This window comes from Bos javanicus, chromosome 18, assembly GCF_032452875.1.
Source record: "Bos javanicus breed banteng chromosome 18, ARS-OSU_banteng_1.0, whole genome shotgun sequence".
NCBI lineage: Eukaryota > Metazoa > Chordata > Mammalia > Artiodactyla > Bovidae > Bos > Bos javanicus.
This window is the reverse complement of record NC_083885.1, coordinates 12380872-12953129: the sequence shown is the minus strand read 5'-3', so window position 1 is coordinate 12953129 and position 572258 is coordinate 12380872. Positions and strand designations below refer to the sequence as shown.

General features: G+C 51.8%; 4 protein-coding genes and 2 long non-coding RNA genes across 11 annotated transcripts; 3 read left to right on the top strand and 3 right to left on the bottom strand.

Moving 5' to 3' along the window:
• Nucleotides 1-11089: 11089 nt before the first annotated feature.
• On the top strand, nt 11090-24902 carry LOC133230068 (uncharacterized). Its single transcript, XR_009730729.1, has 6 exons — nt 11090-11267; nt 12821-12957; nt 13532-13637; nt 15875-15984; nt 21011-21158; nt 22239-24902. It is a non-coding gene; the product is annotated as an uncharacterized LOC133230068 (long non-coding RNA).
• Nucleotides 24903-132346: 107444 nt separating this feature from the next.
• On the top strand, nt 132347-382336 carry MTHFSD (methenyltetrahydrofolate synthetase domain containing). Of its 6 annotated transcripts, XM_061386943.1 has the most exons (9): nt 364745-364761; nt 365182-365250; nt 368264-368367; nt 369087-369200; nt 371144-371257; nt 373945-374035; nt 376226-376338; nt 376593-376718; nt 381551-382336. In XM_061386943.1, the coding sequence occupies exons 3-9, from the start codon at nt 368305-368307 to the stop codon at nt 382013-382015; spliced, it is 1086 nt and encodes a 361-aa protein (XP_061242927.1). In that variant the 5' UTR covers nt 364745-364761; nt 365182-365250; nt 368264-368304; the 3' UTR covers nt 382016-382336. The 6 variants fall into 6 exon arrangements, with proteins under 6 accessions (XP_061242928.1, XP_061242923.1, XP_061242922.1 ...); XM_061386944.1 differs by lacking the exons at nt 364745-364761; nt 365182-365250 and adding an exon at nt 132347-132350; XM_061386939.1 differs by lacking the exons at nt 365182-365250; nt 369087-369200 and adding an exon at nt 368941-369054 and having other exon boundaries at nt 364657-364761.
• On the top strand, nt 321520-333412 carry LOC133230065 (uncharacterized). The gene is made up of 3 exons (XR_009730728.1): nt 321520-322596; nt 324071-324150; nt 330349-333412. It is a non-coding gene; the product is annotated as an uncharacterized LOC133230065 (long non-coding RNA).
• Nucleotides 343361-351282, bottom strand: FOXL1 (forkhead box L1). Its single transcript, XM_061386937.1, has one exon. It carries the CDS (start codon nt 346303-346305, stop codon nt 345265-345267), a length of 1041 nt encoding a protein of 346 aa, XP_061242921.1. The 5' UTR covers nt 346306-351282; the 3' UTR covers nt 343361-345264.
• Nucleotides 354905-357491, bottom strand: FOXC2 (forkhead box C2). The gene has a single exon (XM_061386936.1). It carries the CDS (start codon nt 357233-357235, stop codon nt 355727-355729), a length of 1509 nt encoding a protein of 502 aa, XP_061242920.1. The 5' UTR covers nt 357236-357491; the 3' UTR covers nt 354905-355726.
• Nucleotides 382337-396321: 13985 nt separating the features above from the next.
• Nucleotides 396322-400537, bottom strand: FOXF1 (forkhead box F1). The gene is made up of 2 exons (XM_061386935.1): nt 399265-400537; nt 396322-397835 (listed from the first exon to the last, which is right to left on the bottom strand). Exons 1-2 carry the CDS (start codon nt 400400-400402, stop codon nt 397675-397677), a joined length of 1299 nt encoding a protein of 432 aa, XP_061242919.1. The 5' UTR covers nt 400403-400537; the 3' UTR covers nt 396322-397674.
• Between the last annotated feature and the right edge of the window lie 171721 nt (nt 400538-572258).

Below are 572258 nucleotides of genomic sequence, written 5' to 3'. Positions count from 1 at the left end.
ACATGTATACTGACTTCCCATTCTCATAAAACCTGACTTGCTCCCAGAGCCTGAATGAGTTGCTCTACTAGGTTACCTTGTTGGAGGACTAGTTAGGCACATGATAGTGATAAATGGCTCCCTGCTTCAGAATGCGTTTGATGTGCAGACTGTCAGGTTAAGACCAAGAGGACTGCATGATTAAGAACTTGGTTGCCTAGGAATTGTGGGCGTGTGGCCTGTGATTGACTTATTCTGTAGCTAATTGATGTCATATTTAGGGATCTGTTGTAACTCCTGTTTTCTCACCTTTACGGGATAGTAGTCCTGGGAAACAGAATCTAGTCAGGATCAGCTGTGTCATTGTTATTCAGTCACTAAGTTGTGTCCAACTGTTTGCAAGCCCATAGACTGCAGCACATCAGGCTTGCCTGTCCTTCACCGTCTCCCAGAGTTTGCTCAAACTTATGTCCATTGAGTCAGCGATGCCATCCAACCATCTCATCCTCTGTCATCCCCTTCTCTTCCTGCCCTCAACCTTTCCCAGCATCAAGATCATTTCCATTGAGTCAGTTCTTCATATCAGGTGGCCAAAGTACTGGAGCTTCAGCTTCAGCATCTGTCCTTCCAATGAATACTTGTGGTTGATTTCCTTTAGGATTGACTGGTTTGATGTCCTTACTGTTTAAGGGACTCTTAAGAGTCTTCTCCAGCACCACAGTTTGAAAGCATGAATTCTTCAGTGCTCAGCCTTCTTTATGGTCCAAATCTCACATCTGTATATGACTACTGGAAACCATAGCTTAGTTAAAACTTAGTTAGAAACCATAGTCAAAACCATAGCTTTGACTAGATGGACCATTTTTGGCAGAGTGATATCTCTGCATTTATATATGCTGTCTAGATTTGTCATAGCTTTTCTTTCAAGGAGCAAGTGTCTTTTAATTTCATGGCTGCAGTCACCATCCGCAGTGATTTTTGAGCCCAAGAAAGTAATATATGTCACTGTTTCCATTGTTTCCCCATCTATTTGCCATGAAGTGATGGTACCAGATGTCATGATCTTAGTTTTTTTGAATGTTGAGTTTTAAGCCAGCTTTTTCACTCTCCTCTTTCACCCTCATCAAGAGGTTCTTTAGTTTGTCTTCACTTTCTGCCATTAGGGTGGTATCATGGGCATGTCTAAGGTTGTTGATGTTTCTCCTGGAAATCTTGATACCAGCTTATGATTCATCCAGCCTGGCATTTCGCATGATGTGCTCTGCATATAAGTTAAATAAGCAGAGTGACAATATACAGCCTTGCTGCTGCTGCTGCTAAGTCGCTTCAGTCGTTTCTGACTCTGTGCGACCCCATTGATGGCAGCCCACTAGGCTCCCCCATTCCTGGGATTCTCCAGGCAAGAACACTGGAGTGGGTTGCCATTTCCTTCTCCAATGCATGAAACTGAAAAGTGAAAGTGAAGTCGCTCAGTCGTGTCCGACTCTTAGCGACCCCATGGACTGCAGCCCACTATGCTCCCCTGTCCCTGGGATTTCCCAGGCAAGAGTACTGGAGTGGGTTGCCGTTGCCTTTTCCGTTACAGCCTTGACATGCTCCTTTCCCAATTTGCAACTAGTCCATTGTTCCCTGTCTGGTTCTAACTGTTGCTTCTTGACCTGCATACAGCTTTCTCAGGAGACAGATAAGTTAGTCTGGTATTCCCATCTCTTGAATAATTTTCCACAGTTTGTTGCGATCTGCATAGTCAAAGGCTTTGGTGTAGTCAATAAAGCAGTAGATGTTTTTCTGGAACTCTCTTGCTTTTTCTGTGATCCAACAAATGTTGACAGTTTATCTCTGGTTCCTCTGCCTTCTCTAAATCCAGCTTGAACATCTGGAAGTTCTCAGTTCACATACTGCTGAAGCCTAGCTTGAAGGATTTTGAGCATTACCTTGCTAGTAGGTGAAATATGCACATTTGTGCAGTAGGTTGAACATTCTTCGGCATTGCCTTTCTTTGGGATTGGAATGAATCTGAACTTTTCCAGTCCTGTGGCCACTGCTGACTTTTCTAAATTTGCTGGCATGTTGAGTGCAGAACTTTCACAGCATCATCTTTTAGGATTTTAAATAGCTCACCTGGAATTCTATCACCTCCACTAACTTTGTTCCTGGCGATGCTTCCTAAGGCCCACTTGACTTCACACTCCAGGATGTCTGGCTCTAGGTGAGTGACCACACCATTGTGGTTATCCGGTCATTAAGACCTTTTTTGTATAATTTTTCTGTGTATTCTTGGCACCTCTTTTTTTTTTTTAATTTAAATTTATCTATTTTAATTGGAGGCTAATTACTTTACAATATTGTATTGTTCTGCCACACATCATTATGAATCCGCCACGGGCGTACACGTGTTCCCCATCCTGAACACCCCTCCCACCTCCCTCCGTACCATACCTCCGGGTCATCCCAGTGCACCAGCCCCAAGGATCCTGTATTGAACCTGGACTGGCGATCTGTTTCTTATATGATATTATACATGTTTCCGTGCCATTCCCCCAAATCATCCCACCCCCTCCCTCTCCCTCTCCCACAGAGTCCAAAAGACTGTTCTATACATCTGTGTCTCTTTTGCTGTCTCACATACAGGGTTATCGTTACCATCTTTCTAAATTCCATATATATGCATTAGTATACTGTATTGGTGTTTTTCTTTCTGGCTTACTTCACTCTCTATAATAGGCTCCAGTTTCATCCACCTCATTAGAACTGATTCAAATGTATTCTTTTTAATGGCTGAGTAATACTCCATTGTGTATATGTACCACAGCTTTCTTATCCATTCATCTGCTGATGGACATCTAGGTTGCTTCCATGTCCTGGCTATTATAAACAGTGCTGTGATGAACACTGGGGTACATATGTCTCTTTCAATTCTGGTTTCCTCAGTGTGTATGCCCAGCAGTGGGATTGCTGGATCATAAGGCAGTTCTATTTCCAGGTTTTTAAGGAATTTTCACACTGTTCTCCATAGTGGCTGTACTAGTTTGCATTCCCACTAACAGTGTAAGAGGGTTCCCTTTTCGCCACACCCTCTCCAGCATTTATTGCTTGTAGACTTTTGCATCACAGCCATTCTGACTGGCATGAAATGGTACCTCATAGTGGTTTTGATTTGCATTTCTCTGATAATGAGTGATGTTAAGCATGTGTTTGTTAGCCATCTGTATGTCTTCTTTGGAGAAATGTCTGTTTAGTTCTTTGGCCCATTTTTTGATTGGGTCGTTTATTTTTCTGGAATTGAGCTGTAGAAGTTGCTTGTATATTTTTGAGATTAGTTGTTTGTCAGTTGCTTCATTTGCTATTATTTTCTCCCATTCTGAAGGCTGTGTTTTCACCTTGCTTATAATTTCATTTGTTGTGCAGAAGCTTTTAATTTTAATTAGGTCCCATTTGTTTATTTTTGCTTTTATTTCCAATATTCTGGGAGATGGGTCATGGAGGATCTTGCTGTGATTTATGTCAGAGAGTGTTTTGCCTATGTTCTCCTCTAGGAGTTTTATAGTTTCTGGTCTTATGTTTAGATATTTAATCCATTTTGAGTTTATTTTTGTGTATGGTGTTAGAAAGTGTTCTAGTTTCATTCTTTTACAAGTGGCTGACCAGTTTTCCTAGCACCACTTGTTAAAGAGATTGTCTTTAATCCACTGTATATTCTTGCCTCCTTTGTCAAAGATAAGCTGTCCATAGGTGCGTGGATTTATCTCTGGGCTTTCTATTTTGTTCCATTGATCTATATTTCTGTCTTTGTTGGCACTTCTTCTTAATCTCTTCTGCTTCTGTTAGGTCCTCCTTGCCATTTCTGTCCTTTATTGTGCCCATCTTTGCATGAAGTGTTCCCTTGATAGCTCCAGTTTTCTTGAAGAGATCTCTAGTCCTTCCCATTCTATTGTTTCCCTCTATTTCTTTGCATCGTTCACTTAAGAAGGCTTTGATCAGTAAGAGATGTGAATTTTGAGATGATCCCTTGACTGGCTTTCAGATATTAGAGGGCAGGGCATTTGCTAATGCCCGGGTAAGGTCTGGATGGTGGTTTTAGTGGGTGGGGAAGACTGGTGGACTCTCCTCCCCAATCCAGGGAAGGGGAGGAAGTCTGACTATTCGAGAGGAGTTGGGGGAGTTTGACTGCTCCATGTTGGCTGCAGTCCCTTGTGTTTTGGTCTGTGTTGGCCCCGGGAGCCTTCATTAGAGCTGAGCTGAATCAGGAGCTCTGAAGTCAAATGCAGGTCATGCCCACGGGAGCAAACACATGTTCTTTCAGAGGCTTGTATGTGCTGGCCTCCTAAGGAGCAGTTTCCTGGGACAGTTACACACAAGCTTATGGGCATGATAAGGTCTTCCTTTCTGATCACAGTATCTGACCACGAGTGATGGCTTAGCCACTTCTCACTTGCCTGGCTTGGTCCCAGAGTGGGCCTGTGAGGCCAGTCATTGCTGAGTTATACGGACTTCCACAGCTGTTGACATGACCATTTGCTGTCCCTGAAAAACAAGAGTTTTTCCTTTATCTAAATTAAAGACTGACTGAGCCCTTGGCCAGAAGCGTTTGCACTGGTAGGAAGAGGAAGAGTGGCTCAGTCCCCTGGAAAGGAGCTCAGGACCCTCTTCCAGCAGCTGAACCCACAGAACCTGGCCAGGCTTCAGGGCTCTCAGCAGAATCCCATCCTTTAGAACTGGGGATGGAATTCAACTTGAAGCTGGCATAGAATATGTCCTGGGTCAAAGGGGAGGACTTGAAGAGCCTAGAGATTTAAATGAAATGAATTGAACCCTGGCATGAATTTCTCTTGGGTACCACAGCACCCCAAAATGTAAAGGGCGTGGACTGAGTGAGCACAGAGTGCATTTGGCTATAAGGAAAATGTTCCAAAGCAGCCTTTGGAACCTTCTAGCAAGCCCCAAACTGGGGCAGGTCAGATGCAAGTGGGGACAGAATCCTCAGCTCTCTGAATATCCCAATGTCCATTTGCCCCATGGAGAAGGCAATGGCACCCCACTCCAGTACTGTTGCCTGGAAAACCCCAGGGACAGGGGAGTCCATGAGGTTGCTAAGAGTCGGACGTGACTGAAGCGACTTAACAGCAGCAGTAGCAGTGTTTGCCCCGAGCATAACCTGGCTAACTTGCCCTCTGTTATGAGACAGAAAAAGTTACCTTGGTGACTGCATAGGGGTAGGTATCTCCTACTTCAAAAACTACATGTGAAAACTTAATTCCACTGAGTCTTTATGTTTCTTAAACCAATCAGGGAAACTATAGGGAGAGCATATCTTTTCCTCCCGCTCCTCTCCACAGTCACTATGTGCTGTGTGTTTATAGCATAAATAAAACTAACGTGCATAATGAGAGGAAGCACAATATGCGGGAGGAATTGGGAGTGTGCCACATGTGAATCCATGTAGTATTATTTCAAGGTAAACTCAGATCCAATAAAGATATATTTTACAAACCCCAGAGTAACTACTAAAGTTTTACAAAATATGTCTATACACGACCAGGGCTCTCTCATTAAGAAACGACAAACACACATCAGCCCCACATGGTCCTCCATCTGCCACCTGCTTACAGTCCTCTCCTTTCTTCTCTTGTTTCTCAGGAGTGTGGTCTGTACTTAGTGTTTTCATTCTCATATCTTCTATCAATTATTATCTGGCTTCTACTTCCATTGTTCTCATCAAACAGCTTTTGCCAAATTCACCAATGACCTTGACATGACCGTATCCAGGTAGACAATTTTTGGACCTAATGTGCCCTTTCCTCAGTTCTCAATTGGAGATGCTGTGGTTCCTTACTTGCTCAGTGAGCTAATAAACCCGACTTGGTTGCCTGCAACCATGTGTCTAGTGAGCATGGGCCAGGGGATGTAATATGATAAAGCACAAAATGCGTAATCGTGGCTCTGACTGTAAAGAATCTGCCTGCAATGCAGGAGACCTGAGTTCCATCCCTGGGTCAGGAAGATTCCCTGGAAAAGGGAATGGCTACCCACTCCAGTATTCTTGCCTGGAGAATCCCATGGACAGAGGAGTCTGGTGGGCTGCAGACCATGGGTTGCAAAGAGTTGGATACTACTGAGCAACTAACACTTCACTTTTTTTTAAATGATGTAATTCCAGCCGCATCGCCAGCCACCCTTGTGATGACTGCCTTTACTTCTGTCACCCTGGTTTCTTTGGTCCTCAAACCTGCCGTGTTCCCTCCCTCCTGCCTCCTGAGCTCTCATGGGCTCCTTGCTCTAACGTGCTTTACAGGTTGAACAGTTGCCATCTCCTCCTTTGATTTGCCCGTTTGACATCACTTGCTCAGCCAGCATCATTTCCCAGTTGGGGAGCCGCCCTGGATTTCTACTGCAGGCTCACAACACTTCCTTGACTTCCTAAGGTTCATTATTCTGTGAGCTGGCTTGGCTGATGGCTGTCTGTCACGGGACAGAGCTCCAGGAGGTCGAGTGATGGGCCTGCTTTTGCACATGGGTGTGTGGAGCAGTAACGCAGACACATGGGCACCAACCAGGAGCCCCAAAGCCGGGGTCCTGCCTGGAGCACCGCTAGCAGATGCTTCCACAGGGAGATGTCTCAGTGCCCCTGCCATCGCGAATCCCTGAGAGTGCTGGAGGAAGCATTTCCCAAATGTAGCTAAGGAGCATTTTATTTAAGGCATAACATTCATATCTTCGGGAGTCCTGTTTGAGAAGTACTAACTTACGGCATAGTTTATTATTTTTCCTCTGTGTGTGCACACGTACCTTTATTCATAGGTCATGTCTCCCCTGTGTGTGTGGTGGGTGGGTTTTGCCCCTTACTGTCCTATTACCTGCAATGGTTTTGTTGAGGACAAATGGCCCAGGTGTGGCCAGAGCCAACTCATGGTTGGACTTGCGGGTTTGGAGAGATGAAAGGGCCTCAGAAGATGAGTCCAATTGCTTTAAGTCCCTGTGGAATGAGGGGTGTGGAAAACAGCTAAACACACGCGGGCCAACATAAGGTCCTATCCAAGGGCCCTGTGATGGCCACTGGGCTCCTCCACACGAGACCTGAATGGAGCTGGGACCACAGCTAGTCCAAGGAGGAGCAACATGTGCTTCCTCTGGGCTCAGCTGTGAGAAAGATGTGCATTGGGGGTGATTCCAATGTAAAGGCATAGAGATGGGTGACTCCCCTGCTGCTGTCCTGTTGCAGGGGTCACCGTCAGGTCACCATGGGCTGCTTCTGCAGAGGCAGCAGGCTGGGGAAGGTGGGACCCCTGGGATTGTTCTGGAAATCTGGACCACATATACGATTGGACCCTGGGGCCCGACTGGGAGGGTCTGAGGTACGCAGGTGTGCTGACTCTGGGGGGTTGTTACCCAAGTCCTAGTAGGGGCCTAGTGCTAGGACCACAGGGTCTTTATCACTGAAGGGGCATGGTCATGGAGAGACAAGCACATCCCAAGCCTGACCTGACACGGGCCGCATGAGCAGCCCCACCTGAACTGAGGCAGCATGCATGTGGGTGGTTCCATGACCCAGTGGCCTGCTGTTGAGTCCTCTGAAACAAGGAACACAAGATCTGGATGCACGGGAAGTGTCAGAGGAAGTGAGGCTGGAGGTGGAATCAGTGAAGAGACAGAAGTACTGCAGGTGGGGCAGAGGCAAGGAATGCTTATTCCTATAAAAGGAGAAGAATCCAGTTACAGTCCAGTGAAGTTGTTTTATTGCTGATCACGTTCATTTGGCTGATAATTTGAGGGGAAAAGAAAATTTGATTCTCTGTTGTCTGCCCCTTGTCCTGCAGGACTGGGGCCCTAGGAGTGTCGATTCTGTCCCCTCAAACCCTCTGGGGTCAGAGCAGTCAGGGACCTCCTCCCACAGTGTCAGCGGACGTGGGCAGTCCGCCTGCCCCATCGTTCAAGAGGCAAAGTCCGAGCTCAACCAGGGGCCAGTGTCTCCCAGCTTCCTCCCCAGCAATTTGGAGTTGATTCAATTGTGGTCTCATCCTCAGTGTCTGGCCTCGGGTTTTGCGTCTGTGAATTTGCTTTCAATGCTGGGGTGCTTTTCTGTTTTGTTTTGATTTTTGTTAATTTGTGGTGGTTATTTTTGGTCCCATGATTCTAGCAGGGGCCCTGCCATGTGAGGGATGGAACATGAAGCCAGGCCTGCCAGCGCATGCTTGTCTCCACCCTCAGGACCAGAGAAGCTTAAACAGAGCTATGCAACATGGAGGTCCCAGACCCGCTCTGGCTCTGGCTGTGGCTCACACAGGTCGCTGTGTGCAGCTTGAATGTTATCCCCTGCGCATTCACCCAAAACTCTAGGCCACTTTGTGGACAAATAGAGCGGCTGTATTGTTGTCTATAATGGCAAAAAAGGGAGAAAGAAAAACCTTGGTGAATCATGAATATTTCACAGCAAGGGAAGTGTGGACTGGGTCTGGATGAGGCAGATGGTGGCTACCAGCCTGAGGCTGTGGAGCATTCCTCCTCCTAACCCAGACCTCTGCCTCAGCTCTCCCCAGGGCAGGATGATGGTCCCTGGGAGATCTGAGCTCTGTACGTGGTACATGGGGCCTTGATTGTCACTGACCATGTGGAAAATGAGTGTCGTTCAGGAGAAAAAGGCATCTACTTTCCTCTAAGCTGTATTGCTTTATCTTTTCCTAATTTATCTTTTCCTTTTCATTTATTTATTACCCAAGTAGTTAAAACATTAAACATTATGGATTGAAAAAGAGTTATTAGTAACCTTATCGTCTAAACATCATCACCTAAGCAGAGTTAGACATTTTGGTGTCCTGGCCTTTGTCTGAACATTTGGATATTTTACAAAATTTCGCATATGTTTTGTGCAGCCAGCGTTTTATTATATGAATGGTCCATTGCAGGCTGCAGAGTAGTCAGGATAAAAGCCCTATAGGTCAGTAGGACCTTGTGGAGGGGAGGTGTTGCCAAGACCCCAGGGTGGGTGCTCATTGCTAAGGCCATGTGAAGGGCACCGTGAGCTGGTGACCTGGTCTTGCTGGGCGCTCCCCCCACCTGATGCTGGATGGCACACGAGGACCCACAGACCAGGTGTGATGATCCCCATTTTGCAGGTGAAAGAGTTGAGGCTTGCAAGGCCAAACACTTCACCTCAAAGCAAGGGGAAGAGCTCAGACACCCAAACCAGGCGCTTCTGACCCAAGTTCTGTGTGCTCACCCCTGCCTTGTTTTGCACAACTTCTCATTGGTTTGCTGGAAAGTCGTCCATTCTCTGGTGAATTATGCACATGGAAGGGTGACAGCCTCCCAGGACCGCCATTTCCAGGCTCCTCAGGATGGCCAATGCCAGGAACGGCTCCCAAGGCAAGTGCACCTAGGAGCCGGCTTATCTTGATCCTGCCTGGTGCCCACACAGGGCTGCTTCACCTGGTGCCCACACAGCTGAGTCCCTTTTCATCAGAGTCTCCTCTGGTTCCAGCACTTCTCCTTGGGCTTTCTGTTTCCTAAAACTGCTCCGATGGAGAAGCAAATGGAGTGAAATCTGTTTCCTTCCCTCCCAGTTTTCATAACCAGCCTCGGTGCGGGCAGCCCCTCACGCCACCTGGGTTGACACAGGCGGAAGAAACGGCCTGGCTGTGGGCTCTGGAGCCTGCTCAGCCACTTGGTGGCGACACGGCTCCTGTGACTCTGCTTTCTGGTCTGCGGAATGGGTGTGCCAGCAGCGCCTCTGCAGAAGGGCCTGGGGGAGCCTGTCAACAGGTGTCAGGTTCCGAGCTTGGCCTGTTGGAGGCACCCTATAAATGTTAGCTCTGACAATTACTGCTTGTTTATGAGTAGTGCTCGCTGAAGTTTATTTTCAGTGCCAACCACCAGTTAAGAAGTGCCATGAAAACATCTGTGGCTTGGTCTAAAGAGGAATGCTGAGGAAGGATGGCGATGAGGGAGAGGGGCTCAGGCGCGCCTGGGCATTCCCCTTCCCACCTTTGCCTGGTTATCTCCCCCTAGTGCTCACAGCCTCACCGAATGCTAAAGAGGCTCTTCTTTCCTGGAGTGTACTGCTTGTAGATATCGTCTGTTTTCCCCACCTCCCAACCCTGTGAAGCAGGTATAATTTTAAGCCAGATTTACAGGCTTGCAAACGGGCTCTGAGCGCACCAAGGGCAGGAGAGAGGCTGCGGTCCCACTGCTGGGGCTGCCGCCCCCCAGCTCTGGACTCCTTGTCGCCACCCTCCTTTGAGGACACCGGACATCAGGTTTGCTCCTGGTGCTTCTGCCAGCTGGATTTAGGCCGTGCGTCGGGGTCATCGTCGGGGTCATGCTGCACTGGAGTCGGCTCCAGGCCGAATGGAACCAGTGGTGGTTCCGGTGTTCCCCTCTGTGCGTGCACACACAATGTGTGAACTCCTGGGCCCACCCGCAAGTCCAGAGCAGACCAGCTCTGAGCAGAGCAGAGGGCAGGAATTCAAGTCTGTGCTTTCGCCACCTGGTGGCGCCACCGTGGCTGCAGAATGGAGCCACCTCTGCAGGGGGCCTGAGGATCTGGGCAGACAGCCTGGGGGTGCAGGCCCCTTGTAAGTGTGTAAATGCAGCACGGCCTGCGTCCACGCTCACAGTGGTCAGGGCTGCGGAAGCCAGCTCCCGGAGAGGAGGAGGGGTGGAGGCAGTCTCTGGCTAACAGAGCCCCCTGGTTCTCTCTGTCTCTGTTTCTTTCGTCCCAGTCTGTCTGTCTCTCTGCTCCCTCCCCTCACTGCTCCCTCTCTGTCTCACTGTCTCTGTCTCCTCTTCTCTGTCTCTCTCCAGGAGGGACAGGGCCCATCTTTCTCTGCAGTGAGGTGCCACTGGGGCAGGAAGCTCCCCAGGTCAACTTTCCTCCTGGGAGTCTACACCCCAAGGCAGCTTCTCCTACATAACCCGTGCCAGGCTTGTGGGCTCACAGGCAGGCTCAGAACCTTTCTCTTTGGCCTCAAAGGACAGGGGCACAATGACCTTGGTAATCCTAGTTGATGGGCTGACATTTGACTGTAAATTGGATGGAACCAGCTGCGAAATGAAAGCAAGATTCCAGTTTATTTAACAGTGATCGTGTCACTGCGCTCAGCGCCATGGGACGTTAGAATAAAAATAAAAAATAAATGAGAATATTGTTCAAGTAACCTGGCTTTTATCGCTGTCGCTACCGCAGAGGCAGCAGGCCACCTCTCTCTGTGGAAACCAGTCTTGGAAAACATCCTCTGAGACTAGACCAAGTACAGGATGGCCTCGAATGGGGTGGATGGAAGAGCTGTGCGCTGGTAGGGTTTCTGTTCTATTTTGAACTTTTCTACTTTCTGAACATCCTTTCCCAGGAAATACCACACGGGGAAGAGAACAGCAAAGGAAAATTCCTAATGTTACTTTAGCAATGAGGTTTCTTTAATTAGTAGACTTCATTTTTTAGAGTGGGTTTAGGTTTACAGAAAAACCAAGCAGGAAGACCAGTCTCCATCTCCCTCCTGCACCCCATCTCAGTTTCCCGCGCTGCTAACGTTTGGCCTGCGTGCTGTGCATTTGGTGCAGTTGATGGGGCAGTATCGATATATCGCTTAATCTGTAGTTGGTGCTGTACATTCTGTGCATTTTCATAAATGGTGATGTCGTGTATCCACCACTACACTATCGTCCAGAAGAGTTCAACTGCCCTAGAAATTCCCAGAAGTAACGAAATGTTAAAGCAACTTAAAAACAAACAAAACAGAGATCCCAACTTTCAGAGTTGCACAAATACCGTAGGAGTTGGATAGCGGGAGCATGTGTAAATGAGATCCTGCTATCTGTGCACAGGACCGGGATGATGTGTGTGTCTGTGTGTGTGTGTTAGAGGCTGGCCCAGAAGCTGGGACACGTAGAATGGTGGTAGTGTGTGCATGTGTGTTATTAAGACAAGAGGAAGAGCCGTGGGGAGGCGGGGGTTGGCCCGCTGAGTAGGACTAGGAGATGGGGTTTTGGGCAGGGGCTTGTTGATTCTGTCCAATGGACACATTGCCTGTTTGCAAGGCCGGCTTGGAGCCTAATGGGGAATCAGGAAGAGGTGGCTTTTCCCCTTCTGCCCTGTCCTGCTGAAGCATCTCCTGCTGAAACACATCCTCCCTCTGCAGGGGCGCCTGGAGAACACAGGCCAGCTGCAGCCGGGGCTCCAGGACACAGGGTAGTAAAGCCGCCTTGCTTCCTGGGAGTAAGCAGCGGCTTGGCCAGGTCCCTGAATAGAGCAGGCTCTCAGGTCCACTGAGATGGTCCGAGCGGCCCCAGAAGCACCAGAAGCCTGGGCTTACGCTGGCCTCTGTCCGAGAAGGAACCCTCACCCTCCCATGTCCAAGTTGAGGGTCCCTGGAGGCATTTGTGGATACATAGACCCTGTCACATCTGCCTGCATGAGACCTTCTGCAGTTTGTTGCGGGAACTCTCCCCTGAGAGGCCGTAGCCCTGCCCTTGGGTGCGTCGGCATTCCTGAGACCTCAGCCAATGTCCCTTTCTTTCTCTGAAACCCTTGTTTGCCCCCAAAGACATTTCATTGCCATTTTCTCCCTCTCTCCCTCCCAGGCTTTGTCATTAAATGTGATGAAAAACTCCTGGCTTCTCGGTTCTCAGGACCGTGGAGACAACGCATCCCTGGGTGTCCTAGGCGCCGTGGCTAGTGGATTGCCAGTTGGCTGGGATCTGATGTTAGGAATGTGGGGTCTTTGGGGGAACTGCCCTCAGCTGCCAAAATGGTTCTAAATACAAGAAAAGTAGGTTAACTTGCTATACTCCTTGCGTTTATTCTTCCAGCTGAAATTTTCTTGATTTTTTTTCCCTTTCATTTTATTAGGTTAATAAAACTTGGTTTTCGAGCGTTTCCCTGCCCCAGGAGGGCAGTGGGCCCCATGTCCAATTCATCAAGTGCCTAATGAGTGGCCTCGGAGGTCCCGGCCCATCCATTCCAGGAGCTCTCTCTGCCTCGTAAAGGTGAGGCCTACGGGCTGCTCTGTATATTTTGTCTGTTGGTTTCCCAAATTCTCCTACCAGCTCAACTGTCACTTTTCAGGATTTATACGAGGCCGACGGCACCGCGGGGCAGCACCCCTCCCCAGCAGAACAGCCCTCCTCTGCCCGCTCTTCACACACACCACACACCCCACGCCATAAAACAACGCTTCTGCAATAAAGTGAAATAGAAATGTGTCGATGCTAGCATTTTAGCACATTCCAGCCAGAGGGCTGTGGGAAATGCCTTCCTCTACATGAAGGAGGGAAGTTCTGTGAAAGCCGGGGATAAAACAGCGTGAGAAAAGGCCTTTGGTGAGAAGAAATAGTCTGGTGTTTAAAATAAATAAATTAAAAATAAAACATGGGCCTGTGTGTGAGTATGTGCATGCACTGACTAAATTCTTTATACACATACATTTATGTGGCCCTGGTTTGTGTTTTGGTGTTTTAGAGTAAGAACAGTGAGGGGGAAAAGTGGATGTTGCTTGCCCCCTGGGCCCAGTGTGTGGCTCTGTCTCCTTCTAGAACATTCTTGCCTTTCCTTCCCCTGCAGCTCATTTCCCTTTGCCAAGTTGTCGGGACCCTGCGAGCTCCAGGCTTGGGTGACGTCTGCCCCCAACACGGAGGGGAAGCTAGAATCTGGGCACCAGGAACTCGAGGTACACGTATCACTCAGGGCCCGGGAACCTGAGAGACCTGGCAAAGGTTGAGAGAGTGGGGCGGTGGCTGGGTTGCAGGGTCCCCGGGGCCAGAGGACCCCCAAATTTCCACATAGCAGTCTGGCTGGGTCTGGGTTTCTCCTCTCTGGACGGAGCCTCCAGATATCACCCGGCCTCTAACTAAACACTCCAGCGGGGCGTGCACGGTTGCTAAGAAGTGACTCCGCATGACCTGTGGCTTTTTCTTCCCTTCCTGCCTTCCCGTGGCTTCCTGAGCATGGAGGAAGGAGTGTGGAGGGGAGCTCAGCTTGTTCTGCTGGTGGTGGGAGGGAGCTAGAGAGCGGCCTCACCGGGCTCCGGCATTCTATCACCACCGCCCAAAGCCAGGGCGCAGGCCGTCCACAGAGCTGGCTGGGGTGGGGGACTCCTTTCAGTGCCTGGGATGTGCAGAGGTGATGCTCCCAGGCTGTGGGGCGGAGGCGAGGACGACGGTCCCTCGTCTGCAGGCTCTTTCCATGGAGGAGGAGGATTCGGGAAGGTCTCTGAGGCCGGGCCGGGGTGGGGGGTGGGCATCCATAGCTGGATCACCCACGGGTGAGTGGCACCGGCCAGCACCCCCCTCCCTCCACGTGGGGGAGACACAGTGCAGATCAGATGGCTCTCAGCAGGGACCTCAGTCACCCGGCCCTGCACACCCGCATATTCCCCATGGGCTGAAGAATCTCACGTGGCTTAGGGGACCCACAGGGGAGGGAGGCTGTGAGCAGCCCGTTCTAATGGGCCTTGGGGTCCAGTTCATGCCCCGTGAAGACCCTCAGCTCAGGACTGGCCTTTCTCAGTTGGCCCCCGACCCACCCCGAGGCTGCTTGAACACCGCTCTGAAGCAGGATTTCCCATGAGAGGCTGGCCTTCTCCCCCGCACGCCCTTCTTACCGGGCGCTCATTGTGCATTAGATTATCTTCTGAAAATATACTTTGAAGGGTTTTTGTTTTGTTTTGTTTTTCCTACTTGACACTCTTGAATCAAGTAGGCCATTTATCTTTTAGGCAGAAGAATTTCAACAGTTACACTGCATACTTGCTGGAGGGTCACAGTCTCAAAGCATAGAAGTAGTTTAAAAATTTTTTTCATCATGGGTTTATTCTTGTCTTGGCTCCCCCTGTACTTTGCAGCTTTCCTACCCTCTAACTAATCCTCCCAACTGCTGCCCACCCCCACCCCCCTCATGGATCCAACCCACCTCAAGCTAAACTGAAAGGAGCATTCATGCCCAGGCCATCTGTTTGTTTAAACTCACCCTGTGTTAGTCCGTGTTAAATGCAACAGAATGGAGAAAAATGTAATTCTCTGTCGGCTTTTGATCAAAGAGAGTTTTTTTTTTAATTCAAGATGGATTTCTGAAGGACAATGTTATACACAGTCTGTGTGTTTCTGAGTTTCAGTGTTTAGTTGATTTCGGGGAAAATTTTTTTTCCCTTTTGATCCCAGGGAGAAAACACACACAAACACATCTCAGAGCCACAAACATTGCAAGTCGGGCCCTTTTCTGTGTCTCAGCTGAAGAGTGGAAAGGGACTGCCTTTAACTTATCAACACAGCAAGAGAATTTGAAATGCGGCGCGGCTGCTCCATGCAAACCCTTTCCAGCTTCTGTGGGAACTCAGGCGAGGTCACTCTTGTATGGGCAAATTCAGGGCCCAGCACACTCCACACCCCTCACCCCCCACCAGCTCAGAAACACGCAGGTCCACGCTCACGCCACCCTCTGATTTCTGATTTTCACCACCAGTCATTAGAAGTACATTTCTCCCCTCACTCCCTCAGCTTCTGAGCAAATGCAAATAAAAAGTGCTTAAAATGGTTAACATTTCCTGTCACCGAAGGCTTTCGTTAGGGGTGGGGGTCGCTGAGTTTTAAAGTGTATTTTCATAGGAAAACTCATTTCAGGTCTGCGGCAGGAACTGGGGCCGTTTCGCACGGCGAATTTCAGGGTTTGCGATAAGCCTGTGTCCTTTACAGGCGGTCGAATAATGCTTTATATTACGCGGGTCAGGAGAGCAGTATCCAGGTTCACACTGAGATTAACCTGGGGCCCAGCTCAGGTCACAGGAGAAAAAATTTAAATATGTCCTTTTCCCCCACCTTCCCCTCAACTGCTCACTTTCTTTTCCTTTATTGGAGAAAAAACCCAAATTTGGTACTTTAATTTGTTGTGTTTCTTCTATTGATTGTTTAGCTAGTGATTTTGCCAACTTCCTGGATGTTCACTCGAGTTCTGCACAAAGAGCCACATTTCCTTCTGGAACCAGCACCGGGACCCAGACAGAGGAGCGGACACTGGAAACTGTGAGTATTCCAGTCTGTCCTGCGGCTCTGGCCCTGGTCGTCCCCTCCCGTCAGGCCTCCCCTTTCTTTCTCTAGCGGTTAACTTTCTACGGGGCTCCCCGTCTGAACCCGCTCTGTCGGCCCTCAGCACCATTCTCAACTTTTAGGAAAAGAGACTCTACAATTTCTACACAAACATCGGATAGGAAGGGGAGGGGGAGCGTGCTTACCGATGGCAGTGACTTCAATTTTCATTTTGAGGCTCCGAAAGATGGAGAAAGTAAACAGAAGCAGGCTGGTTTATTTCAGGGGCTAACAGGGAGTCCCTGCTGAATTTACCTAATAAAACGAATTTTTTAAATTTTCATTTTCTCATTTCATTCCAGCAGAAAATGAGTTCGCTTTTATAATATCCAGATCTTTCAAACTCTATTGAGTGAGAAATTAAGTTACAAATGTAAATACCTTGGTGTGTATATATATATGAAATGAATATATATATATATATACATATATATGAAATGAAGTAATTTGTGACTGTAATGCAATAGCAAGCCTGACTTTAAGGCTCCTAGGACACTTAAAAAAATTTTTATGATGCATAATAAAGGAAAATAAAATTCAGTAAAAATGTTTTTCTTTTAAAATGGATGAATTTTGATACTTAACAAATTTAATTGTAATTTTCATTTAACAAAAGTTCTTTTAAAAAATTTATTTTTCTGAACATCTTGTCAAATGTTGGGAGGATTGTAAAGAAAACATATGTTAATATTCTAGGTCACAACTGACTTCTTCCCTTTCCATAAAACTATTCCAAGGAGTATGGGAAATTGTAAAACAATGTCGTTTTCTCATGAAAAGAATACCCTGACTTTAATTACCAAGAGAAAGCAATTAATGCTCAAATTTCAAGGCCAATCCAGTGATCAGTTAGGAGCAGGAAGAAGGGGGGAAGCAAGACTGTTACTTGCATAAGGAAATCCAGAAATCGACATCATGCAGATGTATAATCAGAATGTGATTGTATTTATAAGGAAAAGTTATATAAACTTCAAAAATGGTAGTTGTTTTGCTTAAGTGCCTGAAAAAAGAGTTTAGAATAATATTTGGGTTATCCCAGTTTTTGTGCTCTTGTGTTCCCGAAGCCTTGTTAGATTGAAGAACTCCAAAGGAATAGTGTGTGTGTGTGTGTGTAAGCGCACGCGTGCACATGCATGCTCACCTCCCTCCACAGTTCAGCCCTGAGAAAGTGTGGAGAGAAAAAGGTGGAGGCTGACTGGTGACCAAACAAACAAACAAACAAAAAAAACCCTTTCATTCTAGAAATTCATAACTCTTAGAAATTAAAAATGGCAGTTGTCTTTCTTTTTTCACCTTCTCTGGGGGTTGTTGCCTGGGAAGGGGGGATTGAGGAGAACCAGTTTTCAAAACTGCTACAGACCAGTTTGTGCAAAATGGATATTGCCACTTTCCTGCACTTTTGATTATTTTGTTCTTGCTGTCCTGTCTCCGAAGTGGTGGCCTTGTACATGTTAAATACATTTTGTAAGTGGTCTAATGTGAATTGCCGAAACAGAAACCTTCCCCCTCTTAGGGAGGTTCCTTTAGTGTCCAGCAGATGGCGATGTTACTTCTAGAGTGACCCATGGGGTGGGGGTGGGGAAGATAGAGACTAAAATTCAGTCCCAGTTGTGTCAGGAACCCCTTCCCCTCTCCGGAGCCCATCCAGTGGTCTCTAAAAGCAAGAAGAACAGTTTTGCTGTGGCCTGGCCTGAAATGTGCCAAACCATCCGAGAGTATTAAAGTGTTAAGGCAACTGTTAATTACCAAGTGTCTTACCTTCCCGAAATGGTGTGAGGCAGCACCCAGCTAAAGCACAAACACCTTCTGGAAATGTTCAGAATGAAAATGGAAGATGGTTAGCAGCTATTTCAATATTTTATCTGTTGCCCATCTATGTTTTGTCAAGTAGAAGATCTCCTCATGGTTCTTCTGTAATGTTCATGAAGAATGCAGTTGTTACAGTATTGCATAGAATCTTATTTGTGTACAAATGACCAGTTAAAATCGGGCATGTACAGATACTGATACCAGAGTCTCACCTCGAGAAAGTCTTTTCCTTTTGAAAGTGATGAATGCACATGGGACTCCCACCCTGGACATTGTATTTTATTATATCAGCACCTGCTAAATGGTATCACCAGCTTCTTAAAGCTTTTAAACCTCCATCTCCCATGAATGAAACTCTTCTCCCACTGGAAAAGTTTCTACTTTATTCCAAAAACAAGCAAACATTTTTCTCTCCCCACTTCTTTGCTAGAGAGAATCTCAATAACGATGAGCATGTCCTTTAACATATTTAATGTTAAAATGACTTTTAAATATTTTTTGGAAATTTCAGTGTTTTGGTTCTTCATGGGACAACATGATTCCTTAATTTGATTTATATAATAATTTGCCATATCTTATTTTAATTTAAAAAGAAATAGGGTGCATGTTGATAATTATTTTAAACAAATTGGAATTCAACAATAGCAACAAAAAGATTTATTTATTTTCCGAAAAATGATGTTATCATTTGTCCTTGGCGGGGAGATAGGCAGGAATTCATTTTACTCCAAGTGTGAAATGCTATTTAAAGACATAGGAATATGTAGATGCAGCAGAGTACAATGACTTCATCCTACTGGTAGCAATTAATCATGTGTTGCTCTTTAAGAATTTAATTGAATGATATGCGAGCTTTTATTCCTGTATGTATTTACAAACTGAGCAAGATACCGACTATTCATGACTTCAATCTATGTATTAATAAAATGATTGTGCAAAAAACCAGCTGTTTAAATAAACTCTGTTCCGCTTTAAAGATGTTGCCCTTTGGGGAGAAAGTCATTTAAGTATTGAGTGGCAGTGGCCAGTGAACAATATAGTTAAAATGAAAATAAATCTTCATGAAACTTAGTTCTAATTTTCTTGAGCAAGATACTAAACCATAAAAAATAAACATTGTTTATGGAGCCAGGTTTGTATCAAGTGAACCTCTGTAAAATGATACGAGAAAATATGGGCTTGTCTGTCTCAAGAACTTTGGTTAGCTAGCAGAACAGAGAGAGCTATTTGATACGTAGAAACCGAAGAAAGTAAAATTAGTGATTCTGGAGAGAAGTCCATTCAGATTTGTGCAGGCCCAGGGAGGTGACTGTATTAGAATTCACACACACAAAGCTGTGTCACTTGGCACCTTGGCTTAAGGGATAATTTAATTACACCACCTATTAACGCTGACTTACGTTTCTGCTCCGGCCAACCTTCTTACGATCTTGTTTATTTCCAGAAATCACGTTTGTGACAGCTCTAATAGGTCATTCAACAGCGAACATTTTCTCATTTAGTTGAAAATATTTCAGGTTTCAGACACCCAACAAGAAAAAGCACTTTCAGACTTCATGAAAATGAATAAACTTGTTCAGGGCAAGACTTTCAGAAAATGAATTCAGCAAACCTATGTGATCAACTTCAGCCTAAAATATTATGTTTCAGTTTGCCAGCCAGGCTGATGGGGCCTCAGCTGATGCAAAGATTATTGCCTCTTCTGGGCTTTCTTTTTTGTTTTTTTTCTGGTAGACGGGCAGAAAGTGGCCCTGGTACCATCTTTGCATGTGGGTTTACAGAAAGAGCACGGGAAGCCTGGTTGCCGGCAAGCATGTTGGGCTACACATCCCTGACTTGGAGTGATGGTGCACTGTTGCAGATGCTGAGTCCTGTATTTGTAAACTTTCCACTTTTTGTTTTTTGAGAAATTCACGTTTGATCTCTGCCAGCAAACAGCCAGGGGCTGGGGGGCGGGGGTGAGATGTACTTCCCTCTTAACAGCTGAAGGCAATCAAAATGCTTATTTTGTGTTTTAGTTAAAAGGTAAAGGAGAAGAGAAAAAGACACCCAAATAAAGCAGGAGACACAGTTGGCATGGAGTCATCAACCCTAAACTGGCAGTGCCAGGAATAAGCCCACAGGACACAATGCATTTTATCCCCCCTCCCACCCCCTGCCCTGAAATTTTCTTGGAGGGAGCCGGGGCATCATGGGGATTCCATTTAAGGGTCAGCTAACGTGTTTAAGCTGCGTGTCAAGAGAAAGACGGCTGAAATCCTTTGTGCAAACAAGCGCCAGAAACTCAAATCCCTGCCTGTCTTCTCAGAAACAAACTTGCCCAGCGTCTTCTGTGTGGTTTGGAGAAATGATGTTGGAGGCCACTCTTCAGTGGCCTCGCATCGCCGCCTCTGCACGGAGGTGTCCAGGCAGGAGTGATGGGAGGCCCCAGACATTCCAGGCTGCTCTCCCTAGGTCTGTTCCCAGCCCGCGGTGGAGGCTGGCTTGGTGAGGAGACGGGACACGCTCTCGTCTGGGGTAGCTGAGACCAGTCCACAAGCGGGAGGCCTCCTGGGCACCCAGTCCCACGGGGCTGGGCAACTTCTCGGATAGTGCGGTCAGTGCTGCTGTTCATTTCATCACACACACGTTCTTGGAGTTCTAACCTTGCACACGCAGTCAGATGACAGATTCCCAGTTTTGATGATTTGCGAGTTGTGTTTCCCCACTGGAATCTAAACGGCATGATCGTTGCGTGTCTATCCAGAGTTTGAACATGCCGGGGTCACACAGGATAACTGGATGGTGCCTCACAACGTGATGATGCAATTGGGAATGTCCTTGTCCCTTCTTGACAGTCGAGGAAACTGAGTGGGGTTCCCAGGAGGCCCAGTGTGTGTGCAGGGCTGGCAGAAGTAAGGTCTGAATCCAGGCGGGGGGATCATAGTCCCTGCCTTCCAAAGCAGGACCCCAGGGGCCCTGCCAGTTCAGTACTATAGAGTGATGGCAGCTGAGTCTGAGAGGCAGGGCTGGGGCCTGAGCAGAGCGTTCAGGCAGGTTTGGGTTCCCGCAGGGCTCTGCTCTCCTTCCCTGGGGACTCTTGGTGAGGTGTTTAAGTTTCCAGAGTCTAGGTTTCCTCCTACGTAAAATGGAGCTGGTGATCTTTCTTTTTCAGGTCCTGAGGATCCGAGACTGTGAATAAGAAGGCTGGACCCCTAGCATGTGTGAGATGGAGGACTGGGTCACGGCCGTCTGTGGGCTGGTTCCCGGAGCCCAGGAGCACACCGGCAGAGAGAGGGGCCGCCTGGAAACGGGTGACTCCGGTGAGTCTCTCAAATTGCTGGCGTTGATTTTCCCTCCGGCTGCCATTCCTGCCTCAGAGGCTGGAAGAAGGGAAAGCCCAGCCGCAGTAGGCACTGACTGAGTGTCCTCTGGGCATCTCCCTGTAGGCGTTTGCTCCTCGCGGGTGCTGCCTTGGGAACAGCCTGGGCCTCCCCAGGAGCCTGCTTTGGGCGTGCAGAGTCTCCCCCACCCAGTCCTCCTGGGTCCGAACCAGGGCTCTGCTTGTGTGCGCTGGCTTGGGACCAGGGAGACTGAGGCAACTTGTTCCCAGGAGGCTCCCTCTGTGCCCTCAGCCCTTCCTGGCTGGCTCTGTGCACGGGCTGAGGGCTACATTATTCCCCTGGCTGCCTGCTGGGTGCCCAGGCTCCCTGCTGGGTCTGGCTGGTGAGAGGTGCTGGTGAGAGCTGGGAGGGAGGGTTGCAGAAGGGAGAAGCCGGGTGCCCCCCTTCCTCCTCGCCCCCTCCCCGCCCCCCATCGCCCCCTGCCCGGGCTCCCATCTCAGCAGTGTGCTGCTGCAGAGGCAGGCTCTTGCCAGCTGGGGCCCCTCTCTGTCCTTCCAGCCCCAGGGTGCCAGCAGCTTCCTGCCCATGTGATGCATATCTCCCAGCTCCCCTGGTTGGCTTCTCCGTTTTCCATCATCAGAGCAACCAGTTCCACATATTGAATTCTCTGTTTTAAATACTCAGCGAAGTTTCTGTTTTTCTTGGTTGGACCTAGTGATCCACCCAGGCTCACACCTCAAGGGGAAGGGGTCTTGGAGTCAGAGGGCTTGGACAAAGGCTCCAGCTCCCCCACTGCCTCCTGCTGGACCCTGGACAAGTCACTCCTTCTTTGCCTGGGGGAGGACCCAGGCTCAGAGAGACCCCTGTCTCCCCCTACCCCCAGTGCCTCCTCTGGCCCTGCTCTGGGCTTTTCTTACCTGTGCAGGTGGAATGCATGCATAAGTGGCCTCAGGGCTTCAGCCTTTGCTGAGGGCTTTGTAGCTCCTTCTATTAAGTGGTGGGTAGATTTCCCTGTCCCTGGAAGCTGTGTTTCACTCTGTGACTTGCTCTGGCCAATAGGGTGCTGGCAGACGTCACTCAGGCAGAAGCTTGGAGGCACACTTACCTGCCTCCACTAGTCCTTGGGCACCTCTGCCATCTGTGTGAGCAGGGCCTGAGCTCCTGGACTGAGGACGGAGAGGAGATGCTCATTCACCCCAGCAGAACTTCAGACGAGTAAGTAGCCCAGCCAGCGTCAGCAGGGACGCCTAGCTGACCACTTCAGCCGCGGGGTGGAAATGCCCCAGGTTGTGTGCCTTTGTTACACAGCAGGATGTGCTGACTGATCCATGTCACCGGACACTGAGCAGCTCTCTTCACTTTGCCCAAGGGCAGGGTTGTGGTGTAAATGGGCCTTGGGAATGATGTTTGTGGAGCCAGGAGCCTAGACTGAGATTCTAGCTCTGCTCCTTCTTGTCAGGTGTCCTGTGAAAGTCAGTTTGATTCTCTGGGCCTCAGGTTTGTCTTCTAAAGATGGGGATAATTGTAAGGCCTGCCTCCTGGGGGTTGGTGGGACTGAGATGGTGGATGCAAAGTGCCTGGAACATAGTTGGTGCTGGACAAACATTGTCATTATAAACAGAGTTAATGATAATCTCATGCTATAAAAACCAACCACCACTACCATCTAGCCTCAGTCCTCCTCGCTGTGCTCCCTGACACACCCACAACTCTCATTCCTCCAAGGCCTCAGTGCCTTTGCACCAGCTCTTCCCTCTCCTCCAGTGTGGTTCCCTGTCCTCCAACGAGGGGCTCACCTCCTTGCCTCAGGGCTTATGTGCAGGGGATTCTGGGTATTTCGCTTCTCCTTCCTGTCCTTTTGGGCTGTTCCAGGTGACCTGGGGTGAGCATCTCTCCCAGCACGACACCTGGGCCCACGTGATGAGATGCTCCTCAGCCTTTCCTCAAGCTCGGGAGGTGTAAGGGTGTGGCGTGTGGGAGAGAAAACACAGACCTGGTAAGACGAGGCTTTGCTGTACCCTCGGCCCTCCACCGCAGCCACTGTGAAATGACTGTGTCCCCCCTCTTGGTCAGCAGGCAGTCATTCCAGGGGAGGAAGTGTCTGTGGAGCCCGACTCTGCCCAGCACTTGGGTGGTTCTGGGTTTACAGCTGTGAACAACAGACAAGGTGGTTTCTGTCTTGGCCCTCAGTCCACGGGGAGGCCAGACATGTGCTGGACAGCTGCGGGCTTTGGGGGAGCATTGGATGGGGCACTGATGTGTAGGTAAGGGGTTTGGGGGAAGCCCTAAGATGAGCTTCTGAGTGGAGATGTGAGGGGCTTAGCCTGTGGTGGGGACGGGGCAGCGGCGTCCCCAGCACTGGCCTGGGCAAAGGGAGCATGAGGACAGAACGGGAAACAGGGAGGGTGGACGAGGGGGCACGTGATCAGAGACCATAGCCTTGGCCAGATCACCGAGGTCGGGGCAGGTAGCTGCTTTCAGCTCAGCTCCACATTCCCAGAGCCGAGCAGGCGCCATCTGGGCATCCCAGCTGCACGGACAGAGACACCGAGCCCCTATCCTGAGTGGCCAGCTCCCTCTGTCAGCACCCCAGGAGGAGGCAACAGCTCAGGGGCGCCACGATCTGTGTCACATTGTGCGTTGGGAAACCTGAAGGCTGGTTTCACTAAGAAAATTAATAGATAAGCCCAAATAAATAAAATACTTACGTCAGTGAATAGAGGCACCAACTTTTCAGTGCTCCAAAGAAGACAGAGAACGCTGTGATTGAGTGGTATTGATGTCAATCCTCTCTGCTAGACAGCAGGGAGGTGGGAGTTATTTCCATGGAGACGGCCTGTCTAACCTCTATTGTGTTTACTCTCAATGATGAGGCCCTAGTATTCAGGTGCATGTGGGTCAGCTGCAGATAACAGAGGGGTGTTGTCCCCGGCGGGGGAGGCAGGGGTGGCGGACCGGGCAGGGACCCTGGTTCTCTCCATCTTCGGGGCTCTGGACCTGTGGGCTCAGGTCTGAGGTGAGTGGCACGCCTCTGAGACTCTGGCATTCCAAGAAGGATAAAGGGCCAGGGAGACGCTGCTCTGTCTTGTCCTCTGGAAGGGGCCCCCTCGGGGCAGCTCACCTCCGTCGCCCGGCTGGGACCATGTCACCTGACCACTCACTGCAAAGGAGTCTGGGAAACTGCATATTTTTAGTCGGGTCGCTTGCCAAGCCAAACAAAACCAGAATCCTGTCAACAGGGAGGAATGGGGTGGGGAACAGATGCGGTTGGGCGACCAGCAGAGGGCCGAGGTGGCGCGGGTCACATCTGACGATTACGTGACGCTCTCCTGATGCGAAGCGGAAAGAGATACTTTTCTGTACAGAAACCCTTCTGATGAGATGTTTATCTCTTCACATTCTGGATATCTCACTCATGGCCTCTTTCAAAATAAAGTGAATTAATATGTCTCTACCAGTCGGGAAAATAAAGGATTGTTGTTTGGGGCCAACGCTTCCCTTAAAAGCAAGGGGCTTCTTTTATGACTTTCAATTCACAGGGAAGGAATTCGAGGCACAGAGAGGTTGGGGGTTTGCCCAGAGTCATACGGTGTCAGAACCAGACAGTGGTCCAACCTGCAAGATTCTCCCCAGGCTCCAGGACCCCAGCCCCGTGGCTCAGGGCTGCTGTTGGGGCTTCAGGAAGGTCTCCCCAGGGTGGGCAGAGGTGGTGTGTGGGCCAGCCTTGGGGGAGGGCAGCCTGGCCGCTGTGGTCACAGCCTGGGAGGCCCTTGGGGTGGGTCTTGGGCTGCCCACTGCTTCCTTTCTCTGTTCCACACCTCTCTTGGGCTCCCGGTCAATCTGGGATTGTCTGTGAGTCGGGCCCCTGAGCTCAGAGCCGGGCCCTGGGAGGGGCTTCTCTCTGTTCCTGGCTGACAGCCTCCTCGACCTCGCTGCGCTCTGGGGCCAGGGAAGGCTCTGCTGTGGCCGGCGGGCTGTGAGGTCACAGGTCAGAGCCCAGAAAGTGCCATCGGGCTGTCTGTGTTCACCCCTGTCTCCACGCATCTCAGAATGGTGGGCAGCACAAGGCCCTTCGCAGGGCTGTCATGAGGGGCAACGAGGAAGGTGGTACCACGGTGGGCGGGTGCATCTGGTGGGGGTGGAGAGCAGTCACTCTCCTGCTGTCCCAGAACCCTGCTCAGCCTCCGATTCCTGGCCTGGAGTGTGGGAATGCCCTCTAGACTTACCTCAAGGGCTGCCAGGAGTGCTGCAGAGAAAGGCATTTCAATAGTTAACGTTTGCTGAGCGCTGGTCACCTGCCGGGCCTCTGCTAGACCTTTCACTGGACGTCTCTTTCATCCATAACCGGGTCAGGCCACACCGGGCGGGAGCAGTGAGTATCAAATGTCTGCCCACTCTGGCGCCGAGCGACCCTCTCCTGAGTCCTGGCTCCCCTGCATCCAGCACAGAGAGGGCGGGTCCCCAACAAATGTCCCTTCCTGACTCGCAGGCTCTTTGCATGTCACAAATAAGCAACGGCATCTTCCCACAGCCCACTCCTCAAAACCCAGTTGTAAAGTGAGTGATAAAATAGGTTAGGAAAATGCAATTCAGAAATTACATTACAGTAAAGTTGTATTTCTGAAAAGGGCTGTCAGCGAGGTCACGTCAATGATGAACAGTCTGCCATAGAAGTAAGACACAAGGAGCCCTATCCCGAGCGGCCATTAAATTGGAGAAGTGGCATGCAGTCCTCTCGGGGGGCCACTATGAACACGGGGACCCTGCCATGGTGTGGCCACACTGCCCAGACAAGGTCACTCTTCTGTTTATTGCAGTCAGCTTTTTCATCTTAGGTCCACTTTATGGTTCAACAAACATTTAATTAACGTTCCATTTCTCATTTTAGAATGTTGAAAGCTTTAGGGCGTTATATGGAGGGAAAGTTTTCTGAAGAGAGTTGCTCAGGGAACTCTGACCTCACTATGCCTTCCTTTCTCTGGACAGGTCCCCGGGCCGCCCAGTGTCCATTGTCAGACCTTGGGGTGCTGTCCTGGGGCTCAAGTCATATTGTTAGCTGGCAATGGTGTTTCCCTCTCACAAAAGGAATTTTGAGATGAAAGCTTCCCTAGCTGACACAAATGCCAGTTAGAAATGTGTTAAGCTCCACATCACAAAGAGTCCACCTTGAAGTGCCTTAAACCAGCCTGGAGTCATTCTCCTCACACAACAAGACGTCTGGAGGAAGGCAGCTGCTGGCCTTGGTTCATTTGCTCGACAAAGGCAAGCCAGCATCTCATATGGCTTGTGTCAGGGTCCTGGGGCTGCTGTGACAAATGACCGTAGACCTGGCCACTTAAACCAACACAGATGTTTTCTCTCAGAGTTCTAGGGGGCAGAAGTCTGGCGTGGACCTCACGGGGCTCTGTTCCTCCTGGCCTACTCCTGTGCCCCTTGGCTCCTGGCTCCTGCCTGCACCTCCAGACCAGCTCTGCATCTCCCCCTTTCTTCATCACAGCTCTTCTCTGACTTCTTCTTCTTCCATTTCACACTCTTAAGGACCCTGTTATTACACTGGGCTCATGTGGGGAAGTCCAGGATGTCCTCTGCATTTCAAGGTCAGCTGATTAGAAACCTTAATTCCCCTCTGCCATATTGCCTGACATTTTGGCAGGTTCTGGGAATTAGGATGTGAGCATTTCTTGTCGGGGGGTGGGGGGATGGGGCAGTATCATTCTGTCTGCCACATTTCCATTGCCTGTCCTGTTACAGTCTGAAGATGACTGCTGTATCTCCAGACATCACATCTATATTCGAGGGGAAGGGGTGGAACAGGTTTCCAGGACTGCACCAGCAGGGTCTCAGTCTTTTTATGAGAAAAGCAAAAGGTTTCCCATAAGTGTCCCAACAGATTCTTTTGACATCTCATGGGTCAGAAGTGGGTCACTGACTGAGTCTAGCTGCAAGGGAGGCTGGTAAGGTACACAGTCGGGAGAAGGTGGGCATCAGAGACTGTGGGAAGCACACCCACAAGGTCTGCCACAGCCCCCTTCCCACACTCCTGTTTATTTCAGCAGCTCCTCCCAGGGAGGGCACCAGGAGGGAGGAAGTGGTGGCTTCCAGGGCAGGGCTTCTAAACTTTCCAGTGGGATGTGGTTCACAGGAACTCTCAGAGCTCTAAACAGAGACCTAAAATCTCCCCCTGAAATTGTGGAGAAGGCTCTGGGCTTTGGAGTTGGTTTTCATGGGTTCCAGAATCTTCTAGACTTGGGAACAAGAGAGGATATGCAACTCATGGGGCTCCTGGAGGTTCTCAGAGCTCAAGTGCCCTGGGGCATGTGCAGCATGTCAGAGAGGCAGGCACTCTTGGGCATCAGCCTGGCAGAGGGATGTGTGACTCCCCTGCACCCCCTGCCCACCCCAGGCTTCTGTTTCACGGGGTCAGCTCTGTCCTGACTAAAGGACTCAGTGCACTTTGAACCAGGTGGCCCCACTAGGGTTCTGAGGGTGTCAGCACCTCCACTCTGCCTGGAGAGCAGGGACAGGTGCTGGGTTCCTAGCTGGGCTCTGCCTCCCACCCCTTATTGTTGAGTTCCCCCAAGACACACTGGCTCTGCCCCCAGCTCATTCAGTGTACCTGGCGGGAAGGAAGCAGACCTTGTGGGCAGCATGGGTCCCTCGAGAGGCAGGAGCCTCGACCTCGACAAGCATGGAGCCGCATCCTGCCTGTTCTGGATACCACATGCTCAGAACCACCTGGGAAATGAAATCTGAGTCAATTAGACTTTTGCTTTCTAACCCCCCATCAACTAGTTGCCTTGCTGGCATCCTCTGGGGACACAGAGGGGAACGGGGGAAGGGATTTCCCGGAGAGGTCCTGAGGGCTGGGTCCCTGCACTGGGGAGGCACGTGCTTCCCTGGTGACTGCTGGGTGACGCTGCACAGATGGCTTGACTTCTCTGAATGTCAGTGGCCTCGACTGTTGGGGGTCAGACGACAGCACCACCCTCCCAGGGCATCGTATGGGAAGTGTGCTGTAAGTACTGGCTTTCAGGCTTGTGTTTTTTTTTTTTATTTTTTAATCATTTGTGACCTGCGCAAACAAACACTCAGCATTTGGATTAAACTGAGCTGTGATTGGCTGAGGGCTGGACCAGGTGACACGGGAAAGTGCTGAGGACGTAAACGCAACATTGATCACCCCAAAACCTGGAGGAGGGAATGGCAGTAGGTCCCACCTGTAGCCCCATTTTGCAGGTGGGGAAACTGAGGAGCAGAGAGGCAAGGCCACTTGCCCAGCGCCCCACGACCAGCCAGAGGTAGGGTGTGCTTGAAGATTAGTCAGTCAGAGGGCTGACTTCAGGGATGAGCAAAGGGTGAGAGATGCAAGGTGAGAGGTGCGAGGAACAGGGTGAGAGGTGAGGGGTGAGAGGTGCAGGGTGACAGGTTAGAGATGAGAAGAACAGAGTGAGAGGTGAGAGGTGCAGGGTGCAGAGTGCCGTGTGGAGCTTCCGGCAGTGTTAGCCTCGGGCATCTTTCTCACGTTCCTCCAAGCTCCCTGCCAGCTCTTTTGTCCCCAGGGAGAGGCTGGGCAGTGAGAACCTGGGAATTCTCTTATCTCTGCCGAGCAGGATGCGTCCTGTATTGTGTCCCCACCGAGGTTTCCAGGCACCGTGATGAGCTTGCAGATTTTGGCGGGCGATTGCTTTGGGGGGGCTGTGTTTTGTTTGCCAGGTCCCCGCGCGCGGCCGGCTCACGTCCCTGGCCTTTTCAGCTCCTCTGCGGGCCCTCCCCAGCAGAGCTCTGTGAAATGGCAGGGGTGAGTTCCTGCCTGCTGCAGTTTCCGCCCATTCTTTCTGTAGGGGCAGCGGGTGGGTTCCCTGCCGAGGGGGCTGGGGGTCGCAGTGCCCCGCACGGCCCTTGGGGGCGCTGTGCAGGGCTGGGCGAGGGCCTGCCTGCCTAGCCTGGGCTAGGTTTTTGTCCTCCCACCTCCCATCAGTGCTAACATCTGAAAGATGCTCTTATCAAGCCACAGAATGTGCATGGAAGCGGTAATTAATCTACTTTTGTGATGGAGTTGGGCAGTACTGTTTGTTTGAAGATGCAGAACCTCAGGCCGCACGTTTCAGAATCAGACTCATTCAAGTGGGCTGGGATCCATCATACGCAGTTTACACCAGGCCTCGGGCAATTCTTCTGACCTGGAACAGTTGGGGAAAGGCTGGCCTGGCAGCTTGGGCAGGCTCTGGAGTCAGACAGGCTGAGATTCGTCCCCACTGCTACCCGTCCTGGTCATCCTGAGTCTTGGAGCCTCTCAGAACCTCAGTCTCCTCCACTGACTGGGGATGATGTTATCAGTCTTACAGGGCAGTCGGGAGACATCCTAGGGTGCTTTGCACACAGCCAGCACAGACAGTGGGTTCAGGAAAGGATTAATTCCCACTGCCCATAGTGATGTTCCGCGACAGAACCTTCCTCACAAAGCTTCTGATAACCGTAAACACGGGGCAGACCACGCTGAGCTCAGAGGGCTGGAGTCAAAAGCTGAGACGGGCTGTTTTGAGCACCTTCTGAGGCCTCATTTTAGAAGCTAGAGCTCTTTGCATTGGGAGTTTCCAAATGTCGACAGTAATACAAGGGACTCAAGTCCTTGCTGTTCTCTGGGGCCCTGAATCAAGAAACGTGGAGTGAGCCTGGGATTCTCAGAGCTGATGTGTCAGGGCCCGAGAGAGACTGGCCCTTCTTAGGACATAGTGAGTTAACAAAGTGAGTGAAGTGTGAGAGAAGTGTCACGCTTGGTCGTGTCCAACTCAGAAGAGACTAGGCAAATGCTCGTGTTTCTCACGAGGAAACCTTACAGCAGTGAGGACGAAATCCTGCAAGACCCGTCAGAGGCAACCCGTTAGATGGGGGCAATGAGCCCCTCCTGGGAATGGGGGTGGCAGCAGAGGAAGTGCCGGGGCGAGCCCCACACGGTCCCACCACATTCCTCTGGTGCCCGGGTCTTCCTGCGTGAGGCCAGGCACTAGTCCCGACGTCACCGGTCCCCGAGGAGCAAGTGCAGTCCGATGCAGAGGCCCGCAGGCGGAACCAGGGCTGGTGACAGTGGTGGTGGTCCAGCTTTTCCGCAGATAGAGAAGCTGCAGGGGCCGGGAGGGATTCCTCACTTGCACCAGGACCTCGTGATGCCTCGTGGGGCTGGGATTTGAATTTGGGCCTTTGGGAGATCCACACCGCCGTCCAGTCTGTGAAAAGACAGGCATGGAGCTGGTGGAAGAGGCCGGAGCCGGCGGCCTGATTGTCTAGCAGTCAGCAGGTTCTTGGGTGATGGGGGAGGGGAGGGCACCTCGGACAGGCTCGCTCCCTGTCTGTCCAGCTCCTATGCCCTTTTCTGAAAGTCAGCAGGAAGGGGAGCCCAGTGGAGCCCTCAGAGTTCAGGTTCTTGTCTTTTATGAACTTCTGCTTTGTTGTCAGAATCTCGCAGTCCTCTCTCATCCCAGGGTTTCTGTTGCCCAAAGCAGGAAGCTGCAGGCTCTGAGCTGGTTTCACGTTTATTGGCTTATGTTTTCCCAAAGCAGGGGTGCAATAAAACGTGAAATATGGTGGCTGACCAAATGGTCTCATGCTGTCTTCCTGAGACTTTTTTTCTCTTGAAGAGGAACACACACACTCACATACACATATTCAATCACATCCACACACTTGGACACATAACACACACATACCCATGCACATGCACACCTGTGCATACCAGCACACATACACAGAGGGGCACACACACATGCAGACACACCCTGGGTGGTGAGGTGGGTCCACCACTGATGTCCCATTTGTGAACACCTAGTTGGGCCAGGAGGGTTCTGAGACAGATTGGCTTTTTGCATGTGTCTCATAGCGGTGGTTTCAGAGTCCTAATGCTGTGGCCAGGAGTCCCCCAGCTCACGCTGGAGTAAGTTTGTGACCTGCCAGGTGATGTCACCCCTGGAATGAACCACTTACATAAAGTAGGCTTCCTTAGAATTTTCTGTCCCAGAACCTGAACAGAAGAAACTCCTCCTCCCAGCAGTGTGGACCCAGCCTGGCCAGGCGTGGTCCTTGGGTGTCTGCTCACCCCAAGTCACATCATCTTTGCTGTACATTTCGTGCTGTTTGCAGAGGCATTTTAAGAAGCCACTGTGTCCCTCCCATTATTTTAGCAAAAATGATGACTTTTCCATGCATCATGTTTGTCTTGAGTCTTCTCAAGGTGTCTTTATTTGAAAAGCCAAATTGACCTTAAGGCGGTAACCTGAACTGCAATCTCGTTTTCCTAAATGTCAGTCATTCACGTCTTAGAATGACAGTACAGTCTTAAGAGTAGGTTTTCGATGCCACCTTGAGATGGGTCCATGAAAACCCAGGATGCCTGTGAGGGGAATGCTGATGCCCTAGAAAGAGTCAAATGCAATGAGGGAGTCGGAACAAAGACATTTTGCATTTTCCCTTTGTGCTTTGGCCTCCCCTAGTTCTCTGAGGTCTGCGGGAACCAGACCTGGCAAAGGTTGGGGACAAGATTGTCCCACAGAAACCTCTCTCCCTGGCCAAGAGCTCAAGTGTCTGGCTCCTCTCCGGTTGCCCTTTGCGCCAACCCATCACAGCACACACTTCTGATTTGCTCTTTTCTTTCAATCTGCTCATTTTCTTGGGTCTGGCAGAGCACTGAGATGATCAGTGTGGGGGCTCTTCTTGGGCTGCTTGTCATTTTCTAAACCTCTGCACAAATCCTGAAGCTTTAAAATACGTAGCTTGTTTTCCTACAGGCATAACAATGAAACGATAACTATTATTTGTTTACGCAAATGGGATCATAGTTGTGTGCACTCGTGATGTCTGCTTCCTCACCTGGGTTCAAATCCGGTTCCTGCTGCTCCCTAGCTGTGTGACCTTGGGCAGGTCACTTTCCCTCCCTGTAGTTTTCTAATCTATAAATGGAGGATAAAGGCAGCACCCAGGTCGTCTGAGGATTAGATGAGTCACTGTGTGTGAAGCCCCGGGATTGGCGCTGGCTGTAGGCCTGTTAGCTGTGTGCACACCAGAGCAGTGTGCCCCACACCGGGGAAGAATAACTGACTTTTCAAAATGACAGTGAGATGTGACTCTTCAGTGCACGGTCGCCGAAAGCTTCGCTCTGGAGTTACTCAGGCTCAAGGTATTCGAAGGGGCAACACTGTGGCAGCAGGTGGCTCCCATGCTGGGGTTCCCCCTTGATGGGGTGGCAGCGTTAGAAGCATTTCCTCCCTGATGGGCTGCCTGGGTCTTCAGAGGAGATGGCCAGGCTCAAGCCTCTGGTTTGCCAGAACTCAGCTCTTGAAACAGCTTGCTGGGGAGCTGCCTGGCCCCCAACATGTGCCGCTGGCCCCCTCAGGGTCTCTGTGATCTCCCTAGCAGGCCTCCGGGGGCCGTGCACAGGGGCCCTCCGTTTGTGGTGGGACACATGCCATTTGTCAGTGGCATGGGGTGACTCTCTGGGCGCCCCTTGAAGAGGGCTTGCAGAGTTCAAGGCTGGTGGCCTGGGCACTCATTATCTGATCTAATTGTGCGCTCGGATTTCACAAACCAGGGGGTGTGCAGGTGGAGCACAAGCTGCCAAGGTCACGCCTAAAAGCTTATTAAACCGCTGGTGTGAAAGGCGAGACCATCTGGATACCATTTGACAACTTCAGTGGTAATTACACCATTTGGCACAGGAATTAGTGAGAGCGGTGGCTTCCACTGTGGCCGGGACCACTGTGGTGGGAGTGGGGTGGTCTGGGGCCAGTCCGTTCTGCTGTCTTGCAGTCCTCACACCGACTCTGGCTTCTAGGCTTCCTGCGAGCTCTTGGGGTGGACGGTTGAATCGGCAGTCATGGTGGGCAGCCTCCCCCGTCCCCAGCCCTGCGGCCTCCATAACCAGGAACACCTGCCTCGTCAGTGCTCTCTGTCCGGGGAGGGGAGTGGGGGCAGCTTCCAGCGCATTCCACCCGAGCAATATGGAAGTGTTTAAGCGGGGTTTGCACCAGGCAGGGTAGCTGAGATCTGAACCTTTAAATTATAGCCATTCTCAGGCTGAGGAAAAGTAAATAAACAGTTCACAGCTGCAGCCAACTCAGCACAGAGCCAGCTATCTCTTCTGATTGCAGGACAAGTAATTAAGTGGGAAATGTGAGCCCTCAACGTCAGGGTGAGATGATAAAGGTCCGGGGGCAGTAAATCCCCCCAACTCCAGAGACCTTTGGATTAACCCTCGGAGGGCTGGCAGGGGCAAAGCCCAGATCGGGAACCCAGGCTCAGAGATTGTCAAATGCTCTCTTAAGTGAGAACCACCCACCTCGCAGTGTGAGATTCTGGATTCTCAGCTGTGTACCCAAGAAAGCACCTCAGGACGGGTTCTGTCCACGCTCTGAGCTGAATTGTAACACCCTCCCCACCTCCCAAAGTTCATGTATTGGAGCCCTAGCCCTGGGACCTCAGGATTGACTGTATCTGGAGACTGGGCCTCTGCACAGGTACCGAGTTAACATGAGCTCTGATCCACTGTGACTCGTGTCCTCAGAAGGAGAGGGGACGCAGACACACAGAGGGACAGCCGTGTGAGGACACAGGGTGAAGATGGCCGTCTACACGCCAGGGAGGCCTCGGGAGACACCAGCCTTGCAACTCCTTGATCTCAGTCTTCTAGCCTCTGAACTGTTAGAGGCTCAATCCAGTGTTAAGCCCCAGTCTGTGGTGCTTTGTTACGGCTGCCCGAGCAGACTGGTGCGCCCGTCTCTGCCTGGGTGCCAAGAGCTCCTGTGCTTGGTGATAGGAGCTGGCAGTGTGTGGCAGGCCCCTGCCGCTGTGCACACGTGAGGCTCCTTGCAGTCACCAAAGCCACAGCGTTCCCATTCCCCAGATGTGGAGGCTGAGGCCGAGAGGCTAAGCGCATGGCCCAGGGTTGCATAGCACATGTGCGGTGAGCCTCTTTCCAAGAGCAGAGGCTCTCCAAACTGGCGGCATGGTGGGGTCATCTGGGAAGTCTTAAAGAGTACTGATTCCTGGGCCCCACCCCAGGCCAAGTGGATTGGAACCTGTTGGAAATCTTTTAAAAAATTTGCTGGCTTAGCAGGAGCTAGTGACCTATTGTCACTTCCCACCTTCCCATGTTTCCAACGTGGTCCTCACATGCTAATCAATCAGCCTGTGTTTATGCAACTACCAGCCAAGGCTCTGGAGCCCGGATGCCTGAGTTGGAATCTAGGCTCTACCATTACGTCACTGGGTTTCTTCACGCAAGTCCCTGACATCTCTGGGCCTCAGATTTCTCATCTGTAAGAGGCAACGAGTAAGAGTACTTACCTCTAAGGTTGTTATGATGCAGTTAATGCTTGTAGAGTCCTTAGAACAGTGCCTAGCACATGGAGAGTGCTTGAAAAACTTTATGTTAGAGACAAATGAACTGCCTAGTGTATTTACTCCTAGGTAGTACGGCGCTGAGGGGTGGGGGCAGGAATCAGAGACAGAAACCAGCCTGAGCTGCTCTGTATCCCTTTAGGACAGAGGGCCCTCGGGAAGTGCTCTTGGGAGGGGCGGGGCGTTCCCCAATTCCATGCATGGTGTCAGCTGACTCCTGTTCGCCTGTAAACCATGACACCCAGGGTCCAGGAGTCTCCGAAGGATGCACACACAGCCCCCGGTGTCTGTCCCTGTGGGGAGGGGCCGTGTCCACCACCCTCTCTGTGTCATCCCCGTGGCTTGGACACTCAGTGCATGCACTAGCACAACTCACAAGGACGAACCCCACGCTTTATGGCAGAGAGGGGAGCCCGGTGGTTTCAGAGAGGCGGAACTCAGCCCTTTGTGGGAGAAAACCAAATTCTACAAATGGCTCATCTCAGATACTGATGTCCTGGTTTCTGTTCAGTACAACGAAGCCAGCTTGTAGTGCGGTGCAGGCTCTCATGGAGGGGCACAGCTGCCGGGGTCCTCCCCATCCCCACTGCCCGGCGTGATTTGGGGAATGACTCCTGGCCACTGTGCCCCTCATCCTGCTCCCCAGTGGTGGAGATAACGTGAGCCATGCATTATCTTAAGTTGCCTTTTTTCCCTACTCCAGCCCAGGGAGCTTCAGCTATGGGGGAATAATACCCCGTGTGATGCAGCCTTCTGGGTGGGAATGCACTCTGTGCTGTTTCTCCTAAGAGCCGTGGCCCGCGGACAGGGAAAAAAGGAGCACAAGAGCACCTTTCAGGCATGGGCCCCAGGGTGCACTTACTGGGCTCTCTGGAACACTTCCAACCTGATCCTGGAGGACCCAGGAAGTGGCAGGACCTACAGACACTCAGAGGGCAATGCTGACTTCATGGACTGTTTGCTCACTGCATCCTCAGTCCAGGGCTCCCACCGCAGCAGTGTGCAGACACCAGCTCTTGGTGGGAGAGGGGCACAGCTTTCAGATGGCCCCCCCTTGAATCCATCCAGTCCGAAGACTGGCCCAGAAGCAGCTGACTTCTGGTTCTGGGTTCCCGAGCGGGTGGCCCCACCCAGCACGGTGACGCCACGCCAGGGAGTCCCTTGACGTCACTGTGATGGCAGCCTTTGTGGGGCGGGGGCGGGGCCGTTGCAGGGCAGTTGTCCCCCTGTGGCCGGGCTCCTCCCGTGCCCACCATCTCATTGGAGCGGGCCAGGCTACCACGAGCAGGGGCCCTGCAGTCAGCGCTCTTGTGCCACGGGCATGCTGGGTGCCATGGGCATGGCAGCACCTCGCCACTCAGTGCCAGTGGTGCTTCCGGGTTAAGTCTTGTTAGGGTAATAAACGAGATGAAAAAACAGTATTTCACTGTATTTTTTCCTGGGATGTCATGACAGATTGAGGGCGTATGGCTCGAGGCAAGCTGGCCTGTTCCAGCTCCTGTGACCCCGAGGCAGGGGAACAAATGGGCATGTCGCATACTTCCCCTGCCTCGGCCAGGCCTGACTCCAGGCCCCCTGGCTCTGGCTCACCGGCTGTCCTGGCAGCGGCGCCTGTGGGAATGTCAAGCCTGCTGGAGCCCAGGCCTGTTCCTCTTGCCCTGAGGGCCTGCTGGGGCCTTGTGGGCCCCCAGGGAGCACACCATCCAGATGAGGGGGGAGCTGCCTAGCCCCTGCCTGGCCGAGCCACGTGGGGGCCCACCTCTCCCTGTAGCACCCAAGACAGGAGAGGGCCTCAGGGGCGGGTGTCCTGGCTCCTGGCCCCTCCCGGATCCAGCTGGAAGGATGGCTGCTGCCGCTTTGTCATCAGAGGGGCCATGAAACAGACTAGTCGCTACACTCGCATCCACTGTCGGCACTCTCACTGTCCAGACTCAGAAACTGATCAGTTCAGGTAATGGGGCCCTTGTGACGGTAATGAACGTGACACTGGTGCTCGCTCCTGGGCCTCAGTCTGTGTACAGTATGTAAGACGTGCGTTATCTGAGCAGGGTCCCTAGAAGCGCCATGCAGTGATAGTATTAGAAAGCATACCCTGCAAGCTATGTGCCTGTTCCAGTAACCTAGTAGAGTGAGTCTTTAAATCCTAACGACAGCCGTGAAGTAGGTACTGCAGTCATCCCTGTTTTGTACATGAGGAAATGAGGGTCAGAGGGGTTGAGTGACTTGCCTAAGGTGACACAGCTGGTTAGTGTCCAGGGCTCGAATTTTATTTTGTCAATCTCCCTCTGGAGTTCATGCTTTTAACCAGTAACCTTTACTATGTCCATGGCACTTAAGCAGTGTTTGGGGCAAGAACATACATGGATCTTATCGCTAGAGGCTGGAGCAGATTCTCCAGGGAGTTTCCTGGAGCCAACGGATGAAACGGTAAAAACCACAGAGACTGACTTCTAGGTTTAAGAAAAAGGGAGTAAAATGACTAATCCCCTAGTAAGACCATCAGATGACATTTATGGATTTATATTCTACTACACAATGTGTTGCTGTTCAGTTGCTAAGTTGTGTCCAACTCTTTGTGACCCCTTGGACTGCAGCACGCCAGGCCTCCTCCCTGTCCCTCACTATCTCCGGAGTTTGCCCAAATCCAGTCCATTGAGCTGGTGATGCCATCAACCATCTCATGATGTATCTGAGGCTTATCCAGCGCTGTTCTTGTGGGTGCTGGTCTCAGCACTTTATGGTGCCTGTTTCATGGGAGGTGAGCTCACTTGTGCAGAGCTGTTTTCGTAGGTACTTTTGATGTGTTCAGGAGTCAAACCCAAGAGGTCTCTGAGCACCTTGCCCCCCCATAGAGGGTTGGCCAGCCTGGAGACGGGCTCCCTGTGAGCAGGAAGAGGCTCTCTGTGACCCCTGTGGTGTGATTGGCAGGAAGACCCCTGCCCAAAAAGTTCTTCCCCAGAGCTGGCCCTTCTATGGCCAGAGCTTCCTCCGCAGCAGAGAGGTGAGCTGCAGGCCCTCCCCACCTCCCATCTCAGAGGCGGAGAGAGCCCCACTCTTCTGCCTGGAGACACCGCCACCACCACAGCCTAGCCTCCACAGCCCAGCCTCCCTTGGAGTTGATTGGCTGTGGCCGTGGACTGACCTGCAGCGCCAGTGATGCACTGAAGAGGTCCCAGACAGAGGGAAGTGCCCAGTGACTGGGGAGCAGAGCGCTCCTCCCGCCACGCTGGGCTCAGATATGAGCCAAGTGAGTGGGTCTGCTGAGCCAAGACTCCTAGCCCGTCCCAGGGAGGACTCTGCCCAGCCCCTGGGCCAAAGCGAGGAGGAGCTGGAGACCCTCCCCCAGCTGGAGAGGCTGTGTCGTTTGGCTTTGTGGATCCTATTGGAGAGTCAAGAAAGGGGAGCAGGGGTTACCCTCCAGCATCTCAGCCCACCTCTCCCAGCTCGTTCTCTGATGGCAGGGCCTTCCTCTTAGACCCCTGGCCAGATGACTGCTCTGTCCTACCTCAGGTTCTTTGCACTTTCCATCTGCTCGGCACACCCTCCTCCCTCGCCTATACTGCCTCTGGAGCTCATCCTTTGGATCCCCTCTCAACACCCCTTCCTCGGGGACAACTTCCCTGACCTGCAGAATGGGGTCTGGTCACTGTTTTGTATTTCACCATACTGGGCACACGTGTGGGTTGTAAGCCCCTGGAAGGCAAGGACCATGGCTGCCCAACTGACGACTCACTGCCTGTTAACATGTGGGTACTTCATAGTTGTTTAATGGTTAATAAATCAGTGCATAAGGACATGATTTTTGCCTGTCTTGGCCTAAGAAGAGCCCCCAGTTTGTGCCTGGAGTAGAGCCTGTGGCGTTTCTGTGTCTATAGCTCTTTTAATTATTATATATCATAATATGCAATAATTATATTAATATAAAATAATAAAATATAAATATAAAATAATTATATTAATATAAAATAATAAAATATAAATATAAAATGATTATATTAATATAATTTAAATTACATAATGCAATAATTTAATTGCCTCCCGTTGGATTCCATCCTGGAGCAGTGCAGTCGCACAGGAATTACTGCTGAATCAGTTACCTGCTTCCGGGTAATGTCTTAGACCAAGACTTGGGGTGCACCATCCAAGGCCATCCAGCAGAGCCTGGCACAGATGTGTTACTGTCACTTCCACAGTCAGTGATGTGGGCGCCTCTCACAGATACACAACTAAGAGGAATATCTTTTCTCAAAGCCCAGAAACACATGTCTGTTTTCCCTCCTGTCGGAGTGTTTCTCTAGTCAGTGTGCGTCTCATCACTGATGACTATATATATTCTAGGGTCTCTTTCCTCCCATGAAAGCCCTTCATAAGTTGGTGCTGGATCCCCATCAAGGTGGCCTCAGGATGGAAGGAGTACGGTGCTCATGAGAGCTGCTGCTCACCCAGCGCTTCCTCTGTGCTGATTCCCAGTGCACAGCCTCACTTCACCTTCTCAAGCACCTGGGGAAGGTGCACAGGTGAGGAAGACGCTGCTCCCATGTGACCGAGTAAGAGGCATAGAGTCAGAGTGGGTAAGCAGCTTGCCTAAACTCTCACAGCTAGTAAGTCCATTGGCTGGAACTCGGCTCTCACTGCAGGCTGACTGTGTGAAGATTAGCTCTGGGGCACTGCTCATAACAGGCGGCTGTGAGATGTCAGGTGCCTTGCATAAGCTCTCTGCTCAAAAGCCCTGTTGGCTGTATGGGTCTGATTGAGCAACCGCAACGAAGCGCCACAGTCCGGGTGGCTCAAAGGACATTTCAGATCAGATCATATCAGTCGCTCAGTCATGTCCGACTCTTTGCGACCCCATGAATTGCAGCACGCCAGGCCTCCCTGTCCATCACCAACTCCTGGAGTTCACTGAGACTCACATCCATCGAGTCAGTGATGCCATCCAGCCATCTCATCCTCTGTTGTCCCCTTCTCCTCCTGCCCCCAATCCCTCCCAGCATCAGAGTCTTTTCCAATGAGTCAACTCTTCGCATGAGGTGGCCAAAGTACTGGAGTTTCAGCTTTAGCATCAGTCCTTCCAAAGAAATCCAGGGCTGATCTCCTTCAGAATGGACTGGTTGGATCTCCTTGCAGTCCAAGGGACTCTCAAGAGTCTTCTCCAACACCACAGTTCAAAAGCATCAATTCTTTGGTGCTCAGCCTTCTTCACAGTCCAACTCTCACATCCATACATGACCACAGGAAAAACCATAGCCTTGACTAGACGAACCTTTGTTGGCAAAGTAATGTCTCTGCTTTTCAAGATGCTATCTAGGTTGGTCATAACTTTCCTTCCAAGAAGTAAGCATCTTTTAGTTTCATGGCTGCAGTCACCATCTGTAGTGATTTTGGAGCCCAGAAAAATAAAGTTTGACACTGTTTCCACTGTTTCCCCATCTATTTGCCATGAAGTGGTGGGACCGGATGCCATGATCTTCGTTTTCTGAATGTTGAGCTTTAAGCCAACTTTTTCTGAATTCTGGAGCAGGGAAGACCGAGATCACATGTCGGCAGGGTGGTACCTCCTGCAGCCTCGCTCCTTGGCAGTCAGGGTCATCTCCCTGTGTCCTCACCTGGTCTGTGCGTGCCTGTGCCCTGATCTCCACTTCTTACAAGGACACCAGTCCTGTTGAATCAGGCCCCACCCCAGTGACTGCATTTTGACTCCATCACCTCTCTAAAGACCTGTCTCCAAATACAGCCACATTTGGAGGTGCTGGCGTTAGGACTCTGCACAGGAATCTGGGGAGCACACAGTCCAGCGTCTGCTTCCTCTTTGTTCCTCCCCACAGGGACATGTCATGAAGCTGCTCCCCTGATGTTTTAATAACAGGGAGATGTCTGTCTTGGAAACAGTCAAATCGTTTGACATCAAATCTTTTCTCTCCCTCCAAACAAATTGAGCCATTCTATTTGGGTGTGTTGCAATTCATGGGGTCGTAAAGAATCGGACACAACTGAGCGACTGAACTGAACTGAACTGATTTGGGTGTGTGGCTTGGTGGGGTTAAATCCATCTCCAGAGCTGGTTGTAGAACCACTTTGACAATGTTCTTGTGTCCACTGCCTGTTTGACCACCAAGTGTCTGAAAACATGTGTAGCATTTCCCCTGTAAAGAGAAGATTGTGTTAACATGTCTCCTTCTGGCACACACACACACACACACACACACCTCAGTATTTTCCAAAATGCGTGTGAAGCACATTCTATGAGAGGAATTGATGCGTATCTCATGGGGGGAAAATGTTTTTATTTTAATCAAATATGCTTATGAAATATTATGCTAAGCAAAGTGGAATAGATTTCCTTGCTGCTGAATTTCTTGGAGTGTCTAGTGTGCTGATGTGATTTGTGAATCTCTGAGATGGCTTTAGAGCAGGGTCAGCAAATCATAGCTCTAAAGTACCAGCTGGTAAATATTTCAGGCTTTGCAGGTCACACGGTCTCTGTTGTACCTATTCAGCTCTGCTGTTGTCACCTAAGAGCACCATAGATGATATGGAAATGAATGGGCATGGCCCTGCGCCCGTAAAACTTTATTTATGAAAACAAGTGGCAGGCCAGACTTGGCCCTTGAGCTGTAGTTTGCTGGCTCTGGTCTTAGAGTGTGAAGTGTTTTCCAAACGCGTTAGATCACGGAGCTCTTTTTCAAGGAGTGTTCATGTTCCTCAGAGCACACTCTTCCTGCAGCCAGCCCTGGACCCTCAGCCAACCAGCACCTTCCCACTGCTCCCTGTCCACTCTGTGCACTCAGGTCCTGGTATTGTTTTATGAGGCTCATCTGTGAACTGGGCTAAATCATCTCAACCTCAGTGTAGACTTTATCCTAAGTAATCCAAACTGCTTTGGCTGGAAAATTAGCCAGGGGCCCACATGTGAGGCTGTTCAATACCTTCAGACTCTTGAGATACCTTACCAGGTATGTTACTGCGGTATTTAGTAACTCAGGGAAGTTGTACACTATGAAAAGGCTATCTTTTTCTTCATTCAGATTAGCCATTTCCCCCATCCACTGGGCTGTGTTCAGGTGCCTGTGCATTTGAGGAGAGGATGAGGGGAGATGCGGAGGAACGGTTGAATTGCAGCGGGTAGTGGGTATTTAATTCGGGTTTGCAGTCGTCAGCTACTTTCACTTACATTTAGAAAGTGTTTAGTCTTTGTCTTCAAGCCGATGGCTCTGGGTTCATTTTGGATGGAGAGTTTTGTGAAAGGGGGGGACTGTTTGTATTAAGATGGACGTGGATATAATCTTTCAAGGTATGAAATTTGTGCTGACTTGGTCCAAAACACAACCGCATCTGGTTATGTCTGGTCTCCACTACTCCAAAAACGTCCTAAATTCCAGACAACCTCTTGGGCTTAGAAATAAAAGTCATTAATCCTGCATTTGAATTTAATATTTGAAATTTTATCCTAATCTTTTTTTTTCTTCCACATGAATTAACTTTTGAAAAGTTGGAAAGAAACATGAGTTTTTTTTTTTAAGGGAACATTCTTAACAAAAGGGTATAAAATTAAACTAGGTTTGACCTTTTGAGTTTAGCAGATTTTCCACCTGGTCTGAGCAGGAAATGGGCTTTGCAGTAGGAAAGCTTCTTTTCCTACTTTTGGAAAGGAGTACTGTATGCATTCTGGGGGTGGTACATCTCTTGGCTGAGCAGGAATGTGGGTTCTTCATTGACAGTTAATTGATAAGTTGTGAGATGGAGCATCTGGGTGGAGGGCCCATTCAGAGAAGGGTTCCTGCCAGACCTGGTCCGGTTCCATCAGAAATATTTAAGCCCCCCTCTCCCCACCAAAAAATGCACATAATTCTGCAGGAATCTCACACGTGGGTGGACAGATCTATCTTGGGTTTCATCCGCTCAGGGCCAACTACTTTCTGGCATGAGGGGTGCAAGCTTGGGGCACAGACCCAGCCACACAGATATTTCAAGTGATCTGGTAAAAGAGAAAGTCTGGGAAGGAGGGAGGTCTGGGAGCCTGAAGGTGGGTAGTGGGCAGCAGGAGGCCTATGGAGGGAAGGGGCCCCTGCTTGGAGGAATGGGGGTTTGGGGTGTTGGGACTCTTGGAGTCAGGGGATTGGGGAACATGCATCTGACCTCTGGCCCAGATTGCTGGGGGCTTCCGACAGGCAGAGAGGGTTGGAGTTCTTGCCAGTCTGTTCACAGAGTGTCTGTATAGGCGGCCACCTGGGCCTGAATCCTGATTCCATTTTCTGTTGAGGGAGAGACTTTGGGCAAATTACATAACCTCTCTTAGCCTCAGTCTCCATGTGTATAAAATGGGAATGAAACAGCGCCTTCCTTGGAGGGCTTAAATGAGGTGATGCGTCTCACGGTCAGCTGGGGCCTGGCACCCAGGCCTGAGCTTAAAGCAACACCCTTATAACCTAGAGAATTCTTCCTTCTTGAGCTGACTGTGTTCACCAAGGCAAAGGAAGGCTGGCTCCTCCCCTCGCACTACCCCCTGCCCTCTTTGTGACTTGTTTTTCCTTTCAGGGGTGGTCTCTATGCTGTGATGTCACTGCCTAAAAATGCCGGGCGCAGGCGTGGGGAGGCGGAAGGGGCACTTGCTGTGACTTCTGCCCGCCAGGCTCGCGCTCCCCAGGGGCCGCCCTGGCCATGGCTCAGGAGCTCCAGGCTCCTTCCCAGTGGAATTTATGATTCCCTCCTTGGCCAGAGATGGTTGGCTCCTCCAGAAATGAAGCAAAGCTGGCAGAAAGTTGAGACCACAGCCCTGACTTCCTTTTTCATCCCCGATTCATCAGGCGATGGAGGGGCCGGGTGGAGGGTGGTGCCCGGCAGACCTGGGCCCTGGCTGGCATTGCTTTCAGATGGCTGTGGGCCCTTGGCTTGGACACAAGGGATTTGGACCAGCAGACTCACAAAAGCTCATCTGTGTCACTGGTTCTATTTTAGGCAGGTGAAGTGAGTGTTTCCAACCATGCAGGATGGAGGGGAGCTTAGGTGATACATGCCTGCAGATCTTAAAGCTTTGTTTAAATGATGATGGAGAGCAGGGGCTGGGGGAGGTGGGGGAGGCACGAGCCATGGGTGCAAAATTTAAGGAGGCCCCAAACAAGCCAGTCATCAAGATAAATATGACTTGAATGCAGCACTTGAAAAATAAAAATGCAAAAAATAATGCATGGTGAACAAAACGAAGGCAGGATCAGTATTACCGATTTTTCCTTTTTGCCTCAGGCTCTAATGTGGCTGACTCGTGCTTTTGCACTGTAAAAACATTTCTCACAGATCAAACTCACATTAAGGTTTAAAAAGTGAATGTTTTAACAAAGGAAACGAGACGTGTTCCTTTGCGTGTGGTTGTGGTGTGTAGATGGCAAAGACTGCCCAACAGGAAGAGGTCCCAGTTCAGGTGCTGGAGGGTAGGCCGGGGGCTAGCAGGTGGGTGGGTGGGCAGAGTGGACCCCTGTGGCCCTTGAACACCTGCCCCCATGCTGGGAAGTCATACTCATGCCATGAGTGTCCACCCCTTTGGCCAGAGGCTCCCAACTGGAGCCTCCTTGGGCCCCCCAGGCTGGGCTGCTGTCCTTCTTGGGGACACTAGTGTCTACTTTCTGCCTGAAAGGTGTGGAGTCAGTCCCTCCCCAGGGAAGATCTGGCTTAGCAGGTGGATCTGGCTCCTTGGTTCTACAGGGCTGTCTTCCCGTCCCTCTGGGGTGACTGTCACCTGGACGCACTGCTCTTTCTGGACCGTCTTCCTGCCGCTCACCCACTGGAAGCCCTCCAGCCTGGAGGGTAGGTGGGCCTTTGCAAGATGCCCGGCGGGGCCCACCATCCTTCATGGTGCCTGGGAGGTCGTCCTCTTTCTCATGCAAGCCCTCCAGATCCCACAGACAGTCTTTGCTGGAGCTCCTTGAGCACTCCATCCATCCTTGGGCTCCGATTTATCTCAGAACCTCTGCCATTCACACTGGATTCGGTGGCCTCAGATGGGGCCTTTGGTTGGAATGAGAGTGATCTTGTTTTTTGCATGTGGGAGGGGGCATGTCTGGCATCATTTCCTTCAGAGTTGACATTTTATTTCACAGTAATCTGTGCATCTCAGGTAAGCCTGGCCCTGCTTCCTGGCCCTTGGACAGGGTGTGCCCTGGGCCCAACCACTCTGGGCACCCTATGCCCCTCCTCTCCCACAGTAAGGGCTACAGAGACGGACATGGGGCCATCCCAAGCCAACCCTCGTCTTCCCCAGGCCTTTCCCAGCACTGTTGGGAGGCATGGCTCCCTTTTCAGGGACCCCTATTTCATGGACCAATAAGACCTGATGTTGCTGGGGTTCCTTTTTACTCAAGAACAAGATCAAGATAACTTGTATCAAAGAAGGAAAGGGACAGACTCCCAGCAGCTTCCAGTCCAGGTGTGACTGAGGCCAGACCCACCCTGTCAGTCCTCCTAAAGTTAGGCGGGTCAGTGAATGGCCTTTGGAGTTAGGCTGGTTGATGGGTTTCCGGCATTGACATCTAGGAGTTCAGCTAAATTTCCAAACAGGAGTGAAAAACAAGAGCAAGGTTTAGCAGAAGGATGCTGGAGACTCAGAAGAAGAACTGAACATTCAGACTCTAGGAAGGAGGAACCAGCCAGCAGTGGGCATCTTCATACCTGGACCCAGGGACTCCAGATGCCTGGGGAAGCTTCTGTGTGCTGGCTCCAGTGATGTCCACTTGCACACAGAATTCCAGGAAGATACCACCTGAGTGGTCCAATCTGCGGCCGGGGAGCTGGATGGACAGATCCCCAGGGACCTCCGGCCCCAGGGGAGAGGTGTCCTAGGGTGAAGAGGAGGCTGGGCACCACACGTCCAGGTGCCCGTGCAGCCCGGGACACAGCAGCAGACAACACAAGGGCCGTTTTCTCTCTGTCTGGACTTGAATACCCTTGAAAGCTTTAGCTCAAAGACCCAGCAGAGGGGCTACCCTGCAGCAGAAGGAAAGTGGGGTCAGACATTCCTGGTCCATCATGGACTTGTGTGTCCTTCCACAATGGGTATTTCTAACCAGTAGCTGAGACCATGATGGTGCTACCCTCTCAGGGCTCCTGGGGTGACTGTGTGAGATCAGGGCTCAGTAAAGCTGTTAACTTGGGGTAAGCCTTGTCCTCGAAAGTACGTGTTTCCACCCAAACTGCAGGCATTCCCCTTGGGAACATCCCTCCTCTCATCCCCACAGTGGCTGCAAGGCCATGTCGGGGAAGATGTGCTGCTATTCAGCACATCTGTTCGGATGTGCTGAAGCCCAGGCTCCCCTATGACAAACATGAAGACCTGTCTCTCCTGTGACATTAACTGAAATTCAGATACTCTGATGAAACCCACCAAAAATATGGCTGAAGGAGTCTTTGTAGTCAAGCTACAACTGACATCCAAGGGAATCCCAACATGCAGTCACCTTCTTGAATTGTTCTATAATAATTCGAAAAGCTAATTTTTGACTAAAAGAAAACATACTTCTCTCAATTAAAAACAATTATCTATTTTTGGCTGTGCTGAGCCTTTGTTGCTGCATGTGGGTTTCTCTGGTTGTGGCGAGCAGGGGCTACTTTTCACGTTGCAGTAGCTGCTCTCGTTGCAGAGCTCAGCCTCCAGGGCACTGGGCTTCAGTGGTCACAGCACGTGGGCTCAGTAGTTACGGCCCTCAGGCCCTAGAGCATGGACTCGGTAGTTGTGGTGCACGGGCTTAGTCGCTTTGTGGCCTGAGGGATCTTCCCAGACCAGAGACTGACCCCATGTCCCCTGCACTGGCAGACAGATTCTTAACCTCTGGACCACCAGAGAACCCTCCCTCGACTTTTAAGTGTTAGGAGGAATGGAAGTGTTTGCATCTGACTCTCTTGGCTTGGAGATTAGACTTCATCATTGGCAATTATTTTCTGAGCAACTTTGGATAACTCCCTTTACCTTTTGAGCCTCAGTTTTCCCATCTGTAAAAATCGAATAATAATAGCCTGGCTTCATGAAATTAAATGAGTTAACGCATTTAAAGCTACTAGAATAGGTTGGCACGTAGGAAGTAAGTGATAACTCTTAGCTCTTATTACTGCTCCCAATGAGTAAAGATTTGGACATGTCTAGCACTTTAAATGCCTAAATGGTATGTGCTTTCTCAGGAGTAAGCTACATCCTGAATATAAAAAGGTCCCCATGCCTAGGTCTGAGCCATTTATAGCAATTCCTGTTTCCACTGTGGATTTCAGTTTTGCTGATATGGGGGGAAAATTTCAGGCCCTCTGCTGTATAAATTTAGTTAACATTTTATTGCTCGTGACTCTTTTATCACATGACTTTTGTTTCTCATTAAGTCAGTGAATGAGATTTACAAATAAGCCAAGTGAAATCTAATTAGGGTAGGGGCTCTTTCCTGAAGAATTAGTTCTCCTGCCGACCCACAGATGTTGGGAATTCAGGGAGAGCCGTGCAGAGTACCCTTCGCTGCCTGGAAATGCAGAACCTGCATGCACTCACTTTGCATGCTGCACAAAAGCTGGTATAATTTTCATAGGTTTGTTTCCTGAAAATGAATATTAGTTGCCTCAAGGATCAAAACCAAAAATAGATATAAAGGACAATGGAATTGCCCTGGCAACAAAATGCCTGTATTAAATGCAACTGGGCAATCCATGCTCGATGGGTCTATTATGAAAAAAAAAGAAGAGATTTTTAGATTAATGTTAGGGTTTTCATTTCCTTTTTGCTTATTGAAATGTTCTGCTTCCAAAGCATGAGAAAAATTAATTTATCTCAATCAAGTATCCACATATCGTTTACACCTGTCCAGGTGCGTGTTCACATATACACACATATGTATACTTGTTGGGACTAAAATTACTGTTGTGTATTTCCACAACTGGCCTTTCCCTGGCCACTGGAGGGACTTTTGATTTTTTCTCCTTGGATTCTCTCTCTGTTGCCACTCTGTTTTGATCTTAGCAACCATTGGTGCCTAATGCCGTTCCAGTAATTCGTGAGGGGCTGCACAAGAATGATGTTCTGATTCTGTTATTTTGTTTTCATTTATTAGCTGGAGTAGGTTTATACAGAGATGCTTCCCCTTGTCTACCATTTGGTTACCCAGCGATGTGGTTCACACAGGAGAGAGGACACATGATTTAGTCTTTCATTTTGTTTACCTGGTTCTCAAGTTGATAAATAGATTGCTTGCAATTCTCAAAAGGTAATCAATTTGAATTTTTAAAAAATGATTATGAACTTGCAGAGTTAAATATAAGTAGTGAATTTCAACGCACTGCAATTCAATGACTCTGGACCCAGCTTTGGGTCTACATAAGCTTATGAATCCACGGGCCTATCATAACCTCCCCAAGCCTCAGTTTTCACTTCTGTGATGTGGGACTAATAAGACTCACCCTCTAACATAATTGTTTGAAATGTGGCAGTGTCTATGGGCATTTAACAGAAAGCCTGGCATACAGTAAATGCTGTATATATTTTTGTCATTGTCATCACTGAGATAGAAAGGTTAGGCACCCTTAGAGCAATTATTCATGCAATTGTTTTATTATCTTTCTCCCCTACCAAGCTGCCAGTTCCATTGGGCCATAAATTGTGTCTGTTTTGGACGAAGATGAAAGAGCAGCTTTCCTGCTGGTGGTGGACAGAATAATGGCCCCCATGATGTCCGTGTGCTAATCCCTGCACCTGTGGATCTGCGACCTGACCTGGCAGAAGGGCCTTTGCAGATGTGATTAAGTTAAGGACCTTGAGATGGCAGAGCACCCTGGATTATCCGGGAGGGGGGGGCGTGGATAAATAATTCCAGGGAGCACAGGATTGACAGCAGGGGACATGGGGAGAGGGTCTAACAAGGAGCTTATCCCAGTCTAGGGCTCAGACAGGCAGCCCTGAGAGTCAGGTTCAAGGTAAGATTCACAGGATGATGGAGTTGGCCTGTGAGAGAAGGGAAGAAGGAGCATGCCAGGTAGACAGACCAGAGCGCAAACCTCAGTCTGATTCTCAGAACAGACAGTGTGGTGGTGTCAGTTCCGCATTATGCAGAGGGGAAGACTGTCTCCGAGAGAGGCTGCCCACGGGCCCAGGCAGCACTGTACACCCTCAGAGGCGCAGGAAGGAAACTCTGGGGCTTTACACGAATCCCATGTATCTGTTTCCAGCCAGCCCAGATCCAGAAGTATTGGGGTCCAGTCTTTGAGTGCCATCACCCCAAAGCCACAGAGTCCAGCAGGGGACGATGTGGGGGGTGGCATGGATAACAAGGCTTGAGGAGCTGGTATGAGCAGGCAGACACTGCCCAGCCCAGGCCCAGCCTCGTCACCGGCAGCCACAGCGCTGAGCTCCTAAAGGGCCCCTGAAGAGGAAACATTCCCCCAGCTGCTTCAGCCACGCGAGACATTTGTCCGTCTGTGTTTTCCTTGCAGTTACTGAAATCCTCTGGCTCATGTTTAATGCCGGTTCCAGCTCGATTTTCCTTAAAATGTTGAAACCTCACTTTCACTGAGCGATTTTCAGTTTCAGGCCAGTGTCAAATTAGAGGCCTCCCCCCCCACCCCCGGCAGGGCCTGGCAATGGGGACTCGCACCTACTCAGGACATTCAATCCACTTTGTTCTGCTCAGTACAAGCAGCCCAGTCAAAAAATCCTGATTTACGGTGCCGCTCAGGCTTCCTGTTACTCTAAACCGCGAGCGTTTCAAGCCGCACCCTGTGTTCCTGGCCAGCGCAGCTGCCTCCCGCCGCCTCCCTTGCATCGCCAGCCTCGCACTTATATAATGTCAGGAGTAGGATAATGGACTTTCCAGGGCTTCGGGTTGTCCCAAATTGCATCCTCCCTTTCTTGAAAAAAAAATGGAGGTTAATTCCCATAACATGGAATGAACTCCTCTGAAGTGAACAGTTCAGTGGCAATTTAGTGTGTTTAGCGCAATCAGCACCTCTGTCTCATTCTAAAATATTTCCATCACCCCAAAAGGAGACCCTGTGCCCATCAGCTGTCACTCCCCGCCCCCCCTCCCAACTTCCTGTAAGTGGGATCCTGCAATTCGTGGCCTTTGGTGTCTGGCGTCTTTCATTTAGCCTGTTTTGGGGGTTCTCTGCCGTGTACTATGTATCTGGTCTCAATTATTTTTTATAGCTGAATAGTATTCCACGGTATTGTGACCACAGTTTGCTTATTCGTTCGTCTATTGGTGGACATTTGTGCCGTTTCTGTCTTTTTGATTATTATGGAAAGTGCTGCTAAGAACATTCATGTACAAATCTTTTGCTTGAGAACCTGTTTTTACCTCTCTTGGATCTGTACCTGGGAGTGGAATTGAAGGGTCATATGCTGAGTCTGTGTTGGATTTTTTGAGGAACGTCTAGGCTGTGGAGGCTGGGAGGGCTTCCTGGGGGAGGTGAGGTCTAAGGACTGAGGGAAGAGCAGGCATCGCTGGAGGTGGTATGGGTGGGCCACGAAGCTCAGGGGTGGTGGCAACAGTGTCCAGCCCTAGAGGTTTGTCCCTGACCTCTGGGCTGCCCAAGCCTCTGCCTCCAGTGCCAAGGGCACCGGAGTCTGACCACTTTTGGCCCCCTGCAGGACCCACTCCGGGGAGGTCTTGGCATCCCCATGGAGGGAGGTCTCCCCCTGGCAGGGCATCAGGTCTTCAGGCATTCCCTGCTGCTGGCAGATGAGGGTTCCCGCCCTGCTGCACCATGCCCACCCATCCAGTCCCACGCTGGACTGGGAGGGACTCGAGCACCACAGGTTTGGTTTTCAGCCATGGCTCTGCCATTTCCTGAGCTGTGTGGCCTCAAGCAAGTGTCTCTGCCACTCTGACCCTCAGTGTCTTCATCTGAAAAAAGAAGAGAGTCACACCAGGTAGGGAGAGCTTGCCTAGCAGGGACCCGCCTGAGCTCTTGCAGACAACGATGGCTCATTAATCCCATGGCATGGGGAGGCCGTGCTGGTGTTGTCCACACCTTACGGATGAGCACGCCGAGCAGCAGAAAGGTTAGGACACCCGCCCAGGGCCACACCCCTTGGAAAGTGGCAGAGCCAGGCTCTGAGCCCTCATCCTCCTGATTCTCAGGCTGTGCCTCTTCACTGGGGCTATTATCATTTGGCGTCATGATTCCTTATGAAACGTCTACTCAAAGGTAGACAGAACAGGATAATAAATGTGTTTATCAAGCCCTCCCCAAGCCCCAGAAACCCTCCTCCCATGCCCGTCCTGCCCCTCACACATGTCCAACCACTTCCTTCTCTCTTGGTTCCGTTTGAAGCAAAGCCCAGACACCCTATCGTATCATTGGTAAATATTCCAGTGTCTCTGAAAGGTGACTGCATCTCTGAGTGTTTGTCTGCCCCTCTGCACTGTGTTCTTTTCTCATCTGAGACCTGGAGCACAGGCTTGGTCCAGAGGGCACTTGCCAAGTGTTGCTGAAGGGTGAGCGGGTGAAGGCGTGAATGAACCAGGGCCAGGAGTTATCGCTGTGGATCCTCATGGTGGGAGTCACTCTTACCTCTCCGTGGGCTAATCAGGAAGCCTCACTTCCCTACTCCTGGGGAAGTCGAGACCTCCCTGGATCACCAGCCTGGAATCCCTCAGGGGAAGTAGGTGACAATTTATGACACGGATAAGCACTCATAAGCCTCAAAGAAAAACACTGTGTGTGTACCCAGAGCCTCACATCCAGCCTGGTCAGAGGCCCTGCCCACAAGGCTTGGGAACCTGCTGCCCAACTGACTGGGGCCAAATTGGACCGGGGTGTTGCAGGGGGTGGAGAATCAGCCCACCCACTCCCCAACCCCTGTGGCCTGCCTGTGTGGGGGAGTGTGCCGGTGCAGCCCACGTGTCCGTGTGGAGGAGCGGCCGCTTGTGAGGCCTGAGTGGTCCCGCCAGACCGTGTCCCTACTCAGCGGCTGGTCAGGAGCTTGTGGTGCTGCCTCCCACAGGGACGTATGAACTTGCAGTGGAGGGCAGATTGAGGGAGAGGGTGCATCTTCCAGCCCAAATATCTGCTCTGTCTCCATTCTCTTAAATGCCCCAATTCCCCGTGCAAACACCAGATGCCTCAGCCGCTGGCGCTGGCCACTGTCTCCAAGGTGCATCTCCACTTTGCTCTGTGTCTTCATCCTGTCCACTTCTATCACGCATATCGGCTCCTGCTCCTCAGGTTAGGCTAGGACTTCCAGATCCTCAGCAGATATTAATCTTTGGGACTCAGGAACAACATGTCAAAGTTCCTGGGAAAATACAAGAATTTCTGAAATTGTAAATTACTTTACATTTTATGGCGCTTATAGCGTCTTGAATAACAATGAAAGACCATAATAGTAAACAATAAATCATTTTCCGGAATTGGATTATATGAGAAGTTTCATTCAAAGCTTTTTTAAATTAAAAAATGCAATGGTAAATCATAGCTTATTACTGTTTTAAATCAATATATTTTGCCAATATTATGTATTCAATAATTGAATTTCAGATTAATTTGCACCTGACTCAGATGTCTGATAATAGAAAATATTAAAAGAAAGACATATTAACACACAATAAAATGTCAAATAAAATCATTTAACAATTGTGGTGCCACACATATTTAGTAATTAAAACTTATTGGTCTTGATGTTGAAATCTTAAAAACACAGTCTACTAATGGCCCTATTTGAAGATCTTGATGTTCGTTTTTAAACAGATAATCCAGACTTAGAAAGCTTTCCTTGATCTGGTGTCTGCGTTCGTTGAATGGCTGAGACTGCATCCAAAAGCACTTGCAGCCTGGGCCTTAAGGACATGCTGCTTTATACAAATTAAATTCCCTTTTTTAACATTGAGAAAATCTTATCCTCTGGCCCGAATGTGGTTTGCTGTTGCAATGGGCTTTAGCGCAGTCATGGAAGGTCAGTTTCTGATTTCACTTAGAGTGTCTGCAGTGACATCCCCCACTTCTGCTTGCATTTCTTCTGTTGAAGTGTTTACAAAGATAGGTGCCCTACTGGGAAAACCCATGCACCAGAAATACTGCCAAATCCAGCTCGTCTAGAAACATTAGCAGCTCTGCACAGAATCATGTCAGAGTTACCAAGTTAAGGCCTTATTTTGCTTCCATAAATTGTTATTTCTTGGAACACCACTCATGCGACTTGAACACATATAAACTTACTGATATTTATGTAATTTGCAAGAACGACTCGCCCCAGAGCTCACAGTTAGGACAGGACAGGATGGGGGTACCTCCTCTCCCCTCGCGTTCCTGCCGCAGTCCCCAGGAACGCTGGCTTTACCCCCAGGGCTGCCCCTGGTGTGTGCTCCCCTGGTGTGCGCTGACACCTCACACCCCGCTCCTGGTCACAGCCTCCTGGCCTCCTGCCTGCCCCTCCACCGCCCAGCCCTGCCCTTTCCCCAGCAGCTGGGTCCTGCCGGATCAGACCCTGTAGTCCTCACACCTGGGAGATGCCAACAGTGACCAGATGGGTCTGCTCCACCCTGCAAAGTTCCCAGCCTTCTCCAGTGGTGTAGCTGTCTCTGTCTCTCTCCCTTCCTCCTTCCCACCCAGGACCCATTTCTTCCTTTTAAATTAATAGAGTTTATTTTTAGTGTAGTTTTAAGTCTGCAAAAAGTTGAGTAGTACAGGGAGTTCTCATACACAGTTTTCCCTGCCATTAACATCTTGCATTTGCGTGACGATTTGTAACGGGTGATAAAGTAACGCTGATAGGTTATGACTAACAGAAGTCTGTAGGGTTCACTGTTGGTGCTGGGTGTTCTGCGGGTTATCCACTTCCAGTGTCATACAGACAGCTTCACCTCCCTAAACACCCCCTTTAGAAAGGTGGGAGGACCTTTTAAAACATGCTATCTTTCTGTAAACATCCTAGCACAGCGCCCGGCATTCAGCAGACACTCACGGACGTCCAGCAGCCCCTTCCTAATGAGGATGATCCCTCCCAGGTTCTTGACCCACCCAAGACCCACTCTGTCCGCTGGATTACTCTGTCCCCTACCTGGGCCTTGTCAGCAGGAAAGGACCATGCAAAACGGCGATCTTACTGTTCAGATGCCACTGGGGAGCGGACGCTGTGACTCCTCCCATGAAAGGGTGGCTGGTGTGGGTTGTTGACTTTGGGTTGGTCATTAACTGTCCCACTGGGTCCCGACATCGCCGCTCCCAGGCTGGGCAGCTCAGGCAGAGATCTGCCACCGATGACAGGGGTATAGAAAATAAGGACTATAACGGGGCTGTTGAGCTCTAGCAGCTCAAATAGCATCAACGGTGTCGGTTCTTGGTGGCTGCTCCTGTGGAAGGTGGCTGGAGTCTGGCTGTCCTCACTCCTGCATTCCTTTCTGAAGCAATCAGCCCGGAGCGGAGCCGATGGCATTTGCAGCCAGGCTGTCACGATTCCCGATGCAGAGGTGGATGAAGAGGCAGGTGCCCCAGGCTGCAGGGAGTAGTGGGCGTCCGTTGATTGCCCACTGCTGCCTAACAAGCCATCCCAGCTTAGTGGCTTTGAACAACTACCTTGTGTTTCTCACTATTTTGTGCGTGCCCAGTGGTTCTGCGGCCCACGTGGTATGTCAGGGTCACTGATGGGATGCATTCAGTGGATTAGACTTTGCAGGACCTCACCACGGTCGTGCCCAGGACTCCTCCGGGTGGGCTGCTGCAGGGTCCCACGTTGGGCAGGCCGGGACTCGCTGCCTCACCGTGCAGCCCGCAGCCTGTCCCCCCGCTGGGCGCCGGCTGGCCCGCGGGGCCTCGTTTCTTACACTCTGGTAGTCAAAGGCACGTCCGTCACCCATGGTGTCGGGATGGGGTCGCTTGTCACCTGACAGCCCAGGAATGTAAGTCATAGATCAAAGCTTCTTCCCACCTGAGCTGAGGACACTGGCAAGAGAATAGAGTCTTTGTTTAAAAGGAACATTGGAGCTGGTGTTGTGCAGCATCGTGTGTCGTTTGAGAAATGCAAGCTCACCGCCCCACGTGGTGGCCCAGGGAGGTGGCCCCCGTGCCATACTCTTCGCCTCCCCTCGAGGCATCCCCTGGAGGGAGCTCAGGGCAGGGGACTGTCCCTCCCTTGGGCCACACAGCTTGTGAGGGCACCTGTGTGTCAAACAGGAGTCAGGAACCACTGGGATTCATCACCTGTGCCCCTGTGGGTGCATCACGTCACCTCCCCAAACCTCAGGTCCCTCATCTGTCAGATGCAGATACGCACGGCCCCTGCCTTGTGTGGTGTGCGGGACTCTCCGTCAGACTTCCCGCTCTGTGGGGCAGGCACCAACTCTGTCTCGCCCGTCACTGTTCTCCCAGCTCAGTAAGTGTTCAGTAGTCAGGAGGCTGCTGTAACAGGGCACTGGCCCTCGGCATTTATCATCAGCCTCATCATACTGCAGTTATTACTCTCTCTTTCCTGTTCACTGAGGACCTCAGGTGGTGGTGGTTTAGTCGCTCAGTTGTGTCCAATCTTGTGACTCCATGGACTATAGCCCATCACGCTTCTCTGTCCTTGGGATTCTCCAGGCAAGAATACTGGAGTGGGTTGCCATTTCCTTCTCTAGGGAGAACCTCAGACACCTTTCAAATCCATGAAGCCACTTGGCGCTCTCCAGTGGAGGGCTGGCAAGCCAGTGCCTGTGGGCCGCAGGCAAGCCCCCACTTGCTTTTGTGAATAAAGCTTTATTGGAACCATAAAAACTGCATCCATTCATTCATCTGGTGTCCATGATTGGTTTTGCACTGCAATGGTGGAGACCACGGCCCTCAGAGTCTAAGCTGTTTACTCTCTGGTGCTTTCCAGAAAATGCCTGCTGGCCCTGGTCTAGGGCCTGTGGCCAGGAGAGGCAGCCTCCTTTCTCCAGCCTTTCTGGTCCTGTCTTGCTGAGACAGTGTTGGCCCCAAGGGCCAGCTGGAGGAGGAGTGACGGAGAGCAGGTTGGTGGGGAGGAGCAGGAGGAGAGGGCCGGAGGAGCGCACCTGGAGCGGGATTCATGCCCCCTCCGCCTGCTGAGGGCCCTGAAGAGCTGCGTGGAAGGTTCTCTCAGCTCCATTCAGTTGTTCTCATATGTGATGTGTGCAGCTTTGTCTGGAAGAAACATGGGGGAAACGCCAGGAAAGCTGTCCCTATTTTGTTCCACCCTGAGCACCTCTGCTCTCCACTGGCCTGCAGGGCCCAGGAGACTGGCCTGTGTGGGCAGGTCGGCCACCCACCAGTGGAGGAATGGACGGGCTCATCCCAGCCTCTCCCAGGCCCTGTGAGCTCTGGGCCTCCAGCTCCAGCTCAGCAGGCTGAGGACTCCTCCTCTCTCCCTGCTTTGGATGAAATATTAGGAAGGGAGGCTGTGATTGCTGTCACTGGGGGAGAAGACAGCCTGGCTCAGGGATGTGCTCACCCCAGCCCTCCCAGGGTCTCTGCCAGCTGCCCAGAGCTGGTGCCTTGGTTTACCTGCCACTGGGGGGCGGGGGGTGGGGGAGTGGCTGGGTTCCTGGCGCCCTCCTGGATTTTCCTCTCTCATGCTCTCTTTTCTGGAAGTCTTCTGCGCTGTGCCTCCCCTGCCAAGAGGAATGCTGCTTCTGGCCGGCTGCAGGGTCAGCTTCTCCTCTGGCTGGCCAGTTCACAGACTGCTGTCTCTGCCGAGCCACCCACCACGATCCCGACACACAGGAGCTCGGACGTGTCATGTAAAATAAGAAATATAAGCCACGGTGACCCTTTCTCCCGAGGAGATGGGGAGAGAAAGCCCACAGTCCAGGAAACAAGAGCCAACAGCATTTCCAGCTGGAGTCTCACAGTCTGACAGCTTTAGGTGCTCTGGGAGGGGAGGCCGCAGGGCCAGGCTGGGCAGTGAGGCCCTGGAGGTGGGTCACTGGGATGGGGGGAATGTGAGGGAGTGAGGAGATGGTAGGACGTGACGTCATGGAGATATGGGGTGGCTGAGGGGTTGGGGGCATGTTGACAGAGCTGGGGTGGTTGCATCCACCCAGGAGTGGAGGCTGGGATTCCCTGGGCATGAGGACAGCAGGAATCGGCAGCCTCAGCAGGCAGCCAAGTTCTTCTTTCTCTGGTGGAACCAGCATTTCATTTGCTGACTCAGGTTAGCATAGCTATAGACACTCACAGACTCTGTGATGACCAAAGGGGTGCAGAGTGCAGGTCACAATGGAAAAGACACTCGACTGGAAGTCAGAAGCTCCGAGGCCACACTCTGGCACTGAATTCCATGCGCCAGTTACTTCCAATTAGTTGCTGAAATAATTGAGGCTCAGAGAGGGCAAGTGTCTTGCTTAAGGTCACAGAACTTATAGGGTGGCAAGGGGGATCTGAACGTAAGATGGGCTCTTGGGATTAAATGACACTCAAAAGATCCCTTATCAGGATCTCTGACCTCTGACCACCCTGTAACCTCCTTTCCAGAGAGAACAGAGTTGCTCAGCTTCTCTGGGTCTGACCCTGCAGGAAAGGTCGTGAAGAGTGTTTCTTGTTGCCCATGGGGTTGAGGATGAGACCCTGAGTCTTTCTTATTAAACTCAGGCATCCTGAGAATCTTTAACACAACTTTACAGTTACCCATTTTACATACCGTTCAACCATTTCTGATGTATGATTCAGTGATTTTAGCAACTTCACTAAAAAATGTGGTGCAGCCATCACCAATGGTGAACATTTAGAACAGTAAATAGTGAATTTACAACATTTAGATATTTCTGTACCTTCATAAACATTTTAGAATCTGCTTGTCAATGTCTGTTAAAAAACAAAACAGAACAAAAAACCTAGCATTTTGATGGAATTGCATTGACTCGATAGGCAGTTTGAGAGAACACTCTTTTGAATAGTGGTGAGTCTCCTAACCTGTGAACCTGGACCGTCTCTCACCTCCTGCTGTAGTTTTATAGTTTTCACTCTCCGAGTCTTGTACTTAAAAAAAATGATTCCTCAGTATTTTATTCTTGTCATCTATTAGTAAGTGAATTTTACTTCTTCCTTCCAATCAGGATGCTTTCTATTTCCTTTCCTGTTGATGGTGCACCCCTGGGCCTTTGCCGTTGAACCCGAGAGAGGTGTGACCACTCAGTCTCCCCCTGGTCATTGGCTTCTCCTCCTGCAGCCTAATATTCATGCTGAGGTTGCCGGCTGTACCCCCTGCCACCCTCAGGAGGCGGGTGGAGTGACTGGGTGTGCATCCTGGCACGATCATTTGCTGGCTGTGTGACCTCGGGAAAGCTGCTAACCTCTCTGTGTTCCAGCCTCCCGCCGCCAGGCACAGTGGTGCCTAGCGCACAACTGCCCCTTGGCGCATGTGGGCTGTTCTCACTGCCTGTGGGCTCCAAGGTGGACTTAGCGCAGGTCGAGATCACTGCTGATTTAGAATCTTGTCACCTCGCTATGTCTCACTCTGTACGTGAAGAAACAGAGAGGACGTGTCCGAGGCCCCTGCCTTCCTGACCGTCATGAGCCCACCCCGGTGACTGCAGGGTGGCCCACTCTTCCCTGAGTACTTTTCATTTCGTATTTCACTCCTGATCTTCTGTCCAGCACCCCCGTCCACCCATATTTAAAATGGATTACGTGGCAACACATAAACACAATTAAATTATAGCCGTCTGGGTACCTTTCCGTCCAAACAGGGGCTCGTTGTCTGCTGTGAAAGCCATCACCGCCTGCCTGACTGCGTTCTGGCTCACGTCTCCTGAGATACTGCTCCGCGATAAATCACTAGCTTGGCCTTTTTCCCTAAAGGAAGGCTTGCAGCCTCCTCCTGCCCTGGCCACAGGCCTCCTTCAGCCCCGCGCAGGGTCCTGACTCTCACGCAGAACCCCAGTGGCCTCAGGAGAGTCGATTCATGCCCAGAGCCTCGCTCAGGGCCTACTCTTGCCAGCAGGTGAAGAGTCGCCCTCCGCTCATATCCCTGGGCCTCAGGCAGGGTTTGGCCTGTGGTGGATGTTAAACAAACATTTGTTAATGGAAGGGAAACAAATTATTTTTAGACCTTTACTTCCCTGAAATTGCAATTTCAAGTAGGGTAGTCAGGAAGGCCTCCAGAGACGACGCACCTTAAGGTAGGATGTGAAGAGGGTGACGGAGGGAGCAACATAGGTTTCTGGGGGAGGTGATGGGATAGACCTTTTAGGATGAGTCCCCACACCGGGACCCTCAGCTAACCAAAAGTGAGAGGCTTCACCCCCAGAGCCTCTCAAGGCAGTTGTTCTGGGCAAGGGTAGATGGAGAAGGACCCCAGAGGGCTCTGCCAGGGGTCTCGTGTGAAGAACAGCAGTGCCCACTCAGGTGCTTCTCAGGGGGCCTCAAGCATCAGGAATCGAGAGAGGACGTGGGCAAGCTCGGGCCTGGTCTGGCTTCTCTCCAGAGGCAGAGAAAGTGGAGCCGGCAGTTTCTAATAACGTGATAAGGGTGTGCACATCTGTGACACCCAAGGCCTGGCCTGCCCTTGCCTTATGGATGCCCAGCTGGGGCCAGGCGTGTAGGGGTCCCTCTCTAGGCAGCCGCTGAAGGGGCATGAGAGGCCTCCAGGGAGGGAGAGCCGTGTGCAGGCTGAGCTCCACCCTGAGCCGGCGGGAGAGTTCACAGCCAGGCCTACTGGAAGCCCCGAGTGGGGCCCATGATGCGTGCCGGGCACCTGCCGGTGCTCAGTCGCTGCCCAGAAGAGGGGGTGCAGTTCCTATCCCAGCGTGGGAGCCCTCACCTGTGCATCACCACCCTCTCATTTGGTGGTTGCGTTGCCCCGAGAGGAAGAGAAGCTGATTTCTGACCCACCAGAGGTCTCTTTTTTGTCTCTCCTGGGCCTGCAAGTCAGTGCCTGGCTTGGCTCAGCTCAGCTGAGCCCTGGACCCCATTGGCCGCTGGGAGGAGCTGCCAGGAAAGCATATGCACTCGCTAAGGTGGAGTATTCTTGGCCTGGGCACTTTCTGAGGCCCATTTGTGGGGAGAGGAAGCTGGTGGCTGGCTGAAACCAGAGCCAGTGCAGCTGGGCGGTGAGAAGCAGACTCGTCAGGCACACAGGCCCTCAGTGTGGGCGAGGCCGGTGCCAAACGCCCTCCTGCTGGGTCAGGGCCTGGCAGCCTGGGTGGGGGTGTTCAGGTGATTACAGGGCTGGGCCGGGAAGGAGACCGCTGGCGCTGACGACATGTCACTTTGTGGAGGGGATGGTGCCATGGAAAAGGACTCCTTTGGTGTCCAAGAAATAAAGTGGTTTTTGTGCGAGGGCTGACGACAGATGCCGATTCCCTGTCAGGAGGAAGGACACCCCTTGCCCCTCGAGTCCAGGCTCGGTCAGAAGGTGTGGATTTGGGTCCTCTAGATACTTCTGGACAGGTCCAGAGTTAAGGCCACAGCCCCTGGTGACCTAACTGGGACCCCACCTCACAGGACTGTGGCCTCCAGCAGCAGGGCCGTCACACTGTCGGGGTGGGTGCTTACGGCATGGAGGCCTTCTCTGGACATGCAGAGTGTCAGACCAGGACACCCGCCTCCTCTCACCCATGCCCCACGTCAGCCGTAATTGTAAGACCCAGACACCTGGGCTTCATCTTTTCTTTTTAAAAACTACATTTGTTTTGAGTGGACTTTATTTATTTTTTTGAGAAGTTTAGGTTTATAGAAAGTTGGTGGAGAGTACAGAGTGTGTTTGGACCCCTCCTTCGGTGCCCCTGTGCTGATGGCCTCATCAGCGGGTACGTCTGTTACACGTTCTCTGGCTTTGCACACTTGATAGGCGCGTAACATTGTGTGAGCTCCAGGTGTACGATGTGGTGATTTGGTGCGCGTGTGTACTGCACAGTGATCACCACAATAAAGGTTAGTTAGCATCTCCGTCTCCTTACATGGTTACCGCTTCCTTCCTGTGGCAGGAACGTTTAAGATGCACGGTCTCAGCCGCTTTCGAGTATATCATGCAGTGATGTCAACTGTAGGCACCGTGCTGTGCGTCGGACCCTGGAACTCACCTCCTTCCAACTGAAGTTTGTGCCCTTTGACCAGCATCTCCCCATGCCCCCACCCCCCAGCCCTGAACACCACATTCCATTGTTTATGTCTCTGAATTTGGCTTTTTCAGATTCCATGTACGTGTGATATCATACGGCATTTGTCGTTGTTATTTCACTTAGCAGAACACCCTCCAAGTCCATCCATGTCGCTGCAAAGGACATCATGTCATTCTTTTTGTGGCTTAGTAGTGTTTCATTGTGTATATACGTACCACATCTTCTTTATCCATCCCTCCACCCATGGACTCAGGCTGTTTCCATGTCTTGCCTGTTGTGAACTGGGCTGCTATGAACATGGGGTGCACTATCAGACTAGGATCCTGATTTCATTTCCTTTGCACGTATATGCTGGGTTCATTTTACGTGTTAATGCTTTTCCAACCCCCAGGGAACAACTGGATAAAATTCATCTAGGCCGGTTGTTATACACAAGCCATCTCAGAGTCACATTTATAAATTAAATGAAAAAAGAGACTTAAGTGCTGCTAAGTCTTAAGCATGTTCTTTGTCAAGCAACAGTCTGCCTGGGGAAATTGCCTACATGTTTCTTATATGCTTCTATTTTAAAAAAGGAAAGGGAAGGATTGAAAAACAGAATTCAGAAATGCCTAGTGAATTCCAGGTCAGTAATTCAGTGTCAGATATGAAGCCATTCTCCTATGGACTCTGGTCTGCCCTGCTGGTTCTCTCCAGAGAACAGACAGTGGGTGATTCTGGCCAGACCTGGAACCTCTCCCTTCTGACTTCCCCTGGAGGTTCATCACTCTGCGTGTAGTGGGTTCTGTTCGGGGTGTGTGCTCGTGGAGAATTGCTTTGATCAGTTGCATTTGCTGTCCAGGGGAGGTATCGATACTTTCTGTGCAATTCACTGCAGACTTGTGGCATCAGGACTGGACTCCTTACATGTATTTTAAGGGTTATATAATTTTTTTTTCAAAATGAACATGAGCAAGCAGATGAAAATAAGAATAAGGCGAATTAGAAGTGTGTGGCCTGAGCTGCCCCCTTAAATTCCAGGAGTGAGAGGGCCATGTCCAGAGAGGCCGATGAGTGAGCAGCTCACGAACAGAATCCGAGGGTTCACCTGGAGTATGAGGAGCGGTCAGCCTGGAACCGCTGATGGTACAGACTCGGGACAGGCCAGCCTGAGGCTGTGGAGGGGGGACAGGGTGGAAGCTGGCCATTGCTCTGATCCGTGCAGTTTGTCTCCGAGTTGGGCACCCGTGTCTTCTCCATGGAGCCGAAGGTGCACAACTGCTTTCTGTGAGTGTTTCCCCCAGGCCCTCCCCATCTCACGGGACCCTCTCAACAAGCGCGCAGCCCAAGGAGGAGGTGGTTTGATCCTCCTCCCACAGAGATGGGCAAACTGAGGTCAGAGCACTCAGTGACCTGATCAGGCCCATGCAGCTTAGAGAGCTGTCCATGAGTGCACTCAAGGCTCTGAAGAGTCCTGCAGGCAAGCCAACGGCACACCCCACTTAGAGGTCTGGAATCCAGCATCTCCCATGAGAGCTGCGTGCAGATGAAGTGCAGGTGGAGGCCAGTGTAGACGCAAGCCTCTGGACGGGGCCATTCACCTGAAGGACAGTCTGAGGCCCCGAGGCCGGGTGGGGGCACTGGAGATCTTGCCTCTGAGGCCCTCAGTGCCGTGCCGACTGTGCTTTCAGCCTTGCTGTGTCCCTTGCCTCCCTCCGCAAGCTGCTGTTTGTGCAGCGTTTGTCACGTGGCTTCCGTGTTTGAGCTCCTGTCGCCCAGCTGACAGCGCCTCGGGCAGTCACTATCTCGGCCACTTTGCCAAGAGGGACACTGAGGGCGAGCAATGCTGAGGAGGGTGCCCAGGGTCACACAGCTGGCCGCTGGGATTTGGACCTGGGCCTAGCAGGACATCTCGGCTGGATGACAGGCAAGTTCCGTGCTCACTGCATCCGCCACAGACGTCAGCGCGGGGCGGTCATTACCCCAGGACAAATCGCGGCCGGCGGTCCAGCTGTCAGCCTCGTGCACTCCAGAGAGGCCAGGCCGGGCCTGACTAAAATCCATTTAAGAAAATTAACCCTCGGCTCTCGCCCTGCTTTCAGCTCGGGGGCGGCAGGAGCTGCAAAGTTCTTAAAAGGTGCGAGGGCAGATTAATGGGGTCCATATGCCTGGAACTGAGAGTATCTTTGTGCTGGGTGGGCTTATCGTCAAGCCTCTTAGGATAACAAAGGTGGGACAGTTCAAAGGCCTGGCTCTCCAGACGTGGGGCTCTTTTGGGGCCTCCGTTCCAGCCCCACTGAACAAATATTGTCATCTTGCTTCCCCACTTGGAGCCCAGGCCTCTGTCTCCCCTCCTTGTTTCTTTCCCTTTTTACTCTGACAGTGAAGCAGACATTCTGTGGGAACCATCCCCATAAAAGGACTGATTTATAAGTCCTCTTGGGAGTAAAACGATCTCTGATGATCCATCCCTGGGGCTTGTGAGGGCTGCGGGATGAGCAGGGCAGGGGCATGTGGAGCCTGACAGCTCAAAGCTGACAGACCAGCCTGCCTTGTCTACATAGCCCTGCTGGGGGCAGACCAGCGGCTGGAACCTGGGCCAGGACGTGGTTCTCCCCCCAGTACCCCCTACTCCCCCAACAAGGCTTGAGTGACACTGCTGCTCACTGGCTTGCTCTGTGAGAGACTCAGGAGTTGCTGTGTGAAAACGCCCCAGGGGGAGCACGCTTGTCCACGCTAGATGTCTGTGGTGCGGGCTGCTCACCTTCTTCTAGCTGGTGCCTGAGCTGTGGTCTGCAAGGTGGCTACTTGACAACGCACCTGGCTTGCGGATCCTCCCGCCTCAGTAAACGAGCACTTAAAGACTCCAGATGAGCCAGAAATTGACTAGGGCTCACAGACACCTACCAGACACAAGGCTTTCCGCTGGGGCGGTGGGTAGTCATACTAGTAATAATAATAACGATGTTGCCTATTTACATTGGATTCTGATAAAGGGTCCGTGTTTGGAGATGGACCCACCTCCTCCAGGAAGCCTTCTTGGTGCATGCTGACCTCAAAGTCAGCTTTCCTCTCCTCTTTGCCCAATATCCAACGGTCGTCCAGTCCTGTAGCTTCTTCCACCAGAACATTGTGAGGGTGGGAAGTCGCCCAGTTTGGAGAAAGTGTGCCTCTTCGAGCCTCGGTTTCCAAAACCATGAAGTCAGGCAGTAGTAAAAGTCTCTGCAGGGCTTGGAAACAGCAGGGAAGAGGCTTAGGTAGGTTGTGGCCCTGAGGAAGCCTGGTGACACTTGGCTTTCATAGTGAGCTGCTATGGCTGCTGCTTCTCTGTGGAGCAACATTCGCTCAGAAGTTTTATTTCCTGGGTCCATTGCAAAACCCTTCAGAGATCTTTTCCCCAAATCTCTCTAACCTTTTGCCCCTCATACATTCCTGGCCTTATCTTGGGTGTCCCCCAAGCTGCACCCTTGGGATCTGGTGATTGATTTGGGAGGTGGAATAGGGTGCAGGAGTGATGGAGTGGGGGAGGGGAGGGTGTCAGGTTGAGGTCCCTGGGGGCAGCGAGGGCTCCTAAGACGTTAGGACATCCCAAGGTGTTCACAGAACACCTCCCAGAGCTGTCTGTCCCCCAAGTGGGGGCAGGGGTATATATTCATTGGTCCCCTTCCCTCGTTGGTCAACTCCTAACTCCCAGACAGAGCCCCAGGAGGTTGGACGGATCCCCTCTGCAGCCTCCATGTCAGAGTGAGGCCCTACAGCCTCTGAGGCACAAGGTGGTCAGCAGGAAGGGTCAGCAGGAAGGGGCTGTGTGGATGCTCCACCCGGCGTGGGCTGTCAGAGGAGGGGCTGAGCAGCACAGGCGCGGCATCCCTTCTGTGGGCCGATCGCCTCGGGGCTCTGGTCGGGTCCCCTCCTGCTCGTAAATCTGCTGGTCCCCCATTCATAGCAGCGCTTGACCCAACAAGGCTGAGAAATGCTGTGTTAAGCAAATGTAGACTGGATTCTCTACTGTAGGAATTCTCAGAGCCTTGGTCATATTCATGAGCCTGGGATTTGTTAAGATGGAGGCAGGTGATTAAGCTCTCCCGCAGTTTCCTGATTGCAGAACTCTCACCTTACAGCTGCAGCTCAGGGGATGGGCAGTTTCCTGGGAGAAGTGCTGTTAGAAGAACCAAATCCAAAACCCTTTATGTTCATGGGGCAGTGGTCTCTTCTAGTCTGAATGTCTTATCAGCTCCTTCCCATGTCCTTAACTCTGACAAAACTGGCTCTGCTTCATTCTCCTTAATTTCTTGCCTCGGATCCTTTGTTTATGCTGTTCCTTCTACCTGGAATAGCATTTAATCTCCCAGCTCAAGTTTTCCTTCCAGTCTCCACTCGGCTACCATGGCCTCTCTGAGGCCGACTGAGATCTGGCAAAGCACAGAGCTGCCACAGAATGATATTTGCAGCCCTTAAGGTGCTCAGCTTGCCCATTCTGCTTACTCGCACACACGTCTGGTCTCCCTGCTAAGCCGCGTGTGCTCCGGGAAGCGCTCATGTCTGCTTTGTCAGTCCTCGGTCAGTCCTCTACCTGCTCTGCCACGCCACAGTAACAAGTAGCTCCCGGCTCTTGGTGACATAGCTCAGCAGATCTCACTCCTGCCGAACCCAGTGCACCTTCCTGGGCAACTGCCCTCCATGCGGTGACTCAGTGATCCAGGCTGATTCCATCTTATTGCCCCATCCTTCCAACGGGGGCTTTCCATCTGCCGCGGAGGGGAAGTGGGGACACAGCAGCTGGGTAAGGACCCCCTCTCACCCTGCTCTTTACTGATGTGGTCTGAGAGTCACCCACGTCACTGCAGCTCATGGACCTGCCAGAACCCACAGGCTGCCCTCCCCAGGGGCGGGGGGGCCGAGGAGTGCAGTTTTCCTATGAAAACCTATGGTGTCTAGCACACCCACCTCCTGTCCCTTGCCTGCACCCCGCTCCAGCAGAAAGCTCGCGGCCCTGCACTAGAAGGCGCCCTCAACCCACTTATGCAGGGGTGCGTAACTGCAAGGTGACCTCTCCCTGTCTCTGGAATTCAGGGCCCACACAGCTGGAACCACTTACCGGGCATTTAAACACATGTTGTCTTGGCAGAGCCCTTGGAATGCCGTGTGTGGTTCAAATCTAGAACCGAAATGTGTCCCAGGAGATGCTTCACAAAAAGATGTTTCCATGCCCAAATAACTGGGGAAACCCAGCTCTCCTCTATTTTCTTGGAGATGCACAATGCACATAAGCATATTCAAGGCTCTGAAAAGTCCTGCAGTTAAACAGCATGGAAACCTGTATCAATTTCCTTAAGCCAGCACTTCCCAAACCTCTGCCAGCCTTGTGAGGTCGTAACGCTGGGGACCGTGATGAAGTGCACAGTTAGCACTGTGCCGGGCAACTCACAAGTCTTCAGTGGATGAGAGCAGCACCACGAGTTCTCCCCTGGCCTCAGCTTTCCCACCTGTGGCGTGGGAGAGTTAGACGTGTGCCCTGTGATTCTTCCCCTCTGATACCGCAGCACATGTGTGTGCTTTCACGTCTTGGGGCTTGAGTCGTTCTGGGGCAGGGATTTCTTGCTTGAGTGCTTGTATTTTCTCTTCTCTCGTAGACGATCACATTTGAATTACACTGGAGGTTTTGGTCATAGATTGGCTTGCTGTGTGTCTTGCATAAACCACTTTCCTTTCTGGGGCTCATTTTCTCCATATCTGAAGTTGTGGGCTTGACCTCTAACATTCTTCCTATTCCTAAAAGTTACGATGTCATGACTATGTTCAGCAATCCCTAACCAGTTTGATTTCTGAGTTATTAGCATACTTCCTTGTTTCCATTCCAGATTCTCTCTGCTTACTCACTGAAATCTCTCAAGAATCTCACTGTTCAATGAGGAATTCAGTCCCCAGGAGAGAAAATGCATTGTTGAAAATTCTTGCTGGAGTATAAATGCCCAAGAAAGAAAAATCTGGCCAGAAGGCCATGCGATGGGGAGCTGAGGGTTCGAGTGGGGCAATGGCAGGGGGCTGGGTGGGGGGGCGGGCCTGCCCCCGAGGGCTGCAGGTGGGGTCTGCTTGAGTCAGTTAGAGTAAGTGTAGTTTATTCATTTGGGGATGGAAAAGCAGGAGGCAGTTCAGCGTTGGTGAAGGGGAGCCCCAAGTCAGGAGTGGCCAGTTCGGAATTAATGGACACACCAAGCCTTTGGAAGTGGGCCTGGCGTGTTTTCTGCCAGCCTTACCACTACAGAAGAGCAATTAGAAAATGCAGAGGAAGCACACAAGAAAAGTCACTTTTCTTGATATGCCGCTGCTGACACTGAGTGTGTGTCTGCGTTATGTTTTACCTGGTACCTGTAGTGATAGGATGCTTCATGTGGTTGCACAGGGTGTGCACTGCACGGCTCCGTTCAGAGAGGTGAGGTTGAAGTGGCTCGCCCTGGAGGTGTACAACACATAAGCAGCAGTGCTAACAGCCTCATCCCACTTGCTCACCTGAGCTGTGAGCAGTTCTGTATTTCATCGCGTGTGCGAGAGGTTGTAGGGCTACTCGGCGCCACAGGGCTTCTCTGGGTCTCCCCATCTCGGTTACCTCCAGGCCAGGGCTCTGGAAGAGCAGAGCTGAAAGGGATTTGTGATTATTCTGCCCAATGAGTCCTCTAATTAAAGGTTTAGAAGGTTTAAAAAGACAGGCGTGAGGGGGGCAGCGGGAGGAAGAAGAGGGAGAGAGCAGGGCTGTGTTTATGGAGCAATAAAAGGAACGTTATGCTCCGAGGCGCTGCTGAACGTCTCCACAGAAGCCGACCCTCTTGCCAGCTAATTCAGGGCGTAATAAATACTAATCCCACAAAGGGGGCCCCTGGAAGCCATCGGAGCCCTATCTCCTTGTAATCAGAGCTCCATTAAACGCCCGTCTTCCTGCACTCAGTGGCCCGGCTGACAGCCCCGCTGCAGGCCCCGCGTGGAGGTGAAGCAGCCTTGGAGCTGACCTGGCTGGCCCTGCCTACGCCTGCCCGTCCCCCTCGCTGCCCGGCTGTGGCCTTGTGGGCTGCCCATCTCTGGGCGGCAGGCCAGCCCTCTGCCTCTGTCACTGGGCGCTCCAGCGCCAGGCTGGGGCGCAGGGTGTCAAGCGCACCCTGTGGAGCGTGGCGGCTCCAGGAGCTGTGCTAGGTCCGCCACCGTGGCCCGCATTCTCCCCACTGCTGGGGACGGAATCTCCATTTCACAGCCCGGACAGCTGGGTGTGAGTAAGCCACCTGTCTTGGGACCACAGTGGAAGTGATGGAGTGGGGTTTGGACCTGGGGCCCCTCTTTGCCCCTCAACCACCTGCCCTGGAAGCTCCTCTTTGGAGAAGCCAACTCTCCCTGCTGCTGTAGTGCATTCTATAACCGTGCATCAAAATGTGTATTTTTCCACTCCACAGGCATTGAGCCCCCAGATATTCTCAGACATAAGTCTCCAATGGCCCAGGGGTCTGGAAGCTCCTTGCATAGAGCCTCCTCTTCACATTCTACTTCGGTTTCCCCAGTTCTGAGGTGGGCCAGCAAGGCCCCACCCACAGGGCTTCAGTGAGGAGTAAGCGGGAGAGGACGAGTACAAGATCACAGCTGTTGCTTGGCCCTGCAGCCCTCAGGCAGGCCTGGGTGGGCATTCTCTGGACACCCACCCACGAGCTCCCTCCTTCTCTGCTGTCTGCTTTGCCCACAGCCATCCTGCACCACGCTGAAGCTGTGGTCCAGTCACGTGGCCCTCAGAGCTCAAAGTAGCAGGGGGCATCTTGGTCCCAAGGACCATCAGGGGTCTGGTCGGGGGTACGAGGCGTTCCTAAGCTATTTAGCCCGGCCTCTGACTGCTACACACCTGGATTTGGGTCCACGGGGGTGAGCGAGGTTCTGCTCCCGAATAGCCAGACAAATGCAGCGGTTGACCTGGCACCACAGTCTGCTCTGCTGGCCGGGGCACTCTGCCCAGAGCCCCTGCCTGGAAGCCCGGGGGTGAGGGGCAGGGAAGACGGCCCCATACCATGGGGCTCTCTCCCTGTCCTTCCGCCTGGCACTGTGGGTGTCTCACCAAGGTGGTACAAGCCCACCTCTGTTGCTGCCTCTCCTGATGGTGGGGGAATGCCGCCAGGGAGGTGACAGGCACAGTGTGCTGACGGGTCGAGATGGCATAAGTCAGAGCCCTCCCTGGTGGTCTGCTCAGGTGCGGTGCAGGGTCCTGGGGCCGAGGCAGCCAGTGTACATGCCAGACACTCGCAACAGCAGAGGTGTCCTCTCCCAGGTCCAGAGGCCAAGGGGAGGTCGGGGTTGCATGCCCTCCAGAGGCTCTGGGGAGGGTCCTTCCTGGCCTTCCAGCTTCCGGTGGTTCTAGGTATCCCTTGACCTGCGGCCACATCACTCCAAGCTCGGCCCCTGTCTTCCCATGGCCTGCTTCCCCGTGTCTTTCTGTGTCCTCTTGTCCTGTAAGGACACAGTCTCTGTGTTTAGAGCCACCCTCATCCAGTGTGACCTCATTCTAACTACTTACAGCTCACAGACCCTAGTTCCAAATAAGGTCATGCTATGAGGTTCCAGACCCACTCCAGTGTTCTTGCCTGGAGAATCCCAGGGACGGGGGAGCCTGGTGGGCTGCCGTCTATGGGGTTGCACAGAGTCAGACATGACTGAAGTGACTTAGCAGCAGCAGCATGAGGTTCCAGAAGCACGTGAATTTGGGGGTGCACCGTTCTACCCCCACATGCCTTTCTTCTATACTACTTTATTCCCACTGCCCAGAGGAGGAAACTGAGGTTTAGACTGGTAAAGCAATCATCAGGCCAAAGTGATGCTTTAAACCCGCCAGGTTCCCGGGCCTTGCTCTCAGCCTGCACATGTCCCACGGGCCCCACAGTGGAGCTTTCTGGTGGTTTGACCCCTGGAACCGGAGTTCCTGGAGGCCTCGGCAGCCAACAAAATGGTAAGGCCCTGGGTGAGCAGGAGGAAGGGCAAGAAAGAGAAGGGAAGGCCCAGCCAGCCTGGGGGTGGGGGTGTCTCAGGCCAAAACCTGGGAACATGAGCCTTTCTCAGCAAAGTTCAGGTTCAAAAGTTCAAGCCTGCCACTCTCCAGAAGGCAAAACAGAGGCCACAGACCCTGCAGCCGCTGTGGCCGACCCCCTCCCTGCCCCCGATTCTGACAATTGCAGACGCTGCCTCTTTTCAGAGAGGGCTGGAGCAGGGGTGGCTATCAGGAGGATTCTCCTCCTGCCATTCCACAAAATGTTAGCCACTGAAACGGCGCGAGGATCTTTTCTGTCTGTGAAATTCCGAAAGTAACCTTGGCTCGCCACGTCTGTCTGCCGTTCCCCCTGAGCACACTCACCAGGGCCGCACTTCAGGCCTTTAGAATGAAACACAAGGCAGCTCTGTCAGTGCTCATGCTTGGTCACCATCGGCTGGGCACCTACTGTGCACTGACACGGTTCTAGAACCTGGGGATATAGCAGTCAACAGCCAGTGGTCCCTGCCCTGTGGAGCTTGTGATTTAATGACCAGTCCTGTTGCTTCCACAGGGTGCAGAGACCTCGTTGTGGGGGTGCCCCATGCAGAGCACTGGGAGGTGTTCTTAGAGGGGGTCCAGTCCTTTATGTGCATCCCCAGGGCTCGTCTAATTAAGACGCAGGTCGTCCTTCTGTGGCCGGGGTGGGGAGTCTGCATTTCCCCTTGCTGTCAGTGCCGCTGGTGCGCAGACCACACCTACAGCACCCCCGCCCCTGACCTTGGTCCATGGGGAGGTCCTCCCCAGGGTGGCAAGGGCACGCTGGCCTCGAGGAGGCTTCCTGAAGTCTGGTCTGAGCATAGGACCTGAGAGCATGGAGACCCTGTTTCTCCACACCCTGAAGCAGCGTGTGTGCCCCTCTGAGGTGCCTGTGTGTCCTGTGGGCCGAGGTTTCAGAGATTTTCCAGAAAGCCTTCAGGGCTTGGAGTGACCAATCGCCTCCATGGGCCAGCCAGGCTGCCTCCCAGGCTCACCCCTCAGGAACCCGCTTACATTCCAAAGGAAGGAGGTCTTTCTGCCCAAGGCATTTATTGCTGAGCAATTTGTAACTAATTAGCCAGTGTGCAGTGATTAGACGCTTGCATAATAATTGCAGGTAATTGCCTCTTGACACCGCGAGCATCCACTGACCAGCTCAGAATGTCTTTTCCAATTAGCTCAACTACTCCGGAGGCCCTTGGAGGGAGGGAGCAAGCGGCTCCATCCCCGGTCTCTCTGACACTTTCGGGTGAAGTCCTGCCTGGGGGATCATCGAGTGGGTGCCAGGCTCTGACAGCGACTCCAGCCCTCCTCAATTGGTTCCAGATGCAGCCACCCAGCCGGCCTCCAGTTCTATAAATAGCTTGCCCAGTCTGGGCGCCGACGCAGAGATGGACAGCTCTGCCGTTCCCCGGGGCCCGCACCAGGGGCCACACGCCGGTGCCGTCTTCTCCTCCCCCTCCTCCCTGCACGGGGCACACCTGAATTCTGGCTCCCCAGCATCAGCAGTTTGCCTTTCCAGCTGCCTCCGGGGTGTTTTCTCTGGAGCTAGGAGAAGGGCAGAAACCACGGTGCCTGGCTCTGGACAGCGTCCCTGGGTCCACAGCCGACCCCACAAAGACGTCCTGTTGGAGAATTATCCCCCAGAGGAAAAAGCAGGGACAGCTAGTGTCCCCCACACCTCCCCTGTCTCTGGAGGTGACTCGGGGTGGCGGTCAGCCTTCTGGCACGTTCTCTGACTGCCTGTGTGCTGAGTGGGAGGAGGACCGTTGGAAGCAGCAGCAAGGAGGCCTGAGCCAGGTCTGGCTTCATGTGGGGATGAAGCCGCCTTACCCCCGGCCAGCCCTGCTCTGTTTTCTGGCCATGTTTTGAAGACAGCCAGGACCTGGGTGGTACATGTGGCAGACATCAACTCTGGAGCCTGCTTTTGTAGAAATCGTTCAGAATGGGTGGTTTCCCTCATTTTCCTGCAGTGGTTTGCACAGAGCAGGGGTGTGGGGAGCCCAGAATGCTACGAGCTGCCTCTCCCCTCCCCGCCGCCCCCGCCCATCGGATACGTGGATCCATAAACATGTCAGGAGGACAGTTGTAAAAGAGATGGATTTTGCTTCCCAACTGTATCCCCATCGGTCTGCCGCCAGATAATTCACGGCTGCTTTTATGGTCAAGGTCCCCGGCTGTTCGTCCAGCACCGTGCGACCTAGGGGTGAGGGCACAGCTCACCGGCAGCTCCGTGGCCTGGAGCAAACTTACTGCGTCTGGGTCTCAGTGCCCCGGCGAGCAGAAGGGAGATGAGAGACACAGTGTCTGTGAGAGGGGGTGATGCAGGCTCTCAGTCGTTCTTCCTTGTTATCTGTTAGATGGAGACGGTGTGTAGAACATGCAGGGTCCATGCACGCTGGAGGCATTTGGAACCTGGCAGACCTCGCAGGGAGCGAGGGAGGGATGTGGCTGCAAGTAAGGATGGGTTGAAGCTTCCCAACGTCCATCTTGTATATTCGGGGCTACGTAAATGAATTTCCTCTAGAAGTTATAACTGTCCTCTAAAGCCATCGTCCTCCAGCATGCATCGTAGGATAGAGCTGTCTTACTTCTTGTTGGGGTCAATGTGTATTCAGTAACGGGAACACATTTAAGTGTACCCCTCAGTGCATTTTTCTTTGGCACGCGCACACCACATAATCACCACCCAGACCAACGTCCGGAACTTTTCCAGCCCCCAGCAGGCGCCCCCCGCCCCCCACGCCCGCTCCAGCCGATATAGCCCCCTTCCACAGAGAGGAAACCGTCTGATTCCACACTCTGTGCGAGCCGTGTTGGTTCTTTCCTCTCCCTTCCCTTTCTCCCCCCGACTCCCTTCTCCCCCACTCTCTTCAATATATATTTTATTGAAGTGTAGTTGATTTATGATGTTGTGTTAGTTTCAAGTATACAGCACAATGATTCCGTTAAACACACACACATATTTCCAGGCTCTTTCCCCTTGTGGGTTATTACAAAACACTGAGTTTAATTCTCTGTGCTGTACAGTAGGTCCTCGTTGGTTATTTGGTAACCATAAATTTATTTTCTATGTCTGTAGGTCTATTTCTGTTTTAGAAATAAGTTCATTTTTGTCTTTGAAAGAAGACTCCACATACACGTGATAACATATAGTATTTATCTTTCTCCGACTTACTTCACTTAGTATAATAACCTCTAGGTCCTTCCATGTTGCTGCAAACAGCATTATTTCCATCTTCCTTAGACTGAGTGGTGTTCCATTGTCTATATGCATCACACCTTTATCCATTCCTCTGTTGATGGACATTTAGGTTGCTTCTAGGTCTTGGCTATTGTGACTAATGCTGTGAACATTCTTGCCGTAGAGTCTGTTATGTGAGCCCCACAGGACTGACTTGCCGCCTCCACCATGGAGGCGCATTGAGGGGCCCAGCCGGGGCACGTCTGGGACATGTGGGCCGTGTCTGGCAGGGGTGCACCCCGGAGTAGAACTGTGGCACAGGGCACACGGTCTGCATCACTAGAACTTGGTACTGCTCTGAATCCTCCTGCCAACCCCGAGAAGGGTTTCATGTGTCACTGGGTGTCGTTTACACGCAAGGACCCCGGGGCGCAGGCGGGTGAAAGCCATGGCCCAGGTTCACTCTCATAAGTCAAGGAGCAGGGTTCCATCTCAGGCCGTCAGATCCCAGACTCCAGGGCTGAACTTTTAACCACCTCGATTCTCTGGGACAGACTCACTGGCCCCACTCAAAGGGGAGACCCGGATCACTCTTACTCTGAAAGCCTTGATCGTATCTTAAACTCACAACTTCCTCTCATGAAGGGGGTCACTCTCTAAGGACACAGCCCTTTTGTAGGAGAAAAAAATATTTTTAGCACACACACCCGGGATCAGATTTTGGCTCAGTGAGCCAGTAGCTGTGTGACCCTGAGCAGCCTAGAGTGAGCAGATAAAGAGATAAACCACACGCTGGGAGGCTGTGTGCAGGGCTCCTTTTGATATTCTCCTCAGATCCCACATAAAGAGAACCTCCTCATGATTAAGGGAAAGCTCCTGAACCACTGGGAGCAAGTCAAGGCTTGCCATCTTTCTTTCTTTTTTGGGGGGGGGATTTATTTGGGAAAATTGTTCCTGTAAGACTGCAATTAATAGCCAAGCAGCATGAATGTAATAGAATGTGGTACTAACTGATCTGCCTAATGTTTTCGGTGTTCTTAACCTTTAATACCCTGAAACTATCTCCCTTTTCCCTCACAAGAGTTAGTATTGAAACTGATGAAAATGAACAAGGCAAAATGGAATTCACTGTAGAAAAATTAGTTTTGCAGGTAACTTTTTCACGAGTGAGCCTTGAGGCTCTCTTGCTTGATTTCACACTAGGAAAGAGGGGGTGCAGAGTCCATCCGAACTGGGGGCACAGACTCTTAAGGATCCTGTGCAGGAAAATATGGGTGCAGTCTAGCCACAGGAGGCTTCTGACTTTAACACTGAAGGACAGGTGGAATACAGATAGCCAGGCATGAGAAAGAGCAGCAGTAGTGATGGAGATAAATTAAATCATCTGCATATATCAGGACTATTCATGTGTTCACTCGTTCATTCACTCAGTCCATCCATCCATCCTTCCATCATCCAGCCTCCCTCTCCCTCCCTTCCCTCCCTCCCTCCCTTCCCTCCCCCCATCATCCATTCATCCATCCTTCCTGTTTCCCACCCAATCATCTATGTGACTCACCCCCTCACTGCTTTTAGGTTTATACACAAAGATCATCTTCTCAGAAAGCCCTTCTCAGTCCACTCTATAGAATTTTCAACTCTCCTGGCCCCCAAATTTCATGTGTTCCTCCTCAGCTTTCTATTTTCTTCCTTTTTAGGTTGAAGCATACTTGACTTAAAATATTACTTTAGCTTCATGTGTACACTGTTGTGTCTATGTTTTTGTACATTATACACCATAAAATGTTATTACAGTATTATTGATTATATATCCCCCGTGATACATTACATCCCTGTGACTTACTTGTCTTATAGCTTGTAGTTGGTACCTCTTAACTCCCTTCACCTATTTCGCTCATCCCCCTACTTCCCTCCTGTCTGGCAACCAGTAGTTTCTTCTCTTTATCTGTGAGTCTGTTTCTATTTTTTTAATATTTGCTCATTTATCTTATGTTTTTAGATTTCATATACAAGTGAAAACATACAGTATTTGCCTTTCACTATCTGACTTATTTCACTTCTCATAATAACCTCCAGGCCCATCCATGTTGTTGCAAAAGGCAAGGTTTCGTTCTTTTTTACGGCTGCATACGATTTCACTGTTTGTCTCTTTATACAACAGCAGCAGTCTATCTGTCTATATCACATGTTCTTATCCATTCATTTTCAGTGCACACGTAGCTTCTTTCCATATCTTGGCTATTGTAAAGGATGCTGAAATGAACACTGACGTGCTGGTATCTCTTTGAATTGTTGTTGTTCATTGTTGTTCGGTCACTGAGTTGTGCCTGATTCTTGGCCACCCCATGAACTGCAGCTCACCATGCTTCCCTGTCCTTCACCATCTCCTGGAGTTGGCTCAAACTCAGGTCCACTGAGTTGGTGATGCCATCCAGCTATCTCATCCCCTGTCACCCTCTTCTCCTTTTGCCTTCAATCTTTCCTACCATCAGGGTCTTTCCCAATAAGTCAGCTTTTCACATCATGTGGCCAAAGTACTAGAGCTTCAGCTTCAGCCTCAATCCTTCTAAAGAATATTCAGGGTTGATTTCCTTTAGGATCAACTGGGTTGATTTCCTTGCTTTCCAAGGGACTCTCAAGAGTCTTCTGCAGCATACAATTCAAAAGCGTCAATTCTTCAAAGCTCAGCCTTCTTTATGGTCCAACTCTCACATCCATACATGACTACTGGAAAAACCATAGCTTTGACTATATAGACCTTTGTCAGCAAACTGATATCTTCTCTTTTTAATACACTGCTAGGTTTGTCATAGCTTTCCTTCCATGGAGCAGGTATCTTTTAATTTCATGGCTACAGTCACCATCCACAGTGATTTTGGAACACAAGAAAATGAAATCTGTCACTGTTCCCACTTTTCCCCTTACTAGTTCCCATGAAGTGATGGGACCAGATGCCATGATCTTGGTTTTTTGAATGTTGAGTTTTAAGCCAGCATTTTCACTCTCTTCTTTCACTATCATCAAAAGCTCTTTAGCTCCTCTTCGCTTTCTGCCATTAGAGTGGTATTATCTGTTTTTATATTCTTCAGATAAATACCCAGAAGTAGAATTGTTGGATCGTACAGTAGTTCTGTTTTTAGCTTTTTGAGGAAATTCCACTCTTTTTCCATAGTGACTGCACCAAGTTACACTCCCACCAGCAGTGCACAGGGTTCTCTCTTCTCCACCAACACTTATTGCTTCTTGTCTTTCTGACGATAGCCGTTCTGACAGGCATGAGGTGGTCTCATTGTGGTTTTGATTTGTATTTCTCTGATGACTAGTGATGTTGAGTAAGTGGAGGCCAGACCTAGAGCACTGAATGGGGCCCAGACTGACCCTGGCTATTCTTACAAACAGGACAGAAACACACGGAGAAGGCAGCAGCGGGTGCTGTGAGCAAGGCCTGCTCCGGTGGAGCTCCCTGACCTCGGCTCCCTGCCTGCCCCCACCTCCGTCTCAGAAGCAGATGTTGCTCCAGGTGTTCCTGCCTCCTTGGCTGGGCTTGTCCACGCAGCGCACATGCCCAGGGCCCCCTTCCGAGGCCTCTGGTTTTTGCCTGCTTCCTGCTTCCGCTGGGCTTCCAAAGGCCTTCTGTCCTCAGTCCAAACTGCCCAGAGGCTGCCAAACAGCTGGGATGTGGCTGCTGACAGCCAGAGCCAGGATCAAGCTGGGAGCCATGGCCGTATTCACCAAGCGCGTCTCCTGTGCTAAGATTGTGGCTGTTATTCCCAGCACTGTCCGCTAGCGATAAATGAGATTACTTCCCCCTTCTTGAAGACAGACAGGTTTCGCTCCGAGGAGTTAGGTAAGTTTCCCAAGCTCACCCCTGGTCAGTGGCAGAGGTCACACTCCAGTGCGGCGGGGCCATCCTGACGTGCCCTTGGCCATTGTGCCATATTGGCTCCTCCCCTTGGTGGGGCCTTGGGCCCAGCCCACCACGGCTCGTGTCTCATGGGTGCCAGGTCCTGATGAATCCTTGCCTCCTGCTGAAGGCAGCAAGTCCTCCTGGAGCCAGGCTCCTCGGCACAACCGGCGCTGGGAGTGGATGTGTGGCAACGGGGGGCGGTGGGTGGGGGGTGGGGGTGCCTGCGGTGCTGCTGGACGGGACAGGCCTCCTCCTGCTGCCCCTCACTGTCGGCTCCTGGCTACAGAGAAAGTATGTTACTGTCCAGCCCACGGGGGCTATGGAGATGGGAAGGTTGGTGCAGAGAGGCCTGCGCTTGGCAGGAGTGTTCTGTGCCTGCCCGGCCCTCCCGGAAAAGGGCTCCCTCAGAGCCAGGCCTCCGGCACAAATTAGCCTCGTCCCTGGCAAGTCAGCGGCCTCCCCTGCCATCATCTCTGCTTACAGTTTTGTGTCTGGGGGAAGGACGTCTAACAGACGTTTCTGAAGAGGCAGCTGCATGCCAGGCTCCAGTCACCACGTTGACACGTCCCTCTCCTCTGGGCTGGGTGGGCCCGTCTGTGCAGATGACCCTGAGTCACTTGTTCTGCGGTGTCCTGGGCTGCACGCACTGGGGGCTTGAAGCCACACACACTTACTGTCTCACAGTCCTGGAGGCTGGAGCCTGGAATCAAGGCGTCAGGGCCGTGTCCTGCTGGAGGGTCTCACGGAGGAACTCCCTGCCTCCCCCAGCTCTGGGTGCCCTCAGGGGACACCTGTCATAACCAGTTTACAGGTCATCCTGATCCACTGTGACCATCGGCTCCCCCTTCGTGGATGCTCACACTCCCTGTCTCTAAGATGAGGACGTTGGGTCAGGTTCAGGGCTATGTCCCTGGATGTCCATCCCAGTCCTCTGAGAGCATTTGAAAAATACAAATGCCTGGCCCCTCACACTCCAGATCTACCAAGTCAGGAAGCTCTGGCGCTCCAGGAGGAGTGGGGCTGATCGTACACCCCGGGAGAGCGAGAGTCTCCCAGTCGGCTGCAGAGAATCCAGTGTGAGGACCACTGTTGGAGAACTTCCGATACAGGTCTCCCCCAGGAATCTTTTCAAGCTCAGACCCTGGAACTCCATGGCATGCATCTCTCTCACACAGACCAAGCAGTTGGTATAAGTCCCAAGCCTGGAAACTGGATCCAGACCGTCCAGTATCCTGAATCCAGAATCTTTAGAGAAACGCTGGAATTTCAGTAGGAAACACACACATCCAGCACAATGTCAAAGAAATTTTAATGTAACCAAAAAGTCAAAGTTTGCTTTAAATTTCAGTCAGTTTGAGATGGAAACCATTGGCAAGACATTAGACATGTTTCTTAAAACAATGTGACTACTGTGCTGATATTTATGCAGAGTCTTTGGCTGAGGTCTTCTCTGTGGCGAAAGATCCTTCATAGGGTGTGCAAGTGATGTCACTATGGCTACGCAAAGTATGAATAGCATTGGGCCCTACAGCAAGATGACAGAAATTGGCCCCAAATATACTAATAATGAAAAAGTATATTTTTAATTTTTTCTACAAATTCCGTCAGTCAGTTCAGTTGCTCAGTCCTGTCCAACTCTTTGCAACCCCATGGACTGCAGCATGCCAGGCTTCCCTGTCCATCACCAACTCCCGGAGCCTGCTCAAACTCATGTCCATTGAGACAGTGATGCTATCCAACCATCTCATTCTCTGTCATCTCCTTCTCCTCTTGCCTTCAATCTTTCCCAGCATCAAGGTCTTTTCCAATGAGTCCATTTTTCACATCAGGTGGCCAAAGTTTTGGAGTTTCAGCTTCAGCATCAGTCCTTCCAATGGATATTCAGGACTAATTTCCTTTAGGATTGACTGGTTTGATCTCCTTGCAGTCCAAGGGACTCTCAAGAGTATTATCTGTCACCACAGTTCAAAAGCATCATCAATTCTTTGTCTCTCAGCTTTCTTTATAGTCCAACTCTCACATCCATACATGACTACTGGAAAAACCACAACTTGACTAGACAGACCTTTGTCGGCAAAGTAATGTCTCTGCTTTTTAATATGCTCTCTAGGTTGGTCATAGTTTTTCTTCCAAGGAGCAGGTGTCTTTTAATTTCATGGCTGCAGTCACCATCTGCAGTGATTTTGGACCCCAAGAAAACAAAGTCTGTCACTGTTTCCATTGTTTCCCCATCTATTTGCCATGAAGTGATGGGACCAGATGCCGTGATCTTAGTTTTTGAATGTTGAGTTTTAACCCAACTTTTTCACTCTCCTCTTTCACTTTGATTCAAAGGCTCTTTAGTTCTTCTTTCCTTTCTGCCATAAGGGTGGTGTCATCTACATATCTGAGGTTATTGATATGTCTCCTGGCAATCTTGATTCCAGCTTGTGCTTCATGCAGCCTGGCATTTCACATGATATACTCTGAATATAAGTTAAATAAGCAGGGTGACAATATACAGCTTTGACATACTCCTTTCCCAATTTGGAACCAGTCCATTGTTCCATGTCTGGTTCTAACTGTTGCTTCTTGACCTGCATGCAGGTTTCTCAGGAGGCAGGTAAGGTGGTCTGGTATTCCCATCTCTTGAAGAATTTTCCACAGTTTGTTGTGATCCACACAGTCAAAGGCTTTGGTGTAGTTAATAAAGCAGAAGTAGATTTTTTCTGAAACTCTCTTGCTTTTTCTATGATCCAATGGATGTTGGCAATTTGATCTCTGGCTCCTCTGCCCTTTCTAAATCCAGCTTGAACATCTGGAAGTCCACGGTTCACATACTGTTGAAGCCTGGCTTGGAGAATTTTGAGCATTCCTTTGCTAGCGTGTGAGATGAATGCAATTGTGCGGTAGTTTGAACATTCTTTGGCATTGCCTTTCTTTGGGACTGGAATGAAAACAGACCTTTTCCAGGCCTGTGGCCACTGCCGAGTTTTCCAAATTTGCTGGTGATATGAGTGGCATATTAACAGCCTCATCTTTTAGAATTTGAAATAGCTCAACTATTCAATAGGATTTGAATTATGATTCAATAGGATTTTAATTCAAATAGAATTTGAAATAGCTCAACTGGAATTCCATCACCTCAACTAGCTTTGTTCATAGTGATGCTTCCTAAGGCCCACTTGACTTCTCATTCCAGGAAGTCTGACTCTAGGTGAGTGATTACACCATCGTGGTTATCTGGGTCATGATGATCTTTTTTGTATAGTTCTTCTGTGTATTCTTGGCACCACCTCTTAATATCTTCTACTTCTGTTAGATCCATGCCATTTTTGTCCTTTATTGTGCCCATCTCTGCAGTCAATGGGGTCACAAAGGGTTGAACACAACTGAGCGACTGAACTGAACTTGCGTGAAATATTCCCTTGGTAACTCTAATTTTCTTGAAGAGATCTCTAGTCTTTCCCATTCTATTGTTTTCCTCTATTTCTTTGCACTGATCACTGAGGAAGGCTTTCTTATCTCTCCTTGCTGTTCTTTGGAACTCTGCATTCAGATGGATATATCTTTCCTTTTTCTTTTGCCTTTAGCTCCTCTTCTTTTTTCAGCTATTTGTAAGGCCTCCTCAGACAACCATTTTGCCTTTTTGCATTTCTTTTTCTTGGGAATGATCTCGATCACTGCCTTTTGTACAATGTCATGAACCTCTCTGTCCATAGTTCTTCAGGCTCTCTGTCTGTCAGATCTAATCCCTTGAATCTATTTGTCACTTCCCCCATATAATTGTAAGGGATTTGATTTAGGTCGTACTTGAATGGTCTAGTGATTCTCCCTACTTTCTTCAGTTTAAGTCTGAATTTGGCAATAAGGAGTTCATGATTTGAGCAACAGTCAGCTCCTGGTCTTTTTTTTTTTTTTTTTTTGCTGTATAGAGCTTCTCCATCTTTGGCTGCAAAGAATATAATCCATTTGATTTCGGTATTGACCATCTGGTGATGTCCATGTGTAGAGTCGTCTCTTGCATTGCTGAAAGAGGGTGTTTGCTATGACCAGGGTGTTCTCTTGGCAAAACTCTGTTAGCGTTTGCCGTGCTTCATTTTGAATTCCAACGCCAAACTTGCCTGTTACTCCAGGTGTCTCTTGACTTCCTATTTTTGCATGCCAGTCCCCCATGATGAAAAGGACAGAGTTTATTTATTATAGCCCTCTGGATGTCAGAAAGTTATACTTAAATATTTAAGTTTTTAATTGCTTATTCTAAAGAGAGCAACGTCTAAGATTGTGGCCATGGAGAAGAATTGCTTCTGCTGAGCCACCAAGCACACGGTGACCAGCTCCTGGCGCAGCCAGAAAGCCAGGCCCCCGGGCTGACTGTCCAGGCTCCTTAGGTGCCCCTCCCTCCCTGACATCTGTTTTAGCTCCACCACTGATCTGTCTTTCCCGAGTCAGGCCCTCGTGATGGATTGCACCACGTGTCCAGCCGTCAATCACCAGGCTGCCTGTGGGCTCACACAGGGCAACTGCAACTGGGCCATCTTGAGGCTCCAAGTAATTTACCAGGTCTGGTTGTCTCCTCTGTTGAGTACCAAGTGGAAAAGCAATTTGCAGTGGGGTCAGCCATGTAACAGGCTCCTCAGAGGACATCTGAGCAAGTCCCTCTAACAGAGAAGGCATCCTGAGGCGCACTTCAGTGTGCTACCCGTGTACCATCATCATCATTATAGAGTTTATTCTGTTAAACAGCAGAATATTCACTTCTCACCCCTTGTTCTAGCAGTTTCTGATGTCTCCTCCCCAGATTCTTATACTGAAGCCATCACCTCCAACATGGTGGTGTTTGGGGACGGGGCCTTTGGGAAGGACTTAGAAAGGTCACGAGGGTAGGGCTCTCTTGCTGGGATTAGTGTGTCCTTATAGGAAGAGGAAGAGACCTGGTGAGAAGCTAGCCATTCACGAGCCAGGAGCAGGGCTCTCACTAGAAGAGCCACCCTGATCACGGCCTTCCCTCTGGAATCATAAAGTGACGTCTGTTGTTTAAAGTGCGGGTCTCTGGTGTTTTGCTGCATCAGCCCAAGCAGACTAAGACGCTGTGTTGTTTTTTTTTAATTGTTTTTAATGGAAGGATAATTGCTTTACAATAACATATTGTGTTGGTTTCTGCCATACATCAACATGAATTTGCCTGCAATGCAGGAGATGCAGGTTCAATCCCTGGGTCGGGAAGATCCCCTGGAAGAGGCCATGGCAACCCACTCCAGTATTCTTGCCTGGGAAGTCCCATGGAGAGAGGAGCCTGGCAGGCTACAGTCCATGGGGTCCCAAAGAGTCGGAGCCGGCTGAGTGAGTAAGCACCCTATGCAGATGTCCCCTCCCTCTTGAACCTCCCTCCACCTCCCACCCCTTCCCACACCTCCAGGTTGTCGCAGAGCAGTGGACTGAGTTCCCTGAATCATACAGCAGATTCTCACGGGCTCTCTGTTTTGCACATGTATGTGTTCCACGTTTGCACGTGTATATGTTTCCACACTACTCTCTCCAGTCATCCTACCCTTGCCTTCAGCCCCCCACCCCCTCCCATGTCCATAAATCTGTTCTCCATGTTTGCGTAAGATGTCATTCTTTCAAATAAACTCAGTTGGGTTTGTGAGCTGCTGCTCTCAGTCTCACTGCCCAGCCGTCAGCAGAGGAGCTGGTAGAGCAGAGCATCTAGGCCCCTTACGAAGGCTCTGATGTGCCTGAGAAAAGCCCACGCAGCAACAAAGGCCCAGAACCAAAATAAATAAATGAATAAAATTATTTTAAAAATTCATAGCATTTTAGCAAAAGAACACAGCTACCAGTCCTTGAAAGGGGACAAGATATGGGACTTGTCCATCTGACTTGATGGACATGAGTTGGAGCAAGCTCTGGGAGCTGGTGATGGACAGGGAAGCCTGGCATGCTGCAGTCCATGGGCTCACAAAGAGTTGGACACGACTGAGCGACTGAACTGACCTGAACTGAAGGTATGGGACTGGCAAACCCTGGCTCAGCTGTTCACGCCCAGGCGCCTCTTTGACCTTTACTGTCCTCATCACAAGCAGAGCAGACCTTATTCTCTGTGCCCTGTAGGATTTTCATGTGGATTATATGGGTTGCAGCAGTCGTATTTTATCATCAGATTTTGTTTCTTGAGGGCAGAGAAAAATGTCTTTCCTTTTCTGTATGACTACCGTGTCTGCCTACCTGGAAAGATGCCTTAATATTTGTTGAGTCCGTGAACGCAGGAAAGGACTAGCCCAGTGTGGCATGTTCTCAGATTATTAATGCACACTGAAATTACTTCATCTTCCAGTGATGGATTTTCAGACAAAGGAAACAGGAGAGTGTACTGAAAAGGAAACAGGTTCTGGAGTCAGATGGCATTCGGCTTAATCTCTACTCCACCTTTGGCAAAATTAAATAACTCGCTTAATTTTTCTCATCAAAAAAATGGTTTTGTAGATGCTCTTCCCCTTGGAGAGGAGGTGAGAGCCTTAAAGTAGATCACATATAGTAAGTACTTCATATATAGTACTTATTTGTTAAATAAAGTTTCCAGGCACAGGGCTTCATAAACCAGAGGGCCAAAGTCAAATATTAATTTTTGTCCTTAGCAATGGTAGCCACTTTATTTGGGCCACTGGCAAAGCACGTTTTGCACTCTGCATGAGTGCATGTAACATACAAAAAAAATGCCCCTCGCCCTGAAAAAAGACATTGCACCAAGTCCCTAGAACCTGCAGTGCAGTCTCAAAACAGAGAGGAGATTCATTTCTGGAGATGTTGTTTGAATCCTGGAGCAAGCCTTGCCTGAAACTCCTAAACTACTCTTGGGCTGCTCTGATATATAAGCCAGTAAGTTTCTTTTGTGGAAGAACAGATAAGAATGTTGTCATTGCTCAAAACACATGGCGACAGATCTCAGAGCATGGGTCAGGGCCCAGGTGTGGGGCTGGGGTTCACTGACCTCTGCCCCCGACTTTGCTAACTCCTGTGGTTAACGTAGCTTGCACCTGCCCACCCTCTGTGGAATCTTGCCCACCCTGGGGGTGGGGCACCTAGGTTAGAATCAGCAGCAAAGTCCCTCATTGTCAGACCATCTCCTGGAGCCCAGGGTTGGCAGGGATGGTGGCACGGGCATTGGCTTCCAATCAGATAAGGCACCCCCTTCATGGGGCACAGCAGGTCAGGTTTCACAGGCTGGACACATTTATAACAGCACAGTCTCCACGTGGAGGGTGGAGGGAGGGCGGGCAAGGGCCGGCGGGAGATTTATTTCCTTAATAGTGGCTCTGACAGGCCTTGGAGTGAGATGTCATGGTCCATGGGGGATGCAAGTGGGGACGGGGCGGGAGCTGATCTGAAACATAAATTTGGGGGAAGCCGCTGGGGGACAGCTGGCCCAGGTCTGCGGAGCCTCGAGCTGCCCTCGGAAATGACAAGACCCAACGCGGCTCTGGGCGCCGCGAGAAGCGTGGTGTTCGTGTTCATGTGTTTCATGCCCCTGCACCCTCAGCGGTAGGTGCTGCTCTCGTGCCTGTTTTACACGTGGAGGAACTGTGGCCCAGAGAGGCTAAGGTACTTCCTAGCTGTGAGTGGCAGAGCTGGGCCGAGAGCATGGGTCTGTCTCATCCTGAGCTATTCTCGAGTCTACTGCAGGAATGTTGCTCTCATTCAGTCAAGCATGTCCCATAACTGCCTGTAACAGACCAGCACTGGCAGCTCTGGCTTTCCCGGGCAGCGTCGTCTGGGGAACCAGAGCCTCTGTGGAGCTGACCAAGCCTAGGTTTGAATCTTCCCCCACCCCCCTCCCCTGCTTGGCTGGGCGGCACTGAGAAAGTGAAGCTGCTTCTCTGAATCTTAGACCATATGCCCACACACCATTTGGGGTCGTGAGGTGAAAGCCCAGAGAGCACAGAGTACTAGTGTGGAAAATGCGTCCTCAGAGCTCAGCTCTGGGCCCTGCCCTGGGTGCCCATCCTCCACGGTGCAGACTGAGCGCGGTGGTCCCGACCCAGCTTTGCAGAGACAGTCTGTTGCTGAGGGCAGGGCACGAACCAGGAGGAGCAGACCTCAGCCGCGGGCTGCCTGCGGCCGCAGGTGACCATGGGCCTCCCTCTCCTGCTTTGGAGCCTCAGCTTCCCCATGTGTGACGGCTCTGCCATCCCCCGCCTCCCCTTACACATCCTGTTTTCCTTGATCCAGGTGTGGCAGGGCTTTAACGTGTTAGTTTAAATTAGGGGTTGAATTGTGTCCCTGCAAACAGTGTTGAATATCCACCCCGTCAGTACCTGTGAACGTGACCTTAACGCAAACAGAATCTTCATCAGCAGATGAAGATCAAGTTAAGACTGAGTTAAGATCAGAGTGGGCTGAATCCTCTAAGGCTTGAAGTGAAGTGAAGTCGCTCAGTCGTGTCCGACTCTTTGTGATCCCATGGATTGTAGCCTACCAGGCTTCTCTATCTATGGGATTTTCCAGGCAAGGGTACTGGAGTGGGTTGCCATTTCCTTCTCCAGAGGATCTTCCTGACCCAGGAATCAAACCGGTGTCTCCTGCATTGCAGGCAGACGCTTTACCCTCTGAGCCACCAGGGAAGCTGTCCTTATGAAAGGGACACTCACAGGGAGACACTGCCGTGTAAGAAGGAGGCCAGATCGGGGTGATGCTGGGGACAGGCCTGGCAGGGCGTCCTCAAAGACCCAGAAGGAAGTGGCCCTGATCTCAGACTCTGGGCCTCCAGGCCGCGGGAGAGGACGTTTCTGTTGTTCAGGCCGCCCGGCGTGTGGTCCTTTGTCTGAGCCGCCCCGGGACACACTCACCAGGTGGTTCCAATGTGCTGCCTTTTGGAAACAGAAAACAGCAGGGTTCCTCCTCACTCGTGAACGTTCACATCCCTGGGGCTCTTTCTTGGAAGTGACAGGGTTCTGGAGCACTCTGGGGACAGCGCTAAATTCTAACAGAGGACACGTCTTTTTGGGGTGACCCTCTGGAAGGTCCGGGTGAAGGGATGGGCCTTGATCTTGGGTGCAGACAGGTGGGCGTGGGAAAGGTCACCGCGGGCCTCACCTCACAACAGATGCTGTGGCCGCCTGCTGATAACCACTGTAGGGCACAGGGGACAGGAGGCAATATTGGTGCAAAGCTCTCAGATAAGAGATGCAAACAGGGCCCGGCTGTCATCCCTGGCAGGCCATCAAAGCCTGTCACCCACCAGGGAGCGGGTGTTCCGGGAACCCATCCTGGTGTGCAGCTGGTCACATGGCCCAGACACAGTCCTCCTGCCTCCTAGCACCCACCGTCCTCGGCTGCTGGACACAGAAGGGGTATCGAGCATTCTGAGAGAGCAGCTACAGACTCTGAGGGGATGTTGGGGATGGACCTGGGGGTGTGTGGGGCTCCGGGGTGGAGAGTCCAGGGTGGGAGGTGCCTGTCCACACAGCAGCTCCCTGTGCTATGCTGGGCTGTGCTGGCCATCCTCCAGGACAGGGGTTCCCTCGGGTGACTGTACCCCATGGGGGACCCGGCAATCCCCGCAGACAGTATGATTGTTATAACTGGGGGAGGGGTGCTCCTGGCGCTTAGTGTGGGGGCCAGCGGCACTGCTCAGCATCCCTCAGTGCACAGGACAGCCCCCCACAAAGAATCATCCGGCCCCAAATGCCAGCGGTGCCGAGGTGGGGAAGCCCTGTTCTTGGCCCGACTTCCCCATAAGATGCTCTGAGATGGGGCTGTTCACTGGTTGCTTCAGGGGCTGTGCTGCTCCTCGTGGATGAAGGGACGGGGGTGTACGATTCTGTGTGATTCCCAAATAGCTGAGTGTGGTCTGTGGGCTCTCCCCATCCGCACTGCCCAGATGGGGTGCCAGGGCCAGAAGCAGGATGCGAGCTTCGGCCAGAGCGGAATCACAAGCCACTCCTCCTACCTGCTCAGAGCCTCCCGCCTGAGCGCCTGCTTATTCCTCCTTGGACTACCATCTGATCACCATCCAGAGTGACCCCGTTGAAGGCAAATCTGCCTCTATCACTTGTTGCTGGAAACCTTCCAGCAGCCTCTGTGCGCAGTTAGGGAAAATTTAACAACCCCTCCCAGGGCTCCTCAGCCCCTGCCTGGTCGACCCCTGACCCCTGGGCCTCTCTGCTGCTCTACCAACTCCAGGTCTCCTGCAGGGCCCTTGCACGGCGCTGCCCTCTGCCTACAAAGCCCCCGGACATCCTCAGGACTCCCTTCTCACCTCTGTAGCTCGGCTGTCAGTCATCAAGGCCTCCAGTGAGCCTCTGTCTAAAGAAGCCCTCTTGTTTCTTCGTTCTCCGTCTTCACCCTGGTGTATTTTTTTTTTTTTTTTGGTAGTTTTAAATCACCATATGATGTGTTTATTTATCCATTTATTCTCATGCTTGTTCACAGTCTATCTCCTCCACCGGCCTGAAGCTCGAAGGAGGCCGGGTGTTGGTTGGTTGTGGTCTGTACTGCGTGCTCAGATCTGAGCACAGGGAGGGTGGCGGACCAGGATCTCCTGAGGGCTCAGACCCGAGGCCACAGCATGGGCCCCCTGCCCCCCGCCAGCTCGGTTCTTCTCAGGAACAGCCCTGGGAGGTGATGGGCCTTTGTGCACTTGCTCCGAAGAAAGAAGAAAACTCACTGTAGTGGGGTGAACAGTGGCCCTTGCTCCCCCAGAAGATACAGCCATGTCCTAATCCTCAGAGCCTGTGGCTGTGACCTTATTTAGAAATGGCATCTCTGCAGACATGATTAGACTGAGCCTCATGAGGTCAGCCCAGATTGCCTGGTCAGGTGTGGAATCCAATGACAGATTTCTTATGCGAGATAACAGAAGAGAGAAGCACACAGAGAAAGGCCGTGTAAAGATGGGGGCAGAGGTTGGAGGGACGCGGCCACAAGCCAAGGGCACCTGGAGCCACAGGAGCTGGAAGAGGCAGGAAGGATCCTCCCAGAGGCCCTCCAGAGAGACTGTGACCCTGCCCACACCCTGACTTCAGACTTCTGGTCTCCAGGACTGTGAAGCAATCAATTTCTGTTGAGACAACTTCTTGCAGCAGCCCCGGGAAACGCATACCTCCCCCAGCAGATGCTCAGAAGTCCGCATGTGCGTCAGGCGTGCTGTAATCCATGAGGTGCACTGGCTAGGGGGGATGTTGGCTCCCAGCCTGTGTCTGCGAGAGGTGAGGGAGTTGCTGAGAAATCAGCCAGCGTCACCTTCCTGCAGTGGAGGGCAGTGGAGGGGTCGAGACGGGGAGCAGATTGCCTTGTAATCAAATCCAGAAGCTGCCTCGTAAACCTCATTCCCAGAGACCCTCCGGGTCCTGCGCGTGGGCAGCACAGCGGTGGGTTTGATTCGTTCAAGCAGGCAGATTCCTGGGGACCGGCCATCCGGTGATTCCGGCCGAGGACAGCAGGGAGGATTCCAGGCGTGTCACTGAAGCAGCGTCTTCTCCCTGGGGCCAGAGCGATTGGTGGGCTGTGGTCATTCTCCGCGCTGGGGCCCCTGTGTAAAGAGTGGGCCGTGGGCTCTGACAGAAGGGCTGGGAGCCGCTCCTCGTTAACCCTCTGGGGGATATCAGAAAAGGGAGGGTGACCCCCAGTCTCTTCCCAGCTGTGACTATGACAGACCGGGGGGAGTGTCCCATGAAGCCCTGGGGCAGAACCCCACGTTCTGTGCTGGGCAGAGCAGATGGGCGTGGGAACAGGGCCTGGTTGAGTCCTGACAGCTCCCCACTGGTGTCTCAGGGGCTTGGACGTGTCCTGTGTCCTCTGAGTCCCAGTTTCTCCATCTGTGCTGGGGGAAGGGGACAGAGCAGGCCACAGCTGAGAGAACAAGAGCCTGGGGTGAGGACTGGGTTTGAACCGGGCTCTGCCCCACACTGACTCCGAGTGGCGCTGAGTATGTCACCAACTCCTCCAAGCCTCAGTTACCTTGCTGTAAGAAGGAGCCCATCGTAGGGCCTGCCGATGGGGCTGCTGTGAGGTTCCCAGAGAAAATGTGTGTCCAGCTTTTAGCATCTCAGTGTAGCCCTCTCCCAGGCAAAAAGGAAAGATTTTGTCCCTCATATCACAGGAGTCTGGGTGTGGAATGATTTGAGTTCGGAATAGTCGTTACAGCTAGCAGCTGTGTGACCTTGGCTAGTTCACTTACCCTGTCTGGTTTTCCACTTTCCTTTTCTGAAAAATGACCATTAGAGGACCCATCTCGTGAAGGATAAAGTGAGATTTCGGCCTAGCACAGTGCTCAGCACCAGGCGATGGCCCGTACCTGTTGTCCGTCGTTACGGTGGTGCCCTGCCCCCAGTCACAGTGACCTCTGCGTGTGACCATCTGGCCAGGTGCTCTGTCGGCGACAGTCTCAGACCCGCTCCTCTTGGGTTCTCCCTCTCCTCCCTATTCATCCCCGCTTCCCTCCAGGCCCTGTGGCCTCCCGTCCAGGCACTCCATGCTGGGCAGGCAGGAGCTTCTCTCTGCCCAGTCCCTGGGCCTCTGCAGGCCTCCCTAATTGTCCATCAGGACCCGATGCCCAGCTTCTAGACACCACCGAGGGACCGACATGTTCTATGTCCCTGCTCCTTTTCCAAACACTCGGTACGAGACGTGCTTTTTAAATTCTTAGACAGAATGCTTTTTACGTTCTGTAAATTTACATTTACCTTTATCAGCCAAGAGGCTGAGAAATCTTCTCCGTGTCCTGGCTGCTGGGCCTCAGGGAAGTCTTGGTGGGAGCGAGTGGGCTGGGGGAAGTTCCTGTTTTCTCCCAGAGCCCATGGGGGAACTGACAGGCGCTGTGCTGGGGCCCCCATGGTCTCAGGAGAGCCATGTTACCTGTCTAGAATCTCTCGGGAGGAGCCTCAATGTTCCAGGGTGGGACCCCAGGGCTGGGGCTGGGGCTGCAGAGCAGAGCTGGATGTGGGGAGAATCTGTTCTGGGGGTGCTGCTCTGGGGGGGCGTGCAGCGCGGCTGGGAGACACACACTGGTCTTGCACACTGTGGAGAACCTTGACTGTCTGCGGGAGCCCCTGCGATGCCCCTGGGCTCTTCTGGTTGGGGGGTGGCCCTGTGAAGGAGGTGGGCTGATGTGACCAGGAGCAGGCTTGTTGTGGGGGGACAGAAGGAAAGTATGTTCATGAGAACGTGGGACAAAGAGAACAGGATTAGCTCACTCCACCTTGTGTGTTCATACTCCCCTGGACGTGGCAAAGGTCACTGAACTCTACACTTTTGGTGGTGGTGTTGTTCAGTCTCTCAGTCGTGTCTGACTGTGACCGCATGGACTGTGGCACGCCAGGCTTCCCTGTCCTTCACCACCTCCTGGAGTTTTCTCAGACTCATGTCCCTTGAGTCAGTGTACACTTATGAGGGTGAGTTTTCCCCTGTGTTCATATTCAGTAAAAAGTTCAAAAAGCGTTTGTTGCTCAAAACATCTGAAATCACACTGGCATGTTGAAAACGTGTGTCATTTCTGGGTGTTGGGATTCCATGGAATTCACGTGTTCCCCCACCACCATGGTCTCCCGACCTTGTCCATTCAGTCTGTGTTTGCTGTTTTACAATGAATATAAGGTACATTAAGTGTTTAAAGATGGACACCCACTCCCCCGGGAAAAGTCCGTCTGCTTGTCACACCTCACGTCCAGGTGCAGCTTCTTATCCGGGACCTGGGATTAGCATTCCTGGATGCAGGGCCTTGCATCGCATGCAGACAGCACCCTGATCTCAACGGCGTTCTGCAGCAGACCTTCCTAAGACAGTGCTGAGGAGGCAGAGGCTGCGGGGGAAGGCAGGGTGATGTCACTGGTCAGGAAGCCCCTCAGTGCGGAGGCGGGGACGGGCATTGTCTGGCCCAGCCCCTTCCTTTAGAACTCAAGATCAACTGCTGGGCCTGTGGCCTGTGCATTCCTTCATTTGGGCAGATACCGGTTGCACATCCGCTCGGGGCCAGGTCTTGTTCCAGATGTCGGGGACACAGCTGTGAACGAGGTCCTCTCTTCAGTGGAAGAACGGATATTGAGGCCCATGAGAACAAACCCCAGAATTCTAATCTCTGTTGTGTTTGCCTTGCGTAGTTCTGTGGTTGTGGGTCCCAGCGCGGAGGACAATCTCCCCTCTCCTTCCTCTCACGTGCTTTGCTTACTGATGGAGAAAGTTGGAATCAGACAAATCGGGTCCGAATCCGAGCTCTGTGGCTGTGCCCATGGACGCCTTGCTCTGTGTCTCTGATCTCCTCTCTAGAGGGCCGTTGATGTCACCTAAATCACGAGGCGGTGGGGAGGATGGAAGGGAAACCCATGTGAAAATTCCCGACACCCGCAGAACTCAGGCATGACTTCCTGGCCTCCTTGCTTGGTTTCCTTCTTAGAAGCTTTTGTGGATTTGGGTGGAGACATGGGCTGCCATTTCCCTCCCTTGTTGTCTCTGTCTGCAAAGTCACATGACCCCCAGTCAGTGTGGTCACCCTCCCCACAGCCCTGGCCTTGGCACTTTCCTGAGATGCAGCCCAGGTGAGTCGGTCCCCGGGCTTTTGCTAAGAGACTCAGCTGGGGTGGGAGCTCCTCACGGTAGCTTGTTGGCATCAGATGCCCTCTGCCCAGAAGGCACAGTGGGGTCGGCCTTGCAGGTCTGCTGCAGTGAGCTGATGCTGAGTAACAAACTGTTCCAAAGCCGTGGCTCATGAGTCTGGGGGTACCTGGGCTCTCTCTGAAGTTCTCACTCAGGCTTTCTCTCGCGACTGCAGGGAGCTGGGCCTGGGCTCATCTCGAAGGCTTTTCTCCTTCTAGTAGCTGGAGCTACCTGGCCACCCCTCTCCCTACACAGTCCCTCCAGGGTGGTCCCTGAGGGCAGCCAGACTCCTAAGTGCTTCACATGCCTGACTCACTGGTCCACTGTGTGATGATCACGTGGAAAAGGATTCTGGGCAGAAGGAACAGCAGCTGCAAAACCTCTAAGCTGGGAAGTGTCACTTCCGTTTCCTTCTCTGAAATGGAAATGGTAATTCCTCATGGGTGATGCTGTTGGGTGAGCATGGGAGATGAAGCAGGTGAAGTGTAGGCAGGGCCCCACACAAGGACTGGGGGGCTCCCCCACCATAAATGTCACACCCTCCCAGGGCTCTGAGAGGCTGCGAGGGATCCCGCTCTGCACGCAGCTCATCACCAGGCATGCCATGTGCTGACTCAGAGGCCTGCTCGGACTGCAGTCTGGATGTGAGGCATGTGTCACCAGACTGAGCATTTCTTCTGCCCCTCACACCAGCATTATGAATGGCTCTAGTGTGCTTTGCTGACACCGAAAACAGCCCTCCACATGGTGCCGGTCAATAATGTTGTATTTTTAGTGGCAGCCTGCGCTGGGGAAACCGAAAGCCTGAGCTTGAAAGCACAGCAAGGCCTTGCAGCTGCCTGGACAGGGACGTGGGAGCCTGGGTTTGGGGCAGATCAGAGTGAGCTGGAGGTCAGAGGACTGACCATGTTTGTTTCAGGGCGGTACACCAGGCCCAGTCTCTGGGTGGCCCGTCTTTTGGAGGTGGGAGGCTGAACCGTTGTCCTGGTGTCTGTCCTCGTTCAACCACTGCCCACCCAGGGCCTCCTCGGTGACTGCGAAACCCAGGAGGTCAACCTGTGGATGCGGCTGCTGGTGGACGAGGCTCGGGCTCTCCCTGAGGCCTGGCCCTGGCGTCCTGAGAGCACCTGGCCCCTTACTGGGCACCGGGGGCCTCTCTGGTCTCATGTTTGCCACCCCTGGTCTGGGGGCTCCATGAGGGCTGTAACTGCCCCATGGCAGGGGGCCCGTAAGAGCTATTCCTCCTCCCAGTAGGTGAGGAAGCATCTAGAACCCATGGACAGGGAGTGACTCAGAAGCCGTCCCACCCACACACCAGGGAGACAGGTCGGCTGGGTCTGCACACCCACTCCTCCCTAAGGCCCCTCTGCTCCTGGCTTCACTGGCAGGAGACTTTTCAGAGAGTGTTACACCTCTTAGATCAAAGCAGTTTTGCCGTAAAAAAGTGGTAGATGCTCATTAAACATTTTTTAAATCGTACAGAACAGTCTGAACAGGGAAAAAAAAACCAAACTGTTGCCATCAATCTGAAAACACTGCTCTTTCACCATTTAGTATTTATGGTTGCAGACCTTTATGTATTTTGATTATTATTTCTTTCACTAGTCATGTGTGTTTCTTAAACAGGTACAAACTGTAACCCTGATTGGTGTTCTCCCTTTCTCGTCCTTCTGCCTATTCCCAGGCCTGTCTCCCGTCTCCCGCCCTGACCCCTCCTCAGAATTTCACCGAATTTCCCTGAGAGAGCCTTTGGCCCAGAGGATGCTGGGAGAGGGAGGCAGCAGTGGGGGAGGGGTGGCCGCAGGACAATGGTGCCTTGTTTCCCGTGCTGGGCCCAAAACCCCGCCGGACCCCACTGGCGAGCGCATTGGCTCCTTGCGGAGTCAGCATTCTGCCCCCAGGAGTGAGTGAGAGGCTAATTAAGAGGGCTCGCTCCTGCATGAGCGCTGGCCGCACATCAGAGGGCCCAGGGTGATGACTGTTTTGGTCAGGAAGCTGGGGACATTGTCGTAGGGGAGGACAAGCCAGGGCACAGAGGTGCCGGCTGCGCCCCCCCCAACCCCTGCCCTTTAGCAGTCTCCTCCTCCCCCTGGCTGCAAACAAAAGGCCGCCGGTACCTGGGGGCCAGGGAGACACCGTGACACAGGATGTTCCCAGCATTTTGGATGTTTCCTCTGCCGTCTGACTGATACGTCCTAGAGAAAGCACTGGGGTTCTCCAGGGAGCACGGGGCTGTAAAAACTCCAAAACACGGTAATAACAAAGCCATAAATCTGGGCCTGCCACAGCGGCTCCAGGCCCAGGGCAACCAGCCCAGGCCACACAGTGTGGCCACAGGAGGCCCAGGGACTCAGAAGTGGTCAGAGTCCAAGGGACAGAAGGTGGCATGAGCGACGTTCCCCACGGCGGGTGGGGGGTGGTTGGGGCTGGCCTTCATCAGGTGCCCGAGCTCTTCCTGCAGGGCACGAATGGGAGGTGGGTGGGGCCGGGACTGGGGGCAGCTCTGGAGTCTAGTGTGGATCACATCTCTGTTCCGTCCGACCAGCAAGCTGCTTAGCCTTACGTGCTCGACTTCCCTCCTCGTAAAATGGGGCTAATAAAGGCACCAACTTTTGGAGTTTTCCTGTGAGGGTGAAGTGAGCCGGCACCCACTAGGCACGTAGGGAGATGCCACGGAGATGGTCTGTACACACCGCTCGTCCACCCTCCCTCCCGCCTGTTCTTCTTGTGAGTACCACGTCCCCTCCACAAACAGCAGCCTCTCCAGGTGTTTTACAGAGAGGATTTAATCCAGTGGCGTGGGTTAGTAGGTGGTGGTTGAGTGGAGACTTCAAGGAGGGACAGTGAGGTGCTTACCTGGATTAGCAAGAGCAGAAAGCCACCAGCACTTCCTGGGCTGGAGGAGGGGATGGTGTCACAGAACCCAGGAGCCAGGGCCACCTGGTGAAGGTTGGTGGGAACAGGGACCTCGGAAGGAGGGACATTCCCACAGGGGAGGAGCAGAGGGAGAAAGAAGGAGAAATACTCTGCTTTTTACCTGCACGGCTGCACCGTTGCCTCCCACTGACTGAGCTTACCCAGGAGTCTGAGAGCAAGGGAGCCTGGGAAATGTAGTTCTCTGAGTTGCAGAGCAGGGAGGAGTGGGAGGGGGCCATCCCAACCAGTCCAGACCGAAGGTCAGGTGACTGGTGATGGGGTTCTGGGAAGAGATTTCCTGGCCTTGAACCCCAGCTTCCCACTTCTTAGCTGAGTGGCCTAGCTATGCTAAGTGGCTTCAGTCTTGTCTGACTCTTCACCATCCCATGGACTGTAGCCCTCCAGGGTCCTCTGTCCATGGGATTCTCCAGGCAAGAATACTGGAATGGGTTGCCATGCCCTACGCCAGGGGATCTTCCCAACCCAGGGATCGAACCCGAGTGACCTTGAGTGAGTTATATAACATCTTTTGGCCTTGATCTCCTCATCCACAAACGGGAGGTGCTGACGGTTTTTAATGTGTTGAGGTGTTATGGAGAGCAAACATGGTAACATATATGAAGCCATCAGCACATATTTCAGAACAGAGACCGGATCGAGGCCTGGAAACATTGTCCAACTCTCAGCATGGCCCTGGCGCATCTGGGCTTGGATTCCTTTTCAAAGAAGCAGGTATGACAACCACTTTCTTGGGAAGGAATCGCTCGTAAAATCTCGCCACGTCCTCTGCCAGGAATGACATAAGCTCTGTGCTGAAGGTGGCTTTTGGAGGGAGGGAAACAGGTTGAGAACATCTCCCCCATCACCCACATTCCTCAGGGATTAGAAAACCATTAGCTAATGGAGACATTCCCCAATGGCCGCTGGTCACCGGAAACGCGGGCATAGCCCTGCTTCTCATTTCCCCACCCAGGGATCCGAGCGTTCCTGACACCTTGGCACAGCCTGTTGGTGTGACTTCTCATGCTCCTTGAGTACACGCTGAGCTCACAAGTGGGAAGAAAATGTTCCATTTCTGGATGGGGGCCTCCAAAGTGACTTCTTCACTTCCTGGGCAGATCCCGAGGGAGGCCACAGAGTGAGTAATTCTCACCACACCCTGGCCGACCAGCCAGTAGGGATCTCTGTTGCAGAGATGGGGCAATGGTGTCACGGAAATCTGCCCACCTGCTCCAGATTGCATGGCAGGACCCCCAGGAATCAGAGCCTGTGAGGTGCTGGCCCTTCTCTGGGCCTCCTGCCTTGGTCATGCTACTGACAAAGTGGACTAGCTAAGTCGAACATGCTGGGAAACTGGGGAAAGCCAAATTTCAGATGTGTTTCATGTTGGTTCCCAGCTGGCTCTAAGCTGAGCTGCAGAATCTGACGTGAGATAAACATCTGTCTCAGCAAAGTGTCCACAGAGAAAGTGATGATGGTGTTGATGGTGATTATGGAGATGATGGTGGTGGTGGTGATGGTGGTGGTGGTGATGGTGATGTTGGTATTGGTGGTGGTGATAACTGTCATTTTGGGAGTGTTTGCTGTCAGCCCAGCACCATGCTAAGTGCCATATACATTCCATTTAATCCTCCTCAGAGCCCAGTGACCCAGATGAAGAAACTGAGGCTCAGAGGAGTGAAGTAAGCTGCCTGTGGTCACACCACTGACAGGTGACCAGGTCCAGAAGTAGCAGGTCTGTCTGATGCCAAAGTCCACATGCATCTGTCCTACGTGCTGGCCCCACGGCAAGCGCGCTGCTAAAGCCTGCGGATGCTGTGGTCAGCAAGGTGCAGGCAAGTGAGACCTGGAACATGTGGTCCCGGTGAAGTGAAATGAGACTGGCTAAGGGGCAGACTACTGCTCTATCGAAGCCACCAAGGCCGTCAGATCCCGGGCACCAACCCCCAGGACGGAGAGCACACACTGGCATCTTGGGCGGAGAGGAGAGGGCAGAGGCAGCCCTTCCCCCAGCGTCTCCTCACACCATATCAGAGGGTGGCTGGGAGATGACGGGAGCCGGGGGCCCACAGGGAAGAGGGGAGGAAGAGACACCAGCATGGGTGTGTTGGGAGATGCGTTTGCTGGATTGGAAGTTGTAGACAGAGAAACAGAGTCCTGACTGCCAGCCTGGGAGGCGTGTGCATAGACCTGTGTGATGTGGGCTCTAGGGACTCAGGATTCCAGAACCTTCTCTCCTGGGACTTTGGACAGGAGACTGCACTCTCCTAGCCTCGGTTTCCTCGCTTTCATCTGTACCCAGGTATTGACAGATAACTGCTCCTAGAGTCATCAGAGGTGAGAGTGAACCAGTGCCCGGGAAGCTTCAGAACAAGTCAGCTGCATTGGGGTGGGGGCCTTCCCTCGTCTGACAGGTCCAGAAACATGCTCAGAAAGGTCAGGTCTAGGAGGTAGGGCCAAGGCAGTAATTCCAGGACCCCGAGGCCTGTCCCACAGCCTGGGCACAAGGTTCAGGGCCTTTGCTGCCCCTGGGTCCTTGTGCATGGGCACCTGTTGTCCCTGCTCCAGCACCACCTCCTCATTTTATGGAAAACACAGGCGTCATGCAGGTGTGCACGCCAAGTCGCTCAGTCGTGTCTGGTTCGCTGTGACCCCGTGGACTGTAGCCCATCAGGCTCCTCTGCCCATGGGATTCTCCAGGCAAGAATACTGGAGTGGGCTGCCATGCCATCGTCCTGGGATCGTCCCAACCCAGGGATCGAACCCATGTCTCTTGCGTCTCCTGCATTGGCAGGCGGGTTCTTTACCACTAGAGCCACCGGGGAAGCCCGCCGGCATTATAGGGTTATTATTTATTACAATATCACTGATGTAAAGAGAATGGAGTTATTTTTTGATGTGGGAACTGCATAATGCCTTGTTAGATGGTTGGGGACCCCCCGGTGGGTTGTGACACTGAGTAGGGATGTGCTGGCCCAGCTGCCCATCTGTTCTCAAAGAAGCATTTGGTTTTAAGAACGAGAAGGCAGTAGAGAAAATGGCAGGGGAGCTGCCGTTTGCCTTCCACCCTCAAAACTGTGGCAGGAAGAGTCAGTGCTCGGGGCAGAGGGCCACCGGCAAGCCGGAGGGCTTCCACCGTCCTGCTGTAGAGCCCATCCTATGACACCTGCACACCACAGGTGAGAAAGGGCAGCTCAGGTGGGCCACGCTCCAGGGTCACTGCTGAGGGGCCGGGATTCCCCTCCTGCTCCGACTCTGAGGCTCCTGGCTCGACTCCAGGCTGCCGCTCGAGAGATAAGAGTCCTGAGTGCAAAGCCCAGCTCATCCTGTGGGATAGGAAGGAAAGACTCCAGACATAATTAGAAGTGCTTCGGAGGGAGTGGAACGTTCTCAGGAAATGTATTCTCATTAGAGCTGGCCCCTCGCCTCCCGAGAGAGAGTGCCGGCATGCTGATTGAGCCCGCCCTCACCTCCCCACCGCCTACATGACATCCTCTTCATCGAGAATGGAGCCAAAAATCGCGGTTGCTCCCCTGCATGGGCCTTTCTTTCTTCTGCAGGTCCGAAGAGAATCTGAGAGGCTTTCAGCTCCCAAGGAGAGGACATAGACACCCCTAGTTTAGGGTGTTCTCATTGTAGCTCAGTTGGTAAAGAATCTGCCTGCAATTCAGGAGACCCCGGTTTGATTCCTGGGTTGGGAAGGTCCGCTGGAGAAGGGAGGCTATCCACTCCAGTATTCTTGGGCTTCCCTGGTAGCTTAGCTGGTAAAGAATCCACCTACAATGTGGGAGACCTGGGTTCGATCCCTGGGTTGGGAAGATCCCCTGGAGAAGGGAAAGGCTACCTACTCCAGTATTCTGGCCTGGAGAATTCCATGGACTGTATAGTCCATGGGGTCGCAAAGAGTCAGACATGACTGAGTGGCTTTCACTTCACATGACCCACTGGATTCAGAAACTTCGCCTACCTTGTTCTGTGCTTCAGTTTCCCTGTTGGCAGGTGGCCTGAGAACAGAGGAGGGTGTTGCATGGCGGGCCTCCAAGGTCCTCTCTGGAACCCCAGACTCCTCCTCCTGAGAAGAAAACAGAGAGGGCAGAGTTGGCTCGTGGCAGGAAGCAGGCTCTAGAGTGAGGCCGTTGGCTCTGAGGCTCTGAGTGCTGATCAGGGGGCATTGCTGTGATCAGATGTCACCAACAAGCCTCAGCAAGGATGGGACACATGTCCCTGTATGCGTCTCCTCTCTATCTCATGCTTCGAGGTCCTCCTGGTCACACTCAGATGCATATTCCACGTCTGGGTCCCGTGAGACTCAGCGCTTCACAGACTATGACACGTCTTCCCACATGTTGATAGCAGAGGTGAGATGGCGCTGGGGGCCTCGGGGTGCTTTCTCCCTCTCGCTGGCCCGTGACTGCAGCCGGACTTGGTGCTGATGTCCAGGGATACAGGCCCGCGTCTTGTCGAGGCTTCTTTTCGAGGCTCCGCCTGGCCCCAGCTGAGTGATACTGCAGCATCAGTGCCCGGGTGTCAGTGGCAGTGCCGCCCATCGTGGGTGCTCGTGTGGCACGGGGAGGGGAGACCTTGAGCAAACTCCAGGAAGAAGAAACCCCGTTCTCCCTGCTTTCCCAGAACCCAAGGGCTTCCACACTTCGGGAACGTGTTGATTTTGAACCTGAGCCCGTCGTGGACCTGGACACAGATCAAAGAGGGTGTATTGTTTTTCCTAAAAGTGTTGGGACACATCAGATCAGCAGAATTTCAGGTGCTGTGACTCAGCGTTTCCTCTATGGCTACTACCTTCCCTGCCTGCCCCCGAGGAGGAGGAATACAGCTCTCTGCCTCAGGGAGGGAGGCGCCCAGCGTGGAGCTCAAGGTCATGGGACTTGGCATCCGCAGAACAGGTTTAAATGTGCCTTTACCAGCTGCTCAGATGACCACAGGCAAGCGCCTCTGCTTCCCTGGACTCCGGCATCTCTTATTGACAGTGAGGGTAAGCGTGGGGGCTCCTCACCGCGTGCCGTGTTCAGGATTAGTGAGAAAATGGGAAATGCATGCAGGTCCCTCTCAAGGAGTTTGGCACAGAGTGGCCACTCGGTTAGTGACTAGTTCCTTCCGTTGTCCCCTCCAGAGGTCGCCTCACACCCTAGTGCATCATCCCGACCTCCCCTCTGTAAGCACCTGCTTCTCTTTTCCGTGTGCTCTCTTGGCATGGAGATGGAGTGGGGCCGTGCAGGGGGTCAGTGCCCTGAGTGCACCCCTCTTGTTTAAGAAGTGGGAGTAGGTGGGCAAACGCCCAGCCCTTCTGTCCGTCAGGGCAATGATTCCAAGGTGTCTTCCATGGCTGCCCAAGTGTCCCCAGCAGGCCAGCACCACCCCTCCTTCTCATTATGCCCCCAGCTGGTTTCTCCCTCTCGTTCCCATCCCCCAACCCCCTCCAGGCACTTCCTGCTTGTACCTCCAAAACAGCTCATTGTCCCCACGTGTGCTAGTTGGGGGGACTGGACAAAGACAGCACTGGTATCAACAGTGCTGGATGCTGGTCTAGAAATGCCCATGTACTTGTTGTGCAGACTTTCTTACAGCAGCTCAGAGGTGTCTAGAGCTAGATGGGGAGCAAGGGGCCTGGAGGCCCACGGCAGCACCAGACCTGGGCTCCACCCTGGAATGCTGGGCGCCATGGGTGTTTGGGGTGGGAGGCAGTAGACACCCTCACACCCGAGTTTTAGCTTCAGAGTCTGGAATCCAGACATCACGATGTTATCTGGACTTCCTCATCTTTCTGGAAGGTGGACACATGGCTTTTGCAATAAAGAAAAAAGATATTTGGAAGCCCTAAGAGTGGCATGACATGGAGCCTTGTGCCGGTGGATGGGAGCCGTAAAGTCATGCCAGCTTAAGGCAGTGAGGTCAGGCTTCAGGATTCCTGTAGAATCTGGTGAAGCTGATGGATTTTGGCGGCAGGAGAGTGGACTCCCGCGTGGGATTCTGCACCTGGTGCAGGCGGGCTCACAGAACCACAGAGCAGATGTGGGCCCAGTGATCACTCAGCTTGGATGAGTTTTATAACAACTCAGGCAGGACATTCTGAGGACGTTGGAGCTGAGTGCTTGAGCCTTGATGCTGGAGACGGGCTTCCACCCGCTCCAGGAAGAGCCTGAGAGAGCAGAGGCCTTTCTCAGGACTCGGGGCCCATGGAGGCTGGGGGAGCAGGGACACAGGCAGGACCTTCACTGCAGGTTGCAGCTTAGATTTGGAAAGAGCTTTGGAAGCTGGGGACGACACTGACACTCACGCGAGTGGTCATCAGTGACACTGGATGGCCAGGCCAGGCCTCTGCTCCCCAGGCTGGCACTGGGCGGGGGGAGCTTGGGGTCTGTCCCTGCTCTGGCTGCTTCAAGCCACCACAAGCCACCGCCCCGCCCGGCTCCGGGGACACCGAGTGTCTTGTGCAGGAACATTCGAAGGCCCTAGAGTCTGCTGTTGATTTTTAAACTGCAAACAAGAATGTATTCATTCCCCGGGCTTCGCCATAGCCTTACATTATCCACTTAGAGTCACGTTACAAAAATAGCTTTCAACCGTCTTGCTTGAAATATTGGACACATCCACTCACTGACAGGGAGGTTTCGTTTGGTCGTCTAGCTGGGCTTCAGGGCATAACTTTTCACGCTGATGGCATACACACCCGTCACTTTGACACGAAAAGGGATGTTGATATTTATTTTTCCCTCGAGAAAATGATGGGGGAACAGGCAGAATAAAAAGAATTTCCAGAACGGCCCGCACCAACCCTCACCACGTCTCTGCGGGTGGGGAGTTTTCCCGGGCCTTGAATTCCTTTGGTTTGAGAAAGAGCCCCTTTTCCACCCTAAAGAGCGGGGGCCTCCTAGCGATGTGGGCTCCTCTCACCTCGGCTGCCCACACTCCCAACACTTGGGGAGGCTTAAAAAAAATGCCAGTGCCGGAGACTCACCTGAGGCCCATTCAGTCTTCATCCCCAATGGCGCTGATGGGCGGCCAGTTTGAGAAGCCCTGCATCAGCCAGCCCCGCCCTTGGGTGGGAGAACGAGGAGGTCGTAGTGGCTCAGAGCCGTGCATGATCAGGGGTGCGTCTGCGTGATGACTGCCCGGGCTCCCAGTCTTCCTGCTGCTGCCCCACCCAGGGCGCCCCCCCATCTCTCACTTGGTGACACCCTTTTCTTATTTTATTTATTTTTATTTTTTATGATATTCAATTAAGTTTTATTTTAAAAAAAAACAAAACTTTTAACATTGAGGTAACTGTAGATTCACATGCAGTTGTAAGAAGTAATACAGCACGACCCCCCAATACCCTCATCCAGGTCCCCCATAGAAGCCCCTGCGTCCCCACGGTGTGGCAACCCCGACAGGAAACCCAGCACGCCACGACCCCTCCGCCTGTTCAGACTTCACCGGCGTTCACTCATTCGTGCGTGTGTGTGTGCGTGCTTTGTCCTGTGCAGTTTTGTGACACAGGTCCACCCATCCAGTCAGCACACAGGACAGCTCCGTCGCACCCCAAGGGTCCCTCGTGCCCCATTCTGTAGCCTCCATCTCTCCCCTCCACTCCGCAGCAGACACTGGCCCGCTCTCCTCCTCTGTCAGCTTGTCATATCCGCAGGGTTATACAGATGGAATCTCGCCGTGTGTGACCTTTTGGGACAGGCTTTTTTCGCTCAGTGCCATTTTCTCGTGCTTTATCCGTGCCGTCTGACGTGTCTGCGGCTCTCCACTGCTGTGTAGTTTTCCCCCCAGCCTTGCACCACTCTCTGTGTGATGCTCACCTTGGGAAAGACACTGGGCTTGTGTCAGCTCTTCTCTGCTTTGAATAAAGCCACATTCACAAGTTTTTATGTGAACATAAACCTTCATTAAACATGAAAAATTTCATGACTTTCAGTGAAAATTTATGGGAACACATCTTGTTGGTCTTCCTGCTCAGCCGCTCGTGCCTGGCAGCTCACGAGAATGAGCTTCTCGTGTTCCCCTCACGACGCAAGCCTGACCCTGCCACCACCCTTGAGAGGGTTGGGTGTGCCATTCAGAGCCCCTTGGCTGGGTGCAAGCCTGCTTCTCTCTCCCAGGCCGAGGGCTGTGAATTCCTTTCTCTCTCTCTGCTTGAGCATCCCCACATGGAAAATACAAACAAGAATAGCGCCCACCTCCCAGACCACCATGGGCATGACACGATTGCATGTGTGTAGTGCTCTGAGCTCCACGCCTCAGTTCAGCTCAGCTTAGTCGCTGAGTCATGTCCAACTCCGCCACTTCATGGACTGTAGCACGCCAGGCCTCCCTGTCCATCACCAGCTCCCAGAGTTCACTGAAACTCAGGTCCATTGAGTGGGTGATGCCATCCAGCCGTCTCGTCCTCTGTCATCCCTTCTCCTCCTGCCTAGCACATGGTAAACATCCAGTAAGCATTGGCTGTTGCTGTCACCACCTGCTGGGCCCCCTCCCTCCATGAGCTCCTGTCAGATCTGCTCTCCTTCCATGCCTCAGGCTCGCTGTGCTCCCTCTGAGGCTCTGGTTCACGCTTCTTGGGACACTCTTCCTTTCCTCTCTTTCCTTGGTTAATATCACTTCCTCCAGGAAGCCTTCCCTGACTCACTAGCCAGGTCAAGGGTCTTTGAAAGTCACTGGGGCACCTACTCCGTTTTCAGGTCACTCATCACAATTGCTAATCATCTGTGTGTCTTTCTAGAACGCAGCTTCTACAAGAGAAAGAATTGGGTCTTCCGTGTCTACTAAATGGTGCCACATGGATATAACGGGTGCTCAGTTAGTGCTGTCTCACGAATGAGGGAATGAAAGACTCTCATTGTTGGCGAAGCAGGCAGCACTCTCACACCACTGCCTTTCAGTGCCTGCCCCTTGGAGCAGGGCTGTGTGGTCCACACCCACACGCCGGGCACACTGGCAAGAGCAAGCCTGGACCCTCCCCTTTGCGCCTCAGCAGCATCTTGACTCTGCCTCTAGGCTGGCCTGGGTGGACGTCCCTGCTCAGGGTGGACACTGCCTATTCCTACTTGGGGCCCTCCTCTGTGCTGTGGCACATAGATCTTGGCATCTCTGTAGCGTTTTCTGTGTAGCTGCCTCTTCCCTTTTCTTTCTTTCTGTTTGTTGATATGAAGTTCACATAATATAAAATTAACTGTAAAGCAGACGATTGCGTTTAGTGCATTTAGTGTGCTCTACAATCACCACCTCTAACTGGGCCGAATGTTCTAGTCACCCGAAAGAAGCCTTGGTACCCATGGTGACATCACCTCCTCCTGCCTTCCTCCACCCCTGGAAACCACCGTCTGCTCTCTGTCTCTGTGGATGTGCAGGTTCTGGACAGTTCACAGACACTCATCAGTATGTGGTCTTCTCTGACGGGCTTTGTTCACTCAGTGTGGTGCCCTCGAGGTCCTTCCGTGTTGTAACGTGTGTCAGGACTTCACCCCTTCCAGGGGTTCAGCGGTGTTCCGTTGTATGGAGCGGCCACACCTGTGTTTATCCACCATCGATGGGCATTGGGGTCATTTCCACCTTCATGGGTTCGGTGAATGGTGCAGGCAAGAACATTTGTGTATGTGTTGTTGACCACCTGCTCTCCACTGCAGAGGCCATACCTCGGAGTGGGCATGCCGGGTCACATGCTAATTCCGTGTGAACCTTCTGAGGAGCTGGCAGCCTGTTGTCCACTGTGGCTGCCCTGTGCTACACGCCTTTGGTGTGTGTTTCTCTTCTGGTTTCTCCGAAGCGTGTCCACTCTGGATGTTGCCCCCGGCCCGTGGCCCCAGCTGTCCTCCGGCTGGCCTCCCTGCCCCGCCCCTGCTTCCCTGCCCACGTGGACACCGAGGCGCTGCTTGTCTTGGTTGGATTCCTGGCCCACTGCATGCAAGCTGGATGCTGCTGGGGCAGTCAGAGCCGTCCCGAGCCTCCGTCTCAGCTGATAAAGCAGGGCTGATAGAGTTGTCACAAGGATGAAGTGAGCTGTGACACAGGCAGTGCTGGCAGCGGGACTGCTCATCGTAACTGTGACCATGAGCTGTCCCTCCTTCATGCAATCCCCCAGGAGGAGAGCCCAGCATGGCCCCTGTCCCGGGCCTTATAAGCAGTTGGAGAGACAAGGCTTTCCCACAGGGAAAGCCTTCCTAACCCTTGGAAGGTACTTGGTTACCACTTACTGGTTCTGAAAATGACATGAAACAGCAGTATAATGGATCCATGCTGGATTTTATGGTGCAGATGGAAAATGAACTATTTGAGAAGGACTTAAAGCTCAACATTCAGAAAATGAAGATCATGGCATCTGGTCCCATCACTTCATGGGAAATAGATGGGGAAACAATGGAAACAGTGTCAGACTTTATTTTTTTGGGCTCCAAAATCATTACAGATGGTGATTGCAGCCATGAAATTAAAAGATGCTTACTCCTTGGAAGGAAAGTAATGACCAACCTAGATAGGATATTCAAAAGCAGAGACATTACTTTGCCAACAAAGCTTTGTCTAGTCAAGGCTATGGTTTTTCCAGTGGTCATGTATGGATGTGAGAGTTGGACTGTGAAGAAAGCTGAGCACCAAAGAACTGATGGTTTTGAACTCATTCTAAAGGAGCTCAGTCCTAGGTGTTCTTTGGAAGGACTGATGCTAAAGCTGAAACTCCAGTACTTTGGCCACCTCACGCGAAGAGTTGACTCATTGGAAAAGACTGTGATGCTGGGAGGGATTGGGGGCAGGAGGAGAAGGGGACGACAGAGGATGAGATGGCTGGATGGCATCACCAACTCGATGGACATGAGTTTGAGTGAACTCTGGGAGTTGGTGATGGACAGGGAGGCCTGGCGTGCTGCGATTCATGGGGTCGCAAAGAGTCGGACACGACTGAGCAACTGAACTGAACTGTAGCTCTTTAGTTTGTGGTGCAGATGCATTTATCACATGGGCAACTGGAGGACTGACTTAACCGTGCATGTAACCCCTCTAAGGTAGCCCTTGTTGTCCCGTTTGGCTGACAGGTAAACTGAGGCTCTGAGAGGGAAGGAATCCAGATAAGTGGGGGCAGCAGGAATGGGACCCAGGTTTGCCTGGCTCAGAAACCCCTCTCTGCATGCTCTGAGTTCTTTCTCACACATTCTTCCAGCCCCGAGACAGTCTCGTGTCTTTGCATGAACAGAGGGGACACCCCCCCGCACCCCTTGGGAAAATGGACACTGCAGAGCACTGTGAATCTCCTGGGTCCCAAAGTTCCGTTGGGCTGTCTGAAATGCTCCAGCCCCTGCACAGTATTTGTTTTTGCCCTCCTGCGAGTATTTCCATTTGCTTTGGATGGAAAAACAAGCCTTTCTGTTGTTGTGAACATTTCAAAGGGACCCGCCGGGCCACAAGATATCCGCTGGAACGCCGTACCAGGAACTGTGCGTTGATTCAGATGTATTGATTTTTATCAGCTTTTGACCCTATTTATTTATGAAAAATATCTAGCTCCCAAATATGGTTGCTTTGAAGGCATAAGTGATAAGAGGATGACTGTGTCCCCAAAGTGACAAGGCCCTTCCATGCCCGTGCTGGGCACACCGAGGCTGGAGCACTGACTTGAGCCCGGGAATTGAGTGAAGTCAGAGTCTTCCATAGCCACACCATTTAGCCCAGGGAAACTGGAATGTGGAAGCCACTCTGGTGTCTGTGATGCCCTGGGGTGCTGAAAGTGGGGGGTGGGAAGCTCTGTGTCAGGAGAGGAAGGCTGTAGAATGGACCTGAGCTCAGGTTGGGTCCATCAGAACCACAAGCCTGGACTCTGTGCCTGCGACATTGCAGTGAGGAAATGGCCAGACACCTGGGGTGCTACAGAGGGATGACCTCTGAACTGACAGGGGAGCTGTCAGGGTCCACGGAGGGAGAGAGGCCAGCACTGCAGCACCATCAGGCAGGGCCTTTGTCATCTGGACACTGGGGGGCGGGCACCTTCCTCTGCCTACCTGTTGGCAGCTGGGGCCTCCGTGTGGAAAATATCATTAGCGTAGGCAGGCCTTGTGTCCCTTCACTAGTTCTCAGACAAGTCAACTTCTGGAACCCGACTGGACAGCGCACCCAGTGAATACACTCAGAATACCTGAAACTCAGGACCATCCCTCACTTCAAGACTAGAGTCGATGCACCAGTGAGAAACAGCACACGATGAATAAAACAGGGTCCATCCACACAGTGCAATATTCCTCACCAAGAAGGGAGTGAAGTGCTGACACAGCCATTACCACACGGACGGACCTTGGAAACACTATGCTGAGTGAAGAAAGGCGGATGCCAAAGACCACGTGTTGGACGAGTCCACTAGCAGGCCCATCTGCAGAGCAGAAAGCAGACTAGTGGTGGCCAGCAGCTTGGGGAGATGGGGTTCAGGGGTGGGGGCTAACGGGTACTCAGTTTCTTTGGGGGTGACAAAAATGTTATAAAATCAATTGTGGTGATGGTTGCTCAATTCTGTGAATAGATTAAAACCCATTGAATTGTATACTTTAAATGGGTGGATGGTCTGATGTATGAATGACTTCTCAACAAAAGTGTTGAAAAGATGGAGGGGTGGATGTTCCTGAGACCAAGTACTTTTGTCCAGTGAGACTTCCCAAGAGGATGGTGTCAGCAGCCTTCCCCGCACTCTCAGCCTATGGCCTGTGTGCCCACATGTGTGTGCATGGATATGTGTGTGTGTGTCCACATGTGCATCTGCTGTGTACGTGTGCACATGTGTGTGGATATGTGTGTGCACACATGTATGTGCACAAACGCACGTATATGCCCGTGTTTACGCATGGATGCATTGTGTGCCTGCACGTGTGTACACGTGTGTATATCCGCATGTGTGTGCACGTGTGCGCACGCACATTTCTGTGCATGTGTGTATGCAAACACATGTATGCGTATAAACACATACATGTACCTATGTTTGTGCATGGATGTATGTGTGTTTGTGTGCATACACCTGTACATGTGTGCACATGTGTGTGCATCGGCATGTTGTGCATGTGTCTGTGCATGTGTGTATGTGTGCATGTGTGTATGCAAGCACATGAATGTGTGTAAACACATAAATATGCTTATGTTTGTGCATGGATGTGTGTGTGTTGGCATGTGTGCAGCTGCACATGTGTGTACACATGTGTATATCAGCATGTGTATGCATGGTATACATACATGTGTGTATATGTATTTGTACATGTATGTGTATATGTATAATGTGTATACATGTGTGTGTGAGTGCATGTGTCTGTGCATGTGTGTGTGGACATTTGTGTGTATATAAGCACATGCTTGTGCATACGTGTGTGGTGCAGGGACATAGCCTGGGCCTGCTGTTCTGAGGCTCACACTTTGGTACACCTTTGGTAAACCAGGGGACTGGCCGACAGCTTCTCTCTCTGAGTTTTTGTGTGGAAATGGCCCTCAGGCATGTGTGGAGCTGAACTCACACATTTGCCAAGTTCACATCTCTTTGGGGGTGGTTCCCGCACCCTCCTCCCTGGTCTGAGAAAGTCTCTGCCGTTTCCTGTCTTTGCTTATAGACACCGCATAAAACCCTGCTTCCTTGCTCGCCTGACTCTAAGCACAGTCTCTGATAACCTGTGACCCAGAGCAAATCCACCTGTGATGACCCTCAGCTCCCCAAAGTCCTCAGGTTACAACTTAACCTCCCTGTCGCCTTTGCAGGCTGCCCGGGCTAACCTTGCTCTGCCCTTTCCAGAGCCCGCGTCTGTGCACAAGCTCCCAGGCTGGGATCGCTGTACCGGAGGCTGCCAAGCAGCTCTCTGCGTGGGGGTGCCACCCGACCCTCTGCCAGCTCCGCGTCCATGCACCTGGCGGTGTGGAGTGGTGCAGGGGTGGTTAGTCATGACGGACTTCTCTCTGGACACTTACTGGCTTTTGGGTAAACCACCTCTCAGGGTCAGTCCTCGTGTCCATGTTGTGCATTTAAAAGCAGCCAAAGGCCACCCCCGCCCCATCCCTCCCCTGTGGGAAGTGGGTTCCTCCTCCCGTGTCCACTCTGTACCCGCTCCACTCCTACAGGAAGTGGGTTCCTCATGTGTCCACTGTGTACTCATCCCCTCCTGCAGGAAGTAGGGTCCCTCCTCATGTGTCCACTCTGTCCTGAAGCACTCCCATAGGAAGTGGGGTCCCTCATCCCGTGTCCACTGCGTACCCACACCGCTCCCACAGGAAATGTGCACTCCTGCTCCACAGCAATGGCGCCGACTGTAAAACTCAACCAGCACCCCCACCCCCTGGCCTGGGGCTCTGAGCTCTCCTGGCACTCACACCTCACACACCGCAGGGCACCCCGTGCACCCCAGCCTCAGCCGCACAGCACAGCCTGTCGTCTCCACATGGGCCTCCCTCTGCCCCAAGCCCACATCAGCCCATGTTCTCTGTCCATGTCTCTCGGAGGGAAATGATAAAGGAGGAGATTACACAGGAAATCCATGATAAATTTAGACATTACCTGCTGTGTCCCCCTGAGAGTCACATGCTGAAATCCGAATGTCCAAGATGGTGGTGTTGGGAGGTGGGGCCTCTGGGAGGTGAGAGGTCACTGGGCTGGAGACTCGTGAAGGGGTTAGTGCCCTCATAAAAGAGACCCTATAGCCCTCCTCCCTGCAAGAATCTGTGACCTGGAAGGAGGCTCTCACTCAACCGAACTTCCAGCCTCCAGGTCTGTGAGAAAGGGACTTCTGTTGTCTATCAGCTGCTCAGTCTGTGGCATTTGTGATAGCATCCCGAGGGACTCAGACAGTAGCCCGACAATCACAAGACTTCACCCAGCCTTCCCAGGTACCCAGTAAGAGAGGTGTGCTGTGCGGACGTCACTTGAGAGAGGTGTTGAGTGCAGCTCAGAGAGGCTGAGTGTCTTGTCTAAGGGCATACAGCGGAAAGCAGCAGAACCAGGCTCTCGTCCCTAGGAAGAGGGGCATGGTCAGCATAGTGGTCCCAGCAGACCCCAAGCTCCTCCCTCTAGCCCCAGAGATGCAGGTGGACCAGCCAGGACCCCCAAACTGGCTGTTGTGCCCCCCAAGCAGGGCAGGGCTGGGCCCACAGCAATCTTAGATAGGAATCCACCTGCTCACTCCTCTGGGAGGGACGGTGCAGGACACCCATCCTGACTGGTCTGGGCTGCTCCTCAGCCTCTGGGCCTCACGGTTTATCTCCATGTAGCACAGATCCTTTAAACACGTCAGCATTGCTATGAAAATCAGGATCAATTCTGGCCAAGACCTGACTCACCCATTGTCCCTGCTCATTGTCCTTTTAGGAAATTCTTCCCAAGGGGGCTCCTGTGGGTTTGGGCAGAGGGGCCTCATGGTGACCCTCATGCCATGTGTCCGGTCACCCCTCACCTCCTGGGGAGGCACACTTTCCAGAAGTCATCAGAACAAGCTGGTCTTTCCTGGAAGGATCCGGGCTCTCCCAACACTTCCTGGATTTGCAGGTTCCCGAATTCACCAGTATTCTTTCTCAACCTTTATTTATTTATCTCACTTTATTATTTTTGGATTAATGTAAATGAAGTCTGTGTTTGGCTTGCTAGAATGGATGAAAGGTTTGCTCAGGTCAGAAGCTTCAAAGTGGGTTTTGATGGAAGAAAACTGATAAAAGAATCTCTGCAGTGTTTTTTAACCTTCACCCCATGTTGGTATGAGATGAGGAGGATGGGGAGGTGATGATGGGAAGAGACTTGCTCCCATCTTCACCCACACGGTGGGGGGAGGGCACCCACGGGCACCTGTCTGGGGCGGGACGTCACTGGGCCCCCACCCCGCTGGCCGGAACCTAGCCGTGGGCTCACACCTGCCTGAGACTCTGCACCTTTAGTAAGAACAGGCTCCAGGGTGGTGGGTCTTTGGGAGGGACAGTCATGCCTAGTTACAGTTAGTATTATCAGCTGAGAGGAGAATGGATATTGGTGAGCACTATTAATAGCCACTTCTGCCTTCACACCTGCCCATCAGGCTGGTTTTAATCTGGAGACCGAGGTTCTATCTGAGGCGCCCAGAGAAGTCAGCTCCTACCAGGGTCAGCCCTTCAGTGTTCTGCTAAGATGTGTCTCCTCCTCCCATCTCTCTGTGCTGTGGGTTGTACCCTCCTATTGTCTTGGTTTGGATCCGCAACCCCCTACCCCAGGCAGACCAGGGTCAAGGTTGGGTGCGAGGGGTCTGTTTGAGAGGCGACCTCAGGGGACATCAGGAAAGGAGAGCGGGAAGAGAAAGGGCCAGTGCCCAGTGCCTTCTTGGCCCTGTGACCGTGGTGGGAGCTCAAGGGGACCATGGATCACCCCTTGGAGTTTCTCAGCTGCTCAGCCAGGGCGCCAGGACGTTGCCCACCTACTCTCCCTGGTTGAGAACTGCTCCCAAGGACAGTGGTTCCTGGCAGTTCTGGCCTGCCTGTCTGCGCTCAGGCCATGCTTGTGCCCCCAGCAGAAAATGCTCCCGCGAGAGGCTGCAGGCGCCAGAGGAAGCCACGGCTGTGTCCAGGATGATGCCTGCCAAGGCCGGGCACCAGCAGCGATGCCACAGCCGTGTCCTGAGCTGACGAACCCCCGGTCTCCACGGAGTCACTCCCCTCACCTCCCCACCAGCTGTGAGCTGCTGACGTGGCAGCTTCGTGGCTTGGACGACTCCACGGAAGCTCTGCTGCTGGGAGCCTGAGGAGCCACTTACAATTTAGGGGTGACCTCTTTCCTAAGGTTCCCAGGCACTCCTGCGCCCAGCCCTGTCCTTCAGGAAGGCGGCTGTGTATTAGTTCGCTGTCTGGGGGCTTGGACAGCCGCAAGGTCGTCTCCCGCAGTCAGGAGGCCCCACATCTGAGACCAAGGTGCGAGTGGGGCTGCTGCACCTGGGCTGGGAGCAGGACCTGCTCGGGGTTCCCTGCCACCCGGTGCTCCCTGTAGACATGTCCCCACCATCTCCGCCCATGTGCCCTCTGTGCCCACAGCCCCCCCTTTTATCAGTGGGAGGCCCACCCTCGCCAGTGTGACCTCATCTTGACTAACACCATATTTCCAAATAAGGGCACATTCTGAGGTGCTGGGTTTTGGGACTCCCACATGGGGATTTGGGGAGGGCACGGTTCAGCATGCAAAGGGTGGGAGAAGACGGCAAAGGGGCTGCCACACGGCGTGTGAGAGGATCTGATTTAGATCAGCGGAGCCCTCAGGCAGGTGGAGGTGTTTGCCGAGGTCACCCTCCGGGCAGGGCACAAGCGCTTCTTCTGAGACACTTGAGGTCGGAATGAACGGGCTCCATGCATCATGTGGCCTCACCAGGGCCCTTGGTTTTTGAACTCGAGTGCCCTTTGGGCTTCATCCAGCTCTGCCGAGGCAGCCCCTAGGATCCTCCCTGAACCGGGACCCGGGGCGGGGTGTGGAGCTCCCACTGACAGCCGGGAGGAGCGGACCGTGCGGCCTGTGACTCTTCGGTGCCTGCTTTCAACCTCCGGGCAGTGGGGGTGGGGGAGCAGGCAGAGGGAGTCGGAAAGTGGTCCGGTCCCCAGAGCGGTCACTGGCCATCCTCCGCCCCCTGGAGAATAATCCATTTAAAACTTCTGAGCTGTCTAGACTTGTTATCTGGCCCCTAATTCCTGAGAGCCCGGAGCGGGCAGCAGCGGGACTGCCGAGATAGCAAGAGGGTGAAGTCATTGGCGTAAATCCTGCAGCAGGAAGTCGGCTCCAGGAACGATGGACGAGCGTGGGCCGGTGCCCGCACGGGGGGCAAGATAACGCGTCTAGACTCCGCTGGCCATTTCCTCCCCTTCCTCTAGGTGTCCTATCGGCCGCCCCGCGGCCTTCCTGCTCGCTCTTCCCGTGCCCCGCAGGAGAAACCCTCTCAGGAAGACCTCACTTCATTTTCGGTGTGAGGGGCTGGGTGTGGGCGCCTTCTCTATGCCACGGCGACGGCGGGGACAGCCAGGCCAGCCTCCACCACCCTGTCATTTCTGAGAGTTCAACGGGTTAGGGGAAAAATGACGTTTTCTCGCCAGCATCCAAAGGTCAATGGAAGGTCATTGGTGGGATCAGGAGGACACAAGTTGATGTCAAACAGACCCAGAGATTTCCACAAGTCCTGGAGAGAAAAGAGCCCGGAGCAAGGCTTATCTGAAAACCCCTGGGAGCTGTGGAACGCTGCTCAAGCTGCATAACCTCCCATTTCCGGAAAGAATGGCTCGTTTCATTGGCCCCAGAGCATGCTGGGTGATCCTGAACCCTGAAGTCAGGGTGGGGAGTGAGGTCAAAAGGTCATCTGGTTCACTCCCCTGCCTCTAGGCAGGATTCTCCCAGCAAAGAGTCGTCGTGTGTGTTCTAGCAAGCAAGGCTGCAAGTGGGGGCTTGGGGAGGAAACAGGCCTGTGAGCACCTGTGAGCAATGATGACGTGGTAATCCCCGCCAGCTGTCCAAGTCTGCGAGCCCCGCCAGTGCCTTGAAGTTTGGAGAACTGCACTGGGACCTGTTGGGGGACATTGGTGGGGAAGAGCGCAGTGTGTCCAGAGATCAGCCGCCACCGCTGGGGCAACAACCACAGAACATCAATGACAACAACAGAAGCGAAAATGTCTTGAGCAGTTGCCATTCGCAGGGTTATGTGGAGTGGCTAAATGCTTGCACGTCATCTCTTGAATCATCACATAAGCCTCTAAGCCCACGGGGGGGGGGGGGTCCTGTTGTAATTGTCCAAAATGAGGCTCAGAGATGGAAGGTGCCTGCCCAAGGTCCCCTAGTCTGTAAGAAGCAGAGGTAGAGTTTGGCTCAGTTGGAGCGACTTCAGAGCCCAGGACTGAACAGCTGCTCCTCATGTGAATGTACCACGTGTGTCCTGTTCCACTGAGCAGGTGCGGGCAGCTGAGGGTGGCCCAGGTTAATAAATGGGGTGACTGGGGGGCCACCCACAGCCTTTAGATCCCAAATCCTCTATGGCTCCCCTGGACACCCCCCTTCCCACCACGTGCAGTGCCTTCTTACAAAACCAGTTGCTCTTTTATGACCCGTGGGGCAGGTGGAGAGGGAGTCACTCCATTGGGACTTACCTTTCCTGTGCTCCTTTACATGAGGACGATTCCGCACCTACCATGCTCCTGTTACAGATGTAAGAGAAAGCTATGCTGTGTGAAAGGAGGTCAAAGTCAGCAAGAAGAGTGCGTCTAAAGATGCAGAAGGCCCTTGAGTCTCACCCAGCCATGAACATAGCCTCAAGCTGGAGGCGGACCCCACTAAGGCGGCTGCAGAGATTGTGAGGAAGAAAAAGGAAGACCAGACTGAGAGTGCCCAGGAGTCCCAGCTGGCCACAGCGGAGGAGCTGCCTAATACCTGAGTCCATGGGAAGTGTGACGTTTGTCATTAAGGTGCTATCAGTAGGGGGCTAGTTAAATAAACAGACAATGAATGGGGCACCTGGTGGAATAGTATGCAGCCATCAAAAGGAATGCAAGGCTCTTTATGTAACGATGTCGAATGATCACCAAAGTAGTTGAATGAAAAGCCGCTCGATTTTACGTGAGTGTGTGTGTACTTACGTGTGTAAGTGTATGTATTCATATGCTTGCTGCTGCTGCTGCTAAGTTGCTTCAGTCGTGTCCGACTCTGTGTGACTCCACAGATGGCAGCCCACCAGGCTCCCCCGTCCCTGGGATTCTCCAGGCAAGAACACTGGAGTGGGGTGCCATTTCCTTCTCCAATGCATGAAAGTGAAAAGTGAAAGTGAAGTCGCTCAGTCGTGTCCGACCCTCAGCGACCCCATGGACTGCAGCCTACTAGGCTCCTCCGTCCATGGGATTTTCCAGGCAAGAGTACTGGAGTGGGGTGCCATTGTCTTACATGTACATAATTATATATTTATATTTCTGAAAGATCTCTAGATACTAGTAGCCCTGGAAAGGTGACTGTGGGAAATGTTGGGAGGGAGATACTTGCTTATATCTTGAATTTTTGATCAGGTGACTATCTGACCTTAAAAAGAAAGAAAGAAAAAATAGCCCCATCCTGTCCTCTAAACTCAGGTGGTCTCTTGAATAATAAGCGACTCCCCTTTGTGCCCAAGGGCTCTTGATCTCTCACCTGGGTGTTACAGAGGTACAGGAGGGGTGCATTTTTGGCCCGTGAGAGTGAGCTCTGGTGAGGGGTGCTAGTGCATGCCCATTCCCACCCCGCCCATGGGTGGCACTGCCCAGCTGTGGTACAGGATGGAATTCTGTAGCGCGGGGGTCCCAGAACCTGCAAAGAAGCCAGTGCCCTCAGCTCCACAAGTGCCCAGGTGGCCTCCCACAGGCATAGAAAATGCCTTCTCTCAGGCAGGGGACAGAATCCTGAGAGGGCAATACTGAGGATTTATGGGCCTTCCCAGGGCTCAGACTTTCTGATGGCCCCTGAGACAGGCGAGGGGTCAGGGGTTATCTCCGGGTGGGCAGCTGGGGGCTGCCTGGGGCCCCCTCCCTCCCTCAGCAGCTGCTAGAACCATCAAGGGGTCCGTCCCTTCTTATGCCTGGCTCGGGTTTCTGACCTCGGAGCAGCCCATACACTGTGCAGACCTCAGTGGGGCGAAATGGACTTTTCAAGAGTAAAATGAAGAGGGACAGTGGTCCAGAGGGACAGATGGGGAGAGGAACAAGGGAGGACAGTCCCCTGCGGAGATAAACGCGAGGCCCCTGGAACGTGAGGCTGTGGGGGCCATGGGAGTGTGAGGGGACCTTTGTTCCTGCCACTGAGGGCTGGAGTCATTCCTAACAAATGGTAGCATGAAGTCCGAGGGGGAGGTCCTAGGACCCACCCTCGAGAAGGCAGAGACAGGCCACGGGATTTCTAATTCCCTGTTCAGGCTACCAGAAGGCAGTGTGGTGAGGGGCGGGTGATCCCCACTGGGGAGCATTGGAGGAGTGAGGTTGTGCTCTGGGCCTCTGTTTTCACATCTGTAAAATGGGCGTATAATAATTCCTCTTTCTTGAGAGTATACAGTGACCATCTGAGATGCTGCTGGTCAAATGCATGGCCACATGCATTTGTAGCAGCCGGCTCCCCACAAAGCGCTTTGTCCAGGTGGCCCAGGCAATCCCCACAAGAATACCATGCTGGGGATGGGGTTGCGGGGGGCGGGGCGGTCCAGATAAAGCAACTGAAGCAGAGAAACTGAGGGCCTCACCCAATGTCTCAGAGCTGGATTCCAGCCCAAGCCCAAGCCCAAGCCCACGCTGGCTGGTCTTCACCCATCGCCGACTGCAGCCAGGCCTCTCGCCCAGCATGTCCCTAACCCAGGGCCCTTTTGCCCTTGTTTCAGGCCCACGTTTGAGCCAGCGGGTTCCTGTGTGGTTCGAGTGCAGGTAAGCTTTGATTTAACGCCCGCGGTGGTTTCTCAGACTCTGGTGAACCTGGAGGATGCCCTTTCTCAAGGCCCAGAAAGGGAGGAATCCATGCTTTCTGTAGTCCCCAGAGAGATTTATGCTCCTGGCGGGCCAGCCGTGCATTATTACACTTCCTTCTCTTTCATTAATCATCCCCCGGCCCTCAGTCCTCCTGACAGCCAGGAGCAGCAGCCTGTGAGCCCCGAGTCCTGCCGATTAGGACGCTGCCGGGCAGGCGGCGCTTATCTCTGGGAGAGAGCCCAGAGCTGCCTCGACGGAAGGGCAGTGCCTGTGCCCTCGGCTCCCCCATCACCACCCCTCCAGGAAGGAAGCCCACCCCTCCCCGGGAGCCAGGTGCTGATGGAGTGGCTCAGCACGCTCGATCGGCGCAGGAGCAAGTGCTGATGTGCGGGGCAGCTGGTCCAGATGCATGCCGGGACAACGACAGTCACTCTCTTCTTGTTGGTTTTCTTATTCAAGCTTGAGAATTCCCCAGGGTCCTGTGTCAAGTACTTCCCTCCATTCCCTCGCGTTTTGATTGTCTCAGCATGCTCTAAGGAGTGTACAGCTCATCACCCTTCCTGCACGAGGAAATGGGGGTCCAGGGAGGTGAGAGGGACAGGTCCCCGTCAGCGAGCAGGGCGCCTGACTGTCCTGCTCTTTTCTGCCGTCCATCCTGACAGGTCATGGGTTTCTGTTTTCAAGACTTTTTTTTTAAAAACAGCTTCATGGGGGTATAATTCACAGCATTACAAGTCACCTGTGTGAAGTGTATAATTCAGTGGTTTTTCAAATATCTGCAGATGTGTGCAGCCTCCCCCAGTAAATTTCAGGACAATTTCATCACCTAAAATCATCCCTCTACCCTTAACCCCAGGCCCCTCCTTCCTGAGACCTACAACCCTCAAGTTGCTCCTTGTTTCCTTCCAGTTAATAGACAGCCGTGGACTAGACCCCAGCTGCCACCCTCGTGTGCCCTCCGGGTCCTGGTTCTGAGTCACCACTCTTTCCAAAGTCCCTTGGGGTGCTTGGCTAGCCCAGGTGGAGTGTGTGTCTGAGCCCTGGGGGCCACTCTTGCTGGCATTCTGGCTGGTACTAGTGGCAGGGCAGATGGGACCCTGGGATAACTGATGGAAGGGGCCGAGGCCCTCAGGGGCTTACGGCCCAGTGCAGGTGGGGAGGACAGGAGCGACGTGGGCCCGTGGGCAGTGAGGAAGCAGGCAGACCACAGGCACACACCATATGTTTGAGCTGGAACCTGAGGTTAAGTGGGAGTTGGGGTCCACAAGAGCGGTGGAGGGGGCAGAGGGTCGGGAGGGGGAGTGGCTGAGGTCAGAGAACAGAGTCCCTTTGGTAACTGCAGGGAACTCAGCGTGAAGCCCAGCAGGACTGGGGATAGGGTGGGAGGAGGTCAGGAAAGCAGGCAGGCGGCCTGGAGGCAGGACCAGAAATGGGAGGCCTGGGGCTCAGAGGGGAAGGGGCTTCCTGTGAGCCCCTCAGTTACAGAACATGCTTCTCTGTGCTCTTAGGTCCTACTGAAGAGCTGTCAGGGCAGAGCGGCCTGCCTGCTCCTCTCAATAAATCCTACGAGTCTTTATCCATTCCAATGACTTCTTGATACTTACTAAATCAGGAGAAGTCCAGATTTGTCTTCCTTCTCAATGAGCTGAGTCCCTCCTGGCAACCACTGGAGTGTGTGCCCTTGGTGGGCATGTCCCCACAACACTCCCTTTTGCCCCTGACTCCAGGCCAAGGGTGCCTTTTCTCCCCCTGGCCTGCCCCACTCAGCTGTGTCACTCTGGGCTCAGAGAGCTCAGAACTCCAGAGCTCTGTCCTTCATTTGAAAGTGTTTAGAGCAGACATTTAACACCTGGTTAAATGTGTTAGGGCTTCCCTGGTGGCTCAGATGGTAAAGAATCTGCCTCCAGTGGAGGAGACCTGGGTTTGATCCCTGAGTTGGGAAGATCCCCTGGAGAAGGGAATGGCTACCCGCTCCAGTAGTCTTGTCTGAAGAATCCCATGGACAGAGGAGCCTGGTGGGTGGACAATCCATGGGGTTGCAAAGAGTCAGATACAACTGAGCGACTAACACTTTTACAACACTGAAACGTGTTAGAGAACCTGCCAGCCCGATAGTACCTTTGTGATAAATGGACAGATGGTTCCAAGGTGTCCCCTCTGGGTAGATGGATTCTGAAAAAGTGCGCCCTCCCTGGGGGCCAGACACGGGGTGCAGGGCAGGGCAAGCAGAGCTTGTGTGTGCAGAGTAGCACCCCCCACCCCAGCAGCTCCTCTCTAATGGGTAGGCGAGCCCAGGAGCCTAGCTGAGAAAAGACAACAGCACTTATTAAGCTCCTACAGTGTGATACCAGCACGAGGGCCAGGGGATGAGGATGGAGCTGGTTGCCTTCCAGCATTCCAGCGTGGAGAGGGGGAACAAACGCCGCCCTGGCCCCTCCTGGGCTGGATTTCCTGCCTGGCGCTGGGGAGCCGAGAAGGGGTGGGCGGGTAAGGCTCCCTCTGCCCCCTTCCCCCACTGGCTCCCAAACCATCCATCAGCCCACGGCTCACCTGTGAAACCCAAGGCTGGGAACCGCAGAGCTATTCCGCTACACAGTCAAGATTTATCGGAACATGACAGGCCTGCAGGGCTTTTATGACGCGCATGGCGCCAATCCCTTCTGTTAACCTGCCTGTCCCCGGTTGGGGCGGGGGCGTTTTACGACTGCCGACACCACTCCATCTGCTCCTGAGCTTGTGGCGTTCTGACAGTGAGGACAAAATGTCCAGCTTTGTCCAGGCCCCGCGGGCTGGATTATCACTTCAGCACTTGAGAGCTCAGCCTGCTTCCCCCTGGAGCGAGAACCCCCCAGGCAGGCAGGATCTGCGCCCCAACCCCGCCCCAGGCCTGGTGTGAATGAAATTCAAATCGTGTTCTGACAGTCCCGTGAATTATCTGTTTTCCAACCTGCCTCCCTGGCTCTTTCATCTCCACAGCAGAAGCCACGTTGGGGTGTAAAGGTGGGGGGGGGTGTGTTCTTTTCGTGTAAAGGGGGGGTGTGTTCTTCCCGTGAAGTAATCCATTGACGTCTCTACAAAGGCCCCCATGACACCCAAATTGCCCAAGTCTCAGGGAAGAAAGACGCAATGAGGGGACCGTTTGGAACCTCTTTAAAAAGGAGCTCAGCACCTCCCAGGGACACGGGCAAATTGTCGTCCAGCGAGGTGGGAGGGAGTCCGGGCCCAAGACACTGGGCCAGCGCTTTTAATGACCTGGTTAAAAGTTAAGCCATGTTCATGAGAAATGGAACCCCCCAGGGAGCCGGAAGCTTGCGATGTGCTGAGCATCTTCCTTGCCCAGCACGTCCCACGGGTTCCGTCCAGACAGAGGATAAGCGTGGATTCTTCCGGTGCTGCTCACTCTTCCTCGGCCGGTAGCTGGCTCCTGGCTCTGGGACTGGGCAGCTGACAGGTGTTTGATGTTCAGCAGGGGAGGGCAAAAGGGCTTCTCATGGGGGGCATGCAAAGGGCAGCCTTCACAAAGCTCACTTCCCACTGAGGAGGGTCCCGCCAGAGGAACTGGCCTCTGTCCACTCTAATATTCTGGGCTCTTTGTGCCCAGGCCTGGGGCTGGCCTACTGATGAGACCACTAAGTCACTAACTCACCAGCAAAATGAAGATGGGGGCGGGCGAGGGGGTCCTGGAGTAGGAGCTTGACTGGTGCCAAATGCACGTTCCTAGGTAGAAACAATTCTGGCTGCTAATAACCAGGTCTTATTCAAGTGCCCCACTTCCCAGGTGACTCAGCCATAAAGAATCCACCTGTCAAGGCAGGATACACAGGTTCGATCCCTGGGTCAGGAAGATCCCCTGGAGGAAGAAATGGCAACCCACTCCAGTATTCTTGCCTGGAGAATCCCACGGACAGAGGAGCCTTGTGGGCTACAGTCCATGGGGTCGCAAAAGAGTTGGACACAACTGAGTGACTAAACAACAATTCAAGTGCCCTGGCTTCATTTGCCACCTACTTACATCGGGTTAATGACATCTGCCTTATAAGGTTTTAAGTCTAAATGCGAGAAGGTGAATAAATGTACTGTATGCAGTAGGAACTCAACAGTTGTTCATGGGCTTCAGTGTGTTGTGAGCCCTAGTGTCAAAGAAACCTAGGTCTAAACCGGCCTTCGCAGCCCATGATCCCAGGCCGGTCACAGGAGCCCTCCCAGCCTCAGGCTGCGCGTCTGTGACAGCACACGCGTCACACGGCAGCTCGGAGGCCAGGTGAGACCAGGTGAGGCCAGGTGAGGCGCGCCGTGAGCACTCAGTACACGCTTGCCCGGTGGGGGCGAGGACCGCCGTCACTGCTGCTCTTCTGTAGGTCTGTCCCCACCGGGAGAGTACCTCCTGAGCCCCCAGGGGCAGGCCTCCCCTGGACCTGGCCGCCTGAACCCTGGGATTGGCAGGTGCCCCTGTGTCCTGGGCCCCAGGGGTCCTGCTTACACTAGGGGTCACAGTGTACAGCACAGGAGGGGCCAGCCCATCCAAGCAGCCCGGAGGCGGCCCCGTCTGCTGGCCTCGGATGGCCCGATTGTTTTCATTTGCAAATGAAAAATAAGAAACACTCGCCCAAGCCAGAGCAGCATGATTTCTTCCTCAGTGCCTCCTCCCGCCCCTACCCCCACCCCCTGCCCCCGTTGGGAGGCCGGCAGGACACGGATGCCTGAAGCGGCTCAAATCACTGAACTGGCTGTGACCTGGGCTGCAGTCGCAAGAGGGTCTGCTGGGGCGGCTGCCCAGAGGCATAGAGTGCCATCTACCCCAGGAGTGTCTCAGCCAGCCTGTGCAGCCGGAGAGAGCAGAGATCGGGGTGGGGTTGACTTCTCCCCCCACGCCCACGCCCAGGCAGGAATGACATGCAGACAGATGCCCACAGAGGGGCCCCTGTGTAGGGCGGGGATGATCGTAGCTCACCTGCGTGGAGTGCCACCTGTATACCCACCCCATGCTGTGCCCTTCCTGGAAGGAGGTATTACTGACAGTAATGACGGTGGGGAGGGGAGGCAAATGGTGGAGATGTTCAGAGGACAGCCTGGCAGTTCCTTCCAAGGCTGAGTATACTCTTACCACGTGATCCAGCAATCATGCTCCTTGGTATTTCTCCAAAGGATTGAAAACTTGTGTTCACACAAAAACCTGCGCATAGATGTTGGCAGCAGCTTTCTTGATAATCGCCAAAAAGCTTGGAAGCAGCCAAGATGCCCTCACGTAGGTGAGTGGGTAAAACAGTGGCACGTCCAGACGATGGAATGTTACTCAGCACTGAATGGAAATGAGCTGTCCGGGCCTGAAATGACATGGAGGGGCTGTAAGGGCTGAGGCATAGAACAGCGCTTAGCATACTGCTAAGGGACAGGAGCCCATCTGAAAAGGATACGTCCTGTATGATTCCAGCTTCCGGATGCCCTTCCTGGGGGTCATCCCTGGGCTTCTGGACTTGTCCAGCCAGCCCAACCATCGCTGTGCCAATTCTTGAGCTAAGTGTCTTCTTCTCTGTCTCCCTCTGGTGTAGTGCAGACAGATATAGTCCCAGCAAGGCTGCGATGTCTAGGGCATGTTGTCTAAGCTCTCTGCCTCAGTTTCCTTATCTGTAACATGGGGCTGATAAGAGCGCCCGCCTCCTCAGACAGGCGCTAAGTCACCTGATGGGTGGCAGTGACACTGGCTGGCATAGAGCAGGTGTAACTGGCAACGCGTGCTGTGCCGAGGAAGAAATGGAGCCCGGAAAAGTTCTATTACCCACCCGGGGCACCGCAGCGCAGAAAGGCCGGGCCAGCGTGGGACGCGGCATCTGTGGCCCCAGCCCTGTGCACACGGCCTCCACTTGCAGGTGGTTCTGATGGCAGTTGTGCATGGAAGGGTCTGAACGACCTGTATATTCTGCGCTTTCTGCAGAAAGAGGAAACAGGCTCGCAAAAGTCAGTGCATTTAAGTAGCCACGACAGCCCTTCAGAGGCAGGGAGGGTGGCTGGCACCTCGTGGTCTGGCCAGGAGATGGAGGTTGGAGAAGCCCAAACCTTGCCCAGGCCCCTGGCGCCCAAGGCCTCCAGCGGGTGCACTGTCTTCCCAGGGGCCGCGGAGAGCTTCCCATGGGTTTTTATTAGAAACAATTGGAGGATCCAGCTGCCCTTCAGACACTTCGAGCTGCACATTTTCCACATTCCTCCTCGACCTGGCACAGCCAGGACACCGTCATTTAAAAAAAAAAAAAAAATCTGGTATTTGAAATTAAAAAAAAAAAAAAATCACAGCCTTCCTTTCTTTGACTCATTTCCTGTGGTGTTTCCCTGGCCTAATGGAAACCTGACAGGCTTCGTGGCAAAGGAAGCCAGGCCCCCCCTGCGCAGGGGCAGAGTGCAGTGTGGAGAACGGTGCTTTTGTTCAGGGGGTGGGAAGAGGTGATGGCGAGGGGCCTTCCCCTGCCGAAGGAAAACATCCTCCTCTATGCACTCAACTTGGCCCTCAGAATCAGGCTTGAGATTTGAGCTGGCAGCATCGGGGTGGGGGTGGGGGGCTCTGGGCCTGGTCTGCTCCCCAGGGCTCCTCTTGGGCTTTGGAGAAGAGTGACGGGGCCCACGATGGCTCCTCCCAGCCGTGGACAGGAGCAGTGTTCTCACTAACTCTCGGCATCCACGGAGCTGGACGAGAATAAGAGACTCCGGGCAGCGACATGGAGCCCAGAATTCAGGGGGTGGGTAGTAAGCATTATGGAGCACTTGCCATGCCAGATAGCGATCAAGCTGGCAATACCTGCTTTACTGGTGTTTTCATGCCAACACCAACACTGGCTTGTATGGGGCATTTACTGTGCTGCTTGCCGTACAGACATCACCACGTTTTATCCCAAGACAACCTTGGAGGGCAGAGGACATGATGGCTGCTGCCCTCTACAGAGGCAGGGTTGAGGGGAAGCAGAGCATCTGAAATATCACCCTGCTGTGAAGGGAGCCACTTTCCCAGAGCGTTGTGTTCTGCTCATTTCAGTGGGCGGCTGGCAGAGATGAGGGAGGCTCATATGGAGGTCACCTGGGATGTTCAGCAGATGTTTACAAATAGGCATCAAGGAGCCTTTGAAAAGAAAGATGTGGCTTTAAACCCAAGGGACTAAAGGGTTAAAACCAGCTGTGGATGCATTGTCATCAGATACCTTGGAAAACTGGGTGGCAGTACCTTTAAAACTAAGCATCCGCCTATTCTATGACCTGACACGTACTCCCAGGAGAAATGAATCTGTGCACCCACCAAAGACACACGCAGGACAAGAATGCTTACAGCAGCTTTATTCAGAAAAACTGTGAGTGAGAAAAAACCAAGTGTGCCTCAGTTGCGGATTAATAAACTAAAGCTCATCCACAGAAATGATTCCACAGCAGTAGGAAAGAAAAGAAGTCTGCACACATGTGAGCGGTCTCACAAGCCAGCAACCAGGGAAGGAAGTACACAAGAATACGCCCTGTGGGGCTCCGCTCCCCTGAACCTGCAGATCAGGCAGCGCTGACAGTCTCCATGGTGCATGGGGCGCCTTTGGAGATGTTGGTGGGGAAGCAGCACAGGAGAGCCTTCTGCTGTGGCAATACTCCGTATCTTGATCTGGATGGTAGCTACACGAGGGTTTACCTACTTAAAAATTCATTCAGCTTTTGCACACTTTACTGTATATTTTTAACACTTGAGTTAAAATTCAGGAAAAAGCACAGGCCTTTTCCTCAGCCCACTTACAGCCCGGTTTGGGCGACGGTTCTCCCCAGGGAGTGCAGAGAAGAGATGCCTCTGTAGAGACGGGGCTGGGGCAGAATGGTGACATCGAAGACAGAGTTAGACAACTTCAGAGTCTCTTTTAGACCCTGGTTGAGGGTTGTCTCTCCTTCGGGTGTTATTTTCAAGGTACATGTCCATGTGTATGCACACACATGCGAACATCTCTTTATGTCTGTGTCTGATTTGAACTTTTATATACTTGCACCAAATGCAAAAAGTTTAAGCCAACAATTTCATTGGCATTGTTACCACCCATGATCTAAGGATGAGAGGCAATTATTCATCAGTTCTTGTTTCTCCTAAACACCTAAACCTCCAGTTTGGCCTCTGACCCTGTCCATGTATATTTAGGCAGAGGGCAGAAGAGGGAACTCCCACCTGTCCTGGGGTGAGGGTTTGTGAAGGCAGACACTGGGTGCTGTCACTTTGACAGTCACACCGCAGTTGTCACACACACGTGACAACCCTTCCTAAGGGTCCTGAGCATGCCACTCCCCCCCCAGAAGCCCCTCTTCCCAGTTAGCTATCTCAAAAGCCCTTTGCAAAATAATAAAATATTGCCACAGAGAAGTGTGGGTGGTGGGTTGATTACTTGGCAGACCCATGATGACCAGTCCTTAACTGCTCAGAGCAAGGCAGACAAGAAATGGAAAGCTGTCAAGTGTGGGAGAATATTGGATAAAATAAAACAGAAGGTGGCCTCCACACTCTTGTCTTGCTAAATGAAAGTTCTATGTGTGTCTAAACCTAAGGTTGATTCTTGAGGGAAGATGGTCATCACTGGAGAACTCTACAGCAAGCTCGTGTCATCCCATTTGGGCTACAAGAAAAAATGACTCCACTAAATCAAATGGTTTGGTTGTCAGAGTTACTGCATAGAACCCACATTGATAACTAATGTTGAGATAACTCGGATAAATCAAAGCTTTTCAAATCCACATTTAGTGAGAACCTGCTACATTCTGTGTCCTATGTTTAGCATTGTTGGTCAGGAATGAAAATGTCCCAGTTGTGCCCTGAAGGAGCTCTCGGTTATATTAAAATGTCTCAGCGACGCAGTCCCCCTACCCAGCAAGACGTGGTGGCCAGCTGACGCAGCAGTTGGGGCTTGGATGTCCTTCTGAGTCATGACTGTGGACACTAGTCTCTTCATACGGTATACACACAGAACCAGCTAAGGGAGCTCCTGGTGGCTGGAAGGTGACAAGTTCACACACGTGAACTCGTGAGCAGATGCCATGCTGGTGGGTGGATGCCACTGAAGAGGCTGGAATCCGTGTGCATAATTCAGGAAACGTCTTAGAGACAAAGGCAGTGGCTAACATCTTTGTGCCCCATGGGCACCTTCGGTCCACCTGAATTGTGGAAACTATAGAATTATATTGCACTTATGTATTTTATTTTTTAAACTTTTTATTTTATATTGGAATATAGCTGTTGACAATGTTGTCATAGTTTCAGGTGGACACAGCAAAGGGACTCAGCCATACGTGTACATGCATCCATTCTCCCCCGAACTCCCTTCCTACCCAGGCTGCCACATAACATTGAGCAGAGTTTCCCATGTAAGTCCTTTTTGGCTATCCATTTAGAATATAACAGTGTGTACATGTCAGTACCAAACTCCCAATCTATCCCTTCCTGCCGTCCTTCTCCCCTGGTAACCATAAGTTCTAGAATTATATTACATTTATTGATATGCATACTATTCAACCAAATGATGAAGCTCTTGAAAGCCATGACCATCACTTAATCAGTTCTGGAAGCCCAGGCTTGTCACCTGGTAGATGTGTGTGTGCGCTAAGTCACTTTAGTCGTGTCCAATTCTTTGCGACCCCAAGGACTATAGCCCACCAGGCTCCTCTGTCCATGGGATTCTCCACAAAAATACTGGAGTGGGTTGCCATGCCCTTCTGCAGGGGAATCTTCCCAACCCAGGGGTCGAACCTGCATCTCCTGCAACTCCTGTATTGCAAGTGGGTTCTTCATTGCTGAGCCAGTGGGGAAGCCCCACCTCGTGGGTGCTTAGTGCTTATTGAAAGACTCAAGGGCTGATCGAGGGTGAGACATTGAATGCGCCCTTGGGGAAAGGAGCATTTCCGAGATTTCCTTTCTCATTTGAAAGAGGAGACAGCAATGGCACCCCCTCTCCATTGTGGGGTCATCGGGAGGGCCAGGTGAGATGATGCAGGTGGTGACGGCAGCGGTGACAGCAATCCTGGAGGAGGAGGGTGGGAGGGAGAAGGGCCAGGGCAAAGGAGTTTTCTTCACTAATCATTGGAATTCCTTGTCCAGCCCTGACTTGGGAGCACTTTCTCTAGAAGCAGAAGACAAATGAGGGACCTGCGCTCCCGCCTTGGAACTCCACGTGAACTCCCCCTCGTGGGCCGGGGTCAAACTCTGGGCAGTGGATTGGCTCATTAAACAAATGACCTAATTTAGTACTTAAGACACCCAAAATTTACTAGACTAATTTGTCAAGTCATCCAGAACAACCAAGCCACAAACGGCCTTGTAGGTTTTAATGGAATTATAGACAAAATTCAGATTGACTACTCAATAAAAGTTTCCGTGAAAGTGGGACTGACAGTTTAGTCTACGGAACACGGAGGAGACTTTTATGGGCTGGCGTAAATCTTTTGACGGACCCTTTCATCTCATCCTTTCCATTTTTACCGCCTCTGAAGGAGAGTCGTTTATGGAACTGAGGGGCAGGAAGCAGGAAGTAGGAAACAGGAAGTAGACATGTTCTATTTGGCTGCTGATAAGCAGGTTAAGGCTTGGTACACTGGGTGAGCTGCTGGTGTGGGACTGAGCGAGTTTGTCCGCCACCCAGCATCAAAGGTTGTCTGCAGAAATGTGAAGGCATCGAGAAAAGTTCAGCTGGCACAGAAACCTGTTCTTTAAGGCTTAAAACCCAAACCTCTGTAACGACACCTTCTCCCACAACTGAAGCCATGTCTGTCCTTTTTCAGCAGAATGACCAGAGAGAACTTGGACAGACCCTTTCCGTTCCACTGTTCCCAGAAGGACAATGGAAGTGGTCGCTAATGCCCGTATTCTTGGGGACACTTTCACCCCTCACATCCTCCGGACAGCTGTCTATTTACACGGAGAGAGTTGCAAAGCTTCCACTTTAAAGATCCATCTGGTTCTTACATCAGGCTAAGCCTTGATCTTAAAGCGCAAGCCCAAACACACTGGGGAGATGCGAAAATTTAGGAATGAGCGTGTTTATATTGTATTTGCATTAATGCTTCCTAAAGTTTATTTTCAAAATGAAGAAAGAACAATGCATAGTAGGCTATTAAACCCAAACACGATCAGTTTAAAGTTAGGGGCGTGCTCCGACGAATATTTTTCTCCTGTTTTGAAGGGTCCACTTGAGGAGGGAGTCGGGGACTGGGGTTGGGAAGGCAGGCAGGGGCGGAGGAGGGGCTGTTGTGAATTCTCCGCAGGGCTGGGCCTCCCCTGCGGGCCACTGCTGTTTGTCATATGGAATGGATTAGGCCTTCTCTCTCACACTGTCAACTTGGGTGTTCTGTGCACAGCCTGTTTTGCTGGGGTCTTGGTTTTGCTTTTTATAACGGCAGGAAGTGCCCCTCTCGGACCACATGTGAAACCGTGTGGGAACGGTTGGGAGGGGGTGGGGGACCGAGAGGCGGGCGAGTGGGGCGTGCAGATGAAAAAGCCTCCCCTGAAACGTGTTTGGCGGTGCGGGGGGGCGGAGGTGGAGATGCGCCCTGGCCAATTTAACTTTATGGGGCCTGGCTGGCAGGAGGATGAGGAGGTGGAGGCTTCCTTGATGAAACCCTCCTGTCCCTAATAGACCTGCCCCTAATATTTTACAATACCGCACAGAGTCATGGACGGATCATTAAAGCATGAGGGATCGCAGCTGCTGTTTAATTTGTTCTAAATTTCCTGCCGGCCTCACCAGACGTGTACAGGAAATGGGCGGTAAATGTTTAATAGGTCATACCTAACCAGACAATTAACAGGTGCTGTCATTTAGAAAATCTCAACCTGTGTGTATACCCAGAGCCGAATCAAGCCCCTGGTTTTGTTTTTCCTTCTGCACAAAGGCTCGCTGTGATGTTACAGGGAGGGGCCCGCAGGGGTGTCGTAAGAAACCACTCAGTCGTGGGGGTGACCCCTCGGGCTCACCTGTGGCCCGCCCTGCCCGTCTGGGTCCGGGGACGCTGCCATGGAGCCCGAGCCTGGGGCTGACCTGCATGGGAGGAGGCTGGTAGCTGGAGCTTGGGCTCACCAAGAAGTTGCTTCCCCCCACCACCCCTTCTTTTACAGCTCCTGCACCACCTGCTCCCTCTGGCTGGGGAGGTGGTGGAGGGACAGACAGAAGCAAGGAGGGGGCAAAGCCCTGCGATGGCACCCACCTCTCAGACAGGACTGGGGCCCAGTTGAGCTTGTTATAGTGTGTGTGTTGTTGGGGGGGTGCCTGCTGTACCTGAGCAGGTGTTAAGGAGGGGTCTGAGCCCCCCACGTTTGTTCTGGCCATGGGTCCTTGCAGCTCCCCCTCTAGTTCCTAGGCCCCTTAGGTCCTGCAGCCCTTCCCCAGACCCTCCCTCCAACCCTAGGGTGGGTGGTGCCGCCCCCATATCACAGAGGGGAAACAGGCCCGGGGTGCGGGGGGTGGGGGTGGGGCTCAGCCCTTCCTCAGGGCCATAGAACTAGTTGGCGGTGGAGCTGGGATTTGAACCCAGAAATCTGCGTTCAGTTGACCATGTTGCCGAAGGACAGATTGGAAGACAAAATACTGGCCCCACACCCAGCATCATTAACCTGTTAGGACCAGGCTGCTCCTGAAGTGTGTTTACTGCTGAGCTGTGAGAATGAGAGGGACCCTCATGTTCCTTGGTCTGGTGGGTGTTTAACAGTCAGAGCTGCAGGTGAGGCGGCTGAGCCTCACACCCAGGTGGGTGTGCCTGGGACCTCGACGTTTCCGGAGACGTGGGCCTTTCAGTGACGAGACCAGGAGAGTCCCAAGCATGCCCGGATGCAGGTCACCTCAGCCTCGCTGCCACAGTCCCCTGTATGATGCGCCTGTCTACAGAGAAACGTGCTGAAGCCTGGAGGGGCCCTGGAATTCCTCACGCTTCCACAGCTGGTTAGACATTGTCCTGAACGCACCCACAGGTCTCCGGACCCCAGGCACCAAGCCTCGAAAAACCCATGCAGGTGGGTGGATGGAAATGGTTGCAGTGGCTGCCGGGTGACCCTCGGGTCCCACTCGCCCTGATATTACCTGCGTGAAGTTCATGTCTGACGGGGCTCAGAAGATGGTTTGAAAACATCTGAAACATCTTCTAATAGTCCATGACTAATGGGCTGGCCTGGGCTGTCCAATAAATTGTCTGCTCTATGGAGCAGTTACAGTGATGGGCCTCAGACACCCTTATCAGCACTTGGTGCTCATGTAAACCGACTCTCATTAATGACAGGATGAAAACGGCGACACTGTGCAGGCCTCTGCCTGCTGCCCTCATCACGCTTTGAAGCCCAGCTGCTAATAGCCCTGCAGAGCGCAGACGTGAAGGCGGGCGGCAGGTTGCACAGACATGCCTCGTTTCTAGCAGTTGATGTTGGTTGTCGTTTCGGTCAGAGGCTCCTTCTGCTGTTCTTGGCCATGATAGAGCAGGCCTCTTGGGCCTGGCACACGGCTCAGGGACACAGTGACACCTGTGCAGAGGGATTTTAATACTCTGAAGCAGAGGGTGTAAGCAGTAGCTTGAGGGCTGAATCTGTTAGTAGACATATTTAAATCTTTGAAAACTGCTTCATAAACGCTTAGAAACAGAATATCTTTTTTGAAAACCTAAGTCTCTGGCTTTTCTTGACAATTTGGAAAACCCAGCTCTAGTTGGGTGTGGCAGCGATTGCCTGGGTTTGGGGGGACTATGCGTGCCCTGTGGACGAGGCTGTGCTTGTCTACGTGCCCCAGCCCCCACCACCCCCTGGTGTCTTGTGCCCAGCCCAAACTCTGGTCATTTAAAGCACATGCCTGGCTGCTGTAGGCATTTGAACCTGTGATCCTGTGTCAGGGTCTCTCATTTTATCCTTTACGCATCCTTGAAAGGCGAAAAGAGATGGGTTGTGAGGGTACAAGAAATGAAGAAAGGACTCCTGACCGGCAGTCAGGCATTGTGGTTTGTGCCTGGGCTCTGCTGGCCCAGCTCAGGGTTGCAGGTCTATCTGATGCTCGTGCTGTGGGAGGGCTGGCAGAGCCACCGCGGGAGCCCTACCAGTACTTGGTCCATCTGGTACTCAGTCCCTCCTCCGAACCCCGGAGTTTGGAGTTTCATGTCCCCTGCCTCCATCCCAGGATGGGGAGGTTGAAACTGATGCAAGATGATGGAAGGAGGTCTGACTCAAGGGCTTCCAGGTCTGCTGGCGCCTAGGACTCAGGACCAGTCACCACGCCTTTCTGGTCTCAGTTTGCAAAGCAAGAGCGTTGGGGGCAGGTGGTCCCTGAGCAGCCTTCTCTGGTGTCCAGTCTCTATCTGTCAAGTGGGGATGATGGCACTAATCCTGGAAGACTTCTTGCTGAAGGATGTAAAGGACTCATGGCCCAGCATTGACCTGGATAAAATAGCAGTCAGCACCACAGTAAATAGGAGGTTCCTCGATGTGGCAAAATTCCAGTCCCATCCCTGAGACTGGAGTGTGCTGGGTGGTTGTATGATAAATAGCCTGACCAGGAAACCCCCACACAGACCCTATGAGTTACAGGTGGCTGATGGGAAAGAACCCTTGCTCACACACACCCCAGCCTTGGACTCAACCACCTGGCATTTCACGTCCAGTCCTCAGGCGTTGCGTGCAGCCCAGTGTGAGCCAGCACTGAGTGCTCAGAGGAGCCTGCAAGGGCCACAGTCTTCCAAAAATGAACCCTTATTCTGGGGAGCCATCTGGCTTCTTGTGCTGAGAATAAAGGGAGAAAGAAGACTAAAGAGAAAGAAAAGGGAAGGAAGGAGGCGAGAGGGCGGGAGGGAGGGAGAAGAGGTGGCCAAGTGGGCAGGTTAGCGCCCTGGGATCTCCTCCGTGAAGGAGGAGACTAGCCAGTCTGCCGAGAGAAAGGGCATGTGGAGATGGATGTGAAGTACATGTACCGTGGGGCTGAAAGGAAGCCGTCTAGAGGCTGCGACCGTTTGCTGAGCTGTGTTGGTTTGGAAAGGCAGGCTAAGGAGTCCTAAGTGACGCTCAGAGCTTCTGTGCAGGAGGGGAATCCTGGTGCTCACATTAAGCAGCGCAGGTGGCAGTGAGCTCTGGCTGGAGAGGGGTGAGGGGTGTGAGAAGCTCGGGGTGCCGGCCAAGATCCAGCTTGAGCACCCCATCGGGCTTCCTTTGGAAACCTCAGTTGAATTTACACAAAAAGACCTCACCCTCTTCGGGTGGCGTGCGGTCACCGCTTAATTCAAAGTGGGCGCTCTCAAGGATCTGCTCTGTGGTGAGTCAAGATGGACCTGGTGGAGCACGCTGACCCACGGCCGGGCCAGAGTGGTGACGTCAGCGCATCAGCCCCTCAGTGCCGTGGGGTGCAGGGGGTGGGGACTGGAGAACTAGCATAGGCGTGGCCACAACCGTAGTGCTGGGTGCAAGGGCAGAAGGCAGATTCAGGTTCCAGAAGCATGTCTCGATAAAGCCATCCCAAGTGTGGGGACTTTAAGTGGAGATGAGGGTCAGAAGAGAGGTGACATCTTCTGCATTCACGGAGATGACGTTTACTGGGGAGCCAGAGTGGGAGTACGATTCGCCAGGGTCATGTGGTCTCACTCCTGCCTTTACTTTAGATCGTCTGAGGAGCTTTTTAAACGCAGGCGTGTGCCTTGGGTTGTTAGTACTCGCTGTCCTTATGTCGTGATTGTTGGTTTGCGGGTCCGTATCCCCCATCAGACTGTAAATCCTGTAAATCCTCTGTCTTGTGGGTGGACTCGGGGCTGGCCCACAAGGAGGCCGTGGCACATTTGCTGAGTGTGTGAGTGCGTGAGGGACTCTATGGCTAGGTCCTACCGGGGAAGTGGCTCACAAAAGGAGGAGAGAAGCTGCCCCTTCTAGCCCTGGTTCCGCCATATTCAGGCCACCAGGCAGGGAACCAGCCCTTTGCAGCCCTGGCCCAAGTTCTGGGGTCCGGTCCACTCCAGCTGCACTTCCAGCCCCGCAGCAGCTGCCGCAGAGGAACTCGTCCTCACAGGGGTGTGCGATGTCCTCCCAGTTTCCTTAGACTTCGACGGGCCTGGGTGGTCCTGCTACCCTCAGCCCTCAGGGCATCCTGGCTCTGAAGACAATTCCTGAACCCAAGAGGTCCTGCTCGGGGCTCCCCTGAACTTTGGGAGCCCACCTTCACACGAGGGTAGCCCGACCGGGTTTTCATTTTCAAGGGGTCCCCTCCACTCCACCTCCCCCACCTCCAGCTGAGATGGGTGCTTGGCCCTGTTGTCAGGGTTGGGCTGCAAGTGCCGGCCTCACACCCAGACAGCCTCCACGTCAGTGGGCGCCATCCTCTCTGCTCTGGCCTTGAAGTCAATGGAGCTCTGCGTGTAGCTGAGAAGGCCCAGGCTGTGGAGGTGAAGATGCTGGCTCCGGCGGTTCTGGGCAGGATGGAGGGAAGGGTGCCAGAGTCTCTCTGGAAAACTGGGGGATGGAGTGCGCCTCCTCCCCTTTGAGGGGTCTGGAGAAGTGTCAGATAGCCCGCTGACACCCTGGACTCAGAGCTGGCTCAGCCTGGAGGACTGCCCCCAGGGCAGGCGAGGCCTCAAGCCTCAGAGCCTCTGGTGAAGGTCGCACCTTTCCATGCCTTCCCAGTCTGAAGGGACTTGCAATCTGCCGCTAGTTGGATTTGAGTTTGGGTGTCTTTCTGCGGCCTCTAAGAATTGCACGGTGAGGCCACCTAGCCTGGGGCTGGCAAGAGACCTGACCGTCCGCCTAGCCAAGGCTTTGGGCCTGTGGGTGATCCAGCTGCTTGCGTCCCGAGGGCGGGTGGCTTGGGGCTAGAGAAGAAGGAAGCCCAGGTGCCATGTTGCTGCAGACACCCTCGTGTCAGGCAGGGCAAGGGACGCAGCTGGGAGGAAAGGCAGCTTGTCCTTCAGCGGAAGTCGAGCCAGCCATACATCTGCCACCTGGGCGCGTCTCTGAACGTCTCAGTCTCCCAGCATGTAGATAGAGGAGGGGGAGACACAGGGCAGAGAAAACACAGAGAGAAAATGGATGTGGAACACAAGCACAGAGCGTACAGCTGTAAAATGCACTAACCCATCCAGTCACTCATCACATGTTTCGTGAGCATCTGATCTGTGTACAGAGCTACGCTAGGTCTACAGCAGATAGCAGAAAAGCAGTGGTTTCTTCCCTCAGGAGTGTCTCAGAACAGGGGATTGGATGGGGCAGGAACCTGGCATCAGGCGTTTACTCCCCGTGGGACCCGAGGCAGGGGGTTGGACCTCTCTGAGCCTCTGTTTCTTCAGCTTGGAGGTGCCCTGATGGTCCAAGGAACTAAGCCCATGAGGCCTTGAGCAGGGGCTGACCCAGGGTAAGCCATGGAGACAGCAGAGGCGTGGCGATGGCAGCAGGAGCTGTGTGCCTGGCTGTCCCACGCTGAGCCCCCGAGACTGCCTGGGAGCTGACTGGACACCCCCTGCTGCCACATCCCTGTTCTCACCTCCCTCGCAGCTCTCCCCATGGCTGTGCGTGCCATGCTGGTCCTGTGCAGAGCCGTGACTTCTTATCTGCACGACCCTCACACTGTTCACGTTAGCCCTCAACTTCAGGCAAAGAGCAGGCACAGGATAGATCCACAGGCATGCCCTCCCCAGCCCTCTGAACCCCCATCCTGTTGCTATTTTCCTAGCGTGCTAAGATTTATTTTTTATAATTTATTTATTTTTGTCTGTGCCGAGTCTTCCTTCTGTGGGCTTCCTCTAGTTGTCGGGGGCAGGGTCTGCTCTTCCTTGCAGTGCACGGGCTTCTCACTGCAGGGGCTTCTCTTGCTGTGGCTCATGGGTTTAGTTGCCCCACAGCACGAAGCACCGAACCTGTGTCCTCTGCATTGGCAGGCAGGTTCTTAATCACTGAGCTACAAGGGAAGACCCTACAGATAGTAGCTACTCAATAAGTGCTCCACCGGATCAAGGCATAACTTTGCGATGTTTAGTGAAATCTCTGAGCAGACTGGTTATTGGAAGCACAGGGCCACTAAGAGAGATCAGCGTTCAGCACAGAGGACAAGCTGCCTGAGAGTCAGGCCACCGGGCGGCCTGCTCCCTGTCCCTCTGCTTCCGTCCGTGGGACTCTGCCAGTTACTGAACCTCGATCCGCCTTAGCTAGCACAGAAGTAGAACGGGAACAACAGGGCCACCTGGTGAGATGCTGGGAGAAGTAACTAGAAAACTGGATGCAGATTGGTTAGCTCCTGGCACGTGGGACATGCTGCCGATGCTGACGGGTGTTACAACCACTCCATAGGCTGACGCTGGGCTGAGGGGCAAGGGACGCGTCCTTCTGCCAGATCCGCACTGTCTTGTCCTCTGATCGTAACCGGCGTTGCTCTCTGTGTCTCCGTCTGACTCGGAATCCAGGCTGGATGCATCCTTCACACCGGTGATGGCCGCAGACCTCAGACCACAGCGTATTTAGTCTAATGCTTAGTCCACGAGCAACAAGACTTCCGTACTTGCTGCAGAGGCCCTCCGCGACCCCACGCACCCACCAGAGCGGGGTTCTGGCCTGGGTTCAGGTCCCAAGACTGCGATGTCCACGCACAGGCCTGTGTTGACAGAGCACCCACTGCTTGCTCCACGGCTTGGTCCACCGTTCCCCGTTCCCAGGCGGCCTGGAGGAACCCCCACCCTCTACCTGGCTGCATCTGGGACTCATTGGTGCCGTCACGACAGTTTGTTTATGTGTAATTTCTGGCTGAGACTTGAAAGTTGAACTACCGCTCCGTTCTCTAAACAGCCACTACTGTTATACAAAAAGCAGGCCATCCCCTGGCTTGGATGTTGGACTGAAATCTCTCCTCCTGGCACACCTCGTGAGGGAAATCAAAGGGCTCATTTACTCCCAAGTGGAAACCACCAAGCTCAGGGTCCCATGGGGCCGGCTGGTCGTGCAGAGAAGCTTGAGGGTCCACAGGCCTGTTTACAGAGACGCGGTCCCCATTGGAAGTCCCAGGTTCTGGAAGCGGGGTCCTCCATCAGGGGACAGGAACGAAGGCATGGGTCCGCAGTCTCCCATGCAGCCTCAGAGGCTGCCCTTCTCCTCTGTCCCCTTGCCCCTTCCTCCAGGGAGGCGCCGGGCCTTCACAGAGAGTCTCCTTTGTTTCTCCCATGCATATTTCATGAGGCCGGGAGTTCTCCTGGCCTCTGGCCGCCCCGGTGGGTCATCGGGTTTCAGGACCAAGATTTGGACCGCTGAAGTGCTGATCTGTTCCGGCATGGGGGCAGGGCTGCAGCCCTCACCTCAGGGAGGCTGATGCTGCCCCCGACCCCCAACCCACAGGCGCAGGGTCTGCAAAGCAGCCCTGCTGTGGCTGACTGTCTATCAGAACAGGTCCAGCTGGAGGAACTCAGATGTGGCCCCCAGCTTGGAATTCATGCAGTTGTGCCTCCAAGGAGAGGAAGGAAGGGAGGGCCTGGTGACCGCAAGGCCTCTGTTCCTTCTCACTGTGGGACAGGAGGGTCCGGAGGACATCCGTCTGACAGCTCTGGGGGCTGGGGGGGATGATGACTACTGGGAAGCCTCACAGATAATGTGCAATCGCTTCCGAAATGAGGTCAAGCGCCCCTTCAATGCCACCAGCCTCCTGTCTGGTGTGCATCCATGCAGAGTCTAACTCTTCCTACGAGCTGGTGTAAGGTTGCTGTCCTAAATAAGTGCCCCACACCTCCGGCTTCACAGAGGTTTCGTCTCTCAGTCTGGAGGCCAGAAGCCCAGGGTCAAGGTGTCGGCAGGCTGCAACCCCTCTGAGGGCTCCAGAGGTGGACCCTCTCTCTGCCTTCCTGTGCAACTGGCACCCTCGGACTCCTCAGCTCGTGACTGTATCGCTCCAGTCTCTCTCTGCCTCTGCTTCACGTGTGCATCTTCCCCATGCGTGAGTCTGAGTCCAAATGGCCCCGTTTTTCAGGACACCAGCCACTGGTCCAATTTCCAGATAAAGTCACGCTCACAGCTTCTGGGGGTCAGGACATGAATGTACCTTTCCAGGGGACACAGTTCAACCCAGAACAGAGCTTGTCTCCACAGGGGCCCTTTTTGCTTTGATGTCTCAGTTTTCTCATCTGTAAAATGGGGATAATAGTCCCATCTTCTTAATTGGGCCCATGTGAGGATTCAGTTGATGAGATAGAGAGATGCAGAGTGCCAAGCGCGGTGTTGACACGGCAATGAGATGTAAAGCATCCTGTTCCTACTCTGATCATCAGCCATGGACTCCCAAAACCACCGTGGAAGGAGAGAGGGTCAGAGTCAGGCACGTCGCACGCTTCAGTGGTCTGGAGTCACTCTCAGAATACAGTCCCCGTGGCCCCCAGGCCTCATTCTGCTCACTGGCCCGGGCGTGTGGGCCGTGGCTTCCTCCCCATGTTGCGCTGGCCACCACCTCGGGACTGTCTCGCATCCATCGTCCATCCTGCTGCCTGAAACACCCTTCCCAAGCTCCCTCAGGGCTGGGCTTCTCCCCAGCTCCCTGACCTCCCCATCCAAAGCTGGCGTGCCCTCGGGGGTCAAGCTCAGGCACAGCCTCTCATCATGTGGCTGCCACTTTGCTTTCTTCACAGCGTTAGCGCAGTCTGTCATTTTATGCAGGTTGCTACCTGAATGCATCCAGGACAAACCCCATGAGGGCAGGGACCCTGCTCCTCCCGTGGTGCAGCTGGCCCTCCGCAGCCTTGAATGACCTGAGCCCCTCATCACAGTGGGTGTTTTATTGCTGGGGGGCAGCCTCTGTCTGGGGGTCCATGATGAAAAGCAGACCATGAGAGAGCTTGGTGTGGCTCACTCAGCCTTGTGTTTCCTCTTCTGTTTATTTCCACTGAAATCTTTATTTTGAAAAAAATTGTTGGGGCCAGCCATAGAAAAATTGCCAGATATTACAGTGAACTTCCATATGCCTGTCACCCATTGTCAATATTTAGCAAATTTGGTGTTTCACCGCTTCTCTTACGGTCAACATCATGATCGTTACTCGTTTATTTTTGCTGAACTCTTTGGAAGTAACTTGTGGTGGCTGTGTCCCTTTTTGCCCCTGAGTGCCACAACACTGGTCCTTTAGGAACAGGGACATTATCCTACACACCCACGTGGTCACAAAGCCTTAGGAAACTTTCATGTTCAGATCTCCTGGGACCACGCAGTGCGTTCAGGGTGAGGTCTCCTGAGTCTCCTTTCGTCTGGCGTGTGCCTCGGCCTTTGCCTTTCATTTCTTCACCACTGTGCAGACCTGCCCTTTGGTATGCTACTCCTCTACTCACATTTTTTTAGACAGAATTCAACCGAGCTTATGCATTTTGGGAAACTGAAGGGTTTTAGGAGGGCTTCCCTGGTGGCTCAGATGGTAAAGAATCTGCCTGCAATGCGGGAGACCTGGGTTTGATCCCTGGGTTGAGAAGATCCCCTGGAGGAGGGCATGACAACCCACTCCAGTGCTCTCGCCTGGAAAATCCCATGGACAGAGGAGCCTGGCGGGCTACAGTCAAACCCATGGAGCCACAAGGCAATGGACACAGCTGAGTGACTAAGCACACACAAGGGTTTTAGAAATGGGAGAGTTTTCCATTATCAAAAAATACTTCACCTTTTAAAAAATGAGTACATTTGGCAACCCCGGGCCCAAATTCCACATGGCATGCTAGGGCATGGTGTCCATCCACAGCGTCTAGTCGCAGAAGCAGTGTGTGTGTGACCCTACCGTGTGGGTGTGCCCTCACTGCCATGTACCTCAGAGAACAGTAACGGAGGAAATGTCTCCCAAGTGGTAGAACCCGGGAGATTGCTCCTTTCCCTCTTACTCCACGGAAAGCTATAAAAAGATGCGCCATCGCTGGAGGGGAAAGCCTTGCAGAGGACACACCATAAGCAAGGGTGGCTGGCATGCTGCGGGAATGTGCGCAACAGCAGAGGAGATAGGCGATGCAATGCTGCTTCTGAGAAGTATCTTGTCCATCAGGGGTTCATCAGCAGCTATGATCTTTCTCAGGAAATCAGATGCTGACAGCTCTTTGTGATGGGACCATCGGTCTCAAGGAAGATCACGCCTCCGTGGGCAGCTGTGGGTCTTGGCTAAGATGGGCCCCCACCCCAGCCATGTCTTTCTAGTATCCTAACTCACCTCCTAAATCAGAGCTGTTGTTCCCTGAGTTCAGACGAGTTCATGCTCAGCGCTGAGCAACCAGCGGGTGCAATGTTTGTATTTGTTATTGCTGTTCTCTCAGTCGTGTCTGACTCTTTGCGACCCCATGGACTGCAGCATGCCAGGCTTCCCTGTCCTTCACTGTTTCCCGGACTTTGCTCAAACTTGTGTCCGTTAAGTTGGTGATGCCAGTCAACCATCTCGTTCTCTGTTGTCCCCTTCTCCTCCTGCCTTCATTCTTTCCCAGCATCAAGGTCCTTGCCAATGAGTCAGATCTTCGCATCAGGTGGCAAAGTACTGGAGCTTCAGCTTCAGCATCAGTCCTTCCAATGAATATTCAGGGTTAATTTTCCTTTAGGATGGACTAGTTTAATCTCCTTGCTGTCCAAGGGACTCTCAAGAGTCTTCTCCAGCATCACAGTTTGAAAGCATCAATTCTTTGGCACTCAGCAGTTTTTATTGTCTAGCTCTCACATCCATGCATGACTACTGGGAAAACCATAGCTTTGACTATATGGACCTTTGTCAGCAATGTCTCTGCTTTTTAATATGCTATCTAGGTTTGTCATAGCTTTCCTTCCAAGGGGTAAGCATCTTTTAATTTCATGGCTGCAGTCACCATCTGCTGTGATTTTGGAGCCCAAGAGAACAAAGTCTGTCACTGTTTCCATTGTTTCCCCATCTATTTGCCATGAAGTGATGGGACCAGATGCTATGACCTTAGTTTTTTGAAATGAGTTTAAAGCCAGCTTTTTCACTCTTCTCTTTCACCTTCAGCAAGAAGATCTTTAGTTCCTCTTCACCTTCTGCCATAAGGTTGGTATCATCTGCATAGCTGAGGTTATTGATTTTTCTCCCAGAAATCTTGATTCCAGCTTGTGCTTCATTCAGTCTGGCATTTTGTGTGATATATTCTGCATATAAGTTAAATAAACAGGGTGACAATATACAGCCTTGACATACTTCTTTCCCAATTTTGAACCAGTCCTTTGTTCCATGTCTGGTTCTAACAGTTGCTTCTTGACCTGCATACAGGTTTCGCAGGAGGCAGGTAAAGTGGTCTGGTATTTCCATCTCTTTCAGAATTTTCCACAATTTGTTGTGATCCACACAATCAAAGGCTTTAGCATAGTCAATGAGGCAGATGTTCTTTTGGAATTTTCTTGGTTTTTCTATGATCCAGCAGATGTTGGCAATTTGGTCTCCGGTTCCTCTCTGCCTTTTCTAAATCTGGCTTGTATATCTGGAAGTTCTCGGTTCACATACTCTTGAAGCCTGGTGTGAAGGATTTTGAGCATTACCTTGCTAGCATGTGAAATGAGTGCAATCGTGCAGTAGTTTGAATATTCTTTGGCGTTGCCCTTCTTTGGGATTGGAATGAAAGCTGACCTTTTCTAGTCCTGTGGCTATTACTGAGTTTTCTAAATTTGCTGGCATATTGAGTGCAGCACTTTAATAGCATCATCTTTCAGGATTTGAAATAGCTCCGCTGGAATTCCATCACTTCCACTAGCTTTGTTCTTCCTGTTGCTTCCTAAAGCCTACTTGACTTCACACTCCAGGATGTCTGACTCTAGGTGAGTGATCACACCATCATGGTGTGATGTTCGTATACTTGGCAAAAATACATAACTTATTGAATAAATGCAAAGTAACTGTTTTTCTTCTTCTCCGCTAACTCTCTGACTTTGTCCCCACAGCAGTGTTTCTCCACCTTCTTAGATGACTGTCACCTTTGGAGAAACATGCCCCACTCATGGGCTGATTCCTGTTCCCACTCCCCCAGAGGCCTGTGAGACTGTGTTCTCATTAATAATCACAATCCCATCTGAAACTCCATGGGCCTAAAGTGTCTTCTCACTCTGCATTTTCAAGTTCTGTGTAAAAAACTTTCCACTCATAATTTTTTAATATTGCAAGATGGAGAGATCCTTTCTATTCTGTATCGCTGCCATTGGCATTTGTGGTTGCCACCCCCCAACAGGGGGGCAAAAGACACCTCTTCCCAGACCATCTCCAACTTAAGGCTTTAGGATGGACACCCTACTGGGGAAGCACCTGGCCGCAGATGAGTCAGCATGGTGGTCACTGTTCTGGAATCTTCACTGGGAGCCTGGTCACGGGGCCTGAAGAAACCAGCCTCCTCATAGGTAGGGCATGGCCCCAGATGTCCCGGTGGCTCTGAATCCCACGTTCTCGCCCAGGGAAGCAATGCTGACCTGTGGAAAGGGAAAACAAAACCAAGAGTGCCAGCCACCAAATATGCCCAACTTCAGAGGAAATCGTGAGTGTTCCTAAGAAGCAAACAACACAAAAGGCATTTGGGGTGAGCCAGGCTGTTTATCACCCTATCCACAATGTGTTTGCTGATAAAGATCTTACTTGGAAACTTTCTTTTGCAGAGATTAGGACTAATTTTCCAGTTAATAATTATAGGTATTAGAAAACTGTCAGCTGATCTGGCTACAAGACAACACAGGAAGTGTTTCCTCTTCATTTTTAGTCATAGTAATAACAGCATCAACCAGTTTTAAGCAAGATCAAATAGAAGAGCTGATTTGGATTATCCAACATAATGGTCCAATGTGCTAAATTAAGTGTGAAATCTTCTAATTTTATTCAGGCATGTAAATAAAGTTTTTATGCCTAAGTGCATTCAACGGCATGTTTTCAACTAGCTTTAAATAGCTTTTCAACCTAGTTAAGAGAGTTTGGAATGCAGACTCTGGGGCCAGATGCTTGGTTCAAATCTTGCCTCTGCCACTTTCTGCCTGGATCAGCCTCAAGTGTTACTCTGTCTGTGCCCTAGTTTGCTCCCCTGAACAAAGGGAATAATGATCACAGTACCCACAGTATGGGTTGGGAGGCTAAGTGGTTTTTACACTTATTTACAAAATCTTAGTTCAGTTCTTGGCACATGGGGAATATATAGTGGAAGTTAGGGAAGGTGACGGTGGCGATGGTGGTGATGCTGATAATGGTGATGATCATGGTGATGGTGGTGATGATAATGGAGATGATGATGGTGGTGAAGATGATGGTGAAGACAATGGTGCTGATGGTGGTGATGGTGGTGATGTTGATAATGGTGATGATCATGGTGATGGTGGTGAAAGTGAAGATGATGCTGATAGTGGTGATGCTGATCGTGATGACGGTAGTGATAATGGTGATGATGGTGGTGATGATAAGGGTAATGATGATGGTGATTATGATGGTTATAATGGTGGTGATGATTCCATTAATGTACACTGAATACTTGACACCTCTGAGTGCCATACTAGTATAATACATACATATTTGGTTAATTCTCCTAGAACCATTATTGTCCCTCTTTTCTGATGAAAATAGAAGAGGTTTAGGAAAGTTAAGAAACAGGAGAGACTCTGGACCCAGGCGTCCCAAATGAATGGGGTTGTGAAGATGGACAGGACATGTTTTCTGCCTCAAGGGGCCCATCCCTCCTACTAAGCATCTGACAGGCAGAAGAGTACACTGTTCTAGCACTGACATTGGAGAACAGCAGGTGTCATCTGACCCTCAGAGGCACCTGTCCCCTGGTTGGGGCAGACATTGTCACATCCGTATGGTTAAGGATAAATTGATACTCAGAGAGGTTATGTGGATCATTCAAGGTCACACAACTGGACCTGAGAGGGCCTCCTGACTTTGATGTTCTGGCTAATGCTGTCCATGGAGCCATGTTTCTTCCTCCCCTGACCTGGGGGAGCTGCACAAGCCCTGCTCAGCAGGACAATCACAATGACCCAGGCATACAGAGCTGGAATGGCTGCCACGCCTGGCTGAGTTAAGATGACAGCTGGACAACTGGCCCACTTGCGTGGCCTTTATGCAAGCATAGTTAGCAGTTGTTTGAAATGGGGCAGAGACCAGACTTTAGCAGAAACAGAGGGGCAGTTACTGTGTAAAAAAAAGAATGCTGGATGGGGAGCTGGGACTGAAGCCAGGGATTCTTCCATCAGGTCACATACTGAGCTCAAGGGTCTTGCCCCAGACCACACAGCCAGACTGTGATGGGTCAGACTCATCACAGGCTCATCTGATGGCAAGGTTAATGCTCTAACTTTGAAGGAGACCCATGGCTTGAGGCAGAAAGTCCAGGAAATACACATAAAATGGTCTTATGACCTATGATTGTTAGATGCTGGTGGTTAACATTGGCTCTGGGGTGACCAGGTCTATCTACATGTTTGTGTCCTAACTTAAGTCTGTCCACCCACTGATGAGTCACTATTTGGTTTACCTGAGAGGGCCAGTTGTCAGCTATCACCTCTAGTCTCTGCTCAAAGCTTTGCTTATTTAACTGAGGGTTGCTGTCCCAAACAGTGGCTCGTAACACATTTTGATTCCTAAGGCTAATCGTCGTTAGTCTTCTCGTGATGCCTTTGATTGTCCTATGTGTTCCTTATAAGATCAGGTTTTTTTCTGTTATGTATGTGTCTATCCCCACCTCCTCCCTCTCTCTTTCCCTCTCTCCCCAGCCTTCTTCTGCAAAAAATTGGGAGACACTTGTTAACTAAACAAATCAATAGGTGCACATCCCCAGTCTGCAAAGGCGCCATCAACATTAGATTAGTCCTTGACATCTGAGACTCAGATCCACCCAGGTATTGCAGAATCCAATTGTGAAATTGGTTTTGTTTCTTCACTTGGAATGCAACTCATGCTTGTTAAATCAGTGAATCACTGATTCAGTTCTTTTAGAACTGATTCTGAAAGATTTTTGGCTATTCTAACATTCAAACCAACTTCTAAAAATAAAGATTTGATATCCCTAAAGATGATCAAGGATAGAGTTCACATATAAATATTTTTAAAGAGGCAACAAGCTGGCAGTGCTCAAAGACTCTTTGTAGAAGTACACTGAGGACTCAAAGAGCCGTCCGAATGGTTAGATTCCCTCTTAAGGCCCAACACTTTAGTAATAATAATAATCAAAGATATTTTTAAAACCATGATTTATTGAGAGTACATTCTTCATATTTAGTCCAACATGACTTATACAGATCACCCACAGTGCTCACAACAGCATACAGATAAGGAAACAGGTTGAAAGCATGCAGAAGTTTGCCCCAAATCAGGTGATCATTGAATGCTAGGGTCAGGATCTGAATGCAGGTGTGTCAGGCTCTGAAATCCAGGCCACATTCAATCCACACTCACTTCTGTTATCTGACTGGATGTGTGTCCTCATGAGTGAGTAAGAGGGGGTCAGGTGGGAAGGGGTGGTGAGAACACCAATGTGGCTGGAAGAGGGGATACAGTGGGTGTGGAGGGGCCGAGGGGAGGAGGTGGAAAATTACACAGAGGCCATGGTCTCTACTCTGCTCATCAAGTCTGTGGGGAGCCTTGAGAAAAATAGGTAATGCAGTCCCACCCCAGATCAATTAACTTATAACATGTGGGGGTAGGACTCCCAAATAAATGTCAGTGTTTTTTCAAAAGTCCCCAAGGGGGTTCTAACGTGTGGCTAGGGGAAGATCCACCAGGATAGATCATGAAGGGCTGCACTGGCCATGGTTATGAGGGTTCCTGACTTAGTCTGTCCTGAGATACACTTTTGTTTATAACTCTACTCCCAGGGAATTTCCTTTGTCCCATATCCAGGCTGGAAGCAGGGGGCTGCCACACAGGGTCCAGGCAGAGTGGAGGGCTGAGGGCTGAGTGACATCCGACAATGTCTTCCTGGTCAACTTGAGAAGCAGCATAAACAAACCATGAAACTTAGCTTCTCCTCCGCCTCAGGACTCTTGGTCGGCTGCCACGGAATTGTCAGCCTCTTAGAAAGTGTCTATCTGCTCTCAGAGGCCATGGGAACACAGAAGGCACACAGAGCTCCAGCCCAGAGCCTTCTCCCACCGGAGCCAGCAGCACAGAGCAGCCCACCCCTCGGCCACCTGGTCGACCAGCGGGGCTCTCTGGGAACCCTGGGCCCCAACCTGAAGGCTGCAGCAGGGCAGGGGTGGGGTTTGGTCAGAGCTGTGTTAATTTCTTTATGAGTTTCCCTGGGGGTTACAATCAACAGGCGAGGGGGAAACCCCACACTTCCAAAGCAGCTGGCTCCTAGATGCTAATCTCGGCAGTTTCCCCCCACAAGCTAACCCACGCCAGGGAGAAGCTCCCCTCTGACATTGAGATCCCCACGGAAATTCAGTTCCCTTAGAACAATAACCCCTTTCCTCTTCCCAGGAATCCCTTTTCCCTAAAAGAAGATTTTCACAATAAGCCAAGGTGTTCAGGGATCTCGTTAAAGCATAACTTCATCATTGGACTTGTGGGAAAGTAAAAACATCACCAAAATATAAATCTGGTCACTAAATATTCACCGTAATGAAATTAAAGAAGCCCTCAAGTATCAGCTCTGTGCTTCCCACATTAACCCCTGACATTCTACACACTGACATTCAGTGCTCATTTGATTGCCCTGAAACTAGGGCATTCACTGACTTTTGCACAACATGACGGTAAATGCAGGGAAATACCAAGCATTGCAAGGATTGTTTGTTTCCTCTAGTCTACTAATTCCATCAGTAAGATTGTATACCACAGGGAAGTAGCATCAGAATTTTAAACTCAAATGTTCAAGGATGTTGTCTGCATGGTTATCTAAGTACCAATATCTGGAAAATATCTGAATGTCCTAGAACAGGGGTTCGGGGGGGAGGGGCTTTTTCTTAAAGGCCAGATAGTGAATATTTTTGGCTCTCCAGGCCACACGCTTATGGTGTCTGTCACGGCTCCTCAATTCTGCCAGGGTGGCACAAAAGTGGCCACAGGCCACACATAAACAAGCGAGCCTGACTGCGTTCCAAGGAAACTTGATTTACAAAATCGGGTAGCAGCTTCTGTGGTAAAGATCATGGTTATCCGATTCTGAAACAATAGAATACAATAGGCTATTTAACAGCTAAATGAAGAGCCTGTAGAAACTTGGGAACATGTAAATGATGGAATATTAATGTAAAAAGGCAGAAAACACATGTTCAGCTGCAATCATAAATAGTGTGTGTACAGAAGGGAGAAGGCTGAAAGGAGATGCGTCAATGAAAAGGGAGTATAGATGGGGGTGATGGGGACCTGTCTCAGTCGGTGTCTGCAGACGTGTCCTGAGCTACCAGGACAGAAGGCCAGGGTGCTGGCCTATGGCCAGCCGGCTTTCGCACATTCATCTACTGCCTCAGACAGATACCATCATTCATTCACTCAGCTGTTTGTGAATTTATGTAAAACCGTCTACTCACCAACAGTGAACTGTCTACTATTGAGAGTTTCTGACCCGGGAACATGTGATGAGGGTAGGTGGGCAGAGGTCAGCCTGGGGAGTCCTGCTGACGAGCCCGATCACCCCACTCCATAGCTGCAGTCCCTGAGAAGCCATAGGCGGGTCTGATAACAACCTTCCTGCTGTGCCTTGCAGAGCCCGCAGACATGGAGGGAGGTGATGGTGGTCTGTCCACCTGGGCCCACCTGGGACAAACGGGTCCAAATTAAGAAGGAGAGAGCTGGGCATGGTCTTCGCCTGCCCCACAGAAGGCTGGAGTCTCCGATGAGCACAGGAGACCCACGACCTCCACCTCTGTGCCACCGGCCACCCCTTCCATAGGCCCCATCTTGTGGACTGTCAGGTTCAGATCCAGATTCTGTTCAGGTTCAGGTTTATGTCTGAGAACAGGCCAAAGGGCTGCATGTAAAACTCCAGGTGTCCGCCCTGCAGATGTTTCCTGAGCAGTTTGGGAATTTGGGATCGCTCGGAATAGCATTTGCCCATAAAACTGCCTAAAACGCAGTCCAAATGTCCGTAGAGAGTAACCAAATAGCTGTTTGTTGTTAGCTAGTTCTTGTACTTCAAGCTTCCGCTTTGGGCACGGATCTGGGGGTTCCGGTCACATTGGGGTGACCTGAGGGGTGCTTCCCGGGCACCTCGGGATCTGGTTTAGCCCGAAGCCTACAGTCGCTTGGCAGAGTGTCCCCTTTGGCCTTGACAGCTGACCGGGACACATGAGGGAAGCCCCTGGGGGCCTTCCTTAGACATTTTCCTTTAGGTAAAGTCCTGAAAGCATTGCTCAGGGTTCAGGCTGGCTCATAAAAGGTTTGCCAAAAGACAGAACAAAGGAGCTTCAGGAGAAGGTGCAGTCACCCCCAGGAAGCCTCCCCGGAGCCTGGGCAGGCCTGGATGCTGCTCCTGTTGTGGTAAAGCACACCCAACACAGAGGCCCCCGCTTCTCCTGTGTGTTTGCTTCAGGGACCATCTCCCCTGCTTCTTGGGGACATTTTCACGACAGTGTACATACTGTTGTTCAGTTGCTAATTTGTGGACTCTGCGACCCCATGGCCTGCAGCACGCCAGGCTTCCCTGTCCTCCACTATCTCCCAGTTTGCTCAAATTCAGGCCCATTGACTTGGGGGTTGGCACGCTGTATAGATGTTTCAGAGGCAGGGGTGGGGGCACCGGGGTGACAGGGCAGCCACAGGGAGCAGCCCATGAGTGGGAGAAGCTCACCCTCAGGTCACGCGTCCCCTTCCTTGGTCCACTCTTTGGTCCGATTCTTACTGAGTTCCTGCCATGTGCAGGGCACTGCTCTAGGGCCTGGACAAAATATACGGACATTCCTACCTCCCATAAGCCTGCAACCTAGCACAGGGCAGGCTCCATAGACCCGTTAACAGGCCTTTTCATTAATGTTTGTGGGGCAAGCCCTCTAGGGAGATCCAGCGAGTGAGGAGACAGGGCAGGGCAGTGGGCAGGGTGGACAGGGAAGGCCTCTCTGAGCAGTGACACTTGGCAGAGACCTGGGCGAATGGGATGTGCCACCCACACTCCTAAGAGGTGGCCCGGCACGTGCAGAGGCGCTCTGGCAGGCAGGCCTCATGTGTCTGAGGACAAGAAGGCCAGTGGGCCCGGAGTGGGGCCAGAAGAGCGAGTGCCTCTGAATTTGCAGCTTTCCGACCTTTTCATGGCTGTGTCCAACTCTGTTATTGTTGCTGTTCAGTTGCTCAGTTGCGTCCGACTCTGTGACCCCATGGATTGCAGCATACCAGGCTTCCCTGTCCATCACCAACTCCCGGAGTTTGCTCAAACTCATGTCCATTGAGTTGGTGATGCCATCCCACCATCTCATCCTGTTTGCCTCCTTCTCCTCCTGCCCTCAATCTTTCCCAGTATCGGGATCTTTTCCAAGGAGTCAGCTCTTCACACCAGGTGGACAAAGTATCGGAGCTTCAACAGCATCAGTCATTCCAAAGAATATTCAGAGTTGGTTTCCTTTAGGATTGACTGGCTTGATCTGCTTGCTGTCCAGGGGACTCTCAAGAGTCTTCTCAAGCACCACAGGTCAAAGGCATCAATTCTTCAATGCTCAGCCTTCTTTATGGTCTAACTCTCACATCTGTATATGACTACTGGAAAAACTATAGCTCTGAGTATATGGATCTTTGTCGGCAAAGTGATGTCTCTGCTTTTAAATATGTTGCCTAGGTTTGTCATAGCTTTTCTTCCAAGGAACAGGCATCTTTTAATTTCATGGCTGCAGTCACTGTCCGCAGTGATTTTGGAGCCCAAGAGAATAAAGTCTGTCACTATTTCCATTGTTTCCCCATCTCTTTGCCATGAAGTGATGGGACCGGATGCCATGATCTTAGTTTTTTTAAAGCTGAGTTTTAAGCCAGCTTTTTCACTCCTCTTTCACCCTCATCCAGAGGCTCTTTAGTTCCTCTGTAGCCATGATTAAGTGTCTCTATGGGAAACGGGGCTCCTCAGGGGCCTCGGTGTCCCCACGTGGAGGATGGCGCTAGGCGCCCCTCCCAGCCTGACTGTGGTGCCCGGAGGGAGCTCCACGGCGACTCCCCTGCCGTGCGCTGGGCCCGTGCCTTCAGGCCACTCAGGGGACACCCGTCCAGAAAGGGGAGCAGCTGCGGGGAAATTTGAGGCTACAATTGTGGGCTCATTTTTCACGGAGATCTGTGATGACAGTCACGGTTCAGTGTCGGGCGCCACAGCCAACGTCCCACCCACGGCTCGCAACCTGTCTCCACCACTGGGAACCTGGGGATGAAGACAAGGGCACTCCTGGGGGTGGTCCACGTGCTCGACGGAAGGACAGAGGGGGCCACACGATGGACAAGCCCCTTCGTCCGTCGGCCCCTCTGCTGCATCCAAGTAGGAGGCAGGAAACTTTGACAGGAGAACCTGAAAGATGAGTCCCCATGGGACCATGCTGACAATCTGCTGGGGGCCTCTAACCCCCAGAAAAGGCCGCAGCCCGACAGGGGCCTCACCCCACGGGTCCCAGGGGCCCCGTCAATCAGGACAGAGGCCGGGGCACAGGGACGGGTCAGGCGGCTTTAGAGAAAGCCCCACATTGTTTTTGAAGGGCAACCTTTTGCATCCTGGGTTTCACCGGCTGTGTGGCCACCCGGCCAGTTTAGCATTTGCTGGGAGCTGGGGAAGACAGGAGGGAGGAACAGCCCTCCCGGGTGAAGGTAGCCTGTGGTCATGCCTTGGGGAGCCTAGGGAGGGGAAGGGGCACATTTTTATCCCATATTTGGTGATATGGTGGGCTTCAAGTTCTTCTCGCGCCCTCATTTGTCAGGACTTAATGAGAAACCCCAAAAGGATTTAGAAATTTCCCTTTCCCAAGGACAGGAAATAAATGGGAATGTTCTAGGGAATTAGGGGAAAACCCATCACAGGGAGAGACAGTAGCCTTTGTTGTCTGCGTTTGTGAGCATGCAAGTGTAAGAGTGTGAGTGTGTGAGAGTCTGGCTGTAAGGGGGTGAGCGTGTGCAAGGGGGTTAGTGTGTGTAAGGGTGTGTGTGTGTAAGAGCAAGGCCTCACCTCCAGGATTCGTGTGCTGGGCCTTGAGGCCATGCCATTTTGAGAAGGTTAGTCTCTTCGGGGGTGTTCAGAACCTCACTCATGACAACAATTCATTCTTTGAAGTTCTCAGCTTTGAATAAACAGTTTACCTCTCATCAGGCATTTAGATGGGGGAGTAAGCAGAGCATAGCAAGCAAGTGTAAATGCCGGTTAAACCATGAGGACGTGAGGAACAAACAGATGACCGTGGGTCATGAGTACCCTCCCTCATTTCTTCCATACGACTTGCAAATCTTTGAGGAGGGGTGGGAAGAAAGGCTCGGAGGCTAACGTGGACCCTAGCTGGGCCTCCGTGTGAAATGGCTTCTCTCTGCTTCAGAGCATCTTGAAAACCAGAGCATACCCTCTGGGAATGGGAGGCCTTGTGTCCAGTTGCTCACGGCCAGCCACTTATTCATTACCGTAAGGAGAAGCCATGAGACCTGCAACTGGGAGACGGAAGCAGTTTCAGAGCAGAGAGGCCTCTGAGTAAAACAGGATTGCAAGTCCACCTCGCTGTTAGGATGGAGCCCACTCCCAGCTCGGCAGTCCCTTCAGGAGGCAGCATGGCCCCCAGATCCAAGGGACACGGGACGTGATGGGGTGGGGGGCGTCCTGCTTTCCTCTCATACAGATGGTGGTCTGCTCTCCCCAAGTCCCACATTCTTCTTCTGTCGCTCAGCCATCTCTCCTGGAGTTCACACTGCCTGACATGAGCAGAGCCTTGTTCTCTTTCAGTTCAGTTCAGTCGCTCAGTCGTGTCCAAATCTTTGCCCCCATGGACTGCAGCACACCAGGCTTCCCTGTCCATCACCAACTCCTGGAGTTTACTCAAACTCATGTCCATTGAGTCGGTGATGCCATCCAACCATCTCATCCTCTGTTGTCCCCTTCTCCTTCCACCTTAATCTTTCCCAGCATCAGGGTCTTTTCAAATAAGTCAGTTCTTTGCATCAGGTGGCCAAAGTATTGGAGTTTCAGCTTCAACATCAGTCCTTCCAATGAACACCCAGGACTGATCTCCTTTAGGATGGACTGATTGGATCTCCTTGCAGTCCAAGGGACTCTCAAGAGTCTTCTCCAGCACCACAGGTCAAAAGCATCAATTCTTTGGCGCTCAGCTTTCTTCACAGTCCAACTCTCACATCCATACATGACTACTGGAAAAACCATAGCCTTGACCAGACGGACCTTTGTTGGCAAAGTGATGTCTCTGCTTTTGAATATGCCGTCTAGGTTGGTCACAGCTTTCCTTCCAAGGAGCGAGCATCTTTTCATTTCATGGCGCAGTCACCGTCTGCAGTGATTTGGGAGCCCAGGAAAGTGCGAGTGCAGGCCAGGCATGCAGGGGAGGCAGCGCCTCTGGAAGCTCATAGGTCAAGAAGGCTGGAATTCTTGCATCCAGATCTCCTTGGGTTTTTTAGGACCACTCCTGTTACTGGACTCAGATAGAGGGAGGGGGCACAGGGGGCCCAGTGGGCCAGGTGGGTCCAGCCCTGCAGTGACCATGGCCTGGGCTGAGGGTCAGCTTGGATTTTCAGGTGGAGACTGTGTCCCCCACCCCATGCAAGGCTGCCCAGTGCTGGACAGGTGAGCAGGATGGATCCCAGGGGACACGGCTGGAGGGAGGTCGGGGAGAGGGCTGATCCCTGCTGGGCTCAGACAGATGCTTTCGGGGATCCTGGGATGGATGAGGAAGTCTGGTCCAGTCATGGAGCAGGAAGTGGGCCAGCCGGGCCCTGGGGGCCCCTGCTATTTCAGGGTCAGGCGTGGACACGGCAGCCCAGGAGGGAAGCTGGAGGGCAGGAAGGGAACCAGGATAGCACTGGGGACAGAAAAGACCACTCTTGTTCTGAGAGCTCCCATCTGTGGGCCGCCCTGTGGGGACAGGGTGGGTTCACCTTGTCCTCCGTTATGTCCCCAGAACACACGAGGACGTGCAAGGTGGCAGCAGTTTCTGCTGAGTAGTTTCACTGGGCCGACGTGGCTGATGAGGCAGGAGCCCTCCAGGACTGTGGGCTGCCGAGTGTGCTGTGGGCCTCCAAGGAGCCGCACTTCTTCAGCTCACACAGTGGAGACTCAGCCATCCGCCACCCACCACGCGTCTCATGGAGAGAGGGAAGACGAGATGTCCATCCATCTCCTGCAGATGTGGCTCAGTGGCCGCCTCCCCGGGGCCTTCTGCTTTGCATGCACTTTGCTCTCCCCCTTTTTTGCAAACTGCTTTTATCTTGTCATCAAAGAGACACAGTTGGCACTCCTGTGTCAATGCAGATAGAGCCCGCCCTTAGATCCCATCTCAAGGCTGCAGTCACAGACCAGGACAAATTAACAAAGCAAAACGTGTCTGGCCCGATAGCTGACTGCATGTGCAGTGGAAAAAGCCAAAACTAAATGCTGAGAGTTGATGACCTCCATGCCATCTGCAGGCGTGGTGCCCAGATGGGGTGCGATCGGGGGAAGGGTCCATGTCCACACCCCACAAACAGGGCACTGGCGGGTCCCTGCAGCAGCGAGAAGTGGCTTCCAGAAACTGCCCTCCCTGGGCACCTTGGATCTTGGGCCCAGGGCAGACTACACGCCTGTCACCAAGGCTTCCAAGTTCCCGGGGGATGCCCATTACCTGCTTCTGTCTGTTTGTCTGAGAACCAGCCCATGGGGCAGCCTGCATCTCCCCATTTTCTTTTTCTTTTCTTTTTTCCTCACCCAGATGCTCTGCAGGATGAGTTTTGAAATTGACTTCGGTCTGGATGATAAGCAGTCACCGCGCCACTGAATGCATAGGGTCACCTGGTGGTTGAGAAGCTTTGTCCTAGTTTCAGGGGACCTGGTAGCTCAGACGGTAAAGCGTCTGCCTACAATGCGGGAGACCCGGGTTCGATCCCTGGGTCAGGAAGATCCCCTGGAGAAGGAAATGGCAACCTACTCCAGTACTCTTGCCTGGAAAATCCCATGGACTGAGGAGCCTGGTAAGCTACAGTCCATTGGGTCGCAAAGAGTCAGACACAACTGAGTGACTTCACTTCAAGGGACCTAGGAAGGTTGGCACCAGGGAGCCGGCAGTGGCCCTTCCCTCCTGCACGCCGGGCACCACCTCCCTCCCGACTGCATAGGGACTAACCCTCCTGTCATGTCTTCCAGGATTCCTTTCTTTAAAAAAAAAAAAAAAATTAAATCATGCTTTATATTCATGAAACTGATGGCTGGAGATGCAGAGCAGAAATCAGCTAATTTATCTCTATTTTTAATAATTTCATTTATTTTTTGGCCGTGCTGGCTCTTTTCTGCTGCACGGGCTTTTCTCCAGTTGCGGTGAGCGGGGGCTGCTGTGGTGTGTGGGCTTCTTGTGGTGGCTTCTCTTGTTATGGAGCACGGGCTCTGGGGTGTGCGGGCTCAGCCATTCCACGGCATGTGGGATCTTGCCACACCAGGGTTTGAACCCGTGTATCCCCTGCATTGGCAGGTGGATTCTTAACCACTTGACCACCAGGGAAGTCCCTTCCATCACTCTTTTGATGAACATTTCTTGGAATCGACTTTGAATTGACACCTTCCTCATTACATTTTTACTCGCCTTCATCGTAAACAATACAACTATTTGTGTTGGTTATGTAATTTTTTTCTTAAAATGCATTATTACAAGGACAAACCAGTTAATCCGTCAGAGGGCTGGTGGCAAGGGAGGTGGTCCTATTCCGCCCCCCATCCACCCTGGGGGCACTGCCAGATCTTCGTCTGGAATACGGACTGCTTGAGTGTGCTGAGCACTTTGTGGACACACAACACTCGCGCAGAAGAGAACCCAGACTCCCCACCGTGTCCCTGCCCCGCGTGTGTCTCTGCATGAGAGCTCCATGAGGACAGGGCTCTGGGTCTGTCTGCTCCCTGCAGTGTCCTCCATGCCTGAACGGTGCCTGACATGCAGTGGGTCCTCAGTGTGTATTTGCGGAGCGATGTGTGAGTGGGTGAGAGAAGGCGCTCACAGGGCCTCCCTTCCCTCCAGCCTTTCCCTCCCTAGGGCCCAGGCCACACAGGCTGCTGTGTGGGGTGGCCGTGTACCCCCTGCCCAGAGCGTCCTCGTAATCCTTGCCGTCTTCACAGCGCCCTGCGATTGTGTCCCCCACCCTACCCCACGCACCTCCATCTGTTGAAGCCTTGCCCCCACGGTGGTGGGATTTGCCAGTAATTCCAAGGTAAGCGGGTGAGGCCCTCACGATGGGATCAGTGACCCAGGAGAAGAGGAAGAGGACACAGAGGGGAGGCCACTGTCTGTCAACCAGGACGAGAGACCTCCCCAGGACCCGACCTCCAGACCGTGAGCAGCCCTCAGTCTGCAGTCTTTGGTCATGGCAGCCTGAGCTAAGACCATGACCTCAGGATGGTCTGCAGGTCTCAGGGCCCCCCACCATGAGCCACACCTGCGCCTCCTCTCCCTTCCTGCTGGACCGTGCGCGTTTCCCTGGATGCACCAAGTTCTCTCCTGTCGGCATTTCCGCGGGCTGCTCCCTCTGCCAGGATGCTCTCCCTCCATTTGCCACCCAGCTCCTTCTGGGCTCAGTTTACCCCTCAGGCACCTGAGGATGGCCTACTGACCCCCATCTCTGCCCACCACCCTCCCCAATGCCCCAGGGCACTGTGGGGTCTCCCCTCTGTATCAGCAAGATGGGTCAGTGACAGGTTAACCCAAAAACCTTGGTGATGTCACACAATAAAGGTTTACCTCTGTTTCCTTGGGGCCCTGTCTAGATAGCCAGTTAGGGCCCCGGGAGGATGGTGGCTGCACCCTGGGCTCAGCCAGGAGAATGTCGGGAACTCAGTCCTGACCCAGAGTGCCAGAGATCACTGCTCATGGCCCACTGGCCAGAACTAACCACCTGGGCTCAGCCTACCTGGCGGGGGGGGGGGGGTGGGGGTGGAGAGAAACATCCAAACCCCTCTTGTTGCTCAGGAAAAGGAAAATATTAATACAACAGAATGGCCTCTGCCGTTGCCCATCATAGAATGTTCCCCACGATGTGTAACTGCTGAGTTATTGTCTGCTCATTCCCTGCCCGAGACTGAAGTTCGTCTGGTCCCTGGCTTTTAGCTTTCCCCTAGTTTTACCTTGGACACCTAGCATGCCCCCCGCCCCCACCGACCCGGAAGGAGCGTGAAAGTTTTAGAAGGACCTAGTCAAGACTGATGGCCGCTGCTCCAAGTGGACGCCTGCTTCCCCCGGGGACACCCCGGTTTCTCAGGTGCCCTGTGCTGTGCGCTGACTGCAATGGCTCTTTTCTTCACCATCTCCCCTTTGCTTCCACATCAGGGGAAGCTGTCAGGACCCATGAAATACCCTAAACACACTCCGTCTGTCCTGTCTGTTTTCCATTTTGTGTTTGTGCTGTGTTTTAATACAATAAACAAGGTAAAAGCAATGAAGTAAACAGCGTGAGGTTTAAAGTGTTTTCAACAAGTGAACAATACCTAACTGTCCTGAGAATGCGAATCCTCAGTTTACACTGATAGCTGGAAAACAAAGTGTTTGGATGGCAGCCAGTTTTCCAGGGTGAATAAACACCTCAAAAGGGACAAATATTTTTCACAGACTGTCAGTGAAACAGAGGCTCATATGTTTAAAAATAAATACCTAAAAAGGGAAGAAAGAAAAGAAAGAGCAAAGAGACCCTGCTAACCTTCAGTTTCCAAATGAGCTAAAAAACAAGCTTTTATAGTTATAGTTACTGCATCCAAAGAAACGAAACTCTTTTAACTCCTCTGTACCACTGCTCTCAGTGAGTTTTTCCAAAATGTCACTCTTGAGATTGAACAAGGGACTTTACTCTTAGGTCTTAGTTTCCTCGTCTGTGGAATGGAGGAAATTATAAGTCCTCATTCACAGCACAATTATGAGAACTAAGGAGGTTAATGTATGCAGAGGGCTTAGACCAGGGCGTGGCACCTGTGACATCCATATAAGTGTTAGTCATCACCACCACCACCACCATATTATTATCATCACCCTCACTATCAGGTCGTTACCATCATCACCACAATCAGCATTCACTATCAGCGTAACCATCATCACACCATAATCCTCATCACTATCACCATCTTCACCATCATCACCATCAAAACATCACCATCATCACCAGCAAAACATTATCACCATCACCACCATCACCATCATCGTTATTGGCACTTACAAACCTCATATGATGAAAGCAATGAAAACAAGTGTCAGGAAAGCATCCTCTGATTGGTGTTAGACAGTGGTCATCCAGTGAGATGCCAGCTCGACTGCTGAGCATAGACCCGAAATATGAGTATATTGCGGTTTCTCTATCACCCCAGTGAGGCACAGGCATACATGTCCACACACTTCATACACCCCTGCACTTGACTCCTTTCTGAATATTCTCCGTACTAGTACTACTGTGAGGAAGGCGACATAAAGGCAGTTGCTTGACTGTGTAGTTCTCAAGAATTCACGAATTGGCAGAATGCGTCTTCTTGACCCACCATTGCCAGGGCTGCAGAAGCACATACTCCAGAATGTTGGCAGGGTCACCCTTGGGAGCAGCGTTAGAAGTAGGCTGCCTGCAGGTCCCTAGTTTGTGCCTGGTTTCCCCCCAGTGTCATTATTCATGATGCCCCAGTTATGAAGTATATGATCTCTGTCATTTTAGTGGTTTCTGATCTTCTTCTTGCTCATCTTTATTTTCTAAGCTTTCAAAAGGAAACTTTTGTTGTCATTGTTCAGTCGCTCTGTCATGTACAACTCTTTGCAACCCCGTGGACTGCAGCACACCAGGCTTCCCTGTCCTTCACTATCTCCCGAAGCTTGCTCAAACTCATGTCCGTTGAGTCAGTGATACCACTCAACCATCTCATCTTCTGTTGGCCCCTTCTCCTCCTGCCTTCAGTCTTTCCCAGCATCAGGAGCTTTTCTAATGAATCAGCTCTTTGCATCAGGTGGCCAAAGTATAGGAACTTCAGTTTCAGCATCAGTCCTTCCAGTTCAGGATTGAGTTCCTTCAGGATTGACTGGTTTGATCTCCTTGCAGTCCAAGGTACTCTCAAGAGTCTTCTCCAGCACCACAGTTCAAAAGCATCAATCCTTTGGCACTCAGCTTTCTTTATGGTCCAACTCTCACATCCATACATGACCACTGGAAAAACCATAGCTTTGACTAGATGGACCTTTGTTAGCAAAGTAATGTCTCTGCTTTTTAATATACTAACTAGGTTTGTCATACCTTTTCTTCCAAGAAGCAAGCATCTTTTAATTTCATGGCTACAGTCACCATCTGCAGTGATTTTGGAGCCCAAGAAAGTAAAGTCTGTCACTGTTTCCATTGTTTCCCTATCTATTTGCCATGAAGTGATGGGACCAGATGCCATGGTGTTCATTTTTTTAATGTTTAGTTTTAAGCCAGCTTTTTCACTCTCCTCTTTCACTTTCATCAAGAGACTCTTTAGTTGTTCTTCGCTTTCTTCCATAAGGGTGGTATTATCTGCATAGGTGAGATTATTGATGTGTCTTCCAGCAATCTTGATTCCAGCTTGTGCTTCATCCAGCCTGGTATTTCATATGATGTACTTTTCTTATAAGTTAAATAAACAGGGTGGAAATATACAGCCTTGACATACTCCTTTCCCAATTTAGAACCAGTCCATTGTTCCATGTCTGTTTCTAACTTGCTTCTTGACTTGCATAGAGGTTTCTCAGGAGGCAGGTAAGGTGGTCTGGTATTCCCATCTCTTTAAGAATTTTCCACAGTTTGTTGTAATCCACACAGTCAAAGGCTTTAGTGTAGTCAGTGAAGCAGAAGAAAATGTTTTTTTCTGGAATTTTCTTGCTTTTTCTGTGATCCAGTGGATGTTGGCAATTTGGTCTCTGGTTCCTCTGCCTTTTCTAAATCCAGCTTGAACATCTGGAAGTTCTTAGTTCACATACTGTTGAAGCCTAGCTTGGAGAATCTTGAACATTACTTTGCTAGCATGTGAGATGAGTGCAATTGTAGGGTAGTCTTAGCATTCTTTGGTATTGCCTTTCTTTGGGGTTGGAATAAAAACTGACCTTTTCTAGTCCTGTGACCACTGCTGAGTTTTCCAAATTTGCTGACTTATTGAGTGTAGCACTTTCACAGCATCATCTTTTAGGATTTGAAATAGCTCAACTTTTGTAATGAAAAGTAGAACAGTACCAGTGACAAGGCACCAACTCAGGTGCCACCTTCCCCAGATATGGTTTCCTGCTCCCCTAGCATGAATCTCTCCAGGCAGAATCTTCTCCAGCCTGTCCACAGCAGGCTGGTGTTAAATATTGGCTACCAAGCAGGAAGCTGATCAGCCCCACCCCCAGCTCTTTGTGTAAAGCTGATCCTACTAGTGATGGTGGAAACTGAACCATGCCTACGGTAGACATAACACAGAGACCTCCTCCAGAGTGTGGTCCCCTTTGGTGGGGAGCGTAAGGCAGGGCTGGCACAGGAGAACTTGGGCTGGCTCCGTCAGCTTGGTGCTTCCACCCAGCAACATCTCTCCATGCGGGAACAGAAAAATATTAACTCAGGAACCCATGCCCATTAGTGAATCGCTGTGTCTGCAACTTTACGCTCATTAGAGTTTTAATAAACTCCTGCCTGTTTTTATAGGGATTTTTTTCCACCACCTTTGAACTACTTGAAAACAATAAAGTGCCCTCTTCACACAGGTTGGCCCAATGGGAAGACTGACCTTATTTCCACTCTCCTCCTGAGAGTGATGATGCGGCCCCACGAGCCAGGGACACTATGATCAAATGAGAGATGGACTTCAGCCTCTGCGGTGACCCCCGGAAGAGGAAGCAACTGGACATTTCCTCTGCACATTGTCTTTTGCAAAGATACAAGTAAGGAATATCTGTCCTGGATTGTTTTTCCTTCTTTGAATGCCAGAAAAACTTGCTAAGTTTAAGGGAAATAGAGGGGGGAAAAAAAACTGTATTATTAAGTTTTAATGGATAATGGTGGGTCTTTGGTCAAACCAACCAAAGACCCACGTCTGCCATGGCCACGACTGTCTTCACACCTAGAGGCCTGAGCACACTTTGGGGTACAGGTCTCAGATACGCCGACTCTTGGGGCTGACACGCTGAATGCCCCCCGTTCCCTGGGTAGTGGCGCCCGCCTGGGTGCATGTGCATCACGAGTCCCCTCGCTGTTGCAGGAACGCTCGTGCTGTCTCTTCCCTGAGGTTTGATTTCGTCAGGAACTGCTGGAGACACCTTCCCTGATCGCCCGTGTGGCGCTCTGTTTTGTCACCTGCTGTTCCTGCTTGTTTGCCTGTTGATTTTCTGTTTTCCCACCTGGAGTGTAGACCCCATGAGGGCAGGGATTTGTCATTGTAGTTTTGTTTCTGAATGAATGACATGGTAGGTTACAGTGTAAAATGCTCCCGTTCTTAAAGGCACAGTGCTCCATGCATCACAGGAGACCAGGCTGGGTAGTCTCTAAGTCCCCTTCTGGTTTTGTGATCCCAACATTCAGGTCCCAGGTCTCATTTAAAACCTCTTTTTTCCCTCCTTCTGGACAGAATCCATAGTACTAGACTCAAATCCACCTCCCTCAGATAACCTCTCCCTCACCCTCTCTGATCCTGCATGTGATGCTCAACATACACGGAGTGCCACTACGTGCCACGCTGGGCTGCAGGGTCTGCGTGAACAGCATCCTCTCGACACACAGGCTGCCCCTGTGGGACAGAGCCCAGGTGCAGGGAGGGAGGGCCCCTCGGAGCAGTGTGGGTTAGGACTGCCCTCCCGTCACCGGCTCCTGTTCTAGACCGAGGGACTGTCTTGTGAGTGGGACCCAAACCATCCTGGTACTCATCTCCCCAGGCCATCTCTGTGTTTAAGACACTGTCCTTCACTTCAATATCTCCCAGGCCAGAAACTACTAGGTGGGGCTTTCTCTGCTTCAGATAAAATCACGCTGCCTCTACCGTCCACAATTCCATCCAGCACGAGGGGGAGGAAAATTGCTAAGTCACAACTGCCTTCAGAGGGGGCCGACGAGCAGACAAAAGATAGACGTTTTGAAAGAAAGAGCCCTGTTCACAAAACGAGGGAGGAAACATCCCTGTTATTGATTTCTTAGATTCGTAGTCCATTTCACCAAGGGTGCTGACAATATTGCATAGAAATATTAGATGTTCTGAAATCAACGCCTAATACCCTGCCAGACAGACCCAGCTTCTGACTACTCCATCATGCACACTCCCACACTCCCACACTTATCCAAGCTGTTATACACACACACTCCAAGAGATATTATCAACCTAAGTCACCCCCCATCTTTTTTCAATCTCTGAAAAGCTGCATTTACCAAAATAAGCAAAACATGTGAGGTATGGAATCCACCTTGTTGAAGGGCTGGGTTTTATTGGTCACCCGGTAAATCAAAACACATGGAAAAGTGCTACATTTAGGAACACGCTGCGACTGTATTACTCGTCGTCTTACTGGTTCATCTCTAATCGGAACCAGCTGGCAATAAAGACGCGAGTTCATGGGAATCCACCCTTTGTTGAAAGCAGGGCCGGGTGGATGCTGGAAGCCGATGAGCACAATGAAAACAGCTGTAATTGACTCTTGGGGTCAGGCCCTGGGTAGAACTCAGGGACAGAGGTGATGCTACAGCTGGTGCATAAAATGCTGGACTCCTGGTTACCTGTAACTGTGTATAGAGGAGCCAGAGAGGATGGCGCCGCTTAGGAGGCTCCCCGCTCCCCGCTCGTGTCTGACCCCACCAACCTGGCTCAGGCAGCTCTGGTGTCTCACAGTTACTCTGGGCTGCTTGTTGACAGTGGTCACCATAGTGGTAACGATGGCGCTCATGATGGTGGTGATGATAATGATGATGGCAGTGGTGGATGACCATGGTGGTGGTGACTAGGGTGGGATGATGCTGTTAATGGTGATGATGGCGATGACGATGGTGGTGGTGGTGATGGTGGCACCAGTCAGAAACAGCAGATAGGCTGCCCAAAGCATGTGGAACGTGTCCACATCAAAGCGCTGCAGTGTTAATTCCATGGGCCTCGTAACCTTGATAGCATTAATCGAACTCTTTCCTTTTTTCCTTGTGATTTATCTATTTTAAACACTCTTTCCCCCAAACAAGGAAACTGACTTCTGGATTCTAGAAATGGAGCATGCACACGCGCGACCCCAACTCCGCTTCCTGTTGCTAATCAGCTCAGGGCTCCACCCTTTGGAAAATGGTGATGCATTAGGAGGGTCTGTGGGATATTTTTAGCACCTGACACCAGCCTATCTCTTCCTCTCCCTGCAGGCCTGTGTGATGTGTGCTGTTTAATCAACACACTTTAGTTAATTGTACAGACAGATTTTTTTTGACAAGTGTGCTAATACTTTGAGATCTGCAGGGGGTTCAGCATCAGGGTTGGGACTGTCCGTCTAGACCTGAGGCAGGGCACACACCGTACACAGGGCTACCCTCCCTCCTGGGCCCAGGGCAGGCCTCAGTGACACTCTCACAAAAAATCTGCAGCTCATTTCTTCTTGACACAGGATGTCTGGGATTCAGTACCAATTGCTGGAAGCTGGTGAGATGAAATTGATCTGTCATCCCTAGAGATGTTGTAATAAAAATAACACCAGGTCTTTTCATTTCATACTTAATCCCTTGGCTCCCACTGGCCCCGTAGTGAAAGTCAGGGGCTGATTAGAACGCACCACATTTCTGCATCATGAACATAGGAGGATTTAACCGTTTTGGTGGTCAGCACTCTGAACCCTGCTCATTAAATCTGTCTAGGAGAACTACTGTTTGGAATCATACAACAGACTCACTTCTCTCTGGTGGTAAAGACGGCGACGTTGTATGCACGGACAGGCCTTGAAGTCCCTATGTGTGCCCCGCTCACAGCGCCTAGCCAAGGGAATGCCCTCCCCAGAGCACTGCCCCTCCTTGGCACGGGCGACACTCCACTTTGCTGTTGGATGTGAGCTTCGCGAGGGCAGGGCCTTAGTCTGCCTGGTTGCCTGCCACACTGCCTTGCCTGGATAGTGCGTGGTATGTAGAAGATGCTCAGTATATTTATAGAATCAGTGGATGAATGACCTCGGCCAAAGGGTGGTATTCCCTCAGGGAATGGTCCACCTGCAGCGTCCCCCGGCCTGCATGTGGAGAGAACAGCCAGGTGGAGAAGCCAGCCTGTATTTCTAGGAAGAGATGAGTGGTTTTTCTCGCATTCACTCTTGTGACCGTGGGAGCCCCTTCTGATGAGCTGCCTGCTAATGGAGGCACAGCCACGGACACCAGGGCTCCGAGGGACCATGGGAAGCCTTTCCTGTCGCGTTTGCAGTCTGCATCCATGTTGAGGAGACCAGGGGCGGGAAGGGGGTGATGAGCATGTGCCTGGGGTCTGAGTTGCTCTCATGGCATTTTCCTCCCTGCCGGGCTCAGCGATGACTAGGCTGGAACTCCTGTCTTTTCGGGCTCCACCTTTGGCGCAGTCTCTGGACCCGACTCCATGGCAACCTGGAAAGGTAGGCATGGAGTGCTGTGTGTCCTGGAGGTGACATGACAGGAACTTGGGGTCTGGGATGCGCGGAGGGAAGAACACAGTCGGCTGCAGCCACATCTCCAGCTAACGAACCACACTGGCCCTGCTCTACAATCTACTCGGAAAGACTCTCCAGGGGGCCTGAGAACAGAGTCTCCTTGGTGCGTCTGGTGGGTTCCAAAACTGAACTCGGCTCGTTAAATCTTTCAAGTGACGTGGACTGTATTCCCTCGGCAAGCACATGCTGGAGAATTTCCTTCGAGGAAATATCTTAGAGGATCCATGTCACTGGGGGAGTTTAGAGAGAGAATGGGTCCCCCTGGGAGTTCTAATGAGTGAAACTGTCTTTCCCACACCCCTAGCCCTACCCGAGCTCAGGAGGCATCACGTGAATCATGAAAAAGAACTCAGGCCACAGTTTTGCAATGAATTACAAGACTGAGATTTTTCTTGCCTTCATAAAAGGCCCAACCTCTCTTCCCTTATGCCTGTGCTTCCCTCCAGATACATGCTTTAATATCATGGTCCCCAGAGGGACTGTGGGGCTGTGGTCCCAGCTCATGAAGGCCTTCCGTGGGGAAGGTAGGGTCATAATGACGATAGTGCAAACTAAAGTCATGTTCTGAATATCCAAGGAGTTCTAACTCCCAACTACCTCCCTGCTTTCTTCCTAAGAGGACTTAAGATGCCCAGCTAAAAGACCAGCTTCCCTTCACCACCCCCTCCACTAACATTGAGTCTTCAGGGCTGGAGTGTGGGTGGTGCTAATGTGGCTCTGAAACCAGTGTAGACACACCCACAGCTGAGGGTGTCGGCTGTGAAGTCTGCTTCCAATCCCAGTGCAGCCAGGAGGCAGAACTCAGGACAGGTTACTCTCAGGGCTTCAGAGATTCCTGTCTGCCGAGTAGAAGTTCCTAGCACAGGTGTGCTGGGCAGATCCGACGATCGGATGGTGACGGTGGTGATGATATCTTATTATCACCATGACTTATTATCACTATTATGGATAACAAAGCAACTTCATCTGCTGTCTGAATGTTTCTAGAAGTCAGATAAGAGTATGTCCTCACCTTAAATCGAGGAAGATGCTAAAGAGAAACCTATTGCCTGACCCCGATCAGTGCAGTCCAGGAAGCAAATGAAAAGAGTAGTCTGGTTGTTTCAGAAAGGAGTTGGGGCCCCAGGAACTATGGGAGATGCCAGGGCTTGGAAGCTGTGGGGCCCCCCCATCCAATCAGGTTGATGCATCTTTCCCAGCACATAACGTGCACACACCTGCCACCTGGCCGTCTTTTCTCCTGAAATGTCCTTTACCCTCTCTGCTGAATCACACTCCAGGGTTAAAGGAAGAACAAGGGCATCTAGCTGTCATCATGCCTAGACAGTGCTTTATTCAATCCTCAAAATAACTCTACAAAGCAGCAAAGTGGGCACTGTTACCTCCGTTTTATAGATGAGGAAAATAAAGGTCAGAGAAGGGGATTCTTTGCTCAAGGGTGTCCAACCAACCATTGGTAGACACTGCAGCTTCTTCTCATGGGCTCCTGGAGACACCTCAGGGTTCCCTGGATCCCAGTTTGAAAACCGTTTTCCTGGCCACTCTCTTGTGGGTCCTTCCAGTGAGCCGTGTGGTTATTTATACAACTTTGGTCATCCTTTGTGGTCCTGAGGTGGTGAGAAGTGGATGGAATTCAGCATGCGCTGTACCCAGTGGGGCTCACCAGGTGCTTTGACAGCAAGATGTTTTCTTTCTTAAATCTGGAAATGGCTGGTCTCCCCAACAGGCACATTCTTGCCCACCCACGAAGGCTGAGGCCTAAAATTCTCCCTGTTAACAAGCCCCTGCAGGCGCTGTGCACAGCGGAGTGGGCAGCTGCTCGGAGCCTGATGAGCGCTTTCTGGTGGTGCGTCCAGAAGGGCAGCTTGGCTCGGTGTTCACCGTGAGAGCATCAACAGGAAATGAAGCCGGAGCCCCTGCTGTCCTGGGTGGGACAGGTCCCCGCTTCCCTCCAGGTCTGGCTCGGCTTCACCAGTGGAATCAAAATGGAACACGGGATATAATTACACTGGCCACGCTAGCAGCTGAGAAGCTCATGGGTTTGCTTACATGTGCACAAAATGAAATCTCGGCTCACGAGCAGGGGTTTTATGATTATTAAATGTGCGTTGGCGGAAGGTTTGGCAGCTCTTTGGTCTCAGGCGTGGAGCTAGAAGTTGACTCAGAGTCCCAAGTGGTGGCTCCACGCTTGTCCTCGTCTGTCAGTGGTGTTGCCCGTCTGCCTGGAGGAAGAGGCCCCTCCCAAGGCAGGAGGGTGCAGAGGAGACATTGGCCAGGAGCCAGTGGGGATGGCACTTGAGCTCCCCCTACACCCAAGTGTAGGTCCTAAGGTCGCGCTTAGGTCCGGGTCGCCCTAAGTCCTGGAGTTCCAAGAGAAGATGGGAAGATGCACACACAGAAAGCAGCCAGACCCAACTTCCTGACTCTCCAAGCCCAAGCTTTGAGAGGGGAGGGAGGTAGGACAGATGGCATTTATCTGAACTGATGTCCCCTGACTCCCCAAGCCCGTGCTTTGAGAGGGCAGTGTGGTGGGACAGATGGCATTTATCTGAATTGCCGTTGTATCAAGGCACCAGTGACCACACCTCCATGAGCTTGAGAAGCGCCTGGGAAACAGTTTATAGAGCGCGTGTCCATCTCCCAGCTCTCTATACAGACGAGCACCTCCCACCAAGACTCTGAGTCATTTGCGCTGAAAGGGATCGGGAGTCCATTCACAACACCTGGCCTTTCTGATGTGACCGTGAGTGAGTCACCGTGTGGGAGACAAGTTCCAGAGCAGTAGTTCTCAGACCCCCGTCCCTCAGGATCCCTGAGGGAGGTCGTGTTAGAGCCCAGGCTGCCAGACCCTCCCTGCAGCTTCTGATGTGCGGTTCATGGCTGGAGCGCCAGAATCCCCTCCTCTAACAAGTTCCCTGGCGAGGCCCTGCTGCTGCTCCTGGGACTCCACTTTGAAAACTAGTCTTTTCCTGTCTTGGGGGAAAAAAAACTCAGCTTGGTCACGTCAGTGGTCCAAGGAGAGGAAACCAAGCCTTGCTCATCTTTTATTCCCCAGCACAGCAGGCTCGCGCTTGGCTAATTAAATGCACCTGGAGATCTTTTAGAAAATTCCAGTGATGTTCTTTTTCTCTTTACTGAGATGCGTTTGATATACCATATTAGAGTTTCAGATTGTACAACATAGTGATTCACCATACTTACGAATATACTCCACTTACAGTTATAAAACTTGATGGTATTCCCTGTACAACATGTCCTTCTAGCTTATTTATTTTGTACGTAGGCATGTCTATCTCTTGGTCCACACCCCCTAGCTTGCCCCTCTCCTTTACCTCTCCCCGCTTGTGATCCCTTGTTTGTTCTCTATATCCATGATGTCATGGCCATCCAAGTCTGAGATGGGAAAGAATTTCCAGACACAGAGCGTTTCAGAGAGGAGTGAGTTTATTAAGAGCAGTGGGCCGACCTCCTGACAGACCAGGGAGAGTCAGTGCTTTTTGTGGATTAGCAGCCAGTTTTTATAGCCTCAAGACAAAGAAAAGTCCTGCTGCAAGGCTGGCATTAGGTGATTGGTTCGGGCACTATAGGGTGATTACTGGAATGAGCTTTTTTTTGCCTAATTTAGGTTCAAGAAATCTGCTGGTGATGATCAAGGGGGCGTTGGCAATGGTTACGAAGGGGCTCAGTCAGCTTTGGTGACCTTGGTTCTGGGCTCCACGACTGTGGCTTGGGGCCGGACTCCACATGCAAGTTTGTTTCTTTTTTGTTATATTCACTAGTTTGTTTTATTTTTTGAGATTTCACATACAAGTGGTAGCAAATGGTATGTGTTGTTCTCTTTCTGACTTAGTGTGATCATCGCTAGTTGCATCCATGTTGCTGCAAATGGCATCTTTTCCTTCTGTTTTGTGGCTGAGTGCTACTTGGTTGTGTGTATGTAGCACATCTTATTTATCCATTCATCTGTCCATAGGGCCACACTGAAGTTTCCTTTTATTTTTATTGTAAACAGCAATGCTGTGAATACATGCATTGGGGTGCACATATCTTTTTGAGTTAGTTTTTTTTTTTCTTCAGATAAATTACCTAGGAGTGGAATTGCTGGGTCACGTGGTAGTTCTATTTTTAATTTTTGGAGGAACCCTGACCATACTGCAATCTTGGGTGGGGTCCTGGCAAGCTGCCCTCCTCCGGGTGCAGCCAGGGCTTAGGACCCTCGCCCCTGCTCCTTAGCACAGAGCAGGCAACCAGTTTCCATCTCCACATTAGTGTCTGCTGAGCGTCCATAGCGTGCTTTAAGTCAACAATTACCAAGTGCCTGTTCTCTTCCAAATGCTGTGTCAGAGGCAGTGGGAACGAAAGAAAAGGGTATATCTGTCTGGTCTCAAGCAACTTGCAGTCCACTGGAGTGGACAGACGTGCATCACAGGCGTGGGTCACAGGCAGGGGCTACAACGGAGGACATGCAGGCACTACAGACCAGAAGGCAGAGGATCCTTCTCGCTGGAGTTGGAGCCAGGCATGGAAACTTCCAAAGAGGGTAGACTCTAAGCTGGGTCCTGATACATGGTGAGAGAGAAGGCCAGCATGCTCGCTCTGGCGGACGGAACAGGCTTCAATGTCAGCTCCTGAGGCCGCACGGAGCCGTCAGGAAAGCCTGAGCAGAGCCGCGTGGAGGGAGGACAGAGAACAAGAAACGAGGTCAGCTGAGGAGCGCGGAAATTAGAAGTGAGCTGCCTTTGGAGCATCGGGCTGTAATTCTTTGTCCCCCAATGAGAGAAGGAGGTTGGCCATCAGCCCCGTGCTGCCACGCGGTGGGAGGTGTTCTCTCGCATCCCAGTGGGAAGCACAGCCCTCTGAGTCTACGCTCCTTTAAAAAAGCATGGATTCTCACTGCTTCCCATGTGCTGTTGGTGCCAGGATTCCTGCCAGAGCCCCAGCATCCATCTTCTTCCAGGAGCAGGAAGGCAGGGTGGGAGATGGGCTGCTTGCTGGGAGAGGGGCCCCTGGACCAGCCTCTGCTGGTCAGCCCTGCTGCGCCTACAAAGTGAAGTTGGGCAGAAAATCCGAAGACCAGTCTTGCCCTGACTTTAGAAAGTTGTCTCCTGCTGAGCCAGTGAGCCCGCGGAGAAGGACAGGAAGGACGCCTGCAGACCCCCTTGGCTCCCTCTGATGCCTGGCCCCCCTGCCTGCATTGCGCTCTCGCCGAGCCCAGTCCCCGCATGTCTGCAGAGCAAGGTGCTGGCTCTGCCCGCCAGGGCGCATTCCATCAGTCACCTCCCCAGCCTCCAGCCAAGAGAGAGAGCACCCCAGGTCACCAGTCCCTGAAGAGAAATGGTTTATTCAACCGTGTTTCGGAAATTAAAACTGGGGCCTCACTCTTGTGTTTGGCACGTCTAATGGGAAAAGTCAGACATGAAAGAAAGAACGGGAGCATCTTGGGTGTGGAGCTCTCAGGAGTGGCTGGGGATGGAACAGCTGAGCCGAGCCTTGCCGGTCTCCTCCGCTCCTGGACCCTGAATCCTGGAGCTGGGGTGCTGGGTGGTGCCCAGGGCAGCGCCCCCATCCTCTGGGCGGAGGTACAGGAGTGGGCAGGAACCAGCACAATGAAGGGAGTTGTGGTTTTGACTGTGGCTGGAATGACCCTGTGATGTATTGTCCAGACTGAAGAGGAGCTTGTGATGACTCCACTGGGACGTGGGTGTGAACCAGAGCTGTCCAGGGCGAGCAGGACCCACCAGACGGAGCTGAAGGAACTGGGGATGCTTAGGCAAAGAAAAGATGAACTGGGGGAGGCATAAAGCCTGCATTTTACGGAGCCTGAGTTCCTGATATGAAATCCTGGCACCATCACTAACCACCTATGTGACCTCAGACAAGTGCCATAACTTCTCTGAGCCTTGATTTCTTCACTAGGACAGTGGGTAATGGTGCCTGCCCCTCTGGGCTGCTGGCCAGGGGAGTTAGGATGCAAGAAGCCTGGTGTTTCTGCGTTGCTCGTAGGCTTGGTGCTCAGTAGGCAGTGGCCCTGGGCACCTCTCCCAACCCCACTAGTCCTCAGTCTCCCCTGCTGCGGGGTGATGTAAACTTCCCTCCTGGTTAGTGCTCAGGGTAACTGGGATGAACAAATGGGATAACTGATGTGGAAGGCTTGGAAAACTGTGTGAGGAGCAGACCCACGAGAAGGGAACCAGAATAAAATGCTCCTAGGACGTGTGGCCTCTCGAAGATAAACTTCACCTCTGAGGGGAGATGCAGATGATGTAACCAGAGAGATAAACAACCAGTTGCCCCATTCTTTTGGTCGGGTGGCCGTGCCATAAGCAAGCAAAGGACCCTCTGTGCCCCCAGCAATGATTACCTCCCGTCCTGGCGTTGACTCTGCTTCCCCTTTCAGTCTGTGACTTTGGGTGGGTTGATCCCCACCTCCTGGCTCCAGGCCTGGTCGATCAAAACATTCTGCCACTTGGGGTGTAGTCATTGGTGCAAATACTGGCCAGAGGTCCAAGCAGACCAGTGAGACCCAGTTCCAGGGCTGCAGTTAGAGCTGTTGACAGAGGTCCCTCATCCACCACAGTGTCTAAGAAGGGTCTAGGGCCTGCAGCCACCACCCAGCTCACCCTGAAAATGGAACCCACGCAGAGGAAAGCAGAGCTGAGAGCTGATAAGCTCTGAGCGGGAGCCTACTTCCTGTGTTTGTGTCCCTGGATCCAGCCCTACCTGAATCTCAGATCTGGAGTTTGCCGTTAGGCAAACCGGCGCTCCTTTCCTTTTTAGGTAAGTTTCTGCCACTTGCGATCGATAGGACTTTGAAAACTAGATGCAGCTGATGAGAAGCAGAGACGTACAGAAACAGAGGGAAGGGTTCCTGAGTAGAATGCGTCATCCATCTTCCGTCTGGTGGCCCTTGGGCTAATGCCCTGCCCACCTCTGCCTCTGCTGCCTTGTCTTATGGGCTGGCCGGCATCTGCCGGCTGACTCCCAGCTGGCTCAGCCAACAACGGCCCTGGGGGACAATCAGAGACAGGGAGGCGGAAGCCAGGGGGTGTTGCCTCCTCCCTCCCTGCCTCTGGTAGCAGCTCCTGTCCCTCCTTCACTGTCCCCGCTTCTGCTGGGCACCCCATCCCTCCGTCCCTAGCCTTGTGACACTGGAGGCTCCTGCTCTTGTTCATCTGTGGTGGCCTCAGCGTTCCCTGGTTGACTTCGTACCAGTCCCTTCACTTGTGCAGACAATCCCCTGTATTAAATTCTCTCTGTCTTTGGTATTCAGAGCTGCTGCTTCTCTCCTGCTTGGACCCTAAGTGACGCTGATGGCAGATCTATTTCCTCTTGTGTCCTGGCAGTAGAGAGGATGGGGACACCCAAGGAACTGGAATAAGTTCAGAGCTACCGGGGTGAGGGGTGAGGCTGGGCTGGATCCACAGGGCCCCAAGAACCACATGGAGGGGCGTGGCTGTGACCGGGGCGGCAGGGGCCTCTGGTGCTCTATAGGAAGGATTAGGGTGGTGTGGTGTGCGGAGACCATCTCCAGGAGGGGAGGCATGGGACTCGCACGCCCCTGTGGACTCTAGGCCACATCCTGAAACGAGGACATGGCTTCTGCAGGCCAGCACGTGCCAGGGGCCCAGAGAAATGCGATCTGGGACTTCCAGGAGCTGCTGCTCCCTGCCCGCACATTTCAAAGGCTGATCTCTTCGGGGGCTCCTCTTGCCCAAGTGAAATGGAATACTGTATGAGGGCTTGGGCGTAGAGGGGCAAGGACTCCAGGAGCCAGCGAGGCGGAGGGGCCGGGGGTCTTCAGCAAAGCCAGCAACAAAGAGCCCAGTGACCCAGCGAATCCTGAAGCAGCCCAGACATGAAAGGAATATGCTGGAAAAATTAACTCAGTGTTTGCTTTGGGAACCAGTCTGACGGCTCTTAATCCAGTGGGCGTGTGTGCACTGCAGCTCACGGGACGCCCCATATCCCGGCGGGGCGACAAAGGGCCGTTTGTGAGGTTCGCGTCCACCCCTCGGAGGGTGCCTGCCGCCTGGTCCCCGCCCAGCCTCCAAGCAGCAGTCCTGCCATCAGGGCCCAGCCTCCTCTGGCGGCCCGCTCCTGGCTGGCTGCTCGCTGGCTTTTCCTTTTCTTGCCTCCTTGATGTTCCCGCTTTAGAAAGACGAATGGCTTGGAGTAGTCGCCAGGCCCCAAGGCTGGAATGCATGGAGGGTCTGGCTTCTTAACAGTGCATCTGTCTGATGGAGCAGACAAGAAAAAGTCACCCTTGGCTCCTGGACGGAGGGTCTGGAATAGGGAGGGGGCCGCCCCCTGCAGGGAGGAGTGACCCTCCTCCATGAAGGACGTCCAGGGAGGTCACATGTGCACACACGGGCAGACAGGTTTCGGACCAGAATTTGATTAGATGTGCTTGAAAAGAAATCCTGTTTTAAATTCCTTCCCTCCTGTTTTAACTAGATGAGCCCCAGGGAGAGGGAGTCAGTGGCCAAAACCCAGACAAACCAACGAAGTTACTGCTGAGATTTTTGAGCTCCCAAAGGCTTGGGTCCTGCCATTCCAGTGGGAGGTAAATGACCCTGGAGGGCCCTGCTGACCACTGCGGTTTCACCTAAACCACTGGATTTAGACGTGAGCCCGTGCTACGTGTTGACCCACGGGCACGCTGTCTACAAAGCCGTCACCTACATGGTCCAGTCTCAGGCCAGGCGGTCATCAGAGAAGCTGAGTCCAGCAACTAGAACAAATTCACAAGTAACCCAAAGTTCTAACTCTCACTTATCAACCACAACAAGGGCATCCCTGGACCTATTCAATCAATTCCTATACCTCCTTTTGCTGTTCCCTCCTGTCCCCTCTATGTCACTGCCGCTCCCTGATTCTCTCCTAAAACAGAGACAAGAACCGCCAGCCACTCTTTGCTCTTATTACTGAAGAGGCAGTCTGGGAAGTCAGGGTCCTCTTTGGGGGTGAGGCCAGCTGAGTGCAGAAGCCCTCTTCTTGGGATGGGTGTTGGGGGGCAGCTCTCAGGTGAGGGCAATGACCACCCTGGATTCTCTCTGTCACTAGTTGTAAAAGAGGGTGTGGGTGTGCAGAGCACCTGCCTGTGCTCCATTCCCCAGGGACACCCCTCTAGGCAGCCATCATCCGGGGTGGACCCTCAACCCACCCTTCAGTCTAACATCCTGTGTGACCCCCTTGGTCTCTTGTCTCCAGCCCAGCAGGACACTCCCAAGTCCCCACACTTGCCCACAGGTTCCCACACCCCAGAGCCCTCCTTCCATCCCCACCCCCCTCCACCAGCACAAGCGTGCACACTTTCCAGCTTTTCCTTTCTGCTCAGAAGCCTGGATGTCAGTATCACAGAGCCACCGGACACCTCCTGGGCTTCCTTCTTGTGAAGAAAGAAGAACCTCTGTCTACTTAAGTCACTTTCATTTCAGGGCTTTATTACCAGCAGCTGCACACAATTCTAACTGAGAAGATCATTTATGACTATTACCTTAGTATAAAACTAATATCTGCAACAGCTCCTGCCCCCCATCTGTCCATGTGGGCCAAAGTGAGAGTGGTGGGTGTGGCAGGCACATGGGCACACACGTCCTCTGTGAAGCCCCCACACCCTGCTCTACCTTCTGTTGGCATGACTCCAACTCCAGACCCCAATGTGCCTGTCACCTTGTTCAGAGTGGCATTCAGCCTGGCTTGGAGACTAAGCCCTGGCAGCGACCTGGTCCTCACATGCACTTGGCTGCTATTGGACCAAGTGACCTTGCACCTGTTTTGGGACCTCTTTGGGCCTCCTTGTCACCCTTGAGGCTTCACAGTCAGAGAAAGTTGAGGTCACATCGTGACTGTGTCATTCACTTGTTATTTGAACATGGGGAAGCCACTTAACTTCTTTAGTTTCTGCAACCGCAAAAGCTTCTCTCCAGCCCAGCATTTGTAAAACAGAAATAGTGGAGGTGCCCAGCCCTGGCACCCACCCAGCTCTGGAGACCACAGTCTGAGACCCAGGTGTCAGCAGGGCAGGTCCCTTTGGGTTCGAGAGGGAGAGTGTGTTCCAGGCCTCTGTCCTGTCTTGTGGTGGTATTCAACCTGTCTATATAGCATCTCCTCCATGCCTGTCTATGAGTCCAAATTTCTCCTTTTTACAAGGACCCCTGCCAGGTTGAACTGGGGCCCACCTAGCAACCCCATCTGAACTTGATCATATGCAAAAATGCCTTTCCAAATAAGGTCACAGTCATCGGTGCAAAGGGCAAAGACTCCCAACATATTTACAGACTCAGTTCAACCATGAGTTGACTGAGAAAATTCATGTAAAGAAAGTCCTTTCCTGCAGCCTCTGCAAAGGCTCACCATTTGCATGCTCACTGTTGCTGGGTTGGGTTTTGTAGAAAGAAACTGTCTTTCTGTTTCATGAAGCACAGACCAGGTCCCCCTGGTCTACAGAGACTAGAGCAGAAAGGCTGACCCATCCTGCTAATTCAGCTCTGGGGGTCTCAATGGACGATGGATGCAAGCCCCATTGATGTGCTCAGGCCATCCTTGGATTTCAACTGGCAGACTGGGAGCCTGAGCTGACCTCCTCATGGACAGATAGGAGACATAGCTGGACAGATAGGAGACCTAGCCAAGGGGCCAAAAGTTTCAAATCTCTCTGAATTCCTCCAGCCTTGAGATTGGATTTTACCACAGAGTGAAATCCATTCAAAGGCATCTTCATTTTCCATATAACTTGCCAGCTGCAGAGAGGCAAGGCAGAAAGAGTGGCTGGAAATTCCAGCTCCGCCCTCCCACTCCTGCCTCTCTGGAAATGGGTCCCTCGTCTTCTTTCTCTCCTCTCCTCCTATCTGTGAGCAAGAGATGAAAACAGTCACTGCTTCCAGCCGTCCCCTCCACTCTGAGGTTGGGTGCTGCCTGTGAGGGGACACAGGTTTCCCGGGAGTGGACTTGGCAGGTGGCTGTTTGGCTGCGGGTGGTGAGTGTGCGCCTGTTCTTGTACATGTGAGCAGAGGGGGCCCCGAGAACAGGCATGCTCCAAGTCTAGCGGGCAGAGCTCCTTCCAACGTCCTTGATAAGGAAATCATCTTCCAATGAAGCAATCTCCAAATAGCTGAGCGGTGACCTAAAAAATTAGCACTCATAGGAAATGGGAAACACATCCGCCTCTGAGTAATTGGTTCTTTTTTCATATATGAGCTGAATCTGTGTGAAATTCCTTCCCCCCAATTATAAATAGAAACCAACGTGCTTTCAGTTGGGCTTTTCTTTCTTTCTTTTTTTTTTTTATGAGGTTTTTTCCCACAGACAAAAGGGATTTTCACTTTCAGGAGGAACGATTGCCAAGGGCAAGAGGCTTTTAGATGGATGTGGCCCAGGGCCACCGGCCTCCTGTCCTATCATCGGCCTGACACCCAGGGCTGTTCCCTTCCTTAGACGGGAGCACAGAGAGGCAGGAGGTGGAGGGTGGGATTCTAGCCGCAGCTCTCCCCAGCTGGCTGGGTGAGCCCATGGGCCGCCTTTGCCCACCTGGCAATGGCAACCCACTCCAGTGCTCTTGCCTGGAAAATCCCATGGACGGAGGAGCCTGGTAGGCTGCAGTCCATGAGGTCATTAAGAGTCGGACACGACTGAGCGACTTCACTTTCACTTTTCACTTTCATGCATTGTAGAAGGAAATGGCAACCCACTCCAGTGTTCTTGCCTAGAGAATCCGAGGGACGGGGGAGCCTGATGGGCTGCCATCTATGGGGATGCACAGAGTCAGACACGACTGAAGCGACTTAGCAGCAGCAGCAGCAGCAGCCAGTTTGCTCAGCTGACGCTGGTACTCCGAGTCAAAAACCGCATGGCCTTCGCGCTCTGGATGCTGTGAGATATGCAGACAGGAAAAGCTGTCCACAGCTCTCAGAAGCCTGGAGGGAAAGGTCAGAGATGAGAGGAGACCGGAGGAGGCGCCTGGTCCTGGAGAGATGCCGGGGGCTCTGCCACAGCTGGGCAAGGGAGACCGACTTGTGGTAGCACGCTTCCTGGGACCCCCCGAGAAACTGAAAACCCTGCCACACAGATCCTCTGCGTGGACGCCTCCCCTGCAATTCAATGCCAAAACCCAACAGCCTGAATTTGAAAAACCTCCACTGGCAACAAAATCTGCCCTTAAGTGAAAGCTTAGTCAGTCACTGCAGAACCATTTGAAGATACAGGGCAGCCCCAAACCTGTGGGAAGATAACAAGGTGTAGAGCACAGTCACCCTATTAACCTTCCTAAGACCCATAAAGGTGCTGAGTTCTACATGCATCTTCCCCAGGGTTCCAAATCAGGGGCTGGGGACCTGAAGTGATCTCATTTAGAATTGTCACCAACAGGCTGGTGTCCCCAGGAGGCCACAGGCCGGTGGCCTCTGGGAAGACCTGCTGGTGTATTTTACTCAGTGACTTCAAACATCCAGTCTTCCCTGTGTCCTCGGTGGGGAACAAAGTGACATCTGAGTCCCTCCTGTTTCTTTCCTCTGGGCCCCCTGCCTGATTCCGAAGGCATTCGCGCTGACAACCTGCCAAATCACCACCCTTGAAAGTGCTTGTAGGAAGAGCAGGAACAACCAAGCCAGGCTCCCTGGATTGCCGGCCCCACACCCACCCATCCACACACTCACTCATTCAACAGGCAGTGGTGGGGCCACGCTTGCTCACCTCGTGGATCAGGTAACAGTTGCAGTGAAGTGGTACATTCTCCAGAGAAACAGAACTGGTAGGAGAGTTTATGTAAAATATATACATGTACACCTATGTATGTTAATCCTAAGAATTGGTTATGGAGGCTGAGAGGTCCTCTGGTCTACTGCTGCCTGCCAGCTGGGGACCCAGGAAATCCAGGGGTGTGATTCAGTCTGAGCCTGAAGGCCTGAGAACTGGGGGTTTCTAGGGTGGAGGCTGATGGTGTATTACACCACCAGAGTCCAAAAGCCCGGGGACAGAGAGTGTCAGACCTCTGAGGGCAGGAGAAGTGGACATCGCAGGTTGAACAGAGAGATGGAATTTGCGCTCCTCCTTGTTTGTGTCCTGCTCCGGCCTCACCAGGTGAAAGGCACCCCCGCCTTGGCGAAGCTGGCCTCTTCATTCAGTCCATGAGTCAAGTGCTGGTCTCACCTGGACTCTCCTCCCAGACACGTCCTGACACAATGTGTTGTAGCCCCCTGGGCACGCCTGAGCCCACATAGAAGCAGCCACCCCAGGGGGTGGGACCCCGGGGCATCTAAGGGCTCTGTAGCACTTGGCATCTGATCTGTCCCTTAGCTTCATTTCCCAAGCACTTTCTCTGGGGCCGGCCCTGGGTTGTATCTTCAGGTTCGCATGTAGTATCCAGAGCACCCAGGGGGTGGGACACAGCTAGGGGACCCGATTTACAGACTGGGGAGCTGAGGCTCCGTGATGTCTCATCTCTTGTCCCAGCTTCTGCAGCCAGAAAAGACAGAAAGTAGACTCCAAACCACCACCTGTGACTGCCCTTGCCCAGTGTGAAGCAGAACAGTAATGCTCAAGGAGGTGACATCAGTGTGGCTCGATGTCCCCAGGTAAGACCGCTGGGTGGTAGCCCTGTCCTCGCCTACCTGAGGGTGTTCTTGTGAGAACTGTGTGAAAGGATGCCCAGGAAAGGCATTCCCAAGCTGCAAGGCACGGATGGAAGGACCCATTGGTATTACTAATGTCATTGCCATCGTTAATGATGGTAAAAGTGCCCCCAAAGTGGCTCCTTAAAACATGAATGTAATGGTGACTGGGGACATCTCCAGACAGCCTTCAGGTACCCCGGCTATGAGTTCAGATGGGAAAATCTGAATGCCAGCTATGTGTCCATCTGATGAATCAGATTCTCAAGGCTCCTGTGGAAAAGCAGGTTTCTAATCAGCATGTTGCCCCCGGATTCGATAGTGATATCGGGCAAGATGCTTAAGCTCCTGGGCTTTGGTGCTTCCCCCTGGGCACTTGAGAAGTATTTGGAGTAGATCATTCTTGAGCGCCATGCCAGCTGTGGTATCTGTGATAGCTGGGCCTGCAGCCCCGAGCTCTCCCCCACTGTACCCCTGCCCCCTTGCTGAGCCCTCACCCCATCCCTGAAGCACCTGGGAATGCCTCGCTCCCAGGAACTGACCTGCGAGGCCGAGCACTTGTCACCACCGTGGTCACCAAGGCGAGCCGGCCCGTCCATCCTGCCCAGCGCAGCGCAAAGGGCAAAAGCCCTTCCTCGCGAAAGGGTTGCCAAGTCTCCGTAAATGCAGCTCCTTCTTTCCTGACCCTATGCCCTTCTTCAAAAGAGCCTTTAAACCTTTAGAAAACATGCGGTTTCACTTTCAACTGTATCCGAGCTTAGAGCATGTTATTTTGGCTCCAGGACAGAGCTCCGGGTGGGAGGCGTCGACTTCATAGATTTGAGCCGGGGAATATTAATGAGCGGACGGGCTGCAGAGGCCCCCAGAACTGCCATCCCACCGTCAGAGCCTTGTTAGTTCAGCTGGAGTCCCTGACAGGCTCTGAGCCTGAGCTTGGCGGCTGGAGCATCACATCTCAGTCTGACCCCCGGTGACCTCTGGTTGGTCTGAAGTTACAGGTTTTCTGGGCTCCAACAGTATACGGTTTAGGGGTCCTTCTCTAAGAAAATTACTTCAAAATCTGAACACAAAGACAGTTACAATAGTATTCAGAAAAGAAACGGCAGATTTAAAAAACCTGGAAAATAGACAGACACCACTAAATATACAAATTAACATAATACTTTTACTAATTAGCTGCCTGAACCACATCTATAACACTTTCTTTCCCTTCCTTTTTTTGCGGGGGCGAGGGGGCTGCATATACTTTGATCTCCTTTTCGAATGATATGAATTTGGCTGCCTCAATTTCTATAGAGAACAGAAAGATAGCTTAGTATTCCTTTGACTTCTTTGATTGTAATTTGCTTTTGTGTGCGTGTGCTTGTTGGTAGCTCAGGAAAAAAAAGTCTTTCAGTTTCACAATACATAATTATGCTTCTACCTGGCCCACAGATACCAATTGCGACAGTTGTGTGTGGAAAATTTTTCAGCCTGTGGTCAAATTTGGGGGAAAATTCTATTTCATTTCTTTCAGATAGGACCTGTACATTTTCACCATTTCAAGTTTTCTTGGAAAATTAGCAATGCTTTTATTTGTGAATTTCATGCTGTCTTCCTCAATGTCAATTGTTTTGTGTCAAACTAGCCAGAAATTTAAATCTTTTTCCAATGTGTTTACATGATTCACTTCTCCACGTTTGTTAGACTTTCGAACCATCCAAGTGCTTCTTCATTGCTTGTATCTGAAATTGACCCCTTCTTAATTAATTAGTATTTTATTATGATCTGGACATTTCCAGTTACAATTCACTTCCCAAGTCAGAATGCTTATCTCTTTTGTTGCACATTCTGTTAGTATCTTCTCACAATTTGTCTCTTGATTCTTTAATAATGAAATTTAAAGCTGACCAAAGAAGATACCTTTCAGATACATCCATAATTTCTCACTTGTTTCCTTGGAGTATTCCAAAGCGCCTTTCTAAATTCCAATTATGATGGCATAGTCAAACTCTATCAAATATACCATTGCCACCAAAAATGGTTTTAAAATGGTTTAAAAGGTGACAGCATGTATGTCACTGCACGCACTGCTCCCCACAGAAGTGGATTTCCATTTTGACATTGAGAGAATCGAATCTGCCTTGTACAGCTGCATGCAGTTTGGAGGAATTTCCACAGACCAGCAGCTGGCTCTGCGCCTCCCGACCTCACGGTTCTCCCGCAGGCCTCATGGCCATGTTCATCCTTCTGTGCCTTCACATCGTGACACTGGGCAGTCAGCACCGGAGCAGTGCCCCCGCCAGGACAGCTGAGAGTCCTGGCTGTGCCAGAGCAACTGCTCCACAGCTGTCCATCCTCCACGAGCCAGCTGCCCTCAGCCACTCCGAGACTGAGGACGCCACCCAGCAGCGGCGAGAGCGAGAGGGCAAGCCAGAGGGAGGGAGACAGAAGTCCTCGCCAATTGCAATGAGAATATCTTGCTTCTACAAATTTTCCCCAAACCCATAGCCTTGGGAATTCATCCGCAGAGACCAATGCACGTTCAGGCCCCGAAGCTTCAACTGCAGCAATGTCATGATGAATCTACTTCTGTGTGGCCCTGGATCCCATGAGGTGCACATTCAGGGACCCAACTGGCAAATGGGTTGTGCCCCGGGCCCGATTCCAAGTCACGGGGTCAAAGCCCTGCTTGATCCACATCTGAGTCTCTTGGACCCGCTTCATCCCTGCCTTTTGCAGTCACAGCCAGATCACCGGTTCACGTCTCAACTCCTGTTACTAACTTGCCCTGACCACTGTCTAACAGGAACCCCTGTTGCCTGTCGTCAGATGAGGTCAGCCTTTTTCAAGTGCCACAGCCACCATAGAGGGAACAGTAGCAGTCCTGGAGTTGTGCAGTGCCCGACCTGTACAACCAGACACGGCACTCTTGCCGCTGTCTTCCCAACCTGTCCTCCCTTTTGTGGTTGGAGTGACCTTTCGGAGATAGAAACCAGTCACACTACTTCCTGCTTACAAAAGGCCAGTAGACATCCACACTGCTCTTACCCTGAAGCCTAAACTTCGTTCGGAGAAATCCAGGCCCTGACCTGCTAACAAGTCTCATCTCTCACCATCTTCCCAACGCTACTCAAAGAGGCCCCTGCAGACCCTCACCCCCTGCCTGTTCTGACAGATTCCAGCTCATCCTGCAGCCCATCACCTCCTCCGGGAGACCTTGCCCAACTCGCCCATCCCCCACACTTGGTTGACAACCCCTTTTGTTTGCTTCCTCTGCATCTGGACTTCTCTGAGAGACAGCTGGCCAAACTGACCTGTCATTTCATCTCTTTTGGCCTCAGCCATTCCCTTCCTAGCGAGGCTCTGGAAACAGGCGAGGCTCTGGAAACAGGTGAACAGAACATGGGCCCTGCCCTCATGGGGCTCTGGAGGTAACGAGAAGTCAGATTTATACACAACCAGCCACGAGGGGGACACAGCTGTAGGCACAGTGTCCACATTGCAGGGACCCCTCCAAGGAGCCCCAGAACATGCTGGGTGGAGAGAGGAGCCAGGGCAGGCGGATCTGCAGTGGGGCGTGGGGGAATAGATCCCACGCCAGCAGAGGTGGTAGGGGCTCCCGGTAGGGAGGCAGGGAGGCGGGAGGCTGCAAAGGTCACCTGGGTCAGCTGGACGAGACCCAGCCCAAAGGGTGCCCCTGAAAAATGCACAGCCAAGTGGGGAGGTGGCAGGTCATATGTGCATGTTGGAAAGATGTCCCTGGCAGTGGAACGTGGTCCGGAGGGGGTGGAAGTGGAGGCTGGAGGGCCAATTAGTAGGCTGTCAAAATATTGTAATTCCAAACCGATTTGTCACACGCTGAGCATAGAGGAATCTCATTAGCAAAAAGAAAGGGGACCTGAGCCCCCCCCCGCCCCCCGAGACTGCAAAAGCCCAAGTTCAACAGAACGGCTCCTCCCACACATTTCATCAGTTTTTATGGTTTCATCTTTTCCCCCACCCTTTGTTTCTCCTAATTTCCATCCTTCTCTTGCTGTTCTATACTTTCTCCTTGTTCTCTCTGGCTTTTTGGATATTCTTTGCATCCGTTGTTTTCTGTTTTAAATTTTTTAATTTTTCTCTGAAAGGTTAATGACTCAGGCTCCCTGAGACTGGGCAGTGAGTGAAAGTTGCTCAGTCGTGTCCGACTCTTTGTGACCCCACGGGCTATACAGTCCATGGAATTCTCCAGGCCAGAATAATAGATTACTGGAGTGGGTAGTCATTCCCTTCTCCAGGGGTCTTCCCAACCCAGGGATTGAACCCAGGTCTCCCTCATTGCAGGCGGATCCTTTACCAGCTGAGCCACACGGGGGAGGCTGGGCAGACCTGGTCTAAACCCAGGCTCTGCCATCTGCTCCGCAATGTCAGGGGCGCCCCTGCACGTCCGGGAAAGGCGAGTCGAGCCGTCCTGTCAGAGCGTGTGATGAGGAGGTAGCAGCGCTGGGAGAACATTTACGAGAACGTGCCGTGCTCGGTAGCTGTGACTATGGTTTCTAACGTTTCCTTTAAAAAAAGAAAAAGAGGCTTGTTTTCGTGTTAGTTCTTTTAAACAACCCAGGCCAAGATGAAGTGCCAAAGCAGCCGGCAGCGGAGAGACTGGGGGCGGGGGTGGCTGTAGTTCTGAGCTGCTTCCGGTAGAGGACGGCACCCCCAGGGCACGGTGACCCCGGCATCACCGGGTAAGAATGTGCGCTTTCCAAACGCCGCCCCGGCTCTACTTTGCTATTGAAGGGTAACAGTTTGCTTGGACCACAAGATCCTGCTCTCGTCCCCAGTACGGCCACTGTGATGGTTTGAAACTCACGCAGTAGGAGAGTACTGAAAACGGAAATTAAAGTCTTGCTATTTGGTGAAAACATCGGACCTCACCCTGTGCACACCATCTTATCCCCCTTCGTCCAGCCTGGTTGAATGAAAACCGCATCTGTGAAACTTCGACCGTCTTCTCTTCCACTTGTACCGTTATCATACACCTCACAGTTCTTCTTTAAATCAGGTCTCGTTTTGTTTTCACTTGATTCTGTTTTGCAAGAAGTTTGCACTGTGGCCATTGGTGGAAAGGGCCACCAGCCATCTAGCTGGATGCTGAGGTGTGCCAAAGGCTTCAAGCTACAGCCCGTCGCAGGCTGTTGAAGGCGGCGGGGAGTTGGGGGGACCTGCTGGGCGTGAGAGGCAGGGAGACGGCTCCACGGCCGGGGTCTTCCTCCCCACGCCGTCAGGGTACCCAGAGGAGCATCGCCAGGGGCTTTCCAGTGGCCCTGGAGTCCTCTCAGGTGGACCTTCTTCTGGGTGGGCCACGTCCCCCGCGGTGGTGGAGGAGGAGACCGGGGAAGGGGCACGGGGCAGACGCCACCCTGCCCTGTTTTGTCAGCAGCTTTGTGTCCAATGCAGAGAATGCTCTCACAGCCAAAAGAACGTCTGGTTCTGATCCTGTAAAAATGCGTCCTGGAGTGCTATTTGTAGCGGGGTTTGTTTCGAAGGAGGATTTTTTTTTTCCCTTCTTCTTCCATGGAAGACACAGGAAAGAACCAAACCAGCCACCAGACCGCCGTGCTGTGTGAACCCCACCGCCGCCGCGTTCCCACACCCACTGCCCAGAGCCGGGGGCCCGGGAACCAGGCGGGGCGCTTGGGGTGAGCAGGTCTCGGCTCCTGCATGCGGCTTTGTCGGGAAAAAGCTAGCTTAGAGTCTTCGGGCCATGGCATCACTAATGAAGATGTAACTGTCCGGCCAGGAGATGATCCATGAACGTCTACGGCAAAACGAAAACACATTCATTCAGCTGGTGGAGGGGAGCGGGGACCAAGACCAGCGGATTGGCAGAAAAGCCTTCTCAGCTTGGAACTAGCTGCTGTGCTCAGCATCCCTGCTTCACAACAGTCAGAGCCCTGCGACCGGGTTTTCTTGTTCCCATTCTCAGGGTGACGTTGAGACTCGCGGGTGAAGGGTCTGCGCCAGACACTCGCAGAGCAGAGAGGCTGGCCTGATGGCATAAATCCAATCGAGTCCTGCCTCTCCCCCTCCCCGTCGCTCCTCCTTGCCTCACCACTGCCCTGTGGCCAGTGCCCAGGGCCAGCAGGTTAAGAAGAAGGTGGGAAGGCACAGGCTGTCTGCTCCCCACCTCATGGCCGTGAGAGCCCGGAATGGCCAGTGACAGGGGTGGAAGTGGTGTGTCTGGACACACGTCAGCTTCCCCGGCTGTGAAGATCCCCCTGGAACGTGCTCCCGCATGAGACCCTGGGCCCTGCAGCTCATCAGGGGGAAGTAACTAGACAGGCCTGGCCAGGCTGTGTGGCCGTCCAGCTGGGGCTTGGGTGGTGGGGGCTCATTCTGAACCTTCCAGGGTTCAGTTTAGTCGTCCACGGGACGCACCACCTGTCATGAGCCTTTGCAGGTTGAGTCTTCTCAGCAACGCTGAGACCGGGCTCCCCTTTGTCCTGCCTCCTGAGGCCATTTCCCACCCTCCTTGCAGGAAGGCTGGTGGTAGGAAGGCCCTGCCCAGTGGTGGCCATGGCATTCCCTCCCAGGGGCCTTGGCTGTGGGCTGAGTGTCACTCCTGGTTGCAGTGCCTCTTTCCTGGCCTTACTCTGGCCCAGAGAGTCTGGCACAGAAATTCCTAAACGTTCCCTTTCTGTGTAAGCTCGATATGCCCTGACTCACATGCTGTTGCATGAGGTTGTCCTAAAGATTAAATGAGATAATAACTTCAGATTGCTTTGCACAATGCCCAGCACATATTAGGTGCTCCATCTGCAACTGGCATTAATGAAGGAATGAGTTCATGGAAGCATGTGGTGTGAGCAGTATTCTGCACCTAAGGACTGAATGTGTTACCGTAATCATGACCGTTATTATAAAATAATAACAGTGCAGCCTGGAGAATACCCACCGCCCTTGTGCACGTGGACAGCCCCCAGAATGAGAATAACTGTGGGGTGACCAGTGGGGCTGAGTCCCAGCTTCCAGCCTGTGTGGACCTGCATCTCGCTGTGCCCTCGGGGTGAGGCCAATTAAAGGCATGCAGAGGTGACATACCTCGTTTCCTGAATCCCTTGCCTGAGCCTTATCAAGGTCACACATGGGTGGTGGTGAAGTCAGCATAAGAGAGCCCCCAGCCAGCATGCAGGTGATCAGAATATCACGTGACAGCAACAAGGCTTTGTGTCTGAACCTGCGAGCTTTGTTACTGCAGCCGAGCTCATCCGTACTGGCTGATAGGAGGACAGAAGTCACAAACGAGCATGTGCTCAACACTTAGTAAGACTCTGTCTTTTGCTGGAAGGCACCCTTTCACAGAGGACCTTCAAGGTCACCTGTGCCTCCCATATGCCGCCTTGGGAAAGCATTTGCCTAAAATATGTCCAGGGATGGGGGCTCCCTCCCTGAAGGCGTCTCCAGCCTCAGGGACGCCCCTGTCGCTTTATATTCAACTAGAGTTCTCCTGCCTTTGACTCACTTGCTGCTCCCACTGTTGCCCTCAGAGCTCCCAGGTTGCAGACCCCTGGGGCAGCTCTGGGCCTGGGAGGGACCCCTCTCTGTCTTACACAGGAGGACCCTGAGGTGACAGCTGCGAACCTGAGATGAAGCCGTCTGGCTGGTAACTCAGTGTTCGTTCTACTGAAATCTTAGAGGACAAGTTCAAAACCACACCCCTCCCATTCCCCAGACACTGGCACCACTGAAAAGTGGGGTCTGGGTGCAAGCTCTGGGCACACACTTGCTATACCCCACTGCCATCTGGCTCAGGGCCAGGCATGGCTGCAGAGGTGGAAAGCACAGGCCTTACCCCCAGGGGTTCCCCAGCCCGGTTGGGGAGGTTCATACGTGTGGAAGGCTTAGAGGGCTTCCTGGAGTCGGTGATAATCAACGTCTTCGACCTTGTCACCTGACGGATGGGCTAATGCTCCATACTTTCAACCAAGGGTTAACTCCCTCTAGTATTTGCACACAGTCTTCAGGACCGGATCTTCCTGCAGGTGGTCCTCGCCTTGGCATGAAGGTGGACTGAAACAGCAGCCTCCGGGGTGATGAACTGTTCTTGCCGCAGGTAGCAGTGATGCCTGCAGACTCTTGGAAGGTGCTAAAAGCCATTGGTGGTGCACAGTAAGTGGGTGAATGTTATACTATGTGAATTGTATCTCAATAAAGATGTTTCAGAAAGAATCTCATCATGACATTTTATCCGCGGCTCACCTTTGGTGCACACCCACAAGACCGAGCCCCATTCATCCCGGGACACCTGCCTGGGAGGGCACACAGCTGCCCCACCCCAGCTGCAGCAGGGCCCCAGGCTCCGAGCTCTTCTCTCCTGGGTCAGCAGCAGCTTGAGCACGCCTTGTCCACAGAGGAGAAGCCCTCCCCACCCCACTTCTGTCAGCATCGAACAGCACTGGGGGCAATGCTGGAAGCATTTGAACAACAGTCTGCCCGACTCATTACCCTCTGTGTGGTCTGAAGACCAGCCTCATTGGCATCCTCGGGAATATGTCAGAAATGCAGAGCCTCAGGTCCTGTCTAAGACTTACTCAGTTGGAATCTGCACTTTAACCAGATCCCCATGGTCGTATCGCATGTGAGAGTTGGAGAAGCATTAACCTGGAGCACAATTCTCATGCTTGGCTGCATCACTGATGCCTGAGTTGCACCCCCAGAGTCGGATTCCCTTGCTTGGGTGCAGCTGGGTATGAGCAGGTACCCTGAGGATTTATGACGTACATCACGGTTGAGAAGCCCAGGTCCTCTGCACCTAGAAGTTTTGCTTCGCGTGGTTAGTCTATCTAGAGCTGAGCCGATTCACCAAGTCTCACTGTCTCTCGCCATCAGACCAGCCTCCCAGCCCCTGCCTTGTCTCTCCCTGGCACACAATGCCAGCTGGCTGCCTCATTTCACTTGGTTTCATCTTCACTGAGCAATCACTGCCATCTCTGTGGTCACTGGTCAACTTGGCCCCGACCACACCGGGCCTCTCAACGATTGTCCAAACACCGGACTTCAAACAAACAAAGAGAAAATAACATTTGCTAATCCTTTGTGATAAGCTGCCTTTATCAGCCTCCGTGGCTCTCAGCTGGCATCGGCTGTTCAGATGGTCTCTTTTACATGCTGTAAATAAACATCACCTGTTTGTCCAGGATGACACGGGGGCAGCTCCCGCTACTGGTGTTATCACGGAGGAAGCACTAGGTTGGGTGTGAGTGTTTGGACGTGACCCAAGAGAAGACAATAACAGTGGCCTTGGCCAAGCCCCAGGGTGACCAGACCGCAGCCTCGGGAGCTCTGCTGAGACCTGTGGGGCTATTGCTTCCTGGAAGGTGCAGCACCCAGAAGGGGACTTTCACTTCTTCCTGCCTCAGTGGCCACCTATCCCGTGTCTAGACGCAGCGCTCACAATGACCAGGGCCTTCCGGATTCCATTCTCTGTCTGCTGCCAGTTTCCAGAGCCGCGTATCTAAATTGGGATTTCCTGGATTCCCAGAGCCTTCTGGTTGGAGGGAAGCAAAGCCGACCCCTCTCTTTTTACAGCCAAAATGCAGAGACGGAGGGCAGGGATCACTTAACCATGAGGATGCGCCAGGCGAGAACCTTCTAGACCAAGCTACCCCTTCTGCCCTTGTATCATCAGGAACCTCCTATCTCAGGACACATACCCGGGAGCAGAAGCTGGGCCGGATACCAGGACCCATCCACAGAAGTCCTGGAACCGAGTCAGTGGCACCAATTGGCCTCACTGGGCCATATGCCATGAACCATCACTCGGGCAGGAGTGGGTAACACTTTGATGGGCCAGACCCGAGTTGCTGGGACTAGGATCCAGGGTGGAGTCATCCCTCTTTCATTTAGGGTGGAAAATGGTCCCCAAAAGAACCTGGGCTCTGGTTGGAAGATGGGAATGGAAGCAGCGGAAGCACAGAAGAAGCTCCCAGCAACCCACATGGTCCCCCAAGTGCCTGAGCCAAGCGTGTCCACATGTCACAAAGGGTAGAAGATGACCACAAAGCTCCCACCTGAGCCGCTAGCAGCAGCCAGGGTCATGGCCAGAGGCCTGTGGGTGGTGCTAGTGAGGGCTGGACGCCTGGGAAGCAGCTGGAGTTCCACAGCCCACGGAGGAGCCAGCCCTCTCCTGAACCTGGGACTGCCTCCTTTCCCCTTGGTCAGGACGCCCTTCACCTGTCCTGGTGTCCCCACTGACAGTCCAGTTATCCGCTGCTCACCGCTCACGGCTTAGCTCGGTGGCGTGGAGCAGGAGCTGTCCAGGGTGGCCTCCATGCTGACCGCAGCAATCGCAGTCAGAACTCAGAACTCAACTGGAGCTGCCCGACTGAAGGCTCAGCTGTGCTGGCCCCAGGGGGTCAGTGTCCACCCTTGGCCTCTCGTGTGGCCTGAGCTTCCCTCGTTGTGGTAGCTGGCGCGTCTCGAGAGAGAGGAAGACTGTTGTGCCCTGGGAAATACAACCGACCACACTTACCTGTCACCTCTTCCAGGAAGGCCTCCTTACCCACCATCTTGGTGCACAGAAGGATTTAGCTGATAGCTGTGGAGTCGGCATCTCTCAACCCTGGCTACGCAGCAGTGTCATCTGAAGCTTTCTCAAACTTCTGCACCCTGAAATTCCAACCTTACTGGCCTGTGGCGGGGAGGGCCAGGACGTCTCTTGGAAGGTCCCCAGGTGGTTCTTCTGGCAGCTCTGTGCCAAACAAGTGAATTGACAAGCGATTCTGGCTAAACAGAACAAGAACAGCAATTTAGAAACTAAATATTTAGAAACTAAATATTGATGGAGCAGCATAACAAGGAAGAAAAAATCAGCACACGGGAAGAGAAGAGTGGTAAAAGGAAACGAAAATCCGGAAGAGGCGGGAGGAGACAGCTCAGGAAAGGGTAGTAGCGGGGAGGTCTGCTCGTCGGGTGGGAAGAGAGGCGAAGCCCACTGTGGGGTCTCCCCTGCAAGGAGTGAAAAGTAAAGCGGGGAGACTCTCCCCAACAGCAGGCCATCACAGGGTTACTCTTTCTCCCAAAGCAGTGTCACGTAGCTTTCATAAACAGACAGGAAAAGATCCATGCCCAACGAAATCTTTTCTGTCTACTAAATGAGTAAATAATTTACAAACGCTTCAGGAAACTTCTCTTCCTGAATTGACCGTGGAAAACTTGGGCTGCGTTTTCTGTAGGTGAAAAGTCATGAACAGAAATGTAGCGTGAAAAGTAGTGTGCACAGGTGCACGCATATGCACGGGGTTGATAAGGATGCAAAGTTAATCTCAGAGAAGTCTATAGGAACCTGCCACAGGGCTCTGCATTTAACATCGTCCTACTTACTATTTGGGGGTTTTTTGGGGGGTGGGGGTTGTAAAAAGTACATACTGTAAAGTGTGCCATTTGCACTCTTTTTAAGTGTACAGTACAGTCGTGTTAAGTATATGCACCTTGTTTGGGAGCAGATGTAAACACTCTTTTTATAAATGATTGGCTGAAAGAAAAGCCATTCCATCCAACAGCAGAATTCCCAGAGCTCTGAAGTAATTGTCGTGAGACAAGTGAGAAAGCAGTGATTCAAGACTGTAGACAGTTATGCCCACTGCCTCTCCAAACAACTTAAACCCCGCGACTTAGGCCCTGCCATTTAGAAGGTACTTTTGTAAATGTTTATGAACTAAGTGAACTTTAGCAAGTTGAAATGAAGGGCTCAAAGTGATGACATTCACCAATATGTAAAATCCTTAGCTTAGATTTACAATCCAAGTGATCTAGAATCTAAAGTCCAGCTCAGTAAGAAAGAAATGTCTGTCCCTTTAAAAATTGGAAATGTGTCAAGCATACAGTACAGAGGATAAACTAACCAGTAACCATACACTTCCACCGGACTTAGCAGTGTTAACATTTCCCCTGTTTATTTGGTGTCATCTTTTGAAAGGAAACCCTACAAAGGTGTTGGGAACCTGCCCTGCACCCTCCCTGGCCCCGCCGTCCCTCCTTCCTTGTCCAGGGTGGACCACTATCCTGATCTCAATGTCCATCATTCCTGTGCATGTTTTTATATTCTGGCCCCATGTAGGTTCATCCATAATCAATATGAAGAGTTGGTTAGTGTGTTTTTACGTCAAAATGGTTTCCTATAAATGGTTTCCTATTGCACATTTCATCCTGCAGATAGCTTTGCTGACTTTGCATGGTGTTTTGCAGGTTGACCTGTGGTGACACCATGGTTCTGTCCCTCTGTTCTGCCGCTTGAGAGTGTGCTATTGAGTGTGTGTGTGTGTGTGTGTGTGTGTGTGTGGTCAGTGGCTCACTCATATCCGGCTCTTTGTGACCTCACGGACTGTAGCCCCAGGCTGCTCTGTCCATGGGATTTCCCAGGCAAGAATACTGGAGTGGGTTGCCATTTCCTCCTCCTGGAGATCTTCCCAACCCAGAGATCAAATCTACATCTCTTGCATCTCCTGCACAGGCAGGCGAATTCTTTATCACTCCACCACTTGGGAAGGCCATGCTATTGAATGCATCTCCCCCAATTTTGTTATCAGGTCTACTGTGGATGAATTTCTGTGTTATTTCAGAGTTTTGGCTGCAACTTAGCAGCAAAGGGCTGTCCCCTGTATAGATGGACGTTGCTCTCGGTTGCACGCACAGACGTGGCATGCTGGTGGAGGGCTGCACAGCCCAGATTTCGGTAGAGACAGTGTTGTGCTGAGAGTAGTCAGTGGTGCTGCTGCTTCTCAGTCTCACAGTGTCAACACCTCCACAGTTTCCTTCCTCCAAACCCATAAGTGGGGAACAAATGGTACCTCAATTTGGCTTTAACTGGCATTTCCCTATTACTGGTCAGTACGGTTTCCTCTTTCGTGCATCACTTGCTCATAACCTCGCTCCTTTATTCTCTATTATATAGTTTTACATTTCTTATTGATTCATAGGTATTCTTTATAAATATAGTTTGGATACCAATTCTTTGCCACATGTATGTGTTGCAAATATATTTCCAGAATATGGATTATCTCTTCACTTTATTTAGCTCATGGCAGCTATTTCAAATCCTGAAAGATGATGCTGTGAAAGTGCTGCACTCAATATGTCAGCAAATGTGGAAAACTCAGCAGTGACCACAGGACTGGAAAAGGTCAGTTTTCATTCCAATCCCAAAGAAGGGCAACGCCAAAGAATGCTCAAACTACCACACAATTTCACTCATCTCACATGCTAGTAAAGTAATGCTCAAAATTCTCCAAGCCAGGCTTCAGCAATATGTGGACTGTGAACTTCCCCATGTTCAAGCTGCTTTTAGAAAAGGCAGAGGAACCAGAGATCAAATTGCCAACATCCGCTGGATCATGAAAAAAGCAAGAGAGTTCCAGAAAAACATCTATTTCTGCTTTATTGACTATGCCAAAGCCTTTGACTGTGTGGATCACAATAAACTGTGGAAAATTCTGAAAGAGATGGGAATACCAGACCACCTGACCTGCCTCTTGAGAAATTTGTATGCAGGTCAGGAAGCAACAGTTAGAACTGGACATGGAACAACAGACTGGTTCCAAATAGGAAAAGGAGTATGTCAAGGCTATATATTGTCACCTGCTTATTTAACTTATATGCAGAGTACATCATGAGAAACGCTGGACTGGAAGAAACACAAGCTGGAATCAAGATTGCCGGGAGAAATATCAATAACCTCAGATATGCAGATGACGCCACCCTTATGGCAGAAAGTGAAGAGGAACTAAAAAGCCTCTTGATGAAAGTGAAAGAGGAGAGTGAAAAAGTTGGCTTAAAGCTCAACATTCAGAAAACGAAGATCATGGCATCCCATCACTTCATGGGAAATAGATGGGGAAACAGTGGAAACAGGGTCAGACTTTATTTTTCTGGGCTCCAAAATCACTGCAGATGGTGACTGCAGCCATGAAAAAGTTATGACCAACCTAGATAGCATATTGAAAAGCAGAGACATTACTTTGCCAACAAAGGTTCGTCTAGTCAAGGCTATGGTTTTTCCTGTGGTCATGTATGGATGTGAGAGTTGGACTGTGAAGAAGGCTGAGCACCAAAGAATTGATGCTTTTGAACTGTGGTGTTGGAGAAGACTCTTGAGAGTCCCTTGGACTGCAAGGAGATCCAACCAGTTCATTCTGAAGATCAGCCCTGGGATTTCTTTGGAAGGAATGATGCTAAAGCTGAAACTCCAGTACTTTGGCCACCTCATGCGAAGAGTTGACTCATTGGAAAAGACTCTGATGCTGGGAGGGATTGAGGGCAGGAGGAGAAGGGGACGACAGAGGATGAGATGGCTGGATGGCATCACTGACTCGATGGATGTGAGTCTGGGTGAAGTCCAGGAGTTGGTGATGGACAGGGAAGCCTGGCGTGCTGTGATTCATGGGGTCCCAAAGAGTCGGACACGACTGAGCGACTGAACTGAACTGAATGTTTACCAGCATGGTATTTAACAATATAGTTCTTCATGATTTGTGAATTTTCCATCCTGTTTAGGAAAGTCCTTCTCTATCTTAATATCATCAAGATAGTTGTCTACATTTTCTTCTAGAGGTTTTTAAACTTTGTTTTATCCTTTTGTAGGTCTTTAACTGTCTAGAAATGATTTTTGTAAACGATCTGGTGACTTATTTCGAAGGTGGGGTTGATGGAATTTGCTGTTTGCTGGATGTGGAGGTGAAAGGAGTCAAACCCAACTCCGCACTCTTATCCAGAGGCTTGGAACTGACTTTTCCTGGCATGGGAAGCACTGGGAGGGGCAGGTTTGGGGACAGAGAAATGCACAGCCTGGTTTGGACCATCCAGTTCTGGTGACCTGGCGCAGCTGGTGTGTAAGAAAGCCTCAGCGACAGTCAGAAAGACGAGGGAATGAATGGAGCTGGTCCTGGCAGAACACGTTGGAGAAACAGCCAATCCTCTAAGGTGGGGGATGGCCTGCAGTAGCCCAGGGACAAGTTCACCTCCAGCCCAGGCAAGCGCCCATGGGACCCTCTCCACTGAGGCTTGGAAGCCAAAGGTGGCTCTGTTTGTAGGTCCATCTCCACGTGGCTCTGGAGAAACTTTTTTATTATTTTGTTTGATTTGAAGATGGTTTTCGTCAAACAAGTGATTTGGTTGATTTATTTCTCAGCAGCTGGAACTGGCAAGTTGGTGACCCGAGCGATGGGTCAGCCGGCTGGTTCTCCACCCCAGCTGCATGTTAGCATGACTGGGTGCTGTCAGCACATGCCAATGCCCACACCCCAACCCTGGAGGGTCCAGCCCGGTGACTCTGTGCTGAGGCCTGAGTGAGTCCTTTCTGAAACCACCCAGGGGTTCTGGGATGAGAGGAGCCAGGGTCGAGACTGCCACAGACCCCGAGACTACCTGCTCCCTGTGCAAGACGCTGTTGCCGCGTGCCACCTTGGAGCTCTGGGGTGTGCACTGGGGCAGGGGCTGGCCGACCGTGTGGTGGCCATTTGGCCTTTTGGGAAAGGAAAGGGCCCGCTGCTCAGTTGTCCGGAGTGTCATAGGCAAAGATTGATTGGGTGTCTTTGCGTTGGGTCCAGATGTCCTGGCCTCCTCGGGTGGGGGCAGCCTCCACTGGGACGAAGACAAAGAGGGAGAGGGCGGAGCAGCTGGGATGTGTCGCGAAGCTCTGCAGATGCCCCCCACCCCCGAAAAACAGGAGCCCTCACAGAGGCCAGAGCAAAGGGGGACTTCATGCCCTTGGAAATGTGTGCAGCACTCAACAGCTTGCAAGCACTTCTCTAGACTCTCATTTGGGTCTTTCACCCTGGGGACGGGGACAGGGAGGTCAGAATTCTTACACTTATTTTTCAAAGGAGCAGAACCGAACCTCAGTGTGAAGAGGGTCCAGCAATGTCACACGGTCAGCAAACAGCGGATGAGGCCAAGAACAAAGCTGTCTGTTAAATGTCTGGCACACAGGATGTTTGAATCCATCTCCCTAAGCGACTTAGAAACCAGAGTTCCCCCCAGACTGGCCACACCCCGGGTGCGCTCTGGGCACGGCCTCACCTTGGGCCACCTCTCCTAGAGCAGCTCAGTGCAGGAAGAACAGAAACCACACAAAGAAAAAGACCCCTTCGGCTCGCTGAGCTGTTTCCGTTGCCATTTCCATCAGGAGAGGGCCTGGGGAGAAATCCTGGTCATGGCTACAGTGAAGTTTTAAATCAGAGTTTCTCATCCTTTTCACATTTGAAGTCAGACTCCTTGGGATAGCCGTTGTTACTTGTAATATCTGTGAGTTAAGAAAATATATATCCTAACAGCAATGCCTTCTGTGAATTTGTAACACTTTTTGTTGTTGTTCAGTCACTAAGTTGTGTCCGACTCTGCAACCCCATGAACGCCAGGCTTCCTTGTCCTTCACTATCTCCCAGAGTTTGCTCAAACTCATGTCCATCAAGTTGGTGATGCCATCCAACCATCTCATCCTTTGTTGTCCCCTTCTCCTCTTGCCTTCAATCTTTCCCAACATCAGGGTCTTTTCCAATGGGTCAGCTCTTCATATCAGGTGGCCATAGGATTGGATCTTCAGCTTCAGCAACAGTCCTTCTAATGATGATTCAGGGTTGATTTCCTTTAGGATTGGCTGGTTTGATCTCTTTGCTGTCCAAGAGACTCTCAAGAGTCTTCTCCAGCACCACAGTTTGAAAGCATCAACACTCAATTTTAGAAAATAGATCATTGAGATAACATGCACTTTAAAAATTACAATCCAATTCATATGGGCCGACAATATTTTCTCTCAAGATGCTTTTGCTATTATTAGAAAAAAGACTGTATCTTTTAAAAGATGCATTTTAAGTAGGGAAAGAAAAGAAAGAAATGGCATGAACTCTGGGGAATATGGCAAAGCCGTACACTGATAAGATAGCTGGTGGGTGTCGGGGAGCTTGTTAGACTTTTACCTATTTACATATTTAAATCTTCATGATAAAACCTTTAAATAAAGATACTACTTGGTCCAGTATGAATTCACATTGTTGTCCCTTAGAGTAATGTTGTCCCCTCCACTTTCTAATCACCTGTAGCCCATAGACTGGAACCAGTGGTCTGACAAAACGTGGTCCCACTGGAGAAGGGAATGGCAAACCACTTCAATATTCTTGCCTTGAGAACTCCATGAACAGTGAAAGTGAAAGTTGCTCAGTCAGACTCTTTGCGACCTCTTAGACTATACAGTCCAATGAATTCTCTAGGCCAGAATGTCTGGTTTGATCTCTCAATTTGATCTCTGATTCCTCTGCCTTTTCTAAATCCAGCTTGAACATCTGGAAGTTCTCAGTTCATGTACTGTCAAAGCCTTGCTTGGAGAATTTTGAGCATTATTTTGCTAACATGTGAGATGAGTGCAATTGTGTGGTAGTTTGAAGATTCTTTGGCATTGCCTTTCTTTGGGATTGAAATGAAAACTGACCTTTTCCAGTCCTGTGGGCACTGCTGAGTTTTCCAAATTTTCTGGCATATTGAGTGCAGCGTTTTCACAGCATCATCTTTTAAGACTTGAAATGGTTCAGCTGGAATTCCATCACCTCCACTAGCTTTGTTCGTAGTGATGCTTTCTAAGGCCCACTTGACTTTGGACTCCAGGATGTCTGGCTCTAGGTGAGTGATCACACCATCTTGGTTAGCAGGGTCATGAAGATCTTTTTTGTAGAGTTCTTCTGTGTATTCTTGCCACCTCTTCTTAATATCTTCTGCTTCTCTTAGGTCCCTACCATTTCTGTCCTTTATTGAGCCCGTCTTTGCATGAAGTGTTCCCTTTGTATCTCTAATTTTCTTGAAGAGATCTCTAGTCTTTCCCATGTTATTGTTTTCCTCTGTTTCTTTGCATTGATCACCAAGGAAGGCTTTCTTGTCTCTCCTTGCTGAACTCTGTATTCAGATGGGTATATCTTTCCTTTCCTCCTTTGCCTTTTGCTTGTCTTCTTTTCATAGCTATTTGTAAGGCCTCCTCAGACAACCATTTTGCCTTTTTGCATTTCTTTTTCTTGGGGATGGTCTTGATCACTGCTTCTGTACAATGTCATGAACCTCTGTCCATAGTTCTTCAGGCACTCTGTCTATCAGATCTAATCCTTTGAATCTATTTGTCACTTCCACTGTATAATCATAAGGGATTTTATTTAGGTCATACCTAAATGGTCTAGTGGTTTCCCCTTCTTTCTTCAATTTAAGTCTGAATTTTGCAATAAGGAGTTCATGATCTGAGCCAAAGTTAGCTCTTGGTCTTGTTTTTGCTGACTGTATAGAGCTTCTCCATCTTTGGGTGCAAAGAATATAACTCATCTGATTTCAGTATTGACCATCTGGTGATGTCCATGTGTAGAGTCTTCTCTTGTGTTGTTGGAAGAGGGTGTTTACTATGACCAGTGCGTTCTCTTGCCGAAACTCTTTTAGCCTTTGCCCTGCTTCATTTCGTACTCCAAGGCCAAACTTGACTGTTACTCCAGGTATCTCTTGACTTGCTACTTTTGCCTTCCAGTCCCCTATGATGAAAAGGACATCTTTTTTGGTATTAGTTCTCGAAGGTCTTGTAGGTCACCATAGAACTGTTCAACTTTAGCTTCTTTGGCGTTAGTGGTTGCGGCATAAACTTGGATTACTGTGATATTGAATGGTTTGCCTTGGAAACGAAAGAGATCATTCTGTCATTTTTGAGATTGCACCCAAGTACTGCATCTTGGACTCTTTTGTTGACCATGAGGACTACTCTACTTCTTCTAAGGGATTGTTGCCCACAGTAGTAGATATAATGGTCATCTGAATTAAATTCACCCATTCCAGTTCATTTTAGTTCACTGATTGCTAAAATGTTGATGTTCACTCTTGCCAACTCCTGTTTGACCACTTCCAGTTTACTTTGATTCATGGACCTACATTCCAGGTTCCTAGGCAATATTATTCTTTACAGCATCAGACTTTATTTCCATCACCAGTCACATCCACAATTGGGTGTTGTTTTTGCTTTGGCTCCATCTCTTCATTCTTTCTGAATTTATCTCTCCACTCTTCTCTAGTAGCATATTGAGCACCTACCAACCTTGGAAGTTAATCCTTCAGTGTCAGATCATTTTGCCTTTTCATACTGTTCATGGTGTTCATGTTGGATCATAGAAAAAGCAAGTGAATTCCAGAAAAGAAAAAATCTACTTCTGCTTTATTGACTATGCCAAAGCCTTTGACTGTGTGGTTCAAACAAACTGAAAAATTCTTAAAGAGATGGGATACCAGACCACCTTACCTGCCTCCTGAGAAATCTGTATGCAGGTCAAGAATCAATAGTGAGAACTGGATGTGGAACAACAGACTGATTCCAAATTGGGAAAGGAGTATGTCAAGGCTGTATATTGTTACCCTGCTTATTTAACTTCTATGGAGAGTACATCATGTGAAATGTCAGGCTGAATGAAGCACAAGCTAGAATCAAGATTGCAGGAGAAATATCAATAACCTCAGATACACAGGTGATACACCCTTATGGCAGAAAGTGAAGAGGAACTGAAGAGCCTCTTGATGAAGGCAAAAGAGGAGAGTGAAAAAGCTGGCTTAAAACTCAACATTCAAAAAACTAAGATCATGGCATCTGGTCCCATCACTTCATGGCAAGTAGATGGGGAAACAATGGAAACAGTGACAGACTTTATTTTGGGGAGCTTCAAAATCACTGCAGATGGTGACTGCAGCCATGAAATTAAAAGATTCTTGCTCCTTGGAATAAAAGCTATGACTAACCTAGACAGTATATTAAAAAGCAGAGACATTGCTTTGCCAACAAAGGTCCATCTAGTCAAAGCTATAGTTTTTCCAGTAGTCATGTGTGGATGTGAGAGTTGGACCATAAAGAAAGCTGAGCACTGAAGAATTGATGCTTTTGAACTGTGGTGTTGGAGAAGATTCTTGAGAGTCCCTTGGACTGCAAGGAGATCAAATCAGTCCATCCTAAAGGAAATCAGTCCTGAATGTTCATTGGAAGGACTGATGTTGAAGCTGAAACTCCAATACTTTGGCCACCTGATGGGAAAAACTGACTCATTGGAAAAGACCCTGATGCTGGGAAAGATTGAAAGCAGGGGGAGAAGGGGATAAGAGAGGATGAGGTGGTTGGATGGCATCAGCAACTTGATGGACGTGAGTTTGAGCCAACCCTGGGAGTAGTTGGTGATGGACAGGGAAGACTGGTGTGGCTGTAGTCCATGGGGTCACAAAGAGTAGGACACGACTGAGTGACTGAACTAACTGACTGACTGACTTGGCCCAGTATGAATTCACATTGTTGTCCCTTAGAGCAATGTTATCTCCTCAGCTTTCTAACACCTGTAGCCCGCAGACTGGAGCCAGCAGTTTTAGATTTACAGATGAATATGTATCATCTAGGGTTTCTGTTCCTGTTTTTAATCTCTTGGGTCAAAATGTCACAGAGTGATGTGTGTCCTTGTTTACTTATAAACCCAGGTTTTTCCCATTCCGTTCTGCGCGGATACTGCCCACAGCCAGTCAATAAATACTGTTCATCTCCCTCGAGGCACAAGGCTCTGGGATGGAGTTAATGAATCCAAAGTTTGGGGCCAGCCTCCCCAGGACACTCAGTCATGTGAGAGATGAATGCTGAACATGTCACAAGAGAGGCTTCATAAAATCAACTCAGATGCCGAGTATTGGAGGGAGAAGGGTAGGTGTTCCATAAGAGCAGAGAGGGGGCTCCTAGGGCTGGAGCAGGAAGGCTTCCTGGAGGAAGGGGCATCTCGGTTGAGACCTCAAAGGTCAGTAGGGGCTCCTTAAGCCAAGAGGGCCAGCTGACCGCAGGGTCTTTGCCCGAATTCCAGAATCCCAGGCCCCAGATCACATAATCAGATTCTGCCCAAAGCCGCAGGCTTCTCTCTCTGCCTGCCGCCTTCCACCTTCCTTGTCATCAGCTGGCCCTTAACAAGTGACTAATCTTCAGTGCATTTGATATGGAATGGGCAGCAAAAATAATCACTTGTCAAGGATTCCATCTTCATGAAGGACACGGCAGCGATCAGGTTTCAGGATGCGTGGGCGCATGAACCCTGGGGAGCTCACCCTTCAAACAGGACATTGATCTTACCCCCTGTCACCCCGGATGGCCCACATTGAGCCGCAGCTCATATTTCCTGGACCTTCAGGGGGAGATGAGTGCAAGGAGGCCAACAATGGCTCAGAGATACGGGGGCCCTGCCCACTGTGAGGTGTGCAGGAAGCTGCCAAACGGTTACTATTCCTGAGTATTCCCCAGGTACCAGGCACCACACTCAGCGTGCTCACTGCACCAGCTGACTTCCTCCTTCAGATCCTTGGATTTGGAGATTTCTCATGTTTGAGCCTGAACTCTGGATCCCCTGCCCACCTGACCCCCTCCCAGTCCATCAGCAAATCCACTTTAAACACCCACCCATCCGCCACCTGGGCTGGTGCCCGCTGACCCAGGGGCTAGAATGGGTGGCATTCGCTCATTCTGACAGACTGCCGCCAGGGCCCTAGAGCTGTCCAGCTTCCCAACCACCCCGAGACCCAGTTCTGGGACTCTCCTGTTCAATCCCAGGATTCCTTTTTTTTCTTGAGTTAGAAATGTTCTCACGGCAGTGACAAATCTCCGTGTGATGGAGCTTGGTTTTCTTCCTTCCTGGTAGTATAACGCTAGTTAACAGGATTGTTTGAATGGCCCCAAATACAACAAAATCCTTTCCCTCTGAATATGTCTGGATGAGCAGGGACAGCAATGCTTGGCATTCCCTTGGTGTGATTTTTCATCTCCTTCTATCTTCTTGCCTTCACTCATGGAGACAGGGAGAGGGAGATGGATGGGAATGATTCATTCTCCAGCTTAGCCTGGCTCCAGCCTCAATGGCAAGTATGTGGATTTTGTCCAAAACTAGATGAACACGATGGCCTCATATTTGGGATGAAGCCAGCAACGCCCTTGGAACAGGGCTATTCTGTCGCTGTCACAGGCTCCCAGGGAAATGACTGTTGTTTTAATTTTGCTGGGGGATGGTCACTAACCACGAAGGGTAGGGGGCCATGTGAAGGTCATTCCTTGTGCTGTTTTGCTTTTGCAGTGCTAAATTAGTAATGGAAGAGCCTGACCAAAGAGTCTTTCCTCCCAGCATTTAATGAAAGGCACAGGTGTGGCTGAGGGGCACTCAGCCATGTATGGCTTAGGGCAGCGGGAGAGTGGTTTCCAAGAGTTCCTATCTACGCGGAATCAGTCCTGTTCTGATTTAAGACGAGCTGGTTGCCAAGTAGAAAATACAAGGAACTCTTTTCTTTCCCAGTCTGGATGCTTTTTTTGGGCTGTGCGTGTGTGTTGTTTTTTTTAACGAAGGTCAAGCTGAACACTGGCTCCAAAACCTTTAGCCAGATCTAAGGAGAAGTGTTGAACTTGAAAAAAGAAAAAGTGGGCATGGCTTAGGCATCCCTTCACATCCAGTTAGGATGGCTCAAGTGTTATTTCCAAGGACGGAAGCAGATGAAGGCAGGGAGCTGGTGTGGCAACAGGGTTTCAGAAATCACCACCATCATCCCTGACGCCACTATCACCATCTTCATCATCGCTGTCACCAGTTTTCCCACCACCACCACCATCATCACCACCATCATCATCGTCACCGTCACACCTCCATCACCACCATCACCGTCGTCATCATGACCGTCATCATCACCACCACCACCATCGTCTCCACCATCATGACTGTCCTCATCGTTGTCATCACGTCACTAACTTAATTTGACCGCCTACTATGTGCAGGCACCATGCTAAGCCCTCAATGCACACCTCCCTGTTATTTTCCTCTCTACGCTCGGTTCCATTTTTCTTCTTGGCACTTAGCTCTAAGGGGCATTGCATCGTATCTGTGGGTATGCTGTTTCCTTTTTCCCTCCCTCCCCTGCTCGGAATGGAAACTCCACAAGGGCTTTATTAGCTGTATTGACACTGGCATTCCCAGGACCTAGAACAGTGCCCGTGAGTGACCTAGTAGGTGACTGACAAATAGTATTAAATAGTTGAATGAAAGAGTATTATTAATGACAAATTAGATACTTTCACTGCTCTCACCTTGGAGATGGGAGGAGTGAAGCTCAGGAGCTAAATAGCAATAGCTTGCCCAAGGCTTTTGGTCCCAGATTCAGGACTCAGAGTGAGGTGGTTAACACCAGTCTCAGACTTCAGCCTCTAGACAAAGCTGTGCCTTCGTCTTTGCTCCTGAGTTAACAAGCTACAGATGCTTCAAGACTTTTAAACCTCCACACCTCTGGTTATTTTTCTGAAGCAAATGGACTGCATCACTACTCTCCAAAAGGAGGGGGGAAAAGTCCCGTAAGAGTGAAAAACCACCTACATCTGCTTCTCTGCTTGACATGAAAACATGAGCTTGTGTCTCCAAAACTCTTAATTAATGACTTGCCAAAGTACGAACCATTTGCCCAGACCAAGGCAGGGATAAAGGTTGACTGACAAGGCTCTAATTAAACCCCAATTTATAATCTAACAGCCTGAGATCTTTCAGGTCAGAAAGGGCTTTGATCCTAGAAATTGTGCTAATATGCTTTCTCCCACCCCCAGCTCCTCCATCTCTGTCTGTTGCACCTCCCCCCCCCTCCCCTACAACACTCCCTACACTCCCCCACAGCCCCCAGACCCCTCAACCCCCTCTACCCTGGACTTCAGGATGGGTGCTGCAGCCGCAGGGCTATAGCCCTGTTGAAAAGAAATTAGTTCCCTGCCGTGGCTGAATGAGCTGTCTTTAAAAATAACAACAAACCAACGAGGGGTCTTGAGATAGCAATCTGGCCTCGGGCTCCCTCGGTGGGAATGTCGTTTGCATAGCAAGCAGGCCAGATGGTTCTGAGACAAATTCCAGTATCTGTGATGATGGGGGAGCCGGGCTGCCTGGGGCAGGGGAGGGGAAGAGGGTGGGCGAAGGTTGCGGTGGGGGGTGTTGCCCTTGTGGGACTCAAGGGAACTGACTTTCTCTAATGATATGCAGGATCCAACTTAAAAAACGGATAATGAAAGTGACTCAGTTGTGTCAGACTCTTTGCGACCCCATGTACTAGACAGTCCACAGAATTCTCCAGGCCAGAATACTGGAGTGGGTAGCCTTTCCCTTCTCCAGGGGATCTCCCCAACCCAGGGATCAAACGCAGAAATCAAACCCAGGTCTCTCGCATTGCATGTGGATTCTTTACCAGCCGAGCCACAAGGGAAGCCCAAAAACTAATAATAGGCAATAATGTTTAGGAAATAATCAGGCCACACAACTGGAGAAGTGGGTGTGTCTGTGATGGTTTGGGTGTGAGGCAGCCAGCAAGCTGAAGTCTTTCTTTCCCTAGTGAGCTGGAGAGGGCCACATAAGTAGGGCCAAATTGGGGGATTTAGACAATTTGGGAAATTTAAAAATATCCGGTGAATGACGTAGGCTCACCCACTTTTACTGTGCCAATTAAGTACTTGAAAAATAATAAGCAAACAAATGGATCGATAAAAATAACAGTCATATTAGCTGCCCTTACAACCAATTATTTTACTTTAAAAAGATTTTAAATAAATCAATTTATTTTAAAAAGATTATTTTAAACACACACCCAAAGTGGGGAGAACAGCATCATAGATGAAGGGTGGGCATTCTCATGAAAGGGTAGTGGGTGTTGGTAGATGCATTTCTACACACTTATATTGTCCTGATTTTTCTCACTTATCCCTTGGTAAAAAAGTCAGTTCTAGATCAGCCAAGCTCAAGGTCTGACATTTGTAGGGTGACCATAAGTCCCTGTTGGGCTGGGACAGTTAAATTGAGGCAACTGTTAATTAATTAATGTCCACAAATGTGTTATAATATCTCCTTTCATTCAAATAAGCCCCGGTTTAGACCATCAGTTATGTGGTCCCCTGAGCACTGGGGCACCTCTAGTGCAGCCAGGGCCCAAGACTTTGATTTTACTCCATGACCCTGCGGACGTATTTTTAGTGCTCTTTCAAAAATGCTTTTGTTCTGACTTCAGTAGAAGGAATTGGGCATGTGATGCTTTGAGATGGCTCTACCTTTGCCACCAAGCTTCTCTCTTAAACCCCACTCTTAATAGCTTTATTGAGAGATCATTGACATGTCAAAATTGTGTGTATTCGAGGGGAATACATAACTTGATGTTTGGTATATGCATATGTGATGAAGGTTCTTCCTTCATCCTTTCCTTGTGCTACATGATGGTCTGAAATGTCTTTGAGTAGAGGAGCAAGAAGTGAAGCGAGATCAAAGACATTATGTATGTGATTCTGTCAAAGTGTATCATGTTGGCTTGGAAAATAGAGGGAGAAGTCCCAGTCTTCCCAGCCCCCACCCGACCGCCAGTGCAGGCAAGTCTCCAGTGCCTCTGCGCCTCACCGCAGCTTGTCTGCCTCCTTGGCTGCATTTTGCTGCTCATTGACTGCATCTTGCTTATTGAAGCACCCCATTCCAGGATCGGATTGTCACTTTGACTATCACACTTCCCACATCATCTGTAAACCCTATGCATGCACTCATGTGCTAATGGAGAAGGGACAGGAATTTGATGCAAAGGGATGTTGTCAAGATGAAACATCCTTATTTCAGGCAACATAAAACACAACTTTACATTCACTGGGTGAGAGACAGCGTGCTGTCTCTAGGAAGACCACCAACTCCTGAATGTTAGTTCCAGCTAAGGGCCCAAGAACGCTAGGTGGTGGTGACGGTGACGATGACTACAACCACGATGAGCGCAGCGGCCACCTGGCGGTCCACTGGACACCCCAGCATCATCAATACTGACTGTGTGCACCGTGCTCTGCAGACTGTCCTGGAAGTGGGGGCAGTGGGCATGGTTTGGTGACCCTTCCTCCAAGTCACCAACTTGCTGCTGAGAGATTAGATTTAATAGGAACTGTTAGGATCTTCTGGTCCAATCCACACCTTTTACAGAGGAGAAAATACCCAAAGCCCAGAAGGAAAGCTCCATGTGTTAATATTTGCATTCCTACCCAAGGCTATAGGTACTTAGCACTTTTTAAAAAACTATCAGAAGGGTGGTCCTTAGGTCTGGCCAAACAAATACGCTCTTTAGTGATGTGGTCTTCATCCTCCTCTGAGCTATTCTGTCCTGCACAGCATTGGAGCTCAACACACCTACACAGAGCTGTGCTTTGCCAGAGCATTTCATGGGCCAGACCTTCTGCCTCCTCTTCGATCAAGGACCCAGCTCCAGTGGCACCCCTCTGGCCACTGGGGAGTTGCTGTGGGGGGGTGGAGTGCGCCCCTCCTCAAGGGGAACCTCTGGGATTATAGGCCCGAGTTCTCATTTCTGAGCAACCAGATCATTGAACAAATACAAATGCTTGCTTTGTGTGTATTTCTTTCCTTTTTTTGTGGGGGGGGGGGCGGTGTTCAGGAAGAATTGATGTCGGAGACACAGTCAGAGATGCTGCCAAAACAATCAGAAGCCCTCTGAAGGAAGCGAGAGCCAATGCCAGCGTCCAAAGCAGCAGCCAAGATTTAGGAAGCTCAAATACCTCACCCGCCTTGATTTAGAGCCCTTCCCGGCTGACATTTAACATGCGACTTGCCTGGTGGGCAGGTTTCTTGCAGTGTTTGGGGAAGGCTAAGTGGATTGGAATAGCGCTGACCTCATCGGCGTTGGCACTGTTAGGATCTGGCGCCATCACTGAGCTCAGAGCAGCTCCATCTGTATGACTCCACACCCGCTGTGGGACTTGGAAAGCCCAGTGCCCATCCCGGGAAGGAAAAGGTTGGTTTTGGTATGGGGGTCCCGGCCCACCCAGGGAGAGCTATGCAGACCACAGAGCAACCGTCGGTCTTAAACTGTGAAAAGATGTGTGGTAGAGTTCGGCTGACCAGAGGCCAACGTCGGACTATAGAGAGGAAGTCCTGGGGAATTAGGTTTCATATGTTGATACAGTTTGTAATGATAAGAGCCATCCAGAATGGAATACCCTGGTTAAAGAAACCAGTCTGTCCACCAGAGGAATTGCTCAGCAAGTTTAGAGGACCACTTGGTCGAGGATGTTGAAGATTTTAAAACTCTGGGGAGGGTAGAGGCTGACTAGACTAAATCTCAGGTCTGAGACTCGATCAGGCAGAAAGGATGGTGCCGTTACTGGCTTCTGGCATACGGAACACCTCAGTTACCCGGGGTTTCAAGGGTCAGGCACTCTTAACTTGTTTCTGAAAAAGAACAAAAGGTGTCAAGAAGATACAAAGTGGCTCTGAGAACCCTGAAGTGATGCTGTAGAGTTCATGGATTTTCTAAGCAGGAGAGCACCCAGGGTTCTCGTTTATGACCTCACAGCTCCTACTTCAGACACAGTTCTAACAGACTTGCTTGCATGATCCCCCTGCTGGAGCTGCTAGAGAAAAGTACATTAAGGAAATTGGGGAAGAATATTATAATTTTTAACACATTAATAACAAGGAGTACATGTGGACAGTAGATCACTAAGGGGGAAACCAAAATAACAAAATAGAGAAAAGTACTCGAAGTGTGGCAATTTGAGGCCATTTAATGAGAGGGCAAAGAGTTGTACAAACTTGAGGAGCATTTGAAGAAGGGCCAGGTTATGGTCACCAAGAAGAAGTTAAATTATGTGCGGTGGTTTCTGTGAAATAAGACAGGATGATATACAATATGTCTTACAGAAATTTGTAATAAAAGATTGAAAGGTAGACAATTACCTGGAAGTTTGCAATACATAGGGCAGACATATGATTAAGATTGATACTATAAAACCATATCTACGTACCGGTATATAACATATAAACCACTGAAATAGAAAAATGGGCAAAGGGCAGGACAGAAATAGACATTTCTCAAAAGTACCGTATGTTGTCTTTGGCCAATTTACATGTAAAATATGCCCAACATTATTAGCCATCAAGTACAAGCACACATTTTAAAAATGAGACCTTATTTTTGTCTGTTGGATTGTCCAAGACTTTAAAAGAACCAAAATGTTCCAAGTTGGTCAGAATGCCAGGAAGAAAGTCCTCTCAAACATGGCTGGTATGCATTTTGGAGAAGGCAGTTAAGCCCTTTGTATCAAACTGTTACTTATCCATTTGTCAAATTTATCTAGAAATTCCATTCCCAGCAACTGACCCCTTAAGAAAGAGAATGAAGATCTATGTCCAAGGATATTCATTGAACTTAGAATTATATAAAAAAAAAAATAGTCTGAAGTGCATTAATAGGGGATGAGAAAACATTATGGAATGTTCATGTGGTGAAGTGTTATGGAAACTTCTAAAAATGAGATATCTTTGTAAATTGATGTGCTGTGAATAATATATTGTGAATGAAATATCCAGTTAAAGAGAAAAGGAAGTTGTAGTATTTAATGTGAAATATGATCCTTTTAAGGCATAAAGATGATGGTATTATTATTTAAACCACATTCATACCAAACCGTGAAGCGACTCTCAGTTCTTAAAAAGCAGTTTTCACTGCAGAAACAAAGCCAGGTTAGGTGTTGGGGGCCAGAGTGAGGCACTCCGCCCGTGGCAAAGGTCATGAGAAAGGAGGCTCGACATACGCAAAGGCGGGATCGAGCCTCAGGAGTCCCCCTGGAAATTCTCGAGCATCTACCCCCATAACCAGAGCCTGCCTACTTTACTACTTTGTGCTCTCCCCTACACCTCTGACTTTACGGGAGGCTGTCTCCCACCACCTCTTTTGGAGAAGGAGTTAACTTAGAGCTCCAGTTAATAATAATTCCTGGGCGTGATAGGAGTGTTTCAACCTACAAACTCCTCTGAAGGTTCTCTAGCCTGCCTGACAGGCTTGTCCGGCCACATGTGATTGCTCACAGCCTCCCAACCATGAGAGGCACGAGATGCTTTAAACCTTCTAAAAACAGGTTCCTTAGAAAAGTTAGAAAACCATTAGTATAAGTATAGTGGGCTGATTAGAAATTGTATTGGTGAAGGGTTTTTCATTTGTTGAGCCAGTGTTTGTTGCTAAGACTCCACATCCCCTGCCCTTACACACATTAATGAATATATAGAAGAAATAAGTATTAACCTTTGATATAAATCACATTAGACCTTAGGCTAAGTAAATTCTTTCCTTAACTAAAACCCACTACACCCTCACCCTATAGGAATGTAACTTTATTTGGGTGGCCTCTGTTTTAAGAATTATCACCCTTGGAGAAAAAAGTGTTCTGGTTGACTGACCACTGTCACAAGGAGAGGGTCATAAATTGTCATCAGGCCCCCCTGGCCAGAAGATGATGTAACACCCCTAAGACCTCTGTATACATTTGTATGAAGCACCTGACTTTAATAAAAGTCAGGACTGCTGTCCCCGCGTGACTTTTGTATAACATCTCAGTGTATAAAAACAGACTCTGGAAAATAAAGAATTGGGATCAGTTCCTCGAAATACTGGTCTCCCCATGTCTCTCTCTCTCTCAAACTCTGGCTGAGTCTCCATCTGGAGCGCGGAACCCGCCATGCTTACTAATTATGCCTGGGCTTCTAAGATCCGACCGGGGAGGCCTCAGTGTCTCCTGTCCTTCGGGAGAATGGAAGGACGCCTGCGGAAGTGGTGCAAGCTTCTTGTCTTGAAGTTTTATTGGTCTCCGGCGTAAACCAAACTACTCAGCCTCTTTTCTCCACTGAATTTTCCTACTGAGCTATCCTTATTCTATTACTCTTTACATCTCTAATTAATGTCTAATTGAAGCTATTGTATCCTGATCCTCGCCGAAGCCGTCTCCCCTTCGAATACCCTGGATCAGCAGGGGCTGGACCCCGGCAGTTAGGGAGGGTCTTTTAACTTTTTTAAAAAATAAAAAGCCTTGTTTAACCCACCAATTGAACAAGCACTGCTTGGTGTCTTCACCTCTGTCTGACTGTACAGCATTATTCCTTACCGTTCTTTTCAGTTCATCTAGTTGTTTCCTCATTGCACACACTCTGTTGGGTCTTTACAAAGATTCTCTAATTTAATCTTCACTCCCACCCTCAGGGGGCTTCCCTGGTGGCTTAGTGGTAAAGAATCCGCCTGCCAATGCAGGAGATGCAGGTTAGATCCCTTGGTCAGAAAGATCCCCTGGGGAAGGAATGGCAACCCACTCTGGTATTCTTGCCTGGGAAATCCCGTGGGCAGAGGAGCCTGATGGGCTACAGTCCATGAGGTCTCAAAGAGTTGGACTCAACTGACCACACACACCCACACCACCTCTGTGGCTGTACTTCCTTCTATGAGACTCAGGGTTATTAAGTAACTTGCTTGAGGTCCCCAGTTAATAAGTGGCTTAACCAGGATTGGAATCCAGGTCCATCTGCCCTTAAAATCTGGATTCTGCAATTCAGTCATTCATCCACTTATCAGATACTTATTGAGGGTTTTTGTTTTGTTTTTTTTTTTTTTGAGCCTTTGCTGTACCATTTTGTTTGAAAATGTAAGGACTGAGGCCTTTTTTAGCATTTTGCTTCACCATTTTGTTTGAAAGCATGATTAAGGCTTTCTAAGTGTGTACATAGAATCACATCTAGCATGCACAGGAAGGTGTTGATCCCTCTGTGAGTACTTCACAAGGATAAAGGACGAAACTCCGTTTCTCCAGTGTCAGACGTGGAATCCCCAAGCTGGAGCTGTTATGCCTCCCGCTAACCATTTTACAGTGGAGGAAAAGTCCTAGGAATAAAAACAATCAGGAAATGGAAACCCAAACTGGAGGGACCCAAGGGGACATTGGGATCAGTTAGAAGTAAGACAAGCGGAAATACAACAAGACTGATCTCAGAAGAATCATTGTCGCTCAAGCCTGGAAGCCCAGGTAGGGGGGTGGGCGCAGGTCAGAAAGAAGTTTGGGGAGGTGAGGGAGAGGCACTGTCCCGGATGCAGGGACCCTCAGCTTTGGGTGGGGGCTGGTGAGGAGGGCAAGAAAAGAGTGAAGACAGGACCAGGAGGTCTGAAGGACAGGACTGGGGGTGGGGGCGACTCAGGTCTCTACTTGCAGACCTGGGCCATGAGAGAGTCCACACTCTCCCCAGGGAAGAGGCCCTGAACACAGTGCCTGGAGACCACGGATAGACTCCCAGGGTGTCTGCAGGAGGCCCGGGACAGCCCCCTTTTGAAGCTCCCTGAGCCACAGGTGGGCTGTTCACCCAGGCTCCGTGGGGGCTTGGAGAGGCCTGGTGCCCAAATGCCCTCTCTAAGCCATGCTGATTGGGCCCGTCTGGGAGGGGCCTGAGACTCTTTCCTTCTTTACATCCTGTACACATCTCCAGGTTAAATCTAAGGTGCATCCAGGGTGGAAGTGCTGTCCAAGCTCTTTTTAAATCTGATTATGCATTTGCACATTTCCTAGGAGTGCTGATTTCTTTGGTCCTCATAAGTGGGGTGCCACTGGGGAGCCCCCGTGTGATGGTGAAGCTGGTGTCTGGGTCCTGGAGACACCACCTGGGTTTGCTGTGTGGTCCTAGCCGAGTCCTTTGGCTCTGTGGCCCCCAGTTCCTTCTCGGGAGGACTGTCTAAATCCCCACCCCTGGTCTGCTGCCCACTGCCCGCTGCCCACTGCCAGCCCAGTAGCAACAGGCACTTATGGAGTGAACACGTGAGCAGATGCAAGGGTCATTTCATACAACCAAACTCAGTCTCCACCTGCTTTAATCCTTTGTGGCTCTAGACTTCTTAGGAACTCACGTTTCACAGGGTGGTAGGGTTAGAACATGGGACTGTGCTGCAGCTGTATTTTTAAATTTTTATTTCATTTGCAAAAACCTGAATATTTACAACCCCTCAAAACTACCGTTTCACCATTGGCTTAGAACATGACCAACCCACCTACTCACCTTTAACCCGTATTAAACCAGCCAGCAGACATCTCCAAAATGTCAGCCTTCAGCTCCACTGACCCTTTTCTTTGTAGCAATTTTGCAAGAAGGGACCTGGGGTCAAGTTTGTGACTTGACCAAGTCACAAACTGTCTGATTTGAGCTTTTCCCCACTAATTAAATTCAAACCATTAATCAGATGAGAGACTGTTTTCTTCTTGCCTTTGACCTCAAGTCGATTTGCTCTTCACATCTGTCACCTTGGAAACATTACCCTCTGGGAGAGGGTTCGCTCCAGCTTTTGAAGTTGGCAGAGAAAAGATAAGGCCAAAGAGACCAGCAAAAGAACTGTGAGGGACTCCTGGACCACCATCCACACAGACACGCTACTTCTGCAGCCAAAGAGATGGTGAAGTGTTGTTCCAGTTTCGTTTGTTTGCCAGTCGGTGCATGTTTTCAAGTTGTGTGCCCAAGGGGGAGGGTGATTTGTCTTTAAAAGCTTGTTACTCTTCAGTGGACTCCCTGGTCTTTCTTACTGGTGTTGGTTTATAGCTGTTCTGCCTGCAAAACAAAAAAGTCCTGGACAGATTTCAGTAGCTGTGTGTTACTCACTTAAAGATCAAGTTCTGCAAGGTAAACTGGAGGTGACAACTGAGAAATAAACACTGGCCACATGCAGCTGGGCCTCGATTTTGCTGAAAAGTGACCCTGGCCCAAGGTGAAGTGGAGGTTAAGCTGTGTCCTACCATAAAGAGAAAAAAATCTAGAACAAAAGTCAGCCTCTGGGATTTGAACCTTGGGACTGGGGAAAGTTCAGGGCACAAGCCACTGCTCTGTAATGAGCCCCGGTGTCTGGTTTCCAGAACGTCATGGTTATCAGCCGTGGGGGCTTAGGTGGATTAACATCTGAACTTGCGGCTGCACCCGGTCCTGTTACCCGGGCTGCTTTGTCTGCTCATGTGAACTGTAGCACACCCCCTGCAGCATGAGGAGTTGTAGTACCCAACCCAGGGGGACGTGCTTCCCTCCTAGGGCAGAGATGATGGCTCCAGGGAGCTTGCCCCATCTTCCAGGGCAATCGGACCCCGCCATGGTTCTGCGTCTTTTAAGTTCATATGAGTTTCAAAGTTTGAGCCTCTCTAAAGGTATATGCTGTTAGCTTTTTAAACCAGGTGACTGATGATTTTCTCCTAAGGAGAGCTTCACTCTGATAAACATGGTCAGTTTGGAAGTGGGGACATCGGCCATAGCCCCTCCTTGGACAACATGCTGTCAGAGGTGCTGAAATGTGGTCCCTGACCTTAAGGGGTCATCTCTAAGTTACTCTTTTTTTTTTTTTTGGTCCTGAGTATCAAATGAGCAGAAACAAGTTTGGGACATTTTGAGGGAGAGATGCTCATTGAATAAGAAGTTTTCACAGAACTGCTAAGGCTTAAAGGACCATCGATATCACTGGGAGCTTTATAAATATCCAGGTGCTGAGACCCCACCAGAGATTTGCATGCACCCACCCATTCATGCATCAGACTTGCATCAGCTTCGCTGGGTGAACTGGAGGCAGAGCCAGCGCTGAGAATCATGTTTTCAGTCAAGGCCACCATAGAGCACAGTGTCCAGACCACGAAGGAAAGCATCTAGTAAATTTTGATGGGTGGGAATGAATAAAAGCTGCCTTGGAGAGGGACCAAGTACTGGTCCAGGGTGGATGGACCACCCAACCGTAGAGCTGAAAACATCCACACGGTCAGGAGAAGACTCTCCACACTCTTAAAAACCCCACCTTGGGCTTTCATATCCACTTGTGCTTCAGATCAGATCAGATCAGCCGCTCAGTCGAGTCCAACTCTTTGCGACCCCATGAATCGCAGCATGCCAGGCCTCCCTGTCCATCACCAACTCCCGGAGTTCACTGAGACACATCCATCGAGTCAGTGATGCCATCCAGCCTCTCATCCTCTGTCGTCCCCTTCTCCTCCTGCCCCCAATCCCTCCCAGCATCAGAGTCTTTTCCAATGAGTCAACTCTTCGCATGAGGTGGCCAAAGTACTGGAGTTTCAGCTTTGGCATCATTCCTTCCAAAGAAATCCCAGGGCTGGTCTCCCTCAGAATGGACTGGTTGGATCTCCTTGCAGTCCAAGGGACTCTCAAGAGTCTTCTCCAACACCACAGTTCAAAAGCATCAATTCTTTGGCGCTCAGCCTTCTTCACAGTCCAACTCTCACATCCATACATGACCACAGGAAAAACCATAGCCTTGACTAGACGAACCTTTGTTGGCAAAGTAATGTCTCTGCTTTTCAATATGCTATCTAGGTTGGTCATAACTTTCCTTCCAAGGAGTAAGCATCTATTAATTTCATGGCTGCAGTCACCATCTGCAGTGATTTTGGAGCCCAGAAAAATAAAGTCTGACCCTGTTTCCACTGTTTCCCCATCTATTTCCCATGAAGTGATGGGACCAGATGCCATGATCTTCGTTTTCTGAATGTTGAGCTTTAAGCTAACTTTTTCACTCTCCTCTTTCACCTTCATCAAGAGGCTTTTTAGTTCCTCTTCACTTTCTGCCATAAGGGTGGCGTCATCTGCATATCTGAGGTTATTGATATTTCTCCCGGCAATCTTGATTCCAGCTTGTGTTTCTTCCAGTCCAGCGTTTCTCATGATGTACTCTGCATATAAGTTAAATAAGCAGGTGACAATATATAGCCTTGACATACTCCTTTTCCTATTTGGAACCAGTCTGTTGTTCCATGTCCAGTTCTAACTGTTGCTTCCTGACCTGCATACAAATTTCTCAAGAGGCAGGTCAGGTGGTCTGGTATTCCCATGTCTTTCAGAATTTTCCACAGTTTATTGTGATCCACACAGTCAAAGGCTTTGGCATAGTCAATAAAGCAGAAACAGATGTTTTTCTGGAACTCTTGATTTTTCCATGATCCAGCGGATGTTGGCAATTTGATCTCTGGTTCCTCTGCCTTTTCTAAAAGCAGCTTGAACATCAGGAAGTTCACGGTTCACATATTGCTGAAGCCTGGCTTGGAGAATTTTGAGCATTACTTGACTAGCATGTGAGATGAGTGCAATTGTGCTTAGAGAGGGGCAAGAAGGGCCTCCCGGCATGAGGCCTGGACTGGGAAAGGTCAGGAACAAGGTGCTCCCTGGCCCAGCCAGAAGGCAGCGGATGGACCATAGGCCTGCATTTTGCCTGACACCAGAGGCTGCCCCTTCATGGTCACAGCATACAGAGAAGTCACTGTCATTCCCTGTGACTTTAGTCCGGGAGTCTTCAACTGCTGTGGGACATCCCACATGTTAAATCCATATCGCCTCGTGCTCCCAGTGAACTCAGAAGACCCAGCCACACCAGGCCGGTGTTCCCCTCCAGAACAGGAGCCCAGAGCCCCGCTGGGGCATCCACTTTGGGCAAGTTCTGGGCTCTCCGTTCGCCCAAGTCCCCACTGTCCCTCATTGCCTGCCCCATCCGCTTTACTGGGACGCACTGCCTGCCTAGTCTCTGTAGGCCATTGGGTTTGCTATGTTTCAGATAGCAGGAGAATCACATCCTCTGTGACGTGTTCACACATTGTGTGGAAGCAAGTCATCTCCAGTCGGAATTCTTTGCCGGGAGACTGGATCAGGTCACCGATGGGGGAAGCTGATAGCCCGTCACAGGTTAACGAGCCCTGTGCTCCAGAGAGGATATATAAATACGCCCCAGAGAGGGTCTGAACTTCCCCCCACCTATCTGATCCAGCTCTAATTGTTACCAATTGGTATTCCCTTACGCCCATGCTTTCTTTGTAACAGAGACGGTCTCAGGTTCTCCTTCAGAGCGACCTCTTATTCCAACTGCCCATCCACGGGGTCACTGACTTCCTGGGATAAGAATTTAGGGGTTTTGGTGTTTGAAACATCCTATTTTCTTTCTTCCCTAACCCGGATCCATTTATTTTAAAATCACCTGGTGTCCCCATACTTTCGAAAGCTGTTCTTACCGCGTCCATATTGCTAAGCAAAGTCATCCTAATTTTACCCAAGTCCTGACACAGGCTTTTTATTTTATTTGTTTGTGCATTTGTAAGAAGTGAGCCCTGGCAGGAGGACACATGTGTTGACAAGGTTCTGTCCTTGCTGGCCTTTTAACCCGCGTCATGGATAATTGTCCGTAGAATTGTGAGCTGGTGATTGGCTGAAATCCCACGCTGTGCCCTCTGGCCTCCAACACGATGAACAAACTGTGGGCCGGGGTGGATTCGCCATCCCCCCACCCCGGACTGCTGTGCGGCCTGAACTAGAGTAAGCATCTGAAGCATGACTTTTTCCAGAGCAGGTGCTGGACACCTTGGTGCGAACCTGGCCCTGATCTGCTCGGATACACTAGGCTGCGTACACGATGAGCCACGGTGGAGGGTGGCATGGAAGAAAGACCCCTTCCCCGCTCCGTCTCCCCCCACACCCAGCCTCTCAGCGGACGGGCATGAGCTGTGCACTGGGATCAACAGAATTGTGTCAGGGCTGGAGGTGGGCAGTGACAGCCCACCAGCCCAGGGTCCTTTAGGTGATGAAATTGCTCGGGCACTGGACCATTGTGAAGGGTGCTCGTCATTGTGAACATACTAGACATGTCTGAACTGTCCACCCTTCAGTGGTTAGAAGGCTAGCTTTGTTCTGTGTATTTTACCACAATAACACAAAAGGCAGTGGGAAGAAAAGGGAGGCTATTCACTGAGAAGAGATTTTTAAATGACAAACTACCATAGATAACCTCAGGGAGATCAGAGAAAGCATCACGTCAGAGGAGCAAGAGCGTGGGTCTCTCACCTTCCTTGTGGGACGTAATTATATGCACCTGTCTTACACACAGGCACACATGTGTACTCACCCCCACACCACATCTGTAATCAGCACACTCATCGTGGTGCCGACATCCCAGGGTGACCTGGGCCCGACAGTTTCTTCTCCTGCAAACGGAGACCAAGGTTCCCTCGGATCTGGTCCAGGGATCCCAAACTTTGTGCTGCCTGAAGGAAAAGGGAGCTGTCATGTTGGAGCCGTCTTGGTTTTCCAGAGGAACCCCAGACCAGATCAAACCCCAGGAACTCTCAGAGCACCCTAGCCGCCTTCCTGTCATTAATTACCCAGTGTATTGAGTCCTCCAAATACGCAATCTCGGACCATAACTGAGTCCAGGGCTGGGTCCAACCCAGCCTGCCACAGAGCAGAGCCATGCACGGGATGCCTTTGATGTGCAGGCAGGGCTGCTGCTGGGGAAGATCGGACCAGGGTTCAGATGTAGGGAATGGGGAAATGCTGCCCGTCCGCCATTTCCTTGGCACAGTGGAACCCAAGGAGATCTAGCCAAACCCTATGTATTTGTTTGCGGGGCATCGCAACAAAGAACTGCAAACTGTGTGACTTAAACTCTTGTCTGGCTGTCCTGGAATTCCGGAATCAAGGTGTTGGCTGGCCCCGCTCCCTCTGCAGCCTGTAGGGGTCCTTCCTTGACCCTTTGTGCCTCTGTCTTCTCATAAGGACACCAGCCGTATTCGGTTAGGGCCCGCCCTACTCCAGCGTGACCTCATCTCTAATTACATCTGTGATGACTCTTTCCAAGGAGGTCACATTCTGAAGTCCCGGGTGTTAGGACACAATTCGGCCCACGACACCCAGCAGTCCCTCCTCACCCCAGCCCCTCTGGGGACCTCTGGGTGCCTCCCAAAATCCCCTGCAACCCTTTGCTGCCGAGCATCATGGCTCTCCACAGGGACCTCTGCAAAGCCCTGGCTTTCACGGTTTAAAGGAAGCCTAACATTGCGGCCATGGTTTTAATTAAAGGTTGATGGGCCATGTCATGACATCATCAATAAAACCAGCAAAATAAAAGGAAATAACTTAATAAGAGGCGTGGGAGGGCAGCCGGGGATTTGTCATGAAATTGCATTATGTAGCAATAAAACGGCGTTTTAGAGAACACTGGCAGGGCTCAGGCTGCCCAGCGCTGTCCTTTGTTTACTAAGAAGTTCCACCCAGGCTCATCCACTCTCTGGGGCGCCTCCGGCCCAGACACTGCCCGCGAGTGTGGAATCTGATTTGTTCCCGAGCTGGGTGAACTGAGCAGGTTAATTCCAAACCGCTGTGTCTGAGTCAAGTTCTTTTCTGGAAATCGTGCACTGAAATTACCGGCAACCTTGCGCGGTGGGGAGGCGTGGGCTGGAGCCAGCATGTCACTGTGCCGCCTGCCTGGGCAAAGCAGCCCGAGGCTCCAGAGAGCCAGCTGAATGGAGACTCCAGAGTTAGAACTAGGCTAAGGCTTAAAAGTGGGGTTGGGGACGTCCCTGGCTGAATTCGTCCACGGCTGTCATTTCCTTGAAATTCATGGATAAACAGAAGTCTTGTATTATTTTTCAATTCCTTATATCCATATTTGTGGCTTAGAGAGTCTACTTTCTTGGGAACTAGAAAGATTTGGGGAGTCACGTGACCTTCTGAGTGCTGCCGCTGAGGAAGAAATTGACCAGCAGGGACAAGTGTGGCTGTCACGGGGGAGGCAGGTGGATGCCAGGCTGCCCCACAGGGCTGTGCCCTGCTGTGGGTGTCACCAAAGCAGCAAGCCATGGGCTCTGGAGCCAGCTCGGGTGAGGCTGGCCATGCCGTGAGCCCTGGCACGGCTTCTAGCAGAGCGGTGACGTTTTGCAGTTGGCCCGCCCAGGGTGGGTGTCTTGACCTAATTCACACAAAGATGCCTTACAGGCGAGCATCGCCTGGGTGAAAGGACGTGACCGTGAAAGACAAAAGGAGGGTGGACACACCACTCTCCAGTGTAGCTGACGCATGAGCGTCTATTCTGCACCGGGCACCCTGCTGCATGAAGGGAGGAGGCAGGAAGGAGACCCTTCTGGGTCTCAGAGGACACAGCGAACCAGTGGGTGGACGTTACACGGAGGCTGATTGTGAGTGGAAACCACACTGACCACGGCACCTCCTGGAGGGGGAGTTTGGAAGCATCTTGCAAGTGGAAGTTGTGTACATTCCATTCCCTCTTGACTTCTCAGAGTCTGTGTTTTTGGGTAAATGCGAATCATAGACCCACCAGGTGAGGCTGTTGAACAACCCTGCATGCAGCTGGGCCGTGCCAACCTGGTGCAGGGAGGGGCCCATGGAGCACCTTCCACGGAGCAGCAGAGCTTGTTAAGAAATGGACTGACCTTTATTTTATTTTCTAATATTTATTATTTATTTAGCTGTGTCACATTTTAGTTGTGGCTCACGGGATCTTCACTGTGGTGCATGGGCTCTCTTGTTGTGGCTTGTGGGCTCAGTTGCCCCGTGGCAGGTGGGACCTTAGTTCCCTGACCAGGGGTTGAACCCATGTCCCCTGCATTGGGAGCACAGAGTCTTATCCACTGGACCACCAAGGAGGTCCCCAGATTGACTTACTTTTAAACAGACCTTCACTGAGTGCCCGCTGTGTGGTGTGTATGATTCCAAAGAGGGCTTAGGCAGAGAAAGAGAGACCATCCCATCAGTGGGTAACACAGCTGGCCCGTGGAGTCCCAGCTCAGGCCCTTCCCTTCCCACCCACCTGCCCCATGAACTTCAGACCCGTCAGCCAGCCCCACAGTTGTGTAAGCCAGTTCCCAGTTCCTTGTAGTAACCCCTTGCAAGCCCACATCTTCATACTGGTTCATGTGCTTATTAATCAGATCACTTTGGGCCCATCCTTTCCCCTCCTGAACGGGAATAGTCACTTCAGGGAGAACTAAATGCGAAGAAGGGTGTAAAGTTCACCGCCTCTGGCCATTGCCATAAAATGGTTCTCAATAAATGTTAGGTATTATCATCATGATTGTTGTTCATCACGCTAGTTTCTGAAGGATACTGTTGCTCTGGTGAGAAAAGGAGACGGAGGGACTGTGCTGACGGTAACCGCTCCATCGCCACCTCCCCTCACATGACCGGAAGGAAGGAATAGTTGGGAAACCACAGCATGAAGTAGGGGAATGGGGGACCAGGCATTATCTTGGAAGAAACTAGTTTTAACCGAGAGATCAGGCTGAAGATGCAAAGTCCCCTGAGAGGTGGACATGCGGACATATCTCTCCTTATTCAGCCAGGATATGTCTGCCTCCCCAACCCCCACAATGTAACTTTGCTTCTTCTCCACCAGGAGCCAGGCTCCAGACCCCTCTTTCTGAGCCAGGCTGGCCCTGGTGACCCACCTGACCAGCGGAAGGCTGCAGAAGTGAACTGGGACTCACAGGAGTGAGCCACAGGACTGGGGCTTCCTTCCTCCTGGGTCTCTCTGGTTACTCCTGCTTGGGAGGCTCCCTCTGTGACCCCCCAGTGCCCTGCAGTGATAAGTCCGGGCCATGGGATGGGGCCGCATGCAAGTGCCAGGGACTCCCAGCACCAGCTGCCAGCATGCCCCAGGTGCACACCATCTCGGATGTCCACGCAACATCCAGTCGAGAGCAACCCAGCTGAGCCCTTCCTGAATGTGCTGTCCCCAGAGGTGGAACTGATGCTGGCCGAGCCCGAAGAGGGTGGCCTGGTCAATGCTTGAGTGCAGGGCTGAGGTCTGGCTCCACGGCTCCCTAGTCGAGGTCTCCAGGAAGGTTTATTTTCCACATCTATTTACAGTTTCCTCATCTGTAAAATGGGATCAGGGCAGCGGCCACGTCTCACGGGGCTGCCCTGAGGAGTGGATGGGGAAACGCGGACTGCGCCCTCAACAGCTGGCAGCCTCCAGCAGTTGCGGACACAGGACAGACACGGGGGCTGGTGATGTGGCAGGAACGTCTGAGGCTGCCTCCTTGGCTCTTGGCACAGGGGAGGGCCTCTGGCCAGCCTGGTCAGGGCAGGCAGAGCTGTGACTCAGCGCGTCCTTCTCCTCTGCCTGGATAGGGAAAGTGTGAGGCCGTTTCTGAGGAATCTGCTGCTTCCAGACCTGGGCTGCCTAGTCCCTGTCTCCAGGAGGCAGGAGGGGAGGCAGGGGCCACGGCAGGTGGGAAGATCTGTTGTCCCATTTGGGGCGAAAGGGCTTGGAGAGGAGGCAGGGCTGTGTGGACAGACTCCGTTCTCGGGGGTCAACCACACGGCCCCGTGGGGCCCTGACATCCCAGGTGAACCTGCTCCCTGGACCAGCTCACAGGGTCTTGCACTGGGTGAGTCCCTTCTCCTCTGGAAGTCCTTCCCCATGAGGTAGACTCTCTCCTATTGGCCAAGCCTGCTGCTCTAAGACATCCACTTTGTCGGAGACCCCAGCCAGAGCCCCCCTGTCCTTAGGTGTCAGTGTTGTGTTAACTCCAGAATATCTTCTCTTGCTAATCCTTCATCACACCTGAAATCCATTCATTTCAAGCTCTGAGGTTTTGAAGCATCTAGTTAGATGTAAACAGCCCCAGCTTCTCCTCTGGATGTAGGGAGGTCAAATAGGGTCTGGGTCCTCCATCAGTCTGGGTCCCAGGAGCTGGACTCATGTTGGAAAGCAAGGAAAGAAATAGAGATGATGGCAGAGATGTCTGTCTCAGCACAGGCAGGAGCCCCAGGGGTCAGGAGAGATGCAGATGGGCGGGTGAACATGAAGTGGGCTGAACACACCCTGTGCACTGAGCGGGCTTGGTTTCATACATGGGACTCCCTCTAGAAAGACCCTCGAGGGAGTGGTAGCCGTGCTCACCTCCTCCAGAGCAGGCTTGGTGACTGGAGAAAGTGGTGGCTGTGGAGTTGTTTTCACTGAAAACCCTTTTATACCTGCTCTGAAAACCCTTGTACTTGTGTGTGTGCAGTAGCCATTTGGAATACATGTAAACAGACAACAATTTCTGTATATTGATCTTGTATCCTGCTACCTTGCTGAATTCATTTCATTGTTCTGGTAGTTTTTATGTGGAGTCTTTAGGGTTTTCTATATATATTATCATATCATCTGCATATAATGACAATTTTACCTCTTTCCTTCCAATTTGGAATTTTATTTCTTTTTCTTGTCTGATTGCTGTGGCTTGGACTTCCAGTACTATGTTGAAAGGAAGTAATGAGGGTGGGAATCTTTGCCTTATTCCAGATCTTAGCGGGAAGGCTTTCTGCTTTTCACTGTTGAGTATTATGTTGGCTGTGGGTTTGTCATAGATGGATCTTACTAGGTTGAGATACACTCCCTCTATACCCACTTCAGTAACCGTTTTTATCATGAATGGATGTTGAATGTTATCAAATGCTCTTTCTGCATCTATTGAAGATGGTTATTTGGCTTTGGATTTTTGTTTTTGTGGTGTATATATTGATGTGGTGTGTGCCTTGACTTGCATATGTTGAACCATCTTTGTGAACTTGGTATGAATCCCATTTGGTCATGGTGTGATCTTTTTTATGTGTTTGCTAATATTTTGTTGAGAACTTTTGCATCTACGTTCATCAAAGATATTGGCCTGTAATTTTCTTTTTTGGTGGTATCTCTCTCCAGTTTTGGTACTAAGGTGTAGACAACAAAATATTTTTAGGTAGAAGCCAATGACAGCCTCTCATGAGGTCCTACTCTATGGAAACATGGCATTTCACAAGGACTTACTGTTTCATGGTGAGATCTATAATCATATAGAGCCTTGGGTCTAGAAAAGAATGTTAAAGATCTGGCCCAACCCCCACATCACAGGGATTCAGAGAAGCTGGAGGTGCTTCTGAGGCCACACAGCTGGTTTGGAGCACAAATGGGATTAACATCCAGGCCTTTTGTCAGCAACCTCTGTTCCTGGAAGATGCTTCAACAGGCTAGATGCTCTCCACGGATTTTTCCATTTCTAAGTTTCTAGAATCCTCTAGAGAAAAAAAGTAACCCGTGCAATCGCTTCCATACTTCCAGAAAGAAAAACAAATTTATAATCTGAGTAGGGCCTGTGGGCAAATTCTACTGCAAACATCTGGCAGACCACATGCCCCAGTGGATGAGATGGTGACGTCTGGGGCCACGTTCAGAGGATTTTATGCAAAATAGCTGACTAGGATTTAACATAGTAATTAATAGAATGAATGCAAAATGCGTTCGTAATTTATTCTTAGGGAGCCTTGCTTATGTCACAATTACCTTGTGTCGAGTTACCTTGCGTCTGAGCACATCACAAGAATTGATCTGTGTAATGTGAGCACTGCAGTCAGGGATTTCAAGTCGTGTAGACGTGGACTTAAATACTGATCCTGCCATTGTTATCAGTTATGTGACCTCTCTGAGCCTCTGCTTTATTCATCCATAAAGCGGGGATGTTACCAACTGTCTCACAGACGTACAAGGACATAGTCTGAATTGTAAAAGAGCAGTGACTTTCAACCTGTTTTGATTCACAAAACTGGCAGTTTCATATGGTTCAAATATATAAAGAGCTTAGCCGAATGCCAGCACTTGGAAAGCACTCAATAAATAATAGGCTTATTTTTTTACGTTTAGCTTGAGAAAAGCTAAAATACAAGAGCCCTTTCTGCCTAGAAGACTCTGCATCACCATATTCATTTTCCTTAAGTGCTTTGACGGACCCTTTTGCCCCAAATTATTCTTCAGTAGGACTCACTAAAATAACTGAAAGGCTTTCACTGGGACCCAGCCTTTGAAAGAAAGAAAATTTTGATGGTGATTTTTGAGTCTCTGTAAGCTCTCGTTTCCAACAGCTTCAGCTCTGGTTGAATGAAGCTGCTCAGAGCAGGCGTCTGGTGGGCAGCTTAGGTCATGAATCAGGAACGAAGAGCCCCTAGGGTGGGCCCCTGGTGATTCGAATTCCTCAGCCCTGTGTTGCCCTTGCAAGGTGGGGGGTCCTATCCCAGCCCTTTGACAGATGCTCAGCTCCTGGGCCAGGGAACCACAGGAGGTGAGATTCACATGGGCTAATTATATCAGAAGGCAGATACCCTCCCCCAGAGGGGGACCCTTTCTAGTCCCTTTCCTGCCAAAACACCATAGCAACCAACATGGAAATGCCATCCTGTCCCTCAGATGTCAGCGCCTTCCTCCGGAGGTGGGATGGGGTTGGGGGTGGTGAGAGCAGATGTGTGTGCAGGTTGCAGCCTCCTACCCGAATGGAGAGGTGGCCCACACGCCCAGGTCACACCGCTCACTTCGAGGGAGGAGTATCAGACAGCATTGACATTTGGGGACTCAGGAGGGAACCACAATTATGGCCACCTGAATTCAGTGACCACTGGTCAAGAGTGAGATAAGAAGTCTTACACTCCCACAGCAAAGAGCCATGGCCACGCTGTGAGTTCTCAGTGTTATCAACACCAGCTGCATTTTCCCATGTGTTTAGAGTAGCGTCGTGGCTCTAAATCACCATCACTAAGTTGTGTAATTATCCGCTCAGTGCATCACCCGTGTTGAGATGGTATGAAGAACGGTCCAATGGGCAGAATTCCTGGGGGTTGTATTCGGGAGTTCCATCTGCCCGCGCAGTCACCCTGGGTGATTGCGTTGCTTTCTGATGCGCTAATGGCCAAACACTGGGTGAAGTGACCTGGTCAACACACGGCGCATCAATCACGGAGAGACCTGAAGTGTCCGTGCACTCAGCCACGGCCGCCCACAGCCCCACTAGCCACCTGCTGACTCCAGCACTACATGCCCACAACCACAGGGTGCCCCCACCACACAGCTGTCCTTACCTGCTTTATAAATGAGCATTATTCCTGTGAAAGAAAGTTACCAGGGAAACAGAAACTGGATTGCATTTTAAAGATAGAGCATAAAATATGCCTTCAACCAGTGATGACATGAAACATTTCATTTTTACCCTTTGGAAATAAAAATATCCTATACAATACTCTCCATGTGTAAGGAATCAGCAGAACTTCAGAGAAGGTTGAAAGGAACCTGGTTCAAAGCTCCCTAAAGATCTGATTCAAAGGCTGGGCTGGGAAAACACAAGATGAGTGTGGAGCATCTTGTAGTGCCAGAAATTAAGTATGTGTGTGTATGTGTTTAAAAAAAAAATGGGCAACGTCAGAAGGACTCAGGAGTCAGTCCAAAAGATCCTCCAATGGCCAAAGGAGAACAATTTGAATAATAAGATAAATAGCAGAGTATTGGGTTGTTAACCAAACAAAAAAACAAATGTCCAGCAGCCTGTCCTGGTATAAGTAGATCCTTGGATAAATGAACAAATGGAAGAGAAGGGACAAGTCCTTCCTGCAGAAGAACTCCAAATAGTAGACATACAAGAAGTGGGGGAATAAGAGATCGTTGTCAGTAAGAAGTGCAGTGGCAAGACCCACTGAGGTTGCTGAACTTAGTCGGTAGAACTTTAAGAAGAAGCAGAATAGCTGCAGAGTCCCGTAGTGTCTCCCCTCAAAGACTTATTGATCACTGTTATGGTTGTACCATACGTCCATGAATTCTCTGATACTCTGCCCTCTACGAGGTACGGCTAAGTGTGGGCTGGACTTGGTGACCTAACCAGATAGAGTATGGGAGGGGCGAATGGGTTGGGGGTTAGTTTCGGTGGAGGAAGCTGGCAGGCATCCCCCAAAGTGATTAAGGTCAACATCGCCCATGATAAGCTGTGCAGACAGCGCATGCCTCCTGATGGGCAGGGTGAGAAGGGCACATCCGTTCTGTGATATTCTTCCCCTAAATCCATCACCTCGAGTCTACTCATGAGCAAACATTGGACAAACCCAATTTAAGGAACGTTCTGCAGAAGATCTGACCCATACTCTTCAGAGCACCATGGTCACTAAAGGGAAGGGACGTCTGGGAAACTGTCACAGACGGGGTAGCCTAAGGAGATGTGACAGCTGGATGTGACATGGTCCCCGGATGGGATCCTGGAGCAGGAAGAGGGCCTCAGAGGGAAGTGGGGATCCCAGTGAGGTTGTGCCTTAGTGCTATAGTGGTGCTGGTTTCTCTGTCCTGACCAAGGTCCTCAGGTCGGGTGAGAGGCTGACTTTAGAGAGTGGACTGTATTCAGAAACTTTGTACTAATCTTGTGACTCTGAAAACCTAAAATTACTTCCAAATGGCAGGTTTTAAAAATGTACCCAGTTCACAAGTCTTCTTCCCCTGCATCAACTATCACAATGCTCTGATGAGATCAGTTACTTTCATTAAAGGAAAGTGAGCTGGCACCCTCAGACGCTGCCAGTTCGGGGCTACCACCTGCAACAACCAGTTTGAGGAACAGTTTGGGTAGAGCTGCTGGACCTAATGGAGAAGGAAATGGCAACCCACTCCAGTATTCATGCCTAGAGAAACCCATGGACAGCGGAGCCTGGTGGGCTGCTGTCCAGAGGGTTGCACAGAGTCAGACACGACTGAAGCAACTCAGCGTGCATGCATGCATGCTGGACCTAACATGAGCTGCCCTAGGATGCCATAATCCCACTCCTAACTATGTGCCCAGTGTCTTCGGGGGGAGGAGGGACACGGTTTCTATCAAAAGACACGTGCAAAATGTCCATAGTAGATTCATCCACAGTGGCCCCAAACTGGAAACAGTAAACGTCAATCAACACAAGGATGGAGAAATAAGTCGTGACACGCTCACACCCTGGAACAGTGTCCAACAGAGGGTCTCAGAGTGGGGTCCAGGGACCCTGGGAATCCCCGAGACCCCTTTCATCAGGAAAGCTGAGAGAGCTTTTTCACATCACCAAGCACTCATCTGCATTTTTACTCCCATTGCAAGACCGTGTGGAGGAGAACTCCAGAAGCAGCTGACGAGACATTGCGGCAGGCAAGATGCAGGGGCAACGTGAAAGCCCAGCTGTCCTTGTCGAGTGAGACACAGAGAGATTCATCAAAAAGGCAACGCAAGGCACTCCACTCACTGCATGTTTTGAAAATACAGTCTTTTTATTAAAACATGTTATTTATAATAACATGTAATGAATTTATTACTTTTCCAAATGAGCTCATAAATGGTGCTGGTCCCTCTGTTCTATCTGACTCTGTGACCCAGTAGACTGTAGCCCGCCAGGCTCCTCTGTCCATGGGATTCTCCAGGCCAGAATACTGGAGTGGGTTGTCATTTCCTCCTCCAGGGAAATCTTCCCAAACCAGGGATCAAACCGAGGTCTCTTGCATTGGCAGGAGGATTCTTTGTTGTCTGAGCCACCAGAGAAGCCCAAGCTCATAAATAAACGTTTCTAAATTTCTCTGTTTGTTAAATTTCAGTAAATATTCATAGACATAAAGACAGTGAAGGCGTGCGGAGGCCAAAGACTTTGAGAAGTGCTGTTTACAGTGGGAACGTCTGGGCTGCGCTCTGTGGGTTGGACGGCATCACAGCCATGTTGCTGAGAGAGATGCCGTTGGAGCCCGTTCAGAAGCTCAGACACAGCCAGGCCGTCTCCTGTGGGAGCGCTCAGAACAGGGGGCCTCCTCAGTGGGTGGGGGGACCCCCAGGGGGGCGCACAGGACGGCCTTGCGGTCTGGTGGGCGTCTGGCATGTCTGGTTTGCAGAATTTGTCAGACTTAAGATTTGTGCCCTTGGCCCTGCGTCTGTTCTCCTTCACTCAAAGGGCCCCTCAGAGTTGGAACAGTGGTGCTTCTGGACAGTTAGCCCCACACTGAGCTTCGGGACCAGCTGCCCCTGAGTCCACTGACTAACCTAAGTCCCTGGCCAGGCCCCTGGGCTGGTGTGAGTGGCAGGGGTAGGTCGGGGGGCGATCCGGGAATAAAGTCATGCCCAGCCCTCCCGACTTAGGATTCCCTGGCGGCTCAGACGGTAAAGTGTCTGCCTGCAATGTGGGAGACCTGGGTTCAATCCCTGAGTTGGGAAGATCCCCTGGAGAAGGAAATGGCAACCCACTCTAGTACTCTTGCCTGGAAAATCCCATGGATGGAGGAGTCTGGTAGGCTACAGTCCATTGGGTCACAAATAGTTGGACACGACTGAGTGACTGCTCTTTCTTTCTCCGCCCCCTGCCCTCACCTGGCTTCTTCCTCTTTTGTGTGAGTGAGCATCTAGCCTGTGGATGTCTCTTGACTGAGGCCCCTGGCCCTCACTGACCCCATATCAAGGGCATCCTTGGCATCAATGGCCAAGAGTGTTCACTTACCACCCTCAGAAAACCGTGCCAACTCTCTGCCCCTAAACTGCGTGGGACTCACTGGCCTGGGCCCCCCGAAAGGCCCAAGCCCCTCACTTATGAGTGTCTCTCAGGAGTTCAGAAAACGTGTTGCTGGATCTTTCCTCTCCCGACAGGAACGCCCCAACCTCCATGGGCCTCTCTGCACTCCCCTCTGCCCTCACCCAGGACGAGTTACACCAGCTCATTAGCACACGACTGTCACTCCCCCTACTCATCACAGCTGGGGCCATATTTCAAATAGTAATTAATTGGCTACAAATAGTAATTAATGGGCCACATTCCTCATTTGCTTAAGTGCACAGCCCATGCTCCTCAGGCTGGGGATGGCCCTCACTCTTGTTTTCTTTTAATCTGATTTGAAAGACGAGCCCTCTCCTGGGCGGCGGGGACAGAGCTGGTCCCCCGTGAGTTCATCGGTGCGGCATGCACAGCCCCCCTGGGCTCAGAGATGTGAAAAGTCAACCGTCACAGCGCCTCGAGGCCTCAGGGGCGTGGGTGAGGAGCCTAATGAGCCATGCTCCCGATTTATTAAAAATCATAAATATTCTTGTTGGAGGCAGGGTGGAGTCGGAGAAGGAAGGAGGCAGCTTCTGACTGACGTGTGTGTGTGTGTGTACATGTGTGTGCAAGTACCTGTGTGTATGTCTGTGGGGTTGTTTTCAACAAGTGTTACCAAGCAGGCAAACCTCACTCGGAAGCAGGGTTTTGGACGGGGTCCTCGTTTAAGAGCATGGCCAGCATGTCCCTTAAGAAGTCCTCTCACCTTGCTTATGACAGTGTCACAAAGTAAATGCACGGTTCTTATTCCCTCAATCCGACATTTGCTCATCTCCTACTGGATTCTCAACCCTGTGCTCAGCGCTAGAAACAAAACGGGTCAGACACGGCCCTTTTCTTCCAGGAGCTCGCAGTCTCCCTGGGGAGAATGACAGGGACATTTAATATTTGGGGACATAATGATTATCTACTAATGAGGTAGCAATGATTACCTACTAATGTAGTAACAGCCAGCATATTCGGGTCACCGAAGAGCACTGCAACAGTGATATAGTAATGGAGCATTTCTTGACAGACACATTCAATAACAAGGTGTCAGCCGTCGTTTGGAACGAGGATAGATAGAATTTCAAGGTGTCCTCGACGACTGCAGTGTGACATGAAAACACCTGATTTCTGCAGGGCAGAAGGTTCCCAGGTGCTGTGGCATTGCTGTCTCGTGCTGCAGAAGCAAAAGCTGCGACTTAGCAAGAGGTTAGTGCAAAGAGGGATAGACTGCTTTCCCATCCCAGCTCAAGGACCTCCTAGGTCCCCTGTGGTTCCTGCGGCAGGAGGTGAGGCCGTAGCAAGGGAGGGGCCTGGGTCCATGAGTCAAGCCTTGGAGGGGGTGGGGGGAGGGGCCCTCCCGCTGGACTACCAGGCTTAGCTTCTGAGTCCCAAGCTGCAGCGGAATGGGGGAGCAGCTCTGAACGTCTCAATACAATCAGTTCCCAGTTTACACTCAGCCCTGCAGCCAGGGCTTGAGTGCTCCGCTGCATTCCAGATGGGTTAGTGTGTCACAGACTCCGTCTCAAGGGAGAAATAAAGGCATTGTATTAATATTTCCCAAGGCATGCAATTACTTGAAAAAGCCCCAAACAGACCAGGCTAATGAGCCTGTTTCTCTGTGAGCAGTCTGGAAATCTAACTTTAGATAGTGCAGTTGACATTGCTATGAATACAAAAGGGATGCAGGAAGGGAAAACTGTGAATTTTCAGTGGAGCGCCATGAGTGTTCAGTGCTGTATGAGATGCTTTCCACGGTCACTGACTCACTGTACACCGTCTTGTTTAACTTCCCGGGTGGTTCAGAAGGTAAAGAATCTGCCTGCAATGCAGGAGACCAGGGTTCCATCCCTGGGTCGGGAAGATCCCCTGGAGAAGGGAATGTCTGCACCCTCCAGTATCCTTGCCAGTATTCATGGTCAGAGGAGCCTGGTGATCTACAGTCCACGGGGTCACAAAAAGTGGGACACAACTAAGTGACTAACACTTTCACGTTCTTTCACTCTGACACCGCCGCACCTCAGAAAGCCATTTCAATGGATTAGAGTGCAGGTAGCACAGATCCAAACTGACCTGAGCATTAATGTGAATTTCCGCACCCATGAAGCTGGAAAAGCCTGAGATAGGGTGAGCTTCAGGCTCAGTTTGTTCCAGCAGTGGACAGGGTCGCCAGAGCTGTGTTTCAGAATGACTTCTCTCGAGGTGGTTGGGTGGCTGCCAAATGCACCAGGTGGATACTTCCTTCTCCACCTACAGAAGAGTCAGGTGTCTTCCCCACCTCACCTAACTCAAGTCCTGAAACTTGCTCTGATCGGACTGGTTTATGTTTCAGCCCCTCCTTGAATCCATAGCAGTGTCAAAGCAGGTGGAGTCCGCGATTGTCCCACCTGGGGCCTGCACGAACACCTGACTAGGAGGTTCAGGTTCCTCACAGGCAGGCAGGCAAGAAGGAAGAGGGACCACAGACTCTGAGAAGCAGTGAATTACAGCCACTGCAAAAAAAAAAAAAAGCACACTATTAATAACAGCAACTAAATAACTAATAACAGGAATTAAAAAGCCCCTTGATGAAAGTGAAAGAGGAGAGTGAAAAAGTTGGCTTAAAGCTCAACATTCAGAAAACTAAGATCATGGCATCTGGTCCCATCACTTCATGGGAAATAGATGGGGAAACAGTGGAAACAGGGTCAGACTTTATTTTTGGGGGGCTCCAAAATCACTGCCGATGGTGACTGCAGCCATGAAATTAAAAGACGCTTACTCCTTGGAAGAAAAGTTATGACCAACCTAGATAGCATATTGAAAAGCAGAGACATTACTTTGCCAACAAAGGTTCGTCTAGTCAAGGCTATGGTTTTTCCTGTGGTCATGTATGGATGTGAGAGTTGGACTGTGAAGAAGGCTGAGTGCCAAAGAATTGATGCTTTTGAACTGTGGTGTTGGAGAAGACTCTTGAGAGTCCCTTGGACTGCAAGGAGATCCAACCAGTCCATTCTGAGGGAGATCAGCCCTGGGATTTCTTTGGAAGGAATGATGCTAAAGCTGAAATTCCAGCACTTTGGCCACCTGATGCGAAGAGTTGACTCATTGGAAAAGACTGATGCTGGGAGGCATTGGGGGCAGGAGGAGAAGGGGACGACAGAGGATGAGATGGCTGGATGGCATCACTGACTCAATGGACGTGAGTCTGAGTGAACTCCGGGAGTTGGTGATGGACAGGGAGGCCTGGCGTGCTGCGATTCATGGGGTCACAAAGAGTCGGACACGACTGAGCAACTGATCTGATCTGATTAATAACAGCAAACTTCCTGTATCACACGGTGTGGGTCCAGCACCACAGGTGTGACCTGTTCCATCCCACGTGTGTCTTGCAGGCATCACCTCGCTTCAGTTTCAAAACCCCTGAACTGTAGACACCTAACCTACCCATTTTGTAGATGAGCAAAGCTGAACCGTGAGGTGCAGCGCTCTAAGTGTCTAGGAGCCAGGTCCAGCTCCTTCCCAAGTGCAGGGTGGGGAAGAAACTCCCCATCTCAGGCTGCCCTTGCCCCTCCCTGCACGGGAAGGGCTGCATTTTATATGCGCTTATTCAGATGAGCCTCAGTGAACCAGTCACCCAACCAGGGGGCAACCAGGGGGACCAGGAGCAACCAACTGCAGCTGTTCTTTCCCAGAGATCCTCTGGGGCTTTCAGCATGGCAGTTCCACAGTAACTGGGTGGACACACAAAGCTGGTGGACAAAATTTGAAAAGCACACCCACAGCCAGCGGACTCTGCTTTCACAGCGTTATAACCACTGAGGACCAGGACAGACCCTGGCTTAGCTGGACATTTTCATGGGTCAGTCATGGAAGAACTAGAACACTGATTCTGTTGCTGGAATGGGGACCCCCTCCCAGGGTTCGAGAGTGGACTCTTATCTAACTCTCAGAAATGAATTATCGTAGGAGACACATATGCTGACAAAGCAAGAGACTTTATTGCGAAGGGGTGCCTGGGTGGATCGCAGTCTCAGGTTTTATGGTGATGGGGTTGGTTTCCGGGTTGTCTCTGACCAGTCATTCTGACTCAGGGCCCTTCCTGGTGGCGTGTGCATCTCTCAGCCAAGAGGGATGCCAGTGAGGAGGATTCAGGGAGGTCGGTAGGACATATGGACTGGCGTCTCCTCTCTCCTGTCCTTTCCCGAGTTCTTCCCGCGGGTGGTAGCTTGTTGGTTCTTCCTTATGCGGGCCTCCTGCTGTAAGATAACTCCTGGGAGTGGCTGCTTTCTTGCCTGGCCAAGGTGAGCAGTTTCAGTCAGTTTCCCCTAACATTTGTACTTTAACAAGTACTCTTTTTTTTTGAGTCTGACATTCAGATTTCACTGAGCATCTTGTATCTTATCTAGAAATCTTATGGAGGCATTTGAGCTTCAGACACCTAGACCAGAGTCTCTAAGCTGTATTCCAGCTGTGAAGGTTCATAAGTACTTCTGTCCTCTAACTCATTCAACAAGATTTACTGGCTACCTTCAGCATGTGCATTTTCTTGCCCCCTGGAAAACACAATTGAGTCCTTATAAGCCCAGAATCTATGTAATTCAGTCTCAGAAATCCACTGCAGTCAAAATACAGTTTACCAATCAAAGAACTTCAGCATAACTCCAGTCCTTTACTTACGTTTCTCCAAAACCACACAGGGACTGGGCCTACCATCCCTAACAGCACTCCTGGGGAGACCCTCCCCATCGTCTTTTCCCTGTGAGGCCAGACCCTGCTTCAAAGCTGCTCACACCCAAAACCCCTTTCCAAACTCCCTTCTGAGCCCTCAGCCACTTCCCCTTCCCTCCAGCTCCTCACCCCAGTATTGTGCTAGAGACCCAGCTGCTCATACATCGGAGACTTTCCTTTGGGAAGAGAAAGGTGGGATTGGGCAATTTTAGAATATTCTGCTGTGACCCTAAGGGTCAGAAGAAACCCAAGAACATGTCTGTGTTTGGAATTTGTGTCCTGTTTCCTGAGTATTTGGAAGCCTTCAAGAGAATTTAGCACCTACACAGGGCACGAGGTATGCCCAGTAAAACAAGCCGAAAATACAACTGCGGAGCAGCAGAACTTAAGCACTGGGAAATAAATACCTAAGGAATAAAACCAGAGGAAGAGGTCAAGGTACTCTGGGGGAAGGACACACAGCAGGGTTGGGAGGAGCAGCCTGGCTCCAGAGCTCACACTCCTGAGATGCCAATGCCAAATGGACCATGACTGCGGAGACAGTAACTGCCCAGAGTCAAGCAGAGGCGACCAGAGGGAGTCCACTGTAACCAGCCTTTCCTGGACGAGCCCTTGGGTGCAGCTGGCCAGAGAGCAGGTATTAGCCTCTAAACTCTTCATCCGATGGAGGCTTCGACCTCAGCTATTCGGAGGTTCCAGACAGGGAAGCCACACAGGCTCTGTTGGTCTGAAACACATGCTCAGGGGTTTCTTGCCAGTTTCCCATTGTTTCCTAGTTTATCCGGGACGGAAAACCCGTGAATGGGGGAGGTAGTGTGGCGGTAGGCCTCCAGTGCTGATCAAATCTGCAGGGCAGAAACGCAGTGGGAATTAGAGATCGCCAACACCTCCTGGAATCTTCCGTGGAACGGATTCAAGCTGCTTCTCATCTTACCCACGTCTTTCCGCCCACTGCTGGTGCAGAACACGACGTGTCACATTTTTGAACCATTTGATCCTATAATCTGTTGATGATACATATGTGCTCCGTGCCGGCCTCACACGCCGGCTGGCCGGCCTTCCTCATCTTTCCCAGTGACAGAGGTGCCGCCCAGCCGGCTGCTGCTGGCGGGGAGGGGGATACTTGTGGGGCCATCTCAAGGCGAGATGTGAACTCAGAAGTCTCACAGGCTTTGTGTTCACACAGCTTGGCCTTCTTGTGAACTTGCAGCACACTTCTGTTCAGCCAACCCCCAAATTGCCTGCATCACCGAGACAGGCCTGAAGGCTACGATGACAGCCCTGGGCCTCCAGCTACAGCCCAACACATATGGGCTCAGAATCCTGAAGGGTTATGGGATGAGCGAGAAAAACTCAATGCTGACAAAATTGTGCAGACGAGCTGGCATCCTGTCCCACTGGAGCGCGTGGGAATGAAGAATCAAAGCTTGATTTTCCTAAGAAAATGGCCACAAGGACATTCTGGCAGAGCCTCCTGACTTGAGGTGGCCCATGTCAGCCCGGTTCGGAGTCCAGCTGATGGGAACTAAGACATCTAGAGGATCATCATGCCTGGAACAGAGAGGACCCTGAAACGGTCTCTTCTGGGGGAGGGTCAGCAGGGGACCCAGGCAGGGAAGGGACTCAGCGATCAGCACCCGTTGCCTTAGCCCTGGAGTCGGTCCACAGGATGAGGAAGTGACAACAGGGCACTGGGAGCCTGGGGAGAGCCCCAGAGCAGCTCACAGTGGACACTGTCCCCTTGTCATCGGGTCAACCTGGGCAAGTCGCTTTCCCTCTCTGGGCCTGGGTTTGCTTGTCAATAATAGTCATAATAGCAACAACCCCAATAATAATAATTGCTGAATTTTATAATATTAGCAATCAGTGCCCTTGTCCCAGCACTTGCCCGCATCATCTTCTTTGAACATCCCATCAATAGCTCTGTGAGGGAGGCAATAGCGTCCATCTGTTTTTATAGATGGGGAAACTCAGATTTTCATGTGCTTAAGAGTAATCTGCAGCATTTGTTTAAACAAACGCGGAGTCCCTTGCATTCGATGTGACAGGCGTTTAGGATTCCACTCAAACAGTCTAAGAGCTTCTGAGAAACGCCACCAAACGGAATCAGGAGACCTGCCTGTCCTGCTGGCCCCTCCCCAGGCCCGGGAAGCCCCGCCCCGCCCCACCCCCCGAGCCCCCCCCCCGCTCAGGCTGGGAAGCTGCAGACTTCTGTGAGACAATGTGGTCGCCATATGCCCGGCCCCCAGCACAGGGACGCAGGATAAATGTTATTACAACGATAACAGTGATTCCACTTAGGATAACAGTGATGGAAATCTGCATTAAACGGCTTTAAACCCCGATACCTGCCCCTTTCCCCACTCGCAGAGAAGAAAGGGATGCGAATTTGTCACTTGAACCGGCAGCTGTGGTTCATCTGGACTTCATCTTTTCTGCTATCATCTTTATTAGCAGGGTTTTTTTTTTTTTTTAATGAGCAAGTTTCGAACTACCAGGTGTTTTGAATTTTTGTCTTGTTCACTTGCTTACAGGAGGAAATCCAAATAGAGAGCACTGTATTAATAAAAACCCAGCGGGAGAAAAGTGCAGCCTCTCACCCATGGGGAGGGCCCTCTGCTCTCCCTGCTGGTCCCCCAGTCCTGGCTGAAGTTCCCCGGCTCAGCCACTAGGAGTCGATCTTGGGGGGCATAATCTCTTTCCCCAGGCGCCCTGCTCCTTCAGGCTCCCAGTCCTCTGTGAGCTCACGAGGCCCCGGCGCCGCCCCCCTCCGCATTAATCCCCACTGAGGGTAGACTCAGTGTGACTGCCCCACCGCGGGGCTGATACCGGGCAAGGCGGGGCACAGGCTCACAGACCCGTCCTGGTTGTTTCTGCAGAATCTGGTCCCCATGCAAGTTTGGGAGAGAAAAAAAGGTGCAGTCTCGAGTGGGACACCTGAAAAAGGCGTGGAACAACCCGCCTCCCTGAGGAGTAAACGCGACCGGCGTCTGCCCCACACAGGACACCGGGCGGGGCTGCGAGGTCCTCGGGCCCACAGCGTGGCCCTGGTCTCCCCAGACCAGCCAGGCTCAGAAAACAGCTGACCCAGGGCGAGGGCGAGGCCCCTGCCCCGCGTCCCGTTGCTTGCCCACCCAGGTGCTTGTGTCAGAGGCCCAGCAACAGGCGTGGACGGCCCCTCTGCATGGCCTGGGAGAAAAGGGGAGGACGTGGGTCTTTCCCAGGGGAACTCTGTCCCCTCCCTGAGGCTTGGGGTCTAGCGGGGGCCTCTGAGGGCTGCTCTTTGTCTCTGAAAATCTGGGCAAGGACAGGAGAATGAAACAAAGCCCGACTTTTTTTTTTTTTTTTTTTGTCTCTTGCTGGTAGCTTTAGGGAAAGGGTCTGTACAGGAGGTTGAAATTAACTAAAATGAGGTGGGGATTACCGCAGGACCCCACTGACCGGGTAATCCTGGGAAATGAGGGCCGACTTCAGCTCGGCACAGCCAAGCCTCCTTTCTGGGGCAGAATTAGATTTAAGAAGCCACTTGCTGATAAGGGCTAATCCATGGCTAAACGGGACATACCAGAAGCAATTAACATTCCTTGACTCAGTTTCCCTTTGTCTGCAGAGTGTTCCCTCAGGAAACACAGGTCCCATTTGCTGTCATGAGTGAATCCACCTAGTCTCCCTTCTAGCATTGTCTCCACGGGGTGGGGGCGTGCTGGTGCTGCCTTTAAGCTGCTGTGTCAGCCAAGTGGCCCTTCTCTCCCCATGTCCTTGCCCTAAAACAGCAACTCCAAGCTGCAGAGAAACCCTGCAGGTCAGTAGAAGGCAGCAGTGGGGATTTGCTATGATCATCTCCAAAGCAGGAGTGGAGTAAAGAAGCCATTTATGGACTAAGAGTCCGCGAGTGTTGAAAGGAAGACACTTTTGCCCTTTTTTTTTTTTGGGGCTTTTCTTTTTTACTGACACTCACCCCTCACTACTCCCAAAACAGACTCCAAATGTCTTATCTCATTGAGAAGAAACGAGAAGGCCAAAGAAGATTCCAGAATGCAAAACCTCCAGAACATTCAAGTAATGATGAATGAGGAGGAAAACAAGTCAAAGAAGAAAGGAGGGGGTCCTCATGCAAGCCTTGGACAGAGGCATGGTTTCAGCACCACTAGGGTTTTGCATCTGATTTTGTCTGGGAAAAGAGAATTAGGGATTGGAGGATGATCTGGAAAATCCATGCTTAGTGGTTGTGAGAAGTAAAAAAGGTGGGGAACCTTCTATTGTTATAGCTTATTATGTACTATTTATAAATATTGCGCATTATTTTACTTATAATAGATTATTTATTGTGCTGTGCTTAGTCGCTCAGTCGTGTCTGACTCTTTGTGACCCCATGAAGTCCACCAGGCTCCTCTGTCTACGGGGATTCTCCAGGCAAGAATACTGGAGTGTGTTGCCATGCCCTCCTTCAGGGTAGATTACTTATTTTTAAGCTCCTCCTTTAAGTGAATGCATCCTTTCACAGTGCCTGATTCCAGGTTATCTTGTTGTTCTTGTTCAGTTGCTCAGTCGTGTCTGACTTTTTGGGACCCCATTAACTGCAGCACACCAGGCTTCTCTGTCATCACCATCTCCCAGAGTTTGCTCAGATTCATGTCCATTGAGTCGGTGATGCCATCCAACCATCTCATCCTCTCTTGCTGCCTTCTCCTCCTGCCCTCAATCTTTCCCACATCAGGGTCTCTTCCAAGGTAGACTATCTTCATCATTGTTCTGAGATATAGCAGGCTGAGACGGCCAGCTTGGTCCCAATGACCCACAGTGGTTGTAACAGCGGCCCCTCTCTGACCAACACCTGCCACTCTGCAGGCTGTGTCCTGTCCCATGCTCCCTTCTCTGCCCACGTCCGAACACAGCGTCTCCCACTGTCTGGCTGTGGAATTACCGATTGCCAGTATTTTCTCCGCCTTGTTCCGCCTGGCTTGCCGCATGTCCCTGTCACCATTTCCTCTAATAGCTGTTATGTGCAGAACTTCTTGATACCCAGCTTGAATTTCCTTTGCCTCATTCATTCCATTCGTCTTCACTATGCTGCCCGGTACCACAGAGTAAGTAAGCTCCCACTTTCCTTGGAAGGAAAAGGTTCTTCTTTGTTCATCCATCCAGGGCACTCATTACATGTTAATTCCAGATGAGAAATGTCAACAAACAGAGGGCATTTCAGTTTAGCAGTGGCCACTGTGAGTCAGAGCTGAGAGACAAGTGGGGAGCCTGGTGTCCACTGAAACCGAAAGGTGAGGACCACAGTCCTAACAGCCAGCACTGTGCCCAGTCAAGGGGCTGGCGGCTTGGACAACACGCTTGCTCTTGCAGTGTGTTCACCGCAACCTTGTGAGGTTGGCATTATTACAGCATTGACATGTCACAGATGTGGAAACCAAAGCTCAGAGAGCTTGGGTCACACAACTCAGGGAGGAACAGGCCCCTGGCAGCAGATCCTGCTCCAGAAGAGAATTGTGAGCTGCTCTCCTGGGCCAGGAAATAGCTGAAGTCATGTGTCCGTGTGCAAGGTCAATGTGAGAAAGCAGGCGCAGCACCAGCGGGCTCAGGAAGGCGTCCAGGACACCTTCAGAGCGGCAGGTTCTCTCCCAGAGCCCTGGGACCTGCTGTTAAACCCACAGCCAGGCCCGTGCCCTGGACTCACCCTCGAGTTTCCTTTGAAACCTGGAACACTCCGTAACAAAGTCAAGCCTGTTTCCTTCCCAGTCCTCATTTTTCTTCCACGCTTATACCACAAAGACCCTTTCAGAAAGCCCTGTCAGGCACAAACCCACCAGCCGTACCAAGAGGATTTGAGATAAGGTTGAAAAAGCCCATTCACTGAGCCACGGACTTTTTGCCATTTTCCACATCCCTGGCCCAGACTCTCAAACCTGTTGCTAAGCTGTAGTGTGAGCACCTTGTGCAGTTGGGCGGGGAGGGTGAGTAGGCTGCAGAGTCCCAGGGGAGGAAGGAAGGGAGAAAGAGGAGGGGCTGCATAGAAACTGCATCTGAAATAGGTGTCAGAGTGATTATGTTCATGGGGGGTGCCCTGAGCCAGACACCACACTAAGAGCATTCCACACACTACCTCTACCCCTGTTACTGCAATGATGTGTGAGTCAGTTAATGCTGTGGTAATGCTGCATAACAAACAGCCCCAGCCCCAGGGTCACAGAGGCTTCCAATAACAAGTATGTGTTTCCCTCTCTCAGATCTATAAGCTGGTGGCTCTGCTGTGGGCCAGGCTTAGATCTGCTGCACATGTGTCCTGTTCTGTGACCAGCAGCTGCATGGACATGCTTTTCCCGTGACGCTGGCAGAAACACTAGAGTGTGAAGTGGAATCCTCTGTGGCTCTCCAGGTCTTGGTTCAGAAATCATACACCGTCACCCCTGCCCACATTTCCTGGGACAGAGCCACCACTAAGGAGGCAGAGAAGTACACCCCAACCACAGTGATGCCCAGCAAGATACAGAGGAGAGGCTGTTGTGAGTGGGCAGCTGCTGTCATTTATGGCCATCTTAGGAGGAGGAGCTGCAGCTGACAGAGGTAACCCCTGTTGAGCAGTGGCAGGGCCAGTGGATGGCTCCAGAGACCAGTGCCAGGGTTTACACTGAACTGGAGGGAGAGCTACTCCAGTAATCCAGGCGGAGGCCCTCACCACCTCAGGGTGGCCTCCTCCTAGACCAGAGCAGGTCCCTTTGTCACTGGAGGCAGCAGAGTACCAAGCTTCAGCTGGAGCCAGAGCAGAGGTCCACATGGCAGCCTCGTGTGGCCTCAGTTTCCTCATCTGTAAAATGGGAGCAACACTGCGCCAACAGCAGAGCATTCTTGTGAAGATTAAAGGGGTGGGCATTTATGGGATGCCCAGAGGAGTGCCTGCCCCAGGAAGTGCTGCATGAATTTGTGGGGCCTCATAGAATCAGTTAAAAACACATGGATCACTGAAGACCACACTGTGAGAGACAGGACACATGATCACCCAGGCTGCAGGCATCAGATGGAGGGACACTGGGGGCTCACCAAGCACCTTCTAGGAAGCGTTCACAGGACAGCTTAAGGAGCATGTGGCCCAGGCACTAGCTCACCCATCCACATGGGAGTCTAGCCTAGAGGTTGAGAGTGCTGGCTTTTAGAGTCAATCAGCTGAGGCCCTGGTGCCCACCTTTCCACCCTCAGACCTCTGCTTCCTCTTCTTCTCTGAGTTCCATGTCTGGTCAGCGTCGCTGAGGATGAAACGAGATGATGAGCACTGGTCAGATACAGGGGCAACGGGGAGGCCCCACCACATCCTTGTCACACAGATGCTCGAGGTGCAGACATGGAACAGTGTTTCATGAAAAGGTTGTTTTTCATAAAACATGTTTTCATGTTAACATGAAATAGATGTATAATTTTTAAATGAATCAATAAATGATTTTTATATTACCTGGTTGTTTTTTGCAATGTGATAAAATGAAGTCACTCAGTTGTGTCCGACTCTCTTCGATCCCATGGACTGTAGCCTACCAGGCTTCTCCATCCATGGGATTTTCCAGGCAAGAGTACTGGAGTGGGTTGCCATTGCCTTCTCCAGGGGATCTACCCAACCCAGATAGTGAACCTGGGTCTCCCGCACTGCAGGCAGATGCTTTACCCTCTGAGCCACCAGGGAAGCCAGTGTGATATCTATGATAGGAAAAGCTCTTCAAGGTCCTGACTCAAAAGACCTGCTGTATAGCTCAGGGGACTCTAGTGAGTGCTCCGTGATGGCCTGTATGGGAGAAGGATCTAAAAAAGAATGAATATGTGTATGTGTGTAACTGAATCACTTTGCTGTGCTGTATACCTGAAACTAACCCAACGCTGTAAATCAACTCCACCCCAACAAAACCTCAAATAGTAGAAAAAGACCCTGAATCATGTCAAGTGTGTCAAGCGCTCCTAGGATGAACGGTTTGAGAACTGCTTGCTCTGAGCATGGATCCTGAAGTCTGGTTCGCACACGCTGGAGTCACCTGGGTCCTGCCCCAGGGTGTCTGATTCAGTGGGTCTGCTGTTGAGCTCAGGCAACAGAATCTTCAAAGCGTCAGGTGCTTCTCAAGGGCTTCCCAGCTGAGAGACCAGACCCAGGGCACTTGAGACAAGACTTCAGGTTGGAAATGCAGAGTCCTGAGCCCCACCCCAGACCTTCAGATGAGTGTCTGCCTTCGAACAAGAGCCCCAGGAAGACTGCTCCCAAGTGTAGTTCAGGAGGCGCTGCTTCAGATGGTCCCTGAGCCCCGCCCACGTGAAGACCAAGCTCGATGCCTGCCGTCTGCTGTGAGCTCTCTGTTTTCCCCCACCACTGTTGCTAGGGCTCGTTTTTCCTCTCTGCAGCCAACACATGGGTTGTTTTAAAAAGAATACCAGGTTAGACCCTTCAGAATAAATAAATAGAAATGATTTTGGAGTTACAGATTGTATAGATTACCCACCACTGGTAAACTTCTCTCTTTACATTCTTGTAACTTAAACACAGCCCCAATACATTTACTCTTTAGCTGGGGGAAAAAGGAGAAAGGGCTGCTGGCTGGTTTTCAGGGTCCTCTCTCAGGAGAGCAAATTCCTACCCCTGGGCTCCTCAAGAGGAATGCTTCTTTCAACCTGGGCTGTGTGCCTTCATTTCAAAGATGTATCATCTCAGCAATAATATTTTTCCCAAGAACTTTTCACCATCTGAGGAGGCGGCTCTATTTCAATGATAAGCGCTGTTCTACATGAAAAAAACACCTGTTCACTCTCTAGCTGGTCCCCTTAGGAGTTGTGTGACCCTGGGCAGCTCACATCACCTCTCTGAGCCTGTGTCCTGAGCTGTAAAATAGCACCAACCTCAAGTGTCTCACAAGCCAGGGATGGAAATGAAACAAGCTATCGAATGTAGATGTCTCAAGAGCAGAGTTGAACTGTAAAATATGATTTTAACTGTAAAATATGATTCCAGAGGGAATGCATGTTCCACATACAGACTCCAGGGGCAAAAACACAGGGAAATACAAAGGATGGAACTGAAATTGCCAGAAATCCCATTCCCGTGTTAAAAATCTTGTCAGACCTGTGAAGAGGAGGAGACGTGTTTACACTTCACTCCATTAGGACTCCTGGCTTCAGTGGCCTCACGTTCTCAGACACATATGCCTGTGGGTTTATGTGTGAGCTGGGTTAACACACTGTCGTACAAAGTGAGGACTCATTGAGCTCTTCTGTATAGTTGAATAAGTTCATATTACAAATTTTGAAAATTAGTCTTATAGTCTGTTGATTTTGAATAAAAATTTTTGTAAATAGCTAAAACGAGAGAGAGAGCAGGTATTCTCTATTCTTATTCTCTTAGACAACTCTGAGCACATTTCACGCAAGCTTCCTGTTCCTATAGTGAATGATTCTCGGGACTTCAGGTTTCAGGGATGGGGCTGCCGGTGCCTCCGAAGGCTTGTCAGGCTCCTGGGAGCCTCCTCATTTGCCCACTGTTTCTTGCAGGGAGTGAGTCTTGAGATTTCTTGAGCACAGGGACAGGGAGGCAGGGACAAAACATGTGGGTGCCCTGGGGTGTCAGGGTGTGCACCTTTCCTGCGGGAGGTGGGTGACAGCAGCCGGCGGTCAGGGAGTCCCCAGCAGACATAAGGCAACAGGCTGGGCCACGAAAGTTCGTGATGACGGATGTTGCTGCCTGGTTCACAGGTGATGTTTCAGCTTGTCCAGCTCAATAACTGGCCCAAGTCTGCAGTGAATTAGTGGTGAAGGGGGCAAGCTGGTTTTGAAGACAGGTCTGCAGGCTCCAGAGGCCTGAGCAACACGTGACTCGGGCTGTGTCTGAAAGACTCACTTTGGGACTCTGGCTTTCTCACAGGGAGGCTTAAGCCTGACAGACGCACCTCCTGCCATCCTGCACTCCCACCCTGGTCGGCGATGCCCTGAGGGAAGGGACCGTCGCTCTGCATGTCTGTGCTTACTCACCCCACCCACACGTGGAGCCCGTGATTCCCACGTCCCCCTGGAGGAAGCTGCCTCTTTGGTGAGTAAGATAAGATTCCAGTTGGTTGGCATCACGTGGGGCGTTCCTGCCCTTTGCATTCACATATGCTTTAGTGTCGTGGTTCCTGCTGGTCTAGAGAAAAAGTTTAGAAGTAAAACACAGAACCCGGAGTAGCCCCAGACCCACCATTTTTTAAAGAAAAACTGGTGCGAGAACTTGTTTTTCAAACTAGAAAATGCCGTACAAATAAAGAGAGGTGAACGCAGAACTACTGGTTGTCGTATCGCTTCCCGGGACATCCCGACACCGGAAGGGTGTGGTGAGTGTTTGGACGTAGGCTGTGCTGCGTCTTGACTAGCTGGGAAAACTGTCCCTGAGGAACCATAAACAGGTCTGAGCGCTAACATCATGGGAGTCCTTGCCGTGAGCTTTTTGGGCTGGTGTCAGTGTCCCAAGGGACCACTCTGAATCAGGCGGAATAGCCAAGACACCAGACCCAGACTTGTAAAACCGCAGGGTCAGAGGGGCCATGGATGATGTAGCAGTCAGGAAGGGCCAAGCCGGGCTGAAGTAACAAACAACCCCCGAAATCTGAGGTTTGTGCTTTTATTTTTTTATTTTGTTTTAAATCAAGGCTTATTTCTCTTCATGTGGGAGGTCCATTGTAAGTTGGCAGGGGCCTCTGCTTGGTGACTCAGACTCAGAAAGTCGTGCCATCTTGATCATTCCAGTTGCCCTGTGAGGGTCTCATGGTAGCAGTGAGCCACCCCAGCCCAGAAGTGACCCATTTCTCGCTGGCTCATGACTCACTGGCCTGAACTCGTCACCCAAAGGGGCAGGCAGTGCAATCCTACCAGCATCCTTGACAGGAAACTCCTGGAATAACTGGCAAACACAGCACATGTGGGTGTGACAACTACACACAGCGACTGGACTTCTGACCGGTGGCTGATGGCTCACAGTCAGCGGGGTTAAGAAGGGTTCAGAGGTCTGCCAGGCAGCACAAACTGACCAGTAAGCCATGCCTGGCCTGGGTGCTGGCCTGAGGTGTGTTCCAGGGAACTGCCACTCTGGCCAAGACCAGCACCCTCACCTTGCCAGTGAAAAACCTGGGGTCCCAGAGAGAAAGCAGCAGTCCTGGGTGACAGAGCTGGTTAGGGGCAGGGCCAGTGGAGTCCAGGGCCTGTTCCTCCTAGACCAGCCCTGCTTCAGGTTATATAACAGGCCACTACTTCTAGGACTTGGCCAAAAAATCAGACACCTCCTTCCTCTAAAACCTACCAAGGTTTCTTTTCACTTGTTAAAAAGTTAAAAAGCAGTGTCAGTTTGTGATCCATTCCCCTCTCTTCTCAAATCTGGAGCCACTGACCGGGGTTGGTTGGTGGGGGGTGCGGGTCACATTGACTGTTGGGCGTAGAGCTGTTGATATAAATGAAAAAAACAGAGGAAGAAGATCTGGCCAAGTCTCCACTGTTTGTTCACAAGAACCGAAACTACCCTGTCTTTATTTTTCAGTGGAGGGTCGTGTGGGTCAGCCACACACTGGCATTTGGGTTTGTAATTCCCACCAAATGAGTCAGCAGAGAGAAGAACACAGAGTTTTTTCAGCAGACATCTTTGAGCTTGTGCCCACTACCATTAGAGAAAAAAAAGCCCTGTTTATAGAGTAAGCATGTAATAAGCGCAGAGCCCCATACACCCCATACCCAGAGTCGTCAGCGTCCCTAGGGGCCTGACTCCCTCCCCTGTTGGGGGCAGACATGGCTGGCTTGTTTCAGCATGGGAACACTCACTCCTTCCTTCTCTGAGGGCAACCATGACAACATTTCTCAGTGGTGGAATGCCCATAAAGACCTGTGGAAAATGTGACTTAAATTCCACCCTGGAATCCTGGAAGAGTGTATGTGTGCACCTATACACATGCATGCCCACGCACGTGTGCCCAAGTGATGAGTATGTTGCTAGAAACACGTTTGCATCCACCTCAGGCAGGAGCAGCTTCAGCTACAGAGCCAGCCCCAGCCTACCTGCCAGATCTAGCGCTGAACAACAGGGGCTTAAATGCCACTTCCAGCCCAGAAAAGGAGCCCTTCCTTGGCTTATTCATACTCGTTTGTAAATGACTGACACTGGTGTTTTAGAACAAGTCTTGGTAGGGTGGGGTTGCTGAGGTCATAGAAGGTTAAAGGTGTGTCAAAGAGAAGGGGGAGTTGCATTAAAACAAGGGAGAAAAAGCATAAACAGAAGGTGGTGTAGGACTGAAGCATAAACTTTCCTCCTATCAGACATTTGCTGATAACCAGCATGGAGCTCATCACAACTGTGATCTGAGCTGAAACCTGCCCAGTGTCTCCTCTGCTCGCCATGATTCCTCGGCTGCAAAGTGGCCAGTTTGGGGCTGAACTGGTTCATGGGCTTAGGGCTCCATGTTGTTCTCAGGTTTCTCTGTTTCTCAGACAGCCGGAAACCACACCTGCATCTCCCCATCTCAGTTCACATCAGTCACTCAGTCGAGTCCGACTCTGCAACCCCATGGACTGTAGCAGGCCAGGCTTCCTGGTCCATCACCAACTCCTGGAGCCTACTCAAACTCATATCCATCAAGTCAGTGATGCCATCCACCCCTCTCATCCTCTGTTGTCCCCTTCTCCTCCTGCTTTCAATCTTTCCCAGCATCAGGGTCTTTTCCAATGAGTCAGTTCTTTACATCAGGTGGCCAAAGTATTGGAGTTTCAGCTTCAGCATCAGTCCATCCATTGAATATTCAGGACTGATTTCCTTTAGGATGGACAGGTTGGATCTCCTTGCAGTCCAAGGGACTCTCAAGAGTCTTCTCCAACACCAAGTTCAAAAGCATCAGTTTTTTGATGCTCAGCTTTCTTTATGGTCTAACTCTCACATCTATACATGACTACTGGACAAACCATAGCTTTGACTAGATGGACCTTTGTTGGAAAAGTAATGTCTCTGCTATATGCTGTCTAGGTTGGTCATAGCTTTTCTTTTAAGGAGCAAGCATTTTTTAATTTCATGGCTCCAGTCACCACCTGCAGTGATTTTGGAGTCCCCCAGAATAAGGTCTCTTACTGTTTCCACTGTTCCCCCATCTATTTTCCATGGTGTGATGGGACCAGATGTCATGATCTTAGTTTCTGAATGTTGAGCTTTAAGCCAACTTTTTCACTCTCCTCTTTCACTTTCATCAAGAGGCTCTTTAGTTCTTCTTCACTTTCCGCCATAAGGGTGGTGTAATCTGCATATCTGAGATTATTAATATTTCTCCTGGCAATCTTAATTCCAGCTTGTGCTTCATCCAGCCCAGCATTTTGCATGATGTACTCTGCATATAAGTTAAATAGAAAAAGTGAAAATGAAATTGCTCAATCGTGTCTGACTCTGCAATCCCATGGATTGTACCCTATGAGGTTCCTCCATCTATGGAATTTTCCAGGCAAGAGTACTGGAGTCGGTTGCCATTTCCTTCTCCAGGGGATCTTCCCAACCCAGGGATTGGACCTGGGTCTCTTGCATTGCAAGTAGATGCTTTTACCATCTGAGCCACCAGGGGAGCTCAAGTTAAATAAGCAGGGTGACAATACACAGCCTTGATGTACGCTTTTACTGATTTGGAACCAATCTGTTTTCCCATGTCCAATTCTAATTGTTGCTCCTTGACCTGCATACAGATTTCTCAGGAGGCAGGTAAAGTGTTCTGGTATTCCCATCTCTTGAAGAATTTTCCACAGTTTGTTGTGATCCACACAGTCAAAGGCTTTGGTGTGGTCAATAAAGCAGAAGTAGATGTTTTTTCTGGGACTCTCTTGCTCTTTTGATGATCCAATGGATGTTGGCAATTTGATCTCTGGTTCCTCTGCCTTTTCTAAATCCAGCTTGAACATCTGGAAACTCCTGGTTCACGTACTGTTGAAGCATGGCTTGCAGAATTTTGAGCATCACTTTGGATGTGGCAGTCCACTCCAGTGCTATTGCCTGGAAAATCCCATGGACAGAGGAGCTTGGTAGGCTACAGTCCATGGGGTCGCAAAGAGTCGGACATGACTGAGCGACTTCACTTTCACTTTTGGTAGTGTGACAGAATGTGGTCCACTGGAGAAGGGAATGGCAAATCACTTCAGTATTCTTGCCTTGAGAACACCATGAACTGTATGAAAAGGCAAAATGACAGGATACTGAAAGAGGAACTCCCCAGGTCAGTAGGTGCCCAATATGCTACTGGAGATCAGTGGAGAAATAACTCCAGAAAGAATGAAGGGACGGAGCCAAAGCAAAAACAATACCCAGTTGTGGATGTGACTGGTGATGGAAGCAAGGTCCGACGCTGTAAAGAGCAATATTGCATAGGGACCTGGAATGTTAGGTCCATGAATCAAGGCAAATTGGAAGTGGTCAAACAGGAGAAGGCAAGAGTGAACATCAACATTCTAGGAATCAGTGAACTAAAATGGACTGGAATGGGTGAATTTAACTCAGCTGACCATTATATCTACTAGTGTGGGCAAGAATCCCTTAGAAGAAATGGAGTAGCCATCATGGTCAACAAAAGAGGCTGAAATGCAGTACTTGGATGCAATCTCAAAAACGACAGAATGATCTCTGTTCGTTTCCAAGGCAAACCATTCAATATCACAGTAATCCAAGGCTATGCCCCAACCAGTAACGCTGAAGAAGCTGAAGTTGAACGGTTCTATGAAGACCTACAAGACCTTTTAGAACTAGCACCCAAAAAAGATGTCCTTTTCATTATAGGGGACTGGAATGCAAAAGTAGGAAGTCAAGAAACACCTGGAGTAACATGCAAATTTGGCCTTGGAGTATGGAATGAAGCAGGGCAAAAGCTAATAGTGTTTTGCCAAGAGAACGCACTGGTCATAGCAAACACCCTCTTCCAACAACACAAGCGAAGACTCTACACATGGACATCACCAGATGGTCAACACTGAAATCAGATTGATTATGTTCTTTGTAGCCAAAGATGGAGAAGCTCTATACAGTCAGCAAAAACAAGACCAGGAGCTGACTATGGCTCAGATCATGAACTCCTTATTGCCAAATTCAGACTTAAATTGAAGAAAGTAGAGAAAACCACTAGACCATTCAGGTATGACCTAAATCAAATCCCTTATGATTATACAGTGGAAGTGAGAAATAGATTTAAGGGACTAGATCTGATAGATAGAGTGCCTGATGAATGATGGACTGAGGTTCGTGACATTGTACAGGAGACAGGGATCAAGACCATCCCCATGGAAAAGAAATGCAAAAAAGCAAAATGGCTGTCTGAGGAGGCCTTACAAATAGCTGTGAAAAGAAGAGAAGCGAAAAGCAAAGGAAAAAGGAAATATATAAGCACCTGAATGCAGAGTTCCAAAGAACAGCAAGAAGAGAGAAGAAAGCTTTCCTCAGCGATCAATGCAAAGAAATAGAGGAAAACAACAGAATGGGAAATACTAGACATCTCTTCAAGAAAATTAGAGATACCAAGGGAACATTTCATGCAAAGATGGGCACGATAAGGGACAGAAATGGTATGGACCCAACAGAAGCAGAAGATATTAAGAAGAGGTGGAAAGAATACACAGAAGAACTGTACAAAAAAGATCATCATGACCAAGATAATCACGATGGTATGATCACGCACCTAGAGGCAGACATCCTGGAATGTGAAGTCCAGTGGGCCTTAGAAAGCATCATTACGAAAAAAGCTAGTGGAGGTGATGGAATTCCAGTTGAGCTATTTCAAATCCTGAAAGATGATGCTGTGAAAGTGCTGCACTCAATATGTCAGCAAATGTGGAAAACTCAGCAGTGGCCACAGGACTGGAAAAGGTCAGTTCTCATTCCAATCCCAAAGAAAGGCAATGCCAAAGAATGCTCAAACTACTGCACAATTGCACTCATCTCACATGCTAGTCAAGTAATGCTCAAAATTCTCCAAGCCAGGCTTCAGCAATACGTGAACCGTGAACTTCCAGATGTTCAAGCTAGTTTTAGAAAAGGCAGAGGAACCAGAGATCAAATTGCCAACATCTGCTGGATCATCAAAAAAGCAAGAGAGTTCCAGAAAAACATCTGTTCTGCTTTATTGACTATGCCAAAGCCTTTGACTGTGTGGATCACAATAAACTGTGGAAAATTCTGAAAGAGATGGGCATACCAGACCACCTGACCTGCCTCTTGAGAAACCTATATGCAAGTCAGGAAGCAACAGTTAGAACTGGACATGGAACAACAGACTGGTTCCAAATAGGAAAAGGAGTATGTCAAGGCTGTATACTGTCACCCTGCTTATTTAACTTATATGCAGAGTACATCATGAGAAACGCTGGGCTGGAGGAAGCACAAACTGGAATCAAGATTGCCGGGAGAAATATCAATAACCTCAGAGATGCAGATGACACCACCCTTATGGCAGAAAGTGAAGAGGAACTAAAAAGTCTCTTGATGAAAGTGAAAGAGGAGAGTGAAAAAGTTGGCTTAAAGCTCAACATTCAGAAAACTAAGATCATGGCATCTGGTCCCATCACTTCATGGGAAATAGATGGGGAAACAATGGAAACAGTGTCAGACTTTATTTTTTGGGGGGGGCTCCAAAATCACTGCAGATGGTGACTGCAGCCATGAAATTAAAAAACGCTTACTCCTTGGAAGAAAAGTTATGACCAACCTAGATAGCATATTCAAAAGCAGAGACATTACTTTGCCAACAAAGGTCCACCTAGTCAAGGCTATGGTTTTTCCTGTGGTCGTGTATGGATGTGAGAGTTGGACTGTGAAGAAAGCTGAGAGCCGAAGAATTGATGCTTTTGAACTGTGGTGTTGGAGAAGACTCTTGAGAGTCCCTTGGACTGCAAGGAGATCCAACCAGTCCATTCTAAAGGAGATCAGCCCTGGGTGTTCTTTGGAAGGAATGATGCTAAAGCTGAAATTCCAGTACTCTGGCCACCTCACGCGAAGAGCTGACTCATTGGAAAAGACTCTGATGCTTGGAGGGATTGGGGGAAGGAGAAGAAGGGGACAACAGAGGATGAGATGGCTAGATGGCATCACAGAATCGATGGACATGAGTCTGAGTGAACTCCGGGAGTTGGTGATGGACAGGGAGGCCTGGCGTGCTGTGATTCATGGGGTCGCAGAGTCGGACACGACTGAACAACTGAACTGAACTTGCTAGCGTGTTAGATGAGAGCAATTATGAGACAGTTTGAACATTCTTTGGCTCTTTGGGATTGGAACGAAAACTGACCTTTTCCAGTCCCGTGGTCACTGCCGAGTTTTCCAAATTTGCTAACATATTGAGTGCAGCACTTTCACAGCATCAGCTTTTAGGATTTGAAATTGCTCAACTGGAATTCCATCGCCTCCACTAGCTTTGTTCATAGTGATGCTTTCTAAGACCCATTTGACTTTGCATTACAGGATGTCTGGCTCGAGGTGAGTGATCACACCATTGTGGTTATCTGGGTCATGAAGATCTTCTTTGTATAGTTCTTCTGTGTATTCTCACCACCTTTTCTAAATATCTTCTGCTTCTGTTAGGTCCATATCATTTCTGTCCTTTATTGTGCCCATCTTTGCATGAAATTTTCATCCCCATCTAGACATTGCTTTGCCAGCAACCAACCCAAACCTTTGTCTTTGAAGTAGCGTGTTGAAGCAGCAAAGGGATGTTGGGGGCAAGAGCAAGATGGGATGGGACGGACCAGATGTAGGACATGGGGGTGGGAGTCCTGGGAAGGTGAGGAGGACCCCACAGGAGAGTCCTGCCACAACCGCAGTCAGGGTTACTCAAGTCTCCGTGCCTTTTCCCCGAAGTGCAGCATCTCTCAAGGCTAAAAACGTATCATGATTCTCAGGCGTGGAAAAATAAAGTGGGCTGGTTTGGCTAATGTAACTCAGATGCAGTGCCTCTCCTCCCTTCTGCTGGAGCCACGAGGCTTGGCTGTATCTGATCTGGAAGAAAACCGATGTCTCAGAGGCTCTGATACACATCTCCGTTCAAGCCTGTGTGTGTGAGCGTGCCCGGCTGCCAACTGGTGCCCAAACACGTGCTTGGAGGGAGGAGAGGAGTTCTGGGGGGCAGCCCTAAGGGATGAGCTACCTGTTAAGATGGCCCAGGTCAGGTACAGGTGAGCCGAGCCACACTCTTGTCATCTGCCTCTGGTAGGAAGCAGTCCCAGCAGCGTTTCACCTCAGCCCTAGCTGGGGAGGTCTGCAGAGACTCTGTTCCTAAAATAAAGTCCCAGGTCCTGGGGCTTGAACACATCTTTTTGAAGGACACTATGGAGCTCTCATAGATATTCAGTCAGTACTCACAGCAGCCTGATGAGGTGGTTGCTGCTGTTACTTCTGTTAGATGGCTGAGGAAGAGAGGCTCAGAAAGGTTAAGTTCCTACCTAACCCAAGATCACACAGCATGCTAACACGCAGAGGTGGGACTTGAACCCCGGCAGCTTGCTCCAGATAGCTTGGGGCTGTTAAGATAAGTGCTGCTGTGCTCATCCATACACAGGACTTTGTATGGATACATGTTCTCTTGGGGTAACCTCTACAGATGGGTAGTCCTGGGCCATATGGTGAGTCTGTATTTAACTTTTTTAAAAAACATATCTATATAATTATTTGGCTGCGTCAGGTTTTAGTTAAGGCCCAAGGATCTTTCGCTGCAGGGTGAGGGCTCCAGGGCACGAGAGCTCAGATGATCGGACGCATGTGGGGTCTTAGTTTCCCCAACCAGGGAGCAAACCTGAGTCCCCTGCATTGCAAGGTGGAGTCTTAACCCCCGACCAGGGAAATCCTGTATCTAACTTTGTAAGATAGGCCATCCTGTTTTCCTCACAACGTGTGACAGTTCTTGCTGCTCATGTGTTTTGCCAGGATTTGGAATAATCATCTCTCTTCTCCACCTTAGTTGTCCTTGTGGCTGCACGGGGCTATTTCACTGTGGGTGTGATTTGCATAAAATGAGTGTACAAAAATAAGATGCAGAGTAACCAGAGAGAGAAAAAGAAACAGAAATCTGAAACACTGAGGCCAAGCTTCATAGCCAGGAGGCGTGCTGTGCAAATACTGAGTCCTGACAGTCTCTGTGATTAAGCAAGAGCTGTGAGAAGAAACAGCCAAGGGGGCAAGAGAAACAACAAGGCCCAGGGCCCTCACCACCAGCATCCCCTGTGAACCCTTTCCCCGCTCTGCTCTCTCTCATCCTGGCCCCGGTGTGGAGGCTTACTTTTCAGTTCTAGCCATGTCTTGGTCACGAAGCAGTCCCCCATCTTCAGAAGAACCTGCAGCATCGGAGATCCGCAGATATGGACTGGTTGGGCTCACAGCACACTCTCAGAATCTTCTACTCACTGGTGGTCTTAGCTCTGTCCCGTCCCTGCCTCACTTGCCCCCACCCAGGGGTGCTGGCTGGACCCACCTCCCACATGAACAATGCACGTGAGTCCTCCTATGGGGATTTGCTAACCCTGGGAAGCCAAAACTAAGACAGGAAGACTGACCACGAGAGAATGGAATATTTGAAACTGAGCCATTCCGAACAGAAATCCACAACTTACGATCATAGAAAAGGTCCAGGATACAGGCAAAGGAGCACGTAAACCCCTCTGGTGTCTCGTGGACACTAGCCACACAGCCTCATACGGGGAGGTCACCGAACATGATGATGCATCATACAGCCAACCGTCCTAGCGTCTGTCGGCCTGACACACAACACACTCTCACCCTCAGGAGGAAGTGGTAGCCTTCTCCACTGGGTGTCACTCGGAAGGAACTCTTACACTATCTGAATGGAGAGCCCCCCGGCCTGCCCCGGTCACCCACAAGTCTCCACGTGGCGTCTACCGCCAGTGTCTAAAAATAGAAGCCCCCGCCCCCCGCGCAGTGGGGGAACCACAGGAAGCAGTTCAAAACCACTTCCGGCGGCCACTCTGCGGCCGTTGTGAATAGAAGCGGGGCTGCTGCGGGATTCATAGGCAGTACACCGGGGCCTTCCATCAAGATGGAGCCACCCTGCATCGGGACGCGCTGTGGGGGTGGACGCGCGTCCCGTGGGCCTGGGCGCCGGGTCCATTCCCAGGCCTTCAGGCCCTGAGCCGGCACAGACAAAGCTCCGGAACTCACGGGAAACGGACTTCGGCCTCCTCACGCCCGGCGGCAGCTCCACGGCGCAGCCCGCAGCGCACACCCCGGGCGGCAGCTCCAAGCATACTTCTCTCAGTCCTGGGCTTGACCTGCCCTCTCTCCGCCCCCCACAGCTGCTTTTACTGTACTGCCTTTCACTGTATTTTACACGGAGAGAGCCTCAACAGCTGACCTGGGCAGCGTGGTTTTTTCTGTCGTGTCATTTTGTGTTGCGGCAGCGGTGCTGACCTGCGGCTTGCCTCACACTTTGGCGAAGTTCGCAGCAGGCAGCTGTATAAGAGAACGCCGCGTTTGTCAGCTCACCCTGCTCATGGCGACAGTGACGTCCTCAGGGCAGCCAGCCGGGGGTTCCCAGCAGCCCCCTACCCATCTGAGGCTGGAAGGCTGAGCTCAGGCCCCACCCCCACAGAAGATGCTGTGGCTTCCGCTTCCAAGGTGACAGGAGAGGCGGGCTCCTCATCACCTGCTGCTGCTTCTCTCAGAATAGAACGCAGAGGGAGGGAACATCTCATGGGCAAAAGCCACAGTGTTGAAGCCTGAGTCCTCACCGTGGCTGCTCCCCACAGTCTCGTGGGCATCTCTCTCCACGTCAGCCACCGCTTACTGGAGTCCAGGCGCCAAGACGCTTCCGTGAGAATGACAGCTCAGGCCCCTTCTTCTCCAGGACCTGATGTCTGGGGCGTGGCCAGGAGACCAGGAAGGAATGCATTAAACCACTCCTTAAATAAGCCTCAAAAGCAGCCATGCAATTAACCAGCTCAACCCAAACAAAACAAGGATCCCTCAGCGGGCTTCCCCAGGGTTGGCGCAGCTGGATCTCACGGTCTGTGAGGACTGTGAGGACGGAAGGCCGGGCTCTCGTCAGTCCCAGAGCGTATCCTGGATCCCTAACCTGAACTGAGAAAGGGGGAGGTGAAAAGGGAGCTAAAGCATTTCCTGAAAACGGCAGACAGTCCCCATCCCCACGGCCCTGTCGCTGTGCGTGTTACATGGCCGCCTCACATCCTGGCTCTTGCCAGGCAGGAAGTTCAGGGCCCTTTTCTTCCATTTGTCCAGGAGGTGCTCCTCTGGGGGAGGAGCGGCCTCTGGCGCATTCAGGCCTGAGCTTATGGAATCAAGGAGTGGCCTCTGGTTCTGATGCACAGGAGATGCACACCCGGGGTGCCGGGGGCAGAGCGAAGGGTGGAGGACAGACCCTCTGAGGCCTGTTCTGGGCAGTGGGACCCGAGGCAGGTCCTACAAGAGCAGCGAAGCCCTGGACTCCTCCTCTCCGTGGGTTGTGCGTGCGGCAGACACACACTGACACATCTGTTACTCACATGAATGCGTGTCTGTATTTTCACCAAGACTTAAGTCATATTTGAAGTCTTAGCCCAGGTTTTCCACAGGGCAGTGGGCACTCAGGGACAAATTTAGCCTTCATTAAAGGAGCAAGTCTTCTGAAGCTGGACGTGCAGCCAGCATTGCCCCACAGAGCGTGTACAGCCAGACGGGAAGCCTTCTCAGTCTTTGCCGGGAGGTTTCCCATGTCAACTGCCTCTAATGACATCCTTCTGACATACGACCAAGCCTGTTTTATTTGTACCATTTGTCACAGATGCTGGGATGTGGCGTGGATTGGGAAGGCTAAATCTGCCCCCTGATTTGGGGTTTTGGGCACCTTATCAGACTAGGACGGCTGGCCGCTCTTTACCCCTTGTCCAGGTACCCACAGGGGCCTGCAGGCACGTCAGGGTCAAGTGTAGCACTTGTCTCCTCACACTCCCCCCTGCCCCGAGATATTTACAGTCTCAAGGAGGCTAGAGCCAGAATCCAGAGGTGTGTTCTGAAGACAGCAGGCTCAGGAAAGGCCCTTCTCATTTTCTCCTTAAGATGCTCAAGGCGTGAGTTCTTAGACTTGTGGGTCAAGGCTAGTCGACTGGCTGCAGCTCCTTACAGAGTAGTCCAGAGCTTAGCGTCCTGCCTCTTCCTAGCATCTCGGCAGGAAGTGGCAGGGGAGAATCTAAGGCACACCCAGCAGGGTGATGACAGTGGGGGCGAGGCTGGAGCTGGCTTAGGGTCCCCAGTCTGCGAGGGCCCATGCAGTGTTGGCAGGACCCCCTGGGGGAGGGCAGCCCTGGGGCTGGCAGCAGGGGGCTGGGAGCGGGGCTGCGGGGTCCCTGCAAGCTGGCAGGACCCAGTGCTGGGCTGGAATTAGTCTCCAAGGAGGCCAAGGTTCCATGAAGGTCCAGCCCCTGAGATGGAGGAGGAAGAAGCAGTGTCTGGGCTGACTCCAGCCTGGGGTTTCCCTTTTCAGTACAACTTCTGTTGTATTGAATACAACTATATCCCGTAAGTCCAACTACCAGCGCTTTTCTGTCACCTGGTCTTCTAAAAAGGTGACAGACCCTCTTACAACTGTGTTTCTGGCTCCTCTTTGTCCTCTTGACAGATTTACGTCTTAGAAGAAGAGTAAGGTGTGGTGGAAGGCATGAATGTTTATGGCAGTCACCGTAACTTCTTCCAGGAAAGTGAAGTGAAAGTGAAAGTCACTCATTCGTGTCCGACTCTTTGCAACCCCATGAACTGTAGTCCATGGAGTTCTGGAGGCCAGAATACTGGAGTGGATAGCATTTTCCTTCTCCAAGGGATCTTCCCAACCCAGAGATTGAACCCAGGCCTCCTGCATTGCAGGCAGATTCTTTACCAGCTGAGCCACGAGGCTTTCTAAAGCTTCCTTGTGGGCTAAAGAGACCTGATGAACCTCCAGTGATGGTGGTCTCATTTCTACTTGGTCTAACTGTAACATTGTCATGTGTCCATAGGAGCCTGGGGGGCTGTCCTCAAATAGAAGAGACACAAAAGAGACTCTGCCGGGCACAGAGTTGGCTACTCAGGCATTTTGTTGAATACATGAATGTTGTGAGTTGCTCCCAGTCGTGTCTGACTCTGTGACACTATGGACTATGGCCTGCCTGGGATGCTTTCCTGAGCCCCCCACTGCCATCGGGAGGGCTGGGTGGGCAGGGTGCGAAGCTCACATGGCAGCTGAGTAGATGCAGGCTGTCCTCGGGGGGGCAGGGGCCTTCCTCATATCTAATTGCCTGGTGATGACAGGACCACCCACCGTCTTAAATTACCCTCCACTTGCTGAGCCCGTCGTCCAGCCCTCCCATGAGGAACTTCACGTATTATGTATTAGCAGGTAGGTCTCTGGTCCACCCTGGACACATACTCAAAGCCGACCTGCAGGGCTCTGGTCACATGGTGAATGACTGATGCCACACCCTCTGCCCCAGGAATCTTACTCAAGTTCTTGCGGCAAAGTAGGCATCGCTGTCCCAGAGAAAGGTGCCAAGGGGTCCCCTGAAGCCTCGCATGCAACAGCCCCAAACCTGTAGATGCCTGAATCAGCGTTCTACACCTGGACATGTATACCACTGCTGCTAGGGACTCTGCAGGTCAACAGGCAGCTGCTGGCTGGTATACAGACGTTGATGGTCAACTTGACTGTGCTCAGGGATGCCCAGACAGTGCACAAACACTCTTTCTGTCCAGGAGGGTATTTCTGTCCCGGAGGTTGTCTCCGTCCGGGAAGTGGGGGGGGTCCCCGTCCAGGAGGGTGTCCCTGGGTGAGATGAGCGCTGAGATGTGACCCTCTCAGAGCAGGTGGCTCCCCACACGCAGGCATCACCAGTCCACTGAGGGTCCGGCTAGAACAGGTCAGTGGAGGGCGAGTCTGCCCTCTCTGCTGAGTCAGGACACCCACGCCCTCCTGCTTCCCGATGTCAGAGTTTCTGCTTCTTGGGATTTCAGATTCAGATGGGGGCTGACACCACAGCCCACTCTCCCCGGCCTTCACGGAGCACGTGTCTGGCCACTGACAAGGCTGAATGGGTGCCTTTCATAGTCCTAAGTTGTCACTTGTTGAATGTGTTGTCTTGTTTCTAATTTGAGGTCAATGGCGATGCCAGAGACATGAACAGAAGCAGCGCCTAAGGTCCACATTCCTCACAGGTGCTCTTGTATTCATGCCGATACGAGGGGGACTTGGGGGCAAAAGGGTTCCACACATGGCCGGGGCCCGTCCGCAGTCAATGGGCAAGGGGCTCAGTTCCCCCTGCCTGGCTGCAGAGGCCCGGCCTGAGGCTCTGACCATCTCACCCACTGCCCCAGGGCACCTGCACGTCAGGGTCTGTAGGGTCCTCGCACCACCATGAATGACGAACAAGAAGACACTCTAACAGTGGGCGGGCATGCATGGCATCACTCCGCTCCCAAATGGTGGAGGAGCTGGTTTTGAACCCAGGTCCTGAAATCCCTCGTCCAGAAGCAGTGAATCATCTCAGACGTGAGCCAAGGTTGCCATGCAGGCGCCAAGAGCCTCGGAGATGTAGCTGTTCAGGGGAAAAGCTCAGATCCATCTGTTTCATTTTAACCATTCTCCCTATATGCCCATCTAATCTCCAGAGGACCTCGACCATCCAATCTGGACCCACTGAGAGGGCGAGACTTCTCGAGCTCAGTGTAGGAGCCACACACACACCCAGCCTTCCAGGCCCCTCCTCCTTGAGGCCCCCCTCCAACTGCAGGAGGGGCTTTCAAAGGCTGAAGTTCCCCAAATAACCCTCCTTCCCATGTTGTTATTCTTTAAGGGAAATGTCTACAGAAAATAAAAACCACTTGGAAGTGGCAGTTCTTGGAACAAAAGGCAGCAATCTGTGCAGGAAGCTGCCCAAGGTGGTTTTCCCTGAAGGGCCAAGCCTTTGGCATTCACGTGGTCAGTGCCCTTCACCCTCACCTTCCATGGAAGCCCTGCTCCGGGATGCCAGGACTTGGCCTGGAGGGACGTGCACCACTGGGAGACAGTTGGCTCCACAGGCACGGCTGGTCCCTCAGAAGTGCAGGGGCTCTGCAGGCTCCTCTCTCTGCCCATCACTTGTCATGTCCACTTGACTGGTTGTCTCCAACCTTCCAAGCCATCGTCCAACCAGGCCCAGCAGGTGCCTCCAGCCCTGGGACAGCTATGCAGGCCTGGAGACTGGCCGCACCCCCTGGCCTGCTCTGCCCGTCCGCTGGGCAGCCGGCCTTCCTTTTCATCGGAGCTGCTGGAGGCCTACAGGCAGCTTACAGGAAACGGTGCCTGGAGAAACAAGAGGCCTTTGAAGCACAAGGTGAGCGGGCCTGGCTGTGGTTTACATTCTTTGCCTTAATTTTAACAAGTATTTCAGCCCCTTGAAAATGACCTCTTTAGAATAATAAACAGAACCCACACTGAGTTGTGGGCTGGCCCTTGGTTCTGGGCAGGAGGGGAGCTAAGCTCGGGGGGACATAACAGTAGCTGGCGAGTACGTGCGTGTGCTGGGGAGGGGGCAGAGGCCGCTGCAGCTCGACCAGCCCTCATTCTGGAGGTATGGTGGGGTTGGTGCCAGGTTACTTGTAGCAAGGAAAACCGAATACAGATGATAGAGGAGGAGCATTATGGAGGGAAGGGGCCGGTGTCTGCCTGTCCGGGCTGTTACTCGTCACACCAGATGGTGCCTTCCGAGCTCCGTCCCTCCACGAGGTGCCTGGAGCTTGCAGAGGGTCTGAGGGTGAGAGAGAGGCAGGGGAGGGACCATGGGGAATCCATCCATTCTCTGGGTAGTTATTAAGCACCTACTGTGTGCTGACTCACATCCTAGGCCATGGAGGTCAGCACTGAGAGAAACCCGAGCCGTGCCCTCCCATGCCTGGTTCACACCAGCAGCAGTAGAGTCCCCCAGGAACAGGCTAGAAATGCAGACTGCCCCCGCCCCCAGCCCTTCAATAAGGCCCTGGGCCACTGGGTGCACGATCGAGTCGAGGACTCTGCGCTGGAAAACAGAAGGCAGACACTGGTGGGAAACCCCACGTGGCCCTGGAAGAGGGGAGACCCACTCTGTGGCTGCATGTGGGGCAGCAGGGTGAGCTCAGCCACCGACTGAATCATCAGCCCCACATCCACACCTTGATGGGGGCGGCCCGGAGACGCAGCCCTGCCCCTTGTGAGGCAGGCAGAATAAGCTCCCATCCTGATCCCCAGAACCTGGGAACATGACCTTCCAGGGGACGTGAGCTCTATCAGCCTTGCCCCCGACTGTGGCTTCAGCCCTCAGCACAGAGCCTAGAGCCTGGTAGGCGCTCATAGCTACTTGCTGGCTGTGGGCATCAACCCCGGTCCCCAGAACAGACAGACAGCTTCTCAGAGAGCAGATCACCCCAGAAGTCTCCACCAGCCAGGCCAGACCTGAACCCCTGACCTAGCGGAATATTCCACTGCCCACATCCGCCCGCCTCCTTTGCCAGTAAAAGCCAATGTGTAAAATTACCCAGCAGCCAGGCAGAGAAGCACAGGGGGTGTTGGCCGCCCCGTGTGCCAGCCCAGCATGAAATACCTGTTTCTCAAGGATCCAGGAAGGGCTGGTCCCCTTGCCTCCTGTGGGTTTCTAAACAGCCCACTGGCCCGAGGCCGGGAAGGCTTTTTTACGGAGATTAGTGGCATCCTTCCCCAGATGTGTGCTGTCCTCCTCTGGGTGTGAGCCTCCCTGCTGCCCATCAGGCACCCTTAACCTTCAGAAAAGGACCTTTGCAAGTCTCCCCTTAGCAACAGAAAAGCACTGAGGAGACTTGCGGCTTCTGGGCTCTGATGGACAGCGCAGTCTCACCCTCCAAGCGACCTGAAGGGACGGCAGTGCGGGGTTAGGGGCTGCACGAGGACGTGAGGTGAGGGCTTGGCCCTGAGACGCAGAGCACAGTGCCAGCACTCACACCCAGCTGTGCACACCCACCCTCCTCATCTCTGCCACCACTCAGTCCCTACCACACTCCTGTCCCATTTCCAGATGAGGCTCAGAGAAGGAAACAAAGGTGCCCAGGGTTGCACAGCTCTCCAGCTGGTGGAAACAAACCCTAACCTCCAGGATACTCTGACACTGTATGTTGTTGTTGAGTTGCTAAGTCGTGTCTGATTCTTTGCAACCCCGTTTCCTGCCACACTCCAGGATTCCCTGTCCTTCACTCTCTCCCAGAATTTGCTCAAACTCCTGTCCATTGAGTCAGTGACGCCATCCAACCATCTCATCCTTTGTTCCCCCCGCCTCTCCCGCCACCGCCCTGCCCTCAATCTTTCTCAGCATCAGGGTCCTTTCCAATGAGTCAGCTCTTCGCATCAGGTGGCCTAAGTATTGGAGCTTCAGCTTCAGCATCAGTCCTTCCAATGGCTATTCAGGGTTCATTTCCTTTAGGATTGACTGGTTTGATCTTGCTGTCGAAGGGACTCTCAAGAGTCTTCTCCAGCACCACAGTTCAAAAGCATCAATCCTTCCATGCTCAGCCTTCTTTATGATGCAACTCTCACATCCATACATGACCACTGGAAAAACCAGAGCTTTGATACATGCTTTGACTCCGTATGGCCAGACCCTCAATCTCTGGCACATAATTCAGTAGTGGTATCAGCTCCGTGGGGATTTGTTGAAAGCAAGGGTGTTGAGCACCATCTGGCCCTTCCTCAGTCATCAACAGAGATTAGTGTTGACAATATTGTTCCTAGAACAGAGGGCTCCCAAACTTTTAAATCTCAGAACTGCTTTACATTCTTAAAACTTGTTGAAAATCCCAAAGAGCCTTGCTTTTGTGGCTCACATCTACTGGTATTTATAGAATTTGATGTAAATTGATAACATTTAAAAATATTTTATCCATTAAGTCTTATAAATGAGAACAACCCATTGCATGTTAACACAAATAATGTGTTTTAGAAAACAAATCATGTTTTGCAAAATAGTAGTGAGAAGATTCATTGTTTTACATTTTTGCAAACCTGTTTGAGGTCTGGCTTAATAGGAAACAGCTGGGTTCTCTTATCTGCCTCTGCCTTCAATCTGGTGCCTGTGAAAAAAAGCCTGGCCACACACAATTAGGCATTTGGAAATTCAGAGGTAACTTAATACTCTTTTTGGATAATTGTGGGTTTTATTCTTTAATACTATACCAAAACTCGGCGAGAGGGAGTTCCTTAAAGGTTAGCTGCAATGTGGAATCTAAAACCAAATCAGTGAACTTTTTGTACCTATTGTATTCAATTGCATTGATCTGTCCTGAAAGTGGAACGGGTCTTCTACCCATGCGCGATCCTGTAACATTCCAGACCATCTTGACCGCCCGGAAAGATGTCAGGGTCTAAGACCACACTGTATAACTGCTGGACTGGGTTAAAAGCTCTGGAATGGGGTTTACCTCTGTCTTCTTGGGCTCTGTGCTTCCTGAAGAAAGGAAGTGGGGGAGGGAGGGAAGGAAGGAGGGAGGGAGGGATGGGTGAGAAGGGAGGGTGTTAGTGACACAATAGTCTGGACTCCAGTTGGACTCTCAGAGCAGCCCTGAGACCTCAGACGCCCTTCTATCTGAGGGGAGCCCATCAAATGAGCTCTGCTGTCTGCAGACATCCACACCGGCAGGAGTACCCAGGCCTCCGGTCACTTTTCCTGGATGCTTTGTGCCTTTGGTGTGAGATTTCCAGAGGATTCCCAAGCTGTACAGACTACATGTTGTCCTCAGCTTGAATCTCGATGTCAGCATTCCTGTGGTCTGATGATCGACCCGTGTCCATCACAGCCCCACCAGGAAAGCAGCTTCTCCCAGAGGTAACTGAAGAAGGTGTGTATTGGGGGGGGGGGGCGGGTATTTACAGAGCAAGAGTGGGGTTCCAGGACCAACAAGGATGGGGAAGCAGCCCTCTTCCACTGGCAGTCTCTCCCACCCTCCCTCTGACGCCCCATGTACACCCAGGCCATGCTCTGTTGGCCTCTCCTGCACCGTGACTCACCACCGTCAGTCCCTTATAGACCAAGCACTGTGTCGGGTGAGCCTCCTGTGTGTCACAGGGAACCAGAAGTCAGAGAGGCAGGGCACCAGCCTTAGGGTATAAGGGCACAGTGGTGCACGGCAGAGGCTACTTGTCAAAGCCTTGTCCGGTGTGAGGAGGCCAGAGGACACTGCACTGAGCTCACAGAGCCCAAGATTCAGGCTCCAACCTTGGGCAGTGTTGCCCACCTTCCTGGGCTTCTTGTCTGTGAAGCCGAGAGCCCACCTGGGTGATGATGCTAAGGCTTCTCCCAGCTCTGACCACGCCCAGGCCCGGCAAGGGTTGTGGACCCTGTGCCTTTGTCTTCTAGATCTGAACAAGCCCCCAGAAACACATTGGTGTGCTAAGGTTTGGTGGACCAACAGCCTACTTCTCCATGGCCCCACGTGCTTGTGGGGTCAGGAGATGTAAAATCTGACATTGTGCTCAGCAGACTTCCTCCATCTGGATTTCTGCCGCCCACAGCGGGGACCACTTGCCGAACACATGTTTACAGAGTACAGCCCACTTCATGGTGACTCGTGGAGCTGACAAAACCCACCTTTGCCCTGGCCCCATGCATTCTGCCCACGCGTGCTTTCTGGCTTGGGAAAGATGCAAGACCACGCTGGGTGGAGGGGTCCTTGGCTCCATGTACCACAGGGGCTGTGCTGATGCCAGGCGATGGCACAGGACACAGGCCAGGCTTCACTCAAAGCGTAGACATTATTCAACTCATAACGGAAAGTCACTCATTTCTAGGGTCAGGCCAGCGGGTGCTGTTAGGAGGAGTGTTTACAAGTGTGTCCCTGTATTGCTGCTCAGTCTTCTGGGTGACACTCAAGAGAATGGGAGACAGCCATGCTGGGGTGACTAATGAGTTTAGGAAGGCTTCAGAGAGACCAGAGTAATGACAGAAGTAAGCACTGCTGCAAAGCTGCTCCATACAAGGGATTAAAATGCTGACTTCCCTAAAATGCAAGTTTTTAAAAAATGGTTTATTTTCCTAATATTGTGGTAAAATAGACCTGACATAAAACTTACTGGTTTAACCATTTTAAGTGTACAGTTCTGTGGCATTAAGTACATTCACATTGTTGTCACCACCCAGAACTTCTCTAGAGCTGTTTCATCTTCCTAACTGAACACCGACCCACCCCGTCCCTCAGTCCCTGGCCCCCACCATCCTGCTTTCTGTCTCTATGAATTGGACTCCTCTTGTACTTCATAGACCTGGATGCCTACAGGACCTGTCTTTTTGTAGTCAAACATGTCTTGACATGTTGGACTTCACTTACTGTCTTCAAGGTTTATCCACACCGTACATGTCAGTAGGACATGATTCCTCTTTAAGGCTGAATAATATTGTGCTGTGTGGACGGGTCACATTTTGTGTGTGCAGTCAGACACTGATGGACACTTGGGTTGCTTCCACCTCTTGGCTGTTATGAGTAGTGCTGCCATCCTTGCTATAATGGTGGTGGTTTAGTCGCTAAGTCGTGTCTGACTCTTGCAACCCCATGGACTGTGGCCTGCCAGGCTCCTCTGTCCATGGGATTCTCCAGGCAAGAACTCCAGGGGATCTTCCCGACCCAGGGATCAAACCCGGGTCTCCTGCATTGCAGACAGATTCTTTACCAACTGAGCTACAAGGGAAGCCCATCCTTGCTATAAACAACCTTTAAAATAGGTATCTCTAGGCTGGCTGAATAATTTACCAATTATTCACTAAATTGCTTGGCACAACTGACCTCAACCTGAATTATACCTTGATCCCAAGGTATAATGGAAAATTCATGGGCTTTGAAGCCAAAATATACTGAATTTTAAGTGCCTGCAGCTTTGGGCAATTTAATTCTCCCAAGCCTCACTTTGTCCGTCTGTAAAACAGGACTTGTGGTGGACACCACTGCTTATCCAGCATCCACACTACCTTCCTGGCTCCTGAAGAAGTCTTGAATATTTTCAGCATTTTTCTCCTCCCAGGTGACCAGCACATACTGCATCTCAGGGAGGCTCAGGATTAGATAGGTGGGCACAGCAAGCCCCTCCCCCGGCCAGTGAGTGATTTGAGACCCAAGCTTCTGGCAATCAGCTCCTGGCAGTCCCCTGGCAACTGTTGCTAGGGTTGGGGCGGGCTCCTACCAGAGTGGTCCAGTCAGGGGGAGGACTGACTGCAGGTAGAGGGGGTGCTGCCGCCCCCAGGATCCAGCAGGGAAGCTGGCTGTCCCAGTCACCACTGACAACCCTCCTGCCTCCACCGGGAGCCAGCATGAGGACAGAGCCCAGGCCAGGGGAAGGCAGAGAGGTGGAACTAGGTCCGTACACCCCTCCCTAGCACACGCGTACACATGCGCACAGACACACACGTGCACAGGCTCTCAGACACGTGGCACACTCAGTATATCAGTGGACTCAGAATGTTAAAACGCACCCCTTTAAATAACAAGGCAGTCTTGCTCAAAGTCGACAGGTGATGGGTGAGGCTCCAGAGGACTTAATTGACTTGCCCAGAGTCAACCAGGAGGCCTGTATAAATTCAAGACTGCCACCCAAATACCCTAACTCAACTGCCTCCGTATTATTCTCTGTTCACACACATGTGTACACATGCTTCCCACAAAACACACACACACAATTAGTTTCATAAGTTGTCACTAAACCGAAGCAGCCCTCAGTGATAACTCATGGCTCTGAAACATGTGGCCTGCTGGCTACTCATTGCAGTGTTGTTTGAATGCAGAGATTTATTACAGAAAGAGAAGCCCGTGCAAAACCGTTCCTGTCGTCAGCATGACTACTGGTTCTGACGTAAGACATCATTAGAAGCAAGCAAAAATGAAAAATGATGCAGGCAGGGGTAGTGGGGACAGAGAGGCAGAGGAGGGCTGGAGCCGGCTGGAGATGACACATGTCTTCTGCAGCCTGTAGCTCCGTCACTTTCATTCTTGTAACAACTAGAGAGTCTGAATAAGATCTGTAGATTGGCTGAGAGTTGCGTCAATTTTAGTTCCCTAATTTTGATCATTGTCCTGTGGTTATAGAAGAGGATCCCTCGCTTTTAGGAAACGTACGCGATAGTATTTGGTGGAAAGGCAAGTCTTATCCACAGCTTCCTCTGTGTGTGTGTGTGTGACAGAACAAGGTCACAGCAAATAAGGTGAATATTCACATTTGTAGAATCTCAGGCACGGGTGTCTTGAGAATTCTGTGCTCTTCTTCCATTTGTTAAAAATCATGTCAAGGGGAAAAAAAAGAGGCTTTGTGGTCTCCAGAGGACCCCTGTGGAGAAAGCAGACAGCCAATTCAAGAGCAGGGATCGAGGAGAGGCTTGCTGGAGGCGGTGGGGGGACAAGCCGCCGCTGCAGCCTGAACTCTTGGAGAGGTGGCAGCTGGATCCTGACCCTGTGACCAGGTTCTCCTGGACCTGCTGGAAGTGTCGTGGTTGGAATCATCAAAGCCACCTCTCCCACCTCTGCGGCATCAGCAACAGCCCGGGAGCAGCCCCCAGCCCCCACACATGGTGATGGATTGGAAAGCGTCTAAGTGCGGAGCGTTTTTTGTGCTGATGATATGGTACACACAGAGATGGATGGTGCACACTCTAGAGCACGCAGATCCCAGTGCTTCATGGATTATACACAGTCGTCATGGGTGAAACACTTCCGAGACTGGCTGCCCCACCCCGTGTTTTATTAACATGAAGCACATTATATGCTACAGCTGCAGCACTGCCCCCCGCACTGTTCAGTTTAGTTCAGTTGCTCAGTCGTGTCCGAATCTTTGCAACCCCACAGACTGCAGCACGCCAGGGCTTCCTGTCCATCACCAACTCCCGGAGCTCACTCAGACTCACGTCCATCGTGTCAGCGATGCCATCCAACCATTTCATCCTTTGTCGTCCCCTTCTCCCCAGCACTGTACACCACGGCATCTCCCCGCCTCCTCGCTGGACTCGGAGCTTCTCGCTTGCTGGCCGTGGGCCGGGTGGGTCTACAGGGATAAAGAATGTGCACGCCAGACGTGGTGTTCGTTTTCTGGTAATCAATGGATTTTATGCATCTGCCAAGAGTTGTGAACGGGCGATATGATATATAGATAGTCGGCAACTAAATTTCATCTCGCTCATCAGTGCTGATGGACAGGAAGTGGATGCAGGTAGGTTGTGTGGAGAGAAACATGGGGCCGGCCCTGGCGTCTGCAGGAAGCGTGAGGTGGTGGACCAGCAGGGTCCACCCTGGGGTCCAGACAGGCCAACAGCCATGGTTTCCTACTCCCGACACCTGACACCTGCAGCAGAGGGAGCTCCCCCGGGCTTGCTCCTACCCACCCCCTCCCCGGCCCAGCCTCCCTGGGGTAGCTGAGTCTCTCTGAGAGCAGCCTGCACCCAAGTCACTGGGTCACCGGGCGTGTGGCTGGCATGCAGGTGCTGGTGCAGTGTGTGGGTGGGGCCGAGATCCTGGGTTTCCAACCAGCTCCGAGGTGGTGTCTGCCAACCACGTGGGGTAGAGAGGATCTACAGTAAATGAATGAAGAGACCCTGACTCAGAGCCCATCACCTTCTAATGATAAAAGTGTGACCATCGCCCCCTCGCTACTGACAGCTGGGGCGACTCAGGGCCCCATCACCTCCTCCGTCAGCCTGCCGGGGAAAACCCCCTCCTGGGTGATGCTGCTGGGTCTTGCCTAACCCCCTGCAGCCCGCGTTGAGGTGCTGGATGCCTCCACGCAGCCCTCCCCTCCTTTCTGTCTTTTCCTCCCTCTTACCCTGGGCACCGGTCTCGTGGTCTGTGTCAGGGACCCCCGCCCTCTGGCTTCTGGCTGGGGTCGGCCAGTGGAAGCAACAGCTGGAGACCGGAGGGGGAGTCGGTGAGACCTCTCCTCCTGGGTGACGCGCTCGTCTTCTGGAGTGTGTCCATGGTGTGTGGAGAGCAGAGCGCCAGTCCTCAGGAGGGCACCAGGAGGAAGAGCAGAGGGCTGTCCTAACTCTGTGTTAGTTGAGTTTACTTGCTCGTATGATATTTTACTTGCTCTTTCTATTAAATCTGTCACCTTCTAACTCAAGTTTCTCCTTCATGAAGCCCTCCTGGATTACTTGAACCTTCAATAATATCCTTATTTCAACTCACTCAGCAAATAGCATAGCCCCTGATTTTTAGCCATCTTCTCTCTTGTTGTCCAGCTGCTCCTAAGGTCTAGTCTCCACAACTGGACAAGAGACTTAAGTTCACGTCCGGGCTTGGACATGTCCCATCTCCACAGCAACTGGCACGCACAGGGATCTCACTGGCCACCTCAACAAGACCTCTCCTCTGACGGCAAACACATCTGGAACTCAAAGAACGCAAATAAATACTTTGAGAAAAATGCATTTTTATGTGTGTTTTCTGTTTTCATAGTAAATGAATTTCGGGGGAAATATCTAAAAACAATAAAACCTTTTAAAAAAGTCAACTTAAAAAATCACTTTATAGGGATATAATTTGCCTAACACACCAGTTCGCCCACTTCAGGTGTGAATTTCAGTGGTGTTTGGTGTCTTCACAGAGTTGAGCAATCATCAGCACAGTTGATTTTAGAACATGTCTTATTGGCTCAAAAGGAAGCCCCCTCCCCTTTCACAGCCCCTCCCTTTATCCTGCTCTCTGGCTCTGAGTACAGATTTAAAACCCAGAGCCCGAGAGAGGCATCACATGTGTAAATGCCTCTATATACCTTTCTGTCTGCATTGCCTGTGACTCTCATTGCCTCTTTTGCGGTCTGTGTTTCAGGAGAACTGGATTCAGAGGACGTGAAAATTAACCTGGTTTTGCCATGTTCCTGGTCACCTGCCTCCATGCACACCTGAGTTCAGGAGCCGTGTCCCTCCACTAGAGGGCGGGCATCGTAGACGCCTGCTACGCCACCTGGGCTGTTGCGTGTGTTCCGGCCTCAGCCCTGGAGAAGGTAAGAGCTAGTGCCTGCAGGTCTTAAGTGCTCTGCCTGCTGTGTCGCAACCATAAGCGAGCCGGGAAGGGAGCTTTCACTCAAGAGCCAGCTGCTGGGTGGATCGATGCAGAAGGCAAGGCATGGACACAAAGAGATACTTTGTGCTGGTGACGACGCTGACGATAGCAATACAGTCCTTTCTGGGGCGTTCGCAGTGCGCCGGGCACAGCACTAAGAACATTACACGGCTATCTTATTCAGTCCTCCCAACAGCCTTCTGAGATGGACCCATTGTTCTGCCCAATTTGCTGGTAAGGAAGCTTAGAGAAAGAGCTTTCAGGGCTCACCCAGAGGACCTTTCCTGACCTTAAGGTGGATGGAACCATCCATCTGGTGAGAGGGAGGGGCTGGTCTGAACTGGATGACCTTCCGAAGGCTGTGGAGTGCGAGAATTCTGACTTCTGCAAAACCTGAATCGTAGACCGTCCCTTCAGTAAAAGCGCTGGACCCTTTTAAGCCACACCCACGGGAGAGGTGCGCTGGGGAGCTGCTGTTCAGTCCTCGGTTGTGTCTGACTCTCTGCGACCCCATGGACTGTAGCCCACCTTGCTCCTCTGTCCATGGGTTTCCCAGGCAAGAATACTGGAGTGGGTTGCCATTTCCTTCTCCAAGCAGAAAGAGCCTATTTTCTATGTAAGTCATAAGCATATGACAGTGTGTGTGTCTAAATGAGAACTCTGCACCTCCTCTCCTGGTCCGCCTGGATGGATCTGACTCCAGTCACGGCCAAGTCCTTAAGGTCTTATGTTCCAACAGGATGGTGTCCACCCAGGGTTCCCCCCTGTCTCCGGGTGTCCTGCCCCCTACTGCAGCATAGAACCCAGGAAGCAGCCAGCAGCCCTCGATTTCCGGCTCAGGCCCCTTCTCTATGGAGTTTATGTTATTAATTTTAGAGATGTTGATATGGTTAGTGGCAACATCCCATGTGGCCTGGAACAACCTCCCTTCCAGGCTCCCAAGGGCCAGGAGGTAGGACTCCAGAGGCAGAGATGAGGGGGAGAGGGACCCCTTCTCACTGTTAAATGGGGTGTACCTCACTCCCACAGCGGTGATGCCAGCTGACTGCTGAGCCTCTGCTGGAGTTGGGGCCTTGCAGCCTACACAAACCCCCATGAGCCCTGTGAGCCGACCTCCAGAGTGGGCCTTCACACCCCACCCCCATTTCTTCATAGAACCTCTGTCCTTTGCGATGTCCCTCCCCCAAGATGTCCCAACCATCTCCGAGTATGTAGCCACTTCTGGAGTCCAGGAGCATCCCAGATGGTACAGTCGACTGTGGCCCATCTTCATGCCACCTTCCAGTGCTAGGCAGTGCTAGGGAATGTGGTGTGTGCTCAGATGTGTCCAACTCTTTGCGACCCCATGGACTGTAGCTCACCCAGCTCCTCTGTGCATGGGATTTCCCAGGCGAGAATACTAGAGTGGGTTGCTATTTCCTTCTCCAAGGAATCTTCACAACCCAGGGATCAAACCCAAGCCTCTTACATCTCTTGCATTGATAGATGGATTCTTTATTGCTGCACCACCTAGGAAACCCTAGGTAACATTATTTATCTTCAGGGGAAAAAAAACTGAAAGTAGGGCTTCCCTGGTGGCGCAGATAGTGAAGAATCCAGTTGCAATGCAGGAGACATGGGTTCAATTGGGAAGATCCCCTGGAGTAGGAAATGGCAACCCACTCTGGTATTCTTGCCTGGAGAATTACATGGATAGAGGAGTCTAGCAGGCTACAGTCCCTGAGGTCACAAAGAGTCAGATGCAACTGAGTGGCTGACACGTCCCCTTTTTTTTCACAGCAGATGAGCACTGCCAACAACTTATAAGCTAGGAATAAACAGATGAGGGAAGTCATCACCAAAGAGAACCTCTTGGGAGTGTAAAATGGGGCCACCTTTGGAAAATAGCCCAGAAGTTCCTCACACTGTGAAACCTGGAGTTACCACAGGCCCCAGCCACTCCAGCCTCGGGGTTCCTCTCTCTGGTCTCCCCCTGGGCACTGGCATGTTCCATCCCTGCTCAGCAATCATTCTGTCCACAACATTCTAATCAGCACTGAATTATCCCATTGGACACAGAACACAAGAGTGGTTCCTCCTGGCTTCAGGACCTGTCACTGTCCATTGGAAGGTCATCTGTCCAAGTCAAGTAGACCCTGGCCAGGGCCGCAGCCCATCCTCCTGGGGGCTGGGGGGTGCCAGCATCCTCGGCCCTGGGATCTTTCTCTTGGCCTGTGGCTGCTGGTCCAGCCGCCAATGCCAAGAGCTAACAACCACAGTGGACACAAGAAAGTTCCCACCTCAGTGACCTGGCAGGGGTGTGTGTGTGTGTGTGTGTGTGTGTGTGAGAAACGGGCAGGTGTGTATGTGTGTGAAATGGGCAGGGGTGTGTGTGTATGTGAAATGGGCAGGTGAGTGTACAATGAGCAGGTGTGTGTGTGTGTGAATGGGCAGGTATGTGTGTGTGTGAAAGGGCAGGTGTGTGTGTGGGAGAAACAAGCAGGTGTGTATGTGTGTGAAATGGGCAGGGGTGTGTGTGTATGTGTGAAATGGGAAGGTGTGTGTGTATGTGAAATGGACAGGTGAGTGTGAAATGTGCAGGTGTGTGTATGTGTGAAACAGGTAGGGGTGTGTGTGTGTGAATGGGCAGGGGTGAGTGTGTGTGTGTGTGTGTGTGTGAATGGGCAGGTGCGTGTGTGTGTGTGTGTGTGTGTGTGAATGGGCAGGTGCGTGTGTGTGTGTGTGTTGCGTGTGTGAGAAATGGGCAAGGGTGTTGCTGCAGAGATGAAATCTGACCTGCGTGGGCTCCACAGCAGCTCCTCTCCCGCATTCCCTTACCCATGGACGCCAGGGCCGTGCAGCCTGACCGCCCATCACAGACCACCAGCAAACAGGCCGAGTGAAGGACATCATTACCACAGCGAGAGGCTAGCTGATGGGCACCCCACGACCCCTGAGACCCGTCTCCACGGTGGGAACCCTGCCGGGCGACATGGCAGAAGCACAGGTAGTGCCCGTGTGGCACCCTGGTGTCCCAGACTCAGAAGCACCCAGGGCAGGCAGGGAGTAGGGTCCAGTTACCCTAGTGAAAGCAGCTGGGGAGGGTCCACTGGCGTCAGGAATCCCTGGGCCTCAGACACGACTACATGGCTGTGGGCCACTGACCATTCACATAACCTCTCTGAGCTTCAAGTGTCCCAACTGCAAACCGGGATTTCTGCTGCTTACTTTAAAGAGCTGTTGTGAGCGTTGGATGAGCAAATGCCTGGTTAGCAAATCAATGTAGAAACGATGCTGGTCGCACCTGTGTGTGCTGCACACCAGGCTCCGTGTTGGGAGATCACACACCCTCAAGCACACAGACGCACACACTCTGAATGTTCATTAAGCTCCTGCTCTGTGCATGGAGTCCCCCTGCTGATACAGAAATGTCACCTGCCCTCACGTAGGTGACAGTCAACTGCAAGAGACAGGAAGCAGGCAAACAAGTAAAGTAAACAAGTAAAGAGATGAGCAGTGTATTTTCAGTAGTGGCAAGCACTGCAGAGAAGAATAACCATAACAAATCCAGATAAGGAGACGTAGGGCGATCCGTTTGAGGAGGCTCTGTTTTTAGACTTAAGGGGTCAGGGAAGGCCTCCCTCCGGAAGTAGGTGCTGCCCAGGCCCAGACCTGACCAGCAGGGAGAAAGCAGCCAACTTGGGCTCTAGAGGCAGGGCCTTCCATGAGCACCAGCCCCCACTTCCCAGCTCCGATGCAGGTGCTGGGCTTGGAGACCTGCCTGGCACCCTGTGGCCCTGGGGACAGGAAGGCAGGACCAGCACCTGCTCTGCTTTCTCCCCAGTGGTAGTGGGCAGGGGGTCGGGGGGCAGGGGTGGGGGAAAATGAAATAAAGCTTCACAGCCTGGCTGTGTTGTGTTGAGGCCTTCGTGGCCCAGGGCTGGGGCTGAGAGAGGATGCTCTCAGCATCCTGTCATCTCATTAAATCAAATTCCCAGGCGCAGTGGGGGTACTAGGCGTCCAGAGAGCCGTGCTTCCTCACTGGCAATGAATAGCCCGTCTTGTTTCCCTTCAAAAATATTTTTTAAAATGTCTCAACAGAAGCACCTCTCTCTTCTGGGATTTCCAAAGTTAGCAAAAACTGAGCTCCAAGCAGCAGAAAGCTAAATTGGTGTGTAGCTTGTGTTTCCCATTTCCTTTGCTTGCATCTTCCTGCCCCTCTGGAAGGTCAGGGGAGGCAGCTGACATGCTGGGGCAGGAGCTTCCCCGAGCAGGGCAGCCCCTGTGCTGCTCTGGCCTCCATCTCCTGGGGAGTGCCTCCCCACCGCTCCCCAGCCCACCTCGCACAGGAAGAGCTCTTGTGAGCCGGCCACTTCCACTCCCTTTGCTCTCCAACCATCTTTCGGGATCCCCCCAGCTGTTGCAGGTTGTCAATAGTGCACTCCTGGGAGGTTTTCTCTCAGGAGCCGAGCCTGCCAAGGGCCCAGGGTGAGCCGGGCATTCCGAGGTGACGGCTCGGGGCCAGGTCATCAGCTGTTTCCATGTGTGAGGAGTCTGGCAGCCTAGCACGGGGCCCTGAGTTCTGCCGCCTTCCTCCTCGGGCCTTTGATACTGACCTTATCAGGGAAGGGGCGAGGAGGGGGCGGCCAGGGAGGGGTTTGTCTTCCTCTGTCCACCCCCCAGACCATGGAGAGCAGGAAACAGGAATCCAGAGCAGATATCAAAGGCCACAGGGTTCTCAACATCAGGAGAGAAGCAAGGCCCAAACTGGCCCTCCAACGTGCCCGCCGGGTGAACCGGGCAGAAAGGAGGCAGTGGTCGGCATCTCAGGAACAGGCTGCGGGGGAGCGGCTGAGCCAGAGCCGGCGCTCCCACCCTTTCTCGTCAAGGCTGCTCGCTTCCACCTGAGTCCCCAGCATTCTCCCCCAGACGACCCCCTGACCTTCCATCCTGACCGCATTGCAGCTCCGTGCTGGCCTGTCCGGGCCCTGCCCTCGGGCCAGAACCCCCTTCTCCAGCCCTTCCGGTCCTCCTTGAGCCTCTGTGTGGACCTCACCACCCCTCCCGAATTCCGATCTCTGTTTTCCCTCCCAGCATTTATTCTACAGAGCTAGTTCACACCCGATCATGATCACCCATTTCTCTGTCTCTTGCACTGGCCTGTGGGCCCAGAAACTGCGAGATGTCCCTTCCTTACTGCGGCCCTCAATGCGACACTCGGGACATCTCATCCTCGTGTGTCTTTTCTCGTGGCTGCAAGATGGCTGTGGCCGCTCCGAGCATCTTACCCTCTCCTGATGGTGTCCTGAGAAAGAAGGGGAGAAAGAGCCCTCTCTTTAAATGTCTCTCCCTTACATAAGGGGTGAAAATATTCCCCAGGAGCAGACTTCTTGTGTCTCATTGGCCATAACTGGGTCAAATAGCTACCTTAACATGGAAAGGGTGGGCAGAAGGAGGGAGAAGTGGGAGGTGGGGGTAAGAAGAACTGATGAAAGCGTGGAAGGAAGGAAGGGTAAAGTGATGGATGGGCAAGTGGAAGGATGGGAGGATGAGAGCGTGGATGGATGGCAGAACAATGGACGGGTGGACTTTTTCCTCAATTGCTCTTCACGCATGCTTCCCTGTGGTTATATTTGTAAGTTTTATGGGATTTGTAACCGAAAAAAATAGCAAATGGGAAACCTGGATTCCAGTTCTGATCTTGACCTGATAAAACACTGTCAGAAGAGCAGAAAGTCTGCCTCAGACCAGCCCTACTTTTCCACTTCCTTGGAACGCCCTGGGGTCCAGCCAGTCTCCCACCTGGAAGCCTCTCATAGCAGGTGGTACGAGTCGTCTAAGCAAAGTCAGACGTTCCGCCTTGTGTGCTGGCGAGTCCACCTCCCACGGTGGAGGCTATTATACTAGGTGTTCTTTTCCAGGCTCTCCTGTACTTAGGGAGGGTATTTTGGCCCAGTTCCCACCAAGAAGACATGAGAGAGAGTCTGCCTCCTGGGAGATGCAAGAAGAGCCCCACTTCCCCGAATCTGCTTAGGACGCCGTCATGAGACAGGAGGTGATGCCTGCGTCTGGGGCTGCCGTCTTGTAGGCTGAGGACGGCCACGCCTGGGCCTTGATAACATCAGTAAGCCGCTGAACCAACCTGCAGCTCGATGTGTGCTTCTCCAGACAGGGGTAATTACCCAGCTTGTTTATATGGCTGTTAGTCAGATACCTGGTCACCTGCAGCCCAGACGTCACGCTGAACCTCCCTGTGGATATGGCAGCAACGCTGGCAGTCACGGCCTTCACAGAGGCTCGGAAATCAGGAGGGCTCGTGGGGGAAGGCGGGCTTCGTGAAGACGGGTCAATAAGAAATACTGATTTTCTATTGCTAATTAAAGGTTGTTTGCTTCCTGCCTGGCCTTCTGAAATTTCACAGGACCCAGACCACGGGTCCTCAGTGTGTTTCATTCAGCTGTGGGTTAAGAGTAAGAGAATAGCGAAGTGAAGTATGAGATTAACTAAAAGACGTGGGACGTGCAGGAGGCACGGATGGAGGCATTTGCCCTTTCTGTTCCAGATAATCGGTCTGAAACCCATTATGTCAGCTCCCTGAAGATTGGTTGTATCTTTCATGACATTCATTTATTTAATAAGATGTTGTTGAGCACACACAAAAAAACGATGAGATGTGGTCACAGGTGCTGGGGATACAGCAATGAGGAAAAAGACATGGACCCTGCCCTCCAGCAGTGTCCATCCAGGGATGCAGCTGGACAAGCACATGACCAGTGACACAGAGCATGACCAGGAAAAAAGCATCTTTAGAGAGGCCTGGCAATGCCACCTTAACCACAAGATCCTGTCGCTGTCATCACCAGTAATAAGACATGTGTACGTTATGTACCTGACCCCCCTCTCGACAGGCTACTCTGAGAAGGACGGGACGCCACTTCCAGGGTTCACTTGCCAAGACTGCAGGGCAGGAAGGTAACTGTGAGCACACTTCAGAAGGACACAGGTGGAAGAGCGTTTGACGAAATACATGACCCATGCTCTTCAAAAATGCTGGGGAGCACTTGACTCTGGGGTGTTTGTCCTGCAGCTGAGGAAGCTCTAAGTGTCGACTGCCAATCAAAACAGTGGACAAGAAGTGACTGCTGGGTGCAGACTGGTGGTTCAGGTGACGGGTGTTAATGGAGCTCATTACAGCAGCTGAAGATGGGAGATCCATCTAAAGGTGGGAGAGGAAGGAAAGGGAACATTCCCAGGACCAACTTAGCTGAAGTTCCCTCCAAGTCACACTTCGTTTTTTCCCATCCATTCGTCCAACTCTGAACTGAGCCTATGTCAGGACCTGCACTGATCGAGGCAGTGGAGCCACATGAATGTATCAGCTGGCTAGTGCTGCGTAACAATCCACCTGAAAACTTAGTTCACAGTGCTGCAAGGAGGCTGGGTGGGTTCCCTGGCTTGGGATGGGCAGTTGTATCTGCTGGCTGTCTCCTGCTTTGTGGTCAGCTGGGAGCTAGATGAAGCAACAAGTCTTCATCCTCGTCTCGGTCTCCTGTGGCCCTGTCTCCAACGGCTAGCCCAGGCTCGTTCACATGAGTTCTCAGCATCCCAAGAGCAGCCAGGGGTGGAGCCTCATGCCCAACCACTCCAAGAATGTCTGCTAATGTCCCCATGGCCACAGCATGTCTCATGGCCAAGCCCAGGTTCCAGGGCGGAAAAACAAATTGCAGTCTCAGTGGGAGGGAAGAACGAGTGACCACTTCTCAGACGCAGTGGAAAGAACAGACACTCTGAGGTAGCCGTGACCTTGACTGCAGGGACCATGGGAGATTTCAGAGAGGAGTTTATGCTTGAGCCCCGGACCTGAAAGATGAACTCAAGTTCATCTGGGAGAGTCAAATTCAGGCATGTCATTCATGCAGCAAGTGCCAGGAAGGAAAAGAAACCAGGAGGTGGTCATCAATGAGCTGGGCTGTCAGGTGGCAGGGGTGTGGTGAAGGGAGGGGATCGGAAATAGGAAGAAGAGTCCTAGAAGAAGAAGGAAAGCTGAAACGAATGGCAACGTGCTGCAAGCAGTGGGCGACAGAACTGCCCAGCTGGGTGAGCTTTCGCACATTACTCAGACTTCCTGGGCTTCAGACTCTTCGTCTGTGGGCTGATGACAATGATAAACATCTCACAGGGTTTTTGTTTTTTGGCTTTAAAAGAACCAATAGCATAAAAAGCTGTTACGGTACAGTCAGTAAATTGTAGTGATTTACCCGGCATTCACCACGCGCCTGCTTTTTGAAGGCAAGGTTTGATGTAATGTTCACAACAGTATCACAGACAGACAGAGATGAGTAACAAGATGCCCAAGGTCACGGAGGTTGGAGCGGGGTCTCACCTAGTCTGACTAGAATCAGCCCCATAATCTTGTGGGGGCTTCAGTCCCAGACTTGGCGGGAGTGACCTGCCATCGGGAGCCTTCCCTCTGGAATTGGGTTCTTTCAGGTCCACTTTTTTTCCAGGATGCTCCTGTACATGAAGAGGGAGCATTTTAATTACAAATCTTTCCATGCATCTCCCAGGTCCCCAGATGTGCTGGAGGGATGGGAGCCCTTGTGCGCACATATGAAAGGTTGTGTTGGGGTTTCCTATAAAACTGATGTTTTCTCTGCACTGGGGAGATGTGCCCTGACTTGACTGTCTTTGGCAGGAGGCAGAACATTCTGGTAGCAGAGTAACCCAAAAGGCAATGTCTGCCTCAAGCCGAGGACGTTTGCAGCTGACTCTCCAAGGTCCTCACGCACAGCTGACGTGCGCGCGTGGCAGACACGGGCCGTGTGACTGCAGGCAGCACCGCATCCGCCTGGTAAGAAGGCGCATCCATTGAGCACGGGGAAATGGGGAGGAGCCAGCCTCTCTGCTGGTTCCAGTCCAAGCTAGAATGGCATTCAGAGCAAAGAGAGTTTATTTAAAGAACCCGAAAGGTTAAACCACTCAGCGTTCTGCAGAGTTAAATCAGAGGCGTTTTTAAGCAGTCTAGGCAGGTTTGACCTGGGCCGTGCAGATCTCATAATTTATTCTACACTCGGGTGTCTCTTGATTCCAGAGTACACAGCGAAATGCTGAGCGGGGAGGGGAGACCATGAACCGGCAGCGCTGGGTCCACGTGCAGCTCCCTGACCTCCCAGAACTCGGGAGTGGGTGGTCATTAACTGTCCTTCCCGCACAAGTGGGGAAACTGAGGCACAGGAGGGGAAGCCTGTGGCCGCCGGCCTCATAGCAGCAGGGGCGGAGGTGGGTTCTGGAGCCAGGCTGTGGCCCCAGCAGCCACCCGTCCTCCAACCAGCACTCACGATGGGTCTGCACCCACAACTCCAGCGCAGCTCGCTCTTGCCCCATCCTCCCTCTGGACCTCCGACAGGCCTCCTTAAATGCCCCCGTTCCTGCAGACTCGGCGGGTTTCAAACTGAGCCTGACCTGCACCGCGGAAGGACCACCCACTTGTCCCACTCCAGGGGCACTGAGATCAGACGGGTGATGGGCTTCATCCGAGACCCCAGCCATTCCTGAGCTGTGTTCCTGGAATGCCTCCTGGAGCCTGTGACCCATCCCAACGCACAGCCACTTTCAAACCCCTGCTGATCGGAGTCACCAAGGTGAGGCACGCCCCCACCCCGGGGACCCCTGCCTCTCCATCCCCACATTTCCATGTTGGGATGTCCACTTACTCCGCCAATCAGTTGAGCAGACCAGGCGGCACACGCTGGCCTTCTGCCGTCCGGACCTCATCCGGTTGGCTGGCTGAGCATCTGCGGACTGCACTGGCTAAGGGCCGGAGTTCTGCATTATCACGTGAGCAGCGGGAGTGTCCATCGGGGGTGCGGGGTCAGTGTCTGCAGCTGGCAGGCCACATCCGGGAGGGGCAGGCCAGGCTTGCCAGCTTCAAAGTGGGCTCAGTGCCTCTGCAGTCCGGCTCTCTGCTCTTCTCTGCCCTAGAGGGGAGGTGATGTGGTCACTGAGAGTCCCCTCCAGCCCCGGATGGCTCTGGCGGGAGAGACGACTCCAGCCATGACTTTGGTTTTCCTGCTTCTGCGCGAAGCCACCCTCTCCTTCCACAAACCGTGACCCACACTCCCCGCCACAACAAATTATATCACCTCTTCTCTCAGACAGAATGCAGAGGCTGTCCCACCCCCGCACACATTCTGATGAAGCACTCTAGGGAGCGCTCATTAAGAGCCTCATTCAGCCTCGCACAGCTCCGTCTGCCTCTGCACCCTCACATCCAGTCCCCGGCCTGAGCCACACCGCCTCGCCCAGACGCCCCAGCGTCCACCTCCCTGCCCCACCCAGTCCACACCTACTGACCCACCTGAGACACGCCCCTGAGCTGTGGAACCAGCGCCTCTTCTTAGCCGTCCCAGGGCTTCTCATGGTCCTCGAGCAGAGACCCAGACAAACCCCGGGGTGACTGCAGAGCCTTCAAGGCTGTTAGAGCTCCCTTCCCCTCCCTCTCCACCTCTCTCCCTGCGCTCACGCTTCACGGAGAGGGCGCGCATCCCTTCCACACCTGGGTCCCCTCACCTCCGGCCCCTGCTGCCCCCTCTCCTGACACCAACCCCTGACAGAAGCCAGCAGAAGGCGCTCTTTTCTGCCCGCCCCTCCTTAAAGGAAGAGGCCACCGCGTTTGCAGAGAAGACATCAAGTTTTGCTCACACAGGGGGCTTTCAGACACTTGGGTTTTTTTTTCCTTCTTTGGACTCAAGCACCCCAGACTTGGGGGAGTTGATTCTCCATCTTCATTTGTCTTCCTGGAACAACAGTCAGATTCCGTGGGCACACTGTGCACCTCCTGCCTGGGGCTGCCTGGGCTGCCACCAGGCCCTCGTGTTCCTGGCCAGGCTGTTCCTGCAGCGTCTAGCTGGTTAGTCGGTTAACCAGGGCCCAGCGCTTTGGCCCCTGCTGGGGACGAGGCGTGCCTTCCCATCTGAGCCCTCTCGACTTTCCTGGGATTTACCAGTTACCAGTCACCGTCCCCGGGGAGGTCCCGCCGCCTTTTCACACGCCAGCCAGGTGGAATATGATAAGTGGCAATCACTGGCCCCAGTGTGTTGTCTGCACGCCTGGCTCTGGGCCCCGCCCCGTGTCTGCTTTGAAGTGCAGCTGAGCCCCTGGTAGCTTTCAGATGACACTTGGGTTACACCTCTTCTGCATTCTTATCTCCATCAGCGCCTCTGAGTGGAGACGCGTTGACACGTTGGCAGCTCGGTGGCCTCTCTGCAGGAGCATGTCCCCTGGGTGACCTCTTGGCACCTGGGCCTCGATGGATGGGAGCTGGGCGGGGCCTCCCCTGTGCTGGGTGCCCCAGGCACAGCCCCCCGCACCCCTGGTCGACTCTAGGGGCCCCTTTCATCACTTGTCCTGCAGGGGGGCTCCAAATCTTCTCATTCTGGAGCCCCCAAGCGGTGAAGAAGGCACCCCTCACGGGTGCTACTGCTACCAGATGTTGCCTTTAATTGTGGTAAACTGCACAGTCCGACTCTGTGACCCCATGGGCTGTAGCCCACCAGGCCCCTCTGTCCATGGACTTCACCAGGCAATACTAGAGTGGGTAGCCATTCCCTTCTCCAGGGCATCCTCCCAACCCAGGGATCAAACCTGCGTCTTCTCCATTACAGGCGGATTCTTTACCATCTGAGCCACCAGGGAAGCCCAATTATGGTAAAACAAACATCAGATTTATCATTTAACCCTTTTTATGTGTACAGTTCAGTGTTGTTCACATTATTTTGCAACCTTCACCACCATCCGTCTTAAGAACTTTTCCATCTTCCCAAAGAGAGTCTCTGTCCCCATTACACACTAACTCCCTGTAAGCTCTTCCCTGGCCCCTAGTACCACTGTTCGACCATCTGTCTTTATGAATCGAACTAGTCTAGTACCTTCTATCAGTGAAATCATGCGGTGTTTACGTTCTGTGATGGGCTTATATCACGGAGCACAGTGTCCTCAGGTGTCAGTGCCCCATCCCTTGTTTAGGCTGAGTAATATTCCACTGTGTGGATGGAGACCAGAGGTGGTGTTTATCCACCATCTGTCGGTGGACACTTGGCTTACTTCCACCTTTTGGCTGCTGTGATAATGCTGCTATGAATGGGGGTGCGTAAGTATCTGAGTCCCTGCTTTCATTCCTCTGGGTGTATTCCAGAAGTGGGATTGCTGGTTCGTATGGTAATTTTGTTAATTGTTTGAGGATTGCTGCTTTCCACAGTGGCTGCACCCTCCCCAGTTTGTCCACAAGCGCCCCTGCCCACCCTTCTAACCCAGTACCTGCTCACCCTTCCCATCAAACCTCCTCAGTCAATGGGACATTTCAAAATATCATGGGCAGAGACTGCTTTTAATGACATACATAGTGCTGGTGATGGTAGGGGCCGGGGGAGGGGGCTTCTGTAACACAGGCAATGGAATTCTCAATTGTCTCCACCTTTTTAAGGCTTCCCAGGTGTCGCAGTGGTAAAGAATCCACCTGCCATTCAGGAGACACAAGTCCTATCTTTGGCTCGGGAAGATCCCCTGGAGGAGGAAATGACAACCCACTCTGGTATTCTTGCCTGGAGAGTCCCATGGACAGAGGAGCCAGGGAGGCTATAGTCCATGGGGTTGCAAAGAGTCAGTCACGACTGAGCTACTGAACAGCAATAGCAGCAGCCCACCTTTCTTGTAAGAATAATACATGTCAGCATTTAAGATATGCAGATAGGACAACATCGTTGGAATTTGTCCCAAGTAAGGATTCAGACTAGACTGAAAAGGTGTGGTGTGCAAAGGTGTCTTATCAAACGCTGTCAATAACAGGAAAATTAAATAAACAAACTAAATGTCTGTTTGTCCAGCAGCAGACACTTGGTTTTTTAAAACTGATGATCTATGCATGTGACATATGATGAAATATTATGCTGTTAAATTTAGGTGTACTGAGGGAAAATGAGCATAAAGTAATGTTGTGCTACAAAAGTGCATGACAGTGTGACCCTTGGTTTGGATAAATATATATATATATGTATATTTTATATATATAATATATATATATAATGCACAGACACCCATACATACAGAGACAAGGAAAACATGTATTTATGTATCTATATATATATCTATATACTTACGTCTTCTACCTCAAGATGTACATATATATATGCTTTCTACTTCAAGCTATAACCACTGTCTTGGCAATGAATACCCACCCATCCCCTTCTGTGAAGCCCTGATCTAAACTGGAAAAACCCTGCCAACCACGAGGAATCCTTACTCAGTGGTGCCGTCAAAGTGGTCTTTCAATAGCACATTCACTCTGCACCGGAGAGTTCAGCCAGGAAAGGGCAGGAGGGAGGGAGAGAAAAAGAAAACGCTGAGTGTGTCAGCGTCTTGAAGCCTCTGAGCTCAATGAGGCAGGTGTGCTGCGGGCTGCTGCAAGACCACAGGGGCGAAGGAGGCCGCCATCAGGGCCCCAATTAAAATGTGCCAAATAGCAGGCACTCCCTCACATCTGGCTGCAGAAACCCAGAGGTCAGAGTGCTTAAGGATGCATAAAATGCGGATTTTTCCATAATTATTTAAATATGTGTTAATGAGTGCTGCGAACAGAGTCCGAGTATGTCCATTAAAGGATTACAGATAAAGGAAAATGGGGAAGCAATAGTTTCAACAGTGGGGAACACAGTCAGGTAGGGATCAAAATCAGTTTTGGCTCCAGTCCTACTGCTTAGAGTAAGATCACACAGCCTCACTGGGGCTCCGTTTTCTCATCTGAAAATGGACGGCACAGGGGAATAGATGGATGAATCCCCAGCTACAGAACTCCCCATCCTCAGACCTGTCAATCTCCTGAATTTAACGAAATTGGAGAATAAGAATTGTCCAGGGAAATGGAGCTTGCAAGAAGATTATGGAACTTTGTGTGTTTTCTTAGCAGTGTAAGCAGAGAAAAGGCCCTGTTTTTTAACCAAAGGAGTTGAGAATACAAATAAGCCATTCAGAAAACTCGGAGAAAAATCTGATGGGGTGGGGGCATCAAACACTTGTGCCGTTAGCCAACGTCCCCCCCATCCTCTTGTCCCCTCTCCACCCCGGGGGGACAGCCGTGTAAGCGGCAGCTTAGTCTACAGTCCCTTTACGGAGAGGCATTTACACCACTTGCCAGAGGAGCGGAGGAAACACAGGAATGACATTTCCATCATTTTTCTTCCCCAAGCAAGGAAGGAAAAAAAGAGAAAGAAAGAAAGAGCCCCAGTGCAAGACTGCTACATTCCATGCCGTTGACACCTAGCCTTTTATTGGAACTGCTACTTCCAAAATAAAGAAAGTAGTGATTTCTGGGTATATTTTTGCCTACGTTTTTGAGGATGTTTTGGGTCTTTCATCTCCTTTGAAGGCGTGTCACCTAATTACGCCGCTTTCATCCGTGTATTCCCCAGTCGGAACATGCCAGTCCCCTGCACGGCAATTGATCCTGACGGACGGGCTTCCACTCTCCAGCTGGTGCGGAGCCTGGGTATTTGTGAATACCTGAATAAACTCCTTTAATCCAAAAACAAACTCCTCCTGAAAGAAGCAGGCTGAAAAGGCCTTTCATGGAGTGTTTTCCAACTCACCGGTTCATGGTTTCTTTGGATTTTGCCGTGCTTCCTGTACTAATGGTCTCTGAATGCCTTCCTGGCTGTGGCTTACTGGCCCACTGAGGTCCCCGCTGAGGTCCCGGGAGTCACAGGGGAAGAAGGGAACAGGTAACTCAGGAGATGCTCATAGGAGCTGCCAGGACTGGACGGGTGCAAACTGAAAGGGCATATATGGCTGAGAGTGCTGTGTTCTTTCTACAGCATTCTTAAAGACCTGCTTCTTCTGGTCATATTCAAAACAAAGTTACAATCACACACAATGCTCATGTGGGGTTAATCTGTATTAAAAGTAGACCACTCAAATCAGCTTTGAAAATTCATCAGTGCAGAGTTGGACATGACTTACTGCACAATTGCAGTCATCTCACACGCTAGTAAAGTAATGCTCAAAATTCTCCAAGCCAGGCTTCCACAATGTGTAAACTGTGAACTTCCAGATGGTCAAGCTGGTTTTAGAAAAGGCAGAGGAACCAGAAATCAAATTGCCAACATCCGTTGAACATCGAAAAAGCAAAAGAGTTCCAGAAAAACATCTATTTCTGCTTTATTGACTATGCCAAAGCCTTTGACTTTGTGGATCACAATAAACTGTGGAAAATTCTGAAAGAGATGGGAATACCAGACCACCTGACCTGCCTCTTGATAAATCTGTATGCAGGTCAGGAAGCAACAGTTAGAACTGGACATGGAACAACAGACTGGTTCCAAACAGGAAAAGGAGTACGTCAAGGCTGTATATTGTCACCCTGCTTATTTAACTTATATGCAGAGTACATCATGAGAAACGCGGGGCTGGATGAAGCACAAACTGGAATCAAGATTGCTGTGAGAAATATCAATAACCTCAGATATGCAGAATAATGCATATTCTTCATGCTTCACTTATGACAGAAAGTGAAGAAGAACTAAAGAGCCTCTTGATGAAAGTGAAAGAGGAGAGTGAAAAAGTTGGCTTGAAGTTCAACATTCAGAAAACGAAGATCATGGCATCTGGTCCCATCACTTCATGGCAAATAGATGGAGAAACAGTGGAAACAGTGACTGACTTTATTTTGGGGGCTTCCAGAATCACTGCAGATGGTGACTGCAGCCATGAAATTAAAAGACACTTACTCCTTGAAAGAAAAATTATGACCAGCCTAGACAGCATATTAAAAAACAGAGACATTACTTTGCCAACAAAGGTCCATCTAGTCAAGGCTATGGTTTTTCCAGTAGTCATGTATGGATGTGAGAGTTGGACTAAAAGGAAAGCTGAGCACTGAAGTATTGATGCTTTTGAAGTGTGGCGCTGGAGAAGACTCTTGAGAGCTCCTTGGACTGCATGAAGATCCAACCAGTCCACCCTAAAGGAGATCAGTCCTGAGTGTTCATTGGATGGACTGATGCTGAAGCTGAAACTCCAATACTTTGGCCACCTGATGCAAAGCACTGACTCATTGGAAAAGACCCTGATGCTGGGAAAGATTGAAGGCGGGAGGAGAAGGGGACGACAGAGAATGAGATGGCTGGATGGTATCCCTGACTCAATGGACATGAGTTTGAGTAAACTCCAGGAGTTGGTGATGGACAGGGAGGCTTGGTGTGCTGCAGTCCATAGGGTCACAAAGTCAGGCACGACTAAGCAACTCAACTGAACTAAACTAGCGACTGAACAGTGTTCCACTGGAGAAGTCCTGGCATATGCACATGGCATGTGCAGCCCTCACCATAATCAAGGAATATGCATCTCATCCCCTGAGATGTTCCCCATGTTCCCATACGATCCCTCCCTCCTCCCACCCAGCATGGCCCTTGGCCTCTGGCAGGGATCCATCTGCTTCCTGTCTGTTTTGTATATTTCGCGTATATGGAAATTTCACGTATGTGAATGTCAAATTTCACATATATGGTCATAAACTTTGTACTCTTTCTTGTGTAGCTTCTTTCATTTGGCAGTTCTTTCAAGATTCATCTATGTTATAGCATGTTTCAATCATTTTTTAAAAGCTGTCGAGGTACAGTTGATATACAGCAGCACGGGTCAGTAGTCTGTTCTGTTTTATGACTAAAATTCCATTATATTGATATAGCACAGTTTTGCCCATCCATTCATGTGCTAATAGACATTTCAGTTGTTCCCTGTTTGGGGTTATTATAAACAAAACTGCTACTGACGTTTGCCTTCCATTTTTCTTGGGTAAATACCTGGGAATGGACTGGCCAGATCATACGACAATTACATGTTTAACTCTTTAAGACATTGCCAAACTGTTTTCCAAAGTGCTTGTCCTGACTTTCAGGTTCAGCTCTGACATGTAAAAAGCTTGGGATCACACTCATTCCCACCACAAGAAAAGTGCTGAACAACCCGAAGACTGATTACTCTCCCTCGACAGGTCAGAGAACTGGGATCTAAGGGCAAACCATTGGAAGGTCACAAGTAAGATCTACTTCCTTGGAGCAGGAGCTGCTAGAGCCATAATCTGGAGCATTTTCCTTAAATGCCAGCTTGCTGGAGGCTGAGTGTAGGCTGACATGAGCATGAGAAATGCCCAGGCCTGCCGGCTCAGGGCACATCCGCAGGCTCATGGCTCACCAGGTTTTGACAGCAAGTGGCTGAGAAGGACCCCCACACAGGTGCGGTTCATCTCTCGTTTCTGACTGCCGTCCTTGGTGTGTGCTGGCACTGTGGTTTGTATGTGCGTTTCCCAAATGACTGATGATGTGAAACATCTTCTCCTGTAGCTGCTCGCCACCCACAGCATCTCCCTGGGTGACGTTCCTGTCCCAGTCTTTTGCCCCTGTTTCTTCCAGGTTGTTCATTTTCTTATATTGAGTGTTTTGTTACGTTTCTGTGGTTTTTGGCCGCATAAAGTCTTAGCTGCAGCACACAGGATCTTCGTTTCCTTGTACAGGATATTTAGTTGAGGTACGGGAACTCTTAGACATGGCACGTGGGTCTAAGTTCCCTGCCCAGGGACTGAAGGTGGGCCCCTGTGTGGGGAGTGTGGAGTCTTAACCACTGAATCACCAGTGAAGTCCCTATGAATGAGTGTTGAGAGTTCTTTGTATATTCCAAGTCAAAGTTATCAGATATATGATTTTCAAATATTTTCTCTCATTATAAAGCTTGTCTTTTAATTCTCTTAACTGTCTTTTGAAAGCAGAAGTTTTGAATTTTGATGCAATTCAAAATTTCAAACTGTTGATGTGTAGATCATGCATATGTAAAAGATACAGATTCTGACAAACCTAAGAAATCTTTGCCTAACACGTGGTCACAAATGTTTGATCCTTTTATAGTTTTTGGTTTTATATTTAGATCTATGATCCATTTTGAGTTAACTAAATACGTGATGAGGTGGTGACAATTTGTATTTTTCAAGGGAAGGAAGTTTCCCTCTATTCATTGTTTTCTGAGAGTTTTTTTTTTTTAATCAGAAATAGGTATTAGATTTTCTCAAACATTTTTCCTACCTTTATTGAAATGATTATATGATTTTCTTTTTTAGGTTGTTCATGTGACAAATTACATTGACTATGATGCATTCTCCTTTCAATATATCATTAGATCTGATGCCAGAGACTTTGCTTAGCTTTTTTGCTTCTGTGTTCCTCAGGAATGGTGGTCTGTAGTTCTCTTTTCTTAAAATTTATTTGTCTGGATTTGGCATAAAGGTAATGCTGATTCATTAAATGAGTCCTTTTCAGTGTTTTAGAAAAGTGAAAGTGTTAATTGCTCAGTCATGTCCAACTCTTTGTGACCCCACGGACTGTAGCCCGCCAGGCTCCTCTGACCATGGGATTTCCCAGACAAGAATACAGGAGTGGGTTGCCATTTCCTTCTCCAGGGGATCTTCCTGACCCAGGGATCAAACCTGGGTCTCCTGCATTCCAGGCAAATTCTTTACCATCTGAGTCACCAGGGAAGTCACAAAATTTGGGTAAAATTGGAATAATTATTCTCCTTAAATGTTTGAAAAGAATTCACTAGTGAAGCCATATGGGCCTAGAGTATTCTTTGTGGAAGGTTTCTAACTACAAATATAATTTTATTATTGATAATAGAGAGTACCCTTGCCTATCTAATTGTCTGTTTCTTTCAGAATCAGCTTTGGTGAGTTTGTGTCTCTCAGGCAGCTTATCCACTTTTCCAAGTCGCCTGTAAGATCTGTAGTGGTGTCAGCATTCTCATTTCTGATATTGGTAATTCTCGTCTTTTCTCCTTTTCCTGATCCAGACGTTTATCTTTTTTTTTTGTATTTGAGTTCTGTACTTTTTAAATTTTTATTCAAGCATGGTTGATTTACAATGTTGTGTTCATTTCTGCTGTACAGCAAAGTGACTCCGTTTTATATATATATATATATTCTTTTTCATATTCTTTTCCACTATGGCTTATCACAGGATGTTGAATACAGATCCCTGTGCTTTACAGTAGGACCTTGCTGTTTATCCGCTGTTTATCATCTTTATTGATCTTCTCAAGGAACCAGCTTTGGGGGTCGTTGGTCTTCTCTGTCATTCCCTGTCTAGAATCTCCCCCCACTAGAGGAGCCCTTCCTTTCCTACTTTCCCTGTGCCTCAGTAGCCCCTCAGACAGCACCTCACCTGTTCCTGGTCTGGGGCTGGGCTCCAGGGCTGAGTCATCTACCAGCTCCCTATTTTCTCAGCCCCCTCAGCCCCAGTGCCTCCAAGTTTCACGGGAAAATTTGTTCAGCGGTGGAGCATTCCAGTCAGATACTTCAGTAAAAACCCATGTGTGGATTTTGAAATACTCTGGCTACTCACACAGCCTGAATGACAGGGATGTGAATGCAGTGTCCCTTCAGTGACGGGGGTGTTTATTCCCTGACTCTGCCCTTTGCTAACTCATGGCCACAAGTGACTAACCGTCTCTAGGCCTCAGTTTCCCTCTCTCTAAAATGGGAATAATAATAATAGGGTTGTTTACGAGCCCAGTGAGACGATGAATGCAAAGAGCTCAGCACAGACTGGTACCAGGCAAGCGTCCGTGAGCGGTTGCTGTTAGAATATGACAGCGAGCATTATGGTCTGGGGCTCTGTTCCCTTTACTCCTGGAAAGGAAGGATTTATGGTCTTCCTTTTCTTATGTTGATGTTGGACCTAATGTTTATTGGTTATAAATGCTACAAATATAAACCTGTGGTACAAGTCCACGGACGGTGCAATTTGTCCCATTAGGGAAGCGTCCATGGCCACACCTGGTGAAGCACTGGAGTTTACATTCCCAGCACCCAAAATACACTTCAGCTATAAAAGCCTCGCTTTGGGAGCTTGACAGCTCTGTGGCTGCATCCAAGAAGAGCTCAGGTTACGGTGTGTGTCTGAAAACCGTCTCAGGTCTTTCTCTGGGGTGCAGTTGTGCTCACGTGGCCGAGGAGAACTGAGGGGCAGGGGTGGGGGCGCCAGACCACTGTGCAGCCAGGGCCTCCAAAGCCAAACCAGCTGCCCCGCTCCCTGGTGGGAATGTCGTCGCTGGCATCCTCAGGGCAGGATGTGAGCCCTGTGGCCGGACGGCTGGAGAGCGAGCGGAGGGAGGGAGACCCCGGGGGGAGAGGTTTCTGTGTGGGAGAGCCAGAGGGGCCGGGAGGGTGGTCAGGTCAGGGAGGATGTGAAACCTGCCGGCCTCCCCGATGGTCTGTGTTGAGGGGGCCACATCCTGAATAGCATGTGACAGACGTGGCTCTGTGTGACCCACCACCCCCGCCCCACTCTGGCCAGACAGGCTCCGCTGGTCTGTCCTGGTCTGTCTCCAGGGATCTTTGATGGACACATAAGCCACTCAGATGTCTAGTCACCCCATGGCCAACCTGTAGATGGCAGAGGGTCGGGGGCAGCCAGGGCAAGGGGAGAAGCACTGGGAGGTGGGAGCCCCCAACCAGCCCCTGTCCATGTGCACCCGCGTGAGAGACCCTGCCTGAGCTGCTGGCCAAGGTCTGTGAGGGAACAGGCGCTGAGCTATTCTATCGCTGCTGGAGGCAGCTTGGCACACAGCTAGCATCCGCAGTGGCTTACAGGTCACAGCTGACATGAGCCCCTGAGTTTCTGAGGGCCTCAGGGTTTTCCATCCGGAGAGTGAGAGTCGTAAGGCGGCCTCTGAGCCTTCTTCCTGGGAGAACCAGAGCCCTGTCCGCGTCTCCGCACGGCCGCCTTCCCACGGCCCGTGTCACCTCCCCTTCAGTCTCTTATAAGGACACCTGCCATCTCAAGATCCCTGATTACATCTGCAAAGACCCGTATTCTAAGTAAGGTCCCGTCCACTGGTACCAGAGACAGGATGTGGGCATGAATTGGGGCACGTCGGCCCCCATGGCATGCTTCACCTCAGGGCAGTGTGGTGCAGGAGACAGACACCATCGGCCCCAGTGTGCGTCTCGGCTCTGCCGTTTCTGACGGGGTGGCCCGCGCCTCTCTGAGCCTCTGGCTCTCCATCTGTATCACCCACAGCATTGCCATGAGGACTGCCTCAGATGGCACATAGGCCAGCCCTTGGCGCTGCCCTTGACCACACAGTGTGGCCTTGGTACTGGGCAGCCCAGCACAGTTCTGACCCAGCAGTTAGTGGTCAACCATACTCCACCCGCCAGACAGCAACGTCCTGGTCCGGGCCTGTGAGAAGGGGCCGTGCTGGCCTTTCCTGCGTGGGAGACGGGGCAGACCAGAGCGGGTCAAGGAGGGGCTCTAGACGGACAGGAGGCCCACTCTCACCCTTCCCGGCCCCCAGCCAGGCGGGCGGGGCCTTTCCCTGGGCCCTCCCTGTCTTGCTGTCTGTTTGCCTGGATTTGAGCACCAGCCCCGGACCACGTTCCCAGGGAGTCAGCCAAGGGCGAGCCTCCCCCGCACTCCCGGAAGATGGGACTCTGGAAGGCGCTCACTGGCATCTTGGATACCCACAGCGGTTCGCCAGAGCACAGATGCCCCCAATGTCTGCCTCCCGACTGGCCCCCCTCTACGGCCTCCCTGCCCTCTACCCACTCCCAGGCCCCCCCAGCAGGGCCAGCAGCAAATGACTGAACCGGGCGACCTCCGCGTGCCCCCGGCGGCGCCAGCACCAGCCCAGGGCAGGGGCCTTCAACAGGCTTGGATTAGAGGTTTGGGGTTTGGAACATCCACATTGGGATAAAATCAGAATTTTTTTTTTTTTTAAAGAAGACAATTTCAGAGACACAGTCTGAAAAACAAAACAGCTTTTTAGCTCTTTCTCTGAAATGACATCAGCGGCCACCACAAAGCCCGAGTCGGCCCCGTTGCTCTCGGCCGTGGGGATGTATCATTTCCCCTCCAAAATACCATCGGCGTTGTCCGGATCCCAGCCGACTTGGAGCCGCTCCCTCGGTGGGAAGCGGCCTCGCTTTCCCACCCATGCTCCAGAAGGGCCTTATAATTGGAAAAGTGCAAGTTGCAGATGAACCGGGAGCCCGGGCCAGGAAACGGGCTTTCATGGTGCTGTGCTTGTGCTTGTCTCACACCCACCCCAGTAGTGCAGGCCACGTGGGCATTCGCGTCCTGGGATTCCGGGAACAGCCTTGCGCAGGACAGCTGCGCCCTGTCCCTCCTGCCCCCTCCCTCCAGCCCCATTCAGACCCGCGCCCCTGGGGTTTTCAAATTGTATGAAAACTGGAGGATATCTTCAAGATGGATTTTTGTTTAATTGAAACAGCAACCCAATTTCACTGAAATGGGTTTATCACCACATAAAGATAGGCATATAAAAAGAGACCAGAGAGAAATACAATGACATATTAACAGTCTGGTTGTCTAGGGCTGATGGGTTATTATTATTTTTTTTCTAATTCCTGCTACTTCTGTAAATTTTCTCAATTTTACTTTTGTAACACAAAAAAACATTATTTATTAAAAACCACCAACTGGATCTTGTCACAGGGCCAAAATGAGCTACTTAAGAGAGTGGAAAGTCAGGCTTTATGGAGAGCCAGCAGCCCCTGGGGACTTATTTCTTTGAAGAGACACTTTTTAAAAACTCAGAAATAATCTGCATAGTTGAAACTTCTGTTCCTCTGGGATTGTTATTCCTTCATTAGTTAAAGTGATTTACTGAGTCACAGGAAATTTTGCTGCTGGCCCAAAAAGTGATCCCATTTCCCAAGCATCCACTGAGTGTTTGCCCTGATAAAGCCGCTGCGTTCCTGCCCTGGGCGGGCGCACAGTCTAACAGAGACTGCTGGAGACCCGTCTCTTGTTCCTTCAATTGGCAAACACGTATGAGCCGCTGCTGTGTGCTGGGTGCTGTTTATGGGGTGCTGGGACGCGGCAGTCCACGAACAAGACGAACTCCCCTGTTTTCATGGCGTTTAAATTCATGGCAAATGTAGACAAAGGGGAATGTAAAACTCGCTCAGGAAATTCAGAGGAAGGGGTCATCAGTGATGGTAGTGATGGGAGGTGGGGGGTGTCCATGTGAGGGAGGGTGTTATGGGTTGAATTGTGTCTCCCCCAAATTTGTATGGTGAAGTAAGTGCCTTGGAGGTGACGGTATTTGGAAATGAGCTTGTTGCAGATGTAATTAGTTGACACAGTCTTTAGGGTGGGCTCTAATCCCATGGGACTGATACCTTGTTAAATGGAGGGGTTTGGACACAGAGCTGTCCTGCTCTCTCTATGTCAAACACGTTCTGATTCACATGGACACGTGTGTGAGGCTGGAGGGGGAGACCTCAGGGCACCTAGAGACCCCTTCCCTTTCTGGAGCCCACCAGTGGCCTTTGGGAGAAAGCTGAGGGAAGCAGGGCCCCGTGTTGGTTCACTCATCGAGTATCACTGAGCTGCTACGAGCCAGACGCTACCCTAGGACCAGACACAGATCCCTGTCCTTATAGACCAGAGATTTCCCTGAACACCTAGTATGCTCAGAGATCGCGCTGGGTGATTGAGACCCAGAGTCAAATGAGACAAGGTCCCTGTCCCCTTCCACCCTTTCCTTGGTCCATCCATTCATTCATCCACTCCCTGTTTCTGCTCATCTGCTGTCAGGGAGTCTGCCAGACAGTGTGGGAAACGAAAAAGGAAGAGTCACCGTAACAGTCTGATCAGGAAAACAGGTGTGTTTAAAAAAAAAAACTCTAAACAATACGATAAGTTCTCCAATAAAAGGAGGCACTGAGTGCTTTAGAAACACACAAGAGGGAGAGACAAACAGCCTGGGATGGAAGATTTAGAGGAACGTCTGCAAAGGAGATGGGTTTTGAAGGAAGAACAGGAGCTCACCAGGGAAAGAGAAGGTTCACCTGTGCAAAAGCACAGAGGCATGTGTGAGAGCTGTGTTTCTGGCGGTCTGTGTGAGGAGAAGCTGAGGTTGTGAGGCTCCAGATGAAGCTGTGGAGCTGCAGGGACCATGGCTTTAAAGACTCCGATATTCACCCGTTTATTCCACAGCTTTTTATTGAGCCCCTGCTGTGTGCAGGCGCTGTAGACATGACAGGGAACAAGACAGTGGAAACCTCTGCCTTGAGGGAGTTTATTTCCTGCAGAGGAGACAGGAAACGTCCATGTACGAGGGAGAAAGGTGATGGAGGTAGGGCAGGAGAGGGGAGAGGGTGGTCAGGGAGGCTCTCGCCAAGAAGACCCAAAGAAGGGGGCCAGTGGGGTAGGTGGCCCCCTGGGGAAGACACTGCACCGAGGGGTGGTGCCCAGCACCTTGGACCTGGGACAGGAGACAGAGCCAGGGGGAGGGTAGTGTGGTGGGGGTGGGGGGCTCCTGAGTGCCACAAGGCCGAGGAAGCACGAGGACACCGGCTCACGGGGTTAGGTGGGGTGTTGGCCCGAGCTGGATTTGAGGGATAACTCTGGCTCCAGGTTAGGAGCAGGTCCTAGGTGGGGAGTGAGCAAGGGCAGGGACGCCTGAGCTGATGGCCCCAGCAGAGTCTTAGCAGGTTCTGGTGGCTCAGGAATGATTGGATGGATGGATGGACAGACGGACAGTGCAGCCTCTGGGCGCTGGAGGCCCACGTGGAACCTGAGACACAGCCCAGGGAAGAGGCTCATCACCCCCACTAGTAATGTAACTGCAGCGTCCGGCACTGTGTCTGCTTCTGGGGCTGCTGCTTCAAATGACCACAAACTCGGTGGCTTCACACAGCACACATGGTTCTCCCAGAGTCTGGAGGTCGGAAGCCTGATGTGGGTCTCACGGGCCCAAGTCCGGGCATCTCAGGGCCGCTGGGCCCCTCTGGAGACCCCAGGGGAGAGTCCTTCCTTCGCTGTTTCCAGCTCCTAGAAGCGCCTGCGTCCCGTGGCTCGGAGCCACGCACCCCTCCCGTCTCCCTTTCCGTCATCGCATCTCCTCCTCTGACTCAGACTCCTGCCTCCCTCTTCTAAGGCCCTTCCTGTTGCTACCTGGGACCTAGCTGGATAACCCAGTATCCTCTCCCATCTTAAGGTGGGGCCGTTTTCCAGCCCCCCTAGGAGCCTCTGCCAGGCTGTGCAAGCCCCTTACCATCTTTGGTCTCCAGGCCCTCACAGTCACCCAGGGAGGAGCTGCTTCCAGTGATGAAACGGGCTCAGAGAGGGTGACTTTCCCAGGTCACATCCCTGGGTCCTAGATGCAGTCCTGGCATTGGTCACCCCATCCACCTGCCCTGTTGCTGATGGCCCCCCTTCACCATGTGGAATCCCCAGGGCCCTCACCTTCATAGCAAAGGGCCTCCCAGGAGAGACACAGACAAGCCCCTCAAAGAAACCCTGGACTTTCACAGAGGTCACCTTGGAAAACCACCTCACCTCCGAGAAAGACACACCCCAACCTCACCCCTGTTGCCCTGCAAGAAAGCCAGTCACCCACTCTTGAGAACCAAGTGCCTTTCGAGCTCCCGGGGTTCCTCTGAGGAGTCCCTGGGGAGGACGGTCTCTCTGTGACAAGCCGGCTGGCGGGGGCTCGGCCTAGCATCGGGGTGAGCCCAAGTGTCAAGCAGAGAAGAGCCAGAGCCCCTCTGACACCGGGCGCGGGGGGGCGGACGCTCGCGCCAGGAGAGGCGTGCAGCCTTGTTTATTTTTATTTTTGCGACTGAAAATGCTCACTTCCTAGGCCCCTCGGCTCGGTGTGGCTGTTCCTTTAAAGAGAAAAAGGAAGTGTGGTCCTGGCAGAGTGAACCGAAGCAATAAAAAATAAATCTTGGTAATTGTTGTGGAGACAGAAAGCAAAACAAACCGGACTTAAGTACATTGTAAGAAAATGTCAGCGTCGGAGGCCGGGCCATTAGCGTGCGAAATCACTCCTCTCCCCGGAGGAGCCGCTGGACGCGGACCAGCCTGTTTGATTTTCTGCATTCCTCATTCTGGGGTTTCTTGGAACGTCAGACTACTGCGTTTTTTTCTTTTTCCTGAAAAGGACGGGTGGCTTCAGAGATGTCGATTGGAGAAACGTCAGGAAGGAGCCTGAAGGGAGACAGCCGTCTGCGAGCCGTTCCGCTCAGCAGCGGTTCCTGGGCCCCGGGCCCGCAGGTGAGAGCGGAGGGCAGGGCCGAAGGCGGGGGTGTCCTAGAAACACCCCCCTACCGATGCCTCTGACAGCAGCGTCTCCCCTTCAGCATCACCAGAGGGAGCACCCAGCATCACGTCTGCAACGCGGACATTAAGTGGGATGTGTCTCTACCCCAGGGTGACTCACCTGTGTTTTCAGAAATGATAGCAAACTCCCCCTGGCACACCTTTCTGCGCCGTTTGTCACAGGAACAAACTTCAGAGTTGTGAGTGGGTGTCCGAAAGGACCAGGACTGGGGTGGGAGTGCAGAACCCGGGGTGACATTCTTGGAGTGCATCCCAGGAGCCGGTTCCCAAACAGCCCTCGTTTGCTGGGAGAGGGTCCTCACTCATGTCCGATGCCTCTGATGGAACCCCTCACCTTTGGAAGATTCTGGTTCGGATGACTGAGTGACGTTGGGGATCTGAGTCCACCTCCCAGATGGGGAAACTGAGGCTCAGAGCATGACAGAGGTGGCTCAAGTCCTGATATGGGCCCAGCTGGGATTCTGGCCCAGGAGCTCTTCATCCCAGTCACCCCCTTACATGGAAGGCAGTTCGGAGATCATGTGTGAGCGCCAGCAAAGCACAGACATGGCCACTCGGCTCACGTTCCCAGCGTCCACTGTGGTCACATAAACCAGACTTTCTTTGGGAAGGACCTCATTTCTATCCTGAACTTTCTGCAGAGTTGAAGACCCAAAGATAAGCCACTTGCTTAACTTGAAGAGGCCCAAAGTGTTTTCGTATCAGCAACTTCTGGCCAACAAAGATCCGTCTAGTCAAAGCTATGGTTTTTCCAGTAGTCACGTATGGATGTGAGAGTTGGACCATAAAGAGGGCTGAATGCCGAGTAATTGATGCTTTCAAACTGTGGAGCTAGAGAAGATTCTTCAGGGTCCCTTGGACTGAAAGGAGATCAAACCAGTCAATCCTAAAGGAAATGAACCCTGAATAGTCATTGGAAGGACTAATGCTGAAACTGAAGCTCTAATACTTTGGTCACCTGATGCGAAGAGCCGACTCATTGGAAAAGACCCTGATGCTGGGAAAGATTGAGGGCAGGAAGAAAAGGGGACGACAGAGGATGAGATGGTTGGATGGCATCACTGACTCAATGGACATGAATTTGAGCAAACTCTGGGAGATGATGAAGGACAGGGAGGCCTGGCATGCTGCAGTCCATGGGGTCGCAAAGAGTCGAACATGACTTAGGGACTAAACAACAACCTTCTGGCCAGCTGGAGTGCCTGTTCTGGGCTGTGTCTTGTCTTTGGGATTCCAGGTTTACCTGATGACGGTCAGCACTGCCCCGGGAGCTAGCGGGAGAGCAGAGATGAACCCTCTCTGAGATCTTCCCCAGACAAGCTGGAGAGATTTCCTCTCCTCCCATCTGAAATCGCGTTCTGAGGCTCACTGCCTCGGGGGCCTTCTGCTTTGGCTCTGGGCAGGAAGACCTCGAGGGGGCTGTGCTGGGCTTCTCCCACTAAATCAGAAATCTGGACACTAAGTGTGCAGAGAGGGGAGCCCGGCCTCTCCGCTGTGAGCTGAAGCAAGGCCCATTAACTGGCTGGGAATGACACATGGCCAGGGATTAGCGGGTTTACAGACTCTAAACAGCTGTAAGAGCCAGGGGAAGTGCCGCAGCTGCCCAGGGTAAGGAGACCGGCATTGGGGCGGATGGGGGAGGCACCTGGCCCCTGCGCTAACCGGCTGTGCAACACACACAGCAGGCTTGCCTCCCTAAATCCTCTCGTCCCTGTGTGCACCGACACACCTGCCTTCCCTGCAGGGGCCTCTCCCTGACCCCAGACAGCAGGAGCGCATCTGACCCTATTCCTTCCGGATGGCACAGAGGCGCCCCGCATTTGGGGAGGCACCTGGGTATTTTCCAGATTGCAGAGGAGGCCTCAGTTTCCATGCAAAGCAGGTCGTCCTACAGCGTGCCTCCACTAATGGGCAACAGCGATGTGCATGCGTCAGCTGCCATCAACTTGCTGTGCCTGCCTGGGGTTTCTGAGGTTCCACCCAGGCCATGGAGAAGGCTGAGGCCATCGACAGGTGATGTCTGCTGTGGGCGTGGTGGAGTGTGTGCCTGGATACACCATGTCCGACCTGGAGCTTGGGCTGAAGGAGGGAAGATCTCAACACACACGTGTGTGTGTCTGGACCCTGGCCACAATAGCGAGCGTTCCAAGACTTCAGCACATTTTGTCTTTTATCAGCCGGCCGTGAGATACAGCCCATGTTTTATGGAAAGGACTGAGGGGAGGAGAGACTGAGTCCTGTGCTCAGTAAAAGGCAAAATAAGGTGGATCCTGTACCTTTAACCCCTTACCTCCTGGACCTCTGGGAGGGGAGGACAGGCTGATGGCTCTGAATGGACAAGACTGGGTTCATTTCTCAGAGCTGCTGTTTATCAGAGGGGTAAGTGGGCTCTCAGAAGACAGCCTGGTCTCACCTTGGATGCAGGCGGATAGTAGTATTTCCGTTGTATCATCTGGGGTTCAGAGAAGGAAAGGGACCCCTCCAAGCTCACACAGCTTGGAAGAGAAGAAACCTAGACATGTATACAGGGCTAGTCTGCTCTGACCGATGCTCTTTCCTCTACGTCAGACGAGAAGGTAACTCTTATCCCCTGTGACCAGGGACATGAAATCAGAACGAGTCTCGAGAATGAGCCAGAACACCCAGCAACGTGCCCCTTCTAAGTTCACGCAGCCGCAGGTTCCTGACATGTCCTCCCTGGGTCCTTGGACTCACACGCTCTCCAGAGGCCATCAGGACGGACACAGACACCTTGGGCCACACGAGTGCAGCTGTCTCATGGCATTCCCAGCCCAGCTGGGAAAAGGAACTAGCACAAACCTCAAGAGAGTGCCGTTCTCAGGGAATCCACAGTCTGGTCGGGCTGCTCAGAGTGGGAAGGGAGGCTCAGGCTCTCTTATCTCTTGACTCGCTCAGCCCTGTCTCCGGAGAGCCTTCAGCCCCATGAGAGAGGATCTGGCGGGAAAAAGGAAACCGCGCACCCAGGACTGAACAAAACCTGAGCTCCAGGGTCTTTACAGGGAGCCCATCACCATGACCTTCTGACCCGTCTTCTGGGGGCCATGACCAGACTTTTTGCTGAGGAACATAGCTGCCGGGGTCCCCAAGGAGCCATCTCCTGCAGCCCAGGGAGAGTGGTGAAGCTGCCAGGCCCCGGATGGTTTCCCGTTGTTCCCAAGCACCCTCACGTCTGAGTGCTGGGCATCTTTCAAGGCACGTGGCCACCCCAGGAGCACACCGCTGGCCTCTGCTGCAGCAACCCACACACCTTAGCAACCAGAGACCATGTTGGAAACTCTGTGCTGGGGCTTCCCTCAGAGCAATGCCAGCCACGCATGCATGAGTTGTGATGATCCCTCATGCAATGTGGGAACCCTGGGTTTGATCCCTGGCTTGGGAAGATCCCCTGGAGAAGGGAAAGGCTACCCACTTCAGTGTTCTGGCCTGGAAAATTCCATGGGTCCATGGGGGTCGCAAAGAGTCGGACATGACTGAGCGACTTTCACTTTCTTGTGCCAAAGCGGCCACTGCCATGGGGCCCACACGACCAAGCGTGTACACTGCCTTCCAGGCATCTCCCCATCCTCATGGATTTGACTTTTTAAATAGGGAAAATATTAGCGTTAACTTGTATGCAGAGTACATCATGAGAAACGCTGGGCTGGAAGAAGCACAAGCTGGAATCAAGATTGCCGGGAGAAATATCAATAACCTCAGATATGCAGATGACACCACCCTTATGGCAGAAAGTGAAGAGGAACTAAAGAGCCTCTTGATGAAAGTGAAAGTAGAGAGTGAAAAAGTTGGCTTAAAGCTCAACATTCAGAAAACGAAGATCATGGCATCCAGTCCCATCACTTCATGGGAAGTAGATGGGGAAACAGTGTCAGACTTTATTTTGGGGGGCTCCAAAATCACTGCAGATGGTGACTTAAGCCATGAAATTAAGACGCTTACTCCATGAAAGGAAAGTTATAACCAACCTAGATAGCATATTCAAAAGCAGAAACATTACTTTGCCAACAAAGGTTCGTCTAGTCAAGGCTATGGTTTTTCCTGTGGTCATGTATGGATGTGACAGTTGGACTGTGAAGAAAGCTGAGCGCCGAAGAATTGATGCTTTTGAACTGTGGTGTTGGAGAAGACTCTTGAGAGTCCCTTGGACTGCAAGGAGATCCAACCAGTCCATTCTAAAGGAGATCAGTCCTGGGTGTTCTTTGGAAGGACTGATGCTAAAGCTGAAACTCCGGTACTTTGGCCACCTCATGCAAAGAGTTGACTCATTGGAAAAGACTCTGATGCTGGGAGGCATTGGGGGCAGGAGGAGAAGGGGACGACAGAGGATGAGATGGCTGGATGGCATCACTGACTCGAAGGGTGTGAGTCTGAGTGAACTCCGGGAGTTGGTGATGGACACGGAGGCCTGGAGTGCTGCAGTTCATGGGGTCGCAAAGAGTCGGACACGACTGAGCGACTGAACTAAATTGAACTGAAAAATCAAAACTCTTCAAACTTGGAAGTTCCGCTCCCTTCACCTGTTCTCACTCTATCGTTAATCACTTTCCTTGATAATTGTTGGCCTGTCCATCCTGCATGTCTTTGAGAGGGAAAATGTTTCACACATACCTGATATATATAAGAGAGACACATAAGAAATAAATATACATTACATGCAAAATAAGGCGCACTGTACATCTGGTTTTCACTCGGTTTCTCCCCTCAGTGTCGCTCTCTGAATATCACCCCACGTCACTCCTGGCCAGACCTTCCCGCTTCTTTTTACCACTGTGTCGGCCTCCACTGTGTAGACGGGCCAGTTTATTCAACCGAATCTCCTAGGTGTCGGCATGTTGGTATTTCCAATATTTTGCAATGGCAAATCATGTTGCAGTGACCTCCACATGTATGCCTTCTCATCATCAAGGGAAGTATTTTCCATGCAGTGCAAGCCTGCGTGTTTTTGCATAGTTGAACATTGCCTGTGGCGGAGCATGGACTCTGAGGCTTCTCTGCTTTGGCTGCGGCTCCTCTCTCATGAGCAGGCTGACTTTTCCTTAACAGACCACCTGCAGTCTCCTCTTTCGTAAACAGGGATGATATTACACATACTGTTCTCTCCATGGGATTCTTGTGAGGACTGCCTGAGCTGGTGTGCACAGAGATGCTTAGAATTGCACCTGCCACATAGGAGACCCTCAGACCCGTCCTCAGGGTGTGTCCGTATGAGACATTGTCAGAGGTCCCTCAGGACTGGTAAATGGTTACCGAAGGATGTCCTGGACCGTAGCATCTGCCAATCCCCACGGTGTAAATACTCCCACGTGGTTGTCACTCAGCTTGGCATGGGGAAGCACACAGTTGGCTCTTCTGATGCAGTGCCAGCTGTCCCAGCATCTCCCCCATGTGCCCTCCGACCTCCTGACCGCCTGTGAGCAGCGCTGCCTGCCCAGCAGCTGACCCTGGTGGGTGAGGCCTTGCCCGAAGCTCAGCCCGGCCTGGCTTCCTTCCTTTCCCACTCCCACTTCCTCCCTCCTCCTTTACCTGTCTTTCCTGAGAACTTCCCTAATCAACTCTTTTCACACACACTCTTGCCCCAGGGCCTGCTTCTCAGGAACCCGCTCCAGACCATATCTCAAGATACCTTTTCCCCAGAAGTCACTGAGGTTTGGGACTCAACAATACTCTACAAACTCACAAGCCCTCCTCTTTTGCACGAACCCCGCTGCAGCCTTCTCTGGGGCTTCCTCCACGTCTGTGCCCCAAGGTGTGTCTGTCTCGGTCCTGACTCACGGGGCAAGGACCTCTCCTCTGACTCAGCAGTGCCATTTCCTGCCCACAACCTTCTAGAGCTCTTGCACTTTTGACACAATGGAGACCAGCCCACCCCTGATTCACCAGCTCAGTTTTCTGTCACATCCTGTACTTTCCCTGAGGATTTTTCTGTTCTCTTCCTCACCAGGGCCAACGCCAACCAGCCCACAAGCAGCAGAGAACAGCAACTCCGCCAGGCAGACTCCAAGACGGTTCAGAAAAATAAAGAGGCAAACGTGGCAGGTCAGGAGGTCCTTGGCTCTTCTCTCGTTGGACTCGAATTCGCTGTGTTGAAACATACGTAGTCTCTGAGTTTCCTTCCTCACTTCCCCCAAGAAGGCCTTGGCGGGGAGGCAGCATGGCGCTCCATGTGGCAGAAAGGCGAGAGAGCCGCTGGCCAGCAAGTGTAATCCCTCTGGAAAGCATTCAGAATACTCGTGCGTTCTGTACTTTTCCCCCAAGTAAATAAGGTGGAAAAGCATCAGAAAAGTCAAAGTTTTCCTCAGGAATCCAGACCACGGGGAGAAAAATGACAAGTTGTCATGGCTCACCCTTGCGAGCCACGAGTCTCTCCACGAACCCAGCGTAACACCAGTGCCTACAGAGGAAGGGACACCTTCGTATCTGAGCTTGGCTGCCACACTGAGTAGAACCCGAGGAGCTGCCAAAAAAACGGCCACTTTGAAATCTAGTGAAAGCAGCTAAGTCAACAAAGGAACAACAGGATCCCAGGTTGCAAAACAAGTTGGAAACACTTTTCCAAGTGCTGTCTTGGTGACCGCGTGACACAGATCCTTTGCTTTGCCTCCAGAAACATTTAGCTCAGGGTTGCTTCTCGAATTAACCTACAGGCAGAGGAACGTGCTCTTAGGGTGAAACTCCATTGTTGCTGTTGCTTTCCGCAGAGCTCACCATAAGATATTTTAAATGTCCAGCACTAAAGGACGTTTTCACGTCAGTCATGAAACCATTCCAGAACTCCGTCCAACGACAGACAAGCACCATTGTGCCAATAAAACATTGGGGTTTTCCTTCCTTCAGAACTCCATTAGCAACCCAGAACTAGGTTCATCAGGATATTTTGAGTTATAATTCTTAATTTAAATTAATTGTCTCCTATTAGGATAATTTATAAGTGAAATGAAACCAGAAACAGAAACAGCAAGAAATGTCAAATACCTTGCCTGTCTACAAAAGACGGAATGGAGGACCCGAGATTTGGTGGCAACTCTGAGCATGGTCCACGTGTAATCTGGAACACGTGGGTCCCAACTAGCCTCTTACATTCAAATTGGTAAATAGGAGATGCATTCTCAGTTTCATTTTCTTCCAAAGAGCCTTCCAGATTTATGAATAAAGGGCAGTGATGAAGACCATATACTTTGGACCCAAAAACCTTGAGTTTCTTCAGTCTTCAGCTGGCTACTTATAGGTGCATTGTGTATAAACTGCAAATCCCTTCCCCTCACTCTGCCGGGGCTGTAGCATCTCTCAGGGTTGCTGGGGAGGTGTTAAGACATGAGGCATAGGGAAGTGGTCACCATGTTAACATCTCTTCTTACAGCACAAGCTCAATTCCGCAACTACTCTTGTCTTCTTCATTTATCCCCTATTGAAAGAGATTGGTTATTTAAAACATAGTCTCTGTCTCCATAGCTTTATAATAATGCGAATAATCCCACTTGATGCACACAAGGGCATGCGCAACGCAGATGCACACGTGTGCCTCTAGGAAGGTAATTTTCTCCAAACCACATTTTCAGGGCCTATGTGATTCAGGCAGGGGTGCTAGCTGTTGCTTTCCTAGCAAATAACGTTTGTCCAAATCTGTTTACTCTCAAATTTAATATGACAAGCTTCATTAGCTACAACTGTGGACTAAATGGTGGCCACATGGCACTCAGAAATGGTCTTCGGTTTACCCAATTGTGCAGAGTGATTTGTTTTTAATGAATTATGCACACTGATCATAGGCTCTACTCAAAGCCTCATTTACACTGGAAATTCCTGAAATTGCTCTTCATTTTTCCATGTTCGTTCTTTTTTATTTTTCCCTTGAAAGTTCACAAACACTTTCTGAGAAAGAAAAGAATTAACACACATCTTTTTGTGGATTAGGAAACACAGATGATTTGATAGAAAGCAGGCTCAGGTGAAATATTCATGGTAATGAATCAGCTCTCTGGCTTTCTTTAAATAAAAAAAAAAAAATCTATGGAAACCCTGACAGCAAAGAAACTCTGACTAAATAAATTCAGGGTGGGATTCAAGGACTGGGGTCTTAAACTTCTCTAGAATAAGTCAGGGTGCTAAGAACATGGTAGAGACCCAATGAATATGTGTGAGCAAATTAATAAAATCACACTTTCAAACATGTTCTTCAGAAGTTGAGCAAGAAACTGTCCCTTTTCTCAGGCATCCTGTCCATGGAGCTGCCCATCTAATGGCTCAGATCCACTCTGCACCCGAGTGAGCTAGGAGCTCGGCTTCCCTTCCCAGTGGACCGGACAATAGCAGGGTGTCTGGGCCGTGTCTTCTGCACAGTTGCAGCTGGGAAATTTCGCATTAAGCCTGTAGATGGGGCAGGTTCAGTGTTAAGCAGTGTTCACAGAGGGAATAGAAAAACAAACCCATACCAAGGGATTTTAATGCGCCAGAGAATTAAAAGTCCATTCACAGGACTTCAAATTCAACACTGCAACTAGCCTTTATGAAACTGCCAGTTGTCGAATTTTGGTGTAATATCAAGGAAGAACGGAGAAGGCAATGGCACCCTACTCCAATACTCTTGCCTGGAAAATCTCATGGCCGGAGGAGCCTGGAGGACTACAGTCCATGGGTTGCTAAGAGTCGGACACGGCTGAGCAACTTCACTTTCACTTTTCACTTTCATGCATTGGAGAAGGAAATGGCAACACACTCCAGTGTTCTTGCCTGGAGAATCCCAGGGACAGGGGAGCCTGGTGGGCTGCCGTCTATGGGGTCGCACAGAGTCGGACACGACTGAAGCGACGCAGCAGCAGCAGCAGCATCAAGGAAGAAGAGTAGGCAGTGATGTGCAAAAGCTTATCAAAATGCTCCTACCATCTCCAACCATCTGCATGAGGTGAATTTTCTTCTTATATTTCAGTCAAAACATATTACAACAGACAAGTCAGAAGCAGACTAAAAATTGACTTGTCTTCTCTTATAACAGATATTGAAGAGATTTGCAAAAATGCTAAAACAGTGCTACTCTTCTGACTGATTTTTTTTTTTTTTTTGGTTTGGCAACATATTGTTATTTTTCATTAAAAGTAAACTATTTAGGTTATGGCTTTATTATGGCTATTTTAAAATATATTAAATGTTCTAAATACTTCTTCTAATACAGTGAAGAATAATATATATAACCCACAGACATCAAACCCTTTGAGACTCTCGATATTTTTTAAGATTGTAGAAGGATTCTGAGACCAAAAACTTGAGAATCACTCTTCAAACTAAGAACTTCCTGAAAGCATCCCCCCCCAACCCTGCCCCGAATTGAACTCCACGCAGGACTGGCTCCCACGATACTAGAGAAGTTTAGAGGCATGATCCACTTGATTTTCTAGGGTAAAAGCAACTACAGGTCCCTTCTCATGCTATAAGGATCTCAATTTCCTGTGTGTTTCACAGTCATATTGAAATCATTTGCAGAGATTTTTACAGTTATATGAAGTGGCAAGATAAAATGGGCCCATTATTCAGATGGGAAAAATAAAGGTAAAAAGTTGAGATGATGCTGAAGAGCAGATCCTGGGTGGATGAACCCGGTTATAGGCAAGGAAGACCCCAGCTCTCCAGCTCCCCAGGAGCCCCCACAGCTCAGGAAATCGCACAGGGCCTGGCTTTCTCATGACACACCCCTGGTTTGGCCTGTGGTCTCAGCTGCAGTCACCATGGGAATAGCCTGTAGTATCCTGGCCCCTGTTCACTTTGGTCACCACTGAAAACAGGAATTATCCAAGTGGGTGGAAAAAGAAAATGTGAACAATCTAAGTAGCACGACGACAGACCAGAGCCTGGCCGCCCTCCTGTTTGCCTCTTTCCAAATCTGAGTGATTGCTACCCAGGCCCCCAAACCCCGTGCTGATTTAAAGTGACAGTCGGGGCCCGTTTCACTGCGGTCTGCAGTCTCCAGCCTGCCTGAACCGACCCGGTTACAGCCTCGGCTCAATTTCCCACACACGGCCCTGAAAAATGATTCCGAACACCAGACCGCAAGGGGCTTTTTATCTTAGCTGTCAGCCTGAAATACATTCAGAACTCAAAGCAATTATGGAAACATTTGGGTCTCCTGAACTTTTCGCTGCTGGGTTTCTCTACCAAATAAAATGAAATGAAGCTTAGTTCTTTGGGGATTAATATAAACAAAGATCATAAAGACATCCAGTGAACAGGGCTGGTGGGGGGGTATAGATCACAGGCTGTGAATGACCAGCTTCACTTGCATTCAACGCAGGAGCATCTTGCTTTTGGGGAAGTAGGGGCCCTAGGAGAGGACCTGGCCATGAATACAGTGGATTCTTCTAATTAGAACCCGGGAAAAATGTTGTTTCAGCTCCACCACCACCCCCCTACTCTGCCAATCTGCATCTCCAAGGTCCTGAATAGTACCAAATGCAAATATGCCTCTTTTTTTTAAGGAAAAAAAAAAAAAAACGAGGTGGTCAGAGAGTCTAGAGGGAAGAAGGGATTTTTGAAGTATGCAGTAAGTCAACAGACCCGTGAGCAGTGGGACAGTAAAATTTCACAGCCAGGCTTTGATCTGGATTTCAGAAAAATGAAGCCATAAATGCAGAATGTTTTATGAACCCCCAAATAAGAAACTCTTTGTCTTTTATCTAAAATGTCTACTGAGAAAAATCAGAGGATAATCTAAACGTCGAGCTCATTATATTTTATTTGTGGCAGGGTAAGGAGAGATCACAAAAATATTTACCAAGTTTTATTTTAACTCAAAATAAACTAAATGTCGTTTAAAAAAAATATATATATATGTATATTCGCATGGATTTCAATGGACAAATCCATCAACCCAAATAGGCAGAAATGAATGCCTTTTCTTGCTGAGTTGGAAATTTCCCCTCTGAGGCTGCCCTGACCTCCATGGAAGTTTCATTCTGTTGTCAGCTCTACAGGGGAAAATCCTCTGGCCACCTTCTGCCTCCCACCAGCTACACTTCTTGGCCTTGTTAGCCAGCGTTTCTGGAATCCTGTTGCCTTCCTCCGTGGGCTGAGCAAAGGGACTCGCGCCCCCCTCTGCCTGCGGGCTCTGTGCTGCCAGACTCCTCTCAGAAGTGGGGTAGGGGAGAGAGACATGCCTAAGCCAAGTGCCTAGGAGAGCCCTTTCCCCTTAGAAAAGAAAGTAGCCCTCCCTCCCACCCCACCACGGAGATGGGGAGGGGATGCTACCTGCCTTCTTAGCCCTGTCTCATCTCACCTAACCCACTCCAGTATTCTTGGGCTTCCCTGGTGGCTCAGCTGGTAAAGAATCCGCCTGCAATGCAGGAGACCTGGGTTTGATCCCTAGCTTGGGAAGATCCCTTGGAGAAGGGAAAGGCTACCCACTCCAGTATTCTGGCCTGGAGAATTCCGTGGACTGTATAGTCCATGGGGTCACAGAGTCAGACATGACTGAGCAGCTTTCACTTCACCTGAGCTGTGAGGGACACCCCCAGGGCGCCCACAGCGGGGTTCAGGGCTGGAGAGGCCGCTTCCTCTCCCCAGGCCTCTGCCTCGTCCCCCGAGGACCAAAGCCCACGGGCGCGCCTCAAGGTGTTCCTGTGGCCACAGGTGAGACGGCAGAGGTGGCAGTGCCTGGAGCCCAGGGGCGCTCCCGGCGAGGGGGTCAGAGCCCCTGCTGAGTGCCCCCGCCCATGGCCAGGTGCCCTCGGTCCCTTGTGAGGGGCCGTCTCGGCTTCCATTTAGCCCAGTTTGAGAAATGTGCCTCTTAAACTGAGCCTGCTCTGCTCAGAAAGCAAAGCCGCTGTAGGTGAGCTTGCTCAGAGAACCGGGGGCCTCCCCCTATCCTGAAAACCCTGTAGACAGCCCCAGCTCCCGCCCAACCTGCTTTCCCACCACCCAGAGCTGCATTCCTGGAGGATGACTCTGTGCCAAGATGTTATTTAACAGGAGTGACCCTGTCATCCGCAGCCACCCTGCGATAGAGACGGGCCACCAGGAGCTGCTTGTGTGTATGCCTGCCCGGCTCTCACCCAGCCACGGCTTGGGTGCACGTCCTGGGGTCTCAGCACCCATTTCAAAACCCTCACTGTGTTTCCTTGCGTCCTTGTAATATCTGAACCTAATATCCTTTTGACATCATGTGATAGTATCAGAAATTGGGAGCAATCACTGTGATGTTTTTCTTTTAAGTTAAATGTTTGTAATAAAAAGGAACCACCAATGAGAATCCTTTGCAAGATAGTAACTACTTTCACTGCAAAAAATGCTTATATTTCCACCCCTTGTGTTAAGTAGGACAATGTCCAATATTCTATCATTTACTCTCCAGGTCTTCAAGGAGCCTGTGACCCCATGATGATGATAAAAGCCACACCGTGACTGGTAACATCACAATCCCAAAACCAGCCAGGCCCTCATGAGCACCCTACAGATGGCACCGCTTTCAGGCTCTCTGGCCCTGAGGCTGACTTGATACCTGTCGCATAGTAGAGCCACCTAACTCTCCTCGCTGCTCTCTCTGGACAAGTGACGACACGCCCATTCTACAGGTGAGCAGACTGAGGACAAGAGAGCCCCCTAACCTCCTCAGGGCCATGCAGCCAGTATTTAAATCCAAAGGACTCTTTCCTTTGACGCCACTGTTGCCTGTAAAGTTAACCAAGAGCAGAGGAAAGGTGGGAGCACACTCAAAGAAGATGAAAACCCCCCAGAAAAGGGAACGCAAAGAACCCAGAAGGGAAGGGCCTCATTATTCCCAACACACGTGAGCTTGAGCCTACAGAGGTGCCAGCGTGGCTGGAGAGTGGACAGGTGCACACCCGGACGCTCGGATGCTTTGACGCTACCGGCTGCAAAGTTCATGCCTGTCCTGTTGTGAACTCCCCTCTGCACACCCCTGCGGACCAGCGTCCACTGACTCCAGCCACCAGCCCACAGCTCCCCTGGCCTCCCAGCTCTTTGCCTTAGTGCATATCTGTCCCAACTGCCAGGGAGGGTGCTTCCTGCCACCTTTTCTCGCAAAGTGCCTTGCTCAAGGGCCCCTGGGCAAAGGTCTTGCCTTGGCTCCAGGTGCCCTCGTCTTGCCGGGTGTAGTCCTAGTCTTGCCGGATCTGCGCCTGGATCCTCCCTGGGTGTTAGTGGGTCATGAGCTCAGAGGGAGGAGTGATATCCATTTTTTTCCAAATTTAAATTTTGTATTTTGTATTTGGGGTACAGCCAGTTAACAGTGTTGTGATAATCAGGTGAAAAGCAAAGGGACTCAGTCATAATGTGTCCATTCTCCCCCAAACCTCCCTCCCATCCAGGCTGCCCCATAATATTGAGCAGAGTTCCATGTCCTGTACAATGGGTCCTTGCTGGGTATCCATTTTAAATATAGCGGTGTGTACACACCTCCCCTAGATCCCTAACTACAAAGTAGAACAAAGAAGAACAGAACAGAAAGGACCAGCGCTCATTTCAAGTGGTAAAAAGAGACATTGTTTCTGGAGCATTTGTGTTGCTGTGCGCCTGTGTTTGCATGATTGTGCCTGTGTGTGAGTGCGTCGTCAAGGCTATAGTGTGGTGCTATAATAACGGCACACACGATGCCCTGCCTCCGCAAGGTGGAAGTCTGCTTCCCTGTCCTGCACCCAGTCAGAGCTGGGCAGGGGCCAGGTCAGCAGTGGGCGCTGCTCTGTGGGAGGGTCTGTGCCTGGATCCTCCCTGGGTGCTCACCTCCCAGGTGTGACCCTCAGTAGCCTGGCCTAGGCTGGCTCCTGCCCTCAGAGTGCCACACCGCCCACCAGAGAGGGTGGAGAAGCGGCAGAAGGCAGGTGCTCTCCTCTCCTAAGGACCTGACCTGAGCGGGACACACACTTCCTCCCACACCCTGCTGGCCAGAACTTAGACTTGGGCCACACCCACTGCTGGGAGAGGCTGACGGGAAGTGCAGCCTTCCAGCCAAGCCACTGGAGCCCACCCAGACTTGGGCCTTCTAGTACTAAACGCAGGAGAGGGAGCCCCGGGGGCCAGGGAGCATCCCCCACTGCCCTAGAGACCCAGGGAGAATGATTGGTACCTAGGGAAGTGCTGAAAGATGTTTGAAAGCCAGTGCCTCATGGGCACTCCTGGTCCCTTATGAAAACCCCCAGGACCCCCTGATCGAGTGAAAAGGGCAAGACCTGAGCTTCAGGAGAGCTGGACTCAGTCGAGGTGAGCGCTCACTGCTTACCTGCACTTACATAAGACCCTCAGCCTCCTTGCTCCTCAGTAGTTTGCCAGTGAGATGGGGGCGTGGGACCCTGCCCCCTGATTCATGGGCTCCCGGGAGCGTGATGTGAGATCAGGAATGCGAAGCATCTCAGCACAGTGAAGGATGCGCTAACAGACGCGATGGCCCTCTTAGATTCCCAGTCCGCTTGCTCGTCGACCGCGTACACTTGAGTGACTTTCCTCCCCTCTGGGTCTCAGCTTTCACTTTTGTTTTGTTTTGTTTTCTTGTTTTTGAACCTGATTTTTTTTTTTTTTTCAGCTTTCACTTGTAACACAGGAGAGAATCAGATTTGGTGGTCTTTACCGTCTGATATGGCAAGCAAAATGGCTGTCTGGGGAGGCCTTACAAATAGCTGTGAAAAGAAGAGACGCGAAAGCAAAGGAGAAAAGGAAAGATGTAAGCATCTGAATGCAGAGTTCCAAAGAATAGCAAGGAGAGATAAGAAAGCCTTCCTCAGCGATCAATGCAAAGAAATAGAGGAAAACAACAGAATGGGAAAGACTAGACATCTCTTCAGGAAAATTAGAGATACCAAGGGAACATTTCATGCAAAGATGGGCTCGATAAAGGACAGAAATGGTATGGGCCTAACAGAAGCAGAAGATATTAAGAGGTAGCAGGAATACACAGAAGAACTGTACAAAAAAGATCTTCACGACCAAGATAATCACGATGGTGTGATCACTCACCTAGAGCCAGACATCCTGGAATGTGAAGTCAAGTGGGCCTTAGAAAGCGTCACTATGAACAAAGCTAGTGGAGGTGATGGAATTCCAGTTAAGCTATTTCAAATCCTGAAAGATGATGCTGTGAAAGTGCTGCACTCAACATGCCAGCAAATTTTGAAAACTCAGCAGTGACCACAGGCCTGGAAAAGGTCAGTTTTCATTCCAATCCCAAAGAAAGGCAATGCCAAAGAATGCTCAAACTACCACACAATTGCAGTCATCTCACATGCTAGTAAAGTAATGCTCAAAATTCTCCAAGCCAGGCTTCAGCAATACCTTCAGCAATACGTGAACCACGAACTTCCAGATGTTCAAGCTGGTTTTAGAAAAGGCAGAGGAACCAGAGATCAAATTACCAACATCTGCTGGATCATCGAAAAAGGAAGAGAGTTCCAGAAAAACATCTATTTCTGCTTTATTGACTATGCCAAAGCCTTTGACTGTGTGGATCACAATAAACTGTGGAAAAGTCTGAAAGAGATGGAAATACCAGACCACCTGACCTGCCTCTTGAGAAACCTGTATGCAGGTCAGGAAGCAACAGTTAGAACTGGACATGGAACAACAGACTGGTTCCAAATAGGAAAAGGAGTACGTCAAGGCTGTATATTGTCACCCTGCTTATTTAACTTCTATGCAGAGTACATCATGAGAAATGCTGGGCTGGAAGAAGCACAAGCTGGAATCAAGATTGCTGGGAGAAATATCAATAACCTCAGATATGCAGATGACACCACCCTTATGGCAGAAAGTGAAGAGGAACTAAAAAGCCTCTTGATGAAAATGAAAGAGGAGAATGAAAAAGTTGGCTTAAAGCTCAACATTCAGAAAACGAAGATCGTGGCATCTGGTCCCATCACTTCATGGGAAATAGATGGAGAAACAGTGATTTTAGGGCTCCAAAATCACTGCAGATTGTGATTGCAGCCGTGAAATTAAAAGACGCTTACTCCTTGGAAAGAAAGTTATGAGCAACCTAGACAGCATATTCAAAAGCAGAGACATTACTTTGCCAACAAAGGTCCATCTAGTCAAGGCTATGGTTTTTCCAGTAGTCATGTATGGATGTGACAGTTGGACTGTGAAGAATGCTGAGCGCTGAAGAATTGATGCTTTTGAACTGTGGTGTTGAAGACTCTTGAGAGTCCCTTGGACTGCAAGGAGATCCAACCAGTCCACTCTAAAGGAGATCAGTCCTGGGTGTTCTTTGGAAGGAATGACGCTAAAGCTGAAACTCCAGTACTTTGGCCACCTCATGCGAAGAGTTGACTCATTGGGAAAGACTCTGATGCTGGGAGGGATTGGAGGTAGGAGGAGAAGGGGATGACAGAGGATGAGATGGCTGGATGCCACCACCAACTCGATGGACATGAGTTTGGGTGAACTCCAGGAGTTGGTGCCAGACAAGGAGGCCTGGCGTGCTGAGATTCATGGGGTCGCAAAGAGTTAGACACGACTGAGCGACTGAACTGAACTGATGGCAGAATCTGCTTTTCCCATTGGCAGGCCATGTCTTCTGTATGTGGTCCAAAGCCGTTTAACTGTAAGTTCAAACAGATGAGCTACAGTATTATCAAAATGCTGACATTTTTGCATGAATGCAGATGACAGTGTGAAACGTTATTGAGAGAAATGTTTATGTTTCAACATGATCGTGATAGGACATGGATTGTGGCTGAGTTTACTGATGTGAATCACTGAGGGAAAAAAACTGCAACTTTTTTTTTTTAATTGTTCATTAGGTGAATGTGTGGGAGGAACTAATTTTTAGCCCTGCAACCTCAGATGGAAAGGGTAGAGATGGAAGTAGGGTGACTTTTTAGAAAGGAAGATCACGTGTTAAGAACTCTTCCTTGGCAACCCCTCTATACACATCTCCTGAAACCAGCCCAAAGCCACTTAAGCAAAGAGTCATCATCAACCAACGTTTTCAACAGAAGGCTGGACTTCGGTTCCTATGCCGTATCATTGTACCTTGAAACCAAGTTCTTGACATGCTGTGCTTGAAATGCAACTTTCAGCTAATTAGAAGGCTAAAAATGCAATTTAATGAATTCAAGACGTGTTTATGCTAAGCTGCCAAGGCGTTTGGCAATGAAAAAGTGTGATTTGGTGAACATCTGATTACAAGCCGTGTGGGATTCCATGTGCAGAGAGTCTGGGTTGGGTCGGATTTTTATTGAAGTATTCTCTAGTATGTGAACTAATTTCCGACTACTTCATAAGGGCTCCTAAGTAGGGTTGACAAAGGATTTATCATAATTATCGCTCTGGCCAGGACCGTGATTATAAGTGATATGTGTGTAAATTGTGTTTATAAAGTTTCCGAGTCACAATTAAAACATGCTGTAATTTTTCTCCGTTTTCCCTTTTTTCCCTTCCTAATGATGACTTGCTTTAAAAAACTTCCCTTTTTCTCCCTCAAATTAATACCTGCCAGAGATTTCCTTTGGCCAGAACAGACTCCCAACACATACCCATACACAGTCTCAAGGAGCCTTTGATCTGCCATTTTTTTCAAACCCACCCCCTGAGAAAGTGGTTTAGCCATCAATACTTTACACAACCTTTCTTTCAAAGTCACAAACTGAAAGTAATTTGCAAATGCCATTCAAAGCTCCATTCTTTTTCTTGCTTAGCACAAACCATTTGAGAATCATAGAGTGCACTGTCTGAGAAAAGGAACGGAATGGGGTTCAGAGGGGTGATCTAAAGGAAGGTGTGAGAGGGAAGAAGACGTGTTAGGAGTCGGGGTTGAAAAGCCCCTGTACTGTTTGTCGGGCATAAAGTTTTACGTGCTTCTACTAGAGCAAATTCAGTTACGTGTTACTGACCACATATGTATTGTTTTTGTCTGTCTGAGCTCTCAGGGTCTAAAACAGGGTACTCAAAAATCTCCAACCAGTGAGCACTCGATGACTTTTCCGTTTCTCCTGAGAATGTTCTCTATTGCGGATTCATTGGAAGAACCGTTACGGAGTCATAATTTCTCATTGTCTTTGTTTGAAGGCAGCAAATAACTTAAGACCTATAAGAAGAGCAAGTCCCAGGGAGAGGGGGTACTCTTCCTAGGCTCAGGCAGCATTAGTGACCTGGACCCTGCACACCTGAGTCCCTAAGGGCAGCAGCGATGGGCGGGACCGTGCCACGTTCTGTGCCCCAGGGCTCCCTGGCCCCTCTGCTGGTTTGTGGCTGCCCTCAGATCCAGAGCAGCCCATCCAGGCTTCCCAGTAGCTAATGACTTGACACCAGCAGATGGGCTGGACCAACCGCAGACTGTCTCAGAAACGTGGACAAGGATAAACCCCGCACGAGGCGTCAGCAGAGGGCGCTGCTGCACACGGGGCAGCAGGGAGGGCCCGGCTCCCTGACCCTAGAAGCCTTCTCCTGGACCCAAATCCGCATGGGCCGGACAGTGCTCCCTTCACGTGAAATTGCCTGATTGGTTTAAGTGCTCATGTTAGACATCCCAAGGGGCATGGAAACCCAAAGCCATGAAGACTCAAACCCCAAGGTGATGAAGAGCTCCTCTCAAAAGAAGCCAGGGTTCTTTGGGGACAGAAAGGCACCAGGGGATGGACGTTCGCACACCACTGAGACCTGGAGAGGCCCCCAAAGCAGCAGGGCTGACCAGCTCGGCTTCCCCACCGGCTCCCTCCCCGATGCTGGCCCCGTGACAAGCAGCCATACGGGGCCCCTATTTCCACACGTGTTCCCAAGGAACCTCTGCTCCTACACCAGCGAGCTGAACCCACTCACAGATGGCTTGTGCGACCCAACGTGGGGGCCCTGCCTTCCCCACACCTCTCCTGGCCCCCACGACACCCCAGGGACTCTGCCACCCCAGGGGTGTGACGTTACAAAGAGAGGCAGAGACCAGAGTTACGTCAAATACAGCTTTTACCCTGAAGTGGAAAGCCGCTCAGTCGTGTCCGATTCTTTGCGACCCCATGGACTATACAGTCCATGGAATTCTCCAGGCCAGAATACTGGAGTGGGTAGCCTTTCTCTTCTCTAGGGGATCTTCCCAACCCAAGGATGGATCCCAGGTCTCCCGCATTGCAGGCAGATTCTTTGCCAGCTGAGCCACTAGGGAAGCCCAAGAATCCTGGGGTGGGTAGCCTATCCCTTCTCCAGGGGATCTTCCCGACCCAGGGATTGAACCCAGGTCTCCTGCATTGCAGGCGGATTCTTTGCCAGCTGAGCCACCTGGGAAGCCTGAAATGACATTTGCCCTGAGATGTAAAATGGGCAAAGGCATCCTGACAGCCGTGAGACCCCATCTTGAGAGGCACCCTCACCATCCCTCCCCCAGCCCCCGCCCCGGACTAAACTCCAAGGTTTGTTCAGCCCTCACTGTGCGTGGGGCACACGAACTTGCATTTGGGAAAGAATCGGTTTGAGAAACAACTTATTTATTTATTTTTCTTGGAGAAGTATGCCTCAGTCTCCTCCCAGCTTTATTTAGAAACAATTGACGCGTAACACTGTGTAAGCTTAAGGTATGCAGCATGCCCAGACCTTTTCACGTATTGAGATGATCGCCAGCTCAGCAGCAGCTAACAGTGCCCCCAGCCCAGCACACAGTTGCCGCTTCTTTCTCGTGGCGGGAGCATTTGCAGTCTACCCTCTCAGCGACCCTGGGAAGACTGATGCTGAAGCTGAAGCTCCAATACTGTGGCCACCTGATGTGAAGAGCCCACTCATTGGAAAAGACCCTGATGCTGGGAAAGACTGAAGGCAGAAGGAGAACGGATGGCAGAGGATGAGATGCTTAGACAGCATCACCGACTCAGCGGATGTGAGTGTGAGCAAACTCCAGTGGAGGACAGAGGAGCCTGGTGTGCCGCCATCCATGGGGGCACAGAGGATCGAACATGACTTAGCGACTGAACAACAACAGCTCTCAGCAACATTCAAGTACACGATACGGTGTCATTAGCTATAATCCCCACACTGTACCTTAGCTCCCCGGATTTATGCGTTTCATGGCCCAGGTTCCATGCCCTGACTGCCTCTCCGAGTCTCTCTCGGGCTGAGGAGAATTTGGAGTCTCTAGAAGGGAGTGTAACACTCAGTGTTTCTGCAAATGTGCTTGGCCCCGGAACTGAACTTTTCTGGAGCATCTCTCGGAGGGATTACTCCATCAGGCATGCTTTGGAGGATGAGCTAAACTTGGAGGCATCTCAGAAAATGTTCCACGGCTCTGACCTGAGGAGCCGGTGTCTCCCAGGGGGCCAATCAGGAGCCGAGCTCACACCCTGGGGGTCAGCACTGACCCCGGAACGCAGGCACACTCTGTGAGCGTTCAGACCTGGGATGAAGACAAGGACAGGCCCGGAAACCCCGAGACTTTCCATTTTAATGGGAAAAGGGGATGTGGCTCGTCCTTTGGGTTTTGTAATTAGAAGTCAACACTTCCCCAAGAGAGTGAGCTTGGAGCCCGATTGCCTGAGCTCAGATCCAGCTCCAGATCCAGCCTGAGTGACCTTGGCACAGTCCCTCAACCTCTCTGAGCTTCCCTCTCCTTTTCAGCAAGACGAGACCCTGATAGTGCTGCTTTCACGCGTGCCATCGGGATTCAGTGGAGAAGCCACAGAAAGCACTTAGTCTGGCGCCTGGACTTAATGAAGCACTCTCTGAATATCACCTATTCCAGATGATTTTTCTCCATTAGATTTTTCTGAGACTCAGGATGAAGCTGAGGCTGTGTGGCCTGGGGGTGAAGGCGGCAGTTCTCATATGGATTTCTGAGCCAAACCAACCTGGTTCGAGACAGGCTATGACCTTCTCTGAGGTCCCACGCCACCTGCGTCTCTGTGCCCGGCTCCCAGCCCCACGCCGGCCTGAGAGCAGGCACCCAGGGGAGGCTCAGCCCTAACAGAGAACTTTCCCCAAGGGTCCTGGGACCCTGGCTGTGCCTGTCAGCAGAGGACTTGCCCCCAGCACACTCGGCATCAGAGCTGAGGCCTTGGACGAGCCGGGTACTTGGCCCCTGAGTAGCTGCTGAGCGAGCAGCAAGTCCTCAGACAAAAGCCCCCGAGGCTCATCCAGGGAACTTGGAGCAGCAGGAAGAGACGGGCCTACCTTTCCTCCAGATGTCCCGCCGTCCGCACAAGGTCTGAGAAGTCAGGACACAGTGTGGCCCTCTGGGACCTCAGTGGACCTGGGCTCCAGCCCTGCTTCCCTGTGGGTGCGGGCAGGTTCTCACTGGCAGCGGGGGACCCTCCCAGGACAGGTCCCGTCCATTGCTGTTGTGTCCTCCAGCTCCTTAGGATGAGCCCAGGGCACCATAAGTGTGGAAGGGGCTTAGCCACACAGAACTTGCCTGAGCCCGCCCAGAGTTGTCGGCAGGCATCATCACACGTGCCACCGGCTTCCTGAGGATCTTCTCGACCTCTATTCAGGAGAGGTCAGACAGGCCACGGGCCAGTGCCCCCTGGAGCACCCCAGGGACTGGGAGCTGTGGACGTATCCCCCCTTTCTGGGCCCTCAGAGGACTCTGCCCCTGCCCTCATGCCCACAGCGGGAAACCATGGCAAAGGGGCGCTTACTGCCTCTGTCCCTTCCTTCCATCACCCCCAGCACAGCAGCGCACAAGCCGCTCTCCAGGCTCTACTCCAGGGAGGCCTGGACTCAGGCCGGCCCGTGGCCTCTGCGAGTATGGTCTCTGCATCCAGCTCTGATTGCAAAGTTCCTCTCTGTCCTCATCAGCGGCCCCAGCAGCGAGGTCTTTACTCACACTTCTTCCTTCACAACACGGGTGTAGTGACGGTACCTCCCTCCTGGCATCGGCCTCAGGACTGACCCAGTCCGGCCGGAAGCCTGTGTGTCCGGGGGGCACGCAGCACACGCAGGGCCCTTAGCGCAGTTTCAGCTTGCACATCTGTGACCTCGGAGAGTAATCCATGACGGAAACCAACACCAGGCTTACTGAGAACCTGCCAGAGGGGACTCAATAAACCTGAGCTGCTGTAAGAACACTATTGACAAGGATCACCTTCCATGACCGACCGGACCCAGCAGGGCCCAGGATGCTGGCTGAGTGACAGCGAGGAGGGGCTGGCGTCTAGGGGAGCTGCTGCGGAGGCGAGTGTGGGGTGCAGACTCAATGACCCCACAGCCACAAGCAGCATCCCCCGCCGCAGCTCCTCATCAGGTGACAGAAAGGAGGGGGCGACACTCTGACAAAAATCACTAAAATAACATCCAACGGCTAGAGTCCAAAATATTCATTTTCAATTTACCCGTTTGCTTTGTCCTTCGACAGGGCCGAAGGACAGGCAGCACTCGGATGGCGCAGCCCCTGGGCCGCTGCTCCCAACACGGAGGAGAACAGCCCCGCGTGGGCCAGACGCTGAGCAGCACTCCGCTGACACGGGCTCGGTGAGTCCTGGCCTGGTGCCAGATGGGTGCGAGCAGATGACTGCACAGATGTGGAAACTGAGGCCCAGAGAGGTGGAGTCACTCACCTCCGGCTAGGCACGAGCAAGGCAGGGGCTGACTCTGATCTGAGAACCAGGGAGGACAGGGCTGGAAGCACCGGGGAGCCTCAGACAGAGGGCGCTGACGTGGAAAGTGTGCTGCACCCTCGGGGCACGACCGGGGCTCCCCGCGGGGCAGAGCCACACCAGAGCCGGGATGCAGGGCCCCAGGCTGTGTCTGCAGAGAGGAGCAGGGATGGGCTCTGGGGGCAGCCCACTACCTACCGCAGAAACAGAGACTCCTTCTCCCAGGGGGGCAGAGGTCTCCGGGGACATCCTCCCTTCCTCTCCGTCTCTGGGGAGGGTTGCCCTGCCTCTTCCAGGTTCCTCTGCACACCCCACCCTGCCCCGCCCCTACAGCAAAGCTGGCAACTCCCCTCCATGAAATAGAAGGGGAAAGCATGGAGACATTGGGAGGCTCCACGGGATTAAAATACCTTATCAAGTTTCCACGAGATTCGTCCCACCACTTCCTGCTAAGTCACTCCCTTCTCTTAGGAAGTTCAGCCAGTTCCCGGGAAGATGAAAACAAGGACTTTCAGCCAAATAAAAATCTGTGCAGTAATCCCCCCACCCCCAGAGCGTGCCACTAAGGCCACACGGGCACCCAAACGGGCCCCCTCCCCAACCCAGAGGCGGGGCGGGCACCCAGGGAGAGGGCCCGTCACGCTGAGCATCCAATACCGCCCTCCCCCCTCTCTGCCAAGCTTGGAAGCTGACCTCCCCGGATGGGGCTCCAACGTCTATACATTTTTATCAGCTTTTTAAAAAATGGAAGTTAAACGTCTAATGGGATTGCTGAGTAAAGACTGAACGGTTCCAGGGAAGGAAGTGATACAGGATAAAAAAGAGGGGGTTGAGTTTCAAAGGCTGCTAACAGGACGCTGGCAAAAGCTCGCAGAGAAAGCACTTGTCCTCGGAGTGCCAGTTTCATCACCGATACCTGGCCAGAGGAAGAAGTCAGACTGTCAAGTAGAAAAGAAATGAGGGTGACCAAGGACTTTCATGGTGGGAGGAAATGTCTAACTAAGTGCATTATTCATTTCTCTTTGACTCAAATGCCAGGGGCTTTAGCTCACGCCGTGGGGGCTGGCGGTAACATCCAGGCAAGGGTGTGCAGTTCAGCTTCTCATTTTTGTAATCTCGGTTGAACAGCTCTGGTCCTTGGCGGTTTTCTGGCTGAGAGCAAGTATTCTGTCTCCTCTAGGCAAACGGTGCCCTTTTGCTTGGCAGGAGAATGGGAATGGTAACCTATCAGAGCGTGCGTTCCTCTGGTTACCAGGACTGTGTGAGCCTTTAATCTCTGTTGAATTACCCTATCCCCCGGGATTGGGTGGGAGGTCTTTGAGTCAGTGAGAAGTTCACTGTGGTTTTGACACGGGCCTGCTATTTCTTGCGTCTCCAGCGCGGACTCTGTGAGTGAACCGCTCTGGAAATCACACAGAAATAAATGCCTTACTTTTCCTTCCTGACTCTGACATACAACAGTGATCTCTCTTCTTTTTTGATGTGTTCCAAAATACCGTAGTTGCTGCAGACTATTTCCCTAATTGATCTGGAATGCAGACTCATTCCTGTGCCCCAAGTCGGCTCATGGGTCCCAAATTTGGAAATCGTTTCATACATTTGAGACCAGCCTTGTTAGGGCTGTAGTTTAGAGTCGTATTTAATAAACAGACTCCCCCCGAAACAGTGGAAGGTTATGATCTCTGATCCTATTATTCTAAATGTTTTTATTTTTAATTCTACAAACATTGTGGTAATAATCATACGTGCGTGAGTGCAAAGTCACTCAGTCATGTCCAACTCTGTGTGCGACCCATGGACTGTAGCCCGCCAGGCTCCTCTGTCCATGGAATTCTCCAGGCAGGAATACTGGAGGAGGTGGCCACGCCCTCCTCTAGGGGATCTCCCTGACCCACGGATTGAACCTGAGTCTCTTATGTTTCCTGCATTGGCAGGTGGGTTCTCTACCATGGTCGCCACCTGGGAAGCCCCAGTAATAATGGTAACAATAGCAAAAACAGAAGTAAACATTTGTGATACACTACCGGGCAGGCACAGCCCTGAGTGTCTTACGTATGCAGCGCCCTGGGTTCTCCTAATGGTCTGTGTGAGAGGCACTGACACTCACGAGCAAGTTCTCAGATGGGCACAGAAGTGCTGAGGCTTGCTCAAGTTGACACAGACAGTAAGGGGAGACCCCAGGATAAAGTTCCCTGGTGAATTCACTGCTGTCTGAGTCGTTCACAGGTGAAGAATTCATGAGAATCTTATAATCACTGATGCCACAGCTTTGACCCAAGGGACCACCACACCAAAAGCTTCTAGTCCAGTAAAGAGTAAGAGATATAAAGAAGCCACTGCCTTCTTCTCTCGTATCCATCCTGGAGACCTGGTCCATGGCTTAATTTAGATGTTGGCTACCTGATTTGCATTTGGGTCCCACTGGCCATAAGCTACTCATGTGGAGGCTGGAAATGTCGTCCTTGCCTGGACAGCCACATCCCCAGCTGAAGTCCTGGGATTCTGTTTCCAAGGGAAGGTGACAGTAGCTGTGTCTGCCACAGTCTGGTCACCATTGTGTCCCCAGCGACCATCCCATCTCCGGCATTTAAGTCTTAAATAAATAAACACACCTGTCAAAGGTTGCCAACCTCTGATAAGAACCCCAACCATCATTCCAGCATTAAAAAAAAAGGGGGGTTAAGATCCTGTTATCTGCATAGATTAGGCAAATGTTGGTAACATCCATGTTCCCCTACTTCCTTACCAAGAGGACCCTGATTTTATCCAGGGCGACCATAAGGCCATCATTCTTCCTTCCAGGAGAATCTAAGTAATCTACGTGGATGCTCTCTGCTGCCGGAGGTGGAGCCTCACCCGCCCTTGAATGAGCTGAATTGGTGCCTTGCTTCCCAAGGACAGAGACTGACAGCGGCCTTGGAGTGGAGAAGCCTGGCCGACACCGTGTTAATCAGGTGGCCAAGGTCGCGTCACAGTGCTGAGTCGTGGGCTACGCTGCCCCTGCCTCGGGGTCTCTGTGCCGGGACTGCAGTCCAGGCATGAGAAAAGCCCAGCTGACAGACTAGCTCAGCTCTGGGGACATTCTGTAAAACATCCGACCATTCCTCTCTGCAACTGTCAAGGTCATGAAAACAAGGAAAACCTCAGAAATGGTCACAGCCCAGCAGAGGCTAAGGAGACATGGTAACTAAGTGCAGTGTGGGACCCTGAATGGGATCCTGGAACATAAAAGGACCTCCGTGGAAGGAATGGTGAAATCCAAATAGAGCCTGGGGTTTAGTCAACAGGAATGTATCAGTGCTGCTTCGCACTTCTGAAAATGTGCCCTCATGATGGAAGACAGTAACAGAAGGGGAAATTGGATATAGTATATGTGGGAACCCGCAACAGCTTTTCTAAACATCTAAAATTGCTCCCAAGTAAAACATCATCAAAATAAAGAAGTACCCAGCGTCCTTTGCAGTTAGTGGTGGCACCTGACCCCATTCTGGACAATGAGATGGGAACACATGTCCATCCATAGAGGTGGGTTTCTAGGAAAACTATGTGTGTGCATTTTTATCTTAAATAAAATCGTGGCACACACCTCCCCTCCCCTCCCCTCCCCTCCACTCCCCTCCCCTTCCCTCCCTCCTCTTCCTCTCCTCTCCTCTTCTCTTCTCACCTCCTCAGTGCCTGAAGTGCAGGCTTAGTGCCTGTATGTAGGACCCAGAGCAGTCAGCCGGGAGGAGATCCTGTCCTTAACAAGCCCCTCAGCCACTTGCAATGTGCTGGACTGTGCATCATTGGAATCCTCGTTACCCGGAAAATCAAGCTTCTTAGCCTAGTGAAACACTGATTAAGTCTCTATGATGTGCAGAGACCACTCTAATTAACATTAGGTGGAACCATAGGAAGGGGCCAATAGTTGATTTCAGGACTTGCAAAACATGGCAGTTTTACAAAGTGTGACCTGCCATGGGTAATTTTTTCCCCAAATGTCATTAAAACATCTTCATCAACTATAAATCTAAATAATAAGCAGTGGCAAACTGCCGCTCTCCATTTTCTTCTGGAGCAAGCATTTGGCTTCTTAAGAACCATAAGGATAGGCCTGAGATGCAGTGCTTTCCCTGGGATGCTGTCACTCCTTGATGCTTCAGATGACTCAGTGAGAGACGCAGCCTCTCACTGCTGCATGCATTAGATGGCACTGTCGGTGTTTTAAAAAGATGCTTATCTTCCCAGCCGTTTCACTCTGAGAAATACGCTCCCAAAGAACGGAAGACCAAAGACTCAAGCAGATACTTGAATGTTCACAATTCAGAATAGTCAAAAATCATCCAGAAACCAAAGAATGGATAAGCCAAACGTGGTCCATCATACAACGGAATATTATGCAGTCAGAGAAAAGAATGAAATCATGGTGCAGGCAGGCTACAGCATAGATGAACCCTGAAAACATTATGCTCAGTGAAAGAAGCCAGACACAGGAGACCCTGGATGATTCCATTTGTATGAAATGTCCAGAACAGATAAATCAAGAGAGACAGTGCAGGTTGCTGATTCCAGGGACTGAAGGGGCAGAGCGTGAGGCAACTGCTTCGTGAATACAGAGTGTCCCTTTGGGGTGATGAAAATGTTCTGGAACTTGATTGAATTGGTGGTTGCACGATATTGTGAAAGTACTAAATGGCACTGATTGAACACCTTAAAATGGTTAATTTTATGTTCCGTGAATCCCACCCTTGATCTAAAAACAAACATATTTCTTCAAGGTGTTTAAATACATGATAGAACCAAAATGATAATACAACAAAATGACTTCAAACTGAGATAAAAGAAGATAAGACCAAGCCAGCCGAGGGCGGGAAGCTCTCCGTGCACGAGTTTGCTCCTCCAGTGTGCCCGTGGTCTCTTGCTGAGTGTGAACCACTCCAAGATGCGATGGCTTAAAACAGAGACATTACTTTGCCAACAAAGGTCTGTCTAGTCAAGGCTATGGTTTTTCCAGTGATCATGTATGCATGTGAGAGTTGGACTGTGAAGAAAGCTGAGCACCGAAGAATTGATGCTTTTGAACTGTGGTGTTGGAGAAGACTCTTGAGAGTTCCTTGGACTGCAAGGAGATCCAACCAGTCCATCCTAAAGGAGATCAGTCCTGGGTGTTCATTGGAAGGACTGATGTTGAAGCTGAAACTCCAATACTTTGGCCACCTGATGCAAAGAGCTGACTCATTTAAAAAGACCCTGATGCTGGGAAAGATTGAGGGCAGGAGGAGAAGGGGACGACAGAGGATGAGATGGTTGGATGGCATCACCGACTCAATGGACATGGGTTTGGGTGGACTCTGGGAGTTGGTGATGGACAGGAAGGCCTGGCATGCTGCGGTTCATGGGGTCGCAAAGAGAAGGACACGACTGATCAACTGAACTGAACTGAAAACAACAACATATTTTTAAATATAATTTTTATTATTTTTTGGTCAAACTGCATGGCAGGCAGGATCTTCATCCCCCAATTAGGGATTGAGGCCATGCTACCTGCAGTAGAACCTCAAGATCTGAACCATCAGACCACTAGGGAAGTCCCCAATGATGACATTTATCTTGCTTGCAAATCTCTGCACCATGCAGGCTTTAGGAGGGTTGGCTTGCCTCCGCTCAGCATTGTGGTTCTCACCAGGATTGCTCAGGTGAAGGTTAGAATCGTCTGGAGGTCCTCTGGCTCACCCACTAGTAGTCCATGCTGGTGGGGACCCCAGATGAGCTGGGAATAGGACGCCCACATGTGGTCCTTCCAGGCAGCTTATGGTGGCTGGGCGCCAAGCCTGAGCGTCCCCGGAGGTCCAGGTGGACCCAGCATCACCTTTCGTGTCTGAGCCTCTGCTGGTGCACAGCGTGACTCACACCACAGTCATCCGTCTGGGCAGAAGACGGAGGGGGTCAGTGTCCCAGCATACAAAGAGCAGGGCTGCGGTGGACTGGTGCAGAAATCCTGGGCAGTGAAACCTGGAACAACCGTTGTGTTGTGGGTGTTTATGTACTTGCAAATAAAGGACTGAAGTGAGAAGGAGCAGGAAGAAGCCTAGTTAATAACTCACAACTAGGAATCTAACAGTAGTTTGGGGCTGGTGATGGAGCTCGTCTCTGGGTTTTCACCAGAGAGCTTAGAAGCCAGCCCTGCACTCTCGCTGATATTAAAGGATCATGTGGAAACAGTCAGCAAATGTCCCACACCACTCCTCTCCTTCATCCCAATGTTAAAAATCTTTCTCACTGGCAGCCTCCCATTCACAGCTGTAATGAACAACCTCTGGGCTAGTTACTGCCCAGAGATATTTAGTCGACTCCACATGTACCGTGAACTGACTTAAAACATTAAACACATCTGTGTATCCAATCAATAACTTTCCTCTTCCCAAAAAGAGAGAAAAGGAGAGTAAGAAACAAGAAAAAATAATTGATCCAGAGTTGTTTGGGTTAAACACCAGCATTTTCATCTTAAGGATGAAAACCACCTCCTCCAAAGGCCAGGCTTCTTATAACACGTGCTGAGGGTCAGTTGGGAAATGCTTAGCGGGAAGAGGCACCCCTGGGGCTCAGTCTCACCCTGTGATTCCACATGCTTCCAAGGCACCTGTATAGAGGGGGATGGACCCACTCCTTCCTCAAGATCCCCCAGGTTCTGTCCTCACAAGTGGATCCCAGAAATCACTGGGAAGCCTGGATAAGGGAAGAGGTGGAGGGTCGTATGGTGGCACCGTGATGCACCTTGAAAACGCTGAGCTCGCGGTCAACCCTACCCCGCCCAGAGGCCGTGGACTCCTCTCCCCGCTAGAACCTGAGTGTGCATTTCTCTCAGAAGGCCCGCTGGAGGCCGATGTGTGCCCGAAGAGGGAGGGGCAAAAGGCTTCTGCTCTCGAAAGTTCCTATCAAGGAAAACACCCTCCACTTTTCAAACAGGGCTCTGACCCCCAGGCACGACTGGCTAGCCCCCTCCCCCTGACACTGAAGACACAGATCTGCAGTCTATCTCGATGGAAGTTCATCTTGCAGAAGCGCCACCGTTAAAGCTGTCAGCAGTGAAGACCCGGACTCCCAGTCTGTTGACAATTATTGTCTCCAGAGTCTCTAATCTTCATTGGAGACGTGTTTTCCAAATCCGTGAGAGCACAGCTTGCCGGAGTTGCAGGAAGACTAAAGAGCTGCAGAGGCCTTGCTGCGTGTCCCCGGGTCCCCGCCAGGTAGGGGTGACTGCTGACTACAGGGGCACCTGCCAGCCGTTGTCTGAAGCTGCTAAGTTTGGGGCTATTTTTTACGAGGCAGTAATGACCAAAGAAAGGGTGTACTCAGATGCTTCTCCCAGAGTCGGCTTCTGGGGAACACCCCCATCAGCTGCGAGGGTCACAGACCCACGGGTGCCTGGTGTCTGCCTGTCCCACACCTGCCTGTCAGGCCAGGCCCTGTCACACATCAGCATCACACAGAGGTCACAACACCTGAGCTCGGCATGCTCGAAGACATTTGTCAGGGCAGAAAGGCATGGGGGCACAGGCAGTCGGGAGGGCGTGGGTGAGTGGAGACAAGGGGGCCCATCAGGCCCCGAGGACGCTCAGAGCTTCTCCTGGACCAGAGGCAGTAATTCAGATGTCACCAGAGGCACATATTATCCACATGTAGTGATGCTTTGTGCAAGGTCACAGCAAGCTGACATCCCCTGGCAAGAGGACCTGGGGGCCCTGGGAAGGCGCCTGTCCCCGGGACCACAGGACGGGGCTCCCGCTCAGCCCCCAACCCCAGCTGCAGAGCCTCTACAGAAGTGAGCAGCGGACGTGGGGAGTAGGGCCCCACGCCTTTAAATGAAGCCGAGATGTCCGGCTTCCAACCCAGAGCGGACAGACGCTCAGCAGGGTGCCGCTGGGGACACAGAGGGATCTGTTTCAGATCAAAGAAGCCTCGGACACCCTGGGGACCTCGGCCTGGGAACGCAGGCTTGCTCTCTGGCTTCTCCTGCCCAGACCAGCCTCTTGGCCCCAGGCTTTGGAGGGCAGCCTGGGGGCTGGAATTTTCCTGCTCTGTAACTGACTCTCCCTGGACCCTTCGGAGGCCTGGGATAGCATTCCCTGTCACCAACGGCTGTGGTCACACAAATGCCCCAGCGGAGGACCACACAGCCCCCCGTATAACCCATGGGCTGGCCTCCAAAGAGGGGAGACTGCCCTTTGGGGAGAATCATGGGATCCCAGTAGTGGTGGAGGTGGGGAGACCTGCAGTCAGCTCACCACCTCCTCCCCAGCCACTAATTAAGCTGCTAGCTGACCTTTCACCTCCAGGGGACTTAGCCTGATCGCTCTCCCAGTCCAGGGCCCCAGCACAGCTTGGCAGAACCACATCTCACTCTCGGGATTACCTGTCTGTAGCCCAGGCACGATGAGAAACATGATTTACAGCTCAGCCTGGCATAGCCAGAGCCATGTTCCTGCTACGGTCTGCAATTTTCTATGCTATTCTAGCCTTGTCCATTCCTTTTTTTTTTTTTTTTTTTTTGATTGAAGGATAGTTGATTTACAGCGTTGTGTTAATTTCTGCTTATAGCAATTTGATTCGGTTATGCAGCCATGTTCTTGTTCGTATCTTTTCCACTATGGCTTATCATAGATGTGGAAGGTCCCTGTACTGTGCAGTACGGCCTCGCTGCTTTCCATTCTGCATGTAATAGTTTGCATCGACTAACCCAGACTCCCAGTCCGCCCCTCTCCAACGCCTCCCCCTTGGTACAGGCCTGTTCTCTCTGTCCGTGCGTCTGTTTCTGCTCCGTAGATACGTTCATTTGTGCCATAGTTTAGATTCCACGTGTTAAGCGATACCGTGAGGTAGTGGTCTTTCTCTTTCTGACTTACTTCACTTAATATGATCATCTCTAGGTCCATCTGTGTTGCTGCAAGTGGCATTATTCCATTCTTTATGGCTAAGTAATATTTCATTTTATATAGAGAGACACACACACATATTTTTGGAACACTTGGGGCCAATAAATTATAAAAATCAGTGGGAGGCTCATAAGCAGTATTTCTTTAATGAAGTAGAATAGAACAAACAAGTGTACTGTTGGTGGGCATGTAAACTGGTGCAGCCACTATGGAAAACAGGCTGGAGGGTCCTCAAACACTAAAACCCCAACTACCGTACGATCCAGCAGTCCCACTCCTGGGCATACATCTGGACAAAAGTCTAATTCAAAAAGATTCGTGCATTCCTACGCTCACAGCAGCACTATCCACAATAGCCAAGACATGGGAGCAACCTAAATATCCACTGGCAGAAGAATAGATACAGAAGATGTGGCGTATATAAGGGAACACTGCTTAGCCATAAAAAAGAATGGAATGATACCATTTGCAGCAGACTGTATTGGGGGTCGCAGGAACATGGTTCTGGCTATGCTATGCCAGGCTGAGATGTAAGGCATGTTCCCCAAAGTTAACATTTTCTTACTGCTAAACCCTCATTTCCTTAAATTTGAATCTTGTGGTCAAGCCCTTGTTCTTGTCAAGGTGACCAGGAGCAGAGGATATATAGGGACGCCCTGTAGCTAATGAAGCCAAGTTCAGGACAACAGCCCTGAGAAGGGAGAGTCGCCTTTTTGTTGTGACTTTTTTCATTTGTTCATCAATAAATACAAATGTTATTTACACTGAAGAAAGAGTCCTTCACCCCAAAGAGATATGCTAAGAACCAGCCCATTCTCAGAAGTCAAACTCAGCAGAGATTCTGGACTAGACTTCTCAGCTCCTTGGAGCTGCCTGAAGGGTTTTAACCACCCCAGTGCACAGGTTGCAGCCAACTCAGAACTGGGGGTGTTGTATGTGGGCAGTGTGGGCCTGGCTAGGTGTGATTCCAGTGCCAAGGTGATAGGAAAAAATACTGTTTTCCAAACATAGGGTCTGGGTAGAGCCTGAGACTCTGCATTTTATAAGCTCCTGGGTGGTACTGCTTATCCGGGGACCCCACTTGGAACATCAAGTTTTACACCCTGGTTGAACACAGTCGTCACCTGAGGAGCTTTGGACCCAGCTCACATGGATTGAATGTGAGTTTCCGGGACCCAGAGGCATCCCGTATTTTCCCAAAGCTCTGCCCCTGATCCTAATGTGCTTGGGTCCAGGGCTGCAAACACCCGGCTCTGAACCCCGCGGCCGTGGGGCCGGGGATGAATTCCTTTGTTCTCCGAACCTCAGTTTCTGTATCTGTAACATAGGGATGGTGTTGTGTCCTGGGGGCCTTGAATGGGACTCAGACTTGGCCAGGTGGTCTAGTGGGCACGTGACTCCCAGCTTTTATTCACCTGGACTGCCATGCACGAGGAAGCATCCTGGAAAAGTGCTGTTGTTACAGTAGCTGGAGTTCATTCTGGAGAGGGGGAGAGAGGAATCAGTGAAACAGGAGGACCACTCTGGGACAGGGCCCATGGGCCTCGTGGAAGACGGTCCTTGTCCCCATAGCATCCTTGGGGGTCCTACCAGACTCTGCCCTCAGCTCTGCCCTTCTCCTGCCCCCGGTATCCCATGGCCTTGCCATCCAGGAAGAAACAGGTCTGTTGGACAATCAGTTGCTTCCAACCTTTGGAACCTTGGAAAGACGTAGGCTGAAGCCCAGTCCCTGCTGCGTGGCCTTGGCGCAAATGACTTAATCTCTCTGGGCTCCTTTCTTCATCTGTGTAAAACAGGAATGATAAGGATCCCTCTAAGATCATTGTAAGGATGGAAACAGGCGTTATGTGTGCATGATAAATATTATTTTTATTGTACCAGCTTGAATGTGATAGGTGTTAAGAAATGAGGACTGCAGGGTCAGGTTGAAAAATGGAGAAATTAAAAAGAAAATTATTTTCAACATTTCAGATAACACCCAAATGCTGCCAACGGAAATCTGTTTCAGCTGTGACAGCACCGCCCCCAGGCTTCCAGACTCAGCAGGAAAGGGCCGCTTTCTGGAGCCATGGGCCCTGAAAACAGCACCCAGGGTTGTCAGAGCCCCGACGGCTGCGGGTCTCTGGGAAGCCGGGCTCAATCCAGTCTGACCAGACCCAGGGTGTTTGCTTGGGTGCTGGGGATTGTCTAGACAAGGCCTGGCCATGTCCGAGCATGCAAGACTCCGCCATGAGGCCTGACAGCTCCGTTTGGCGGTGGGCTGGGCCACACATTGGCGCCAGGACTGGGAGGATGACAGAGTGCTGAAATCTGCCCGAGACGGAGCTGTATCAGATTGTGCGGCTGCCAGCTCCACGCTCCATGCTCGGCGAGCACATCGTCGGTGACCGATGGGGAGATAGGAGGGCGGGCCTGACAGCCGTCAGCCTTGGAGCTGGCCAGACGCAGCTGGGGGCTGAGAAGTCGTCACTTCCCAGGTGAGCTCAAGTAGGAAGCAGCACTGGACCTGCAGGGAGGCCCCGATTCTATCTATGTCACCAACCAGGTGATGAGAGAATCGGCCAGGCAGGGAAGAGCAGGGGTCCAGATGCCAAACGTGTGTGTGGGCCCTCATGCACCCTGACTCGGATGCATGGATGCAGATAGACAATGGATAAACAGATCACAGAGACAGAGGTGGATGATGGATGTACAGATGGATGGATGATAGACAGTAGATAGATAGTGGATAGATAGAAAGATGATGGGTAGATAATAGATAATAGGGTAACTAGATGGGGATAACAGATTATATGGACATACGTGTATATGGCGATTGGGATAGTTTGAGCCATAATTGGATACTTGATTATATTGAAGAATTACTCATTTTTTTAGGTGTGAAAATGGTTCTCTCCAGAGAGCAGACCCATGGCCAGGCCTGGCCAGTCGAGTTCCTTCATGAATTGTTTGTCTATCTGCTGAGGAGAGAGTGACTTCCACTTAGTACTTGGATCTCCAAGATCCCCGCCCCCCACCAAAAATAAGTAGCAGAAGAGAGATAAACAAAACAAGATCTTCGTGCAATGCAGGTTTGTTATCCGCCAGTCACTCTCCTCGGTATAGAGAGATAGATGAACAAGGCAGGGGCTTGTGGGCAAAGGTCCCACCAAGCAGCAGACACAGCGCGCCCCCACCCCCACAGCGGCCACGTGTGGCTGTTTACATTTAAGTCATTGAAACCTGATGACATTCAAGATTCAGTTCCTCAGTTACTCCAGCCCCGTGGCAATGCTCTTAGGAGCCACACGTGGCCACCACCTGGGATAGTGAGGTTCTAGAAGCTTCCGTCATAGCAGAACATTATCCTGGACGGCCTGTGTCAGGGAGCCTGAGAACAGGTGCAGCTCCTGTCAGGGCAGTGAGCTGGGAGGTGCGGCCGTGCAGAGCGGGAGTGGGGCGAGGAGGGCTGTGTGCGGTGGGCTCGGGGGCAGCTCGGTCTCCATCCCATGGGGGCTAGCGGGAGAGCCCCCGGGCCCCAGCCCCACTGTCCTATCTAGGAGGAGCATTAGTCAGCCACTCACTCTATTCCTCCACCTCGAGGGCAGCGAGCGTCTTACCGTTTACTGGCTTCCTGGTTGGACTCACGACATGCAGGCGCTCCGGGTCTGCAGCTGCCGTTTCCTCTTCACGTGTCAGTGTGTGTCCCAGTGTCTCTCCCCATGTCTCCATCTCCAGCCGCCCCTGTCTCTGTGCCTGGCGTGCAAAGCAGGCTGGCGATACCACTGATTCCCCAATGGGGGCTGACCACCGCAAATGGCCTGAGCTCGGCCTGACTCTGGCCCATCACTGACGCCTCCCCCAGGCCTGTCCCCCAACCCGCCTGGACAGAGCCCTGACTCCCACGATCTCCTTCCACCCATGACCTCAACCTCAGAATGACCAAAATCTTCCCAAACTACCTTGTTCCAGCGACAGAGGACCCCAAGAAAGGCCCTTTCTACCCGGAACCACTGTGATGCCTGAGCTGAAATGGCTGGTCTGGAGCTGAGGTGAGTCCCTGCAAGAGGAAGGGCACCTTTCTGCCAGATGGACTCAATGCCCACGCCCTGGGTTTCAGGTCACTCTCACATCTTTTGAGATTTGAAGTACTATTGCATCTTGGCTAAATGTTTACTCTAGAACTGATGGAAGCTGCCTGTCTGCATTGACTTCTAAGGCATCTGGGCTCAAAATGGCTGTGGGATCTTAGTTCCCTGACCAGGGATCAAATTGAGGCGCCCCGCATCGCAAGGCAGATTCTTAACCACTGGGCTGCCAGGGAAGTCCCCAAATCACTTGTGTTACAAGTGCAGAAACTGAAACCCAGATTCAGATAGTGATTCAAGACTAGCCAAGGGCCCGACGAGGCCAAGTGTCACTTCCCTCCCCTCATTTGAGTCATCTAGTAAGTCCAAATCAAAAATGTTTATTTTCATGTCAAGTACGAAACTAGTCTAGGAAACAATTTTAAGTCATTAAAAACCCACACAAACAAAGAACCATTAAGAATGGTAAAAGAAAAACAAATAAGTAGTTATTCCTGTAAATAACCCATTAGAATTGATTTTTCAATGGATTCAACCACCTGCCTTTTAAATAGCACAGTGCTTGGTTTCTTTTAATTATTATTATTCCCAGGTGGCTCAGTGGTAAAGAATCCGCCTGCCAACACAGGAGACATGGGTTCCATCCCTGGGTAGGGAAGATCCCCTGGAGGAGGGCATGGCAACCCACTCCAGTGTTCTTGCCTGGAGAATTTCATGGACAGAGGAGCCTGGCTGGCCACAGTCCATCGGGTCGCCAAGAGTCAGACACCACTCAACTAACACTTTCACACTTCCATTCCCAAGTTAAGGCATATATTTTGCATCTAATTCAGATGCATAGATTCTTGGTAGGACTTTAAAGGGGGCGTTGATGACAACGTCTGTAAGAGCCAAGAGATGGAAGCCAGGGCTCGTCCTGTGAACCACGGAGCATATCTGTTTTCTCTGGGTTGGTCACTGAGGGATAAATCCCTTCCTGATAAGAGGACTTTACTGGGTAATTTTTTTTCCAGTCTTGGTGGGAGCACATTTTCTTGGAAGGAACCGTGAGTTTTTGGGGCAGAGGAGTAATTCTTTCTTAGAAGACTTTTTCTTCCTTAAGCCTTTCTGGAAACTAATATCCAGGCTGTGCCCACCTGGGAGTCCAGGGGATGCCCCGCTCGGAGGTGGCGAGGCACACGATGGGACACAGTGTCTGTGGCCCCTGCAACAAGAGTTTCAAAAACAGCAAATAACAGCCTTGAAGGAAAGCAATGTGTTTTTCCTCAACATAAGGTTTCCTCCCCCAAAACAGCGTCAGAGACTGTCGGAAGCTGGGCACCCTTCCAAAGGTTAGAGACGGGGCCAAAACATATCATTTTAGCCTTTTCCGTCTCGGAAATGTAGATGCCGTCTCACCACAGTTGCCAAAGCCCATCGCTTGAATGCAGCCTGGTGGGTGAGCTTCTGGGAACCAGGGCTGGGAGGCGGAGAGGAGCGCTCGCTTGTGCCAACTTGGAGCTGGCGGTGCAGCCTGCAGGGCCCAGTGGAGGCCCAGAGGCCGGGGAGGAGCAGACTGGGTGGAAAGGCCTGAGAAGTTAGCCCATATTTGCCGGCTTGTGGATAAGTGTATCTGCGGTCTTTTCCTGACTTCAGTATTTATCATTTTCCTTGCATGGTAGGGCTTCCCTGGTGGCTCAGCTCGTAAAGAATCCGCCTGCAATGAGGGGGACCTGGGTTTGATCCCTGGGTTGGGGAGACCCCTGGAGAAGGGAACGGCCACCCACTCCAGTATTCTATTATCCTGGCCTGGAGAATTCCATGGACTGTGTAATCCATGGGGTCGCAAAGAGTTGGACACGACTGAGCGGCTTTCACTTCACTTGCATGGAAAATCCCATCTCTCTTTCAAAGCATCAGGTGCTTGCCCACTGAGGGAGCTGAAGCACTGTGGAAGTTCATGGCAGGAGGGCACCCGACTGCGAGGGGGTCTGGACTAAGAGGCTGGGCTCTTCTCCAGCCTCGGGTTGAGCAGCTTTCTGGTGGGCAGCGACCACCTCTACTGCAGCAGAGGCCGCCAGCGCCCTGCCCTTGAGCCCTCACCCTGCCTAAACACACAACAGCTTCCCAGGGCAAGCTCCCAAGCCCTGCCTGAGGGCGTTCCTGGCCACAGCCTTCCTCTCCCAGCTCTTATAAGGCCCACCCTTCATACCTCTAATGGTTACTCTGGCACTGTTTGAAACTGCTTACTCCTCCTACCAACCCCAGAGGCAAGCTGTGTGATTCCCACTTTCCAACTGGGGCGGAGGGGACTCGGCCAGGGTCACACAGCTGGGAAATGACAAGAGCTGTGGCATTGACCCAGGTCCCCAGCTCCAGACCCAGCGCTCTGCCACTCCACCCAAACCCCAGCGGGGCCCGACCCTAGGACCTCGCTGGCCTTGTTGCTGTGACCTCCAACATATGGCCGTGACTGAGTCAGGAGAGGGAACGTTTATCTGTGTCTGTCCTGCAGTCAGATCAGCTGCCTTGTCTTCGGGCAGTGGCTGTACCATCTGAGTAGACACAACAAACTTTTAATAACTCTACACAACTCTAAAGCAGAAGTATATTTTTACTCTTGTGAGTCAGCCATTTATTTGTCAATAAAGGCCAGTAAAGGAAAAGGCCCAGGGGGCGTTTATAAACAGACGGTAGCCCCTAGAGACATCCCGGGGGAAGCCGAGCTGTCTAGAAATTCTCTGGACCCTGAAAACCATTCCACGGGAACAGACAAGCACGGAGCCATCTGGGAGACGGGCTGCAGAGGCACCAGAGGTGGAGGAGGTGTTCGGAGGAGGCAGTGTGGTGACAGCCCACGGGCCTTGGGCAGACCTGCCTCCCAGCCCCACTTAGGAATCTTGGGACAGAGTGAGTAGCTCACTGGGCCTCAGCTTCATCATCTGCCAACCCTTCAGGGCTCCATGGAGATTAGAGATCAGGTTCATGACGGGCGGTGCTTGAACGTCCCTTGTGACAGGGATCAGGGCGCTGGCGGTGACTGGGATGGCAGGGTGATGGGAACCGGGATTGATCAGTATTCATTCTCCAAAAGTGAGCTGAGTTAGCTGAATACCTGTTGCATACCAGGGGCTCGCCATGTACTGGGAAAGGAGGAGGAGGAAGCGAGTGTAAACGCACCCCCTCTGAAAAGAGCAAGACATGGAGGAACAAGAGTTCTGTCTCACTGGGATACTGTCTGGCAGGACGAACCTCAAAGGACACAGAACCCATAAGCAGCAGTTCCTTTTCTGGAGTGTCCCCAGTCTAATAGAGGGTTCTGTTCTACAAGAAGGCATGTGCAAGCCCACTTATAGCAGCGTTACTCCCAATAGTCAGGAACTGCCAACAGCTCAGGCTCCTGCCAGCAGAGAATGAAGAGGTTGTGGTCTCTTCATCTAGGAGAATATTACTTGGCAGTGAAGACAGACCAGCCACTGTCACACACAACCACGTGGGTGAACTTCCATCATAACACAAGAGAAAGAAGGCAGACATGCTGTGTAGGTCCATCTACACGACAGTCGAGAACAGATAAAGCTAACTGATGAGGACAGAAGTCAAAGCATCAGTTACCTCTAGGGTGGGAGAGTACTGACTGTCTGGTGATAGAAATATTCCAAATCATAGCCCCAGAGGTGATCCAGAGAGTGTCCACGTGTCTAAAATGTTATGGATCTTGTACCTACGTACGTTGTTGTTCTTTTTCAGTCATTAAGTCGTGTCTGACTCTTTTGGATCCCATGGGCTGCAGCATGCCAGGCTTCTCTGTCCTTCACCATCTCCCGGAGTTTGCTCAAATTCATGTCCATTGAGTTGGTGATGCCATCCAGCCATTTCATCCTCTGCCACCCCCTTCTCCTGCCTTCAGTCTTTCCCAGCATCAGGGTCTTTTCCAATGAGTCAACTCTTCTCATCAAGTGGCCAAAGTACTGGAGCTTCAGCTTCAGCATCAGTCCTTCCAATGAATATTCAAGGTTGATTTCCTTTAGGATTGACTGGTTTGATCTTCTTGCTGTCCAAAGGACTCTCAAGAGGCTTCTCCAGCATCATGGCTCGAAAGCAGCAATTCTTTGGTGCTTAGCCTTCATTATGGTCCAACTCACATCCATATGGGCTTCTCTTGTGGCTCAGCTGGTAAAGAATCCTCCTGCAATTCAGGAGACCTGGGTTCGATCCCTGGGTTGTGAAGGTCCCCTGGAGACGGGAACAGATACCCACTCCAGTATTCTGACTTGGAGAATTCCATGGACTGTATAGTCCATAAGATCGCAAAGAGTCTGACACGACTGAGTGACTTTCACTTTCACTCACATCCATAATGACTACTGGAAAAACCATAGCTTTGACTATACAGAGCTTTGTTGGCAAAGTGAGGTCTCTACTTTTTAATATGCTATCTAGGTTTGTCATAGCTTTTCTTCCAATGAGCAAGCGTATTTTTATTTCATGGCTGCAGTCACCATCCAATACATGCCTTTAAATGTAATTTTAACAGATGTATTTCATTAGGACTCTTTTGTTTGAAGATGACAAAAACACAACACACCCTGGCTTAAGTAAATTGGCTTAAGAATTGATCAGCTCCTCTAATCAGATGTCTGGGGCAGGGGGAGCCTCAGAGACTCAAGTACTGTTCTCTGCCCACCTTATCCCCCATCTTCTCTTTTTTCTTCCGAGAAAAAGTGTGTGTCAGTCACGCGGTCCGACTCTTTGTGACCCTGTGGACTGAAGCCCACCAGGCTCCGCTGTCCATGGGATTCTCCAGGCAAGAATATTGGAGTGAGCTGCCATTCCCTTCTCCATCCAAGAAAAAAGAAACCACCAAACTGACACTGTCCTCCTTGATACAGTCAGATGGTGTGGAGAGAACTGAAAAGGGAGAAACTTCTCCCTGGGTGACTTTTGGGTCAGCTCCCTCAACCCACCGAAGGCAGGAACCACAGCCACAGGCATCTCCAGGCTCCCATGTTTCTCAAGAAGATAGCACTTCCTCCTCAGTGATTAAAACCCTGTGGTGGACTCTCATTGGTCCAACAGGAATCATGTGTCTGAGGCTGGGCCCAATCATTGTGTCCCAGGGTGGAACCCGATCCACCTGCAACCCCTGGAGGAATCCCAGGTTGCCAGCTCCAGTTTTTTCTGGTCCCTCCAACAAAGATTTGTGGTTTTCTTTTTAGTCTCTCCCCAAGCACCTGTTGTTACCTCCTGTTATAGCTACAGAAGGATGATGAGTTAGTAGGGGCATCAAGAAGGGTAAAGACTGTTGAAGAAGGAGAAGACTCAGAGGGAAGAAATGGTGTCTGGAGGGCTGCAAAAGAGACAATTAGACTATGCGTAATAATTATTGTTTACAAGGCATCACAGTCCTCATCTCTTTGTTCCTCTATCAAAACCCTGAGAGAGGAGGAGGGGGTTCAGGGCAGGGATTACGTCCCACTCAACAGGGGAGACGGACTTCAAGGAGGTGAAGTGCCTGTCTGCACTCACTGCTTAGATTATGAAGAAGAGGAGGAGAAGGACCCAGACTTTCTTGCTGCCTCTCCCAGTCTCCCTCCTCCCCTGCTTGCCAAAGCATCAGCCAGCAGGGAAGTGTGAGGTTTCTTCTTCTTCTTCTAAGTCGCTTCAGTCGTGTCCGACTCTGTGCGACCCCATAGACGGCAGCCCACCAGGCTCCCCGTCCCTGGGATTCTCCAGGCAAGAACACTGGAGTGGGTTGCCATTTCCTTCTCCAAGGCATGAAAGTGGAAAGTGAAAATGAAGTCGCTCAGTCGTGTCCGACTCTTAGTGACCCCATGGACTGCAGCCTAACAGGCTCCTCTGTCCATGGGATTTTCCAGGCAAGAGTACTGGAGTGGGTTGCCATTGCCTTCTCCTAGTGTGAGGTTTACCAAAGCACAAACCACCTCTCCATGATCTCATTAATATTTTCCTTTAGGTTGACTCTGGTTTTTACTTTAATAATTTTTAAAAGTGAACTTTGAAGAATTGCTGACAATGGACTATCAGTACCTCTTTGATATGTAGATTGTAACCAAAAGCAGATAAAGAAAGGGAAAACAGTGTTACTCAGCCCTAGCTAGACAATGTTACCTGCCCACAGCTCCACCTTCACGCCCAGGCCTTGGTCTGCTTTCCTTACAGGAGAAGATCCGCAGGTGTCAGAGGGAGTGAAAGACAGCCGACCTTGATGCCTTTGGATGGAGTGGAGGAGAACAGGAAGGGGCATTTCTCACTTTCTCACTGGGTGACTCATGATATGTAACACTCAAAATCAAATATGGGAAAGCATGTTTATTATTATGGTTGTGTGTTCATTTTCAGAATGTCTCTGCTTTTTCCTGCCCCATCATTCCTTCTGGGTCTTAGTACATGATGGAACAAGGTCCTGCCACTGCAGCATTTGATATCTTGTAACTGTGGTGCCAAGTAAAAAAGCCTATGTGGGGAGGCAGGGAGGGAGAGAGAGATGGGAGGGGCAATTAATACTCAGAGAATGGAGTTAAACATAGGGCCACAGGGGATATTTTAAGGTACAAAAAGGAAATATTAAGGCTATCAAAATGTAAAATAAATTGTTTTACTAGAATTGACTCTATGACATTTTTAAGAAGATACATAAACCCTAAGAAATTGCATTTTTGGGGGGAAGAGAAACTTGTTAACTATAAGAATGTGATCATCAAAATCCAAAATGTGGGAAATCCCACATGATAAATGATGTTTCTTCAACAGATAAATTGCCAGAAGAAAAAAAAGAAATCAAAGGACTAAAAGCCACCCAATGTATAGCTTTGTTTAAATCCTGATTCAAAGAACCCAGTTTTTAAAAATTATGAAAAAATGGGGGGAAATGACTCACGATTTTTATGACATTGAGGAATTTATTACCAATTTGTAATCAGGGTATTGGACACCTTTAAAGAGTCTTTCCTCATGTTTTAGAGCTATGGGCAGAAATATAGAAGAATGAAATGATACAAAATCAAGCCTTCATCTCAGAGGTAAAGTTGATATGGAACTGATAACTGCTGAAGTCTGGTGAGTAGGACATGCAGACATTCTCTACTCTTCTGTGTGTTTTAAAGGTTCCAGGATAAAAAGTTTGAAATAATTCAGCCTTTACAAACATGTCGGAAGGCCCTCCTAAGTTCCATTCTCCTAAATGTGTGGAGACCGGTCCTTAAAACCATCTTCCAGGTGCTGAAGTAAAAAGATGCATCATTCTTGTCCATCGCCCGGCCAACAGCATGCGCTCCTGGACACAGAGGTGGGGGGGCCCTGGTCCTGGATTTGGGGAAGGGGGTCCTGACGGGTCTTCAAAGGGGGCAGGTTTTGCCTGTTTCACAGCCCACTGAGAATTCACAGTTCTCTAATTGTGAACCAAACATGAACTTTTTTTCAGCTAGGGAACTCATTTATGCTTGGCAAACGGCAACATCTCATTTCAAAGCCAGGAAGGGAGGACTTTAAAAGATTTAAAACCCAGCTCCAAAAGTTCCTTGGACATCAAATAGCTTTTTCGAAACAAGGTTTTGATGAGTTAAGAGCAAATGAATCAGAAACATATGGATTAAATTCCCCTTAAAATCCGCATGGGTTTAAAAAATGAAGGGGAATGGAGCTTGGCAAATATCTTTTTTGGTTTTATCAGACCCCAAGCATTTTAAAAACAGTGCAAGATGGCTGGCAAACCCAACATGCAGCTGAATTCATCCTGTGATAATGGCGGGTCTCGAGAAGGACCCGCTGCACAAGTTGGGGACACCACGCAGGGCAGCTGTTAGCGTCCCCTCCCCTGGTGAGCAAAGGCCCCCCCTCCATACGCCAAAACTCTGTGAGCAGAGAGCTCCAGCAGACGGCTCCATAAAGGGATTCTGGTCCGTGTGGCCACTCGCTCTTCTTGTTAACTGCATGACAGGAAATTAAGAGAAATCACAAAAAGGCAGCGTTTCCATTCTGTTCAGGTGTGCGTGCTGTTGTGTGACTTTGTGATTCCATGAAACGCAGCTCACCAGGCTCCTATGTCCATTGAATTTCCAGACAAGGACACTGGAGTAGGTTGCCAGTTCAGGTTCCCACCTCCGATTAGAGATGTCCTCCAAGTCTCCCTCCCAACCTCCGCCAAAGCCCCCTTTGGGGGAACTCAGATGGCTCTCAGCTAAAGAAAGTAGTGCAATCTTGGCTCTGCACTGAGATGGGCCTGCCACAGGTTCGGGACAAAACCCCAGTGCGTGTTCTGTAAGGAGGTCCCTCCAGAGGGAGGCCTGTGGCCAGGCGGATACGTGGAGGTCCCTCTGAGCAGACCCCAGGCATGAGACAGCGGAGCAGCCCTCAACCAGCCCCAGAGAACTCCTTCTATTACTTGTGAGGAGAAAGGCTGAGGGCCCAGGGCCCCTGGGGTCACCTGTCGAGACACGCAGCAGTGACGCCGGGGTGTGGGAGCTGAGGTTCCCGATCCCCAGGTCACACTCAGGCTGCATCTCAGAGCACCACCAGGAACCATTCTGGAGCACGACTGACATCAAGCATCCTCAAGGATGGTGTCCTGGGAGAGGTGCAGAAACACATCCATCGGTGGTCCCCTGCTCCCAGAATAAGCCCCAGTTCTCAGCTTTCGTGTCACGCTGTCTGCAGGGTCACCGCATCCACCCTGCGCACAGAGGACCCGTCCAAGAGGCGGATGGGAGAGCGCTGAGAGGAGGGAAGCCGGCCCGCCCCCCAGCTCCACCGCGCAGAGCCATCATGCGGCGCGGAGCGAGCTGCCAGGGACCCTGTGGCCCAGCTGGCTCACCTATAAAACAAGGATGCTAATGGCTCCCATCCGAATGCAGTTGGAGGGACTGCTTGAGTTTCTCCATGTGAGGCTGTTGGCGTTGGTCTGGCCCGGGGACCCGCTATGCCTGCCCACGGTGCTGATGGTGACGTGGTGCCAGTCACTGCAGATAAATGACCTCACCCCACTCCATCCTCACCACCGCCTTGATGTTATCACCCCCACTTGAGGGGTGAGAAATCCGAGGCTCCAGGAGGCTGAATAACTTGCTAACGAGCTGCGCAGCCAGATTTCCAGATCAGATAGGGCGGGCTCCCCAGCCGCCTGCACCCCGAAGGCACCGCTGCTCCAAGGCGCATGGGCTGGGTGTTCAGCCTGGGCTTGGCCCCCTCAGCCAGCTCTGCGTCATGGACCAGCTGTGTGACCAGTCGCCACAGGCCTGTCTGAATCCAAGTCCATCCACTCTCCTTAGCCGAGGAGAGGTCGAGGGGTAAAGCAGAGACACCCCGCCATCTTAAGTGCAGAGTCCAAGCCCAGCCCACCACCCCCTCCCCCCTAACCCCAAGAAGATTTGTTCACTGAGTCTCAGTCCCCTCATCTGTAAGATGGGCCTGTCATTAGTATTTACATCCCAAGGCTGGGAAAAATAAATCAGAGAAGGCCTGTACTTCTCTCACTGGGCAGAGTTCCCAGCATGGCTAATTGCCCGATAATTATGGAGGCTCAGGCCTGCGTTGTCCCCCACCCTCCAGCCTCCGCCTCCACGAGGACAAGGTGTCTGCACAACAGAGTCCTTCACAGGCAACAGTGTCCTTTCCGTAGCCCAGCCTTGCGCCTCCCAGAACCTGTCTAGGGTCCAGGCACAGAAACGCAACGACATGCAGGGGCTCCCTGTGTCTGTCTCCGCTGACACTCTCACGCTGGCCTGCCTGGCTGTTCTGCCTGGGAACATGCAAGCGGCTGCATCTCGTCATGCTTCAAAGTCCGATACCAGCCCCGTCACTTCAGTTCTAAGATGCCACCAAAGACGGGGTCCTATAGATGGGACACCTGATGGGTATGGACTCAACCTCCCCCCACCATGGTTCTCCCATCTGTAAAACAGAGCCAGTAACACCTGCTTCTACGGGGCAGTACCAAGAACACAGCAAGTGCTCAGTAAATGGTCCACCTGCCATGGGAGACTAACTCTCCATCTAGTTTCACACCAAGCGCCAAGAAAACTGTAGATCAAACCATACCCCAAAGGCGCAGGGATGAGCCTGGCCCTGGGCTTGCTTCAGATGAAAAAGAGCTTGCTTTTGCTATGTCAAGATCACAAACCTATTACACTTTTAAAACCCAAAGAGGAGACTCGGGCCCTTTGAAGCCAACGTAAATACAACTGTTTAACAGCTTATTTTAACTATCCAATGGGAAGCCAGTTGCTTAAATGGATTCACGTTGCCAGCAATCTCTCTCTGCGACATGGTATTTGTTAGAAATCAGGATTTCACTTCACAAACCGTCCTGCGGTCGCCTCCGCTTTGTCTCTTAACAGGGCTGTCTTTATGTGAGTTTTCTTTGGCTTCCCAATAGAAGAGTAACAGATTCCTTTTGAAGTTTTTTTATTGATGAATGAGCCGCTATAAATAACCCTCCATGGCAGCCGCCCGATCTCTGAAGTTTACTCTGGAATAATAGTAGCAGTGGGAATGAAGGGCAGTTCACAGCAGCGTGTCATGAAATACTTTAATGGGCTTCATACTGTTTAACTTAATCTTTACAGATGTAAAAACAGAAATACAATTATTTTAACAACTATTATTACATATTGCTTTGCTAATGAAAACAAAGTCCTAGGAAGCACCGGGAGACACTGAGGGAATCCTTATGACCCTCATGGAACTATGCTGGGTGCTGGTGGGGATGGGATCTGGGGACGGAGGGAGAGTCAGGGACGGAGCATCTTGGCTCTCCCACAGGTCTCTTTCTGCCTCCCAGCTTTGACACACACACACACACACACACACACGCAACCACACACACACACATGCAACCACAGAACACATCCTAATGATGCTGTCATACCAAGTGCAGCTTCTCGGAGCTGATTTCAGGCTCAGCTCTGCAGTATGAATTATGGGGCCCATGGAGAATTTCTGTTGCTGGGAAAGACAACCGCTTGCTCTTAATGGAGCTCGAAGGACTTTTCCTGTTTCTCACAGTCCCCAGCTGCCACCCCGCCTCCTTGATCCCAGCCCTCCCACCCCCGCCCCCTCAACTCCAGCTTCCAAGGAGCATCCTCTCGCCAGAGGGGACTGGGATACAGCTCACTCGCAAACCCATAAATCCAGAGGTCGCGCCTGCAGTCTGAACCTTCTCCCTGCCCCTCTGGGAAGTCGCAGAGATTAAATATGGAACCCCTGGGTCTCGTCCACTGCACTGTGAAGACCGCCCTCCCCTTTGATTCTTCGGGGAGGTCTCTGCCTGCAGAGGCGCATCCAGAGTCCAGACATGCCTGTTTCTCATGAGCTGTGGCCTAACCCCCCTCCCGCACTCCAGACTGGGAGCGGGGGGCCCCCATGCAACCCCCCGCTGTATAACTTTATGCCTTCTCCTCTCTGCTTCTTGGAGCAGTCCTCGCCAGTGAAACTAGGAGCTTGCCTGAACCCCGAACCCTTCAGGAAATGACAGGATTGGGCAGGGAGACGTCAAAAATATGTATTTTGAAAGCTCAGCTGGAGACAGGGGCTTGTACCCATGGCAAGCAGCAGATTTGCCCAGTAGTCAGCAGCCGCTCTGGATTCTCACAGCCCCCACCCCGTGGACCAGGGGCAGTGGGCAGATCCTTGAGAGCAAAATAGAGGGCAGCTCACTCCCAGGGAAAAAGAGCCAGACTGGGACCCTGGATGCCTCTCTAGGTCTGCCCAGGTTTACCCATCAGGTGAGCCCCACCACCCGCCCGCCCTGGGCTGAGCAAGTAAAGGGGTGAACAGCCTTGTGTGGAGAAAAGCACCAGGAATCAGATAAGCACTTTCCCGGGATCATTCTACAAGTGTTCACTGTCTGCTCCGCACCAAGCGTTGGATCACAAGCCAAGGGACGTTCACTCTGGCAGGAAAGCCAGGCGTGGAGAAATGCAATCCTGTAACAAACATTTTTGGAGGCCTGCTAAGTGGCAGGCTCTAGGCTGGACATGATAGGAAAAAAGGGGCACAGCAGAGAATGATGTGACCTTTGCCCTCAAGAGCGCATTGCATCGTGGGGAGGGACAGATGCAAAACTCATTACTGGGCAAATAATTACTTAATTGCAGTTGGGATAAGTACTCTAAAGAGCTGCAGAATCCTCTAAAAGTGTGTGAAAGGGCAAGCAAAGAGAATCAAGCTGTGCATCCCTCAGGCTGAGGCGGAGTGCGTGAAATGCGGCTCGTCTAAACTAAGATGTGTGGTTAGCACAGGATACACACTGGACTTCCAAGACTTGGTGCCAAAAAGATGTAAAGCATGTCAATAATTTTTATATTAAACCACATGCTGAAGTGGGATCAAATCCAGGTCTCCATCTGAGCCACCAGGGAAGCCCAGTACCTTGGATAGGTGGGGTTAAATAAAATAGACCCCTGAAATGAACTTTACTTGTTTCTTTTCACTTTTTCTTTTTTAAGGTGGCTCCTAAAAATTGTCAAATTACTCTTCTTCAGCTCGCTGGGCTAGAAGATCCAAAAATGCATCCCTGAGCAAGAGGCTTTCTGTGGCCCTTTAGCTTGAAAATCCCAGAGAGATGGGAAGGAGATAGAAATATGGCCTATGCCACTAACTCTGTTCTTTGGGTGTGGAGATCACACAGAGGAACTAACCAGGGTTTCTCAAATCTCAGGGCTGTAGAGTCAGATAATTCTCCATTGTGAGGGGCTGTCCTGTGCTCTATAGGATGTTCACAGCATGTCTGGCCTCAACCCCCTAGCTGCTGCTAGCACCCCTCCCCTGGTTACAAGAACCTAAAACGCCTCCAGACACTGCCAACTGCCCCAGGGGTAAGACTGCCCTGGTGAGAACCAGCCCGCTCGACCAGTGTGGGACCAGGTGAAGATTCTGCATTAGAATCCCCAGCGTCTCCGGTAGAGGGGTCTGGGCAGCTCAATTTGTCAAGCTCACTGGAAGGTTCTGACATGCAGACCCCACTGAAGGCCTCATGGAGGATGCTGTCTGCTAGGAGGTGTGTTCCCTGCCTGTCTCTTCCACTTCAGGAGGTGAGGAGGTATTCACCCTGTAGGCTCCCTGCTTTCACGCTTGGTCGGGTGATACAGAAGAGTGGCTACGAGCTTTAAAGACAGGAATGCTTGCCTGGGTGTGGTGCTTTGTCAAGGATCTGCTTTGCAAACCTGGCCGGGGCGGGGGGGGGGTTGAGTACTGGTAAAATATCAGTAATAAAATGGACACAGTGCTCCCCAGCTCCCAAGTTTACCTCAAGATGAAAGAGATTGTGCACACAAGACCTCAGGACGGAGTCTGACGATGGAGGGTGCCGCAGAGCCGGAGAGCCTGGGTCCAAACCCAGCTCTGCCACGCATGGGTCATGGGACCCTGGGAAGTGACTAAGCTCTCTGAACCTGCTACCCTGCCTGTAAAAGTGGGGAAACTACCGTCCCTAGCTCACAGACCCAGGAAAAGTAAATGAGTGATCATATACATTGAGTCCTTACACCCCAGCAGAGCCTGAGTACTCCGCAAACACTGCAGTGATGACTAGCCCTCAGAGATCTTATCACTCTTTTGTTGGCTTAAGTTTTTACTGCAAACACTCCTTCAATTATACAGGAAGAATTTGCAAGCCGCTCACAGGATCTTTACAAAGGCTACAGCTTTTGGTAGCCTGGTCCCAAGCTGCCAGGACCACAGAGCTGGCCACCGCAGAAGCTGCCGCCTCCAGCAGGACCTGAGAACTTCAAATCCTGGGTGGTTTTCACAGCTCCGGGTCTCAGGACCACTCCCGTGATCCACAGCATCCAAGCAGGTACACGACCCCGCCTCCTGGCCCACCTGGCTCCCAAGGCCACACCTGTACATCTGGTGGTGGGCCCTGGCCTAGCACACAGGTGAGCAAGGGCCACCTTCTTTTCTTTTAGTATTTGAAAGATGAGATAGAAAGAATGGGAATCTAACAGGAATTGGAAAGTGTTTAAAAGATTTTGAGTAACCATAAATATCAACAGGGCCCTCACTGGTGCCTGTCAATATACTTCGCTGAATATAAGCCCCTCAAGGATAGGACCCGGGCCTGGGCTGTTTATGTATGACTAAGGTGTGCCACAGGCCTGGCACTTAATAACTATTTGGTGGATGAAGAATATCAAACTATTCTGATGACAAAGGCACTTGGAACAAGTTCCTGATTGTGGGAAAATAGAAACGTTTTTACTTCTTTCTGGGAATCCCTACACATATGTGCATCCTTTACCCCGAGCTGAGTGTGGGTCGATACTGGTGAGGCACTAGCTCAGGCAGCAAAGACGGTGTGAAAGAGAACAGGCACTTTAGGATCCGGTGGCCTTGATTCGTCCTCCATCATGTGGGGAGACTATTTTGATCAAGTGGAAATTGAGTACAAATGTGGATAAATAAGAAGAAAGAATAAGAGGCGAACAACCCCTTTGCACGATTCCTTCCTCCCTGGAGATGCGCCTGAGGGCCTTGGAACCGCGATATGTGGCTCACGGTCCTGGCTGCAGAGCAGACCCTCCTGCGGAGCCTTCAGAAACATGCCATCTGGTCCCCCCACAGACCAGCGGAGTGGGAGCCCTTGGGAGCAGGACACAAACACTGGGAGGTCATCCTGTATCAGAAGGGTGAGCACGCGGCCCCTGGATTTGCTCTCACCCCACATGGAAAGCCAAGGAACCCCTGGAACAAACAGCAGAGACAAGAAATGAAACACACTGGAAATAGATGTATTTCTCCTGAATCCCATTTTCCTTATGTCACTGAGTGGCCCTTACTCAGATACTGGGCTATCCCTAGGCTAACAGTGTCTCCCATGCCCAAGGAAGGGAAGGAGTCGTCATTGCAGGGTGCTCCGGGCACCAGCAAGAGCCCAGCATGAATTATTCATCACTGTCTCCGTGCCCCGCCCCCCCATCATGCTCTCAAGATGGAGCCCACAGGGCAGACACAAAGTCCAAAAATGTGGGAAAGTTTATTTATTTCTCCAAAACATTCCTGATTTGTAATGTGCTTTCTAAAAATGTTCTAGCTGACCCAGCCCCTGCTATATTTAGACACAGCATTTAAAGAAATGTTCCTTACCCTTTATAAGGCGGGCCATGAAACATGAATTTAGGAAAAGCGGCTCCCCAGTCTGGTCCCTTTGTCCCTGGGAGAGGGGTGGAGCCTCTCCTTACAGTAGCATGATCTTGGTGCTCGGAGCCCGAGCGAGGGGGGCAAAAATAAAGAGTTGCATTCATTCCCAGGGCCCTTGAGTTCACAATGGCTGGATGGCCAGCCCTGGGAAGCCCCTTCTAAGCTCCCGGGCAAAGCAAGGAAACACCAAAGGACTGGCTCTCCTCTGTGAAAATCGCTCTCCTGTGGTTTCCGAGGATCCCCTGCCGGGTATGACAGCTTTTTTTTTTTTTTTGCTTTTGGTTTCGTGTTCAAATGGTTGGATCATCTCAAGAGCTGTAAGACTGCAAGGAAGAGATGAAATGGCTGCCAGCCTGCCCTGGAGGAAGAGCTGAAGAAGTCCGCCCAGGAGGCTCCCACCACCTAGGAATTAGGAACGCGAGCAGGACTGTGGGTTCATGATTTTGTTACAAAACTGAGACATCACAAATGCGCTCGTAAAACAAAAGTGTTTAGATTAGAGGCTACGCCTGTATACAGAGATGAGACCTCCCATTTACCGAATGCTTCCTGCACGCCAGATATTTTATGTATATATATTTACTGTTTTGGGCTTCCTTGATGGCTCAGACGGCAAGGAATCCGCCTGTAATGCAGAAGACAAAGTTTCAAACCCTGGGTCAGGAAGATCCCCTGGAGGGGGCATGGCAACCCACTCCAGTATTCTTGCCTGGACAATCCCATGGTCAGGGGAGCCTGGCAGCTACGGTCCATGGGGTCACCAATTTAGTTCTGACAGCTGCCCGGTGCTGAAGGCTTTAGTACTAGTCCATTTTGCTGGTGAGAACTAGGAACTTAGACCCATCATAAAACTTACTCCTCACAACAGCTTGACGAGGCGGTTACTAATGTTGCTCCCATCTGTACAGATGAGAAAGCTGAGGCACAGAAGGGTTAAGTCATTTTGCTGATGTCACACAGCAACTGGGTTATTAGCGGAGCTGTATTATTAGCCTGTGTCTGGTGGGCACAGTCTTGATGAGGTTAACATGCTCCTTCACCTGAACCTCGAATCACTGAATGGTAACGAGTCTTAAGACATTAATGGGAGGGTTTTCCTCGCAGTAGGTGTGTCTGGAGAGACCTGGGAATGTGTGGAGCAGAAGAAGGTGACCACTGCCTGGGAAAGAAGTGTGACCCCGGGAGAAGGGTATGCGCAATGTTCACTTTGCACAGGATGGGGACCTGAGTCCAGCTTTAAGCTAGGTGTTGTCCAGGGTGACATGGGCTTGTGAGCAGCAGGGGGCCACCCCCCTTCCCAGAGGCCCAACCTCACTGCTGGGCTGGGATACTCCCTTCATCTCCCTCCTCTGGACTCCGGCTGGAGGACACCCACACCAGCATGTGGGCCACAGGTTCTGGAAGAGTTAGACAGCATCTGTCATGTTCTGCCTACTACCCAGGAAGGAACAGCTTTGTTTTAAATGCTTGACAAACACAAACGGATACAAACTATGTGCAGTCATCCCAGGCCCCAGCAACTCAGTAAGACATTCTGATCTTGGCCCTTGGACGTCAACAGTGTGGTCCAGGTTCCAGAGGAAAGACCCCCCTGCCCACTGTCCTGGCCATGCTCTGTTGGAATTGTCCCCACTGTGGCATGTTCTGTACCCTTCTCTGCCCCTACAGGCTAACCCCTATGGACTGCTGTTACCTGGGCTCCCTGTAGGCTGGACTTCTGGTGGGTTTAGCCATCGGAAGCACCATGGTGAGGGTGGAAGACAGAAGAGGAGTTGGGTGTCCCTACTCTGCTCCTGTCAGTGCTGTGGCCGCATCTACACTCATTCCACCCACTCCCCTGAAAAGAGTCCCTCCACCCCAGTCTCCTTCCAGTGGCTCATCTAAGTCAGGTTCTGTTTCCTCCTGGAACCCTGATTTTCACACTGATAGAAAAGGGAAGTTGTGACAAATCTTTGTCCAGTTGGGCCCAGGCCCCACCACTCACTGTGACCCTCTCTAGGTCACTGTACCATCTATGGGGATCTGTCTGACCCTGCAGAACCCCGAGTCTGGGGCAAAGACAAAAGACAAATGTAGATGAGAACTTGCCACTTGGGTATTCAGGTATACAAATTGCTTGAAATGTGGATTAAAAAAAAAGGTTTTACTTTTCCAACAAACTCATGCTCTTCAATTTTAATAATGAAGCTGGATTATGATCATGTATATTTTTGACTGTATGAAACAACCCCTGCTTCATGGAAATAAGATTCTAGCTGCTGTGAAGCACACCGAGTTATGACGCTCACACAGGCGTGTGCGTTCCTGGCCACGGGCTCCGGCCTTTGGCTGTAACAATAAAATCCAGTGTGGCTGATTCATTAACCCACACGTGGATAGACAATGAGCACTCTTAGTGAAACGCTAGAGACCGCAGGTAGGCTCCTTTCCAGAGAGGTGCGATTGTACTGGAAAATGGCAGACATATCCTGTTCCTCCGGTTCTGGAAAACCTCGTGGGGCATGTGAGAACCAGGAGGCCATCAGCTTCCACAGGAGCCAGGAAATACCCAAGAAAGGAAAACACAAAGGCCCTTGCAGAATCCCCAAACCCTTGCAAGAGTCCAGGAAGTAAAGGTCTCAGATGTGTATGTCTTCCAAGACTCTCTTATAATGTCTTTGTTAGTTTCACTGCTGCTGCTGCTGCTAAGTCGCTTCAGTCGTGTCTGACTCTGTGCAATCCCAGAGACGGCAGCCCACCAGGCTTCCTCATCCCTGGGATTCTCCAGGCAAGAACACTGGAGTGGGTTGCCATTTCCTTCTCCAATGCATGAAAGTGAAAAGTGAAAGTGAAGTCGCTCAGTCATGTCTGACTCTAGTACTGGAGTGGGATGCCATTGCCTTCTCCGGTTAGTTTCACTATAATCGTGCAAGAAACTAAATAATTCCTTGTTCAAATTCTATAGCAAAACAAAATCTTTCCAAAAGTGCCAGTACTTGGGTTATTCTAAAAGAAATCAGCATTTGATCCGAGTCTATCTGTCTCAACTACGCAAAAAAGATGAATTTCTGACCATTTGTGTGTGTAGAAAGTATATATACACACGTATATATACACATATACAGATATGTACATGTGTACATACATACATATACACTTACTTATCATTGTACATACACCTGCCATATCCCCCATTATGTTCAGTGTACTCGTGCGTGTGTGTGTGTGTGTGTGTGTGTGTGTGTGTGTGTGTACACAAGAGAAAGGTCACCTACAGGAAACAGAATCTGTTCCTTTTGTGTAGATGAGAACATAGAGGCAGACTTTGCATTGCCCAAGAATAGGACAATATGGTTGCTTCCGGTTTACTCAAAATCTCACTGATTTTGCTTTTATTAAGACTGGAAACCTGTTCTTGGTCTCACTGATCCACAATCAGGAGCACAGGACTAAAACTGGGACATTAGAACAGCTATTTGGATCCCTAAGTCCCAAAGCACCTCTTTCTCCTTAGCAGGGAGTAGCGCACACGGAATTGTGTAGAATCCACAGAAGATGACCCCACTGTCCATTTCTGTATGCTTTCCTCAACCAGATGAATGAGGGGCTGAGGTAAGAGAATTCCTCCTTATGTATGTATAAATACTGACGGAGTGACACATACTCCTGCCTTTTTCCTTCTACGCCAGAAAAATAATGTCTGTACTATGCTTTTTGGAATTGTAACTCTAAGATGCCATCCTTTGTAAATGACAGTATTAGAATATTTGCTTCTCCAGAAATGAGGCATCATACGTTAACAAAAGATAGCAAATCAAACATAAAGAGAAAACATTAAAAGAATATCCCACTCAGCAGAATCTTCATCTTATTGGGGACCCTCAGGCAACACCTTCCAGTCCTGGGGCTTTCCGTCCTGCCCTCCAGTCCACGCACGAGCCCTCCTCCCTCAGAAGCCAGAACCTGGGAAACACTGCTGGGGTTCCCAGATATGATCCCAGTCTCCCCTTTCCTGTTACACTGCTTATTCCCCCTAGTAATCCACTGAACCAGTCCCTGAGAGGTTAATGAAAAAACAACTTTATTCACAGAGGTTGAGACTTCAGGATAACAAAATAGCCAACAATGGCCCTTCCAGCACATTGTAAGTTAATCACAGTGATCTTGGATCTCAGCATGGTTCATCAGAGTTCTTAACATCAAGGACCCCAAAGCTCGCCCACCACAGTGTTTCCACCAGCCCGGGCAGAACTCGGACATGGACGCTCCTGGGGGTCAGTAGCAAATGGCCTTCAGCATGAATTCTCAGTCAGCTCTGTGCTTGCTAACTCTTAAATTATTCTGTTTGTCTGACATATCCTTTCCAGCATATGAACCAACAGGCTCTCGGATGTGAAGTTTGTGTTCACTTTTATATAAGTTCTGGAAACTGCTTTAATCTGCTTTAAAAAATTATCTCAAAGACCCATCTCTGCCTCCCTCCAGGAACTACTGACTGTGCTTTTCCCACATTTGATAAAATTAAAATAGCTTGGAGGTTCAGGAAATCGAGTCTCAGAACCGCCACAACAACTCAAAGAGATACCGTGAGAGCTTAGATGCATTCCCCCAAAGTTCCCAGCTGAAGTGGGCTGTGAAAACCTCAGTTTTCATAACCACATCTTTGTCTCCGACCCCTGCCCTCCCGCCCACTCCTCGCCCCAGCCTGGCAGCCACCTCCATAGGTGTTTGTTTAACTGCAGGCTCTGGGCCTGCCTGGCTGGCGCTTGGAGGGAGGAGGCGGCTGCAGTTGGCCAGAGGGCCTCCCACCAAGCCTGCTGTTCCTGGGGACCCGGAGAGCTGCTCCCACCCCTTCCCCCACCCCCGCAGACCCCAGGGGACTCCCTTGCTCTTCTGAGCGCTCACCCATCCCTACTTCCACTTGCTTTCCGTGTGCTTGTTTCACCCAACTCTTCAGATTAAAAATAGTCCTTCACTACACAGTTCTGGAAAACGTGGCAACAATCAAGATTCCCTAACCCTCGTGCACTTCCGGTGTCCCTAGAAATGTTTTGACCCCTTAAACAATAAAGCTAAGAGAACGGAGGATGTCTGTGGTTGGTAGCAGGCGTTGGAGAGCATGTGTATTGACTAAGGACCTACTGAGCTATCTATTGTAATGCAACAAAATGCTAAGTTACACAGAGTGCACTTTTTTTAACAGCGGTTGTTAATACAGACGTTCACAGGGCAACCCTTATAGTAAAAAGAATCAAGCTTTTGGCCAAAGAATATAGCGTGTTCCTTTTACTATCTAAAAGGAAAAGAGAGAAGATTTCTCTATTTACAATGAAAGTGTGGTCTCTCAGCTTCCGCCTGAACATGGTCCTAAGTCCTCACCAAGCCCTAGGATCTGCTAAAGAACCTAAAAAACAGGTTGGCCCTGGTGTCCCCACACCTGAACCTTAGGGACAAACCCAACTGTGAACACCCATCACTCCGTGGGGTCAAAAGCCAAGGCCCGGGCCACAGTAACAGGCGAGCTGGCGATGGTCAGACCGTGGCTCCTAGACAGAAAGGACCACACTGCGGCCATCTGTCTGCCCTCCGGTTGTCTGGGCCCTCCCCCACTCCCTCCGGACGCGCAGGACCTGTTTGGGTGCTAGTGGAAGATCATGCCATCAGACTGACCTAAGGTTCAAGGAATTTTCCTGTGCCTGCGGTGGGAGGTCTGAGATGCCCAAGTCGCAGCGTGGGCAGGGTCTTTTCAATCTCCGAAGCTGCTCCGGTTCTGGGAAGGTCCGTCTTGCAGGAGGCAGGGGAGTGTGCTCACTCGTGCAGCTGAGGATGCTAATACTTCCCACGATCCATAGGCAGGCAGAGGAAATCATTTATTTAAAAATGCGACTTCTTTCCCAGTGGTGGAAGCCCTGCTCGGTCACACGGAGCTCAGACCTGGGCGAGGGAAAGGAGCCGCCGTCTGCTTTACTGGAAATGAAGCACCGCTTCCGGGAGCTGCAGGGGGAAATAGGAGAGAAAGGGGATCCCGAGCTGGTAGAAGCCACCCTGGACGTGCGGGTCGAGCATCAGGGAAGCGTTGAAAGGCGGACGGAGGCTGGAGGAGGTGGCCAGAAGCGAGGCGCCCAGACAGCCGCCGGGCCCCTGCTTGGCGACCCCCAGGAGCTCGCCCCCTCCAGCCGGCTTCTGCCCCTGCCGTCGGGCCAGGATGCTGTCTATGCTGAAGCTCTTGGACTTGTCCGAGCTCTTCGGAGAGCTGCGGGAGGCGGGGCGCGGAGGAGTCCCCCGGCCGTCCACCGTGCGCTCAGGCTGGCCGACAGCCACCGCCGCTGCGCCCTGGAGCGTGTCGCCCGCGTCACCCTCTGGGGACCCGGGCCTGGGCCAGGGGAGTGACGCCGGCGGCGGAGAGGAGGCTTCCCGAAGGGGCGAGGGGCGCGCGGGCGCTCTTTCCTGGATGGGGGTCGCGGGGCGGGGGCGCCCTCCGGCGCTCTGCACCTCAGGCGGCGCCTCTGCGCCGCGCTCCTGCGTCTCGGCGCGGACCCGCTTGGCCTCCGGGCCCCCCGGGCCGGGCTTGGGCTTCCTCTTCCGGCGCCGGTAGTTGCCGTTCTCGAACATATCCAGGCATCGAGGGTCCAGTGTCCAGTAGCTGCCCTTGCCGGGCCGCCCTTTCTCGCGGGGTACCTTGACGAAGCAGTCGTTGAGCGAGAGGTTGTGGCGGATGCTGTTCTGCCAGCCCTGCCGGTTGTCGTGATAGAAGGGGAAGCGGTCCATGATGAACTGGTAGATGCCGTTGAGTGTGACCCTCTGCTCAGGCGCATCCTGGATCGCCATGGCGATGAGCGCGATGTAGCTGTAGGGAGGCTTCTGGGGGGGCTCCACCCTGCCCGAGGCGGCCAGCGCGCCCGCAGGGGCGAAGGCCAGAGGCAGCCCGGGTCTCTCGGGGCCGTACAAATAGAGCATGGGCGAGGTGGCCAGAGCAGGCAGCCGGGGGCTGAAGAGGTGGCTCATGGCGAGCGGGAGCCCGCGCTGCGCTCCCGGCGACGCCGGCGACCGGGCGGCTTAGGGACGGCGCCCCGCGCCGCAAGGGCCCTCCCGGGGAGCCTGCCCTGCGTCTGCCTCCCGCTCTGCCGCTCTCCCCAGCCGCTCCGCGCTCTGTCCCTTCTTCATGGCTTTAAAAATGTTAAATAATTGTTGTAAGTTTGCTATTATATGTTGACTTAGCGCTGGAAAATAAATTGTCTATGATAAACAGTCGCTGTGTTCTCAGCCCACCCACATTAATTAAAATTTCATTGCTGAAAAACTCCAAGCTTTTCCCTCCACGTGTCTTTTTGATACCAGCCAATCGGTTTCAGGGTTATTCCTTCATTTGTTTATAGAATTAGTCTGTTGATAAGTCCGCCCACCCAAGTTGAATCAAGCTGTGTTTATTTGGAAAAATTTCCGGGCACCCAATATATAAACGCACTGATCTGATGTTTGAAATATCACGTCCACCCCTTGACGCTGTAAGCACACACAGTCAGTCAGGCAGGATGTGGATCGAGGTGGCTCGGGAGCAGGGTCTGCCCCGCCAGGAAGACGAGGTGGAGGTGGGAGGGGCGCAGGGGTGTTTTACCTATGGCCTAGGGGAGCCCCCGAAATCCCATGGCCTCCCACAAAAGACCTCTTCTTCTCCCAGGCTTAGTAGGAGATGGAGAGATGACACAGTCTCATAAATGCCTTCTGAGGTCTTGGAGAGCTCTTAGATATTTTAGCAGGGGAGAGGAGATAGATGAACGTCTGATTAGAAGAGGATGCAGCCCTCCTGGGAGACATCCTCAGGATACCCTGGAGGAACTGGGGGTGGGGTGTGCTCCCCAGGGGCCTCGCATCCCCAAAATGGGCAGGCCTGCCCCCCTAGGGCTCCCTGTGGATCCAAGAAGAGGACCCCAGGACCCCAGCTTTTCCGATGCCGATGGCACAGGGCACTGAGAGTTGGCAAAGGCGTGCAGTAGCGGGTCCACAGCTTGGTTAGGGGCAAGTTTCAAAATCACCCCTTTTGGAGAATCGAGGGGGAGAAGCTAAGGTCTTTCTGATGGGGCCGAGATTGCAAGGAGGAACACCATAAAAGGGGAATTTGGCAGCTGGCGCGGGAGAGCTGGTATTTGTGAATGCGGGTCTCTTGCTTTATATTCTGCGCTTTCCTGTTTATAACAAGGAGGGGGTTATAACAACTTTACAAGTGCACGCAGCTGGCCCATGATTACATTAAGCATTTGGGAAGCCTGCTAGCTTCCCCCCCACCCCACCCTACCCCACCCACTCACCCTGGGGTGTAAGCACTCCCCACCCTGACTCATTTTACATTTAGCCACGTCCTGGTTTGAATCAAAAACCTTGATGATGCTGATTTAGAAGGCGGTGTCTGCCCTACTCTGCCGCCTTTGGGGAGGGGGGTGGATTGGCACTTAACGTGACTAGTTCCTGTTTATGATCTTTGCTGGATATATTTTAAAAGAAAGAAAAAGCTCAGGATAACTAAATTAACATCTCATTGAGTAAACCCTGTGGATGCCCAAGAAGAAGAGGGAGGGGTGAAGATGGCACGTGGGGGTGGCTTGAGGAAGGACACTAAAGGTGCCTTAAGGCACGTTTGCTGCTTAACCCCTTAAGGGCTGTCCCACTGGCACACAGGCAGCACCATGCTGGGGACCAGCTGCTGGGGCGCGGGCCATCTCTGAACGTGGAAAAGCAGGGACAATCCCAACTTTAAAATGGAGGATCCAGAAGGTAAAGTCTGTGTTTGGGGGTTCCGGAGAGACCACAGGGGAGCAGGGACCGTTGAAATACCTAAAAGGAACTCGCTGACAGGGTCGAAAAACCGGTTTGGGTGCAGGCAGGGCTTGAGGGAGAGCCAGGTCAGGCCCCTGTCCCCAGCACTGCTTGTCTAACTCAAGCCCAGTGTCCCGCTGGTCCCCGCCTCGGTCTCGAGGATGGCCCTCTAGCCAAGAGGGGGCGCGACTCTGTATTCTTTCTGGATCCCCAGAAAGGGGGTGCTTTCATCGGAGCACTCCCCTTCGATCCTGGGATGGAAAAAGAACCTCAGTGTCGGCGCTTCTGCAGCCCACGGGCTCCACGGGCTCCAGAGTCACCCCAACCCTCCAGATCAGCGCACCTCCTGCAAGCTCAAGTTTGCATCCAACCTCGGTGCCGGCCCCAACAGACCCAGAGCGAGAGACACACTGCTGTTGCTCCGCGGTCCCTCGCCCCCCACCTCCTGACCCGAGCCCTCCCTGGAGTTTTCCGGACACCCAGCGTCCAGCACGCACAGCCCTGCCTGAGGCGCGCCACCGCGGCGCTCCTTCTAAACTAGGAGGCAAATCCGAGCTTGAATTCGTACAATGATAAACACCGCCCAATTTGGGCATGGGCGGGACGCAGGCGGAGACACACGCGGCTGGTGGGCAGGGCACTGATAGTAAAGAAAAAACAACCCCAGTTCTAGCGGCCGTCTGGAGAGGCGCGTCCCGCTCCACGTGCTGGCAGCAGTTAGCAACCTCTCTGGGAGGTTCTGGCCACAGAACTCCTGCATGGCGCCCCAACCCGGCTCCGGCGAGGGGTCGGATCCTGGGTTCCCAGGTGAAGTGTGTAACCGAAGCCGAGGACGCTGCCGGCAGGAGCCCCGAGCGGAGGCTTATTTCCGGGGAGCGCAGGACACAGGCGCCGAGAGCCGAGTGTGGATGCGCCCTCGTGCGGAAGCTCTGTCGGGAGACTCTCACTGGGAGACCGGCCGAGCCTGGGAGACGGCGGGGAGACAGGGTGACTCAGAGAGCCAGATGGAGACACTGACCGTTCCCTGCAGGTTCAGAAGTCTTCAGATCCCGGAAAAGCATTCATCTGTGAAGTCAGTGGGCGCGGGTCTCCCAGAAATCATGCTTCCGGAAGGACCGCGGCAGTTCCAACTCGGGGGCCCAAGAACAAATTGGGTTCAGCGTGGGACGAACCATTCCCAGCGCCCTGGCAGGAAGCCTGCTCCTGGGGCTGGTCAGGCAACCAGCCGGGACCACAGAGGCCTCACAGACAAAGGCTGGGTGGGGGGAGAGCGGCTGCTCTTGCGCCCCACCCCCATACGCCCTTCTTCTGTTTCACCGGTAAATAAAGAAGGCTGACATTCAAGTGAACCATAATCTGCGTCGTGTTCCCGATTATCCGCCTCGCTTTTCTAAGTGTGAAGACAGTTAACAGTGTGTGTGTGTGTGTGTGTGTGTGTGTGTGTGTGTGTGTGTAGAGGTGGAGTGAATGAACGATTCTTCCTTAAGTCTGAGAAGAGTAGCGCTAAAAAGATGTAAGATCGCTTTACTGACAACCTAAAATGTTGAGAATGATGAGAATAAGGATAACATTAATAGCTAATTCTGTCTTGAATTACTATGCACTGGCACTCTTCTAAGTGCTTTCCTTGAATTAAGTCACTCCATTCTCACAGTAATCCTAAGAAACAGAACTTTTAAAGAAATCATTCCCATTCTGCAGACCAGGAAACTGAGGCCAGGAATTTGACTTGCCTCAGGTCTTCAAAAGGAAGTGTTCCAAAGACAGGAAAACAGTCACATTTATAATAGCTACTGTGTGTGGATGCCAAGGACCCTGTGGAAATTCTGTTGAGAACCCTGGCACCATCTACGGAAGATGGGAGGATGGATTTGCCCATTTTACAGATGAGGAGACTGAGGCCAGGCAGAGAGCACCAGAAAACAATGAAGGTAGTGAATAGCACAGGTTGGAATCCACATGGTTTCCTCCAAAGGTGGGTTCACTGCGGTCTGACACCCTCAGTTGAGCACAGAAGCTAAGAGGTGTGTCTGGAGTAATCAAGGTGGGGGGAAGGGGAACCCTCTGGAGAGGAGAGGTCTGTGCTGCCCCTCCCCCAAGAGCTGGGAGATTTTGGGCATCCTGAGTAGGAGACCCAGAGTCCTCACTTACACCCTGCCAAAACCGGGGAGACTCTTTCCTCCCTTGCTCTCCTCTCCCATTTTGAAAGGATGGGGAGCAGTGTCGTCTGCTTCTCTCAGGGGAAGTGAGCCACGAAGGTAAGGGCTGGCTGGTCAGCTGATGCTGATTTAGTCCCGAAGAGCAGGGGCAGTTGGGGCCCGGGCACTGCCTTGCCCAAGCACATCAGCATGTAGCTCGATGTACGCAGCTAATTGAGATCCAAGGATCCTTTCTCTTCGGTTGTCCAGGTACATCCTAATAGCAACAGTCCTTACGATGGACTGGACGTTTGGAAGCACTTTGCACACGGGTATTGGGTTCCTTGGTCCTGTCACTTTTTCAGTTGAGAAAGGGGCTCAGAGAGCTTGAGGTAACATGCCCCAGGTGCATGAACCCTCAGCTGGCCTGTGCGCGTAGGGCTTGAGTTGGTGCTCTGGTTGAGTTGGGTTCTGGTTAGAGAAAAAGTTTCCTCTGGGGAGACCATCTGGTAAAATAACATGAGGGCACAGAGAGTGTCCAGAGGGTTTGCTGGAAAGGTAGGACCCAAGGTCAAGGGCCACTGAGCCTCCCTGAGGTCAGCGTGTCTCTCTGGCCTCGGTGACCTCCCAGCCTGGGTGGGCATGTGGACAGAGCACAAAGCGCTCCCCAACTCCATCCCCCTCAAAGGGACCATGGATGCTAGCAAGCTTGTCAAGCTGTCCACATACCCCCTTCCTGCGTTTCAGCCTCCACACACTCAAAGCCCCAGGATAAAGCCCCACAGACCTGACACAGCAAAACCTGTAACACCAGTAAGACACCTTTGAGATCCAAACTTCACACAAGCTCCGTCCTTCTGCTGCAGAGCAGAAGCGCTGCCGCAGCGGAGAAAGAAAACCTTGCATGAGCTGAGGTCCCAGCCTTGGGAGCTGCCTGAAACTTTCCCCCCTTTCTCACATGCCTCTGTCAAAAAGCAACATCTCAGATGCCTTGGTGAGCTGAGGCCATGTAAGACAGAGGCCGGCAGGGAATGCTTCTCAAAGTTTGGGAAAGCATTTCAAGTATGTGGTACCAGCAGGCACACTGGGTGGCTCTGACCAGTGTGTTCCACTCACCTGGAGTCTGGCCTCCCAGCACCCCTGGCTTGGCCGCACCTACAGGCGCTGAACCTCAGAGCTCTACTTCTCCACTGACCCTACACTCTGAGCGCAGGAGCCCAGGGTCCGGACAATGCAGGTTGTCACATCCCCTGAGACACCCTGAACAGGCTCTGAGCCCCCAGTGCCTTCTGTTCATTCTTCAGGGGAATCTTTTCCCGGTGGCTCATCTGCAAAGGATCTGCCTGCCAATGCAAGAGATGCAGGTTCTACCCCTGGGTCGGGAAGCTTTTCTAGAAAAGGAAATGGCAACCCACTCTAGGATCCTTTCCTGGAAAATCCCACGGACAAAGGAGCCTGGCAGACTACAGTCCATAGGGTTACAAAGAATTGGATACGACTGAGCTATTTGGCACATACATTCCCATTGGCCAACCTGGCTCAAAACCCTTGTCCGGTTTTTTGGGTGAGGGCTGGGGCTGAGGATGGAGATGAGGTTGGAGGCAGTGACCACTCAGCCTCCAGGGACCTGGGAACTCTGCTCTGTACTTCGGGTGAAGCTCACCAACCTCTCCCGGGCTCAGAGACAACCTTCCAGGCAGTCTTGGGTAAAGGGGAGGAGGTGGACACCCAAAGATCTATGAGCCAAATGGTGACGTTCCTGGGACCCTGAATTTTCTTCTCCCTTTAACTTCTGGTCGTTACCTCTTAGGAGCAGAGCACAGGAGCGAGGCTAAGTGAGGGCCCATCGCAGGAGCCGAGGATGAAGGAAAAAGCACACCCGGCAGCCAGCACTGCCCTTGCACTCACCTGCTCATTTTACAGATGAGAAGACTGAGGCCAGGAAAGAAAGGTACCTGTTCACACGGCAAGATGTGCTCCTATGACCCCCTAGCCCACTGCTCCAGCAATTTGAGAGTGCACATGGACACCGATTTTGGCGTCTTCCGGGACAAGCCACTTGGACCAGGGCAGTGAGGGCCGCCAGGCCGTAGACCCAAATCTGGCCGCGGGAGAGAGGCCCAGCTCTCAGCTTTGGATAAAAGCTCTCTGAGTCTCACAAGAAGCAGAGGCTACTCCAGTTGCGGCCCCTCCAGGGCTGAGAACCAGGGTACTCAAAGGCCACTGGGTCTCTCTGACGGCCTTTACCTCTCAAAACCGGACCCTGGGGAGAGACAAAATCCACCCAGCCAAGGCCAGTGAGGGACGCAGGGTTATGTCTATGGGAAACGGTCTCTGTCATGGTGCTCGGGTCGCTTCTGTTTTATTCGCAGTATCTTTGAGACCTGCCCGGCTGTATCTTACTGGGTCAGGAAGAAACATGGCTATCACACGCGGCTTCATGCAAACTGCGTCTGTGGACCGCAGAGCCGCCCAAGCAAGGAGTCCTGGCAGCCTGAGACGGGCATTCCGGCCCTTCCAGCCCCGGCCTCCTTTCCCCAGTTCCTCCAAGGCCCCGGGACTCCCGAGGAGAACAGCGGGGGAAGGAGCTGCGTGTGGATGGATCCGTGGGGCCAGGACGTCCCCCGCCCTGGGTCCTCCGCCCCGCGTCGCGCGCCGTTTGTGCTCTCCAGCGGCAGACGCGAAGACCAGCAAGGCCACCGGCGATGCCTCGGCTCTGCGCTCAGCCTAGTCGGCTTGCCCTTCCTACTCCGCAGAGCGACGGGCGCCCCAGGCCGCGGAGCCCGGCGGCCGCGCGGGCTGCCGAAGGCCGAAGGCCGGGGCTGGGCCTGGCTCCGAGAGCCGCGCCGGGGCCCGCACGCGCCGGCCTCCGCGCGCCCCAGGCTCTGACTCGCCTCCACCCCACGGCCTCCAGAGGCCCCGGGTGACGCTCCCAACACATTCCCCAGGTGCCCAGGTTCCTAGGGGACTGGAAAGGGCCCTCGCCCTGGGTTCCATGGCCTTCTGGAGCTACCCGGTCAGGTGAGCGGCCCATGCACAGCGGGGACTTCTTTAAGAGACTTTCGCAAAGGTAGGAGACCCCAGCGGGTGTCATGACAGATCAGGTGTCTGACCGGTGGGTTCCACTTCTCTCTCCGTTGTTTTCCCTGTGTCTCTGAGACCTCCTTTGAGTTCCAGATCTTAAGGTGAGAGCAGGCTTTCAGGGAGGACTCTCTAAAACACCTGGGGAAGAAGAACCCGCTAGAACCCTCTCCTAAAGGGGAGGAAAGTGAAACCCCAGTGCCCTGAGCCGCAAGCAGCGATCTGCGGCCTGATTCTGCCGCTCAGAGAATGGTCTCCGGGGTCTCTCCCTCTCTGTTTCTGGTCCTTCCCACTCACTAAGCACCAAGCACCTTGGCTCACCCCTCCTGCGGTCACAAAAAGGAGTAAAATGCAGCCCTCATGTCTTAACCAGCTGCCACCTCTGGGGCCATAGATTGAAAGAATCTGTATTGCACATATGGGGGAAATTATTATGCTCAAACTTTCCCCAGTGCTATTTCAGCATAATACAGAGACAAAATGGCATGTTAAAAACAACAGAATACCCAGGTTACATTCAAGGCCACCGTATCCAGGAAAATCATTATCTCCTGAAGTGTTAAGTTCAGGGAGCTGCACTCCAGGGAAGGTTACAGCTCACCTGCTGGGGTGGGAAACACATTCCCAGTTTGGAGCTCTGGACCCCAAAGTCACACACAGAGAGACCAGGAGGGGTTCAGCCAGTGAAACAGATAGTAAAGCCATTTCCCCCCGCAGCTGTACCTCACAGAGGCTGTGTTGCTATTTAAAATTTTAAGGACGCGATATCAAAATTGAAAAGTCATCTGTCATTTAAAATCTTGTAAAGTCTGACAAATTTAAAACTCTAAAAGCATTGTAAATTATTTTTGAAGCGCTATGAGGCTTTAAAGTTTTTCACTGCAATAGGGTAAAGATTAAGAAATCAAATCCAGAAGTAGAGAGGTCTCAAATTCACCTCTGATCTGGCCACTCCCAGGGACCTTCATTAAATGGTACAGAATCAATCCCCTTTGGATTTTCAAAATCCTGGTTCAGATCCTTTTCTGGAAAACTATTAAAGTGCGGAAGGAAGCCCGCATTTTAGGAAATTGAGGAAAAGCAGGATTCCCCCTGGTTCGCTGGTAGCTAATGGAAAATGTTTATCTTCCCCTCCCTCACCTCCTAAATTGGAGCTGGTTGGACATTGGGATGGAATGGTAGTGTTTGTTTTGACTATTGGCATGTTTTTCTGCATTTAACAAAATGCATTACAGCAAATGTCATTACGGCTCACAGCCCTTCAGGCAGCCACATCCAACCAGGACTGGTTCTCAATTGCCTGGGTCAGGGGGGGATTCTGAATTAATCAAAAGCCTTTTCTGACACTAGCAGGACAATAGGGGAGTTCCCGCAGTCCTCTGTGCTCATCTGTAGATGTCTACACATTTACCCACCTGTGTAACAAAAATAATCAAAACAGGTGGATTGGTGACCACACCTCATTTTTTAAAATTTGAGAATACAAACACACTGTCCGGACTTTGGGCAGAAAAACAACATGGGTTTATTTTAAGGCAAGTACAACAATTAAGACCACATAAGACAAACACAGGTGAAGTTAAATTTTTAGTGTTTTTTTTTTTTTTTTTCTTTTAGGAATGCTGGGGGAGGAATCTACGATACATCACCATCACACTTTGTAAATAAAAAGTATCAGATACTTGACTTCTTTATCCGCCAACAACAACAAAATAAATTATTTTCTTGTTTTGTAAAAGACCTACAACTGGGAAAAGAATTATGTCTCATAATTGTACAGGGAAGGGAGGAAACCCCACATAGGTTTCTTGAATTTTCACTTTGGCAGTTAGAAATGGTCGGGCAAGATGAGAAATTATCCAGTGAACTCAACTTTAAATATTATATTAATGGCTCTGAAAAACAACAAAAAATAGCCTGATTACAAATCCACACACTTGTACAGCACGGTTAGAGAAATTTAAAATTACACACAGCACATACATAATCTATAGAGACCCCCATAGACCTATGGGGGTCTCTACAGAGAGTCATTACTGGGTCGCTATGGGATTTGGTCCATAAGTTATAATTTTTGAAACCCCGAATGGAGCAGTGAGCACAGCCATCTTGGAAGGGGGGGGGGGTGGGATTTTTAAATCATTATTCATTTCGTTGGGCCGCGTCCCTGTACTGGGGCTTCTTGGGATCTCAGAAACGGGGCGGCGAGTTAAAGTTACCTGCAGCTTCGCAGAGGGCGGAGGCTGGCATGCGCGCTCTCTCTGCTCCCGGGTCTGCGGAAAAAGCGGTGGGCAAGTTTTGGTTCTTTTTGCGTCTCTGCAGCCTGAATTGTCTGAGAGGGTCGCGTCTGGGAGGCGAAGCCGGAGCGGGCCAGGGCAGAGGAGGGCCGGGACAGGTCAGTATTTCGTGCAGTCATAGGAGTACGGAGCCGCGTGGCGGTAGAGGGATGGCGTGGATCTGTAGGGCAGCTGACAGCTCGCGTTGCTGCTCACCTGGGGTTCCCCGAGGGTCGAGTTCTCAATCCCCAGCCGGTGGGAGTTGAACATCTCCCTGACGTTAGGGAAAGTCTGCTGCTGGGCCGCGAACGTGTGGCCGGAAAGGTGGTTCAGGTCCCCGCTGTGGTTGAGATACCAGGAGGCCGCCTGGGCCGCGGCAGCCCCGGGCTGCGGCGCCGGCTGCGGCTGGGGAGCCGGCGGGGGCGGCGGCGCCTGCGGGTGGTGGTGGCCGTGATGCTGGTGGTGGTGGCCAGCGGAGGCGGCGAGCGCGCCCTCCTGGCCGGCGGCGAGGTTGAGGGCGCTTAGGGGCGATGTGGGGCCGCTCGGGTGGTCCGAGAGGGCCTCGTCCAGAGCGGGCGGGACGCACATGTGCGCCGGCCGCTCGGCCCCGGTGTACAGGCTCATGGCGCGCATGCTGCACTGGTAGCCCCCGGCGCCCGCAGCCTCCAGGCCTTGCGCGCACGGCTGGCCATAGGCGGCTGGCGGCGCGGCGGCGTAGGGCAGCGCCAGCGGCGGCACCACCAGGCCCGCGCGCCCGGCCGCGGGGCTCAGCTCGCCGCCGGGCGGCGACGTTCGCAGCGTCATGATATTCTCCACGCTGAAGCCGGGCAGCCCGTTGGGCGCGCCCGCGTGGGGCTCCGGCAGCGAGCCGTCAGGGGAGCCGGCGGGCGTGGAGGCCGCGCTGCGCGGGCTACCCTGCAGCGCGCTCTCGGGGCTCAGTGTCTCCACCTTGGTGATGACCGGCAGCGCCGGCGACGCCGCCTCGCTCTTGATCACCACCTTCTTCTCGGCCTCCTTGGGGGTGTCCGCTAGAGGGGGACCGGCCGGAGCGCCCTTGGACGCCGCCGGGGGCGGCTCCTTGAGGTGGGCGCGCTCCTCCTTCTCCTTGGGCACGTCTTTCTTCTTGAAGCGCCGCCGGCGCCGCAGGAAGCTGCCGTTCTCGAACATGTTGTAGGAGTCCGGGTCCAGGGTCCAGTAGCTGCCCTTGCCAGGTTTCTTGTCGTCGCGGGGCACCTTGACGAAGCACTCGTTGAGCGAGAGGTTGTGGCGGATGCTGTTCTGCCAGCCCTGCTTGTTCTCCCGGTAGAAGGGGAAGCGGTCCATGATGAACTGGTAGATGCCGTTCAGGGTGATCTTCTTCTCCGGCGCGTTCTGGATGGCCATGGTGATGAGCGCGATGTAGCTGTAGGGCGGTTTCACCAGGTCCTTGGGCGCCGCGGGCTGGTGGTGGTGATACGGCGCGTAGGAGCGGCCCATGCCCGCGCCGTACTGCTCCGGGTGGCCCGAGTAGACGCCCATGGGGCTGGTCATGCCTCCGTAGCTGCCCGCCGCGCGGTAGTAATTCTGCTCGCTCAAGTAGGGCACCACTCCCAGGGCGTTGGGGTCGGACACAGAGTAGCGCGCCTGCATGCTGCGTCCGAGACGGCTAGCCACCGCCTGCGCGCACGGACCGCGAGGAAGGCCCTACGAGAGCGAGCGCGAGCGAGAGAGGAAAGAAGGGAGCCGGTGGGGGGAGCCCCGGGCGCCTGGAAGCCTCAGGGGTGAGCTGGAGGAGGCGCCGGCGCGGGGCGCCCGCCTTCGGGTCGGGAAGGGGCGCTCGCTTTCAGCGGACCGGGCGGAGCAGCATCTTGGAAGGCGCGCCCCGGCGAACGCAGCGCCGGCCCCAGCGAACGCAGCGCCGGCCCCGGCTCACTCCTCGCTTGTTCCCGGGACTCGGCGGGCGGCCGGGGACCAAGCGGAGACGCCGCGCGCGCGGTGGACCAAGGCAGGCCGCTCGGTCCGCGTCAGGAAAGGAAGGCGGCTATCCAAGCCCCCCCCTCAGCAGATCGGCAGCCCTGAGGGTCGGCGAGCCGGGGTCCAGAGTGCTGCCCTGCCGAGCCCGGAAAAAGAGGCAAAGTCCCTTTTAGGGAATGGGAAAAGTTTCAAAAGTCTTCTTGGAGAAAGCGAGGTTTTACTTTCCCCCGGCCACGCCCCCTCCGGGAACTTTGGACCAATAAGACGGCCGCTGTGGGGACTTGGACCCAATCAGGACGATGAGCGCCGGAATCCGTCGGCTCTAAGACCCAGCCGCGCAGAACCAGACTTTCCTGCAACCCAGTCTTAACTTGAAAAGATTTTTTTTTCCTTAAAAAGAGTTATATCTTATTAAAATTTATTTTATTATCACATTTTGGTTAATGGGCCCACGTGCCCAGAGCAAAAAAAAAAAAATTGGCGCTCCTTTGCAGATAAAAGTGAGTTTGAGATATAAAATCGAATTGATTAATGTAGTCCAATATCTCCCCAAAGACCTTGTAAGTAGCAAAGAACCTGGGACTGTTTTTCTTATTAATGAGTGATGAGGCGAATAATTAGATTTCCTAATTGTGGGGGCCCAGGTGTAATGGATTCCAAGTAAATGTGTTGAATTGGAATGGAGAGGCCTCCTCTGGATGTGGTCATTATTTAAGCAAATAATTAATAATCAACGGGGAGTTTCCAGGTTCAGGGCCGTCAAGAATAACCTATAAATGTTTAAGAGGCGAATTATAGAAACCGAGTGCCCCTCACCCCTACCTGAGGAGGCAGGCCCAGGCGTCTATAGGGGATATAGGCAGATAAGCGAAGTGGGGAACGTAGCGATGCCTCCAGAATATAATCCTCTAAACTTGCCGTGGATTCGGTAAAGCATCCCCGACATCGGTTGCTGTGTTGTGGGGTTTGGGGAAGAGAGGGAAATAATTCTGCTCATCTCCCCCTCTGCCCTCCGGCGTAGACGCTCGTAGCCCACCAACCCCAGCCTCGCCGCGTCGCTCGCTTTTCCCAGAGATAAATTCCCTTTGACAGGCTGACTCCCGCGCTCCCCGAAGCCGGGAACAATGCACCAGCCACCCGGCCCTGCGGCAGAGCTGGGCTCCCCTGCCCGCGAGGAGAAACCCGAGCCGCAGTCGGTGGGGGCTTCGTCGGGGACGCGCGTCCGTGGCGCGGGCTCCCGACCGCGGCCCCGCCGGCAGAAACCCTCAGCCCCGCGCGCAGCCCCCGCCTCCCGCTCCTGGCGAAGCCCCCTCGGGAGTCTCCGAGTTGATTTTCTGTATGTTAGTCTTTTTTGTTTGGCTGCGGTTTGATAAGGTGATCTGGGCACCCCGGCTCCGTGCGAGGATGGGGCAAGCGACTGCAAATGGTTCAAGACACCTCGGGAGACAGTATTATTCTGGATACGAACCTAGAGCGACTCGGAGATCCTCGCCCTTCAGAGCTTTCTCCTTCTCTCGAGGAATCCCGGGAAGTTTGTTTATTTGTGCACTGAGTATTTATTTCTTCAGCACCTCGAATAATCAGGTCCCCTTTCGCTCGCTTCCCCGAAGGGCAGGACACTCTGTGACGGGCTAAACGCTGGTCAGAATTCTTCTGGAAGTTGTCTATCCGGTTGGGTAGTGGAAGAAGACTTCGGATAAAACTTTTGTATTTCAGGATTCCTTTTCCCCTCCTCACTGTCCCCATCAGTTGTTTATAAGATCCCCAAGAAAAGGGTTTTCGAGAATCTACCGTCAGCCTTAGCTTTTGGAGAGGTGAATAGAAGGCGCTGGGGACACTTCATTCATTTTCAAAAACGGAACAAAAGAAAAATACTTACGTTCGTTACCAATGAATGGTATTATGTCCTGATAAATTAAAAATCAAAGGATAAGTATTTATTACAAAATAGATTCCTATTACCTAGAATAGTCTGCTTCTGAAACATTCACTCCATTTTTTATGGGCACTCTGGGTTCTTTCTCAAATTTGATTTTTAGGGGGGCAACGAAGTAAAATGAGGCTGCCCACTCTTCCACTCACAGGTGAATGGTTTGAACTCCCACCTCTCCAGCTTCCACTACAACTTTATTATTTTTTCATACCTCTAGTATTTTCACATCCATTAAAAAAGAAAAAAAAAAAACCTTTAGCAAAAAGTGTCTTTCTCCTCGACTATGTGACAGGCAGCCCAAGTTCTCACAATTTTACTGGAAATGCAAACTATTGATCAGGAAACACCCCTCAGTCTGTAGACTTCCTGCAGGAATATTATTTACTCTGCTTTTTGAGGTGCGTTTAAAAATTTTTTTAAAGCCTTATCACATCACAGGACAAAAACCAAAATAGCTAAGGACCACGGAAAATAAATCCCAAAATGGCAGTTTCTGTCTGAGTTTCTGTTTACAAGGGTGTCCAGGTTTAAACCAATGACATCTGAAAAGAACTAGGCTGAACTGCCTAAATTATCCCCCCAATGCAAAAAAAAAAAAAAAAAAAGTGGGGCGGGAGGGAAAAAGTCCTTATAATCAAGACAGAAGAGGTGAGAGAGACATTTTCCTTTGCCCCTGGAATTAGGTTTCTTCTCTGCTCAGTAGGACTCCGGGAGAGATGTTTGTTCAGGTTATTAAAACAACACCTTCCACACACCTGGACTTTGCAAAAACCATGTTTCCGATCTTTTCTTTTTCCTGCCAAAGTATTTTGGATTGGAGGCTGCTGATTTTTACCATTCTTGACCTTGCTGTCAGTGAGCTGAAAGCCTAATCGGGCCCCAGAGGGCCCCGTGCATCACTAGAATAATAAGCGACGATAACAGCAGAAGATACCGAAGTCAATCCCCCGCCACCCGGCATGGAGCCCTAGTTTGGGCGCCTCGGGCTCCTGCACCTGGAGGCAGCTGGGGCGGCCCCGTGGTGTCGGCGCCACCTTGAGGCCTACTAGGGAACTACCCTTAAAATAGTTGGGGGGTGGGGGTGGGAGTCAACCGTTTTGGTTACAATGGAGGTGCTGACACCTTATGGAGGCACCTTAGCATTGCATGGCAGGAATAAAGTAGAAAGAAGGTAAATAAACTGTGCCGAGTGTGGATCAAGAAAAAACAAAACATTTTCCATAGTTTTGCAATGTGTCAAGAACATGATGTGTTGGAAAACAGAAATGTCTTTGAAACTGCTTGGGGAGAAAGAAATCCTCTCTAGGGAGACTTGCTGAGGTTTTAAGCAAATAAAACCTGCTCATCTTAGGTGTCTACAAGTCTGGCAATATTTTTTCCAGGGCTGTTAACAAATTGCTCTCCTCCGTGTCTTCCCGTGGCAGCTGTCTTTCTGCCCCGTGTGTAGCGTGAGTTTCAGGGAATTCATCAAAAATGTTTGTGCTGCACGTGTGTGCCTGACATTGGCAGGAACAACCCATAACCATAACCAAAGTTAAAAGAGACTTCAACATCTCTGCAACAGCTTCTGCTTTTGAGGCACAATCGAGAACTCAAAGATTGGACAAGCGAAAGGAGTTTTGTGTCTCTTTTCACTATTTTCAGTACATTTTCCTCTTGAGCTCACGAGGTTTTAGGGAAAGGGTCCAGGAATGAGAGCAGTCTCAGGCTTCCAAAAGCTACCTGGGATCTGATGAACCCTTGGGTTCATCACAGTCAGTGCTCTTTCTTAAAAATCCACTGCAATCCAGCACCTGGAAATGTTTTCCAGGGCAACAAGTGGGTCACTGCTAGAAACTTTTCAAACCACCGTTCATAAAAGGTAGCACCATGAACAAGAAAATAACAGGGGTAAAGGCTATTCTTCACTAAAAGATGAAAGAAACTTGACAACTGAATGCAGTACTTAATCCTAGATGGAGGAAATTTAAAAAAACACTACTACAGGACAGGTTTGAGAATACCTGGAGAAATTTTAATCTGGCATCATATTCAGTAGTAGTCTTGTATCAAGGTTAAAATTCTTGAGTGTGATAATTATATGTGATCAAGTAAGAGCATGTCTTGTTTTTAAAAGATGCATGTCAAAATATTTAGAGCTGATATTAATCATCTCTGCAACTTTTAAAAGATTCAACTAAGAGGGAGGGTGTGTATAGAGAGGAGACAGAAAGAGAAATGTATCTAGAATGAGGCCAATTGCTGAACCTATGGTATGTGGGTATTCATTGATTTTGCAAATTTTCTCTAACTTTGAAAATTTTCAAAATTAAAAACAAATGGGAGAAAACCATCTTTGTTATTTTGGAAATTAAAAAGGGATGTGACACAGAGCAAACATCTTTCCATGGAAGGAAATTAGGGCTTCCATATTGTAAACTACTGTGGGGGCCCAACTGGCCCCCAGTGTCTCCCCTCCTTGTGTTCTCCAAGTTTCTGAAAAACAATCTTGAACAACCATGGATTTTATCACATTAACTGTGGTTGTTCTGTTTGTTTGTTTGTTAAAGCTGATTGTCTAAGGAGCCTTGTTGTTCAGTCAGTAAGTGTGTCTGACTCTTTGGCAGCCTATGGACTGTAGCATACCAGGCTTCGCTGTCCTCCACTATCTCCTGGAGTTTGCTCAGATTCATGTCCATTGAGTCAGTGAGGCTTTCTAACTGTCTCATCCTCTGCCTCCCCCTTCTCCTTTCGCCTTCAGTCTTTCCCAGCATCAGGGTCTTTTCCAATGAGTTGGATCTTTCCATCAGGTGACCAAAGTATTGGAGCTTCAGCTTCAGCATCAGTCCTTCCAATGAATATTCAGGGTTGATTACCTTTAGGATCCACTGATTTGATCTCAAAAATATAGTCATGTCCAACTCTTTTCAACCCCATAGACTGCAACCCACCAGGCTCCTCTATCCATGAAATTCTCCAGGCAAGAATACTGGAGTGGGTTGCCATTACCTTCTCCAAGGGATCTTCCTGGTCCAGGGATCGAATCTGGATCTCCTGCATTGCAGGCAGATTCTTTACCATCTGAGCCACCAGGGAAGCCCCTAAGGAGCTTATCTATCTTTATGATTCAAGCACTGCCCCAATTAGCACAATCAAAATTGGAGAAATCTAATAGAGTACTGTAGATGTTTCCAAAACAGAGTACTAAAGGTATACGTATGTTCTTGTTGTTGTTGTTCAGTCACTCAGTTGTGTTTGACTCTTTGCGACCCCACGGACTGCAGCATGCCGGACTTCCCTGTCCTTCAGTATCTCCCAGTTTGCTCAAAGTCATGTCCATTGAGTCGGTGATGCCATCCAACCATCTTGTTCTCTATCATCTCCTTCTCCTCCTGCATTCAATCTTTCCAAGCACCAGGGTTTCTTCTTTAAGAGAGCTAAATGGATGCCAGACCTTTATAGTTGGCCGTTTCCTTGTTGCTGTATAGTTGGTTTGCTTACACAGTGTATCAGTCAGTTGAGGCTGGTATATGCTGCAGTGATAACCCAAGTCTCATTGACTTCATAGTCTTGAGCCAACAGCTGGGTGTCACTCAGGAGCCTGGGTTTTCAAAGGCTGCCTCTCCTGTCACCTCGGCAGGGGCAAGAGAGGGAGATTCTGCCCTGGAAATTAAGTGTCCAAGTGACGTGTCTTTTCCATTTGCAACTCACCAAGCTGATCACGTGGCCCCAACACACCCCAGGGACGGGAAGTTCAGTCTTCCCTGGGCCCAGGCAGATGATGAGCTGACTTTTGTTTGGCAACCTCATGTCTGCTACACAAGTCCTACCTCTCCAGGCAGTGGCAACTCTGTCTTGTTTCTCTGCAGCCCTAGTGCCTTGCAGGGTACCTTGGAGCAGGTGGACAGGAAGTGTTTATTGAATGAATGTATGACTTTTCTGAGACTTTTCTCCCTAATAAATACAGAGAAAATATAATGCATGCCCACTGTGTGCCAAGATGTTCTACCTGTGACATCTCATTGAATCCTCTTTTGGGGTAGGTACTGTTACTATCACCATTTTAAAGGTGAGGAAACTTAAGTCTAGAGATTTTAAGTAACCCCAAATTTTCAGCTACAAGTGAGGGAATTGGGATCTCTTAACTCATTACTTTGCTGCCTCTTTGAGATTAGGGTTAGCGTCTTGGAAATTAGAGACAACTTAAAAAGTTAAAATACAAACTTCTATGTAAATAGTCTATGGGGAAACGTACATTTATATAATTTCATGACTATATATATACACAGTCAAGAGTGTGTGTGTGAAGGCATGACTTCTGAACACATGACTCAATGTCTATGACATTTTAGTTTTTTATACCACCAACTTGCAAGCCTGTAATTAACCCTGTGGGGTAAAGGGATTCATTATCAGAGCCCAGAAAAAGCAGACTGCTCCCTGGGAGGTGCAGACAGGGCTTTGATTGTTGGACAGGGCAGGCAGAGAAAGAGGTGAGGAAGCTGTTTTTCACCGAGTCTGCAGACTGTGGGTTGGGTATTCTGAGCTCCAGGAAATACATCAGGCTTAGAATCACCATCCTTCCTCAAAGTGAGCACTGGGTCTCACGGTGACCACAAGAGAGGGAGATCCTAGGGGCCTACAAAGGACTGAACGAAGCAGAGTGACTCACTCCCCAGCGGGAAGGGAATCGAGCCTCTCGGGAGCCAGCTTCTGTTGTTATTAGAATTGTTTTATTATTCTACTTATTTACTTTTTAGCACTTTAGGAGGTGTTTGTGTGAAGATGACGCAGAGAGAAGAGAGGGAGCAGAAAGCAGACCGTGCCATTTAACATCTGTAGAGTCTTACAGGAGAGGAATTGAGTCATGGAGGAGCAATCCCGGTCGGCTTCCCGGAGTAGGGGCCCTCTGGGGACTAGAAATGGAGGTGGATGTGTTTGAACTGGCAGTGGGCTCGGGCAGGCTACGGGTGTTCACTCGGTAGCTCCCTCTTCTGCCCACCCACCCCTGGCAAATGCCCCAGACCTAGCGCTCAGTGCTGGCCTGATTGAGAATAAACCTTCAGGGACCACACGCACCACCCTCCTCCCGGGGCGCGGAATCGCACGCGCATGCGTGAAGCGGAGCGTTCCCACCAGGCCTCTGCCGCAAGGCCACCGTGCCCCCACTCCCCCGGTCCAGACCAGTGCGCAGGCGCGGGGAGTGCGCGCACCGGTGACGTCACTTCGCGCGGGACTCCGCCGAGGGAGGCGTCGCGCACTGACAGCGTCGCCATGGAGCTGAGGGCGGGTGAGGGGAGGCCCCGGGCACCGCCTGAGAAACGCGCGGGGGACGCGGAGGGGTCACATGAGAGTCGGGCAGGGGACGCTGAGGGCTACCTGAGAGACGGGCCAGGGAAGGCTGAGGGGCCACCTGAGTGTCGGGCGGGGGACGCGGAGGGGCCGCCTGAGAGACGGACCGGGGGTCGCGGAAGGGCCGCGTGAGGGACGGCAAGGGGTCGCGGAGGAGTCCCCGGGGATTGGGAGGAGAAACCGCCAGAGACAGAAGGGGGACATGGACGGGCGGGGTCTCCGAGGGTTCTGAGCGGGGTTGGGACGCTGTCGGTGGAGTAGGTAGAAGAAGTGGGGCTGCCTTCTGGGTAGGTGGTGGTGTCCGTTTCCTCACCCGCCTCCCCGCGATGAGCGCTGTCTCCTGTGTCGTCTGCCCCAGGCCCTGAGGAGGCTCGCCCCAGAGCCCCTGAGCTTCGGTGATTGATTGCAGGATTGCCTGGCAAAGATGGTACTGAGGCTCTTGCTGCCCCACGGTCTATTAAAGCCGAGTTCGAGAAATGTGAATAAATCCCCTCTTCCGTTACTGCCCGGGCAGCATGGAAACAGCACGGGAAACAGGTGCTGGTAGCTCGGTGGAATGGTAACAAAGACCTTCGGAGACGCTTGCCAAGTGCCAGGACTGCGCTCGGGGCTAGAGGTAGAAGGAGGAGGGAGACCCAGGCTGACCTGACGGGCAGTTACAGAACAGGGTTCATGCATTTCTCACATTAATATATGTCACCTTTTATTGTCCTAATTATTTCCCATGTTTTGGTAACTTTCCAAGGGCAGGGACCTGCCCTTACATTCTCTCCTTCCCCTTGCAATTAGTCCACTGCGTTCTAAATGGGAGTCACTCAGATGTGATGAATGATTGACTCTGGACCAAGGGCAGCAATTCCTACAACTCCTGGGTCCCACACAGCGTCCTGCACAGTGCTGGGGATATTGTTGGACCTCTGAGTTGTTAGTGAAAGTAATCTCATAGCTTTTTAAAAAAAAATTGTTTATTTATTTGGCTGTCGTGGGTCTTCATTGTTTGCAGGGGCTTTTCTCTAGTTGTGACAGGGAGGGGCTGCTCTCTAGATGCAGGACACAGGCTTCTTATTGAGGCTGCTTTCCTTGTTGTGGCACACAGGCCGTAGAACGTTCAGGCTTCAGCAGCTATGGCTCCCGCCTCTAGAGCACAGGCTCAATAGTTGTGGCTCCTGGGCTTAGTTGTCTCTCGGCATGTGGGATCTTCCTGGACTGGGAATCAAACCCATGTCTCCTGCATTGGCAGGCAGATTCTTTACCAGTGCGCCACCAGGGAATTTGTTTTAATGGTTTCTGTTTTGAAAAACAACAACAACAACAACAAACAGTGAGGGCGTTTTGGGTTCCTCAAGAATCAAAGGTCCCGAAGGAGGAATGTCTGTCTCAGCTAGCCCTGACGGGAGAGGAGGGGTGAACCAGAGAAGGGAGGAGAGGAGGTACAAAGACCTGAAAAAGACAGGGGTACAGATGTGTGAGGCCAGGGACCGACACTGGGCCACTTTTTAAATTCAAGGTGGGGAGTGGCAGGAGATGAGGCTGAAGCAGTCAGCAGGGCTTTGCAGCTCATTCCACACTCTGTGTCAGGGATCCTCAGAGCACTGGAGCAGCATGGAGGGGAGACTTCCTGGAGGTGGTGCTAAAGCTGGGCCTTGAAGAGGGAGGCTTTGACTGACAGGGAGTAGAACAGACTTCCGGCAGAGACCAGAAAGTGCAGAGTTCCCAGCAGGAAAGAACTAGCCAAGTCCTGGAAACTGCCTACATGGCCTTAACCAGGCCGACAGCACTATAGTCCCGCATCCTTGGAGATGCTTGTTCCCTAAATACACGTGAATCTGCAGTCCTGATTTCTGCCGTGGTTCAGAAGGGTCAAGAGGCACCCGAGTGTTTGCAGTGGGCTCCAGGATGCTCTGGGGTCTACCTGTGAAGGGCCTGGTATGGGTGCTGTTCCAAAGGGATCTGTGTCTAGCCTGAGGGCACAAGCACTGGAAACCTTTGGCTCTGGTCCTTAACGCGATAAAACTACATGTAAAAGTTTAATAAAGCATTATAAATTGGCGAGGTCTGTAAAGGCATATGTCAGTAGCAAGGTTGGACACCCCCCTGCCCATCAGTCAAGGACTGCTTGAGTAAAATTTGACCTACCCACATCATGGAATACTATGCAACTGCAGAAAAGTATGAGGGTGCTTTTTATATACCGTATGGGCCAATCTGCAGGATAATAAGTAAACAGCAACAGAACCCAATGCAGTATATGTAGCTGTTTGTCTCAGGTGCCCTCTTAGGAAAAGAGAATGAGGGACAAGAGTGGAGTGTCTCTTGTCTGAAGCCTGAGATGCCTGGGGAAAAATTCATCAGGACAAACAGATGCAACTGACTATCTCAGGGGAAGGGACCTGGTACTCAGTAGACAGTGAGAGAGGCTCTTCATTATATAGATGCCTTTGTGTGTTTTAAAACTCCATTTACAAAAAAGTTATTTAAAATGTAATTTATTCACAAGATTCAAAGTCACATAATTCATAAATGTTTATGGTGAGAAGCCAGCCACCAGCCACCTCCCACCACCCGGGCTGGGGGCTCCAGGTCTGCTGTGGGACGGCTACCTTGTGTCACTTTTGAGCAGCCTTTGCTCACTCAGGGGAGACTGAGGACCTGAGAGGGTGAAGCTGCCCCTCTCTCCCGCCCAGGCGTTGAGAGGTGCCATGTCACAGCAGAGTGATTTGGTGCAAACTTCTGCACAGGTGCAAGGATAGGCCTTTGGACTAAGAAAAACGAAACTCCATATAAATGCGTTTATGTGAATGTGCCACTTTTGTTTTTTTCCCGCTCGACTGGAAACTGCTTTTTGTAGTTCTCCATTTCAAGAGGAGCATGTAGTTAATGCAGGGTTTCTAAAGGCTTTCCCTAATCAAATAATTAAGGAATATTTGTTGCCTGAAAATTCATTTCCAAAGTGAGACCTAGAATAAAGATTCTCGCAATAAAGTGGATTGCAGTAGGTAATCCAAAGTAGCAGCTGGCTTACACATCACTCAGGCAAGTGAACAGGCCTTGCAGAAGGAGGGAAGTAATCATAGCTGTCTCAAGACTGACAGACAGAGTGAGATCACAGAGCCTTGACTGAGCAGGATCGTGTCTCCAAGAAAGGACTTAGGAACGCTTGGGTCGATGGCTTGAGTGGTGTTTGTGCTGCTGCTACAGGTTCATAGAACAGGCTTCATTAAGCACTTGGTTATGTACACTGTGTTTGGACTATAACAATCTGTTGAGGTGTAAAATGTCACCGGCCTTGGTTTTTCAACGTAGCGGTCAGAAGCCCTAGATTCTGTCTGGCGTGGCAGAGCTGAGGGTGCAGTGGGAGCAGGCGGGCCCTGGGCCCTGGGATGGCTGTGCTGTGGGGTTCCTGTCCGTGTGTTTATCAGTCACACCTTTTATTGCTGTAGGTGTTTCCAAACAGGACATTCGTGAGCAAATTTGGGACTACATGGAATCACAAAATTTAGCTGATTTTCCCCGGCCTGTTCATCACAGGATTCCCAACTTCAAGGTACTGAGGCATTCCTGGAACATTCACAAGGAAATTGGGATATTCCTGAAGGAGTAACAGTAGTAAGACAGTTACCACCCCGCTTCACGGTGAATTTGAACTCGCTGAACAGTGAGTGGTGTGAAATCTGAACCAGCTGGCCAGGATGTCTCTATGCTTAGAGATGGCCTTCATCATCTTATTAATACTTAACACTCACTCTCAAGTGCCTCTTGCCTTTCTGTGCAGGATTGGTGGTTGAGTTGCATCTTGCCCTGAGGTGGTACTGAGGCTACTGCTACCCATTTGGTACAGAGTGGAATATTTCTCCCGGCTGGAAGCCTTCGATCCTGTGGTGCCTTTTCACACACCGGGCTCCTAAGGGCTGACGTACTCTGAGAGGGAGCCCCAGCCAGTGGGGCTGGCTTCCAAGACCTTTGTACCCTGGCTGCCCCCTTAGACATTTCTCGGGTGACCCCAGACCTGGTCTCAGCACTGGCCCTCATGCCTGTATGGGGGAGGTGCTGGAGCATCAGGCTGTAGGTGGCTCAGGGCAGTGGCCTCTTGGTAACATGCACTTGCATTTAAAAACAGGGTGCTTCTCGGGCCGCCGAGCATTTCCCATGTTTGCAGGCGTTCAAAATGGCCAGAACCATTAAAGTCAACCCTGACGCTCCCCAGAAAAACGCCCGTTTCTTCGTCCTTGAAGTAAGTGCACCTCTGTCTTTCTACCTAACCAGGGCTCTTATCTGGCTTGCCAAAACATCAGAGACCTCGAGGTTTTTGCCAGAACGCAGGAACTTAAAGTGGACCCTGATAAACCACTGGAAGGCGTCCGGTTGCTAGCGCTGCAGGTAATCCCATTCCCTGAGCCAGAGCCCTGGCTGCTGACCAGCCTGCCCGCCGCAGGTGGCTGGCGAGTGGGCACCATCCTGCATTTGGAGGGAGGGTTCTGATTCCCTCCATGCAGAATGTGTCTGTGGAGTTGTTTTTCCCAGGACATTCAGAACTCTTTCATTGTCAGTCAGAAGTCCTGAACGTGTCTGAATTCAAAGAGAAAAGGCATTGATGTACCTCTCCAGAAGAAAACAATTAACAATATGTATATTTCTCCTACTACATTTGTGATACTATAATTCTTTGAAACTTGATGACTTACAAGTAAGAAATCTGATAAATGAGTTCCCCAAACACATGAATTAGAACAGTGTTTCTTATATATAATAGGTCCCTTTTCAAGAAGAAAAATTACCCCCAGGGTTGCCTTAATTTATAATTTCATTTAATAGGCATAAATATAAAACCTGGCATAAATTTTAATTTCATAGCTCCAGTGTGATTGTAAAATCAAAATACACATGTAAATTAAATATAAACAAAACTATAAAAGCAGTAACATTCAGGTGACAGCCTTCATTTCATTTAATGGCTGATGTTGGGGCAGTGTGGGGTCTGTGGGATCCTGCCGTATGCTGCTGGGCTCAGGTGGCGGCTCAGTTTCCCTACACCTCCTGAGAAGCCTTGCTCTGCGGGCACCTTCCATCCTGGGTGGGGGGCGCATACTCAGTCAGGCTAGGATGGTGATGTGCACGACCACGGAGCATGCCTGGGGGTACAGCTTCCCAGGCTCGACCCCAGACCCTCATCTGGTGCTATTACTAGAACTCGGTCATAGTAAACGCACTATGAGACCTCCAGGTCTGAGCGTCCTGTCTGTAAGTTAGCACCTGCCGGGGAGCTTTGAAAGACTGCTGCTGATGTCCAGTTCTGAGTCAGGCTTGAGTGGACCTGGACTTTGGTGAGCCTCAGAGCTCCCCAGGGACCTCTAGTTTGCAACCAACGGGTTAGCAGAGTATTGGGCAGTACACCAGAATCTGGAGACTGCAGACAAAGTCACCCACCTCTGTTGTTACTTCTGTTGAAATACGCTTCGTGGGGTTGAAAAACCTTTATTTAAGAAAGCCAAACTGTAATTTTATAGGACTTTTATTGGTCTTAGTCTGTCATCTCCTGCTCAAAAAGTAAAATATGCTATTTTTTACATAAAAGAGCTTATAAATTTTATAATTGCCTAATGGCCCACCCTTGTATAATCTGCAGCAGTGTCCTTGGCCGTGGTTCTCAAACTTACCCTGTGCATCAGGAGTCCTGGGTAGGCTTATTAAACCAGGCTGCTGGGACCCACCCCAGAGCTTCTGATCATGTCAAACGGTGCCCAGAAGCCCCCACTCTGAAAACCTCTGCTCTGGGTCTTGCAATAAACATTTGAGAATTAAATAGAAGAAAACGACTGTTGACACAAGTCAGTGTAAATTATTGATTATAATGGGTACTGATCTCCCAGACTGATTTACTGAGCAGCAAATTAGATATAAGTGCTTGATGGGGTAATGTCTTAACGTGGCTTCAAAATAAAACATCATTGTACCTGGATAGGGCTTAATTCGAGGAGCATAAGGCACAGCAAGATTATGGGTGGAGTTTTCTTCAGGACAGACTTCTTTTGGATTTGCGTCATCATTTTCACTGGGAACAGTTTTGAATGGCAAGTAGAATAGAATCAGCAAGTTTTACAAACCCTCGCCCCTTTATTCTGAGTCAGGGTAGTGTAAACCGCTCTTAAGTAAAGTCGTGCCCAAGTGTTATTTAGTTGAGTTTGCACACCAGCTCATCTTCTTGACACATACCCCAAAATACAGGTAATGGTAGCTTGCTTCTGTTCTAAATGTTAAAACAATACGTAAGAAAGTTTCCATGTTAAATTTTGTAATTTATTCACTGTCTTTTTTTTTAAAAGAGCAAAAAAACATTGTTGGTTCCAACACCACGACTGAGAACGGGGTTGTTTAATAAGATTACTCCACCCCCTGGGGCAACTAAAGACATCTTGAGAAAATGTGCCACCTCTCAGGTGAGTTTGGAAGCAGCACCAGCCGCAGGGAAGAACCACTCTCAGCCATGCCCTCTGGTGAGTTAGAACAGTGTGACTCCGCCACAGGGTTGAAGTCTGTGTTTAGTAAAACCAAATAAAGAGTGGTGTGGGGTGTTCAGCAATCTTGTCGTTACAGGAACCCAGCAGAAAAGCTGCCAGGCACTTGGTTTTTCTTTTGCACCAAGGTGACAAATAGTAAATTCCTGGTAAGAAAGAGAAAAGGAAAAGCCAATTTTCTGGTACTCTGGCGCCCTCTAGAGTTAGCTTTTGATGCTGTTCAGTGTCCTAGAGCATTTTCTCTGATACCACCAGAAACAGGGTAGAATTTCCAAAATATGTTCAATTGGAAATTGTCTCACCAAGTGCTGAAGTAATAAAGGCTTTAGTAATTTAGCAGTATTTATTTACTGCCTCATAATGCGATGAAACCAGTATACTGTAAACATTACATTAGAGTGCCTTATAATGAAATTTGTTTAGTATTTTATAGACAAAGAAATAGAATTTGGTGACTTTTTTCAGAGTTCTAGAGTTGATCCCAGATCATAATCTGATTCCTAATCTGGTGAAAATGAGAAATGGAGCATCAAGAAATACCTTTCTAAAAGGGATTTTCCACCTAAGTCTAGTGTATAACAAGTGAATGCTTTATTGTCATTTATTGATAACCTGTCTTATTGCAAAAACAGAATTTGGTGTGACATGCAAAAATACATATAATTAAGTAAGATAACAAAACGTGTGGAAAAAAAAAATAAAGGGAAAACAAATGTGAGAATGTAAGAGATGACCCTGGTTCTGGTCAGTGTTCAAAGTGCCCACCACATGCTCCCCTGCAGCTGGTGGATGTGGCCACAGACCCGGGCCCACACTTCCGAGGGCTGGCAGGGAATCTGGTCAGTTATAATCATGGGTTGTGGACAGTAAAAGCAGCCCTTTTCCTCATACTGAAGTCCAGGTCAGATGTGGCTGTGGTGCCGGTGCAGTGGTCTGTGTCCCCCTTCACAGCGTCCCCTCCCCTTTGAAAAGTGACCAACACTCAGGTCGTTCCCAGGAGGCTCTGTGACGCGCCAGCACTGGCCGGTCTTTCATGGGCACTCCTGAAAGTATGGCCTGGCCAGAGTGAAGCCAGGCCGGCTCTCACGACTGAGCTTGAGTGCAAATTGAACAGTGTTTGGGCTCTTTTATATCATGAGATACTGGCTAGAAATCAGAGATCCAGGGTCATGAACCTCAGAGTGTTGTTTTCTCTGTGGTAGAGGAAAATGGCAAATAGAGAGTCATAAAGACATGTCTAATGCAGATGCAGGTTTAGTACGATTATTATTTAGGTGGCCAAAGCTTAGTGGTGAAATGCTGCCACCATGTATATCACTTTAGGAGACTGTGATGTCGCCTTACTTCATGGCAGGCAAGTCACTGAGTTTGTGCCTCAGCCTCCTGCCACTGTCATGCCCCAGCCACCTGTGTCTGCCATCATTGTCTTTGCATTTACTCTTTGACTCAGGAGTGTTCTGGGAACCACTCCAGGGGGAAGACAGAAGGGTCTGTTAACTGCCTAAGTCCCTCTTCCCCGCCGGTGACTTTTGGTTAAATAGAACAGGACTTTGGAGTGTCAGGGAGACTCCTGGTTGCTCATGCTCTGTCTGGTCAGACTGAGCAGGTGAGGCTGACCACTGAGAGAAAGGGGGGCCTGACAGACGGGTTACAGCACAGAAAACCTGATGCCAGTGTCTGCTACCCAAGGCTGCCAGGCGCTGAGCCCCCTGAAACAGGCTTGAAGATGCCAGCCATGGGCGAGAAATGCCTGGCTGCATGGGTGTGATGAGCTTAAGGAAAGACAGGCTTTCCCACAATGGGGGCCCCTGGGGACAATGACTGTGGTTTGACTGCTGGGAGGCCCCAAGGTAATCATAGTACCGCTCCTTGGACCAGTCACTTGTCGTGGACTTGGCGCTTGTCCGGTGGCCACTCCTGCAGGGTACTGGGCCACGCAGTGTCCAACTCTAGTTCCCTAGATTTCCCCAGGGCCTGTCATCAGAGTCATGGCCGCAGTAGCCTCCCTCCACTCAGGCCGTGTTAGTTAGGATAAGTGGGTGTCCTTTGGGTGCTCTTTGGTTGAATAATTGGCTATTCATGCAGAGAGGCCTCCAGTGTTCATGGTGAACTAACATGTCCCATACGCTTAACGGCCGCGTCTTACATGCTGGATGCTTTGCCTGCGCTCTGTCATCTCATTCCAATGTGCGGGACGAGGCAGGGCTGCTGTCCCTGTGTCACAGAGGAAGAGACTGATGTTCAGAGAGCTTCCCTCTGCTGAGGCCGCAGAGGAGGGGTCTGGACCCAGTTCCTGTGACTCCTGGCCCTGGGTTCTAATCACTGTGCTCTCCTGCCTCCTGGGAGAGAATGATTTACTGAATATTATGCAATGAAAGTCCTATTCATTTGCTGTCAGATCCCCCTGGTGAAGAATTGTGGGAACTGCCTTAAAATGGTTCTGATGCATGGTTTCCTGAGCTGCTGCTTCCGCAATGCTGCATCGTTTGCTATGGGGCGGCTCACCTGCTTCCCGCGGGAGGTTCGGAGCCTGAGCGCACCTCCCCGTGGGTTATGAGGCAGACGGTCTCGCTGTGCCGGGAGCTCTCAGGTCGCGTGTCTGTTCACAGGGCGTGAGGAACTACAGCACTCCCGTGGGCTTGGACTCCAAGGTCCTTGTGGACTTAGTTGTGGTGGGGTCCGTGGCTGTTTCTGAAAAAGGTAAGATTAAGAACAGAAACTCTGAGATGTGACCACTGACTGTGCAGCCTGCTGTTCCCCCAGCGCTCCGGCCGCCTTACAGATGATGACAGTGAGTAATTTCAGCTTTCTGGGTGCATGCCTGGCCGCAAAACCACTGCATCTATCACTCATGTTGAAGAATTAACTCAGTCCCGCCCACTCTTATCCCCACTCAACACCTTTACAGCATTTCCACTTTTCCTTAACAGGAGAAATGACATGAGGTCATCTCTTTTCAGGTGGTGAAAGATTTCCTCTCTGTTCTTAAGTTAACTGGAACTGGAGCTGGATTTATTTGCAGTGTGTCAGTAAATAGTTGGTTTTGGAGAGCCTCCAGTAAATGGAGAAACGTTGGGTTCTGAACCTCTTTTTTCTTGTGTAGCAGTAGCTTCCTGGTCAGTGCACGGTGTCCTGAGCCTGCCTGTGGGGCCTGAGGCTTCTCCCCGCAAGCCTGCGAGCTGGGAAAGCGTGGGTCATCTGGGTGCTGGGCTGAGCCGCCCTCGGACTTGTTTCCCTGGGGCCTCTTCCCCTCTGCCCTGCCCCACTCCAGGCTCGGCTTGATGCTGTCTGGGAACAAGCTGCTGCTTCTGGAGTGGGGTCAGCACATTGCAGACTTGAACCTGTGTGTACGATTGGGGCCCCTGCCACTAGGAAAGCGTTCTCTTTCTTCTTTTCCCACCAAGAAATTGTCCGGAGATGCTCATCCCAAATCTCTCTTTGGAAGTTTATCAGCCAAAGCCACGTTCTTCCTTCAGTAGGTTCCCAGTAACTCGCTGGCGATTCCCAGTAAGTCGTTGGTGAGAAGTGCTCTAAGTCTCTCATTCCCAACCCTGAGCATTGTGTTTTTCAGTGTCAGCCTTTAACATTATCGCCCTAAATTTACTCTTTCCCCTGCTCCTGCTCTGAGCTACTGTGTGAGACACCTAGGAGCAGGATGTTACAATTCTGGGTTCCTTGTTTTCCATGTGTTCCCGTTACGGACGCTTTACCTATGTCCTCAGGGTACCCTCTGTGTGCAGACACGCAGAGGGTGTAGTGTAGTCATGTCCTATGGTCTAGGGGGCCTTTGAGGACTACCTGTGGGATGACTCCTAGGAGAGGAATTGCTGGGCCAATGGGTTTTTAAGTCCTGATGTTGCCAGGTTACACCGCAGCAGGGGTGCCCACCTCACATCCTCACACACCATCTGCCTTGCCTCCCTCTCTCTTCCCCTGTTAATAAATAGGATTAGCACACCTCACTTTTTGTGTCTGATAGTAAGCAATGGTATTTGAGTTGCCTCTTGATTTACATCTGATTTGGGTGAGCTTGAATGTTTCTCCTGTGAACACTGTTGCCTGTCTCTCTGGTCAGTTTGTACCCTCTGCTGCCCTGCTGTTGAATTGTTTTTCTCTTCTTTGCATGCATGGTTGAAGACTTCTCATTGTAAAAGTGGCACAGTCAGGTCTGACTCTTAGAAGGATGCCTGAGTGATGGTGCTTCTGTGCTTGGAGAAGTGCTAACGTCACACAGAAGTCAGAACTCCTGGCTGGCCTGGGCGTCCTACTGAGAGGAGTAACTGGACTTGGCTGGGAGCTCACAGCACGCTCACGTCCATTGTCTTGCGTCCTTTCCCCCTGCTTAGCTTGTCCTTGAGCTTCAGATAACAAATCCTTTTCTTGTGCCGCATTTGTGAATTTGCAACATAGCCCTGCTTAAACTGCCTCCTTCCAAGTTGTGGGGCTATGCTCTTAGTTCCCTGACTAGGGCCTGAGCCGGCGCCCCGCACAGTGGCCGTGCAGAGTGCTAAGCGCCAGGCCCCCTGGGAGGCCCCTGCTTAGCGCCTCAGGCAGGGCTGAGCCAGCTCACGTCCGGGCCCCTGATGCAGACTTCCTGCTTTCCCTGCACAATGAAAATGACTTGCCTTTAGTAGGAACTTGTGTTTAGTGCTTTAAAAACTACTCTTCCATCCCTTTTAAATGTGGATCTGTTAACATAAAGCTCACGTAAGTGCTAGCTCTACTTCCTTTGTAAAGGTGCACAGGGTGCCAAGTTCCTTGACTGTGTTATCCGAGGTACCCGTCCTGCGCGGCACTTCCCCTTGAACTCCCCCAAGTCCACGATGAGAAGTGCGCTCCTGCTTGATTCCCCAGAACCCACACGTGCTGCTTTTCTGCATTGCCTCTTAGGCTGGAGAATTGGGAAGGGAGAAGGCTATGCTGACCTTGAATACGCCATGATGGTGTCGATGGGAGCGGTCAGCCAGGGGACGCCAGTGGTCACCATCGTCCATGACTGCCAGGTGCTTCCTGGGAACAGGCCAAGCAGAGCCGCCATTGGGCATGGAGCGCGAGGGCTGGGGCAGGGCAGCTGGGCCTCTGCCTTCTTTCTGCACCGTGTTGGGTGTGGCTTGCCGGGCTGGATGTGCTTGGTGGCGTGGCAGCTGGGCCTGGAGCAGGACGGGTTTGGGGGACATCATCCTTCCATCGAGCGGCGCGGCGAATGCGGTTTGGGCCGCATCCCCAGCAGCTCCCTCACCCGCTTCTGTTCGACCAGGTCGTCGACATACCTGAAGCACTCCTCGAGGACCACGACCTCACTGTGGACTATATCCTCACTCCAACTCGAGTCATCACCACAGGGTGTGAGCGCCCCAAGCCAGCGGGAATCGCATGGTCCAAGGTGGGTCACGTGAGGTGGAGCGAGGCTAGCGCCGGCCTGTGATTCACAGACACCTCCTCTCCCTGTGTTCTCTGTCAGGACTGCTGTCCCCAGGCCTGCGTGGCCACCCGCGAGCTTTTGAACAACAGCTTCTGAATCAGTCTCCAGGCGTGGGCTGGAGAACATACTTAAGAAGCCCACCAGATCCTCCAAGCAGGCAGGATTCATGACACCAGCGGTAGCGGCGGGAGGTGACCAGCTCTACTAGGAGAGCTAACGCCGTGAATCTACTTGCCAGCTGGTTTCATCTCTAAGAGCTGTCTTCTGCCACCCCAGCTACACACGGGCTTTCCTTTTGTAAGCCAACTTTCTCAGTGCCTCTTCTGCATCTCCATGCAGAATGGAATTGGTAGGAGGCAGTACCCACAGCTTCATAAGCTGATGCCATGGTAACTTTCTCTCCAGAGTAGGCAGTGGCATGTATCACAGACTGGTCTGCAATAGAAGTTTGACCCCAGAAGCCAACCTCTAGGTTATGATGCTGTCTGCTGGAAAACAGCCAGAGTTACTGAGAAAGCTGGAGAAGTTGTGCTCCGATTGAACTGAAACTTTTGGTCAAATTAGCATGTTTGTCCATATTTCACATTCCTTACACTTGAGTCATCCAGGGCTGGAAGGCTGCTTTCCTCTGGGCGTGGGAATCAGCAGTGTCCACCACCAAAGATGGCCCAGAGGGGACATCCTGTGCTCTCACCCCGCCCCGAGGGTCTCCCTGCAGAACACCTGCGCTCCTGCTGGAATCACCCCCGGTGAGAGCAGGGAGAAGGTGCAGCATCCTTCATGACTGTTGAAACATCCCTCAGGGTGGTTAGAACTTAGGGTTCCTTGGAATCCAGGCCCACAGTCTCCCTATAGATGAGTGGTGGCCCAGACACCGGCCATGGGAGCGAGGGGGCTGTGCTCAGGGCTGAGCATGTGATCTGGGAGAATGCGCCAGAGGGGCCACTCTTCATAGCTGAGGGCCAGCTGTGGTGCAGGGAGGGAGGGTTCTGGGGGCCTCGCCAGGGTGAGGAGATGGTTGCCTTGGAGAATACCTGTAATTTAGTAAGAAAAAGATGAAAACAGGAACAAGTTAGGTCATCAGTTGTGTTAGATGAATATAATCCCTCTTAGATGAAAGAGAAGCACAGTCCAGCCACAGCTTCCTGAGACCCCTCAGCCACGCCGATGCCTGCTTGCCGGGACCTCACCGTCTTCCTGGGGGTTGCTAATCGTCACTGCAGCCATGGCGAGAATCCCTCACTGTGGGTCCTGAGTTCTCAGTTCTGCCACCAGCTGGCCGTCCCTCTGTGTGGGTCCTGTGAAGGCAGGGACTCTCCGCCCCCAGATTCTTGCCTGGCCTTGCAGTGTGTGCAGCCAGAGCACCTTGGGGACGGGGAGGTGGTGGGGGCGGCTCAGTGCTGCTTGTAGTGCTGTTTCAGCTTGGCTCCTGGGCACATATGGGCAGATCCTGATCCTTCTGTGACACTCCCCACATAAACTCACGTGACCCCAGTGTGGGCCGGGGGTGAGGTTAGAGCCAGTGTCGTCTTGGGTTGGTGGCAGATGCCTCGAGAGTCAGATTTCTGATTGTGTTGGGCTTAGTGTGCATTTGTAGGGGACAGGTTTTAAACTTAATCTCTAAAGGGAACATGTATTCATAAATGACTGCCATCTGCATGCTTCAGCAAGAAGTGATTGGGGCATACAAAAAAGTCAATTTTGCTTTATACCAGCTTTTTAATGGAATGATTAGTTACAGAAGGCATAATTTTTTTCCTGTTTGATTAACAAGCAAAATCTTTTATTTCACATGGCAAATTGACAAAAAACCTAACAAACATTCCTAACTGCCAGGAAAAACAGCACCCCTGGGGGTCCCCGTGTGGGAATCCAGCCTGTGTACTGGGCTCTCGGAGGCCATCACCTTGGGCCTCAATCAGCCCGCATGTGCCATTCCACAAGGAGCACAACGGGGGCCAGGGGACTGGGGAAGTGAAGTAGCAGAGGCCCCCCTCATCGGAGAGGCTTTTCCTTTAGAACTCGTGGGGCGTGGGGCTGCGAGGCTGCGGAGAGGGCACTGACGCTGAGCTTTGCCGTCCTAAAGAACACAGTGCTCTCAAAATGAGCAGTTCTACATAAAAGGCTTGCATTTCTGCACTTCTGTTCCCAAGATTCCTCAGCGTGGCGATGCTGTGGGCTCGGTCGGTTCACGGTGTGCTGGAGGGCATTCCTTGTCCTGCCGCTGATGGCAGTCTGTCCAAGTGCCGGCTCAGGTCATCAAGTTCCGGGGATGTGCACAGAAGGATGCGTGTGTGCAGCACACACGTTCTAGGATGGATATCTGCTTCGTGAGTGTGGAGCCTTGCCCCACGGGGCCAGGCTTCTTGAGAACATGCACGTCTACCTGAGGCAGGCCTGTGGATCCACTGGGCAAAAATCACGGGAGTTTCAGTATTTAAGGGGCAGTCATCAGGCCGAGACAGCCTCACAGCGGGCCCAGTGGATGCACGGTGTTTACCAGGAGGTATGGCCTTGGTGGCTCCCACTGCTGGTGTGGGGACTGGGGTAATGTTTCATTCTTCCATACAAGGACATAAGACACACTTTTCATTTGACTGTGATTACTGTTTTAAATTTGATCATCCTTTCTAAATGATCCAATAACTTAAGAAATCCTTACAACTCTAAATATGACCAGTTTAAATTTGCTGCTAAACACTTCGAAAGAATACAAGAATTTGAACTCCTTAAGAAGGCAGACCAGGGATGTGGGAGGGAGTCGGGTTGGCCGGACTCAGGATGTCTTTGGGATTCTTTGGGACCCAGAGCCTCTAGTGGAGGAAAATGCCCTTTGATCAGGAAGCGTGGCCCCATCTTGTGGGTGTCTTCATGGCAAAGACATGGTTTTTGTTTTCTTTTTGCATCTCAGTAGTGGGGCTTCCCTCATAGCTCAGTTGGTAAAGAATTCGCCTGCAATTCAGGAGACCCCAGTTAGATTCCTGGGTCAGGAAGATCCACTGAAGAACGGATAGTCTACCCACTCCAGGATTCTTGGGCTTCCCTTGTGGCTCAGCTGGTAAAGAATCCACCTGTTTTGTGGGAGACCTGGGTTCGATCCCTGGGTTGGGAAGATCTGCTGGAGAAAGGAAAGGCTACCCACTCCAGTATTCTGTCCTGGAGAATTCCATGGACTGTATAGTCCATGGGATCGCAAAGAATCGGACAAGACTGAGCAACTTTCACTTCACTTCACTTCAATGGGAAATGTGAGGAGGAGGAAGTTTTTCTCTGTGCAAGAGTATGCTCTGTTCTGAAGACTCGCATGGCTCCTGACTCAGCTGTGCCAGTGCCAAGAACAGTGTCTGGCTGGGGAGGCTCTAACTCCCGGGCGAGGCTCTGCTGCGGTGGAGTCACCTACCTGCATAGCACTGGGAGTGGGAGCCACTGGGGGCTAGAAGCCTCTAGGTCTCTGAGAGGGTATTTGACATGCTTGGGTGTTCTTGTTTCTTCTCAATCTTATCCTAATCCATTGATTCTCAACCTGGAACCTGTGTGTCTCTTGCAGTTTGGAGGTTCATTCACAGGTGTTGGGATATTGTACACAGTTTTAGGGAATTCCTTTGTGGGAAGGAACCTTAGCTTCTCTCCAGGGTCTCTGACACCCTGCCAAGGATAAGAACCATTGCCCTAAGTCACATGTGATTCTGAATATACTGAGAACTCTGGTACTATTTGAACTATTTATTTTTGTAGAAAAATTAGACCTGTTCATTTTGTGTGCTGATCCGTGTTGAGGTACTCATGTCTGTTGGAAGCCTGCATTTGGACCATTGCTTGCCTCTTGGTGATTGAATTTTTTTTTTTTTTTTTTTTTTTGCGGGATCTTAGTTCCCTGACCAGGAATTGACCTGCACCCTCAGCAATGAAAGTGAGGAGTCCTAACCACAGAACCACCAGGGAATTCCCTTGGTGACTGATTGTTTACGTGCTTTATGCCCCAAACAGAAGCCAGAATGCACCTCTAAAGGATAATTTGTCAAAAAGACCTGAGCTTGTCTCCCTGGCAGTGCTGGTGAGGGCTTCTGGTGGAGAGAGTTCCTTCTCTGCTGTGTGGTTCCTTAGGACACGTGAGACCAGTTCTGCCCCTGCTCAGCCCCCAGTGCCCCTGGCACACAGCACAGGGCCTCAGCCTCGAGTATTGGGGCTCTTTTGTCACCTCCGTTGCTACAAGTGCTCTTTGATCAACTTAGCCAAAAAGCCAAAAGGGTCCTTTGTGTGAAAGTCCTACTGGCTGAGATAACATTGTGTGTGGAATGCGTTGTTTTGTAGCCTGATGAGCCATTGCTAGAAAGTATTCTCAGTGTAGTGTTCTGTTCTACATTTGCCTTAATTGTGCTTTTTTGGTGACGCCTAGATGGGTTTGGCCCTTAGGAGGAGGGGTAGGAGATCCCACGGCCCCATTAAAGACCTCACCCCACCCGAGGTGTAGGTCAGGGGAGGGGACAGATATGGAGGTAGAAAGTGCCCTGTTATCCTGGGAGGTCGCCAGGGCAGTTGCCATTTACAACCCTGTAACCCTCACACCAGTGATCTTAGCTCCACTTTTGCATAGGATACCTCTTTGTCTGCCTTAGCCATCCAGCTACCCGGTGCCGTGTCCTGTTGGGCGGACACAGAGCGGCAGAGGGAGACAGCTGGCCTAAGGGTGCTGAGTCTTCCGAGAGCACGTGTGGCAGAGGCTCCTGCATGACCGATGCTTCTTCCCTGGGACTGACGCCCTGAGAATAGCTGGAACTGCTTTGCTTTTTCAGATCAGCTGTGAGATGCTGGGGAAGATGCCCATCCTCAGAAGCCTGCGCCACCAAGAGGAGCAGGCTGGGAAGGACGTCACCCTCCGGGACGGGCCCCGGAGCCCTCCGGGTGCCACCAGAAGCCCTCGGGACCTGGCCCCACCAGAATTGGGCTCTGTGCCTCTCAGCTCTGTTCAGATTGGGAACCTCCCCCGGGATGCCAGGGTGAGCGAACTGAAGCGGGCCCTCAGCGCACTGGGCGTGGCGCCCTCTCGGCTCACCTGGCAGGGGCCACAGCACAGGGCCTTCCTTCACTACCGGGACCCGGCCGAGGCCCAGCAGGCCATTGCCTGCCTGCAGGGCTTCCGCCTGGGCGCCAACACAGTGAGGGTGGTGCTGGCCAGGCAGCAGAGGGCCAGTGATCTGGTGGGCAGCCACACCGCAGAGCCACTACCTGACCATCAACCAGCAATTGCTGGGCCATGATGACGTGCAGCTCTGGTCCCCAGCGAACTTCCGAGCCCAGCATAGCAGGCCATGGTGGAGCCATTGCTGCCTGAGCTGCTGTTGAATTTGGTCCTTTCTGGGAAGTCTGAGCTTCCCTTTCTGGGAAGTCAGACATTGCTGCCCAGTGTCTCCTGGGGGCAGGAAGTCAGCCTGTGAGGGACTTGGAGTCTCTTGGAGACAGGAAGTTCATATTCAGGCTTCGGTGCATCCTGGTCCTTCAGCCTGCGGAATGTCACAGCCCTGCTGGTTTCTTGGTTGAGGGGACTGAGTGGGCAATAAAAGAACAGGAGTAAATTCTGACAGCAGTCTAGAGGGTCTGCATTCTGAACTTGAGAGGCGTGGGGGATTAAGAGGAGGTACATGGAAGAGTCTGCCAGGAGAGGCCTTGACAGGGACCAGCTGCAGAGGCACAGCAGGGTGGAACCAGAAGTGACCCTTTTGTTCCTAGCTTCTTGGCCTCTCACTGTTGGAGGGAAAAAGGTACGGTCACCCCACAGAAGCCAGGGGGTTTAGTCCAGTCCCTGGGGCACAGTCTGCTTATCTCAGCCCTGGTGCTGGAGATGGCGGCCAGTCCGACGGGGCCCCCTGGCCGTGTGGTCTCACCTCTGTCCCCTCCTCACCATTGCAGCTGGGCTTCTCCCTCTGGGTGACCCACACCACCCCCCGCCGGCCCATCCCTGCTGTCGGCCAGTTGCCCCCGCACAGCAGGAAGCTCTGCCTCTAGGAGATCCTGGCTTTGAAAAGTGAGGGGTCCCAGCCTGTGTCACAGACGAGGCCAAACAGATGCTCTCACACTCATTTGCCCACTGCTGTGTGTTCTCTGCATCTTTCCCTCCATTTCTCTCCTAAAACTAAGCTGGACTTTGGCTGAACTGTGCTTTCTAAACAGAAGCGCTTTTGCAGTTGATCCTGGGTGAAAAGTCAAGATAAGCATTTAAGTGGAGATTTTATTTTTTTCAAATGCATATTCATTGGAAGTGTTTATTTTTTCACCAGAGGGTCTTACTGAGCATGATTTGAGCCCATCATTACGCCTCAAGGGGGCAGGCCTTGCCTGCGCTTTGAAGAAAATGTTCTCAAGGCACTCAGTCTCTCTTTGAAAAGCATTTTCTTATTGGTGGAGAGTTTGGGAAAAGAATCGACCCTTAGATTTGCTCATTAAATGCCGCCTCTTTCCACATTTTTGTGAACAAAATCAAGGAGTAGAATATCTTAACACAGGCCAGACTGTCAGGGCTCTAGGCTCACCTTTCTCTGCCCAAACCATACGCCCCTTTCCCTCAGCTGGTGTCATTTGGTCACTTGTGTTCAGTTTGGCCATTCCAGACCAGCTGACTGCCCAGTCCAGAGTAGCGGCCTGATATCTGAACTCCTCACTCCCCGCTTGGGTTTCCCCCTTTCCCAGAACACCTCTTGCGTTTGACATGCTGGGTTTTGGTTGATGTCTTTATTGTTGGTTTGCCACCATTGGAGCAGCGCCCTGGGAGGTTAGGAAGTGAGCCTGTCCCTGCCTGTGCTCTCCGCCAGCCATCCTTTAGCCTCAAGAACCGCCTGCTGATGCGTGCGCAGAAATGAAGGGACCTGTCAGTCAGAGCCGAGGGGCAGGCTGTGTCCGCGCCTCGCTCCTGGGGCCGGGTGTCCAGTGAGCCTGGACCCAGCTCCTCACACTGCTGAGCTTTGTGTTTCAGGGATGACCCCTGTGGGCTGGGCCAGTTGCTGGAGTCCCCGTCACTTTTAGCCAGAAGAACCCAGGTGTGCTGATACACAGATAATCTGAATGCATTCATCGCTTTCATATTGGGACAGTAGGTTAGCAGGTGGGAGACGGCCTGAAACAGTAGCCCCCCCGATGTATCATGTGCGTGCCTCCCCTCGGGCAGCCCTGGAGCCAGAGTTCTCAGCCCTGCCAGGAGGGGCATCAGGGATCGTTTTTTGTTCCCAGGGTTCTTGAGTATTTGTCAGTGTCATAATCGTATAATTCACATAATAAGAGAATAATGGAAAATGAGCACTTGACAAGTTGCTGAGACTGCATGAACCTTTTTAAGTGGCTCTGCTGTGACTCCTGGGTCCCATCCTGTTTCCTGAGCAGCAGTGCAGCTCTGCCTGCGATGCGAGGAGACTCGACCACACCGGAGCAGCACCCTCTCCAGAAACCCAGCCTCCGCTCTGCACGGGGGCCAGGTCCTGGGGCTGTGCCATCTCATCTGTCTGTTCCTATGATATGGCCACATCGTGGAGCCTCTCTGGGCATTTGTGTCCTCAGCTTTATAGTGAGAGGGTCAAGCGTGTTGTTCCTAAAGCCTGGCCAGTTCTAACATTCTGTTTCCTTTGAGGTTCACTGCTCGCCATCACTTAGGCTTTTCCATTCTGGAAGTTTGGGGCTGTCAGAAGTATTATACAAAGGGTGTCATCCCTCACCCCACCGCATAAGCAGCCTTGATACTGCCTCTTATTTACCTCTGGTCTTTCCTCCGCACAGTATTAAGACATAGCTAGCATTAACACACATGCTTCAGAACCACACAGATTTGGCCAAGAGCATCTGCCTTGCCACTGCCAGGCACCTCCTCTCTGAGCTTCCACATGCTCAACTGTGAATGGACATAGTGACAGGATCTCCTCTAGATTTGTTATTTTGAAGGGTGAATAAAGCAGCTTGGATTTCTAAATCATTGTTGTTCAGTCGCTAAGTTGTGTCCAACTCTGCGATCCCATGGACTGCAGTACACCAGGCTTCCCTGCCCTTCACTGTCTCCTGGAGTTTGCTCAAATTTATGTGCATTATGTCAGTTATGCTAAATAATACCACGTGTAAAAATAAATTCCAGGCTAATTAAGTAAACATAAAAATAAATGTAAAGGAATTTGGGGATAATAGAAGAGAATGTTTTATAATGTTGGGTTAGGAAGGGATGGACAAGACGTTGAATTTAAGGAAGAGCTTATTCCTTCATCCCCCTTGGAATCCATATGAGCCCTCCAGGATGAGCTGTCTTCTGGGCGCTTCTCCAGGCTGCAGTGTTAACTCTTGTGTTTTCTGCATCGTCATTTCTGTATGTTCTCTAAAATTTGTCACTATGCATGGATGATTTTATTTAGCATTACTTATCTGAATGCAGAGTTCCAAAGAATAGCAAGGAGAGATAAGAAAGCCTTCCTCAGTGATCAATGCAAAGAAATAGAGGAAAACAACAGAATGGGAAAGACTAAAGATCTCTTCAAGAAAATTAGAGATACCAAGGGAACATGTCATGCAAAGATGGGCTTGATAAAGGACAGAAATGGTATGGACCCAACAGAAGCAGAAGATATTAAGAAGAGGTGGCAAGAATACACAGAAGAACTGTACAAAAAGATCTTCACCACCCAGATAATCACAGTGGTGTGATCACTCACCTAGAGGCAGACATCCTGGAATGTGAAGTCAAGTGGGCCTTAGAAAGCATCACTAAGAACAAAGCTAGTGGAGGTGATGGAATTCCAGTTGAGCTATTTCAAATCCTGAAAGATGATGCTGTGAAAGTGCTGCACTCAATATGCCAGCAAATTTGGAAAACTCAGCAGTGGCCACAGGACTGGAAAAGGTCAGTTTTCATTCCAATCCCAAAGAAAGACAAGAATGCTCAAACTACCGCTCAATTGCACTCATCTCACACGCTAGTAAAGTAATGCTCAAAATTCTCCAAGCCAGGCTTCAGCAATACATGAACCATGAACTTCCAGATGTTCAAGCTGGTTTTAGAAAAGGCAGAGGAACCAGAGATCAAATTGCCAACATCCGCTGGATCATCGAAAAAGCAAGAGAGTTCCAGAAAAACATCTGTTTCTGCTTTATTGACTATGCCAAAGCCTTTGACTGTGTGGATCACAATAAACTGTGGAAAAGTCTAAAAGAGATGGGAATACCAGACCACCTGACCTGCCTCTTGAGAAACCTATATGCAGGTCAGGAAGCAACAGTTAGAACTGGACGTGAAACAACAGACTGGTTCCAAATAGGAAAAGGAGTTCGTCAAGGCTGTATATTGTCACCCTGCTTATTTAACTTATATGCACAGTACATCATGAGAAACGCTGGGCTGGAAGAAGCACAAGCTGGAATCAAGATTGCCGGGAGAAATATCAATAACCTCAGATATACAGATGACACCACCCTTATGGCAGAAAGTGAAGAGGAACTAAAAAGCCTCTTGATGAAAGTGAAAGAGGAGAGTGAAAAAGTTGGCTTAAAGCTCAATATTCAGAAAACGAAGATCATGGCATCTGGTCCCATCACTTCATGGGAAATAGATGGAGAAACAGTGGAAACAGTGTCAGACTTTATTTTGGGGGGCTCCAAAATCACTGCAGATGGTGATTGCAGCCATGAAATTAAAAGACGCTTACTCCTTGGAAGGAAAGTTATGACCAACTTAGACAGCATATTCAAATGCAGAGACATTACTTTGCCAACAAAGGTCCATCTAGTCAAGGCTATGATTTTTCCAGTGGTCATGTATGGATGTGAGGGTTGGACTATAAAGAAAGCTGAGCGCCAAAGAATTGATGCTTTTGAATTGTGGTATTGGAGAAGACTCTTGAGAGTCCCTTGGACTGCAAGGAGATCCAACCAGTCCATCCTAAAGGAGATCAGCCCTGGGATTTCTTTGGAAGGAATGATGCTGAAGCTGAAATTCCAGTACTTTGGCCACCTCATGCGAAGAGCTTACTCATTGGGAAAGACTCTAATGCTGGGAGGGATTAGGGCCAGGAGGAGAAGGGGACGACAGAGGATGAGATGGCTAGATGGCATCACTGATTGGATGGACGTGAGTCTGAGTGAACTCTGGGAGTTGGTGATGGACAGGGAGGCCTGGCGTGCTGCAATTCATGGGGTGGCAAGGAGTCGGACATGACTGAGCAACTGAAGTGAACTGAACTGAACTGAAATCATTTTGGAGTGTTACAGCATGTGTCTCCTGTGTCTAAAGTCAGCTTCTGGACTGCTCAGGGTAGCACTTAGTGGCTCCTCAGTGCGTGCAGGTGAGCATGTCCATCCTAGTTCTTGGAGTCTGGCCACCCAATGCAGACAAGTAACATGTGTGCCATGCTCTCTGTGAGCGCAGGTCCCAGCACACACTGTCTCAACTGTGAAGCCGTGCACAGCGCTCTACCCATATAAGGCCACTTAGGGGGCAGTGGGCCCCCACCTGGCCCCACAGCCAGTCCTGGCAGTGCTGAGCCTGGTACAGATGGTCACTTCAGGTCTCTGCCCACTTCTGCCCCCGTCTCACACCTGGGCCGTCTGGACTGGAGGCTCCCTGAGGCCAGGACTGCACATCCCAGCGGACAAGAGCTCTGCCTTTTGAGAGTGCCTTACCTGCACCAGCAGATGGACAACTTAGAGATGAAACGGGGCTCTCAGAAGGGGTGACCAGCTTGTTCAAGGCTCCAGGCCCAGGTGAGGTGGTCACTTGGACCCCAGCCCCTGCCCCCAGAACCCTGCTGGCTTCCTGCATTATGGGTTGGCCATCGACAGCTGCTGATTTCCTCACCATCCCTGGGTTCAACCAACTGAGAATTTTGACTACAGGATGCATTACCCATAGATATGGAAGGCCGACTGTATGACACAGTTTTATACAAGGGACTTGTGCGTCAGTGGATTTTGGTATCTACAGCAGCTCCTGGAAGCAGTCGCACAGATACCACGGGATGACTGTATCTTAACCTCCAGCAAAGGAGCCAGGACGGCACTGTTCACACCGCACGCTCCCCAACCCAGCCCCCAACCCCTGAGCTGCCAGGAAGTGGGGGAGCCAACCCCCTAGACTCTGAGGGGAGGGGTCCCGCCACAACTTCTGTAGGTCTGCCCTCCTCGTGTCCTTCAGCCATCGTTTGGCCACCCCGGGTCCCCTCCAGTGACACACACAGACCTGCTCCCAGGTGCCGCAGAGGGGGAAAGAGACATGACGACAGGCTGCAAGTAGGAAAGGCTGAGGGTCAGCTACCCGGGAAAAGAGAGCCTGTGGAGCTGAAACCGCAACAGCGCACATTTGGTGAAGAGGGATATTGGTGAGAAGATAAAATGTCAGATGAGAGCAACCTTTAGAAAACCGTAATCAGGTGCAGGGGATAGTAAACACAGGGCAAATCCAGCTCCGCATTCACACCCACACCCACGCAGACATCAGTGACAGATCCCAGCGCCCCTACTGGTCAAGCTTGAGAAAACTGCCCTGGGTTTTAAGGGACCAGGGCCAGATATGAGATACCAGTATGAAATACTGAAGCTTTCTGCATTTTGGCCAAAGGAGCAAAACAGGGTCCTTCCCTGAATCTCTTCTTTTTATTCCTCGGGAGCATGGCCACACATTGCCATCTGCCCTCCCCCACAGGCTCCAGAGAAGCACCTGGCTTGCAGAGGATGCTTCCAGATCTTCAGTCCTCACACCCCCTGCACTCAGCAGAAATAACCAGGCGGGGATTGCTACACTCCCGCCCCCTGTATCTGGATCTAACCTGTCCAGTGTTCCACATACAACAGGTACTGTGGACTCTCCGGTCATTTTCAAAGTGGATTTTTTGCGGGGTAGGGCTACTGTGGGGAGGTCTGTCTTCAAAATAAATCTTACACAAAACTCCATACTTGAAAGCAGGAAGAAGAGGTCAGCGTGCCCGTGAACGATCACTTTCCACAGCATGCTGTAGGGGGCGCTGCCTACCTGCCGCCTCCCCCGTTCTGGAGCTGGAAGTGAGGTGACAGCCTCTGCTGGTACCTTTTGTCTTCCCTCCTGAGAAGAACGCCTCTAACTCACTGAGCTGTTTTAAGTGCTGTGGAAGTTGTAGAATGCCACCCAAAGTTCTTTAACAGCCCCATTGAGAGAAGAGATCTGGGCAGATCCCCTTGAATCTGGGCTCTGAGACAAGTGGGTGAACACTGTCGAACACCTTTCCTGAGGAGGCTACCGAACGGGCAGCTTCCACCGCATCTTCTTGGGACACTTGTTCTTAGAGGCCAGCCCAAGCTGCCCGTGGAGAGGGCTCACAGAGAGGAGCCAGCACTGCCAGCCCACCAGCCTCGTGGGCGTGCCATCTTGGCAGTGAGTCCCAGCCCCAGAAGAGCTGCCTCAGCCAATGCCTGCTGGAGCAGACACGGGCTGGTTCCACTGAACTTTGCCCAGATTGCAGTCAGGAGTGAAGTGGGTGATTTTTGCTGCTTTCAGTTTTGAGGGTAATTTGTTCTTCATTAATGATCAGTTGCACAGTTTCATTTATATTATAATGATGTTAATGTATAACATATTTATAAATACACATACATTATTGAAGGTATGATTTAGAAATACAAGTTAAATAGATAATGCTAATGCATAATTTCACCTGATCCTCATAGGCACTTTTGAGGGACATTGCTCTTCACAGACTGGTAATTTGCCCACAGTTACCCAGCTTTGGTAGTGAAGCCAGGAGTCAGGATGTAGCTGATCATAGGCTGAACTAGGATTATCTATGTATCTTCTATCCCATCCCTGTGGGTCACTGTCGCCTGACCACCTGTGTTAGAAAGAGGCAGACAAAACTGGGTCGTTTTCTAGAAGAAGGATTGGTGGCGGGGTGGGGGTGGGGGGAATTCCCCCAGGGTGTGCGCATGCTAGTGGCAGACACACCCCTGGGGCTGGGCTCTGCTCAGTTTGGGAGCCTGCAGGGGAGTCTCCTGGCGGCAGGCGGTGGATTTTGTCCACTCGCCGTATCAAGTCTATCTTGTCCATTCTGATCTGTCCCGTTGGAAGCCCACCATCTGCTGGTCACCGGGCCAGCCTCTCCTCTTGCTAGAAACAGACCCGTGTGTTATTGCCTGGATAGGTGAGGAAACTCAGGCACAGAGTTTCACTGGCTTGTTCCCTGGTGTGAGGCAGAGCCCCTTGTCCCCCACGCCACCATACCCTCCCCTCTGTGTTCCCATCGCCTCCTCAATCCTTGTCATCATCCAAGGTTTTCACTGGAGACTGCCTGGGCAATCTTTCAAACATGCAGAGACTTCTAAATAGTGGAACCCACACTCCTGTTCCTCTAGTGGGGCAGGATTTCTTCCTGTGAATGGAATTCTTTATTTTCAACGCCCATAAATCCACAAAGGTTATGATGGGAGCTGACATGTGACCGTGTAATGTGGACATTTTGGACTCCGGATGGTTTGGAAGCAGTAAACTCAGACCCTGAAGTGCTGAGTTGTGAGCAAACTAAAACATCCCTCCCTGGCTCTGAGGGTGGATTCTCTCACTTAACCCTTAGAAGAATCCCACAGAGCAGGCCTGTCGTCCCCACTCCAGAGGTTGTCCCCACTGCAGAAGGTGCAGCTCCCAGGTTATCCGACTTGATAAGGTCACACAGCAGAGCTGGCCTTCAGCCCCAGGACCTCTCCCCACCATCAAGGGAGAAGCCTGTCCTCTAGCGAGACATGGATCCATCACCTCTCGACCACCAGCAGGCCTCCTGGGGAGCTGGGAGACACGGTGGCCCATGGGGACAGCAGAGACGGTTGATTTGGTGTTGGAGGTACGTGGTGTGGGAGCCGTACACACGGGGCTTTGCAGTGAATCCCGCTTCCACAGGCCCTTGCTGTGTCCTCAGGCAGAGTGCTTGCCCTCTTTTGGTTCACCTGTGAGCCCTTCATAGATTCTCTGATTTACTGAATGCTTTGAGAGAAGTACTCCTACCATGACCCCCACCTTACAGACAGGGAAGCTGAGGTGTAGAGGAGGCTGAGCCATCACAACCACCCAAACTCACAGCTGGGAGTAGTGGAGTCAGGACTCGGACTCAGGCCCTCTGACTCCCAGGGTCTCCACCCCTGGGCTTGTCATCCTTCTCCAGGGACAGCAGGGTCTCAGTGTGCAGGGAGATGTCTCCTGGGGCTGACATGCTGTCTCCAGGGATGGGTTTGAATCAGTGTTTGCTTTCTTAACATTCACTTTTCTACAGTTTGTTTATTTTAAATAAGCCCTCTCATTTGTGTAATTAGGAAAAGAGTAAATTCATTTAGTTTGACCCTCTCCCAAAAAATGCCAGCTGCCCCTCAGCAAAAGTCCAAGGTCCTAACACCTCAAAATCGGATTCACGTGCACAGCTTCTGTCCATGTTCATGTGAGATCGGGTTTCCTGGAGGGCCCCTGCTGTTGTCCCGGCGCAAAGTGCGAAGTGGACAGCAGGTGGCGCTGCCGCCCCAGAAGCAGCCAGTGGCGTAATTCCCGGACCCTCAGACCCGCGGCCTCTCCCGAGGAGGGTCCCTGCTCACCCGCACACCCCTAGCTCTCCCCCAGGGAAGGATTTGCTGGACAGAGATGGCCCGCCCTCCCTGCTCACCCGAGTTGCGACCGTGAGAATGTGTTACTGCAGGATCCAGAAACGCAGGCCTGCTGAACTGTGGGGCTTGGTTTGAAACAGAAACGTACCCTCTTCCAGGGGACATCCAAGGGCCTGGCGTGCCCTGTGGTGGTGAGTCCTAGACACAGTAGGACTCTCAGGGCCCGGGCCTGCCCCCTGGACCTCCCTGGTCCAGCCTGGGGAGGCATATCACCACTGTCTCTTCAGCCACTGTCCGCCTGCGCTGCTTCTGGGCTGCTGGCCCACTGACACAGGAAATCAGCCGCAGGGCGCGGCCGCACCTGCCCCCAGCACCTCCGTCCTCTCAGCAGGCTCACCCTGTGCACGTCCTCAAGACAGCCCGCTCTGTGAGTCAGAGGGGACCTTGGTGACCATGCCAACATGCACGTGCGCTCAGTCGATCAGTTGTGTCCGACTCTCTGCAACCCCATGGACTGTACCCCACCAGGCTCCTCTGTCTGAGATTCTCCAGGGGATCTTCCCTACCCACGGATCAGACCCGAGTCTCGAGTCTCGAGTCCTCTGCATTGGCAGGCGGATTCTTTACCACTGTGCCCACTTGGGAAGCCCAACCATCCAACGTCAGGGTCATAAACAGCGCCAGCTTTCTGCCTCTCCTCAGGGCTTGGGTGCTTTGGCCTTGGTGCACATCGCCTCTTCGGGGTGTTGGCATGACTGACCCCAAGTATCCTGGGGCTGGAAACTGTGCTGGTCTGTGGGTCCGTGACTGCAGCGGCGTGTCAGCTGCTAAATCCTGTCTGACCCAATGGCAAAGGGTAGTGGGTGCTTGGCATTCTGAATGAGTGAATTGTGCCAGCTCGTCCTCTGCCCGTGTTTCTTGACAAAACAGTATTCCACATTTGCAGACTCAAATGTCCCTCTCCCCCGCCCACCCCCAAGGCCCAGAAATCAATGTGGCCGTGGTTTGTAATGGTCCCACAGTAAGTCAGTGTTCCAACATACCTTGCCAGTGGGAGATGCTAAACAAGCCCCTCCCTCCTTAAAACAGCTCACAACTCTGAGCCATCGATGCCCAAAAGATGCCAGAAGCAGAGCAAGAGGCTATAGCCACACATCCTGCTCCAACTGGCCTCTCTTGCCTTGAACTTCAACTTTTGTTTGAGTTTTTCTCCACTGGATTAGGGAGAGTTGAGAAAGTGAAGGGATCTCTCAAGGGGGGCTATGGTGGGAACCCATGAAAACCAGGTTCATTGTCCCAGAGAGGAGGTAAATGTCAGGGGTCTGAGCTGGGCTGCTCAGGGAGCTTCCCCACCCCATCCAAAGGCCAGCAAGGGGATCAGAGAGACCCAGTCCCCTGTGCAGACCCTGCCCATCATCATTTCCTCAGCACAGGTAGGAAGCTGGATCATGGACCAGACTTCGACTTCTCCCTTTTTTCATTAGGCCTCGTGGCTGGAGGAAAATGGGTGTCCAGGAGCTATGTGGTATTAATACAGTGGTTGGGAACATGAGCTCTGCATTCAGTTCCACCTCTCACCAGGACTGTCTGGATGAAGTCCCCTACCCTCCTCGAGCTGGTTTCTTCATCTGGAAGCGGGAGCAGTGAGTTATAGGATCTGCATAGTAGGGCTGCTGAGGAGGTAAACAGGTGCCATGTAAAGAGGATGGCCATACCCAGCCCAGGCACCTTCTGAATGTGAGCGAGCCCTGTGCTTGTGTCTCCAGGCACCCTGCGTCAGCTGCTTCTCCATTAACATCACAAGCTGGCTGGGCCGCTGGACGGGAGGGGGCAGCAGAGGCCACAGTGAGGCATCTTCTCCTAGGTTTTCTCCGGAGCCCAGAGAACTTTGGAGGAAAGACTCTAAACTTGGCGCCCATCAGCACCCCCTGGAAGTCTGTGGGCCTGAGGATTCCTGGGTCCCTCCTCCAGCGATTCTAACGCAGTAACTCTCAGCACACACACACATACCCCCCACCCGCAGTTGGAGCAGACAGACAGCCCTGGCGTTTCTGATGGGGACAGTCCCTGAGTCACTCTCTCAGAAGGGAAGCCCTTGAGCTCAGGGGTCTCCTGACCAGAGGTTAGGAGGTCCTGGGGTGGGTCCTTATCGGAACCCCTGATTCAACCCCATGTCAGAATTCCATCTCTTGAGCCAAATGGGATGATGTCTTCCTCCTCCCTGGGAAGGGAGGGAACAAACGTCCAGGTGCATCGTATTGGAAGATGGGGAGTCCAGCGGTCCCCAAGCTGGATACTCAAGTCCCTGAAAGGGCAGCCTCGTAAAATACTAGTTCTTGCATCTTGCTTGGCACTCATCCCCACAATGAAGGGGAGAAGGATAAGAAATGCCTGGATCTCATAGCCATTCCCGTATGGGCACCCCGGAGCTAGGCTGTCTTGCTCCCGACAGGCATCACCTCGCTGACCACCGTGCCCATAGGTCTACATGATGTTACTATTAGACAGGAGGAAAACTGAGGCTCAGAGGTGACGTGGCTTGCCCGGTCAAGCCTTACGGGGTTGGGGCTCCAGCTCCATCTGCACTACCTCCAGGAGTGCTGCCGGCGGGGAGCCAGGCCTTCAGTACCTCACCCTCCCCACCCCTACCCCTTCAGTTTCCCCCCAGGAGCCAAGAAAACAGCAGGACCCGGCGGGCACTTTCCCTTCCTTCTGCAGCGCACACCCTGAGTGCAGACTGGTCCCTGGGCCTGCCTCCGCGGGGCTGGGGAGCCAGGACGCGGCGCCAAGGCGCTGCTGCAGCTGCTGCCTGGGGCCGCCATGGCCTGCAGCCGAGGTGCGGCTGTGTCCAGGGCGTCGGCCCCTCGCGGAGAGCTGCAAGGAGCCGCAGCCGAGGCGGGATGTGTCATCCTCTTCTAGAAACCCTATCGAGTTCTGTCCTGGCTGCTTCCCCACCCCCAGGCCTGTTGCTTTGCGGGGTATTCATACCTTTAGGGTATCTCGTCTGCATTGTTCCAGGACAAATCCTAAAGGTACGCACAGGACTTTTGAATTAATTCTCTCGAGGATGTTCCTAAGCTAGAAGTATACTCTACATACCCAGGGCAGGGCGTGTAACCACCTTAGAAGTGCGTTTGCATTTTAGGCTGGTAACTTGCAGGAACTGTGCAGGCTTTTGTGTTGGCACCTGGCAGTGGGAGCTTCATCGCGCAGTCGGTGTGAGCCGGACCAAAATGGGCCTTGGGTAGGCCTCGGCGAGAGCCAATGCAGTCCTGCGGAACAGGCCTTGTGAAATCTTGGTCGTGGATGTGGAAGCAGTTACGCCTGTAGAATCTGGCCCTTCCGGGTTTGCCCGAAGCCAGACTCCCCTCTCTGAGGGGAAGACTGGACTCTTCTCTCAGCCCCAGGCCCCGGGTCAGGCCCATCCCTGATTCCTGGGCTCCCCAGGGCCGGTATTCCTGCCCCAGTCCTTTTGGGTGCCTCCCATCCAGCCTGTCGGGGGGATGTGAGTGCGCTGGGAGATCCCGCTGAAATGAAGGCGCTGCGGTGGAGATGAACAGGAAAACCGGGGTTCACTGCCACCCCGGACTCTGGTCCAGTGGCGCCGAAGCCCTGTATTACCAGGGCGCACAGTGGCCTCTAGCTTGCCAAGGAGCCAAGGGAGTGGGCGCGGGGTCTGGAGACGCCTCAGCAGAAGACCGGGGAACACGCCGACTGGGCTGGCATTGGGTTTCTCCTAATCAGCCCCACTTCCCCGGAGCCTCCATCCTAATTGGGGCGCAGGCTCCAATGGAGGAAGGAGGGGGCCCCTCCCGCCTGCCTGCCAAGGTTGTCTGGATCCCCAGCACAGCGGCTCCCGCACCTTAGGCCTGAGGGCTTTTCTCTGGCCGTGTTCTCCAGGGCATCAGTGGGGGCAGGGGATAAGGAGTGGTGGCCTCCGCCCCAAAGACAGGGCCTCCTCTGCCCTCAGTGAAGCTGCTCCCCACGCACTGCCCACTGCTCCGGCTGCCTGAGACCCGAGGGACAAAGTCGCCAGCTTCTTCCTGTCCCCTTTATCTCCATTTTATAGACAGCTGTTAGTTTGAGCATTAATTGCCCGGGCGAGTTTATTGATAATTTTGATGTAACAGAGCACCGGAGAAATTGCCCTCATGTCCAAAATGTCAAATTTGAGAAGAACCAGGTTCAGAGGCTCATGACCCCACGACGCAGAGAAACTGTGGTGGGTCTTGAACGGCTGCACCGGCAATGGGACTTTATTGTGTTTGTTTTCCTAGGTAGCTGGGAATTGGAATAGAAAGCGGGTCAGTAGGGGAGACAGACTTTTTAAAATGGATTTCCCCCCTAATGATTTAGGGGGGAAACATGCCTATCACCTTGCTCTCCCACCAACAGCCTTTTTCTTGCTCAAAGTTTATTTGCTTCACCATTGGGGAAAACCAAGTGTAGGGCACCAAAAAAATAAATAAATAAATAAAACCTTAGAAGATGCTCCATGATCAATAACAGTTGCAAATAGTAAAGTTTGAAACTCAAAATACAATTCTCATTGGTCCTGGAGTGACCGAAAAGAAAGTGTAAATTATTATATATATATATATATATATACACACATACATATATATATGTATGTTTTTCCCTGGGGGAGGAAAAACTACAGTTTTTTCTAAGTTTGATTATTTTTTTTTTAAAACAAGAAATGACATTTAGAGGGGCAAAGGGCTCTTCTTAAAAAACAGAAGCCAAGAAAAATAGTTACTCTTGTCCAGATTTCACTTCAATGTGAAATGAAGAGTGAAAAGAGAAGGATTAGCCAACAAATAAAAAGGGGGAAAAAAGATTAAGAATCATCCATACTTTAAATACAAAAAAAGAAAAAAAAAAAAATAAGACTGGCAATCCCAGGCCGGTTACTGTCTATATTTTGAAGATATTCTGCAATCCCAATAAAATACTCATGCAATTTTATTTCTAGTTGATACAATATAAGGCCATATACAAATGTTATACATTTTTATTTTGTTCTTTTTTAGGAAAAAATACACAAAAGGCAAAAACATCCTCAAATTGTCATTTTTATACAGTGCAGAAGGAAATTTAAAATACGTGTCACAAACGCTGCACCCCAGCAGCCAAAATACTAAAAAAAGGGGGGGAGAAGTCCTTCATTTTATATATATATATATTTATATAAAACATATGGAAATTTGTCTTTACACAGATCAGACTTAGTTTCAAATTTACAATGGATATCTAAAAAAAAAAAATTCTACGCGGCAAATATTGCCAACAAAGTTACACCATTAATACTGATAAACGGAGGAGCCTATGCGGTGTTTCGATTATTAGGGAAAGAAAGTAGAATAAATAACAGGATGAGCCTTGCTATCGTTTTTTTTTAAAAGTGCCTTAACCTTTCTGCGTCACCGCAATCCTGACTCGGGGCGCTCTGCGGGCCTTCCCCGTCCCCACGGCACCCTGCCTGCCTCACGCTCCCACCAGAAGGTTTACAGTAGAGATCGGAGACAGCTGGGTCTCGGGAGAAAAAACACCCACCAAACAAGTCAAAACAAAGTTCGAAACCAAACCAAAAAAGCCTGAAGAGAAGGAAGGAGAGGAAGGCGGAGGAGGACGGTGGCAGAGGCCGGGAGAGCCGCCTGCTCCTGGGCTCCTGGTTTCTTTCCTAAGATGAGCAGTGGCTTCAGAAATGCAAGTTACTCGCACAAGGATCCACCTGTGGCTGACGGGAGGACTTCTGAGGTGGGGAGGGAGAGGGCGACTTCTTGTCAACCCCTCCTTTCCCTACAAGAGACGGCTCTAAAAAGGAGACGCGCATTCCAAGACATTCTTTCCAAAAAAATTAAAAATAAAACGATAAATACTCAACCAAAAAATAAAAGTATTTGATAATGACGGTTTCACACGTTTGCCTTTCTCCTAAAAACCTTCCCCGACATTTGCCGTTGGAGGGGAAGAGGGGGAGAGACCGTAGCAGAAATGCGTGTTCAGATGTTGAGAGTTCTTCCCCAACACAGCACCTTCTCAGCCGGTTTCAGTCGGATCAAAAATAGATACTTATTTATCAACAGCTGCAGTCAGATCAGGCCCCCGCCATCACCATAAAAAAAAACTGCTGAGGGAGTGGTGGTGGGGGGAGGTGCCGACCTCGATCGGTCTTTGCCTCACGGGATCCCTTTCCCAATAATCCGGTTGGGGAGGGGTCAAACCCTTTTCTTCTGCTGACGGTTATACCTCAAAAAAAATAAAAAATAAAGCAGTTTCTGGTGACGGGTTCCGAAGTCCCTGCGCCCGGCTGGCCCCTGCCCGGAGGGGCCCCGGAGCTGTGGCCTCACATGACACAGGGCTTGATGTCTTGGTAGGTGACCTGCTGGTGGTAGTAGGAGCCGCCGCCAGCCGAGTGCATGGACGAGGATGCCATGGTGTTGAAAGAGAAGACGAACTCCTTTCGGTCACACATGCTGGGTGACTGCGAGTGATACCGCGGGATGCCTGCGGGGGCGAGGCGACAGGAAAGGGGGCATTAAAGGGTGGCCTCCGGAGGCCCAGGCTCCAGGTGGAGAAGCACCGTTACTGTGGGGGGTGCCCCGGGGGCAGGCCTGCCTGGCTCGGCGCTGGGCCGAGGCCTCCCCGCGTCCCAGCTCCCGGTTTCAGGTCTCAGTTGGGCCGGCGCCCAGAGGGAAGATTCCCCAGACACGGTCAAGGATCCCTGCAACCCTGGGTGCCCGCTGCCCCAGCCTCTCCCTCCGTGGACACTGAGCCTGGCTTGGGAGGCTTCCGGTGGCGGACAGGGAAGGGGTGAGAGGGGCCAGCAGGGAAGGTCCAGCGGCCTCCACTTCCAGGCAGCCTGAGGCCTGGGCCTGGCGCCGGGCAGCCACCTTCCAGCCCCTGGAGGCAGCAGTGTCCCCAGAGCAACGAGCCAGGCCAGCAGGGGCCAACACAGGGGCAAAGAGGGCTTCTCCAGAGGAAGGGTCTTTGGGGAGCCAAGCCTGCGGGACCTCTGGAACCCCGGCTGGAGTTTGAAGCAGCCGCAGTTGTGCGACCCCCGTGGAGAGAGCCCTCCATTCTCCAGGCCCGGCTCCTGCCTCCCGCTGGCTGCTGACAGCTGACTCCTGACAGGCCTCTGCTTGGATCCCTCCAAGCTCTTTCAAGAACCAGACCCAGAAGCCTGCTAGTGTGTGCTGAGACGGAGGGTCCAGAGGAGAAGATGGCTGTGCATCTTTTTTCTCAGGGGGGGATTGGAAGCGGAGCGGTACCTGTGGGCCTGGAAACCTGGATCCTGAGAAACAGAGTCTGTTGGGGCCCGCAGCTCAGACCTTCAATCTGGGGCCCTCTCAGCCTCTATTGCCACAAAAAGCCCCCAACTCAATCTGGTTCCCGAAAGGCCGGGTTCTGAGCCTCTGAGTGCCAGCACCAAGCCCCGCCGGCTTTGGGCCTAACTCTTCCGTCCAACCCGGCTCAGAGCAGAGGCGGCTCTCCCGAAGCAGGGCGAACAAGCCAGCTGCCCTGGGGACAGGCCAGCTCCATCCTGGGAACTGGCCCAGGTGTCAGGGAGCTAAGGGACCTGAGGGGACTTAGAATATTGCAGTCTAAGTCTTTGAGGTGAGGATGGGGCCTACCTGGCCAGGCTGGGGCTGCCAGCATCTATCTGGGTGTTGAAACAGAAAGGAAAACGGAATGTTAGTCTATGGGGGGACTCCAGGCTGCACTCAGCCCTCAGATGGGGAGAGGTGGACAGAGAGACACCTTAGGGAGCTGAGGCCTCCGTGGTGCAGTTTGGGGACTGGCACCCCACGGAGGTGGCCGCAGGCTCCAGACCAGGGCGCAGGCAGTCTGGGGGCTAGGTCTGTAGTGCGCTCACAGATGTCCACCGTAGCCCCCACCCCCCAGTCCTGGGGACAGGTCGGGGCTCCCCACTCACCTTGCAGCTCAGCAGGGGTGTTGTGACTGTTCTGGTGCAGATACGGCTGGTCCAGGGAGTGCGTGGAGAGGCTGCCGGACAGGGGGTTGGCCGTGGGGTTGCAGGGGGACAGGGGCTGCTGCTTGATGTAGGAGGCGCTGCTGTTGAGAGCCGCCGAGGCGGAGGGAGGCCAGGCGGCCGCGGAGCCGGAGTAGACGGCGTGGGGCTCCATGACCCCGCCTGCCGCCGCGGGCAGCAGCGGGGAAGCGGGCACCGAGCCGTCGTGGTGCGGGTACTCGCCGGCTGCTGTGCCTCCGCAGCTGCCCATGTACGAGTGGCCGCCGTTGGCGGGCAGGTGAGGCACCGAGTGGCTGGGCAAAGCCATGCCGTCCACGTTGCCCGGCAAGTGGCCGTTCATCATGCCCAGACCTCCCTCCAGCGCCAGGCTGTTGGGCGGGCACGAGAGGCCGCCGGCAGAGCCCTGGAAGCTGTAGGTGTCCGGGAGGTGGTTGAAGCCGAGCCCGTTCATCATGCTGTACATGGGCTTGAGCGCCTGGCATTTCCTTCGGAAGCCGCGCGGCCGCCGCCGAAAGGAGCCCTCCTCAAACATGAACTCGCTGGCCGGGTCGATGGTCCAGTAGTGGCCCTTGCCCGGCCGCCCGAGGCCCTTGGGCAGCTTGATGAAGCACTCGTTGAGCGAGAGGTTGTGGCGCACGGAGTTCTTCCAGCCCTGGTAGGAGCCGCGAAAGAAGGGGAAGCGGCTCTGCAGGAACTGGTAGATCTCGCTGAGCGTCAGGCGCTTGGTGGGCGAGCTCTGGATGGCCATGACGATGAGCGCGATGTACGAGTAGGGCGGCTTCTCCGGGCGCCGGATGCCGGCGTTCGTCTTCTTGGCCTTGGACGGGCCGGACGACGCGGGGTCCATGGCCGCGCCGCCTCCCCCGCCGCCGCCGCCGCCGCCGCCGCCGTGCGGTGGCTGCTGCTTCTCGGGCGCCGAAGACATCGGGTGGCTGCTGCCGCCGCCGCCGCTGCCGCTGCTGCTCTGCGCGGCCGACGAGCCGGGAGGAGGAGGAGGAGGAGGAGGAAGGGGAGGGGGAGGGGGAGGGGGCCGAGGGGGAGGGGGCTGCGCGCGCGGGGCTGGCTGCACCTCTGCCGTCATCGGCGGCCGCTTCTCCGGAGCTAGCCTCGGCGCGCCCTCCCCCGCCTGCCCGTCCTCCCCGAGGAGCGGCCAGGTCCGCGGGCGGTTGGCGCTGAGCCCCCCGCTCTCCCTCCCGTTCCCTCCTCCCCCCTACTCTCCTCCCTCTTTCCCTCCCGCCCTCCCACAAGGAAGGAGCCGAGCAGAGGCTGAGAGCAGCCTCTTTGCAGCCTGGGCGGAGGCCGCGAGGAAGCCCCCACCACACACACACCGGTTTTTTTGAGGGGGGAGGCGCCCCCCTCTCGGGCCTGTGGCCGTGCGCCCCCGCTGGGAGCAGCGCTCGGTCCTCGCCACTCGCGGCGCTCGGCTCCACGACTCCAGCCGAGGCCGCCCGCTCCGTGTCGTCTCTCGGCGGCGGCGTCTCGCGCGGGCCGGCGTAAGACCCTCCAGGAGTTCCCTCCCCTCCCAGCCCCCCTCCGGCACCCCGCGGTGGTGGGCGCTTAAAGGGCCCCCACCCTCGCCTCCCAGCGGCCGCCTGCGGAACCCGCCCCGCCTCCACCAACCTGGCGAGCAAGTGTTAATGCGCCCTCGGCCCGGGGTTCAGCCCAGCTGCGCGCTGGCCACCACCCCCCACCCCCCACCCCGCCTTCCCTACCCGGGCCGCGCGGAGGAAAACGCAGCCGGAGTCCCAGGCCTTCCCCGACGCGTACTGCCCGGTGGCGAATCGCAACTGCAGTGGCGGCTGTGACCGCCGGGTCGTGGCCATCGCGGGCACAGCCGGCTCGGCTACGAGTCCCCGCGGCCGGCGGGCGGGTGTTCCAGCGAGGGACCGCCTACCCTCTCTCCCCGCCCCGGGAAGGACTGTGCCGCGCCCGGGACTTTTCGGACTCGCCCAGCAGCGCGCGAGCAGGCGGGCAGCCGCTGGAGCCGAGCGCGGGCGGAAAACGAAAGCGCAGGGCGGATCGCTGCAGCTTTGTCTCCGGCGCCGCGGGTCGTTCGGGGAGCGAGTGAGAACCTCTGGCCTTGCGGGGAACCAGGACCCCACGGGCTCCTTCAACAAGTGGCGGGGCGCGTTCACTAACTTGTGCACTCGTGCGTACACTGATGCACAGGCAAACGCGATAAATTTCGCAGACTCAGACCTGCAAACACAACCGCGTTCGTTCCCACTTACGCACACATGGCGCTCAGGCATGTGCGTGCCCACTCACGCGCTCGCTCACGCACACACAAAAGGCCCAAAGGAGCTTCAGTTCGCACCTACTCTCACTCGTGTGTACACCAGCCACGCTCTGATCTGAGCCCACACATAGCTCAGCTGACACCCCCACCCCCAACATACACGCTGAAAACCCGCCTATTTGGCCCCGCGATGCTTGTGTCCCCGCTTCGCAAGAGCAGGTTCCGATTTCTCGCAGATGGTAAAGGCCCTGGCAGGAAGTTTATACGGCTCAACGTAAACACGTTCTGGGGGATTCTTTAATAATAATAATAGAATTCCGCGTGCGCGGGGGGGAGTTGGCCTAATGCCCCTGTGGGCTCGGCCTGCCGCCGCCGCGGGGGCCTCTGACACTGCGCGCCAGGCCAGGTTCCGGAAGACAGTCTGCGCGGGCGGGGAGCGCGGGCCCGGGAGGCCCTCGCGCGCCAGGCTGCCCGCAGCAGGGGGCTCGCACGCAGCCTTCCTCCGCCACCCTCCGGGAGCTGGGGTGCGGGCTAGGACGAGGTGGGGGGCGGAGGCGCCGAGCGCAGGACGGCGCAGGAGCCGGGCGCGACGTCGCACGCGGGGAGCCAGGTGAGTGCAGTTCGCTCCGCAGACTTCCGAGGAAGGAGGCGAGGGGTGTTTTCGCGGGTCATCTCGAGGAGCCAGGACGCCGTGCCCCGGCGCGAGCAGGGGCGAGAGGCGTGTGCTGGGCTCGAAGTGTGGCACCGCGGCGTTTTTCAAAGCCCACCGGCCTCCCTGGTTTCTCTGGCCTCCTTGTCACCCGCTGACCCACCCCTCCCTCGCTCCGACGCCTGCAGCCTCGGCGGTAGACGCCTTGTCGCCTTCGGGGCGCCTGGCACGTCCGTGCGAGGAGCTGGGCGTCTCGGCGGCGTAGCCTGCCCTAGCGGAGCGCGCTCTAGGCAAAGCCACCTTCTCTGCGCCGCGCTTCCGCTCGGCTCTCCCGGGGTCTCGGCTCCGCACGCTGGCAGGGGCCGGCTGGGGAAGGGGAGAGTGAGAGACGTGACCGCGTAGTGTGTGGTTGTGTCTTCGCGCAGGTAGACGCGCGCTGGCAGACCCATCTCCGCTTGACACAGCCCGGCCGGCACCCGCCGAACGCAGGCATCCTGAGCAAGGCGCACGGCCTCCATCCGTCTTTCCAAAGAACACCCCTCACACGGCTCAGGCGTCCCAGCCCTCGCACGAGCGCTCAGGCCCTGCCTGCCCACGGAGGACACACTTTCGGTTACGCGCAAACACTCCTGCCCTGCACGTTCGCCCATGCACAGCCGGCCGCACAAGCACAGCAGCTCCACTCGCGCGCGCACACGTCCACGCACACGCACTCTCATATTCTCTCTCTCCATCACTTTTTTTTTTCTTCCACCAAACGGCCGCTGCAGGGTAGGCGGCCCCGCGGCGCCGGGAGGGAAGTTCCTGCGAAGGGGTCGCTACCGCCCGCTGCTGGGAATGCGTCTGACCTTTATAGAAGAGAAGCTAGCCAGGGAGATGGCCCTCTCCCAAGGCAGCGAGGGGCGAAGGCTCCCAGAAAATGATAGTGACACCTCCCTTTCTCTCGCTCCTCCCCCACTGACAGCTCGCCTCCAAAATGAGGGGACTGTACGGAGCATGAAGATGGGGGGCCTTTTCCCAGCAACCCCCTTCCCTCTAGGCCCTCTCTTAGGTGGGGAGAGGGCAGGTGGGGAGAGGGCTGCAGAGTCCATCCTTGGGCTAACCGCAGATCAGTTTTCCTAGCTTCTGCACATCACTGTTTTTTCATCGGCTCCCTGTGGGGCCCCTGTGGATTGGGGAAAAGCTTTGGCCTTCCTGGAAGGAAGTGTGGAGCTGGGCCCCACCTGGCCTCCATTTACCCCTGAGGTCTAGCAGTAGAACAGATTTTGCAGGGGTAAGGCCAGCAGTTACTGTGCCCAGGGAAGGGCTGAATGGCCTCGGAGCCTCAGGAGTGTGGCAGACGGAGGCTCTCCCGGCACCACATCTCCACCGGGGCAGCAGGTATAGGGGGAGGAAATGTGCTCCGGCTCTGTGATCCGGAGGCCCCCCATTCTGGAGAGAACCTCAGGCATGGTAAGGAGGGCTTTCCAGGTGCCCAGAGACCAAGCTTTCGGCTCTTTAGATGCTCCCGAGAGCTCTCGCAGATCGTAGATTTTGGAAATGGAGAAACTGAGGCCCTGGCCTGGCTCGGCCAGTGCTGCCAAGCGAACACCTCTCCGTGGTTCTTCTCCACCTCCAAAGGCTGGCTGTCGGAATTTTGCCCTCCCAGATGCCTCCTCACAGGCCTGGGGTGGAGGGAGTGAATTTTAGAAATCCTTCCTTTGCCCCCACCCCCATCCCTGGCTTTCCAGGCTCAAGGGTACTGAGACCCATTAGAGAACCGATGGCGATAGAGTAATAGACTCCACAAGCATGTGGTAATAACAGAACTTACCGACCGTTGGCCACGCACCCAGTGTTGAGGTTTGCCTTATGAACACCTCCGGATGTTCTTAACCTTTCTCTGGGCTGTGACTCCCTTTGATAAGCTGTTGAAATCTACAACCTTCACACACACCCCTTCCAAAGGACACATACCTGCGACATTTGTAAAATGATTTTCAAGGTTTCACCAAATTCGTGGAGCCCACCCGTGAATCCACAACCTCGCATCCATAAACTGAACCCAAGACTCTGGCTAACACCCCCGAAGATACTTTTCTAACCTTCACAGACAGTCCTACCAGGTCGATATTGTCCCTTCCTTTACAGATGGATTCAGTGACTTTGCCCGGTGTCCTAGGTCACCCTGCAGAACTAGGATACAGCCCCCAAGTACAGGGCAGAGACCCTCTACCTGTAGACCCACAATCGGACGTGGTCTGGGTTTGAATCCAGCCTTCAGTGTGTAGGAATGCATAAGCCATTTGTGCATTAGTTTCTCCTGGTTTGTTGGTTGTTTTTTTTTTTTTTTTTGGCAGGGAGCGGGCAGGAGTTGTTGATTTATTTTTCCCCAGTTGACTCATTGGGTAAATTTCAGGTGTGCAGTTGATTTGATACATGTATATGTTGCAAAATGACTCCATCCTGTCACATAGTTACCATTTCTTTTTCTGCGGTGGGAACATTTAAGGTCTCTTAGGACCATTCAAGTATATGATACAGTGTTATTAGCTGTGATGACCTAGTGTCTTCATCTGAAAAAAAAAAAAAAATGGGACTGAATAACGGCATCTTTTTCTTAGAGCTGTTGGGAGTTAGACAAGACTGCCCAGAAAGCCAGGCTATCCAAACAGACAGAAACAAACAAAACCCCCAGGGGCCCAGCTCCAGGGACGGTCGGAGAAAATGCAGACGGGGGATTCCGGCTGCTTTCTGCTCTCGCGTAAAGATTCATCAAGAACCCCCTGCCACCCCAAATCAAATCTGCGCTCCAGCGCAAGCCCTAGGAATCCCCAAATGGGGAGGGGGCTGTAAAAACAGACACGCCTGCCATGTCTCCCACTCCCCAAGCCCGAGGTATTTTTACTGGCTAATTGCTTAAGTGAAGCCGCCCGGGCCGAGAGCGCGCCGTAACCCGAGCAGGGAACCAGATCCAGCTCGGATTGTGCCCGGGCCGGCAGCGCGGGCGGGGGCGGGGGCGGCCGCCGACCACCCACCGCGAGGGCAGCCGCCCCGCCCGCCGCCGCCCCTGCTCTGCATTACCGCCGGCCCGCGCCGCCCTCGTCCCCGCTCCCTCGAACCCCTTCCCGGGCGACGTCCAAAGGCGACACAAGGTAGTGCGGGCGGACCCCAGACCAACGTGGGCGCTGGGCAGTAAAGGAAGCCGCCTGGCTTGGGCGCCTCGGTGGGGATTGGGGGAGGGATATTTGTGGTGAAAATGTAGCCCCCGGGTCGGGAGACTGGGGCGGGGGGGAAGTCAGGGTCAGGAGGAGAGCGGGTGTCCTCCCCACGATTGTAGGATGGTCTGTGCACAAAGCGGGATGTTTTTCTCTGCAGACTCTAAAGGGGCACACGTATGGCGAGTGCCAATGTGCAGAATACCGTCCAGAGGGCAAGAAGTGTAGAACTAGAGGGGCACCCAGTACAGCCCCATAAGCATAAGCGTGATTGTGTCAGGTGGGTGTACAGCGGCAGGCCTGTGTGCACAGAAGAGCACGAGGTGTGCAAACATGATGCTTTCTTATGCTGAACGTTACTAAGGTGGGTGCACGTGTGCTGAATATGTGAAGATGGGAGTGATGTAGCACTCTGTGTGTGGAATATGGAGTGCACCAGGACTTGTCCTGTACACCAGCTATCATAAAGTGGGTATAGTATATATGGGGTTGCGCACACGCAGTCGTCAGGGGCGTGCACAGGGCCACGTATTCTGGACAGAATGCCACAGGCTCTGTGGGCTACATGATGCAGAGCTGTGTGCACTGTGGTCAGGTGTGCTTCTAATGGGTTATGTCAGACGCGATAGAGCGGTTTTACACATGGTGCATGCCTGTGCACACGGAGCGCCCTGGGCTGCCTCTTGCAAAGAGAGGGATCTGCACAGGGACGCCGCATCTACCCAGAGCGTCAGGCGGTGTGTTTGCAGTGGGGTGTGGTGATGTGAGTAGGAGACTGCACTCAGCCGAACACCCGAAAGCAAAATGCAGAGATCACACAGCTAATGGTCATAGAGGCCCGACCCTGGACCCTTGCTAGGCACCTCAAGGTCCACTCTAGCTCAGAACCCCTCACTGTAACCCTGGGAGGCAGGTTCTGTTTGGATCTTGGGGTTCTCCTACTCTGTCTGTAGCGACAGAGCAGCTTTCCTGCCCTTAGATGTGCTGGGGAGGAGGCATGGCTTGGAGGACCATCTGCCTTCTGTGCGGGTCTTTGTGGGGTTGTGACCGCAGAACCGTGCGAGCCTCTGTGCAGCCCACAGGAAAGTCGCAGAGATGAGAAATGCAGGCAGAGTGAGCACTAGAAGGGGGCTCCAAGTCCCAGGGAGCTCCAGGGCTCCCAGGGAATGCCACTGGCAAGGCTCCCACTCCATGCTGCACTTGCCCCATTGCTGCCAACCAGACTCCAAACCTAGTAAGTCCGCTGTTTTCTCTTGTCAAGGCAAGCCAGAGTCTGGGGCCCTCTGAGAGTCTTCCTGGGGTACCCCAGGTGAGGAGGAGAGAGCCACACCCTCTGGCCGCACTGGCCTGGCCACACCCCCTAGGCTCAGATGGGGCTCAGAAACCCCACCTGTGGGGACTCCCCCCCACCAGGGCCATGGTTGGGGGGCAACTGTGGTGGGGGCTATCCATGACCCAGGCCTGGCAGTTAATCTTCCCCGTCAGTTGTACAATTGCGGAGAAGTTCATGTTTTGGTCAAGGGAAAAAAAAGAGAGAAACTCGTATTTGTGCTGCTGCAGTCCTGAGCTTGCCCCTCCACTTGGCCTTTTACCCAAAAGCACGCATTTTCCATGACGTTCTTCAATGAAATATTTGACAATGCTGCAACCCAGGAATTTACAGCCCTCTTCCCCGCGAGATTTTTGTGAGTTTTCTGGCCTTAGCGGTGCATCCTGCTCTGAGGAACAGAGAGCACTCCGGGGACAGTGCGCGTCCTGGGGCTCCCACCCCGGATGCCTGGCCCTCGGCTGTGCTCCTTCCCACGGGCGGGCTCCAGAGTATCTGAGGTCTCTTCATCCCAGCTGCCTAGACGGCTGCACTCAGAAAGACGCAGAGAAGACGTTAGTCCCAACGTGGGGGTGGGGAATGAGGATGTGTGTGCCAGAGAGAGTGCCTCCCAGATCTTGTTTTTGAGCAAGGGATCCGCACGGAGGGAGAGAAAGGCATTTCCCAAAAGGTGCAGCAGAGAGAAAGGGGCCAGTCCTCAACACTGGCTCACAGGGTGGAGCAACCAATGGAAAGAAGCCCTTTGGAGGCTGGGGGAGTGGACAGTGAAGACCGAGAAGGCAAAAATGACTGAGTTTTTAAAAAAAAAAAAAGAAGGAAAATACAAATTAAAATTTAAACATCAGGTATTTTCTGTTTCTCAGATTTGAGGGGGAGATACAATAACCCACACAGTTTGTGGGGAAGAAGGGGTTGGCAGAAAGTGAGACGAGGGAAGCGGGAAGCGAGGACCAGGCCAAGCAAGGCCAAGGTGCGGGGGCGGGTGCTCAGATTTGTTTCTTCATGAAAAGTTGCAATTTGCTCCCAGAAACCTGCTGGTGTGTGCCAAGTGTGTGCCTGTTCACCTTCACTGGCAGCTTGCAAAGCTCTATTCCCTCTCAGAGGGTATTGAAAACGCGGAAACAAGTGCTGTTTCTAGGGAGCAAACAGAATTGGAGCAGCCCAGGGAGGCTAAGGGAGGGAGAGGCTTACCTGCCTGAGGGCAGCCCACAGCCCCCTGGTCTGCTGAGGAAATGGAGGTGATGCCCCCTCCCCATGCTTCCCCGACTAGGTCAGGTTTGGGTCCTTCTGTCCCAGCAGGGTTGTATCCAGGCAGCCCCAGGGCACGACCTCCCCATCCCCCCAGGACTTGCACATGGGTGTGTGGGCTTGCACAGCCTCGCCAGTGTGTTTTCTGCACTTTCAGTGGGGGAGCCAGCTCTATGTGTGTGATGCGGGAAGAGGACACAGCGCCCTTCAGGGCCAAGTGGTACCGGGAGGCCTGCCCTGTGCACCCAGAGTGGAGGCACGGGTGACTGGAGACAGGGAGACCCTTTCCCGCCCCAGAGAGGTTACCAGAGCCCAGACACTCAGCGAGAAGCAGGGGCTCCAGCAGAGGGGTGCAGGGGGTTTGCTTGAGGACAGAGTGGACATCTAAGGAGGAAGAGACGGATTCAGAGGGTGTGTGTGTGTGTGTGTGTGTGTACACATGGCCCCAGCTGAGCACAAACTGGACATCTCCCTCTGGGGTTCCAGGCACTGGGTGGGCAGTGGCCACTCTGATATGGAAGTTTCTCTGTGTCCCATTTTCAGAGGAGCGGGTCCCAGACCTCATCCCCGTTAACCCTGGGGTGGGCTTTCCCAGGAGAGGCTGTGAGGCCCTCTCCAGTGTCCCCGAGGGCCCGAGAGGGAGGAAAGCAGGGCAAGGAGGCCAGGGCAGCACAGAGCCAGAAGAGCCTTCCCAAGTGACTTCACCTCTGGGTGCCTCCAGTTTTCCTTATCTTAAAGTGGGGGGTAAAGTCAGACACTCACAGGGCAGCCTGAGAACCAGAGAAGAAACGGAAAAGAGCTCTGACCAGGGTGTGAGAGGGGGCTAAAGGTCGGGGGAGCAGCCACATCCATGCAAACCAGGGCAGAAGTCTTAAATAAAACTAGAGAGACTTGGCTTCCACTGCTCATTGTGTGGCCTGGGGTTGGTGGCCTCACCTCTCTGTGCCTCAGTTGCAGAACCAGTACAGGGGCAGTACCTCCTTCTCGGTGGCAGGTATCCAACTGTAAGTAAGGCTTGACCTGGTTGTTAGCACTGGGGGTGCTCCCTCATGTCTGGTGTTTGGGGGTGAGGTCCTGTGGGTCTCACCTTGGTGGACTGAGCTTTGGCAGCGTGAACTCAAATAGAGGATCAGCTCACATGAGACTTCAGACAGGTCCCCTCCCCTGGGCACCCTATTTTGCCCCCACCCCTAATAGTGTGGCACCTACTTCAGAGGGCAGGGCGTCATCAGTGGGTTGGTGGAGGAGAGCCTCTGCTGGCCGGTGACAACTCAGAGTTGACGTGCTGACAGCCGGCAGGTTGATGAAGTCTCAGGTGTGCCCCTGCACCAGCCAGGATTGGTCCCCAGTCACCCTCTGCAGTCAATAGAGCCCCGTGAGGGCTCCCATCCCTCGTGGGGAGGGAGCTCTGGGGCAGGGGCCCAGCCACCAAATACCTGGGTTAGAATCCCGCCCCCTCTCCCTTTTCTGGCCCAGCTGCTAGGCAGTCTCTTTTTGGCTTCCAGATCTCTTCAAGCCCCTCTTCTCATTTGCATGGTGGTGAAAATACAGATATGCCACCCTGGGGCCCCTGTGAAGACCACAGGAGAACAGCGCTGCCTTTGGGGAGCCACTGAACGCCTGCTGTGTAGCAGTGCAGGGCTAAGGAGCTGCTGTCACTGAGCCCACTTTGCAGACTGGAGTGTGGGGCTCAGAGTGAGGGCCCCAGTTTCATTCACTTCCCTCCTCAAAAGGGCACTAGTGAGGGGGGTCCCAGCTCGGGCACTGCCAGGAAGAAAAGGGGAGGCTTCACTTCCCCCACAGCTCTCTGCTTTGAATAACAACAAAAGAGTACCCTCCAGCCTGTAACCACCGCAGCATGGGACAGGGGCTCTGAATCACTGCCCCGCACTCCCCAAGAGCCAGTTTCCCAGAAATGCCAGGGACAGTGAGCGATGGGGCCTGGCCTGAACATCCCCGCTCTGAACAGGGAGTCTGTTTTGCTAGGAGTAGGGGCTCATCAAGACCATCAACTGCCCTCCCCCATGGCATCGCCCTGACAAGAGGGTATTGCCACTCTTTTCTGAGGAGTTAAATGGGTGCAGGAGGATTTGGGGAAAGACAGACATTGGAGCACACTGGCTCCTTGGGGGCCTATGGGTCCCTGTCTCCCCCAAGAGCAAACCTCCAGTGGGATCCCTTGCTGGGTTGGGGGAAGGGGTCCTGACCAGCCGAGGCACTGGGTCTCCACTTGAGGCAATTGCAGAGCTGGCCCCTTGCGGCTCCTTGCCTTTAAAACTGTTTCGTGTCCCTTGATACTATTCTTATTTTTGCATCTCAGCCAATGCCCACCTTCCTATCAGCCAGCCGCTTCATACCCCGTAGAATTTAAAAATTTACAAAACAGTAGTGTAAACATAAAGTAGTCACTCACACTTTCTGGTTCTTTTATTTTGAAACGTACTTTCTCAATGCTTGAGCTACGCCAAAGCTTGGAGCAGTTTGATCACACACGGCTCCTCGAGGGGGTTCATTTGAAAAACTTATTTCCTGGGGGCACTTGGTTTTCATTTAAATACTTCATTCCTCTCCTCCAGCACCAATTAATTTTATCCCAGGTATTTTTCTTAATAATCAGAAATTAATTACATGAAAAAATTCTATCCCCGACATGGGAAGATCTGCTATTTTATAAAGCACAAACCTCAAAATGTTTTAAACATTTTGTTATATCTCAGGGTTAAGATGATCGTTTTATCTCCGTTCTCCTCCCACCGCCCTTTCCCCTGTTAAAATTTAAGAATGAGTTGGATTCACGTGGTAGCTGCAGGCTAAGCTTCCGCGGGGTCATCCCCACCCCACCCCTAAATTGGGCTAAGACCCATGTAATTCGCCATGAAAACTAACTCAATTAGGAGTCAAATTTGCCCTTTGTAGGAGACCAGTAGTGAGTATCCTAACACCCCTTCGCGATCACCCCCACTCTTTCTCCACGTTTTTTTTGCAAAGCAGCATTTTCTGAAAGACTTAGCTTCAGTCTCAGTCTGCCCCTTCGCCGGCCGCCTACCTGCCCCTAACTTCTTTCTCGCTCGCTCTTTTTTTTAAGCAGCCAAGACTCACTCTAGCTTTGCGAGTCTGACTCGAGCCTTCTTTAGTCGCCTCCCAGAAAATAATTGTGGAGTGCTGGCGTTCGGCCGAAACGGTGGCTTCTGACTCGCGCAGGAAGCTCAGAACGCGTTTCTCTCCGCGGGGACCCAGGCCCACCGGGGCTCCGCGCCGCGCGCGCCACCCCCCGGGGTCGGGGCCGGCCTGGCTGCGATGTGAGTTGTCGTCCACCGAGGCCCCGGAGGCGGCGGCGGCAGGGTCCGGGCAGACCCGGCTGGTTACTGCCCCTCTCCTTCTGCGACGAAGCAATTATTTTAACCGTGGTTTGGGCTAATGATGGGTTCTGCTTGCTTGAACGCGGTGTTTATTTTACCTCGACCATCCCCGGGGAGGGGGCGTGCGGCGGATGCTGGAGTTGCAAATTCGAAAACTCTCGGGCTGGGGCAAGGTCTTAGGAGATGAGGCAGTGAGCTCTCTCTTCTTACTCGCTTGGTCCTGCCTGGGTGGGAGCCGAGGAAGGCGGATTCAGCCTTCTCCTGCGGGCTTCTGAGCGGAAAGGCCGGGTTCTGGGCGCCCAGACGCACCCAGGACTCTCGCTCCCGGAGAGGCGCCTTCTGGAAGCCAAGTACGAGCGCATCTCCGGCCCGGTCGCTCCCCTTCAACAGTGGTGGGACTGCCTATTCTCGGATACGGCGGGCGCTGGACGCACGAGGGGAGAGGGGTGGATAGGAAGGGTCTCCGCTGGACTCTGGATGCAGCCTAGGTTACCACTAGAGGGTGAAACGCCTAGTCAGACTCTAAGGTTCAGGAAGCCCGGGTGCCTCCAAGTGTTGTTTTCTCCTCTTTTCTGCAAAACAGGAAAATTCACTTAAAGTGCAAAATTGCTGGGGATGTGTCTATATGGGTAACGGGAAATAGCGGAGACCAGAAATTAGATAGTAACGTTAAGAGGAAAAAATCGTCAAAAGTCTCTTCCTTGGACAATTCCAGCTACGTTTTGGGGGGCTTGAATTAGACAGGGAATCGACTCTGTTCTTGACTTGCCTGTGCCCGTGGGGAGACGCAGTCTGGACCTGGGGCCTGGACCAGGCGGGCTCATTTCCAATTGCGGTCTCCAAAACCCTCTCGATTTTTAATTCGTGCGTGTGTGGGTCCCGAAATGGGTCCAGAGAGGGGTGGAAGAGAACGAAGCTCAGACCCTCCGCTCTGGGCTGAGTTCTTGTTTGGGGCGGGGCGCGCTGGAGGAGAGCCCCGTCGGCTCAAGGATCGAGCGCACTCCGTGCGGGGTAGGGGCCAGGCCTTCGTGGACGCGGACGCGGGAGACCGGCGCTCCAAGGAGAGCCACCAAACGGTCGCCGCGTCCGTTTACGTGGACCGCAGAGACCACCCCGCAATTATTGCTCTTCGTTCACCAAAAGCCCACCCCAGGCCGGAGGTCCCAGGCCGCGTGGACCCCCCAGCCTCCGCCCCGGGCTTCTTCCTCCATCCTTCCAGGCGTCCAGCTGAAGGAAGCCCGCGCGGGTCCCAACCCAATTAGCTCGCCGCAAGGCCGCCGCCAGCCACCAGCTCCTGCTGCAATTAGGACCGCGCCGGCGAGGGCGGGGGTCGGGCAGGTAAAGAGGGACCAATTTGCCCCGAGGCTTTATCAACAAGTGGCTTAACTAGGAATTTACATTGACAACTCAGCACCTCCGTCGGGGCTCCGGTGGCGGCCCGCAGGGATGACAGGCTGAACTGGGGCGGGGGGTGGGGGGGGGCGGCCCGAGACCCAGGAGGCCTCAAGCCCCAAAGCCACACAAAGGCGGCCTCCTCCTGGGCCCCGCGCGCCGCTTGGATCGCGTGGACCCGGGCGCCCAGGGGCGCGCCGCGAGGGCAGGGGTCTCGGCCGGCGGGGGCCGGTGGGCGCTAGGCCGTCTTTCCCGGCAAAGTAGGTGGCCCTGTATATTTTTGTTCAAGTGGTGTTTATGTTAATGAAAAAAGGATGGAATTACAAACAGCCCGCCGACGGAGCTTCAGCCTTAGGCCCTCGCGGTGCTCGCCTCCCAGGCCCAATCAAAAGGCGCGCACCCTGTGTCGCTGGGACTCTCAGCGGAACCTTCTAACGGGGAGAAATGATCATGGGTCCTCCCTCCACGCAGCAGAGTGGGGACTCTGTTTGCTATCACCCACCCCAACCACCACCGCCACCCGCAGTAGCACAGTCAGGTTTCTGGGTAAGAAAAATCCCGATTCAAGTCCTGCAGTGTCCCTAAGAGCACCCAGACAGTTCCTTTTGGACCGTCCGCAGCTTCAAGCCTCTCCCTGCTGCCAGTCTTTCCCTTGTCTCTTTTCTTTTAAAATAATTACCCCAAGCTTTGACGTTTGCTTTCTGGCCCTGATGACTCTTTTGCTGGGGAAAAGCCGTTGGCTTTCCAAAGGCCACCCCAGTTCACTCAGATCAAGAGACTGTTTTCTCCTTTTCTCCACAGCCATTGCCCTCTTTTCCTCTGTTGACTCTCAGCACAGCATGTGCTGGCTTTCGCCTCCTTTTCCTTTAGCTGAACGAGAACCAGAGCAGGAAAAGCAGGGCCCTGTGGAGAGATGCCGGGAGGGCTCCCACCGCATTCGGGAGGCATGCTGGGCCAAGACAACGATGCTTCCTCTTGGAAACTCACCCCCAGCCCTTCTCCGAACACTGTGCCCCGGGAGTCTGCAGCTGTATGGTCAAGTGGGGCCTCATCTAATCTCCTGGAGGGCCGGGCTGGGAGATCTCTACAGCCCCTCACCACACTCTGTTTGCATGGATGCTGTTCCCACCTTCTGGATCCGTTCTGCCCCTCCCAGCTCTGTGTACAGGGTGCCCAGAAACAGTCCACCTGGGCTTTCAGCTTGGGGAATTGGAGCTACCAGCAGCATCCGGGCACCACACTCTGGGTTCTCAGTCTCTTCTCCCGGGTACTACAAAGTCCACAGACGATGCTCAGAGAGGCTTTGCTGGCCAGGCTCAGCCTGACTCAGCAATCAGACTAGAACCCAAGCAGTAAAGAGGTCGTGAGACCCAAAGAGAGGAAACTCTTTCCAGGAAGAGGAAAATAGGGAGTTGTCCCTTAGCCATAGAGTTCTGCAGGTGGACTCCTCCCGGACTGGAGGGAGCACCGACTCCAGGTTTAGGTAGCTTGTGGGCAGGGTTGGGGAGGACTCACTCCAGGAGAGGAGGTAACTGGAGGGCTGTGCCCATTCCCTCTCTCTGCCACTTCAGGGCGCCAGGACAACCCCTGGGAGCTGACCTGGGACCCCTCTGTTGGGTCTGGGAGGTTGGATCCTGGCGTACTTCCCGGGGCTTAGGTAATGGAGGCAGTCGAGCTGTTCGGAGCTGGGGGTGGGTGTTCTTAAGTCAAGACCAAAGGATCTTGAGGTGGGAGGTGCGTTGGGGAGAAAGCATTCCTGTAGCTTTCACTGCTGTGCAGAGTCCCTTTCTTACACACTCTCTCCCAAATAAGAACCACCAAGATGGAATAAATTGGGCCCAAGTCACGGTTATTGGCACTCCTTTCTTTCAAACAGTTACCATTTGTCAAAGCCCTCCGCACAACTGACACTCCCTTGACGGCTTTTGTAGCCTTGACATTGAGCAGCGGAGAGAAAAATCCAAGAGGGTGACCGGGTGCAGCCTCCGCTGCCGCAAGCCGGAATCCACCCCTCTCCTCCGGGGGCGCCGAGGTCACAGGCCACGTTTTTCACGCAGAAGCCGCGGGGTCGATGGCCCAGAGGCGGGTCGCTCGGCGGAGCCCCTCACGAGTTTCCTCCCGGGCTTCGAGCCGCGTCACCAAATGGTCCGCCTGTGCGCGTTTCTCCCTCTCCGTAGCCTTCAACAGGTGCCGGGCGCCCGCGTTCCGGCTCCCTTCTCTCCCCTCGCCCTCTCCAGCTGTGTGTGCTGGGAACACTTCAAACCGCTATTTAGTCTGTTGCGATTGGTGGATATGCACAACCCAAGCTGAATGCCCAACTAGCCAGCCTTGCCTTCTGCCAAGGAGAAGGGGAGCGGTGGGAGGGTAGCAGGGGCTTTTTTCTGAGGGGCTTTGGAAACCACGGTCCAGGCAAAAAGAGGGAGTTAATTGCCACAGGGCCACGCTCCATGGTCCAGCAGCGGCCCCAATCCACGCACACCCAAGGGTTCCGGGAGGCGCTGACATGGACCGCATGGCTGCACTTGGGTCTTGAGCCCTTCGACCTCCTCGGCGGCCCAGGCGCCGAGGGAGCCGCTTTCTCCGCCTCACCACTTTCTCCGGGGCTGGCGGATGCCAGATGCCGAGCTCTGAACTTGCCTGCGAGCTGGCGGGGCCCCTTCTGCGCGTCCCAGCCATTTATTCCATCCTGCAATTAAACCCGAGGTCAAATATCTCCTTAACGACGCTATCAGGCCAGCGGCTCATTATGGCGTATATTTAGCCATAAACTAGGGGTTGTAGCAAGGAGGAGATGAAAATTATTGTGTTCTGGGAAAGAATCCTTTTAGCAGAAACCAGAGCTGTTATTTACCAGGGAGAACTAAGTACAGGCTCCGGCTTCTAGGCGACCCCAGGCAGGACAAGCTGCGCTGCCGGCCCTTGCCGCCTTTGCCCCGCGCCCCTGCCCCAGGCCCCCGCCGGCTTCCCAGGACCCAGAAGGCGCGGCCCCAGGGCGCAGGGAGCTGCCCTGCAGAGGAGCTACGTGAATATGCCTGCGGAATGGTCTGGAGTTGGCGGGTGGGGTGTGGTGTCAGAGCATGTGGCTTCTAGAGTGAGTCTCTTTCTCCTGTGCAGCCTTAGGTGGGTGACCTAACTTCTCTGCACCTCAGTTGCCTCATCTGTAAAGTGGGGGAGAAGTAACACCTTCTCCGTCGCAGCTGAAGATAATAAGTCTGACCCAGGAGGAAGTTTAGTAACTGATGGCCCAAAGAAAAGTCATGAGGAAGCTGATTAAAAAAAAAAAAAGCAACTTCATAGGGTGCTAGAACGAATGATTGAATGAATGCAAGTACTTATGTAAGGCTGGGGGAGACTTGGAGTCCAGGGTTGGATGTGCCCAGTTTGAATGAGGCCCAGACCATTACCAGCTGTGCTTCCATACACACTGCAGATGCTCAGGTTGGCCCCTGCAGAGCTGAGGGGACAGCGTGTGTGGGTCGAAGCCACCCCAAGTTGAGCCTCTCAGGAAATGACCAAGTGACCCACAGGCTACAAATATTTGGACAAATGAAACAAGGGAGTCCCCAGTCTAAATGTTTGCCCAGGGCCTCTGAAGGAGGAGATTAATCACAAGGCTGGTGGGTCCGCCCCCTCCCCAGGCCGGGCAGGTGTGTCCTAGGGAAAAGTGGCTGTGGCCCCTCACCCATGCTGGCCAAGGGCCAACTCCCCTGGCCTCTGGCCTGAGCAGGACACCAAAATCCCATCCCTTCCCCCATAGACATCTTGCCCAGAAATTCTGGGAGCTCCTGCCGGATGGATGTGGGTTGTGTTGGGGCGGGAGCGGATCCCTAGACCTTCCTGTTGAACACACATACGATACGTGCATACACACACACACACATACATGCATACACACGTATGCACACACATACGTGCACACACACATCGAGCAGCCAGGTCACCCACTCTACCTCCCCTCTACAGGCCCTCACTGCCCCAGGTGCAGTCCTGTCAGCTCAGCCACCTCCCTGCTCCCATGCTGCCCACCTGCAGTGAGACAGTAGCCAGTCCTGGGGGTCCCCCTGAACTTCTGGAAAGGGGAGGAGCACCAGCACTCTCCAGTCATGGCTACTTCCAGAGGGGTTTGCAGTTCTGAGAGGGAAGTGCTGGGTGCTGGGCCGTGCTCTCTGTCACAGCTCTGTAATCATGGCCAGGTGCCATCCATCTCTGAGCCTTTGTTTCTCCTTCCGGGCAACGCAGATCCTGTGTTAGCACTCAAGAGGCCAGGCCGGCTACCTCTCACGTTGGATGTCAGGCCCTCCTTCTCAGTTTGATCAGCTCTCTCTCTCTGAGGCAGCAGCCCATCACCTTTAGGACACACACACCAGGGACTGCATAGACCTTTACCCCTGGGTGATGCAGATCCAGGCTTTTCCAATGGCAGAGGGAGAAATTCACTACTTAATCACAGGCTTCGCTGGTGGTCCAGGGCTTAAGAATCCACCTTGCAATGCAAGAGGTCCCTGGTCCCAGAAGATGCCTCAGGCCGAGGAGCTGCTTACCCCCAGGCACCACAACTATCTGAGCCTGCGCTCAGAGCCCAAGAGCCAGAACTACTGAAACCCTCCCACCCAGAGCCCATGCCCTGCCACAGGAGAGGCCACTGCACTGGGAAGCCTGCGCCCTGCAATGAAGAGTAGCCCCTGCCCGATCCAGCTAGAGAAAGCCTGCACACAGCAACGAAGACCCAGCACAGCCAAAAAAATAAGTAAATCTTAAAAATACTTAATCCTATGGCGTTCTGATTAAATGAGATCACAAGATGTAACTTTTGTTGGTCAATTAATATAAATGTATGTATGGTCTATTGCTAGGGATCAATGTGCTTTAAAAGCTGGAGTGTCTCTGGGCTGCACGCTGTATTACTCGGGAACTCCACGGGGCAGAGACGGCAAAGAATGACACAGGCAGTAAAGGCGGATGCGCATCCCCAGATGTGTCCACTCACAGTCACTGGCCTCAGGTGGGTCCCGAGGCAACAGCTTAGACAGGCTGGGGTTGCCTTGGAGACAGGCTCACCGCCAGGGCTGGGCTCCTTGCTGCCATTCAGGTTGTGTTGCTGGGAGGGTCTCTATCCAACATGACAAATGCACTCAGCCCGGCATGGAGACGCTGCTGCCCAAAACTTTTTATTTCATTAGAAGCGTGTTTACCACCCGGAGGGCTGGCTGCTCGGGTGAAGAGCCCAGCCTACGATACACAATCCTCCAGTTGTCCCCTCCAGGCCTTTGAAATGGTGGCTCCTGCACAAACTAAGTTCGTTCTGTTCAGAAGAGCGTTTCTATGCTTTCTTCCCCTGCAAGAAGAATGCCTGCCTTGTGTCAGGCTCACTCAAGCGGTGGAGGAAATAGCAGAAGATCCAGAAGGATTAGGCTAATGAGACAACATTTTCCCTCTGGGATCATATTTTGGTCCGTTCTCTCTTGGGTTAGCCTGGGTTTCTACAGCTGACCTGTAGGGAGACCGGCGCTGTGCACAGACTGACACTGGCCACCGGCAGCTGTCATCTCAGTTAGGACACCAGAGTGATGGCCCCAGGACAGCGGTGTTCGTGGAGCACTTCCCATGCATCAGGCGCCACGCAGAGTGTTGTTACCTCCTTCAGTCCCCCAAAGAGCTTTCTGAGAGCGACTCTGAGAGGCCTGCCCCCATCCTGCAGATGGGGTCGTGGAACCCAGAGAAGGCCTGGCTCCTCCCATCACAGGTTTCCGAACGACAGAGCCCAGGGCCAACACAGCATCTGGCTCCAGAGCCTCAGTCCCCAGGGGTCCTGGCTGTCCACTCATCACCACTGACACAGACCCTAAGATGCAGGGTGAGGAGCTGTAGGTGGTGGTGCAGGAGGTTGGGGCCTGGCATGGGTAGGTATTCAAATAAACGGCCCACTTTCCATACTGTGTTCAGAGTTTTCTGAGCACAGTGGACTTTGAACCATCCTAGAATCACTCCTGAAGTTCTAAAAATTGCTTTCTAAAAAATTGAGTGTGAGCGCAGACATTCTTGTGTGTGATAACTGAGTGTGAGTGTGGATATTCTTGTGTGTGATAACTGAGTGTGAGCATGGATGTTCTTGTTGATGCCTGAGATGTTTGTGAGGCATCTGGAACATGTGTTCTTGATGAGGGGACTTTTCCAAACTGCAAAGAGGTGACCCAAATTTGAAGACAGCCTTGGGATGCAAAATGCTTCGTCTGAGCAGCGGTTTGTCACCGTCTAAACCAGCTCCGTCCTTGTCTTTTAAAGATACTGAGTGAGATATGTACCGATGGGGTGCGCTTCAGAGTAGCCCAGGGCTCGGGGGCAGGGGAGGGGTGGAGATGAGGCAGGATTGGACAGCAGTTGGTAAACCGTGGGCAGTGGGCAGACGGGGCTGGGCAGAGCATTTTCTTCCCTTTTCTGTACTTGATGATTTTTATGGTGAAAATATTTCTTTTAAAATAAAAATCACCTTGTCCTCATAGGGACCAACATGGTGGGGTGGGGAGTGGGGGCGGGGAGCAATGTAGAGTTCAGTGATAAGGGTGGGTTGTGTGCACACACACCACACCCCCCCACATATAAACACCACATCCACACACCACACAAACACACACCACATACGCACACCACATACACACACACCACACAAACACACACCACATACGCACACCACACAAACATACACCACATCCACACACCACACAAACACACACCACATACACACACCACATAAACACACACCACATACACACACCACACAAACATACACCACATACACATACCACACAAACACACACCACGTACGCACACCACACACACACACCACACAAACACACGCCACACAAACACAACACATACACACACCACACAAACACACACCACATACACACACCACACACACACACACACACAATACATACACACACCACACAAACACATACCACATACACACACCACATACACACACCACACACACACTATACAAACACACACCACATACACATACCACATATACACACCACACACACTGCACAAACACACACCACATACACCACACAAACACACGCCACAAACACACACCACATACCCACACCACATACGCACACATACAAACACATACCACATAAACACACTGCAGAAACACATACCACATATGCATACCACATACACATACCACATATACCACACACACACACCATATACACACACCACACAAACACACACCACATACACACACCACAGAAACACACACCACACACACACACCACATATGCACACCACACATACACACTACACAAACACACACCACATACGCACACCACAAACACACACCACAAACACACACCACATACGCACACCACAAACACATACCATATACACACACTGCACAAACACACACCACATATGCACACCGCACACACACATATACACACACCACACAAACACACACCACACACACACACCACATATACACACCACACACACACACTACACAAACACACACCACATACACACACCACATACGCACACCACACAAACACACACCACAAACACACACCACATATGCATACCACAAACACATACCATATACACACACTGCACAAACACACACCACATATGCACACCACATACACATACCACATACACACACCACACACACACCACACAAACACACACCACACACACACCACATACAAACACACATGCACAGAGAGAGATGAACAGAAAGGAATCCTAGACATTTAAAGCTAGAAGGGGACTTGACATGGTTTCCTTTCTTTCTCCCATTTTACAGTGAGACATAGGGAGCCCAGAGAGGGTAAGAGGCTCATCCAGGCTGGCACAGCAGGCTCAGTGCTGGTGCCAGGACCAGATCACATGTGACACAGGTTTCTGCCCCTTCCTCATTTAAAAAAAGCCAAAAAACCATGTCATGTAGCGTAAGAAAAGGATTTTGTATTTGCTGTTGTACACAATGGTCGGAGTGGCTGGTCAACCAGGTCTCGTACTAAACACCTGGGTAGGAAGGTGAGCAGTGGACTTGGACATTCCGAATATCTGCGTACTTCTTGGTCTTGTGCCCAGTTTCCATGAGGTGGGCTGGGGCCTCCCATGTTTCTTGGGATGTTTTGAGATCTGCTGAGCCATCTGTATAAATGTGGAAGCTGTACACTGCACTGTCATAGCCTTTTCATCTACTTACACATCCCAGCCATGACGACGGACGTGACGATACCCTCCAAGCATTTTACATAGAATGGGGCTTAACACAGGGGATCTGGGCCTCCAAAATGATCAGACAGCCTAGAGGAGTGCATTCTAGCGGGGCTTCTAGAACCGACATTCCGAGAGCTGCATTATCAGCTCAGACAGGAGGCAGGGGGTTGCCACTGGCTCTGCCGAATTCAAGGACGGCTGTGCCTGCCGTCTAGGATCAGATTGGGAAGCCGCGCCCATTGCCTCCCACCCCCATCCTCTCACCCCCACCCCCTGTGCCGAAGGTGGGCAGTTGGATGCTGGGAGCTGCCACACCTGCAGAACCCAGCAGGAGCCGAAACTGTTCCAGGCTGCCCTCTCTCCGCCTCTGGCTGTGTCTCATTGGCTGAATCTCATTTGCAGCTAGCACTTTGGATGCAAGGGAGTCTGGGAAATGTAGTTCCTGACTCTCTGGATCAGGAAGATGCATATGAAAAGGGAGTGGGTGCTGGGAGCCAGCAACACAGGTCCCGCCTTCTGTGTCCAGAGAGAGGGCTCTGTTCATAGTTCCGTGTCACCACTCCATCCGCTAGCTACCCATCTATTCATTCAAGAGATGTTTACCAGGTGCCAGACATCACTGAGGTGAACACAGAGCTTCCATTCTGGTGGGCAAAGAGTTAGTAGCAAGGACACACCAAACAGAAAAGCTAGTTTCAAATGGAATGAAGTGCAATGAAGATGGAAAACCAGGCAGTGAGATGGAGTGATGGGAGAGGAGGGCTCAGCTGAAGTCAGCAGGGCCTGATGACAAGGAGGCTGTCCTCAGCAGGTGCAGAGGCCCTGATGTGCAACGGGGGGATGACTGCCAGAGTCCTCCCCAGGAGGCTGGGGTGCCTGAAGTCAGGGAAGAGGGAAGAAGAGAAGGCTGGAAAAGTAGAAAGAGAGGAGAAAAAGTGGGCAGGGGCCAGAGGGATCCTGCCCGTCTAGTGGGACTCGGAAAGTGTGGGTTTTGTCCTGAATATGGTTCAGTTCAGTTCAGTCACTCAGTCATGTCTGACTCTTTGTGACCCCATGGACTGAAGCATGCCAGGCCTCCCTGTCCATCACCAACTCCCGGAACTTACTCAAACTCATGTCCATTGAGTCATTGATGCCATCCAACCATCTCATCCTCTGTCATCCCCTTCTCCTCCTGCCCTCAATCTTTCCCAGCATCAGGGTATTTTCCAATGAGTCAGTTCTTCGCATCAGGTGGCCAAAGTATTGGAATTTCAGCTTCAGCATCAAGTCCTTCCAATGAATATTCAGGACTGATTTCCTTTAGGATTGATGGTTGGATCTCCTTGCAGTCCAAGGGACTCAAGAGTCTTCTCCAATACCATAGTTCAAAAGCATCAGTTCTTCGGTGCTCAGCTTTCTTTATAGTCCAACTCTCACATCCATACATGATTACTGGAAAAATCATAGCTTTGTCTAGATGGACCTTTGTCAGCAAAGTAATATCTCTGCTTTTTAATATGCTGTCTAGGTTGGTCATAGCTTTTCTTCCAAGGAGCAAGCGTCTTCTAATTTCATGGCTGCAGTCACCATCTGCAGTGATTTTGGAGCCCCCCAAAATAAAGTCTTTCACTGTTTCCCCATCTATTTGCCATGAAGTGATGGGACTGGATGCCATGATCTTAGTTTTCTGAATGTTGAGCTTTAAGCCAACTTTTTCACTTTCCTCTTTCACTTTCATCAAGAGGCTCTTTAGTTCTTCTTCTTCCTGAATATGGTGGCTGACCATTGAAGGTTTTTGGCAAACAGAATGGTGGTTTTGAACCATATCTGAAAATTCTTCACTCCCCCTTCTCCCAGAAGGGATGGAGGTCTGGATGCCCCTCCCTGGAAGCTGGGCAGGACGTTGAGGCTGCCTCAAAGATAAAATGTGGTGGAAGTGAGGTGGGTGATGTCCAGGGTAGGGGAGCAAGGGGGCAGCTTGTTTGGCCCTCTGAGGACACATGCCTTTGAGTCTCAAGTGGCCTTGAAGGGAGTCGGCTCCTCAGAAGCCCTGTGCTGGAGACACTGTGTGGAGAGGTCTCATGGAGACAGGAGGCCCCGAAGTCCCCGCAGTCCCAACCCTATGGTTCCAGGCTCCCAGCCCAGGGCCCAGACGTGTGAGTGAAGGAGCCAGCGGATGACCTCGCCTGGCCCCCATGGAGCGTCGACCACATGAGAGCGCCCGGCCAGAGCCATCCGGCCTGCCCCGCTTGGCTTTCCCACCCACAGACCCGGTGAGAAATAGTAAAGCCACTGCGCTTTGGCACGGCCTGCTGCACAGCTGTAGATTACCCGGAAAAAGTCTCATTTACATTTTTCAAGTGAACTTTGTATTGAAATAAAACCTCCACACAGAGAAGTCCACAAATCAGCTGGATGAGTTTTCTCAAAGGTAACCTGTCCCCAGAGGCCCCTCGTGCCTCTTCCAGTCACCACCCCCCCCACCCCCAACACACACACAATGGCCTGGAAGTCTGTGTCCCCAGGTTCCTTACCCCAGGGTGATGGTTCATGGGACGGAGGCTGTGGGAGGTGATGAGTCCACTCGTCCCCCGCCTTGGGGGTGTCTGGGACACCCCGTGTGTACACATGGTGGACCACGAGGCAGCAGAGAGAGCCTGCCTCGTGTGAACACTGCATAAAGGGGCCACACGGTACCGAGCGTGCCCCTCTGGCCCAGCGTCTGTCTGCCCTCCTTGCTGTGTGTCTGGGGCTCACCCGGGTGGTTGCCGGGAGCCGCAAGGCTCATCCTCCCCCATGACTACATGGCATCCCGTGGTGTGATGGGATGCGGCTTTGGATTCCTTCTGCTGTCGCTGGACGTCATGTGCTTGGTTCTCTGTGGAGTCCATCACCATCAGGGTGACTGTGTAGGACGTGCCTTTTGGTGGACACATGTGTGCATTTCTATTGGACCTTGTTTCTGTATCTCTTAGCAAGTAAGAGACCATCCTACATGTAGTGACTTAAAACAATCACCCTCTTCTTCTTTCTTGAGGTTCTGTGGATGGACTGGGCTCAGCTGGGCAGCTCTTCCACTCCCCGTGACGCTCCACTGTGACACCCGGGCTGCACGCCCAGGCCGGCCTGCTCTCCTGGCCAGTTCTGGGAGCCCAGCTGAGAGTTTCGATCGGAGCGCCTCAGTTCTCCTCCCAGCGCCCTCACCATGTGGCTCTGCATCTTAACAATAGGTGCCTGGACCCTAAGAGGAGGGAAGTAGGGGCTTTCAGCCTCTGTAGGACCTGGGCTCAGATGCCCAGGACCATTGTCCTACTCCCCAGAGCAGAGAGAGGGCCAGCCGTCCTGGACAGAGGGCTTCCCTGTGCCTCCAGGGGGCTGGCACTGTCAAGACCATCTTTGGAGCTTATGAGTAGATTGTGGGTTGATGGGCACTGGAGAAGGTCCACTCTGGTCACTGTGGGGAGTGGCCTATGAGCTCAGCATCCACCAGGACTCTAGAATCCCTTCCTGGCCCTTCTCACCTTGGCCTCAACCTCCACATTAAAAGTTGGCCCTCTCGGAGCCCCTGACTATGAGCAGAGAACAAGTGTCCAGACTCCCACAGCCTGCATCCTGACTGATGGCCAGAGAAGCATGCTGAAGTTAGTCCCCGGCTCCTGCCTCTGGCTTGGGTTCCCAAGGGCACACCCACCTCCATGAATCAGATGCCTTCATGGAAATGGTCCACACTGCACCCCAAACCCAGATCCTGCAGTCCAGCAGCAGTGTGGGCATAAACTAAGTCTCATGTCTGTCCAGTGTGGAGCCAGTTAGACTGTTCCTCAGCATGGAGCTTGGGGAACCTGGAACATGGGGTGGCCCAGATGCCCCTCTCCAAGGGGATGGACTGGACCACTGAGCTGTGTGTATGTGGTGGAGTGTGTGCAGTGCTGAAACCGTGGAATGGAGCTGCTCACAGCCGCGTGAACAGCTTCAAAGCGTAGGACCCTCAGAACCAGGGTGGAGGCAGTGGAGCGTCCTGAGGTGGAGCTCAGCCTCTGGAGCTGTAAGGCGAGGGTCCAAACCCCCACTCCCTCACTGACCATGACCTTGGGCAGATCACTTACCCTCCTTGGGTGCTTATGCCCTCAAAATATGCAGGACAGCGGGCTCCTGTGTGGATGGCTGCTCCTCGCTGCCCCCTGGGGCCGTCTCCACGGACAGGACGGGGAGAGAGGGGCGTTGCTAGGATGCTGAGTGCTCGCCAGAGGTGTGGAGAACCACTGCCTAGTGATAGAGAAGGCACAGCTAGGGCCGCCCCGTATCCTAGGACGGGACAGTCGTGCCTCTTGTCTTAGTTTTTTTTTTTTTTTTTTTTTAAATCCAGCTTAGACAAAGATGGACAATAAGGGTAGTTTTTAAAATGGTATAAAGACTTCCCTGGTGGTCCAGTGGCTAAGACTCCACACTCCCAATGCAGGGGGCCTGAGTTTGATCCTTGGTCAGGGAGCTAGATCGCACATGCCACAACTAAGACCCAGTGCAGCCGGAGAAAAGAGAAGGACGCACAGAGTGGAGAACCGCTCGTGAGATGCAGGGAGAGGCCACGTGGCGGCAGAGACGGAGGCTGGAGCGCTGCGTCTACGTGCCGAGCGCCGCTGACCCCGCCAGCGGCCGGCGCAGGGAGGCCAGGGATGGTGCCTCCAGAACGAACCGGCCTTATGCACACCTGGACGCTAGACTCCCCGCCTCTGGACCTTCGAGGGGACACATTTCTGTAGTTCTAAGCCCCGTGGTGCTTTGTTATGGCAGCCCCAGGGAACCCATACAGATTTAAGTATATAATTTTGTGTGTATTTGTTACATAAAAGATATTTGTAAATCTTTGAGCAGTGAATAAAATTCATTAAATTGTGTTGTAAAACAAAAAGATAAATAATGTTATCTATACATTTTCTATGCTTGTAAGGAAAAACATCCAAGCCTACAGAGGGTTCCTCTTGTTTTAATTATTTCATTCCTTTAAACAACAAACAATGTGGCTAGAATAAACAGATTTTTTTTTTCCCTCGTGAAACAAACAGAAAGGGTTCAATGACTTAAATAGGTAAACCATCCCACCAGCGTGGAATCCGGGCTCGGGCTCCAGACAGAGTCGTGTGTGTGGCAGCATCTGTGGAGTTTGGGGCTTTGCCCGTTTCGTGGGAAGGAAGCGGGGCCTTTTCCGAGAAAGGCTCCCCAGCGCGCTGGGCTCCCTGACTGGCTCGGGGTGTGAACCAGCTTTAGAGCTGCTCTGCATCCCCAAAGCCAGCAGCCTCTGCCCTCCAGACAGGACTCTGCTCCTGGGACCCCATCTGTCCCTGAGTCTCAGGCCACAGCCGTCAGAACCTCCAGCGGCTGGCCCTTCAGTCTGGAGAAAAGAACATCCACTCATCCCACTCTCCAGCGCTCCTGGAGTTTCCCCGGGGGCCTCTTGTCTGGCCCGACAGTGGGAAGGTGTCAGAAAATTCCAAGGAAGTTGCTCTTACTGTTGGGAGTCATCGGTGATGCTAAGGGGATGCTGGAGGTCCGTATTCCTGCCTTGAAGAGAAGTCAAGGCCACCTGAGCAGGACGCCCTAGGAGCAGCAAAGAATGAGCCGAGACACAGAAACATTTTATTTTGAGTCAGAAAGACGGAGGATTGTTAGAGACCCCTGAGGGCTGATGCAGGATCTGAGAACCCGGTGTTCTTTCCTGCCTGCTGTCTACTGGATCCTGTCGGGTTCATGCAATGGACTTGCAAGGCAACTGCTGGTTACATAGGAGTTCACCAGTTTCTAAAGCTCCTTCTCTATATAATTGGGAACATCACAGTGGGGAAACAGGAAAGGACACCAACATATTCTAAGTCCCCAGCACACCAGGTTCTTCTTTTATTAATTTTCCCAACGTTAGGCAGAATGACCCCATTTTGCATCTGGAGACAGTGAAGCTCAGAGAAGTTAAGGAGCTTGCCCAAGGCCACACAGTGAAGATGGGACTGGGCGGGGCTTTGAACACAGATGCGGGTTCCAACGATGAGTGCACCAGTCTCTCCTGGTCCTCACACTCCTCTAGACCTTGCCGCCCCGCCTTCAAGTGTGGACCTGGGCCCTCCCTCTGATTCCCGGCAGGCTCCGTGACCACCCCTACCGGAAGCGGACAGCAGAAGCGACAGGGTGTGACTTCTGAGGCTTTGGGATGCTCATTCCTGGAGCCCAGCTGCCGTGCTCAGAGGAAGCCCTGGCAGCCTGTGAGAGCCTCACGTGGAGAGGACCCAAGGCCCCCGGCCCACAGCCCTGGCTGGGCTCTCAGTTGCGTGTGTGGGTGGGTGTGCCATCTCGGAAGTGGGTCCTCCAGTCCCATTAACCTCCCCTACTGTTGTTGTTCAGGCCCTCAGTCATGTCCGACTCTTTGCAACCCCATGAACTGCAGCACGCCAGGCCTCCCCTGTCCTTCATTATCTCCCAGAGTTTGCTCAAACTCATATCCATCACGTCGGTGATGCCATCCAACAATCTCATCCTCTGTCACCCTCTTCTCCTCCTGGCCTCAGTCTTTCCCAGCATCAGCATCTTTCCCCATGAGTTGGCTCTTCACATCAGGTGGGCCAAAGTATTGGAGCTTCAGCTTCAGCATCAGTATCTTGGGTAAGCTTTGGCAAAAAAAAAAAAAAGGTAGGCACTGTAATCAGGTAGCTGTGAAAACAGCTGCCATCTTTGCCCATATCCAGCACGGGGGTCCTGGGGCAGAGGTGGCTGGAAGGGCACACACCACGGGGGAGAATTCATGATGGCTGGATGGCAGCCAACCGCCGGGGCTGGGCCTGCCCCTCACCGCTGTGAGGCTGAGTCCTCGTCCTCACTATGCCCCTAATGGCCAGTCTGGACAACCTAGCTCTGGACAGCTGGGTCTGTCGGGCCCCAAACAAACACGCAGAAATAGTCACCCGGTTTTACTGGGCTGGCACTGTGTAGCATTGCGCTGAGAGCCTTGTATTTCAAAAGTTGTTCCATCCATCCTCATTTTATTCGAGAGGAAACTGAAGCTCAGAGAGTCACGCGGCTAGGAAGCAGCAAGCCGAGAATCCCAACCTCCCAGACCTGCCCCCCACCCAAGAGCCTACCCTACTGAACCTGAACTCTGGATCATCACAGGCTCCCCCTGCCCAGGTGACACTGCTGCTTTTGGGGTTATAACGTGGGTTTGGGGACTTGAGGCTTCACTGTCGTCTTGATGGTCCCCAGTGTGGCCCCAGGTCGCCCCTTCCCAACGCCTTGTAACTCTGTTCCTTAAATTCCTCACATGTCCTTCTGCTGACAAACCCTCTTCTTCCCCACACCCCCACATGCTGTCAATTCACTCAGGATGCACCTGGCTGCACTTCACAGAGAAACTGGCTTCAGCAGTGAGGACGCGTGTGTTTCTCACATAAAGCGTCTGCTCTTGGGGGGCCACGTTAGATGTGGTGTCTCAGTGCATGCGTGCACATGTGTGTGTATTCGTGTCCAGCTCTTTGCAACCCCATGGCCTGTAGTTCACCGGGCCTCTCCGTCCATGGGATTTTCCAGGCAAGAATACTGGAGTGAGTTGCCATTTCCTCCTCCAGGGGATCTTCCTGACCCAGGACATCAAACGCTCATCTCCCGCGTCTCCTGCATTGCAGGTGGCTTCTTTACCTTGGAGCCACCGGGGAGTCCCTGTCTCAGTGCTTATCCTAGAGTCACTGAGGGCCCAGATCTCTTCATCCTTGTTCTCTGCTGTCTTCTGCACATGGTGCTTATCTTGTCACCTCATGCCTATAGGCTGCTGCCATAGCTCAGACGTCACACCCTTTCTCTCACATCCCGAACAAGAAAGAAGGCAGCAAGTGAAAAAAGACACTTTGCTTTTAAAAGGGAAGAGCAGCTTTCCGAGAAGCCCAGCCGAGATAGATGGTTTCACATCATTGTTTTGAGCTCAGATTCTGGACAGAAATGGGTTCAAACCCCTGCTCTGCCCTTACTAGCTGTGTGGCTGCGGGCAAGTTACGCCATCCCGCCCTGTGCCTGTGGCCCCTTCCATGAAACAGGGCCGGCTCTGGGAGTTAGGAGGATTAGGGAGCAGGGTGTGTGAAATGCAGGCACAGGGTGCGCTGCCACTGCTCTTAGCCTCGCCAGCCGTTCTGTGGCTGAGGCTGCGCAAAGGGTGTGGCGCAGAGGTATAAAGGGTCTGCCTGAGAGCCCTGCAAAAAACGAACCGTCTCTCGGGGACTTGTATTACAAGCGCGTGAGTATGAGGCATGAGAGCTCTGCTTGTTGCAGCCGCTGTGCTGGGGTCTCGCTTGTTGTAGCTTTATATGACTTGTAACTGAGTGTGTGCTGAAGTCTGAACCCCTCTGCACTTCCCCGAGAGGCAGCAGTTCACCCCGGGAAGGATTAGCATGTCATGGTAGGAATGCAAAGAGAGAGCTTCCACTTCCAAAACAGGCCCTCGGGGTCTGCGGCTTCCTGACGGTCTGGAGACTTTGAGAAGACAAGTGTTTCCTGCATTCTAGTCACTGCCCTTACGCTTCCAGAGGCAAGACCCCCGAGGCAGGCTGGGGTGGGGGGAGGGTCACTTGAGCCCAGGTGGCGGGGCTACTTGGTCACACTCAGGCCCCAGCATTGAGAAGGGAAGCCGGAGAGCAGTGAAGTAAGGCCGTCAGGCATGGGACCAAGGTCCTCAGAGTCGACTCTGATGGGGTGTGGGGTGGTAGATGCCATTGGAGAAGCAGGGATCTGAGAGCCTTGGGGCTGGTAGCAAGTCCCTGGGTCACTTGTCCCCTGCTTTTTACATGGAACCACACATCTTCTGCAGAAAGGAGACAGAGACCTCCAAGGTGGCAGAGAGCAGTAGTAACCAGTGTGTGAGTGTCCCGTGGCCCTGAAACAAAGGACCACAAGCAGGGTGGCGTAAAGCAGCAGGAGTCATTCCCAGAGAGGCCAAAAGTCTGCAGTTGGGGTATTGATAGGGTGTCAGATACACACCCCCAGGGGCCATGCCCCCTCCAGAGGCTCCAGGGGAGGGTCCCTCCTGCCTCTCCTGGATCCTGGGGGCTCCAGGAATCCTTGGCTTATGGCTGCTTTGCCTGGTCCCTGCCTCTGTCCTCATCTGGCTTCCCCTCTTCTCTGTGTGTTCTCTTCCGTCACTTATAAGGACACTGTCCCAGGATTTAGGGCCACCCCAGTCCAGTCTCAAGACTCTTAACTTACACGCGCAAAGATCCTTTTTCCAAGTGAAGTCACTTTCCCAGGTTTCAGGGGTTAGGACACGGACATTTCATTTTGAGGGGTCATCACCGACCATCAATAGCCATTCAAAGGCCCCCAGCTGCACTGAGATAGTGGAAGTTGTAGAAGAAACTGTCCCATCTCATTTGCCTGGAAAGCAAAGCTGGAGTGTGGGGGCGGGGAGGAGAGGGTGGAAGATGTGTTTGCAGGTGTGGGCTTGGCGGCGGCCATAAAGGTCCAGATGCCGTGTGTCTAAACGAGGGAGAAGCTAAAGCCCGCCCGTGGGTGGTGTCCCACACAGCGTGTGGGGCTGAGGGGCGGGTCCATGGTGTCGGGGGCCAGAACTGTAGTTTCTCTGGTTTGTCGGCCAGCCATAGACTGCTGCCCCCGTGTGCATGGCTCCGCATGAGCGAGTCCAGTGCTGGGCAGGGGAAGGACGCAGGGGCAGGGTTGAGGAGTGGGCACCCCCAGGGCTGGTGTTGAGGTTGGTGTACATGATGGCACGGCCGCCCAGGTTCCCTGCGGTCAGCGTGTGTATTGGTTTCTCGGGGCCTGTCTGCTCTGCTCGTTCACTGCTTGGTACCCCTTCCCTTGAGGGCATGTTGTGCAGTCATCGCACCCAGCACCTGGTCACGTGGCCACAACTAGCTGCAAGGAAGTCTGGAAGTGGATTCTTTACGGACAGTGGCCAATTGCTGAGCGGAAAATTCGATTACCATGAAAGAAGGGGAAAAGGAGGTGCCGGTTGACAGACCGTGTCTGCAACGGAGGGGACTGGCATTCTGGGGACAGGCTCAGCTTCTCCTGACTCCTCGGCTGCCTGGCATTTGCTGGAGGAAGGGTGATGGATCTTGGCCTGGGAAAGCCCTTGGCCTTCACACTGACCTGGGTCCTTGGGCATAGCAGCCATGGGCCGTCACCAGCTTAGCCTTCTCCTTGTGCACCAGCTGGCACCCCAGCATGGCAGGGGTCCAGCTCTGTCCTCTGAGATGCTGACCCACTTCCCGTGCAGAGCTGAGGGGAACTGCGTTGACAGATCGCTTAGACGCCACACACCACCTGGGCGGCTGTCAGTGTGCTGTGCTTGTTGAGAAGCTGCAACGCTGTCCAGCCGACAGCCCTGTGCAGAGTGGGGCCAGACACCCCCTAGAGTAGCTTGTCCACGGCCATCGGGGGCCCGCAGGCAGCTCCAGCACCACTCTTCTTCGGGATGTTAGGCAGCCAGCAAGCTCAGTGAGGTCACTGTCTGCAGGATGACGAGGCTGCCTCCACTCCCTGGCAAGGTCCTGCTTGCCTTGTTTGTTTCAGATCCTCCTGCCAGACCCCAAAACCAAGCACCCGCCCCATCCCGTTGTCTTTGAGGCTCACTTCATTTTCACAATGGAAAATGAAATTGCCTTTTGTGGGAGGTGTAGCTCTTCCTTTGTCTCCCTACTCCAGCTCACCCCCTTCATTCATTTATTCAGCAAATAATAAGGAAGACACATACATTCACTGAGTTCCTGCAAGGGGCCAGGGCCTGTGCCAGAACTTGCCAGACATCTTCTCCGTGGCCAATCGGTGTGTGATGTCATGGCTAGGCAGACACAGAGGCAACAATACCACACATAACTGTTGTGTCAAACGCAGCATGGATTGTCCACGAAGAATATGAAAATGGGCCTAGCCTCACTAGGACTCTTGAGGAAGTGCACATAAAAACATCCAGGGAACCCCACCTCTGGGTATATTTCCAAAAGAACCGACGATAATGTTTTGAAGAGATATTTGCACATCCGTGGGTGGAAGCAGAGCCAGTGTTCATTAGTGGATGGGGTGGAAGCAGAGCCAGTGTTCATTAGTGGATGAGTGGATAAACAAATATGCTGCATCATCTAACGTAGTATTGAGCTGTAAAAGGAAAAAGAGCAACGTGGATGAATCTTGAGGGCATTATGCGAAAGTGAAGTCAGCCAGTCACACAGGACAAATACTGTGTGATTTCACTTACACAAGGTACCTAGAGTAGCCAGATTCATAGAGACAGACAGGACCATGGTGGGTGCTGGGGGCTTGGGCAGGGGAGATGGGAGTTCAATGGGGTTTCAGTTTGGGAAGATGAATAAGTTTAAGGAGATTTGTTTCACAACAGTGGGAACGTACTTAACACTCCTGAACTGTACACTTAAAAATGGCCAGGATGATAACGTTCATGTTATGTGGCTTTTTCTTTGGTGGGGGGATTCCCTGGTGGCTCAGACGGTAAAGAATCTGCCTGCACAATTTTAAAAAAAAACAAGGAAACATTTTTTACCCATTGAATTATATTAATGGTGGGAGTGTCAATCAGTAAATAATTTCTAGGAAAATAATCTAGAAATGTCCTTAACATCTTAAATGCACGCATCCTTGGATGCCCCAGTGTCTCACTTGAAAATCTCTAGAAACAAAGAAGGTGGCTGGTTGGTGTAAATGAGATCCACGGAGTCCCTCAGCCCTGTGCCCAGCACCCCACAGCACTCAGACGTAGCTGTGGTTACAACCATCACAGCATTGTAACAGTGACCCCTGCAGTCAGGGGTCTCCAGGGCAACAGAAACAATAGAGTGAGTGTAATGTATAGGAGAGATACATTATACGTATGAGGTATGTGAGGAGAGTCACTTCAGGGAACTGGCTTTTTGCAGGAATGCCATTGCAGAGGCTGGCACCTCCGAAACCTGCAGAGCAGGCAGGAAGCGCAGGCAGACTTTCTTCCTCTCCAGGAAACCTCGGTTTTGCTCTTAAGACCTTCCCCTGATTGGACGAGGCCCACCCACACAATCCAGGGTCACCTCCTTTACTTAAAGCCAGCTGACTGTCGATTCTGTCCACACCTCCCAGATATCTTTGGAGCAACACCTGGATGAGTGTCTGATTGAATAACTGGGCATGACAGCCTGGCCAAGTCCTCATCAACCAGACTGTTGCAGGGGCTCACACTGCCAGGCTGGGTCCCTCTTCCCTGCAGGGCTCTGGAGATCAGGCCGGGCAGCGAACAGCTCCGTCAGTGTCTTCTATGGTTCCACTGGCTCAGCCCATCCAGGCAGAATTATCTCAAGGGATTTGCTGTAACATTGAGGTTTTAGCTACTCATCCTCCATGTCTGAGTTTGTCAGTTTGACCAGAGAAGATCTGGGTCTTCACCATTTGCTGGCCTTTCTACCTCCAGGCAAGTGGACACATGGACGGCCTGCCCATTAGAGGTGGACCCTGCCCATGGGTTGATGGTGGGGCCAGGAAGCGAGGATAGCCATAGCCGTGATTCCTGAGCACTTACTAGGCACCAGGAGGCTTTAATCACGTTACAAGTATTAACCCTATCATCACACAGCTGGATACTGATTGTACATGCGTGCTCAGTAGCTCAGTCTATCCAACTCTTTGCGACCCCATGGACTGTAGGCCACCCCCACCACCACCCCCGCCCCCGCAGGCCTTTCTGTCAATCAGATTCTCCAGGCAAGAACACTGAGGTGGGATTTCCTCCTCCAATACTGGATTGCCATTTCTTCCTCCAGGGGATCTTCCCACCCCAGGGATCAAGGCCACATCTCCTGCGTCTCCTGCACTGGCAGGTGGATTCTTTACCACTGCGCCATCTGGGAAGCAGCACTATGCTGCTGCTACTGCTGCTGATGCTAAGTCACCTCAGTCGTGTCGTACTCTGTGCGACCCCAGAGACGGCAGCCCACCAGGCTCCCCCATCCCTGGGATTCTCCAGGCAAGAACACTGGAGTGGGTTGCCATTTCCTTCTCCAGTGCATGAAAGTGAAAAGTGGAAGTGAAGTCGCTCAGTCCTGTCCAACTCTTAGTGACCCCATGGACTGCAGCCTACTAGGCTCCTCTGTCCATGGGATTTGCCAGACAAGAGTACTGGAGTGGGGTGCCATTGTCTTCTCCGCGGATACTATAATTACACCCATTTAAGGACAAGGAAACTGAGGCCCCAAAAGGCTAAGTCACCTCCTCAGGGTCACGTGGCTAATACATGGGGAATCAGGGTTCAAACCCTGACCCTCTGGCTCCAGAATCCATCCTCCTGTGCCTATACTGTGTGCCATCCTAGAATGTCACTGTCTGTCCCTTTGTCAGGCTGGGGAAGTGACAGCTGAGGGCAGGGCACACATCTGGGAGCCTCAGCCCCAACTCCAAGCTCCTCTTTGGACAAACCCAAACTTCCTCTCTCCCTTGAGGACGCATCTCCTTGTCCAGAGCAGGGCTTAATCCCCTCTGTCTCTTCTCTGGAATGTTTCGAGAATTTGTGTCTGTCAAATGCTTTGGAGAAACATGAAAAGAATTTTTTAAATGCCAAGTCTTTTTTTTTTTTTTAAATCAATTATAGATTTGCCTTTGGAGGTAACCCTATGACAACCTGAAATCCCAAACCCTCATCCTACCAGAGCGAACACAAATAATCGCTCCGCTGGGCTTTCAGCGATCGCTTAGAATTTCACGTTCACAGGCACTGAGCCAAGAAGTGGGGTCTGGAGAGGGAGTCTGGAGCCTCGAGCCCCGCATGCTCCCTAAGCGGAGCCGCGTGGCACCGCTGCAAGTGGCGTGTGCACCGTCAGAGCAATTCTGGCAGGCCCTCTTGAGGGGCCTGGTAACGAGACACTCCGCAAACTGGAAGACATTAGCCCCAACCACAGACCATCCAGTTGGTCCATCTTCCCAAATGTGTGAAGCACTTGGTTTTAGAACAACAGGAAGACGGGAATCACCTGGAACCGCAGATCTGAATTTCATCCTGGCTGCCATGTCCCCCAGGGAAGCCCTGTTTCTCTGTCGGCGAAAAGTGGCGGGCACAGCACCACCTGGTGCCCCCACCTCCATCTTGGGGCTGGCATATCTCAGGGAGGGTGACATCTCCATGCCCTGCATCCCAGCCTGGCACGCTTGCACAACGAGCCCGCCATCCAGCCAGGCCTGGAAACGAGTGCCTCCACTGGGTCCACCAGGCCTCAGAAACCACCACAAAATCACTGCCTTCCCTCTGCTTTGCTTTGCAGAGCTGCCCCCCTCTCATGGCAGCTCCAGGAGGCCCTTCTGACAAGAGAGCATTGTGGCTGGGGTCTGGCCCCTCCCCGCCCCAAAAGGGCCTTTCAGGGTTGTGATCTGGGAGGTGGGGACCGCACGCCTGCTCATTAGCCAGCTCCGGGCGCGACGGCCCCGGCTCACCGAGTGAGCGGTACCTGGAACCAAATGCTCTCATCTGGAATCAAGCGCTTTATTTGATTTTCAACAGGGAGCTCTCCTGCCGGCAGCAAACTTGTTTGTCCAGGGGGAAGTGGTTGGCTGTTTACACCAGCAGATGACATAGGACGCTCGTAGTCCCGCTGTTGGAAAAGCGATTGCCTTCTGGAAGAAAGGCTACGTTCAAACGGATGGATTTATGGCGTCGCTGGTTTCGGAAGGACACCAAAGGGATGGCCGGCCCTGGTCACGTGCGGGGAGCTTGGCGGCTTGGAGGAAGGACAGGAGGGAAGGAAACTTCATGCTCTGTCCTTCGGGCCCTGGGAGCCTTCAACCACCTGAACAAACAGCTAATTCACAAGGCCTCCATCCTTAGAAGGCGTCTGAGAGAGGGCGGGCGGGTGTGGACGACAGCCGGCTCGTGGAGAGCGGGGCAGTGTGCGCGTGCCTCCGCCGGGGATCTCAGATCTAATTGCTTTCAGCAGAGCCCGGCCCGCCATGTAATTAAGCCAAGGGGGCTGCGGGCTCCCAGGTCTAAGTGATTTCATGTGCTTTCAGTGATTGTGCTGAGCTCCTTGGATGAAAGTGCTGCTTTATTTTCACCTACAAGATGGTTCCCAGGGAGGACCTCGCTGGGGCTGGGGGCTGCTTTCCTGCTGCGGCGGTGAGGGTGGGGAGAGCAGGAAGAGGAGCTTCGGGGGCCCCGCCACGTCAGCCGGGGTGGCCCGCGGGCCCCAGGTCCACGTGGATAGCCGGAGCCAGCGTGTGCCTCCTTGCAGGACCCGCTCGTCAAAGCCAAGGTTTTATCACTGGAGCCTTGAGTGTCCCTGCTCTTTGATCCACCTCTATTTTTGTCATTAAAAATGATCAAAATGACCCAAAATGTAAGTAAGGGAGGAGCTGGGCAGGATGGAGACTGCCAGAGTGTGGTGGAGCTTTATCCATTCAGCCCATGAAAGCTGCAGAGAGGAGTGGTCCAGGAGAGATTCTGAAATGGGGGGAGAGGCACCCCAACTGGGCATCTGGGGAGGAGGGAAGAGCATGAACCGGATTCCACCCTTGCTTGAAAAGTACCCCCAACAGTTCAGAGTGTGTTAATTTTCAAAAATTTATTCTGTTTCCCCTCATCATCTGATAATACCCTCTGGCCATGTGGCCTCGGGCAAATTAACTTCTCTGAACCCTTTGATTTTTTTAAAGGGTAAAACAGGATGATAATACCTACCTGCTGCCGGGGAGTTATTGCAAGGATGGAATGAGATATGTGTGTTAAGATATACACCTGTTGACCTAAAAAAAAAGTGCATATTGTATTGTTAAATGAGAAAGGAAAACCTGTTGTTAAAAGATAAGAGCAATGGCAAAACCTCGCATGGCAGATCCTAGGCTCCGTATACAACACTCACAGTGCGATGCGGCTGGTACTATTATTAACCCCACTTGGCAGATGAGGGAACAGAGTTACAGAGACACAAGTAACCTGCCCCCAAACACACACAGCTTTAAGTGGCCTAGCCAGGATCTGTGCCCTAAACCACGGTGGTGCCCCCCATTACCGCCCCCTGTTCTGTAAACACAAACCTCAGTAAATCCCCGTGTGTTTATGTCAACGTGGAGCAAAGTGTGAGAGGGCACACCCAGACACAATCCCCGAAGTTCACCTTGGAGCAGGAGTGGCAGTGGGAACAGAGATGGGGGGGAGAATATTCGCTGTAGGTCTGGGTCATCTTCCATCACTTGTCATTTTAAAGATGAATTTAATAAAAAACTTTTTGAAAAGAAAGAAAATGGTTTGGACTCCAGAAGCTTTGCGCGACTTCTCAATTCCCCGAGTCCATTTGTTTGGCATCTTCATGAGACTGGAGCAGACAGCAGGTGGGCTGTTTTGTGGTCAGAGTTGGTTGTCAGAAGAACAACGGTGTGGGCTTAGGGTGTGTATTCCTGAGATCTGGCCTGAGTTTCTTTGCTTCTGGCTCAGCAGTCCTGGGTGCTCGGCGGGGAAAGGGCGTGTGGTCCTAGCAGTGCTGAAGCTCCAGTGGGGACAGAATGACACTGATGAATGCCAAGTCTCCCAGGATTTTGTATGACCTCCTAGTGACCCCCTCTCCCCGCCCCGGCCCCGACAAAGGGCGGGCTCTTCTCTAACTGAAGCCCCTCATGCTTACCTTTACATGAGGTCTCGGTTCTTGGCTGGGACAGGCTAACTCCCGTCTGGAGGCTGACTGCTGGCCAGCTTGCCGTTTCTTGCTCACTTGTCAACCAGACCCAGGATCTCTGCTCGGGGGCAGGCTGGAGCAAGTGGATTTCTTTCTTGCTCTGCTGACATTCTTCCAGTATTAGTGGATATGTTACTTTGGCCCAAAATATGGTAAAGCCTAACGATGTTAGTAAAATGGATTACTGTCTGCTCTCCCTCACATTTCCTGGCATAGGAGTCAGGGCAGAAATACAGCTATTGTGACTTGGGGTTTCTTTGTCATAATCATTATATATATATATATATATATATATATATACTCACACACACACACATATATATACACATACATATATTAGAAAACACAGAGGGAGTCTAACCTACATGAGTGAGCATCTCTCTTGAGTTTCATGAGCTGGGGTTCAGAATTCTTGATCTGCTGTCTCAGTTTGGACCTCCAAGAAGCAAAGCCTGAGCCAAGACCTGGGTGGGGTGGTTTACTTGGGTGAGGGGAGCTCATGCAGGACACATGAGGGAGTTTGCAGACTGGGACGGGGAGGAAGCAAAGGGTGCCATAATGCACTATGAGTGAGTGAGGTCCCGCAGAGGCCCCCTGAGGACCCTGGTGGACTGTCCCAGACCTCGGGATGCGGAGGGCTGGGGTGGTTGTCCAGAGCCTGCTGGTTGAGGATGCCCTGGACAGTAGCCTCCTGTACTTGACAGCTGCTCCTATACATGTCTGGCCAGTTCCCTTGGGGACAGAGGAATCCCCAACCCCCTCCAGTGGGTCAGATGAGGTGGGACATCATCAGCGAGCTGGGCAGTGTGCCTGCTGCTGCAGGTACCATCAGGTGGGCCAGGGGCATTGGGGCCAATGCATCAACCCCCCTGCCCCCCCAATATATTCATACATGAAAGGGTTTAGGTTCTTGAAAACCTTCTCTCACTCCTGTTGCCTCACTCGTCAAGAAGTATGTCTCAGGGAGTAAAAGTATTGCTAAACGTCTAAGGAGTACTGTCATTAAAATTAATCATCATGTACCCATAATTAGAATTAGGATTGGCTTAAGAGATGCACAATAGCAATTGCTAAAGTCACTGATTCTCAAATTTTAATCTGCACATAGATCAGCCAGGAATCATGTTTAAAATGCAGATTCTAATCCAGTAGATCTGGGATAGGGTTGAGCTTCTATATTTCTAACAGAAATGCTGGCTGCTGGTCTGCAAATCACAGATTGAGTAGCAAGGGTTTACAAGTTAGAAGTTTCTCTTTCATGAAGATACTGACAGATAGCCTGGGCTAGTATGCATTTTTCTATATAGTCCTGAGGGACCAGGCCTCTCCCATCTTGTTACTGTAATGTGAGCAACCTCCATTCCCCAGATCCAGTGGATGGCCCAAGATGGCTGCCTCAACTCCAGCCATCTCACTTACATTCCAGTTAGCAGGAGACAAAGGGAGGAAGAGGGGCCAAGTTGCTGTGGTTTTACAAATTTAAGCATTTTGTAGATCCACATGCATTTGTAAGAAATAATGCAGAGAGAGTTCATGTACCCTTCACCCAGTTTCTCCCAATGACAACACCTTGAAAAGCAATATTACAGTATCACTAACAGGATATCGACATCAACATAATCCTCTGTCTAATTTAGATTTCTGCAGCGTTGCTTGTACTCGTGTGTATGTAGTCCTGTGCCATTTTATCACCTGTCTGTGCTTGTGTATCCACCACAGTCAAGATATACAACAGTCCCATCACCAAAAGGCTCCTGGGCTGCCCTTTATGGCCATGCCCACCTCCCTCCCACCTGTGTCTCTGGTCCTTCACTCCTGGCCACCAGGGGCAGAGAGTTTTGGCCAAGGTTTGTTTTTTTTTTTTTTTGGATGCACCATGTGACATATGGAATCTTAGTTCCCCAGCCAGGGATGGAACCTGCGCCCCCTGAATTGGAAATGTGGTGTCTTAACCCCTGGACCACCAGGGAGGTACCATTGGCCACGATTCTTGATTCCAGTCATCATAGTAGTATTTCCTGTCCTTAAACTCCATGTAATAGAATCACAGAGCGTATACTCTATATCCAACTGCTTTTTGTCGGCATGCTTTTGAGCTTCATCCCTCATATTTTCCACATCAGGAGGTGTGTGTGTATTTTTAATTGCCCCTCATTCCATTACTTAAGTAAACGATAATGTGTTTGTCCAGTCACCTGTTGAGTCATTTGGCTTGTTTCCACTTTTTGGCTATTATGAATAAAGCTGCTATGAAAATTTGTACCCCTGCCCTTTTAGGGAACATTTGTTTTCAGTTATGTTGGGTAAATGCTCGGGAGTGGAATTGCTGGGTTGCAAGGTAGACATATGTTCTGCTCAATAATACACCACCGAGCTGGTTTCCAAAGTGACGTGTTTGGTATTGTCAGTGGACTTCGTTTCAGTCATTCTGGCGTGTGTGTGCTGTCTCTGTGTGGTGTTGGTTTGCATTTCTGATGGCTAATTATGTTGAGCATCTTTTCATGTGATAAATGGCTTTTTGTATAACTTCTTCCTTTTTTTTTTGGCCACACCATACAGCACGTGGGATCTTAGTTCCCTGACAGGAATGGAACCCACACCCCTGCAATGGAAGCTCAGAGTCTTAATCACCAGACTGCCAGGGATGTCCCAGTATATCTTCTTTTATGAAGCATCTGTTCAAATAATTTGCGCATCTTAAGCATTGAATTCCCTTTTTTATTACTGAGTTGTAGGAGTTCCTGTATTTTGGATATGATCCTGCGTTAGACAAATGTTTTGCAAGCATTTTCTCACAATCTATAACTTCCCTTTTCATTTTCTTAATGGTGTCTCTTTTTTTAAAAAAGAATTAGTTAATCAATTATTTATTTATTTTTGGCTGTGCTGGGTCTTTGTTGCCGAGCGGGCTCTCCTCTGGTTGCGGCGAGCGGGGGACGCTCTTCATTGCGGAGCATGGGCTTCTCATGGCAGTGGCTTCTCTGGCTGCGGAGCACAGGCTCTAGGGCGAGTGGGCTTCAGTGGCAGGGGCGTGTGGGCTCAGTAGTTGTGGAGTATGGGCTCCGTTGTTCCAAGGCATGTGGGATCTTCCCAGACCAGGGATCGAACCTGTGTCTTCTGCACTGGCAAGCAGATTCCCTGAGCCACCAGGGAAGCCCCAGTGGTGTCTGTTAAAGAACAGAGGTTTTAAATTTTGGTGAAGTATAATTTAGCAGTTTTTAATTTAGTTTCTAGTACTTTTTGTGTTCTCACTAATAAATTGTATTTTGTCTATGTGTCTTGGCTCCTTAGGTATACAGTCCACCTCAGATTTTTGTGTATGGTGTCAGAGAAATATCAAGGTTCATTTTTTTCTCCCTAAGGATATTCAGTTGTTTCAGCAGCATTTGTTATAAAGGTCATTTCCCACTCTGAATTTATAATAATTATTGATATTTACAATTTGTGTTTTCTCTATTTTTTTGCTTGATCACTTGACCTAGAGGCTTATCAATTGTATTAATCTTTTTTTTTTTTAAAGCTTTTGGCTCTTAGTTTTTTCCTGTTACTTGTTTTTTATTTCCTTGATTTCTGCTCTTTATTATTTCAGTCTGCTTGCTTTTACTCACATACTTATTCTTCTTTCTCTGGCTTTCTACCATGGATGTTTAGACCCGACTTCAGACTCTTCTTCTTTACAACAAACACACGCCATCAGACCTGTACGCTTCTCCGTGAGGAACACTTTAGCCGAGTGCTGGAGATCATCGCGTTTTGCTTTCATCATCATTCATTACAGATTATTTCATAATTTCCCCTGTGATTTGTTCTACAGTCCATGGGTTCTTTAGAAGTATGTTCCTTAATTTCCAAGTATTTGGGGATTTTTTTCCCCCAAGCATCTTATTGCTGTTTATCTCTCATTTAACTCTGCTGTGGTCAGAGATCACATTCTGTGTGCTGGTCCCCATGACAGACGCAGCTTGTTCCGTGGCCCAGCGTGGGGGTCTGTCTTGCTTGTTTCGTGCTCCAGCGTGGGGTCTCTCTTACTTGTTCTGTGGTCCAGCGTGGGGTCTATCTCTTGTTCCGTGGTCCAGCGTGGGGTCTGTCTCGCTTGTTTCATGGTCCAGTGTGGGGTCTGTCTCGCTTGTTTCATGGTCCAGTGTGGGGTCTGTCTTGGGGACTGTTTTGTGTGCTCTCTGAAAGGTCCACCTTCTATAAAGGTGGTTCAGATCGCTTCTGTTTTTACTGATTTCTTTTGTCTGCTCATTCTATCAGTTATTGAGAATGGGATTTTAAAATCTCCAGTTACAACTGTAGATTTTTTAATTTCGCCTTTTTTATTTACTGTGTAATTTGGCTTTGTGATATTTTGAAGCTTTTGTAATTCAATGCATACACATTCACCTATCCACATAGACTTACATATATTTACTAATCACCATATATACAATACATGGTACATACATATGTGTATATAGCATATGTACTTATATACCATATGTAAATATATACAGCATAAATATGTATATGTAAATATTGATACAATATACATTTATTTACACAGTTGTATATGTGTGTGTATATATGGCTCATTCTCATCTCTGTGGCCCATCTGTCCAGTTTTTAGCTTCTCATCCCCCTGGGGGCCTCCTTGCATAGACAACCACTTTAATTCTTCCAGAGTTTCTTTATGCACATGAGTAAATGCACATGTATATGGTATTTTTCTCCCTATACAAAAGTTAGTCAATTACATGCACTCTTTCGAGATTTGACATTGCCATGATGATAAAGAGGTGGCAAGAATAAACAGAAGAACTGTACAAAAAAGATCTTCACGACCCAGATAATCATGATGATGTGATCACTCACCCAGAGCCAGACATCCTGGAATGTGAAGTCAAGTGGGCCTTAGGAATCATCACTACGAACAAAGTTACTGGAGGTGATGGAATTCTAGTTGAGCCATTTCAAATCCTAAAAGATGGTGCTGTGAAAGTGCTGCACTCAATATGCCAGCAAATATGGAAAACTCAGCAGTGGCCACAGGACTGGAAAAGGTCAGTTTTCATTCCAATCCCAAAGAAAGGCAATGCCAAAGAATGCTCAAACTACCACACAATTGCACTCATCTCACATGCTAGTAAAGTAATGCTCAAAATTCTCCAAGCCAGGCTTCAGTAATACGTGAACCATGAACTTCCAGATGTTCAAGCTGGTTTTAGAAAAGGCACAGGAACCAGAGATCAAATTGCCAACATCTGCTGGATCATTGAAAAAGCAAGAGAGTTCCAGAAAAACATCTATTTCTGCTTTATTGACTATGCCAAAGCCTTTGACTGTGTGGATCACAAGAAACTGTGGAAAATTCTGAAAGAGATGGGAATACCAGACCACCTGACCTGCCTCTTGAGAAACCTGTATGCACATCAGGAAGCAACAGTTAGAACCGGACATGGAACAACAGACTGGTTCCAAATAGGAAAAGGAGTATGTCAAGGCTGTATATTGTCACCCTGCTTATTTAACTTCTATGCAGAGTACATCATGAGAAATGCTGGGCTGGAAGAAGCACAAGCTGGAATCAAGATTGCTGGGAGAAATATCAATAACCTCAGATATGCAGATGACACCACCCTCATGGCAGAAAGTAAAGAAGAACTAAAGAGCCTCTTGATGAAAGTGAAAGTGGAGAGTCAAAAAGTTGGCTTAAAGCTCAACATTCAGAAAATGAAGATCATGGCATCTGGTCCCATCACTTCATGGCAGATAGATGGGGAAACAGTGGAAACAGTGGCTGACTTTATTTTTCTGGGCTCCAAAATCACTGCAGATGGTGACTGCAGCAATGAAATTAAAAGACGCTTATTCCTTGGAAAGAAAGTTATGACCAACCTAGATAGCATATTAAAAAGCAGAGACGTTACTTTGCCAACAAAGGTCCGTCTAGTCAAGGCTATGGTTTTTCCAGTGGTCATGTATGGATGTGAGAGTTGGACTATAAAGAAAGCTGAGCACCAAAGAATTGATGCTTTTGAACTGCAGTGTTGAAGAAGACTCTTGAGAGTCCCTTGGACTGCAAGGAGATCCAACCAGTCCATCCTAAAGATCAGTCCTGGGTGTTCATTGGAGGACTGATGCTGAAGCTGAAACTCCAATACTTTGGCCACCTGATGCGAAGAACTGACTCATTGGAAAAGACCCTGATGCTGGGAAAGATTGAGGGCAGGAGGAGAAAGGGACAACAGAGGATGAGATGGTTGGATGGCATCACCCATCAATGGACATGGGTTTGGGTGGACTCTGGGAGCTGGTGATGGACAGGGAGGCCTCATGTGCTGCAGTTCATGGGGTCACAAAGAATCGGACATGACTGAGCGACTGAACTGATACTGATGATAATCTTGGCACCATTTTCATGTTGGCCTGTGACAGCTCCCTTGTGACAGCTGCGTAGTACTCCAGTTCTGCTCATGTTTCCAGCCCCACTGAGGGATGTGTGTCTGGTTACAGCCACTTCTGGTCGCAGTGCTGCCTCTCTGTCCTGCTTCTGGATTCCTCGCTGCCCTTGCCTGCTGTCTACACCCCAGCCCGGGAACTGGGCAACCAAACAAAGCTCCCTGTCTGCTCCAAAAGGTGGGGCAGGGGACTGTAAACACTGTGCCTTTAAATCTTCCCCCTCTCACAGACGTCAGTCTCACCCTCCTAGAGGCTCTGTCTTCATGCCCAAGCATAAAGCTGCCCACCCCCCACAGCAGCCAGTGAACAAGTGTTTGTGTACGAAGTCCTTTTGTGCACATACTCTGAAAACAGCGATGGCATTTTGCAGCTACTGCTTCTGTCATAGGCACTGTAGTCTAGTGATAACAAGTCTGGCCCCAGTTCTGCTGAGAGTTTGCTGTGTGCCTTTGGGAAGCACTTGGCTGTGGGCACTAGAACGGTTTATTTGTTTAGTCGCTAAGTCACGTCCGACTCTTCTTCGACCTTATGGACTGTAGCCTGCCAGGCTCCTCTGTCCATGGGATTTCCCAGGCAAGAATACTGGAGTACTGGAGGGGGTTGCCATTTCCTCCTCCAGGGAATCTTCCCGACCCAGGGATCGAACCTGCGTCTCCTATATTGTCAGGCAGATTCTTTCCCACTGAGTCACCAGGGAAGCCAGCAAGTATGCTGAGGGGGGTGCTATCCTCTTAAGAGCACTGCAGATGTAATCCCTTCTGGTCCTGCTACTTTCTCCATGGATCCTTCTGAGGCACAGAGAGGTTTAGTATTTGCCCAGAGTCACACAGCTCAGCAGAACTGGGATTTAATCCCAGCAACCTGGATTGGGGTTATTAGGACAGTCAAACCCATCAGGGAACAGAGAGCATTTAGACAAGGACCTGGTGCACAGTATGTGCTCAGTAAGTGTCAGTTAGCTCTGGTTGTCATCACCTGCCCAAGGAATTGGAAGGCAGCTCGTCCTGCCTAGGCGGGGAGGCTCACTTGGAAAAGCCAAAGACTCCCATTCACCCTGTACAACTTTTAAGCACACTGAGTCCACGGAGTAGAGGGCGGAAGAGCAGCTGCCACTGAGATCAGGTGGGGAGCGCCTGTGAGTGGGTGAGCCTGGGTCACCAGTATTAAAAGCCAAGCTGGAGCCTCCCTTCCCATCCGTCGTGCTAGCGTGGGACGCTGTCAACATGAAATGTGCAAGTGATTTAGAGCCCCTTTGCTCCTCTCTGCAGCAAACAGAGAAGCAAAGAAGTTAGCAAGCTTGTTTTGGCAGAGGAAAAAACATAAAATGCCCAAACCACAGAATTCTCAAAAATATTGCTAAGCACTAATTTCACTAACATGTTAGACAGCCTTTCGGATCTAGGCAATCTTGTTCCTCGGCTGGAAACAGTTCCCGAAAGCCATGTGATCTCAAACCCACCCTGGGCATGTGGGGCTGATGAGAAAGTCAGCCCCTGCCTTCGTCCTTGGCCTCCCAGCACAGCCGAGCCGGACGTTCCCAAAGAATCAGCCCAGGACCTTCCCGAAGGATGCTGCTGGTTTGCAGAAGCCCCCGCCTGCCCGCCCACCAGGCCTTCCTGAACTCAGTGAAGCTGCAGAGGTTTATGTGCCCTCGAAATACTGTTAGACCAAACCCACCCCCTGGGTCAAAGTCACAGACCCAGAAAGACGACTTAAGGGTGCACACGGAGCTCCTTGTTGGCATATAACCCATCTTTCAAGGTCAGTGTCTGTATTGAAAACGGGCAATAGAGCAGCAATAGGCAAATAGAACAGCATCCTTGTTAAGAAGGTAATGAGTCACAAATGCTATTTCGATGGTTTTCTTTGAAAGAAATACATATAACCAAACCAATTTTAATTAAAGATCTTGTCTTTGTAATCAGGCAGCCACAGATGAAGGCAAAACCGCTTTCATGTGGAATAATAAACACAGCGCTGAACTCGTTTTCCCATAAAAGGGCAGGGTGGGTTTTTTTTTTTTTTTTCAAATAAGAAAATAGTTTGTTCCTAGCAATACGGGGGATACAAGAAAAAAAAAAACAAAAACTGCCTTTTGCAAAATACAAAATTTTGAATTGCCCTCACACCACCCACCCTCCCCGAGAAGCCATTTGTTGATGTTAAACCAATTGGAATGTTTGCCAAATTCACATCCCAGTGAGGATTATCTGCTCTTTGAGATTAGACATGCGATCCTGATTTCTAAGAGAAAAACGCGGTCAAAAACCAAATAAACATACCTATAAGTACATCTAAGGCGCAAATGGTGGAGACATGATTGTAACACACCACAGTGTGTATTTCGGCGGAAGAAAGAACCCTGGACATCAAAAATGATGTTTTGATTTTTAGTTTTAAATGACAACAGAATTGAAATACCTCCCCTAAATACATCTTCCGAAACCAGCAAGGAGATAATCATCTTCACTGAAATATGCATGTAATTCAATGATCCACGGAGAAGAAGGCATCGGAGGTGGCCTGAGCGTGGCCGCTCACTCCTGTTTCCTGAGTCACGTCTTTACCACGGAGTTCCCGGGTGGAGGCCCGTGGACCGTCCTGCACACCACGCCCATCGTCGGGCTGAGCCTGCTGTCGGACGTGGCTGGACACCCTCTGACCAAGGATGGCTGCGAGGGCAGTGGTCACCTTGAAGCCTCTTGGCATTCCCAGTGCCAGGAGCAGGAGGCACTGGGCCAGTGTCTGCCGAACTGGACGACCCTCAGGGCAGCAGGATGGGGTGACCACGTTGATCCTGGGGGGCTTCCTTAAGCATCTTGGGTTGAGTAACTGTCTTTGCTGGTCTTACAAGTGAGGAACTTGTCTGGCGATAACCAGAACGTGTGATGGGGAAACAGCGAGGCTTGAAATGGAGGCTAGCTTCTGTTCTATCTGAGTGTCCTGCAAGGAGACAGGGGCACTCTCTGCTGATGCCACCAGGCAGGCTGGTACCCACATGTTGGGCAGCATCTCATAGCCATTCTGAATGGCACATCTCTGTTACTTGCTCACTTGGGACCACATTCCATGTAGCAGCTGGCCTATCCCTGTGTTTGGTCAAATCTGGTTCTGAGAATAGCAAATTGGCTCTCATTATTACTGTGTCTGGGGAATCCCTGATAGGAGGCGGAAGACATGGCCCTTTCCGCTTGCCCCCATGTGAGGCTGGTGGCCCAGCAGCACCCCAGGTGCTCAGGACACACTGGCCATCCTCGTCCTCCTCCTCGAAGTCTCAGAGCCACATAGAATTCCAGCCTAGTGGGGATGAGTGTGGGAGTCAGGCAGTGCAGGGCTGCACCCGCCTCTGGTGTACTGGCTATGGGACAGCTTCTCATCAGCAAACGAAGACGACAGCCACCCTCACCCAGCGGAGGCAGCAGCCTGGCCCAGGTTTTTGTATAGATCACACTCCAGAGGCTGAGGACGAGAGCAGAGTGGACCTGCCTGCACACTCAGACCATGACCACTGTCCTGCCAGAAGACAGGAGCACGCTCTGTCCCACAAGTCAGCACTATGTCCCCTCCCACAACGTTCCTTCCTGCATCCATGTTCCAGGCTATTCTAGGCTCTCTTCTCAGAATGCCTAGGAGTGTCCTGGGACAGAGCTGGGCACGGGGGTCACCACAGTGACAAGGACAGCAGGGATGGAGTCCACCCCTCAAATGGCCTTTCTGGTGTGTGGTCTGGAACAGTTTCCCTGAGCCTGGAAATGGGGTGGCTTTGTTCCGGCTCCTCCCCTCCCCTCCCCCAGCCCACTGGGGACTTGCTGGCATTGAAGAGAGAAGAGGACCATGACTGAACCTAAGGAGGGGGACACTGGCCATTTGGCCAAGGGACACGTGGACCACAGACAGCAGGTCATCGAGTCCTGAGTCAAGAAGCCACCTGAGAAGCCACTCCTGGATGACCAACCGTTGTGCACGTCGACACGCGCCCCCCATCAGGTGCTTGCTAGTCTTTAAATCAGCCGGCAGCGTTTCAGCCTCAGGGGCAAATGACCTTGCATTTGTTATAAGTAGTGAGTGTCTCCCTTTAAATCAAGGACGAGTTCTTTTAAGGCCTTACCTGCAATTCATTGTGTAGGTTTTAATTATCTTCAGGGCAGGGGGTCCCCACCTCCCTGAAGGACCCAGTGCCTCCCCAAACACACTAAGCTCCCTCTGGACTTCCTTCTTCCTGAAATGCCTCCACTGAACCCCGCCAACCTGCCTCTCCCAGTCAGCACACCCTGCAGGTTGCAGCCATGCACAGCTGCCCCTAATCCCCGAGACTGGGCCACGTGTCCCCTCTGTGTAGCCAAGGCTGATGCTCCTGTTGCAGGGTCATCACTTGTGTAGGTTTTAATTATCTTCAGCTGGAAATGATAGAAACCCAAAGTAACAGTTGCTTAAAGAAGGCAGTTTTGCTTTTTTTTTTCCACACCTAAGTTTGGAGTCAGGCAGGTCAGGGCTGGTCTGCTCCTTCATAATGACCTCAGGATGAGGTTGATTAACCTACCACATAGGTCCTCTTTGTCCAGAGCCACCTTGCTCATGGTGGCCACTTCAGCACCAGCCCTTACATCTCCATCCCAGTCAGCAGGAAAGAAGATCTCTGAGAGGGAAGGGCAGAAAGCCAGGATCAACTGTGTTGTTGTTTGAAGGAAGGGCCGCCACACTCTGCTTCATCTGATTGGCCAGAGTGTAATCACATGGCCATGTCTAGCTGCAAGGGAGGCTGGAAGATGTAGCTTTCATTGTGGGTGAACATGTGCCAGCTGAAATCAGTTCTATTACTCTGGCCGGGGGGGTGGGGTGGATGGGGTGGCAAACGTGGGAGGAGAGCTGCCGCCTTGTCCACACCATCTCTTTATTCCTAGTGCTCAGCTTAGAGACAGACTGCTGGATATTCTGAGTGGATAAGTGATGCTTGAATGACTGAGTGAGAGTCCATGGTGGGCAGCAGGACCCGGCCACGGGCTCCACTCTGCAAGGGGGGGCCCTCATGGGATGGCAGGCCCAGGGCATCCTCAGCTCAGCTGCTCAGCAGCCCCAGGGAGCATTGTGGTAAAGAGGGTCAGGACGCTTTGATTTCCAGATGCCCAGGGCCAGGGGCTGTGAGCAGGCCTGCAGGGGAGGGGCCATCTCAGCACCCGATGGGGCACTTGGTGAGGTTCCTCCTTGCCTCAGCTCCTCTCCCATCTCAGTGCCACCGTCCTCTCTGACTTCTGGGGTCTGAGCCTGGCACAGAGCTTCAGCAGGTAACCCCGCCCCATTGTCTGTATTTAATTTACCCTGTGTCACTGGGGCCTGGCTTGCAGACAGCTGTGCAGAGGGATCATCTTTTACAATCCAATTAGCAGCAGACCCCCCAGACACTGGGGAGACCTGAGGCGGTCCCCTTCCTACAGTGAGGCTTGCTGCCCTGCCACGGAGCTGGGCTGCCTGCTGTCTGGAGGGAGGGAAGGGGCAGGCAGAAAGGAGGGGGTGGTGAGCCGATACTCTGGCAGGGGGAAAAGGAGGACTCTCCTGAACTTGGCCCGACCGAGAGTGAGAGGCAGGAAAGGCCGAGCCACCCACGCACTTCCCCATATGGCCTCCCAGCTGCGACTCCTTAAGCTCCACTTGGGGCCAAGCTTGTGGACGACTCACCTTCCTTTCTCTCCTGGCAAGAAAATGACAAGGGGCCTTTTTTCTGTGTCCCCCATCCTCACCTGGGGTGGAGCAGAGAGGAATCTCCTGAAAGCCAGCAGGTGTCTGCAGCCGTCACATCCAGCCTGCTCCTCCTAGAAGGAGAAACTGAGGCTCAGAGGGGGCCCAGGAAGTGGGGGCTGGCTGGAGACCACCCCCCATCATCCAGTCACTAGCAGCCTGCTAGGTCCCCCAGGAGGGCCTGTTTTGCACCATTTGCCACCTTGCCTCAATTATGCCTCTACCAAGAATAGCACGCAGTACCGGATGTCAGGAATTTACCCCAATTTCCCACTGGGAGGCTCAAAGTACCTTGTTTCGTAATTTCCTCCACCCACTTGACATCATCGGAGGCCTCCTCCTGGTATCACGCATCCCTTCTCTGGATGAGGAAACTGAGGGATGGGCCAGCTGATGAGGGAGAGAGGGGGAGCCCCCGGAAAGATGCTGCCGGCGGTCCCTTGGCCAGGCACCAAGGCTGGTCTGGGTCCCCAGGGGCTGCCTGTGGCATCATTCTTGTGTGGCTTTTGCCCCCCCAGAACCCTCTTTCAGCTGATGGCATCCGTCAAAGTCACTGAAAGGCATCACTAAGAACAGAGCCCCCTTTGAGTCCCGAAGGACCAAACGACCCCCCAAACCGAGAGTGAGCTGTGCTGAGGAGGTGAGCAAGCCTGGGTCCCAGCCGGGGTGGGTCGCTGGGTAACCATAGATGCCCTGAGTGGCAGAGAACTCCTGCTTAAAACAAGGCTGGGATTATATGCCCTTCACCTTCCCGCCCTGGCGTCCCATTCTTTATTTTTCAGTTCCACGTCAGATGCTCCGGACCCACGAGTCCAGTTTAGCCTCCTCCCCCATGCTGATATGTGGTACTGAGCTCCCCGCCCTACATGTCTTCCTAGGGGCTGGGGTGTGCCCGCAAGTCTCCTGGTTTGGGAGATCGGCTCACAAACTTGGCCCCTTGCTAATTATCCCTCCCAGTTGTCCGGCCTGATAACTGTTGCATTTGGAAACAAATGACACCCTTTTCCTACATCTGCTCCAAATTTGTCTCTCAGAAATTAGAGAATTTAGTTATGCGGTATTACATGGCAGTCCAGCCGGGCCTTGGAGTGTGGAACTGATTGGATATTCCACCCAAAATAAGTGGAGTTTCGAGCTCTTTCCAGGAAATTGAGTGGAACACGCAAACTGACATCCAATATTAAATATTATATTTGTATGGTTGTTCTGTAGAGTTCCCTGGCATCCGACATCTGGGAGTGAGATTTATAAATGCAGAAACTGAATACCTGGTTAGAACAGTGCTCATCAGAGCTGAGAAATTAAAATATTACTGTGTGCACTCCAAGGCAGGCTGCTTATAAAGGTAGAGCTATTAAAATATGATTAGCCGACCCGTATTTTGTCTCAAAAATGTCATACACCATTAAAGTTGAGAAGACTTTGATGCATATAGCCCTGGCACAGGCTTTGCCCCGTCAGCAGCAATGTGCTCGGGAATGTTCACTGCAAACGTACAGGCCCGAAGAAGGAGGGGCAGCCGCCAGGGCCGCAGGACACCCAGCACCTGGGGACTCAGGCGCCAGGACTCAGGAGCATCTCAGGCCGGGGGCCAGGTTCCCCAGAGTGCATGGGGCAGCCACAGGAGTGGGTACAAATGTAAGGGAGTGCCAAAAATCTTGGTAATCAAGATAAGTTCATATTTTAGTATAATATTAAAAATCAGAATAAAACAGACCAGAAAGAAAACCACCCTGGCCAACTCCTACCTGCTGTCTGGCCTGTTTTTATAAATAAAGTTTTATTAGGACTGGGGCCAAGATGAGGATGTAGCAAGTGAGCAAGTGTTGTGCCAATTCAGGACCAGATTCTGTCCTTACTTTAAATTTGATATTTTGTCCATCAGGTTTTTTAAAAAAATTCATGTATTTGTCATCCATTTAAATTTGGGGCTCAAGGTAAATACCTTATTCCGCCCCCACCCCCCCCTTCCCCCCACCACAGCCCCAGCCCTGGATGGGAGAGCAGTCTCAAGTAGTGACCCTCTCACCCCCAAGCCACCTTCTTGTTCTCAGTGGTTCTTCAACTGGAGCCTGCTTCAGGGCAGGCCTGGGAGCTTCTGAAAAGATTGCCGCCTCCCACCCCAAGTTTCTGATTTGGTAGGTCTGGGGCGGGGGCCAGAGGCCATTTCCCTGGAGCTGGTGCTGCTGTCAGGGACTTCACATCTAAGGATGTGGGGAGAGGCTCTGGGAGAGGGAAGCCGAGGGTGAAAACAGGGAAGCTGGAAGCAGACTGTGTCCTAGGGACCCTTGCAGTGCCGGAAGGAGCGCCAGGCTACTGCTGCGTTTCCTCAACTTTGCTCCCGAGTCTCCATAGGAAGCTTCTGTGAAAGACGGATTCCCAGGACCCACCCCAGACCTTCTGAATCGGAGCTGGCCAGGGCGTAGGAAGGTTTATCTTTGACCCCCTCCCAGGTGGCTCTGATGCCCACAAGTTAGAACCAGCCATGATACCTACCCCCTACCTCCTCATTATGAATTCTTGGCAGGGGGTTATTTTAAAATACCACTTCCTGCACCCAACTCAAATCATCTGAATCCAGATTTCTGGGCATTGCCTTAGGTATCGCTAGCTTGTGGGACTCTCTGGATGCTTCTGCTGCTGCTGCTGCTAAGTCACTTCAGTTGTGTCTGACTCTGTGCAACCTCAGAGACGGCAGCCCACCAGGCTCCCCCGTCCCTGGGATTCTCCAGGCAAGAACACTGGAGTGGGTTGCCATTTCCTTCTCCAATGCATGAAAGTGAAAAGTGAAAGTGAAGTCGCTCAGCCGTGTCCGACTCCTAGCGACCCCATGGACTGAAGCCTATCAGGCTCCTCCGCCCATGAGATTTTCCAGGCAAGAGTACTGGAGTGGGGTGCCATTGCCTTCTCCCTGGATGCTTCTAATGTGCTCCATCAGCCAGGCCTGACGAAGCTTGAGTTCAAGGGCTTTTCCAGGGTAGACTCCTCCCCTCACCACCCATCATCACCATTGAGAGAAAAGAAGCGCCCGTGCTGCACCAGCTCGGGGAAGGACGGGCGGCCACAGCTGAGGGACCACATCTGGGCAGACAGCCGTCGAAGAGCGGGTCGATGCAGAGTCATCGAAGAAAATTGCATCTGAGAACGTCGGGCAAATCACCGTGATTCTGTAGGCTGGTTTTCCTTGCAAACCACTGAGGCCTGGCATGGGCCCAGATATAATAGAATTGACCATACTGCCCGCTTAGGATGCAGGCCTCGCAGCCTCATAAAGGGCCTGAGAGATCTGTAAACTGAAGCACCAGCCCCATCTGCACCCCATCATTTGTTTGGCTTGGCAGAGGCGAGAGTTCATGCCTGGCATTATTACTATTATGATGGGATTTTCATGGTGATTCACCTCCCACAGCTCAGCCTTCCCCTCACAGCCTGTGAAGGAAACCTCTCTGACGTCGGTGTTGCCACTAAGATTCGTCAGGGTGGTTGGAGCCCCTGGGCCTGAGTGGGGTCGCGGTTGCTGGGCTCTGGCTGCTTGGAGGGCTGACCTGTCTATGTCCTTAGGGGCCTTGACCCTCTGTGCATGGCGCACATGGTGGGTGCTGGCTTCACTCGGCCAGTCTGCTCAATGCTGGGCAGGAGGAGCCTGAATTCATTCAGGGGCTGCTTCTGGCTGAAGTGGCCAGCCCCGTGGCTCAGCCTTCCCTCAGCCACCAGCCCAAGGAGGAAGAGAAGTTGAGTGAACCTCAAATGTTGGGCAAAGTTGAACGCATTAGGTGCGGGGCAAGACTAAGTGTGTGTGTGTGTGTGTGTGTGTGTGTGTGTGTGTGTTACTCTCAGTTGTGTCTGACTCTGTGTGACCCCATGGACTGTAGCCCGCCAGGCTTCTCTGTCCATGGGATTCTCCAGGCAAGAATACTGGAGTAGGTTGCCATTTCCTCCTCCAGGAGACCTTCCTGACCCAGGAATCAAACCCAGGACTCCTGCATTGCAGGCAGATTCTTATACCATTTGAGCCACCAGGGAAGCCCATGGGGCAAGACTGCCTGGGTTCACATCCAAGCTCTGACACAGACCTGCTGGGTGTCCTTGGACATCACCTAAAAACTCTCCATGGGCCTCAGTTTTCCCATCTGTTAAGTTAGTATTTAACTCCAGAACACCACATGTGCTCACTCTGTCGTGTTGGACTCTTTACAACCCCAGGGACTGTAGCCCACCAGGCTCCTCTGTCCTTGGGGTTTCCCAGGCAAGAATACTGGAGTGGGTTGCCATTTCCTCTTCCAGGGGATCTTCCTGATCCAGGGATCAAACTTGCATCTCCTGCATTTCCATATTGGCAGGCAGATTCTTTACCACTGTACCAGCAGGGAAGGCCAGAACACCACCTAGGGTTGTCTAAATATAAAATGGAATCAGCCATGTAGAGCAATCTTGGAACAGTACATGACCATGAGATTAACTTATCAGATGTCCGTCTGTCTAGCCATATCTCTATACATCTGTTTTTTTTTTTTTTAATTTATAGGTATCAGACTTCCCCTCTGGGGTCCAATTATTTAAGCTGAATGCCTGTGTTTAAGGTTTTTACCATGCACATTTGCAGTCCCTACTGAAAGGCAGCTGGCCCTTGGTAGCCTGAGGGATGGAGTCAGAATCTGGAAATTTCTAGGCAGAAGTAAAGGAGGAAGAAGGACTCCAGGGCGCTCCAGGAAGAGGGAGCTTCAGGAGCAGAGGTGCCCACTAAGGACTGGGCTTACTGAGGGCAGAGGCTGAATGCCAATCATGCCACCCTCCCCTCTGTAGGACTTGGCACAAAGCCGGCTCATCAGAGCCTCGGGCAGGATGGCTGCAAGGCTGTCCCCAGGGTGCCATCCTTGGCACCTTTCTGGGTGCTGCTGGAGCAGGTGGATCTGTGGCTCCACTCACTGGACCGAAAGGGCCTGTGGGAAAGTCGGCCTTTGCTCTCCCCAAAGAAGCCGGCCTGGGGGCAGGGGTAGGATTGTGTTCCCCCACGTAACTGTGGGAAAGTCCAGACACAAGGGCAGTTAAAGTGCAGGTACGGCAGTCACCCACACGCCTGCCACACCTCAGCTCTCAGGCTCACACCTTACTGTTCTTGCTTCACCTGTCCATCTGTCCATTGCTCCATCCATCACTTCTGTATCAGTTTTATTTTATTTTGTATGCAGGCATCAGATTGCTTGACCTCTGAGGCTAACTAACTGTAGACGAATGTCTCTGTTTGAGGTTTTAATAAAGAGGAGCCCCTAAGAAATGCAGCTGGGGCTTCTCGATGACTCCCTCTTGACACATGTGGACGAGGGTGGGAGGGCGGTTCCTCGGGAAAATGGCCCTGCTTCCTCACCTCTCATCCTCCTCCAAGAGTTAACACTGCATTTCCTCAAGCTCAAAAATAAATCAAAAATAACTCTGCCTAGCAGGTTTATTTTTTCCTTTTATAACATCATTAATCTTTCCACTCACCCATCCATCTATTCATCCATCCACCCATCCTTCCATCCCTCCTCCATCTACCCACCCACCCACCTATTTAACCATCTACCCATCCACCCATCCATTCATCCATCATCCATCCATTCACCAATCTATTCATCTATCTACCCATCCACCCATCCTTCCATCTATCCACCCATCCACCCACCCATTTATCCATCCACCCATCCATCCATCCATCCATCATCCATCCATCCATCCATTCACCCACCTATTCATCTATCCACCTATCCTTCCATCTATCCACCCACCCACCCATTTATCCATCCATTCATCCATCCATCCATCCACCCACCCATTTATGATCCACCCACCCATTTATCCATCCACCCATCCATCCATCCATCCGTCCATCATCCATCATCTATCCTTTCATCCATGCAAAAGGCATTTACCCAGAGCATCATTATTAGTTACCCTATGTCTCTCGTTTAATTCCCATGACAAGTCTCCCAAACAGGTACTATTATTATCTTCTTTGGCTACGTGAAGAAACGGAGGCACAGAGCTCCCACAGGCAGCACTAGGACTTGACCCCAGACTCAGGGCGCTGTCCACACCAGCGCTTAGAGCTGTCTGACTCTTTCCCTCACAGGGCCCTGGCAGTTCCAGAGGGTCAAGAATGGAAATGGGTGACACCACCCTCACTTACAGAGCTGTGATCTCAGAAAGTGACATCATGGCCCCCAAGTTTTAGGGAGCCCCCAAACCCAGAGTGTTCCTTCTGGGGAGCTGGGGTTTCATTTCACCCCCATCTGGAATACAGGGAGGGTCAGCTTTGAGACTGGCTTTGGGGACTTGTCCTAGAAGGAGCGTGTCCCACCCACCAGAGTCTCGTGCAGTCATGTCTGGGAACAAAACCGCATTTCCTGTGTTTACCAAAGCTGTTCTGTAGAATGAGTGGAGACCCAGGTCACTCAGCCCAGGCACATTCCAAAGGGACCAGCCACCCAGGAAGCAGTCAGGATCGGGTGCTGGGTGGGGGCTGTGCAGGCATTAGCCCCAGGATTGCTGGGTGACCTTGAGGTGCACGTGCGGTGGATCCTGAGCCCTATCGCCCTGCCCTCTGGTGCAGTGAGTGAGGGTCCTCAGAGCGCTCCTGACCCTCTGTGTGCCTGGGCAGGATGGAAACAACTCTAGAGATGGCTCCAGGACAAAGGCGGGGAGGAGGTGGGAGCCCACCTCAGTGGTCCCTCTGGTTGATGCAGGGCTTAGTGGAGCTGCTCTGTGGAAGCCCACCTAATTCTCCGGGACCCCCAGCTGCTGGTCCTGTGTCTGCAGGGTGAGGGCTGACGGACCCACCTTGAGGCAGCCCATCTCCAACTTGATTTGGAACATTGGTAGCACCAGACGGCGTGTTAACCCACAGATGACCTGGCCTGCCCCTGCCCCTCGCCCCTCAGCTTCATGAGGGCTGGGTGACACTGGAGAATTGACTCCACCAGGTTCCAAGTGATGCTGTTGCTGTAAGTCTGGGGGGCCAGACCTTGAGAAGCACCCCCAGGTGCGTATCCATCACTGCTAATGGCATATGGGCCAGTCCTGCCTGTAGGCACAGGGGCCCTCAGTCACTGTAACACAGCCAGTTCTGACGGGCACAGCCACACAGAGCCCCTGCGGAAGACACAGCCACGGCTCCCAGGCTTCACCCACTGGTCTCCTGGCTGACACGGGTGTACCAGCCGTGAGCTGTGCCATGTTGGAAGCCAAGGCCCAGTGGAGCTAAGACCCATAGGTCTTCCTTGCTGAGCGCTACCCACGGCTTCTCATCCATGCAGTGGGCCTAAACCCTGTCTCAGATGAGGTCATGTGTGATGAGGTCATGGGTTCAAATGCTCAGCGCACAGCACACACAGGCAACTGGTGGCACCGTGGCCTGTTGGGCCAGCGGGCCATCTCTTTCCTGCCTGAAGCCTTGCTGGCCCCTCCTCAGGAGTTCCCGGCTCTGTTTCTGTCATCATAAAAAATGATCTTTCCGTGAGCGAGCCTCTACCCGTGGAGGCTCGTCAAGAAATTTCCCCAATCTACTTCCCTCCCTTCACCTCCTTGAGGTCAAGTGGAAATGGCCGCCAAAGCAGGGCCCATGGACGCGTCAGGGCCGCCCAGTTGGCCCCAGCCCCTGCCCTGGGCCCTGTGCCCCGGTGGCCTGATGGACGGGTTGGGCCCAGGTCCTGGCCACTGCCCAGGTGTCAGGGTGGGGAGGGGGTGTCTGCGGCCAGCAGGGGCGGAAAGCGCCAGGCAGGGAGAGAGAGAGGTGCATGAATAATCCGCTGACCTTTCCTCTCCGTGTTTGGGCGAACCTAAGCCTGTTTACAATAAACCCCAGGGAGATTTTTCATCCTTCCAAATGGAACAAGGGTTATGTAAGCAGAGAGACCTGGAGCTCGGCAAACACCTGCTCCGGGGGGCCCCACGGAGGGAGACAGGGGGGAAGAGGGGCCCTCCGCTGACTCATGACCAAGTTCAAGATGACATGGGCTCCATCAAGCAGGAGGCTGCTGGGAAGGGCAGAGGGTGCTTCTGGGGGGCATCAGATGGGCCGTACTCTTGGGCCACCCTCCTCCACAGCCTGCACAAGTCAGGAGGGCTCACGGTCTTGTACCACCGCCCCCCACGGCCTCCAGGAGGCTGCCCATCTCTAGAGTTTATTTCAAAATGACCCTGGGTGTCCTCCGTCTTTAAACACGGGCCTGCATATTTCCTGATGATAGTAAGGAGGACAAAAACCACTCACCCCTCCTATGTTTTTGGCTTTCTGCTTTCTGCATCCTTGGGGACCATCAGCAGCAACTCGACTCAGGTTGTTTATGTACAGACACTGGTCTTTCATCTTGAGGTTTAGGTAGGTGTGTTGTGCTAAGTAAGTTAAGCCGCACTGGGAGCGTGAGGTCAGCAACCGACGCTTTGGAGGGTCTGCGGGATTCCTTTTGGAGGGTCTGCGGGACCAGCTCTAGGCTGGTTGGCACACTGTACCCATTCATGATTTGGCAAGGCTGGCTCAACCCCACTTGGGGCGACCTCTCCCCACAATTTCCCAAATACAGACCTCGACTTGCCAGTCCAGAGTGATCTTGACCTCCAGCTCAGACCACACCATGTCACAGGAGAGGAAGGAAGGCTTCTATAGTGCCCCCAAATGTCCCGCTCTGGTTTACAGACTCTCTGGCAGGCAGTGGCGGGTGGCATTTTCCGAGACGGCTGCGAGGAGATCCCCCACCCGCCACAGGTGGGGGTCTGTGCTCTCCTCCGTTTGCGTCTCAGTGGCCCCGCGCCCACAGCAGAAGTGGAGCCGTCTGACTGCCCCGAGGGGGCCCGGAGAGGGGACACGCTTCTGTGTGGTCCTGTCAGGACATTCCTTCTGGGAACCCAGCCACCGTGACGTGGGGAAGCCGAGAGGCCCACACGGAGAGGTCGACGTGGAGGGAAGCGAGGCTGCGGATTCCCAGCCGACAGCCAGCACCTCTGCCAGCACAGTGCCATCTTGGAGGGGGGCCTCCAGCAGCGCCCAGTCAGGCCGCCAGGGCTGCCGGAGCCAGGTCTGCAGCCCTGGGGGTCCGGCTCCAGAGCCAGTGGCTTCTCCTGCTGGCAGCCATTCCTACGGGTTACGAACTCTCCTACCCCTCAGGCCCTTTTCGCCAGGGCCCCACTGCCTTTCCCAGGCTCCTCCAAGGCACCCACCACTTATCCAACCATCCAGCCATGTGCCTGGTGATCTGCCGGCCGCAGACCCCTCCCAGGCTTCCCACCACCATTGCACCACTGTGTCCTGGGTCTGGAATGTCCTCCATTGTAGAAAGCCGCCCACCCATGTATGAGGCCAGTTGGGCTTCAGAGCTTCTGCTGGGGTGTGAAGAGGGCAGTGACTCCCAGAGCTTTGGACACACAGAAGAGCCCAGCCGTGACATGGGGCGGGGGGCACGTCTGACTGTAACCTGCCGAGGATCCAAGGACCACCGCCCGCTCTGATTCCCTGTCCAGCCCGGCCTGTGCCCGTCTCGGGAGCCCTGTGCCCTGTGCCCACGGACTGTGGCTTCCTGTGAGCTCAGGGCGAGGGTGTCCTGCACGTCTGTGCACTCAGCCCCGAGAAGACCAAATGCAGGGTCACTGCGTGTTGCCCGGGTGGTGGGCTGCCTGCCTCACTGGTCCACCTTGCTCACCCAACACCAGCTCTCCTTTCGTTCATTTCATAGGCCCACCCGCCCCCCCCACCCGGCTTTCTCTGGGTCGCACATCCATTGACACGCCCACCAGCAACTGGGCAAAGCCTGGTCCCCTGACCCCAACTCAGGGTTTTCTGTTGCACACCACTCCCATAGAGTGTCCTGTTGGGCTTTCACAGTCACCCCAGTAATGAATCCTGTCTTCATCTTAAAGACCTGGGGTCCCAGGCCCAGAGAAACTGAGTCACGTGCGGAGGCTGCACGCTTAGGAAACAAAGCCTGAACTCGGCCTGTCTGCTGACCCACCGCCTCTCTCCCCATCACCCACTTCGCAGCAGTGCCACCTGCTGCCCCCGCTCCTGCAGCTTGCCAGCCTGGCTTGCAACAGCGCTGAGGTCCTGTCAGTCCCGTCCTGTCAGCCTCCCTTTGCCCGGCTCCCTGGCACTGTTCCCAAGAGTGGTGAGTCACCCAGCTCCAGGGCAACCTTGACTCACTCGCCGCTGGAGCCCTCCAGCTGGAGCGTTCTCCTCACGCCAGAGCCCATTTCAACATAACGGGGAAAAATGGCTCAGAGTGAGTTGTCCTGGCATTGCTGTTCCCTCTCCTGGCATCCCAGAGGCCCCACGTGCCTCCTCTGTGCCTGGTGGACGCCCAGGTACCTTAAGGCTTTTGGCTCAGATGCCCCTTCCCCCAGGAAGCCCTCCTGGCTTCCTCCCCCGTCCACTCCAGATTTGTACACCCTCATCAGGGCCTTTCCCCAGTGTTCTTATTGCTCGTTGCTGCCCTGCAGGACCCTCGGCCTTGACTCCCCCACCTGGCCCTACTGTGCCAAAGCTCAGAGAGGTTGGGACATTTGCCCAGTGTCACACAGCTGGGAAGTGGCAGAGCCCAGCACACGCTCAGACAGATTGGAGCCCAGTGCTTTGCCTGCGGGCAGTGCAGCCTAGTGGCTAGGGAGGTGAAGAGGGCTAGGAGGCTGCTCCTGCCCTGGTGTGGGGTCTTGGGCAGGTGACTTCACTTGTGACATTGTTTTTGAGGCACCTCTGGACTCTGAGTGACCACATCCCGGGCTCAGACAGGAGGACAAGGCTGGCCGGCCAAGGAAGGCTGCCTGCCTGTGCCTTCCCCCACCCCCCAACTTTGCTTCGTTGCCTCTGCTCTCTGCTTTAGCCTGGACCTGACCCCTGACCCCAGGGCTCAGCAAGCAGTGCTGAGTGAGGTGTCTGCACCTGTACAGTCAGGCCACTCATGGTGGTCGTTCTTTGGCTGGCTGGCCACACCCTGCCCGACCGACCAGGGCCTGCTTACCTACCATCCCCTAGCACGGGACTGACCTTCCTGCATGCTCGCCCCAGGCCCCAGGTGGTGATTGTTCTTATCAAAGGGGCCCCTTGTGGCCACGTGCCCACTGCTGATTTCCCTGGTAACTAATGAGCCCACCTGAGGTCACTTCCCCTGTAACTGGTAACCTGCCCTTTCCCGGGAGCGAAGCCTGCCACCGTGTCCTGCCTGCCGTCCACCACACACAATGGGGCATCTCTCCGGGACTCTGCTTCAGACGTGTAAGCTCCCCCACCCATTAAACCACAGATGTCTCTGTCGCTGCCTCTGGCTCTTTCTTCAGCCTGGAAGCTGCACAGACACGGGGCTTGCAGGCCTGCAGTGTGCAGTCCCACAGCTGGCAAAGCAGCGAGGAGACCGAGGAAACTACCGTGAGCGCCGAGATGTCGGGAAACACAGGACGGGGGAAGGAAAGTTATGGGGGCGTCCACTAACATGTGGACACTGACGCATCGCTGGGGGAGTCCCGCTTGGCTGTCCACTGGCAGGTGGGCCCCATGGTGACTAGTGGAGGGCCGCGTCTGGAGAACAGTGGCCTCTAAGTGTCGTCTGCTGGGATGTCAGAAGTGAGTCTTCTGTAGTTGGCTATGAAGGCTGAGTAGAAGGAATTGGTATTTCTCTTGTGCCTTTGAGATGTAAATGGTCTCCCTGGGCTTGCTGGGACTTTGTGATCTCTAAGAGTAAAGGAGAAAAAAACCTTTTAGGTAAGCTCTATAAAAATAATTATGTTTTGGGAATGTCTATCTAAAATAGCTCTCCAGACTTTGATGACCTGAAACTAAATTAAATGAAGAGAATCATTGATTACCTGGGTCACTTAAAATAGGAGAAAATACTGGGACATTAATGACTGGATGGGTCTTAAGTTTACCTACCCTTGCTTTCTTAGGAGAGAAAGACTAAAGCATAAGTTTTCCAATCAGGAAATGCATGATTACATACTTCCTGGTTTTTGCCAGAGATTAAGGTTTCAAGGGTTAAGATTATATTCAGTTGTAATTCTTATAACCAAGTTTATCGATTACATTGGGTTCAAATGTTTGTGCCTTTTTAAGTCTTGTCATTTTTAGACTGCTGTAATTTCTGATGCTTTGGCAAAAGTGCTTCATTTTCAAGATTAATAGCAAGGACCTGTTGACAATAACAGATCTCTGATAACTTTCAGATTATATTGCTGAATTGGGTAAGAACTTAAAGACTGCTAATGGAAGAGTTGATGGCATCATAAAAAGTTTACGAAAAAGATTGGTTACTGAGCGAACCGGTGAATATGGTTGTATTTTTTGTGGGTTTTTGTCTGCGATGTTTCTAGTGTGTTTTTGCTTTTTTTGGCTGTATCTGGTCTTAGCTGCGGCACGTGGGGTCTTCGGTGCATCACGTGGGGTCTGTCTGCAGTGCATGGACCCTCGTCGTGTTGCACAGGTTCTGGAGTGGCAGGTTCGATAGTGGCTGCATTCAGGCTTAGCTGCTTGGTGGCACATGGGACCTTAGTTCCCTGCCCAGGGATCTAACCCGCTGTCCCCTGCACTGCAAGGTGGATTCTTTACCAATGGACCACCAAGCAAGTCCCTGTTACTGGCTTCTATCTGTGTTTTCCAGGTAGAGGGAAGCCCGTCCCCTCAAGTTGGTTATGATTTATAGGAATTTGGTCAACTATACCTGTGGGTAGGATTAAAAGTTTTTTCTTTTCTCTCTGCCTGGTCTCTCCAGAAATTGGGGACCCTTAGGTTCCGAGCAGCCTTATCAGCTGAATGGGAAAGTCTATCTCCTGGCATGTGCTGGAACCTCAGTATCTGGGGGACGGCGGGATCCACCGAGGTGGAACCCAATGGAAGGGCTGGGGCGTGACTTTCCTTGAGAAGCCTGTTGGGAATTCAGTCTGAACTCCTCCTGGGGGGTTCTAGCTCAGCCAGTTTGGAGAAGCCTATGTGATTGCTTGACCTGACTTGTTTTGCAGATAAAGTAGTCTGGAGTTGACTGTGTTTGGTGGCGATGAGGGTAATTTTAGAGAGAACAATATTGTGTCTCAGTGGATGCCAAACTCTACTTTGGTTAATTGTGGTCTGTATTTTTGAAGGCAATGGCACCCCACTCCAGTACTCTTGCCTGGAAAATACCATGGACCGAGGAGCCTGGTGGGCTGCAGTCCATGGGGTCGCAACTGAGCAACTTCACTTTCACTTTTCACTTTCCTGCGTTGGAGAAGGAAATGGCAACCCACTCCAGTGTTCTTGCCTGGAGAATCCCAGGGATGGGGGAGCCTGGTGGGCTGCCGTCTATGGGGTCATACCGAGTCGGACACGACTGAAGTGACTTAGCAGCAGCAGCAGCAATGTGTTAGCCACACTGCTGCCTTGATGTTCTGAATGGAAAGATAACTGCTTAGTGAAACTGTCACCGAGTATAACCCTCATGACGTGTGACACTGCTTGCTTTAGGTCTGCGGGTAAAAACACACCTACAGTGTGTGTGTGTGACAGTTGGGTATAAGTGATCAAATGTATAGCCTATAAAGTGTTTCCCCATTAGCATACCCCTGCGATCTGACTCATTTCCCCTCTCTGTGAATGACTAGGTGAATGGAAAGGAGGCCTGGCCCCTAGGGACAGGATCTGAACCTGGTGAAGGAGCCAACACCCCCAGCATTGCAGGACAAATTTTGGATCATCCGTGCTTTCTACTGAAAGACTTGCAATCCAAAGGGGAAATGATGGAAGAACCTGCAGGTATTGAGTATGGGGAAGTCGTTCTGGCTTATCCATGGTTGAAGGTAAACTTCACCAACCAGAGCAGCCTGTTCTGTGGCTTTTAGACAAGCCTTGTATGCCTGCTGTGGCCGTTGAGTGAAGGGATGCGTTCGAAAGTCAAAGTGGAGCGGCTGAGGTCCAGATGTCCAACGTGGCTGTCATAGATGTAATTTTGGACATGCTCTTGTGTTATTGAAAACCTGAGTTTTCTGAAGATTATTGCAGACCAGGAGAAAACCACCGGTGGGTGTGGCATCATCTCTGAATGCAGTCACTGTGTGTATTTTGCTCAGTTGCCACCGCTGCACCTGTGCCAGGCCCGTCAGGGGTCTTTCGTCTCGTCCCTAGTCTAAGGAGGGAACTCCACTGGAGGCTGAGCAGCCTCGCTGGCCTCACTGGAAGTTGAGTCTAGTTGCTGGGGCCACAGCAAAGTGCCCTGGAATTTCAGCTTCAGCATCAGTCCTTCCAATGAATATTCAGGACTGATTCCCTCTGGACCTCCATGAAAAATCGACCCAGCCTCTGGGAGGATGACTGACCATGGGGGGAGAGACTCCCTGCCTTCCTGGCCCTCATGCTAGTGTGCCAGAAGGACCCGCTGGTCAGCGTTAGTGTGTGGCTGGCTGGCCGTGAACCCCCCGGGCCAGGCTGTGTGGGTGGAACAGGCTGGCTTCTGGATGCACAAGTCCAGCGAGTGGAGCCAACTGTTTGGAAAGACCTGATGGGTCCTCTCCTCATGGCACCCAACATAATGGGGGGGGCACACCTGTAACTGTGCTGACTCCTGGCTCGGCCCCCAGAATGTTCCCTTTAGAGCCAGACCCTCCCCTGACCGTGGGAGCGGCTCTGGGTTTGTGAAACCCAGGAATGGCATGACTGTCCCTGTGACTGGACAGGGCGCTGCTATTGAACCCTTCCCTGTTGACCCGGTAAGTTCACCCACATGCTGGCTCAGGACTGTTCTGAGCAGCCAGGTCTCTTACTCTTGGTCCTCACTGGCAGCTGCTGTCTGTGCTGTACCTGTGGTGTCTCTTGCACAGCCCGCTGAACATCTGACCCCAGGGGTATGGCGGAGAAGGGGCACCAAGACTGGGAGAGTCCTGCACGGTTTGCATGGGTGGGGTATGTGGTCAGGCCACTCTCTTGCCCTACCAGTGCCAGCTTTACCTACCCGCTACACACAGGACTGACTTTCCTGCCTACTCACCCCAGGCCCTACCCAGCTGGTGACTGTTCTAATCAAAGGGACCGTGAGGGGCGTGCCCCTCTGCTGGTTTCCCTGGTAACCAGTGAGCCCACCTGATGTCAGCTCGCCTATAACTGGTAACCTCCCCTGCCCCGGGGAGTGAAGCCTGCCACCTTGTCCAACCCACTGTCTGGCCCACCTAGTGGGGCTTCACTCTAGGACCCCACATTAGACAGCGTTAAGCTCCCCTACTCATTAAACCACTGCTGTCTCTGTCACTGGCTCCGGGCTCTTTCTTGGGTCTCGAAGCTGGACAAGCACAGGGCTTGTGGGCCTGCGGAGGGCAGCCCAGCAGCCCCTGAGGTGCCCTCGCACCTGCCTCCCTCCCCCTGCAGACAGCCACCCCTGTCCCAGCTGCAGGACTCAGTCCTGCTCACAGAGGTGCAGGCAACAGAGGGGTATGAGTATTTAATTTCTCTGGCCCCTAAAGGTAAGTTTTGTCCTGGTCACACACATCTATGCTACACGTTCCCAGTAGAAAAGGTAGAAAAACCAGGAGAAGCAAGAAGGGATTGTGGGTAATCCTCCAGCTAGAGATTAAGTATTTTGAGTATTTGTGTCCTTCCTTCCTGCTTTTGATGTGGCTTCAAGAACGTGCTTTGTTGCATTCGTTTTCCTTAGATCTTACATGTATTATCTCTCTTTATCCTTAAACGGTTCTATCAGGTTTGCATTATTATAAGCCCCATTTTATTGAACTGAGATGAAGTAACTAGGTGGGTTATAAAGATACTAAATGTGGGAACAGTGATATAAACTCAGCTAAACGATTGATTGCAGACTGTATTCTTGCCCACATAGACACCTCCCCACAACGCACACACGCAAACGGACAAAGAGATGAAGTTGAAGGCAGCTTTGATTTTTTTTTAACGTAATAATAGAGCAGGAATGTGTTTCTATTTCACTAAATAGGATCCCCCTGCATTTTTGGCCCCTGTCTCCCTAGTCAGCCTGTTAGTGTTGAATGTCTAGATAAACATCACAGTGTTGAACATCTTAGAGTTAAATCTCTTTGCACACATCCTTAATTATTTCCTTTCTATAAATCCCTAACAGCGGGGAATTCAAGTCACTGTTTATTCATACTTGCAATTTTGGTAGTTATTGCTAAATCGCCTTCCAGAAAAGCCGAATACATTTACACTTCCAAGAGCTGTATCTGAGCAGGATCAACAAGGGTTTGAAAAATCTTTCTTTGCTAGGGTTCTGGTGTCTTAGAGGCTTTTCTGGCCATTAGCACCCCGACCATGTTCCAAGGAGGAATATTCCAATTACCTGGGAAGCCGGGCCAGCACTCTGTGACGCCTGGGAAGGAAGGAAGGAGGGAGGGGACAAGGGACAGGGAGGCTACATCCTGCTTGAAAAAGGCTGTTCCTGGGGTGAGGGCATTTTGTCTTCCACCTTACTCCTGGGTCAGGAAGATCCCCTGGAGGAGGGCATGGCAACCCACTCCAGTATTCTTGCCTGGAGAATCCCATGGACAGAGGAGCCTGGAGGGTTAGAGTCCGTGGGGTCACAAAGAGTCGGACACGACTGAGTGACTAGAGCACCATTCCTGCACGAGGCTAGTCTTTTTAAGGGAAGGAGAGAGTTTACCTGTACTGCTGGGAGCGCCCCAGAGCACCACAAAACCTGTGTTCAGGTTTGAGAGAAGACTCCAGGAGGAGGGCTGAAATGACTGGGCATGAACTCAGGAACTGTCCCCACTTAGCACAGGGCAGGTGAAGGGGGTTGAGTAGAAGTCCCCACTGGTTGGCCATGACCCGGGAGCACTGCAGGTTCCCGGGGTTCACAACCAGCCACGCCTCCATGGGCTTTTCACACGTGAACCCCAGAGGCTTCCTGCCAACTTGGATGCCAGAGCAAATGGCTTTCCAAAGGGCCTGCAGTTCCCTGGGATAAGCAAGAGGAAGACAGGCTGGTGCAGGGCAAAGACAGGTTCCAGGCTGGGACAGACCTGGGCTGAGATCCAGTCTGTGTCAGGCCAGCCCCTGGGGCTCCTGACGAGGGTCTTACTTCTTGGCTTCCCTTGGGGCAGCGCAGCTCCTGGGTTGCAGGGCTGTGAAGACCACAGATGGTTGACCTCCAGGGCCTGGTGCACAGACCACAGACGCCCGTAAATGGGACCTGTGCTAAGTTTTACCTGAAATCGAGAAGTGAATGAATATGACCCCAAACTAGAGCCTCCCCTGCTCTACCCCTGCCATTGCAGCAGCTGAAATATCGGCTGCAGGTGAGGTTAATAAGCTCAGCGATGGCTTTTCATCATTCAATTTTTTAAAATCTTTCAACAATCTCACTGAGCCCCCATTTTACAGATGAGAAAATAGAGGGTCTGAGAGTTCTAAACAGGGTCAGCTGAAACCCACATTCTTTCTGGGGAGTGAAAGTGTAAATCGCTCAGTCGTGTCTGACTCTTTGCGACCCCATGGACTGCAGACCACCAGGTTCCTCTTCTGTGGGGTTCTCCAGGCAAGAATACTGGAGTGGATAGCCATTTCGTACTCCAGGGGATCTTCCCAACCCAGGGATCGAAAGCAGGTCTCCTGCATTGCCAGCAGATTCTTTACTGACTGAGCCACCAGAGAAGCCTTTCTAGGGAGACTACCCCCCAGAAAAACCCATGTAAGAAAATGGCAGTTCATCTTCCAATGATTGTGGAGTGGGGGCCACACACAGTCCATGCCTGGGGAGCCAAGGGTGGGGGCAGGGAGGCAGGCTGGGAGAGGGGCCACAGGGTCAGCCCCCAGACGTGCATCACAGGGCAGTCTCAGCTCTGCTGGGAGAGCCCGCCAGCTGCAGAGCTGCCCCCCAGCCCAACCAAGAGAAGCTGTATCTGAGGAGGTGTTTCTGCTAGGCTGTCTCACGTCGGGTGAAACTAGGAAATGGTTATTAATGCTTCAGATTTCATAAATTTTTCCCCAATTAGAAAGGAGGTCCTGAAAAGCCATGTCTGCTTCCCATAATTGGCAAGTGTTCCCCAGATGGCTGTTCAGCCACCTTGAAAATCAATGTTTTCACGACCCTTGACCCCTCCCGTGCTGACGAGTGTCTCCTGCAGGTTGGTCCCAGGATGAAGACAATAAAAGCAAATATATAACAGCAAAGGCCCGAGGTTAATGTCTTTAACAAGATAATGTTACTTAAGGGAACAGTAACGCAAATCATTCCAAAATTCCACGTATTCGCTGCAGCTCCAACTGTATTCTGAAACCAAATGTATGTGCTGCCGGCGCGTCTGGCCGTGCACGGGCTCTGCGTGTGCGCTGCTTACTTTGATCATATGTCACACAGTCATTCAAAACCCCTAAAAGCTATGGAAGGTGGTTTGGGGCGACTGTGGAGGTTCTTGGTCCTCAGGCCTCGTGTTTTCTGGATTAATGGTTGTCCCACTGCCAAGCAAGACTGATGCCCCCTCAGGGACCCTTTGCCAGCGAGGGTTGTTGTCCCATCACTCAGTCCTGTCTGACTCTTTGTGACCCTAGGGACTACAGCACGCCAGGCTCCTCTGTCCTTCAGTGTCTCCTGGTGTTTGCTCAAGACCATGTCCATCGAGTCGATGATGCCATCCAACTCTCTTAACCTCTGTCATCCCCTCCTCTTGCCCTCAGTCTTTCCCAGCATCAGGGTCTTTTCCAATGAGTCGAATTTTTGCATCAAGTGGCCAAAGTACTGGGGCTTCAGCATCAGTCCTTCCAATGAATATTCAGGTTTGATTTCCCTTAGAATTGACTAGTTTGATCTCTTGGCTCACCCTCAGTAAAGGTGACAACTGAAAAACTCTGCTTAGCAAACAGGTGTTTTGATTTCCTGATGCCAGACACCTGGCCTTCTGGAAATGTTCAGATTTAATCTGGATTTGGGCATCAGGGGAATGGGTTTGCACCCTGGTAGGTAGATTCCATTTGTCATTGATATGACGTTGCATGCCATTGTATATCCTCCTCTCAAGCCACAGTCCTCAGAGAATAATCTCAGGAGACTGAGCACAATGGTCTGGGACCAGGAGCATCACCTGAGGCTTCCCTCATGTCTGTGTCATCGTCCAAGGTGGACCACGTCCTGGGGCTGGAGGGCAGATTCAAACCCTGACGGCATGGTGCACGCTTACCAGGGTGGCTGGAAGTAGTCTGGGCACCTGCAGCGCGTGTTGGCCAAGTGGGGAGGGGTGGGCAGTCCCGCTGCAGGGGGACTGGTGCCCCCATGGAGAGGGTGCTCGGGTTGAGGGGTTCCCCTTGAAGCCTCACTGGAGCTGGGACTTGGAGGCTTGACCAGAGACGAGATGAGAGGGGATGCCCCAGGGTGTGGGGGGGGTCTCAAAGGCCCAGGAGACAATCTGGCCTCAATCCCACTACTCAGAGACCTTTCAGAAACCCACCCCGGGGGCATTGCCCTCCTTCTCAGAAGCCCTCTGGGACACACTGTCGGCATCCAGCTCATCCCTTGCCCCCAAGTCCTGCCTCTGAGCCTGTCTCTGCTTTCCAGGTGGGAAAGACCAGCTCCCTCCCCACTGCCTCCCTCCAGGCTTCAAGGGAGGAGAAGGGTGCTGGGTAGGGAGCAGATGGAATGGGCGGGCATCCGTAGCACCTTCTGCAACCTCCCAGTGCAGTTCCATATCCTCATCTCCATCAGCCCAGGCCCAAGAAGGCGAGCCGAGTCCAGCCCCAAGCGGGCTGTGGGTAGACTTCAGGCTATTTCAGGTTTCCTTTTTGGACTCTCAGGAATTTTCTCAAGTATACACACATTGCCTCTGTAGTCAGGACAGTGGTTTTCAAATTGAAGTATAGTTGCTTTACAATGCTGTGTTAATTTCTGCTGTATGGCAAAGTGACTCAGTTATACACACATATGCCTTCTTTTTTTAAAATTCTTTTCCATCATGGTTTATCCCAGGAGATTGGATATAGTTCCCTGTGCTAAACAGTAGGACCTTGTTGTCTATCCACCCTATGCATGTAATAGTTTGCATCTGTTAATCTCAAACTCCCAGTCTGTCTTCTTCCTCTTTCCCTCGCCCTTGGCAGACACAGGTCTGCTCTCTGTGGCTGTGAGTCTGTTCCTGTTCTGTGGATACGTTCATTTGTGCCACATTTTAGATGCCACATGTAAGTGATATTATGTGTTGTTTGTCTTTCTCTTTCTGACTTACTTCATTTCACGTGATAATCTCTGGTTGCATCCATGTTGCTGCGAATGGCATTATTCTGTTTTTTCTTATGGCTGAGTAATATTCCATTAAATATATGTACCACATTTTCTTTACCCATTCATCTGTTGGACATTTGATGGACATCATCTGATGGACATTTAGGTTGCTTCTAAGTCTTGGCTGCTGTAAACAGTGCTTCAGTGAACATAAGGGTGCAGGTATCTTTTTGAATTATAGCTTTGTCTGGATACAGGCCCAGGAATGGGATTGCCTAATCATAGAGTAGTTGAATTTTTAGTTTTTAAAGGAACCTCCATACTGTCCTCCATAGTGGCTGCACCAACTTACATTCCCATCAACAATGTTGGAGGACTCCCTTTTCTCCACACCCTTTCCCGCGTTTGTTATTTGTAGACTTTTTAATCATGGCCATTCTGACTGGTGGGAGATGGTACCTCACTGTAGTTTTGATTTGCATTTCTCTAATAATTAGCCATGTTGAGCATCTTTTCATGTGCCTGTTGGCCACCTGTATGTCTTCTTTGGAGAAATGTCTATTTAGGTCTTCTGCCCATTTTTTGATTGCATCATTTTTTGTTATTGAGTTGTATGAGCTGTTTGTCTATTTTGGAGATTAAGCCCTTGGTTGCATCATTTCCAAATATTTTCTCCCATTCTGTGGGTTGTCTTCTTTGCTTTTTTAATGGTTTCCTTTGCTGTGTGAAAGAGGAGAGTGAAAAAGCTGGCTTAAAATTCAACATTCAGAAAACTAAGATTATGGCATCCATTCCAATCACTTCATGGCAAATAGATGGGGAAACAATGGAAACAGTGAGAGACTTTATTTTTGGGGGCTCCAAAATCACTGCAGATGGTGACTGCAGCCATGAAATTAAAAGTTGCTTGCTCCTTGGAAGAAAAGCTATGACCAACATAGATAGCATACTAAAAAGTAGAGACATTACTTTGCCAACAAAGATCTGCCTAGTCAAAGTTATGGTTTTTCCAGTAGTCATGTGTGGATGTGAGACTTTGATTATAAAGAAAGCTGAGTGCCAAAGAATTGATGCTTTTGAACTGTGGTGTTGGAGAAGACTCTTGAGAGTCCCTTGGACTGCAAGGAGATCCAATCAGTCCTGAATATTCATTGGAAGGACTGATGCTGAAGCTGAAACTCCAATACTTTGGCCACCTGATGCGAAGAACTGACTCACTGGAAAAGACCATGATGCTGGGAAAGATTGAAGGCGGGAGAAGGGGATGACAGAGGATGAGATGGTTGGATGGCATTACTGACTTGATGGACATGAGTTTAAGCAAGCTTTGGGTGTTGGTAATGGACAGGGAAGTCTAGCGTGCTGCAGTCCATGGGTTTGCAAAGAGTTGGACACGTCTGAGCAACTGAACTAAACTGAACTTACTGTGCAAAACCATGTAAGTTTGATTGGTCTCATTTGTTTATTTTTGTTTTTTATTTCTATTGTCTTGGGAGACTGAAGTAAAAAAACATTGGTACAATTTATCAGGATATCTTTTTAAGAGCAGGAGAGGGCTGTCCTGTCATGCCCATGAGCCTGACTTTACTTTCTGGAACCTGTGGGGAGAATCTCAGGCTTGCCTTGTTTAATCTTTAACTGGCTGGTGCCCACAACTCAGTATGGGCACCCATCAAGATGGTTTTCCCATCTTTAAGGTGATAGGTCTTGATTTTGAAGATCCTGTCTGCATTCTAAACTCCTCTTCAGGTACTTAGTTCTCAACACATCTCAATGTTTTTAAGGCACTGGAGGTTTCAGAATAACAAAAACATTACTATCTGAAAGTGTGAACTACCTTTAAAATCCCTAGGCAGACCCAAGGCACCCGCTCCTGGCCTGCCTCCCCTTCTCTGAGGCCAGCCAGCCCTCCTCCTCCCACAAGCAGAGTATTTTTAGAGCATTTTCAACCACTTTTCATTGAACCTTAGTTTTTTTCCCTCCCCCGCACCCACCAAGTACCTGAGGTGTAGAAATGAATTTATAACAGGAAGCCTTTGATTTTAGAGCCTTTATGTTTTTGAAGTCTTCCAAAGCCAGGCTGTAAAACAACAGGCTCCGTTTAAAGGAATGTCACATTCTCCACGCGGGGGCTGGCACCGTGCTTTCCTCGAGGTGGGAGGGGCACGTCCTTGTGCCGGGAGCAAGGAAGCGCCCGCCCCACCGAGGAAGTGGAGGTCTGGGGTGACGGCACCTCACCGCGGGTGGCCATGCACATCCCTGCTCCCGACTGGAGGGCCTCTGGGGAGGGGTCCTGTCCTCAGCCTGTGGGTGATGCTCGAGGCCACCTCCACGGTGACGTCCCTGTGCAGGTTTGGGAGCTATCTCTCTGTGTTCAGTCCTCCTTCCCCAAACCCCGCTGACCCTGAGACGCACACGGCTTGGTAGCTGCCTTTACTGCAGAGGAGGATGGGAAAGCATTGCATTACACGCAGGTGTTGATCCAAAGAGGTCTTCTGATTTCTAAAATGCTAAAATGTGATCGTTATGCAGCTTAGACCTGCGGGACCAAGATACATGAGGGCTGGCCCCTCAAAGGCTTTCTGATCTGCCCGGAGGGCTGCCCAGGGCCTCCAAGTGAGACTCCCGGGCCCTCCCCCAAGCAGGGTGGCTGCCCCAATCCTCCTGTGAGAGTTCCGATTCCAAACGGGAGGTCCCCTCTGACCCACAGTGCACGGCCCCGGAGCCTTACTCGTCCTCGCTGTAACACTCCCGTGTGCCCACATTTTTCCTGTTTTACACGTGAGGAGCCCGAGGCTCAGGGCAGCTGGGCCATGCACAGGGTTGCTATGGCAATGCTGGAATCTCTAACCCTGGTGCAGCCCGCCCTCCCGTGCACTCGCACATGCTTGTCTCGTTTTTTCTCCCATCCTGGGTGGAAAAGAGGATCCTCTGGACTCGACTAGGGCAGAGTGGAGTCGTTGGGACAGAGACAGTGTGTATTTTGTGCAAGAGGAAACAGCTTCAGAGAGGTTGAACGACTTGTCCAGGGCTACACAGTACATGGGGGAAGCTGGGCCTCCATCTAGGTCAGGGGTCAGCAGACAATGACCCAGCATCTGCCTTTGTAAGTGGAGTTTTACGGGAACACAGCCGTGCTCACTTGCTGGCCCATTGTCTGTGGCTCCTCTGGGGCTAAACATCAGAGCTAAGCAGTCGTGATATTGACCATGCTCCCACCAGGGCAAAAACGTTACTGTCTGGTCCTTTACAGAGAAAGCTTGCTGATCTCTGGTGGAGACAAATACAGTTTAAGATAGTGGCTGCAGCAGAACCAGAGCGGGGGCCCCAAGTGTGGCAAGACAGTCTCTTGTTAGTCTGGATTAAATATCAGATGGAATCTACTGCCTGTGTTCGAGGTCTGCATACAGGGGGAGCTTGTGATGTTGTTCAAGGGCTGGCAGAGCGCTCTTGGCCTGTGGACCCCCAGCTTCCCACAGAACCTTGCACGCTTTCTCCCACCTGCCGGCCAGGGGCACAGACAGACCCTCCACTGCGCCTGCCTGCACCCCGCCCCTTGTCACGCTTACGGCTGCTCACCCCGTCAGGTCGCAGCCTCTGCTCCTCTGTGAGCCTTCGCGGCTCCTCCCAGGGCCCAGGTGCCCAGTTTCTAGCCTTCTAGCCATCAGCACCAGCCACATGTCTGCTTCCTGTTCTGCCCTGTGTCCTGTGTCCTCCTCCATGGACGCTGTGCCCCCATCCCACACGTGACTGTGACGCGCTGCCCATCACAGGGGGATCGACTACCCACCCCTAGACTCAGCATGTGTGACTGACGTCTCGCCCACTGGAGGATGCAGAGGTCATACAGGCGAGGATCCTACCCTGCTGCTCTTGAAGTTTTTGGCAGCCACTCAACAAGGGACCCCAAACTCCATGTCAGGGAGACCACACTAGAGGACTTGAGGCCTCACGAAGAGAGGACCCCCACCATCTGTTTGCAGCACCACCTTCCTCCTGAGACCCTGACCACAGAGTCCCTGGGAGTTCATGGTTTGAACTGTGTCCCCTGGAGAAAGACATGTTGGGGTCCTAACCCCCAGGACCTCAGAAAGGCACCTTATTCAGCGATAGGGCTTTCACAGACACTGTCAAGCTACAGTGAGGTCATTAGGGAGGGATCGAATCCAACACGACTGGTGTTCCTGGAAGAAAAGAAAAACTGGACAGAGAGACACGGGGAAATACCAGGTGAAGATGAAGGCAGAGGTCCAGGTGATGCTTCTGCAAGCCAAAGTGGCCGGCAGCCACCAAAAGGGATTGTTTCCCAGAACCCTCAGGACCAACCAGCCCCGGGACACCCTGACCTCAGACTTCTGGCTTCCAGAACGTGAGACTACACCTCTCTTTTCTGAGCCACCTGGTGTGTGCAGTCCTTTGTTTCAACAGCGCTAGCAAAGGAGTACAGGAGATAATAAAATGGTTGTTGTTTTCAGTCAAAATTCAGTTTGGGTCTGGTTTGTTACACAGTACTACCCAGCTGGAATATTCTCCCACCAAAGTGGAATCTCCCTGAAGGCAGGACTCAATGAGCGCCGGTTGGATGATTGGCTGCCATTGCCCTCAGATGCGTCCCTGGGCAGCCCCACCGCGCCAGGTCCATCCTCCTGGGTGTAGGGAGCCTGGGCTGCAAACTCAGAAGCGACTGAGCGGCCATCATAGGCCTGGGAACCTGAGTGAAACCCCCCCTGGTGATGCATTTCCTGAGAGAGCTCGTGCCTGGGAAAACAGGAAGGTTAGTGCCTATGCGTTTTTATGGGCACCCAACCGTGAGATTTCAGAGGATGGAGGCCTGGGTGGGAACAATGTGTGTGAGCTGTTAAAAACCAGTGGGAGGCATATGCTTTTGCATTCAAGTGGGACACAGAATTGAATGGATGCTGAAGAGGCTCATGTTGATGACAAAAGACAACCCAGCTTGAGTTCTAGACTGTGTCCCTCAGTGCAGGGCACCCGGGGCCAAGAGCTAGGACTGTAGGGTTGTGTCCTGTTAGGAGACCTGGAGGTCACGACAGCCAACCCCCTGCCTCCAGGTCACTGGGTGCCTACCATCCAAGATGGAAGGATTCTTTTCTTACTTAAATTATTTTTTCAGAAGTATTAAGGTTGAGCGTTGATATGATATTTGAGTTTTATTGGAAGGTATCAAGACATACGTAATACACATTTGGGTCATGGAATCAGCTGTCATGTGAGGAGAGCTTTAAGGATAAGGAGATAGAAGACTGGTAACAATGGTGACTCCCCCACAAGCAGGCAGTTCCTCGGGGGCTGAGCTGGGCTCGCGCTCAGGTCCCCCAACCCTGGAGCCATGATCTTAACTGCTGAGCTGCACACAGTGGTGCTGCATAATTGCATGGGGTGCTCCTGCTGCCAGATGATTAGGAAGAACAGCCAGTGGATGCCTGCCAGTCAGTGGGGTTCAGCAAGCATGTGGGATCCCTGGGGGCTGGCGGTCCACCCACCCAAACGCCCCCCACCTATCTATCCATTTGACAGCAGTGGTTTTCTTTACATCATTCGGTATCTTGAAGCCACATAAAGACTCCTAAATGGTATTAGGAGCCCCCTTAACTCAGAAATGGTAATGAACTCAACCTCGCCACCTTGAAAAGCCAGCCTCTTAACTTTCATTTCCTTACATTCTCCGTAGGGACTCAGCGTATTTTAATGAACACACACGCTTTTTTCCCTTGTTAAAATTTTAAACATTGCCTCCTTTTATCTTCTGTGTTGTGTGTGTGTGTGTGTCAATTGCTCAGTCGTGTCCAAGTCTTGCAACCCCATGGACTGCAAGCATTGCCTTCTTCTACCGTCTGGCCAGGTCACACCTCATCACGTGGATGATGTAGCACTCTGCTGGTAGATTTCTTCAGACCCGCTCTTTTCTATTCTAAAGCTATTGTCACGAACATTTACATGCTTTTTTTTTCTTTTCTTTTTTAATTTTATTTTATTTTTAAACTTTACATAATTGTATTAGTTTTGCCAAATATCAAAATGAATCCATCACAGGTATGTTACTTATTTCCTTGGGATAGATTTCTAGAAGTGAGATTTTTACTACATGACTATTTTCTCTAGTTCTTAATCTGTCTTTTAAAATCATTTCCCAAAGGCCAGTAAGACTGTTGGGGATGTGGCCAGACCAGACATTGGCAGCTCTGAGCAGGAGGGCTATCTGAAGCTGCAATGATTTTAAAATATGTAAAAGTTCTGAAAATCTGCAATTAGGACTTGCATCTGTGCAGGAAAATGTGTATTTCTTTCTCTTTTTTTGGCTTCAGTGAGGAGCTCAGGGAATCCATGGTGTCCGCACGTCCATATCCCCTCATTTAAGCCAGACCAACCTGAGGGCTAAACGCATTCTCTTTCCCGGTATTTATTTATTTATTTTTCTGTGCAAGAAATGCTTTTCTTCAGCTCAACAGAACATGGAAGTCTGAAAAAAACCTTACCTTCTGCAGAGGATGTGAGCTGGCCCACGGCCAGCGGCCGGCCTGCACCCTTGTAAACACCTCCCTTTCCCGTCAGGGCCCAGAGATAAGCCATTCAGGATTCTGCCTGGACGGCTGGTACCCCTTCCATCTGCTAGAGAGGGAGGCCCCGTACCAGCCGTGGGGCCTGCCCCCTGCCCTGGCCCCAGGAGGCAGCTCCGATGAAAGCGCATGTCTGTTGCCAGGCCCGGTGCGGAATGTTCCGTACGTGTTGCCCAAGGAGAACCTTTCACGTTTTTTCACTTTCCAGACTGCGGGCCGGGTGAGTCCTGGTGAAGCCTTGCACTCGTGGGTGCCCAGCCTCCCCCAAAACCCCAGGTCCCCAGGCTGCATCACCAGCCTCTGGCTCCTGATGCGCACTGAGTCTCCTGGGTGGCGCCTGGCCAGATGCTGGGCGTCCAGGCTACTCGTTTCCGGGAGACTGGTGTCCCTGGTGTTGTCAGAGAGTGGGCACTGACTGCACAGCTTGGCCCCGACCTCCCCAGCCTGCCAACCCCTCGCTGCTGCACGTGTCGGGGCATGGGGACAGGAGCCCAGGCCAGGGACGCACCTGCTTTGTGCGGGTTTCCAGGAAGGGACGTGCCGAGCTGGGTTTGCAGCTCAAATCTTTGACAGAAGGAAGGACTGGAGCTGCAAACACGCTCCCTGAAAGGGCTGTGAGGGTGAGATAGTGTGTGCAGGTGTGTGTGTGAGTGTGGTTGTGTGTGTGAGTGTGCATGTGCATGCCCCGCCACCACTCACAAGTTCCCACCTGACCTGCCCGTACCTCTCTTTCTCCCTAGCCTCTTCCCCGCCTCGGGGGCCAGCACCCTTGCCCTGGACACCAACCACCCAACACCCTTGTTCTTGCAGGGCCCCTGCGCTCCTGCCCCTTGGGCTGCCGCTCTGATGCCATCACCAGCCCCCACACCACCCGTTCCTTTGCTCACACATCTCGTGACCCCCCACCCCAGTTACCCTCTCCTCCAGGTCAGGGTCCCCACTGCCTTCCCCGCGCCCCCCCCCACCAACCCTGAATCCTCCCCAGCCACAAGGTGGGCACTCAGGACGCACGCGTTGAGTGAAAAGTGACTTGTTTATTTTTTAATTAATTAATTATGCTTTTAACCTTAAATTCCACAGCGCATTGACTCAGGAGGCATTTGTCATTAAAAGATCTCAGGGCTGACTTTTCAACCCAGCCGAGGGGGTGGGCTGGAAGGGAATCTCTTTTGAAGCCCTGACTCCAGCTGCTCCCAGGGCTCTGCTGGGCTAAGCTGCTGCTCTGGGCTTGTTTCTGCCTTAACGTGGATATTTCCAGAACAGACTTGGCCCGGGGGGTGTGTTCTTACCACTTGGAGAAAAAAAAAAATGTGTCTCTGTATTCTAGGGAGCCTCTGCCCGGGCAGAAAGACTCTTTCTGAGAGGCAGCATGTTGCCTAAGTGGCAGTCAGCAGTTTTCAAGGCAAACGAGGCGTTTGCTGTGGTGACTCAGTGATTTCTGGTGTCTTCAGCTTAGCTGAGCCTCAGGTTTCCTAAGCTTAGCCTTCTCGTTGCTGAGGCCGCATCATGCCCCATGACCAGATTTTCCCCAGGCTGGGAGATGGAACGTGGGGTCACCAGGCCTCAGATGGTGTCAGCTCAAGGACTTAGGCCTCTGACTGATGGCTGCCGCCCTTGGCAGTGGCTGCGAAATCCTGACACTGGGTTTGAACAGAAGTGGCCCGGGGAGGTCTCCACAGAGGAAGGAAAGTCGTCGCGGGCGAGCCACCCTTGACGTTCACAGTAACTTGACTCGGGGAGCGCCGGGCACACGGCTGTCCTTCCTGAAGAGTCGGGCTGCCCCGCGGAAGCGGCTCTGCTCCGTCCATTGTGCCTGGCCAGACTGCCAGTCCCTAGGGGCCTCTGTGCAGGACTGTCCAGACGGCTGGTCTACCAAACCCATCTGCAGGGCCAATGACCATCCATCAGCAGCCTGTGCTACCAGGCTGAGCAGGCCTTCCCGTGATAAGAGGGCATCATCAGAAGGCACAGCTAGTCCTGGCTGTCACCCCCAATTTCTAGCGCTCCCCAGGCTCCACGAAGCCCAGCTCCACGAGCATCTCCAGAGCTTCTCAGCTGGGGAACATGTCTGGATTCGGCAGTGTCTGGAGTTAGAATAGTTGATTAACAGTATTTAACCTGGATAGATACAGGCAGGGATGTAGAAGGTACTTGCAGTGAAATTGCTGTAAGAAATGTCCAACGTGATGCCTGGCACTGGCCACAGGTTTGGCTCTGAGTTCTGTCATCCCCTGTTCCTGAACTCTCAAAGTTAGAGGAAAATAGAACGATACTGAAACTTGCAGTACCCATGAAATAAAAACGAAGCCATTACTCAGGATTTCTGATACCTAGAAAATTTTCCCTTCTGTATCTGGTTGTAGAAACTTATCATGAAATAGTGTTGAGGTTTGCCAGACAACTCCTCTGCATCTATCGAGTGTGGTGTGGGATAGTTTGGAAGTGTTTTCATCCTGCATTCTGTGAGTGTGGTGTGGGATAGTTTGGAAGTGTTTTCTCTTCTTCAGGAGTGTACCTCAGTATAAGAAATGCCATGTGTGAAAAGCCCACAATTAACATCATTCTCAATGGTGAAAAACTGAAAGCATCTCCTGTAAGATCAGAAAAAGACAAGGATGCCCACTCTTGCCATTTCTATTCAGTAGACTACTGGAAGCCCTTACTAGGGCAATTAGGCAAGAAAAAGATATAAAAGGTGTCCAAATAGGAAAAAAAGAAGTAAAATTATCTATTTGCAGGTGACACGATCTTGTATGTAGAAAACACTAAACATTTCACACAAACACACACATAACTAATAAAAAAAATTCAGTACAGTTATGAGACACAAAATCCACATATAAAATCTGTTGCATTTCTCTACCCTAATGATGGACTATCTAAAAAGAAAATTAAGAATACAACCTCACTCACAATAGAATCAAAATAGAATAAGATACTTAGGAATAAGCTTAACTAATGAAGTAAAAGACTTGTACACTGAAAACTATAAAACAGTAATGAAAGAAATGAAAGAAAGCATAAATTAGTGGGAAGACATCTCATTGGAAGAATTAATATTGTTAACATGTCCATACTACCCAAAGTGATCTACAGATTCAACGCCATCCCTTTCATAATTCTAAAGACCTTTTTCATAGAAGTAGAAAAAGCAATTCTAAAATTCTTACAAAACCACAGAAGACTCTGAACAGTCAAAGCAATCTTGAACAGAAGTAAAATCTGAAGGCATTACACTTCCTGATCTCAAAATATATTACAAAGCTACAGTGAAAGAAAACAAGTGTTGGTGAGGATGTATGGAAAAGGACACTCTTGTATTCTGTTAGTGGGAATGTAAATCTGTACTGCCATTATGGATGATAGTAGGGAGGTTCCTCAGAAAATTAAAAATAGAACTACTATATGATCCAGCAATCCCATTTCTGGATATTTATCCTAAGGAATGAAAATTAGGTTATCCAAGAAACAGCTGCAGTCCTCTGCTCATTGCAGTATATTCATGGTGGCCAAGATACACAATCTAAGAGTCCGTCGATGGATGAATGGATAAAGAAAACACGGTAGATGTAGAATGGAATATTATTCATCCTTCAAGAAGAGGGAGAGTCTGCCGTCTGTGAAACACGGATGGACCTAGAGGATGTTACGTTATGTGAAATAAGCCAGGCACAAACAAATACTGCGTGATCTCACTTATATGTGGAAGCTAAAAAAGTAAGACTCATTGAAACTGAGCACAGAATGGCGGTCGCCAGGGCTTGGGGGAGGGGCAGTCACCCCGCAGGGGCAAAGTTTCAGTGATCCAAGGTGGCCACGATCTAGAGGCGCTACCACGGTGCCCACAGTGAACAACAGTGTGCTGCACACTTACAGGTTTGGCAAGAGAGTAGATCTCACGTGTTCTTACCACAATTTAAAAAAAAAAAAAAAGAAATTTCACCCATGGCATTTTTTAAGAAGATAAAAAGCTGAAATTTGAAATGTCAACAGGAGGGGCGTGGTTAGGGAAATTAAGTTAAAGCCACCAGATGAATTATCATGGGGCTTTTAAACTATTAAGATTTAAATGATATTTGCGTAAAAGTGTAAAGAAAGAAAGACATGCGAAGCGTGCGGGCACCAGGATGAGGGCATAAAGAAACACATTAAGCTAAAGACCACATTTGGCGCTTTTGCAAAATTGTCTTATCCGTTTGTGGATGTTTCTTCCATATGAAGTTTAGAAAACACACTTGTCAAGTTCTTCTCACGATAGTACAGAACTTGCCATCCAATTTTGGGGGTGTAGGCATCCTTGGAGGGGGTGCCGCTGCACACGTTCTGTTACCCCCATTCTCTCCTCATACGTTCAGGCCTGCCTTCGCATCTTAGTAAGGTTTTAAGTTTCCCCACGAAAGTTCTGCACTTTCTCGCAAAGGAGTCTCCTGATAATTCCTGAGACGGCATTGTATTTTGGACTTTGCCCGTGTCTTGTCGCTGCTGTTTGCCTCCCTCTGGGGTGGCTGTGGATCTGTGTGTGCCGAGCCCATGCACAGCCCCACTTGGCTGTGGGCTCTACTCATCTTTCCGGAATAGTTTTATGTCTGCATGGATGTAGAAAGATGGGTGCTGCCCCTCCCCAACCCCGTGGATGGCTCAGTGGAGTCAGTGCCCCAGGAGCAGCCATCGACTAGTGTGGGTCATTGCCCCAGCTCTGCGGTCTCTTAGCTGGGATGACTCCCCGAGGCGCACTCCTCGAGCCTTCCTTCCGGAGGTTTCCAGTGGGGTGGGGCTCCAGGTGGAGCTTCTGCAGTACCTTCCATTCCCCAACTCATTTCTCCCCTCTCCTGTGGTGGTTTCCCCAAGGCCATCTTCCAAATGCACTGTTTTCATTCCCTGCCTCAGGGTGTGCTTTGGGGGGAGCCCAGCTGAATCCTTACCTTTGTGGGTGCCCCACTGGACAGTGAGCCGAGGGCATGAGGGAAGCGTCTGTGTCAAGTTCCCAGTGCCTGGCACAGTGCTGACCCATAGCTAATGCTTCAACAACTGTGTGGTCAACGGATGGCTGGGCTGGGTGGATGAATGGAAGGAGGGATGGATACCTGACAGATGGATGGAAGGATGGGTGGACAGATGGCTGACAGATGGCTGGGCTGGGTGGATAGATGGAAGGAAAGATGGATACCTAACGGATGGATAGATGGAAGGAAGGAAGGAAGGAAGGATGGATGGATGACTGATAGATGGCTGGGCTGGGTGGATGGATGGAAGGAAGGATGGATACCTCACAGGTGGATGGAAGGATGGATGGACGGATGGCTGACAGATGGCCGGGCTGGGTGGATGGATGGAAGGAAGGAAGGATGGATGGCTGATGGGTGGATGGAGGGATGGATGGAAGGAAGGTTGGATGACTGATGGATGAATAGTGGAGCATGGGTGGGTGATGGTTGCCAGGGAGACGGCAGGGCAAGCCCAGGTCTCCTCAGATCATGTTCCATCACTTTTGGGTGGACTGTTTTGCACCCTCCTCCCCTACCTCTGCCAACATTCCACATCCTTCTCTGGAAAAGTTTCTCTGGTTGCCCCAAAGGTAATGGCTCTTTCCCCACACTTTCCAGGAATCAGCCCACCAGGATGCCATCCTCCTGAGGACTTGTGGGAAATGAGCGAAACAGAAGAACCACAGAGCCAAGCTCAGGTGCATGTTATGAGCTTTCCATCTGGCTTGGAGACAAGGCTGAGGGCATCCCTGCCATCAGGTGACACAGCCCCAAGTGCCTGATGGGGTACACGGTCCAGGGCATCCAGGAAGGGAGCAGGGTGGGGATGTCCACCTGGTACTCCAGGAGGGGCTCCTGCCCCCTGCCTCTGCCTGCCAGCCCAGACCAACCCCCATCCCAGGGGGTGTACCACCTCATCTGCAGTGAAAACTCAGGTGCAGGCTCCCTGGGCAGGGCAGGGCAGCTCAGCGATTTACATGACAACTAATATTAGATCTTTTCCGAAAGCTTAGTTTAATGAGAGGAGAGAGAAGTCAGTGTGTGGGTTTTTGAACCTGGGAAGTGTGTTAAGAACTTTGGAGGGACAAAGAAAAAGGCCCTGGGCAGGGACAGAGTGAGTTAGTAAATTGTGATAGTCTTGCAACTGGCCAAACAGAGAATTCCAACAACAATAATAGTTAACATTTGAGGGTTTACCGTGCGCTGGCGACACGCAGTGGCTCATCTGACAACTTTGTTAGAACCTCTGGGACAGCTGTGCTGAGTGGGCTCCATGACCAGCCTTCTTATAAATGAGGACCCGAGGCACAGAGAGGCTCACTCACTTGTCCCGCATCACACAGCTAGTTAGCAGAGGAACTGGTTCCAACTCTCTGTCTCTGCCCTTTGCCACAACATCACCCCTTCTCTGCCCGATGTCCATTAGCCTCAGCACCGCCTCATTGGATGTGCCTGATTCACCTCTTTGGTCATTGCCTTCATGAAAAGGACCATTTGCTTCCCCCCACACCCCGACCCCAGAAGAGACAGCCAAGGGCTGTGAAGACATGTGTCTGTCCCCAGTGCCTTAGAAAGGGCACAGGAGATCCAGAGGCCAGAGGACTCACCGTCAGCACTCCAGGGAACTGAATGACACCTCAAGCTGGTCACTGGTCTTCTCTGAACTTCAGTCTCTTCATCTGTCAAGTGGAGGAGGGCATGCTTCATGTGGCAAGAGTTCTTTTTAGCACTGAAGTTCCAGAGCGCCTCCCCCCTATTTGCTCACTGTGTGAACGTCTGAATGCTGTAAACTCCTATGCCTCGATTTCCACAGCAGTCCAGTTTTAATATGAATTGTGCTTCCTCTGTGAAGCTTCAGTGGGATGGTGCATAGAGATGTACTCCATGCAGTCTGCAGGTCAGACTCACGAGGATGGTCTTCCTGCCACAGTACACAGCCCTGTGTTTGAGAGGTTCATGTACGGAGGTTTATATCTTGTTCACACAGCAGTCCAGCGCTGACTTGACTTCCGCAGCTGGGCATCTCTTGTGGAAGTGCTGCTCCTTCCTGTCTTCCACGTCTGCCTCCTCCTGGTCCTTGGAGGCCTCTCCACTCAGCAGGTAGATGAAGAAGAATGGGGAAGGTTGCAGATTCATGTCTTATGGATCCACCGCGGAGCAGTCAACACCAATATCTTCACACTCCATCACCCCTAGCTGCACGGGAGGCCGGAGATGTGGGTGTCTGTGTGCCCTGGAGTGAAGGGGAACAGTTTCCAGGACAGTTCATCCATCTCTATCATAGAAACCATAGTCTACAAGATCAATGAGAGCCATCTTGATCCTTTTGTGGAAAGAGAGACCCCTTGATTTACCAGGATTGGGGAAGTCTCAAGATAATCACTGTGTCAATATGTGTGCGAGTATGTGCGTGAGTGCATGTTCCCCAGAAACCAAAGCCCGAGGCGAGGCTCACAGGCTCCTGCCTTCTTAGGAGCTGCAACCCCAGGAAGCGGAAGTGAGGGCAAGGAGAACTAATAGGAAGGCCCAGTCTGAACTGACCAGCACCTGGTATTAAGAGCCAGCCATTGCTTGGTTTTATGGGGCCATCTTCCTAAAGTCCATATAAACAGTTGCTGCTCAGGACTCAAGGAGGAGAAAGAAAGGACATTTATCCACTGGCTTCTGCTGCTCATTGGCCAATGATTCATCCCGGTTGCAAGAACTCTCTCAGTCATGCAGGGATAGGCTCTGGGCAAATCCTACGGCATCCCTGAGCCCCCAGGCCAGGAAGATCTTCAGAGCAGGGAATGGAAGGTGCCTGGCGTGGACATCAGGCGAGGCACCTGCCGAATCCAGTTGGAACCTGTGGAAAGATCCCTGGTGTCTCCTTTGCCAAGCTTACAGAAGACAGAATTGGAAGGCACCAAAATCCAGATGCAGGTTGGCACCAGGCACTGGGTTAGCCCACAACAAGACCCTGCCCACAATGAGACCCCACCCACAACGAGACCCTTTCTGAAGCTCAGCGGGGTTCTGCTCTGCACTGCATCTGACCTCTGGAGAGTTCGAGTGTTTGCTGCAAAAAAAAAAAAAAAAAAACTCATGCACACATGATTCTCCAGGGCCGAGGCCCTGTCATCCTTCACCGAAATGAGCCCTTCAACAAATGTAAATACCTTCCATGCTCTCCCGGAGGCCCGTCCTAACAAGGCCTTGCCCGGGCTCCTAGTAATCCCGGGGATTGCTGAAGCTTTTAGATTTCACGGGGTAATTTGTAAGGCGGCCTGACTTGCAGCCGGCCCTGTGGTGACTTGCCTGGGGTGGCTCCCGGGTGCCTTGGAGAAAGGTCGGGCTGGACTTGCCCAGCGCAGGTGAGCGGCTGGCTGACTCTGCAGACCGCGGACCCAGAGGCCCATGGACCTGTGTCTCAAAGCATCTCCAAGAAGACCAGGCAGTGGCAGAGCACCGTCCTTGCTGGGGATGGGGCTCCACAGCTGCCACCGCTGATAGCACGGAGACAGCTGCAGGGTCAGGACAGCGCGGCTGCAGGCCACCGGCCGAGCGGCCTCACCCGAGTCAATTAGTCTGCTGTCCTGTCTCCCCCCAACAGCTTCCAAAGCCAGGGCTCAGGAGGGCCGCACGTCGGGCCCTGCCCCTCACCCCCTATCTCGTGCCTTGAGGGCCTCTTCCCCAGCCATGCATTTCCACTCTGCCCCCCATGTGGTGCCCACCAGAAGTGCCCCATGGAGTCTGTGATATCACCTCTGCTTCCTGGCACACAGCGCACTTCATCCCCCACCCCAGCAGTTAGGTGGGGCCCTGAGACTGGCTTCCAGCTGATGGATACAGGAAGGAGCGCCCTGTTGCCATGGCCAGCCTGGTCCCTAAACTTCCATCATCTTCCATGATCCCCTGGCCACTGACTGGACACTGGGATCTAGTGGGAGACTCCATGACCCTAGGAAAATGGGCCTTGGGTTCTGGAGTGACCATGTGGAGCGGATCGCCCATCCCACATCCTGGGCTGGACCTGATGAGAGAGGACCCTGTGTCGGGCTGAGATCCCGAAGCCTGAGGGTGCTTGTTCCACTGATCGACACACACTCAAGAAGCGACTCTGTCCTCTCGGAGACTGTTTTCTCCGTCTTGAAAAAGGGGACAAGACATACATCTTGCTTAGCCACGGGGGCTGCTGTGAGCACAAACAGGGTAGCCGTCCTTCCAGCCTGGCATAGGACAGGTGCTCAGGCTGCAGCCCGCCAGCACGTCTCAGAGACTGCACACAGTCCAGGCTGGACAAGGTCATGCGGGTGAAGCTCGGAGAGTGCCGGAGAGAGTGCCCGGGAGAGTGCCCGGCAGCCGCAGCAGGCTTCGGTCCCCGGGGAAGGGGTTTGCTCAGCCCCACACTCTCCCCGGCCCTGTGTCCCGCTGAGCCCGAGGAGGAAGACAGTGCACCTGGGCTCCCTGGACCTCCTCTCTCCGGCTCACCGTGGGATTCCCCAGGGGAGGCAGCAGGAGCCCGGGGCATGGAGGGAGGCTGAGAGACATCAGACTCTTCTTGGCCCCCTCCTTTGCGGCACTGAGGCCGCAACATCCCCTCCACCCATGCCTCCCTCTCCCACGGGCTCTGGGGTTCTGCCAGGCTCTGAACGCCGTTTTCCCCCAGCTCAGATCTGAGTGTGTCTTTGGCTTCCAGGAGTTGCTGGTAGCCCCTGCTCACACCTCTGGGAACATCCATCCCCTCCACTCCAAGTGTCTTCAGAAACCCGACCAAAGGTGAGGTCTCTCTCTTGGAGGGAGACCCAGACCATTGCCCTGGGTTGATATCACTTAGGAATCCGGGTTGGAACAAGATCTTTACTCTGGCCTGTTCTGGGAGCGAAGGCATTTGGAAAGGCGTGTTGGCGAGTGCACAGACTTTCTAGAAGGTTGTGACATGTGTGATGAGAGCCTGGAAATGAAATCCTGAACCAGGCTGGTGGCCCCATGGCGACCCCCAGGGAGCCTCGCCTCCAGACCGGGATGTCGGTGCCAGGTATCTTGTGGGCTGGACTCAAGCTACCCGCCTGCACCCCGGCCACAGGGGGAGCCCGCACCATGAGCCCTGAGCGGTCAGCACATTTCAGGGCAGTGTAGACCCCAGTGGGACCCCTCCTGCCACCCTTTCTTCTCCACTCTGCCCTTGGAGGCTGTGACTTGCAACACATTGTACGGTGTTAATGGGGCTCCCCTGGCCTGGCTTCCGTGTGAGTTCAGCCAATGAAAGCATCAGCAAGCAAGCAGGCGGTGGGGGAGAGCCAGTGGGGAGTCTGTGGGGCTTGCTCGGGCTCACGTCATCCATGTCCCTCTGGGGAAGGCCCCAGCTCCTGCAGACAGGCCTCTCTCCCAGAGGCCTCTATTCCAGGGGCACTGGGATCTCCTCCCGCCAGCCCCTCCATCAGCCGAGAAGCCCCCCATATATGCTGAGGTGGCTGCACTACCCCTTGTAGGTCCCTCGTAAATCCTCCCCTAGTTAGCCCTCTTCAGGTCCCCATTCGAGAGCGACATGAGTTTCTCACTGACGCTCTGCTACAGAAGCTAAAGATAAACAAGCCAGCAGGCCAGTGGACCGTGCTGATGGGGGGAAGCTCTCCTCCCAGCTCCCTGGGGTGTGTTGGAGTGTGCTCGAGTCCTAACCCCCAGGACCCGTGACCGTGACCTTATTTGGAAATTGTGTCTAATCAAGTTACGATGAGGTCGTGCTGGGTTAGAATGAGCCCTAATCCAATGACTCGTGTCCTTACGAGAGGAGGAAATTTGGACTCAGACCCACCCACACCGAGAAGACTGTCGTGTGACGACCGCTCAGAGCCAGGACGGGGGCAGAATGGGCCAGCGAGGCAGGGGCAGGGGCCCTCCGAGTCCCCAAGCAGGACCCAGCCCTGCTGACCCTCGGGAGCTGGGAGAGCCTCCCGGAGACCGCAGACGCCCCATCCCCGTGTGAGGGAGACAGGCGGCTCAGCCCTACGCTGTGTGACATTACATCTGTGCGTGGGCTCCGGAGATGGGCCTGCCTGGGAACCCAGCTCCTTCCCAGGCTGACTGGGACCTTGAGCCAGTCCTCAGCCACTTCTTATGTGAAGCTAGGAGAATAATCACACTTGGTCTGTGAGATGGCTCTGAGGGTTCCAGGAGACAGTGTGGAGCCCTCAGCAAACAAAGTTGGCCCCACAGGGAGCACTCACCGAGCGGACCCACTGGAGAACATATCCTCTGGTCCTTTAAATCCAGCCCAGGGTGACAGGGATGAGGGAGGCCTTCCTGAAGGCTGCAGGGCCTGAATGGAGACTTGATGTGAGCAGAGGATGACAGCTGGAATCTACTCGGAAACAAGCCTGAGCAGGAGAGGAGAGGAGCGTGGAGGAGCCTGGGAGACAGGAAAGGACATGTGCTGGGCTCTTCTCCTGGCCCTGCTGTGTGACCGCAGGGTGATTGCTTACCTTTCCTGGCCCACTGGGGCTGTTAGGAACACATTGAAGGCCCACCAGAGTGGTCTCCTAAGACCCTTCCATAGCAGAAGCTGTTCATTATCCCCAGGATCCATTCTCCACCTCTTCCCTAGTCCTCTGCTGCCCGCATGGCACTGGGAAGGAAGACTCACCTCCAGACTCTCTTGCAGCTGGGCATGGCCATGTGACTACATGAGGAATTGTAGAGAAGTGAGAAGCAAGGGGGCACGTCACGTGGCACCTCTGGGAAGTCTCCTCAGAAGGGAGGGGCATGAGCTGTTTGTCTCAGCCAAGAGGAGCCTAGGGGGACGTGATGACCAAGGGTGAGGTGTGAGGGCCCTGGATGGAAGCCTCAGACAGAAGAAGGACATTAGCTGAAAACTTGGGGAATCTGAAGAAAGTATCAGTTCAGTTCAGTTCAGTTCAGTCGCTCAGTCATGTCCAACTCTTTGCGACTGTGGACTACAGCATGCCAAGCTTCCCTGTCCATCACCAACTCCTGGAGCTTGGTCAAACTCATGTCCATTGAGTTGGTGATGCCATCCAACCATCTCATCCTTGGTCATCCCCTTCTCTTCCTGCCTTCAATCTTTCCCAGCATCCAGGTCTTTTCCAATGAATCAGTTCTTCACATTCGGTGGCCAAAGTATTGGAGTTTCAGCTTCAGCATCAGTCCTTCCAATGAATATTCAGGACTGATTTCTTTAGGATGAACTGGTTGGGTCTCCTTGCAGTCCAAGGGACTCCCAAGAGTCTTCTCCAACACCACAGTTCAAAAGCATCAATTCTTCGGCGCTCAGCTTTCTTTATATTCCAACTCTCACATCCATACCCAAATAAAGTATGGAGTTTCATTAATGATAATGTATCAGTATTGACTCATTAATTATAACAAGGGCTTCCCTGGTGGCTCAATGGTAAAGAATCTGCTTGCAATAATGCAGGAGATGTGAGTTCAATTCCTGATCTGGAAAGATCCCATGCCATGGAACAACTAAGCCCGAGCACCACAACTACTGAGCCTGCTCTCTAGAGCCCAGAAGCCACAAGAGCTGAGCCCGTGTGCCAAAACTACCGAAGCCCACAAGTCTAGACACCATGCTCTGCAACGAGAGAAGCCAGGGCAGCGTGAAGCCTGTGCGCTGCAACCAGAGAAAGCCCACACAGCACAGCACAACCCAGCACAGCCAAAACTAAAATAATAAAACAAAAACAGTTCTAAAAAACTCCTTTTTTCTAAAAAGAAGGAAGGCCTAGACCTTCTCTCCCTCCATCCTGCCATCAGAACCTTGGATGTGATGGCCAGGGCTCAGGCAGCCATCTTGGAGCATAAGGAGGTGGGCCACCCTGTAGGAGCCTGAAAGGGTCTTGTCCCCTGTTAAACTCATGGAAGCACCATGCCAGACCTGCATATCTTCTTTTACGCTGAAGAATCAAATATGGTGTGTTTAAGCCACCATCCATTACTTATTTTTGTTTGTTTGTTTTGTCTTCCTCATTGGAGCCTAATCCCAACGGAGACACTGTCTATCTCTTTAAATGACATCAGACCTCAAAGAAATTCCATTTGGGAAATTTTCCCATACTATGTGATCTTAGAAAACAAGTAGCCTCTCTCTCCCCATGTTCTCCCAAAGTTCCCTCGTTAAGTGTTTAGAGGCAGGCCCACTGGACACTGATCCATGACTCCCTGGGTGAACGGGATGAGACAAATATGTTCCATTCCAACTCCTTAAAAACATCCAGACCAACTCGATGGCATTTTGGTAGTCTTCCAGTTGCGGGAGTTAAAATTTATGTCCTGTTCATCAAGATAACACAGAGGGCAGGGTCTGGTGTTCTCAGTCCTCACACTGGCAGGTAAAGCTGATGCGGCTTCGGCGTCACACCGTAAATGAAATGCACAGAATCAGTAGAATGTGATTTACTCTGGTTCTGCTGTCCTGACGTTTACACAGATGTCAGATGAGTGGAGAACGCAGCGGGAGGAACACATTAGGGTAAATTATTGCATCTGAAAAGAGGGAGTATCGTAAAAACGTTAAAAGGGAAAGTAAGTATTTATGACCCGAGTTGCCAGTAATTTTATCCCCCATTTGCCTCCTTGTGTGAGGTAATTAGAGCCTCCTCCACGTGAAGCTGCAGCTTCCAATGGGCTTGGGTGGGGCTGATGAGTCCCCAACCCTGACCCCGCCTGCTGAGTTATCCTCCCCAGAGAAGGCCAGGCATGCACCTGGGGGCGTGTTCTCTGGTGTGGACAGGAAGAAGGGGCTGAAGGCTCTGGGAATGAGGGTCGTTAGTGGTGGACACGTAGCATTGTGTTTCAGAAGCCTCATTTCCTGGACCCTGATGGTATGAGGACCGTTGCACCCATCTTAAAGACGAAGAGACTGAGGCCCAAAGTGACGTTTGGGCTAAGAAGCAGCGGAGCCCGCTTTGCGGTTCTGTCTTCTGCTCCTGAGCTGTTTCTTCATCTGCCTTCCCCTCTGCTGGACATCAAGTGTCTCAACAAAGTCCACTCGAAAGGGTTGGTCCCTTTGGCCTGCTGTTTTAGAAAACCCAGACTGTGGCTGAGGACCAGAGCAGAAATCCGTGTCTCTCCAAGGGCAGTGACCCCCAGTCCTCTCACCTGGGGACCACGGTGCAGTGCAGACCCCTCGCCCACACCTGGACCTCCAAGCTGAGCACATCTGTGGGGCCACAGCTGGAATCTGCATTGCAACATCTGCCTGGAGAAGAACCTCCTGAACCAGGGTCTGAGACACCCTGGCAGAAAGATTGAGAATGCCAACTCTGGACTTGGCAGCCGCCACACATAGCAGGGCTTCCTGATTGGCTCAGTGCAGTGGTAAAGAATCTTCCTGCCAATGCAGGAGATGTGGGGTCAGTCTCTGGGTCGGGAAGATCCCCTGGAGGAGGAAATGGCAACCCCCTCCAGTATTCTCGCCTGGAGAATCCCATGAACAGAGGAGCTTGGCGGTCGGCAGTCCATGGGGTCACAGAGTCAGACATGACTGAGCGGCTGAACAACAGCAGCACCCAGCAGAGTCACACACACTGTCCCCTGGTGTGACTGGCTCGAGACGCGGTTTCTGCAGACAGCTTCAAACCCTGGCCTGTCCCCTCCACCCCGTGTGTGGTCTTCCCAGGACTTGGTTTCCTTGTCTGTGAAATAGCAAGGTCAGCATCTTATCTCGCAGGTTGTCACGAGGCCAGAGCGCTCTCTGCTTCTCTCTGTCTCTCTGCATAGATGGTCTTCTTGTGCGTGGGAAATGCACTGTCCATCTCACTTTCCCAGAGAAATCTACACAGTGGAGCCTGTGTTCCTCAGAAAGGGGCTGGAGTCCCTTGTCCTTAGAAATGACCACAGACTCTCTAACCAAGTGTTCCCAGGTCCTAATCAAGCCCTGGGAGATATTTTAATCCACTCAGTGGGGCTTGCTGGTTGACAGCTAACCACAAGTGATCTCTCTAATTAGTAGTCTCAGGATATAAGCACACAAGCTTCATGAATACCCACCCCGTATATATTCCTAGACTCCCTGGCTTATGTGTATCATGCATTTAAACACAGGGAGCCACCATCCTAACCACTGTCATTGCTACAGACTGGATGTTTGTGTCCCTACCCCACCCCCCTTCCTGATCCATCCATTGAAACCTAATCTCCAGTGTGGTGGTACGAGGAGGTGGGGCCTGGAGGTCATTATATCCTGAGGATGGAGCTCTCATAAATGGGGTTAGTGCCCTTAACAAAGATGCAGGGGTCTCTTGCCTTTTCTGCCATGCGAGGACGCAGCAAGAAGGTGGCCTTCTATGAACCAGGAAGTGGGCTCTCAGCACACACCAAATCTGCCAGCACCTTGACCTTGGACTTCCCAGCCTCCAGAACCATAAGAAATAAATGCTTATAAGTCACCTGGTCGAGGGTCTTCTGTCCTAGCCACTCACGTGGACGAGGATAGTCATCAATCACATCATCGCCATCACCACCTTCACCCTCATCACCGTGACCATCACCATCGTCATCCTCAGAACCAGCTCACGTCACACCTCCCCTGCGCCCGGTGCTGTTCCAAGCAGTTTACGGGCGTACCTTATTTTACTGCGTTTCGCTTTATTGCACATCACAGGTATCAGCATTTTGTATAAAGCAAAGGCTGTGGCAACCCTGAGCGGAGCAAATCGATCAGCTCCATTTGTCCAACAACATTAGCTCAATCCACGTCTCTGTGTCACATTCTGCTAATTCTCTCCGTACTTTGAACTTATTATATTTGTAATAGTGATCTGCGATTAGTGACATTTGCTATTGCTTTGATGTTATAGCCTTGTTAACAATAAAATATTTAACAATGAAATATTTTTACTTGAGGTAAGAATTGCCTTTTACCTTGCACATTGTTTTTTTAAGACTATGGTCTTGTAATAGTAATAATAATAATAATGCTATTGCAATCCAGTAGACCCAAGCACAGTGTGAACGTAACTTTTTATTGAAGCAGAGTTGATTTGCAATGTTATCTTGGTTTCGGGTGTACAATATAACTTTTATATGCACGAGCAATAAAAAAATTTGTGTAACTCTCTTCATTGCAACGTTTGCTTTCTCGCAGCAACTGCATCTTAAGCCGCTGTGTCTCCAAGGTGTGGCTGTACTCGTGTTAGTTCAACACAACAACTTTTTTAGATAGACACATTATTGCAGTTACGTCCTCCCTTATTTTACAGATGGAGGAACTAAAGCACAGAGAGGGTAAGAAATCTGCCCAAGGGCCCCCAGCTGGAAAGCCAGAAGCCTGGCAGTTGGGCATTAAGAGTTTATGCTCTTGATGTTCACTCCAAATTGCTGCGCAGCTGGAGGGTCCAAAAGAGAAAATTCCATTGCATTTCCAACACAGCCTTTCAGAATGGTTGAACACACTGTTGTTGTTTTTTTTTTTAATTTAGAATTTATAATCTATATTTAAAGAGTAAACTCCTCAAGTTATAGGGGAAACAGCCTTTATGTAGGCAGAGATGTGCACGCTGAGTTGGGGGGGGTGTGTGTGTGTGTGTGCCTGTGGGCTAATTTCATTCAGACTAGCCCATCTGATCCAGAGAACTAGGACTGGTCCACATGTTCTTCCAAGTCAGATGGACTGGTAGCTGAGGCCATTGCTCTCCTGGAGAGGTCTATGGACAACCTTTATGAGCATCCTTGCAGAGCACATTATTTTAATTTTCCCCACCTTTGCAGCAGAATTCTTGCCTGCAGAGTACCCTTCTTGCCTTAAAGGTGTGTTGAAACCCAGCTTCTGCTCACAAGCCTCAGTTCTGCTGCCTAAAATAACACTCCAGGATGCTGGCAAGGGAATAGTACACTTCCTGCGAGTGTTCAATCCACATTCTCCCAAAAATAACACGGAGACTGTTAACACCTGCACTTTCCAACGCTTCCTCGCTAACAACGGAGATTAATGGGCTCCACTCAGAACGGACCTCTCTGACCTCATCTATGAAGTCGGCGAACTCAGGAAATTGCCTGCTAATCCAAATCTTGATAATCCCAGCATTCTGACATTCTTTTTTCCCTCCCCCTTTGCAGCCCCCAAGTGCCCCATCTGAACTGAATTACAGCTTTCAAAGTTTTGATAAGATACTAAGCAGATTATGCTCCACAAATAACTTCTAACGTGGCTTGTGCAGATTTGTTGAGTGGAGAGATCAAAAATGATGCAGTTGAACAGAATGAAAAGTGGCCTGATTAACCCCAGAGAGTCGGTCCATTAGCAGAAAGAAGGAAATAAGAGGAAGGAGGGGAAAATGGGAGGCTGGAGGTCTCCCAGGGGCGGTTCTTTGTCCTGTTGCAAATGTGTTGCGGGGGGAGGTGAAGATGCACGCCTGTTTCCACCTGTGAGACACCTCGTGGACCAGAGAATCCCCGTCCACGCCACCCTCAACCCCCTAGTGTAACTGTCCACAGTAGGTCCTTGGAGCCCCATTTGTGAATGGGTGAGGCAAATGAGGATACCCAGGGAGGGCCCGGGCTTGAACCCCAGTGTCCCAGCTTCCCTCCAGTCGGCTCTGAGCTCCTTCGTGTTTCCATTGCAGAGCCGACCCCTGGCACACAGTAGGTGCTCTTTAAATGTACCGTGAAAGTCAAATAGCCTGCACTGGTCCCTCCCCCTCTTAAATGGCAAGATCTGTGGTCTCTTGGTTCTAGATTCCCTGGAACTTATGCCTACTTTGCCTGTTACTTTATTCCCATGGAGGCGCCTGTTAGACATTTCCATTCATGCTTGGGCAGTATATGCCCGGGAAAAATCTTCAAATGTTTAAAAGGGTCTATGGGGGGAAAGTTATCCTCCCGCCCACGTCTGTTCCCAGCTGGCTGGCACTAACACTGCACAGAGGTTCTCCACCTCCGGGTGCAGGTAGATTTCCATCTCCTGGCCCCCCAGTGGCTGGGGGATCACGTGGCAAGTGCCGACCGGGGACTTATGAGCAGAAGTGACGTGTTAGGGACATCGCTGATGGTCCAGTGGTTAAGACTCTGTGCTTCCAATGCAAGGGGTGAGGGTTTGGACCCTGGTTGGGGATGTAAGATCCCACTTGCCTCACAGAGTGACTCAAAACAAACGACGCATGTTACTTCCAGGCTGGAGCTCACTGTCAGCACAAGACCTCCAGAGCTCTCTGATGAGCAGCATCGTCAGAGATGGTGACAGCTCCGTCAGCCTCCATCCCTGAGTGATCTATGAGCAGACAGCCCCTGCTGTCCTGTGACCGTCTTGTACAGATGAGAACCAAACCTCTGTCATTTAAGCCACTTAGACTTAGGGGGTTGTTTGTTACTGCAGCATCCACATGCCTCCCCTGACAATACACCCAGCTTCTCAGATACCCCTTTGGAAGCACCAACTCTTACCATTTGCTTAATATCCTTCCAGATATAACCAGAATAGGTACCAGCTGTGTTCTCTCTTGCTTTTATTTTTAATTTCAGTTACTGTATCTTGGAGATACTTCCGTATCAGTGTATAAATACCTGCCTTATTCTTTTTTTGAAAAGCTAAATCATATTCTACCCAAAGTATATACCATCATTCATTTAAACAGTGCCCACTTGTTGGGCATTTAGTTTCCAATCTTTTGCTACTCCAGTGCTGCAACAAGTGACTTTGTATGCGATTATATCTCAGGCCATTTCATCACTAGAGCAGCTGAGGTGCTCTGTTTCTTCATTTATAACATGGAAATGATGCTAGGACCCACATCTCAGTGTAAGTGAAGTGCTCCAGCATGTAATGAATGAATGCACATGTAAAAAATCATTTTTATTATTGAGTTTTGGGTAAACTAGTGAGATCTAAAGAAGCAAAACACATTTCCTACACAGAATAACATTCAGCGAAGAAAGGGGCTGAAAATGTTAGTGTCACGTTATTATTTTTTCCCTCTTAAATTAACTTTTTATTGGAGGACAGTTGCTTTACAATGCTGTGTTGGTTTCCATTGTGCCGCAAGATGAATCAGCCACACATGCACGTATGTCCCCTGCCTTTGGGACTTCCTTCCCCGTTCACCAGAGAGCATGAGACAGAGCTCCCTGTGCTCTGCAGTATGCTCACTCCTCACCCATGTTACGCATAGTATCAGCAGTGTGTATGTATTCCGGTCTCCCAGCTCTTCACGCCTCCCTCACGTTGTTACTAAGATTCGTCCATTATCATTGAATAAGCCACATACAGCGGGTTTCCTTCCTCTGTTCCCCAACTTGTTCCTTCTCTCACTCGGCGGCCTTTATTTTCTGAGCATCTGCTGTGTGTTCCCCGTGATGCTGCAACAGGGAACACCAAGGGGCATCACACACAAAAGCATAAGCTACCGCCATCCCCACTTGACTCGAAAATCAGAAATAAAACTAGCATCATTTTCTGTATCGCCCAAGACTTTGCTCAACTTGGCTGCTTTATGCAGATGTATGCAAGCGTCATGACAGGCAGTTTAGAACGTTTCGCCACCTCAAGCAGAAATCCTGTGCCCTTTAGCAACCTTTCCTATTTCCCCACCCCCAGCCCAGTCAGCCGCTCAACCTGCTCCCTGTCTGTACGGATTCGTCTGTTCTGGATGTCCCGTATCGATGGAATCACACAGTGTGGGCCTCTGCGTCTGACTTCTCTCCCTCAGCAGAGTGGTTTCAAGATTCACCCACACTGCAGCTTGCGTCAATGAGCCCTTCCTCTCTGTGACTGAGTCCTGTTCCATTTTGGGCGCGGACCACATTCCATTCAGCCATTCACCTCTTTTGATGGACATGTGAGTTGCTTCCACTTTTCGGCTCTAGTGAATAACGCTGCTGTAATTGTCTGTGTACAAGTGTTCATGTGGGCAGATGTTTTCAGTCCTCTTGGGCGTGTACTCAAGAGTGAAACTCCTGGGTCATGTGGTGACTCTACATTTCATTGTTTGAGAAACCACCAAATGATTTACCAGTAGCCATACCATTTTCCCTCCCCACTGCAGAAAACAAGGGTTCCACCTTCTCCACATCCTTCCTAACACTTGTTATTATCTGACTTCTTAGAATGACTTCTTTTTCCTGCCCTGAATCCAGAGGGAAACAGTATCTAATTGAGGAGGAGCATCATAGTTACACAGCCTGCTCCTGACGTAAGTCTCCCATCTGTTGCTGACATTTCTATAAGGTGTGACACTCTGCAAAGTGTCTACAGATACCGAAACTCACAGAACCTTCCCAAGATAGGGAGGTGTTAGTCCCATTTTACAGATGAGGAAACTGAGGCTCACACAGGTTCTAAGCCTCCTAAGTTCACACCGCGGGACTAGCACCCAGGTTTTCCAACCCCCAGTCCAAGCTTCTCTCCATTACAACCCCAGGCTCCCCTGGGAGCCCTGTTTGAGGCATTTCATCCAATACATTGGCCAGGTCAACCAGTTGCTCTGTAATTAACTACTCAGAGGAAACAAGAACAGCCTGAGGCTGCCATTTTAGATGCTGGCTTAATCAAAAGTTTTAAATTAGTTCTGAGCAGCTTGGTTGCGAAAGCAGGATTGAGCTTTTTGTAGTGACTTCCAGCAGCGAGGGAAGAGGTCGTGCCACCGAGGCTCTATTGTTTAGCATCTCAGGGCCCCAGCTCGTCACAGGAAATCCACAGCAAGGTGAAGGCCGTGCTTGCCAAGTCTTTGAAAGCAGTTCCTCCTGCCAGAGAGTTCCTTACAGAAGCCACAGTCCACCCAGACTTCCCGGGGCACTTTCTGCAGAACAAAGAAAAACTGTATTTTTCTGGACCAGACACAGTGCAGAGCTTGATATTCCTCAATGGAGGTGAAGACTGAAGTAATGTCCAGGGTTTGAAAACAAACCGAGTAAAACTGGGAGCTGCAGGGATGTCCCCTAAGAGTGTCGGTTAATAGACGATGGCCCGTGGATTAGACACAATCCAAGCATCCATTAAAACATTCTATGTGAGAAGATGCCTATGGCCTGGAAAAACACTTCTGGTATCTGAGGAGGTGAAACAAGCAGGTAATGACATAGCTGGTTCCCAGCTGGGGAGGAATGTCTGTGTAGCAGCATCTGGAGACATTTTCGGTTTGTTAAAAGTTGGGTGGGCTCTTGGCATGTGCAGGCAGCAGATTACCACCAGACATCCTGAAATCTACAGGGCAGCCCCTCACAACAGATAATCATCCAGCCCTCATGATAGTCGTGCCAAGGCCGAAAAAACCCTTCCCATAATATGCATCATACGATTCCCCTTCCTATTGCATAAAAATGGTACAGATGATCAGAAGAAGTATGCCAAATACACAGTTGCTTTCTTCTCGGCTAAGGGAGAAGGTAGATGATCTGAAATTTTTAGGCTCTTCTGTAGTTTCCAATCTCTATGAACAAAAGGCATCTATTACTCTGCAGTCAGTTAAAAAGTAAAATAAAGCGACACCATGACAGTGACGAATAGGGGAGCTCCGTCGATGAGAAGCTGCTCGTCTCAGTTTCTCAAGCTCCGCTGGGTCGCGACCAGCCCGTGGTTTGCGGCTGAGTCATGGAGCCTCTCCACGCCTTGGTGTCCCCTTCCGAAAGCTGATGTTTCCTATTTGCACTTCGCTTCTTCCCACTATCATTTTTCTTCCCTCTTCAGATTCAGTGTAGCAAACATCAGTTATGCTTCTGCAATGAGAAGACATTCCTAGGAACTGAGGGCTCTAGGGATGAAGGAGGTCTGTGCCAGGGCCCGGAGTGAACCCTGATGTAAGCATGGACTCCGGGTGATGACGACGGGTCAGTGCAGGGTCAGCGGTTGTGACACAGGCACGGCTCGGGTGGGGGTGCTGGTGGTGAGGGAGGCTGTGCCCTCGGACAGGGCCTCCAAGCACAAGAGAGCTCTCATGTCTGCACATTGACAGCAGTTATGCATCTCGGGGGCTCTTGGGGAGGTTAATAAACCAATGTGGGGCAATGGTTGCATTGTAGGCCCACAACAAATGCCTTTTTTATTCTCCCTTAAGGCTATGATACAATAGTTCAATGATAGTTCGTGTATTCTTTATAATTTAATTCATGTACTCTTCATTCACTCATCAACATTAATTTGAATGCCTACTGTGTGCCAGGCACCATACTGTGTATTGACAGGTCAGCAGCAAGGAAAACATTTCTCTCGTATCACGCACCTCTTATTGTGTGACAACTCACCTCCAACTTAGTGGCTTAAAACAACCAACAATTACTACCTCCTCATTTCTGAGGGTCAGGAACTCAGGGACAGCTTGGTGGGTGTTTGGTGGGGATGCGGCTGGAGTGTGGCGGGGATGCCTTCCCATCTGATGGTTCAGCTGGGGCTGGAGGGGCTGCTCCCTGGTGTGGCCACCGGCAGGAGGCCTCAGTGCTTCCCCTCGAGGGCTCCTCCAACGGGCTGCTCGAGCATCCTCCCAGCAGAGCCGAGGGCTCCCCCGGAGGGAATGAGCTGAGAGAGACCAGAATAGAAGACGCAGCATCTTTAATGACCAGGTCTCTGAAGTCACACCGTCATTTCCACTAATTCTATTTGTTCGAGGTGAGTCACGACCTCTGGCCTGTTCTCAAGGGGAGAAGACTTGGTTTCCATCTCTTGAAATGCCAGCCAGATTCGCTCACGTGGAAATGCCGTTCGCCAAGTTTGGCGATGGTGTTCAATTACGTAACCACCCCCAAGATCAAGACGGAGCACCTACCACCCTCTGAGCTCTGCGTGTGCCTTCCGGTCAGCTGGCGGCCCTCCTCCCCATCACCAAGCAACACCAATCTGCTTTCTCTCACTATTGATTACTCCTGCCTGTTTAGGACCCTAACCCAAAGGAAACCACACAGCATGCATTCTTCCGTGTTTGGATTCTTTCTTTCATGTAATGTTTTAGGGGTTCATCTGTGTTGTTGTTTCTTTGATTGCCGAGTAGCATTGCACTGTATGGATGGATCGCAGTTTGTTTATCCCATTGCCTGTCGATGCTCTCTGTTTATGATCGTTGGCTGTGACTTCTCTGTCCCTGTGTCAGCGTGTAGCTGGTCTCCTGTTACCGAACCACACCCCTTTGGATTTTCTACTTCCCTGGGGGGCTGGCTCAGGCGGGCTGCACAGGCCACATGCATCTCTTCTGTCCAGTTTAAGCTTCTCGAGAAGCTGGGAACTTAAAAGCTGTGTATTCCTCTTCTCTGGGTTGATGGAGAGGTTGGAAGAGGGAAGGGCTGAGATGCTCCAGGTGAGCATCTGTGAGATAATTAGGTAGGTTCCTGCCCAGTAAACACTGCCACATGTTGGAGACTAGCAAGTCAATCCAAGGAGCCTTGTGCTAGGGGTCCAGCCCGGAGCCCCACCAGCATCTGCACAAACTGGGGCTGGATCTCCTGGGTTCGAAGCACAGCATCCAGCCTCTGTGTGCGAGAGAGGGGCCAGCAGGTGCAGCCTTGCTTTGTCTTCAAGTCTTGGACACTGGGGGCCGCCTCCTGAGTCCAAGAAGCGGGTTCAGTCAGGGTTTTTCTCATAGCTGGCAGCAGCTTCTGGTGGGCCATGGGTTCCCTGGGAAATGAGCCCTGAAACAGAGAGGTTTCTCTTGAGAGTTTTGATAGTATCTCCCTGTGTTGGGAGTTGGTGGGGGTGAAGCACTGCCCAGGGGAGGTTGGACTGTAAGGTCATGATCACAAGGCCCTGGCCTGTCCCGGGAGAAGCTGTCCTGGATCTGAGGCTTGACTGGTCACTAGAGGTGGGCTTCTCTGTTCCACTGAGGGCAGCGTCTGAGTAGGCCTTAGCAGTGGGCCATCGATGGCCCCTGGGGTGAGGGACAGGTGGGCATGGAGGGGCCGGTTGGGGCTGCACGTCACTGCCAGCAGGCCTGCTCGTCACCTGGCCTGCAAGGAATGCTTCTTTGAGCATGCTGCAGGGGTAGACTGGAGACATTGCAACAGAGACACACGGCCAGGAAGCATAGAAGCTTTGCTGTCTGGCCCTTTAAGGAAAACTTTGCCCATGCTCCCTGATCTATTATCCATATAGTGCATCAAGACCAGCATTAAAAAGATAAATAAATAAATGAGGATAAAAATGATCAACCTCTTGGGGAGGTTGGTGTCACCCCATGAGCCTCTGCTCTGGGTTCTGAGATCTAGACTGTCTGTCTGAGTCAGGGGGTAGGGGGGTGGTAACAGCCCCGAAAACTTGGAGGCCCCGCTTTGTGGTGATCATTTCTCCCTCCACTTGTCCCCGGCGGGTGCCAGCACACGTAAGCACAGAACCCGTCCTTGAGGAAAGCCTGAAGGAGCAGGGCGTTGCGAACCCGTTTGGAAAGCCCCGGACATCCATCTCCAGGCAGCTGAGTGCTGAAGGCCGTGAGGTCTCTGAGCAGCGTGGTTGAGGGCCCTTAGCCAGGCCAGCCCCGGGGGTCCTGGCTCAGTGTTTTCCCTTCTAAGTAGTTCCTGCTCTGCTTGAACAGGAGCAGCACAGGCTGAGGGCAGCAGCTTTCAGGTTTGGGAAAGTGTCACAATCCTCCCCCACTCTGCCTCTGCTGGGTCTTCGGGAGGGGCTGGGAGTTCAGATCCCGTGGGGCTAGGCCGGGGCTGAGACGGCACATCTCTTACAGGCTCCCGGGGGTAGGCGATGCCGCTGGCCAGGGCCCTCTCTCTGAGAACCATTGCTTTAGACCACAGAGTTCTTGAATGTGCAAAATCACGGACAGCAGGGCGGCTGGTCTTGCCATGCCTCCCTCCTGGCCTAAATCTTTACTTATTTAGTCTATTATTTATTTAACTGGATTCCCCTTTTACTTTTTAAATGCATGTATTTCAAAAAGGAAGCTCTGCCCCTCTGACTGTAAACAGAAAACCAGCATCACCACACAGAAACAGTAACTGCAGATAAAAACTGAAAACAAGAACACTGCTGGGGAGTTCAGGTGGGTCTCCACCTCAGCCCTGCCCTCCCTCTGTTAGGGGCACAGGGTGGGGCCCGGTGATTCCTGCGGGTGGCGGGGTTCCGAGCACTAAGTGGGGGGTCTCTCCCAGACTTGATCAGGAGGCTGGAAAGCAGCGTCCTCTGTGGGGGAAGGGCAGTGTCTCTCAGTGTGGGGGTCAACGTGATTCACTGCCCAGTGGACCTGCTGCGCTTGGCCAGAGCTGACCTCGGGTGTGGCCACTCTGCATGTCCCCTGCAGGACAGCTGTCCCAGTCGGCAGCGACCTCATTGGTTTGCTCCTCTGCGTCTCGACTCTCTGCCTGGCCTGCTGGCATGCACCTCCGTTGGGGAAGTGGACACCCATGCCCGTGTCCAGCAGTGGCTGTGGCACCCAGCACAGGGCCTGGCAGAAGTGGATAAGGCAGCTCCCTTCTTAGAGGGTGATGCTGGGCTCATGACACTTCTCCCTGGAGATGTCCCTCCCCAGTGTTCCCATGTCCTCTGAGCAAGACCCCTTGGGTTGCTCTGATGTCTTTGTGGGCAGGAGCCCAGGGCCCCTCGGGGCCCTATTTCTGTATCCGACCATCTCCCCGCTGGACCACAAGCCCTTGCACAGGTCAGGCCCTGGCAGGAAGGGGCAGGCACACTGGACCAGGGAATCACAGAGAGGTTGATGAAGGGCAGGGTCCATGGAAACTAACAAGCGCCCTGAGTCTAGAACCTGGAGCCTTCCCCACCCCCACCTGTCAGACTCCACCCTCTTGCCACCCTCTGCTCCTGCCAGAACCTCTCATTGACCAAACTCAGCTGGAAGCCAGAGGCCAGAGGAGTCCGCTGGCTCCTTCAGAGGGGGCCCCGGGCAAGGAGCATGGGAGAGGGGACGAGCAGAACAGGAAAAGGATGACCGACCCAGGTGGCAGATGGCTCACAGTGGGCAGCCTGCCCATGTCCCCTCCACCAGCCTGTTCCTCCAGCCTGCTCAGGGCTCTCAACCACCCCCTCCCTTCTCTGCAGAGGTGCCCTTGGCCCAGTGGAGGCCCTGAGAGGGAAACTGTGCCCACCCCGCAGTCCCAAGGCCTGGGCCAACAGCTGACTTGAGGTGGAACCCACTTTAGGATGTAGCCCCCACTCCGGAGAGACCACCTTCTGGCCAGCCCCCTGCTCCTCTCCTGGCCCTGTCTCCACCACTGGAAAGCCCTGGGTGGTTGTGCACCTCACCATTTCCTGTGTCACATTCTGAGCACCGGCAGCTTACCTGGAAAAAGAGAGAAGTGGGTTTCAGAATGATGTCGAAAGGGATACTGTCTGAGAAATAGAGGTCGCCCGTGTAATTCTACGATGAGCACCTGTACAGAAGCAACATGTTCACAGGCCAACAGTGTTTCCCTCCCAGCTGGGGTGGTTCTTATTTTCTCATTTTCACTTATTTGTATCTTCTAATTTGTCTTCACTTGTTTTATTGATATACTTTTTAATGAAAAGATTTATGCCATTAAGAAGAAGGCATAGCACATGCAAGCGAGAATGATGCTGTGAGAGGGAGAATAAATCAGGTCTAAATTATAAAACAGGAAATAATTTACAAGATACAAAGAAATTTGGGACTTCCCTTGACAGTCCAGTGGTTAAGATTCTGCAGCTTTCACTGCAGAGGGTGTGGGTTCAATTCCTGCTTTGGGAACTAGATCCCACATGCTGTGGCGTGTGGACCCCCCCCCCAAAAAAATTAGGTCTAATTTAAAAAGTGTATTTTGTTGTTCAGTCGCTGTCGTGTCCAACTCTTTGCGACCCCATGGACTGCAGCACACCAGGCTTCTCTGTCCTTCACCTACTCCCAGAGCTTACTCAAACTCATGTCCATCGAGCTGGTGATGCCATCCAACCATCTCATCCTCTGTCGTCCCCTTCTCCTCCTGCCTTCAATCTTTCCCAGCATCAGGGTCTTTACCAATGAGTCGGTTCTTTGAATCAGCTGGCCAAAGGATTGGAGCTTTAGCTTCAGCATCAGTCCTTCCAATGAATATTCAGGATTGATTTCCTTTAGGAATGACTGGTTTGATCTCCTTGATGTCCAAGGAATTCTCAAGAGTCTTCTCTAGCATCACTTGAAAGCATCAATTCTTTGGCACTCAGCCTTCTTTATGGTCCAACTCTCTCATCTGTACATGACTACTGGAAAAACCATAGTTTTGACAATATAGACCTTTGTTGGCAAAGGGCTGTCTCTGCTTTTTAATATGCTGTCTAGGTTGATTTATAAATCAAGTCTAATTTATAAAGCAAGGAACTAATCATTTGCATATTTCAGCAATTCCAGAACTTGAACAATTCTTTCTAGCAAGTTTGTCATGACTTGCCACACAGGGGATCCCAACTCATCCGAATGTCAGAAGCAGTGGCTGAGAATATCGGATGGACAGGGAAGGCCCTCCAGGAGGAGCAGGCAAGCAGAGCAGAGGCAGGCTGTTCCAGATCCAAACTGGAAATAATCATATTAATAACAGCAGCTAGAGTTTTCTGAGCTTTTGCTTCATGCCAGTCACGGCTCTCTTAAATTCTTTCCATGGATTAACTGCTTTCACCCTCTGAAGCGGCCCTCTGAAGCAGATACTGTCATTGTCCCATTTTACGGAAGACTCACTGAGGGTGAGGCAGCAGGTCGTCAGGGGCAGAGCCACGGCCGGGACCCAGGCCGCCTGCCCAGAGCCTGTGTCCTTTGCCGTCCTCAACACTGGACAAAACGGGGCAAGTCCAGCTCTCTGTGGGGCTTTTAAAGTGTCTGGGTCCCAAACTTGGATGTAGGCTTGGGCATAATGAACCCTGTATGCCATGGAAACCGCCTCAAGAGTTCTTGGAAGTGTGTACAATTTTCTGACTTCTTTCCAAGCTGTAAAAGTTCAGCTAATGGAAAGGGTGGGCTCAAAGAATTAAGAAATCTACAATCTCAGGGAAACTAACGAGCATTGTGGCCTCGTCTTCCTGACAGAGGCTCCTGGAGTTTGTAACATGTCACCTGGGTGTCAAACAGCACACGTCAAAACCCCCGGGGCCCCCACTAAATTGAGCAAGCCAGGAATAAAGTCGAGGAAGAAGGAAAGGTGGACAAGTCTGGGGGTGGGGGTGGGGCAGAGTGCAGATCAATCAGAACTGGCAAGAGTCAGAAGAACTGATGGAGACCAGTCAGTGCCAGGGTCTCTGCTAAGCACTTAAAAGATACAGTTTTTCCTCAACCTGTCCACAAAATGAATTAGGTCAGAAGCATCATCTTCACGTCTCCATGTTATTGAGGTTGAAGAAACTGAAGCTCAGAGACGCTGAGTAAGTCACTTAAGGTCACACAGCTGGTGCATCAGTCAGGACAGTTGAGGTTCTGATGAAGTTTAAAAAAAAAATTAAAATCAACCCTCAAGTCTCAGTGTCTTAAAAAGACAGAGGTCTGAGTATATTCCTGTCCCGTGCTCGTCCTGGGTTGTTGGGAGCCCAGGTACCCCTGATGGATCAGCTGCTCATTCCAGGCTTCTCTAGGGAAACGAGCACGTCTCGGCCAATGTGTAGGCAGAAGCATTGCCTCACGGGCCTCAGCTCTGAGCAGAGCTTATCTGACTTGCCTTGATATCAAGCCACCGAAAGCACAGCAAACCTCCTCCTAAGAGTAAAACAAGATACTTTCAGGGTAAGGACAGCTCCCCAGGGGGTAAACTTCCCATTCAGCCCATGGATCAGTCAGGTTCAGGCTCAGCTGCTACAACAAACAGGCCCCTCCAGATGGTGGCAGCTCACACCCGTGGAGCCCAGCTTCTCTCTCAGGGGTGGGCAGTCCAGGAGGAGGGACCCAGCTTCCTGCAGCCACTCTCCTGCTGTCACCTCCTGGGGATGTTCGTGCCCATAAGATAGAAGCTGAGCCCCACACCAGTGCTTAGACCAGGGCAGGGAAGAGTGGATCTGAGGGATGTGAGGGTGTGGATCGCATCCCTACATGCACCCACCCCCACCCCAGCAAGAACAGCCACGTGACCATCCCCAGCAGAAGGTAGTGGAGTCTACCTTGGCAGCCATGTGTCCTCCTGAAGCTTTGGGAAGGGCTTTTATTCCTAAAAGGAAGAAGGGGGAATCCTGCGTTCTCCCATCACCTCACCCGACTCTCTTGTTGAGCCTCCTGACACTGACTTCTCATCATGTCATCCTGGGTCTCCATCCCAGGTTACTGCCTGGCGAGTCATCTCCTCCTCCTCTGTGTTGCCCTGCTGCCTGGGCGGCTGTAACCGAACACCGCAGACTCCGGGCTTAGACAACAGACATGTGTTTCCCACAGCTCTGGAGGCTGAAGGTCCAAGATCATGGCACCGGCAGGGTGAGTTCCTGGTGAGGACTCTTCCTGGCTTGCAGACTGCTGCCCTCTTCCTGTGTTCTTATGTGGAGCAGGGTCAACTCTCCTCCTCTCTGCTTGGTTGTAGTTATTGCTGTGGTTTAGTCACTCAGGCGTGTAAGACTCTTTGCGATCCCGTGGGCTGTAGCCTGCCAGGCTGCTCGGTCCATAGGATTCTTCAGGCAAGAATACAGGGGTGGGTTGCCATTCCCTTCTCCAGGGGATCTTCCTGACCCAGGGATCAAACCCACATCTCCTGCATTGGTAGGCGGATTCTTTACCATCTGAGCCATCTGGGAAGCCCTCCTCTCTGCTTATGAAGTCATTCATCCCATCATGAGGACCCCATTTTTGTGACCTCATCTAACCCTAGTCACTTCCCAGGAGCCTTGGCTCCCAATACCATTACAGTGGGGTTAGGGAGACAACACTGAGCTAATGGAGGAGGGGACACAGTTTATTCCATTGCAGCAAGACTGGAGTGCGTCTCCTTCTCATGACCAGTGCCACTGCCCACAGAGCTCGGCTGTGCCAGGACAGTACCAACACAGGACACAACTCTATTGTTCCTTACAGATTGGTTGCTATTTACATGATTCATTACATGAGCAAGGGAGAGGAATGGAAGCCGGCCACCCCGGGGCCCAAATTCCACCCTGGATGATGAATAAGCCTCCTTTCCAGTCCAGCCCCGCGGAGCTGATGTACAGGAATGCAAATTTGTTATAAGCCAATGACCACCTCCTCGCCAGGTCCAAATATCTCCAGGGCTTCCCAGCTCCTTCCTGCAACCCACTGCCAAATTCAACACAGGCATCCACTTGGTAAATGTGCACCCAGACGTTCAAGGGTGCAAAAACAGAAAAGAGACCAAGGCTGGCCCGCTCTCACAGAGCCGCCTCCTCCGGGCAGCTGAGAACACGGGGCCGAGGAAGCCCAGGGCTGTGTGTAATGGGATTCACAGGCTCAGCTTCCGACAAGGCTTGCAAACCTATTTTGGGGGATAAATGGCTCCTCAGAAAGGTTCACCCCTCTGTGCAAATGTGATTTCACACTCCACTCAAAACGCCCCGGGAAGTTGCAACAGAAAATGGGCGCTCAGACAGGCCCCTCAATGAACAGATCCTTGTGCCCGGGTGATGGGCGGCTTGGAAAACTCACCTTGCTTGTCCTCTTTGCAGCTGGACACAGGCTCCTGCAGCCCAATGGCTGAGGCATTGGTCACCTTCCTTCCTTGGCTTGTGTCACTGCGAATGCTCCCTGTCCTTGCTGCTCCAGAGGCCTTTCCCGTTTATCTAAACCTTTCTCTGCCTTCCCAGCCCAACTCTCTGCCACCTCCTCCTGGAAGCCCTCTGAGAACTCTCATTCAGCTCCATTTTCATCTCAACGTCCCACGTGGTCCTCGCTGTCCCATCCCAGCCAGACTGCTTGACCACAGCTCTCTGCCCCTTGAGGGGAGGCCCCTGGGCAGAGTCACTTAGCAGCTGTGGAATCCACCTGAGCGAGTCAGTAGCTTCCTTACCCCAGGTGAGCCCTACGCCTCTCTCTGTGCCTCGGTCTCCCCGCTGCCGGGGGAGCCAGTAGATGGACGGGATGCTGAGCCCGGTGCCTGCCCCCCTCCACCTCAGCTCGTGGGCTCTGTGTGTCAGCTCACAGCCATGCTCAGCCGGCTGCCCCTCCTGCCCCGTCCTGGGAGTCTGGGCCATGTGGGAGAACGTGGAGGACGGGGAGGCTGGACTGCATGGGGACGGGGCCTGCGGACCAGGTTAAGGACTTAGGACATTATTCCAGAGGACTGGGCAGGACTTTGGCCCAGGGCGTGACACGGTCAGAGCTGCACCAGGAAGGTGGAGGGGAAGGGCGGGGCGGGGTGGGAGGGTTGTCTATAACGATGGTGCACAGCTCTGAATGCAGAGCACCAGGCACATCCCCCCCTCCCAGTCCCCTGTCCCCCGCTCCCCACCGCTCCTTGTGCCGGAGCTCACTCCGCTGACACTGAGCAGACCCTCCTTGCATCTGCACTGTGGACAGGAGCAGAAGGCCCCGCGTTCCGAGCACCCAGGGGGATAGGGCTGGCTTCCAGCCAGGAGGCGATGCCAGGCTCCTCGTGGGGCATTCCTGGAAGCACACTCTGTGCCATGCCTGGCACACATAAGACAGAACCCCGACATCCACTGGGCACCCGTCCAGGAAATCGGGGAATCTCTGAATCTGGGAACACCACCGTTTCTAAGACTTGCGGCTTCAGAGAGGTCCTGGAGAGGAGACACCAGGCCTCCTGGCTGCTCAACCTGAATGAGGCTGTGTGGCCTGGGTGAGTCGCTTAACCTCTCTGGGCTTCTTCCTCTTAGTCTCCCCTCAAATCAAACCCTGCGATGAGGACTTGAATAGGGAGGGGTTTTTTTGAGAGGTGGTCGCAGGAAGAACACACAGGGAGTGGGGAGGGGCGACCAGGAGGGAAGGAGCCATGCAGTCATGTTGTCAGGACAGTAGGTAATGGGGGTTGTTGGAGCTTAAACCCACTGAGGAAACTTGGGAAAACAAAGGAGAACGTGCACTTCAGAGGCACTCAGGGCAGCGAGGGAGCTGAGGCATTCACACCCTGGGTTCCATAATCCACTGTGGGAACATCTCTCTGCAGGAGGGTGACTCCTCAGTTCTCCCACCTGCTTTATGGACCCAAAACCGACCCAGGACATTGACCCCACAGCCTAGAGGGTAGGTGCTGGCTCCAGGGGTCGGTCGGGGTGCAGGGAAGGAGTCACAGTGAGGACCAAGAGTTGGGCACCTGCCACAGATAAAACGGGGGTCATTCCCAAGATCAGGGTGAGGACACATGAGATGATGATCTGTCGAGTATCAGCGAGATGCTTGACGTGGAAGGAAAAGTCAGCACACGTGAGCTCATCCTCACTGTGCGAGCTGGGGCAGGTCGGCTGGGGGATATTCCCTGACCTAGAAGGTGGAGGGAGGAGAGGGACCGGGGGTTCAATCCCCAAGGCTCTCCCTGCTGGTCCCTGGGGGTCAGCTGCGTCTGCTCCTGATGTTCTCTTAGGGCTTTACTAACCCTGCCCCCACTCCCCCAGCGCTGGACTCTGCACCGTCTTGGCGATTTCCACAACAGTTTGTAAAGAGTCTCCTTTTATTAAAAAGTCTCCTGGACTGTCTCTTGCGGGGCCCTGACTGACCACTGGCTCACCTGTGTGAGTGGTGACTGCCTCTCATTCTCCGTGGCCCCCAGCACCCCGTCTGTGTTCAGGGGGTTGCCCTCCTTTTGTGCTGAGAAGGGAGGAGGCAGAGACCAGGAGAGAAGTACAAGTTCCAGGTAGTCAGCGACCCAGCCCCACTACGGCTGGGCTGTGGGCACATGGGCTGGCTTCCACCAGCCAGACATGCCCGCCCTGGACTTCAAGCTGGGAGCTCGTGGCCGCAAGAAACAGGGGCCATGGCTGGTTCTCTTTGGAGGGGTGGCTGGGGAGGGGTGGGCACTGGGGAGCTCTGCCTGGATCCCCCTTCATTAACAACTTACCTTTCTGGGTGCTGAGAGGATGTCCAGTGATGTACTCTCTTTGGGGATGGCCAGGCAGGACACATATGGCCCAAGAGCATGTCCTGTCTGTGCGTGGCACCCGCGTCTGGCGACCCAGGCCACAGGGGTGTGATCCCAGCCCCTCACCCTGACTTGGTGCAGCTCTGAAAGTGCAGCCCAGCACCCAGCTCCCCATGAGGATGGCGGAGTCCTTGGCCAGGACCGCCTCACAGCTCAGCGTGCCCCTCCGCTCAGTTCCTCTTTTCTTCTCCTCCCTCTCAAGACCACTCCCTGATGACTGGCTCTCATGCTGACCCCACTTCAGCATCTGCTCCCCGGGGTGCCCAGCCTCGGCAGGGGGGCAGGCAGCATCTGCCGCAGCCGTCAGGGTGGGCAGGGCTCAGCACACAGGCGCCGTGTGGGTGTCACCAGTTCTGCGCCCACAGCTTCTGGGTCTGATTCCCCAGCCCCCCTAGTTAGCAGCAATCAGCCACAGCAGGATCTTCCAATAAATTCCTCTTCTCTTTTATCAGCTGGAAATGGTTTCTGTTGCTTTCAACTCGTAACTCTGACTGCCAGTTGATGCCCAACAGTTAAGTTCTCAGTTGCTAAGAAATCTGTGGCGGGACCTCACAGATGCCCATAAATGGGTTTTGGGGAAGCAGATGACCCTTCCCTGGCAGAGCCTGGATCCGTGTGCGTGACGTTATGTTTATGCAAATTACACACATCATTTCCGGAAGCGCACATCCAGAGCTTCTGTCAGGTTCGGGGGCGGGGGCGGGGCTTGTTGATTAGGGCAGATCTTGGCACCAGTGCCCCGCCGCCCCTCCCCTGGCCTGGGCGGGCGCTCTGGTCCACTCGGGAGGCTGGTCCTGTGCCTTAGACTCGATGCATGGGCGGAGTCCAGCCTCTTGAGTTTCTTGCACACTCGCTGTCTAATGAGGCAGCTCCTGGGTAGTCAGTTGAGAGCCCAGGCTCCTTCTGCCTTGTGGCTCTGCCCTTCCTGGTGTGCTAGAGGCCTCTGCACCCAGCACCCAGCGAGCAAAGAGAGCAAGGCAGGACCACATGTGCTTCTTCACCAATGGGTCCCCCACATCCCTTACTGCCCACCGAGTCCCATTCTCCCCCTTACTTGCCCGGTGGGCCTGGAAGCGCAGGTCCAGGCTGGACAGCCGTCCTCCAGCGGCAGCTCTAACAGGGCAGGAGCTGATAGACAGTAAGCTGCCCAGGCCACCCCCGAGGGGACAGTAATGCAGCAAGAGCCCCAGGGAAAGGGCCCTGGTTCCACACGGTCCTCCGCGCGGGAGGGCTTCATCGTCACGCTGGGACTCAACTCAGACCTGCTGACTGAATAGATGAAGGGGTGAAGGATGAATGAGAAAAGCCACCAGACTCTGTCAAGCCCAGGGACCATGTCCAGGCGGTTCTGGCTCCTTGGAAAGCATTCTCAGAACGGTTCTCCGGTCGAAAAGGGAAGAAGAGTTGGCTGGACGAGGATGCCATTTTTCTCTGAGACAGTGGAAGGAAGCGTTTGGACTCTTGTCCAGGATGTCCGGAGCCGGGCGGATGGATGCCTCGCCCCAGCCAGGCTCCTTCCCTGAGGCTGTGTGTTTACTCGGAAGGGGTCTGTTCCTGCCGCAGGACAGGTGTTCCGCGCACCGCCGACGGGATGTGCCTGGAGACCCGGCTCTCTTGCACTGGCTCGGCTGCCTGGAAATTGATGGCCTTTCTTGTTTCTCTGGTGGGAACTGGGAGTTTCCCAGCAAAAGGTAACCTGGCCTGTGGACTATTATTTCCTGAGAAGCCCTGGATTTTCCCCCATATTAGTCATCGGAGAATGTATATTATTTTAGCTCTTGGACTCAGACTTGGGTTTTCAAGCACCGGAGGCAGAGTGGAAAATTGCTGGCAGGGCTGGCAGTGACGACTTAGGAGGGGGCAGCTCTCCTTTGCTCCCCTGGAGGTGACATTATGCTCCCCAAGGGCGTGGAAGAGCCCTCTCCAGGCCTGGGACTGGGTGATCTTTCGGGAGTGATGTCCACCTACTGGGTCTCTCAGGGGCAGATGGGGGCAGAGTAGAGGGAGGTGGCTCAGGCAGTACCAGCTGCACAGAGGTGCCCAGAAAGGGTTAGTGGGGCCTAGGTAATGATCACCTACTCCATGCCAGGCACCCTGGGGGTGGGGACAGGTAGGCCACTTGGCTGTGGATGGCAGAGGACACAGAAATGTCCATGCTTAGAGGCAGTGCCAACACACTCCTTGTCGAGAGGAGGGTCCCCCAGGAAGTGGGGAGCTCTCCGGATGAGAGCAAGGCCCCAGGATCAGTTAAAGCAAGGCCTCAGAGGCCAGGGAGGGCAAGGGTCCTCAAGGACCTGAAATGACACCCCGGCCCCCTTGTCCCCCACCTCCGGCCACAGCCCTCTGAGTCTGGCCAAGATGCTGGCTGCCTCGGTGGGAGGCCCCCAGCAGCCTCTCTGCGGCCCTGCTGCAGACTGGGGAAGGCAGTGAACTTGAGTGTTCCCACTTATCTACGGGAGAACATCGGGAAGACTCGAGGGAAGGCAGAAAGCAGCAGAAGGGGCCTGGGGCTGTCAGAGGTGACCACACTGCTTCTGGATGGTGGCCAGCTGTGGGGACTGGCCGAGTGCAGCCCTGCCAGGGCTTTCACGCCAGCTGGGCCCCCCTAGTCGGCCCAGTTCTCAGCCCACTGGTGGGGCCCTGAGGAGGCTCTGAGCACCTGTCCCATGGTACCGGGAAAGATCCTGTTGGATAGTTGGCAGGTGAGGCTGACTGGGCATTTGAGTGAGGGAGTTGCAGCCAGACCGCCTGGGTTTATGTCCCAAGCTGTCCCTTCCTAGCTGTGTGGCCTTGAGCCAGTCCCTGTGACCCTCAGTGTCCCCGAGTATAGCACAGGGAAGAAGCAGTGTCTCCTTGATAGGGTTTTGCAGGTTGCATAGGAGACGTGTAAGTGCCAAGCACCTCTGAGCAATGGTTTTAAGCTTTGATGAACTGATATTTTGGGTCCCTCTTCTGTGTGAGATGCCCCTCCTCTTTTCCTCTTCATGGCCCCTCTTCTCTTCTTGCTTCTCATTCCCTCTTTCTTCTCCATTTCTGTCCCCTCTCTCCTAGAACTCAGGAGCCTGTTCTGTATAAAATTCCCCTCTCACAGAAGCTAGGGACAGCATTGAGTGTTCCCACCACTTGGTCAGAGCAAGGGACAAGCCTGGGGGTGGGGCTCTGCTGGCCGCCAGGACCAGGTACACCCTTCATGTTTGTTTCCTGAACTGCTGCTCAATTCTAAAGGCCCAGATCAAAGTCCCCTCCTCCAGGAAGTCCTCCCTAACTTCCTCGAGCAGGCAGTGGCTGCCTCTCCCACTCCCCTACCACCCTGGACATCTGTGTGAAATGCTGACCCACTTAGGCTCCAGTCTTCTCTTCCCATGTCTGAGTTGGAGTGGGGGAGCGATTCTCAGGCTGCTGCCTGATTAAAACCTGGCTGGAGGTGGGGCCACAAGCTCCAGCTGTCTGCCTGGAACACCAGAGTCTAGATTAAAATAGCTGCTTAAATATTGAGGGGGACCAAATGTGAGAGTCCCTTGGACTGCAAGGAGATCCAACCAGTCCATTCTGAAGGAGGTCAGCCCTGGGATTTCTTTGGAAGGAATGATGCTAAAGCTGAAACTCCAGTACTTTGGCCACCTCATATGAAAGTTGACTCACTGGAAAAGACTCTGATGCTGGGAGGGATTGGGGGCAGGAGGAGAAGGGGACGACAGAGGATGAGATGGCTGGATGGCATCACTGACTCGATGGATGTGAATCTGAGTGAACTCCGGGAGTTGGTGATGGACAGGGAGGCCTGGCGTGCTGCGATTCATGAGGTCGCAAAAAGTCGGACACGACTGAGCGACTGAACTGAACTGAAAGGTGAATGAACCATGGAAACAGCCTACATGAGGACTTGGGTCTCTTGTCCCAGCCCAGGGTCAGACCAGACCCTCCCTGAGAGAAGCCGCTTCCAGTGCAACATCTTCCTCATCCCTGTTTCCCTGCCTTATTTCCCTTGTCTCTCTGTTCCTTTTTAATCCCAGGAAAGGTCTTCAGATACAATTTGTTATTGGTTGAGTACATGTGATCTGCAGGCTACGTGGTTTACAGCTTGCAACCCAGCTCCACCCCAGGGTTGCCTGTGGCCCCCGTCTCTGCAGGAGGCACCGTCTGGCTGCAGGAAGTGATCCAGAAAAAGGAATCCTAGCTTTTAGCTCAGGGGTCAGCTGACTATTTCTGTAAAGGGACAGTTAGGAAATTTTCAGGGATGCCTGTCACAAACCTGCTATCGTAGTGCCAAGGCAGCAGAGACAACTCCCAAGCGAGTAGGCATGGCTGGGCTCCGGTTAGGCTTCATTTACCAACGTAGATGGTGGTCTGCCAGCTCCTGCTTTATGTGCGTCTTTTTAAGGCCGTCCCCGGACGCCAGTTCATCGCCCACAGCGGCACATCTCGTGAAGCACTTCCCTTCAGTCTCTAACTCTCTTTGGAGTTTCTTGTAGGGGAGACCCCACGTCCTCCGCCAGCCCGGTGGTTTCCCATGCGGCTTCCGCCTCTTGCCCAGAGTCAGGCTGTGAGTAGACGATGGGGCTGGAGTCCAAGCTGGGTCTGCTGATGCCCAACTGCTGCCCGCCTCGTGCCTCCCCCGGGTTCAGGATGCCCGCTCGTGCCCGTTGTGCCACCCTCGTTGTACCTGCAGCTCTGTTTCCTGTGTGCCCTCGGGGGATTTGCATCCGGTCTCTAAGCATGGGCTTCAGTGATAGGCAAGGCCCCTGTTCTTCCAGGGACCTCCCAACCCCCTCACCCAATAATTTCTCACTTGGGACCCCTTCTTCCCAACAGCAGCCACAGGCTAAGGAGCTATGGCTGGAAGGAGGGGGCAGTGAGAGCACAGGGGACCCCAGGGTTCTCTGCAAACAGCACTGCATGGGGAACTCTAACTGCTTTGCACTTGCTGTACATGTGCCCATGCAGGAGGATCCTTGCTAGCACCCTAAACTGTGGCTCTGTTACCCTGTCTTAGGGGTCAGGGCTGGGGCTCAGAGATGCTGAGCAACCTTCTCAATGTTGCACAGCAGGCTTCCAACCTGCCGCACACACAGCCTTCAATTACCCTACTGGGTGGGGTCGTGTCCCCCTAAATCCATGTCCAACGCAGAGATGTGACCTTGTTTGGATGTAGGATCATTGCAGATCGGACGAGGGGAGATGAGGTCATGCTGGAGTATGTGGGCCCTTAATCCAACATGACTGGTGTCCTTATAAGAAGAGAAAAGACACAGATGGACACACAGAGGGAGGGCAGCCAAGCAATGACACAGGCAGAGACCAGAGAGATGTGTCTATGGCCCGAGGAATCCAAGGATTGCTGGAAGCTGAGAGAAAGCCCTAGAGCCTTCCCTGGAGCCTTCAGAGGGAGCACGGCACTGCTAACACCTTCATTTCCAACTCCTGGTTCTAGAACTGTGAGAGATTGCTGTTGTCTTAAGCCAGCCAGCGTGTGGCACTTCATCCTGACAGCCCCAAGAAAAGAACACAGCTACTAAGCCCCATTACTCGGGATCTGGGGAGTCCAGACTCTGGTCCACGGTCAGTCCAGCCTCTAGAGTCAAAGCCTTGAAGGCCACGGTGGAGGCCAAGGAGGCAGGAGGAACCTGGAATGGCAGCTGAGGTCCCACAGGAGGGGGTTCTTCCCCAAACATTTGCAGACGTCAGTCTCCCGAATACCCAGGAGACCTCATCACTCCCAGACTGAGGCTTTGTCCACAGACAGCACAGGGCTCCTCTGAGGCCCCGAAGGACCTGACAAGGTGGAAGAGGCGGCCCAGACTCCAGGGCCCGAAGTGGCTCAGAGCCAGAGCTTCCTGTGGGGTCTTCAGCCTCTCCCAGCAGATCCTATGGCTGATCATGAGACAGAAAAGGGGGGCAAAGAGAACAGGGAAGAAAGCCAGGAGTCAGGAAGGCAACAGAGACAGGAGAGAGAGATGGAGAGACAGGAGAGACAGACAGAAATGGGTGAAAACAACCGGGAGAGCGAAGACAGGGATGGAGAGAGAGGTTAGGACAAAGGGACAAATACCCAGACCAGTCACAGATGTTGACAAGGAGACTGAGGGAGAGACAGAAAGACAGGAAGAGTGTGAGGCAGGGGAAGGGGCAGGGAGAGGGTGATGGGGAGCTAGACAAGCGACAGAGAAAGAGGGGGAGACGGGAGGGGCCGGAGGAGGAGGGCTGGAGGATGCACCGAGCCGCGTGCCCTCTTGCAGATGGCCTGTACTCAGCATTCTTGACCGCATCGTGCCCAGGGCAGGGCGAGCCTTCAGCCCTGGCCCTGTGAGTGCAGGGCAGAGACGGCCACTGGGCCAAAGGCCACGCTGAGCCCCAGCCCCCAGAACCGTGCTTCTGTGCATTCCTGGTGGGGTGACGTGAACTCCCCGCCTGACAGCAGCACATGGTTAATGTTCTCGAGTCCATGGGCCTCGGCCCTCAGTTTTAATTAGGCATTTAACTGGAAGGGGGCGAGGCTCCCCATTCCCACCCATAGCCAGCTGCCAGCTTTATCGTGATCCCCTGCAGGACACTGCAGAGAGATGGCTCAAATGAAAGAGGATGAGGAGGAGGAGGTGTCAGAATCGCCCAGGCCCCCCAGCCCCGCTTTTATGAGATTGGAAAAAGCATCTCAGCTGGAGAGGCTCCTAGTAGGAGAAGTGTGCTTTACTTTGATCAGAATTTAACCCTTCAGAAGCATTCCTGATTAGTTCTCTGACACTTAGGGGCCCCGAGGGAGTGAGTTATCGTGTCGGGGAAGCCTTGGCTGCTTGCAAATGTCAGGAAGCCCAACTCAACCTGAACAAGTTAAAAACAGAAGATTGGCTCAATTACCTGAGAAGTCCAAGGGCATGTCAACTTCAGGTCTGGCTGGATCCAGGTGCTGCAATTTGATCAGCAAGCTATCCTTCGCTCCTTCTCTCATCTCGGAGCCCATCTTGACACAAAGCACTGGAGTCCTCCTCCCACACCCATTTTTAATGCACATTCTAAGTATATGACTAGAGACGGGGAGGTGGGCATTGGCAGGGTCACTGTAGGCTTTTGTCTCTCTCTTGCCCACTTTCTCCTCCCATCATTCTGGACCTTCTAGAATCAAGAACTGAGACTCCCAGCTTCTCCCCTCAGGAGCATTTCTTCTGTTGGCCAGGCCACTGCTGGGTAAAGCCCCCAACCCCCAGTTATACAGTTATTATAATACAGTTATAATGACTTTAACAGTTCTTGTGTACTAAATTTATCATCTGTATTATTTCTTACTATTTTAAAAATATTTGTTTGGTTGCGCCACGTGAGATCTAGTTTCCTGACCAGGAATCGAATCCCGGCCCCCTGCGTTGGGAGAGGGGAGTCTTAGCCACTGGACCACCAGGGAAGCCCTCTATTTTTGATGGGCTGGTTTTTCTTCTCGTTACGGGTTGTATTTTCCCAATTCTTTGCATCGTGGAAGACAGTGAATTGGAGGCAGATACTGTGAACCTCGCCTTGCTGGTTGCCAGATACTTTCATATTCCTGTAAATATGCTAGAGCTTTGTTCTGGACACAGTGGAGCTACTCGGAGACTTGATCCATGCAATTTGTGTATGGTCAGAAAGCGACCAATGGCAGTAAATCCTTTGAGCATCTGGGATGTATACAATCTGGACTAAATTCTGTTTTGTAAGGAAGAAGGCAGGCAGTAGACTCATGTTTGCAGAGTGCCCTGTGTGTGACTTTCAGGTCAAGAAATGGGTCTGCAATGGGCATCTTATGAGCACTGGCTGATCTCACGGTGTGCGGGTCGCTTCTTCTGTGGTCAGCAGTAAACCCAGTTACAGGCACTTTCTTCCCACCTGCCGTGGTGATAATGCCATAGGGATTTTCTTAACTGTCACTGAGCCAGCACCCACAGCCACCTTTCAGGGCAGCCCCTGTGTGGGACTAACACATGTGAGCGTAAGGCATGACTTCTTCCCTGAGAGGTAGGCCACAGGGCTGGCCTTGGCCGTCGTACAGAATGCCGCCGGTGTCGCCTGACAGGTGCTTTCAAACAGGCCTTGGAGACGGTGAGTTCACATCCGCTCTGAGAACGGTGGGGCCTCTTGGCACTCTGGGGTGGTCCCAGCAGCGGCGTCGAAAGCACTGATCACACGCCTGAGGCGTTTCTTCACCACAAAGCCTGTTGGAATCCCAACGGGACCTCCTTTAGGGAAGCTGGCAGCTTTTCTTGTCTGTGACTCCTGATTTAACTCACACCCCCACCACCGCCCCACTTGCCCACTGCTCTTGAGACTGTCGTTCTGCTCGTGGGGAGGCGGACTCAGGGTTGGGACCTGGTGGCTGGGGCAGGGGTGGGATGGGAGTGTGTCTGCCACCCCCTGTCCCCCAGGCCCCATTCTGCCTCTTTTCAAAGTGAGTCACAAGGAAGCCGGCAGCCAGAGGGCCAGGAGAGGTGGAGAGAGCCCTCGCCCCCACTGCACGTTCATCAGAGGCCGTGTTGTAAAAGATCACTTGGCAAAAGATGAGCAATAAATTAGATTACTCAGAGCACACACGCTGCAATCAAAAGCATTGTCTCAGAGAAGCAGAGCTCGCCTCTCCAAGCTGGGCTCGATCACAGGCCAAAAGGCGCTGCCATCACCCGTGGATGGGGGGCTCAGAACCCCGAACGCAACCAGGGGCCACCTCCGGGTCCCCGCCGTCTCCCTAGCACCCTCCTGGGGTGGCGGCCCCCCCCACTCCGGCCTTGCCTCTGAATGTTGAGGGGGCGGCCCATGAGGAGGAGGCCCGGTTCAAACGACACTCTGCTCGGAGACCACAAGTTTATGAATCCCAGAAGTTTCGCTCGCTCAGGTCAGGAGCAGAGCTTGGCTGCAGTTGGAGAAGACATTTTTCTCTGTCAGGCCACAGAACGCAGCACAAAGACGCCAGCTGCGAGGCCTCAGACCCCAAGTCTCTAATTAAAACAGTGGAAAATGAGATAACTTCACAAATTCATCACCGCCGCCACCGGCTGTCAGGGGAAGGGCTTCAGGGGTCGCCCCCACCTCCAGCTTATGTGCCAACGGGGTCCCTCCGCTGGGCCTGCGTGTGAGTGTGTGTGCACACGTGTGTCCACATTTTCTCTACCTATTGTCCTAGGCTTTCTGTTTTTTTCTTTTCTTTTTCTCTCTTTTCGTGCCCCATCCGCAAAATTTAGAGTCTAGTGGTTGACCAAGAACGGTGAATTTCCTCCGAGGAGGTGTCACCGTCCCAGGTGACCTCCTGTAACATCTCATTTCATTCAATAACCAGAAGAGACAGTTTCATCAAGCCCATCTTACGCAAGCGGAGACCGAGGCTATGTGCGTTTGGTACCTGGTCCAGGTAACGCAGGTGAAGGCTGAGCAGGGCTTGTACCCAGCCCTGTCCTTCTGAGAAGACCGTGCACCTCACCCCGACCAGACCTGAGCCCACGGGGACTCTGCCACCGCCGGGTGTCCGGCCCCACCCTGGGACCCCAGGGGCTGTGATGGCCGCCACGTATTGTGTTTCACCCGCTTGGTCTGCTTTTCTCACCCAGAACAGCACAGGTTAGGGGGTGTGAATATTCCCAGTTAGAGGAGGGAAATTGAGGCTTAGAGATTGGAGATGACGATATGGGCCTTCCAGTGCCCAGCACCCAGAGGCCTGAAGTCTCCTCTGATCACCGAAGCCTGCTCCACGCCGAATGTGGGCTGACCCTCGGTGCTGGGTTCTGTTGCCCCAGGAGCAGAAATGCCTGAGGCAGTATAACTCTGAGGTGTGACCTTCATGATTCCACAGGGGTGGGGGCAGGTGACAGTCAACAAGTACACACGTCGTGTGATATAATGTGAAGTGGAGACACGTGTGGCGAAGAAGCAGAAAGCCGAGTAGGGACTGCCGAAGACGGGGATGTGCTGGTGTACAAGGGCTGGTCAGGGAAGACCTCTTGGAGGAGGCGTTGACTGGTGTACAGACCTGAGGAACGTGAGCCAAGGGACCACGAGGAGGTTTGGGAGAACCCCTGAGGCAGGCAGAATGGAAAATGGTAGTTGTTCTCATTATCACCAGCATCATCCCCATATAATGTCTGAAATTATCACCTTCATCAGCATCACCCTTACCACGACCACCCACCATCCCCACCATCCCCATCACTGCCACCATCACTATCTTCATTCCAATTCTAATTCAGTTGGTCTGGGGTGGGGCACAGTGGCATTTTTTCAAGCTTCCCTTGTGGCTCAGATGGTAAAGAATCTGCCTGCAGCGAGGGAGACCCGACTTTGATCCCTGAGTTGGCAAGATCCCCTGGGGGAGGGCATGGCAACCCACTCTAGCATTCTTGCCTGGAGAATCCCATGGACAGAGGAGCCTGGTGGGGTACAGTCCATGGGGTCACAAAGAGTCAGACACGACTGATCCACTAACACTTTCGCTTCCACAGACAATTCTAATGTACAGTCAGGATTGGGAACTACCGCCCTAGGCTGACGCACCTTATTGGCAAAGTTCCACCTTAAAATTCCATACTCATAAAAGCTCTATAAGGTTGATCTTCTTACCCATCCATTTTACAGACAGGAAGACAGATAGAGAGAGAGTAGGGCCTGGAGGGAGACCACAGCCATCGGTTGTGTGATGTCTGTGGGGCACCCACCCTCTTAGCTATGACCCCACAATCCACTGAGTCAGCAGCACCTTCAGAGCAGAGTGTGTGCCCAGGGAATACCTGTGGGTAGGATGAGGCTTGTTTCCTACCCAGCATCCCTGACTTCCACCCCAGGACACCTCCCCTTCCCACCCGTGCCGCCTTTCAGAGAAGAGAGCCATCCAGGAGAGACCATGAACGGACAGTATCAACACAGCTGCTGCCGCAGTTGCTGCTTCTGACATAATTGAGCCCCACTCGGTGCATCACTCTAAGAAGCGTTTCCAGATCTATTAATTTGCGGCAAACATACAAGAGGACTGCCAATTAGTTCCCTGTTTCTTTGGATGAGCCAACCCAAGACACAGAAAAATCAAGACACCTGCCCAGGGTCCCAAAGCTAGTGAGTAGCTGGAGCCAAGGTAATGTATAAACGTGCACGTATGGGGACCCCCAACCCTTCTCCTCACCCCCACTTTTGGGGGAAATCATCCTGGACACCAAGGCTCCAGGTCTGAGCAGTGAGGAGTGCAGGCAAGTGCTCTCTGAGCCGCAGCTTTCTGGTCTGTGCGTGCGGGATGGCCCTGTGCGCTCCGCTTCACTTCTAACGCAGCTACGAAGTGGTGTGGCCACATTCCGTGAACCGTCCGTGCCCTGCCCCTCTCACCCTGCGTTGTCTGGTCATGTACGTGAACATGGCCTTCTCAGCCCCTCAGCTCCCCGCTTCCTGCTGGAGGAGGCCCGAGAACAGCCACTGGTCTTCCAGAGTCCTCTGGGTTCAGGCCTGAGCACAGACCGGGGGTTGGGGGCGTCCCGTGCCTCCACCTGCTTCCTCATCTCACAGCCGCCACTCGCTGCCAGGCTGGACGGCAGGACAGGCCCAGTGGGCAGGCCCAGAAGCCAGCGCAAAGAGTGGGCTGGGGGCGGAGGCTGGCGATGGGGACTGGGACGGGCCTGGAAGCAGAACCACGGTGTGGACACTCACCGAAGACGTGCGTGTTGGAGCCCAGCACGGGCAGGGCAGTGGGAGCTGTTAGCAAAGCTCCCCAGGCACTCTTGTGGCCAGCAGATCTGAGACCCATGAACTGAATGTTTGTTTGTTCATCCAACAAGCATTTATTGGGCCTGCTCTGCTTGCGGAGCGCCCAGAGTTCTCGCTGGTTAAGGGGCAGCTCTGGAGCTGTGGCGTCTGGGACCGCATCTGCCCTCTCATACTCTGGGCGGGTCATTTCATCCTGTGGCTTGTCCATCAGTAACAGTGACAAGGGCTACGGGTATTGATGCTTCACTGCAGGCAGTTACGCTGCTGGGCTGGTAAACGTTCAACAGCCCTCTGAGGGGGGAAACATCCTGATTTGCGGCATCTGCCAAATGCCATGCTGTACATGCTCTCATTGTGGCTGATTTCCAGCTCTCATTGAACATGGATGGAGTCAGGAATGCTCACTGTGCAAGTACTTGGTGATTCAGGGGGCATAAAGAACCTAAGAGCAGAGATAATAGTAAAAATATAGTAAAGTAATTAGGAAGTGGTGAGTCTGAAGTATTAATTTTGTTTGCCTTTATATTTACTGATTTGGCTGTGCTGAGTCTTAGTTGCGGCACGTGGGATCTAGTTCCCTGACCAGGGATCAAACCTGGGCCCCCTGCATTGGGACTGAGCAATCTTAGCCACGGGACTGCTAGGGAGGTCCTAGTTTTTAGTATTTATTACCTTTGTTTTTAATACAGCTTACTTAGTTTCAAGTATCTAGAATTTAATTTTTAGTTATGGCCAGCTTTCAAATTTTATTAAAGTTTAATAGTTAGTGCTTGCAAGCTGGCACGGGTTGGTCTCAACCTTCCATTGGGTAGTGGCTGTGATTATCCCCATCTTACAGATAAGAACCCCGAGTATAGAGAGGCTGAGTGACTTGCTCAGGGTCCCTGGCTGAGCCAGGATCCAAACCCATTAGTTTGGCTTCAGAGTCCCACCACTGGGGATATGTCCACACCGACCTCCTGGGGTTAATATGAAGGATTCACGCATATGATGCATTTAGTACATGCTCAGTCAACGCTGGTTGCTGCTGTCCTGTTACTACAGGTTGGTGATCCAGGTACATCAAACACAATTCCTTTCCTTGATGAACTTAAGCAAGGTATAACAGAAGTTTCCACAGCACATACACTGCATGGGCCCAATAGAAGAGTAGATAAGTTCTCTTTATGGGGCCAGGGGGCCTTCATGGTGGAAGGGATATTTAAATTGGGTTTTGAAGGATGAGTAGGAGTTCACCAAGCAGTTTAATGAGTCAAGTGGATAAACCAAGTCACCTGTTTGGCCAGAGGAGTCTTATCTCCTTTTACTGCCCCATTGCCCTGACCCATCTCACCAAGAAAGCTGATGCAGATTTCATTACCATGTGGAGGCTCGATGACCTATCTGGAGAAGTGAGTCCCTCACACCCTCAGGTCTAACCTTGGCTGAGCTTGCCTGGCTGCATCTCCCAAGGAGGCTTCTGGGTTGAGAGAGTGAGCCTGGTGGTTATGAGGGATGACACCTCTGGGTCTGAATGCTGCCACAGTGGGGAATCTTGACCTATCTCAGTTTCCCCATCATAAAGGGGGAGCCGTGACCACTCTGACCTTGCCAGGCTACACACTTAGCACTGTGCAGAGCAGCTCCCAACCAGCTGGCCTCAGAGTGTGGACCAGCCCCGGCAACGGTAATGGTCCACACAGACCGCAGCTGCAGAGGCTGTTGGGCGTGCCAGCCGGTGAGCTGGGTGGCACATGTGGGAGCAGGTAAACACCCAGGAACCACAAAACTCACCCAAACCCAGCCCTGCAGCCCCCTACCAGCTCGGCGTGGGCGTCAGGAAGCTGGTGGCTGGGTCAAAGCAGACTGTCACTGTGCCCTGTCCCACGAGGTAAAAACATTACAAGTGATGCTGCCCTGCGGCGGCCCCACCTCGCAGCCCTTCCTTTGAACTCTGACGGCAGCTTCACATGTGCCTGTGGCTGCCAAGCCAGCGTGTCTGATGTCCTTTCCGGCTTTTGTAATGTCACTTCCCGCCAGGGACGGGGTGATGCGTTACTGATGTAGGAGGGTCACTGTTTGGCATAAAGTTCCCGACATATAGAACATCAGCTTGAAGGGACCTTCTGGTTTGAATGTGAGCAGGTCAGCTTCTTGGACTTTTTCATCTCATTTTTTCTTCTTCTAAGTTGGCCACTTTGGGGATTATCCATTTGGGGAATGTACCTGTGGGAACAGTGTCACCAAGGGGAAGGCCATCATTTCTGGGGACACTTAGTTCCTTGTAAGTTCATCATTGGTGGGTTTCGTGTGAGAATCAAATACAAAGAGACCAAGAAATCGGACATGCAAAGCTCTTGAATCTTTGTTGGGTGGTAGCCTTTGCCAAGACTGTGGTACAATCTAATACAATCAATAAAACATATCAAAGTACAATATAATACGGTGTGATAGAGGATGAGCAGTGTAGAATGTCAGCAGGCATCTTTGCAAAGGAGCAGGTAGTAAATATTTTAGGTTTTGCAGATTGTACTGTCTGTTTCGCTCAGCTGTGCCATTGCTGCAGGTAAACAGCCCAGGTGATCCCGCGAGCGATGGCCGTGGTTGTGTTCCAGGGAAACTTTGTGTGTTCTTATGAGGTATCTCCTGTTTTCGGTGGTGGTGGTGTGAACACGATCTGGCTGTGGTCATGGGCACCCCTGGCTTGGAGATCAGGACAAGTTACATTAGAGCCTTGGCTTCACTTTTTGCCGGGAGAAGTGAGACCCTTGGGAAGGTATTTCATCCCTGGGAACCTCAGCCTGTGAAGTGGGGCTGAGGGCAGTGGGGGAAGCTCTGGCTTGCGGGGAAGTAAAACAGGAGACTGGCATGAGATGCTAAGCCCGGTGCCTGGAGGAGGGGCTGAGTTCACGGGGGCATCCCTGACTGAGAAGGAGGAGGAAGCGGAGGAGGAGGGGACTTCCCTGGGAGGGGCAGGGGCTCTAGACCCTACCTGGCTGCTGACCTGGGTGACCGGGGCAGATCCATGCCCCGTCCGGCTTCAGTCTTCTCACCGGGCAGGTAAGGAGGTAGGACTGCTGATGCCCAGGCTACCTCTTCTGTCAGCACCTCTGGGACCTGCCGGTCCCTTGAGGATGCTGAGCCTCACAGCAGGCACTAGCTGGACCGGTGCTGTTATAGAGGAGCAGGGCATCAAGGACGGAAGCATCATGGGTGAGTCGCCATCCCAGGCTCTGCCAGGCTTGAGCAGCCTCACCTGCCTGCATCCACTCGTCCACGTGCTCCTCCAGGAGCTCTCGGGCGTCCACAGTGAGCAGCCTGATGCCGGCGGGATGAGCAGATGAGCTCGCGGACCACAGGACTCACTCTCACGGTGACCTCCGCTGCCGGGAGGGTCTGATCTGGCTGTGGTCACAGCCGTGGGTTGCCTTGTGTCCCCTAAAAACCATGTCCACATCCTGGCCCCCAGAACCTGTGAGACGACCTGGTTTGGAAGTGGGGTCTTCAGAGATGTGATTGATTAAGGATGTGGAGACGAGGTCACCCTAGACTTAGTATGGACCCTGAATCCCAGGACACATGTGCTTGTGGGAGGTGGGAGAGGAGAGCATAGGCCAGGGGGAGGCCGTGGACAACAGAGGCAGGGGTCAGAGTGGTGGGGCCACAGCCAGCAGCTGCCCAGGGCCTCCAGATGCTGGAAGAAGCAGGACGGACCCTCCCCCTGGAGTCGTGACCCTGGGACACCTTGGGTTTGGACTTCTGGCCTCCAGAGTGTGGGAGAATAAGAGATTCCTTTTGTTTTAGGGTGTGGCCATTTGCTGTGTCAGCCATAGGACGCTGATCCCGTCACTGAGAAGGGGCTCTGGGGCAGGGGGGTGGGGTGCTGAGCCTGGATTCTCTCTTGCACTCAGTCACGCCTGCAGCATGACGCTCATGTCCCTTGAGGAAATGCCATCTCCTGATAAGTGGACAGATTTTTTTCAGTAGAGACATTGCAGGTCCACACTTGTTAATGAGGTTCAATGTCCTATTTCAATTCCTGGGTCAGTGCTGGTGCAGAAAGGATGTTTCAGATTCTGTGTGGTGCCTGGACCAATGAGTTCAGCCAAGTGTGTGTCAAGAAGGGTGGGTGTGTGTGTGTGTGTGTGTGTGTGTGTGTGCGTGCATGCATGCTTGTTAATTTGTTATTTATTAGGGATCCAAAGGAAGTTTCCTAAAAAAATTACAGAAGCTCCATGATGTCATGTAAAATACAAGATAACACTACAATTGTAATTAATTAACATCCCACATCCTATCTTTTCTGGCCAATTTGTTTGTTCCTGTTTTGAGTTCAGTTTGGACTTTGTTGCTCATTGAAGTTTGGTCAACAGATTTATTCATCGCGTGCAAGACCTTGCTGGCATCTGCTTGATTGCTCTACCTTGGAGATTTAGTAGAGTGTTGTAAGTTTCAGTTTCCTCATTAAAAATGGTGCTAGCACAGGGAACTCAGGGTCCTTGTGAAGTTGAAGGAAGGAGCTGCTTTTCCGTGTAGCTCAGGCCCCACCCACCCACATTGGTGCCTCATCCAGGTCCTTCTCTGGTGATGAGCTGTGAAGTGATGCTCACTGAAATCATCCTTTCCCGGCACCGTCGAGAAATGAAACTCTCCCCCCTGTAGCTTTTGGAGAATTCTATGTTTCCGAAGGAGCCCCCTCCTCCAGTGTCCTCAAACAAAGCCAAATAAAAACCCAATCCCACCTTTGACAAAAATGATTCTAACCTGGAGGTGGCATCTCAGGCCAAACTCAGACAGAATACCTTGTCCGCAGCTGATGTCATTGCCCAATAGAGGGGTCAGGCTGGGAGAGGACATGGGGGATGGGGAGGGGTGGACCCTCACTCCAGGGCCCCTGCCCCCAGACTGAGTATGTCTATATTCCTAAAGGGGACAAGGCTCTTTACCCGTGACAATGCAGCTTTGCTGTCGGGGAGGCCTGGGGTCACAGGATGGCCCAACTTTGGAGTTAAGACCCACCTGGGCTTGGATTTGGGTCCCCACTGTGAGCCCCAGAGTCTGTTTACAAAAGCTTCACATAAGAAGGAGCTGAGGGAGGGACTGGATCAGATAGGAGGCCTGGAGATGGTGATGGTCCTTCCCTTAGCCTATCAGAACTGTCCAACAGCGCCTTCCTGTGCTGCAGTGAGTTCTCCGTTGGGGAGGGGCATCCAAGCCCATAAGGGGGTCCTGCAGAGAGAACTTGAACACAAAGAAGAGTGTTGCCCTGAGGACCTCAAGGTCCCACCCTTCTGCAGTCTCTCTCACGTCATCAAGCATCTTTGGGCTGAGTCCAGCCCCAGCCTTTCCCCTGTCCCTGCTCCGTCCATGGGGACAGTGACCCTGGAGCAGAACCACAGGCTGCCACCAGCTACTAGCCACTCAGTCTGGAGCCGCTTCTAAATAGTGTTCACTCCTAGCCCAGAAATAAACATGTTCATTTTACAATATTTTAGAACTTGCCAGGCTTGCCTTAAAAGAAACTTTTAATACCGAATCTCTCTCTCTTTATATATCCGTGGCAATTCACTGGGGGAGAGGCTCTCATCGTTCCCCCCCCCGCCCCGCCCCCCATTATCACATCCCCCTCTTGGAGCCTCCGTTTTGAAACTTTTTTTTGCTACCAAATGATAACTGCTTCCTCATTCCTCGTTCATCACACACACTTGTGGCCGCCAGTCTGAGCATGAGCTAATCAGCATGGCCAGTGCCAAAAGCAGTGAAACTTGACCTTAAAGTCACTCTGACTTTCGGCCCTGTGCAGTTTCTATTAGGTTCTGTGAAGTTAGGAAAATAGCTCCTGGGTCACCAGCATAATCTGCTCAGATTGTGGGGGCTGCCGCCTCCCCCGCCCCCATCCTGTCTCCCCTCTCTCCCTCTCTCATTCCTTCGGTCGGTCGCTGCTCCTTTCATCGAGCATTAATTGGCCATTCATCCCTTGCATCCCCCACCCCTTCTGCACTTTCAGCAGGTCTTTATGGGGTGGATCCTTCGAGCCAGGTTGCACTAGCCCCTGGGGATGCAGCAGGGACATGCCATGTCCTGTCCTCATGGATGCTGTCCCCGGGATGCGATGAGGAGCTGCACAGAGCAACCAGCAGTTTCAGGACCATGAGGTGAGGTAAGTCCTGAACCTGTCGGAGGATGCTCAGAACTGACGCCACAGGCCCGGGGCTTCCTTTGTTCGCACAGCGACAATGTCTAGCCTGTCCGGACTAATACAGAAATCCATGCTCTAATAAAAAACCTAGAACATGTGGCATTGGCTCAGGGGTCAGACAGCTGGAACCTATGATCACCGGACCCACAGCCATTCTGTTTTGTTTGTTTAAATATTTGTTTATTTATTTGGCTGCAACGAGTCTTGGTCGCGGCGTGTGGCACCTCTGATCTTTCTTTAGTTGATCTTTGATTGCAGCTTTTGAACTCCTAGTAGCAGCGTGTGGGATCCAGTTCCCTGACCAGGGATGGAACGCAGGCCCCCTGCGTTGGGAGTCTTACCACCAGACCACCAGGGAAGCACCCTCCCCGCCCCCCGCCCCGAATGCCAATGCACGTGTTGAAATTGACCATGGTAATGGCCGCACATACGTGTGAATGCACTGAAAGCCATTGAATTGTGCACTTAAAAATGGTTTTGGAGGTACACCCACCTCTTGATTAATGAAATGAAGGATTGAAATAAAAAAACAAACAGGTATTGTCACAACCTCCACTTCATCTTCCTTAAGGGCTGCTGGACAAGACGAAGGTCATAAAGCTGGGTTTTGGGGTCAGGGCCGCTCCATCCTGGCTATGCGACCTTGGGCACGCTCCTTAACGTCCCCGAGCTTTGGCTGCTGCTGGTAAAATGGGTAAAAATAGGATGACAAGAGCACCTGCCTTTCAGGTGCCATTGTTGAAGATGAAATACGGTTACCTAGGGCAGCGCCCTGAGCAGGCCTGCCGGCAGGGAGCTGCCCCAAGGCAATTGTTGGGCCGCGGTTGCTGCCATACTTTTGCGGAGGGGACAGTCGAGTTCAGAGAGGTGGGGTGGTCCTCAGAGGGTCTCGGAGGCCGGCCCTTCCTGTCCCCCTTCCGGATTCTGGCTGCAGCCGAGTCGGGACGTGGGCCCCGGCTGGCGGGACCTGCTGCACCTTCCTTGGGGAAGGAAGCTGGGCTTGGTCGTAGGCCTGGTGCTTTCCTAATGCCAGATCTCCAGCAGGCCCTGCACTTGTGGTTTGGAGAAATAAATGACATGCTGATTACTTAATCCTAAAACAACGGGAGTTTTCTCCTTTTCTAAGGGGCAATGACAGGAAGCTGGCAGCGCTGCAGGACCGGCCACGGGAGTCTCAGGCTCCTTTCTGGGGCAGAGGGAGACGTGGGTGCTGGAGCAGGGCTGAACCTGGGCTGGGGGTGGCCTGTCCCCTGCACTCCCCTCCTGGAGGCTCAGCCATCTGCGTTTATGGTGCGGCAGCAGAGCACGAGCAGTGGGAGCAGAGGCAAGCCCTCACGGCCCCTGCCCCCCGGGGGGCCCTCCTCAGGCTGTGTGTGGGGCCCCTCCACCCACCTTCGGGTCACCTTACTCATCTCTGGTCCCATCCCGCTAACCTGCCTCATCCAATGTCTTGGGATGAAGAAAATTAGGAATATCCACCTCCCTTCCCCGGGGATGCAAGTGCTGGACCAACCCACTCAGCTCTGTTCCCTTGCACGGGACCACGGGGCCAGCAGATAAGAAAAACAAGAAGCGATGGCAGAGGCACCCGGGGGCTTCTAGCTCTGGCCGTTGAGTCTTGCAGGGGTGGCCACGAGAGTGAGGAACTGGACACGCGTCATTTCAGAGGATCTCTGAGCTTTGCCTGGAGCTGCTTCCGCCCCTTCATGGTTCTTCCTCCCACCCCCATCCCACCGGCCTCAGTGGAAATGCCACGTCACTGCCCTCACCTGTTCACAGGTGCCTCCTCAGTGCCGTGATTGCGCCTTCAAGCCTTTAAGACAATGATTTGTGTCCTTTTCTGATGATCAGTTGAGAGGGTGGGACCGTGGGCTCAGCATAACCACCCCCTCACCTCCTCTCCTCCCAGGGCCGGGCATGGGGCCCGTGCAGGGAACAGTGGTCAAGTGACAGGCCATCCTGAGAACGTGTGTGGCTGGTGGTGACTCTCCAACCTGCTCGATCGTGCCCACAGCGTGGACTTGAGTTCACACCCTGACCCGGTTTCTGCAGGCGCAGAGAAGCACAGCAAAGCTTCCCAAACAGTCCTGGCCTTATTTAGCCTTTAATATTTCATCCTATTCAATACCATTTCATTTCTTTAAAAAAAAGTGCTGGATTCTGTCCATTACATTGATTTCATGACCCACTAGAGACCCACAGTGTAAAGAATATTGCTGAAGAAGGCACATGTGTTGAAATGCCCCCTCTTTCTGATTTTGGAGGGGCGGGAAATGGAGGCGCAAGCACACAGAGTGGCTTCCTGGGGCCAGGGCTGCTCTGGGGTCTCCTCTTCCCCCTCCAGAGCATCACGAGTGTCCTTCCTGCCTCCCTGGGCTGCTCTGTTCATGCTGGGAACTGGTTGTAGAATCAAAAACTGGACAGACTCATTTTTTCAGGAGACGGGAGCTCAGAGAAGGTAAGTAGCTTGTACAGAGCTGCTCAGCTGGAGAAGGGATGTGAGGATCCAGTCACTGATTGGGGCCTGGACCACGGTTCCAGGGGACTCTGCAACCTTGGATCCCTTTGGGGTGTGTCTCCAGCCTGGCCCAGGGGGCGCTTTGTCCCCCTTGAGCTGAGCGAACCCCCCATATCAGCCTCTCCCGGGGCCGTCCTCCCCGGCTCCACGTGGAGCAGCTGGGGGCCTTCCCGGCTGTGAAGCTGGCCTCGCCTGCACACAGATGGCAGTGTCTTTGACAATCGAAATGCTCGTGCTGATTGACAAATGAGCTGGTACCTGAGTGTCTGAAGCAGAGTAATGACACGGAGTGTCAGCCCGAGGGCTGGCGGGCAGGCCAGATAAAAACAAAAGGCCAGGACGGTCTGGGGGCAGCCGGCTGGGCCCCCGCGGGCGCAGGGTCTTCCTGCAGGATGGGATCAGTCAGTCCGAGCGCGGAATCTGGGCGTGCTGGGTGGCCCTGTGCCGGCCGCTTGTCAACCCCTGCTTCTCCCACACCTCTTCCCCTTCTCCGCGGCCTGCCGACGTGACAGGTCCCTCCCGTCAGTCACTCAGCAGTTCAAGTATTTATTAAGCCAGACTTGCCCCAGACCCACAACAGTAACAGTGACAACAGGCACAGCAGTAATGGCAAGGCTCTTCAAGTACGCGTGACTGGCATTTGTGATTCATGGAATCTTCACAATAGCTTTCTGAAACAGATACTACTTTATCAGCTTTTATAGATGACAAAGCTGGGTTACAGAGAGGTGAAGCGGTTCACCCCCTGCCATGTAGTAAGTGTTGGGGGTAGGATTCATTCACTCCTTGAGCACGTCCGTCTGGCTCTAGATGGGAGAGGGGCACTTGGGTAGAAAGTACGCAGATCTCCTCTAGGCTGCCATGCTCTTAGAAAGAGACACAAAGAAGAAACAGCTTGTTTTTTCCCATCGGGTACTGGGACATCTGTCAGTGACAGCTGGAACTGTGGCAACCATTTTGTGATAGTGAGGAAGAGGCTGATTTGCTGAGGATGGGCAAGCAGCAAGAAGGAAAGACATGGGTTCTTGTTGATGACACTGGGTTAACCAGCCCTGGAGCCTCTGAACCTCCAAACTAATTTTCCTGGTAAACAGTATGTTTTCCTTGTTGTACAAACTGCCTTGGATTGGGTTTCTGCTACTAAAAGCCAAAAGCCTGTCTGATTCATGTCTAGGAAGGGAGACACCCTTCAGAGTAATCTTCCTGCAGAGAAACTTCACAACAAATGTAAGTGCTCAGTAAGCGGGGGTCATCATGACAACAGAGGGGACAGTGACAACGGTTACGCCAACGATTCTGCTTTCCCTGTCACTTTGGGAGACCTGGCTTCTGGAGGATGCAGGTTTAGTATTCACAACCCATTTCCACTCAGGCTTGAACCGAAGACTCTCAGGGGAGCCAAAGGGTGATGAGGAGCACTGATTTGGGCTGATCCTGGGAGGCCGGCTTTTGCTTCTCTGAGTGGCTGCCGCGAGCTGAATCACAGCATGTGCAGGGCCCTTGTATGCGCACGTTCCATCCCCAAGTCCATCCTGTGAAGTGGGTGCCATCCTTATTCTCCTTTTACAGATGGGGAAACTCAGGCCCAGAGGTATTTACGCAGTTTATCCCAGACGACACAGAAGGAACTGGGGAAACCAGGATCTGAATTCAGGTCTGGCAAATTGTTTAATCAGGAGAGCGAGGGGGCAGAGGCCGTGTTCATCAGGGCCGGGGGACTGCAGGTTGCCATGACCTTGAAGACAGCCACATGCACTGATGTGGCCACAGATCTCTCCTCAGAACATCCATCCTGTAGAAGGAAAAACACCAGCGTGTGAGGTCATGTTTACAGGAATGTCTATCACAGTGTCATATGGACTGTGACATAAGCAAGAAAACCGACTGATAAACCAAGCAACCTGGATACAAGTGGAGCATCCCTCCCTGGAAGGTGCTGCAGGGTACCAGGAAGCGGTGGAGAAGCAACAGGGAGGTGTCCACAGGAGGAGAGAAACAGCCCAGCCTGCAAGGTGATTTCCATCTTGCTGGGGTAAAAAGTGTGGGAGAGAAACCTCTATTTAGCTCTATATGGTCGTGTTTGACCTTGTAAGCACGAGGCAGGGATGGAGGGATGTGACAGTGTTCACACACAGAAACTAACAAGAGGAAGTGGAGATGAGCATTACAAAGTACTGCTTCAAAAAGTGCAGGTTCCGTTTCTAAATGTACAGGAAAATAGAGAAAACCAAATGTGAGCAATGGACCATGTCCTCGGATAACTCCTGTTAATGTTCCTCAAGTCAGTGTTCTGCATGTGGGGGACGGGCAGAATCCACATGGCTCGCTGACCTCCCCACCCCACCCCACACCCACACTTCTCTCCTCTTGACTGTAGGCAAACCTGTGACCTGCTTCTAACCCACAGAAGATGGCAAAGGTGAAAGGGTTTTGCAGATGTAGTTAAAGTCCTTCCTTAGCCAGCTATTTCTAGGTGATTAAAGAGGTGGTTCTTTTGAGTGGGCCTCGTTCAATCAGGTGAGAGCCCATAAAAGAGAGACAGAGGCACCCTCCTGGATGTCAAAGACTCTCCCACTGGCCTCTGAGATGCAAGCCACCATGAGCTCCACAGCCGCAAGAAGAAGAATTTTGTCAGAAACGTGGGAGAACTCAGAGGCAAATCTTGCCCTCATGGAGCCTCTGATGAGGGTGCAGCTTGGCCGGCCCCTGATGGCAGCCTCCAGAGAGCCCAGTGAGGCTGCGCCCAGACTCTCGACCCTCGGAACGGTGAGATATAAATGTGTGAGTTTATGGTACATTGTTACACCTTGATAGAAAAAATAACACAGCGCCCATGACTAGAAAACTGAAACAGTACAGAAAGGAATAACATGCGAAATCCAAGTCTGGCCCCTTTCATCCCCCTCCACCCCACGCAACGTTGGCCTCTGCGGCGACAGAGAGCTCCTTTCCTGGGCACGGGCAGCGCAGCAGCGGGGGCAGGCTTTGTCTTCACGTGTGTGTCAATGACGCCCCTTCCCCCAGCTGCCACACAGAATATGGAGTGCACCCTGCCTTAACCCAAGCTTACTTCTTTTCACTTAACAACGCCTCTTACTACCTTGTTTATTAGCTCCCTCAGGCCTCCAGGATTCTCTTTCTTTAATGAAAATGGGTCTGGCCAGACCCTTTCCGCCATTCTCTCTGAGACATGGACCACGGGGGAAGCAATCTTCCCTCATTCCAACTTCCGACAAGTGACGGTTTGGCAGAACCACAGGTAACTTTGACTTTCAGGTCTCTGAAAATGATTAGGTCAGCTAATGGATGCTCAGAGCCTATAAAATTCATGAGGCTGTCGAATCATTTCCAGACGTGGGAGGGATGTGCCACAGAAGGGCTGTGAGCTGCAAGGCTGCCTCAGCCCAGGGGGAGGACGGGGGGCTTCATAGAGGCAGGAGGCCGCGTGAGGTAGTGGTTCCACTCTGACACTGGGTGTTCTGTTCGTTTGAATGTATTTTATCAGATTCTCTCTATTATAAAGGGAACTAGATGATTCGTTAATCAGCCCAGCAGTTCAGAAGTAGGTAGACCAAATGATGAGCTAGGAATTCACCTTGAGATACTGTGCTGGAAACTACACCAAGGTATGTGTTCAGGAGTGTATTATTCAGCAGTGTGATCAGCATTGCTTGCAATCACCCCTAAACAGAAACCCCCGGGTTAGTTAAAGGCGGACCAGTTAAATACAGCATGGTGCATCCAGGTGTTACAAATGAAGATATGATGAAATCTCATACAGTGATGAGAATAAGTGAATCCCACCTAGATGGTGTTGAACAAAGGCAGAAGCCAAAGCGCACACACACTATTATTCCATTTGCAGACAAGCATAAAGGCAGGCAAAGCTAATCCCTGCTGCTAGGCCACAGGATACGGGTTACCCCTTGGGGGAGAGAGACAGAGGGTGGAGGTTTTCTGGGGGCTGCTCATATCTGTTTTTGATCTGGGCGCTGGTTACCCAGGTGTGTACAGCCGGTAAAAAAGTCATCTGCTGCACATGTAGGATTTCTGCATTTTCTGTAGGTGTGCTGGATTTCAACTCAAGGTTTAAAGTGCGGTACCTTCTGTCATGACAACATGTGACCTATTTATAGTTCAAACACGGCACGTTGTGACAATACATTTAGAAATCCAGTGAAAATGGATTATGGATGATTAAAAAATAAAAAAGTGAAATAATACCATTTAAGAAAATTAAGCAGGGTGGGAGGTGGGAGGGAGGTTCAAGAGGGAGGGGATATATGCATACCTATGTCTGATTCATGATGTTTGGTAGAAATCAAGACAATATTGCAAAGCAATTATCCTTCAGTTCAGTCACTCATGTCCAACTATTGGTGACCCCATCCTTCAATTAAAAATAAATTTAAAAAGCAAACACAAAAAAGAAAATTAAGCAGTTTCAGGAGGCCCATGGAAGCTGATAAAAGAGGGCCATAGGAAGCTCTGTTAAATGAAAGCAGCAGGGATGCACCCCCTCCTCTGCTTGTCAAGCAGGAAGGGAGGAAGCAGGATCCGGGAAATTGGTTTCCTAGCAATGACCCCAGCTCACATCTCATTGGTCAGAATGGCTTCACATGACCACCTATAGCTGCAAGAGAGCCTGGGCATCAAAGTCTTGCGCGGAGTTCTATTGGTAGGAGAGAAGGAATCTTGAGTACACGATGGAGTATATCCTCCACACCTTTTAAGAACAAAATTCACCTAATAAACCTATTTGCGGAGTCCCTGGGAATGAGGCAGGAATGCACCTTCTAGCTTGAAGACTGGGATGTCTTAGGCCTGCGCATGCCTCTGCTAACCATCCTAGTATCTTTGGCTCTGGCAAGGACCTCCCAGAACTGCTTGGCTGTTCAGGATCATTAAGAATTAAGGCAATTAAGGGCAATTAGGAGGAGGAAGAGGAAATTGCCACTTGTGGAGCATTTCCCATATGTGAAGCCACGTGCCTCTCAAGGGTGCTGCCCAGCATCCTCCCAGCATTTTGAAAAGCAAGAAATTATCACTTCATTTTACACATGTGGTAAAGGGAGGTGAGTGCCGTAGGGTGACGCTGATAATTCTTCGGGGGACACAAGGTACTTTATTCTAGGTGCTGGGCATGCTGTGAGCTTTGCCCACATCCCTCTAAGTCTTCCCAGGTGGCACTGGTGGTAAAGAACCCGCCTGTTGATGCAGGAGACGTAAGAGGCACCGGTTCGATGCCTGGGTCAGGAAGACCCCCTGGTGGAGGAAATGGCCACCCACTCCAGTATGAGAAGACCCTCTGGAGAATGGAAGCCTACCCACTCCAGTACTCTTGCCAGGATAATCCCATTGACAGAGGAGCCTGGTGGGCTACCATCCACGGGGGTCGCAGAGTCGGACACAGCTGCAGCGACTGAGCACACGCCTCCAAGTCCAGGTCTAGGGGGCACTGTGCTCTTGCTGCTGTACAGAGGGGAGGAGGGACCCAGGAGGAGGTCAATGACACCCTCAAAGTCAAAGGAATTGACCCCCACTCTGTACCTCCAAGCCTCAGCTCTCACTCCCGCCCCTGGTGCCTCCTGCCAGAGCACATCAGTAGGTCCGGACCAAGGCTGTGAGCACGGCACCAGAAGGCTCTGGATGCAAGCTTTGGCTCCAAGAGGTTGAGGAAGTCAGCCAAGGCCATAGAGTGAAGGGAGGTGGGGCCTGCATGAAGCCCAGGTCTGCTGGGCACCAAAAGGCAGGCTTCTCCACCGCAGCCCTGGCCTCAGGGGGCCAGCTCTTCCCATCCATCCATCCACCCAGCCCCTACGGAGCCCAGCAGAGGGGCTCCCCGCCCTGTGGGCTGGGGCACCCTGTGCCCCATGCAGAGGAGAGACCTCAGACTCCCTAACACAGCCCGTCCTCAGGAGGTCCTCCAGGGCACCCGAGGGGCTCCCTCCCCGTGACCCGGAGCCCTGGGTTCACAGCAAGGACCGCATGCATCCGCCGGCCCTCTCAGGCCCGGTTGTCACCATGGCACGTTCGGTGGCAAGTGGCCATCCGCGTGTGTGGCTCCTGCTGTGGGTTGCCATCCTCAGGGCCACTGAAGCCAGGAGGGCGGCCCCACGTGCCGCAGGCACCTGCCACCTATGCACTGATCTTCTGAAGCCCAGAAGGCTGGCCTTCTCTTGCTGCACTATCTCTGCTGCGTTTTGAAAGGATCCAATTTCCCTTTGGCATCTGGCCCCAGCTGCTCCCAGGTTGGCATGGAATATACAAAGGGGACAGCTCTTTCTGGGCTGATGTATGGGCCCCTTGCTGGGGGGTGCCATCTGTCTCCTGTACCTGCTCCTCGGGCCAGGTATTGCTGGGGTTACGGCCCTGAGAAGGTCGCTGCGGGTCAGATGAGGGTGATGTTGAGTCTATCAGTGATTTCCATGCAGTGCAGAGCCTGAGCGATGGGGCTCTGCTGGAGGAATTTGTGAGATCCGTCATGAGGGAGGTGAGGGTCATTGCTGGCTAAGGTCACAGGGTCAGTTTGCCTCAGTGACCAGTGCCTTGTGGGGGATGCACATGCCCCCTAGCCCTTGCTAAGCCTGCCCTGTGGAACGCCCCCATCCCCAGACAGTAGAAGGAGAGCCCCAGGCAGTGACCTGAGAGCCCAGCCCATAGTAGATGCTCAGTTAATTGGATCTGAATGAACACGTGCACGCATGGATGAATGGACTCACCACCTGACCGGGCGGTGCACACCTGCTTTGTCTCAGTGCTGCCCAGCCTCACTCCACCTTGGTCAGAGCACTCTGACTTTGCTTCAAAAGGGTTTACTTCTGTCCTGTCCTCCCAGGCAGAGATGGCCTCGGGCCTCGGGAGATCTTGTCCTGGCCTGGAAGCTGGTCTGTGCACCGAGGGCGGGAAGGGGTCCCAGCAGCTGGAGTCATTCATCCCATTTTGGGTACCAGGAAGGCATGTCTTGGCTGAAGGGTTGCAGAGGGTGGTCGTCGGCCTGTCCCGGGGGCCCGGGCAGTGACTCCTCCCCTCAACCCCTCCCTCTTTGGTCGTGCATTCATCCAGCAAAGCCTGGTTATGCCCCCTCTGCATGCCACACCCCCCAGGCACTGGCAGAAGGTGAGTCCCCACACCACTGGCTCCTGGTGCTGTGGGTGACAGAGGACTCCACACGGGGGGGCCAACTGGAAAAGAGAGGCTGTCCGGGCTCAGGGAGCTGGGGGATCTGGGCCCCCCCATTCCGAGGAGCTGGAGGCCACGGAAGACTGGCCACGGGCGCCCAGTGGTCAGGGGTGGCCGTGGAGATAGGAGGCTGTGGGTGAATCTAGGGCCTTTCCCCTTCAGAGAGAGATTTACACAAAGGGACCAAGAGGCCAACCTGAATGCCCCCTCTCCCCCCGACCTTGCCCCCCACCCCCTGTTTCTGGAAACAGCACGGGAAGTGAGCATTTTTGCACAGCCATCCTGCATGTGCAGGGTGAGCGCCCATGGGAAAGAATTCTCTTTAACTTGTTGTTTTCTCCTGGCATGAGCAGCCCTTTCAAAGGGGATTTTCTCAGCCACTTTTGTTACATGCCATTTTGTTTTCCTGGGGGGCGAGGGGGAGGGCTAGGTGCTGAGTAATGGGGCCTTTGAACGCTCATCCTCAATAATTATAAGCCAGCTCCGCGTCCCCTGAGGACCCTGGCGCACAATTCTTGGAACTGTCCAGTTCGCTCCATTATGTTACAGAAAGTGCAAACGCCGGAGGCATTTTTCTGGAGAATCAAGATCTGAAACCAACATTATCTTACTCTCTTATTGTTGGCACGGGAAGAAACCCAGGCCTCTGCCAAGGGAAACATGTCAGACTTCCATCAAGTTCCTGAAGGTCAGAACCTTTGAGACTGGTGAATTTTGATTTCATCTTAGGAAAAACTCAGAGTGTAATGCCAGGACACAGTGAATATTTTAAGTAACTTTGCACATTAAGTAGAAAACAAAAAATACTGATAAAGAAAAAAGGAGATGGCCGGTCCACCCCCCTGCAGGGCAGAGGAGGTGAGAGAATAAAGAACAAAATACGAAAGGATCCTCAAAAATGCCGAGCCTGCTCTTTGTTCCCTCAGCCTTGGCCACTCTGTGCTCCGAACATAGCTGCTCTGTGCCTCTCAGTATTTTATTTAATCTCATTTTGAACCCAGATTAGATGCCTTGATTCTGTGACACCTTCCTGTAATCTCTCCAGTCCAAACTGGTGTTTCTCTTCTCTGCAGACTCACACTTTTGTGTTGTGTTACCTGGTGTTTATTGTTACCATGGTCATTCACAAGTACACCTGTCTCCCCCTCTAGACCCTAAGCTCCCTGATGGCGAAACGCTGCAGGTCTTCCTGGGTGCCTGGCACATTGCCAGGTCCTTGGCAGGAGATCAGTATCCACTTGTTCCACTAATCGATGAGATGATTTATAGAAACAGGACCTGCTGCACATTTAACGGCGTTGACTCTGCTGGCTCCCAGAATCAGTGTGCCACAGCCCCCAGTGCAAACCTCAGTCACTGCCTGCAACGTCTGGATGTATTCCTTTATTATTTATTAGCCGCCAAATGTAAAAAGGAACCAGAGCCGGCTTACAACTTAACACGCACATAAACCATGAGAACTCACAGTTAAAGGCCGATCAGAAATCTCTGAGCAGGAGGCGGATCGATTTCCAGGAATCTGGAATGAGTTAGGTGCTGTAATTAAACATAAAATTTTACTCTGAACTTCCTGGCAGCCAAGACAAAATGGAAATTATTCAGGATCATCAGCGCCTTCCTGTTATTCAATTCTAGGAGAACTTGAAGGAGCCGGTCCCTATTTAAGGTCGCTGGAAAATGCTTTTGACTTCTATTTTGTTGAAGACACAAAACATTAGTCACATATTCAAATCGGAGGTCATCCAAAGGTGATAGGAAGAGGACGCGGGGCATACGGAACCCTGGAGGGCTCAAGTCCTCCCAGCCAGTGCCTCCTCGCTGGGATCCTGTAACAGTTAGGGTGACTGCTAGCTGCCGTGACAACCGTCCCCCTCATCTCAGGGCACGCGCGGTGTGCAGGTGGCGTGGGTCAGTCACTCTCTCCCCCCGTGAGGTCACCCAGGATCCTTTGTCTGGGGTCCTCCTCACCCAGCTAGTGGTTGGAGAAAAGGAGAAAGAAGCATGCACGCCCGCTTCTGAGCCGGTCAGACTGTGACGGGACCCTGTCATGTCCACTCGCGTGTCACCGTGAGAACTTGTCCCAGGGCCTCTTTAGACTCAAGGGGCTGAGAAATGTAGTTCCTGGCTCCACAGTTAAGGGGATACACAACCATATGTCAGAATCTCCAAGGACACACTTGTTAAAGCCTCCTGGCTCGGAGCATCTGGGCGATGTGAGTGTGTGGGTTTGCACAAGCTCTGGCAGTGACTCTCAGGCACGTTGATGGAGGAGTCTCCATCCCATGCCCACCTCCCACCTGACCACATGCATTGGTTGGACACTGTCCCCCCAACCCCAGCCCCGAATCCATGTCCTTCTCGGAACCTCAGAATGTGACTTTATTTGGAAATAGGATCTTTGCAGACATGATCAAGTCAAACCAATGACTGGGGTCCTTCTAAAAAGAGAAGAAGATGTGGACACAGACACACGTCGAAGACATGGCCCTGAGGCTACCTGGAGAAGGCTGCAGGCTGAGGAGGCAGAGGACAGTCAGCAAAGCCAGGAGCTGGAGGAGGCCAGGAGGGTCCTCCCCTGGAGTCTTTGGGGAGACGCTAGCCCTGCCCACACCCTGACTTTGTGTGTGCGTGTGTGTGTGTGTGTGTGTGTGAATTTTGACTTTATTACTTAGCAGGGCATGTGGTACTGACATCTTGAAGCTTCATTTACTTTTGAGAAGTGGGGATACTAAAATCTATCTCCCAAAATAATATCAGCAACATGGCTTTGCACAGAGCCTATCATATGTAATAAGCACTTAAAAACGGGAGCTAATACACCCCTGAACCAGAAAAGCGATTAAATTACTCAAGTGCAGTTTATGAGTAGTAATTGCACATGTAAACTAGAAGTCAAAGTTTACATATGTAAACTTGTTAACATTGTCATTCAGGAATTAGTTAGCAGCATTTTCCACAAAACAGACCCATATAGGATTCTTCTCTGCTGAGGCACAAGAGAAGGGTATCTAGCAATAAATTATAGTTACCACCCACTGTATTCTGAAAAATCTTAGATCAGTCTGCATGTGTCGTGCTCAACCATGTCCGACTCTTTATGACCCCGTGGACTGCAACCCACCAGGCTTCTTTGTCCATGGGATTTCCCAGGCAAGCGTACTGGAGTGGGTTGCCTGGGTCTTCCAGACCCAGGAATCGAACCTGTATCTATGTCTTCTGCATTGGTAGGCAGATTCTTTACCACTGAGTACCTGGGAGGTCTGCCTTTAGCTGTTAATTCTCTAAAATAAGTCAAGTGCATCCTCATAGTTAATTCTTCCTTTCTGGGTGAGTTTCTTTCATAACTACCTTTTGCCAGGTTCAGTGGGTGTTTACTTGGGGAAAACAAGTGTATTTTAGCATTTTGTGTAATACATTATTTTTTTTCACACTTTATTTTGGGACTTATGAACTCTAGAACCATGAGATAACATGTCTCTGCTGTTTTAACCTTCCACTCTGTGGTCACTTGTTATGACTGTCATGAAAGCTCATTCACCATCCAACGCTGTAGTGATTCTGAAGGGAGCCAGGGCTGGAGAATCTGTGTCACTCTGAGGCTTCAGCCCTCTGGCAGGGGCCTGGGAGGGCTGAGCTTGACACTGGAAACCAGGCAGCCAGACTGCACGTAGGCCCCACTCTACAGGGAGCGCCCGTGAACACCTCCCCACTTTGGGCTTCCTGCTCCTCAATTGTGAAACAGAGGGCTGGGCCTGGGAAAGGGGGTACTCCTGCTGTAGACACCACGGCTGGGAGTCTCGTGGAAAGTGGCGACATGGGGGCTCCCCTCAGGCCCTTTGAATGGGCGTCGTCAGGGCTGTGGTCGGGGGCTGGGCTATCACAGGCTTCTGTAAGAGGTGGTCCCGGCACGCACTTGGCAAAGGGTCCCGTGGATGAGTCGGGGCGTCGGCGCTATCCTTGGCTGGTCCTCAGTTGTGGGACAGCAGCTTAAGTGGTGGTGAAGCTGGGTATCCCTCCTTTCTGCCTGTGGGACTGAGCTTTCCTCCACGTGGATTTGCTTAAGAAGATGCACTGGATTACAGGGGCCAGGTTGGGAAGGTTGGTGGGGAGGAGAGGAACCTCTTTATTGGGTTAGAATAACAGCCTCAGCTGCTATGTCGAGTTGATCTGAGAAGACATTTTTTAAACACAGACTCATCGTCTAGGCAGAGAGAGTAACAAATAAAGCACATGGAGCCCAGCAGAGTCTAACAGCCAAGGCGAACTTTATTTTCTGGAACAGAAGGTATGACGTCGCCTCCTTTGTTTCTCTCGTTCCTAGATTAAACTGGTTTTGCCCAGTCTTAATATTTACTAATTTTTTTCCGTGTCAGTTGGGGGAAAGTTGCATATCCTCTTTTTCTAAGCGTACAGGTAAAGAAATCATAGAGAAAAAAGATGAACCCTTTTGAGCACAGAAAACTTTCATAAAACTTACTATAAAATCCATTAAAAAATCAGAAAGCAAACAAGAAATTGGTGGGAAATTAGCAACATCCATGCAAGACTTTCTAATAGGCCTCCAGAAGGCTGAGCAGAGATTAATTCTAATAAATGTCTAACACGAATTAAAATACTTAGTATGCAAATAACGCTGCTAAATCATAAGGTCAGGCAATTAATGCAACATTCAAAAGGCAATGAGTATTTTCAAGCAATTCACACAAGAAATTCAAATGGCCCACTACCTGGGCCACCTGCAGTAGCCATCCGAACAAAGACGCTGAGACTCAGATGTCCTGTCTGTTTTCTGCCTACCAAACTTGCTACGGGTTTTAAAAATTACTGTGTTCCATATGAGATTTTTGAGAAAAGTAGTCTTATCAGATATAGCTGCTGAGACTGCAAGTTGATACAGCCTTTACGGAGTGCTCTTTCAGACATTTTTATCGATCGGCTTATTTTTGGTTGTGCCGCGTCTCCGTTGCTGGGCACGGGCTTTCTCTAGCAGCGGTAAGCGAGGGCTCCTCTTCGTTGTGGTGGGCGGGCTTCTCGCTGCGGTGGCTTCTCTCGTTGCAGGGCACAGGCTCCAGGGCGCCTGGGCTCCAGAGCGCCGTCTCAGTGGTTGTGGCGCACGGAGTTAGTTGCTCCGAGGCATGTGGATCTTCCCCGACCGGAGGTGGAACCTGTGTCCCCTGCATTGGCAGATGGATTCTTAACCACTGGACCACCAGGGAAGCCCTGTAGAGTGAATTTGACATAGGGTATTGAATGCCTTACAAGTGCACACTTTCTAAGGCAGCTCTTATATTTGTAGAAATTGAGCTAAAGGAAATGCTCAGGTGCTGTAGCAAATTCATAGCATTATTTATATATTCTGAAAAAATGGCAGTTACATAAATAACTGCTAACCTGGCATTGAGTAAATTAAAAATGAGACATGCCCACAAATAAATGCTTTAAGTCATGTTCTTAAGAACCTGCCTGCCAGTGCAGTAGACTTGAGACATGGGTTCGATCCCTGGAGGAGGGCATGGCCACCCATCCCAGTATTCTTGCCTGGAGAATCCCATGGACAGAGGAGCTTGGTGGGCTATCGTCCATGGGGTCACAAAGAGTCGGACACAGCTGGAGAGGCTTAGCATGCACGCAAAAAATAAAGGGGAAGGACGTGTTTACAAAATACACAGGGCAATTATATAGATGTTAAAATAACTTACCAGACAGGACAAGTGTCATGATTTTAAAGTTAAGTATTTTATCTCGTGGTTTGTGGAGGGGAATAAAAACTGCTTGAGATGAATCTGAATCTTAGCACAGCAGTCTGACTTTATGTGTTCACATGTGAAGTGTCTGGACAGCTGAAAAAACATTGCTGTTTGATTTTAATCTTAATTAGGGGCTTGCCTATATGTCCCAGATTTTCTACAATGAACGTGTATTGTTCCTAGGTTTTTGAATGATGTGGCGTGCTCGCCTCTGTCCAGTCCCTTCTTTGTGTTGTGTGCCTGATGGTCATGAGCTCAGGTGGGCTTTAGGTGCGGCCCTGGGCTGTCTGAGGGAAGAAGGGACAGGATGCTGGTAAAAAGCCGTGAGGGCCTCTTCCTGGTCTCATTCATCTCCGCTGGCTGAGGACCGAGGGCGCTTACACGCAGCAGCTCCGTGAAGAAGTGGCTTCCGGAACCAGGCCAGCTCGACACCGGCTTCCATCCTCTCCCCACCAGCTGCTACCTGCGTGGCCTGTTGGGCTTTCTGCAAATACACTGGAATAACGGGCTCTGTGGGTTTCAGCAGCGTGATATTGCGATTTATAAGAACTGCATCATTTGGTCTTCCTTCTAGTCAGGTGCTCCAGCACCTCAAAAGCCTTGGGGTTTCCTCAGTGAGCAGAGCCATCAAGGTATCTTGTTAAGTTAATGGGGGTGCTTTGTGCAAAGTCCCCAGGTCACCTAAGGAGGGAGCTGATGTCCAAGTGCCCCGACCACGTGACTAGAGGGTTGAAACTTCCAGCCCCAATGCCGACCTCCAGGGCGGGGAGTCTTGGGCTGGAGATCCAGTTCCAGTGGCCAGTGGCTGAATCTATTGTGCCTGTGTGCTGGAGCCTCATAAGCCCTGAGAGCAAGTGATCAGGAAGCTTCCAGGTTCTGAGCCCGGGGAGGACAAGAACGGCATGCCCAGAGCTTGGAAGCTGCTTCCCCCCGCTCCCGGTGCCACCCTCCCCCCCGACTGTGGCCTGGGCATCTCTTCTGTCTGGCTGTTCCTGACTTACAAGGTTTTACAATAAACCAGTGATCCAGTCAGTAAAATGTTCCTCTGAGTTTCCACAAGCCACTCCTACAAACCAAGCCGACCCGAGCAGGGGTTGGTAGGAACCTCCGGTCTATATACAGCCAGTAGGTCGGGATCGTAGGTGACGATCTGCACTGGCCCCTGGCATCCAAGGCCTGGAGAAGAAGCCTTGTAAGACTGAGCCCTTAACCGGGAGTGGGGGTAGGATGGGGTGGGGGTGGTCTGACACTGCCTCCGGGGCTGAATGCATAGCTCAGAGGTGTGATAGAAATCACATATTGGAAGTGGCTCGAGAAGTTTGCTCTGGGGCATCATGGATCTTTGATCCACCGAGGAACATGGATTGGGCCCCGTGAGACCAACCTGACGTTCATGGGTTAAGAGTATGGAAGGCCCGGTGGGGAATTGGAAGAATGGTAGTCCGAGATCACGCCAATGGTGTGGGGGCCGGCTCCCTCCTTCAGGAACTGTAGCTCTTCTCATCCTCACAGCAGCCCTGGAGATAGGGACTCTTAAGAGTCCCACTTCACAGATGGGGAAACGGAGGCCAGAGTTGCAGGACTTGAACCTGAGGCTGGCTTCAGAATCCCTGCTTCTAAGTGGTCTACAGATGACGTGTATTGGTGAGGGCAGGACCTCGGGGGGTGGGCAGGCAGTGCCACTGATTCCCGGGATGCTGTCACCGGGGTGTGGGCAGACGGCTGAACCTGGGAGCACAGAGTTGTCTCCTGGAATCACGAGTTGGGGCTCTTCCTGAGAAGGTGTGGACACCTGCTCAGGGTCAACAGGTTGACTGGCTGCTCCTGCGAAGATATGTCCACACCCTGCCCCTGGGAACCTGTGAACATGGCCTGACATGGATGAGGGTCTTTGCAGATGTGATTAAGTTGAGGGTATCAAGGGGAAGTCATCCCGGATTATCCAGGTGGGCCCTGAATTCAGAACACTGTGCTTATAAGAGGCACGCAAAAGAGAGATTGGGGGGGCGCAGTTCAGAGGGATGAAGCAGAGCTTGGAGAGATGCTGTCTGCTGCCACGGACCACCTAGAGCCACAGGAGCTGGAACAGGCAGGAGGGCCCCTCCCCGGAGCCTCCTGAGGGTGCCGCCCTGCCCACACCCTGACTTCAACGTCTGGCCTCCAGAGTCGAGAGAAAATGGATTTGTGTTGTTTCAAGCCCCGGTGTTTGTGGTCCTCCGTTCCAGCAGCCCCAGGGCACAGATAACAGGAGGAGACGCAACAAGGCACTCCTTGTGCCTACTTGTGTTGCCCTGGACGGGCCGCCCCAGCCCTCAGTGTCTGAGAACAGTCTGCGTAGGCTGCTGCCCGGCGAGACTTCCTGCACGGGATCCACAAGGCTGGCCTCCCCGAGCCCTGGCCGGGACCTAGAAATAGCTCTGGCCGCAGCGCCCTTTTTTGGTTAATGGATTGGGCTTGCGGTGCCTGCCACTTAAATAGCTTCACCAGCGGGGAGGCCGCGGGGAGCCTGGCTCCATTCCTCCTGCCCCATCTTATCATGATGGATTGCCGCTCCGGAGTGAGATGGAAACTTAAAAATGCCTTGCTCCGTACAGCTCCGGGCAAGGCCTTGCTGGTTTGCTTCGCAAAGCCAGGGTCATAAACTTTTAAAAATAGGCACCAGGCTGCCAGTCTTGTGAAAGGAGACTGTGATTTATCGCGATGCACCGTCACCACTGCAGATGGTTCTGGAACTTGCCGGAAAGACTCTGTTGGTTGTGACACTCTTTATTTCTCTCATCCTCCTCAAGGATTTTCTGGATACCCTCCATGGAAGGCAAACATCTATCGCTCTATAACTGCTTCCACAATGGTTTGAACCCAGAGGTAATCACCGCTCTTTAGAGACCGTTTGGACCAAGGAGAAAGCAACTGTCTTGAGCCGCGTTTTTACCGAGTGTGTGAGCACGCATGTCTCTGGAATAGGGGATTAAAAAAAAGAAAAAAGTGGGGGGAGGAGGGTGGGACATGTGCCACCCTGAGAACGTTGCTGTTAAAAGTATATTTAGCCAATTCCATTTGGATAATAGTGGAAAATGAAATTTGCCAGGACTCAGCTGACCCCTTTACGGCTGAAATCAGATCCGCTGAGTGAGAGGCAGAGGGGCTTCCTAACTGCCCTTATTTCTTCTTTTATGGAGGCAAGAAAATGCGGAGACAAACAGTAAGGAGGAGTCACTTCTAATCCTGCCACTTCAGGACGACCCCCACTACACGGGCCGCGGCCCCCAGCCCCCGGTCCTGCGTCTGCATACTGTGGGTGTCCGCCCGGCCGTTGGCAGCCCTTCCCCTGCTCAGTGCGTGGCAAACCTTTCTGCATGCGTTGTGTCATTGATGGCCTCGCTTCAAACGACGAGGTTTGTTGCGTGGGTATACCGTGTCTCTTGCTGCACCCTTGGCAATAATAATCTGATTAAAGACTAATCTGTGATCCTGGGAGGGACTCAGAGGCAGGTTCTTTGTCCCGTGAGTCTCCTTCTCTATGCTGAGTGTAATCTGTGATCCTGGGAGGGAGCCACAGGCAAGTTTTTTGTCTCACGATTCTCCTTCTCTATGCTGAGTGCACAGGCCACCTCGGACGCCAGCTTTTGTCCTCCTGCAGAGATTAGATGCGGTCCACAGGGAAGGATTTCTCACTAGAGTGGTGAGTTAGAGGCTGTCATTTCAGCCCTCTCCAGGCAGGGTTTGGAGCCCGCTGATGACAAAGAAGAACATGGACTCCATCCAACAGCCTGTGGGTCCTGAGGAAGCTGGAACATTCTTTATCTGATTAGAGGAGGAAGAACATTTCTGAAAGTGGGTTTCTCTGGGCACAGCAAAAGCCCCAAGCAGGGTCTGTTCTGGAGAGCTGGCCGTCAGGAACCCCACTGATGGCGTATGTCATTCAGGAATCGAATTTGATGCTGTTGGCAGAAATCCCCCAAAGGGTGGGGCATGTAAATGCACAAGGTATATAACTTTTTTTTCAAGAGTTGAGAATTCCCAAGGTGGCAGGGGACAGCATCGTTCAATCCAAGACTGTCAGTATTAAGATCTTTTCACTTTGGGGGGTGGTGGTGCTCCTTATTGTCTTGTGGCATCGAAATGATTGCCCATCTCCACCCCCTGTTGTACATACGTCCTTGAGACTGTTCCACACCCAATAGTCTGAACCTCCCACTCCCCCATCCTTACATGGCCACCCCCACAACTGGTAACCACTAGTTTCTTTCCTAGATCCTTGAGTCTGCTTCTTTTGTGTTTTATTCACTAGTTTGTTCTGTTTTTCAGATTGCACATGTGATAGCATAATAGCCCTCCAAGTTCATCCATGTTGCTGCAAATGCATTATTTCACTCTTTTTTATGGCTGCATAGTATTCCGTTGCATATATATACCACATGGTCTTCACCCATTCCTGTGTCAGTGGACACTCAGGCTGCTTCTGTGTCTTGGTTGTTGCAAATAGCGCTGCTTTGAGCATTGGGGTGCCTGTGTCTTTTTTAATTAGTGTCTCTGGTTTTTTCGGATATATGCCCAGGAGCGGGATTACTGGGCTATATGGTAGTTTCTGTTCTTAGCTTTTTGAGAAACCTCCATACTGTTTTCCACAGTGAATGCACAGAAATAAAGTTCCTTTAAAAAAGAACCGGTAAGTAAATCAGCAAACAGCCCTCCAGGAGCACCTGCCACAGGCGGGCCTATAACTCTCAGGAATGAAGCTGGTAGGAACCGCGTGCTGTCCAAGCTGGACAGAGAAGCCAGCCGAAGCCCAGCTTTGCCCTCTTGTCGGCACAAGTGTTAGGTGCTAGGGAGGGCACCCACCTGGGGCCTCCTGCCGTCAGAAGGCCAGGCCATGCAAGGACATGTGGACGGCTCCTTGTTAGCTGGTGTGACTTAGCACCACATCACCTGGGCATCAGGGCACCCCTCTGGAACCCTCACTGTAGGAAAACGGTCTCTCCTGACCAAACTGTTCCTCCAAACAATTGCACTGCAAACTCTGGACTTGCCCTGGTGCCCTGGTCTGTTCCCTCCCATTTCCCATGGACACCCTTGGCCCTGGACATCTGACTCTGGTCGGGATAATAGAAGTCACTGAAAAGAGTGCATGTGCACACGTGTAAATGGCCGTGCTCACTATCCCCTCCCCCAGTTTAATGCTCATCCCTGTAAGGGAAAATATCTGACCCATGAAGTTCCTTGTCTGCCCCCATAGAGAACCCCCCTCCTCCACTCTGCGTGGTAAAGCAGACTTGAGAAAGCACTGCAGTTGTGCGCATGGACACACTCACAACGCACGTGCCCCCAAGCCCACAGGACACCTCCAGCTCCCCTCCCACACGCTGACCCCGTGGCGCGGCCTGATTTGTTTCTCCTCCATCCCTATCAGCCACCTTCTCTGGTCCCCACTCCAGAGCTGAGGCCAATGACCATCCACGGAGGGCCAACTCAGAACCACATGGGGGAGCAGGAGAGGGTGGCAAGGAGGGCCCCGGGCTAGTTCACTGGCTGCCTTAACAAGGCACCACACTCTGGGGTCAAGTCCAACAACAGAACCTTATTCTTCCACGGCCAGAGGCCAGAAGTCCAAGACCCGGGTGCCGGCAGGGCTGATGCCTCCAGAGCCCACAAGGAGCTGTCCATTCCAGGCCTCTCCCCCAGCGCCTGGTGCTTGCTGACAGTCCTTGCTGTGCCTTGCCTTGTAGAAGCACCACCCTGATCTCCGCCTTCATCCTCACACCTTGTCCCACTGTGGAGGGGGGGGGGTCTCTGTGTCCAGATTTTCCCATTTTATAAAGACAGCAGTCATCTTGGATTCAAGTCCCACTTTAGTATGACTTCATCTTAGCCTAACAAGGTCACACTCTGAGGCACTGGGGGTCAGGACTTGAGTATAGACACAGTGGGGAAGCAATTCAGCCTGTATGCCAGCTCTCCTGCCAGACTAGAGAGTCGGGGAAGGCAGCTTCAGCCTCTGAGATGGAAGGAGTTACTTCATGCTAAGGAAGAGGCGAGCCAAGCTCCGGGCAGAAGGAACAGCACGTGCAAAGATCCTGAGGATGCAGAGAGAACAAGAAGTTCTCTCTGGACAGAAATTCTTGAGGAGGGGTGGCTGACACCCAAGAGGGATGGGCCCAGGATGTGTAAGATCTGCACACAGTAAGATCTCATTTTGTAAACTCACAGTCACAGTTATACACACTCAGGGCAAGACAGCAGAAGGAAAGATCTGAAACGCTGCTTGGACCATCCCTGGGCAGCGTGGAATGGGCACTCAGGGCTCAGGGTAACTGGGACACACTTGGGAGTCTCTGGTTCCTGAGACCATGTCACTTCTGTGAGGAGACATTTTCCCGTGCAGAACGGGCTGGGCTGGGCAATTATGAAAACTTTTAAAGGCTTATGCAGCAACCCCCTCCAGAACGCTTCACTTCAGCCCTCCTCGTAAACAGATTGTAAAGACCCAATCAGCCCAGAGCCCACTGCACTGTGATAATCTGATGTAAGCCAGGCGCTGATTTATACGCGCCAGTCCAAACAAACATACCTGTAGACCATCAAACTGGAATTTCTTCCATACTTTCTTCTTATGCATTAAGGAACTGCTTTTATTTCTCTCTTGCCGGAGGGAAGTGATATATTTACTTTGCGGAAGAAGACAAGCCACGTGCAAGATGCGAGGTAAAAGCGGCGAGGGACGAGGTCGGCCGGGTGTGGGTTTCAGCTCCTTTACAGACAGGCCAGGTCAGGACTGAGGGGCTGGACAGGAGTGATGTCCAGTTCACTTCGTGATGATGTTTAGAAACAACTCGTTAGGTGCTTGTTAGGGGCCAGGCACTATTCTGAGCGCTCTGTAAAGACTAGCTTTGAGACTCCTCCCTCCCCATTTTAGAGATGGGTAAACTAAGGCATCAGTGGCATCTGTTTCCCCCTGGGTTTTGGTTTGCCCTCTGCCTTCGCCTCCCATCACTCTTGAACTCTCAAAATTTGAGACTGGATTGTCTTAGTCCTGGCTGGTGAAAACATCCAATTCAATGACTTTCACCCATCCATCCACCCCCTCCCTCCCTTCCCCCCCTCCCCATCCCCCTCTACCTAATAACATTCCTGCAAGGCTCAGCATATGAATCACACGGTTGCCTCCAACCCTGCCTCCACGGCTTTTATCACGTGATACCCCAGTTCCTCTGCACTGAGCTCATCCACGTGATTTTGTTTGGTCAGTAGCATGAAGGAGGGGTGACAGCACTCTGGTTCTGAGCCTTAAAAGACCGTGCACGTTCTCTTGTTCCATCACCACTGCCGAGAGGGTCATGTGTCCAGGCTTCTCCCATCCCAGGAGGAGGACGGGGAAAATGGGAGCAGAGCCGTCCTAGCTGGGCTCGACCTGGGTCAGCTAGCTCTCAGCCTACCCCGAGCCACGAGCTACATAAATACCTCTCACTGAGATTTGTGGCTGTTTGTTACGCAGCATTTTGTGAGCCACAGATGACTGCTACAATGTTCCCTGGAGCAATTTTGCCTCATACAGAGAAGGATGAAGAAGACAGAGTCATCTGTATTTTCACCATGCTGAGACAGGCTGTGGGAACACTTCACGGTCTTTTCTTGGGCTGTCTTACTCTGAGTGTACATGTCTGTGTCTGTGGGTTTACAAAACAAGATCTCACCACGTATGTATCACATGGGCTGGTTACCTGTTAGGACTCAGCAACCCCTCCCCAGGCATTTCAAACCCTGCTCACTCCAGAAAGCACTTTTTGTCTTCTCTGCATCCTCGGGACATTTGCACATGCTGTCCCTTCTGCCTGGAGCACGCCTCTCCTTCTCCTTGGCTGAGCAACTCCTCCTGACCCCTCAGGCTCGTGCTCTGCTCGAGGCTGCCTCCCTGAGCCTCCAGGCTGGGGTGGTGGCTGCTCTGTGGTGTGCCCACAGCCCCTGTCCTCGTATTTGACAGCCCACCTCACATGCGCCTGTGTGCTTGCCTGGTCCCTCCCCTAGACCGTGAGTTCCATGAGGGCGGGACTTTGTCTGATATTGACAAGATGACACCGTGGACGGTTTTCCCCACGTCACTGAAGGCCAGCTTGACTTCAATGGGAAGTTGTCTCAAGCACTGAAACGCTTAGGATTTCGTGCAGCTAGGGCAAGATATTTCTGCCTGTTTCCCTGAGCCAAGGCTTTCAGAGTTTCATACAAAGTAACGGGATTCTTCCCCAGATGAGCTCTGTGGTAGTACCCTGCCATCTCCCACCCCAAATATCTTGGTTGCCAACTCCTGCAGCCGTGAGCTCCCTTTTTATGATAGGACTGCCCCGTTGCATAAACTTCAGTGGCTCCCTAGTTCCCTGGCCAAGTGTGTGCCAGGCTGATCATTTAGAAGTTAGGTACAGAGTCACGGTCATGGTGGAGACTAGGCGGAGGAGAGGTGAACAGGGCTTTGCCAGGCTCCCTTGGCCCCAGCTTGGTGTCCTTCGTGACTGCGTGCTCCCTGAAGACAGGAAACAGGCCTGCCCTTCTTCCACCAGGGTTGGGAGCCCTCGGGAAAGGTTTGATGACTGTGTAAATGACCGACTGCCTCGTCGGGCTCCGGACCTCTGCTCCCTCCCTCCCTCCACAATCCCGCTGGTCGCACCTCTGGGTTTTAGGAGCCCGGGCCTCCCCTGTGTTGGTCTCACCCTTCCTTGGTCTTTAACTGGTCACCCCGTGGGTCATGAGCTCGCCTGCCTGGCATGGCAGGTGCCGCTCTGACTCTTGTGTTGAGAGGTTGCCTGACTGCTACATTTCCAAGTGTGGCACATGGAGGGCCACGCTTGGCCCAGAGGAAGTAAAATGCTGACTCCAATTACAGACAGAAGGTCAGCAAACCCTGCCCCTGAAATGACGGTCAAGGACACCCTAACTTGCCCCCTGGGGAGCCACCAGATTTCAGCTGTGGGGCCGTCTGGGTTTAGGTTCCCCAGAAGCACACTTGCTGTAAGTGTTTTGAGCACAAAGGGTTCGTTTGGGAGGTGACCCCGGGAAACAGCAGTGGGAACCAGGGAAGGCGGACAGGGTGGGGAGGTGGCTGACTAAAGGGTGGATGAAGGGACCCCCCGAGGGCCCTCAGGGCACCGTGTGTGGCCCCTGAAAGACAGTGCTGGCCACGTCAGCCCCAGAGCTCTCCCTCTGGAGCTGGGGTATCCATCCCCCAAATCTCTCTCCCTCACTGCTGATGGCTGCTTTGGGGGGGTCCCTACAGCCTGGCTGCCCTGTGTGTGGACAAGTGTGCCCCAGAAGAGATCAGCTCAGGGGGAACGGCCTAGGACTCTCGGGGCAGCCGGAGGAGGAGAGGTGAATATTTAAGGAGCCTGGCAGCTTGGGTGACAGCTGGTTCGAAGCCCCTGGAAAAGTCAGGGGGTCTTCATGGACAGAAAAGGTGTCCATGCGGGATTCAGTTAGAGAGAAGGGAAGCTGGAGGAAAAATATGCATGGTGCGATGCTATTCCTATTCAAATACATAATGCATAGGTATGTTTCCCTCTTGAATAAAGATAGTACACAAGGCCACCTCCACACACGCTGTTTAGCAAGCTGGGCACGACAGTGGGGACAGGTCTGTCGGCCCTGCTCACCTCTGAGTTGTTTGATTGTGTTGGCCTCGTAAAGTAGGAGTCAGTAAAAATACACAAATGCTGCTATATGGGGGGAAAAAATGACATGGTTCATGGCACCAAATTAGTATTAAGTTAATAAAGTGGGTTGTAAAACAGTCTGTAGGATTTTTGTTTGCTTGTTCAGTCGTTAAGTCATGTCCGACTCTGCGACCCTGTGGACTGCAGCACTCCTGGCTTCCCTGTCGTTCACTGTCTCCTGGAGTTTGTTCAAACTCATGTCCATTGAGTTGATGATGCTATCCAACCATCTTGTCCTCTGTTGCCCCTTCTTTTCCTGCCCTCATTCTTTCCCAGCCTCAGGGTCTTTTCCAACAAGTCAGCCAAAGTATTAGAGCTTTAGCATCAGTCCTTCCAATGAATATTCAGGACTGATTTCCTTTACAATTGATTGGTTTGATCTCCTTGCTGTCCAAGGGACTCTCAAGAGTCTTCTCCAGCTCCTCAGTTAGAAAGCATCAATTTTTGGGGGCTCAGCCTTCTTTATGGTCCAACTCTCACATCTGTACATGACTACTGGAAAAACCATAGCTTTGACTAGACAGATCTTTGTCGGCAAAGTGATGTCTCTGCTTTTAAATATGCTGTCTAAGTTTGTCATAACTTTCCTTCCAAGGAGCAAGCTTCTTTTAATTTGGCTATAGTCACCATCCACAGTAATTTTGGAGCCCAAGAAAATGAAATCTGTCACTGTTTCCATTTTTTCCCTGTTTATTTGCCATGAAGTGATGGGACCAGATGCCACAACCTTGGTTTAGGCTTCCCCCTTTTTTTTTTTTTTTTTGCCATTTTTTGTGTATGTGTGTTTGTAGGTGTGTATGTATATATATGTGTATTTTTCTATGTCATGTGTATATCCATCCATCTATATGCATATCTCTGTATCTACCTCTGTTGATCTATACCATCTTTCTATGCCTGTCCATCTGTCTATCTATCCATCCATCTATCTGTCCACCTATCTATCTAGGGAAGAGAGGGAACAAGATCTCTGGTTAACTGTGGTGGTTTGGATTCTTTGGTGTTTTTTGTTTTTTTTTTTTTCTGTGTTTAGATTTTTCACATTGGACATCGGTTACTTGTACACTTGAAATTACGAGGCCCTCCAGCTCCTGCGTCTGGGTGTATGGGTGTCCGAGAGGAGCCCTGGGAACAGAGGGAGGAGGGTCGTCCTCTTGGTGGGCAGGTGAGGGCCGCAGGGCCACTTGAACCCTGTGGCTTTTGTCAACTATCGGTGCAGCCCATCCGGTGGAGGGCTGGCTCAGGATCTGAGGTCACAAGGTTATGTTTCTCATGCTTCCCTGCCCCTGCGGGAGGTGAATGAAAGTGGAGAGGACTGGAGTCATTCAGGAGGGCTCGTGAAATGAGCAGAGGAGAGGATGGAGGGCAGACTGCTGGGGTCTTCCATGTGGAAGGGGCATGGAGAGAAGAAGACAGGAATATGGAGGATGGGGCAGCTTCCTACAACCACGCCAGAGCCAAACCTCCCCAGGCCTGGCTCATGCAGGTGCTCACTCAGCCAGTCATCATCTCTGTGCATCGCACACCTCCAAGGACCGTCCAAGCCCAGGGCCTTTGCACGTGCCGGGCCCCTGCCTGGGGTACTGCTTCTCAGCTCCTCCTCATTCCTCCGTCTCAGTTCGGTTGCCACCCTGGCTCTCCCACCCCACCCCATCCAGCAGTGAGTGCTCTCCAACATGTCACTGTCCGTTTTCCGCATGGCCTTGATTGCCACTCAGAACGCTCTGGGCCCTAGTTTGTTTTCTCCATTATTATCTGCCTCCCCACCGTGAAGGCGAGGACCTGGCCTCTCCAGTCCACTGCTGGGTCCCTCGTGCCGGGGGACGTAGCCAGTGCTCCATATGGCTTGGTTCCCATCACAGGTCTGCCCACCCCGCAGATCACGGGACCTAGGGGGATTGTTGGGGTCGAAACCACGCAAAGGAAAAAGACTTTACAGCGGGCGAGCTGGCCCCATGCTGCACTTCCTGTGCGAGTTCACAGTCAGCCCTGCCCCTGGAACTGCCATTACGAGTTTAGATTGTTCCAGAATCCCACTGCCGACGGTTCAAAAGGCGCCCAGCTGCTATCAGGAAATGGCTCAGGAAGGTCTCCGCTAAACACCAAGAAACTGAGATGCAATCAGCCGGGCTGGAATTCAGGAAAGCACTGGCCCTGAGGCTGGAGGAGGAAAGACCACGTTTCAAGGCTAGAGCAAGCCCATCTGCCCTCCTTCCACCTGCCGGCCGGGGCGGACCCGCTTCCCGCCGCGGCCACCGCCCGGGGCACCGTGCCCGCAGGCCCGAGACCATGATCCGGCTGCTGGTGGGCAGGAATGTTCTGTGATTGCTGCTCCTTCCTGCTCCTTGGCACCGGCCAGTAATCTTTCAGTTGTGGTCTCGAAGGCCAAACACGAACCAGGATTTTCCATGATGGTTGCAATTTTGGCTTGTAATTTTATCACTCGAATCTAAATCCACTTCAGAAATGCCATAAACTAATTGTCACTGAATAAACTGAAATTTTTGAGGAGTTTATAAAAGTGATTTAATGAAAAAAAAAAAGGAAAGGAAAATAGAAAACAAATGTTGCCTACAGAATCGCTGGCAAAAAGGTAGAAAGTCTCTGTTTCTTTTGAAAGCATGCCCTGGTCTGGGCCCGAGCCCTGCCCGCCGAGGCTTCAGGGCCCAGTGGCTGGTAGGCTGTTTGTGTTGGAGCCCGTGGCGTGGATTTCACATTTGTCCCCAGGGAGGCTGACTGGGTTGCGGGTGGGGGGCGTCGGGGGCCAGGAAACCGGTCAGGTCACCTGAAGATAAATGGCCACAAATCAGATCAAACCCTGATCCGGCAGAACGAACCTCGTTTCCTCGATTAAAAATAAAAATAATAACAGAGTGAACATTGGGGTTAAGTAAATGTGAGTTAATTACTAAACTGTGACCGGTTTTCGCAGTTTCTGAAGATAAACACTTCAGTGCGAGTTGTCAGTTTACATTAGGCAATAATTTGAATGACTACCGGTTAGCGGTTTCACTTCATTCATATTAAGAAACAATATACAAAGGGTATAAAGTGATCAAGCTCTGTTTATGCTGAAGAGGAGGGGTGTAACGTCAGCTCCCAGGAGTGGGGCAGAGTGAGAGCTCGTTCCTGGCTTTCCATGGGCTTCTGCTGATCCCGAGTGAATGAAAATCTTTGGGGAAACTTCCAAAGATCTGACAAGTCTGGGGCTGGTCGAGCAGAGGCTATCAAAGCATTCCCAGCGCCAACAGGGGAGGAGAAGAGTTTCGCTGGGGGCGTATCTGGTGGATAAGGGTTGTCTGTGAAACAGACAGGCCCTTCCAGGTTGGAGAGATCAGTATTTGGGGGTCTGCTGAATTCCTGCGTGAAGAATCCAGCTGGGACCCAGGAGATGGATTCCAGCATTTTCCCTGACTGCTGGGGTGGGGGCGGAGTGCTTGTGGAATTCTGAGCTTCCAGGTTCGCTGGGGAAAGTGGGGTCAGGACAGGGCCTCCCTCCTTCCTAGGCCTCAGAAAAGCCTCAGAACCGGGTGGCCTCAAACCCTGGAAATCTCAGCTCTTCTGTGAAAACACGACACACACACTGTGGTCAGAAATGGGCCTGGAATCCCAGGACCGGGAGCCTCTCACATGTTCCGGGTAAAAGAGCAACAGAGAATCCTGCAGAAGGCCAAAATGTTTCCTTTAGTTGAGCCCCTTGGAACAGCAGGTACGGAGAAGCAACTGCAGCTGTCCATCAACATGTGAACAGATGCCGTGGTCCACCCCCCAAGTGGAGTATTACTCAGCCTTAAAAAGGAAGGAAATTCTAACAACAGCTACGACAAAGATGAACCTTGAGGACGCTGCCAAGCGAAACAAGCCAGTCACAGAAGGATGAATGTCGCCCAATTCCACCTGAATGAGGTCCGGGGAGGAGTCACATCCATAGAAACAGAAAGTAGAACGGTGGGGGCCAGGGGCCGGGAGAGCAGAGGATGGGGCGTTAGTGTTTAAAGGGGACAGAGTGTCAGTTTGGGAAGATAAAAATTCCCTGCAGATGGAATGCGGTGATGGCTGCACAACTGCAAAAGTGTGCTTAATGCCACTGAACACCTAAAAACGGCTTAAATGGCAAATTTTAGGCCATGTGTATTTTACAACAATGAAGTAAAAACAATGTAAAACAGGTGTGAAGTTGACATGAAACGATGCCTCTGAACAATTTAGGCTTGGTTGGCAAATATTAAATAGTAGCCAATCTTGTGTTTTAAATTGCCATCGTCTTCGTTATGACTGGTACCCCAGGACTACTTTGAAACACTTTATGAGAGAGAAAGTAACAGAGAGAGAAAGCGAGAATTAACTTCTATTTTTGATCTGTACAGCAGGATGCTAGATCCGGGGTTGTTGAAAGTAGGATAGTCCCTGTGATGCAATTTATAGTATAAAATGGATAGACCAGGTCTTTATAATTAGAGAGTCCTTTCCAGCAATCACGGCTCCTTAAGTCCTTGTGGGGCAGCAGTACATTCTCTGCTGCCCAGAGCTGGGATCCACCAAACCAGGACCCGGGGCCTTCTCACGAGTCACCTCTTACATTTCAGATGAGCCAGTGAAGTGAAAGTCATGCAGTCGTGTCTGATTCTTTGCGACCCCATGGACTATACAGTCCACGAAATTCTCCAGGCCAGAATATTGGAGTGGGTAGCCTTTCCCTTCTCCAGGGGATCTTCCCAACCCAGGGATGGAACCCAGGTCTCCCACACTGCAGGCGGATTCTTTACCTGCTGAGCTACAAACGAAGCCCAACCATCGTCCAAACCCTCTTGAACTTCCCTCCATCGTCCGCAGGACACCATGTGGAGCAAGGCAGGATTTGTTCATGGGGAGGGGACAGAGGCAGCCGGTCCTGGCCTGGCAGGGCCCTCCCCACCAGCAACACCCACCCATACCCTCCTGGTTTCTGTCTCACCACAGCCCCAGCCTCTTCATGGTCAAGTGTTTTTAGTCAAGGGGCTGCCGAGTTGTACAAACACAGGGAAGGAGAGAGGGAATGACTTGGCCCTTCAGATGTTACACACCTCCAGTAACAGGGCCCGTGTCATGGCTGATGGGTGCAATTCCTACAGACGTCTTCTCTTAGAGTCTGATCTTTAGAAATGCGTCTTCTGCAGGAAACCGTCCGTTTCGCTTTCTCTCTCTCTGTCCCCCTTCCTCTTTCCCTCCCTCTTCACCTCTCTTCTCCCCTTCTCTTCGGCCTACAAGTAGCTTCGGGGCGGCTGCCAAGAGAGAGACCCAAGGCTGGGCACCGAGTCCAACTTCTGTGTTTACGAAGGAGCCAAGAATCCCTCTCTTGGGGGAGAAAGAAAGAGCACATGTATTTTTTTCTTTCTTTCAAGTGGAAGCTATTCCCGTGGCTAGGTCCGCAGAAAGGTACCCACTTTGCCTAACGCCCCCAGAGCCTACAAAGCTCAGCTTGCTTCTCCAGGGTTTAAGGAGGTTCCTGGGGTTGCCCTGTGGCTGCTAAAAGCAGGACATCCCCAGGTCAACCGGGCCCAGCTGGCCACTCCATGTCCCAAACCAGTCTTCCAGCATCTTGAGCTTCTCCTCGGGTTTGAGACAAATCACTGCAGACCATCGGAGTCTGGCTTGTCCTCAGAGCCCTAACAGGCTATCTGGCAGTGAACGGAGGCCTCTGATCTTATCTCCGTCTTCTCTGGCAAGCCTGGCTCCACCAAAATAACTTTTATCTGGAAATAAAATAATGCGATTAATGTCCTGTCTGATGCCCTCTCTGGTGATCTCAGCCGTAATGATTTAATGGGTGTCTTCCATCCGCTAATTACCTCGAGCATTTATTGAGTTAAAGGCACTCGGCCCAAAAGCAAGGGCGTGCCCTGCCTGAGGACCGTGTGGGATGGAGCGGGTCCACAGGCAGGGTTTTTTTTTTTTCCTTTTCTCCTTCCCCCCCACCGTCTGGCTCTCAGATGGCCCCGCACCCCACCCTTCCCGCTGCAGGAAAAGTGCACGCCACTCGCGAGTGTCCTGGCTGCATTTACGTCACCTAAAGGATTTTCTTTTTCTGGCTCACCCTCTGGCATCGCCCGGCCGAGAGGCTCCAGGAAAGTCGTAAACCCCACTGAATGGCACCGTGGTAACGGCCTGTCCCATCGGACCGCATTTGTGCTTTTCGTCTCATAATGTCACAATGAACTTGGCCGGGAAACTGAAACCGCCAGCTGTGTGTGGGTTTGGCTTTCTGCATTTCTAGGGGGAACCGGGCGGCAGAGTGGGGCTGGGGGGGGCAAGCCGGCTCCCTCGGCGTCCTGGGGAGAGTCCCCTCCCCACTTCTGTAAAATCAGGCTGCCAAGAATCAGGCAGGGACCCCCGCGGAATTGCACTCCCGGCCCCGTGAGCACTTCCTGAAGCTTCTTTTCCGCACTCAGGGCTGAATTTGCCACAGAGAGGCCCTGCGTGAAGGTGAGCTCAGCTTGACTCTGCCACCGAGGAGCTGTGTGACCTCGGGGAGGCAGTTCACCTCTCTGAGCCCCAGTTTCCATGTCTGCAGAATGAGGGCTCATTGGACTAGGATGTGTCTCATCCTGGGATCTTAGTTTCTATGGAAACCGACATTCTGTAAAATGGCTTAAAGCCGAGATCTGCTGGAGGCCGGCGGTTGCTGCTTTGGTCCCATCCGCCGAGTGCCCCCGCCACCCTCATCGGGAGGAACCTGGTGGGGTGAGCCTCTCAACGTTTAATAAATGTGCCACAAAAAGCTCCTGGAATGGAGTTTCAAGCTCGTAATTCTTTTTTTTTTTCTTTTGAATTTTTGATTTTGTACTGGGGTATAGCCAATTAACAAGCGATGTTGTGATGGTTTCAGATGGACAGCAAAAGGACACATCCGTCCATATGTGTGTGTCCAGTCTCCCCCAAACCCTCTCGCATCCAGGCTGCCACATAGCCTTGAGCAGAGTGCCACATGCTGTACTCCATTTAAAATATTCAAGCTCATGGTTCTGTGTTCTGTGATTTGCCAAGACCAGTGTCAGCTCGTCCATCTGTCTAGCTAGCCTATCACCTTTCTCTGTGTCTCTCCCTCTCTGTATCCTAACGTCCGTCCATCTACCTTCTTTGCCCTTTGCTCCCTCTGTTCTCTGTACTTCTACTATGTATGGCTCAGATTTGCGCTCATTTGTTCCCAAACTTTGACCTGTCTGAGGACCCCCTGACATCTCTGACCCAGGGCCTGGGGTGGAGTCCGAGTTCCGCGTCTCTAACAAGCTCCAGGTGGGACCAATGCCGTCGGCCCCCGATCATGCGATGAATATTTCCTAATCTTCTTCTGCACTCGCAAACACTGGAAGTGTCTTCCTGTTTGGTTTCAGAAGCTTTTGAAGAAAGTGAAAAGTTTTATAGAACAAACAGTGTAGACGGTCACTGAATGACGATGGTTCGACTTAGGATTTTTCCACTTGAAGGTGGTGTGAGAGCAGCGTGCATCCAGTAAAAACCGTGCTTTGAGTTTGGATCTTTCCAGGGCTAGTGGTTTCTGGTCTGGCCCTCTCTCGTGCTGCTGGGCAGCCCCAGGATCACGAGGGCGAATGGCCCGTGCGCCTACCCCCTTCCTGGTTTTCACTTTGTATTGTATGCGATGAATTCCATGAGATGGTCAACACTTGATTATAAAACAGGCTGTGTTGATGATGTTGCCTAGCAGTGGTTTGATGTAAGTGTCCTGCACATGTTCGAGGTACGCCAGACCGAGCTGTGATGCTCGGTAGGAGAGGCGCATTAAATGCATTCATGACTTCAGGTGCATTTATCAGGACATAGCCCCACTTCACTTACACGCCCGCAGGGTCACCATCCACGATGCACCTGTGTCCCACTCTGAAGTGGCTTTTCTGCAAACCGAGACCCAAGCACATTTGCATCATAGGACACTAGTATTTATCAGACTAATGATTCTTCCCCTTATGGTTGAAGCATGAAACTCTGACGAGTCACAGTCAGATTACGTGTTCACATATCCCAGGGGCCAGGCCACCCTGGGTCAGCACCCTGCAGAAGCCTTTCACATCTGGCCCACACAGGACATGAGCAGAGATGTCCATCCAGGCACTGTTTGTGGTGGTAAGGATGCAGGAGTCTGCCACCAGGGCACTGGACAGTACATGGGAAGTGCCCACCCCTGGGTGTGGGGCACCAGTTAGGGTCCACAGATTGAGTCCATCCAAACCATGGATTGGTCTTTGTACTGTCCTGGCCGGGGCGGCAGGGGCAGGAGGTGGGTGAAGAGAAGGAGAGGGAGATTTTTTTTTTTTGGTCTCTTTAAAAATGTTGTAATTGGAGAATAATTACTTTATAATATTGTAATGGTTTTTGCCATACATCAGCACGAATCGGCCATAGGCATACATGTGTCGCCTCCCTCCTCCCACCTCCCTCCTCCCACCTCCCTCCAGGTTGTCGCAGAGCACCAACTTCAGGGAGAGGGTAGTATTTGACACAAGACCACCTGTGCAAATTCTTTGCCCACAGAACTCTGCACAAGGATATACATGGACACAGGGACACGCTGGAATGGGGAAAGCGCATCTGAGTGGGGACCCAGTCAGAGGGCTTTAGAGAAATAAAACAGGAAGTTACAGAAGGTACAGAGGCTGCTGGAGAACTGAGTCATCTTTCTTGTCTGTGGATGCCCACCATTTTAACTTTTTCACTTTTTTTTTCTTTTTTTTAATTTTTATTGGAGTGCAGTCACTTTACGGGCTTCCCTGGTAGATCAGTTGGTAAAGAGACCACCTGCAATGCAGGAAACCTGGGTTCGACCCCTGGGTCAGAAAGATCCCCTGGAGGAGGGCGTGGCCACCCACTCCAGCATTCTTGCCTGGGAAACCCCACGGACAGAGGAACCTGGGGGGCTACAGTCCATAGGGTTGCAAGAGTCAGACACGACCGAGCACCTAAACTACCACTAACTGCTTTACAATGTGTTCTTTTCTGCTGTACAGCAAAGAGACTCAGCCATATGTGTACACAGCGCCCCTCTGCTTTGGCTTTCCTTCCCACTCAGATCCCACAAGCGCCTAGTAGAGCTCCCTAGGCTGTACAGAGTGATCTCACTGTCATCTACTTTGTACATAGTACCAACAGTGTGTATGTGTCAATTCCAATTTCCCAATTCCTCCCACGCACTTTTTCACTTTTCAAGTATTAATTTCTTATTGATTGTTTAGTTCTGACTCCTTTCTCCAGCGGCCTCTGTTACTTCTGGCTGCCTCTTCTCATCCACAAGGTGCCCAACGCCTGCCCCCCTCCTCAGGGTGTCATAGACTGGGGAACCTCAGGCATGGTGGGAAGACTAGAGAGACACGGAGAAAGGACTCACCAGGCTGCTTCTTCCGCTGTTCTCCACATCCCTGTGATGCTCAGTGATGGTGTGACTAGTGTTCTTTGTGGAATTTCAGTGCTGCTGCCCTTTGCGGGTGAGCTCATGATTAAAAAGCAGACAGACAGGTAGTCCAGACACCACCCCCCCCCCCCGCCTTCATCACAATCAACCAAGGCTCTTGATTTAAAAAAAAAACCTACATTCCCAGTGCCCACTGCATACCACGCTCTTCCAGGCTGGGATTAAAGAATCTGCAGATTCTTTTGTTAAAAAAAATTGTTTAACATAAATTTTCCAGGTATTTGCAACTAAACCCAAGTTAGAACAGGCAGTGTAAGCCTGAACCTGGGTCTCCAGGTGCGGAGACTGGACTCCTCTGCGCCCCCTGGTGGCGAGGATGACGCACACGTGGTCATCCTGGGTGGAGAGGCGGGGGCAGGTGGGCGCAGATAGGAGCCAACTGTGCCGCGAGTGTCTGGGGGAGGGAGGTGAAACCACTGCCCTGTCGCAGGAACTTCGCATCCCTTGCGTTTCCGTCTGTCCCACAATTTATTGCCAAGGTGTTGTCTGGTTTTGTCTCATTTGTGTTTTCACGTGTATCTTTCCTAAGTCCAGAGGGTGGCTTTGATGGTGGAATTCTAGTGGCTGCGGCTAGATATCAGGGAGAGAGGGCTCTTTGTCTGCATCAAATGCACCTCAGAGATGAGAAACACAGAAGCACCAGGAGAAGGGAGACCCTGTCCCAGCCATTCAGCCAAGAGCTGGGAAGCTAGGGTTCCCCAGAGCCCAGCCACTGACCGCTCAGAACAACAGACACATGTGAGACAGCCAATGGATAAATGGATGGTCAGATGCCAGGGGCAGACACGGTCGGAGGTAGTGCTTTATCTTCCCCGTGAGTCCCCATGGGATCAGCGTGTCCCTGTGAGGAGTGTGTGGACGCCAGGTGCTCATGGTTTATCACCTCTCTCCCACCTTCCCTGGCTTCCCAGGTGGCTCAGTGACAAAGAATCTGCCTGCCGACAGTGGAAACACGGGTTCGATCCCTGGGTCGGGAAGATCCCCTGGAGGAGGAAATGGCAGCCAACTCCAGTATTTTTGCCTGGAGAATCCCATGGACAGAGGAGCCTGGTGGACTACAGTCCATGGGGTCACAAAGGGTCAACACAACTGAGCGACTAAACCACAACCCCTTCTTCCCACCAGCTCCCTCCACCAAGCCGTCAGGGCCTCCAGAATTCTTCAGGTTGCAGAACGCCTTGAGGGACAGCATCCTCCTGAGAGTGGCAGCAAGGCGACAGCCGACCTGGCAGCTGCTTGGCGCTCCGGGCGCGGCAGAAGCAAGGGGTATAGCGGCTCTGCAGGTGCCAGTCCACCGCACCCCAGGCCCACACGCCCTCTGGAGCACTGAGCAGCACTGGCCAGAGACAGGCATCTGCTCCAGCCCCTCTCTGAGGTCTGCCTTTGGGCCGGCTCCCCACACTGGACCTCCGCCTGAGACTGGTAGGACTTGTGTGGAGGGACTCAAGACGGCCGGCCTGACTCCCATCTGGAGCTCTCCCCTGCAGCCGGGTCACCGGCCCCAGGCCCTCCCTGTGCGGTGGGGGGTGGGGGGGTGCTGGGGGGTGCTGGGGTGAAAGAGGAGGGGCCCTAGAGGGGAGGGGAGTGATGCGGAGGAAGGCGGCGAGGGGCCGCACCTCCACTCCTAAGAGGACGTTTTCAGAGAACTTCCTCCCTTGAAAAAGCCTTGCAGAGATGAGGCAGATGGCCCATTTCAGTTCAGGACGAGTTTTTAAAGAATCAGCCAGGTCCCACGGGGGGGGCGTTTGCGTTCTGAGTGTCCTGAGTGGACGAAGCTGTGTGTTGGGGAAGATGGTGAGTGGAGGATGGAGGCCTCCTGGCCCGGGGACCCCAGGAGCCCACCCCCCAACCTGCTCGCCCCTGGGGAGGGCGGGGACGTAACTGTCGGGTGGGCAGCATCTGAGATGCAGTGGGGTCCTCTCAGGGGCTGTTGAGTGGATAAAGCCACTTCTTGGGGATGACGCTGCCACCCCCGGGGCGTGGCCCTGTCCCTGGCTGACCCAGGCAGTGTATCGGAACGTCCCCCGCCCGGCCCTCCGGTGCAGGGCAGTGTCTTTCTCAGGGTCCCCTTGAGAGCTGGTGGGAAAAGCACATAAAACAGCCCCCCGCCCCGGGAGGTTTACGAGAGCGGTCAATTCCCCTGGGCAGTGCCCCAAGATAAGAGGCTATTAAAATGTAAAGGGGGCCGAGGGGCTCTCTCAGCCGACAGAAGCAGCTACAGGGGAGAAGGGACCGTGCATTCCTCTTCCCAGCCCTTCCTGGGTCCTGGTTCCCAGGGAAGCTGCGTCTAGTTCGGCGCAGTGACCGTCCCTGAACCGGCGCCCAGGGCTGAGGCCTCCCAGGCCCTGGGAATTCACAGGAGCAGATAAGGCGGCCCCTGTTCCTCTGAGCCCGGAGCCCAGCAGACCCGCTGAGCGAAACCGCTTGCTATGGGAGCCTGATAAGCATCGGGATTAAAAAATAACCCTGGTCGCAAAACTTAAAAAACACCCTTAAAAAAAAGTGCTTATTGAAATATGCATGTCATAGGCAGGCAGCTTGATGGATTTTTGAGAGGTAAACACCGGCCTGGAACCAGTCCCTGCAGCCCCCAGCACCCCAGTGCCTCCCACTCCCCTGTCCTGATAAGGCTTATCAGCCCGGCCTCGGCCAGGGAGGCAGAACTACCCTGAGTGATGCGACGGATTTATCATAGGGACAGGACCGGACATGGCTGTGGGAGGAGCTGGGGAGGGTCAGAGGTGAGTTCTGCCCCGCCTTCCAGAAGCATTGGTGCCTTGAGTGCGGTTTGCAGGGACTGACCTTGGAAAGCAGGCTGGCACGTGTGTTCCCTGGCTGGAACCTGGTCCCTCGCTGGATGCGAGCTGCTTCTACGGTGGCGGTCCAGGGGTCACTGGCGGTCCGCGAGGCAGGCGAGCAGGAAGGAGAGGGGGACAAGGTGCACCGGGGCACTTGGGGCACCCAAGGGGGGCGTGTTGCGGCCGCTCCCCTCTCCCTTCCAGATCAACTGCACGCCCCTCTTTCCGCCACAACAACCTGGGGCCACTCAGCGACAAGTGGGCCCAGCTCAGGCAGGTCGACATAGCCGGACACCCGCATGGGTGCAGATCCGGGTCACCTGTCTGAGTAGGTGTGCTAATGCCTGGCTCAGTGTGACGAGGGTGAGAATCACCCCTGGGGCCGTGTGCAGCAAGGTTTGTTCGGGCTCACGTTTGCAGGATAATCATGTACAATTACTCCATAGTGACTTATTCTTGGAGCTGTGGAGAGGCGCTGAAATAGTTGCCAGTCGCTGCCTGTTGGCGATAGTGCTGCCTGAGTATTCGGTGCCTGTCTCCTGGGGGCCACACACACACTTGGGAATATGCCTGAATGTGGACTCTGTCATGAGCTAGGCCTGTGCATGCGTGTGTGCTAAGTCACTTCAGTCGTGTCTGACTCTTTGCAACCTCATAGACTGTAGCCTGCCAGGCTCCTCTGTCCATGGGATTCTCCAGGCAAGAATACTGGAATGGGTTGCCATGCCCTCCTCCAGGGGATCTTCTCAATCCAGGGATCAAACCCATGTATGTCTCTTAACATCTCCTGCATTGGCAGGTGGGTTCTTTACCACTGGCCTAGGCCTGTAGATACAGCCAATTCCCCAAAGTGGTTCGTTATGTTGAGTGCTGCTTGTCCTTATTTGTTCTGCGTCATGAGTCCGGATTTTGACTCCATCACATAGAAGCCAAGTGGCTATTTTGTTTTTTGGCTGCACTGGGTCTTCGTTGTGGTGGGCAGGCTTCTCCCGTAGTGGAGCGTGGTCTCCAGAGTGCATGGGCTCTGCAGTTGCAGCACGCAGGCTTCGTTGCCCCAAGACACATGGGATCTTCATTCCCCGACAGAGGATCGAACCCACGTCCCCTGCATCGGCAGGTGGATTCTTCACCACTGGACTCCCAGGGGTGTTTCAGAAGCTGGGTTTGCACCCAGTGCCCCCAGGGTTGAGAGGAGGGACATACCTAGGAGGAGGAATAATATACACTCTACGTAAACACATTTGTTCCTTGTTTACTTGTTTCTCATCTGCCTTTCTCCAACCCCGAATTGTGCGCTCTGTGGGGTCAGAGACCATGAAAACAGGATGAGCCCCCCACTTTGGTCCTCACCCCCAGAACCTGTCAAAACGTTGTCCTTCTCCCCCTCCCGCCATGGCAGAGGGCGATTAGGGTCACAGGTGGCACTGAGATTGGGAGACTCTCCCGGATTATTTGCTGAGCCCACGGTAATCACAGGGTCCCTAAGAGTGGGTGGGAAAGTAGAACTGGGACCCTCAGAGCCAGAGTGATGGCTCCGTGATGACCCTCGACATGTCCTGGCTTGGAAGGTGGAGGGAGGGGTCCCTGGCCAAGGAGTGCTGGTGCCTCTGAAGTCAGGGAGGGGACTCTCCTGGGGGTCCGGTGGCTGAGGCTCTGTGCTCCCAGTGCAGCCGGCCCAGGTTCGATCCCTGGTCAGGGAACTAGATCCTACTTGCCACAACTAAGTGTGCAGGAGCCCCAGCTGAAAACAAGATCCCACGTGCCGCTAATATGCCCCGGAACAGCCAAATCAGTAAACAATTTTATAAAATAAAATCAGGGAGAAGCCAGGAAACAGATTCTCCCCTAGCGACTCCAGAGATACGTGCAGCTCCAACACCTGGTTTTAGCCGGATAAAACTCTTGTTGGACGTCTGACGCCAAGAACGGTGAGAGAATGCATGTGTGCCATTTAAGCCACCTGAATTCATAGTGTTCCTTACAGCAGCCACGGGACACAGGGACTGTCTGCTCGGGGCTGTGTCCCTGGCTCTGGCCCAGAGCAGACTCATGATGAATGTTTGTTGATTGAATCAACTGAGTGGGGAACTCGCTGCTGAGTGCATGGTGTTCCAGCGGCTTCATACCCAGGGAGGGTTGCTGGCTGCAGTCCCTAAAAATACAGGGCACCCAGGGAAATTTGAATTTTAGATCAACAGTGGGCCGTATTTTATAAAAGTATGTCCAATGCTATACCAAAAAAAAGAAAATCACTGTTTAGCTGAAATTCCGCTTGACTTGGATGTCTTGTATTTAATCAGGCGGCCCAATGACTTCCCACGTGGGAGGGTATGTCTGAAATTCGAAGCTGGTTGGGGGCAGACCTGAGGTCTGAGGAAGGCCCCAGTGGTTCCCAAGGCCCCTGCCCCTCCTGCCCCAGCGCTAGCTGCTGCTCCAGGGAGTGATGGGAATGGTCCATCCACATCCTCCCGGGGTCCCCTCACCATCCCCCAACAGGAACCCTATGATCTGGGGAAACAGGTTCAAGGCACCCTTCTACTGAGCAGAACCAGGGCCAGGAGACCTCCAGGAGTCTCTGAGCCATGTCCTGTCTGGTCCACGGGGAGGAAGGAGCTGCAGTGGGACCCCCGGCCAGACAGCTGAGAGTCCGGGAGACCTTGGCCGCCTGCTGTCTTCCTGCCAAGCCGGCCTCCCGCTGCGCGGGTCCGAGGAAGCAGCAGGCGAGGGAAGCCCTTCCCTGGGAGGCAGAGCCCCCGGAATGCAAGCCGCACAGAATCTCGCTGTTCTATTTCAGGGAAAAGAGTACAAAAATAGGGTCCACACGGAATTCTTTCTCCCGGAGCCGCACGGCTGCAGGAGGACCGGTCAGTGGCTTAAGGGAGCCTCACAAACACCTCCAGGAAACACCTTAGCATGCTTGCCCAACACAAAAATAACCTCTGAGCTGAGCCCCGGGGGGTGAACTTGCTTTGGCAAAGGGCTTTACTGTTCTTTTCAATAGTAAGGACTTCAGGCCACCTCAGGTTTTTCACAGAAGTGAAAGCGCAACTGGTCCAGGGCTCTGCCCAAGGCCATGGAGCACAGCCGTGGCTTCTCTGCCCTCCAGCCCCCAGGCAACTGCTCACCAAGGCAGGGAGTTGGACCACCTCTCCTCTAAGACTCCCAGGGCAGTGAGCATCCTGACCCCTCCCCTGGCCTCGCAACCCTCAACGCAGGTCACCTGACCCCGGTGTGAGTCTTCCGAAATGATGCCAGCTTCACAAAGACGTCAGGTTTTGTGAGCTCGACTGCAAATATGATCTTCCTGGAGTTAAGTCAATTTTGAATCACTCCCCAGTTCACAAGGTGGAGGGAGGGGGCAGCATCAGGCTTCTGGGAGGAAGTGGAGCATTGCAGGGTCAGATTGGGACATTTGAGGGGAACTGGATAGAAGGACAGCCTGTAATGTTGAGGACCGTTGCAGGGCCTGTGCAGAGCAGGGCAGTACCGGGGGGGGCGGCACCCTGGGGGCTGCCACTGCTTCGGGGCATGAAAGAGGGAGGTGTCAAGCTTGGAGAGGTGGGCCGTGTGGACGCCAGGGACTGATGGACAGTGGGATGAGCCCTGTGGGGTCAGACTAGTCAGAGCTATAGAGGGGCCAGGTCCCTGGAAGAACGATGCTGTTGTTCAATTGCTAAGTCGTGTCCAACTCTTTGCGACCCCATGGACTGCCGCGTGCCAGGCTCCTCTGTCCTTCACCGTCTCCCAGAGTTTGCTCAAAATCATGTCCATTGAGTTGGTAGTGCTATCCAGTCATCTCATCCTCTGCTGCTCCTTCTCCTTTTGCCCTCAATCTTTCCCAATATCATGGTCTTTTCTGATAAGTTGGTTCTTCGCATCAGGTGGCCAAAGTACTGGAGCTTTGGAAGCATCAGTCTTTCCAATGACTATTCAGAGTGGACGAGCCTGGCAGGGATCCATTATCAAACAGTCTGGGGAAGGAAGGCACGAGTGTGGGCGTGGGGTGTGTGAGGGTGGACGGGCTTGGCAAGCAACCTGTCTCGCTATGGCTGATTACAGCCTGATTGACTTACACAGACAGATGCACACCAAACCTTGTCCATCAGATCTTTGTCTTCTGGGGAAATTTATGAGACTTAACTTAACCACATCACAGTATAGAACTGGACTATGAATAGTAGATAAAATACAAACACGCACTTTGCCGGCAAACATCATGTCTGTAAGTCCCAACGCATTTCAGCTAAAAGCCTTTCTCACTTAGCTCCTGTGGGGGGACTTTTCCGCCTTGGCCGGCCTGGTTGCGGGGTCCAGAAGTGTTTCCTGAGGATTTAAGCTTCCAAGGGGCTGAAGCTGTGCGCCCCTGGTCCACTGCTCCAGCCCCCAGCCCGGCACACAGCTGGGGCTCCAGAAATGTTCCTACAACCGGAGAAGGGGCACGGGCTACTATCGTCACCCCTAGAAGACCTCCCTGGAGCAAGGTGGGCCCCACTCACGACTTGGAGGAGCTTCTGTCTTGGTTTGAACTGAGGGTCCTCTGCCTGGAAACTTTCTGGTGCTGATTCAGTGTCCATGAAATGCTTTGGAATGTCAGTTCGGAAGGGGGGAGCAGTATCCATGGCAACACAGCTTTCTCTGACGTGGTCCTCGCTCCAGGCTGGGCTGAGTCACTGAAACACGAGCAGGGTGACTCACCCGGGGTCAGAGTTCACAGGGATGGTCGACACGTGTTTTGGTCCTTATTCTGGAGTTCCCATTCTTGACAATAAGGACCCTCAAAGCAGGGGTGGTGGACAGGGAGGTCGCCAGGGGAATCTCCCTAGGATGGGTTTCTCCAGAAATAAGGAGGGCAGCAGACTTGCTTCAGAGATTAGATTCTGCCCGGGATCCCTTGGGCTGAAGGGTCCTGGCAAGTTTGTTGTTTAAAACAGACTCGAGTCTCTGCCCCTCTTACCTGCAGGGCTGGTGGGAACATTCAAAGAGATGGTATTTGTTAAAAAAAAAAAAAAAAAAAAAAAGGTGCATGGCGCAGAGTCTGCTGGGGTTGGAGATATTTCTATTTCCTTATCCCAGGATGGAGTTGTCCTGTGCACTAAAATAGCTGTTATCTGTGAAAATCCCCATCTCTTTGTGCAACAGGCTGTCCAGCAAAGATACTTCATGTGTTCCGTTCTATCTTCCCAACCAGCCAAAAAGAAAACAGATGCTGGAAGGGGAGCCAAATGCCGTAGGCGCTGTTCTCTCCCCCAGAGCATTACGGCATCCTCCTTGCCGGCGGTGTCGAGGGAGGTCTTGTGCCACGGACATCTCCTGGGCTCCTGACGATGCCAGGAATCTGGCCACTGGGGAAACCTCTGGGCCATTTCCATACGGATGAGGGAACCCTCCAGGACTCCAAGCTAAACGCCAAGGCCAGAAAGTCATCTTCCAAATCCAATTACCTGAGATCATCAGCGGCTTTGGACGTGTCCCCGGCCGACCGTTTAAATCCATTGCTGGAAAGCAGCCTCGCCAGCACTCAGTGCAGGCAATAGCCCCAGGGCCTCGGCCGGTCCAGCCCTGCCTCAGTAACTGGTTGAGGAAGTTAACAACCCCGAGTGTGGGCTTTTCCGAGTTTGTCCTTCTGTCAATGGCTATTAAGAGAATTACGGTAACACAAGCATTTAAAATGGCCCTATGGCCAATTCTCGGGCTATGAATCATTGACCAATGTGGTCAAATTCTGTTGTCAGTGACCCGGGGAGTTTGTTGGGAGGAAGGAATTGGATTCAACATCGTGCAGACACTTATGCTGGGGAGCACCGGTGAGGACAGGCAAGTTTCCGAGGAGGGAAACTCATGAAAGGGGACATTTTTGCTTTTTGTTTCACTCGAGCGGTAATAGCAGCTCCTCTGGGAGCTGTGGGACCTCATGGTGGACCTGGGCTGGGCATTTTCCATCAAGTGTCTCCTGAGATCCTCCCAGCAGCTGTGTGAACCTGCGTGAGTGTCCCCATGGACACACACAGAAACGGAGTACCCACGCAAACCTTCTGTTTTGAAATAATTTTGGACCTTCAGTAAAGTTACAAAAAGAGTAAAAGAATTTCCGTAAACCTTCAACCCAGCATCCCCAAAGGCTAACATCTTACCAAACTTGCTTTGTCTCATCTGGCACATGTGATATCGTTTTACCTCTAAACATTCCAGCATAAATTTCCTAAAAACAGGAGCACTTTGGAACATAACCACCGGAAGGATGTCAAAAGGAGGAATTCATCCCTGGTACAATACTTTCATCTACTTTGCGGAGCTTATTCAAATGTCACAGGTGGTCCCACAAGTGTCCTTTAAGTCCAAGAGAGGGGCACAGAGGTCTCTCACTCTGATTGATTCAAAGTCAAATCCAGGACCACAGGTCCCGTTCAGTTATCCTGGATTTTTAGCCTCCTTTATTCTGGACCATCCCTCAGTCTTTTCTAGTCTTTGAAGAGTGTGGCATTTTTGATGAGGGAAGGCCTGTTATTTTGTTGAATGGCTCTCAATGTGGGTTTATCTGATGTTTCCTTGTGATTAGATTCACTCATGAGTTTTTGGCTGGAATGCCCCAGAAGTGATGTTGTATCCTTGTCAGGGTATCATCTCAGGAGCCCTTTGTCCCACCGTTGGTGATGGTAACTGACCACCTGGGCAGGGTGATGTCTCTGCTCTGTTAAGTCCCCGTTTCCCCCTTTGTGGTTGATAAATACCTGTCGGGAGCTACTTTGAGTTCAGTTCAGTCCCTCAGTCACGTCCGACTCTTTGTAACCTGCAGCATGCCAGGCTTCCCTGTCCTTCTCCATCTCCCAGAGTTTGCTCAAACTCATGTCCATTGAGTCATTGATGCCATCCAACCATCTCACCCTCTGTCACCCCCTTCTCCTCCTGCCTTCAATCTTTCCCAGAATTAGAGTCTTTTTTAAGGAGTCAGTTCTTTGTATCAGGTGGCCAAAGTATGGGAGTTTCAGTTTCAGCATCAGTCCTTCCAGTGAATATTCAGGACTGATTTCCTTTAGGATTGACTGGTTTGGCCTCCTTGCAGTCCAAGGGACTCTCAAGAATCTTCTCCAACCCCACAGTTCGAAGGCATCAATTCTTTGGCACTCAGCCTTCTTTATGGTCCAACTCTCACATCCATACATAACTACTGGAAAAACCATAGCTTTGACTTGACAGACCTTTGTTGGTAAAGAAATGTCTCAGCTTTTTAACATGCTGTCTAGGTTTTTCATAGCTTTTCTTCCGAGGAGCAAGCGTCTTTTCATTTCATGGCTGCGGTCACCATCTGCAGTGATTTTGGAGCCCAGGAAAATAAAGTCTGCCACTTTCAGTTGTCTCCCCATCTATTTACCGTGAAGTGATGGGACAGAATGCCATTCTTAGTTATTTGAATGTTGAGTTTTAAGCCAACTTGTTCACTCTCCTCTTTGAGGCTATGCAAAACTCCTTTTACTCAGCATCCTTTCTCTTACTAGTTTTAGAACCCATTGGTGCTAAAACTTGGCCCCTTGTGCAGTGAACAACCTGTGCAACTGTACCCAGGCCCAGATTCCAAGAGAGCCCTGGATTTA

Coding starts and splice junctions, on each gene's coding strand:
- FOXL1 (XM_061386937.1), bottom strand. CDS start 346,305: ATGAGCCACCTCTTCAGCCCCCGGCTGCCTGCTCTGGCCACCTCGCCC.
- FOXC2 (XM_061386936.1), bottom strand. CDS start 357,235: ATGCAGGCGCGCTACTCTGTGTCCGACCCCAACGCCCTGGGAGTGGTG.
- MTHFSD (XM_061386939.1), top strand. Junction 368,368..368,940: donor ACAGGATTCCCAACTTCAAG/GTACTGAGGCAT, acceptor ATTTAAAAACAG/GGTGCTTCTCGGGCCGCCGA. Junction 376,719..381,550: donor CGGGAATCGCATGGTCCAAG/GTGGGTCACGTG, acceptor TTGCTTTTTCAG/ATCAGCTGTGAGATGCTGGG.
- FOXF1 (XM_061386935.1), bottom strand. CDS start 400,402: ATGACGGCAGAGGTGCAGCCAGCCCCGCGCGCGCAGCCCCCTCCCCCT. Junction 397,836..399,264: donor CACCCCTGCTGAGCTGCAAG/GTGAGTGGGGAG, acceptor TCGCCCCCGCAG/GCATCCCGCGGTATCACTCG.